This window comes from Schistocerca piceifrons, chromosome 1 (assembly GCF_021461385.2).
Source record: "Schistocerca piceifrons isolate TAMUIC-IGC-003096 chromosome 1, iqSchPice1.1, whole genome shotgun sequence".
Classification (NCBI taxonomy): Eukaryota; Metazoa; Arthropoda; class Insecta; order Orthoptera; family Acrididae; genus Schistocerca; species Schistocerca piceifrons.
The window spans coordinates 17143981-17720696 of record NC_060138.1 but is presented as its reverse complement, the minus strand read 5'-3'; the positions used below and the strand labels follow the sequence as shown (position 1 = coordinate 17720696).

The window sequence follows — 576716 nt, the reverse complement described above, 5'->3', positions numbered from 1 at the left end:
CCTTTTAGAAGGGTAGGTGAATATTCCCGCGTGGGTGGGAGACCTCAGTGAATGTGCCGATGAGTTGCTCAAGCCGTGGAGCCAGAACTTTATCATTACAGTAAATAATTACAATTATTTAATCTTATTATTTAGTGCTCTTTTAAATCTAGATCATTAACCTTATTTTTTTCTTATTTATGTTACAAGTACATGATACGGAGGTGGGAATTGGGAGCACAAATCCACAGAGGCACACTGCACACTGCCGCAGCTTTCCCCTTGTGCCACCTCAAGCCCTCTGGCACCCGTGGGAAACGCAACTGGCGGAAGAAGAACAACAACAGGTGCATCAGTTCCCCACCCCACCAGTCATCACACCCCGGGGGCCATCGCCGCAGCCCGGTTATTCCAGCCACTGCCTCATCAGACAGCTCACCCCTGCCACCAACGAAAGGTGCGTGTACCTGTCGATATACCCCTCCCTACAGATGACGCACCATCACCAGCCCCGTATTCGAATGGTTGTAGTAATAGTGATTATCCTGTGGCTAGTGGTAGTGTTCTCCCCTGTGCTGTTGATAGTGAAGTGCATCAGAATAATGGCAAAATGACCCCCTAGAATACCCAGCAGTTGCTAGGGCTTTTGAGGGGCACATCTCTTTCACGAGGATTCAGAATCCTAGAGGGAGGTACCGCGACCCTGTCGGGTGTTTAGAGGCGTGCCTCCCTGTCTTCGACACCGAGCTCCTCAAAGTCGTAGATGATCCAAGATTTAACGCCATTAAGTGCAGTGCAGTACTATGCTGCGAGTTGAATCACCCCCGCTAAATATCCAGGTGATGCAGAGACTACGACTCTGCACTATATATGGAGTGATAATGGCGTTATTTCTCAGAGCACATCCATTGCTGAGTGGTATCACGAATCCAGCTTGAGCGCTGTTATGGCCCGATTTTCCGAGATGGCAGTACATGGGTCCGCTAAAGCGCTCGCTGTATACCACACCTCGACATCCATATACATGTCTATGATCCAATAAATGGAGGGTCCAGTTATATTAAACTCCCTATAGATATAGCTTACAAGGAGGCATGCATTAATATCCAAAATACAAACGATCAAACTTGTTTTGCGTGGTCAGTCCTGGCTTGTGAAAGAATTACAAGACAAATCCACAGCGTCTGAGCAGTAACTAAGTCAATGATATTAAGACGTATTATAGCTTTGATGGTTTGGAGTTCCTCAAAATGATCCAGCACATACCTAAGTTTGAGGTGCAGAATACCGGAATATCGGTTCACGTTTATGGCCTGGAGAAGAAGAATAATGACAAGTGAGATAAGCAAGACAAGCACACCACAGTCGGCCCCCTCCATTTCCCAAATTTGCAGGAGAGCGAGAGCTGCATGTAAACACGCTCCTCTCCTCTGAAGGTGATAATTATCACTACCTCTGGATCAAAGATACAAATGGTTCAAATGGCTGTGAGCACTATGAGACTTAACATCTATGGTCATCAGTCGCCTAGAACTTAGAACTACTTAAACCTAAGTAACCTAAGGACATCACACAACACCCAGTCATCACGAGGCAGAGAAAATCCCTGACCCCGCCGGGAATCGAACCCGGGCGCGGGAAGCGAGAACGCTACCGCACGACCACGAGCTGCGAACAATGGATCAAAGACATGTCCCGCCTGGGGTTAAGTAACAAGCAGTATAAAAAGCATATTTGTTTAAGGTGTCTGAATTATTTTTCATCTGAAGAGTTATTAGTGATACATCTATTAGATTGTGCTTCCAAGGACCCAGTGGGTGTCATTATGCCCACAGAGGAAAATAACTTCATTACATTTCAACATGCTCACCACCATCAGTTGTGTCCTTTTGTAGTGTGTGCCGACTTTGAATGCCTGCTGGCTCCTATCACTCGTTGTGAAGGGAACCCCTTAGCCTCACATACAAACTTCACACAAAAACACGTACCTTATGCGGCAGCGTTCCAACTTGTATGTGTATATGATTCTAAACTTAACCGCTACCAGTCTTATGTAGGGAATGATCCCGCAGTTTGCTTCCTCACTGAGCTTGAAAAACTTTCAAGGGAAGTTGATAAGCTCTACAGCACCAACATTCCCATGACCAAATCAAAAGAAGATGATGAATGGCATGAAAAGGCGGTTAATTGTCATATTTGTGGGCTAGCCTTAGGTAGAAAAGCGGAAACTCCTCGTAGGGACCACTGTCATCTTACGGGTAAGTTCCGTGGTGCAGCTCACAACGCATGCAATTTGAAGTATAAGTTACGACGACACATACCCTCTTTTTTCATAATTTGAGTGGGTATGACGCTCATTTTCTCGTTGAGCACTTGCCTAATTTGGGTATGAAGAAAGATCAGGTTAGTGTCCTCTCCGAAAGTGTTGAGAAGTACATTTCTTTCTCAAATTAATGACGCCAAAAGTTACGCTCCACTTCCTTGACTCTTTACGCTTTATGCAGTCTTCACTCCAGAAACTAGTTCAAACTTTACCTCGGAATGATGTGCATATCACTCGATCTGCATTTCCCGATGAGGAAAAGTTTCAACTTGCGACTAGGAAAGAAGTTTTCCCATACGAGTATTTTGATACCATGGAAAAACTCAACGAAACCAAGCTTCCCGACATATCTGCATTTACCAGTACTCTCACAGGCGATGCCATAACCACCGCGGACTATGAGCATGCCGTGAATCTCTGGCGGGAATTCAACGTCCCCAATTTGGGAGAATATGCAAGGTACATGGGCACGGACGTGTGTTTGCTTGCAGATGTTTTCGTTAAGTTCTGGAGTGTATGTATGACCACGTACTCTCTGGACTCCGCCTTTTATTACACGGCACCTGGGTTGTCCTCGGACTCTACGCTCCAAAAAATCGGCCGCAGCGTTGAACTTTTGACTGATGCTGTAATGCTTCTATTTTTCGAGCGAGGGATCCGTGGGGGACTGTCAATGCGTTCACAGGCACGCCAAGGCAAATAACCCACGGATGTGTGTCGGGTTTAACAATCCCTTCATTCGAGTTACATTATGTACTTAGATGTGATCAACTTATACAGGCATGCCATGATACAGTGGTTGGTGGGTTTTGATGGGTGCCCGGAAACGAATAGAAGGGATTAGGTGGAAAAATAATGGGTCTTGCGGCCGATTCTGATGTAGGGTATATGCTTGAGGCAGACATCATATATATCCTAATAATTTGCATGGGGAGACAAGCGACTTTCCATTATGTCTAGGGCAACAAATTCCGTGAGGAAGCACCATCCTTAAGCTGTTGGCTACTGTTGGAGATACGCGGAGGTATATCATTCATTACCGTAACCTCCAGCAGTGCCTCAGATTAGGGATGAAGCTTGTTGGAGTCACCCGGGCAATCTCCTTCAAGCAATCCCCCTGGTTGAAAGAGTATATTGAACTAAATACCGAAAAGAGCGCGGTCGCGATTAATGATTTTGAAAAAGATTTTTATAAATTAATGAATAATTCCACTTTATGGAAAACTATGCACAATGTAAGAAATAAACGCGATATTTTGATTAGAACTGCATGGGAAGGGCATTATGGTGTGAGAAAGTGTATCGCCAGGCCAAATTTTAAGCGATGTCGAAGTCTGCAGTAGAGTTTATGAAGCCTATTTATTTGGGGATATGCATTTTGGATATCTCCAAATTCTACATGTACCGCTTCCACTGGGAGTTGGCGAAACCTCATATTGTAGAACCAAAGTTGCTTTATATGGATACAGACAGCTTTATCTACTGGATCAAGAAATGCGATCCATATGAAGTGATTAGGTGCAATGGAAAAGAATTTGGCATGTCTTCTTATGAGGCCGATAGTCCTTACAGTATTGTTCCTAAGAACAAGAAGGTTATCGGTCCCATGAAAGATGAGACGAATGGTTCACTGATTGTAGAGTTTGTGGGATTGAGTTCCAAAATGTATGCACATCGTACAATAGATGGGGGAACCCCGAGGTGGTTAGACGTGTGGCATCTCGATCTCCTACGGCTGAAGACTATTTGCAGTGCCTGTATGGTCGCAGCGTTAAAGGCGCTAAGGCGCTCCTGCACACATCGTTCGCCACACTAGCATTCGATCGCGACGTCACGAAGTGTACACTGTACCGCAGTCTAAAGTCAGATTGTCTCCTCATGGTGATAAAAGAGTCATTTGTGAGGATGCGGTGGAAACCCTCCCATACTCACACTATTTACCTGAAGCGTAAGTAGGGGTAGGGGACTCTGGGTGATAGATAGAGAGAGAGAATGAGCGTGTGAATGGGGTGATGGGGGTTTATGCATCGAATAGTATGGCTCTTTTATCATTGTATAAATAAGGGATGAGTGTGTTGTGTGGTGTGTATCACTCTGTGTTCTTCTGTGTACGTCTGAGTCTGCAAATGAGTTTGGGAGCCTGTGAGTAGGAAATAACTGTATGTCTCTGTAAATATATATTCATTAGTACAAATTAATATGCCAAAGAAAAAAAGATCATAAAACGAAAAAAATTAAAAACTGAAAAACTGCCAAGAAAAAAACTCTATGTGTAAATATATTTGATCGTTATTATTAAGCGAAGAAAGAGGAAAAACCGAGTTTTCGCACTTCATATGTGAGTGTGTGTGAGTGGTTATAGATTAGATTTTAGTTTGTAAGTTTCAGCTGCTGCTAGCCATCCAGTCAGAACTAGTTTTAAGTATGTGAGTTCCACCCAATTGAATTGTTTATGTATATTTTCAATTGCTCGTGGTAGTGGAAAATGTTTAGAGCCATCGGCTTCAGAAATATATGTTCACTTGCTTGTGGTAGTGGAAAATGTTTAGAGCTACTCACTTCAAAGAAATACGTTCACCTTTATTTAAAAAGTCTTTTCTGTTTGGGGTGAAACTTCACTATTGATAGCATGTAGCCTGTAAGATAGTGTAATTAGTTTGTGGTAGTACCTCTACATTAGTTGTAAGCTGATATAATGTAAATATGAATCATGTATCTGTAAACTCATATAATGGAAATCTGAATCACGTATCTGTAAACAGCAGAATGTTGATATTTCTCAAAAAAATATTCTAAATATGAATCACGTATCTGTAAACTCATAATGTAAATCTGAATGACATATTTGTAAACATATTTCGCAAACATTGTTAAATCTGAATCACGTATTCACAAGTAAATCTGAATTTAATAATAAATTCACTTATTTTTTTGTAAAAATGCAGAATGTTGTTATTTCAAACCTCAATCATCATTCTATTGATTAAAATGATAAATGTATTTCTGTGCAATGGGCGGTTACATCCGCATTGCACTCACGGCTACATGATGTACTGCCTTGGTCACACATTTTCAGAGACTTCCGAGCAGGCAACGGGCGAGGAATGTCAAAGCGCACCTCTTAATAGCACAGGTAGTACTATTTCCCGAGGTGAAAGCACGCACAGACAGTTGCAGTGGAATGCATCTGTAGGTGGAGTCAGGTATAGTATCACCGATAAACTTACTTGCGAATGATGTAGGTGTCAAAAAGAAAAAATGTATACAAGCACTGTAAGGGAACAAAAAAAATATTTATTTCTCATCCAACTTAAAAGTAATTTTACATTCTCATAAGCAGATACAACAGCACTTTTTTGATACATCTTCTTGAGTCGATGGATAGTGGACAGCCATAGAATTCCAGGTCTTGAATAGAAGCAAATTTAAATATTCAACCCATCCATGAGGTATTGTCCTTTCCCTTCACATAGACTATGGTGTTCATGCGATCGAATAATTTAAGCGCAGTCACCATATCTTTACAGGGTATGCCAGGCCCCAATGAATTCAGTGGTAGAAATATGTTAACCACTTTGCCCTCTTCCTCGTCTTAGCGCACCTCACTTGTTTGAAAGGTCTTGGTGATGCAATGTTTGCGGAGAAGGTCTCTACTATTCCAGAATCCTCTGTGTACTCTGCAAACGCGAAATCTTTAAATATGAACTGTCTACACTCACCACCATAGAAACCTTGAGCGTCCACAATGACGTTCACAGCGTGAAATGCTCTAGGTGCTGAGCAGTACCTATTCATTTATACAACTCACTGCACAACACCTGTGAGCGGACAGTAGTTGATCACACGGTTATGTAGAACTAAAGCATATGCGGCAGTGTGTTCCAGGAAATTTGTGGATGATTCAGATTCATTTCACATATCTATAGGTCCAGACTTAATTATCTCATTCTGTTTTGAGCAGTCTATTACGATGCTCGGTGAAAGGTCTTTGAACTTACGCAAACCGAGTAGACACCCTCCATCCTCTCCTTCAGCAATTTCACAGTAAGAAGGGCGAAACCTTGCATACATGTCATACACTAGACTGTATACATTTTGATTCCACTGCAGATGTAGATTGTCATATGGGTAGAATTCTGAATTGAGGTAGACTTTGGCACTAGTTAACATGCCGTTATCGAACACAGTGGAATCATTTGCTATATTACCTCTTCTATCAGTCTGAAACGCGAGTATGATGAATCTGGGTGTCTCTAGATGACTGGAGGTTTTAATAGCCCATGTTTGTCTGCTCGCTGTCGGTAACCCTGGGTACTCGAAAATCTCCCACAAGCGAAATCTCAGTGACAGAAATGTACCTCAATTCAGGACTTTTAAAAGCTTCAGACGCTCCTCGGCGGATACACTGATGTGAGGCATTTTCCATATTATCTTGCTGCTTGTGTTCACATTCTCCTCATGAGCTCCCTGCATGTATGAGTTATTGTCCGTCGCACTCCGCACCAGCATGAGTTCTTACTTACCGTTCGTAATAATCTGTCTCATGTCCTCAAAGTACCCCATAAGCATTTTTAGAGGTATGTATGCAGTAAATCGCTTGTACTGTTCAACTGCTCTATCCTCTGGATCGTCTATGAACCATCCTGTACTTTCTAAACTATGCAAATCTGCTGGTGATGCCAAGACGTATGTTTTAAGTGTGGATGTTATGCCGACATTGCGTGTACGGTCGATCTAAGACCTATTGAGTTCATAATGTGTCTCTTGGAACAGGAATACTATAGCGTTGCGTGTCAGCTTTGATCCCACTGTATCGTCGCCATCAGTTTTCTTGAATGATCTCTCTAGATATATGAAACTCTTGCATGGAAGCGTGAGTGCGTCTTGGTGTTGGATGACAATCCTGATTTCATCGGTCTTGTTAAATGTGGCTGAAGCGTAAGGTTTATGAGAGAAGTATTCCTGACGTATAATTCTCTCATCATACTCTACTGGACTGGTTATATTGAGTGATGACATCATTGCTCGGCTTCAGGCCAACCGATTTAAGAAACTCGTAGTTTGCAGGTGTTATCACTTTGTTGTTCGGTAACAAAGTGGCGTGCTGTGGATTGCGTGCACTTGTTTTATACCGTATGCCCATCCTGTCTTAGATGTAATCGCACAATGATTTCCTCACCACGAAAGTTAACCAGTTGATTATTCTGGGCAACAATGCGCAGCTCCATATTGTCCAATGTCTGAGCTGTCACTGGAAGGTATATTGCATTGGCAGGGATCTCAACAATCTTATACCCCGTTGCAACTGAGGGGAAGAATCCGTAAATAGTGTGAATCAGACTATCGTTGAGATAGGAGTTCGTTGCAATGTTACACTCGACACGGATTGTGCTGACTGGGAGTATGTCCACTATCTGAACTGCCTTGTAAAATTTACTTGGATCCTTCTTCAAAATCTGTCCTTTTGTGAAACTCAGCAGGCGCCCTATTGAACCTTTCTGGTTAAAGTCAATCGTTGCATTTACAGTCCTTATTTCAGATTTAAGTGTATTGATGTTTGCACGTAGTTCAATACCTTTTCCAGACTGTTTTAAGTCTTCATTTAAATCGTCGATATCGTATGCACCAGGTTCTATTTCCAGAATATCTTTGTCACCATTAATATCGAGATGCAAAGTGTACGAGTTTGCATCTGTACCTCAACTGATGAATGAATGTTTAAACCTACTCCTTATATAGCGTGCTTCTTCTTTGTGAAGGTCAAGAGAAACATGATGCATAGATGTCCACAGAGGTGTGTATTACATTCCTGATAGCGTCGATAATTGTAGAGTACATGTCTTCTGTGAGTGAAGTATTGTTGCAATTCTTCTGGTGGCTGCAGGTCACCAGTGAGTGGAGAGATTAGACGATAACCGCGTCTTTCATAACATATGACACCCAGTGGGTACCGGGGCCTCCAGAAACATCTAAATTCACAATACCGCATTCACCAGTTTTCCACATAGTCTTCGGTAATGTATCCCGCATAAACACACCACGGAATCTTGGTATCTCGAATTTATCTCTAACAAACTTTAGAAGATCTGTGAGTGGTCGATCTGGTAGGACCGCTAATGGGCTTTTTTTTTGTTTATGAATAGACCAAGCCCTTTCCTGTACGGTTTCAAGTATAGCCCTTTCCCGATGGCTGCAGCTTCCATCATACGGTTATGTCTTCTCGCTTCTTCTAACTGTGCTTGGGAGTTTTGTGTGTTCTTGACCATTCGAGCAATAGCTGCAGCACCACCGGTGAGTGAACCTACCGCCGAGAGCCTCTCGGCAGAGATGAGAAAAGGAATAAAACCGCCGGACGTCTTGGGTATTGGCAGAACTTTTGGTGCTTTCACCGATCCTCTTCTTCTTCTTCTTCTTCCCGCATCTTTCTGCTTCATTGCGTGAGGATACAGTTCTTCAAACAACCCTTCTTCTTCTTGTTTTTCTTGCTTAGTGCTCAACGTTCAGCATTCATAGCTCACTTGAAATTCATCACTCCTAAACCCAACTTGATTTTTCCACGCATGGTTTTGTCATCTGCAAATGCTGCGATGCGTTGACCTATACCAATATCCTTTCATCTCCGTATCGCCTTAGCCTTATCAGCTGAAATCCTGTCTGCAATGTGACGACTTGATAGATCTTTATTTGCAGCGTATGCAATGTCGTGATCCACACACGTTTCGTCGAGCAGATTAACTCCCTAATCACCTCGCGCCAAGCGTTTCTGAAGCTTTATCCCAGGTCCGCAGTAGTCATACCACCGGTAGTTTGTCTAGAATACCACCACCTCCTCTAATGAGTCTTCTAGCACGCATGTTACGCTACTGTGGTGGCTGTGGACAACACACACCCACTATATAGCAAATCGTTGGCATCAGTCCAGCTGTTTTGTGTAGCAGGAAAACCAGGCCATGTGACTAGTGCTTTTTTTGCCCGACGTCTTATGATTCTCTCCACGAAAAAAAATCCGGTTCTGAGCTTTTCTGCACCTCCTCAGTGTAGAAGCAGCCTACAATTTCTTCACCTTTACTATCCTTCAATATGTAAGTTCTAGGATTAGTTCGTTGCACCTTTGAAACTGTAGATATCTCAGTTGACCAGTTCGGTAGGTATGATTTCTCAAATGCCATGTTGCGATTTGAGATACGTACCAAATCACCTACATTAAATTTCTGTCTGTGTGAATCCAGCATTTTAATGCAGTAGTACACCGTATCCATGAGTCCATTACCACGAACATTGATTGGTCTCATTTTTATTGTGGTATGTTTGGTTCGATGAAACTCAGCAATTATTTCTGGGAGGATATCCGTCCATTTGTATGAGCCCCGAAGGTTAAAACGCATCCACAGTCAACCTTTTATTGTTCTGTTCAGATGCTCCACGATACTCGCCTTGAGGTGAGTGAATGTCGAGTAGTGATGTATTCCGTACCGCTGCATCACTGTCTTGAAATACCTATTGTAGAACTCCCCTCCGTGATCGGTTTGGAGGTTGTCTGGGCATCGATTCGTTCCTGTCTGTAGCAAACGCTCAAAAACATCAGCGACATTTCGACCCGTTTTTGTTTTGACAGGTAATGCCCAGGCAAATTTGGAGTATGTATCAATAACCATTAAAATGTATTTTAATCCATTATTCTCATGTAATATTGCAGCATATCTACAAGATCAGCTTGCCACAAGTCATCCAACCCTTTAATCATAACATGCCAGCGGGGGTATGTTTTGTGTGCTGGCTTGCGCAGTTCTCGAACTACCGTCTCCGTACTTACTCGATCTCTCTCTAAGCTCCGAGATTATCGAAACAGCCTCATTCGAATGAGCTGTATCACCTGCAGCAGCTGATGCCATGAGCAGCCATAGTCGATCTATTAGTTCGTTGGGGGTCGTAATAATAAAATATATACTGAGGGATTCGATTGTTCACTGCTTTATGCTCAATGTCAGTACCATCAACACTGCTGCCGCCGTTGTTGTTGTTTTCGCCTTCAAGTATTGGTTTTGTAACAGTTTTATATGTCTTGTTGCTCAGGCTTTTCGTGATGTTGTGTACACCAGTCACGTGCAGATTTCACGGTAAGTTTTCCTATCATTAAATGAATAATTTATAGGTTTTTTGGTAGGTTTTAGGAAAATAAGATTCATTAAGCCGGGTGTTCTCTCAAACCGTCTATCACCAATCTGTACTGTGTCTTCAGTTACAGTTATAGGATGCGTACCCAACACGTACGGTCTTCCCTGCTAACGCCGAATGTTCTATCTGTCTGACCTGGGGTGTGACGAATAATGAATTAATCAGTGGCAACACGCTCGTTAACGTGAGTTTTTGTTTTTGCTGAGAGCTGTCGGAGAGATTCAGTAACCGGCTTAAAGGTCTCTCTTAGTGTTTGCTGTCGATCCATAAGCCTTAACCTAAGCAGCCGTAATTTCTCACGAACTGCATTACGCGCCTGAATCACTTACTGCTTCGTCGTCGATATCTCGGTGTATACTAATCAAACATCTCCGCAGCGTGAGGCTTTATATATCCGGTCATTTTGTTCCTCCTCTTATTATGATCCTGGTCGCCCTTCTCAACAACAAGGAAGTCTACATCTATTCCCCTCAATAGCGTCGACCTTTTCAGTGACTTGATTAACTAGCTCATTTAACGCATTCACCATCCTCAGAAGAGTCTGGTAATACGTCTCTAGTTCCCTGGGCATACCTGCAACTTTATGCGCAATAGCCTGAATTATCGCATCCATGTACAGGCGAATGTTCTGTCTGTGTACACCCATCCTTTCGGGTTGAGAGCTAGACATACGCGCGAATTTGTCCATGGTATAGCGTAGACTGATGTACTACCCCCTCTTACCGTGCTATATATGCAAAAAGTCTTGAAAGTTTCGCCTGTACGTACCATCACACAGTTTTATTGTTTTATCAATAACGAGAAACTCATATTGTGAATCATACCAGCAATCTGCACGTATCTTTGCAGAAACATTGAACGACATGTCCGTTCCGACATGTGCTTGGTAAATGTGTTTTAAATTCAGGTTGTCATGTTTGAAGGTTATAATGAGGTTTGCGTTGTCCCTAACCAGCTGTTTGGGGATTCTGGAATATGTTTGACTTAGATAAAATACATCAGCACCCGTACGACGACCGAAACAGAAATATTTTCGAATTCGGTCTTAGTTTTCCACGTCAACATCGCCAAATATGAAAACTGTGTTTGGGGGGATATCACCACTTTCACTGAATGTCGTGTATGTAACACCATCTACATCGCGGAATATCTCTTGCAATAGCTGATACTTGCCTGGAAAGAGTGTTTTTGAGAATACACAGACTTGTTCAAATCAGACCCCATCTACATATGTTAGCAAAGTCATGAAGACATTGGTCTTCCCACAATTGGATGGACCTACAATAATTGCTCTTATATTATCAGGAAGGAGAATTTCGTTCTTGTTCTGCTTCAGGTCTTCATTTGCATCTTCGCAGGACCAGTCACCGACAACAAAGTCTTTTTGATGAGTGTGCTTCACCCAGCCTGCCATGATACTAAGTGCACCAGGTACAGACATGTAGTTGACCTATATATAGAAAAATACACTTGAAAGGGTAATAATGGTATGCGTAGCCACTATAGTTCCATCACTTAGCTGACTCAGCTATATTGACTACACATAGAAAACAGCTATATATTTTACCCATGAAGAGTAACATGCTCATCTCAGTAACTCGTATAGCAAAACTAATTGTAATACTTTGGTTATAATGAGGGCATGAAATAAAACAGAAACCCATTTTGAGATTATACATAAATTATTTGTTTAAAAATCATACATTGGGTGTAGTATTTCAGGACTATCATTAGAATCTGTATGTATCTTCTTCTTCTTCGCACCTGTGTAGTATTTAACAAAAAGTTTTTTGGCAAGCAATAAATTCAGCACGTATCTCACTCAAGCCAATAGATGACTCACAGTACTCAGGTTTTTGACACACACATTTGATCTGTCTGCCATTAGGTTCAGGGTTCATGTACAAACAAAGCTGTTGCTTAAGATCTTCAACATGTATACTATGCACATGTAGGGAGTTTACAACACCATTGTATGCAGAGTCTATGCTAGGCAACCAACGATTCAGTCTGTCCAGTGCAAGACGTATGGCAGAGTCCAGATCGTATAACTTCATAACTGAGGGATGTCTTAGATAAACACAGTTTTCACCCGATTTCACACATAATGCACAGTCATCATTCACTGTTGCAATAGAAAGTGTCACACCAGTAAGGTGAATGTCTGGGGGAGAATGAGTTGGATAGTATTCGGTAGTCATCTGCTGATTGATGTAGCACTCTGCACCACACATTTCATCCCAGTCAAACTCGGAAATTGGCACTTTAACACATTTGGATACATTTTCAATCTCCATTCTAGCATGCAACCCCCAGACATGATGTGCTTCTATAGCAGTGTTCACACGTTTCAAACCATTGGGAATTAAATTTATGTGGAGGTGAAAAGCGTAGGTGCACTTGACACCTCCTTCTTATCCACAGTATCTGTACTCTGTGGGTGTGCTATCACAGGGATGTTCTGTTGGGATGGGTCATATGTGGGCAACCAGTACTGATCTCCATCTTGTTGTTTAACACCGCCAGCGACAGCATTCAATGTGTAAGGGGCAGATCATGTGTCCTCATCACATAAATCGATCAGTGGGATGGACAGCAGCAACTCCTTATCCTGATCCAACAAGTGGGCTATGTGCACTACCGGATCCCACGTGGCTGGTACTGGTTCAGACGCACTGGAGGCTGTTGCTGTAGGTCTCAATGAGATGGCAGGTGAGGTTGCTACAGGTCCAGATGTGTCAGCAGAGGTAGGCATGTTGGCTCTCGACCCTGTTGAACAAAGACGAAGAAGCATTAGACATGGACCAAGAGGTGAAAACTTTGAATAATAACAGCAATAAGGCTAACAAAAGAGATTAATGTGATATGAGATACTTACTTTTCCGTTCAATGCTGTTCTGCATGACAGTGCTGGAGTGCAACTTCTGTTGGTGCTTCATTGTTCTTCTGCTGACTGACTGAACAAGACTGAGGCCCCAGAGCTGCTGAGCCACACCTATATCCCCGACAATGACGTCACCAGATACTTCCATCCTACTGGCTGAAGTCGAACACGTGACTGGAGTAAGGGCTCCTATTGGTTCCCGCCATTTCCCCCACCCCAGAATGTCATCAGCTGACGTCAAGACTGTGCCCTCTAGTGCCGGTGCTGGGTACTAGGTCCAGACCACGTGGTGAATACACTGTTTATCGCCATCTCGGATAACAGTACTTGTGTCATCACCTGACGTCATGGTAGGGGCGGTGATATGTACTAAGTCAGTTGGAGTCCGGATCTCGTGGTGAACAGGTTGGATGCCGCCATCTTGGATTATGTCAGAGATGAGAGCGCCCTCTGGTGGTGGCAATGTGCACTAAGTCAGTTGTGCTCTGGACCTCGTGGTGAACACACTGGATGGCTGTACTGCTTGAAATTATTTAAATAATAAAGACTTATTATCTCCAAGTCCTTTTCCCACGAATTCTTAGGAGGAGGTGGCGGTCGGGCGACTGAGGTTAGTACAAGTGTCCTTTCTTTCACGCCATTTTCTTAGAGTAGCAGCGAAACCCCAAGTGATCTTTGTTTACTGCCAAAATTCAAACTTGGTGCCAGTTCATAGGAGGAAGTGGCGGTCGGGTGACTTAGGTTAGTGGAAGTAGCCCAAGTGTCCTCTCTTCCCGCGATTTTCTTTGCTTAATAGAGATAACCGTGTCATGGTACATTATCCTGTTGGAATTTGAACTTCCTGCCATTTTTCTGAGGGAGGGGGGGGGCGTGGCACTTTCCCTAGAAAATCCGCCTTCTTGAATGACGTCATCGCCGCCATATTGGATACATCTTCAACAATGCAGAGTGTGCTCGTACCGCCCTCGTCCCAATACTTCAGTCATGTGAATGAGTGATCTTCGATAAGTCGTGTCGACATACCCTTTAGCTGCTCTCTACGCTGCAAGAAACTGGCCACGTTAAGTATAAGTGCTGTTGGATATGAACATAATTGGGCACAAAAAATAGACTTATCATTGTGACTTTTCATGCTTTCCCAACGTATTTGTTGCAAATACGCTTCTCGGGTTTTCCGCCGTATCATACAGTGTAACTCGCACAATATTTCATAGATGCAAGTGCCACCACCACCCGAAGATGTCGAGAAGTTGCACCGACGAAATATTGTGCAAGTTACACAGTACAATATGGCAGTAAACCTGAGAAGCGTATTTGCAGATATACCCTTCATTTTCGTTACAGGTGTGATGAAATCAGTACCTGTAGTGGTTTTTGAAAGCCTCAAATATAGCAACAGCAATAGCAATACTTTCCAGAGGCGAGTGGCACTGCCCGTGTGGCAGACCGCATCAGTGTTCTGTGCAAGTGCGCAGTCACGGTCAGCAGAGCTGCGCAACCAGACAGTTACGGCGAAGAATAAAAATCTGTAATAGCAGCAGGTGTACGTACATGTAGGAAGCAACCTTCACAAAATGAATGTATACTTGTTATGTGAGAGAGTAGGCACTAGACGACAGACTCGGCTGTCTACCGTCTTTACAAGAAATCATGAATTAGTTTCCTGGAGATAGTGCAGCCAACACCCTAGCCACCATCGGAGGAAACAGCTGCTCACCTGTACAGCACCTGCTGCTTACCAATGGATGGTACTGTACGTGATGCAGCTGTGCCAGTTATTAGCACATTCACATTTAAGTACATTTATATATCCAGCAATACGTAGGTGTTTAGATAAAAGAGCGAGTACGTCACATGTGTGTCTATTGAAACCACAGTACACTGACCCAAATGCATGCATGCTGCCACGGATAAGCGGACGAAGCACTGCCATCATAGGAAGCTTGCAGTAGCAGACTGGTCCTATGGTCATGCTGGAAATCTGAGGAATAAGAAGAATGCATTCTTAATTCCCAATGACCTCTTGGCTTTAATTCTACGAACTTTGACCTGCAGAAAAATTTTGTCACTCTTAACAAAAATGGAGTGCATTCAATTCGAGTATTCTTCAACTCCAGACATTTACTATATTGGCCTGACTCTATCTGTAACATCATTGTACTATGGTCTGACACTCATGGTGAGTTCTGAAGGTTGATCCATTTATCTGCAACACTCCACTGTTACAAACTTGTTCAGCCTATGGAAGATACTGTCCATTGTGTTGGAAAGGCTGAACAGTGGGCTACTGTGTGTTCAAACTGCGTCTTCACATGTATTGTGCATACAAATGATTTAGAACAGTGTGTCAATACAGTGTCAAAAGAAGAAGCTAAAGGAACACCCATCAGTTTGAGAGAAATACAAGACGAATTCTGTGCACACAAGGAACAGTTATTCAGGAAATACCGTAAAAAATTAATCAGCGCTTTTTGTTGTTGTGATCCAGGCTATGTATCATTGCAGAAATATGTGTGTGTGTGTGTGTGTGTGTGTGTGTGTGTGTGTGTGTATTTTCACAAATCTTTGTTGCTTTTCTTATTTAACCACCCCATCATTATGTAATGTAAGGTGTAAGGTGCACCCATTTCACAGTCGGTACGATGATTGTGCTATAGTGGCTAAATATATTATTATTACAAGTGTTCATATTTCTATTTATTTATTTACACGTCAAGTTCCGTAGGACGAAATTGATTAGCAAATCTATAATGCCATGGAACGTGTCAATACATGAAATTACAACATAGAAGTAATCACAGATAAAAATAAAATGTTTATGAACCATAAACGTCAACCCATAAGTTTCAGTACATGCAGTTAACAATGTAACATAAGAATCAGCTTAATTTTTCAAGGAACTCCTCAACAGAATAGAAGGAGTGACTCACCAGGAAACTCTTCAGTTTCGATTTGAAAGCGCTTCGATTACTGTTAAGGTTTTTGAATTCGAGCGGTAGCTTCTGAAAATGGATGCAGCAGTATATGGCACACCGTTCTGAACAAGAGTTAAGGAAGTCCGATCCAAATGCAAGTTGGATTTCTGCCGAGTATTAACTGAGTGAAAGCTGCTTGTTCTTGGGAATAAGCTAATATTGTTAACAAGAAACGACAGTAAGCAATAGATATATATTGAGAGGCCAATGTCAAAACACCCAGACAAGAGATTCGCGAATTTACACCACTTATTTCCCGAACCGCCTGTTTCTGAACCAAAAATATTCTTTTAGAATGGGAAGAGTTATCCCAGAATAGAATACCATAAGGCATAAGCGAACAAAGTAGACTAATTTTCGTGCCGATCGATCACTTACTTTAGATACCATCGAATAGTAAAAATGGCAGCATTAAGTTATTGAACAAGATCCTGATCGTGGGCTTTCCACAACGGTTTACTATCTGAACACCTAGAAATCTGAATTGTTCAGTTTCACTAATCAAATGCCCATTCAGTGAAATTAAAACGTCGTTTTTTTTTAAAAAAAAAAAAACGTGCTAGAAACTGTACAAACTGAGTCTTACTGTGATTTAGCGTCAGTTTATTTTCTACAAGCCATGAACTTATGTCGTGAACTGCACTGTTTGAAATCGAGCCAATGTCGCACGCAACAGCCTTCACTACTAAGCTAGTCTCATCAGTAAACAGAGATATTTTAGAGTTACCCGTAATACTAGAGGGCATATCATTTATATAAATAAATAAGGAACACGAGTGGCCCCAACACTGGTCCCTCGGACACCCGCCATTTCACCGTACCCCACTCAGACCTCACGTCACAGCCATTCTCAACACTGTGAATAATTACCTTTTGTTGTCTGTTGTTAAAGTAAAAAAAAAAGGGCCCAAATGGCTCTGAGCACTATGGGACTTAACATCTGAGGTCATCAGTCCCCTAGAACTTAGAACTACTTAAACCTAACTAACCTAAGGACATCACACACATCCATGCCCGAGGCAGGATTCGAACCTGCGACCGTAGCGGTCACGCGGTTCCAGAATGAAGCCCCTAGAATCGCACGGCCACACCGGCCGGCTGTTAAAGTAAGAGATGAACCAATTGTGAGCTACTCGCCGTATTCCGTAATGGTCCAACTTCTGGAACAATATTATGTGATCAACACAATCAAACGCCTTAGTTAAAGCAAAAAATACGCCTAGCGTTCGAAACCTTTCGTTTAACCCATCCAGTACCTCTCAGAGAAAAGAGAATACAGCATTTTCAGTTCTTTAACGGCTTCTAAAGCTGATTTGATAGCACATCGTCTGATATAAAATGATAGACCACTTCGGTCGCAGGTTCGAATCCTGCCTCGGGCATGGATGTGTGTGATGTCCTTAGGTCAGTTAGGTTTAAGTAGTTCTAAGTTCTAGGGGACTGATGACCTCAGAAGTTAAGTCCCATAGTTCTCAGAGCCATTTGAACCATTTTATATAAAATGATAAATCATCCTTACATACACAGCCTTTTCAATAACTTTAGCAAACACTGATAGCATAGAAATAGGTCTAAAATTGTCTACATTATCCCTTTGTCCATTTTTATTTAGCGGTTTTACTACTGAGTACCTAAATCGTTCAGGAAACTGACCATTCCTAAAGGAGAAATTACAATTATGGCTAAGTACAGGGCTAACATGTGCAGCACAGTATATTCTGCTAGACACTCCATCGTATTCATGAGAGTCCTTAGTCTTCAATGACTTAATTATTGACTCATTCTCCACCTTGTCTGTATCACACAGGAATATTTCATACATCAATCTCGGAAAACCATTTGCCAAGAAAGTCATGTGATTCCCTGTACAAACTGAATTTTTATTTAATTCACCAGCAATGCTCATAAAATGATTGTCATTTATTGTACATATATCTGATTTATTCGTAACGTAACAGAAACATTTTTATTACGAACTGACTTTATATCGTCGACCTTGTGCTGCTGACCAGACACTTCCTTCACAACTGACCATAAGGTTTTAATTTTGTCCTGTGAATTAGCTATTCTATTTGCGTACCACATACTCTTTACCTTCCTAATAACATTTTAAGCACCTTACAATATTGTTTGTAATGGGCAACTGTAGCTTACTTCTAACATAAAAAACCCATTGCATACGAAAACCCGATGTAGTCAGTCAGTATGTTGGCAGGGTGGGTGAAGTACTTTAGTCAGTATCTTGGCAGGATGGGTGAAGTACTTTGTTATAAGTGACTGGTCCTGTTGATGGTGCGGAAGAAGACTGGAAGACGAAGAAGAAGAATGGGATATTCCTAAACCGTAATATACGAGCGTTAATTGTAAGTCCATCCAACTGCAGCAAGACGAACGTTTTCATGTCACTACTGACACATCAGAATGGAATCCACTTTGAGTATGTACGTGTATTTTCAAAAACACTGTTTCAGCCCAAGTACCAGTTAATGCAAAAGATACTGCAGGGTGTAGATGGTGTAACATACAGGACATTCAGTCAAATTCTCCACCCACCCCCACCCAAAAAAGTAAAGCCAAATACAGTGTTTGTATTTGACGATTTTTCTGTGGAAAACCGAGATCAAATTCTACGATACTTCGGTTTTGGTCGTCATATGGGTGTTGACGCATTTTAGTGGAGTCAGACAAATTTCAGAACCACGAAACAGTTCGTGAGGGATAATGCAAGTCTCATTATAGCTCTCAAACAAGACAATTTAAATCTAAAATACATTTACCAGCTGCATGTGGGAACCGACATGTCATTAATAAATCAAATGGTTCAAATGGCTCTAAGCACTATGAGACTTAACATCTGAGGTCATCAGTCCCCTAGACTTAGAACTACTTAAACCTAAATACATCACACATCAGGATTCGAACCTGCGACCGTAGCAGCAGCGCGGTTCCGGAATAAAGTGCCTAGAACCGCTTGACCACAGAGGCCGGCTTATTGATAAATCAAGAAAACTGAATGACAGTAGCTGTAGATGGAACTTCCAGGAGATTCTCTATATATATAGCTATGAAAAAGTTATGAGTATGTCAGTACACACTGTAAGTAGGCTGTTTAGGTTTTTATGTTGGTAACGCCACGTAGCGCTCTGTATGAAAATCACTGGCTGTGCTGTGTGCAGTCTGTGACTGGTTGGCATTGTTGTAATATTCGCTATTGTAGTGTTGGGCAGTTGGATGTGAATAGCGCGTAGCGTTGCGCAGTTGGAGGTGAGCCGCCAGCAGTAGTGGATGTGGGGAGAGAGATGGCAGAATTTTAAGATCTGGACGTGTGTCCGCCAGAAAGAGTAAAATTTGTAATACTGGATATCATGAACTGATATATATATAATGACTTTTGAACACTATTAAGGTAAATACATTGTTTGTTCTCTATCAAAATCTTTGATTTGCTGACTATGCCTATCAGCAGTTAGTGCCTTCAGTAGTTAGAATCTTTTATTTAGCTGGCAGTATTGGCGCTCGCTGTATTGCAGTAGTTTGAGTAACGAAGATTTTTGTGAGGTAAGTGATTCATGAAAGGTATAGGTTATTGTTAGTCAGGGCCATTCTTTTGTAGGGATTATTAAAAGTCAGATTTCGTTGCGCTAAAAATATTCTGTGTCAGTTTAGTGTTGATCAGAATAAGTAAAGAGCAAAATGTCTGAGTACGTGCAGTTCTGCTCAGTTGTTTGAAAATAAAATAACATAAGTGGTTTACCAGCACAATCATTCATAAATTCTTCTAAGGGGACGTTTCAACACTACAGCGTGGACAAGTTCGCATGTGTGTCAGGCATTCAGCCTGAGATGATAAGTGTGCATAGACAGTGAATTCGTCTGTACATAGACGGATAACGTTAGTCTCACGAACGTAAAGTTAAGGAGCTAGATATGTATGTCCAGACCCTTTTGAGACTGATCAACGAATTAGATGCTAGGGTTAAGGAACTAGACATGTACACCTGCATCATTCTGAGGAAGAAGGTAGATAAATTACCTGTAAAGGTCGATGGAACTGAAAAGAAAGTACATGACTTAATCGTAAAGATTGAGCGAAATGTATGTAAGGTGCAGCATGTGAAGTAGCCCACTTAGTGTGTATCAAGATGTCTACTAACCATAAGGTCATCGCTGCACAGAAGGCTGTTCGAGAGAAGCTTGACTGCTAAGATTAGGACGTTTGGATTAATGGCAGACGCTAAGAGAACCCTTTAAACCAGTTACTAAATCTCTCGATGAACTTTCACTGAAATACACAGCTACGACGACGACGATACTACTGCTGGTTTCATTGACCAGCACAGTCACACTAGGGTAGACAAAACATTCAGTGACAGTGGCAAAAAACCATACACGTTAGGCAAACAGACAATAATTTTAAATGAAAAAACAATACACAAAGGGGTAGGGAATTTCAAAGAACACCAGGTCTCTTGAACTCAAAAACAGTAAAACTTTCATCCAAAGATGTGGAGATGCATCGTGAAATAATGCAACTGACCAGTGTACACAGGGAAGCAGGAAACCAACACAGTGTGAAATACAGAGACATTATAAAAGCATTACTAATACAGAGTTGGCATAGCAGTGGTTATGATATTGACGTTCACCATGAAAGAGTGAGCAGTCAACCCGCTCAATATATATACTATGGGGACCCCAATGAAATAATAGATTGATTACAGCTGCTCACAGGCATCAGCTGCTCCAGTCAATACCACTCATTCGAATAAGGTTGCGTCAATAATTTCAGAGCTTTGAGAGAGAGGTTTAATCGAAACAGTATGCACCAGCACGCAAAACATACCCTCATAGGCACATTGTGATTAACGGTTTGGACGACTTAGGTAGACTAATCTTGTAGATATGACGGAGTTTTCGCATGGGAATAATGGAGTCAAATACATTTTAATGGTTATTGATACACACTCCAAATCTGAGTGGACTTAACTGTCAAAATTAGGGAGAAATGTTGTGGAGGTGTCTGAGCATTTGTTGCAGACAGCGACGAATCGATGCCCTCACAACCTCCAAACCGATCACGGTTTTGCAATAAGTATTTCAAGACCTTGAAGCAGTGCTATGGAATACATCACTATTTAACATTCACACACCTCAAGGCGAGTATCGTGGTACGTCTGAACACAGCAATAAAAGGTCAGATGTGGATGCATTTTAATCTTCGTGGCTCGTGCAAAGGGACAGATATCCTCCCAGAAATAACTGCAAGGTATTATTGAACCAACCAGAGCACAATAAAAATGAGACCAATCGATGTTAGTGATAATAAACTCATGGATGTGATGTACTATGATATTAAAATGCTCGATCCACAAAAACGGAAATTTAATGTGGGGGATTTGGTAAATATCTAAAAATTCAGGACAGCATTTGAGAAATCATACCTATCAGTCTAGTCAAGTGAGAACTCATAGTTTCCATAGGGCATAAAATAAATACCACAACTTACATGTTAAACGATAGCACTGGCACTGAAATTTCAGGATGCTTTTACACTGAGGAAATGCTTGTCATAGGACGTTAAGGGAATAGAGCGCTAGTTAAATGGCTTGTTTTTCCTGCAACACAAAACAACTCCATTGACGCTCGCATTTTGCTATACGATGGAATGTACAGAGCACAACCACGACAGTAGACGCATTATAGGAGGTGGTGGTTTTCTCGACACACTTTCCATCAAATAGCGCATTCTGTGGTATAATTACTGTGGACCTGATACAACTTTTATTATTGAGTTCAGAAGTACCACGATACTCACCTTGAGGTGGATGAATGTTAATTAGTGATGTTTCCATACCACTGCTCATCGTGGTAAGGGAATTAACTAACTCGACGAGGGATGTTTGCCACAAGACATTGCATAGGTAAAAAAGTAAAGATTTCCCTGCAAGTCACTCCGCAGATCGAATTTTAGCTGATAAAGCCAAGGCAATACGTGCGAGAAAGGATATTGGTACAGGACAGCGCATTGCAGCATTTGTAGTTGATTCAACCGTTGTGGAGGTAAAATAGTCCCCCATTCGGATCTCCCGGCGGGGACTACTCAGGAGGACATCGCTATCAGGACAAACAAAACTGGCGTTCAACAGATAGGAGCGCGGAATGTCAGAACCCTTAATCGGGCAGATAGGTTAGAAAATATAAAAAGAGAAATGGATAGGTTGAAGTTAGGTATAGTGGGAATTAGTGAAGTTCGGTGGAAGGAGGAACAAGACTTCTGGTCAGGTGAATACAGGGTTATAATCACAAAATCAAATAGGGGTAATGCAGGATTAGGTTTAATAATGAATTAAAAAATAGGAGCGCGGGTAAGCTACTACAAACAGCATAGTGAATTCATTATTGTAGCCGAGATAGACACTAAGAGAAGATTGAAGATTGAAGATTGAAGAAATGTATGATGAGATAAAAGAAATTATTCAGGTAATGAAGAGAGACGAAAATTTAATGGCAATGGGGGACTGGAATTCGATAGTAGGAAAAGGAAGAGAAGGAAAAGTAGTAGGTGAATACGGATTGGGGGTAAGGAATGAAAGAGGAAGCCGCCTGGTAGAATTTTGCACAGAGCATAACTTATTCATACATAACACTTGATTTATGAATAATGAAGGAAGGTTGTATACGTGAAAGAGGCCTGGAGACGCTGGAAGGTTTCAGATATTATATAATGGTAAGACAGAGATTTAGGAACCAGGTTTTAAATTGTAAGGCATTTCCAGGGGCAGATGTGGTCTCTGACCACAATCTATTGGTTATGAACCTTAGATTAAAACTAAAGAAACTGCAAAAAGGTGGGGATTTAAGGAGGTGGGACCCAGATAAACTGAAAGAACCAGAGGTTGTAGATAGTTTCAGAGAGAGCATTAGGGAACGATTGGCAAGAACGGGGGAAGGAGATACAGTAGAAGAAGAATGGGTAGCTTTGAGAGATGAAGTAGTGAAGGCGGCACAGGATCAAGTAGGTAAAAAGACGAGGGCTAGTAGAAATCCTCGGGTAACAGAAGAGATACTGAATTTAATTGATGAAAGAAAATATAAAAATGCAGTAAATGAAGCAGGCAAAAAGGAATACAAACATCTCAAAAATGAGATCGACAGGAAGTGCAAAATTGCTAAGCAGGGATGGCTAGAGGAAAAATGTAAGGATGTAGAGGCATATATCACTAGGGGTAAGATAGATACTGCCTACAGGAACACTGAAGGGACGTTTGGAGAAAAAACAACCATCTGTATGCATATCAAGGGCTCGGGTGAAAAACCAGTCCTAAGCAAAGAAGGGAAGGCAGAAAGGTGGAACGATGATATAGAGGGTCTATACAAGGGCGATGTACTTGACGGCGATATTATGGAAATGGAAGAAGACGTAGATGAAGATCAAATGGGAGATACGATACTGCGTGAAGAATTTAAGAGAGCACTGAAAGACCTAAGTCGAAACAAGGCCCTAGGAGTAGTCAACATTCCATTAGAACTACTGATAGCATTGGGAGAACCAGCGTTGGCAAAACTCTACCATCTGGTGAGCTAGATGTATGAGACAGGCGAAATACCCTCAGACTTCAAGAAGAATATAGTAATTCCAGTCCCAAAGAAAGCAGGTGTTGACAGATGTGAAAATTACCGAACTATCAGTTTAATAAGTCAAGGATGCAAAATACTGACATGAATTGTTTACAGAATGGAGAAACTGGTAGAAGACGACCTCGGGGAAGATCAATTTGGATTCCGTAGAAATGTTGGAACACGTGAGGCAATACTAAGCCTACGACTTATCTTAGAAGATAGATTAAGAAGAGGCAAACCTACGTTTCTAGCATTTGTAGACTTAAAGCTTTTGACAGTGTTCACTGGAGTAATCTCTTTCAAATTCTGAAGTTGACAGTGGTAAAATACAGGGAGCGAAAGGCTATTTACAATTTGTACAGAAACCAGATGACAGTTGTAAGAGTCGAGGGTCATGAAGGGGAAGTAGTGGTTGCGAAGGGAGTGAGATAGGGTTATAGCCTATCCCCGATGTTATTCAATCTGTACATTGAGCAAGCTGTAAAGGGAACAAAAGAAAAATTTGGAGTTGGAATTAAATTCCGTGGGGGAAGATATAAAAACTTTGAGGTTTACTGATGACATTTTAATTCTGTCAGAGACAGGAAAGGGCCTGGAAGAGCAGTTGAACGGAATGGACAGTGTCTTGAAGGGAGGATATAAGATGAACATCAACAAAAAAAACGGGGATAATGGAAAGTAGTCAAATTAAATTAGTTGATGCTGAGGGAATTAGATTAGCAAATGAGACACTTAAAGTAGTAGTAAAGTAGTATTTGGGGAACAAAATAACTGATGATGGTCGAAGTACAGAGGATATAAAATAAGATTGGCACTGGCAAAGAAAGAGTTTCTGATGAAGAGAAATTTGTTAACACCGAGTTTAGATTTAGGCGTCAGGAAGTCGTTTCTGAAAGTATTTGTATGGAGTGTAGTCATGTATGGAAGTGAAACATGGATGATAAATAGTTTAGACAAGAGGAGAACAGAAGCTTTCGATATGTGGTGCTACAGAAGAATGCTGAAGATTAGATGGATAGATCGCGTAACTAATGGGAGGTACTGAATGGAATTCGGGAGAGTAGGTATATGTGGCACAACTTGACTAGGAGAAGGTATCGGTTGGTAGGTCATTTTCTGAGGCATGAAACCAGTTTCTGGACTGAAGACCACAACAACAAAACCATGCATATTAAAGATGAGTTGGGTTTGGCTGTCAGTTCCAATCAAGTTAGGAATGTTGCATGTCGTGGGCTGAAAAAGGAAAATAAGAAGAAGACAATGATATTAAAAAAAATGTATGCTGACAGCGATGTATGCAGCTAAAAGTGCCTTGAAGCTTGAAGGACCGGTTAAAGCTCCGAGGGTTCAGCTGGTGCTCAAGACATCGGGTGAAATTATGCCCCTTCCTCATTGCAGCTCTCGCAGGTCTCTCAGTGATGGGTTCGCAGGTTGGTGGTGCTGCAGCTATTACAAGGGCAGTGAAGAACGCAAAGAACTCACAGGAACAGCTACAGGAAGCAAGAAGACATAATCGCATGATGGAAGCAGATGCCATCGGAAAAGGACTATACCTGAAACCATACAGGAAAGGACTAGGTCTCTTCATCAATAAAAAAAGGGCGTACTAGGATCCTACCGGATAGATCCCTTACAAATACAGATATGCTTCATTTTGTTAGGAAAAGATTCAGCATGCCGAGATTCCGTTGTGTGTTTATGCAGGATACGTTACCGAAGACTATGCTGAAATCCAGAGAATGAGGAATTATGAATTTAGATGTTGCTGGGGACCCAGGAACCCACTTGATGGCGTATGTTAATAAAAATACAAATAACGTACACAATTCTGACTCATTTGGTGGCCTGCAACCACCAGAAGAGTTACAACAATATTTCACCGACAGAAGTCGTGTTCTCCAGAATTTTCATCGCTAATAAGACTTTAAAAATCACCTGTGTGGGTATCTGTGCATCATGTTCCTCCTAATGTTTATGAAGAAGCATATATAGCGAGGTGCATTAAGCACCCACTCGTCAGATGAGGTTCAGATGTAATGTCTGACTTTAAAAGAACGATCGTCACTATTACGCGCAAATTACTTCCCACTGACTGATTTAAACAACGGGAAGTAGAGTATAGCGCTGATTAGACTGGAGACTTACAACAGCATTCCGAATATCACAGAGGCTAACAATAAACTTCATCTGGAAATTAATGGTGGAAAAGAATTTGTGGAAATAGGACCTGATGCATACGATATTGACGATTTCAACGAAGTTTTAAAACAGTCTGGATAAGGGATTGCGCTACATGCAAACGTTAACACACTTAAATCTGACATAAAGACAGTGGGTGCAACCATCGACTTTCACCACAAAGGATCAATAGGACGGCTGCTGCGTTTCACAGGAGAACAGGTATTGAAGAAGGATCTAATAAATTGTACAGATCTGACCAGTCAGTGGATATACTTCCTGTCAGTACAATCCGTGTCGAGTGTACAACTGCAACAAATTCTTATCTCAAGAAAAGATTGATTCATACAATTTACGGATTCTTCCCATTAGTGGGGACTGGGTATAAGATTATTGAGACCCCTACCAACCCTATTTACTTCCCAGTAACAGTTGAGCCACTGGACTATCTGAAACTGCTTGTTGTGGACCAGGATACTCAACTTGTCGATTTTCGTGGCGAGGTAATCATTGTGCGGCTTCACCGAAACCGGGACGAGCAATGACCTTGAACGTGCACAGAGCCATGTAGGGATCGCAGCAGCCCTGTGTCGTCAACGAAGACAGGATTGTCGTAAGGTATGTAACACCAAAGTGCACCACGGTACTTCACAACAGACAGCAAGATGACAACATGAGCAAACTGTGAGTTTCTTAAATCAGTAGGTCTGAAGTCGCGCAACTAGCCCGGTGGAGTACGATGAGTGTATATACGCCGGGAATACTTCTCACTTAAACCTTACGCATCAGTGAAATCTGACAAGAACGGTGAAATTGGGATTTTCATCCAACACCGAGATGCTTTAACCCTCTCATGCAAGAGTTTCATATGTCTCGATGGATCATTTGCGAAAAGGGATGATACTGCTACAGTGGCATCTAACCTTAGACGTAATGCTTTAGCGTTCCTGTTTCATAAGACACGATATGAACTTAATGGGATCGAGATTGACCCTACACACAATGTAGGCATAAGGTTAACTCTTAAAACATATGCCTCATCTTCTCCCTCTGATTTGAACGGTTTAGAAAATGCTGGATGGTTCATAGACGAGTCAGTGGAAGAGTACAAGACATTTACTGCATGTATACCTTCAAAATTGCTTAGAGGATACTTTGAGAACATGGGGTGAATTATGCTGAATGCTTAATAGTAACTTATTCTGGTACAGAATGCAACAGATAACAACTCATACATTCAAGGAGCTCAAGGGGAGAATGACAATATCATCAGTAAAATTATATGGGAAATGCCACACATCACTGTATCGGATGAGCAGCGTCTGGAACTTTTAAAAGTTCTGAGCGCTGTTGTATTTCTACCGTTATCTTTCCGTTCATGTGAGCTTTTCGAGTACCCAGCGCGACCGACTGGAAGCAGACGAGTGTGGTTCTTTAAAACTTCCTCTCAACTGGAAATAGCCAGGTTCATCGTACTTGCGTTTCAGACCAACAGAAGAGGGAATATAGCAAATGATCCCACCAAATTTCACAATTGGAGGTTAACTAATGCTAGAGTCCACCTGAACTACGAATTCTACCCGTATGATAGTTTACAGCTGCAGTGGGATGAAAATGTATGCAATCTAGAGTATGATATGTATGCGAGGTTCTGTGCTTCGTACTATGAAGAGGAGGGATGTCTAAGGAACTCGCGCCAATCGTAGGAACAGATTGCTCAAAACACAATGAGATAGTTAACTCTGGATCTATAGATGTACGAACTGAATTTGAATCTTTGGCAAATTTCCCAGAACACACTGCCGCGTATGCTCTAGTTCTACACGACCGTGTGACCAAGTATTGCCCCCTCACTGGCATTGTGCAACGAGCTGTATAAATAAAAAGGTGCTGCGCCTTATCCAGAGCATTCCACAATGGCAGCTCAAGATGTCATACGTTTGTACGCGAGATTTCCACACTCCTTATCATCCCTAGGTCCACTGTTTCCGATGTGATAGTGATGTGGAAACGTGAAGGGACACGTACAGCACAAAAGCGTACAGGCCGACCTCGTCTGTTGACTGACAGAGACCACCTACAGTTGAAGAGAGTTGTAATCTGTAATAGGCAGACATCTATCCAGACCATCGCACAGCAATTCCAAACTGCACCAGGATCCACTGCAAGTACTTTGACAGTTAGGCGGGAGGTGAGAAAACTTTGATTTCATGATCGAATGGCTGCTCATAAGCCACAAATCATTATGATAAATGCCAAACGACGCCTCACTTGGTGTAAGGAGCGTAAACATTGGACGATTGGACAGTGGGAAAACGTGTATGGACTGGCGAATCACGGTACACAACGTGGCGGTCCGATGGCAGGGTGTGGGTATGGCGAATGCCCAGTGAACGTCATCTGCCAGCGTGTGTAGTGCCGACAGTAAAATTCGGAGGCGGTGGTGCCCTGATGTGAATCCTATAGAACACCTTTGGGATGTTTTGGAACACTGACTTCGTGCCAGGCCTCACCGACCGACATCGATACCTCTCCTTAGTGCAGCACTCCGTGAAGAATGGACTTCCATTCCCCAAGAAACCTTCCAGCACCTGACTGAACATAATGCCTGGGAGAGAGGAAGCTGTCATCAAGGCTAAGGGTGGGTCAACACCGTACTGAATTCCAGCATTACCGATAGAGGGCGTCACTAACTTGAAAGTCATATTCAATCAGGTGTCCAGATGTTTGTGATCACATAGTGTGGCATACACAGAAGATACCAGAATAATAGAGACATTCTCAGCAAACATTGCATCACTGCAGTCTTTCAAGGATGTGAAGTGTGCTAAGACACAGAGGTGTGGAAAGTGTTTAACACGTTTTTACCATGAAATTCACTGAGATGATCCTCGCATACCCTCAAAAAACATAGTGACGTCGCTTGGATTATTCGTCTACACGGATACCATCATCTACGTCATCGGCGAGGAGAAAATCACATGGATGCGTCGAACCTTCAAGTTTTCTACTATTCAAGACGTAGACTTCTACAAGTGCTCTGTTCTCCATTGACTCAAGACGAAGAAGAAGAAAAAGATGTATGAAAATAGTGTTGTGTCTGCTTCTGAAAATGTAAAATTACTTTTAAGTCGAATGAGAAATGAATTTTTACGTCATAATATGTGCGTACTTTTTTTTTTACTGATTTCACACAGTTCCCACTTCGGTAGTTATGTAGTATGCAACCTTGCCCAGATACTATGCCTGTGATTTTCTTCAAGCACAGAAGACATAATTTTACACATGTTTTCTATGTGTCTTTGGAAGCAGACGCGGTCGGTCACGTGCCTCCTGCTCCCATAACCAGATTCGTCATGATAGGCGTAATCCCATGCGAAAATATTATATATTTTGCTATCATCTATGTTAAACTTCACCTTCCTGTTCCAAACTAATGTCATTTGTGTACTGCACGTCGTTTATATATATGCAATTGGGATAGGATTTTTTTTTCGTAAATAACAACAAAAATGACGTATGGTAACGAATTTTTTCTTTTATTCAACTCTCACAGATGCAATTTCATGAATGAGATATAATTTGATTCTTGAGATTACAATTCAGTTCTTGATATAAGAATTTGAAACTTTTTCACAAAATATAGTTCTTTTAACAAATAAAAATTCTCTGGCTGAAATATTTAAAATTTTCAGATACATATATAAATCTATACTTAAAACTAATTAGGATATACTTTATTCTTACACTGCTACAGTCCCAATAGTCACAGTTACGTGAATCAACAACAATAATTCTAATGTGCGGACTATGTACATTTAAAAACTAATCTGACTTGTACGGCTAGCGGCAGGTGAAATCTAGATACTATTTACAAATGTACATGGCACACACACACACACACACACACACACACGCACACGCACACACACATGCATGACGTGCAAAATACAAGATTTACATATAGCGTGCATAAATAAATATTTACACCACATACACAGTTACTTACGCTATGATAAAAGGGCCATACTATTTTGTCATATTCACACCTAGTCTCGTTCTCCCCCTCTCAGTCAATCAGAGTCCCCCATCCCTTCTTTAACAACAACTGAATAGTGTGAATATGGGAGAGTTTCAATCCCATCGTCTCAAATGACCCTTTTATGGTCATGAGGCGACAGGCCGATTTTAGATTGCAGCAGAGTATACGCACATGTCCTCTCGATCGAGTAATATCTTGCCACAGCGTCCGCTGCGGGTGCGTCGGAGCAACATGAACACCGCTTTACAGGACTGCAAATAGTCTTTGACAGAGAGGGCTCTCGATGCCACACGAAGCACACCATTAGTCCGCCGCAGGGTTGCTCCATCCAGTGTGTGATACATGCACATTTTTGGTCACAGACCTATAAACTCCACAATGAGTAGTTCATTCGCCTTTTCTTTCATACGGCTGATAACCTTCTGTTCTGTGGAACAATACCATAAGGATGATCGACCATGTATGAGGACACGATGAATTCATTGCCGTGGTACCTCATTACTTCAACCAATACATGAAGCTATCTACATCCATGTATAGTATTTTAGAATCAGCGAAATGAGGTTTTGCAAACTTATAATGAAAGCGGTGCATGTGGAGTTTGGATAGGTCTAGTAAGCACATTCCTATATAAATATGTTTTGTGAACTCTACTGCAATTTCCGCCATCTCCACGGCAGCAAAATTCTCACTGAATACCGTGGCCCATTTAAAATTTGGTCTGGCAAAGCATTTTCTTACTCCCCAATGCCCATTCCATTCGGTTCTCATCAAAATTTCACTCTGTTCCCTCAAATTCTCCAGTCCTTAACAGAAAATTGAATTATTCATTAATTTAAAAAATCTTTCTCGAAATTATGTGTCACAGAAGCCCTCAGTGTAGTATGAAAATCAATACACTCCTTCAACCAGGGGGATCCCTTGGAGGATATAGCCCTGGTGATTCTATCCAGCTTCATCTCCAATTTGAGACACTGTTGGAGATTACGACAGTGAATAATGTATCTTCATTTACTCTCCAGATTTGTCATCAGTTGTGTAGTGGAGCCTTCTCGCTGAACTAGTTGCTCTGGACACAGCGGCAAATCGGCGTGTGCATCACGCAAACTAATTAGGTATGTGAGTTCTGCCGCCACCACATGCCCCACATCAGAATCTGCCACCCACATCCCCACGATTTTTCCGCATAATCCATTGCACTCCTTCTTGAGTAGCCGTGGAAACTCACCAATCGGCAGTGATTGTTCCATGGCGTGCTCGTATAAGTTATTGACATCCAAGTACATGATATAACTCGAATCAAGGGATGCATTGAACCTGTCACCTGTACGTGTGTTATTTACCTTGCCGTGCCTATGGACACATTGGCAAAGTCCCCTCAGATCCCCCGCTCATAGAAAAGAAGCATCAGTCAATAGTTCGTTTCTGCACTTCGTTTTTTTTAGCATAGCATCCCATGACAATCCAGGTGCTGTGTAAAAAAACGCTGGATTAAAGAATACATTGTCATGCATTGACTCCGGAATTTCTCGAAAACATCTGCAAGCAAATGTACGTCTATGTCCATGTGAAGCTGTGCAAACACCCCTAAAGTGCTGATGCTGAATTCGCCTCAGATATTCATGGCATGCTCAATACTCAGCATCCGTTATGGCATCGCCTGTAAGGTTGCTGCAGAATGCAGCTATGTGGGGTAGCCTGGTTTCGTTGAGTCTTGCCGTACTATCCACATAGTCGAATGGGAAAATCCCGTTCCCAGACACAAGTTGAAACTTTTCCTAGTCGGGAAATGCAGCTCGAGTGATATGCATACCAATGTCCAGTATAGCTGTCCAGGTGGATCATAAAACTATCCGGTGATTGATGTGCTCCACGTTATCACGCCATTGCTCCCGAAAGTTAATGAAGACCCCTCTCTTCAATACCAGAGGCACATTTCTGGGGTGTACAATTCGATGGACAGCACAGTACAGCATTTAATGACGGGATATCCTGGATGATTTACAACCTCGAGGAGCTCTGTTCCCAGAATAGGAAGGCACGAGGCACGCTTTCAGAAACACTACAGGGTCACAGTACCCTTTTGCCGGAGCCTCAATCCTAGTGAATGAGATTCTCTCATCAAAGGCGTTCTCAGTCACCGAGTATTCTAAATGCAGTGTGGAGTTACTGATCTGATGTCCTTCACTAAAAGGACTCGTCTACAATAGCAACTGAGAATATGTAACATATTTTATGTATACGACGAAATTTTTGTCTAACAGCAACGTAGTATGCTTACGCACAGTACTATGAAGAAGAAAATGTGTACTCCTTACACTCCTGCTGCTGCTGGCTTTCAGCAGCCGGGTCATTAACTGTCTGTTGGACATATGCTGAGACAATAAGACGACATGTAATCAATGCTACGAACTTCTTAGCGAAAAAGTTACCGTTTTCGATTTTCATCCTCGAAATCGTGTACAATAGCAAAGACTCATTGACCACTAAATACCAGCAGTGTATTACGTACGTGAAGAAGAATACACACGCTGGTTACGGTGCTGCTGCCGCTGCACGCTCTCTCTCCCCAACTTATCCACGATTTGGTGGATGTATGCTGAAGCAACAAGAAGAAAAATCTGAATATACAGGCTACCACACTTTTTTTAACTTCCGAAGACTGAACACACAAGAATTTGATACTATGAAAATTTTAGGAAACTGTACTTGGAAATCTGAACACACAGTGATTTAATACTACGAAACTTTTTTTTTTACCAAAATATACTTCGAAAACAGATCTCATGCTACAAAATTAAATTACGAAATTAACTTAATTAAATTAATTACGAAATTAACCGGGTAATTCCCGTTCCTGCGTCTGCTGCGCCTGGCAGTGCTGCTGCTGCTTCTGCTGCCCGGAGCCACTGAACACTTCGTGTTAGGCCAGGGACGAAGCAAACTAACAAACGACGCACACACGAGAGAGAACGGCACAGTCGAGCTGACCCAGCCACATACAATAGCAGAAAGAGGACAGGAGTGGTGGGGGCAGGATCTCACTGTTTCGGCATTAGCCGATAGGAACACAGTATTCTGAGGAGGAATGATAAGCTCTGTCTGTTCACACACAAATAGAAACTTGAAAAAAAGGCAGAGATGGTTTCCCGGATATGAAATATCAAAGGACGCCGACTTGTGGTTATGCGTGGTGCAGTCGCGGCAGAGCGGCCGGCGCTGGAGACAGGCAACTCGCTCCTCAGCCACACCCTTCTAAGCAATGGATGATGGGTCATTTGGAAAAAATAAATGGTAGCTCACTCGGTTTCAAACAGCATCTCAAGTGGCTGTAATGACTGGAGCTCTTCAACAGCGCCCCACGTCACAGCCTAGAGAAAACGTTTCTCGGTCTACAAGAAAATGTGCACATTTGGGTTTGCTCATCTTATTAGTATGTGAAACTTTTCTATCCACGAAAGGAACAGAATATAAAGGAAGCTCAGTTTGGGCATTTTTTGGTTGACAGGCGGTACCTATTCACCCATCTCAATAGTAATGGCAACTATAACGGTACGAAAGTAAGCAGAACACGGAACCCGGTCCCTGAGTGGGAAAGAAAAATCTTCGACCCTGGCAAGAATCGAATCACGTCCCACCGTGTAGCAAACCACCATGCTGTACGTGCAGCTGCCGAGGTTAACGAGAGTTGGGCGCTATAGGACGGTACGTTAATGTAGACAACATTTCCAGCATTATGTTTTGAGAAGAAAACCTTAGATTTCAAAAGCTCAATAAACGTTTACTTACTTTTGGGTGAGTCGTTACTTATTATCCTTCAACTTAGTATCGCAATCGGAGAGCAGTGGCAGCGACCGAGTAAGCTTCGGCCTCGAGCCACGGCGCGGCCCCACACAACGACCCAGCCGACACTCCACTGCCGACAATGCCGCGCTCCCTCCACCGTGTGCCATGCACGAGCTCACTGCTCCCCACCACTCTCAAAGATCGGGTCACCAGGTAGTTCACTAGCTCACTGCTCCCCACCACTCTCAGAGATAGGGTCACCAGGTAGTTCACTAGCTCACTGCTCCCCACCACTCTCAGACATCGGGTCACTAGGCAGTTCACTAGCTCACTGATCCCCACCACTCTCAGATATCGGGTCACCAGGTAGTTCACTAGCTCACTGCTCCCCACCACTCTCAGAGATCGGGTCACCAGGTAGTTCACTAGCTCACTGCTCCCCACCACTCTCAGAGATCGGGTCACCAGGTAGTTGACTAGCTCACTGCTCCCCACCACTCTCAAAGATCGGGTCACCAGGTAGTTCACTAGTTCACTGCTCCCCACCACTCTCAGAGATCGGGTCACCAGGTAGTTCACTATCTCACTGCTCCCCACCACTCTCAAAGATCGGGTCACCAGGTAGTTCAGTAGCTCACTGCTCCCCACCACTCTCAGAGATCGGGTCACCAGGTAGTTCACTAACTCACTGCTCCCCACCACTCTCAGACATCGGGTCACTAGGCAGTTCACTAGCTCACTGCTCCCCACCACTCTCAGAGATCGGGTCACCAGGTAGTTCACTAGCTCACTGCTCCCCACCACTCTCAGAGATTGGGTCACCAGGTAGTTCACTAGCTCACTGCTCCCCACCACTCTCAGAGATCACGTCACCAGGCAGTTCACTAGGTTACTGCAACCCACCACTCTCAGAGAACGGGTCACTAGGCAGTTCACTAGCTCACTGCTCCCCACCACTCTCAGAGATCGGGTCACCAGGTAGTTCACTAGCTCACTGCTCCCCACCACTCTCAGAGATCGGGTCACCAGGTAGTTCAATAGCTCACTGCTCCCCACCACTCTCAGAGATCGGGACACCAGGTAGTTGACTAGCTCACTGCTCCCCACCACTCTCAAAGATCGGGTCACCAGGTAGTTCAGTAGTTCACTGCTCCCCACCACTCTCAGAGATCGGGTCACCAGGTAGTTCACTATCTCACTGCTCCCCACCACTCTCAAAGATCGGGTCACCAGGTAGTTCAGAAGCTCACTACTCCCCACCAATCTCAGAGATCGGGTCACCAGGTAGTTCACTAGCTCACTGCTCCCCACCACTCTAAAAGACCGGGTCACCAGGTAGTTCACTAGCTCACTGCTCCACACCACTCTCAGAAATCGGGTCACCAGGTAGTTCACTAGCTCACTGCTCCCCACCACTCTCAGAGATCGGGTCACAAGGTAGTTCACTAGCTCACTGCTCCCCACCACTCTCAGAAATCGGGTCACCAGGTAGTTCACTAGCTCACTGCTCCCCACCACTCTCAGAGATCGTGTCACCAGGTAGTTCACAAGCTCACTGCTCCCCACCACTCTCAGAGATCGGGTCACTAGGTAGTTGACTAGCTCACTGCTCCCCACCACTCTCAGAGATCGGGTCACTAGGTAGTTCACCGGCTCACTGCTCCCCACCACTCTCAGAGATCTAGTCACCAGGAAGATAACTAGCTCACTGCTCCCCACCACTCTCAGAGATCGGGTCACCAGGTAGTTCACTAGCTCACTGCTCCCCACCACTCTCAGAGACCGGGTCACTAGGTAGTTCACTAGCTCACTGCTCCCCACCACTCTCAAAGATCGGGTCACCAGGTAGTTCACTAGCTCACTGCTACCCACCACTCTCAAAGATTGGGTCACCAGGTAGTTCACTAGCTCACTGCTCCCCACCACTCTCAGAGATCGGGTCACCAGGTAGTTCACTAGCTCACTGCTCCCCACCACTCTCAAAGATCGGGTCACCAGGTAGTTCACTAGCTCACTGCTCCCCACCACTCTCAAAGATCGGGTCACCAGGTAGTTCACTTTCTCACTGCTCCCCACCACTCTCAGAGATCGGGTCATTAGGAAGTTCACTAGCTCACTGCTCCCCACCACTCTCAAAGATCGGGTCACCAGGTAGTTCACTAGCTCACTGCTCCCCACCACTCTCAGAGATTGGGTCACCAGGTAGTTCACTAACTCACTGCTCCACACCACTCTCAAAGATCGGGTTACCAGGTAGTTCACTAGCTCACTGCTCCCCACCACTCTCAAAGATCGGGTCATTAGGTAGTACACTAGCTCACTGCTCCCCACCACTCCCAGAAATCGGGTCACCAGGTAGTTGACTAGCTCACTGCTCCCCACCACTCTCAAAGATCAGGTCACCAGGTAGTTCACTACCTCACTGCTCCCCACCACTCTCAGAGATCGGGTCACGAGATAGTTCACTAGCTCACTGCTCCCCACCACTCTCAGAGATCCGGTCACCAGGTAGTTCACTAGCTCACTGCTCACCACCACTCTCAAAGATCGGGTCACCAGGTAGTTCACTAGCTCACTGCTCCCCACCACTCTCACAGATCGGGTCACCAGGTAGTTCACTAGCTCACTGCTCCCCACCACTCTCAGAGATCGGATCACTAGGTAGTTCACTAGCTCACTGCTCCCCACCACTCTCAGAGACCAGGTCACCAGGTAGTTCACTAGCTCACTGCTCCCCACCACTCTCAGAGATCCGGTCACCAGGTAGTTCACTAGCTCACTGATCCCCACCACTCTCAGAGATCGGGTCACCAGGTAGTTCACTAGCTCACTGCTCCCCACCACTCTCAGAGATCGGGTCACCACGTACTTCACTAGCTCACTGCTCCCCACCACTCAAAGAGATCGGGTCACCAGGTAGTTCACTAGCTCACTGCTCCCCACCACTCTCTGAGATCGGGTCACCAGGTAGTTCACTAGCTCACTGCTCCCAACCACTCTCAGAGATCGGGTCACCAAGTAGTTCACTAGCTCACTGCTCCCCACCACTCTCAAACATCGGGTCACCAGGTAGTTCACAAGCTCACTGCTCCCCACCACTCCCAGACATCGGGTCACTAGGTAGTTCACTAGCTCACTGCTCCCCACCACTCTAGAGATCGGGTCACTAGGTAGTTGACTAGCTCACTGCTCCCCACCACTCTCAGAGATCGGGTCACCAGGAAGTTCACTAGCTCACTGCTCCCCACCACTCTCAGGGATCGGGTCACCAGGAAGTTCACTAGCTCACTGCTCCCCACCACTCACAGAGATCGGGTCACCAGGTAGTTCACTAGCTCACTGCTCCCCACCACTCTCAGAGATCGGGTCACCAGGTAGTTCACTAGCTCACTGCTCCACACCACTCTCAGAGATCGGGTCACCAGGTAGTTCACTAGCTCACTGCTCCACACCACTCTCAGAGATCGGGTCACCAGGTAGTTGGCTAGCTAACTGCTCCCCACCACTCTCAGAGATCGGGTCACTAGGTAGTTCACTAGCTCACTGCTCCCCACCACTCTCAGAGATCGGGTCACCAGGTAGTTCACTAGCTCACTGCTCCCCACCACTCACAAAGATCGTGTTACCAGGTAGTTCACTAGCTCACTGCCCCCCACCACGCTCATAGATCGGGTCACCAGGTAGTTCACTAGCTCACTGCTCCCCACCACTCTCAGAGATCGGGTCACCAGGTAGTTCACTAGCTCACTGCTCCCCACAACTCTCAGACAATGGGTCACTAGGTAGTTCACTAGCTCACTGCTCCCCACCACTCTCAAAGATCAGGCCACCAGGTAGTTCACTAGCTCACTGCTCCCCACCACTCTCAGAGATTGGGTCACCAGGTAGTTCATTAGCTCACTGCTCCCCACCACTCGCAGAGATTGGGTCACCAGGTAGTTCACTAGCTCACTGCTCCCCACCACTCTCAAAGATCGGGTCACCAGGTAGTTCACTAGCTCACTGCTCCCCACCACTCTCAAAGATCGGGTCACCAGGTAGTTCACAAGCTCACTGCTCCCCACCACTCTCAGAGATCGGATCACTAGGTAGTTCACTAGCTCACTGCTCCCCACCACCCTCAGAGGTCGGGTCACTAGGTCGTTCACTAGTTCACTGCCCCCCACCACCCCCAGAGATCAGGTCACCAGGTAGTTCACTAGCTAACTGCTCCCCACCACTCTCAGAGATCGGGTCACCAGGTAGTTCACTAGCTCACTGCTCCCCACCACTCTCAGACATCGGGTCACTAGGAAGTTCACTAGCTCACTGCTCCCCACCACTCTCAAAGATCGGGTCACTAGGTAGTTCACTAGTTCACTGCTCCCCACCACTCTCAGAGATCGGGTCACCAGGTAGTTCACTAGCTCACTGCTCCCCACCACTCTCAGATATCGGGTCACCAGGTAGTTCACTAGCTCACTGCTCCCCACCACTCTCAGAGATCGGGTCACCAGGAAGTTCACTAGCTCACTGCTCCCCGCCACTCTCAAAGATCGGGTCACCAGGTAGTGCACTAGCTCACTGCTCCCCACCACTCTCAGAGATCGGGTCACCAGGTAGTTCACTAGCTCACTGCTCCCCACCACTCTCAAAGATCGGGTCACCAGGTAGTTCACTAGTTCACTGCTCCCCAGCACTCTCAAAGATCGGGACACTAGGTAGTTCACTAGCTCACTGCTCCCCACCACTCTCAAAGATCGGGTCACCAGGTAGTTCACTAGCTCACTGCTCCCCACCACTCTCAGAGATCGGGTCACCAGGTAGTTCACTAGCTCACTGCTCCCCACCACTCTCAAAGATCGGGTTACCAGGTAGTTCACTAGCTCACTGCTCCCCACTACTCTCAGAGATCGGGTCACCAGGTAGTTCACTAGCTCACTGCTCCCCACCACTCTCAAAGATCGGGTCACGAGGTAGTTCACTATCTCACTGCTCCCCAGCACTCTCAAAGATCGGGTCACTAGGTAGTTTACTAGCTCACTGCTCCCCACCACTCTCAGAGTTCAGGTCACCAGGTAATTCACGAGCTCACTGCTCCCCACCACTCTCAAAGATCGGGTTACCAGGTAGTTCACTAGCTCACTGCTCCCCACCACTCTCAGAGATCGGGTCACCAGGTAGTTCACTAGCTCACTGCTCCCCACCACTCTCAAAGATCGGGTCTCCAGGTAGTTCACTAGCTCACTGCTCACCACCACTCTCAGAGATCCGGTCACCAGGTAGTTCACTAGCTCACTGCTCCCGACCACTCTCAAAGATTGGGTTACCAGGTAGTTCACTAGCTCACTGCTCCCCAGCACTCTCAAATATTGGGCCACTAGGTAGTTCACTAGCTCACTGCTCCCCACCACTCTCAGAGATCGGGTCACGAGGTAGTTCACTAGCTCACTGCTCCCCACCACTCTCAAAGATTGGGTCACCAAGTAGTTCACTAGCTCACTGCTCCCCACCACTCTCAGAGATCGGGTCACCAGGTAGTTCACTAGCTCACTGCTCCCCACAACTCTCAGACGTCGGGTCACTAGGTAGTTCACTAGCTCACTGCTCCCCACCACTCTCAAAGATCAGGCCACCAGGTAGTTCACTAGCTCACTGCTCCCCACCACTCTCAGAGATCGGGTCACCAGGTAGTTCATTAGCTCACTGCTCCCCACCACTCGCAGAGATCGGGTCACCAGGTAGTTCACTAGCTCACTGCTCCCCACCACTCTCAAAGATAGGGTCACCAGGTAGTTGACTAGCTCACTGTTCCCCACCACTCTCAGAGATCGGGTAACCAGGTAGTTCACTAGCTCACTGCTCCCCACCACACTCAGAGATCGGGTCACTAGGTAGTTCACCAGCTCACTGCTCCCCACCACTCTCAGAGATCGGGTCACCAGGTAGTTCACTAGCTCACTCCTCCCCACCACTCTCAGAGATCGGGTCACCAGGTAGTTCACTAGCTCACTGCTCCCCACCACTCTCAGAGATCATGTCACTAGGCACTTCACTACCTCACTCTTCCCCACCATTCTCAGAGATCGGGTCACCAGGTAGTTCACTAGCTCACTGCTCCCCACCTCTCTCAGAGATCGGGTCACTAGGTAGTTCACCAGCTCACTGGTCCCCACCACTCTCAGACATCGGGTCACCAGGTAGTTCACTAGCTCACTGCTCCCCACCAATCTCAGAGACCGGTACACCAGGTAGTTCACTAGCTCACTGCTCCCCACCACTCTCAGAGATCGGGTCACCAGGTAGTTCACTAGCCCACTGCTCCCCACTAAACTCAGAGATCGGTTCACCAGGTAGTTCACTAGCTCACTGCTCCCCACCAATCTCTGAGATCGGGTCACCAGATAGTTCACTAGCTCACTGCTCCCCACCTCTCCCAGAGATTTGGTCACTAGGTAGTTTACTACCTCAACTGCTCCCCACCACTCTCAGAGATTGGGTCACCAGGTAGTGCACTAGCTCACTGCTCCCCACCACTCTCAGAGATCGGGTCATCAGGTAGTTCACTAGCTCACTGCTCCCCACCACTTTCAGAGATCGGATCACTAGGTGGTTCACTACCTCAACTGCTCCCCACCACTCTCAGAGATCGGGTCACCAGGTAGTTCACTAGCTCATTGCTCCCCACCCCTCTCAGAGATCGGATCACTAGGTAGTTCACTAGCTCACTGCTCCCCACCACTCTCAGAGATCGGGTCACCAGGTAGTTCACTAGCTCACTGCTCCCCACCACTCACAAAGATCGTGTTACCAGGTAGTTCACTAGCTCACTGCCCCCCACCACGCTCATAGGTCGGGTCACCAGGTAGTTCACTAGCTCACTGCTCCGCACCACTCTCAGAGATCGGGTCACCAGGTAGTTCACTAGCTCACTGCTCCCCACAACTCTCAGACATCGGGTCACTAGGTAGTTCACTAGCTCACTGCTCCCCACCACTCTCAAAGATCAGGCCACCAGGTAGTTCACTAGCTCACTGCTCCCCACCACTTTCAGAGATCGGGTCACCAGGTAGTTCATTAGCTCACTGCTCGCCACCACTCGCAGAGATCGGGTCACCAGGTAGTTCACTAGCTCACTGCTCCCCACCACTCTCAAAGATCCGGTCACCAGGCAGTTCACTAGCTCACTGCTCCCCACCAGTTTCAGAGATCGGGTCACCAGGTAGTTCACAAGCTCACTGCCCCCACCACTCTCAGAGATCGGATCACTAGGTAGTTCACTAGCTCACTGCTCCCCACCACCCTCAGAGGTCGGGTCACTAGGTCGTTCACTAGCTCACTGCTCCCAACCAGTCTCAGAGATTGGGTCACCAGGTAGTTCACTAGCTCACTGCTCCCCACCACTCTCAGAGATCGGGTCACCAGGTAGTTGACTAGCTTACTGCTCCCCACACTCTCAAATATCGGGTCACCCGGTAGTTCACTAGCTCACTGCTCCCCACCACTCTCAATGAACGGGTCACCAGGTAGTTCACCAGTTCACTGCTCCCCACCACTCTCAAAGATCGGGTCACCAGGTAGTTCACTAGGTCACTGCTCCCCACCACTCTCAGAGATCGGGTCACCAGGTAGTTCACTAGCTCACTGCTCCCCACCACTCTCAGATATCGGGTCACCAGGTAGTTCACTAGCTCACTGCTCCCCACCACTCTCAGAGATCGGGTCACCAGGTAGTTCACTAGCTCACTGCTCCCCGCCACTCTCAAAGATCGGGTCACCAGGTAGTGCACTAGCTCACTGCTCCCCACCACTCTCAGAGATCGGGTCACCAGGTAGTTCACTAGCTCACTGCTCCCCACCACTCTCAAAGATCGGGTCACCAGGTAGTTCACTAGTTCACTGCTCCCCAGCACTCTCAGAGATCGGGTCACTAGGTAGTTCACTAGCTCACTGCTCCCCACCACTCTCAAAGATCGGGTCACCAGGTAGTTCACTAGCTCACTGCTCCCCACCACTCTCAGAGATCGGGTCACCAGGTAGTTCACTAGCTCACTGCTCCCCACCACTCTCAAAGATCGCGTTACCAGGTAGTTCACTAGCTCACTGCTCCCCACTACTCTCAGAGATCGGGTCACCAGGTAGTTCATTAGCTCACTGCTCCCCACCACTCTCAAAGATCGGGTCACCAGGTAGTTCACTAGCTCACTGCTCCCCACCACTCTCAGAGATCGGGTCACTAGGTAGTTCACTAGCTCACTGCTCCCCACCACTCTCAGTGATCGGGTCACCAGGTAGTTGAGTAGCTCACTGCTCCCCACCAATCTCAGAGATCGGGTCACCAGGTAGTTCACTAGCTCACTGCTCCCCACCACTCTCAGAGTTCGGGTCACCAGGTAGTTCACTAGCTCACTGCTCCCCGCCACTCTCAGAGATCGGGTCACCAGGTAGTTGAGTAGCTCACTGCTCCCCAAAACTCTCAGAGATCGGGTCACCAGGTTGCTCAATAGCTCACTGCTCCCCACCACTCTCAAAGATCGGGTCACCAGGTAGTTGACTAGCTCACTGCTCCCCACCACTCTCAGAGATCGGGTAACCAGGTAGTTCACTAGCTCACTGCTCCCCACCACACTCAGAGATCGGGTCACTAGGTAGTTCACCAGCTCACTGCTCCCCACCACTCTCAGAGATCGGGTCACCAGGTAGTTCACTAGCTCACTCCTCCCCACCACTCTAAGAGATCGGGTCACCAGGTAGTTCACTAGCTCACTGCTCCCCACGACTCTCAGAGATCATGTCACTAGGCAGTTCACTACCTCACTCCTCCCCACCATTCTCAGAGATCTGGTCACCAGGTAGTTCACTAGCTCACTGCTCCCCACCTCTCTCAGAGATCGGGTCACTAGGTAGTTCATCAGCTCACTGCAACCCCACCACTCTCAGAGATCGGGTCACCAGGTAGTTCACTAGCTCACTGCTCAGCACTAATCTCAGAGATCGGTTCACCAGGTAGTTCACTAGCTCACTGCTCCCCACCAATCTCAGAGATCGGGTCACCAGGTAGTTCACTACCTCACTGCTCCCCACCTCTCCCAGAGATCTGGTCACTAGGTAGTTTACTACCTCAACTGCTCCCCACCACTCTCAGAGATTGGGTCACAAGGTAGTGCACTAGCTCACTCCAACCCACCACTCTCAGAGATCGGGTCATCAGGTAGTTCACTAGCTCACTGCTCCCCACCACTTTCAGAGATCGGATCACTAGGTGGTTCACTACCTCAACTGCTCCCCACCACTCTAAGATATCGGGTCACCAGGTAGTTCACTGACTCACTGCTCCCCACTACTCTCAGAGATCGGGTCACCAAGTAGTTCACTAGCTCACTGCTCCCCACCCCTCTCAAAGATCGGATCACTAGATAGTTCACTAGCTCACTGCTCCCCACCACTCTCAGAGATCAGGTCACCAGGTAGTTCACTAGCTCACTGCTCCCCACCACTCTCAGAAACCGAGTCACTAGATAGTTCACTAGCTCACTGCTCCCCACCACTCTCAGAGATCGAGTCACTAGAGACTTCACTAGCTCACTGCTCCCCACCACTCTCAGAGATCGGGTCACTAGGTAGTTCACTAGCTCACTGGTCCCCACGACTCTCAGAGTTCAGGTCACCAGGTAGTTCACTAGCTCACTGCTCCCCACCACTCTCAAAGATCGGGTTACCAGGTAGTTCACTAGCGCACTGCTCCCCACAACTCTAAGATATCAGGTCACCAGGTAGTTCACTAGCTCACTGCTCCCCACCACTCTCAAAGATCGTGTCACCAGGTAGTTCACTAGCTCACTGCTCCCCACCACTCTCAGAGATCGGGTCACCAGGTAGTTCACTAGCTCACTGCTCCCCACCACTCTCAAAGATCGGGTCACCAGGTAGTTCACTAGCTCACTGCTCCCCAGCACTCTCAAATATTGGTTCACTATGTAGTTCACTAGCTCACTGCTCCCCACCACTCTCAGAGATCGGGTCACCAGGTAGTTCACTAGCTCACTGCTCCCCACCACTCTCAAAGATCGGGTCACCAAGTAATTCACTAGCTCACTGCTCCCCACCACTCTCAGAAATCGGGTCACCAGGTAGTTCATTAGCTCACTGCTCCCCACCACTCTCAAAGATCGGGTCACCAGGTAGTTCACTAGCTCACTGCTCCCCACCACTCTCAGAGATCGGGTCACTAGGTAGTTCACTAACTCACTGCTCCCCACCACTCTCAGAGATCGGGTCACCAGGTAGTTCACTAGCTCACTGCTCCCCACCAATCTCAGAGATCGGGTCACCAGGTAGTTCACTAGCTCACTGCTCCCCACCTCTCCCAGAGATCTGGTCACTAGGTAGTTTACTACCTCAACTGCTCCCCACCACTCTCAGAGATTGGGTCACCAGGTAGTGCACTAGCTCACTGCTCCCCACCACTCTCAGAGATCGGGTCATCAGGTAGTTCACTAGCTCACTGCTCCCCACCACTTTCAGAGATCGGATCACTAGGTGGTTCACTACCTCAACTGCTCCCCACCACTCTCAGAGATCGGGTCACCAGGTACTTCACTAGCTCACTGCTCCCCACCCCTCTCAGAGATCGGATCACTAGGTAGTTCACTAGCTCACTGCTCCCCACCACTCTCAGACATCGGGTCACTAGAAAGTTCACTAGCTCACTGCTCCCCACCACTCTCAGAGATCGGGTCACTAGGTAGTTCACTAGCTCACTGCTCCCCACCACTCTCAGAGATCGGGTCACCAGGTAGTTCACTAGCTCACTGCTCCCCGCCACTCTCAAAGATCGGGTCACCAGGTAGTGCACTAGCTCACTGCTCCCCACCACTCTCAGAGATCGGGTCACCAGGTAGTTCACTAGCTCACTGCTCCCCACCACTCTCAAAGATCGGGTCACCAGGTAGTTCACTAGTTCACTGCTCCCCAGCACTCTCAGAGATCGGGTCACTAGGTAGTTCACTAGCTCACTGCTCCCCACCACTCTCAAAGATCGGGTCACCAGGTAGTTCACTAGCTCACTGCTCCCCACCACTCTCAGAGATCGGGTCACCAGGTAGTTCACTAGCTCACTGCTCCCCACCACTCTCAAAGATCGCGTTACCAGGTAGTTCACTAGCTCACTGCTCCCCACTACTCTCAGAGATCGGGTCACCAGGTAGTTCATTAGCTCACTGCTCCCCACCACTCTCAAAGATCGGGTCACCAGGTAGTTCACTAGCTCACTGCTCCCCACCACTCTCAGAGATCGGGTCACTAGGTAGTTCACTAGCTCACTGCTCCCCACCACTCTCAGAGATCGGGTCACCAGGTAGTTGAGTAGCTCACTGCTCCCCACCAATCTCAGAGATCGGGTCACCAGGTAGTTCACTAGCTCACTGCTCCCCACCACTCTCAGAGTTCGGGTCACCAGGTAGTTCACTAGCTCACTGCTCCCCGCCACTCTCAGAGATCGGGTCACCAGGTAGTTGAGTAGCTCACTGCTCCCCAAAACTCTCAGAGATCGGGTCACCAGGTTGCTCAATAGCTCACTGCTCCCCACCACTCTCAAAGATCGGGTCACCAGGTAGTTGACTAGCTCACTGCTCCCCACCACTCTCAGAGATCGGGTAACCAGGTAGTTCACTAGCTCACTGCTCCCCACCACTCTCAGAGATCGAGTCACTAGAGACTTCACTAGCTCACTGCTCCCCACCACTCTCAGATATCGGGTCACCAGGTAGTTCACTAGCTCACTGCTCCCCACCACTCTCAGAGATCGGGTCACCAGGTAGTTCACTAGCTCACTGCTCCCCGCCACTCTCAAAGATCGGGTCACCAGGTAGTGCACTAGCTCACTGCTCCCCACCACTCTCAGAGATCGGGTCACCAGGTAGTTCACTAGCTCACTGCTCCCCACCACTCTCAAAGATCGGGTCACTAGGTAGTTCACTAGTTCACTGCTCCCCAGCACTCTCAAAGATCGGGTCACTAGGTAGTTCACTAGCTCACTGCTCCCCACCACTCTCAGAGATCGGGTCACCAGGTAGTTCACTAGCTCACTGCTCCCCACCACTCTCAAAGATCGGGTCACCAAGTAGTTCACTAGCTCACTGCTCCCCACCATCTCAGAGATCGGGTCACCAGGTAGTTCACTAGCTCACTGCTCCCCACCACTCTCAAAGATCAAGTCACCAGGTAGTTCACTAGCTCACTGCTCCCCACCACTCTCAGAGATCGGGTCACTAGGTAGTTCACTAGCTCACTGCTCCCCACCACTCTCAGAGATCGGGTCACCAGGTAGTTGAGTAGCTCACTGCTCCCCACCACTCTCAGAGTTCGGGTCACCAGGTAGTTCACTAGCTCACTGCTCCCCACCACTCTCAGAGTTCGGGTCACCAGGTAGTTCACTAGCTCACTGCTCCCCACCACTCTCAGAGATCGTGTCACCAGGTAGTTGAGTAGCTCACTGCTCCCCAAAACTCTCAGAGATCGGGTCACCAGGTAGTTCAATAGCTCACTGCTCCCCACCACTCTCAAAGATCGGGTCACCAGGTAGTTGACTAGCTCACTGCTCCCCACCACTCTCAGAGATCGGGTAACCAGGTAGTTCACTAGCTCACTGCTCCCCACCACACTCGGTGATCGGGTCACTAGGTAGTTCACCAGCTCACTGCTCCCCACCACTCTCAGAGATCGGGTCACCAGGTAGTTCACTAGCTCACTCCTCCCCACCACTCTCAGAGATCGGGTCACCAGGTAGTTCACTAGCTCACTGCTCCCCACGACTCTCAGAGATCATGTCACTAGGCAGTTCACTACCTCACTCTTCCCCACCATTCTCAGAGATCGGGTCACCAGGTAGTTAACTAGCTCACTGCTCCCCACCTCTCTCAGAGATCGGGTCACTAGGTAGTTCATCAGCTCACTGCTCCCCACCACTCTCAGAGATCGGGTCACCAGGTAGTTCACTAGCTCACTGCTCCCCACCAATCTCAGAGACCGGTTCACCAGGAAGTTCACTAGCTCACTGCTCCCCACCACTCTCAGAGATCGGGTCACCAGGTAGTTCACTAGCTCACTGCTCCCCACTAATCTCAGAGATCGGTTCACCAGGTAGTTCACTAGCTCACTGCTCCCCACCAATCTCAGAGATCGGGTCACCAGGTATTTCACTAGCTCACTGCTCCCCACCTCTCCCACAGATCTGGTCACTAGGTAGTTTACTACCTCAACTGCTCCCCACCACTCTCAGAGATTGGGTCACCAGGTAGTGCACTAGCTCACTGCTCCCCACCACTCTCAGAGATCGGGTCATCAGGTAGTTCACTAGCTCACTGCTCCCCACCACTTTCAGAGATCGGATCACTAGGTGGTTCACTACCTCAACTGCTCCCCACCACTCTCAGATATCGGGTCACCAGGTAGTTCACTAACTCACTGCTCCCCACCACTCACAGAGATTGGGTCACCAGGTAGTTCACTAGCTCACTGCTCCCCACCCCTCTCAGAGATCGGATCACTAGGTAGTTCACTAGCTCACTGCTCCCCACCACTCTCAGAGATCAGGTCACCAGGTAGTTCACTAGCTCACTGCTCCCCACCACTCTCAGAGACCGAGTCACTAGATAGTTCACTAGCTCACTGCTCCCCACCACTCTCAAAGATCGGGTCACCAGGTAGTTCACTAGCTTACTGCTCCCCACCACTCTCAGAGATCGGGTCACCAGGTAGTTCACTAGCTCACTGCTCCCCACCACTCTCAAAGATCGGGTCACCAGGTAGTTCACTATCTCACTGCTCCCCAGCACTCTCAAATATTGGGTCACTATGTAGTTCACTAGCTCACTGCTCCCCACCACTCTCAGAGATCGGGTCACCAGGTAGTTCACTAGCTCACTGCTCCCCACCACTCTCAAAGATCGGGTCCCCAAGTAGTTCACTAGCTCACTGCTCCCCACCACTCTCAGAGATCGGGTCACCAGGTAGTTCATTAGCTCACTGCTCCCCACCACTCTCAAAGATCGGGTCACCAGGTAGTTCACTAGCTCACTGCTCCCCACCACTCTCAGAGATCGGGTCACTAGGTAGTTCACTAACTCACTGCTCCCCACCACTCTCAGAGATCGGGTCACCAGGTAGTTGAGTAGCTCACTGCTCCCCACCACTCTCAGAGATCGGGTCATTAGGTAGTTCACAAGCTCACTGCTCCCCACCACTCTCAGAGGTCAGGTCACCTGGTAGTTCACTAGCTCACTGCTCCCCACCACTCTCAGAGATCGGGTTACCATGTAGTTCACTAGCTCACTGCTGCACACCACTCTCAGAGATCAGGTCACTAGGTAGTTCACTAGCTCACTGCTCCCCACCACTCTCAGTGATCGGGTCACCAGGTAGTTCACAAGCTCACTGCTCCCCACCACTCTCAGAGATCGGGTCAGCAGGTAGTTCACTAGCTCACTGCTCCCCACCAATCTCAGAGATCTGGTCACCAGGTAGTTCACTAGCTCACTGCTCCCCACCTCTCCCAGAGATCGGGTTACCATGTGGTTCACTAGCTCACTGCTCCACACCACTCTCAGAGATCAGGTCACTAGGTAGTTCACTAGCTCACTGCTCCCCACCACTCTCAGTGATCGGGTCACCAGGTAGTTCACAAGCTCACTGCTCCCCACCACTCTCAGAGATCGAGTTATCTGGTAGTTCACTAGCTCACTGCTCCCCACCACTTTCAGAGATCGGATCACTAGGTGGTTCACTACCTCAACTGCTCCCCACCACTCTCAGATATCGGGTCACTAGATAGTTCACTAGCTCACTGCTCCCCACCACTCTCAGAGATCACGTCACCAGGTAGTTCACTAGCTCACTGCTCCCCACCACTCTCAGAGACCGAGTCACTAGATAGTTCACTAGCTCACTGCTCCCCACCACTCTCAAAGATCGGGTTACCAGGTAGTTCACTAGCGCACTGCTCCCCACAACTCTAAGATATCGGGTCACCAGGTAGTTCACTAGCTCACTGCTCCCCACCACTCTCAAAGATCGTGTCACCAAGTAGTTCACTAGCTCACTGCTCCCCACCACTCTCAGAGATCGGGTCACCAGGTAGTTCATTAGCTCACTGCTCCCCACCACTCTCAAAGATCGGGTCACCAGGTAGTTCACTAGCTCACTGCTCCCCACCACTCTCAGAGATCGGGTAACTAGGTAATTCACTAACTCACTGCTCCCCACCACCCTCAGAGATCGGGTCACCAGGTAGTTCACTAGCTCACTGCTCCCCACCTCTCCCAGAGATCTGGTCACTAGGTAGTTTACTACCTCAACTGCTCCCCACCACTCTCAGAGATTGGGTCACCAGGTAGTGCACTAACTCACTGCTCCCCACCGCTCTCAGAGATCGGGTCATCAGGTAGTTCACTAGCTCACTGCTCCCCACCAATTTCAGAGATCGGATCACTAGGTGGTTCACTACCTCAACTGCCCCCCACCACTCTCAGAGATCGGGTCACCAGATACTTCACTAGCTCACTGCTCCCCACCCCTCTCAGAGATCGGATCACTAGGTAGTTCACTAGCTCACTGCTCCCCACCACTCTCAGACATCGGGTCTCTAGGTAGTTCACTAGCTCACTGCTCCCCACCACTCTCAAAGATCAGGCCACCAGGTAGTTCACAAGCTCACTGCTCCCCACCACTCTCAGAGATCGGAACACTAGGTAGTTCACTAGCTCACTGCTCCCCACCACCCTCAGAGGTCGGGTCACTAGGTCGTTCACTAGCTCACTGCCCCCCACCATTCCCAGAGATCAGGTCACCAGGTAGTTCACTAGCTAACTGCTCCCCACCACTCACAGAGATCGGGTCACCAGGTAGTTCACTAGCTCACTGCTCCCCACCACTCTCAGACATCGGGTCACTAGGAAGTTCACTAGCTCACTGCTCCCAACCAGTCTCAGAGATTGGGTCACCAGGTAGTTCACTAGCTCACTGCTCCCCACCACTCTCAGAGATCGGGTCACCAGGTAGTTGACTAGCTCACTGCTCCCCACACTCTCAAATATCGGGTCACCCGGTAGTTCACTAGCTCACTGCTCCCTACCACTCTTAATGATTGGGTCACCAGGTAGTTCACCAGTTCACTGCTCCCCACCACTCTCAAAGATCGGGTCACTAGGTAGTTCACTAGCTCACTGCTCCCCACCACTCTCAGAGATCGGGTCACCAGGTAGTTCATTAGCTCACTGCTCCCCACCACTCTCAGATATCGGGTCACCAGGTAGTTCACTAGCTCACTGCTCCCCACCACTCTCAGAGATCGGGTCACCAGGTAGTTCACTAGCTCACTGCTCCCCGCCACTCTCAAAGATCGGGTCACCAGGTAGTGCACTAGCTCACTGCTCCCCACCACTCTCAGAGATCGGGTCACCAGGTAGTTCACTAGCTCACTGCTCCCCACCACTCTCAAAGATCGGGTCACCAGGTAGTTCACTAGTTCACTGCTCCCCAGCACTCTCAAAGATCGGTTCACTAGGTAGTTCACTAGCTCACTGCTCCCCACCACTCTCATAGATCGGGTCACCAGGTAGTTCACTAGCTCATTGCTCCCCACCACTCTCAAAGATCGGGTCACCAGGTAGTTCACTAGCTCACTGCTCCCCACCATCTCAGAGATCGGGTCACCAGGTAGTTCACTAGCTCACTGCTCCCCACCACTCTCAAAGATCAAGTCACCAGGTAGTTCACTAGCTCACTGCTCCCCACCACTCTCAGAGATCGGGTCACTAGGTAGTTCACTAGCTCACTGCTCCCCACCACTCTCAGAGATCGGGTCACCAGGTAGTTGAGTAGCTCACTGCTCCCCACCACTCTCAGAGTTCGGGTCACCAGGTAGTTCACTAGCTCACTGCTCCCCACCACTCTCAGAGATCGGGTCACCAGGTAGTTCCCTAGCTCACTGCTCCCCACGACTCTCAGAGATCATGTCACTAGGCAGTTCACTACCTCACTCTTCCCCACCATTCTCAGAGATCGGGTCACCAGGTAGTTCACTAGCTCACTGCTCCCCACCTCTCTCAGAGATCGGGTCACTAGGTAGTTCATCAGCTCACTGCTCCCCACCACTCTCAGAGATCGGGTCACCAGGTAGTTCACTAGCTCACTGCTCCCCACCAATCTCAGAGACCGGTTCACCAGGTAGTTCACTAGCTCACTGCTCCCCACCACTCTCAGAGATCGGGTCACCAGGTAGTTCACTAGCTCACTGCTCCCCACTAATCTCAGAGGTCGGTTTACCAGGTAGTTCACTAGCTCACTGCTCCCCACCAATCTCAGAGATCGGGTCCCCAGGTATTTCACTAGCTCACTGCTCCCCACCGCACCCACAGGTCTGGTCACTAGGTAGTTTACTACCTCAACTGCTCCCCACCACTCTCAGAGATTGGGTCACCAGGTAGTGCACTAGCTCACTGCTCCCCACCACTCTCAGAGATCGGGTCATCAGGTAGTTCACTAGCTAACTGCTCCCCACCACTTTCAGAGATCGGATCACTAGGTGGTTCACTACCTCAACTGCTCCCCACCACTCTCAGATATCGGGTCACCAGGTAGTTCACTAACTCACTGCTCCCCACCACTCTCAGAAATCGGGTCACCAGGTAGTTCACTAGCTCACTGCTCCCCACCCCTCTCAGAGATCGGATCACTAGGTAGTTCACTAGCTCACTGCTCCCCACCACTCTCAGAGATCAGGTCACCAGGTAGTTCACTAGCTCACTGCTCCCCACCACTCTCAGAGACCGAGTCACTAGATAGTTCACTAGCTCACTGCTCCCCACCACTCTCAGAGATCGAGTCACTAGATAGTTCACTAGCTCACTGCTCCCCACCACTCTCAGAGATCGGGTCAGTAGGTAGTTCACTAGCTCACTGCTCCCCACGACTCTCAGAGTCAGGTTACCAGGTAGTTCACTAGCACACTGCTCCCCCCCACTCTCAAAGATCGGGTTACCAGGTAGCTCACTAGCGCACTGCTCCCCACAACTCTAAGATATCGGGTCACCAGGTAGTTCACTAGCTCACTGCTCCCCACCACTCTCAAAGATCGGGTCACCAGGTAGTTCACTACCTCACTGCTCCCCACCGCTCTCAGAGATCGGGTCACCAGGTAGTTCACTAGCTCACTGCTCCCCACCACTCCCAAAGATCGGGTCACCAGGTAGTTCACTAGCTCACTGCTCCCCAGCACTCTCAAATATTGGGTCACTATGTAGTTCACTAGATCACTGCTCCCCACCACTCTCAGAGATCGGGTCACCAGGTAGTTCACTAGCTCACTGCTCCCCACCACTCTCAAAGATCGGGTCACCAAGTAGTTCACTAGCTCACTGCTCCCCACCACTCACAGAGATCGGGTCACCAGGTAGTTCATTAGCTCACTGCTCCCCACCACTCTCAAAGATCGGGTCACCAGGTAGTTCACTAGCTCACTGCTCCCCACCACTCTCAGAGATCGGGTCACTAGGTAGTTCACTAGCTCACTGCTCCCCACCACTCTCAGTGATCGGGTCACCAGGTAGTTCACAAGCTCACTGCTCCCCACCACTCTCAGAGATCGAGTTATCTGGTAGTTCACTAGCTCACTGCTCCCCACCACTTTCAGGGATCGGATCACTAGGTGGTTCACTACCTCAACTGCTCCCCACCACTCTCAGAGATCGGGTCACTAGGTAGTTCACTAGCTCACTCCTCCCCACCACTCTCGGAGATCGGGTCACCAGGTAGTTCACTAGCTCACTGCTCCCCACCCCTCTCAGAGATCGGATCACTAGGTGGTTCACTATCTCACTGCTCCCCACCACTCTCAGAGATCGGGTCACCAGGTAGTTCACTAACTCACTGCTCCCCACCACTCTCAGAGATCAGATCACGAGGCAGTTCACTAGCTCACTGCTCCCCACCACTCTCAGAGATCGAATCACTAGATAGTTCACTAGCTCACTGCTGCCCACCACTCTCAGAGATCGGGTCACCAGGTAGTTCACTAGCTCATTTCTCCCCACCACTCTCAGAGATCGGGACACCACGTAGATCACTAGCTCACTGCTCCCCACCACTCTCAGAGATCGGGTCACTAGGTAGTTCACTACCTCAACTGCTCCCCACCACTCTCAGAGATCGGGTCACCAGGTAGTTCACTAGCTCACTGCTCCCCACCACTCTCAGAGTTCAGGTCACCAGGTAGTTCACTAGCTCACTACTCCCCACCACTCTCAAAGATCGGGTTACCAGGTAGATCACTAGCGCACTGCTCCCCACCACTCTCAGAGATCGGGTCACCAGGTAGTTCACTAGCTCACTGCTCCCCACCACTCTCAAAGATCGGGTCACCAGGTAGTTCACTAGCTCGCTGCTCCCCACCACTCTCAGAGATCGGGTCACCAGGTAGTTCACTAGGTCACTGCTCCCCACCACTCTCAAAGATCGGGTCACCAGGTAGTTCACTAGCTCACTGCTCCCCAGCACTCTCAAATATTGGGTCACTAGGTAGTTCACTAGCTCACTGCTCCCCACCACTCTCAGAGATCGGGTCACCAGGTAGTTCATTAGCTCACTGCTCCCCACCACTCTCAGAGATCAGATCACGAGGCAGTTCACTAGCTCACTGCTCCCCACCACTCTCAGAGATCGAATCACTAGATAGTTCACTAGCTCACTGCTGCCCACCACTCTCAGAGATCGGGTCACCAGGTAGTTCACTAGCTCATTTCTCCCCACCACTCTCAGAGATCGGGACACCACGTAGATCACTAGCTCACTGCTCCCCACCACTCTCAGAGATCGGGTCACTAGGTAGTTCACTACCTCAACTGCTCCCCACCACTCTCAGAGATCGGGTCACCAGGTAGTTCACTAGCTCACTGCTCCCCACCACTCTCAGAGTTCAGGTCACCAGGTAGTTCACTAGCTCACTGCTCCCCACCACTCTCAAAGATCGGGTTACCAGGTAGATCACTAGCGCACTGCTCCCCACCACTCTCAGAGATCGGGTCACCAGGTAGTTCACTAGCTCACTGCTCCCCACCACTCTCAAAGATCGGGTCACCAGGTAGTTCACTAGCTCGCTGCTCCCCACCACTCTCAGAGATCGGGTCACCAGGTAGTTCACTAGGTCACTGCTCCCCACCACTCTCAGAGATCGAGTCACCAGGTCACTAGCTCACTGCTACCCACCACTCTCAGAGATCGTGTCACTAGGTAGTTCACTAGTTCACTGCTCCCCACCACTCTCAGAGATCACGTCACCAGGTAGTTCACTAGGTTACTGCTCCCCACCACTCTCAGAGATCGGGTCACTAGGTAGTTCACTAGCTCACTGCTCCCCACCACTCTCAGAGATCGGGTCACCAGGTAGTTCACTAGCTCACTGCTCCCCACCACTCTCAGAGATTGGGTCACCAGGTAGTTGAGTAGCTCACTGCTCCCCACCACTCTCAGAGATCGGGTCGCCAGGTAGTTCACTAGCTTCTGCTCCCCACCACTCTCAGAGATCGGGTAACCAGGTAGTTCACTGGCTCACTGCTCCCCACCACTCGCAGAGATCGGGTCACTAGGTAGTTCACCAGCTCACTGCTCCCCACCACTCTCAGAGATCGGGTCACCAGGTAGTTCACTAGCTCACTCCTCCCCACCACTCTCAGAGATCGGGTCAGCAGGTAGTTCACTAGCTCACTGCTCCCCACCACTCTCAGAGATCTGGTCACCAGGTAGTTCACTAGCTCACTGCTCCCCACCAATCTCAGAGATCGGTTCACCAGGTAGTTCACTAGCTCACTGCTCCCCACCACTCCCAGAGATCGTGTCACCAGGTAGTTCACTAGCTCACTGCTCCCCACCAATCTCAGAGTTCAGTTCAGCAGGTAGTTCACTAGCTCACTGCTCCCCACCACTCTCAGAGATCGAGTCACTAGAAAGTTCACTAGCTCACTGCTCCCCATGACTCTCAGAGATCGGGTCACTAGGTAGTTCACTAGCTCACTGTTCCCTACGACTCTCAGAGATCGCGTCACAAGGTAGTTCACTAGCTCACTGCTCCCCACCACTCTCAGAGATCGGGTCACCAGATAGTTCACTAGCTCATTGCTCCCCACCACTCTCAGAGATCGGGTCACCAGGTAGATCACTAGCTCACTGCTCCCCACCACTCTCAGAGATCGGGTCACTAGGTAGTTCACTACCTCAACTGCTCCCCACCACTCTCAGAGATCGGGTCACCAGGTAGTTCACTAGCTCACTGCTCCCCACCACTCTCAAGGATCAGGTCACCAGGTAGTTCACTAGCTCACTGCTCCCCACCACTCTCAGAGATCGGGTCACCAGGTAGTTCACTAGCTCACTGCTCCCAACCACTCTGAAAGATCGGGTCAGCAGGTAGTTCACTAGCTCACTGCTCCCCAGCACTCTCAAATATTGGGTCACTAGGTGGTTCACTAGCTCACTGCTCCCCACCAGTCTCAGAGATCGGGTCACCAGGTAGTTCACTAGTTCACTGCTCCCCGCCACTCTCAAAGATCGGGTTACCAAGTAGTTCACTAGCTCACTGCTTCCCACCACACTCAGAGATCGGGTCACCAGGTAGTTCATTAGCACACTGCTCCCCACCACTCTCAAAGATCGGGTCACCAGGTAGTTCACTAGCTCGCTGCTCCCCACCACTCTCAGAGATCGGGTCACTAGGTAGTTCACTAGCTCACTGCTTCCCACCACTCTCAGAGATCACGTCACCAGGTAGTTCACGAGGTTACTGCTCCCCACCACTCTCAGAGATCAGGTCACTAGGTTGTTCACTAGCTCACTGCTCTCCAGCACTCTCAAATATTGGGCCACTAGGTAGTTTACTAGCTCACTGCTCCCCACCACTCTCAGAGTTCAGGTCACCAGGTAATTCACTAGCTCACTGCTCCCTACCACTCTCAAAGATCGGGTTACCAGGTAGTTCACTAGCTCACTGCTCCCCACCACTCTCAAAGATCGGGTCACCAGGTAGTTCACTAGCTCACTGCTCCCCACCACTCTCAGAGATCGGGTCACCAGGTAGTTCACTAGCTCACTGCTCCCGACCACTCTCAAAGATCGGGTCACCAGGTAGTTCACTAGCTCACTGCTCCCCAGCACTCTCAAATATTGGGCCACTAGGTACTTCACTAGCTCACTGCTCCCCACCACTCTCAGAGATCGGGTCACCAGGTAGTTCACTAGCACACTGCTCCCCACCACTCTCAAAGATCGGATCACCAAGTAGTTCACTAGCTCACTGCTCCCCACCACTCTCAGAGATCGGGTCACCAGGTAGTTCATTAGCTCACTGCTCCCCACCACTCTCAAAGATCGGGTCACCAGGTAGCTCACTAGCTCACTGCTCCCCACCACTCTCAGAGATCGGGTCACTAGGTAGTTCACTAGCTCACTGCTCCCCACCACTCTCAGAGATCGGGTCACCAGGTAGTTGAGTAGCTCACTGCTCCCCACCAGTCTCAGAGATCGGGTCACCAGGTTGTTCACTAGCTCACTGCTCCCCACCACTCTCAGAGATCGGGTCACCAGGTAGTTCACTAGCTCACTGCTCCCCACCACTCTCAGAGATCGGGTCATTAGGTAGTTGAGTAGCTCACTGCTCCCCAAAACTCTCAGAGATCGGGTCACCAGGTAGTTCACTAGCTCATTGCTCCCCACCACTCTCAAAGATCGGGTCACCAGGTAGTTGACTAGCTCACTGCTCCCCACCACTCTCAGAGATCATGTCACTATGCAGTTCACTACCTCACTCTTCCCCACCATTCTCAGAGATCGGGTCACCAGGTAGTTCACTAGCTCACTGCTCCCCACCTCTCTCAGAGATCGGGTTACTAGGTAGTTCACCAGCTCACTGCTCCCCACCACTCTCAGAGATCGGGTCACCAGGTAGTTCACTAGCTCACTGCTCCCCACCAATCTCAGAGACCGGTTCACCAGGTAGTTCACTAGCTCACTGCTCCCCACCACCCTCAGAGATTGGGTCACCAGGTAGTTCACTAGCTCACTGCTCCCCACTAATCTCAGAGATCGGTTCACCAGGTAGTTCACTAGCTCACTGCTCCCCACCAATCTCAGAGATCGGGTCACCAGGTAGTTCACTAGCTCACTGCTCCCCACCTCTCCCAGAGATCGGGTCACTAGGTAGTTTACTACCTCAACTGCTCCCCACCACTCTCAGAGATTGGGTCTCCAGGTAGTGCACTAGCTCACTGCTCCCCACCACTCTCAGAGATCGGGTCATCAGGTAGTTCACTAGCTCACTGCTCCCCACCACTTTCAGAGATCGGATCACTAGGTGGTTCACTACCTCCACTGCTCCCCACCACTTTCAGAGATCGGGTCACCAGGTAGTTCACTAACTCACTGCTCCCCACCACTCTCAGAGATCGGGTCACTAGGTAGTTCACTAGCTCACTGCTCCCCACCCCTCTCAGAGATCGGGTCACTAGGTAGTTCACTACCTCACTGCTCCCCACGACTGTCAGAGATCGCGTGACAAGGTAGTTCACTAGCTCACTGCTCCCCACCACTCTCAGAGGTAGGGTCACCAGGTAGTTCACTAGCTCATTGCTCCCTACCACTCTCACAGATCGGGTCACCAGGTAGATCACTAGCTCACTGCTCTCCACCACTCACAGAAATCGGGTCACTAGGTAGTTCACTACCTCAACTGCTCCCCACCACTCTCAAAGATCGGGTTACCAGGTTCTTCACTAGCGCTGTGCTCCCCACAACTCTCAGAGATCGGGTCACCAGGTAGTTCACTAGCTCACTGCTCCCCACCACTCTCAAAGATCGGGTCACCAGGTAGTTCACTAGCTCACTGCTCCCCACCACTCTCAGAGCTCGAGTCACCAGCTAGTTCACTAGCTCACTGCTCCCCACCACTCTCAAAGATCGGGTCACCAGGTAGTTCACTAGCTCACTGCTCCCCAGCACTCTCAAATATTGGGTCACTAGGTAGTTCACTAGCTCACTGCTCCACACCACTCTCAGAGATCAGGTCACTAGGTAGTTCACTAGCTCACTGCTCCCCACCACTCTCAGTGTTCGGGTCACCAGGTAGTTCACAAGCTCACTGCTCCCCACCACTCTCAGAGATCGGGTCAGCAGGTAGTTCACTAGCTCACTGCTCCCCACCACTCTCAGAGATCGGTTCACCAGGTAGTTCACTAGCTCACTGCTCTCCACCAATCTCAGAGATCGGGTCACCAGGTAGTTCACTAGCTCACTGCTCCCCACCTCTCCCAGAGATCGGGTCACTAGGTAGTTTACTACCTCAACTGCTCCCCACCACTCTCAGAGATTGGGTCACCAGGTAGTGCACTAGCTCACTGCTCCACACCACTCTCAGAGATCGGGTCATCTGGTAGTTCACCAGCTCACTGCTCCCCACCACTTTCAGAGATCGGATCACTAGGTGGTTCACTACCTCAACTGCTCCCCACCACTCTCAGAGATCAGGTCACCAGGTAGTTCACTAGCTCACTCCTCCCCACCACTCTCAGAGATCGGGTCACCAGGTAGTTCACTAGCTCACTGCTCCCCACCCCTCTCAGAGATCGGGTCACTAGGTAGTTCACTATCTCACTGCTCCCCACCACTCTCAGAGATCGGGTCACCAGGTAGTTCACTAACTCACTGTTCCCCACCACTCTCAGAGATTAGGTCACCAGGTAGTTCACTAGCTCACTGCTCCCCACCACTCTCAGAGATCGAGTCACTAGATAGTTCACTAGCTCACTGCTGCCCACCACTCTCAGAGATCAGGTCACTAGGTAGTTCACTAGCTCACTGCTCCCCACGACTCTCAGAGATCGCGTCACAAGGTAGTTCACTAGCTCACTGCTCCCCACCACTCTCAGAGATCGGGTCACCAGGTAGTTCACTAGCTCATTGCTCCACACCACTCTCAGAGATCGGGTCACCAGGTACATCACTAGCTCACTGCTCCCCACCACTCTCAGAGATCGGGTCACTAGGTAGTTCACTACCTCAACTGCTCCCCACCACTCTCAGAGATCGGGTCACCAGGTACTTCACTAGCTCACTGCTCCCCACCACTCTCAGAGTTCAGGTCACCAGGTAGTTCACTAGCTCACTGCTCCCCACCACTCTCAAAGATCGGGTTACCAGGTAGTTCACTAGCGCACTGCTCCCCACCACTCTCAGAGATCGGGTCACTAGGTAGTTCACTAGCTCACTGCTCCCCACCACTCTCAGAGATCGGGTCACCAGGTAGTTCATTAGCTCACTGCTCCCCACCACTCTCAGAAATCGGGTCACCAGGTAGTTCACTAGCTCACTGCTCCCCACCACTCTCAAAGATCGGGTCACCAGTTAGTTCACTAGCTCACTGCTCCCCAGCACTCTCTAATATTGGGTCACTAGGTAGTTCACTAGCTCACTGCTCCCCACCACTCTCAGAGATCGGGTCACCAGGAAGTTCACTAGCTCACTGCTCCCCACCACTCTCAAAGATCGGGTCACCAAGTAGTTCACTAGCTCACTGCTCCCCACCACTCTAAGAGATTGGGTCACCAGGTAGTTCATTAGCTCACTGCTCCCCACCACTCTCAAAGATCTGGTCACCAGGTAGTTCACTAGCTCACTGCTCCCCACCACTCTCAGAGATCGGGTCACTAAGTAGTTCACTAGCTCACTGCTCCCACCACTCTCAGAGATCGGGTCACCAGGTAGTTCACTAGCTCACTGCTCTCCACCATTCTCAGAGATCGGGTCACCAGGTAGTTCACTAGCTCACTGCGCCCCACCACTCTCAGATATCGGGTTACCATGTAGTTCACTAGCCCACTGCTCCACACCACTCTCAGAGATCAGGTCACTAGGTAGTTCACTAGCTCACTGCTCCCCACCACTCTCAGAGATCACTTCAGCAGGTAGTTCACTAGCTCACTGCTCCCCACCACCCTCAGAGATCGTGTCACTAGGTAGTTCACTAGCTCACTGCTCCCCACCACTCTCAGAGATCACGTCACCAGGTAGTTCACTAGGTTACTGCTCCCCACCACTCTCAGAGATCGGGTCACTAGATAGTTCACTAGCTCACTGCTCCCCACCACTCTCAGAGATCGGGTCACCAGGTAGTTCAGTAGCTCACTGCTCCCCACCTCTCTCAGAGATCGGGTCACCAGGTAGTTCACTAGCTCACTGCTCCCCACCAGTCTCAGAGATCGGTTCACCAGGTAGTTCACTAGCTCACTGCTCCCCACCACTCCCAGAGATCAGGTCACCAGGTAGTTCACTAGCTCACTGCTCCCCACCAATCTCAGAGATCGTTTCAGCAGGTAGTTCACTAGCTCACTGCTCCCCACCACTCTCAGAGATCAGGTCACCAGGTAGTTCACTAGCTCACTGCTCCCCACCACTCTCAGAGATCGAGTCACTAGATAGTTCCCTAGCTCACTGCTCCCCATGACTCTCAGAGATCGGGTCACTAGGTAGTTCACTAGCTCACTGCTCCCCACGACTCTCAGAGATCGCGTCACAAAGTAGTTCACTAGCTCACTGCTCCCCACCACTCTCAGAGATCGGGTCACCAGGTAGTTCACTAGCTCATTGCTCCCCACCACTCTCAGAGATCGGGTCACCAGGTAGATCACTAGCTCACTGCTCCCCACCACTCTCAGAGATCGGGTCACTAGGTAGTTCACTACCTCAACTGCTCCCCACCACTCTCAGAGATCGGGTCACCAGGTAGTTCACTAGCTCACTGCTCCCCACCACTCTCAATGATCGGGTCACTAGGTAGTTCACTAGCTCACTGCTCCCCACCACTCTCAGAGATCGGGTCACCAGGTAGTTCACTAGCTCACTGCTCCCCACCACTCTCAGAGATCGGGTCACGCGGTAGTTCACTAGCTCACTGCTCCCCGGCACTCTCAAATATTGGGTCACTAGGTGGTTCACTAGCTCACTGCTCCCCACCACTCTCAGAGATCGGGTCACCGGGTAGTTCACTAGTTCACTGCTCCCCGCCACTCTCAAAGATCGGGTCACCAAGTAGTTCACTAACTCACTGCTCCCCACCACTCTAAGAGATTGGGTCACCAGGTAGTTCATTAGCTCACTGCTCCCCACCACTCTCAAAGATCGGGTCACCAGGTAGTTCACTAGCTCACTGCTCCCCACCACTCTCAGAGATCGGGTTAGCATGTAGTTCACTAGCTCACTGCTCCACACCACTCTGAGAGATCAGGTCACTAGGTAGTTCACTAGCTCACTGCTCCCCACCACTCTCAGTGATCAGGTCACCAGGTAGTTCACAAGCTCACTGCTCCCCACCACTCTCAAAGATCAGGTCACCAGGTAGTTCACTAGCTCACTGCTCCCCACCACTCTCAGAGATCGGGTCACTTGGTAGTTCACTACGTCAACTGCTCCCCACCACTCTCAGAGATCGAATCACCAGGTCACTAGCTCACTGCTCCCCACCACTCTCAGAGATCACTTCAACAGGTAGTTCACTAGCTCACTGCTCCCCACCACTCTCAGAGATCACGTCACCAGGTAGTTCACTAGGTTACTGCTCCCCACCACTCTCAGAGATCGGGTCACTAGGTAGTTCACTAGCTCACTGCTCCCCACCACTCTCAGAGATCGGGTCACCAGGTAGTTCACTAGCTCACTGCTCCCCACCACTCTCAGAGATCGGGTCACCAGGTAGTTCACTAGCTCACTGCTCCCCACCACTCTCAGAGATCGGGTCACCACGTACTTCACTATCTCACTGCTCCCCACCACTCTCAGAGATCGGGTCACCAGGTAGTTCACTAGCTCACTGCTCCCCACCACTCTCAGAGATCGGGTCACCAGGTAGTTCACTAGCTCACTGCTCCCCACCACACTCAGAGATCGGGTCACTAGGTACTTCACCAGCTCACTGCTCCCCGCCACTCTCAGAGATCGGGTCACCAGGTAGTTCACTAGCTCACTCCTCCCCACCACTCTCAGAGACCGGGTCACCAGGTAGTTCACTAGCTCACTGCTCCCCACCACTCTCAGAGATCATGTCACTAGGCAGTTCACTACCTCACTCTTCCCCACCATTCTCAGAGATCGGGTCACCAGGTAGTTCACTAGCTCACTGCTCCCCACCTCTCTCAGAGATCGTGTCACCAGGTAGTTCACTAGCTCACTGCTCCCCACCACTCTCAGAGATCGGGTCACCAGGTAGTTCACTAGCTCACTGCTCCCCACCACTCTCAAAGATCGGGTCACCAGGTAGTTCACTAGCTCACTGCTCCCCACCACTCTCAGAGATTGGGTCACCAGGTAGTTCACTAGCCACTGCTCCCCACCACTCCCAGAGATCGGGTCACTAGGTAGTTCACTACCTCAACTGCTCCCCACCACTCTCAGAGATTTGGTCACCAGGTAGTGCACTAGCTCACTGGTCCCCACCACTCTCAGAGATCGGGTCATCAGGTAGTTCTCTAGCTCACTGCTCCCCACCACTTTCAGAGATCGGATCACTAGGCGGTTCACTACCTCAACTGCTCCCCACCACTCTCAGAGATCGAGTCACCAGGTAGTTCACTAGCTCACTGCTCCCCACCACTCTCAGAGATCGGGTCACCAGGTAGTTCACTAGCTCACTGCTCCCCACCACTCTCAGAGATCAGGTCACCAGGTAGTTCACTAGCTCACTGCTCCCCACCACTCTCAGAGATCGAGTCACTAGATAGTTCACTAGCTCACTGCTCCCCACCACTCTCACGGATGAGATGGCACGGAGCATGCATCATGCTTAATTGAGGTGTCACTTTGTTCTGTGCGCTCTTGGCTCAGTGATACAGCTTGCAACTCGCTTTTGCGACCGAGCATCTCCCTATCCTAGTTCACTTTCTTATAAAAATAATGGTATGTGTAACAATTACTTTATGGTATTTTATAGTCCGTGTATACAGGGTGTCGCAGGAGGAATGACTAATATTGTCGCAGAAAAAACTGAGTAGCACAGTCGCCCTAGTATAGGAGTTATGATACTAGACTGTTGTATGGAGGACCTGAGTTCAGAACTCCTCTGAACCGTAAAATTTTAATTTCTATTTTTGGTTCGAGTACATTCTAGAAGTATCCACAAATGGCAAGAACCAATGTACTGGAATGTTCTGTAGCTGTAGATATACTGTATGTGCTCTTGTATGTGCAAGTGCTGAATAAACCTTGGTTAAGTGAAGTTAGTGTTCGTCGTTCATCTACTTACACCTTCCTCCACGTGACATTATTCTGGTGGAGGCGGCGGGATTTGGAACTTGTGATAGCGGACATTATCGACGACGCAGTGCCTCCCATCGGGCCACGACAAAGCCGCCGTTTACGTGGCGAGAAACCCGAGTTCGAGCCATATTGAACAGATAGCAATCCATCGGAGACAGAAGAAGAAGAAGAGGACGTTACGATAACAGCAACTGTGTGCCACCACATGAGACATTCTTCCGGGTTCTGTGGTGACGATGGTCAAGACCCAAACAAGTGGCTGAAGGTATATGAGCGTATAGCCAAATTTAACACATGGGATGACAATGTGTGTTTGGTTCAAATGGTTCAAATGGCTCTGAGCACTATGGGACTTAGCATCTATGTTCATCAGTCCCCTAGAACTTAGAACTACTTAAACCTCACCAACCTAAGGACATCACACAACACCCAGTCATCACGAGGCAGAGAAAATCCCTAACCCCGCCGGGAATCGAATCCTGGACGTGTGTTTGACTAACGTATTTTTCTACTTGGAGGGCACTGCCAAGCAATGGTATGAAAACGACGAGGAGAAGTTCACAAGCCGGGGAGTATTCCAGGCGGAAGTGCGCAAGTATTTCGGCGACACACAACGACAGAAGTGCAAGGCTGAAGATAAATTAAAGTGCAGGGCACAGCGTCCAGGAGAAACGACAGCATCCTACATTCAAGATGTCTTGGAGGTGTGTAAAAAAGTGGATCCTAGGATGGATGAGGAAGATAAGGTTGTACACCTCATGTATCAAGCCCAATTCCTGAAGGAGGTTTCGACAGCAGACGACTTCATAAAATTGTGCCAGTATATCGAGACAATGCATCAAAAAAAGAATTACACGCAAGAAGGTTGAACAGCTTCCAAACCTCGTATCGATGTTTGTGATGGAGGAAGAAACAGATTTCACAAGTGTTCTTCATCAGGTAGTCATAGAGGAAGTTCAGAAGGCACTTGGATTGCAAGGCGAGCAAAATACCGAGACGTTTCAAGAGGTCATAAGGGAGGAACTGGAACAGACATTGAACTCAATCCCTCGTTCTTCATTTCCCTTTATTTTTTTGAGGGGGAGTGGGGGGTGGGGGTTAGGGCGCAAAACATTGAAGATCATAAGCGCCCAGTATAGAACCATAGAATGCTGGGACCGTGAAGGTAAAAAACCGTTGCGAGGTCCAACACCAAAATGAAGAAAAAATCTAAAAGGTCAAGACGTTAAGGAAGAGTATCTAAAAGATACCATTTCCCTTTAAAACGGTAAAAAAAATCTAGAGCCAGGCGAAGTTACATTCCCACAGTGCCTCATGGGGAACCTGTTTGGGCACCAAGGAAGACTGACGTCCGGAAGACCCAGGATAACCAACCAGTATGTTTCCACTGCGGACGACCGGGACATGTGGTAGTGCACTATTGTTGAGAAACGGGGCGGATATTTGATGACGCCGGGGCCAGAAGACAGCAGATCGATCTTAGCCGACGGCAACTCCGGGACGATGAAGATGAACAAGAAGATGTGGGTGCAGGACGACGTAGGTGTCCATCGCCGCAAGCTAGCCGCTGGAGAGGACGCTCCCCAACACGCCAATCAAGGTCTCTATCGCCGTTTAGAAGCTCCAGCCGATCACCTAGCCGCCGAAACCTTCCTCGGAGGTGAGGCCGCCGAAGAGAAAAATTCTCCGCTGTCGATCACTACAAAAATGATAGGAAACTACGTCAATATCCTCATGGATGGCCCACCAGGCCAAGCTCTTGTGGACTCTGGAGCACCATATTCAGTCATTTCGGTGAAGTACCGTCGCCAGTTGCAGAAAACCGTAGTCGTCGACAGCAAAACATCTCTGCTGAAGGTGGCTAATGGGAAATATGTAAACCCTACAGGAAGATGTGCCATTCGTGTGGGTATAAGTGGCCATACACAGCCCTTAAAATTCATCGTCTTACAAGACTGTGATCATGACGTCTATCTGGGATGGGACTTTTTAAATGCTTCTCAGGGAATTATAGACTGTGGTCGCTTGAAGATTATGCTAGACGAGATGAGACACCGTGGACAGGAAAATGCGTATCCAAGTGTGTGGAGACTATGTGTGCTGGATGAAGTGACTATTCCTGCAGTCAGCCCTAAAAAGGTAACTGTCATGTGTCATACTATGCATCAACCCATGGATCTTGTAATGGAATGGAAGAGAAGCAAACCGCTGAAGAATAACTTGGTCATCCCAGCCTCTGTCGTCTCGTTTAAGAACGGATTCGGTGAACTTTGGATAGTTAACTGTCGTCGAGAACCACAGATCCTTCCAAGACGCATGTGCATAGCAAATACCGAGCCGTTAATTGCTGAACAGCTGAGCGTCATAGAAATCTCTCATGCCGAGTCTGTGGGCGAAACTGGAGCTACCACTACGAGACAAGATATTCTAGCTCGACAGTCACCAGATCTCACTAAGGAACAACAGAAAAAAAATACTTGCCGTTCTTCAAGAGTTCTCTGAATGCTTCAGTGCTTCGATACACAGGTGAAGAGCAAATTAGACAAACCAACGGTGAAGCACTGGATTAGCACTGGAGACCATCAACCAATAAGCCAGAGAGCATACCGTGTGTCAGCAACGGAACGTCGAATAATTCGCGACGAGATAGAGAAAATGATCAAGAACGACATCATTCAGCCTTTGCAGAGCCCATGGTAGTCACCAGAGGTTCTCGTCAGGAATAAGGATGGCAGTTGGCTCTTTTGTGTTGATTACAAGAAGATTAAAAAGATAACAAAAAAGGACGTTTACCCTCTTCCACGAATTGACGATACACTAGATTGTCTGAAGGGGCCTGAGTTTTTTCTCAGCCGTGGACATGTACTCGGGATACTGGCAAGTCGAAGTAGATGAGGCTGATCGCGAGAAAACTGCATTCATCACCGTTGAGGGCCTGTATGAGTTTAAGGTAATGCCGTTTGGTTTGCGTAATGCACCAGCAACTTTTGAACGGATGATGGATAATCTTCTATAGTGTTCTCAGAGACATTTGATGATCACATAAAAAGACTGAGGGCCGTTCTTGTCTCCAACAAGGTGGACTGAAACTTAATCCAACAAAGTGTCTCTTTGGAGCAAAAGAAATCTAAATTACTTGGACACCTTGTGTCAAACGAAGGTGTGCGGCCAGACCCGGAAAAGGTGAGAGCTATAACGGAATTCCCGATTCCTAAAAGTATTAGAGATGTGAGAAGCTTCCTCGGATTATGTTCTTGTTACCATCGTTTTATCAAAGACTTTTGTATCAAAGCTAATGTTAAATTTATCTGGGGTGGTGCTGAACAAGATTCTCTCGTTGTGCTGTGAAAAGCTCTGATGATTGACCCTGTCCTTGGTCTGCACGATGAGAGAGCACCTACAGAACTACACACAGATGCCAGTGGGTATGGTATCAGTGTTGTTCTGGTGCAGATTTCGGATGGAAAAGAGAAGGTTATAGCCTATCATTCTTGGACATTTACAAAAACCGAGAGAAAGTACTCAACTACAGAAAGAGAATGTCTTGCTGTGATCTGGGCCATGTGCAAATTTCGACTGTATCTCTATGGAAGGCCATTCACAATTGTTAGAGACCATCATTCACTTTGTTGGTTGACAGATCTTAAGGATCCTACAGGACGACTCGCCAGGTGGGCACTGCGTCTTCAAGAGTATGACATTACCATAGTCAACAAAAGTGGAAGAAAACACCAAGATGCCGACTGTCTCTCAAGAAACCCAGTCCAAGATTTTGATGAAGATAGTGACTGTCTCGCTGCACTCCAAGATCTCTCTGCTGAGCAGAAGAAGGACGCCAAGATATCTCAAATTATGCTTGCCTTAAATCGGTCAGAGGATGTGAAAGGACAATTTAAGATAGTTAATGGATTGCTTTGCAAGAAAAACTTTGATCCGCGTGGAAAGAGGTGGCTAACAGTGATTTCTTAAACACATGCGTTTGGATGTTCTACAGAAATTCCATGACACACCCGAGGCCAGACATTCAGGGTTTATTAAGACATACGATAGAATCCGCAAGAGATTTTTCTGGCCAGGTTTATTAAGGAGTGTCCGTCACTACGTGTCGCACTGTCGAGAGTGCCAGAGGAGAAAGGCAGTTCCTCAGAAACCACCCAGCCGACTCACACCAATTCCACCAGCCGAAACGCCTTTCCAGCGTGTTGGGATTCACCTCCTCGGACGATTTCCAACGTCTGCTAGTGGCAATAGATAGATTATTGTTTGCATTGCTTAACTGACGAGCTATGCCATTACAAAAGCTGTGAAAAGAGCCGAAGCATTCGAGGCAGCCATATTTATCGTATAATACAATTAAAACACGGTGCCCCAAGGTCGTTAATTACTGATCGAGGGAAAGATTTTCAGTCGAATCGTGTGACAGAGATAAACCGTCGGTGCAACATTACTCGTCACATGACGACTGCCAACCATCCGCAAACTAACCGACTTATTGAAGGCCTGAGTAAGACCTTGGCCGGCATGCTATCATTCTTCGTCAAGGTTGAGCAAAGCAACTGGGATGAGGTGCTACCTTTCGTGATATTTGCCTACAACACCGCCAAACAAGACACCACAGGATTTACTCCATTCTTCCTGGTGCATGGGCGTGAGGCGACTACGACGATGGACACTGTGTTTCCGTTACATCCTGATGACGTGGACGACGACTACATCGGCCAGGTGTTAACCAGAGCTGAGGAAGCTCGGCAGTTAGCTCGACTCCGCATGCTGCAGGCTCAAGAAAACGATCGCCGAAGGTATGCCACGAGCCACCGCCCTGTTGTCTACCAGCCTGGTGACCTCGTCTGGATCTTCACTCCTGTTCGGAAGGTTGCTCTCTCTGAGAAGCTCCTCAAGCGCTGCTTTGGACCTTATAAGGTTGTAAGACAGTTGTCTGATGTTGCTTATGAAGTTGAAGATTTCGACCCCGACACAGACGACGAAAGATCAGAGATACGGGCCACGCCCTTCGAATGAAGCCCTATAAGGATCCTGCAACACAGGGCAAATTCGGAGCTCCAGCGACAAGCAACAAGCGGAAAGGTGACGCAGAACGTAGCGGCAAGGGGAGATCTAAGAAGATCACCGCCAGGGCGAACATCAGTCATCGGGAGTCGGAGTATGCAGGACCGATGACTCGGTCGCGGACTAGGAGGAGGTAACACCGAGACGTTGTTCTCTCAAGGAGGCAGCAATGTCGCAGAAGAAACTGACAAGGGAACCTCCCCATCGCAACCCCCCCCCCCCCCCCCATCAGATTTAGTTATAAGTTGGCACAGTGGATAGGCCTTGAAAAACTGAACACAGATCAATCGAGGAAACAGGAAGAAGTTGTGTGGAACTATGAAAAAAATAAGCAAAATATACAAACTGAGTAGTCCATGCGAAACATAAGCAACATCAAGGAGTATGTGAGGTTAGGAGCGCTGTGGTCCCGTGGTTAGCGTGACCAGCTGCGGAACCAGAGGTACTTGGTTCAATTCTTCTCTCAACTGAAAAGTTTACTTTTTTTTATTTTCGCAAAGGTATGATCTGTCCGTTCGCTCATTGACCTCTCTGTTCACTGTAATAAGTTTAGTGTCTGTGTTTTGCGATCGCACCGCAAAACCGTGCGATTAGTGGACGAAAGGACGTGCCTCTCCAGTGGGAACCGAAAACATTTGATCGCAAGGTCATAGGTCAACCGATTCCTCCACAGGAAACCACGTCTGATGTATTCAATACGACACTGGTGACGGCATGTGAGTCACATGACAGGAATATGTTGTTGACCCACCTAACTTGTGCACTTGGTGAATGGGTAAAAAGATTCTTCTACCTTGCCCGATTTAGGTTTTCTTGTAGATGTGATAATCACTCCCAAAAAAGTGATGAAAACATATAAGTTTGTGACATAAACTGCAACAAATGAATGCAACAATTTCACAGTCGCACAGTTTTCTCTGTGCTCTGTCAAAACATGTTTTTAACGTTTTCAAATTTTTCCGTGTGTAGACCGTCAAATCCTGTGTATATCCAAGCAAATCTGAACATGTCCTGGAATTTTGGAGAGCGAAGTTGATTACGTGTGAGTGCCTGAACTTTGATGATTGTCTGAAAAAAAAAAAATTAAAATTTTCGCTCGAGGGAAGACTTGAACCAAGGACTTCTCTCCCCGGAGCTGCTCACGCTAACCACGGGACCACAGCGCTCCTAAGCGCCAGTCGTCCTTGATGTTGCCTATGTTGCGCGTGGACTACGCAGTTTGTATATTTTGCTTATTGTTTTCATAGTTCCACACAACTTCTTCCTGTTTTCTCGATTGATCTGTGTTCAGTTTTTCAAGGCCTATCCACTGTGCCAACTTATAACTAAATCTGATGGGGGGGGGGGGGGGGGCTGATGGGGAGGTTCCCTTGTGAGTAGCACAGTCGCCGTAGTATATGCCGGCACGGTAGCTCAGCGGGTTCGGTCAGAGGGTTAGCTACCCTCTGCAATAAAAAAAACTGAGTTAATCGATAAAGAACGAACTTAAACGGATGTCTTACGGCGTCCGCCCCGAGCAGATGCAACGAACAAAAACGAACAAAATGAAAAAAAAAGAAAAAATTAGTATAGCGGTTATAATCCTAGAATGTTGTGTGGAGGGTCTGTGTTCAAAACTCACCAGAACTGTAAAATTTTAATTTCTATATTTGGATCGAGTACATTCTAGAAGTATCCACTATGGCAAGAACCATTGTACTGGAATGTTCTGTAACTGTATATATATACCGTATGTGTTCTGGCCGGAGGCAGTTCGCTCCATGCTCTTGTATGTGCAAGTGCTGAATAAACCTTCGTTAAGTGAAGTTAGTGTTCCTCATTCATCTAATTACACCTTCCTCTACGTGACAATATATTCGGGGACGTCATAGGAACGATCATTTCATGCCAAAAACTTAATATGGACATATGCCCTATTCCAAATCGTTTCTGAGATAGAACAAATTTAAAGTAACTTTTGTATGTTTTTCCTGACTAACTCGAAATCCGCGGCCTCTAGCGAAAGCCTGTCGTAGTACAAAATCAAACAGTGTTAAATTTCCTATTCAAAGACCCTATTCTTTTTCTCTTGGGCTTATAGCTTCCATGAAGTGAGCGAGAGAATAATGCGCTGTAATGAAGATAAGTTTTTTAAGGGTAATTTCCGACTTGACAGAGTATGTGTCCTATATCAAACTATTCCTCTCGACTTCGTCCACACTCTTAACAATGGCAAGTACTGAATAATAAAGAAAATGAATAATAATATACTTTAAATATGTTCTATCTAAGAAACGATACAGAATAGCGCATATGTCCACATGAAGCTTTTTTCTTCAAATAATCGTTCCTATCTTTCTTGATTATTCACCATACATCCTGGGACAACCTGCAAGTTATGTTTAATTTTCTAATTATTCATTTAACCTGGATAGATTGATGCCTTAAGGATCCGTCTTTCATGAGACAAGAGTTTTATATGTAACCACAAAACTTACTAAAATCACAGATACTTAAAAAAATCATACTATTTTAATATGATATTTCATCTTCTACTCTATTTATGTATTAGGCATGTGACTGTTACGGCCTCTAGGTTGAAATTGCTGATTTTCCTCGGTCTTGCTAAATATCTCCTGCCCGCTGGATAATAATGTCATCAAGAATGTACCCAGCTACTCTTCTTAGCAATCGAATCGCTAGTGCTTGTATTCTGATGGGAACGAGTGTTTCTGCTGTATTGTTCAGACAAGAGCTTCAGAGTTTATGAAGGAGTAGTTATTGTGAGCAGTAGTGGGTCAAATGATCATTTGGACTGTGAAGCCGTCCTGTACAGTAAATAGTGACCTGAAGGATTCTTCGACGGCATTTTCAGCTCAAGAAATAATTTTCGCAATTGCCATCTTTTATCTCCGCGAAATAATCAGTAAATCTATATTTTGTTTACGGATCAATGAAGGTTATCGTTAAAGTCAAGTACTTATTTAGTTCCTTGGTTGGGAAAATGGGATCAGCTTTTAAGGAACCATTTGCACTCGAGCACAAACGATATTACTTTACTGAACTTAGATTATATGTATCGGTTTTTTAAGACAAGAGAAAGCAAAACAAAGGAATTAACATCGCTCTCTTGTCGCAGCTAGTAGGCATCAGCACTTTGATGTTACTCGTTGTCCTAGAAGGACGTAATATTTTGTGTGGCTCCACAGTTAGCCATATTGATACTTATTTGCAGAAAAGAGGCGCAGAATTAATAAGTCGCTCTCATTTGTGAATTATCTGCAATTATTTACCTAGAATTTTACATAAGTGTCATTCATATCGTAATGTATATGTTGAAATGAATACATGTTTCATTTAATCGTATGCTTTTCTCTGTTTTAGTAGTTTTAGTCACTCCATTGTCATGATTGAAGTTGAGGTCAGATATCAGACTTTGTCTACAAAAAATTTATAATGAGCCCTGGCTACGTTCCGTACATCTTCGGACGTGCGAAGCTCGATAAATTCACGGCGTAAATTGCATTTACTTTATTGCGTGACCTCAATGAACAATGCTACGTAAGATTTCCAATCTTAAAGGCGAAACAAACTTTACTCTCTCAATTACTTCTCCAAACAAACAACAATTATTATTATTATTATTATTATTATTTTATTTTATTTTTATTTGTTAAACTGGCGACTGTGCCAGGACTCATTATTGTATCTGTACTACAACTAATTGTTCTTTTTCATGTACATCCTGACGGGCAACAACCTATGTGACGAGAATATTGAAGAAAACGAATAAAATCTGGAGACAATTTGGACTGAAAATGCAATCTTCGCATAAAGACATGTACGGTAAGACGCAGCACTCGCGCATCCACAATTGATTCCAAGCACATTTTTCATTCAAAATTATTTTTCTCAGCATTAAATTCAATATTCAGTTTCCGTTCAGTAATTTTTCCAAATTCCGCGAAATCTCATTGTTCAGACGATTACATTCCGATCAAACAATACGCAAGTTACATTGCACATTATGGCCGACGTTGTACAAGATTCAAGCAACATGGCTAGTCACCCTTAACACGTATGCTACTTTCGATCTTTAAAGTCATCTCTCAGTCATTCTTAGTCATTTAAACACACACATAGGCAGTACACTACGCGTCTAAACAATTTTTTTTTCTTGCACACAATTTATTCACGATATGGTAAAAACTCGACACCAGTACACAATGGAGCAACAATCAAGTAACGCAAACATGGATACACAGACACATTCAGACACAGAAATTAATACAGACACGCAAACACATCAAAATAACCCGCTACAGACACACACAAACGCCGAAAGGAGCAATTCAGAACCAAATCTGAGAGACCATTTTGTCACATCTAATGACGCGGCGGGGGCAAGCTCATTTTGCAATCAAAATTTTGCCGCTATACTGAATTCAATTTTGGAAGGCATATCCAATATTAAGCAAGATGTAGCAACCAATCAAAGACAAAATGACGAAAAATTCACACAATTAATGACAGACAATGCAGCTTTTAGAAATGAGATAAAATCAGACTTTGCCACACTGAAAGCATCAAATGAACAGAATGAGATTCTCACTCTGCAGCGGAGTGTGCGCTGATATGAAACTTCCTGGCAGATTAAAACTGTGTGCCCGACCGAGACTCTGCAAGATTCGCAGGAGAGCTTCTGTAAAGTTTGGAAGGTAGGAGACGAGATACTGGCAGAAGTAAAGCTGTGAGTACCGGGCGTGAGTCGTGCTTCGGTGGCTCAGATGGTAGAGCACTTGCCCGCGAAGGGCAAAGGTCCCGTGTTCGAGTCTCGGTCGGGCACACGGTTTTAATCTGCCGGGAAGTTTCATCAAATGAACAACTGACTCAAAAGGTGGATGAAATAAATACACGTCTTTCCTAACTCATCCTCGCATCCGAGATAGTCTTCTGTAAATATTCTAACTAAAGAAACACCCACATTGTGAATATAAAGTATGAATTACCCAAAAATTTAATTCCATTTCAATTTTAATGTACCACTTCGATAAAAAATGAACAAATGACAATTTTCTCATTTACGTAAAAATTTGAAAATTTAGAGTTACGACAAAGCGCCAATGCCAGTCACATCCATGAATTGACAAAAACCTGTGAAACTAATCATTGCAAATTAGAATCAAACACGCACTCATGTGATGAAATTAATTTAAAGGTGAATACAATAGATACAAACGTAGCTGACATTCACGAACAGATTCACACAACAGTACCGAGAGAGGCTGAACCCCATTTGTCTCGCATTCATTCACAATTTAAAGAATGGACAGCACACAAAGACCAAATTTATGAAGATATTGTGCACGATTCTGTAGTGGAATACATGAACAACAATAGACAAGTATTCGATGACGATATGCAAACAAAGTCAACTCAATGCCAAGCACAACAGAATAGTACACCCACTACACATTTTAACACACAGAAGAAAATCTCTATTCGGGAATGAACACATGTACACACATGAATTTCAACACTCAAGTACACAATACACTGACACGCATAGCAACAGATACCCATCACCTGAAATACAATACAATTATTTTGATGAAGAACCATGTACACATGGGGAAGAATTCAATGATTACACGGAAAGAAACAGATGAACACGTAACAAAGAAGAAGAAAGTGTATTCAAGCACCGTAAATTCCAACCTTTTATACCAGGCAAAAACACTGTACACCCTGTCGTCTTCTTAAAAGCTTTTAGGAACGCATTCCCACGTTCGTGGAGCGACCACAAACGCATTGCACACGTTGTGGATTACATTCAAGGAGACGCTGCTGTCTGGGCTTACCATGAAAGCGACAGATGTGTGACATACGAGCAGTTTCAACGCGCCTTCTTGAGTTATTTTTGATCAGAAACTGTGCAGGAACGTATCCGCAAACAAGTCACTGAACCCGAACACTTCGATCCTAAAAACGGCAATCTGCGCCGATATTTCGAGAAGTACCTAAACATGATACACTTCCTTAATGAACCTGTGAAACCAAAAGATGTGATCCGATCACTGAAAGCAAGACTTCCTTTTAATATTAAAGAGAAATTACTGTACTTACCGGACGACGATCCTGAATATTTTTTGGAAAAGTTAGATGCTGTTGATTTACTGTACGAAGAACAAGAATCAACACACAACTCACGCAGTAGGAATCGACATGTCTACATTGCCACATTACCAAACACGCAAATAATCAGTAAATCTATATTTTGTTTACGGATCAATGAAGGTTATCGTTAAAGTCAAGCACTTATTTAGTTCCTTGGTTGGGAAAATGGGATCAGCTGCAGCTTCTACTTTGCCTACTCTTCCCTAGACCACACAAGCTTTTTCATAGAACATCTAGCGTTTTAGATTAATGTATTACATGCCTTAGTTATCGTTTCTCTCAAATTGATTGACTCTGTTTGCTTTCTGCATGTAATGAGTTTTATTTTCAATGGTAGAAGGTAGAAGTCCGATGTGCAGTGTGTCCGAGGTTCGTGAACTGTTTTAACCAGTGATCTCTGGTTTTAACTCTTCCGTTACTCAAGGAGCAGACTTTCGCATAAGGGTTCCGGTCTTTGAGGGAACATATTTGTTGTGTAATCAAGTTAGTTTGGTAGTAAATACATCGAGTTTGTCTTTTAAATCCAGGAATGGAATGGAAGTCGTCTCCCAAATTATCTCTTGCGCCCTCTCTGGACGTTCTGGAACACCAATACAATATTTTAGAGAGTAAGTAATGAATATGATCCTCTGATTCCAAGTGCGAATTTCTTTGCTTGTGGATTTCGTGGCAAATATATGTATGAGAGTGTGGCTATAGGCTGCATTATGGATAGGTGGAAGCTGAAGTACTGTTACATTTGAAGACGAAGCTGCACACTTGCATTTCAAAATGAAGGGCCAGAATATTTATGTGTTACTAGCATTATTTGTATACTCGTAAGTCGAATCGAATTTTGAAAGATCAGTTTTGAAACAGTCTATCCTGCCTACTTTCGGAGCTCTGTAGAGGACGCAGATTACGCAAATTTTGTTAAAGGATTCTATATTTACGAAAGTATATTCCACTTCTTTGCCTTCATTAATACTGGATGTGGGTAGCACAATCGGTAATGAGTCAAAGCGTTTGCATGCTGCTACCCCACCTCCTCGTCTGTTACTCCTATGCTGTCTTAGGATAATGGAGTCTATGTTTACGGAACTGGACAGTTAGTTAGAAGAAAGACATAGATATTGACATTCTGAAACACATGGCGGAGTTCGTCGAAATGAATTGAACGTAATGACTAGAGTATTGGGACAACCTGTGTATCATTCAAAAGTACCGTTATCCAAGATGGTGGCGATGACGTCATCCAATATGGCGGCATGATGTCAATCAAAATGGTGGATTTTGGTTCCAAGATTGAAGTTTGGCGGGAAGAAGGTCAATTGGGCTACCTCCACTGACCTAACCCTACAGATAAGGTGAGAAGTTCAAATTCCAGCAGGATAATGCACCACACCCCGGTTATCTCTATTAGGCAAAGAAAATGTCGGGAAAAAGGACTTGTTTTTATTAATTATCCAATTTCAAGCAGGTGTGATCGCCACTGGGTCTGGACTCCAACTGGCTTAGTTCATATCGGTGCCACCAGTGGGCGCTCGCCTGACATCACATCGTGACGCAAGCACCGTTATTCAAGATGGCGGTACCCAGTGTGTTCCCCGCGAGCTCCAGAGCCCAACTGACTTAGTTCATATCGTGGCCACCAGAGGGCACATCCGTGATGTCGGTTGATGATGCAAGATCGTCTCCTTTCTCTCTCACGCCGCGTCATCGGCCTGCGAGCGCGCGACCACTTACGTCACAGCCTACAGCCTGTAACTTCATACTCGCATCCGAGATAGTCTTCTGTAAATATTCTAACTAAAGTAACACCCACATTGTGAATATAAAGTATGAATTACCCAAAAATTTAATTCCATTTCAATTTTAATGTACCACTTCGATAAAAAATGAACAAATGACAATTTTCTCATTTTCCCACTAGGGGCGCAGTGTTCCTTCACGATGTACCCCCGCCCCCCAAGTATGTTCCTCTCCTATTGGCTACTGCATTAGTCACGTGAATATGTCATACAATCTACACTCCTGGAAATGGAAAAAAGAACACATTGACACCGGTGTGTCAGACCCACCATACTTGCTCCGGACACTGCGAGAGGGCTGTACAAGCAATGATCACACGCACGGCACAGCGGACACACCAGGAACCGCGGTGTTGGCCGTCGAATGGCGCTAGCTGCGCAGCATTTGTGCACCGCCGCCGTCAGTGTCAGCCAGTTTGCCGTGGCATACGGAGCTCCATCGCAGTCTTTAACACTGGTAGCATGCCGCGACAGCGTGGACGTGAACCGTATGTGCAGTTGACGGACTTTGAGCGAGGGCGTATAGTGGGCATGCGGGAGGCCGGGTGGACGTACCGCCGAATTGCTCAACACGTGGGGCGTGAGGTCTCCACAGTACATCGATGTTGTCGCCAGTGGTCGGCGGAAGGTGCACGTGCCCGTCGACCTGGGACCGGACCGCAGCGACGCACGGATGCACGCCAAGACCGTAGGATCCTACGCAGTGCCGTAGGGGACCGCACCGCCACTTCCCAGCAAATTAAGGACACTGTTGCTCCTGGGGTATCGGCGAGGACCATTCGCAACCGTCTCCATGAAGCTGGGCTACGGTCCCGCACACCGTTAGGCCGTCTTCCGCTCACGCCCCAACATCGTGCAGCCCGCCGCCAGTGGCGTCGCGACAGGCGTGAATGGAGGGACGAATGGAGACGTGTCGTCTTCAGCGATGAGAGTCGCTTCTGCCTTGGTGCCAATGATGGTCGTATGCGTGTTTGGCGCCGTGCAGGTGAGCGCCACTATCAGGACTGCATACGACCGAGGCACACAGGGCCAACACCCGGCATCATGGTGTGGGGAGCGATCTCCTACACTGGCCGTACACCACTGGTGATAGTCGAGGGGACACTGAATAGTGCACGGTACATCCAAACCGTCATCGAACCCATCGTTCTACCATTCCTAGACCGGCAAGGGAACTTGCTGTTCCAACAGGACAATGCACATCCGCATGTATCCCGTGCCACCCAACGTGCTCTAGAAGGTGTACGTCAAGTACCCTGGCCAGCAAGATCTCCGGATCTGTCCCCCATTGAGCATGTTTGGGACTGGATGAAGCGTCGTCTCACGCGGTCTGCACGTCCAGCACGAACGCTGGTCCAACTGAGGCGCCAGGTGGAAATGGCATGGCAAGCCGTTCCACAGGACTACATCCAGCATCTCTACGATCGTCTCCATGGGAGAACAGCAGCCTGCATTGCTGCGAAAGGTGGATATACACTGTACTAGTGCCGACATTGTGCATGCTCTGTTGCCTGTGTCTATGTGCCTGTGGTTCTGTCAGTGTGATCATGTGATGTATCTGACCCCAGAAGTGTGTCAATAAAGTTTCCTCTTCCTGGGACAATGAATTCACGGTGTTCTTATTTCAATTTCCGGGAGTGTATATAAACCAAACCCCAACCTAACTCACCCTCACTCTGCTCCTATACTTGCTCGTCAGTATACATTCGCTCAATATGAAGTGTACAGTTAGCACCTGCGACAATGCCGGTGGCAGCAGCAGCAGCAAACGATCCCGTGTAGACGAAGTTCCATTACCTGGTAAGTACATTTTCATTGATCCGATATCTGCATCCCTTAACTCAGTGTATGTGTGTCACATATGTTTCGGATCGCGCTCTATACAGAATGCTTTATCGAATGGTTCAAATGGTCCTGAGCACTATGGGACTCAACATCTGTGGTCATCAGTCCCCTAGAACTTAGAACTACTTAAACCTAACGAACCTATGGACATCACACACATCCACGCCCGAGGCAGGATTCGAACCTGCGACCGTAGTAGTCGCGCGGTTCCGGACTGAGCGCCTGAAGCGCTAGACCACCGCGGCTGGCAATGTTTTATCCTATAACAGATTGTGTGTGTGTGTGTGTGTGTGTGTGTGTGTGTGTGTGTGTGATATGTGTTTTGGACCGCTCTCCATACACATTTCCAGGTATTTTAACAGATTGTACGTCTTCGTGTGTATGTGTTCTGTGTTATATATATTTTGACTGCTCTCTATACAGATTACCAGGTCTTTTAACGGATTGTATGTGTTTGTCGTTCTATGTATTTTGTATCTCTATGTTATGTCTGTTTTGGAGCGCTCTCTATACAGAATGACAGATCATTTTACGGATTTATATGTTTGTGTGTCTATATGTTCTGTGTGTCTCTAGGTTTTATCTGTTTTGGCCCACTGATTGCTGTTCCATTTAAGTCATTGCACTTGTTCTACAGAGATTTTCTTCCATACTCAGTATTATACTCAATCTTTTCCATCTTTCTAGATTACATCCCCCAAAGGCCGGAAGAGCCTGATCGGCAGCTAGAGGTGGAGAGGGCGCACGCACAGCTCGAATGTAAGTATATCTGCAATTAAATCGTAGTTATTAGGTGAAATAATTTCGTCTGATATATACTCGTTTTCCAAATGTCTAGATTGAGCTTTCTTATACATATTCTTTTCTTTTCTTTCTAGATGATCACGATTCCACGCATAGGGAGTGGAGCACAGAGGGTGGTTTGCAAGGCGGGGGCCAAATGGCGGCCGCCACAGAGCAATGGCACCGAGGGGTAGAGGGCCGCCAAATTATCAGTCTTTCAGAGGAGGGGGAGGATGTCAGAGTGGGAGGGAGACCTCGTGGAATGAGGCAATGAGTTGCTCAAACGATGGAGGCAGAGCAGAGAAGCTGAATAATTTTGAACATTATCATTACATCAAATAATTACCATTATTTATTGCTCTTTTAAATCTATATGATTAAACTTATATTTTTTCTTACTTATGTTACAGGTATACCACAATGCGTGGGCTGTATATCTAGAGCAGTGGTTGCGGGGCCGGAAATCGTGGGCACACAACCGCAGAGACGTGCGGTGCCCTGTGTAGCCCCCATCAGAGGCGGCAGCAGCAGAAGCCACACCAGCACCGCCCCCCCCCCCCCCCCCCGCACCGCCCCAGGCCCTCTGGCGCCCATGGGCAACGCAACCGGCACGGGACGAAGAACAACAGCAGGTGCAACAGTCTCCCACCCCACCGGGCCATCGCCACAGCAGCCCGGTTGTTCCACTAGGCCTCCCCAACCGGCTCACCCCCGCCTCCAGTGCGAGGTTCGTCTGCCTTCCCGCATACCCCTCCCTGTAGATGAAGCACCATCACAGGCCACATCTTCGACCGGCTGGACCCCTAGTTCTAGTATTACCCATAGTAATAGTAATTATCCTGTGGCTGGCGGTAGTGCTCTCCCCCATCCTGTCCATAGTGATTTGGATCACTACGACCCCCTAGAATATTCAGTGGTTGCTAGGGCTTCTGAGGGGCGCATCTCGTTCACTAGGATTGAGAATCTAGGAGGGAGGTACTGCGACCCTGTCAGGTGTTTAGAGGTGTGCCTCCCTGTCTTGGAGATCGAGCTCCTCAAAGTCCGAGATTTAATGCCATTAAATGCAGTGCAGTATTATGCTGCAAACTAGGTCATCCCCCTAAACATCAAGGTGATGCACACGCAACGACTCTGCACTATATATGGGATGATAATGGCGTTATTTCTTGGAGCACATCCATTGCTGAGTGGTATCGAGAATCCACCTCGAGCACTATTATGGCCCGATTTCCCAAGATGGGTCCACTAAAGCGTTCAGCTGTATACCACACCTCGACATCCATATACATATTAATGATCCAATAAATGGAGGGTCCATTTACATTAAACTCAATACAGATATACCTAAAAAGCAGGCATGCATTAATGTCCAAAATACAAACGATCAAACTTGATTTGCACGGTCAGCCCTGGCTTGTCAGAGAAATTGTAATTACAAAGATCATCCCGAGCATCCCAGCAGTTACAGAGTCAAAGATATTAAGAGACTGTATAACTTCCATGGTATTGAGTACCCTGTTAAGACCCAGGACATACAAAAGTTTGAGGCTCAAAATTCCAGGATATCGGTTCACGTTTATGGCCTAGAGAACAAGAAGAAGAAGAAGAAGAAGAAGGACAAGTCACATGAGCAAGACAAGCACACAGTACTCGGCCCCTCCATTTCTCAAAATTTGCAGTTGACCGACAGCTGCATGTAAGCATGTTGCTTTTCTCTGAAGGCGATAATTATCACTACCTCTGGATCAAAGACATGTCCCTACTCCTTTTCTCCAAAATATCAAGAGATTGGTATAAAAAGCATATTTGTTTAAGGTGTTTGAATTATTTTTCATGTTGTTGTTGTTGTTGTTGTTGTGGTCTTCAGCCCTCAGACTGGTTTGATGCAACTCTCCATGCTACTCTATACTGTGCAAGCTTCTTCATCTCCCAGTACTTACTGCAACCTACATCCTTCTGATTCTGCTTAGTGTATTCATCTCTAGGTCTCCCTCTACGATTTCTACCCTCCACACTGCCCTCCAGTGCTAAATTTGTGATCCCTTGATGCTTCAGAACATGTCCTACCAACCGGTCCCTTCTTCTAGTCAAGTTGTGCCACAAACTCCTCTTCTCCCCAATTCTATTCCATACCTCCTCATCAGTTATGTGATCTACCTTTCTAATTTTCAGCATTCTTCTGTAGCACCACATTTCGAAAGCTTCTATTCTCTTCTTGTCCAAACTATTTATCGTCCATGTTTCACTTCCATACATGGCTACACTCCATACAAATACTTCCTGACACTTACATCTATACTCGATGTTAAGAAATTTCTCTTCTTCAGAAACGCTTTCTTTGCCACTGCCAGTGTACATTATATATCCTCTCTACTTTGACCATCATCAGTTATTTTGCTCCCCAAATGCCAAAACTCCTTTACTACTTTAAGTGTCTCATTTCCTAATCACCCAACTTAATTCGACTACATTCTATTATCCTCGTTTTGCTTTTCTTGATGTTCATCTTATATCCTCCTTTCAAGACACTGTCTATTCCTTTCAACTGATCTTCCAAGTTCTTTGCTGTCTCTGACAGAATTACAATGTCATCGCTGAACCCCAAAGTTTCTATTTCTTCTCCATGGATTTTAATACCTACTCCGAATTTTTCTTTTCTTTCCTTTACTGCTTGCTCAATATACAGATTGAATAACATCTGGGAGAGGCTACAACCCTGTCTCACTCCCTTCCCAATTACTGCTTCCCTTTCATACCCCTCGACTCTTATAACTGCCATCTGGTTTCTGTACAAATTGTAAATAGCTTTTCGATCTCTGTATTTTACCCCTGCCACCTTCAGAATTTAAAAGAGAGTATTCCAGTCAACATTGTCAAAAGCTTTCTCCAAGTCTACAAATGCTAGAAACGTAGGTTTGCCTTTCCTTGATCTTTCTTCTAAGATAAGTCATCAGGTCAGTATTACCTCACGTGTTCCAACATTTCTATGGAATCCACACTGATCTTCCCCGAGGTCGGCTTCTACCAGTTTTTCCATTTGTCTGTAAGGAATTCGCGTTAGTATTTTGCAGCTGTGACCTATTAAACTGATAGTTCGGTAATTTTCACATCTGTCAACACCTGCTTTCTTTGGGATTGGAATTATTATATTCTTCTTGAAGTCTGAGGGTATTTCGCCTGTCTCATACATCTTGCTCACCAGATGGTAGAGTTTTGTCAGGACTGGCTCTCCCAAGGCCATCAGTAGTTCTAATGGAATGTTGTCTAATTCTGGGGTCTTGTTTCGACTTAGGTCTTTCAGTGCTCTGTCAAATTCTTCACGCGGTATCATATGTCCCATTTCATCTTCATCTACATCCTCTTCCATTTCCATAATATTGTGCTCAAGTACATCGCCCTTGTTTAGACTCTCTATATACTCCTTCCACATTTCTGCTTTCCCTACTTTGCTCAGAACTGGGTTTCTATCTGAGCTCTTGATATTCATACAAGTCGTTCTCTTTTCTTCAAATATCTCTTTAATTTTCCTGTAGGTAGTATCTATCTTACCCATAGTGAGATAAGCCTCTACATTCTGACATCTGTCCTCCAGCCATCCCTGCTTAGCCATTTTGCACTTCCTGTCGATCTCATTTTTGAGACGTTTGTATTCCTTTTTGCCTGCTTCATTTACTGCATTTTTATATTTTCTCCTTTCATCAATTAAATTCAATATTTCTTCTGTTACCCAAGGATTTCTACTAGCCCTCGTCTTTTTACCTACTTGATCGTCTGCTGCCTTCACTACTTCATCCCTCAGAGCTACCCATTCTTCTTCTACTGTATTTCTTTCCCCCATTCCTGTCAATTGTTCCCTTATGCTCTCCCTGAAACTCTGTACAACATCTAGTTTAGTGAGTTTATCCAGGTCCTACCTCCTTAAGATCCCACCTTTTTGTAGTTTCTTCAGTTTTAATCTACAGTTCATAACCAATAGATTGTGTTCAGAGTCCACATCTGTCTCTGGAAATGTCTTACAATTTAAAACCTGGTTCCTAAATCTCTGTCTTACCATTATATAATATATCTGATACCTTCTAGTATCTCCAGGATACTTCCATGTATACAACCTTCTTTTATGATTCTACCGGACAGCTTCCTCTTTCACTTCCTACCCCCATTCCATATTCACCTACTATGTTTCCTTCTCTCCCTTTTCCTACTCTCGAATTCCAGTCACCCATGACTTAAAGTTTCGTCTCCCTTCACTACCTGAATAATTTCTTTTATCTCGTCATACATTTCATCAATTTCTTTATCATCTGCTGAGCTAGTTGGCATATAAACTTGTACTACTTTAGTAGGTATGGGCTTTGTGCCTATCTTGGCCACAATAATGCGTTCACTATGCTGTTTGTAGTAGCTTACCCGCACTCCTGTTGTTTTATTCATTATTAAACCTAATCCTGCATTACCCCTATCTGATTTTGTATTTTTAACCCTGTATTCATCTGACCAACAGTCTTGTTTCTCCTGCCACCGATCTTCACTAATTCCCACTATATCTAACTTTAAACTACCCATTTCCAATTTCTAACCTACCTGCCCGATTAAGGGATCTGATATTCCACACTCCGATCCATAGAATGCCAGTTTCCTTTCTCCTGATAACGACGTCCTCTTGAGTAGTCCCCGCCCGGAGATCCGACTGGGGGACTATTTTACCTCCGGAATATTTTACCCAAGAGGACACCATAATCAGTTAACCATACAGTGAAGCTGCATGCCCTCGGGAAAAATTACGGCTGTAGTTTCCCCTTGCTTTCAGCCTTTCGCAGTACCACCACAGCAAGGCCGTTTTGGTTAGTGTTGGAAGGCCAGATCAGTCAATCATCCAGACTGTTGCCTCTGCAGCTACTGAAGAGGCTGCTTCCCCTCTTCAGGAATCACACGTTTGTCTGGCCTCTCAACAGATACCCCTCCATTGTGGTTGCAGCTACGGAATGACCATCTGTATCACTGAAGCACGCAAGCCTCCCCACCAACGGCAAGGTCCATGGTTCATGGAGGGGGGCTATTTTTCATCTGAACAGTTATTATCGATACATCTATTAGATCGTTCTTCCAATGATGCAGTACGTATGATTGTGCCCACTGAGGAAAATAACTTCATTAAATTTCAAAATTATCTCATCTAAAATTATAAAACAAAGAACTAATGGTTGCTGGTGATTTTAATATAGATGTCCTGAAAAACTCTGACAGTGAACAGTTGCTGAAATTAGCTACATTGTCATTCAATTTAATTTCTGCTGTAAATTTCCCAACTAAGATATGCAAATGTTCTAAGACTGCCATTGATAATATATTTATAGACAATTCTAGCCAACTAAGTCACATTACAAAACCAGTGGTGAATGGGCTATCTGACCATGACATGCAACACCTAACATTAAAGTTTGAAAGATGTCAGGGTAAAACATCTGTCAGAACGGAGTACAGAAGGCCAATAAAACAGTCAAAAATTGCAAAAATTCAGAAATTTATTAGACTGCTCAGACAAATTAATTGGATTGATGTTTACAGCATCCAAGACACAAATAAAAAATACAAAACATTCATTAACAAACTTAGCACATTATTTGAAAATTTTTTCTCCTGAATGTAACGCAAATTAAGCAGAAGTCTATTAGACTTAAGAAACCATGGATCTCACAAGGGATAAAGGTATCATGTGAGACAAAAAGGAAACTCTATCTGATACCTAGGGACATCTTTGATACTAGCATTATAGCTCATCATAAAAATTACTGCAAAATATTGATGGAGGTTACCCAGAAATCTAAATACCTGCATTGTGAGAAGAAGATAAATACATCCAGCAATAAAATATAAACAATATGGGATATAGTTAAGTCAGAGACAGGTAGGACCAGAAATAAGGAGGAACAAATAGCTCTAAAAATGCATGTAACCCAGGTAACAAATGCATGTTGTGTTGCAAACCATTTAAACAAGTATTTTCTCTCTGTTACTGATAACATGACATTGTCAGGTTCAGTAAATAATGCAATGGAATATCTTAGACCAATGTGCACAAGCTATCTCAGTAAAATGGAATTGACACTTACGTCACCCAAAGAAATAGAATCCATCATAAAGTCCTTGAAATCAAAGCATTCTAGTGGTAATGATAACATAGCAACAAAGTTAATAAAAGAGTGCTCATGTGAGCGTAGTCATATCCTCAAGTTATTTGTGTAATCAGTCACTTGGCACAGGAACATTCCTGGACTGGCTTAAATATGCTGAAGTTATACCTCCACATGTGGTGTTGTTGACGTTGTGGTCTTCAGTCCTGAGACTGGTCTGATGCAGCTCTCCATGCTACTCTATCCTGTGCAAGATGCTTCATCTCCCAGTACGTACTGCAGCCTGCATCCATCTCAACCTGCTTGAGTATTCAACTCTTGGTCTCCCTCTACGATTTTTACCCTCCACGCTGCCCTCCACTACTAAATTGATGATCCCTTGATGCCTCAGAACATGTCCTACCAACTGATCCCCTCTTCTAGTCAAGTTGTGCCGCAAACTCCTCTTCTCCCCAATTCTATTCAAAACCTCCTCATTAGTTATCTGATTTACCCTTCTAATCTTCAGCATTCTTCTGTAGCACCACATTTCGAAAGCTTCTGTTCTCTTCGTGTCTATACTGTTTATCGTCCATGTTTCACTTCCATACATAGCTATACTCAATACAAATACTTTCAGAAACGACTTCCTGACACTTAAATCAATACTCAATGTTAAGAAATTTCTCTTCCTCATAAACGCTTTTCTTGCCATTGCCAGTCCACATTTTATATCCTCTATACATTGACCATCATCAGTTATTTCAATTGCACTGAAGCAATGCCGCACGAAGGGGCGTCACAAGATGCCAACGCCGCTCCGAGGGACGTCGCACGGCACCAACGCCCCACCGAGGGGCTATGCACCATGCCAACGATACACCATGGGGCGTCCCACCGCACTTAACCCTCACCTAGGGGCTTCGCACCGCGCCAAAGCCTCGCCGAGGGGCTCCAAACCACCCCAACACATCACCGATGTGCGTCGCAACGCGCAAACGCCTCTCCGATGGGCTTGCACCGCGCAAACGCCTCACCGAGGGGCTTCGCAACGCGCAAACGCCTCACCGAGGGGCCTTGCACAGCGCAAACGCCTGACAGAGGGTATTCGCACCATGCAAACACAGGATGAGGGACGTCGCACCTCGCCATCGCACCACCAAGGGGCGTCGCATCGAAGCAATGACGATGCAAACTGCCAACGCCGCACCGAGGGGCGTCGCACTACGCCAACGCCTGACCGAGGGGCTTCGCACCGCGACAACGCCTGACCGAGGGGCTTCGCACCGCGATAAACGCAACACCGAGGCGCTTTGCACAGCGCAAACGCCTGACCGAGGGGCCTCGCACCGCACAAACGCCTGACCGAGGGGCTTCGTACCGCGCAAACGCCTCACTGAGAGTATTCGCACCGCGAGAACGCCTCACCGAGGGGCTTCGCACCCCGCAAACGCCTCACCGAGGGGCTTCGCACCGCGCAAACGCCTCTCCGAGGGGCTTCGCACCGCGCAAACGCCTCACCGAGGGGCTTCGCACCGCACAAACGCCTCTCCGAGGGGCTTCGCACCGCGCAAACGCCTCTCCGAGGGGCTTCGCACCGCGCAAACGCCTCTACGAGGGGCTTCGCACCGCGCAAACGCCTCTCCGAGGGGCTTCGCACCGCGCAAACGCCTCTCCGAGGGGCTTCGCACCGCGCAAACGCCTCTCCGAGGGGCTTCGCACCGCGCGAACGCCTCACCGAGAGTATTCGCACCGCGAGAACGCCTCACCGAGGGGCTTCGCACCCCGCAAACGCCTCACCGAGGGGCTTCGCACCGCGCAAACGCCTCACCGAGAGTATTCGCACCGCGAGAACGCCTCACCGAGGGGCTTCGCACCCCGCAAACGCCTCACCGAGGGGCTTCGCACCGCGCAAACGCCTCTCCGAGGGGCTTCGCACCGCGCAAAGGCCTCTCCGAGGGGCTTCGCACCGCGCAAAGGCCTCTCCGAGGGGCTTCGTACCGCGCAAACGCCTCTCCGAGGGGCTTCGTACCGCGCCAACGCCTCACCGAGAGTATTCGCACCGCGAGAACGCCTCACCGAGGGGCTTCGCACCCCGCGAACGCCTCTCCGAGGGGCTTCGCACCGTGCAAACGCCTCTCCGAGGGGCTTCGCACCGTGCAAACGCCTCTCCGAGGGGCTTCGCACCGCGCAAACGCCTCTCCGAGGGGCTTCGCACCGCGCAAACGCCTCTCCGAGGGGCTTCGCACCGCGCAAACGCCTCTCCGAGGGGCTTCGCACCGCGCAAACGCCTCTCCGAGGGGCTTCGCACCGCGCAAACGCCTCTCCGAGGGGCTTCGCACCGCACAAACGCCTCTCCGAGGGGCTTCGCACCGCGCAAACGCCTCTCCGAGGGGCTTCGCACCGCGCGAACGCCTCACCGAGAGTATTCGCACCGCGAGAACGCCTCTCCGATGGGCTTCGCACCGCGCAAACGCCTCTCCGAGGGGCTTCGCACCGCGCAAACGCCTCTCCGAGGGGCTTCGCACCGCGCAAACGCCTCACCGAGGGGCTTCGCACCGCGCGAACGCCTCACCGAGAGTATTCGCACCGCGCGAACGCCTCACCGAGGGGCTTCGCACCCCGCGAACGCCTCACCGAGGGGCTTCGCACCGTGCAAACGCCTCTCCGAGGGGCTTCGCACTGCGCAAACGCCTCTCCGAGGGGCTTCGCACCGCGCAAACGCCTCACCGAGGGGCTTCGCACCGCGCAAACGCCTCACCGAGGGGCTTCGCACCGCGCAAACGCCTCTCCGAGGGGCTTCGCACCGCGCAAACGCCTCTCCGAGGGGCTTCGTACCGCGCAAACGCCTCTCCGAGAGTATTCGCACCGCGAGAACGCCTCACCGAGGGGCTTCGCACCCCGCGAACGCCTCTCCGAGGGGCTTCGCACCCCGCGAACGCCTCACCGAGGGGCTTCGCACCGCGCAAACGCCTCTCCGAGGGGCTTCGCACCGCGCAAACGCCTCTCCGAGGGGCTTCGCACCGCGCAAACGCCTCTCCGAGGGGCTTCGCACCGCGCAAACGCCTCACCGAGGGGCTTCGCACCGCGCAAACGCCTCACCGAGAGTATTCGCACCGCGAGAACGCCTCACCGAGGGGCTTCGCACCGCGCAAACGCCTCACCGAGGGGCTTCGCACCGCGCAAACTCCTCTCCGAGGGGCTTCGCACCGCGCAAACGCCTGACCGAGGGGCTTCGCACCGCGCAAACGCCTCTCCGAGGGGCTTCGCACCGCGCAAACGCCTCTCCGAGGGGCTTCGCACCGCGCAAACGCCTCACCGAGGGGCTTCGCACCGCGCGAACGCCTCACCGAGAGTATTCGCACCGCGAGAACGCCTCACCGAGGGGCTTCGCACCCCGGGAACGCCTCACCGAGGGGCTTCGCACCGTGCAAACGCCTCTCCGAGGGGCTTCGCACCGCGCAAACGCTTGACCGAGGGGCTTCGCACCGCGCAAACGCCTGACCGAGGGGCTTCGCACCGCGCAAACGCCTGACCGAGGGGCTTCGCACCGCGCAAACGCCTGACCGAGGGGCTTCGCACCGCGCAAACGCCTGACCGAGGGGCTTCGCACCGCGCAAACGCCTGACCGAGGTGCTTCGCACCGCGCAAACGCCTGACCGAGGGGCTTCGCACCGCGCAAACGCCTGACCGAGGGGCTTCGCACCGCGCAAACGCCTGACCGAGGGGCTTCGCACTGCGCAAACGCCTGACCGAGGGGCTTCGCACCGCGCAAACGCCTGACCGAGGGGCTTCGCACCGCGCAAACGCCTGACCGAGGGGCCTCGCACCGCGCAAACGCCTGACCGTGGGGCTTCGATCCACGCAATCGCCTGACCGAGGGGATTCGCACCGCGAAAACGCCTGACCGAAGGGCTTCGCACCGCGCAAACGCCTGACAGAGGGGCTTCGCACCGCGCAAACGCCTGACCGAGGGGCTTCGCACCGCGCAAACGCCTGACCGAGGGGCTTCGCACCGCGCAAACGCCTGACCGAGGGGCTTCGCACCGCGCAAACGCCTGACCGAGGGGCTTCGCACCGCGCAAACGCCTGACCGAGGGGCTTCGCACCGCGCAAACGCCTCACCGAGGGGCTTCGCACCGCGCAAACGCCTGACCGAGGGGCTTCGCACCGCGCAAACGCCTGACCGAGGGGCTTCGCACCGCGCAAACGCCTGACCGAGGGGCTTCGCACCGCGCAAACGCCTGACCGAGGGGCTTCGCACCGCGCAAACGCCTGACCGAGGGGCTTCGCACCGCGCAAACGCCTCACCGAGGGGCTTCGCACCGCGCAAACGCCTGACCAAGGGGCTTCGCACCGCGCAAACGCCTGACCAAGGGGCTTCGCACCGCGCAAACGCCTGACCAAGGGGCTTCGCACCGCGCAAACGCCTCACCGAGGGGCTTCGCACCGCGCAAACGCCTGACCGAGGGGCTTCGCACCGCGCAAACGCCTGACCGAGGGGCTTCGCACCGCGCAAACGCCTCACCGAGGGGCTTCGCACCGCGCAAACGCCTGACCGAGGGGCTTCGCACCGCGCAAACGCCTGACCGAGGGGCTTCGCACCGCGCAAACGCCTGACCAAGGGGCTTCGCACCGCGCAAACGCCTGACCAAGGGGCTTCGCACCGCGCAAACGCCTGACCGAGGGGCTTCGCACCGCGCAAACGCCTGACTGAGGGGCTTCGCACCGCGTAAACGAGTCACCGAGTGGCTTCGCACCGCACAAACGCCTGGCAGAGGGGTGACGCACGGCGCCAACGCATCGCCGAGATACGTCGCACAGCGCAAACGCCTCACCAACGGGCGTCGCACCATTGTTTAAAACAGTGTGTTACACAAACGTATCACAAAAGCAGTGCTGAAAAGACATGATAACTGCATAGTCAAAATTGAAGCGCAAACGAAGCGACAATTTCAGAAATTGCGAACAGAGTTGTTGCAAACCATTGAAGAGCATAGTGAACAGGATCTATTAAGCACAGAGTCTGCAACCACAGCCGTATCTGTAACAGCAGCGGAAAAACAAGCAATTAACGAAGATATGACGCATTTGCGATTCCAATCAGAGGCGGAAAGTAACATACGTAAAATCAGACAGCCTCCACAGCAGCAAACACGTTTCGAAGTTCTTGATGAACAAACGTCATCACAAACACATGCGGAACCACAAATGTATGCTTCAAGACAGTTTGGATCGTGCAATGAAGCAACAAGGTTAGCCAGACAAGATACCGAACCAATACCAGGCAATGGAAAGCCAGGTCGCGAAGAGTACAGTGCAATGCATTCAGCTACACGTTCACAACCAATGAAAGAAAATTATTGCGTACCACTCCAACGATACTACGCAAGGGTAGGCGAAAGTTACAGTGGACAATATCCAATGGATCTACCACAACCTGAAAGAACGACGGGAGAAATGATCAGAAACAAAAGTGGCGAAGAATCGCGAATTTCATATGGAACTAAGACGAAGTACGACAACGATCATTTCCTCACAGTCGGGAAACTTCAACACTTTCGAGAAGGAAACTCATTACATCCACGAACTTTTATTGATCAGTTCCGAGTAGTATTACCAGAACACTGGGCGCTAGGACACAAATTAGACTTTATATGTGCACACATGTCAGGAACAGTCGCAGAAACCATGCAAAATGTTGCAGCGACATGCTAATCGTCCGAAGATTTCAGAGAGCAGTTTCTCTCACGATATTGCTCCAGCGAAGCACAGAACAGAGTGAAGTACGAATTATTACAGAACCCATATTTTGAAAATTCAGGAGAGAAGAGTCCCGTGAAATTTTTCGAATTAATGGCAAAGAAAAATCAATGCTCAGATGTACCATACAGTGACGGAGAGTTGATTAAATTATGCTCGATGAAGCTACCATTGAAATACCAGCAATCATTGGTAGGTCGCGGAGGCAATGACGTCGAAGCATTTAAAGGTATTCTAAGGGAACTAGAGTTCATATTTTCGGAAGATGACGCAAGAAAAAGACGAAGCGTACGTGAAAACCAAAGCAAAAAGCAGTGGAATCCACAAGACACAGTACGAAGAAACAATAATTATGAACCATGTGATAACCTCGCACCAAGAAACGACAATAGATTTCAACAAAGAACCGGTTATGGATTTAGAAGAGAATATGATAATAACTATAATTCACCCAGGAACGGCAACAACTATTACAGAGGGAATAACGACAACCGGAACGGGTACTGGAGAACCAATAACCGACAAATTATCAACAAAGAAACCACTATTAACAAGCTGAACAAGAAAAGAGAATACAGATGGAAGAGGTGGAGGTAAGACCACCAAACCCCGATAAACGTTCAAATTGACAGCTAAGCGCCCATGCTAAAGAGAATGACGCACCGACCAAGGACGATTGCAGCACCTTGAACAGAGAAGTAAAAATCTTATCACGAGAAGAGAAGAAGGAAGAATCAAATCCGCAGGGACCAGATGAAAAAGAAGACAGGAAAATAACAATATCGTGTTGGGACGAAAGTAATTGGGAGAATACTGACGAAGAAGATGAATTACCAGAGGCATGCACAACGAATGTGGGAGGAAAGGACGAAGTAATGAGTATTGCAGAGCTATTTGAGATGGAAACCAGGGAAAGCGAATTCAATGGGGATAATACGCAGTCGACAGAAGTTGAAAATAAGTTACAAGTGGGCACACAACCCAACGTATATAATGAAGGAAGTTATGAAGCGATAATTAGAGCATTTAGATGCGATTATGTGGAAGTAGCGACGAAGAAGGAGAAGATAGACGAGGATGAGGAAAAAGTAGAGGATGTTGAAGAAAGCGTAAATGAAGGAAGAAATACAGAAGAGGAAATAAAAGAGAGCTTATCCTACAGAAAGTTCGAATTCACAAAGGAAATTCCTAAAAACACTCATGTATGATTCAGTGGAGGATTCGTTGATGCAAGAAGAAGAAGAAGAAGAAGAAGAAGAACAGAACCAACCCTTTCAGATTCAACCAATTGTGAAGGCCATGGTAAAGCATATCCCAGTCAATATTGTAATTGAAAGCGGAAGTGAACTGACTAGGATCTCAGAAAATTTATTCATGCAGTGTAATGCCAATGAGGAATTGCCAGTTCTGAAAACAAGTAAGATTAAAGTACGAGGTCCTATTAGAAACAATGCTGCAGAAGTTACAAGACAAACAAGGTTAACTCTTTCGTATCAAGGTCAAAAGATCGAAGCCAACTTCGTGATTATACCTAAACTAACTGTAGATTTGATTATAGGTGCAGATTTTTTAAATGAGAGATGAGCGATAATAGATATGGGGAAAGGTAGCGTAACATTCGGGAATGTCACACTTTTCTTTGAGCAAAAGCTAAAATTATAAGAAATACCAGTTATAAACAAACAATTAAGAATGATGCGAGATAAAGAGGACGAAGAATTAGAATGGTATGCACAAAAGGGGGAATCGCCTCAACTCATGTTAGAACTCCATAAACAAATCGACAAAAAATTGCAAGAAGTTCAAGGTATTTCAGATTACAGTAAAAGAGAATTAGAGGGTATTTTACTAGATAAAGCAGAGGTATTTTTACCTAAGACTGGCAGTATTAAACACTTTCAGTACGAGTTTGAAGATTAATTTTATTACTGGTAAATAATCAGCACAATATTTCAAGATTATGTTGCAGGTAAGATCGTCAGGAGAAAGAAGAATGAAGAGAGAGGAAGGTGGGAAAAAGAAAGTAGTTTCAATAAAAACAAAAACAAAAATAACACCAATAGTACCATAGATTAAGGTGAAGGGTTAAAGCGTAGCTAGTTTAACAGCATGAAATACTAAAATGCTATACGCCACAACAAAAAATGGTTCAAATGGCTCTGAGCACTATGGGACTTAATATCTATGGTCATCAGTCCCCTAGAACTTAGAACTACTTAAACCTAACTAACCTAAGGACAGCACACAACACCCAGCCATCACAAGGCAGGGAAAATCTCTGACCCCGCCGGGAAACGAACCCGGGCGTGGGAAGCGAGAACGCTACCGCACGACCACGAGATGTGGGCACACCACGACACTACACAAAAAATAAAAAAACGAATTTGAGGATTTTTGTAGAAGTTAAGACTCAAAATATCTTAGAATTGTAACATGGAAAGGGCGCCGAAATCTGTAAGGCTTTTAAGAAGGCGTAAAACAATGTAGATACTAGACATAACGATTCCTACAAGGCAGAAGCATCGAGAGAAAGGATAGGACAGCGAGACCAACAGAAGGCCCTTGTATCGGAAGTGGGCCATAAATCTGCCCGATAAGTGGAACCCTGCTGGGACAGAACACAGTGGCGGAGCCCTGCAGAGACACGACAGGACACCGAACGCCAGAAGGGACCGGTGCAGGGACTGACAAGCAAACACCGGACTTTCACCGCTCGTAAACCCCGGAACGCCCCGACTTAGCGGAGCGAGCAAAAAACGGCCTGACGAGAAGATGGCTTGGGCAAGCCACCACTGGCAAAAAAAAAAAAAAAAGTGTAAAAGTCACTACTGCTATTAAAACAGCACGCTGATGCATGAAACTGAAGAAAACTTCCACAAAGTAAAAATGACACGCCCTAACAATTTATCAAACTGTTACTAAGAGGAGAACTTCAAAGCGACTAGTTATCAATAAATATGTCCATATCCTGCCCAGAGAAGAACCAAGAAGCAAGTAAGAAGCAGAGAAAAAGCAGGAAGAACAGAAGTTGAAGATTCGCAAAATTGAGACCAAGAAAGAAGATGGGTGAAGAATAGACGACATACCTTCCCTATCCTATTGTAAACTAGTCGTCTGCGAAGTATTACAATAAAAAACGACCGTTTTCAGCGACACATAACGATGACTTTCATGCTTACAAAGCCAGTAAATCACGAGATCCTGCACTCACAGCTCCATTCCATTATGGGACCTCCACAACAGCAACACACACTTGCAAAGCCAACAAGGAACGATGAACGAAGCTGTACATCAAATACTTGCCCACATCCGTCTCACTCAAGTCCATCACCTATGTGCAAAAAACATTCGCCAACCTCATGCTTAAACATTTATAGGATTGTGTGAATGTGTGAAATCAAATTATGTGATGTAGGAATTGTGCAAAAGAAACGTGTGAGAAACTAAACAAGTTAAGCACACCAAACAGCTAATAAACAACAAAATAACAATCATTGACTATGGACTTAAGTAAAAAATAGACTATCGATAACAATAAGTCATTAGTTCAGAAATGGACAGTATATAAAGAACAAAAGTAAGGCATAATAAACACTAAAACTATATGCCACTTGCTTTCTCCTCATAAAAATAAAAGAATAACTATATTTTACTTATTTTCTCCTTATAAAAACAAAGAATAAAAAATTATCTTGTTTGATGTTTTCCCTTTTTTTAACATTTGTACCATTTGTTAGGATAATATCTCAATACTTGTGTATGTATATTTCTTTGTCAAAGCAATTCTTGGAAATAATTCTTATTTGTTAGTGTAACAATGTTGAAATGAGTGTCTAGAAACAAAAACATTTTACTTGTACATCATATTTAGAAAATGTGTTAGGAATAGATTTTACTTAATTACAACATTTATAAAAACAATATTTCTAAGAAAATCGATGTGAAGGACTCCTCACTTTCGATAACAAACTTCTTAAAAAACAAACTTCACAATTAAATAAAGAAAGAAAATAATTAAAGAATAATAAATATAATAGAATAAAAATATTCTTCCCTTGTCAATATAAACATTTTTGATAATAATGTGGAAGAATATAAAAATATAAATTAATAATACAAACTAGCATAGAACAGAATAACGTGGCTGAACAGTATGCAACAAAATTTAGATAACGGAATAATTTTTGACTGGCTTAGACAACGATTCACTCATTGCCTAACTTCAGTACAAAAATTAAGTTCGAAGGGTGGTGATATGTAAGGTGTCAGGCATATCCAACACCTTCCATGAAAACCTGACATGATAAGCAAATCCAGTAGTATGTCACATTGCTCTGAATAAATCGTGACATTAAATTAACCAAAGTAATACGAGAAACCAGTGAGCAAATGGAATACCACAGACTAACACAAGAATGCCTAAATGCATGTCATACCTTCCCACCGTGAGACAGACGCAGTTCCGAGGGGAGAAACGAGAACAGAAGCCGAGAGCAGAACCGTGTTAAGCTGGAAGGCCCTACGATAAGGGACGGACACCCACGTTTCCAGCTAACCGCTAGGACCACCTCCAGCCCATGTTAAAAGCTAGAACCCTCCAGAAGAACAGTGTAGATCTTACGATAACACAAAAAGGGCCACACCACCCGCAAGTTTTAGCGTGAGACTTTTTCGCATCTCTGTTACGTCAGGACCACCCCCAGCCCATGTTAAAAGATAGAGCCCTCCACAAGAACAGTATAGATCTTACGATAACACTAAAAGGACCACACCAGCTGCAAGTTCTAGTGTGAGACTTGTTCGCGTCTCTGTTACGTTGCAAACTTTAAAAACATTGCCCCACCACGAAAAGTATAACGTTTCCATTGGATAGACAGAATTTTTGCAAGCGGATCTTAAGGTTAATAATGAGACCCTGATTGGTCAGATGAAAACACAGCCAGATAGTTTTTTTAAACCAACTTCGGTAAATTGTAGTAAGGAGAAGTTAGGGGAGAGTTGCTTCCGAGATGGCGAGGTGAGGGGAGCTGTGCTGCCCGCCGCCCCCTGACGAACACCGACAAGGTAATGAACGCACGCGATGCCGCATAACAGCGCATAAAGCTTCAGTCAGAACTGCAGAAGTCTCATCTCTTACACCCCCTTTTTGCGTAATACTAATGTCGATCGTCAATTAAAGCTCATGGTGTTCACATTTGCCACTTGAAGTAAAAACCTGAAACGCGATGATTTTTCTGTTATATAGTTATTGAGAAGCTACATCAGCTACTGTACTTTACGACAGGTTAGATAAGTAATTAAAGATAATTGAGGGTCACTGTAGACCATTTTGATAGTTTTCTCTTTTGTGAAACTTAATTTAAACCTAGATTATAGATGTGATATGGCATAGGTCATCCTTCGATCCATTGCAGAACTTGGAAACCCATTCAGGGAATATTCGTTCACATTTTTGTTGAACGCAGTTCGTTTTTACCATCCTGTATTAAAACATTTCCTTTTATCAATAGTGCAATTTATAAACAATGGTTTGTGAGTAGAATAAAATTTCCAATGGTAAACTTAACTGCTTTTTCGACGTTATTTTACCAGCTAACTAAAAATAGGAAAGCCTTGAACCCCTTCCACTAAATTTAGTTACTATTAAGATTCTTCTACAGGGAGTGCAGTGAAGCTGACGCTGAAATCATTAAGTATTTGGTTATATCATCGCTAGTCTCACTGAACTCTTCTGAACTCTATATGTCATGTGTGGTCTGATGTATCCTTACCAGCAACAGGACCCAGGTTTAAACTAGTCAATTCCCTAAAAGACACTCTGAGAGCGTCGTTGCGTGAAAGTGGTAGGGAGACACGATATAGAACAACAGACACAACGCAGAATGTTGGAAACGAGGGGTGTCGCACCAAAGCAACGACTCACCGAGGGGCGCCACACAGCCCGAACGCCTCACCAAGGGACTTCGCACCGTGCAAACGATTCACTGAGGTGCGTCCCACAGCGGCTAACCCTCACCGAGGTGCGTCGCACCGCGCCAACGCCGCACCGAGGGGCGTCGCACCGCGCCAACGCCAGACACGGCCCTACAGCTGCTCCTAGGACATTGGTGGCCACTAAATACGGAACACTTCAGAATGCCATTCTCCTAAGTATGTGGGAACTATGTGAGGCACCAACTTGGACATAGAATGTACTATGTGACAGGACGTTTTGGATAAAAATCGGTAGCAGGCCACCCATACAATGTGGCAAGGATATGATGTGTCCAGGTCGTGTCGTATGGTTTACATAAGTCAAAAAAGACGGCAACCAGATGTTGGCGTCTGGAAAAGGTTGTTCAGATGGCAGACTCGAGGGACACGAGATCATCAGTGGTAGAGCAACCCTGGCAGAAGCCGCCCTGACATGGAGCCAGTAGGCCACGTGACTGCAGGACCCAACCCAACCGTCCACACATACATTCCAGCAGCTTACAGAGAACGTTGGTGTGGCTGATGGGCCTATGGCTATCAACCTCAAGCGGATTTTTAACGGGTTTAAGCACCAAAATGATGATGTTCTCGCGCAGTTGCTATGGAAAGATGTTGTCGCACCAGATCTGGTTGAGGATGACGAGGAGATGTCGCTTGTAGTCAGATGAGAGATGTTTAATCACCTGCTCATGGATCCGGTCTGGCCCAGGAACTGTGTTGGGGCTATGTGCAAGGGCGCTAAGGATCTCCCATTCTGTAAATGGGGCGTTATAGGATTCACTGTGGCGTCTAGTTAACGAGAGGACTTCCCTTTCCATCCGCCGTTTGTTGGTGCGTAACGGGGGGGGGGGGGGGGGGGAGTTGTTCTCTGACACAGAGGCTCAAACATAGTGCTCAGCAACGAGCTCGGCAATCGTGTTTGCATCGATAGATGTCATTTATGGTAACGCCTGGGACATCTGGTGGGGTCTGGTACCCAACAAGATGTCTGATCTTCGTCCAGACTTATCTGTCGTTTTATAAGCAGCCGAATGTGGGCACAGAAACACTTAGAGGCTATTAGGTGCTCTAGGGAAGGGTCGCTGTAGAGCTCGCCGACGCTCTTTAATTGCCTCAGCGACTTTGGGTGACCACCAAGGGACCATCTTTCTCTGGGGGCACTCTAGAGAATGAGGGATCACGTTATCCGCTGCAGAAATTATCGTTGTACTGACCTGCTCAATAACAACATTGATGGCACCACGTGGGAGGGATTCAGTGGTGACATCAGAGGTGAGGGCTTCCCACTCTGCCTTGTTTAAAGCCCATCTGGGTACGTTTCTGTGAGCAGGACACCGGGGAAGTGACACTCACAGATCACCATGTACTCTCCAGTGGATAGATGGGAGGAGTCCTGGGATGCAAATTAATAAATCAATGACCGAGTAACTAACATGAGCCACACTAAAATGTGTCGTCGCCCTAGCATTTAAGAAGCAGAGGTCGAGTTGGGACAGTAAATTTTCGACATCTCTGCCATGGCCAGTAAGCACGGTGCTACCCTACAAGGGGTTATGGGCGTTAAAATCTCCCAAAAGTAGGAAAGGTTTAGGGAGTTGATCAATCAGTGCAGCCAATATGGTCAGGGGTACCGCATCATCTGGAGGTAGATATACATTGCAGACAGTTATTTCCTGCATCATCTGCATCCTGACAGGCACAGCTTCAACAGGGGATTGAAGGGGTACAGGTTCAGTACATACGGAATTCAGGGAATGCATACAAACTCCACCTGACTCTTTTATTGTCGCTATGGTTCCTGTCTTCCCCCCATGAACCATGGACCTTGCCGTTGGTGGGGAGCTTGCGTGCCTCAACAATACAGATAGCCGTACTGTAGGTGCAACCACAACTGAGGGGTATCTGTTGAGAGGCCAGACAAACGTGTGATTCCTGAAGAGGGGAAGCAGCCTTTTCAGTAGCTGCAGGGGCAACAGTCTGGATGATTGACTGATCTGGCCTCGTAACACTAACCAAAATGGCCTTGCTGTTCTGGTACAGCGAACGGCAGAAAGCAAGGGGAAACTACAGCTGTAATTTTTCCCTAGGGCATGCAGCTACACTGTATGGTTTGATGATGATGGCGTCCTCTTCGGTAAAATATCCCAGAGGTAAAATAGTCCCCGAGTCGGATCTCCGGGCGGGGACTACTCAAGAGGACGTCGTTATCAGGAGAAAGAAAACTGGCGTTCTACGGATCGGAGTGTGGAATGTCAGATCCCTTAATTGGGCAGATAGGTTAGAAATTGGAAATGGATAGGTTAAAGTTAGATATAGTGGGAATTAGTGAAGATCGGTGGCAGGAGGAACAAGACTTCTGGTCAGGTGAATACAGGGTTATAAATACAAAATCAAATAGGGGTAATGCAGGAGTAGGTTTAATAATGAATAAAAAAATAGGTGTACGGGTAAGCTACTACAAACAGCATAGTGAATGCATTATTGTGGCCAAGATAGACACGAAGCCCACATCTACTACAGTAGTACAAGTTTATATGCTAACTAGCTCAGCAGATGACGAAGAAATTGATGAAATGCATGATGAGATAAAAGAAATTATTCAGGTAGTGAAGGGAGACGAAAATTTAATAGTCATGGGTGACTGGAATTCGTCAGTAGGAAAAGGAAGAGTAGGAAACGTAGTAGGTGAATATGGATTGGGGCTAAGAAATGAAAGAGGAAGCCGCCTGATAGACTTTGGGCAGAGCATAACTTAATCATAGCTAATACTTGGTTTAAGAATCATGAAAGAAGGTTGTATACATGGAAGAACCCTGGAGATACTAAAAGGTATCAAATAGATTATATAATGGTAAAACAGAGATTTAGGAACCAGTTTTTAAATTGTAAGACATTTCCAGGGTCAGATGTGGACTCTGACCACAATCTATTAGTTATGAACCGTAGATTAAAACTGAAGAAACTGCAAAAAGGTGGGAATTTATGGAGATGGGACCTGGATAAACTGAAAGAACCAGAGATTGTACAGTGTTACAGGGAGAGCATAAGGGAACAATTGACAGGAATGGAGGAAAGAAACACAGTAGAAGAAGAATGGGTAGCTTTGAGGGATGAAACAGTGAAGGCAGCAGAGGATCAAATAGGTAAAAAGACGAGGGCTAGTAGAAACCTTCGGGTAACAGAAGAAATATTGAATTTAATTGATGAAAGGAGAAAATATAAAAATGCAGTAAATGAAGCAGGCAAAAAGGAATACAAACGTCTCAAAAATGATATCGACAGGATGTGCAAAATGGCTAAGCAGGGACGGCTAGAGGACAAATGTAAGAATGTAGAGGCTTATCTCACTAGGGGTAAGATTGATACTGCCTGCAGGAAAATTAAAGAGACCTTTGGAGAGAAGAGAACCACTTGTATGAATATCAAGAGCTCAGATGGAAACCCAGTTCTAAGCAAAGAAGGGAAAGCAGAAAGGTGGAAGGAGTATATAGAGGGCCTATACAAGGACGATGTACTTGAGGACGATATTATGGAAATGGAAGAGGATGTAGATGAAGATGAAGTGGGAGATATGATATTGCGTGAAGAGTTTGACAGAGCACTGAAAGACCTGAGTCGAAACAAGGCCACCGGAGTAGAAAACATTCCATTAGAACTACAGACAACCTTGGGAGAGCCAATCCTGACAAAACTCTTTCATCTGGTCAGCAAGATGTTGACAGTCGAAATACCCTCAGACTTCAAGAAGAATATAATAAAATATAATAATCCCAATCCCAAAGAAAGCAGGTGTTGACAGATGTGAAAATTACCGAACTATCAGTTTAATAAGTCACAGCTGCAAAATACTAACGCGAATTCTTTACAGACGAATGGAGAAACTGGTAGAAGCCGACCTCGGGGAAGACCAGTTTGGATTCCGTAGAAATGTTGGAACACGTGAGGCAATATTGACCCTATGACTTATCTTAGAAGAAAGATTAAGGAAAGGCAAAACTACGTTTCTAGCATTTGTAGACCTGGAGAAAGCTTTTGACAATGTTGACTGGAATACTCTCAAATTCTGAAGGTGGCAGGCGTAAAATACAGAGATCGAAAAGCTATTTACAATTTGTACAGAAAAAAGATGGCAGTTATAAGAGTGGAGGGGTATGAAAGGGAAGCAGTGGTTGGGAAGGGAGTAAGACAGGGGTATAGCCTATCCCCGACGTTATTCAATCTGTATATGGAGCAAGCAATAAAGGAAACAAAAGAAAAGTTCGGAGTAGGTATTAAAATCCATGGAGAAGAAATAAAAACGTTGAGGTTCGCCGATGACATTGTAATTTTGTCAGAGACAGAAAAGGACTTGGAAGAGCAGTTGAATGGAATGGACAGTGTCTTGAAAGGAGTGTATAAGATGAACATCAAGAAAAGCAAAACGAGGATAATGGAATGTAGTCGAATTAAGTCGGGTGATGCTGAGAGAATTAGATTAGGAAATGAGGCACTTAAAGTAGTAAAGGAGTTTTGCTATTTGGGGAGCAAAATAACTGATGATGGTCGAAGTAGAGAGGATATAAAATGTAGACTGGCAATGGCAAGGAAAGCGTTTCTGAAGAAGAGAAAGTTGTTAACATCGAGTATAGATTTAAGTGTCAGGAAGTCGTTTCTGAAAGTATTTGTATGGAGTGTAGCCATGTATGGAAGTGAAGCGTGGACGATAAATAGCTTAGACAAGAAGAGAATAGAAGTTTTCGAAATGTGGTGCTACAGAAGAATGCTGAAGATTAGATGGGTAGATCACATAACTATTGAGGAGGTACTGAATAGAATTGGGGAGAAGTTTGTGGCACAACTTGACTAGAAGAAGGGATCGGTTGGTAGGACATGTTCTGAGACATCGAGGGATTACCAGTATAGTATTGGAGGGCAGCGTGGAGGGTAAAAATCGGAGAAGGAGACCAAGAGATGAATACACTAAGCAGATTCAGAAGGATGTGGGTTGCAGTAGGTACTGGGAGATGAAGAAGCTTGCACAGGATAGAGTAGCATGGATAGCTGCATCAAACCAGTCTCAGGACTGAAGACCACAACAACAACAACAACAAAAACATGGTTCCTGTAATATCGCTTACAGTCATGGAGGGTGGGGGTCCACATTGCCGGGAACCAGGTTTCTTGGAGGGCAATGCAGAAAGCAAGTGTAAAGATTAACAGTTGCCATAGCTCAGCCAGGTGGTGGAAGAAACCACAGCAATTCCACTGGAGTATGATGTGATTGTGAGACTGGGAAGGCATGAAACACTTAATGAGAAAGTCTACGCCTTAGGGTTACCTGCTGCCACAGACGTATTTCCTGAACAGTCTGTATCCATTGTGTCTGAGGGTCTGGTGGTTTCTAGGTCCTCAGCAGACGCCAGAATCTTCACCTCATCATTGCATGTAGGCAGCGGTGGTGTGGGTGCAATCACAATTTCCTCTGTCTTGAGGGTCTTCTTTTTGGATTTCTCTCGCAGATTCTTGGGTTTCTCTGGCTGGGAGGGCTTCACTGATTCATTCTCCAGGAGAGAGGATGATCGTGACGCCCTATGAACAGCTGCTTTTTGGGGAACTTTAGCTACTGTGGATCTCATCTTTCCCACTAGCAGAGACGTGGGAAGGGAGTGATCCCAGGGACCCCTTCCTAGCGAGAGGACAGTTAAGCTTCTCTGCCTGAGAGGTGGGAACTGGTGTTCCCGATTGTTGGGGGGGGGGGGAGGGGGACAGTGCTCCCGAGGTAGGTGGTGCAGGTGCAACAGGGAGGGAAGTGCCCCCTACCATCAAGGGGGCAGGTGCAGTCTTCCAGCTCTGAAAGCCAACTGGAACTCATGCAACAGATGGGGCTACAACTGTTCTCATAACAGCAGAATAAGAGGAGGTCATAACCACAGGATGTAGGCACTCAGATTTCCTCCTCCCCTCAGTGTAGGTCACTCGGTCGAGGTTCTTGTATTCCATGATTCTCGTTTTAAAATCCTGTAGGCTGGTGAGCAAGGGGCAATTATGCTCTCTGCACTTGACACAGATGGGAAGCGGGGCACATGGAGTACTGGGATGGGGTGGACATACACAATCTCAACATGTGATACTGGAAGTACAGTGGTAAGATGTATGGCCTAAGTTCCAGCACTTAAAGCACCACACTGGGGAATGGATATATGGCTTGACATCACAGCTGTAGACCATCACCTTGACTTTCTCAGGTTGTGTGTCACCCTCGAAGCCAAGATGAAGGCAACGGTGGCAACCTGATTATCCCTCGGACCCCAATGGACGTGCCGGACGAAATTAGCCCCTCTTCACTCGAAGTTGGCATGCAGCGCGTCGTCACACTGCAAGAGAAGGTTCCTGCGGAATATTATACCCTGGACCTTATTTAAGCTCTTATGTGGCGTGATGGTAATGGAAACATCCCCCAGCTTGTCACAAGCGAGCAATGGCTGTGACTGGACAGAGGATGCCATTTTTATCAAGACTGACCCTGACCACATTTTGGACAAGCCCTCCACCTCCCCAAACTTGTAATGCTCCACAAACAACTGAGGCTTCATTGAGACACAGGAGTCCCCATCAACTCTTGTACATACGAGGTACCAGGGCGAATAAGGTTTGCTGCCATACTTAGCCTAGCATTCCTCCCATGGTGTGGCCAGGAAGGAGAACGATTTAGGATCATGCTTCCCTGCTAGTACTGAGACTTGGAATACTTTGTGACTGCTGGCGTTTGATCACCAACAAGTGATGACGTGATTCACTTCGTGCGTCATCTGCCCTGATGCCACCCACACTGACCAGGGGCCCTCCCAACGGGCGCCACCCAGCTGCAGGAAAGGCCACCTGGCAGGATCGCCATTGCCTGGGGTCCCAATGCCCCAGGGTGATGTGCATCTACTCCTTGGTATACGTTGGGGAGTTAACGGCGCAGAGCGATCCCTGTGTAGTCAGGGGGCTACGACCAACAGCGTACATAGCGGCCCCACCAAAACAGACTGGGTATCGTGCTGGATATCTGCAAAGAATTTTATGCTCCTTGTCAGCGCAGAAACGACACTGCATAGAGGGTGGAAGAAAACACACCCAGGAAGTTGTCCTCGGTTGGTTGGTTGGTTGGTTTGTTTAAAGGCGGGAGAAGGGACCAAACTACGAGGTCATCAGTCCCTTGTTCCCAATAGAACAATGGCACAAGTGTGAGAATAAAATGGACGAAACATATCACAAAACGGAAAGAAACGAAAAGCCCCAAGAATGAAGGGAAGGCAATGAACACTAAAAGGAACAAAAGAGGACAAGAGAACAACAGAGAGACGCTGGAAACAGAAGAGAGTAAAACATGAAAGCAGATTACAGAGGCTGGCCAACCACGAGAATGGAAAGGGAAAGTCAGTCACTCTGCAACACATTAAAACCTCCACCCTAGAAGCACTAGGGTGGAGGACACAGAGGGACAAAGGACATGCACTAAAACCTACATAGAAGTATAAAGCCCACTTTCATGGATAAAACGTAAAACTACACCTGCTGTGGAGGCATTGTCGCAGAACACCGAAGGCACGATGCTGGAAGAGTTAAGAGTCTGCCACAGAGTGGCTAAAAGTGGACAGTCCAGCAAGAGGTTGACGACTGTCATTTGGGAACCACAGCGACACTGAGGTGGGTCCTTGCAACGGAGTAGGTAACCATGTGTTAGCCACATATGGCCAATGCAGATGCAGCAGAGGACAACTGATTCCCTCTGAGAGGTCTGCATGGAAGACTTCCACACATTCATAGTCTCCTTAATGACACGCAGTTTGTTGTGCATGCTGTTATGCCATTCCGTCTGCCAAAGCCAGAAAACCCTGCAGCATAAGATAGAACACAGGTCAGCCTCAGATATGCCTATCTCCAGAAGAGATTTCCGCATCGCCTGTTTGGCCAGCGTGTCGGCAAGTTCGTTGCCGGGGATTCCGACGTGTCCTGGGGTCAACACAAACACCACGGAATGGCGGGACTGTTCCAGCGCATAGATGTACTCCTGAATGGACGCTAAAATAGGGTGGCGAGGGTAGCACTGGTCGATAGCTTGTAGGCTGCCCAATGAGTCAGTACACAGGAGGAATGACTCGCCTGGTCATGAGCGGATGTACTCAAGAGCACGAGGTACGACCGCCAGCTCTGCTGTGAAAACACGGCAGCCAACTGGCAAGAAGTGCTCCTCAATATGTCCTCCATGAACATATGCGAAGCCTACGTGACCATCAGCCATTGAGTCGTCAGTGTAAACCACAACAGAGCCCCGGAATATGTCAAGACTCGAGAGGAAGTGACAGTGGAGAGCGGTAGGGTTAACGGAGTCCATAGGTCCATGCAATAGGTCCAGATGAAGCTGCGTCAAGGCGTACACTGAAACGTCCCCTTAGAAAAATTTATGAATTACTGTGCTGATAAACCTTTTACATTATTTGATTTTCAAACAGCTGAGCAAAACTGAACGTCCTCAGACATTACTCTCTTTACTTATTCTGATCAACACTAAACTGACACACAATATTTTTAGCGCAACGCAGTCTGACTTTCAATAGTCCCTACAAAATAATGGCCCTGACTAACATTAACCTATACGTTTCACAAATCAGTTACCTCACAAAAAATCTTCGTTACTCGAACTACTGCAATACAGCGAGCGCCACTACTGCCAGCTAAATAAAAGATTCAAACTACTGAAGGCACTAACTACTGAGAGGCATAGTTAGCAAATGAAAGATTTTGATAGAGAACAAACAATGTATTTGCCTTGAAACTTCCTGGCAGATTAAAACTATGTGCCCGACCGAGACTCGAACTCGGGACCTTTGCCTTTCGTGGGCAAGTGCTCTACAATCTGAGCTACCGAAGCACGACTCACGCCTGGTACTCACAGCTATACTTCTGCTAGTATCTCGTCTCCTACCTTCCAAACCTTTTACCTTAATAGTGTTCAAAGGTCATAATATATATAGCAGTTCATGACATCCAATAATACAAATTTACTCTTTCTGGTGGACACACGTCCAGATCGTCCGCTTTTAAAAATCCGCCATCTCACTTCCCCACATCCGCCACTGCTGGCGGCTCACCTCCAACTCCACAATGCTATGCAATGTTAACAGCCAACTGCCCAACACTACAATGGCAGACGACAATGCATACTAGCCACAGACTGCACACAGCACAGCCAGTGATTTTCATACAGAGCGCTACGTAGCGTTACCAATAATAAAACCTAAACAGCCTACCCACAAAAAAATTTGCAAATTGTTTTGGGCACTGGCCAATACATATTTGTTAAAATTTTTTCACAATTACAATAACAAAGAAATCAAATGCACACACTTATTGATACAATGTTGGTCAAAAGCTAAAATTTTCTCACAGTCCATAAAGACAGTCCTGATCATCCATCATAGTAAAATTGCAGTTTTTTTCTCAAAGTCTGAGCAGTAAAAGAAAATGCACATGGAAGTAGTGGATTTCCAATCAGTCTTGAAGAAGTAGTGTTGTCCTTCCAACGGAAAGGCAGTGCTGACTCTTGACATGCAGACAGGTAATGGGCCACAACAGAGCAAACCCACAGCAGAGTCAGTCGAAGTTTTGAAGAAAATTGGTAAGTAGGTCATCACAGAGCAGACCCACTGTAGTCCTGGTAGAGATTATGGTATTGGTGGGCCATCGAAGGTGTAGACCCACTATACTCCTAGTCGTTGTAGAGATGGCTAGCAGCCATCCGTTGCGAATGTGCAGGTGCACAATCACCCTCGAAGAGTCTTGTGGAGAATATAGCAAGTCCATAAACCACCACTTGTGCACGCACAAGGTTTTTGGAATTGTCCTTAGAACCAGCAATGCTGTTAACCAGTCCCTTGCTGAATTATTAACACACGTGCAAACACTAACAGTCCCAACTTCTCACATATTGTGCATTACTATGACCAACAGAAACGTGTGCAGTGAAATGTAACTTAATTTGAAGAACTGGTGTCTATACAATTATAAATTTACAGCATAAGAATTCAATCACAAAGGTACAAAATACATCATTAAAGAACATAATAGTACAGATAACATTTGTAGTAATACAGGCTTTACAAAAGAATAGAAATAAACTTAGACATCAGTGTTACAGGAATTATGATATAAGTAAATATATAAAATAATGAGAATAGGTTTCGAAACATTAATTTCACACATGAGCATTGAAACAGAACAGAACTAATAATGTCTATACATCTTTAGAAAGTAAATAACATATTATTAATGCAAATTATATTTGAGGATAACAGTATTCCTCATCATAGTGAATGTAGCTTAGTACTAGAAAAATTCTACACCATAAATCGTATTAGCTAAACACATAAACACAGGAAAAACACAAATACACAAACACAGAGCAGAATAACACAGGAGGAAAGGTCAGGGTTTGTTTTCAGTGTAACATTTGGTACTGCAGTCCAACTCAAAACTTCATTCCATAGATCTTTCGTCTTATTTCAACATTTGTTTCCACCAAAAAAATCCTATCCAAGGATGCTTTCTGTATTTACATGTTCACATATTTCTTACCTCATTATTTTCCATTATCTTACCTCATCATTTATTTCCAAGAAAATCCTACCTAAACCTGTTGTCCCTAAACCCTACTTTTTTGTTCATATCCTCTTTCAAAATACTTTTTTGGCCAAACCATTTTCTTATAGCTTCTCAATGCATTTCTACCAATTCTCTTATATAGCCTACTCCATCTTAAGCTAACTTAAATCTACTGAGGTCAGATGCTAGACTAAGGGACGAGGCAATGCAGCAGCATAAAACAATTAACACAAACAGCAATGACAAAAAATGGAAATTGTCAAAGCAAGCAGCAGTAAATCTAAATTAACAGAGCAAATGCAAAATTACAACTAATATGAGCCAATGTGCAGCAACAAGAAAAATAAATCAGTAGTAAAACTGGCTTAACAGAGTAATACAAAGTGAAATTCAGTAGCACTATGCCTGGCAAACAGCAGCAGCAAATGCTATAACTTGTACCTAAACATGACAAAGCTCAAGCAGAAAAAATACTACAGTAAAAATGGCCATGTTTAATACCTATGTCACATCTTAACACTAGAGTGATGCATCACGATAACTTACTCTAGCAGACGAGTTACCAAATCGTAAAAAAATCATTTATGCAATTCCTGTGAAGAGCAATGTCTATTTGTGTTCCCTTTTTTTAAAGAAAGTAGATCATAAAATTATTGTTTAATGGATCTGTAGACAGAAAATATTTACATTAGTACAGCTATTAAATTTTATATTAACCAATGCTGCAGTGCAGCTGGAAACTAGATATTAAACAAAATGAGCAATCTCTCAACTAGAAAGACAATAGATGTAAAATGTTTCTCATCATTTCATCAGGCATTTTAGTAAATATCATAAATTAATAGCTCCAAAGTGTAATAATATGTTTTCAAGTTTGAGTGTGTCGTATTTGCGATGCTTTCTACAAAGGAATGTCAATAGCGAGGATAATGGCCTCTTTTTTTTCCACCTGTGCCTCTGAAAGGCACACACTAACGGATTTTTTCCAGGCGACTGTTGCGCAGCTGGGTGCCCACGACGCGTTACATGAAGGTGGTCACTTAACTTTCTTAACGAAATATTTACGACACCAGTTTGCACTACAGTGACAGTCTCATATAAAAATTTAACTGGTTGAGAATTTGCGTTGCAAATCTGTAGAAATAAAATCCTATAAATATAACAGTGTCCAAAAAATATTCGTTGCAATTGTGATACATTCATGCATTTACACACATTTCATAACTCTTAAAGTACGATTCTAGGTTTCCAACATCCTTTTTCACAAGTCCGAGTCCCTAACCACTACTCATTATTCCTTACCTTATTACACATATACACTCCTGGAAATGGAAAAAAGAACACATTGACACCGGTGTGTCAGACCCACCATACTTGCTCCGGACACTGCGAGAGGGCTGTACAAGCAATGATCACACGCACGGCACAGCGGACACACCAGGAACCGCGGTGTTGGCCATCGAATGGCGCTAGCTGCGCAGCATTTGTGCACCGCCGCCGTCAGTGTCAGCCAGTTTGCCGTGGCATACGGAGCTCCATCGCAGTCTTTAACACTGGTAGCATGCCGCGACAGCGTGGACGTGAACCGTATGTGCAGTTGACGGACTTTGAGCGAGGGCGTATAGTGGGCATGCGGGAGGCCGGGTGGACGTACCGCCGAATTGCTCAACACGTGGGGCGTGAGGTCTCCACAGTACATCGATGTTGTCGCCAGTGGTCGGCGGAAGGTGCACGTGCCCGTCGACCTGGGACCGGACCGCAGCGCAGCGACGCACGGATGCACGCCAAGACCGTAGGATCCTACGCAGTGCCGTAGGGGACCGCACCGCCACTTCCCAGCAAATTAGGGACACTGTTGCTCCTGGGTTATCGGCGAGGACCATTCGCAACCGTCTCCATGAAGCTGGGCTACGGTCCCGCACACCGTTAGGCCGTCTTCCGTTCACGCCCCAACATCGTGCAGCCCGCCTACAGTGGTGTCGCGACAGGCGTGAATGGAGGGACGAATGGAGACGTGTCGTCTTCAGCGATGAGAGTCGCTTCTGCCTTGGTGCCAATGATGGTCGCATGCGTGTTTGGCGCCGTGCAGGTGAGCGCCACAATCAGGACTGCATACGACCGAGGCACACAGGGCCAACACCCGGCATCATGGTGTGGGGAGCGATCTCCTACACTGGCCGTACACCACTGGTGATAGTCGAGGGGACACTGAATAGTGCACGGTACATCCAAACCGTCATCGAACCCATCGTTCTACCATTCCTAGACCGGCAAGGGAACTTGCTGTTCCAACAGGACAATGCACGTCCGCATGTATCCCGTGCCACCCAACGTGCTCTAGAAGGTGTAAGTCAACTACCCTGGCCAGCAAGATCTCCGGATCTGTCCCCCATTGAGCATGTTTGGGACTGGATGAAGCGTCGTCTCACGCGGTCTGCACGTCCAGCACGAACGCTGGTCCAACTGAGGCGCCAGGTGGAAATGGCATGGCAAGCCATTCCACAGGACTACATCCAGCATCTCTACGATCGTCTCCATGGGAGAATAGCAGCCTGCATTGCTGCGAAAGGTGGATATACACTGTACTAGTGCCGACATTGTGCATGCTCTGTTGCCTGTGTCTATGTGCCTGTGGTTCTGTCAGTGTGATCATGTGATGTATCTGACCCCAGAAGTGTGTCAATAAAGTTTCCTCTTCCTGGGACAATGAATTCACGGTGTTCTTATTTCAATTTCCAGGAGTGTACATATTCGTCGACACTTCTTCAACATTTCATCATAATAACTACGTAGCATAATCAAATTCCTCATATAGCATCAGCTTATTGATAATAAACATACATCAACAGCATAATACACATTGCCATCATAATAATATCATCATAAAAACTCAGCCAAATCTCAAAAATGTCATAGCTTTCTGCAATAATTTCAAAACCTAAAGAAAATTCTCTGCTCATTTCAGTAGTGTCATCTACCTCAAACGTACTTTAAAAATCATTATCCCATACCAAACACATCATTCAAAGCTCTCATGATATCACAATGGTTCTGAAAAAATATGAACAGTTCACAAAGTACAGAAAAAATACAATTTCATAAGTGTAAAGTTATCCAACTGTATAATTGCATAAACATGTGTCACTGACATAGTAAAAAAATGTTTGTTTCTCTGTTAAATAATCAGGTAGCTGTGTAATTCTGTGTTGGAGAAATATGGTACTGATGTGTAAAGTTGTATAAGCAAATACCATATTAGCTAGGGCTCCTTGTGCTTGCCAAACACATGGTACACAAAGTCAGCGTGTACCCCCCTGAGGATTAATGTAATTACACCCTCAGTTGTTACAGATTACAGCAATGGAATGAAATGTATCACGGAAAACTTTCTTTGTAATTCAAAAATCTTTAAAAATAAATGTTTTAAGCACAAAATTAATCACTCAAATGCGTGTCCTGTAGCGCTAAATGTGCGTCTTGCTGTAAGATAATTCTGTGGAAGTGTTATAGTTATCGTCCTCTGTAAGCAAAGTTCTGCTGAAGTCAATGTACTCACCTCATCATAAACGAAAGTGAAATGCTTTGCGTATAGATATCGTAGTTATTACATACCTTACCGTGATCAAGAAAGTACTATAATGTAACGTATTGTTGTGCTGCAGAAAAGGCTGTCTCATTGTAGCTATACCACAAAAGTTACTACTAAAACATGTTTTACTTTCCAGAATAATACAGAAAACTGTGCAGATATAAAACAGAAACTCCGCAAAAGCAGCATTGTAAATTGTCACTCATTAGTAGCGTCGTGATAAAATCGTGTAGCTGTCACATAAACTAACCACTGTGTCATCTGGTAACTCACAGAAAGTACTTTAAATCCAGAATGTATTTTCAAGTAAACCAAAATGTTGCATTAAAATCTCATTAGCACTACCAGTATATGTTCCAAATATGTAAGCCTTACAGTCGTTACGTAATCGTGCATCTAACAAGTAAGAATGTACACACACAATAACACTGTGACGTCTGTTCACTATAACAATGCATTCATAACTTCTGTTTAAATAAGTTCTCTTGGTTCTTGACTGGATATTTAACTTCGAACATTGTTGCATGTTAACAGATTCTAAGTCTGACAAAGCATACTAGTAATGTAAAGTGAAAAATTTTATAGCAAAGACTAAATTAAAAAGCAGATTATCTCTCAATAAACGGTTTTATATGTGAAATGTGGTGCAATCCTTTACTCTTCATAGTACTCAGAGTTTCAACTTGAACGCAATTGTCATGCGGTATACGTCGCTAAAGAATACTGGATTTTTTTCAAGGTTAGCGTCTATGTTATTTTTCTCTGAGCCAGCCGGCGGTGCGAGTCATTGTCCGTCTCTTTGTTGGCGCGCGTCGTTATTAGGATTAGGAGACCTAGCTTCTACAAATTCACTTTGTCGAGAGGGCCCAGCCCTGTTTGAATCCCGCCAGTTCTGATGAAATTCAGGTCTGTTGTTATGATTATATCTTCTGTCGTCATGTCGGTAGTTCCTGTAGTTTCTTTCTTGTCGGTTAAGTGGTGGAGAATTTCTCCCTGAATTATCACTGTATGGTGGACCGTTGCGTCTGAAGTTATTCTGTCGTCGGTGATAATAATTATTTTGGTTCCCATATTGTCTGTTTCTCTGATTGTCTCTGTGATAGTCATTACCGCGGAGAGGTGATCTTTCCTTGTAATTCTTACTACTGTGCCAACGGTTGTCATACGGGTGGTGTCTGTTTTGGTCAAGATTTACATTGTAAGAATAGCCTTGTCGTGTCCAGTTATCATTTCTTTCCTCGCGGAATTGTGACGGATGTGACCTGCAATTGTTGTGTTCCTGTTTTCGCGTCCCGTGATTGTCAGTGTCGATTTCCAATTCTTGTAAGAGTCCCTGAAAAGCTTCAGTGTTGTCTTTGCAACGTCCTGCCAAAATAATATGTCGTAAATGGTCAGGTAATTTGATTAAGCAATTGCGGCTGAGTTCTGAGGGGCTGTATGGGTTTGACAGGTACTGATTCTTATGCAACATGTCTTCAAAATATTTCACAAGACTGGAAAATTCAGATTGTTCGAAATGTTTCCTCATTATGATGCTATATTTTACTCGGTCTTGTGTAGCTTGAGACCAATATGCTGAGAGGAAGGCATGATAAAAATCTCCTTCACTGTGGCAATCGTGAATGACTAATCTCATTCTTACAGCTGGTTCATTCTCTAAATAGCCACACATAAATTCTAATCTGTGCTCTAATGACCAGTTGGGAGGAAAACAATGAGAGAATTGATGGAGCCACGCTTGTGGATGAATGTCGTTGCCGGAATTCTTAAATGTTTTGAATTTACGTGTAGTTATAAACAGCTTATAGTCAAAATCATCATGTCGGCGAGTCACATATCGGTCATTGTTACTTCGTTTCGGCGGTTCGATCTCAAAATTCGGTATACCTTGCCAATTTCTTTCATAATTTCCGAAGTACCCCGTGTTGTTATTTTGTGGCTGTTCCGTATTTCTATGTCCCTCTTCCCGCATTGGAGCGCGAGTCTCCTCTGAAATACGTAATTCTTGTATTACCTGTGTCAGCTGATCTTGTACTTCCCGGATATCTCTTTGGTGTTGCGTATTAATTTGATTCTGATTTTGTTTGAATTTCCTAATTTGTTCGCACCCTTCTGTGTCATTAAAGACTACCGGTTTTGTGTCATTCAGATTATCATCAACCTTCATAGATAAATTATTTAGCTGATCCGAAAGTTCAACTACTTTCTCTGATAATGAACTAATTTCCTCCATGTGTCTTTCTGAACCTTTTTTCAGAGTATCTACTGTGTCCTTTAAGTTTTCCTGAGTTTTTGCAAGTTGCGTAACTGAATCGGTAGATGCAACTGAGTCAATTTTAGCTTGCAAGATCTCATGATTTTCATGAACAATAGTTTGCAGTTCTGTTATGGCTGCTTCGCGATTCTGTAACGCATTTTCATGCCGCGAAAAAATAGGTTGAAAATGCTCACAAATTTGTGTTTTTACGTCATTACAGACTTTTTGACATTTCGATTCAATGTCATGTAACTCAGTAGTTAAATCTTCACGTGTTTGTTCAGGCATGGTGTCTAACTTCCGAAGATTTTGTTCCATTGTATCTAACTTTTGAAGCTTTTGCTGTGTTTGTCACTGATTTTGTTCCATTTGTTGCATTAATTGCAATAATAATGTATTCATGTCTGGAATCTGTTTCTCTATGCTTTTTGGCAGTGCATTTTCACCGGCAACATTCACATTTTGACAAGCAGAAAATGCGTCTTGACTCATTTGAGAAAACGGTGAGGACCCAAAATCTGAATCTACAGTATTTGCGAGATTGTGTCCTGTCATTTCGGATTCCTGAGGTGAGCTGTTGCCGACCGATCGATCGATAATGCTTCCCTCTTCACTAATTGTTTCACTGTCTACGCCATTATTTGCCGCCAGCTCCATTTCCCTATGCACTATTACCAAATTACTACTTTGAATGTCTGTTAATTCATTACACTGTGGTGCTGATAAGCTACGCTCGTCATCGCTATTATTTCTCAGTTTACTTTGGAGCCTAGTGTTACGTTTTTCACACGCCATTATTGTCACAATATTTCACACGATAACAGAGAAAAGCACAATTTGAAGAGCAAAAATAAGAGAACACATTAACATAGCACTGAAAATAATATCTAGTTAATTGCAAGCGCAGCTACGAAATACTTGGTGCAAATCTACATGCATACCACAACTGTTTTACTGTACAACAATGAAAGACTGCAACTACAAAGGAGATTCTCTCTACAATTACGCGCTAGCAATAAACAAAGGCTACACTAATTACACAAACTACAAGAAAAAATCAGAAGATTCCAGTGAGGTATCCTCGGCTAAGTGTCGACATATGAAACGTCCCCTTAGAAAAATTTATAAATTACTGTGCTGATAAACCTTTTACATTATTTGATTTTCAAACAGCTGAGCACAACTGAACGTCCTCAGACATTACTCTCTTTACTTATTCTGATCAACACTAAACTGACACACAATATTTTTAGCGCAACGCAATCTGACTTTCAATAGTCCCTACAAAATAATGGCCCTGACTAACATTAACCTATACGTTTCACAAATCAGTTACCTCACAAAAAATCTTCGTTACTCGAACTACTGCAATACAGCGAGCGCCACTACTGCCAGCTAAATAAAAGATTCAAACTACTGAAGGCACTAACTACTGAGAGGCATAGTTAGCAAATGAAAGATTTTGATAGAGAACAAACAATGTATTTGCCTTGAAACTTCCTGGCAGATTAAAACTATGTGCCCGACCGAGACTCGAACTCGGGACCTTTGCCTTTCGTTGGCAAGTGCTCTACAATCTGAGCTACCGAAGCACGACTCACGCCTGGTACTCACAGCTATACTTCTGCTAGTATCTCGTCTCCTACCTTCCAAACCTTTTACCTTAATAGTGTTCAAAGGTCATAATATATATAGCAGTTCATGACATCCAATAATACAAATTTACTCTGTCTGGTGGAAACACGTCCAGATCGTCCGCTCTCAAAAATCCGCCATCTCACTTCCCCACATCCGCCACTGCTGGCGGCTCACCTCCAACTGCTCAACGGTATGCGCTGTTAACAGCCAACTGCCCAACACTACAATGGCAGACAACAATGCAAACTAGCCACAGACTGCACACAGCACAGCCAGTGATTTTCATACAGAGCGCTACGTGACGTTACCAATAATAAAACCTAAACAGCCTACTTACAACACCAGGGAGGCGTATGTGAATGGACCGCAGGTAGAGGTGGTAAACGGAAGGACTCCAGTTCGGAGAGAAGGGACCGCATGCGAACCGCAGTTGTTAGCCCCAATCTGGGCCGCCGATGCGGGAGATGGACTGCCGCGGGCGGGGAAAGGAGACTGTAATTCGGATGCTCAGGGGAACTACGAATGTGTGCTGCGAAACTGTCGAGCAGTTGCGCACATCTGATCTGCAGTGGAGGGACACCAGCCTCTACCAGTACACTGGTCAATGGACTCGTTCTAAAAGCCGAACCATAAACCGCACTCCCATAGTCAATTGAGGATTGCACAAGGGCTCTGTAGAGCTGCAGCAGCGTACAGCGATCTGCACCCCAATTGGTGTTGCTCGGGCAATGGAGGGCATTGAGGTGCTGCCAGCACTTCTGCTTAAGCTGACGAAGATGAGGGAGCCACGTCAGGTGAGTGTCAAAAACCAGTCCTAGAAATTGGTGTGTCTCCATTACAGTGATTGGATCGTCATTGAGATAAAGTGTCGGTCCAGATGACTGGTAGGAGGCCGACTGAACTGCATGACACACGACTTTGCGACTGAAAACTGGAAGCCTTGGGCTAGAGCCCGTGACTACGCCTTGTGGGTGGCTCCCTGGAGGCGCTGCTCAGCAGCTCAGCAACAACAATTCTGAAGCAGCAGTACGAAGCGCAGAAGTCATCTGCATACAGAGAAAGTGAGACGGACGGCCCGACAGCCGCTGCTAGACCATTAATGGCCACTGAAACTACAGAGAGACTCAATATAGACCCCTGTGGGACTTCATTCTCCTGGATATGGATGGAACTATGGGAGTCACCAACTCGGACACGGAAAGTATGGAGCGACAGGAAGTTTGGGATAAAAATCGGGAGTGGTCCCCGGAGATCCCACTCGTACAATGTGTCGAGGATATGACTTCGCCAAGTCGTGTCGTATGATTTACTTAAGTCAAAAAAGACAGCTATCAGGTGTTGTCGTCTGGAAAAGGCTGTTTAGGTGGCAGACTCAATGGACACAAGATTATCAGTGGTAGAGCGACCCTGGCGGAAGCTGCCCTGACATGAGCCAGCAAGCCACGCGACTCCAGGACCTAACCCAACCTCCGACATGCCATACGTTCCAGCAGCTTACAAAGAACGTTGGTGAGTCTAATGGGCCGGTAGCTGTCCACACCAAGCGGGTTTTTACAGTATTTGAGGACCGGAAGGATGGTGCTCTCCCGCCATTGCGATGGAAAGACGCCATCGCACCAGAGCCGGTTGAAGATGACGCGAAGATGTCACTTGTAGTCAGATGAGAGATGTTTAATCATCTTGCTGTGCATTCGATCAGGCCCAGGAGCTGTGTCGGGGAAATGTGCAAGGGCACTGAGGAGCTCCCACGCTGTAAATGGGGAAGTTATAGTATTCACTGTGGCGCGAAGTGAATAAGAAGACGCTCCCTTCCAGCCGCCGTTTGAGTGTGCGAAAGGCTGCGAGTAATTCTTCTACGCAGAGGCTCGAGCAAAGTGCTCAACAAAGTGTTTGGCAATCGCGTTTGCGTCGGTACATGACCGCCATTTATGGTAATACCGGGGACAGCTGTTGGTGCTTGGTACCCGAAAAGATGTTTGATCTTTGCCCAGCCTTGGGAAGGTAACGTGTGGCACCCAATGGTGGAGAAGTATCTCTCCCAACACTCCTTCTTCCGTTGTTTGATAAGGTAGCGACCACGTGCACGAAGCCGTTTAAAGGCTGGGACGTGCTCCAGGGAAGGGTGCCTCTTATGACGCTGTAGAGCTCGTCGACGCCCCGTAATTGGTTCAGCCACTTCCGACGACCACCAAGGGACTGCCTTACGTCTCAGGCACCCTAAAGAGCGAGGGATCACGTTTTCTGCCGCAGAAACAATGGTGCTAGTCACCTGCTCAACCATCACATCGATTTTACCATGTGGGGGAGATTCAGCGGTGAGAGCAGATGTGAAGGTTCCCCAGTCCATATTGTTTAAAGCCCATATGGGCAGGTGGCTGCGTGCCTGATGCTGGGGCAGTGACAAAATGGTTCAAATGGCTCTGAGCACTATGGGACTTAACATCTATGGTCATCAATCCCCTAGAACTTAGAACTACCTACACCTAACTAACCTAAGGACATCACACAACACCCAGTCATCACGAGGCAGAGAAAATCCCTGACCACGCCGGGAATCGAACCCGGGAACCCGGGCGTGGGAGGGGCAGTGACAAGAAGATGGGGAAGTGGTCACTACCACACTTGTCATCATGTGCTCTCCAATGGATAGATGGGAGGAGTCCTGGCCTGCAAATTGATAAATCAATGGCCGAGTAACTACCATGAGCCACGTGTGGCGGCTCCAGTATTTGAGAGGCAGAGGTCGAATTGCGACTGTAAAGTTTCGACATCACTGCCTCGGCCAGTAAGCACGGTACCACCCCACACGGGGTTATGGGCATAAAATCTCTCAGAAGTAGGAAAGGTTTAGGGAGTTTATCAGTCAGTGCAGCTAATACATTCAGGGGTACTACACCATCTGGAGGAAGAAATACAATGCAGACAGTTATTTCCTGAGTCGTCCTTATTCTGACAGCCACAGCTTCAAGAAGGGTTTGAAGGGGCACATGTTCACTACATACCGAGTTTAGGACATAAACGCAAACTCCACCTGCCACTCGCTTATAGTCGCTACAATTCCTGTAATATCCTTTATAGCAGTGGTGGGCAGGGGTCCGCATTGCTGGGAACCTGGTTTCCTGGAGGGCAATGCAGATAGCAGGTGTAAAGCTTAACAGTTGCTGTAGCTCAGCCAGGCAGTGGAAAAAACTGCCGCAGTTCCACTGGAGGATGACATCGTGAGAGTGGGAAGGCAGCCGGGCGGTGGAAGAAACAGCTGCAGTTCCACTGGAGGATGCCATCGTGAGACTGGGAAGGCATGGAACATTCAGTGAGGCCGTTTACGCCTCAGAGTCATCTGCTGCCACCGATTTGTTGCCTGAGCAGTCTATATCCATGGTGTCTGAGGGTCTGGCGAGAAGGTCCTCAGCGGACGCTAAAATACGCATCCCAACCTCAGCTGCAGAGCTTGTAGGTAGCGGTGGTGAGGGTGCCACCGCAATTTCCTTGGTCTTAGGAATTTTCTTTTTGGATTTCTCTCGCTGCTCCTTTGGTTTCCCTGGCTGGGAGGACTTCACTCTGTCTGTCTCCGGGACTGAAGATGAGCATGAAGCCCTACGAATAGCTGCTTTTGGGCTCTTCAGCCACTGGCAGATGTTGTCTTACCTACTAGACGAAACCTGGGAAGGGAGGGACCCAAGGCACCCCTTCCTAGCGAGAGAACCTGAAGAAGACTTACGCTTCTCCGGATTAGAAGTGGAGATGGATGTCCCTGATGGTTGCGGGGGTCTTGCTCCCAAGGTAGGTGGTGCAGGAGAAACAGGGAGGGATATGCCCCCCCCCCCACATCAAGGGGGTAGGTGTAGTCTTCCGGCTCTGAGAGGTGACTTGGGTTGGCAGAGCTGATGGTGCCAGAACTGTAAAACAGCGGTGTAAGACGATGTCATATGCACAGGATGCAGGAGTTCAAATTTTCTCTTAGCCTCAGTGTAGTTCTGTCGGTCCAGGGCCTTGTACTCCATGATTTTCCTTTCTGTCTGGAAAATCCTGCAGTCAGGCGAGCAAGGCAAATGGTGCTATCCGCAGTTGACACAGATGGGAGGCGGGGCACACGGAGTATTGGGATGTGATGGGCGTCTGCAGTCTCAGCATGTGATGCTGGAAGTACAGTGGGAAGGCATATGGCGAAACTTCCAGCACTTAAAGCACCGCATTGGAGGAGGGATATTGGGCTTTACATCACACCGGTAGACCATCACCTTGACCTTCTCGGGCAATGTATCACCCTCAAAGGCCAAAATGAAGGCACCAGTAGCAACCTTATTATCCTTCGGACCCCCGTGGACACGCTGGACGAAATGTACACCTCGCAGCTTTAAATTGACGCGCAGCTCATCGTCGGACTGCAAAAGAAGGTTTCTGTGAAATATGATACCCAGGACCATATTTAAGCTCATACGGGGCGTGATGGCTACAGAAACTTCCCCAGCTTGTCACAAGCGAGTAACTCCTGAACTGGGCAGAGGATGCTGTTTTTATCAAGACTGACAAAGATCTCATTTTGGACAAGCCCTCCACCTCCCTTTACTTATCCTCTAAATGCTCAACAAAAAACTGAGGCTTCATCGTCATGAAAGATTCCCAATCAGCTCTCGAACATACAAGGTACCGGGTTGAATAAGATCTGCTGCCATCGTTAGCCTGATGTTCCTCCCATGGTGTGGCCAGGGAGGGGAACGAGTTTGGGCCGTACTTCTGTGTGTTGAATTGACTTTGTGATCGCTTAGAGACTGCTGGTGTTTCACCACTAGCAAGAGATGATGGACTATACTTCATCACGTGTCATCTGCCCGGATGCCACCCAATCCGAACCAGGGGCTCTCCCCACAGACGCCACGCAGCTGCAGCAAAGGCCACCTGGCAGGATGGACATTGCCGGGAGTCCCGATGCCCCAGGAGGATGGATATCTTCCCATTGGCATATTTGGGGAGTTAATGGCGCAGGCATGAATAGAGCGATCCCTGTGTGGTCAGGGAGCTACAACCTACAGGGTACATGGCGGCCCTACAACAATGGACTGGCTACCGTGCTGCACATCAGGTGCAAAGAAGTCCATGGTCATTGTCGACCCAGAAATCGGCACTGCGTAGTGCATGGTGGAAAACGCACCCAGGAAGGTGTCCTCACTCAAGAGGTGGAGAATGAGTGGTACTGCAATGCGACGATAAGGAAGTGGGCTAAAGATCTCGATGCACGACGGACACGATGCACCTTGTAAGGCGCCCTTCCCCAGTTGGCTCGCTCTTCGGGAAAATTTTGAAGAATGGAGGTCAAACCCTACAGGGGACCTTTACATAAAGGCCGAAACGTGTGAAACTCCTTTTAGTCGCCTCGTACGGCATGCAGGGATACCTCGGGCCTATTCCAAGTCCCGGACCTGCAGGGGGTGGGGCTATGCATGACATCTGTACAATGCTTACTTCTTGTGCAATGAATACTTGAAAGTGTTCCCGAACTTTATGTACAACCTGTATAATTGTGTCAGACCGTATAGCAATGGAAGCAATAGCTGTCATCATTGGCATAAGGAGCACAAATCCTAAACTTTATTTAAATGCAACATCCAACTGTTGTATTGCAATGTGCATGTGAAAAGTAGGCATTATGATAGTTGTTCACATGCAACATACAGTCATTGCACTGCAAATTTTCTTTTTTCGTAAGTTTTAACAAAACAGCTACATGTCAATCGTACTACATTACAAAATTAAATGCTGTAATATCTGAGATAAAATGGGAATGCACAGTATATTTCCGTGGTGTAATCAGGTTCAGGGATTTTAAACAACCACTTCTCCAGTCTGTTGTCTTATTGTATTAAGAGTATCATAGATGGTTGTATTGATATGGCTTACAAGCGCAGTCAGGGGGAGGAGTCGTTGAGTCACTAAAATTGCCACTCTTTAATTAATATAACAGACCTAGTCTGTTTCGACAGGTATCGTGACACAAGGACTAAATTGTATAGGCTGGAAAACTACATAGGACTTTCGGCATGTTTTGAAGGCGACAGGCGACAGAAAACACTTTAACTGTTAAGACTTCCACTTGACTACCTCACCCATGTGTCTTCTAAAATTGATTTTGCGCTTTGTGTTTCTTATTGACGTTCTGTATTACAGATTATCACATTTATCAGAATCTACACGAACTTGAATGTTGTAATAATATTAATGAAGTGGTGGCCCTGTCATTATTTTAGTCAATTGTTGATGGTGATTAACAAATTAACACGGACTAATCTTTTTTAAAATTTATGGCATAAATTTATTGATTAAAAATAGGACAACAAATACCTGTTAAGCTTGACGACAAACAAACGTGAACTGATGGCAATACAAATATGCCACAAACAGTTAACCCTCACCTGGATGGCGACTGATTTGCACAGAGCAAGGTTGAACTTTTTCCTTCGATCAAGACATGGATAATGCGGACTGAAATTATCTAACACTGAATAGGCTTTGATGGATTTATTCTGCACGGAAGTTATACTACATTTGTGCAGCTGAAAACAAGTGGCGAGACTGTAGTATCCTCGCCGCCACTGTAGAGTGTTGTACCTTAGGAAGCCAGGGACAGGGCGTTGTTTTGCGTGGCCAGTATCCTCTTTCTACAACACACATGCACACGTGGATTAATATGGCTCTTTATTTGCACTAAGCTGCTATTTAACTTTAATACAGTCCATGTTCGTGGTACAAGCTCATCAGTAATTGTCCCCTTGCAGCCAATACCGGTAATCTGGCTACAGTCACAATTCTGATGTAGCCAGTGAGGTGAACTGAGCACGCACTGACAGACGCCAACTGGAGTGTGAGCCAGTGAGCCCTCCGGCCAGCGCCGGCGGCCTACATACTTGTTGTCGAGAGGCCGTCGGTGGCGTGTTGCTCGTGGGGGTGCCTCTGGCCTCTCACGTCATAACCGCTCTCGATCCCGCTCCTACTGTCGATCTTCGCGCTGCACATTTGCCGCAGACAGCTTATGCCAACTCCGAGACTGTGACCCTGTTTGCCCTAACAAACTGGAGCAACAGTACAGTACTCCTCTTCTCGATGTGTCACACTGTCTCAGGTGACGGTTGTGGTTCGAGCGTCTGCAGCGTGGTGACGTGCAGCACCTGTCGTTCGCGACTGCAGCCACGAAATGCGCAAAGTAGCGGATGGCGATCAGTTAGGTGAATCGCAATTGCTCTCTAATGAAGTGCTGAAATCTCAGCAGATTCCAGCATATGACACTCCCATTCACCGGCCATACCGTGAACCAATTTGACTCACTTCTATGGCAGTGTGCACAGTGAGATCAAATGTGAAGGCGGCAGACTTGTCACGAATAAAATTGCCCTCGGCCTAGCGAGTTGTTCGAGATGACTGAGGTCAAAACTGTCGGTACAGCGGAGTCACCACCACAAGCTCCTCCGTCGAGACAAGTGCTACTGTAAAGTCACGCTCAGGACGTGTGTCCCGAGTGCAACCTACTCCTGACAAAAGTCAAGACCAGAATCCTCTCGAGACTAGAGTCTAAATCAAAGGACGAAGTTATTCCTCTCCTCACTTTCCATCAAACCTCGGTAAACTCCACAAAAGTATACGCACAACTGCCCCCACAAGAGTTTTGTACCAATCGAAAGACTCTGAGAACTCCATTTCTCACCTCTAACACATCTACATCTACATTTATACTCGGCAAGCCACCCAACGGTGTGTGGCGGAGGGCACTTTACGTGCCACTGTCATTACCTCCCTTTCCTGTTCCAGTCGCGTATGGTTCGCGGTAAGAACGACTGCCGGAAAGCCTTCGTGCGCGCTCGAATCTCTCTAATTTTACATTCGTGATCTCCTCGGGAGGTATAAGTACGGGGAAGCAATATATTCGATACCTCATCCAGAAACGCACCCTCTCGAAACCTGGACAGCAAGCTACGCCGCGATGCAGAGCGCCTCTCTTGCAGAGTCTGCCACTTGAGTTTGCTAAACATCTCCGCAACGCTATCACGCTTACCAAATAACCCGGTGACGAAACGCGCCGCTCTTCTTTGGATGTTCTCTATCTCCTCTGTCAACCCGACCTGCTATGGATCCCACACTGATGAGCAATACTCAAGTATAGGTCGAACGAGTGTTCCGTAAGCCACCTCCTTTGTTGATGGACTACATTTTCGAAGGACTCTCCCAATGAGTCTCAACCTGGTACCCGCCTTACCAGCAATTAATTTTATATGATCATTCCACTTCAAATCGTTCCGTACGCATACTCCCAGATATTTTACAGAAGTAACTGCTACCAGTGTTTGTTCCGCTATCATATAATCATACAAAAAAGGATCCTTCTTTCTATGTATTCGCAATACATTACATTTGTCTATGTTAAGGGTCAGTTGCCACTCCCTGCACCAAGTGCCTATCCGCTGCAGATCTTCCTGCATTTCGCTACAATTTTCTAATGCAGCAACTTCTCTGTATACTACAGCATCATCCGCGAAAAGCCGCATGGAACTTCCGACACTATCTACTAAGTCATTTACATATATTGTGAAAAGCAATGGTCCCATAACACTCCCCTGTGGCACGCCAGAGGTTACTTTAACGTCTGTAGACGTCTCTCCATTGATAACAACATGCTGTGTTCTGTTTGCTAAAAACTCTTCAATCCAGCCACACAGCTGGTCTGATATTCCGTAGGCTCTTACTTTGTTTATCAGGCGACAGTGCGGAACTGTATCGAACGCCTTCCGGAAGTCAAGGAAAATGGCATCTACCTGGGAGCCTGCATCTAATATTTTCTGAGTCTCATGAAAAAATAAAGCGAGTTGGGTCTCACACGATCCATGTTGATTCCTACAGAGTAGATTCTGGGTTTCCAGAAATGACATGATACGCGAACAAAAAACATGTTCTAAAATTCTACAACAGATCGATGTCAGAGATATAGGCCTATAGTTTTGAGCATCTGCTCGACGACCCCTCTTGAAAACTGGAACTACGTGTGCTCTTTTCCAACATTTGGAACCTTCCGTTCCTCTAGAGACTTGCGGTACAGCCGGCCGAAGTGGCCGTGCGGTTAAAGGCGCTGCAGTCTGGAACCGCAAGACCGCTACGGTCGCAGGTTCGAATCCTGCCTCGGGCATGGATGTTTGTGATGTCCTTAGGTTAGTTAGGTTTAACTAGTTCTAAGTTCTAGGGGACTAATGACCTCAGCAGTTGAGTCCCATAGTGCTCAGAGCCATTTGAACTTGCGGTACACGGTTGTTAGAAGAGGGGCAAGTTCATTCACGTACTCTGTGTAGAATCGAATTGGTATCCCGTCAGGTCCAGTGGACTTGGCTCTGCACTACACCTTGGCCAATCGTAATCAAAGTTTACATGTTGTTCTCTTTTCAGGAGAAGCAGCCAAACCGTTACTCGCATATTGCAACGGTCACTTTAAGCAGTCTGTTTTGAGTTTCCGTATAGCTCTAAAGTAAACAACGCATTTGTCATGGAGATCAATATATGGACAGCCCGAATATTACCCCGTGTCCGACCAGGGGCCCCAGCTAACGTAAGAGAAGTGTCCCAATACAGATCGTTTCAGAGTCGCCATAAATGTTACATTCCTTCTAAAATTGTTTTGAAGGACTGAGGCTTCCCAAAAAACTCCGCGGACAGAGGGACGACGCCACCTTATGGCTCCCTCATTAGCGTCCGGTCCACGATGAATATGCAAACACGGGAAATTTTATGGCCGCCATCCCTCTTCAGAAAGGAAGTTTGCGACAATGTCATAATACGTTGGCCGGGCGACCTAGGATTACTCTCGCGCTCCTGCTGCTGTGGCAAGGGGCGCCTAACGTGGAGGTCTAGGTAGGCAGTTTATCCGCCTCTTTGACCAAACTCATTGTCAGCACACCAGTGCGAGAAATCCTTGGGCCCAGCATTCTGTCCCCTGAAAGTGCTTCGAGAGGATCCTTTCCCTAATAGCTGCACGTGGCTTTCAATCCCCAAACGCCAAATGCAAGATTTACTGTTAAATGACCAAACTGCCTGCTTGTTCTCAGCTCTAGAAAATACTATTCGAAGGAGAGCCACCATAAAGATCCCGCATGCATTAACAATGAACATGCTCCCATCACTGCTTGTTCATGCTGGTAACTTCCAGTTGTCTTACAAAAATGATGTCTTGGGTGTAAAATCAACATTAAATGGTACCCTTGAATATGGACCATAGTGAGAGAGTGACTAGTCCTCTCTCAAGGTGACACAAAAAAGTATTACATCCCAGAAAACGCATAGTTATCCACCCACTTCTAGAGGTGTACTGGAATTCTGAGGGCGGGTGAGAGGGACAAGGTGTCCAATTCGGGCCTCCCCCCCCCCCCCCCCCCCGCTTCCTACCCCACCGCTACCACATTTGCCTCCGTAGACGCCTATGCTTGCAGGATCTCTTTAGAAATCAGAATAGCTGTAAGGAATAGCAGTAAATCGGCTACGACAGCTTTCATCAGACATATTTTATTTTGCTAATATTTGCATATCAGATTGAACTTTATTTTTCCTGAATTCAGCATAGTGAGAAATATTCAGAGGCAATGTGTTATAGCAAAAGCGTGTTAGGGTCACTAATTCTGAAAAGGATTGCTCCTGAGTAAACTGCATAGTGCCCAGCAGTTTGTCGTCCTTGTGGAAGAGCGCAATTGTACATCTTTAAAACGAGTTAGAGCGACACTAAGTGAAGAGCTACAGTTAAAGCTTTAAGATAATTTTCAGATTAACTTCCGGTAACATGGATCCAAAAAAAGAATGATATCGTTATCGTTGTCTTTGACACAACTGGAACATTGTAATAATACTACAGCAATTTATGCATAGTTCAGTGACGTGCTTTGAACTGCGGACCAGATTAATATTTAGTGATTGCAGTATATCAGGTATTTCCTGAAGAAAGAAAACTGCACATTACGCGTAAGTACGCTTTCCTCTGTGGATTTCAATTTGGCGCCGAAGCCGCTAGGAGCGCTAGTGCGCATGCGGAATCACGTGACTAGCTTTGTGCAGCTGTTTGTTCGCTTTGGCTTCGCTGCAGTCGTTGGATTCCCTTTGTCTGGAGGGACGCAGTGCTTGGGGAGGTTGCGTGTTGCTGCGAGTGTTGTGATGGTGCATTACTGACAAGTGTGTGATGGGTAGAAAGTTCTCAAAAACGATAACTTTTGCGACGTTACGCATATTAATGTGTGTATTTTTCGTTCTGGAGAGTTCTAACAACACGAGAGAAGATTCGCATGAATGAAGGACTCAGACATGAAAGCAAGGGCAAGACTTCGACGAATACCGTGTTAAAATTAATAGAGTAGTGAGTAGCAATATTTTGTGTCACGTATTGGTGAAATTAATGTTCGTGATTTAACGACAGATGGAGTGAAGTGATATATATGTAAATGAATTGAAAAAGCAAGACAGGAAAAGGAATGAGACAACGTGCAAAGAGGCTGCTGCAACACATGTTTCGTACCGTTTACGTGGAATCGTACGTCTTTGTACTTAAGGAGACGACGTTGAGGACTCAGCGTATTATTCAGATGTGGCTGTGATATTGAAAATCTTTTCTCTCTTTCTCCGCCAGTTGACAACACCAAGAACAGAAAAATTCGTTCAAGAATTTAATTCTGAAGTTATTCGAGCGATTAAAGGATTTCATCGACGTACGAAGACAACCGACAAAAGACCATTCTCGGGACGGATATTTCTGACCCGTGTTAGATAGCAACTTCATGGCTGTAGTTGGTCCTAGCAGACACTCCAGAGTGTCCATGTCCGTGTCGATGCCGCTCATGCCTGGCGGGGGAGGAGGGGGAGGACACCAACAAGCCATATTAGCAGCTGCCCAGCCTTATTACCACCCACAACATTCTCACCAAACGCCAGCAACGCCTGCACATTCTCACACACAGGATGTGCAACCGGATAGACCAATCGGTTATGGAGCTTTCGGAGTCGTTTGGTAAGTTCATTATACATAATGAGATTATTGACAATTGCTGCGCTCAGTTTCATTGCTTTCTCTTAAGACTGTATTAATTATTCATGAGGAATCCATCCCTCTAAACATCTTTGGTGTGGTTGTTAAAGACATGGCTGTAAAAGCGGGCTGTGAGACGATGCAAAACATTACATCATTTGCATATGGGTCTCAAAATTTTGATTTTAATAAGTTAATATTTGTGATACATTTACGTTGTCTCTTCGCCAAAACCAATTTGCGGAATTTGTTTTTGCTTTTAATATTGATAGTAAACATGTCTCCCAGTTCATGTATTGTTTAGATTAAAAACAAGACATTGAAACTGCTTGAATTAAGTTATTCGTTGAAAATAGAAATTTTAATTTTGTGCGTAGAGATTTGCTTGCAATTAAAGTGTAGAGTAAAAAATTGGGGTGTTATTTGTAAAGTTCGCTTTCTGTTTTTCTCTTACGTATAATGTTCAAACTATAGATGAATGGTCGTGGCTGTGCGACAATTTGCAAAATTGCAATTACCTGCAAATAACAAAGAGTTGGGCGTTGAAGATATGCTGTGTACATTTCTTTTGTCTAGTTGTGTAATTTCCTTAAGTAATGGAATTCTCTATAGCGAAATCAGATTATTCGCTTACGATATGTATAAAAACTTAACAAGGCTCCCATGACTTGTTAAGAAAGAAAGCCTTAGCGTTGCATGTCGTGCTGATAGTAGAAGCTGCAGTTAGGATACTATTACTCCCAACAAAGAGTTAGGATTTATTTGGAAGTATGTTTGTATCTCTAACCGAATTATCAGTAAACTTAACTACGATAAGTGTTAAGTGCCTTCGTTGACGTATTTGGTTGGATCTCATGAATGAGGTGCTTACGTTACTACATTATGATATGTTTTACGATGGCAGTTTTGTTACTAACAAACATTTGCCAATTGCTCGGCATCATTCTTGTCAGAGAATTTTCACTTTGACTGTGACGTGTTTCAATTTGGGTGAACCATAATTAGTGCGTTGTTGGTAATTACTGAGATCTACTTTTGTTTGTTTACGTGGACCTATCATGGGTGGCAAAGGTTGACTGTTTGCAGTTCGTCAGTAGATGTTGGCTACGAAGCTGGTACTAGAATGTTGTGTATTTGTGTTCAGATATCGTAATTTCCTCGAGCGTTTACAGTTGTGTTTCTGGTCATTCTACTTCTGTGTAAGTCCTAATCATTCTTTGATGTTTATTAGGTCCTCATTGGATGTGTTAGCAATGCGGCGACTTGTCATATTGCAGACTGAAGACCCTTCTTATTTTCTTTTAGTGGCAGTTTTCCGCAACAACTATATAATTGTATCATTTAAAACGCATTTTATGTGCTGTATACAATTCACATATAACTTTTCATGTAAAATGCAAGTGCGTTAACAGTTGGGTATGTCTCAGTGATGACCGAAATCCAGGTAACAGATTGAAAGTTGTACTTTTTCCATTGTTTTTCTTGATTTTAACATGTTTAAATTGGAAGTTGTGTGTTGTGGTTGATACTATAGGTTCATGTACTTGTCACTGTCGTTGCCATCACATCTTTGTTTCATTTCTTCATTTGTTTCGTTAAGGGTGCCAGTGTTCGCAAATTTATGTTCACTTTTACGGCTCCATGTGTGCGTGTTTTTATTATTATTACTATTAAGAACACGGATGGGATTTGTGAGACTGTTCGAAATTTTATTTACTCTGCTGTTCTATGAGTCACAACTGGTGAGCTGTTTGACAAGTTCACTTTAACATTTAAGAGTAATTTCTTCTCCTCCATTGTTTTGGAAATATGATAGTTTTCTTGTAAAATTAGCATGTTGATTTTATTATTCATTCCAATCATTTGAATGCCATTTTTATTGTTGGTCTGAGATTCATATCTCTTGAATGCCCTACAAATGTCAATTCGTTCATTCCGTATTTCCAAGCTGTGATATATTGGCTGTAGTTAAATTTGACTTTACTGCTGCTTTGTCCCATGTACACCCTACGCCATCTATTGCATTGTTATAGATATGTTCCTCCTTTCTGGTAGATGCCTTTGTTGTTGTTCTTAGTAGGCTCTGTATTTCTGCGCAGTACTACCTGTGTGAAAGCCATGTTTTCTTGTCTTTTGAAAATGTCTGTTTTCTTTTATGCATGAGTTTGTTTCTGTATGTCATTGTGTACCACTGCAAGTCTTCATTTTTGTTAGGAGTGTATTGTGCTGTTCTTTCCTTGTGTTAGCTTGTATGTGTTGTCATGTTGTGTTGTTATTTGTAAATGAATGTGTTGTGTCATTAGTTCTAGTAAATTGAGTATTTCATTAATGTGGTTATTTGTCCAAAAAACAGTGGTCATCATCTTACCAGCAGGCAAAATTGTCCTTGTCTTCTTCAGTCCACTTTCACCAGCCTTTCCTTGTTGCTTTGACTGTCATTTTGACTTCGGTGTGTAATGATGGATCCAGGTTTCATCAGCAGTCTCTACCTGCACAAAGAGTTGTGCGAATGTGATTAAACATTGCCAGGCATTGAGTTGAAATGTGCGAATGCACATTTCACCGACTGTGACCAAGTGTGGCACCCACCTCACACACAGCTCAATGCAGGGTATTGTGCATTTGCTCAGTTGAGATGCCTACAATCTCACTATTGTGCATTTTCATATCATGGATTTCGTCGGTGGTCTCCTTTGTGGTCATGTCAGTTCGACGGTTGGAGCATGCTTCGTCTTCAGCGCTTATCCAGTAAATGTTATTCAATAATGGTGCAGACTCTGCATGACCTTCATTCAATTCCGTTTTGATTTGTAAAGCAATCGAATAAATCAAATGAAAATGTTTAGTAACACACAACATTTGGTTTTCTCCATTTTCAACACTGAACAATTCAGATGGCTCACAGCAGTGAACTATATCCTGTACATTGTTGCAATTCTTTATACGATGCCACAGCAAAAATGTTCCAATCTCTCATGGAAATTCACCAGATGTATTTCTATGTAGAATGACAAAAGGGTAGCTGCATCTGGAATTTTTATATCTTTTACGAGTATTATTAACTGTATGGTTTCCTTTATAGTTCTGTCATACTCTGCTTTATAGTTTTTCAAACAGTGATTTTAAAGTGGGTTCTGTAAAAGTTTGTTAGTGGGACTTTGGGAGAAGTTTACAATGGGTCCTGACTGAAATGTTATGATTACGGAGTTTCAGTTGGCATCAGAGGATGGCTGCAGCGGGATTTTTTTTTTCCGCTGTCCTCTAGTGTGATTTAGTGGTCTGATTGTTGGGTCTGATTCTGTTTTGATAATATTGATAATATTTTGTGAAATTACTTTCTTGTGTTTTGTCAATGTGTTCATAAAACTACTGTAATTCCTTTCCCTGCTTTTGACAATGTTTTCGGTTTAGTCTCTTCTGCTGAGTTCTGTTATGGTCTTCAATCCAGAGACTGGTTTGATGCAGCTCTCCATGCTACCCTATCCTCTGCATGCTTCTTTATCTCCGAGTAACTACTGCAACCTACATACCTCTGAATCTTAGTATATTCATCTCTTGTTCTGCCTCTATGATTTGTACCTTCTAAGTGTCCCTCGAGTACTAAATTAGTGATCTGTTCATGTCTCAGAGTGTGTACTACCAATCAATCCCTTCTTTTAGTCAGGTTGTACCACAAATTCCTCTTCTCCACAATGCTATTCAGTACCTCCTCATTAGTCATGTGATCCACCCATCTATTCTTCACCGTTCTTCTGTAGCACCACATTTCGAAAGCTTCTATTCTCCTCCTGTCTAAACTATTTATCATCCATGTTTTGCTTCCATTCATAGCTACACTCCATACAAATACTTTCAGAAAAGTCTTCCTGACACTTCAATCTGCACATTATGTTAGCAAATTTCTCTTTTTCAGAAAGTCTTTCCTTGCCGTAGCCAGTCTACATTTTATATTCTCACTACTTGAACAGTTGCCAGCCGTGGTGGCCGAGCGGTTCTAGGCACATCAGTCCAGAACCACATGGCTGCTACGGTCGCAGGTTCGAATCCTGCCTCGGGCATGGGTGTGTGTGCCATCCTTAGGGTAGTTAAGTCCCATAGTGCTCAATGCCATTTGAACAATTTTTACTTCGACAATCTCAGTTATTTTGCTCCCCAAATAGCAAAACTCATCTACTTTAAGTATCTCATTTCCAAATCTAACACCTTCAGCATCACCTGATTTAATTCGAATATATCCCATTATCTTTGTTTTGCCTTTGTTGATGTTCTTCATCTTATATCCTCCTTTCAATACGAATGTCCATTCTGTGCAACTGCTCTTCCAGGTCCTTTGCTGTCTGTGACAGAATTACAATGTCATCGGTGATCCGCAAAGTTTTTATTTCTTCTCCATGCATTTTAATTCCTGCTCTGAATTTTTCTTTTGTTTCCTTTACTGCTTGCTCGATATATAGATTGAATAACATTGGGGAGAGGCTACAGCCCTGTCTCACTCCCTTCCCAATCACTGCTTCCCTTTCATGTCCCTTGACTCATAACTGCCATCTGGTTTCTGTACAAATTGTAAATAGGCTTTTGCCCCCAATATTTTACCCTCTGCCACCTTCAGAATTTGAAAGAGAGTATTCCAGTCAACATCGTCAAAAGCTTTCTCTAAGTCTACAAATGCTAGAAATGTAAGTTTGCCTTTCTTTAACCTATATTCTAAGATATGTCGTAAAGTCAGTTTTGCGTCACCTGTTCCAATATTTCTACAGAATCCAAACTGATCTTCCCTGAGGTCGGCTTCTACCAGTTTTTCCATTCACCTCTAAAGAATTCACATAGTGTTTTGCAACTGTGACTTACTAAACTGCTGGTTCAGTAATTTTTACACTTGTCAACGCCTACTTTCTGTAGCATTGGAATAATTATATTCTTCTTGAAGTCTGAGGGTATTTCGCCTGTATCATACATCTTGCTCAGCAGATGGTAGACTTTCATCAGGGCTGGCTCCCCCAAGGCTGTCAGTAGTTCTAATAGAATGTTATCTACTCCCAGGACTTTTTTTTTACTTAGGTCTTTCAGTGCTCTGTCAAACTCTTCACGCAGTTTCGTATCTCCTATTTCATCTTCATCTACGTCCTCTTCCATTTCCATAATTTTGCCCTCAAATGTATCGCCCTTGTATAGCCTCTATATATACTCCTTCCATCTTTCTGCTTTCCCCTTTTTCTTATAACTGGTTTTCCATCTGAGCTCTTGATATTCAAACAGGAGGTTCTCTTTTCTCCAAAGGTCTTTAACTTACCTATAGGCAATGTCTGTCCAACCCCTAGTGATATATGCCTCTCCATCCTTATATCCTCCTTGCTTAGCCACTTTGCACTTCCGGTTGATCTCATTTTTGAGACATTTGTATTCCTTTTTGCCTGCATCATTTACTGCATTTTTATATTTTCTCCTTTCATAAATTAAATTCAGTATGTCTTCTGTTACCCAAGGATTTCTGCTAGCTCTTATCTTTTTACCTGCTTGATCCTCTGCTGCCTTCACCATTCGAAATCTCTCAAAGTTACCCATTCTTTTTCCACTGTATTTCTTTTCCCCATTCTTGCCAATTGTTCCCTAATGCTCTTTCTGAAACTCTCTAAAACCTCTTGTTCATTCAGTTTATCCAGGTCCCATCTCCTTAAATTCCTATGTGTTTGCAGTTTTTTCAGTTTTAATGTATAATTCACCAATAAATTGTGGTTAGAGTTCACATCTGCCCCTGGAAATGCCTTATAATTTAAAACCTGGTGCCTAAATCTCTGTATGACCATGATATATATTTTTAAAAAATCTCCTAGTGTCTCCAGGCATCTTCCACGATTCTTAACTCAAGTCCTAGCTATGATTAAATTATGCTCTGTGCAGAATTCTACCAGGCAGCTTCCTCTTTCGTTCCTTACTCCCAGTCCATATTCACCTACTACTTTTCCTTCTCTTCCATTTGCTACTATTGAATTCTAGTCCCCCATGACTACTATCTGAATAATTTCTTTTATCGTATCATACATTTCTTCAGTCTCTTCTTCATCTGTGGAGTTAATTGGCATATGAACTTTTACTACTGTCGTAGCTGTGGGTTTCGTGTCCATCTCAGCTACAATAATGCTTTCACTATGCTGTTCGTAGTAGCTTATCTGCACTCCTATTTTTTATTCAGTATCAAACCTACCCCTGCATTACTCCTATGTCGATATCTGTATCACTGAGGCACGCAAGCCATCCTACTAACGTCATTGTCCACGATTCATGTGTGTACTGCTGAGTATTGTGTGTTATGGGTTCTGTCTTTGTTGTTGTCATTTAGCATTTTCGTGTCTATTGTAATTTTGTTGTGTAATGTGTCACCAATTTAGTATTGGAGGCTATTGAAATTTGGGATCTCTGATGTCATCACGGTGGTGGACGGCCCTATGTCACGCATATTCAGTAGTGTGACCATGTCGCTTATCACATCCCCAAAGATTAACAGTGTGTAGTATTTAACTCATGCAGTAAAATGAAAGTAATAGCAAAACTGCTGGAGGTAGGGGATTTTGGGTGGGAACAAACTAAATATTACAGTAACAACCACAACAGGGTTCCATACCAGTATTCACTCAATAATGGTGTACACTAAATCATCAATGATCACCTGAATCTAAAAATGTGGACAATCACCCCATTCGTACCATAGATATCTCATGACCTATATAACTCAAACAAGGACAGTGATACTGGCAACCCACAAACTAGATAGCACAAATTCACTTTACCTATTTAGCTCAAACTAAGCTCCACCATGACAACTCAAAACCATCAGAACTAAGTATTACTAAAACCTAACAAGACCAAAATAACAACAATACACTATATGATGCCCACCACTATAAATGACTAAATGGGTAGTTCCATGTCAGTTTAACACAGAAAAGTAATATTTTCAACCTGACCATCTGATTTCTTTTAAATTTGGTGCATCCAATGATACAGATAGAGAGATGGACAGTTACAAATTTGCAGAGTATATGGCAATTGTGAAGTAAGTTACACGTCTGCAAAGTTTGGAAATTGTGTAGAATTTATATTTGTCTGTCTCAACATCAATAACTGTAACTCTGGTTCTAATCTAGATACAGAAGTGAAACTTACGTCATTGAAAAGCAAATGAGTAGAGTTTTACATTCATATGCAACATGATGGTTTTTTTAAGATTTTTCATATTCAAGGTCATTGATCCGAAACTTTGATCTTGAATACCTCAAAACGTCTCACCTTCAATTTCTTTTAAAAACAATGTATTTTATTTTTCCATTATGCTACTATATAGATGATAAGTATCAAGATGGCACAGCAAGGGCATCATGCCCAAAAATTTGTCAAAAGTGCAAGAGGTAGCGCGTAATATGAAACATAGGTTATTAAAAAATACTGTTCATAAGTGATGTGCAAAAATATTGTTTATATGGTTATGTTGGTATTATGGTCCACTTACAGTGTAGCTTCAATTAAAAGGCTGTAAAATGGGGTTACATATTGTTTCACATATCTCCAATTTGTTAGTGTTTAGTAGATCTTGTGGAGAGAGAGAGACTGTCCTTTGGCAAGTGTCACTGGACCCAGTATTTTAAGGACGTCACAGTCAGTTACGGCAGGAATAAGAAGTGATGGAGATGGTTCATATGGTTTTAAGAAGTCGAGTACTTCATTTGTTTCTTCATTATTTTGTAAGTTTTGTGCAACTCACCAGTGTTATACATACAAGCAATAAATATATTTACATCTATTAAGAGCATTTCTACCACATAGCAATCACCGACTCCTCTTTGCTCACGAAAGAAGCAGAATATGTCTTGTTTTTGGTATACTTTTGTTAATAGGTATTACACTATGAGTACTATAGATACCTACCATTGTATTTGCATTCTTGAAATGTTTCTTGAGCTCGGCAGTGTCTTAATCATCATGGGAAACTGACTTACAACTGAAAACACATGAAGGAATTATTATTATTATTAGGGGAAGTGGGGTAAGTGTAACCACATTTTGGCATAGTTCAACTTTGACACAAAATTGCCAACTTGTTATTGAAGATTGATTTTGAAATTTCTCATCCTTAAAATTTGACTTATTGACTTTTAAACAATATAAATTTTGTTTTTGAAAAAAAATTATATGGTCAAATAATTGTTTTCAAAATTTTGTGTTGTGAGGTTACACTTGCCCCATGGTTCGGGGCAAGTGTAACCCCGCATTGTTGTACCCATACAGAGCATTGTAAAAGAGACTTGGGGTAACTGACCTGATTACCCTATTTTTACTGAATCTGAGGATTTTTAAATTATTAAAATATCTTAAATTTTACTCAAGATATGAACTTTTTTGCACACGCCTCTTTGTATATTATGAAATACACAGAAAATCTGAGCTAAGCTAAAAAATAAGTGTTAGCCTAAACCATAACACACTGAAGCAGAATGCTTCATAGATGATTTATTTTTGTTTTAGGCCAGTAATTTATTAGTTTAAATCCTACAAAAGTAATATTTTTTCTTTAGTAGGCAATTTAACAAAAATAATAAAATATCTATTATCAAGAGAAAAGAAAAATTCACTTTATAAGTTCACTTTCTATTATCTTTCGTGGTAATTGAACTAAAGTTGTTGGCAATTTGTGTTTAATGCTAAAGTGCCCTAATTCAACTTATTATATTCACACTTAGGCCCTAACTATTATTTAGTCACTGAATGTTTTATGAATCAAATGTAACACCAAATGTCAGGTCTCCCCTGCGACCCAAAGTAGGCTCAGGCAGCACTGAAATGACATCAGAGGATGGAACTTCCGTCTCATCTCTTCTATCAGGCCAGTAGAATGTATAGCCATGCTTTGTCTTATTTTTGCATCTGAGGAAAATCACTTCTGGATCTCCTAAATCACTAATTTTGGTAACTTGGCCAATAAAGTGAACTTTCTTGCATTTTGTTGCAAAAGCTACCAGAACATAGTTTCCAACTGTGATTTTATCTTTGGCTTTAAAAAAGTTTGCCTCTTTTTCTTCTTCTTCACAGTTTATCATTTCTTTTCTGACATCGTCCAGTGTTATTATGGTCCCATTTTCTTCATCACTACTTATTAAAGATAGGCCGCCTTCAGTTTCACTTTCTTCACTTGTTGACTCAACTTCCAGTCTTTTTTTCTTGTTACCCACATGAGCACTCAGGGATTTTTTTTTTTCCACAACATTCCGAGATGCCATTTCGGATAAAGTAACAGCACTTTGTTTGGAAGATTTACTTTTCATTACCAAGCCCTTTTTTATGTCAATAATGCTTTTTTGTTTTGCTTTCTCCTTATTATTCTTGTTTCCCTTAAAATCATTTTCTTTATAGATGGCATCTTGAAAAGTGATAACTTCAGCTCCTGGTACAATCCTTTTCTTCTTTGTTTTAACAGTGGGACTACACTGTCCGACTGTTTCCAATAATAAGCTTTCAAATGACAAATCAGAAGTTCCAGAACATAATGAAACATTGGTTAGCTTGGGAATGTTTGAGAAAGAACTCTGTCTGATACTGAGAGAACTGCATGGCTCAGTAGATCTAGGCCTATAAAATTCTGGAGGTTGTTCAGCTGGAAGCTTCCCAAAAATCTGAGTACTTTTCTGTTAGAGACGTAGCTTCCACACAGTCTATGGCTGCATTATCGTGAGCTGCCAATGGATTTGTTTCTGCCAAAGATTTGGTATGAGCTACATATCTTTTATATGCCTCTGGATCATATTTAGTTTTATCAATTACTTCTCTACTGTAAGGGAATATTCCTGCGTTTTGAAAACCACTTTTCAACAATTCAGGTGGTGTTTCATTCCATACAGCAGTGAGGAGATAGGAAAAGTCACATTTGCTAATTTTTACCCCTTGATGATGTCTCTGGTGACGAGTTAACTTTCGGTCCCAAGTAGATTTCACACTCTTAAACACAGCTACATCCATTGGCTGCAGGATGTGACTTGAATGAGGGGGCAGCTTTATTATTGTAATATCATTTTCAATTGCACTTTTAATCACATGGTCATCAATGTGTGTAGTCTGGCCATCATTGATTAGAAGGATAGGTCTACGTGGACCACAAAATTTCAAAAAAGATTTTTCAAAATAATTTTAAAAAATGTCTGACTCCATCCATCCATTTACTGAAGCAGCATAGCAGGTTTCAGGAAAAGGAGGTTGTGGTGGTGGTGCCATCCAAGTGTCCCAGGCATTCTTACCCTTGAACGCTATTAAGGCAGGCAGCTTGTCCCCATCTGCATTACCACCAAGCAACACAGTGGTAGTTTCCCTAGCAGGTCCCACTGTGATTCTTGAAGAGGGAGAATTAGTTTTACCAACAACTTTGGTTTTTGTTGGGTCTAGAGAAAAACTAGTCCCATCAATATTAAACATCTGCTTTGGTTTGTTTTCAATGTCTAAGTCTCTTAGTGTTTGTTTCAGAATATCAAAATACCCCTCGATGATGAAAGGATCAGAGCCAGCTTTTTTTCATGCATATTCAAGGGTCTGTGGCTTTTTTATAGACAGTTTATGCCTGTTCTTGAACCCCAGGAACCAGTCTTCTCCAGGTATACAATTCTTGAACGGGTTCGGTATTTTATTTCTTCTTATGTACTTCCCAACCAATTCCAAAACTTCCTTCCTGCTTAGGCCCCACCCCCACTTTTCTAAAGTTGTCAGTCCATTTGCTACTTGCTGCTCTTTTTCATATGGGATTACTGTAGATCGTCCTTGAGAAACACTTTTAACACCACGAGAACCTTTTATGTGTTTCAGAAGTGTTGAGTACGGTATTTGATATTTAGCACTAGCCTGATGTATTGTACACATTCCTCTTTGTATATCATCAATTGCACTGGCAAACTGTTCTTTTGTGTAGGAAGTAGCACCGTTAGTCTTCCTCTGGTAGTTCCTAACCATTTTGGCACTCTATGTTTCACAGATAAAACTTGACCTGCCACACTAAGTCACAAATCTGAAATAAAACAATTTAACAATGGGATAGATAAGTTATGAAAGATTAGGTTTACTCATGTGTGACTAATTTTTCTAAGAGAAATACATTCTAACCTTGCTGATGAGCCCTCAGTAGTCCAACCTCTCAATACACCGACACACATATGAAAAGACAACACAGAAATGAATTATCATGCTCAACATTGTTGTCAGTCAAACAATGCTTCACATACTGTACTATAGTCGAAATTGTTGCATTCTTTACAGTTCTGAGTCATATTTTATAAAAGTAAACGTGGTTTAAAAATATAGTAGACTTAAATAAAAAATAAAATACACTCCTGGAAATTGAAATAAGAACACCGTGAATTCATTGTCCCAGGAAGGGGAAACTTTATTGACACATTCCTGGGGTCAGATACATCACATGATCACACTGACAGAACCACAGGCACATAGACACAGGCAACAGAGCATACACAATGTCGGCACTAGTACAGTGTATATCCACCTTCCACAGCAATGCAGGCTGCTATTCTCCCATGGAGACGATCGTAGAGATGCTGGATGTAGTCCTGTGGAATGGCTTGCCATGCCATTTCCACCTGGCGCCTCAGTTGGACCAGCGTTCGTGCTGGACGTGCAGACCGCGTGAGACGACGCTTCATCCAGTCCCAAACATGCTCAATGGCGGACAGATCCGGAGATCTTGCTGGCCAGGGTAGTTGACTTACACCTTCTAGAGCACGTTGGGTGGCACGGGATACATGCGGACGTGCATTGTCCTGTTGGAACAGCAAGTTCCCTTGCCGGTCTAGGAATGGTAGAACGATGGGTTCGATGATGGTTTGGATGTACCGTGCACTATTCAGTGTCCCCTCGACGATCACCAGTGGTGTACGGCCAGTGTAGGAGATCGCTCCCCACACCATGATGCCGGGTGTTGGCCCTGTGTGCCTCGGTCGTATGGAGTCCTGATTGTGGCGCTCACCTGCACGGCGCCAAACACGCATACGACCATCATTGGCACCAAGGCAGAAGTGACTCTCATCGCTGAAGACGACACATCTCCATTCGTCCCTCCATTCACGCCTGTCGCGACACCACTGGAGGCGGGCTGCACGATGTTGGGCCGTGAGCGGAAGACGGCGTAACGGTGTGCGGGACCGTAGCCCAGCTTCATGGAGACGGTTACGAATGGTCCTCGCCGATACCCCAGGAGCAACAGTGTCCCTAATTTGCTGGGAAGTGGCGGTGCGGTCCCCTATGGCACTGCGTAGGATCCTACGGTCTTGGCGTGCATCCGTGCGTCGCTGCGGTCCGGTCCCAGGTCGACGGGCACGTGCACCTTCCGCCGACCACTAGCAACAACATCGATGTACTGTGGAGACCTCATGCCCCACGTGTTGAGCAATTCGGCGGTACGTCCACCCGGCCTCCCGCATGCCCACTATACGCCCTCGCTCAAACTCCGTGAACTGCGTCCACGCTGTCGCGGCATGCTACCAGTGTTAAAGACTGCGATGGAGCTCCGTATGCCACGGCAAACTGGCTGACACTGACGGCGGCGGTGCACAAATGCTGCGCAGCTAGCGCCATTCGACGGCCAACACCGCGGTTCCTGGTGTGTCCGCTGTGCTGTGCGTGTGATCATTGCTTGTACAGCCCTCTCGCAGTGTCCGGAGCAGTGTATGGTGGGTCTGACACACCGGTGTCAATGTGTTCTTTTTTCCATTTCCAGGAGTGTATATCTCACACACACTCAGTAGGCCTACAAATCCAGCACATCAGGTATTCTGGTGTCCATATGTACAGGAAGGCCAGTTTAGTTGATCTAGTGTGATGGCGAAAACAAGGTTACAGCTTAAATAAATAAATCTGTTCCGGTAAGTTTGTTTGGGGCAAGTGTAAACCCCCCCCCCCCCCCCCTGGTTACACTTGCCCCAGCCGATTGGTTACACTTGCCCCACATGGGAAAAAGTTGGGGTAAGTGTAACCATGCCTGGCATATCAAGAGCTTTATCAGTAGAGTAAAATGAGTCTCATATTTGAAATTATCTTACAAAAGTTAGTTTGTAACCAAAAAATTGTGCCGTTATCTTTAAAACTGCAAAAGTGACAGACCACCAAAGTCTGAGCAGTCACTCGCTCACAGAGTGAAAACGTAGACGTCAATTCAAGTCCAAAAATTAATTACCAATTTATGTCAGATTTGACAACTTATGGTTAAATATAACAAAGAAAGGAGTAAATTAACATGTGTGATAGGTCAGAGGTAATAATAGAGCTTCTTTAAGGCACTATAAGCCGTGGTTACACTAACCCCATGGTTACACTTACCCCACTTCACCCTATTATTATTTTATTGAGCAGCACATCCACCTGAAGAGTAGTAAAAAAGCTTTGGAATTGGAAAGCAAGTATTAATGTCATCTGTGTGAAGAAACAGCTGAAATCATTAAAATTGATCAAAGCTCCTGACCCCGATGGAATACCTGTCAGATTCTATACTGAATTGGCGACCGAGTTAGCCCCTCTTCTAACCACAATCTCTTGTAGAGCCCTGAACAAAGAACTGTACCCATTTCTTGGAAATATGCACAGGTCGCACCTGTCTACAAGAAGTGGATGACATCAATTTGTAATAGAAGCTTCGAACATACTCCAAGCTCAAACATAATGAAGTATTTCAAACAGAATGACTTCCTTCATGCCAGCCAGCATCGATCACGTGAAACCCAACTTGCGCTTTTCCCGCATGGCGTACTGAAAGCTTTGGATCAAGGCAGTCGGGCAGCTGCAGTATTTCTCGATTTCCGAAAAGCATTTGATTCAGTACCATACCTACGCGTATTGTCAAAAGTATGATCTTATGGGGTATCAAGTGATATTTGTGACTGGATTGGTGGCTTTTCGGTGGGGAGGACACAGCACGTTATCTTAAACAGAGTGTCACTGTAAGTGTAGAAGTTACTTCGGCTGTGCCCCAGGGAAGAGTATTGGGACCCTTGGTGCTCAAGTTGTATATTCATGACCTTGCAGGCAATATTAATTTTTTTTTTTTTTTTTTTTTTTTCAGACAATGCAGTGATCTGTAATGAATTACAATATGAAAGCAGCTGCATAAATATTCAGTCAGATCTTGATAAGATTTCAACATGGTGTGGACGTGGCTACGTGCTCTAAATGTTCAGAAATGTAAAATTGTGCAGTTCACAGAACAAAAAAACTTATTATCCTGTGGCTGTAGTACCAGTGAGCCACTGTTAGAATCGACCATCTCATACAAATACCCGGGTGTAACACTTTGCAGAGAGATGAAACGGAATGATCACATAGGCCCAGTTGTGGGTAAAGCAGGTGGTAGACTTCCATTTATTGGTAGAATGCTGGGGAAGTACAATCCATCTACAAAGGAGACTGTTCACAAATCACTCGTGCAAAAGGTTCTAGAATATTGCTCAAGTGTGTGGGACACATATCAGATAGGACTAACAGAGGATATTGAAATTACACAGAGAAGGGCAGCACAAATGGTCACAGGTTTTCTTATCCATGGAAGAGTGTCACAGGGATACGGAAGGAACTGGACTGGAAGACTCCTGAAGGTAAATGTAAACTATTCTGAGAAAGTCTATTAATAAAGTTTCAAGAACTGGCTTTAAATGGGATCGTGAGGATAAGATTAGAATAATTACTGCACGCACAGAGGCGTTCAAATAATCATTCTTCCACACTGCGTATGTGAATAGAACAGTAAGAAACCGTAACGGCTGGCACAGTGAGATGTACCGTCAACTGTCCGTGTGACTTTGGTTTTCAGAGTGTAGATGTAGAAAGTGACATTTTAAGAATTTGACAAAATCATGCTGGAAAAAACATACACACACTGTATCGTGCTGAAAGCAGGTATTTCCACGTATGACACGTGGTGCGTTTCATTAGTATGTGTGTGTCTGTAGTAAGTTACGGATGGTGAATTGTAACCTGTGAATTATTCCAGTGAAATCTCTAATTCATTCTGAATGATGAAGGAATAATTTTCTACAAAATCAAAAACAAGATGTTAAGTGTCTAGAACTATCTTGCATGTAGTTAAAAATCACTTGTGTGTAATTCCATTGGTGCAGTTCGTAACAACCAGTTAAAACAGATAGTCAGTCTGCCTTGTCAGTGGACCTAAGAAACATGCTGAAGTGCAGATTGCGTGTATCAAATGCTGCACAGTGTGTTACGGTGGTAACGTTTGTTCTTTACACTTCATTAGTTCTTTCAGTTTGCACCCTTCAACCGTTAACTTAAAACTGTGGTTTGAGATTCACGAACAGCACGGGTCACACTGGCATAGCCAAGAACACCGTGCTTTGGCCACATCGCACAAAATTTTGAGAGTCCTCTATTTACATCTGGTTATGTGTCTTTGAAATACGCATTGTACGATTGTGCAGCCGTAGCTGCTTCTGCTTATGTACTGCAATTCCTTTTTCTTTCAGAGACACAGAGTCATCGCTTCCTGGAATGACATGGCTCACGTAACGATCGCAGTAGAATTCTTGTATACTTTGAACAGTTTTTGCATAACGTGTCTTACTTGGATTCGGTGTCACCGGTGTACGATGTTCTACTGCTAACGGTTTTGATCTTAGTGTCATGTAATCTGAAGTGAAAAATTCTTTCAACGTTTTCCTCATACTCCAGCTCTTTGGAACTACTGCCAAAGTTCGTGTTTTGTCGCGTATATATTTTGTATTGTGAAACTTATCTTTCAGCCGGCATTAAGATTTCTTTTTCCATTTATGCTACTTAAGTTGCTCCGACACTGAGGCAGCCTTTTTCAATATATGCTTTGGGTAATATTCCTCGTACTGTAGCCTCATTTTCCTTCACGCGAGATTAACCTAAAACCTGAAGGCTAGTATTTAAACAATCCAATATCAGGTCTGATGCTGTTCGATTGTCACTTATCTCTACGAATACCTTACCGCAGCTGAGGCAACACCTGCAGGGGTTGATAGGTTTTGCGATATTTGCTGCAAATTTTCCCACCTAGCAATACATGAGGACACTTGTTTACCTTCCACGTCCTGAACATTCCTCGAATTCTTCTGTACTCACGTGTGACCTCCTGCTTACAGTGGAACACAACAGTACAATTTTGACTTTAAATCCAATTTTTTTTTTCTTCAAACTACTACCAAACAGTACTTACAGCACATGTACATTGCTGCTTGTATAAACAGGCTAATGATGGTTGGTTGAAATAAAAGTGTATCTGATTTTTCATTCCCATCAAGAAATTTTCACCAGATTACCAAACTGATAACACCTGTTATTGTCTGCTGTTCCAGATTTTTAAAAAAACTTGATACTTAGGTGCTTACTGCATTTTGTTAGTATAGTGATGCAGACTAAATAAATGTTTGGTCATGATGCCTTTGGTGTGCCATCTTGATATTTATCGTGTATATAGCAGCACACTGTAGCAGTACATTTTCAAAAAAGTTGAGTGCCCCACAAACATAATATCGTCATTGTCATCGGTGACCTTGAATGTGAAAATTCTATGAAACCCACCACATTGCATATCATTGTAAAGCTCTACTTATTAACTTTTCAGTGATATACATTTCATTGCTGTGTCTGGATTAGTACTAGAATTATAGTTACTTATGTTGAGACAGATACATGTAAAAATTCACACTGTCTCCATAACTTTAGAGACCTGTAACTTTTTCCACAATTCTCGTATGCCTCTGCAAATTTCATGTTTTCTGCTCAATAGATCATAATGATTTGGAAACGGTCATCACACATTCACTTCACAAATTAATTTGTACATATAGTTACATTCTGAACATCTCTCTCTCTCTCTCTCTCTCTCTCTCTCTCTCTCTCTCTCTCTCTCTCTTTCTTTCTTTTCCCAAAAAGAAAAACACAGTTTACAAATGTGAGTTACTAATTCCTACCAATCACCTTTTACACATTACAATAATAGAAATTCTTCTACAGATTTGAAGGAGTTGTCAAGGAGAAACTTTCTCAGTTTGTTATGAAATTTTACTTTGCTGTCTGTCAGACATTTTATATCACTGGGTAAATAATCAAAAATTATTGCTGCGACATGGTGCACACCTTTTTGTGCTGGAGACAACCATGTGGATTAATTAATGTCAAGGAGAAACTTTCTCAGCTGGTTATCAAATTTCACTTTGCTGATAATCATCTTGTTGTGTTGCATTTCTTCTTGTTATGTCCATACTTGCTTCAAAAATGGACAAGGAATTCCGCCTTAAGCAAGACATCTTTTTTTCTGTTTTGTTTCAACCAGACATGTTTCAGCACTTTTTGTACTATCTTCTGTGGGTTATTTTTTATTTTCTAGCGTAGATGATGCTATTGGACATTTATTTTGGTAGCTGTTCTGCTACACAATCTACATCTTCCCACGGTTTTGATATTGTGGTGCTTTCTCATATGTTGTTGGTGAAGTGAATGTGGTGATTTCGTAACACATCCACAACATATAATGACAGCAAAAATTCTGCCTACGTTTTGAAAAATTGGAGAAGGTGCAGTGTCAAGCGACCGTAGGTCACAAAATCGGCCTTTTCACTTTGCCAGCAACATATGAGAAAGCACCATAATAAGAAAACAGTGAGAAGTTGTAGAGTGTGTAGCAGAATAGCCACAAAATAAATGTCCAATAGCATCATATAAGTTAGAAAATAAAAAAATAACCCACTGAAGATAGCACAAAAGTGCCGAAACACGACTGGGTGAAACAAAAAAAAAAAAAGGTGTCTTGCGGAAGGCGGAATTCCTCGTCCACCGGCCGCGGTGGTTCGCGGTTCTAGGCGCTCAGTCCGGAACCGCGCAACTGCTACGGTCGCAGGTTCGAATCCTGCCTCGGGCATGGATGTGTGTGATGTCCTTAGGTTAGTTAGGTTTAATTAGTTCTAAGTTCTAGGGGACTGATTACCTCAGCAGTTAAGTCCCATAGTGCTCAGAGCCATTTGAACCATTTTTGAATTCCTCGTCCTATTTTTATTTTGCTGTTTGTCAGACATTTTATCTCACTGAGTAAATAATCAAAAATTATTGCAACATTCTGCACAACTTTTTGTGCTAGAGACAACCTTAGTGTGGAGTAATGAATGTCATTTTTTCCTTCTGTGTTGTAATTTTGTACCTCATCATTCCTCTTTAACTGTAGTGGATTATTTACAACAAACTTCATGAGGGAATAAATATACTGTGAAGCAGTAGTCGGAATGCCCAACTCCTTAAACAGATGTCCACAAAACACTATTCTCACAGCACATTTTTGCACAGTGGAAACTTTCTCGAAGACGAGTTACTGCAGAATGTTATTCTATATGGCGTTATTGAAGGAAGATATGTCAACTCATTGATTTGTCTCTCCCCGAGATTTTCAATAACTCTAAATTCAAATGTAGCTGAACTAAGTTGTTTTAGGAGCTCCAAAATGTGTTTTCTCCAATTCAGATTCTCTTCTGTATGGACCCAGAGAATTTTGAAGTTTCCACTCTATTTACTCTTTCCTCATCATGTGTTCCACTTCACTGGCGTAGTACCTCTAGATGTGCCGAACTGAATATGTCGTGTCATTTAAAATTTGAGAATGAGACCATTCGCAAAAAATCAGTTGGTCGCACTTTTAAGAACTTTATCATTTCTTTTGTGTGTGTGTGTGTGTGTGTGTGTGTGTGTGTGTGTGTGTGTGCTCTGCAAAAAGAACTAATTCTGAAAGTTTCTGGCAGATTAAAACTGTGTGCCGGACCAAGACACGAACTCGGGACCTTTGCCTTTTGCGGGCAAGTGCTCTACCATCTGAGCTACCCAAGCACGACTCACGCCCTGTCCTCACAGCTTTATTTCTGCCAGTATCTCGTCTCCTACCTTCCAGACTTCACAGGTGCTCTCCTGCAAACCTTGCAGAACTAGCACTCCCGGAAGAAAGTATATTGTGGAGCACTTCGGGAGTGGTAGTTCCGCAAGGTTTCCAGGAGAGCTTCTGTATAGTTTGGAAGGTAGGAGACGAGATACTGGCAGAAATAAAGCTGTGAGGACGGGGCGTGAGCCGTGCTCGGGTAGCTCAGATGGTAGAGCACTTGCCCGCAAAAGGCAAAGGTCCCGAGTTCGAGTCTCAGTCCGGCACACAATTTTAATCTGCCAGGAAGTTTCATATCAATGCACACTCCGCTGCAGAGTGAAGATCTCATTCTAGAACTAATTCTGTTTGTTGTATACTGCATGGAAGAATAGTTTACATATATGAGGAACAGTAGTGGACCTAAGATTGAACCATGGGGGAGCCCCCATACTTGATTTCTCCCCAGTCAGTCAGAATTATGACTCTGGACTATTTTTGCTTGAATTTCTAAGTACAACTTTCTGCAGTCTTTTGCTTAGGTATGACATTATCCGTTGTTCGGCTATAAAATCAGTCCCGTAAAATGTTAATTTATCTAGGAGAATGCTGTGATTCCCACAGTCAAGTGCCTTTGAGAGGTCGCAGAAAACACCAACCGGTGCTAATTTATTATTTAATGTTCGTTTGAGAAGCAGAGACATCTAACACACTGCGTCACGAGGCCATATAACAAGAGAAATTTAATTGTACCAGCCATGTCATCTTCCATAGCAGCAACCATCGAACGACTAATAAATTTCATCGGAAGACCCATACCCAGAACCAAAGGAAAAACCAAAAAATTAACTTTCAAACGGTTAACAGCACTATTAACAAAAAATTTCAAAACCGAAAGCAAACCAGCAGCCAATAACTCCAGTCCGTTTAAAATTGCTTGATAATTGACGTCTGTCACTTTACTCTGCAGTGTGGTCACATCGATAACCGCTGTTAAAGGCGACGGACCATAAGTGCTTTCAGCTGTTGATGTAACGCGGAGCTGCTGCCATCATGTATGCTCTGTCCTCGGCTGATTTTAGCAGACTCAGTTGCGGCAGACAATGCGTTTTGTAGCCCCGAATACACTCCTGTACGAACCTAACTACCTCTTGATGTGCAATGTATCCGAGAAAGCGGCGGTCAGTAACCTGCGGCAGAACTATTAATGACGCTCGCTTTGCTCACGGCGATCGAAGCTGACCTGTACGAGTAAAGTCGAGGCAGAAAACGAACTGCTACATATCGCTTTTGCAACAAGGACTGATGCGGTACCGAGGGCTGAGCAGTCCTGGTTGGAACTCCTTTACAGTTTATAGGCGACACAGGCAGATTCCAAACGTTAAAAGGAACAAAAATAAGAGAAAAATAAAAAAAGTCAGTATGATGAAAATGGTGCGACAAAAGATTAAAAATAAAAAAAATTGCATTGAAACCAGTTAATTGGAGATAATAGTAATGAGACTTTTTGGCAAAGATTGAAAATCAAAATAGAGAACCACTTGCAGCGATCATTTGTTCCCTTCAGAAGTTCGGTTTCACGCCATGTCGTACGAAGTTTACCTATTGTAAGCCGATCTCTGTGATGGTGATAATTGAATATGTGATGCCAAAAGGCGTTTGCTCGAAATAATCCAATAGTCTGTGTGTCATTTTGTTCCCATCGTTTGGTGCGTTTTGTTTTGGTTGAGTTTATCGTGTGTGGTGAAATACGAAGTTAAAGGGGCCGGACTCGGGATTCGGTATCCAAACACAGCAAGAAAGAAAGCCAGACAAGGAATTGGAAGTGAACTGACCTTTTGTTCAAGGCGGCAGTTTAGTTTCGGGCGCGACGCTGAGCCTCCAGACTGGAGACCTCCAAAACGTGAAGTGGCAGCTATCAAGTAATTTTAATCAGACAAACTTTCAAAACACCGAGTAACACACAGGACTAAGTCGAATGCTGCACTAACATCATTCACAAACAACGGAGACACACAAACATCCCATACTAGAGTGCGCCACCCGTTACTCCAACACGCCCTCTGAAAACACAATGTATTTCAAATATGCCGCGCCTGTGTTACGTCACACAACACAGTAATGTCACGACTCAAAGTCGTCGATTGGTATTACAGATTCCGATTGAGCTAAAAATTGTAAAGAGAGCCGAATATACGTGCAGTAAGAAGACCAGAAGGGCGTAGGCTGCAGTACTTTTTGGAGATAAAGGGGCTCGCACAGCAGAGACCAACATGAATAGCTGCAGTAAACCGTTTACTGGACTGAAGACGATATATGCCCATAGAATTGAAATCATGCATTTTAGAATGCACAACGACTGGGCATTTTGCTTCTTGTTTTGTTCTCTCCTCACCCCACTGTCCATGTCAGTTTTCTTCTTCTGTCTTCTCGCAGTAGAAAAGCTTGCGATTGTAATACAGCGTTTGTGTGCACTCTTAAACTACTTTTGTATTCACATTGTACGTACGTACCTCAATACTTTTCTAGTAGCTCCCATTTTTTGTTGTTTAGTTGTGTGCTTGAGATGTATTGCTGTGGTTTAAAATTTCTCTGTGTGTGTGTGTGTGTGTGTGTGTGTGTGTGTGTGTGTGTGTGTGCGTGTGTGTGTGTGTAGATTCGTTGTTTATGTTTTGTGTGCATGTATATGTTTGTTGTATTCGACGCATTTTTCTTCTGTTTCCCTCATGGCGGTGTATGTATAGCTCTCGACCTTGTGAAACAGATAAGAAAGAAAAAAAACAGTGTTATTGGCAAATTTTAGATTTCTTTTTACGTTGCTCAGCAAGTGAAGGGGTTCGGCATTAGACTTGACCACATTCTGTGCTGTACGAACTGCTTTTTGACCACTGGTTTAGCTGTTTTTGTTCCTTACATCGATGTAGTTTGGTACGAGATCATCAGATTGACAAATATTGTCAGTTTAACAGACGTTAACATTTAGTCGTTAGAGGCCAGCAGGGAATGTCCGAAGTGGTGTTTAAAATAGGCATAGAATAACTCTACACTATTTTAATAGCAGTCTGGTGGAAAAAATACAAATGACAAAATGTAGAGAAAATATCTTCGCGTCTTCCAGTGAGGAGCTAAGTAATTAAAAGGAAGAGTTACAATTAAAAGGAAGCTACTGATTTTGGTTTAATAGTGCCGAATTATGTCTGAGTCTTGGCTACAGAACAATAGAAATTGTTTGGCCAAGGCACTATCTCCAAATTATGTTAAGTAGACACGGAGGTAATGAGTCTAAAAAAAACTCCACGGATTTGTAAGTGTACACGGTAGAGAAGAAGGGAACGCACTCGATTTGGATATATGATTTTCTACCACCTATCCCCCGTCCACCGCAAACACAATCTACTAAAATTTCCGACCCGTCGTCGAGTGGACTCTTGCTCAGTGTTTTGCTGCGCTGTGCCACGACACGACCGACCGAGCGTCCCACCTCCGTGTTTTCACGCGCCGCTTTACTTTATTGGCGCGATTACAGTGAATTATTACTTTTTGTTTTTATTTAATCCAATTGTTGTGTTTTTCACAAACTGCATCACGTCCTAAGCTTTTCACGCTAATGAAGGTCGTATACGTAGAGTTTTTTCCGAATGTACTTCGAACCAAAAAGCGATTATGGTAGTTGGAGTTCAAAATTTTTGTTAATCGTGCCTTTTGCGACTCTGCGGAGATATTTCCATAGCAATTGTGATCCCCTGACAAATATTTCTTTGTACCTAACCGAGAAGTGAAGTACCGATTTCCAAAAAATTGGCTTTAAAAATTTTAATTCCGTACCGCTTTCATTAGGGGTTGAATTTCCAGAAACACTGAAACATATATGTTTTCGTTTCTAACCGAGAAGTCAAAAGCACTTATCTTAGACGTAGCCTTTAAAAATTCTTTAGTAGTTCTTTATTAATTATTTATTTTTGGAAAACTTTCACCCCCTTTAGTGATTGAATTTCCAAAACTGCTGAAACACGACGTTTTTTTTTATTTTCCGACTGAGAAACGAAAGACCAATTTTCATAGGTGTAACTTCAAAATTGCTTTAATAGCTATATATATATATCTCATCCCCTATGTCAGTCCCTTCGGGTTGGGATTTCGTAAAGTTCCTTCAGTCGCCTACAGTATAAGATACACACCTTCTCCGGGTTTCGAGTTTGTATCCTTAGCGGTTTGGGCTAGGCGATGACGGGTCAGTCGGTCAGGGGCCTTTTATACATAGATACATATTACTACGTTTATATCGACTATCTTCCGCTGCAGCATTCGACATACGCATGACTGTTTTATGCTGGGACCGAGGAAACACACCGAAATTTTGTTTGCGTGAATGAAGTATAAAATAAAAAAACTGGGTGGTACATTTTTTTTTCAAGTAATTTATTTCCTAAATCAAGGAACTCACCCACCGTCACAGTATATGACCTGATTTCAGATAAAAGTTCCTGGCACGGGCCGCTTTCGCAGGGCGGTGCGTGCTCGGGGGCGACGAACATAAAATACAATCCAGTTATAACGTGACTGAGTGTGCCGTCTCCTAGTCAATAAAAGTTTGAGTTTCACCATTTAACATGAATTACGAGAAAGAGTTCAATTGCACTCGAGATAAGTACTAAAACATCAAATTGCCTCTTGCTTGCAAAGTGGACGATCTCGGAATTAAATTTTTGCAACGTGCTGATTTAATTACGGGAGATAATTCTATTTACAGTAGAATATTTGTTTTGACATTTGTCTGGCTTTGAATTGCGTAGATAGCTTTATTGAAGTGCTTTGGATTTTCACGCCAGAGGAAGGTGAGATGTAAGTGCCGCGTTTATTCCGTGGACAGAGGGGAGAGCGCTTTACTTTATTCTGTTTTGTTGGACGAAGACGTGTGCGTGAATCAATAATTCGTCTTGGTGATTTGTCCGTATTATTTCTAGGGAAAAGTGCTACATTGTGTACTTGGTACATTAATCCAGTTCTGTCGCGTGACAACGTCGACGAGAGTAGTTCAAAGCCACAGAGGGAACACAAATAACACTTCGGTATAGGACGCCCTCAGACGCATTGTGTGCGTTTGACTTTGCCGAATAAATTGAAAACACGCAGATTCGAATAGCCGCGCGATTGACAAAAGTGTGGTCTGTAAATAATTAGCGGCGATTTAAAGACTCACCCGTGCTAGGTATTAAAATATTGATTGCAGTTTTATTTCACAAGGACCAATACACACCAGTTCGACATATTCAATGTTGTTCGATTTTCTCAACGTAAAACCTCGAATGCCTGTACATTACATACCTGTCAGAATTTTGTCACGCTTACGGAAACTCTACGTGCCGTTGCTCCCTCGCTCCTTCCCTGAGACGACCTAGCCGGAAGACAAGACACGGCGCCAAGCGGTTAATTGTTCACAGTGTTGACAGCAATCATTAGACAATGTCAACAACACATCACCATCATTGAAAGTAATGTATGCACTATTTTGGAACAACCTATGGTACGGAGGAAGAAAAGTGTCAGGCTGCATTTCATTGGTAGAATTCTTAGGTAGAGTCAGCTTCCCAAAGAAACAAGTAGGTTTAAAAAAGAGCTCAGGTAGTGCTTTTCCGGGAAGTATCACATGTAGACGATAGACATTTCTTCAGAGTAAAACAAAACAGTTAAAAAATCTTAGTAAAAGTTACATTTCATGTTAATGTCCAAGATACGTTTTGTAAGTTAATACGTTCACTTTCCGACAGGTGCAATTGGTCTTTGTGTTTCAGCTGTCACCTTTAGGATACTCTCTGCTTAAAAAAAAATCTGATTCCATAAGCAGCACATGCGCCATACTGTTCACTGAATTGCTTGCAATTGGGACAGTTCAACCAGGGGCTCCAGCTGATAGTCTCAGATTTGACTGAAATTCAGTACACTAATTCTACCATGAGTGGAACACTCGTGACTTGTGAAAGGAGGTCGCGTGACCCGGAAATTGCAACCCGCATCTGGCAATCTATCTTTAGACTCAACTTCAGGTCTTAATAACTTTGGAACTATTCCACCCAGTCCAGTGAAATTTTTACAACCCAGTGACATCCATTTAGAGAACACACTCCATGAATCAAAACACCAACATATTTCTGAGGGAAAATAAAAAATTCCAAATGTGATTTGAAAAAATGTAATACGTTAAAAGGTACATATTGTAGGTGCCCTCTATGCCAAATATAATTCACTCGAAAAGGGTATAAATTTTTTTGTGGTAAGCTTAATTTGGCCGAAACACACACAGAACTCATCATGCCCATATCAGTCACACAAGCAGTTACATGCACACGAAAATACAAAAATTTGAAAAATTGCCTGAAAAACATGGATTTTTGAAGTGTGGTAGCACAAAGGGGGCAAGTGGTACCCAAGCCAAATTTCACACACTGCATAAGTAGATCATAATGATACATATCTCAAAATTTCAGCATGTTATTGCAAGACATTTGTGTACAATGCAAGTTGACAGATGTATTTGGTGATGTGGCCATTGTTCCGCAACACAATTTTGTAAAAACATATCGTAAACTGTTCGGCCTCTACTTCTCCTCTCCCACAACTGTTTAATCACTAAGCAACAACATATAGACAGATTAACACAGCCTATCATTAATGTTTACTGCACCTTAACTGCTAAAAACCAGTCGATCGTGCTTCGAACAGAAGTTCTCCCACACTTAAGCTACTGTACTCTGTACATTGAGTGGCAAATTGTACTGTCTTCCTGACACTGTGGTAGGAACTGGAACTGTCATAAGAATGTGTTCAAAAGGAATCCAACACCTGTCTGCCAAATGTGGTGAATGAAATGATCTTGCTGGTCCTGCTGGTGCCATGAAGTTCACAAATACATCACCTTCTGCTTCACAGCACTCTGCAACACAGCCTAAGTACCTTTTGTCATCATAAACAGCAATAACATAGCAACCTGGTTGTATGTTGCTGCTTTTGCTTCTGAATCCTGAGTCAGACACACTGTGAACACACATGTTGTGCACGAACCTTTAGTTATAACCGGACAGTCTGCTCATCTGCACATTGTCAGAGTCTGCTGGAGAGAAGTGATGATGGCTCCTCATGCCTGCAACAGTTTTAACGTGTTCTAGTCTGCTTTTTAGCAACTCTTCGACTGATTTCACCTCATCTTTCGAAGCGTACAATGATTGTATGCCAGAGATATTCTTCTGTACCCAGGTAAATAACTGAAGAGGTGTTAGAATGTGACCTTCTGCAGAGTGCTGCAGACTAGCTTGTGACGCTGTGCACTTAATGGTAGCACCGATACCATCACATACATTTTTACCGTGGCTTGTTGCGAAAAAATTCCATTCTGCGTGGATCTGAAAATCGTGGTAATGCGTGCATAAATTTTTGAGATTTTTACAGTTTTTGTACTGACTAGCTGCCCCATCACTGAAGTATTTCGCAAAATGTATGTGAGGCAGCTTGTTTTTCACATATGCCGTGACAGTGCGAATGTGGGCATGAACTGCAATGGTATCACGAATTAAAGTCACTAAAAATGCACAGGTTCATGACAGACACATCACCTGATTCACCTCGATAGTAAATTGCAAGTGGGTGGAGAGTTGCTTGACTGTTGTCCCAATGATATCCTTGAATGGCATCTTGAACTATAAATGCATAATTTTCAGAAAAGTCTAGTATTAGGCGTACTATAATTTCATCTTGTTTCAAATTATCCTTACAAAACTGGAGATAAGCTGATTGTGCTGTTGCTGTGAAGCTGTGTGTGGTCCATTTGTCCATTTTTTGACAACACATTTCAATAAAATCTTCCACTGTACTTTGCTTTGTTTCAAGACTTTTGTGCGATCCATGTGTGTCCATCGTTTATAAGAAACAAGTTCATCATCATCCATAAGGAGTTCACCATACAGTTTGTTGCTCATGTGTTTTGCAAGATTTGCCTTACCAGGACACTTTTCACACCTGTGTATCATGCACTGGTAGGAACTGATGTCACACACTAGCAGCTTCATTTCATTGCACCGTTGTAATCCAGACCAGAATCCTTTATAGCAGCAAACATCAGCTTAGCATTTTGATGGGTCTTACATACACAAACATTGTGTGTGCCCCTTGCACTTACAGGCACAACCCATTTTGGCCAAAGACTGAAAAAAGGTGATAAACCTACTTTGGTATTGGGATACTTTTCCTTGAATTCTACATATAGTTCCGTTATGTTGCATAGCAACAGTCTTTTTTGCATCTGTACACTTACATTTCCCATTTTCGCCGTTACATAGTCTTTTTTTCCAGGCATTATTCGGCTGTTGTCATTATTTTCATAAAACTCCAACTCTAGCACCTTTATTTCTGAACTCAAGTGCTTGCCCTGAGCCTTCTGAAGTTGTGGAAGCACTCCTTGGGTTGCTTTTATTTTCCTAGCTTGCTTCACCATATATATAGAAACAGTGAATTCCTTTGCAGTGTTGTCAATAGACCAGCTGGAAGGTGCAAGGGTAAGAATAGCTACTTTTTTCTGGCGTGTGGATATGGCACATTTTTCTTTCAAATCATGCCTCAATTTTGTCCAAATCAGAGCATTTCTGGCATGATTTCTGTTCCTCTGGAGCAGATAGTTTTTCCTCTTCCTCCATTATTGTGTCACCTAATTTGTGTTTAAATTCCATTTGAGCTTCTTGTAGTTTTCATTTACCATAGCTAGGCCTGTCTCTCTTTCCCAGCCTTGTGTGTCTTCATGGGAGACAAACTGACAGCAGTCACTGAAGTATTTAATTGGTCATCCGCTGTGGTTGTAGGTGGCCGATACTCTTCGTCACTGTCATGTAAATTATCTGAATATTCTTCATTTTTTAGCAGTGTAACATACCTGGAACATAACTTTTGTCCTGGTTTCACGTTAAGTCCCATGCACTGATTTCTCTGAGGCTACACTTCACTGTCTTCCTATGAGTCCAAAATGGATCAAAACAACTTCTTTGTAGGAAAGAAGACTTATCTAGAAACACTTTCATGTGATGATAACAAACACTAAAGTTTCCTGAACTTCTTGCACCCACAGGGTGTATCCCAGATCTCCATAGCAACAAATCTTGGTCCGATTCATCCAGATCGTACAGTACAAAGCGAATGCCACATTTTGTTCCATATGTTGTTTTATGGCTTTCGGATGTTTGTGCTCTACCAATACTGCAACTTGTTTGAACAAAAGCACCACTAGTACACTCTTCTGCCTCCATACTGACTTTCCACAACAGTCCTGACCAGTCTGAACTAGAACCTTAAAAACATGAGTAACCTGTAATTGTTGCTTGTTTCCTTTGTTGTTCCTTCTTAACAATGACTCATTCTGTCCCTGAAAACTACCATTGTTTAACTTTCTGTTGCCTAATGGTCCCCAACAATTGCTGCAGCGTTATCAGAAACAACCTGTCTGCATCATCACTATTACTTGCTAAATCGTGTTAAAAAAAGAAACGTAGCCAAATACATCTGTCAACTTTTATTGTACACAAATGCCTTGCAATAACAAATCGAAATTTTGCCACATATTATATTATGGTCTACTTATGCAGCAGTGTTTGAAATTTGGCTTGGATACCACTTGTCCCTTTTGTGCTACCACACTTACAAAATCCATGTTTTTCAGGTAATTTTTCAAATTTTTGTACTTTCGTGTGCATGTAACTCAGTTACTGATATGGGCAAGATGAGTTCTGTGTGTGTTCAGGCCACATTAAACTTACCACAAAAAAATTATCTTTTTTGAGTGTATTATATTTGGCATAGAGGGCACCTACAATATGTACCTTTTAACATATTACAACTTTTTAATCACATTTTGGAATTTTTTATTTTCCCTCAGAAATGTGTTGTTGGTGTTTTGATTCATGGAGTGTGTTCTCTAAATGGATGTTACTGAGTTGTAAAAATTTCACTGGACTGTGTGGAAAAGTTCCAAAATTATTAAGACTCGAAGTTGGGTCTGAAGATAGATTGCTGATGCATTTAGGTTTTCCGTGATTTCCCTAAATCGTTTCAGGCAAATGCCGGGATGGTTCCTCTGAAAGGGCACGGCCGAATTCCTTCCCTAACCCGAGCTTGCACTCCGTCTCTAATGACCTCATTGTCGACAGGACGTTAAACACTTGCAACCACCACCACAGAGTTGCAATTTCCGGGTCACGCGACCTTCTTTCACAAGTCATAATTATGGAACTAATTGGCAGGGAAACTTAAAATTTTGTACATGAGTGTTGCACACTTGGTAGCTTTGGTGTGCTAAATTTCAGCCAAATGTTAGACTATCACCTGGAACATCAAATTTTCTCAAATTGGTTGAATTGACATGGAAAGACCCAATTACGAGAACAGCTCTAAGATCATGTAAGTATAAATGGGCAATAGTTTAAGTGAAAGAACGTTTGTAACCAGAATTAAAGTCAAACCACTAGTCTTTTTAGGTAGGTGAATAATCAAAATACAACTATTGCCACTATTATATACTGTTTTACGAATCTTTAGAGTTCTTCTGTAAACATTGTACTTAAACTTTTATTTTTTGTTGTTGTTGTTGTTGTTGTTTTCAGTCCTGAGACTGCTTTGATGCAGTTCTCCATGCTACCCTATCCTGTGCAAGCTTCTTCATCTCCCAGTACCTACTGCAACCTACATCCTTCTGAATCTGATTAGTGTATTCATCCCTTGGTCTCCCTCTACGATTTCTTCCCTCCACGCTGCCCTCCAATACTACATTTGTGATCCCTTGATGCCTCAGAACATGCCCTACCAACCGATCTCTTCTTCTAGTCAAGTTGTGCCACAAACTTCTCCCCAATTCTATTCAGTACCTCCTCATTAGTTACGTGATCTACCCATCTAATCTTCAGCATTCTTCTGTAGCACCACATTTCGAAAGCTTCTATTCTCTTCTTGTCCAAACTACTTATCGTCCATGTTTCACTTCCATAGATGGCTACACTCCATACAAATACTTTCAGAAACGACTTCCTGACACTTCAATCTATACTCGATGTTAACAAATTTCTCTTCTTCAGAAACGCTTTCCTTGCCATTGCCAGTCTACATTTTGTATCCTCTCTACTTTGACCATCATCAGTTCTTTCGCTCCCAAAATAGCAAAACTCATTTACTACTTTAAGCCTCTCATTTCCTAATCTAATTGCCTCAGCATCACCCGACTTAATTCGACTACATTCCATTATCCTCGTTTTGCTTTTGTTGATGTTCATCCTATATCCTCCTTTCAAGACACTGTCCATTCCGTTCAGCTGCTTTTCCAGGTGTTTTGCTGTTTCTGACAGAATTACAATGTCATCGGCGAACCTCAACGTTTTTATTTCTTCTCCATGGATTTTAATACCTACTCCGAACTTTTCTTTTGTTTCCTTCACTGCTTGTTCAATATACAGATTGAATAACATTGGGGATAGGCTACAACCCTGTCTCATTCCCTTCCCAACCATTGCTTCCATTTCATGCCCCTCGACTCTTATAACTGCCGTCTGCTTTCTGTACAGATTGTAAATAGTCTTTCGCTCCCTGTATTTTACCCCTGTCACCTTCAGAATTTGAAAGAGAGTATTCCAGTCAAACATTGTCAAAAGTTTTCTCTAAGTCTACAAATGCTAGAAACGTAAGTTTGCCTTTCCTTAACCTATATTCTAAGATAAGTTGTAGGGTCAGTATTGCCTCACGTGTTACAGTATTTGTACGGAATCCAAACTGATCTTCTCCAAGGTCGGCTTCTACCAGTTTTTCCATTCGTTTGTAAAAGAATTCGCGTTAGTATTTTGCAGCTGTGACCTATTAAACTGATAGTTCGGTAATTTTCACATCTGTCAACACCTGCTTTCTTTGGGATTGGAATTATTATATTCTTCTTGAAGTCTGAGGGTATTTCGCCTGTTTCATACATCTTGCTCACCAGATGGTAGAGTTTTGTCAGCACTGGCTCTCCCACGGCCGTCAGTAGTTCCAATGGAATATTGTCTACTCCGGGGGTCTTGTTTCGACTTAGGTCTTTCAGTGTTCTGTCAAATTCTTCACGCAGTATCGTATCTCCCATTTCATCTTCATCTACATCCTCTTCCATTTCCATAATATTGTGCTCAAGTGCATCGCCCTTGTTTAGACACTCTACATTTCTGCTTTCCCTTCTCTGCTCAGAACTGGGTTTCCATCTGAGCTCTTGATATTCATGCAAGTGGTTCTCTTTTCTTCATAGAATTTTCCTGTAGGCAGTATCTACGAGGGCTATCCACAAAGTACATTACGTTTTGGAATTAAAAATAAATAAAGTATTGGAATTTTTTTTATTATATACAGATGAAAGCCAAACTTAAATACTACTTTTGTACATAGTTGCCATTTAAATTAAGGCACTTATCGTAGCGATGGACGGGCTTGGAAATTCCTTCGTCGTAAAATTCGGCCGCCTGCGCCTTCAACCACGTGGTTACCTCTTCTTGAAGCTGTGCGTCGTCATCAAAACCCTGCATAGCCAACCACTTCTTCATTGCTGGGAATAAGTGGAAGTCGCTCGGCGCCAGGTCGGGACTGTACGGCGGATGAGGAAACAACTCCCACTTAAAAGATTAGAGAACTTCACGAGTGGCATTTGCCGTGTGGGCCCGGGCGTTCTCGTGAATCGGCAAGATCTTTTGAGCCCAACTTTCCCCTGCGCTTGTGTTGTATTGCTCTTCTGAGGTTGTGCAGAGTTTGGCAGTGCCTTTGAGAGTTTATTGTAGTGCCTCTTTCCAGGAAATCCACAAAAATCACACCTTTTCTGCCCCAAAAGACAGTCGCCATCACCTTCCTTGCCGATATTGTCTGCATGCATTTCTTGGGTTTTTGGGGGGAATTTGTGTGCCCCCACTGCATTGACTGCAATCTTGTCTCGCAGTTCACATGCTTAACCCATGTTTCGTCACCAGTAACGATGCGAACGAGTAATGAGTCGCAATCTTTCTCGTAAGCGTCCAAAAACGTTAACGCTGCAGCCATTCGCTGATTTTTGTGAATCTCTGTCAAGATTTTTGAAATCCATCTTGCAAAAAACTTGTGGTAACCAAGCTTTTCGGTAATGATTTCGTGCAACAAACTTCGTGAAATTTGTGGAAAACTCTTAGAGAGTTCCGTTATTGTGAAATTACGGTTTTCACGGACCGCGGCATCGACTTTTTTGAAAAGTTCGGCAGTCACTATGCTGGGTCTTCCACTTCGGTCTTCGTCGTGAACGTTAGTTCGGCCATTTTTAAATTTTATGACCCATTGACGCACTCCACCTTCGGTGATTATGTTGTCCCCATACACTTCACAAAACTGCCGATAGATTTCTATCGGTGTACAGTTTTTTGCAGTCATAAACCTTATTACAGCACGCACTTCACACTTCGCGTCATTTTCAATTAACGCTGACATTTCAAACTGTCACAGTAACTCAACGGAGTACAGCACGAACCTCTCACTAGCACGGCAGGATGCCGACTGAGCGGCAGAATGCCATGACACCAAGATGGCCGCGCTAGCCCCGCCCCTAACGGACACAAACGAAAACGTAATGTACTTTGTGGATAGCCCTCGTATCTTACCCTAGTGACATATGCCTCTCCATCCTTACATTTGTGCTCTAGCCATCCGTGCTTAGCCATTTTGCACTTCCTGTCGATCTCATTTTTGAGACGTTTGTATTCCTTTTTGCCTGCTTCATTTACTGCATTTTCATATTTTCTCCTTTCGTCAATTAAATTCAATATTTCTTCTGTTGCCCAAGGATTTCTACTAGCCCTCGTCTTTTTACCTACTTGATCCTCTGTTGCCTTCACTACTTGATCCCTCAGAGCTACCCATTCTTCTTCTACTGTATTTCTTTCCCCCATTCCTTTCAATTGTTCCCTTATGCTCTCACTGAAACTCTGTATAACCTCTGGTTTAGTCAGTTTATCCAGGTCCCATCTTCTTAAATTCCCACCTTTTTGCAGTTTCTTCAGCTTTAATCTACAGTTCATAACTAATAGATTGTGGTCAGAGTCCACATCTGCCCCTGGAAATGTCTTACAATTTAAAACCTGGTTCCTAAATCTCTGTCTTACCATTACACAATCTATCTGAAACCTGTCAGCATCTCCAGGCTTCTTCGATGTATACAGCCTTCTTTTATGATTCTTGAACCAAGTGTTAGCTATGATTAAGTTGTGCTCTGTGCAAAATTCCACCAGGCGGCTTCCTCTTTCATTTCTTAACCCCAATCCATATTCACCTACTACGTTTCCTTCTCTTCCTTTTCCTACTATCGAATTCCAGTCACCCATTGCTATTAAATTTTCGTCTCCCTTCACTACCTGAGTAATTTCTTTTATCTCATCATGCACTTCATCAATTCCTTCGTCATCTGCAGAGCTAGTTGGCATATAAACTTTTACTACTGTTGTAGGAATGGGCTTTGTGTCTATCTTGGCCACAATAATGCGTTCACTATGCTGTTTGTAGTAGCTTACCCGCGCTCCTATTTTTTTTTATTCATTATTAAACCTATTCCTGCATTACCCCTATTTGATTTTGTGTTTATAACCCTGTATTCACCTGACCAAAAGTCTTGTTCCTCCTGCCACCGAACTTCACTAATTCCCACTATGTCTAACTTTAACCTATCCATTTCCCTTTTTAAATTTTCTAACCTGCCTGCCCTATTAAGGGATCTGACATTCCACGCTCCGATCCGTAGAACGCCAGTTTTCTTTCTCCTGATAACGACGTCCTCTTGAGTAGTCCCCGCCCGGAGATCCGAATGGGGGACTATTTTACCTCTGGGATATTTTACCCAAGAGGACGCCATCATCATTAAACCATACAGTAAAGCTGCATGCCCTCGGGAAAAATTACGGCCGTAGTTTTCACTTGCTTTCAGCCGTTCGCAGTACCATAACAGCAAGGCCATTTTGGTTAGTGTAACAAGGCCAGATCAGTCAATCATCCAGACTGTTGCCCCTGCAACTACTGAAAAGGCTGCTGCCCCTCTTCAGGAACCACACGTTTGTCTGGCCTCTCAACAGATACCCCTCCGTTGTGGTTGCACCTACGGTACGGCTATCTGTATTGCTAAGTCACGAAAGCCTCCCCACCAACGGCAAGGTCCATGGTTCATGGGGGGGGGGGACTTTTATTTAATAAGTTAATTTTGTAAGCAATCCATTTCGTAAGGTGTAAGGATAGCCCTTTTTTACTTTTCTTTATTTGCAGCCAGAGATCAGTGCGTGAGTGGAGCAGTTAAAGACCATTTGCGCTTTCTCTGTTATCGTTCACGAAGTTTAGTCCACGTGTCATGTGCATTCTTCACTTGAATTCATTTGCAGCCCTTGTTTAATTCATTAGTATTAACGGATTATTAAATCCGTTTTAAGTATCATGTTCTCAGAGGTTTGCGGAGACTGCTATTACAGACTTCTTGGGTGAATATCGTAACGTGTTTATTCGTTCCTTGGGTATAGGCTGAAGCGTCACTATTTTGTGTGTATTAGGGTTGCATGAATATTTGGCTTTATTACATATCGTTGATGCTACATAGAATGCAACGGAGTGGAAAAAAATAGTGAAAAGAATAGTTTTGTTGTTGCAAATGAACGTAGGTCTTCTCGCATACATTAGGCATCCCAAGGAATCAGTACCAAAAACTAGAATCAAGATAAAATCACAGTAGTGTGCATATTGTCGTATATTGGTGCCATCTCCAAAAATATTGCAAATGTACACTGAAAAGCCAAAGAAACTGGTACACCCGCTTAATATCGTGTAGGGCCCCCGCGAGCACGCATGAATGCCGCAACACGACGTGGCATGGACTCGACTAATGTCTGAAGTAGTGCTGGAGGGAACTGACACCATGAATCCCCGCAAGAGTACGAAGGGGGTGGAGATCTCTTCTGAACAGCACGTTGCAAGGCATCACAGATATGCTCAGTAATGTTCATGTCTGGGAAGTTTATTGGCCAGCGGAAGTGTTTAAACTCGTGTTTGGGATTCTGCGTTGTCCTGCTATAATTGCCCAAGTCCGTCAGAATGCACAATGGACTTGAATGGTTGCAGTGATCAGGCAGGATGCTTACGTACGTGTCAACTGTCAGAGTCATCTAGACGTATCAGGGGTCCCATATCACCACAACTGCACACGCCTCACACTATTACAGAGTCTCCTGCTGACATGCGGGGTCCATAGATTCATGAGGTTGTCTCCATACCCGTACACGTCCATCCGCTCGATACAATTTGAAACGAGACTCGTCCGACCAGGCAACATGTTTCCAGTCATCAACAGTCAAATGTCGGTGTTGACGGGCCCAGGCGAGGCGTAAAGCTTCCTATAATGCAGTCATGAAGGGTACACGAGTGGGCCTTCGGCTCCGAAAACCTTTTCTTTGAAAAGTTCGCACGCTGAAACTTGTTGATGGCCCAGCATTGAAATCGCAATAATTTGCGGAAGGTTCGCACTTCTGTCGCGTCGAAAGATTCTCTGCAGTCGCCGTTGGTTCTGTTCTTGCATGATCTTTTTTGAGCGGCAGCGATGGCGGAGATTTGATGTTTTGCTGGAGTCCTGATATTGACGGTATACTCGTCAAATGATTGTACGGGAAAATCCCCATTTCATCGCTGCTTCGGAGATGCTGTGTTCCATTGCTCGTGCGCCGACTAGAACACCACGTTTAAACTCACTTAAATCTTGATAATCTGCCATTGCAGAGGCAGTCATCGATCTAACAACTGCGTCACACAATTGCCTTCCCGCGCGGAGTAGCCGCGTGGTCTCGGGCGCCTTGCCACGGTTCGCGCGGCACTTTCCGTCGGAGGTTCGAGTCCTTCCACAGTTATGGGTGTGTGTGTGTGTGTGTGTGTGTGTGTGTGTGTGTGTGTGTGTGTGTGTGTGTGTGTGTTTTGTCAACGTAAATTAGCTCAGATTAAGTAGTTTGTAAGCTAGGTACTGATGACCTCAGCAATTTGGGTTGTTCGGACGGCTCGTAACTTCAGGTCCACTTGTTGTCTTATACAGTGTAGGCGATGCCGACCGCTGCGCAGTTTTCTGCGTGTGTAGGTATCTCTCTATTTGAATATGCATGCGTATACTAGTTTCTTTGGGCTTCAGTGTATGTAGGGGATGTAACAGAAACTTTAACTCCAGCAATGATACTCCCGCAGAAGTAGCTTATAATGGGTCGTTCGGACGGCTCGTAACTTCAGAACCAGATTTAAGCAGCAGATAATACGTCCTGAGAGAAGAAACATGGTCCAAAACATTCTGATCGATTTAGTAAACACAGTGTTAATAAGTTTCATTGACAAGCTTCAAAAGCACACGGTCCATAGTAGCGAGGTAATTGGCTCCAACTCACAAAAATATGCGTGGATTATAAAACGATTTGAAAATTACATGAACTATTACATGGTTTATGTAAGAACAACATAAATATGTAAAAATCTAGATTGATAATACCAGTACCTCAATTAGCTATACAATGTGAGTAATGATCGGTATTTAACTGTCACTAAAGCATCTTTAAACTTTAAAGCGGTGCGTGAAAAATATATGCGGTTTACAGGAAGCCCTTTCACGCAACTTTATCACAGTCTACAATATTTCCAGTAAGCCAACTAGTCCTTAAGAAGTGGGAAACCTCCACCACACACGCGCCAATACAATGGGTTACGGAGCTTGATATGTAGATGAAGACGTAAACACAATAACAGTTTTAGTGGAAAGCAGTAGCTGCATCTGTCTGAAATCCAAAGCTTGATAAATCGTATCCGCCTCATGAAACAACGCAAGCTGCCGAATCCTGTCGAGTATGTGCTTGAAAAGTGTGAATGTCAAAGATAATGAACGAAACAAATTAACTTGAAGAGGGAATCCAATGTGGATTACGCAAGTCTAATTGGCTACCACAGTAGCACTGAATAGAGTCGTTGTTCAGAGGGACGGTTTCATATAGTATACCGAGAACACGACCTTTTTAAGAATACAATTCTTTGATCGTGTATATCGCTCAATCCCCACAGTGACACCATTAAACGGCATAGAACACAACAGCGTCGAAGGACAGGGAGGAGGACAGTGGAGTATTCGTCAATATGATACGGGGAGGAGGCGGCAAACCTCGCCTTCCGTCAACTGCTTCAGCTTTGGCCTTCCATCTCGCTCGTGTCGTTGTGAGGCTGAGAAAGATATTCAATCTGAAGAATGTACGCCAGTTGCGGACCTACAGGGCTGTGCGCGCCGTGCACGGTGACGGTCAGCCACCAGCCACCTCTGTCCGGATTTCACGGACCACGTGGGGTTGCCCACACCCGTGTAAGTGCCAGAGAAAACCCTTTTTCCCCATTTTGTGTTGCACGTTGTCTTCGGCTGTGTTTCTTGACGAGCACTTGCTGTTAGGAGGGGGAGGGAAAACATAAAAAAACACGCACACGCACACACGAGAGAGAGAGATAGTATTTTCATGTTTGATTCGATCAGAGGGAAAACCAGGTTCAGCTTTTTTTGCCCGCTTGAAAGACATATTGATACACAGCCAATTAATCTGAAGTATAAATCGGTTATTAATGATTACATGCAGTATTTGCACAACTACTCTGTTACTTTTTGTATGTTAGGTTATCGGTTTCGGTATTCTTGCAGCGTTATTTTAAAATAACTCAGATTTCGAAGAAATCCATCGTTGGAACCGTTCACCATTAGATCGTCATGGCGTCGCACGAAAGTAAAGAAATTTAGAAGTACTGCGAGACCCGACGAGCAGAATTAAATACAGCCCGTCAGTATAGAGCCCGCTGGCGGCGTCCCGGGTGACAGGTGGAGGCGTGTTGGTCGGCCCCTATATGGCGCCACCACCATCTGATTAGGCGCATTGTTTGGAGACTAAAGGCGATCCTCATTAAGGCATTAGCTGGTTTCCCTAAGTGAGTTGAGGTGGATTGCTTTGCAAAAGACGTAGCCGATTTTCTTTCCCACCCTTATACATCCGAGCTTGCGGCAAGTTTATGCTGTCCACTTAAATACAATGTACCTCCTCAGCATTGGTTACGGATAGTCAACTAACGAGGATGGAAGGAATTGGCGAAAGCTTGAGGCTTTGATAACTGTGGGAAAGCAAATGGTGCTGTGGCTGCTTGAGATAATGTGGGCACAGCTAAAGCAAATGGTTTATGTAAATAGACGGTCGGTTTTCTTAGTTTATTAAAATGTGAAACTAGAACACTAGCAACGTAGAACAAGCATTAGTATTTTGTATATTGTTCAGTTTACCATACCCCGATATCTAAGGGGTCTTTTATAATGTTAAGATGTTTTTGATTTTAAGGAATCCGACACGTAAATCGAGAGCTGTAAGTAGGCCTAACATTTAAATAAAGTATCCTAGAACGAACTAATAATTACGTAGTACAGACAGTATATAACGAAACGTACTACATTGGGAGCATTCAGTAATACAGAGATATAGTGAAATAATACACTGACGGGCAAAAAAATTCTAACAACAGGAAGGCTTTGTGCAGTCTGAAAGTTTGTGTCTATTCAAATGTAGCGGCTGTAGCGGAAGAGTAGCGCTGATAGCGCCACTGTGAGGACGCAAATCAGGTTTGCTTTAAATACAGACTGTAACGATCGTGAGCGTTAGTTAGCTTTGAGATTCGATGTGAGCTGATGTTAGTCGAGAATGCTTTTAAGGCGACAAGGCGCCCGAGTTTGAACGAGGTCGTACGAGAAGCCGGATGTTCCTGGTGCCAGTGCTGGCAGGAGTGTACGGTCACACGAAGACCGCGCCCCGGACGGCCACGTCGCACCACCGGAGGCCCTAGCGAATCGTGCTGTATCTTTAAGCAGCAACAGTGACATAACGAACTGTTACAAATCGGTCACTGTAGCGTGTATTGCACTTAGCCCAAACCACCGCGATTTGCGACTTGATCGGTGTCAAGCGAGAGCTCATCGGAGGGCACGGTGGTCTGTCGTGTTCTCTGATGAAAGCTGGCTCTGCCTCGGCGCCAGTGGGGCCTCGTGTTGTTTAGGAAGAGGGAAGTTGCGGGCCTGCAACCGACCTGTGTGGGGTGCGATTTCGTATGACTGCACGAGTTCGTTGTTAACGCACGCACGCCGACTGCAAATTTGTATGTCTGGCGATTCTACCTGTTGTGCTACGACTCGTGATCAGATTTCCACGGTATGTTTTCCAAGAGGATAACGCTCGCCCACAGAGGCCTGCTCAGCCACCAGATATGTCATCGAGCGAGCACATAATAGGACATCGTCGGACGACAACTCACAGCGTTAACCGCTCCTGTACTGACCGGTCGAGTGTAACAGGTGATGTGACCGACCTCTTCTCAGTGGTGCGAGGATTAAATTTTGGCAATTCCCCTGGGTTTTTCTCTTTAAAGGAACATTTCAAAACCGAGTTAAGTATTTCAGTTTTCGCTTTGTTACCCTCGGTTTCACTTCCTGTCTCATTCTCTAGGGACTTACATGAAAGCGGGCAGTAACGCCGACTCTACTTGCAGGTCTGTCAATGCTGTATTTACGTGGGTATCAGCGGGCGGTGTGTTGTCGAGTGGCGCATGCACAGTAACAAACAAAACCTCCAGGGTCAGGTGGATCCTGGTATACACTTCTAGGGTTAAAGCTTGTGTATTAGGTGAGAGGCCAAAGTGTGAGTTTTGTTTTGGCGTGGCTTGTCTTGATCTTTCCCGTATTAGTGTAACCTCCCCCCTCACTTCAACATCTTAAAGACAATGAAAAATTAAACCGCGTGTACCTAATGGAAATTTGGGAAAAGCAATCGCCACCGAAGTTAATCTATCGGTAAAGAGGGAGGAAAGGGTTACATCTAAATGAAAGGAAAAATGCAAATGAAACTGGTGGAAATTAATTTTGAAAAGGGGTAAAGATAATAAAGAAAGTAAATGTGCGGCCGTTACGTTAACAATTAACTAGCGGTAATTAGATATTTGAGATTTGGGGGAAATCACGGTCGCCAGTCCTAAGGACAGTTACTATAGTAACTGAAAAAGAAAGGTTATTACACATATAATTAACACTAGAAGCGTGGCAACTGAAGGTTGACACGTGTAGTGTGAAAACTGAAAGTTTGTCAGAAGTAATAAATTTCGCTACACTCTGACTTAATTTAGCAAAAGAATTAATAAAACCGGAAAATCGAAAGTTAATTTAGTGACTGAAGTTAATAGTGAGCTTTCTTTCTGAAGCACATCGAAATCCAGTAAAATACGGTTAGTCTTGGACTACCTCAACAATCATTTCAAAAGCAACTTGACTCTACGCAATTTAGAAACAAGAGATTTAACTTTGAACTTGAATTAAATGATTCTGAACTATTAACAATAGTAAAATTTAGTACGTACCAAGCTGAGCTGCAGTCACAGGTAAGCTAAAATATGCTAACAAAACTCGCACTCTAAATTTGTGCTCGTGTAACCTAAATATTGTAGCCAGCTACAGAACTTTGAAATTAAAGCAGTGAAATCTAATTATATTATTTTAATGCTGGCGTTTGAATTTCAACGACGCTCGGGTTCATTTCGGAAAAGGAAGGGACCCTGCTTGGCAATGCAATTGGGACAATGAGCAACAAAGGTTCATGCTAAGTTGCTGTAATTTTGCGAGGCAAATGGAACAATTTGAAAAGCTGAGGTCTGCCATACAGTTCTGAAACTTTACGTGCTTTTAGTCTTCCTTGTTGGTTGATTGAAGGTTTGAAGCCGTCGATCGAGGAGGTGGCGACAGTCACTCATTGTTGGCCGTCGCTGTTGCAGAAGCTGGATGTTGGCGCGCCTTCTTCTCGACACGGTCACCAGGCGAAACGGGCTCTTGATGTGCGCCAGCTAATGCTTCCCGTCCGCGACACCATGTCAGAAACTATCATCGCGAGTCGAGCGCAATTACATGCTGCCAAACCCCGAAAGCGCGGCAACTCGCGGGAGCGTCACACGACACCTGCTCCACTCGCTACTCCCGCCAGACTCCCACTGTTCTGCCCGCGCTCCACGCGGCAGAGTTAACACTACCAAAGATCCTACACACTTTGATTCGTCACACGACCTATCGACGTAATCGTTCGATAGCAGTTTTCCCTAGGCAAGACCCAGCGTAAAAATACAAATAATATTTACGAAACAAACCAATTATACATCGACATGAGTGCATAAATATATATATACAAACAGTAAAACAATTACAATATATAAAGAGACAGAAATGTCATATCTTGAGGTAACAAAACAAGGAAAAAAAATAATAGTACAATAGATGGAAATAGGAGTATATGCATTTCCGGCGTTACATTAGGTTATTGTTATGATATCGGACAGATTTGTCTCGACAATTCGAAATTTTCTGCCTGGACTGTAATAGCAATGAAACTTCCTATGTCCTCAGCAGGAGTTGGTAATTGATGTATGTGTTAGTGTCTGAGCTAGGACATTTGGTTGATCCAGTCCATTTCTTCGCGTCCTCGACTATCAAAAAATCTGCAGTCTAATGGGGCAAAATTTAAAATTTGGCAAGCTTTTTTAAATCAGCATTCTGTGGGTGATCCAGTCTCAGCCTGCAGTCAGGCATATAAACACCGTTCCTGTAGTGTTCCATTCTTAATCGTAGATTACTAAGTCCTCGTAAAATTTTCGGTTCCAGTAGGCTACGAAGTAAGACATTTTGTACTTTATTTGGTATATAACATATTTATGGATATCTGATAATTGTAACTGATTAATGCATTATGTATAAATTATGACTTCTTTTGAATAAATTTGGAATAGTACAATTTAGGATAGTTTAATAGCAATATAAAATCCCACCCGTCTCTTTTGTGTTCTAGGGTTAAAGACGATTCTCAGTATGCTCTGCGCAAAATGAATTAAGACGTCATGACTTGTAGCTGTTACGCGCTTTAAATTCGGTTTAGTGTAGGGCTGAATCGCTCTTGATAGCTTTCGTTAGTTGATATAGGTTCAGTCTTTCGAACAGCAATGATATGTATGGTCTATAATTCTTAGAATCATGTTGATTATTATCCTATTTCGAAAAGGGCGTTACTGAGACCAAATTTATGGTAATTTAACTGACTTAACCAAATCTTCTGATATTCTCAACTTGGATATCCTGTGGCCAACAGCTTTAACATTTTTGCACTCCTCTATTGCTTTGTTAAGAGCCTGTATGTGAGAAGGTCTCGACAGGTCTTTTGTCTTTCATTTGCGCTGCCACTTTCGTTTCTCCCAATTTGGTAATCGGCATTGCATGTCGTTTTTGGGAGTACCCGTACGATTTCATTACAGCTGACGTTTATTTGCATTGCTGCTCGTTCGCGAGGCATTTCGTGAGTGCCCAATTGTTTTGGCAGTAACTTACCTGTCCGTCAGTTTTTCCACAGTTCCTTCCCTAACTATGAACTACTACAGATAACATTCTGAGTTTTTATGACGGCTTCTTGTGGACGAAGGCATTTTATTCGTAGTCATCATAGTATTTCTGTATGTGGGTCGCTAGCTGGTTGGGTAGTAAGAACTTGTATACTCCGTTGTGCGACTGGACGCCTGGTCCAGCATTTTAATAAATTTCAGCTGGTGCGCTTTTTTGAAATCGCATCTCTGCCTGTACTTATCATTTTGGATAAGTGGGTGTAAAATTTGGCACCTAATTGGGCGGAGCTGTATAGTTGGGATCGATGTGCATACTCATTTACTTGCACTGTTGTGCTAAGGTGGGTGTTGACTGTCAAAAAGGGTGTCCGGGTTACATCCCCAGTGGTTAGCACAGACTAACAACTTTTCCATTCGTGTCATCCCTATACGACTGTGGGTGTCAAAGTCGCCGATGAGCCCAAAATGTGTGTACGGAGGATTATATAAAAACGTTACCATCCACGTGCGGTACTGCTTGACTGAGCACGCTCAAACGTCCAGGTTTACGAAAGTTACACTTCCGTATACGATATACGGTCTCAGCTACGAATTTCTTCGGCGGTATTGTGGGCACCGTTGCTGAGTCATGCTGTGCGTTGTTTGTATGCAGAACATTTGCTTCACCGACATAGATGACGCAGTTGTTCGTGACACGATGAAAAACTTGATGTAATGACAGAAATAATGGTCAGGACTGGTTAACTTTTGGCATACTGATGCAAATGCCTTAATGATGATACCGGACATCTCGTTCGACTTGTGAAGTAGTGATGTGTAACGCCAAATGTGCGCTAACAGACATAGAACAAACACTATCGATGTTTATTTTACTTCTACATTATTTTTAGGGTTGTAAGTCGTGGTGATGTGCAGCTTAGTCAGAGATCTAGATTAGTCGAGGAGGTGACAGCTGTCAGTTAACAAAGCCAGAATGTAACGTGAATAACTATTACCAGTTGTTTGGCGCTCATTTGATACATATTGGATTTAGATGTGTGGACGTGAGGGGCCACAGCTGACGGGTGGGAGCGGCAGTCACAGGCAGGCGTGTGTGCCAGCAGAGTTGCAACGGCGGGTGTGCGCTGCGGTATTTGGGACCGGAAGCGATGTTGTCGGCCGTAGCGGCAACACGGCGCGCCAGGCCTCGCGGCTGCGGGCGTCGGCGGAAATCGCTTCCCAGCGTCGGACGTGCCGGGAAACGCCGACACGAGCGGTGGCCGAGCTTTCTGCCTTTTCCCCCCAACTCGCTAGGCGGTACGCGCGGGATTGTAGTAAATGTGTGTGCTTGCTCCCTCAATTCGGAAAAAGAATCACAAAGTTGCACCGACATTTCTGCTTAATAGACTCCAAATATTGCTCCGATAGGATGGAACTGTACAGTTAATGCCTTTATTGGAGGGCGGACTCGACCGGTAATGAAATTACACGTCTTGCGTGAACAGTAAGATAATGCAAGTTGGGCAAACAAATCGGCATGTAATACGTGACTTCCGATGTAGGTTTCATGTGTTTCTATGTTGGCTGTAGCTATGTGTTGTCAGCCAAGTCTGCATTAAGTGAGGTGCCGATTAGGTTTACTACTGCTGTAGAATGCTGTACCGTACGTCTCCATTTCCTGCGTCACATATCGTAATCTTAACCTTCCTGCCACGAGGTGGAATATAAGGGCTCATGTTACGAAGCCTTGTCGTACACGACACTTGGCTAAATAACGGTTTTTCCTCTTATAAATCGGGTTCGTCTGGTTTACGTACATATCACACACTAGCGCTGTTTTCCGCGCAAACCAAAAGGCGTGTCGGATCCGATACCACAGTGTGGTTGGGAAGTTAATTATAAATCGGTCGCTGATGGAGGTCAGTAAGCTGCCAGGTAACGATCGCAACATGTTGCCAGCAACATCTCAAATGTTGAAATGTGTGTCAATTCCTAAGGGACCAAACTGCTGAGATCATCGGTCCCTAGACTTATACACTACTTAAACTAAATCTAACTTTGTGCTGAGAAACACACACACACACACACACACACACACACACACACACACCGATGCCCGAGGAAGGACTCGAAACTCCGGCGGGAGGGGCCTCGCAATCCGTGACATGGCGCCTCTAACCGCACGGCCAGCCACATCTCTTATTACCAATAAAAGTAGCTTGCTTAGTACAATCTTGCTGTCAAGAGTCTCAAAAGCCTTAGACACATCTAAACATATAGCCTTGTCAAGAAAATGAAGTACCGCTTTTGTAAATTTTTAGTATGATTGTGCAGCTATACCACTTCTGAAATGCGACTGTGACACACTTATAAAGGTTGCCGTGACAATAGTTCATATCTTCTCCACCGAATTCGCAGTACCTTTTACGTCTACTAACTTTACCAATAGAAATTTAAGACCTGATGATTACGTCCTGTAAATGCATACAGCTAGCGCGCTCTATTGTGTGTGTTTGATTTGAAAATGCAGGCAAAATCAGAGTCATGATAATCATCTTGCTTCGCAGTTATGCAAAGAAGTAATTGCGCATCCGATTTCAGCAGTGCGACACATGTCGCTTGTTGCACAGTGGATAGAGTGCATCCTGCTTGGGGAAAGACTTTGCGCCCAGCTGCCATGCTGGAGACAGTTTTGAAAAGTTAATAATCAGTTAATGTCACCACACTTGACTTCTACCCATGATACGTAGTTCATCATCGTATATGTGAAGACTTTGACAGAGCACTGAAAGACCTAAGTCGAAACAAGGCCCCAGGAGTAGACAACATTCCGTCAGAACTATTGATAGCCTTGGGAGAGCCAGCCCTGATAAAAGTCTACCATCTGGTGGGAAAGATGTATGAGACAGGTGAAATATCCTCAGACTTAAAGAAGAATATAATAATTCCAATCCCAAAGAAAGCAGGTGTCGACAGATGCGAAAATTACCGAACTATCAGTTTATTAAGTCACAGCTGCAAAATACTAACGCGAATTCTTTACAGACGTCGGCTCTGTCTGTGCATCATGTAATATGTCATCGAATTTTTTGGACTGCCGGCGAAAACCGTATTTCTCTTCCCCGCCTCCGACTTTGAAGTAAGAGTGGGAAGGGACATACACACCTCCCCCCCCCCCCCCACTCCACCACCTCCTCTTTTCTCGGGTTTGTTCGCCGTCGGTTCTTGGTCAACTGCTAGGCCCCGCACCATTCATTTGTTCCTCCGCAGGCATTGTTGGCTTGTAATGGATAACTGCATCATGTGCAAACAAAACTGCATCATGTGCAAACAACCCAACGGAAATAGCAAATGTTGAAGGAAATTACACAAGAGTCTTGTATTTTTCGTTCCAAATGTAAAAAATGTTTCACCAAGGACAGAATTAACGTAAATTAGGTCTAGTCAGTCTAGTCAAAAACATTGTGTAAGCCGGGGACAAAACTTCATTCTGTTTCGTGTCTAAGCGAGAGAAGTTTCAAAGCATCAGTGAAACAAGAGTAAAGAAAGTAATATTTGTAGTAGAGCAGATTATGCAATTAAGTCTGGTGAACATTTCCTCGAGTCGTTGAGTGATCTTGAAAGGCATGGCCGTCTTTCACGTGTACCCATACTTTTTAGTCAACCATAGGGGCAGAGAAGTGTCGCGGTATTGCGTACGGGCTACTGAGGCCGGACCACATGTCTACGTACCGTTCAAAGTAAATTACTCGAATGATCATTTACACTTTTCCCTGATAATCTTGAAGTCGTTAGTAACGGTCGTTTAGAATAGTTCCTCCAAGACATCAAATACATCGTTACGATCGGCGTTTCCTTGACGCAGAAGTTAAACTTGTTAACTTGGGTATTCTCTCAACACTCGTGCAAGCCCGCAGACTCAGACAGAAGCAAACGGCAGCGGTTAGACCAGTTGCTTGGCTGGTGTGCATACGAGCCACTGACACCAGCTACGAATATTACGACCGCTATTTGCTATTTTTTGTAAATTTATGCGGGAAGAAAACTCTAAATCAAATTCATTTAAAGGTGTATGCACCCAATATCGTTTTGGTGTTACACAGTTTTCCCTATTGATGCTGCATAAACCTTTCTGTCTGTCTGTAGCGTATTGCATTTTGTTCGTTTATTGTGTGTCAACCTCTCTAGCTCTTGTTAGTAGCAAAGGAAACAGAAAATACAAATATTTGTAGCGAAATTTGATCTATAATGAGATTTCCTGTCAGTTATCTGTTAATGTTTACACGCTAGTATTGAGACCTAGGACTGACTTGGAAAGGTGGTTTCATTATTTTCCGCCGCGCGGGGTAGCCGCGCGGTCTGGGGCGTCTTGTCGAGATTCGCATGGCTCCCCCTCGTCGGAGGTTCGAGTCCTCCTTCGGGCATGGGTGTGTGTGTTGTCCGTAGCCTAAGTTAGTTTAAGTTAGATTACTTAGTGTGTAAGCTTTAGCGACCGATGACCTCAGCAGTTTGGTTCCATAGAACTTACCACAAATTTCATTATTTTCCAACAGAAAAATTGAAAGAAAAGAAAGTAATTGCGCTACATAACCCACTTTTCATGTAATGTTGACTTTCACATCCCCCCCCCCCCCCCCCCCCAAAGAAAAACATTACTGATGCATGTATGCAACTGATTTGTACGCCCTTTTCCAACTTATTCTAACTGGCTATCGCATGACGGCTAGTGTGCCACGCGGTGTCTTGTTGAGCGATAAAATATCAGACCGAGATACTCTTTCTTCCCCAGTCATCTCCCGGGCCTTTCCGATATCAAACTTTTTGCAAAATTTGAGCAACCCTGTCGGATTTTTTTGCGGTTGATGCTGCCGGCGAGTGTGACCGAGCGGTTCTAGGCGCTACAGCCTGGAATCGCATAACCGCTACGGTCGCAGGTTCGAATCCTGCCTCGGGCATGGATGTGTGTGATGTCCTTAGGTTAGTTAGGTTTAAATAGTTCTAAGTTCTGGGGGCACGATTGATGATCTCAGATGTTAAGTCCCATAGTGCTCGGAGCCATTTGATATTTTTCTTTTTTTGCAGTCGATGTTATCGTTTGCTGTGTAATAAGGTTATCAGACATGAGAACAGACTGCAAAGTAATTTACACAAAATGTCTACGTGGCTCGAGAAATGTCGGTTCGCCGTAAACAATAAAAAGTGAAATCTTTCTCACGAATACTGTGCAAGGTTTTTTTTCGGTTGTTTGGCGAATCGTGCAAATTTATGGATTGTAAATAGTTACGGAATACAATTATAAACAACTTAAATTGCAGCGATCACATAGAAAATATGGTGGGTAAGGCGAAACAAAGCGTTTTATTGGGCAAACAGTAGAAGATGGAACAAATCTAATAAAGGAACTGCCTACACTACTCTCTCTTCCGTCCTCTTCAGGAGTTATGCTGCGTGGTATGGGTATCTTTAGCAGATAGGCCTGATGGAGGGCGTCAGAGAAATTCAAAGAAGGGTACGAAATGGTGGATGGTGGGGGGGGAGAGCGTCACACATACGACACGCGAGGCAACCATTAATACAAAGGCGTTCTTATTGCGATCACCGGCTTTCGCCTCCGAATGCGGAAATATTTTGCTGGTTCGCACGTGCATAGGGAGAAATGACGTTCGTAATAAACTAAGAGAAATCGGAGCTGGCGGCGGGAAGTACTGCGAAGTGCAGCGGGAAGAACTGAAACGCGCCGGAGGCTCGGAGCCGCCCGGTCCAGCGCGGCGGCTGGCCGGTCGATGCCGCCGCTCCCCTCCCCTCGCCGCCCCACCGCTCTGTGCCCCGCTGCCAACCCCAACACCCCCCCCCCCTCGCCCCCACACCCTAGGCAGTCGATACACGCCCTACGCGCTCTCAGAGCACACCATTCATGCCAGCCGCTCTACTCTCACACTCGTAATTATAGTGTGGCGTTTTGTTTCGCGAGTATGTCATTAGCTAGTGCTAAACTGAGGTGCGAAACTACGAAACTTGAAACTGGTTACTTCACGTAGCGAGCTCAGTGAGGCAAATGTCGTAGGAAAAAAAGGAATGTAGGTGTCCGAATCTGTACAAACGCCAGTGCGTGAGCGTAGTGCGGTTATCACTGTATTGCGGTTTCAGCTTTCTTAGCATTAGTCCGAAACTTCACACTTACTTCGATTGCTGCTTTTCGATGGCTTCTCCACGACTGAGCACCAAATTTAAAAAGCAGAACACTAATTACAAAACTCTTGTTATTAGCAACCGGAGACGCTTAACGTTAGAGATTGTTTCGCATCTCAGTACCTGCTATATCTCAGAGTTTCTGATGTCTGCCGCTAATGTAAGGAGCACTTCAAGCAATTAATTTGAGCACGTATAAGCAAGATGATAAAACTGGATTTATGAAACGTACAAACCACTTGTCGCATAGGCTACTCGATAAAATCTGCTATATAGTCTATTAGGGCAGTCACTGTTAGCCCGTGTAAACCATTTTTATCATAAAAAGGCTTTAACGTAACAGTGATAAATTTATCGTCTTTCTCACTGGCTGCAAGGAAAGGAAAGAAAACCAATGTGCAAGTGCATCAGCAATTTTCTATCAACCAATCGCTTTTACTTCTACATGTGTGATGTGCGTCTCTCAGATTCCAGAATAACGTACGATATCTAGATTCTTCTATCGGCAACATTACATTCTCTTCGGACCATTCCATGGTTCACACAGCTCGTGTCGACAACAATAGTAGACGAGATAAGAGACGCGAGCCGTGTGCAGTGTGCAGTGCCAGGGCTCGAGCAGAGACGACGCCCACTGCCTCTGACGGTTTGCTAAACGACCGACAACCAGCGGCACACTGAAGCACACGAGCGAATGCCCTCTGCTCACGCGCGCCCAGCTTTTACGCCAGAGACGTCCCTTGTTCGCTGTTGCAGGTTCACTTGTCTTCACTTCGGCGTAAAGGGTCCATTAGAATTCGCCATTAAAAGTGCCTGTATTTTTGTAGTAATGTCTTTGCAGGAAATAATGCTATCGGTAGAGTGCGGTTTTCTTGTAGTGGCACGCTTTAACAGTAATAAAGATCGTGCAGGGTTAGTGTCTGACTTTCGTCGGTTTTGCGAAGCAGCCTCAGTGTCAGTCACACGCGAACATGTCGACTTAAGTCTTGTACTGATGCAGGAGAGTTGTAAAGGTGGTGGCGTTAACCAGACCTATACTGTCCGATCAAAAAAGTATCTCGACAACCCGAAGTAATGCGAAGTCGATCGCAAGAAGTCGCGAGAGGCGGACCGCCAATATGATAGGGTTGAGTTGTAAGCAGATAAGCAGTGACGGCTGAGGAGAGCTCAGTGACTCGGGCTGGCCGTTGGATGTCACCTGAGCATCAGAGGCGATCCAGTCCTCCTAAAACTGCCCGTGCTGCTGTCGCTGATGTAAACGCGAAGGAACAACCACAGCTGAAGGAAGACCTCGTGGGCTGACGGACAGGGGCCGGCTAATGTTGCGAAGGACTTGACCTCTTAACAACAAATAATCCTGAATAACGAGCATCAAAACCGATTCGGAGATTAGTGAACACAGGGTTGTCGTAGCGAGATTGAATATTGTAATCCCCAAATCCTCGAAAAATAAGCGAAACTGTACCTATTCAAAAAAAAAAACAGATAAAAAGTTACTTGACGCCGTCCTGAGAGACGATCTCCACTCATTCCAAATTAATAATATAAGTGTAGACCAGATGTCGCTTGAATTCAAAGAAATAGTATCGGCAGCAATTGAGAGATTTATACCAAATAAATCAACAAAAGACGGAGCTGATCCTCCTCAGGACACAAAACTGGTTAGAAAAAATGGTTCAAATTGCTCTGAGCACTATGGGATTTAACTTCTGAGGCCATCAGTCCCCTAGAACTTAGAACTACTTAAAGCTAACTAACCTAAGGACATCACACATGTCCATTCCCGAGGCAGGATTCGAACCTGCGACCGTAGCGGTCGCGCAGTTCGACTGTAGCGCCTAGAAGCGCTCGGCACCCAGGCCGGCACGGATTAGAACACTGTTGCAGAAACAACGAAACAATCATGCCAAATTTAATCTGACGCAAAATCAAGTTTGGCGATATTATACAGAAGTTCGAAATTTTGCGCAGACTTCAGTGCGAGATATTTGTAATAGTTTCCACAACGAAACTTTGTCTCGAAACCTGGCAGAAAATCCAATGAGATTCTGGTCGTATGTGAATTATATTTAGCGCCAAGAAACAGTCAATGCCTTCTCTGCGCGATAGCAATGGAGATACTATCGAAGACAGTTCTGCCAAATCAGAGTTTACTAAACACAGCCTTCGGAAATGCCTTCACAAAAAAAGACGATATAAATATTCCAGAATTTGAATCGAGAACAGCTGCCAACATGAGTAAATATCCTCGGAGTAGTGAGGCAACTTAAATCACTTAATAAAAGCAAGTCTTCTGGTCCAGACTGAATACCAATTAGATTCCTTTCGGAGGATGCGGATGCATTAACTCGATGCTTAACAATCATATACAACCGTTCGCTCGACGAAAGATCCGTACCCAAAGACTGAAGTTGCACAGGTCACACCAATATTCAAGAAAGAAAGGAAGTAAGTAGGAGTAATCCACTAAATTACAGGCCCATATCGTTAACGTCGATATGCAGCAGGATTTTAGGACATATATTGTGTACGAACATTATGAATTACCTCGAAGAAAACGGTCTGTTGACACACGGTCAACATGGGTTTAGAAAACATCGTTCCTGTGAAACACAACTAGCTCTTTATTCACATGAAGTGTTGAGTGCTATTAACAAGGATTTCAGATCTATTCCGTATTACTGGATTTCAGGAAGGCTTTTGACACTGTACCACACAAGCGGCTCGTAGTGAAATTAAGTGCTTATGGAATATCGTCTCAGTTATGTGACTGGATTTGTGATTTCCTGTCAGAGAGGTCACAGTTCGTAGTAATTGACGGAAAGTCATCGAGTAAAACAGAAGTGATTTCTGGCGTTCGCCAAGGTAGTGTTATAGGCCCTTTGCTGTTCATTATCTATACAAACGACTTGGGAGACAATCTGAACAGCCGTCTTCGGTTTTTTGCAGATTACGATGTCGTTTACCGACTAATAAACTCATCATAAGATCAAAACAAACTGCAAAACGATTTAGAAGAAATGTCGGAATAACGAAAAGTGTGAGGTCATCCACATGAGTGCTAAAAGGAACTCGTTAAAGTTAGGTTACACGATCAGTCTAATCTAAAAGCTGTAAATTCAACTAAATACCTAGGTATTACAATTACGAACAATTTAAATTGGAAGGAAGACATAGAAAATGTTGTTGGGAAGGCTAACCAAAGACTGCGTTTAATTGGCAGGACACTTGGAAAATGTAACAGACCTAGTAAGCAGACTGCCTACACTACGCTTGTCCGTCATCTTTTAGAATACTGCTGCGCGGTGTGGGATCATTATCAGGTGGGACTGACGGAGTGCATCGAAAAGCTTCAAAGAAGAGCAGCACGTTTTGTATCATCGCGAAATACGGGAGAGAGTGTCACAGACATGATACAGGATTTGGGCTGGACATCATAAAAGAAAGGCGCTTTTCGTTGCGACGGAATCTTCTCACGAAATTCGAATCACCAACTTTCTCCTCCGAATGCGAAAATATTTTGTTGACACCGACCTACATAAGGGGAGGAACGATCACCAGGATAAAATAGGGGAAATCAGAGCTCGTACGGAAAGATGTAGGTGTTTGTTCTATCCGCGCGCTATACGAGATTTGAATAATAGAGAATTGTGAAGGTAGTTCGAAGAACCCTCTGCCAGGCACTTAAACGTGATTTGCCGAGTATCGATGTAGATGTAGATGGTGTGAAGGGCGATGCCAGTGGACAGAGGGTGACTAAGTGGAAACGAATGATTTGGCGTGATGTATCGTCCTATACCCTGTGGCAGTCCGACGGAACAGTTTGGTTGTGTCGAATGCCTGTAGAACGATTCTTGCCATCATGTGTCGTGTACGGAGGAATTGGTGGTAGGGGTGGGGGGGGTGCCTTCCGTTGTTTGCACTTCATTTGATAATGTTGGTCTCAAGCAACATGTTTTTTCTTATTGTCTTGTTGACGGCCTTCATGAATACGCGCTACTTCTTGTCAGTGTTGCTGTTTGTTAACACTCCCTGAACATGATTCAGCACGTTGTTGTTCTAATTGCTCGCTGAGAGGCGCGCAGAAATCGTTTGTTTGAGTGCATGTAACGGTTAGCTGTGACTAACCTGTATGGTTCTCGTGATTCTTATATGGTTTACGCTGTAGAACTTTGAAAAGATAAGTCTATCTGCAATTTATCTGTAGAAAAATGTTATTGTAATGTGAGGTGTCATTTCTGGTTTATAAGCAAAACTGTAGGAAGGGAAAGGACAAAATATACCCATTGCTTCAGAGCAACATCGCCAGTAAAAGTACTTGAAAAATAACATCACGACTAATAGGTACGTTTGTTTGCAGCTAAGAAGAATATGAGTCCAGTGAGTTCTTATGGAAAAAGGAAGTCCTCTGGACTTTTTGCTCTCTGACTGCGATAATTCGAGTTCGGAATTAGATACTCTAGCGGACAATTCTGATGAAGATGCGGATTTCTAGCCTGAAATTTAACAAAGTAAACCCCTGATAGTCGTAGCAGAAACTGATTCTGAAGATGATGAAGTAACAACAGACGAAGTAGTACTACATCACCACGTGACTTAAGTGGCACACCAGGACCCTCCACCTTCTCCAAGAGTAAAGCTCCCCCAGAAAGGCAGTTCAATTGGGTGAAGCAAGATTTTATATGTATGTGTGTGTGTGTGTGTGTGTGTGTGTGTGTGTGTGTGTGTGTTAAGATCTGTCTCATGAATTACGTGAATCGTTCAGTGAAACTCCTTTACAATACTTCAGTAAACTATTTGACTCTGAGATAATAATAGTTATTGTTGATGAGACAAACCTATATTCTGTGCAACAGACATCGTCCTCACAGAATACAAATGTAAATGAAATGGAGCAATTAATTGGCCAGCTAATTTGCCTACATATACCGATTACGTGGCTCAGTCTACTAATATAGAAAAAATCTCCAGTGGTAAGAGTTTGAAAAGACTTCAGAAACTCCCCAGATACCTTCACTTCTCGAATAATGAGAATTCCGCCAGTTCTAGCGACAGGTTTGTGAAAAGTTAGACCTGCTCTGGATGCTGTAGTAATCAAGTGTCGAAACCTTGCTGCATAAAATGAATATTCAGTATGAAATTACGGTTCCGTATGAAGGTACCAGGACTGGCAATCTACGGCAGTATATTCAGAAAAAAACCCCACAAATGGGTCTTCAAGATTTTTGTACGAGCAGGAGTGTCTGGAATTGTATACGATTATATTCCATATACCGATAAAGGTACGATTACGAACTTCAGAAAATGAAAAGAAATTTGGAATTGGTGGCCGAGTTGTAATGAATGAAAGATAATAGCTCAGCCGCTCAACTCTAGAGTGTACTTTGACGACATCTTTTCCACACTGGATCTGTTCATTTTCCTGAAGAATAAATGAACATAGATTCTCTGGGAACAGTGCGTGGGAATCGTTGGGAATCGTATAAAAGATTGCGCACTAGAACCAGAGAAGTCACTACCGAAGCGAGGTCGGGGAAGCTACGATTATAGATCGGAAGAAAATTCAGGAATCATCATAGTTAGGTGGACAGATAACAAGATAGAGTGTTTAGCAGTTCATTTAGTGGAATAGGACCAGTGGAGGCTGTAAAACGTTGGAATACTATTCAAAAACGAAAGAAAGATGTGCCACGACCGAACGTATTCAGTTTCTACAATAAGCGTATGGGCGGTGTAACATGGCGGGAATGCTTATCGAGTAGTGCCTCACAAGTTAAAGCGCTGGTAGCTAACAATTTTTGTCTGCCAGTGCACGGTGACAATTGTGATATGAAAATTTCAAGGAAGTCATTTCGATTATACATTGCTAATGCTTTGATGGGTGCAAACAAAAAGAAAGCAGGAAGGTCTAGTAAGGAACACCACCTCCCGAGAAGAGAGCAAAGGTTCCAGTGCCTGTACAAGACGTTAGGTTCGGTGGGCATTTTTTTGTGTAATGAATAAATATTACAATTAAAACTTTTATTGTCGTAATTATAAGTCTATATCATCAGGATAAACATGGAAAAAAATTATCTCTACAACTTTTATATTTGCCTAGTAAAGGGTTAAGATAATATCCATTTATTGCGCTAAGAAAAGGTGCGTATGAACACATTTTCCCAGCACTGTAGTGCTGCTTACCGTAGAGGAACAGTTGGACACGGTGTTGTACCAGCACGACAACGTACCCTGTTATATCACACAATTTACGAGGCAGCGGTTTGTAGACAGTAACGTTCCTACTCTGAAACGGGCTGGCATGCCCGCAGTTCCGACTTGAAATCAGTGGAACATGTTCAGGAAGAGTTACAACGTCCAACCTGACAAATTCCTCCACAGACTCTTGAGTCGCCAAGCAGAGTTGAAGCCGTGAGAAAGGCGCAGAGTGGACACACACACGCCCATAATATTTTTTTTTAGCCTGTGTGCCAGTGCTCTGAGAAACTAGTGGGCACGTTCCGTGTTTTGCCACACTTTTCACACTTCGCAGTTTTGTTACCAGTGAAGATGGCATACTGGATGATCGCCGGTATTCCTTTGTGTGTGGCTTATCGGGAGTCGAATATTCAATGGTGTTACACTGTCTGTGTAACCTTGCGCTTTCTCCATCCTGGACGCGCAAGGAAAATTATGACCGTTCTAGGTGCGATCAACGGCAATAGAGGCCAAAAACAGTTACCCCAGTTATGTGCAATGGTAATTTTAATTAATGGCTCTAGCTAAAATATTCGTCTGACTGCGTTAAAATTAACTGCACACGATCTCAAGTTTTTGCACTATTCGTGATTACTTCTTAAAAAAAATCAGCTGCTTCGGATACTATTAAATACGGTCGAAACCGGTTATGACGACATCGAGTTTATCGACGTTGGGGCATAGCTTGAAAGGTAAGCCCCAGCCCGCGTGTTATAAAGCGAATGGCGGCAGTTGCTCTGTCCCGCTGCCTGCCGCGCTGTCTGTTCGCACGGCCCGTCCCCCCAACCCCTCTTTTTTCTCTTCTCGTAGGTACACGTACTTGTAATTGCAAACTGACCAGTTACCAGCGGGCGGCGAACTCCGTCGCTGTGTTGCATCACCACCGTTCGGATTGACTGAAACCAAGGCGTCCAATTCCTGCTTACAGTCATCAGCTTGCGTCTCTCTCTCTCTCTCTCTCTCTCTCTCTCTCTCTCTCTCTGCGCGAGTGCGCGCGTTTGTGTGTGTGTGTGTGTGTGTGTGTGTGTGTGTGTGTAATTTACTCGGATCCTGTGTGGCACTCAGTTCAACACTCAGCTGACGGGTTGCTGTATATCAATTTTTTTTTCACGTCTTAGGATATACATCTTTTGTGGCTGAAAGACTGTGTATATCCCTGTCTTACGAGAGGTCAAATCTTATCAGAGGTAATAATTACAATAATTATTCTTTTCTGTTGCACACCTTATATGACCACGCTCTCGCCTCGCAGACACTTAATCCCGCATATACTTCTAGAGCCCGTAACATACAATCAGTGTATTGCGGCGGTTCACGGGGAAGTCCAGACTCGAAATGTAGAAGTATTTTTTTACCACACAGCTTTTCATTTTTCTCACCCTTGGCAGTATTAATGTGGAAAATGCTAGTGTCCACTGAATTGGAGTCCACGTCAAACAGGCGAGATAAATTGTGGAAAGGCATACGCATGGTGTCTGTAATCTGTTAAAAATACGGGGGTACGGAACATACACTCATGCTCATAACTTAAGGATAATTGCAGAATGTGGTGCCACACAACGTGGCACTGCTCAAAACTGGCGCTAATAGCTTAGGCACATAGGGAACACACACGACACAGACCTGTACGTCCACGGTATTGGTGATAAGTTGAGTAAGCCGTCCCGAAACACATGTGCTACAAAACGCCACTTTTTCCTGCGCATGTACCCCGACATCAGTATGGGATATGATCACCATGCACACGTACACAGGCCGCACAACGGGTTGGCATACTCTGGATCAGGTGGTCGAGCAGCTGCTGGGGTATAGCCTCCCATTCTTGCACCAGTGCCTGTCGGAGCTCCAGAAGTGTCCTAGGCGTTAGAAGACGTGCAGCGATACGTCGACCGAAAGCATCCCAGACGTGCTCGATGGGGTTTAGGTCTGGAGAACAGGCAGGTCACTCCATTCGCCTGATATCTTCTGTTTCAAGGTACTCCTCCACGATGGCAGCTCGGTGGGGCCTTGCGTTATCATCCATCAGGAGGAAGGTGGGACCCACTGCACCTCTGAAAAGGCGGACATACTGGTGCAAAATGACGTCCCGATACACCTTACCCTGACCTGTCACAGTTCCTCTGTGAAAGACATGTAGGAGTGTACGTGCACGAATCATAGTCCCACTCCACACCATCAAACCCTGACCTCCATACAGGTCCCTTTCAAGGACATTAAGGGGTAGGAATCTGATTTCTGGCTCACGCCAGATGAAAACCCGGCGAGGATCACTGTTCAGACTATACCTGGACTCGTTCGTGAACATAATCTGGGACCACTGTTCCAATGACCATGTACTGTGTTCTTGACACCGACCTTTACGGGCTCTCCTGTGACCAGGGATCAGTGGAATGCACTTTGCAGGTCTCTGAGCGAATAAACCATGTCTGTTTAGTCGTCTGTAGACTGTGTGTCTGGATACAACTGTTCCAGTGGCTGCGGTAAGGTCCCGAGCAAAGCTACCTGCAGTACTTTGTGGCTGTCTGCGGGCACTGATGGTGAGATATCGGTCTTCTTATGGTGTTGTACACTGTGGACGTCTCGTACTGTAGCGCCTGGACAGGTTTCCTGTCTGCTGGAATCGTTGGCATAATCTTGAGATCACACTCCGTGGCGCACACAGACGGCCCGTGCTACGACCTGCTGTGCTCGAGCAGCCTCCAGTCGCCCTCATAGCGTCATCAATATTTGTTTTTTGAGCCATTTTCAACACACAGTCACCATTAGCACATCTGAAAACGATTGCACACTCACTCGCTGCAACGTACTCTGACATGCACCAACACGCCTCTGGGTATGTGGACTGCTGCCAGCACCACCGTGCGACGACCACAGGTCAAATGTACCGCATGGTCATACCCCGAGGTGATTTAAACCCGGAAACCGCCCACCAGATCACTGTTTCACCATGTATCAGCATTATCCTTAATTTATGAGCATGAGTGTAGTTGCCACGTCTCGCACAGAACACGTTCCATTCAATGCGCCCAAACTTGCAAACTACTCTGTGTACGGATATCAATTTCTTCTGGGAGAGCTATCCTGTGTTTTAATTTTACTCTTGTTTGCGGCTATAATAATTTAGAACGATATAAGGACAGTTCATGAAAATGCATTTCCTGACAACGTTACTGAATTTTCCACATGCTGCAAACTTTTTTGTTATTGAATTTAGCTCAACACACTATGCAAACGGAATCTTAAGAATAGATTTGAAATTCATCTGCTACAAACTGAAACTCCAAGATGAGATAATCTGAGTGCGAGAGAGCTGCCTGTGCCGTACCGTAGGTGCAACCACAACGGAGGGATATCTGTTGAGAGGCCAGACAAACCTGTCGTACCTGCAGAGGGGCAGCAGCCTTTTCAGTAGTTGCAGGGGCAACAGTCTGGATGATTGACTGATCTGGCCTCGTAACACTAACCAAAACGACCTTGCTGTTGTGGTACTGCGAACGGCTGAAAGCAAGGGGAAACTACAGCCGTAATTCCTCCCGAGGGCATGCAGCTTTACTGTATGATTCAATGATGATGGCGTCCTCTTGGGTAAAATATTCCGGAGGTAAAATAGTCCCCCAGTCGGATCTCCGGGCGGGGACTACTCAAGAGGACGTCGTTATCAGGAGAAAGAAAACTGGTGTTCTACGGATCGGAGCGTGGAATGTCAGATCCCGTAATCGGGCAGGTAGGTTAGAAAATTTAAAAAAGGAAATGGATAGGTTAAAGTTAGATGTAGTGGGAATTAGTGAAGTTCGGTGGCAGGAGGAACAAGACTTCTGGTCAGGTGAATACAGGGTTATAATCACAAAATCAAATAGGGGTAATGCAGGAGTAGGTTTAACAATGAATAAAAAAAATAAGAGTGCGGGTAAGCTACTACAAACAGTATAGTGAACGCATTATTGTGGCCAAGATAGACACAAAGCCCATGCCTACTACAGTAGTAAAAGTTTATATGCCAACTAGCGCTGCAGAGGACGAAGAAATTGATGAAGTGTATGATGAAATAAAAGAAATTATTCAGGTAGTGAAGGGAGACGAAAATTTAATAGTCATGGGTGACTGGAATTCGATAGTAGGAAAAGGGAGAGAAGGAAACAAGGTGAATATGGATTGGGGGGAAGAAATGAAAGAGGAAGCCGTCTGGTAGAATTTTGCACAGAGCATAACTTAATCATAGCTAACACTTGGTTCAAGAATCATAAAAGAAGGTTGTATACATGGAAGAATCCTGGAGATACTAAAAGGTATCAGAATATATAATGGTAAGACAGAGATTTAGGAACCAGGTTTTAAATTGTAAGACATTTCCAGGGGCAGATGTGGACTCTGGCCACAATCTATTGGTTATGAGCTGTAGTTTAAAACTGAAGAAACTACAAAAAGATGCTAACTTAAGATGGGACCTGGATAAACTGACTTAACCAGAGGTTGTACAGAGTTTCAGGGAGAGCATAAGGGAACAATTGACAGGAATGGGGGAAAGAAATACAGTAGAAGAAGAATGGGTAGCTCTGAGGGATGAAGTAGTGAAAGCAGCAGACGATCAAGTAGGTAAAAAGATGAGGGCTAGTAGAAATCCTTGGGTAACAGAAGAAATATTGAATTTAATTGATGAAAGGAGGAAATATAAAAACGTAGCAAATGAAGCAGGCAAAAAGGAATACAAACGTCTCAAAAATGAGATCGACAGGAAGTGCAAAATGGCTAAGCAGGGATTGCTAGAGGACAAATGTGAGAATGTAGAGGCTTATTTCACTAGGGGTAAGATAGATACTGTCTACAGGAAAATTAGAGAGACCTTTGGAGAGAAGAGAACCACTTGTTCGAATATCAAGAGCTCAGATGGAAACCCAATTCTAAGCAAAGAAGGGAAATCAGAAAGGTGGAAGGAGTATATAGAGGGTCTATACAGGGGCGATGTTCTTGAGGACAATATTATGGAAATGGAAGAGGATGTAGATGAAGATGAAACGAGAGATATGATACTGCGTGAAGAGTTTGACAGAGCACTGAAAGACCTGAGTCGAAACAAGGCCCCGGGAGTAGACAACATTCCATTGGAACTACTGACGGCCTTGGGAGAGCCAGTCTTGACAAAACTCTACCATCTGGTGAGTAAAATGTATGAGACAGGCGAAATATCCTCAGACTTCAAGAAGAATGTAATTATTCCAATCCCAGAGAAAGCATGCGTTGACAGATGTGAAAATTACCGAACTATCAGTTTAATAAGTCACAGCTGCAAAATACTAACGCGAATTCTTTACAGACGAATGGAAAAACTGGTAGAAGCCGACCTCGGGGAAGACCAGTTTGGATTCCGTAGAAATGTTGGAACACGTGAGGCAATACCAACCTTACGACTTATCTTAGAAGAAAGATTAAGAAAAGGCAAACCTACGTTTCTAGCATTTGTAGACTTAGAGAAAGCTTTTGACAATGTTAACTGGAATACTCTCTTTCAAATGCTGAAGGTTGCGGGGGTAAAATGCGGGGAGCGAAAGTCTATTTACAATTTGTACAGAAACCAGATGGCAGTTATGAGTCGAAGGGTATGAAAGGGAAGCAGTGGTTGGGAAGAGAGTGAGACAGGGTTGTAGCCTCTCCCCGATGTTATTCAATCTGTATATTGAGCAAGCAGTAAAGGAAACAAAAGAAAAATTCGGAGTAGGTATTAAAATTCATGGAGAAGAAATAAAAACTTTGAGGTTCGCCGATGACATTGTAATTCTGTCAGAGACAGCAAAGGACTTGGAAGAGCAACTGAACGGAATGGACGGTGTCATAAGATGAACATCAAAAAATACAAAACGAGGATAATGGAATGTAGTCAAATTAAATCGGATGATTCCGAGGCAATTAGATTATGAAATGAGACACTTAAAGTAGTAGGAGTTTTGCTATTTGGGGTGCAAAATAACTGATGATGGTCAAAGTAGAGAGGATATAAAATGTAGACTGACAATGGCAAGGAAAGCGTTTCTGAAGAAGAAAAATTTGTTGACATCGAGTATAGATTTAAGTGTCAGGAAGTCGTTTCTGAAAGTATTTGTAAGGAGTGTAGTTATGTATGGAAGTGAAACATGGATAATAAATAGTTTGGACAAGAAGAGAATAGAAGCTTTTGAAATGTGGTGCTACAGAAGAATGCTGAAGATTACATGGGTAGATCACATAACTAATGAGGAGGTATTGAATAGAATTGGGGAGAAGAGGAGTTCGTGGCACAACTTGACAAAAAGAAGGGACCGGTTAGTAGGACATGTTTTGAGGCATCAAGGGATCACAAATTTAGCATTGGAGGGCAGCGTGGAGGGTAAAAATCGTAGAGGGAGATAAAGAGATGAATACACTAAACAAATTCAGAAGGATGTAGGTTGCAGTAGGTACTGGGAGATGAAGAATCTTGCACAGGGTAAAGTAGCATGGGGAGCTGCATCAAACCAGTCTCAGGACTGAAGACAACAACAACAACAACATGCCGTGGTAGGGCGAATTCCTAGTTGAAGCGCAACGCTTCGTCCCCGCCTGCGGAGGACGTCGCCAAGAGGTGACTTGGCTTTTTCCGAGCCCCTATGCACACACTCGCTGTCAGTCAGTGACGAGAGAGGGGGTTGCATCGGACGTTCCTAAAAACTACACCTCTCGAAGACGTCCTCCACAGGCTGGACGAAACGTTGCGCCTCAACTAGGAATTCGCCCTACCACGGCATAATAGTCCGGAATATTTTTTAACGAATGTGACATTTTATTTATTATCGTGCGGGTGGTGTATAATCAACAAAAGGAAATTGACCGTTGACATCAGTTTATACATTGGTTACCAGAAATTGGCCACGTCCAGTGCATTCGGTGCCGCTCTCATGAGGTCTCGAGATGCATGTGGCTGGAGATGTACTCTGTAGTAGATGGTCGTGACTCTGCCAGCACCACGCATGTAAAAAAAAAAAAACTGACTGGACAGGAAGGGCCCATTTCTGCAGGCCGATCTTGGCATCTCGTGGTACAAGAGCGTAGTCTGACGAGAGCCTTGCACGTGGTACACTTTTCTGAATCACCGAGAGGGAGTTCTTCCTTCGGAACAGCCCATTTCTGCAAATGTTGAACAAGCAGTACAGGAAACAAAAGAAAAGTTCGGAGTAGGTATTAAAATCCATGGAGAAGAAATAAAAACGTTGAGGTTCGCCGATGACATTGTAATTCTGTCAGAGACAGCAAAGGACCTGGAAAAGCAGCTGAACGGAATGGACAGTGTCTTGAAAGGACGATATAAGATGAACATCAACAAAAGCAAAACGAGGATAATGGAACCTAGTCGAATTAAGTCGGGTGATGCTGAGGGAATTAGATTAGGAAATGAGACACTTAAAGTAGTAAAGGAGTGTTGCTATTTGGGGAACGAAAGAACTGATGGTGGTCGAAGTAGAGAGGATGTAAAATGTATGCTGGCAATGCCAAGGAAAGCGTTTATGAAGAAGAGAATTTTGTTAACATAGAGTATAGATTTAAGTGTCAGGAAGTCGTTTCTGGAAGTATTTGTATGGAGTGTAGCCATGTATGGAAGTGAAACATGGACGATAAATAGTTTGGACAAGAAGAGAATAGAAGCTGTCGAAATGTGGCGCTACAGAAGAATGCTGAAGATTAGCTAGGCAGATCACATAACCAATGAGGAGGTATTGAATAGGATTGGGGAGGAGTTTGTGGCACAACTTGACTAGAAGACGGGATCGGTTGGTAGGACATGTTCTGAGGCATCAAGGGATGACCAATTTAGTATTGGAGGGTAAAAATCGTAGAGGGAGATCAAGAGATGAATACACTAAGCAGATTCAGAAGGATGTAGGTTGCAGTAGGTACTGGGAATGATGAAGCTTGTACAGGATAGGGTAGCATGGAGAAGCAGTCTCAGGACTGAAGACCACAACAACAATACAAAACTAAATAAAGTAACTTTATTTTTTCAAAAAAATAGGTTGTATGTGAAGATAAGTTTTGAGAAAAAAAATGTTAAAACAACGAATCAAAACATACACGCGAGTCCCTGCGGTGACACGAAGAATGTTAAGTCTGTTTTCATTTTCCATCCAGGTCCGCTGCAACATGTTCGAAGGAATGGTGTCAGTGACTTGCACAGTCCGAGTATGGAGGTCTTGAATGTCCCGCACTGCAGTAGGGAACACCCTATCCTTGACGTAGCACCACAGAAAAAAATCCAACGGTGTGATGTCAGGAGAATGTGGAGGCCAATTAACGCTGCCCCTCGTCCAATCCAGCGTCCTGGAAATGTTGCATTAAGAGCTTTCCTAACATCCAGCGCCCAGTGAGGTGGAGCATCATCTTGCTGAAACCAAACCTGGCGAAATAAATAGTCTAGATACGTCGTTCCTGTGACAGTTGTCAGCAAAGAAGAACGAGCCAGTTATCTTGTCACAGATGAGACCACACCAAACGTTCACGTTTTTCCCTGACACTTTGTGGATTCTGCGACCCCCAAATTAGAACGTTATGCTTGTTCACAGCTCCAGAGACATGGAATGTGGCGTCGTCAGAAAACATTGCACTTGACAGGAACGCAGGATTCGGGTCGATTCGGTTAAGCATTCCACATGCAAATTTTATCGTCGCTGCTTGCCGTCAGACTTTACGGCCTACAGTATCTGCACCTTGTATGAATACAGACGCAACCGCTTTCTGAGGACTTTACGAACAGTTGCTCGAGGCATCTGAAGTTCTCGTGAAGCTTGAACTTATTTTCGTGGACTTATTTGGAATGTTTTGCGGATATTCTGAACTTGTTCCTCAGAGGCGCGCCGACCTGCTCCGTACCCCAGTTTCTATAAACCGAATGTGCCATGTTTTTGTCCTCTAGCGTCTGGTGCTGCTTTCCTGTAAACACCCCGAACTGCCTTTGCACCATAACAATGGATTTATACTCTGCCTACCAAAGCACAGTTTTTGACTTCTCCTGAATTGACACCATTTCCGCTTCTACGACAGTAATTTAACAACGAAAGTGCGCCATGTGTAGGAAAAAAATTATCCAGCAACTTTAAGTTCTTCTGCCCCCAACGGACAAGTCAGACATTAAACAAAGAAAGATTTACTATTTTTAAATTGTCTCACAAAATAGGTGTAACACCCAGCCATTTTTAATTTGCCGAAAAGAATATAGTTCAGCTTATAACAGTGTTTTTTACTGATAATGGCAGGCTGTAGGAGACTGCCAGTGATAGAAATTCTGAAGAAATACGAAACAAAGCAGATGGATGACTCTCGCTGTATATTTTTTTAAAAACTGAATTTAGATCTTAATTCTCCGTCGGGCGCAATCGACCCGACAGGCACAGACGAAGTGTTTTTGTTCGCTTCTCCCCAGTTATTCAGCGTGGGATTTCCCCGCCATTAGTACATTCCCATCTTCAGGCGCTGTTTACAACCCCCCCCCCCCACCCCCACCACACGCACACACACACACACACACACACACACACACACACACACACCACTAGCACTAGTTTTCGCGCGACCTTTGTGGAGAGCAATTGTCACGTTAGTGGCCTCTCAAGCTCATTGCGCCTGAATGTCTCCCTTACGGAAGTGTGCATTTTCGGTTCTTTTTCATCAGAGTTGTTATTTTGCTTAGTTGGTGAATGAGCAATGTGAATTTTGTGAATATTTTGTAAAAAATATATAGTACAGTGATCTCGACTTTTCAGGCACATTGCGCCTGAATACGTCATTATCCGGCTGTTCTTTCTTTTACACTCCAGATTCTCCGCAGATATGACTCGGAATTTTTACGAGTTGTCTACCCACGTCGTCTCGAAGAAATACGGGTTTGGCTGATGTGAAATGGCGAGGAGGACCCCATGCTCTCTCAGGATCTTGGTGATGAGAGTGACACTAATTCACAGGACGACGTGGAAGACCGCGAAGGCCATTCTGCAACCGCGCAAGATGGTGAGGATACTGTTGAAGATGAAGAAGGAAGAGACAACAAAACAAGGAACTTTTATTTCGGAAGAGATAAGACGACCGTGTAGGCCAAAAAGCCATCTGGAAAAGACATCGTATGGGATGTCACAACATCGTCACTCGCCTACCCTGGAGTCATAGGAAATGCTAAGAACGCTAAAAGTGCAGTTGAATGTTGGGATAACTGATTCACTGACGACATCCTTGACACCGTCGTCAAATACATAAATCAACACGGTAACACTGTCAAGCATCGTTCCTCCAGAGAGACATCAGGTGCATATAGAGGGAATCGTCATAATCTGGAGGAACCAAAGGCGACGGCATTGAAAAATTCAATCTCGTGATGACTCTCAAACGGTTTAAGAGTCAGATACGTTGCCTTCATTTTGACGACCGAACTACCAGAGCCCAATGGAAAAAATTTGACCAGTAGGGTCCTGGTTTTCGTTCAAATGGTTGAAATGGTTCTGAGCACTATGGGACCTAACATCTGAGGTCATCAGTCCCCTAGAACTTAGAACTACTTAAACCTAACTAACCTAAGGACATCACACACATCCATGCCCGAGGCAGGATTTGCACCTGCGAACGCATCAGTCGCGCGGTTCCGGACTGAAGCGCCTAGAACCGCTCGCCCTCTGCGGCCGGCTCCTGATTTTCGTGATAGATGTGTTTTTCAGCAGTACATACCCTCAAAACTGTATAACTATGGAATTAAATATTTTCCTCTTGTCGATGCTATGCACAGAGAACATAGAGATCTATGTTGGACTACAGCAAGCGGGTCCTTTCTGTGTCAGCGACAAGCCAACCGAAGTTGTAAGAGAATGTATTTGGATCTGGTCGAAATATCACTGCTGAATACTGGTTTTCTGATTTAGACGTCATCGAGTATTTAAAGACAAAAAAGCTGTCAGAAAAAATAAGACAGTTGCAATCAGATTTTGTTGATCTAGAAGGGAAGACACAATACAGCAGTATGTTTGGCTTTAATGATGAGAAGGTTTTGGTTTCATACATACCACGCCAGAACAAAAATGTAATTCTTGTATCTTCGCTTCACAATGGCAATGCCATTGATTCTGATTTTGCAATTCAACAAAAGGTGGCGTAGATACCGCAGATCAAATGTGTGCTGCTTACACTGTGAGCTACACTGTGAGCAGAAACACAAAGCACTGACCAATGATCATTTCCTTGAGAATACTGAATGTGTGTGATGTCAAGTCCCAGGTTATTTACGTTGGAAATCAACTGTAGAAAAAATCTCTAGCACGTCAACTTGTTCTTGGAGAGCTACGCAGAAAAAGTACGAAGAAGATTGGAATCCTCTCCAGCTTGCAAAGTCCACTCAAAAAATTTAACCGCCCAGAAGACAGAGAGAAATCAGTACCTCTTCCACATCCCAAAAGGTGCACGGATCACCCGCTGTACAGAAATGGGTCGGAGAAAGATGTCAAACCAAGAACGTAAAAACGGCCACAACGCGATGTGCTTATCCCATGCAAGTATGGGCTACCAACTTTGCTTCTGTGTCCGCCAATGTATTTCTGCTGGCAATTCTGAATGAGCGTCAAAGATACCAGCGCCAAAAAGTAGTGACTTAAAAGGGGAGTTTTTTGCATAAATATATTGTTTGATATCGTTTATGTACTGAAAACTGTAACTGTTTAGTGGTGGATTTAAAATTTCTGTCATTCATTCTTATATTATTTCGTTTGTGTTACATAATTTTTTATATTTTTTAATTTTTTTAGCATCCGCTTTCATATAATCTGTTTCTGCACGTTCCCATGAAATCCACTGATTACGTTTAGGTTACTAAAGTTTGAAAGTATGAGATAATACCCGACTTCAAAATCTGTGCCTGACCGGCTGATTGCGCCCGAACGAGGGAGTCCCAGACGTACGCCGGACGGAGGATTAAGAGTACTAATTTTCATCTGCTCCAACCTGGAGCTCTGTCGGGGATGTGCCTGTGGAGGGAATTTATCTTATCGGTTTGGAAGAAAGAAGTATAGTGATACACACTACACGACTTGCGTATTGCATCACTTATAATGCGAACAGAGGGAGGTTTTTATGTTATTAAGAGAGAGTTCCCGAAGTGAAGTGAGCTTCACTCATAGTTACTGACAAGAACGTTTTTTATTTGCCGTATTGTTGTGAAAATACGTTGCTGCTTTGTTGGAGCGGACACATCAAACATCCATCTGAATCTGCCTGCAACGAACGATTCCAGAAGACAGCAAGGCGGCTGAAACTGCGGCATAGTGCAAGCGGCCAGCGTGGTGACGCGGCTGCTACGGGTCTGAACGTCAGCATCACTGCGCCGCGTGCTTCGGAGCTGTCAGTCTCTAAGTACATTAGAGAAAGGGCGGTGATGAGAAGAGCGTTCAGAATTAAGCGAGGGACAGGGACGAAGCGGGACGACAGAGGAGTCGGCGGTGTACATAGTGGAACGAAACGCGTCTCTGGCGGGTCATTTAGCGAACGTGTGTGCCGGTGAACGCTCCCACTAGTACCTGCCTGTACATTTCGTGGACTAAAGCTGCATCGGCAGTACCAGAGGGTTTGCAGCCAGCTGGAAACTACCTGGTCACTGCGTCACGGCCTACCTGCGCCTGTCCGCCCGCGGCGGGGCAGTGGGGTGGTTCGCGCCCCTGCCCCTGCCCCTGCCCCTGCCCCTGCCCTTGCCCCAGCCGCACCTACACCGCCGTGCAGGTGACACGCGTCCTACTGTCGGAAGGACAGCGACAGCGCCACAAATTGACGGCACAACGCCCTACTATATTCCCTCTTACATGCGCGTATCACGTTGGTATATTCATAGGAAGTCCAAATGTTCTAATGTGTGTGAATTCCTAAGGGGCCAAACTGCTAAGGTCATCCCTCCCTAGACTTACACACTACTTAAACTAACTTATACTAAGAACAACACACACACACACACCCATGCCTCGGCGGGAGGGGTAGCGCAGTCCGTGACATGACGCCCCAAACCGCGCGGCACAGCAAGTTCAAAAGTGGTTCAAATGGCTCTGAGCACTATGGGACTTAACATCTGAGGTCATCAGTCCCCTAGAACTTAGAACTACTTAAACCTGACTAACCTACGGACATCACACACATCCATGCCCGAGGCAGGATTCGAACCTGCGACCGTTGCGGTCGCGCGCTTCCAGACTGAAGCGCCTTTTATTTATTTATTTTATTTATTTACATGTCAAGAACCGTAGGACCAAATTGAGGAGCAAATCTCCAAGGGCATGGGACGTGTCAGTACATGAACTTACAACAAAAGTAATAACACACAAAAATAAACATGAAAAAAAGTCAATCCATAAGTTTAAGTAAACGCTATCAGCAATGCAATAAGAATCTGCTTAATTTTTTCAAGGAACTCCTCGACAGAGTAGAAGGAGTGACCCATGAGGAAACTCTTCAGTTTCGATTTGAAAGCGCGTGGATTACTGCTAAGATTTTTTAATTCGAATGGCAGCTTATTGAAAATGGATGCAGCAGTATACTGCACACCTTTTTGCACAAGAGTTAAGGGAGTCCGATGCAAATGGAGGTTTGATTTCTGCCGAGTATTAACCGAGTGGCCACAGCGGCCGGTGCAGGAAGTTCATCGAACCACCTTCACATTATTTATCTACTGTTCCACTCCCGAACAGTGCGGGTAACACGAACACCAATGTCAAATTCTTGTCGGGTTTCCAGCCGGATCAAATTGTCATCTGAGCACAATATTTCAGCGGTCCATCTGGCCGCCTTCGTCAGGTGAGAAAACCTACGCTGTTATCGGCCAGGTGGACCGTAGAAATATTGTGCTCAGATGACAATTTGATCTGGCTGGAAACCCGACAAGAATTTGATATAGCTAATACGCCGGGAAAGTCTACATAGTCACGAACACCAATGTTTTTCGGGACAATCTATGATTTCTGTTATTGTATTACGATGATTATTTCTCCCTAGGTACGTCTGCCCTCCGTCAGTCCCATCTGGTAAGGGCCCCGTGCAGCACATGGGACGGAGAGTCTCTGTAGCAGATCTGTTGTGGCAGTAAAACAGTCTTTGGTTTGCTTTCCCCACAACACTATCTGTTTGATCGTAGCTATTAAAGTAGTTCTTTAGTTGAAAGGACAGCCTTTGGATTTTCGCGATTTATCGTGTATCCCAAAATTTAACGAATTCCTTTTAGTACTCACGGGGATGACCTAACACTTTTCCTTATTTAGAGTCCGTTGCCACTTGTGGCGCCATGGCGATACTTCGTCCACATCATTTTTCAGTTTGTTTTGCTATTATGATGACTGTACTACTCGATAAACGACAGCATCATCAGCAAATAATCTAAGAGAGCTGCAGAGATTGTCACGTAAATCGATTATAAAGATAAGGGACAGCAGAAGGCCTATAACATTTCTTTGGGGAACGCCAGATATTACTTCGGTTCCACTCGATGACTGCGTCAGTTACTGCGAACTGTGGGTGACCTTTCTGACAGGAAGTCACGAATTCAGTCGCACAACTGAGACGACACGCCGAAGGTACGCAGTTTAGTTAGAAGTCGCTCGTCAGGGACAGTGTCAAATCCTTCCAGAATCGATTTGATCTCCACTGTCGTTAGTAATCAGTATTTCATGCGAACATAGAGCTAGTTGTGTTTCACATAAAAAATATATTATCTGAATCCGTGCTGTATGTCAATGGATCGTTTTCTTGGAGGTAATCCATTATGCTCGAACACAGGATAATTATTTTCGAAAATCGTACTGTAAATAGACGTCCGTGACATAGAATTCCTCCTGTTTCCTTCCTTGAGTATTGGTGTTATCTGCATGTAGCTTTCCCATACGGATCTTTCGTCGAGCGACCTGTTGTATATGATAGCTAAATTTGGAGCTATTAGATTAGCGCACGTAATTCGTATGCAGTGTCACGTTGGCAGCAGTTACTAAGTTAAAAGTACCAGTAGCGTTAGATGATGAATCTTGGAATATACTACAACGCCCTACGTAGACTGTCGGTCCGTAATGATAGAGAGGACAGTATAGACTAGTTACAGCGTCCACTGAGGCGTTTAACCAGTTATTCTTTCCGCGTTCCATACGTGGATGGTGCGTTAAGAAACCTAAATAACTGGTACATTGGCAGTACCGTCTACTATGCACTTCCCAGTGGTTTGCACAGTATAGGTGTAGATGTAGAATAATTGTTGTAAAGAAAACTGTCTTTATGTTTTCAATTCACATACAGAGGACGCCCTTACACTGCGCTAGGAGTGGGGGAAGAAGCTACGTACAACGTGACACCCATGCAGGATGAACCAGAACTCCTGCGACAAAATTTGAGAGATTGTCGAGGGAGTGTAAGGCCGCGTGGTCTCTGGAGGCTAGTTACAAAGCAGTAATGTCATTATGAGTAACAGGTTTTATTACAATAATTGTCTTTGTCTGTGTGAAAATACTGTCACAACAGTGAAAAATGCTGTAGGCTAATATGCTGTCACCAAAACTTACTGACATGAACGGATCCAGTTATTCGTAGGCACCTGTCTACAGATGCGGTAAGTGCTGTTCTGGGGGAAAACAGCAGAGCGTACTGTCTGTCGGTTGTCGTTGTCGTCGTCGTGTCGCTTTCCCATTGCGTTCAAGCGAACTCACGAGACGCATATCTGCCGAAACCCATCACTTGTTAATGTACACCTAACACTTCCGCAAAAGCAACACGACACGGGGCACAACAGTACTGAGGACCGAGAGTTAGTAGGTCAGCAGAGTGTACAGTCAGCGAATGGAACAAGACACACAGCGCACACCGACGACGCTAGTGCCGTACAGGGGCGGACAAATCGAACCGAGTGTAATTACTCTGCAATGAGAAAACTAGAGAGCACCGGTCTCTCCTACCCAAATACTCGGTAAAATATCTCTCGACAACCTCCGAAATTTTGTCGTTGTAGTTCTAGTTGACTGTGTATACGTGCAAAATATCCATTTCGTTAGAATGTCACCGGATCTTAGGCGCATTAAATACACAACATGCTGATTTACGGGTGTAGCCTGTAATTTATTTTACTGTATGCTTTGTCGAGTAGAGGAAATACGATATTTGAAATCCGTGTCTGTAATTAGTTGTTAATGTATTTTCTTGAAAATCTGGTCATACGTTGAAAAATTTTATTGGGTCCGACAGAAAATAAAAAGTTATAACGACTTGAGATTGTAAAAATTTAGACGTTACAGTTCTTGCTCGAGCATCTCCAGTTCTCGCCATCAGCGCGTCACGTAAGGGCGCAGCAGGGTGGGCGCTCGCTCCTTGTATCTGGCGGGCAGGTCGGGGATTAGTGGTCCCTTCCTGGGCCTTTTCTCGGTGCAAATTTCACTGGGCGCATTGTAGAGGACGGCAGGGCTTTGTGCTGCCGCTGGCGGCGGAGAGGGGGCTCGGCTACCTGAGGCGGCGATGTATGGTGCGATGGTGCGGGGGCGGGGGGGGGGGGGGGGTGCAGGCTGCGGCCACCGCGTTTACTCTTCTCGACGATGACAGAGCCGAGGCGCGCGCCTTGCGCTCTTTTTAGAACCATTTTACGGGCACTATTCCATTAAAAAAATCATTTTTGCGTTACTTGTAGCTTTATGCGTCAGCTTCGATGTGCCCATCATTTCCTTAATGGTCACAGTCAATATGATGTTTGCACGTAAATAAGACACTGCGTCAAGTCCGAAAAACTTCGCAATAAAAAATAGTTGCCGCTATCATTTTGCGCTTGGTGCATATTACGTATTCCATTAATGCGTACGACATTTAGCTAAAGTTTTGAATTTTTCTTCAGACTTGGGTGGAGGACACTATGTCCAGTCTCGAGAAAACTGACCTGACGGAGCACACATTTGCGATCGCGCTGCGCCAGCGATAATGGCACAGTGAAGTATACGCAGCATTCCTTATAACTCACAAACGGTTTGAGATATTTTGGCAAACGATAGCACACAATAAGAATATTTGCCATGTGGTTGGTATGCAAAACTTCATTCGCTACCGTGTTATTCCGTTAACTGCAGCCTTTTGCGATGAAGAGTGTAATAAGTGCCATCGATAGCTCGTGAAACGAGAAATATTTTTTTGGAACAACATAAGTCGTTACACGTTTATTTTTGTACCGAGGATGTGCTTCTACCGTAAGCTACTGACCATCGTCAAATACATACGTTAACACTGTCAAGGATCGTTTCTTCAGAGAGAGACATCACGTGCATATAGAGGGAATAGTCATCATCTGGAGGAGCTAAAGGCGACGGCGTTGAAAATTCAATCTCGTGATGACTCTCAAACGGGGTAAGAGTCCGATACGTTGCCTTCGTTTTGACGACCGAACTACCAGAGCACAGTGGAAAGAATTTGACCAGTTGGGAATAACATCACAATAGTCGAAATATATACTGGTTTTCTTTCAAATCGCTCTGAGCACTATGGGACTTAACATCTGAGGTCATCAGTCACCTAGAACTTAGAACTACTTAAACCTAACTAACCTAAGGACATCACACACATCCATGCCCGAGGCAGGATTCGAACCTGCGACCGTTGCAGCAGCGCGGTTCCGGACTGAAGCGCCTAGATCCGCTCGGCCACAACGGCCGGTGTAAAAGAAGCCAATTTTAACATGGCAATGAGATAAATGTATAGGTTTTACTAAAAATTCCCCACTCGTGACGCTTCTTTGAAAGCTACAAATTGGTTAACTACATATTTTGCCCCTTTTGTTGCATTTTCAGTTGAATTCTTCTTAGATACTAACCAAAGCACCGGTGACAGTAGATCTTTCTGAATGGTCACCGTACAAGTGTCGGCGTGGAGGGGCTGCACTTATTACTTGTAGAAAACGTAAGCGTAGGCTTCAGTTTAGAGCGGCCTTTCCCCTGCAGCGCCTGCCCGCGGCCCCCGCCACCGGCCACGTTCTAGGCAGCTCATACGAAAACATTCCTGGCCGCCGGTTTGAGACATAGAGATATGCTGTTACCTTCCCGAGTGAATGTGTGCGTAACGGCAAGCCACGGACATCTGTTTTCACACAGTTTGGTGCCTACAGTCCGTGTCTGCAGTGTCCATACCTGTGCTCCTCTGAATCGGCAGAAAGCGCCGTCCACCTGCTGCGGATCTGTGCTGGGTCACCGTTGCTCGCTGCTAGGTACAGTTGACTAGGGGACGTTACGGTCCTGACCCCTCTTACTTCACACTTAAAGCACTTGGAGGTTGTGAAGTACATGGTGCTATAATTAAACATTCGCTGTTTCAGCCAGTGGGACGGAAAGCTATTTTCCGTATGGGTCCCCAACATTACAGGAATGACTAGGCCGTGGACGCAAAGGACCAGGGAGCGGCTTGCTCGTCAGTCTGATCTGCTCCCTCCTGTACGGGAGGCAGGTGCTTCCAGCTCAACTGTATTGATGCTCGATATACAGTATTTGCATGCACACGGATACACTGCAAATCACAGCTAAGGGCCTGGCAGAGGGTTCATCGAACCACCTTCACAGTTACCTGTTATTCCGATCTCGAACAGCCCGCGAGAAAAAAAAAAAAAACGTATGTAGGTCGGTGTCAACAAAATATTTTCGCATTCGGAAGAGAAAGTTAAAGTTGGTGATTAAAGTTTCGTCGACCGCAGTATATGTTCCATAATCCTACTGCATATGGACTTTAATGATGTGAGCCTTCAATTTTGTGGATTACTCCTGTTGGCTTTCTTGAATATTGGTGTGCCTTTGCATCTTTCAAGTCTTTGGGTATGGATCTTTCGTCTAGCGAACGGCTATATGTGATTGTTAAGTATGGAGCATAGCCTGAAAGGAACCTAATTGGTATTACAGCCTGGGCCGGAAGACTTGCTTTACTGATGTGAGTTGCTTCACTACTCCGAGAGTATTTACTTCTAAGTTACTCGCGGTGGCAGCTGCTCTCGATTCGATTTCTGGAATATTTACGTCGTCTCCTTTGGCAAAGGAATTTCAGAAGGCTGTATTTAGTAACTCGGTGTTAGCAGCACTGTCGTTGATAGTATTTCCAGTGCTATCGCACGAAGAAGGCTTTGATTGTCTTGCCGTTATTATACTTGGACATTTTGCGCTCGACTGAATTTGGCATGCTTTTTTCGTTGTTTCTGCAATAGTCTCCTGACCTGTTTGTGTACCATGGCGGATCAGCTCCGTTGTTTGTTAATTTATTTGCTATAAATCTCTCAGTTGCTGTCGATAGTATTTCTGTGAATTCGTGCCTCATCTGATCTACACTTACAGCGTTAATTTCGAAGAATTGGAGATTATGTTTCAGTGAATTTGTATCTGCGTTTTTGAATAGGTATGTATGTGTGTATTCTTTTTTAGGATTTTTGAGTTACGGTACTCAGTCTCGCTACAACCGTGTGTTCACTACTCCCTGTACCCGTTTTGATGCTCCTTATTAGCTCTTGATTATTTGTCGCTAAGTCAAACGTGTTTTCACAACCGTTTACTATTCCAATGGCCTGATAAAGTAATTTCTCAAAATAATTTTCAGAGAATGCGTTGATCACAATTGGGATGATATTTTATGCGTACTTACGAATTGAAACATATATTTCGGCAACATATCGAGGGTAAATTGAAGTCACCACCAACTGCAATTGTATGAGTCGAATGTATGTTTGAACTGTCCGCAGCTCGTGGTCGTGCGGTAGCGTTCTCGCTTCCCACGCCCGGGTTTCCGGGTTCGATTCCCGGCGGGGTCAGGGATTTTCTCTGCCTCGTGATGACTGGGTGTTGTGAGATGTCCTTAGGTTAGTTAGGTTTAAGTAGTTCTAAGTTCTATGGGACTGATGACCATAGCTGTTTAGTCCCATAGTGCTCAGAGCCATTTATGTTTGAACTAAGACCTTTGAAGCTTTCGGCAATTGTATGATCTGAGTTGCGATTTCGGTAAAAGGATGGAGAACTCCCTCACATTGATCTTTAGGTCACTTATTTACTCCGTAACACTTTTGGAGAAAACCGAATTAGTGGCCCGTCGTTCCAGATTACTTGGTCACCAAGATAACTAGATTTGAACCCGTATCATTTCTGGCTGTGACGTCATATGAAGAACAATGCTTAGCAACGGGACACTGACATACAATGGAGGCTGAAGATGAGCATAGGGAGGGAAGTAGTCAACATCCCACCTGAGATGCTTCAGGCAGCAGCAGAGCAATCTCTTGTGCGGTCCCTGGCTGTCGTGGGTGCAGATTGTTGTCATATTGAGCAACGTTTGTAACCTGGCTCGTAAATATGATACGCTGTCTAACGTGGTCGTCGCTACAAACCTGCCAGCGTTTACGGTTTATTCGTAAAATTGCAGCATTTTACGGCTGGGCGGTGTCATTTTATAACGTCGCAGAAAAAATTTGAAACATTAACATTTGATAATAACCCCACTCCTGTACAATCGATTGTTTGCGTGGGTCGAAGGGAAGTCCACGATAGTCGATATGTCGTTCTCTGATGTGAACTGACTTTTAACAGTTTTATGTTTGTGTCGTCATTGAAATTGAACTTAAAGCTGGGCTAACAGTTCTTGCATGTGAATCTTACGTGTCGGAAGGCTCTGCTCCGCAAATCCTTTGTTCCGCTCCGTTCGGCTTGTGATTTAAGCCATATTCTTTGACCTCGTCGGGACTAATTGCATTCGTTGCACGCCTGTGTGTTTTCTGCCATGTTCATATGCTTTGTTCACGTTGTTAGGGTCGTGTTCATTTAGTGGGTTAAGGCTTCGTGTGCTTTTAACATATTTCAATGATGTGTTTGACAGCCTTCAGTGTTTATGTTATAATTTTATGTGACGTTCAGTGATCTGGGTTGATTTCGATGTTTCAGTACAAGTCGAGACATTCGTGTGGGACATTTTCATACGCTATATTCCTAATGTAGGATTCATGAATAAATCCAACAAGAAACAGTACTTACAGACATTTAAAGAATCAGACTCTGTTGATTTTCCGTACGTACTAAAATCAAGAAAGGAAGAAAATTTTGCGTAATGCACGGTATGATGGAAGAAGCAATTTAAGTAATCATGCTAAGTGCGATAAACAGGTAAATTATGTTAAATCGAAGCAGATCTACACCTTTCTTAGGCAAGTCCGGAAACGTTGGCAGTTACGTAATTAGGGCCGAGTGCCTGTTTACTTCCGTTTTGCTGGAACACTACGTGCGCTCAAGTGCGGCTGATCATGCTGGTGCTTTATTTAAGATACTTTCCACACCAGAAGTTGTAAAGAAATACAGCTGTGGTCGCACGAAAACGACATACATTGTAAATAAAGTGGCAAGAAATGCGTCATATGAAGTTGTTAAGTGCCTCCGAAACGAACCATTTTCTTTGCCAACGGATGGAAGCAATGATACGAAAGCCAAAAGTTGTATCCCGTTGTTGTTATATTCTGTGATATTCCGCGGGAAAAAGTGGTGAGCATTAGACCAGACGTGCCAGCGTTAGACGGGGACTCAGCAGGGCGAAACACAGGTAACCTGATGTTTTGTCACAGCTGAGTTCTCATAACATAGCAGCTGAAAACCGCGTAGCTTTCTACTGCGGCAATGCTCCTGGTATGATAAGACACAAAAATGGGGTATGCGTAGTACTGAAGAAAGTTCAACCAGGTGTTGCCATCATAGGTTGCATTTGCCACCAGGTTAATGTAGCAGCTGAAAAAGGTTGCCACTTAAAGTGGATGAGATCCTTGTTGATGTATTTTATTTCTCATAGAAGAGTGTCAAGAGAAAAGAACGGTGTCAGAATTTTCAGAACTTCCGTAATAAAGAGGCAAAGAAAATTCTGAAGCATATATGTACTTGTTTACTAGGCAGATGTTTGGATAGACTACTAGACCAGTGGGATCCGCTTTTTTCTTTCTTCGAGGAGGAAGTAATATTATGTACCCAAAACATTTCCACCAGCTTGACGTCTTTCAGACTAGCTAGAGTTGAACAAAGTGGACCCAAAGAGTATCGGAAGCAGAGATTCCTTGATTCTGTTACTACACATGCCCTTAAAAGAGTAGCATATTCTTCCAAATGTGACAAACCCATCCTCAAAAGTAAGACTTCTTGTTTATGTTCCTGTCCTCAAACTTGAACAAGACCTTTTGTACTTCCCTTAATGTGTGCTCGACTTTGCTGTTCTTGTAGTTGACAATTTGAATGTTGCTTCCCTACATTTTATTAGAACTTCTAATGGATTTGCTGAAGCAGTTGTTCACCAAGTTTGTTAAGTCCAAAATTGTCAAAATCTCCTTTTTGCCTGAAGTTGAGTAAAACTTGATTGAAAATCGAAGAAGTGATGATAAGTTAGTTATTAGCATTCAGACTTCGAACATAGTAAATGATCTCCAGGATACAGAGAAATCCCTTTTCTTTTCATCAGTGAGAAACCACTTTTGTACTGCATAGTTTTCTTACATTCGTTTTTTCTTGGAAAAGTTTCTTGTAATGTTATGGAAGGAAGAGAACGGATATACAGATTGGGTGGTGAATGAGCTTTAGAGGCAGTTCACAGCTCTTCTGGTAGGGGACACTGTGGCTGCAAATCACGATGTTGCAAGTGATTCCAGTTGGACACAAATACGTGGAGCCGGTGGACTTCTTAAACAGAACCTAATTTCTAGAGTAATGCTCTCTGTTCTCGTCATACCCCATAGCAGTGTAGAATGTGAACGTGTTCTCATCTTTGGAGTCTTTCTATTTTGACGATCAGAAGTTGTGGCCCATGCTATCGCAAAACATTTTTTCAAGACTTTTTGCAGGAAGCTATAAACACAGTTGTGGCGTGAGTCGAACTAGAATGTGATTTGCAGTGTGTATTGTATTATTTCTTGCCTCTGTTACGTTAAACAAGTTTTATCTGCTTAATTTATGAAGGAAGTCCTGTTATGTATGCTCCAAACTAATATTCACCGCGCCTGCTGCTGTTTAACATGGATTTCTTCGTGTCACGGTCGTCTACGGATCGTTGGCCTATGATGTAAGTAGATGTGAATGCGTTGAAGCATTTGAAGTATATTATATTCGTCAAGCCGGGGTATGTCGAAAATCATTAGATTTTCTTGTCGCGCGTGAGATTTTCGGATAGCTCTTTTCAAAAGCTGGCAGATATGGTCTCTAGCTAAGTGCACATGGTAATAGCCTTGTAATAAAGTCACTGGCTCGAACATCGCTGGTCAAAACTATAATTTAAATTCCATAGTTATTAACATACGGGAATCTTAACGTTGTCGTTGTTGCGTTGGGGTATTCAGTCGAGAGACTGGTTTGATGCAGCTCTGCATGCTACTCTATCATGTGCAAGCTTTTTCATCTCCGAGTATCTACTGCAACCTACATCTTATGAATCTGTTTAGTGTATACATCTCTTGGTCTCCCTCTACGATTTTTTCTAACGTGTCCTACCAACCGGTCCCTTCTTTTAGTCAGGTTGTGCCACAAATTCCTCTTCTCCCCCAATTCTTTTCAGTACCTCCTCATTATGGAGTAATAATTTAAAGAAAAACATCTTTTTAACTACTGGTCGTATGAAAACAAACTAAAAATTTGATACAAGCGTGCGAAATGCCACTTTGTTTAGTGTGAAAACTACGTACATCAATAATACTGTTCAGTTTCTGGAAAGAAGAAGTGTTATTCTTTATTCGATGCTTCGCATTTTCGTAGCAAATTAGAATTCATTGTGGATACTGAAATTTTCATTCGAATAGTAATCTAGTATATATTCAATAGTAGCCCGGATATTTATTTATAGCCCTTGCCACGCAGCGTCTGGCCTTGCGTCTATGCATTGTCCTCAAAATGTGTTGCGGATGGAGTTAGCAGCAACCGAGCCGTGCGCGATGCGGCAGTTTCTCACGCGTCTCTTTGTTTATGGCACCATATTACCCGAACTCAGCGTCGCATAATGATACAATTTTGCAACTACTTTCAGTAGCATAAGTGCATGCTCTCTAAAATGTGTCGCGAATACATTTAGTAGTAGTAAAGATGTAGCGATTTATAACGTGCGGTACTTTTACTGCGCTAATAGCGGAAAAGTGCTGGTCGATAAACACTTACCCTTTCATTATTTTTTAAGTGTTGTTAGCGAGAAAAAATTTAATAGAGATTTCAAGTTGCTAAGAGGTCTCGTTCTCAAATACTGGATACAGTCTGGAAATTCACGCGGCGTAGACTGTGCTTCTTTTTCACGCCCATCCCGACACCTTTGATACGTAGTTGGTTCTAAACGTCACAGTGAGTGTCGCCCGACAGTAAGGCATATGTGTACAAAGTGTGGTTAAAATCGGTCGTGTGGTTTCAGACACAGCCAGGTAGTTGCAGCTCGAGCTCAAGTCTAGAAACGTAACAGTGTAATAATATAGAACGTAGTCAGTGCTGCAGGCATTGGGAAACATCCACCACCGCCAACACAAAAGCAAAAGTCAGTGCCCAGGTTCAGCAGACACCGACAAAGCATGACACAAATAGCACTGCCCCGGTTGGACAGAGCTTAAATGGTGAACAGTACCAAAAATAGTGCAGCTTTTGGTTACCTGAGCAATCAGTTGCCGATATTATGTTACGGAAACTGTCATTTAAGTTGACGTAAATGCCTCATATAAAGCGAATGGTCCTGCGAACTGGATAATAAATGCATTCCTTCGCTATCGTATCCCTATAGAAGCTCATGCAGCACACAATCTTCTGAAATACTTAAATAATGGTTTGTCTTTCAGAGTCATGAGGAATGTCGAGAAACAACGAAGGATATTTTAGCATATTCTCGACGCAAAGCTAGTTATTTTGTGTCGCTTGTTTATTGTTGAGTAGAATCTCACAATTTGCAAAATCGAACGAGGGATTTAATGACTGCAAAAACGATTAGTCCGATTAAATGCTAACGAAAATTCGGCTGAATATAGGAAATGTGTGTTAACTTAAAAGCTAGAGGACAAATCGCGGGGAGATTAGACAAGAAACTAACATCTCAAGACAGGTGTAAATTGTTGGAGGTATGTGTTAAAACGAGTTGGTTCTTTGGTCAGTACATTTCCATACTAGGCCTATCTTTCACCAGACCATTGGGTTTGCGTCAACACGTGGCGGAAACTTCGAGACGGCACTACAATTTTTATAGCTTAAAAAAATTTTATAGCTAAAGAGGAAAAGGAACTGATGATATCTTCTTTTTCAATTATGTGAACGGTATATCAGTTCTGGCAAAGTATGTTGTAGATGAAGAGAAGAAAACTGAATGTAATCCATCATACGAGACACCTCCGGCGTGCAGCTCACTCCCTTGACATAGCAGGGTCGTGTGCAGCAGTGTGTTGCGCTTGAGCGGCTTGATTTTTTTTTCCCTTTGTTGCAATGCATTTTCACTTTCGTCTCTGCTTCGACGAGCCGCTGGGATATTTTACAGTCAGAGTAGTCTATTCTCCTGAAAAAGGCCTTCAGAAACACGCTGGTCAGGGCGTCAACATGCCTGGTATAATCGCAGTGCCAACTGGATAGAAATGGCGCTAATATCACATCGGAAGTTATTCGGGATGGTGAAACTCAAAAGGCTTCTACGATGCGAGGCGATTGGAATGCTGAGCAGTCTTCAGAGTCAGGAAACTTCCGATATTAAAGAGATTTAATGCTCGAAATAAATTGTTGCGAAGTGTTGATACAAATATTGACTGCAGTAAAGTTGTTTGCTTGAATACGTTCGAGAGAATCGCTCTACGTACGACACAAGTGAGCACGCTCGCAACGAAAAGAGTAGGGTTGAGGTAAATCGTACAAGAGCGCCACACAAAGGAAATTGTCGATAAAACTGAAAGTAGACGATACAACCGAGATTTCTCTGGAAAAAAATTCTCCGCCTATTATAGACAGAATGATATTTGAATTGAAGAAAATAAAAAAAACCACTGGAAGAGTTTTACAACAGTTTTGTGCTCCCAAGCAATTTTCCTCGGCGAGACAACTGTGAACTGTTGAAACTTGCTATAAAACTGCAACAGCCTTACAAAGACGAAACGCAAGAATTTTTGAGTGATAATGTTATGAGTTTTAAATCGTTAGTGAAGAGAAACGAAATAAAATAGCATTTCTCTGAGTACTTCGTATAAAGTGTTGCGTGAAAACCAGTTCGAGAACTGTTTGCTAATTCGGAGATTGCACTACGAATATTTTTGTCAGCTGCTGCAACGTGTTGTGTGGAGCGCACTTTGTCACGCTTCAAAAGACACGAGAATTATTTGCGGTTGTCCTTGTCGCAGGATCAAGTCAAGTCTTGCCGTCCTCTCCGCGAATTCGAACATAACACAGCAAGTACACTGTGAGGATATGTACGACGAATTTGCTACAAAGAAAGCGCGCCGTAAACAGCCTGATTCGAGTGTGTCGAGTTCAACACGCATGTATTTATGATACTAACAAGCAAGCAGAGGTCTTAGTTTAAGGTACGTACAGACATATGTAAGTTACATTTATGTCGAAACGAGGGGACGAAGTATAATTATCTGCCTAGTGGCGTCCCTGCCTGTAAGTAGATATTGGCAGGTGTTGTCCAGTGCATCGACCACTTCGTGAGAATCAGCACTGGAGCGAGTGTGCCTCCGGCCCAGTGCTAAAGTCGCACGGTGTGGGAGAGTTGCCAATGGCAGTCCTTCATCTCGGAAGGACAGTGTTACTGGCAGAGTTGCGTAGAATTCAGATGACACTCGAGGGCGTAATTCGCTGAAGACATAGATGAAATATGTCAAATGTATGTGAGAAAGATGTGCGACATACGCGTATCCGAGCGAAGCCGCGGTGAAAATGGCAGTTAAGAGAAAAACGTTATTTTTCTTAACAATTACAATTCAGTATGTGTTGGTAATATTTCCTTTGTTTGTTAAATGTAGAATTTACGTAAAAGGTAAAGAAATATTGTGCTAGCAAGATTCGAAACACGGACTTTACATTTACAATCACGTTAGGGTGCACATTCAGCTACCAGCTAATACGATGATAAGCCAGTGATCGGAAACTGCACCGTATAGCTAAGTGGTAGAAGTTTGTAGCAGTCCCAGGGAGGTTGCCATCGGTCTACACTGGCTGTGCTGGGGACACGTGACCGTCCGTGTGGACCACGGTGCCGGCACCGTTTCTGTGAGAAAAGTGTCTTCTCGCTTGCAAAGTGCCATATTAGCAGCTGATCTCTGATTTTGCTCAGTGGCTGCTGTCTTGCCTATTTGACGAGGACTCCAAACACACGGGCAGTGATGTTGTGGCCAGTAGAACACGGGCATTAAACCGTTATTCAGTGAGCGCGGAGAACGGATGCCTGCGATGTTAGCGTGCAGGCTTGGCCCACTAAACGGAATGTAATGTCGGTGAGCTATGCCGTGTTAGTGAAGCAGACTGCTGCGGCCAGCTGCGCCTGCGCCTGCGCTCTGCGACTCTGGCCGCACCTGCGCCATCGGGCACGCCCGCCAGCCGCTATTCTGCCGCCACCTCGGCCCGTGTGAGCGCCGTGGCGTGAACGCGACGCGGTCCGACCACTCTGCTCGTCCCGGGTGCGCGATTGCGGTACACGAGAAAAATCAGTTTTCCGATTTCCCTGCTGCGGGAAGTGCCGTATGTTAACGAAGAAACGCTACATCAACTCCCCGAGTAGAGTCTCCTTTTCGTTTAAAAAATTAAACACCACTAATGTCGGTTTTGCCCGTTTTATTCACTATATAGCACTTCTCCTTCGATTCTGATAACTTCACATCACAGCTTGACGATGAAGTCTCTATTATCTCGGTATTATTCGTAGTTATTGTGATAATTTCTAGGTTAACTGTAGCATAAAATTTGAAGGGTTTATAGTGAAAAATGTGGTCACTGGCTACTTAACGTTTTGGTTTATTTTACGTGATGCACTGCTGCGTACGAAACGTAACTAACATATCGAAATAGTTTTTAAACGTGAAACGAAAGCCATATCTAACTACAGTATAGAGAAAACACAAGTTGAAGCACGAGCGCACAAGTAGCCTGCATCTCAGTCATCAAGTTTCCGCTGTGGGCAGCACAGTACATTCATTGTGGACACAACGAAAAAAGTTTTCAACGGGAATCTTTTTACTTAACAACAAAGAAGTGAAACTAATGCTATATATTTAGAAAAGCATATTCTGGAGATTTTCGCAGTTGAAGAATTGAAATGTCAACTTTGCCATTCAAGGAGTACGCCTGAATGCTACCTAAAACGTTTGATTTTATCGTGGACCGTATAAAACCTGTTGTGCCGCGACCTATCTCTGTTGAAGAACGGTTGATTGTGACTTTGAGGTAAGAGAACAAATAAGTAGGAAATCATGTATTTATTCCCGTAACGATGTCCATGTATGTACTTACTCTTTTAGAGTTCTTAAAGTTTACAAAGGTCTGAATGATCGCGCTGCGGCTCTTGTGGTGTATTTCTTTCTGCTTTCTTAAGTGTTAATTTATGTAACGATGGTAATCTTTTCGTGAATGGCAATATCGACTTGAACAAGGGTCGTCTTCGCCACTGGTATCTTTTTGATCTTGGCGCATGACTTTGCCCCTAATCCCAGAACTGCACGTAGCCCATCTTTGCGTTTGCGCCTCGCTGCAAGTGTTTCTCTTACTCGGGAGATGTGGTTGTTCAGCTCCGTGACCCACAAGTTGAGGCTAATCGCCGACATCAGCAGTAGTGTCGTTGACAGTCTCAAAACTTGCCCAGCTGAGAGGCATTCTGTGTGTCCGGAGCAGCAGCTCATGTCGAGTCCAGAACATCGCAACACTCATCTCGTTGAATCTTCTCTCTCTCTCTCTCCCTTCTTTTTGCACTCTTAAAATAATTTTAAAAAATAGTTTGGAATCAAAATGTGGCCAAGTGACTGTATATAACCGTTCACTGTCAGCGTCAGATCCAGAACGAAGTTTTTGTGTGTGTTTTTTTGAACGTGTCCATTAAATTTTTCCCAATTCTTTTTCTTGCCGTGTGTTCCACAATAAAAATTAAGATATTTTTAAAAATGATTTGGAAACATAACAACAATAAAAGTAGTTGCGTGTGTCTTTAACAATTCCCCATTCAGTGGCGAACCCTGCAAGTTGTTGGTTGATTGTTTCGAATTAATGACGAACGGTATATTGCGGATCAGTGAAAATGGAACGCTGTTCATATGCCGCACCGTACGAGCTGAGCATGCAGGAGATAAAATGAGTATAAAACTATACGTGCTGCTGATACATCCTTGTACGTAGTGTGGGAAAATAAACGGTTGTTTAACGGTACAATTACTGATGAGGTGCTGCATAGCTTCATTCTGTCGTTGGCCGCGTTCTCTTCGTACATATTTGATCTATCTTATTTATTGTCGCTTTTCCAGCGAATCACAGTCAGTCGCTCCGAGTGACTGCTCGTTGACGCTCTATTTCAACATATGACGGCAGGATGTCGCTCTGAATACTAACGTGACTATAATCCCGAGCTCGTTCGCTTATTGTCACCAAATGTGAAAGATACAGGCTATAGAAATAATGATTTCTTTCTTAACGTTGGATATATCGCATGAAGTACATAAAAAAACTTGTTCGGTTTAGAAGCTATTGGTTTTTCGAAGCGTATTGAAAGTAATAAGAAGAAATTAATACCCTTTTTAATTCATTCCAGGTGTTTAGCCACGGATGTACAGTTCCACCGACTCGCTTTTTCTGTCAAAATTCCAAAGTTTCAAAAACGGCTATTTCCACAATCGTAAAAAGTGAACTGTCATTGCCCCTTGCGATATGCAAAGGAAATTAGAAGACTAAAGATACGTAAAGAAGAATTTTTGCCAGTATGCACTATCAGATGTCCACGTTTCTTCGTAGGGGATGCAAAAATTCCTCTAAATGAATGTTTAATGAGGCCTTTTCCAGAAAGGTTATGGGCTAGGTGACGCTAAATACAGATACAGCTATCGCGTGTCTCTGGCAAGAATGGTTGCAGAATATTCATTTGGTTCTATAACAGCGAAATTTAGAATTCTGTAAAAACCTAGAGCTAGCAGTGTAGAAAATACCGTGTATTTTGTGAAGGCTATAACTTTATTGAAGTTAAAATCTTCTGGGTTGTCAGGCCGCGTCATGTTTCTTTTAAAATGATCGACATTTCGAGCCCTCTGTTGGGATCTTCCTCCAGATATTCTAGTGTCCTCTACTGCTAGAACACCAGTAGTGGACACCAGAAGATCCTGAGGAAGATCCCAGCAGAGGGGTCGAAACGTCGATCATTTTAGAAGAAACATGACGCGGCCTAATAACCCAGAAGATTTTAACTTCAGTGACAACGGTCACGAAAGCCTGCGGACTTACATATAACTTTATTGTACGACGTCATCCACTATCTCAAGCGAATAAATGAGGCTGAAGTATTTTTCCAGGATGTGTACCGAAATGTACCAAAAGCAGCACAGGACAACTGACAGAAGAAATATAATGCTTCATCGCGAGCAGCTGTGCTAAAGTTGTGTTTCGAACATAATCATATACAAAGAATGTAAACCGTGATGCTTAATAAATGTGTTAACTGTTCTTATTTGTAGTACCCGTTATTTTGGCAAGTGGGGGCAAATTTTAAATTTGCGTCCGGAATAAAACCCTGTATAAAGAACGCAGACAACACTGCTTAACAGCGGTGTGGTGTACGGGAACTCCCTCCAGTTTACGATACGATACGGTACGGTACTAAACGGTTATCGTAATTGGTAAGATTTCAGACAGTACTCCGTAACAGGTGATTGCATCGTGCGCCAATACCCGGAGATTATATTATTTGCAAGGTCTTTAATGTACGACACGAACACCAAAATTCCAAGCACACTACCCTGGGTCACACCTACAATTGTCGAGGATCTCCACCCAACAGGACCATCTGTGTTCTCCCTTGCAAAAAAATCCTCAGTCCACTCACAAATTTCGCTCGATGATATTAGTCTACAGCTGTTGGCATTTGTGTCACGTTATGCTATAGAGCTGTGTGGAAACGTCGATATGTAGTAGTTTAGTAATGTTTGTATCTGTATCGTGTGATGCGAGAACTCGTGCTGTGCCAGTGCGTGTGCTCTCAGCGACGTACTGCTCCGTAGACAGGTCTGCAAGCGGGCGTGGGTGACTGCTAGGCTCGGCTCCGCCTACGTCCCTTTCTGTGTACCACTATTCAGTGGCCCAAAGCCATCTGGCTACCTTCGAAAACTGTAAGTCCGACCACTGGGTCGGCAACGACCACTGCAACCAGTCATGCAGTCACCGACCGGATTAGACAACACAGGAACGCGGTGTCAAAGTCAGAGAGGGCGAAGGCATACACGAGAGCTACATTTCAGATTTATGTGGAGCAAAACGCAGTTCATTCTTCTTCTAATAATCATCGCCAAGTCCGCTTCGTTCGCTACACAACATCTTTTGCTAGCCAGTTGCTCCACACTCTGTTAGGTGACTCGTTAGTTAACTTTCACCAATCTTTAAAACCATCAGTAGATTGAGACATTTCCTACCCAAACTTTGAACTTCCCTGACCACTGTTTCCACCACCATCTCCACGACAGAGGGCTCAACTCACCTCCTGCTCCCTCCCAGTGCCGCCGAAAGACTCCTCGATTTCCAGCCGCTCACAGATCCGAGACAGTCCTTTTCACTTGCAGACTTTTCGCCGACTCATCCTCCAGGGCAGAAAGTAGGCACTGCGGTTTGCCCTTGCCTCCTCACAGTCGTACTGTAAAGTGAGACGTGCCTGCCGACACTCTCAGGAGGTTCTGCCCAAAGGAAACCAGGAAACGCCATTCTGTGGGGAACACACTCGCATTGGTAAACCACCCAATTGGGCCAGGCCAGCACCCGCTAGCCGGCGTACGAGAAGCCGGAGAATTGCCACAGTCCCGCCGACACTGGCGCTGGTACTCAATAATAGCGACAGGCATTCGCCGACCGTCGCGGCCCGCCTTTCATCCGATACAGTTGTAGTACACCGAGCAGACAAAAGCCATGGAATGGCGATAGGGTCTCGTACTCGTGTTATAAAAGGGCAATGCATTGGCGGAGCTGTCATTTGTAACCAAATACACGACGGCCGATGACACGACCAACGGACGGTCGTCCCGCACCAATCTCCCTCCGTCGGACAGTTCGTGTGTGTCGCCAGCGGCCGGCGAGCACTGGCTGTCGCCGCCTCACCGGCGCTCCGTCCCCGACTTCACTGCTGCTCCTGCGCCCCGACTGCACTGCTGGTCCGTCTCCAACTGATTGCCAGACACACGACGGCCCGGAAATACTGTCGGTCGCTCCAGATATGGTACGACAGTGCGCTTGTCGCTGCTGTTGCCGCTCACGGGCAAGTAAGGCAGGAAGTTAGTGACGCCAGTAAATGGAATAAGAGGAGGCGGCCATACTAGAAGTGTCGCTCGGCAGTAACAGTGCGCCATGAGGTGCAGTAGTAATCGACGCTACACAACACGAAATACCACGACGCGTAAGTAAAACTGCGGGCCGGTCCGCACGCGACCACGGCCGAAAGCCGACTGATAAAAATCGAACTTAGCGGTATGCGAACCTGCAACTTTTGGCATTGCAGCTCGTTGCCATACCCGCTTTGCTGCTACAACTTCCGTGCAACGAGTGCTTGGTCTTGGTACTTCTAATCGAGATAGACGCAGGCTGACTCTGTTGCCTTGTGGTGCGGGTGTAAGCCGTAAATGCATGAAATTTTGGAAGATTTCTATTGTCGGGCTCCACAAAATTCCTTTTCATTGTTAAACACGTTTCGATAAGTAATAAGTAACCCTTTTGTGGGAATAAGTAGGTGAAGTCACTAGTAATTTCATGTAATATACGTAAGCAAAACCGACGTTCTGAAATTTGATAATTTTTAAACACTTAATTACGTAAAAATTACAGGCATTTAATGAGAATATTGACCGAAAATGTTTTTTTTATATTATAATCATTCACAGTAACAACAGTACACACTATATTTCTAACTTGTCCGCAGCTCGTGGTGGTGCGGTAGCGTTCTCGCTTCCCACGCCCGGGTTTCCGGGTTCGATTCCCGACGGGGTCAGGGATTTTCTCTGCCTCGTGATGACTGGGTGTTGTGTGCTGTCCTTAGGTTAGTTAGGTTTAAGTAGTTCTAAGTTCTAGGGGACTGATGACCATAGATGTTAAGTCCCATAGTGCTCAGAGCCATTTGAACCATTTTTATATTTCTAACAAAGGAAAACTGTTATGAACTAACTTTCAACTCGGATGCGTCCTGGTGATTCTTAAGTAAAACATAATCAGTAAATCCGAACTAAAAAATCTTAATAATTCTAAAATAACTTGTGGCTGTAATCAGATCGCACCGAATCGAACCAGTGGCCATAACCAAACGTAACCACCTCTCGTTACTGTTGTCGGAAATCGGCGGCAGGACCGATCGGTAACAGGTCTCAGAAGCTTACAGAATAGCAACTTCGGATAAAGAACCGAAAACGTCGTCACTACCGAGGATAACAGACTACACCGATCGATGTGAACGATACTCAATAGGGATCCTGGACTGGGATAAGAGGGGGAGTCTCGAGACGTACGGTTCTAACGTTTCGGTGTGTTTGGCTAGCGTAGGCTGAGCTACACCGGGTGCAGGTTAGAGTGCTAGTTTTCCCGCTTACGAGTAGCGTTGTAAAATTACTAGCCTGCGTGTGGTTACCTGGGAATGCTGCAGATAGAAGTTTTTATTGTATCTCTGCATCGTCACAGAGGACACGTAGACATGCTTGTATTATCTTCTCTGTTATCGTTCATTCATTGCCTTAAATTATTTTCGAGTTAAAACCTGAGCATGTAAGAACACGAGACAAGGCAGGAAACCAGAGGAGAACGTGGCCCGTTACAGAATTCGCCACGTGTGTCGGCGTCGCCTGGTCGGAGAACTGCAGGTAACGGCGTGCGGGTGGTGCCTGCCTGGAAATCTTGCAGAATCCATCGGACATATCCGTGGCCGGGAGCTGGCAGGCAGGGAAGGACAGGAACAGCAACAGCAACAGTGGGCACGGCGGGCGGGTGGGGGGCAGGATGTGCCAGGGCGGGGGCCGCAGCGGCGCAGCCTTCCTGCCGTGCCCATCGTGTCTTCTGCAAGAGCACGGCAAAACCTAAACTTGATGCAGAGTGTCACAGCAGAAGCTACCGGGTGCACCGACCCGGCAAAAGTGAAAGGCGAAATATCGTAGGAACTAAGTCTGCACGACCACACACGCATAGCGCAAAACACACTCGAGGCATTTCCTAATAAGCGCGGCTGACAAGGGGAAGGCCTCAGACACGGCCAACCGATTCGGCTCAGATTTGGCAGGTCGCTTGTGTACAACCTAAAACGAAGGGATCTAAGATATTTTGGGTCAACACCCCCCCCCCCCACGTTTTTGAGAAAATCACCCCTAAAGGTTATGACGGGCGATCGACTCAAAATTGGCGGGATCGATAGATAATTCTAAATAGAGCATTTTTCATCATCAGATATGGGGTCCGAAAACGCATACTTTTCCAGAAATCCAGGTAAGAAACTTTCACAACTGCCGCTTCTGTACCCCCATGGTCAACACCTGTCGCCGACAGCGCCGATAACGTCGGCACGGTAGCTCAGCGTGTTCGGTCAGAGGGTTAGCACCCCTCTGTAATAAAACAAACTGAGTTAATCGATCAACAACGAACTTAAACGGATGCCTTACGACTCCGCCCCGTGCAGATGCAACGAAAGAAAGCCAACAAAATGAGATTTCAAAAAAAAAAGAAGAAAAAAAAAAAAGAAAATAGCGCAACGGTCAAGGTTACTGGCTGGTAATCGGTAAACCCGGGTTCGAATCTCGAAGAAAACTAGCGGATGTTATTCTTTTCGTTTGTATTTTTCCATGTCTCAATGCATACAATAAGGAAAGATAATAACTTCCTCACGAGGGATCACAGATAGCCAACCGTGCGACGCTTGTTACAGCGAGGAGAGCTATTTTGTCCTGGTTGCCTCTTCGTCACATCATAGGGAAGGAACAGTGTAACTGTCGAAAGATTGCATTCATTAGATGCTCTTGGTGCCGTGAGTATATTTGTCTCGAATGTTTATATGACAAGTACCATCCATCTAGTTGTTTGAAGAAAAGTGAGGACACGTAATAGTGACTGGAAGAGCCATTGTAAAGTGACCTGGAGTAACATTTTAGTTGTTTACTATCCCAAGAGGTTTGAGAAATTTATTTACGTACCTTATTATCATTCCTTACTGATTTACTTACCTTATTAACCCTATCAACTGAGATACGGAAAAAAACAAACCAAAAGAATAACATCCACGACGTTTCTTCGAGATTCGCAGCCAGTTACCTTCGCCGTTGCGCTATCGGTGCTGTCGGCGAAAAGCGTTGACCATGTGGGTACAGAAGCGGCATTTTGTAAAAGTTTCTTACCTCGATTTCTGGAAAAGTATGCGTTTTCGGACCCCATACCTGATGATGAAAAATGCTCTGTTTACAATTACCTATCGATCCCGCCAATTTTGAGTCGATCGCTCGTCATAACCTTTAGGGGTGATTTTCTCAAAAACGCGGGGGTGTTGACCCAAAATATCTTAGATTCCTTCGTTTTAGGTTGTTCACAAGCGACCTGCCAAATCTGAGCCGAATCGGTTGGCCGTGTCTGAGGCCTTCCCCTTGTGAGATCAGTCCACGGAGCTGTGTAAAACGATGGCAACAAATTACCATTTATCATCACGTACAGCCCCCTGCAGTGACATAACTAAAACAACGGTTAACCTGAATTGAGGTTGACGACGCGTACGTTAGTGCCATTTTTTATATTGTACTATTTATTTGTTTTTACCACAGGTATGTCTGATGGCGACGTGTCGAAACGCGTCACTAGATTAATTTGCTACCCAGACCGTTCACAAAACATTGCGTGCCAATGCTGAACGGAACGGTCGTGTGCCTCGCAGTTGGAAGCACTTCTCCACGAAGTGAAGAAAGTGTGCAAGTACCGACAAACGGCATGTAAAAGGAATCTGCCATCGCTCTCAGAGCACTAGGACGGAGACTTCTTAAAACACTGCTGGAGGCGAATGGATTTCACGTTGCAGGCAGACGCGTTACGGAAACGATGAAATTAATTTCCGTCACACACTACACATCAGTATTCTGTACGAAAGCGGTTTATTTGCAAGAGATTTGTTGCGCCGCCGACGAAACTTGTTACGAAGAGGAGAGAGAGAATCCCGTAACTTCCAAAAATATTTGCAATTTCTATCTTTGTACCCATCGCTCTGCATGCTGTAAAGTGCAGCTAATTACAGTACGGGAGAACAAAACAGAAAAGTTTAGGGTGGACGTAATTCTAGTACACGAAACGTCACCTAACACCCGCAAGGCGTGATCGAACTGTAGCTACCCAGCACGACTTGGGCTCAGCTATGAAGAGGAACAGAGCGAGAGGGGCGGACGTACTGTCAGTGTACGCTCGATAGCGCCAGCCACACTCCTCTCTCTGCACGCTGCCGTCCCGGTTTGCGCGCCACCGACGCTTGCTTGGCTCAGTAAGGGCCCTCGTCCACGACAATATCCTCCGGGTTTGTAGTGACACATTGTTTCTGATGAGGGCTTGTCCACGGCAAAACGACCGACCCGGCTGCCGGGTGCACCTCCGGTTGCCCACTACAAAGCCGGCAGCCGGATGCTGCGCCGGGTTCTCTGTTGGACATGTTGGAACATGTCTGCGTGTCCACGAGCCCGCAGCTCGCCGGGTGCCGGGAGAGTTTAGTCGCGCCTGGAGCCGTCATACGTGCTACCTGTTGAGTTTCAAGATGAATGCTGGACTGGATATTGACTGTGAAGTTTTGATTGCGTCGGTGGAGGAACGACCAGTTCTGTGGCGTAAGACAACCGAAGAATGTAAGGATAGACGACTGATTTTGGAAGCGTGGAAGGATGCGTGTACACAAAGAAGATTTTAAAACGCTTGGAGATCAGGAAAGAAATGATATAGGTGTGTAGTTTAACTTCATCTCGAATTTATTTTGTTTCGTTTTCATTACACACCATATTCCTTGTCTATATTATTTTTTGTTCTACATAAAATATGAATACATTAGGCGAACTTACCATGCCACGGAATTTTCCCATTTTTTAGAAACAAAGTAATTAGCGAACTGATTTATGATACGCCACCTCGTACTGCTTGTGTACGTGGCAGTTCTCACAGGTCAGGGTCCAGATCTATAGTCGTATCCGCACACAGAGTATTAAGACCCTCTTCTTTATGGATAAAATTTTGTAGGACAGTACAAGCCTTTACTATGTCATGTCAGTCGCAAAATTAGTGGAGGCATTTAAAGGTTGGTGAAAAACCCTCCATTTATTGGCCATTATGCCAAAAGCACACTCTACAAATTGTCTTGCTTTGCTTAGCCGATAGTTAAAAATACGCTTAATGATATAAAGATCTCGCCCACTATAGGGACAAAGTAAATTATTATGCAATGCGAACGCATCATCTGCAACGAAAACATCAGGCAATTCCCCTGAAATATTTTGGAATACCCTAGGAGGAGGTTCAGTGTTTTTGTCTGCAACTTTTTCCATAAAGACGTTTCTTTCAAACCGTTTGAGTCACAATCTGTACCATAATCACCGACATCCACATAAATAAAATTATAATTTGTATCCACTACCGCCATCAGGACTAACGAATAATAGCCTTTATAATTGAAAAACATTGATCCACTTTCTTGTGATTTGATTACTCTGATATGCTTACCATCAATGGCCGCTACGCAGTTTGGAAATTTTGCAGTATTTTCAAACTGACGCGCTATATTCAGCCAGTCATTTTCCTCCAGAATGGGCGTGTATGTGTTATGCAATAACAACCACATCTTCATACAAACCTCACGTACAATTCTAGTAATTGTTTTTATTCCCAGTCTGAAACTGTAATGGAGATCGGTGAAAGTATTTCTTGTTGCAAGGTACCTGAAATGAGAAAAACATATGGGTTTGATTCTACTCCGGCTGTGTGTGTGTGTGTGTGTGTGTGTGTGTGTGTGTGTGTGTGTGTGTTTTCAGGAAAGATGGTAATAAAAAAATAGGCAAACATCAGAGATAATTGGATGAAATGAAATGCCACAGGAAACTAACCGAAGGAAATAAGAGATGGTCTGGAGCAAGCAAGAAGCGGAAATACATATTTTACGAGCAGTTACATTTTCTTAAAAAAAAAGCAGACGAGCGAGAAACTTCATCAAGTATGCCGGATAATAGTGACGACGTAAACCCCGCTGACAATCAGTCTCAAAAACATTGTCACCAAGTTAAAGAAAACCGCAGAAAAACTAAACAGCTACAAATGAGTTGAACAGAAAAATAAGGACTATCATTTACGCCTCTATTGAGCAGGCCCACTGTAGAAGTATGTCTTATTGTAGGGGGATTGCCCCAACTGTAGATAAATTTAACGATGGTGGTATCGTAGACTTCCAGTACGAAGTCATGAAACTTATAAAAAGAATTAGGTCGAAACCACAATACAGAAACATGCATCAGCAATCTGGGCAAGGTTCCTGGAACTATGCCTCGCAGGAATACCAAACTTTTGGTGGTACATCATCGTAGCATACACCAAGGTCGAATCAAGATGGCAACTATTCGGCGTACACCTCTGCAAAACGCTAACTTGTACAAGGCCACCTAATGAAGACATGTCTTTGGAAACGTATGCAAGCCCTGCATCCACCGTATCCAACATTTCCGAGACGTTTGATTTTTGAAACTAATTCTAAATCGAACATTGTTTCTTTCATCTTAATGGAAATAAGAAAACCCTATTCACTCTCTTTCTACTTTGTTTATCAAGAGCGTTTTTGAATTGTGATGTTAATTTTTGATACAGCCCGTTAATAGTTTCTAATAACTAAATTTCAATTGCAACTTACCTCAGTGTCACTGCAAGCATTTCAGTAGCAGATATGCAGTTTCGCATTTTGGTGTCTTTATGTTGCCAAATGAGTTTGTAAAATTGACAGTAATTTGTCAAACGTTGTATTTTACATCCTGTAAAAATTAAAGTGCTTTGAGTCGTCCTGTCGTAGTTTTTCATGTAGTGTACTGAAGGCACCCGATACTTCCTACGACGACGCTGTTCCTTTTTGTAAAAATAATATAGTGCAACGACAGTGCAAAGATCGCTGTTATCCATCCTACTGGTCCGTTGCAGACGACTCGACTGCAGTGTTTCCGGTGCCGTCTCCGTGGGCGAGGGCGTCCGGCAAGGGGCCTAAGGGCGCGTGCGCCAGACGGGCAGTGTATTTGGCCGACGAGATTGTTGGTCGGCAGCGCAAGGGGCTGAGATCGCAGTTGGCTCTGATAACTTGTCGATGTCCCTCCCGTTTTGTTACTGTTCTAAAGTAGATTCCCCAGCCGATGCTGTGAGGGAAGAAGAGGATTTAGCGGTCGTCGCATGTACAGCATTTATTTTACTGCAAGCGCCTGATCAGCAAAAAGAGGAGTAGAAGAAGAAACGACGCCGGTGGAGGACGGCATCTCTCTCAAAAGTAGGGAGCAGTGTGGTGGGACAAAATTGTGTGACCTTCAAGCGTAATTCGAATATGGATTATTTCATCATTTCTCAAGTTTTTATTTTATATTTATTTATTGCGAATGACACTACAGATTTCAAATTATTATTGAATTGTGCAAGCCCTAAAATTGTCAAAGATAACATATCTTTTAGGAGAGCTGTACCAGCAGTGAAAAGATATTCATTATGGGTGTTTTTTTGCGCATCGTACACATTATTTTCTAACAACTTATTTCCCTCGAAGCGCTAAATCTTTTCTATTTTTTTTCCCCAATCGCAGATCGTAGGATCCCATAAACATTCCCGTTCACAATAAAATCTCAGCTTTTATGCTCTCTCTGTGTTCGTCTTAATACTCCCAATTTTTTAGACGATAAATACGTACCCGTTCAAGAGACACAGCAAATCGCTACTGAACCAATGCACTTTCTACCTGTCGTCCACACTAAGAGGTGGATCCCATGCCCCAATCACCGCCAAAGCTTCGATGTTACCGCCGGCAGTCCGAACCGACCGACGCCAACGCCTTCGTTGGTTCCGGCTTCCGCCCGTACAAATTTCGGCCAGCGAAGCGATTGGTTGATCTTCGTTGGCGTAGTACATCGCGTCCTCCTCCTGAAACAAATTATTTCTCCCCCTCCACAACCTACTTTCCTTTTCTTCCTCAGCACGTCTCAGATGCGAAAACGGACCACGATATCTATTTAATCTCTCAAATTTTGGCGATTATGAGTTTCAATAATATAATTATTATTATTATTGTGATTATTAGTGCTCTTCAAGCACATCACAGTTAAACTTTTTTTAATTATCATATCTTTGCTAGTATCCAAAGGCAGTGAAATTCAACAATTGCAAATAGTTTACGTATAACCACGGTTGTGTGTGTCTGCAGTTATTGAACTGGGAAAATATGTGTATTTCTCTACATTTGTTTGTTTGTTTTTACAAATTAGTTCACCAGTTAGTTACTTAAAGCTTAACTTTTTCCATCTACATTGCTTCTAAGTCATTAAGACACTTTTGATACGTGGAATTTCACCAGGTACAAATGATGAGAGGACAATATTCAACATTTAAATACGAATTTAAAAACTTATTTTCAAACTGATAATCCAAAAAGAAATAAACAAGAGTAAAAATGCACGTGGTTCAAAATTCGGAAATTTTATGACATTTACTCATTTGGCCTGACGTGTGTGCTTGTACTTGTGACGAAAACAGATCCAGCCTTGGTTGGATCTTTGAAACAGACACTCGCAGATGATGTTCCACCTGCAATCGAAACCTCTCGGTTAACTTCACTGCCGAAAATGATATGCGAAGGGCAATAACACATGCGCGGCTGTATATCTCGCAGAACGTACTTTATTCAGTAGGTTTCGGTGTGTTGTAGTACTGAAAACAAGGAGTATAGAACATCTAAGGAGAAGTTACCAATAGAGCCACGCGTCTTACGTTATTGCAAGTGAAGTAATGTAGTTCGCTAGTTTTGCTACCCTCTGTTAAGAGACCTATGAAACGTGTATCGACAATTGTATCGTTTCCCAAAGGGCATGGAACTTACCGACGATACTGTTCAGTTGTATCGAAATAAAAAAAAAATAATAATCTGTTGCTGAAGGAATGGCGCACGATGTCCAAGTCGAATGCGGGGTAAACCTGGGACTACTTCGAAATGGTATAGAGTGGCTGCGAATTCTAGTAAACTCTAAACCAAACGGAGCCAAAGAGAACCGAGGAGTTGCTAAATATCGAAATTCAGAATGCTAGAAAACGGCCAGTACTGCAGTATAAAATCGTAGGACGTAGTATTACGAAGAACATTATCGATTGAAAACCGACAGATGCGTAATTGCAGCTTCCTAGTCGTAATTTTGTACGCTTTTCTGTTGAGAAATGAAAATAAAGCTCATTGTAGGCGTCTTAATCGTCCTGTTTCGAATGACACGCTGTGAAAATGTGGAACTTTTATCGGAACTTGTAAAGCGACGTGCAATTAAAAAGCACTGGTCGCTGACTGCTGCTCCAGTAGTCAACTCGGTTTGCTCTCAGACAAAACACAGCGGGTTGCTCGTTAGAATCAGAGAAGTAGTGAGAGTGGTGTGTGCCGCTGTGTGGAGGCGTGTGCGACGAGGCGGGCGGCCGGGAGGCTTCCCTGTCTGATAGAGGAGCCGACCCGGCGACCCAGTGCAGAAGCGCGGCCGAGCACCGACACTGGAGGGGCGCCAGTGGCTGCACTGGTATCGCGGAACTCGGCGATTAAGAAATACTTTCCCAAAAATACGTGAGCTGCACGAAGCGGATGAAAGGGTCAGTGCTTCCACAGCCTCTCCAGCACGGTAGCAGAGCGCAGTATGTTGCATCGACAGGGAACGCCGTTCTGCGTAAATCGACATCGAGGTTATTAGTGACGGCGCGGCACCTCAGGAATAGGAGGAGGATTGTGAAGCAGATTGGCAAGAGAAACCTTTCTGACATCCGAACAAAAGTGAAGAGTCAGTCTCCCTTGTGAGAGCCGAGCGGTTGTCCTCCGGCCGCCTCGTCGCGCGCCGTCGCTAGGCCTCGCTTTCCCCGGGCACACTTGTTTCGTCTTTCGCGCGTGCTGACGAGAGCCCTTGTTGTTCCCGTACCTTGCGCACGAAGGGGATTTCGCTTTTGTTCCGCGATGCGGACGCCGTTCGAAAGTAAGTTTCTGTGACGAACGTACATCTCATTACTGACAGCACAACCACTCGGGACCAAACAGACGCCGCACATTCCCGCCGCAGTGCAATGAAACGTGGGCGGTTTGCCTCTCTGCGAACGGATATGCGTGTCCGCGCGGGTGGCGCAGCTAGCTCGAGCTGCGTCAGTCGCCAGTCGCCAAAGTTTCTGTCGTAGAAACACCCGCAGTCAAAATCCGACAAACATACGCACGCTATTTACTAACGCGTGTTAATGAAGAAGGAAACGTTCTGTTGCGTGATTAGGCAGAATACGGCGCTGCGGTCGGCAACGCCTATATAAAACAAGTGTCTGGCGCAGTTGTTAGATCGGTTACTGCTGCTGCAGTGGCAGGTTATCAAGATTTAGGTGAGTTTGAACGTAATGTTATAGTCGGCGCACGAGCGAAAGGACAGCATCTCCGAGGTAGCGATGAAGTGGGGATTTTCCCGTACGACCATTTCACGAGTGTACTGCGAATATCAGGAATCGGGTAAAACATCAATCTCCGACATCGCTGCGACCGCAAAAAGTTCCTACAAGAACGGGACCAGCGACCACTGAAGAGAAGTCCAACCCTTCCGCAAATTGCTGCAGATTTTAATGCCGTGCGAACCATTCAATGAAACATCATCGATATCGGCTCGGAGCTGAAGGCCCTCTCGTGTACCCTTGACGATAGCACAGCACAAAGCTTCACTCCTCGCCTGGGACCATCAACACCCACACTGGGCTGTTGATGAGTGGAAACACGTTGCCTGGTTGGGCGAGTCTTGTTTCAAATTGTATCGAGTGGATGGACGTGTACAAGTATGGAGACAACCACACAAATCTGTGGACCCGCATGTCAGCAGGGGACTGTTCAAACTGGCGGAGGCTCTGTAATAGTGTGGGGCGCGTGCAGTTGGAGTGATATGGGGCCCCTCCCTGATACGTTTAAATACGACTCTGTCAGGTGACACGTACGTAAGCATCCTGTGTGATCGCCTGCATCCATTCACGTCCATTGTGTATTCCGACGGACTTGGACAATTCCAGTGCGACAGTGTGACACCCCATACATCCAGAATTGCTACAGAGTGGCTCCAGGAACACTCTTCTGAGTTTAAACACTTCCACTGGCCTATAAACTCCCCAGACATGAACACTGTTGAGCACATCTGGGATGCCTTCAATGTGCTGTTAATAGGAGAGCTCCACCTCCTCGTACTCTTACGGTTTTATGGACAGCCCTGCAGGATTCGTGGTGTCAATTTCTTCCAGCACTACGTCAGACATCAATCAAGTCCCTGCCACGTTCTGTTGCAGCACTTCTGCGTGCTCACTGGTGCCTACACAATATTAGGTGTACCAGTTTCTGTGACCCTTTAGTGTGTGTGTGTGTGTGTGTGTGTGTGTGTGTGTGTGTGTGTGAGATAGGCAAAACCACGTTTTTTCAGCTCCTGACATGGGCTGCTCTGCATCACAGGCATGTTTTGGTGTAGTATGTCAGGAGCAAAAAATTGTTTTCAAGTTCGTAACAGTAGGCTGCCCTGCCCAACTGGACATGTTGGTGTGGTATCAGCCTGCTTCACAGGAGCTACATGTGTGGATAGGTATATCAGGGGAAGGTTCAGACGGATAGAGGAAGTGATGGAAGATGAGAGGAGGATGGAAGGGAGTGGACAGAGATTGAGTGGAAGGAGTGAGGAGCAGAGAGGGGGGTGGGGGGAGATGGAGGAGGACAGGGAGCAGGATGAATAGGGAATGAATAAGTTGAGATGGGGAGCAAGAGTTAGGGAGAGGGAGGCCGGAGCAGATGGGCACAGACAGAGGGGAGGAAGTTATTGACAAAGGGAGAGGAAGAAGGAAATGGCCAGTGAGGTGGGAAGGAGATGGGTAGAGTGGGAGGCGAGAGGAAGGGGTGAGGTTGCGGTGGGCAGAGGCGGGAGAAGGAGATGATGGACAGAGGGCCAGAGGAGACGATGGGTCCAGAGAGGGAGGAGGTGGTGTCGAACACACATCTGGCCGAAGCTGGCGAGGAAAGCGGTAATTTGTCAATACAAATCAGTGCCGCGTTGCCCTGATTCGACAGCATGTTAAATCTTAGTGCACATGCTTGACTAATGGCGAGGTTTCTCTGTGACAGTAAGTAGTTTGGAAGTTAATGGATTGTTTTCACATTTAAAGTAAACAGACTTTACAAAAATAATCTGTTTCTTTTTTTGTGTGGCGAAAGGAACGTTACGGCAAGTGAGAGAAGTAGAAATTCCCCTTTTTCGTATGAAAATGTCAGTTTATAAGAGAATCTAAATAGAGGAATAGGTACATCTTACTCATATTTGGTACAAAATATTTTCAAGTAATTCAATTGCTGCTGCTGCTCCTGCTGCAAGAGGATGTCGCCCGAATCGGACAAAGAAAACAGATTTGAATTTCATCGGTCGCCGTCCAATGTCGGAAATGTGAAGCGATAAAACCAATGTGCCTGGACACTTGCCAACGGGTTTGGTAAAATCGGCCGTGTTTGATAGGAGCCAATCATCGGCCGGAATCGGCGCCATTTTAACAGCAGACGTTTAGCGTCCTGCTGACGACGGGATCATTAGAGACTGGGTAACAGTGTGGTAGGAAATCGCCCATTTCTTTTCAAAGCAACCATCCCGACGTTCGTCTGGGCAACCGCAGAAACACTGATCGACGAAATACGAAGCACCGCGAAAGTTGCCCAGGTGTCTCGTTCTGTGCCTGCGGCGTGTCTTCTTCGAGCTGCGCAGTACGTAGCCAGCCAGCAAACACAGGCTCAGTCGGCCCACCCAGATTTAGATTTCACGTGGTTTTCCAGATACATGCCAGTGTGGCTACTTTCGAAAGCCGCGTTGCCACGATCCGACAGCAAGTTAAATCTTAAAGGTGGAAAAACGAGCTGGGAATGGTTGTCGGTAGTTGTTTGTTCCCGCCGGTAAGCAATTTGAACGAGATAAATAAAGTACTGATAGCTGTGAAAGTGAGCCTCTAAGTAGTGGTGGAAGAATTGATTGACCTGACCTCGGAGCTAAGTGCGTGCAGCTAGAGGAAGTTTTCCACAGACGTGAGGACTGCCGTGGGTTCACGTTTTTATATTCCGGCTGCCAGCAAATATAAGGCACAAGATTATTTAAGTTTTTGGGCATTGACAAAGTAAAAAATTAACAGCAATACTCATATTAAACAGGTTTGTAAACTTTCTAGTTGTTTGACAGCTATTAGCTGCTAAGTGACATCGATGCTTCACTCGGAATATAACAGCAGCCGAGACCAATACGAAAAAGGATAGTGGATTTATTTTAGTGTAGTGCTGCGTGTACACAGAGTAATCTGGAAGTGATTACCGTAATTAACAGTGTGAGCAGAGTAGCATTTTACGGAAGTGGTGCCTGCTTTTTCTGCCTCGGGCTGCGTTCTTCCACATTCCTTCACGATAGGATTTACGGAATACGATGTATTAGTAAGTGACTGTGGATGCGGTAGTGCAGTTATAGTGCGATGCACTAAGGATGAGTGATTCTGGGATGTGGGCTGTGTGCATGTGTGCTGGCGCCCGGGGACGCGGCAGTGTGTCCTCCCGTGGCCGGCCGAGGCTCGGTACGCGCCCGCGCCCGCGCCCCTCCCCTCCCCGTCTTACCCCGCCCCGCTCCAGTTGCCGGCCGCCTACTTTTGTCGCGCCACGATTTCTACACTTGGCAGCACAAAAAATGGCCGTGGCTGAAATTTGAGCTACCCGCCGTTTTACACAGGAACCGGAGATCTGCTCATAAAAGTAAAGAAACGCTTGTAATTGTGAGCGTAGTAGAAGGATTAACACCTTTCTCACGTCACTACATCTTTTGTATGTTTTTCTGCAGCTACAAATTTTGTTATCCATTGTAATCGTAGTGCACGAGAGCTGTTTTTTTATATTTTTCTTTTTTGCATTTATTTATTTTTCTATTTATTGCTCGATTGCAAAGGGTACGCCGTAAGATCGTAAATGCTGTTTTTCAAATAACGATCTTTTTGCGTACCGCAAGTGAGACGTGCTAGAAACCGATAGCAATAAATAACAAAAATTAAAAAATGCAGCTCTGATGCACTATCGCTACAACGCATTTCTACCTTTTCGACACTAACAAGGGGAGACCTGTTAATCACAGATTTTGATGAGTCTCAGGTATGTTGTGAAAGCCCTGTCTAGAGTACGTGTCATTATGTCAGAAGTAGTAAATTTAATTCCTCATTGCAGAGAGGTCATTCTCTACCATCTTTAACAACTTCTGTGAGAGAGTAGCTGCATATCGTTGGAAGGTTTCATATAATTTAGTGGAAGGCCTCATAAACAACAAATTGTTGAATGAAAAGAATTATCTGTTGTAGCGGGAAATAAATTCACGTGCATCTATTCAGTTAACATGCGCTATATCTATAGATAATACCAGCTTATTACATTAGCGGAAAATAATTTTGCGCCTTCGTGGAACAGATCTGGATGTGAAGGAAGATTCCACAGAGACTCGTGTGGGCTGTCAAACAAGCAGCAGACATTCACCACCACCAAAACCGACACCATCAGAAAGGCCTCCCGTAGACTTCTAAATGCGTTCCGGTCTTCAGTCCTATTGCTCCGTGTTCTCCTCGCATATTTTCTAAAGCCGTCAACTCGCATACTATTGCACGGTTGTCTCCGTCTTGTAACTTCCCCAGACGCTTCCGTGCATTGCTCTGCAAGCAACCCTCACACCATTCTCTCACGCGTATATCTGGTATTTTTGCAGACATCCCTGCGGTGTCTTCAGATTGTGTGCAACCATTACTTTCCAGGAAAATAAATTGTCCCTCGGCGAGTTGTAATTGTAAAATTACAAAAACTGTAAAAATAAGGGCGTTCTGGGATGGCATAGTTGGTAGCGCAGTGATTCCGACAGTCAGGCGAATATGACGATCTCAGGTAGTCACGTAATTTTAACTCGCCGGCAGATAATCTGCTCGCAGTGAAATAAGTAATCGTAAATTAGACGCTGTCGGCGCTCGTCTTTTCAAAGTGAGACACTCATTCGCTATCGTTGACAAGTGACAGCTAGGAAAAAGCGGTGTGTGTACGATTATTCGAGACGGAGGTTGTAAGACTCTATTTACTATTTGCGTAGAAGCGATAATCATTTATCGCCGGATTGCCCCGCACAGATGAGGCAGCGTAGACAGGCGGCGGAGGAAAGCACAGCACAGCGTGGAGAGCGGCCGGCGGCGGCTTCTTCCGCCGCACTCACCGCTGGTCCGCAGTCGTGTCGTTCGTGTACCGGCGGTCTGCGTCACATCGTTTAGTCTAATCATACTCCCGTGTGCCTGCAAGTAGAAGTGCACAGCTACCATTTGTTTACATAGCTGTTTTTAGTAGTGCTATTTATTTTGTTGTAAGAATTTGTGTATTTTTCCGTCGTTGGTGTTGAGCGAGTTGCACTTGTCGTGTTAAAGTATTACGTTACCTAATTGTGAGATGTGCTAGCAGCGCTCGACAGCCTGGAGGTAGCTGCCCCCGGCCACTGTGACGCCACGGCACCTGAGGCGAGTGCCCAGCAGTCCACAGCGCCCTCCGACTCACGTCCTGGCCGATCGCCGCTTACCTGTCGCTCGCTGGCAGAGGAAGGCCGAAGCGGTCGTCCACTGATGTCGTGAAAACGGGCTTAGAGTTATTGCCTGCTCTCGAAAGTACGTATCAGCCAGCTGGAACTGTGCCCAGTCCTCCTCAAGGGCCCGTACGATTGCAGAGGGTGCGATTCTCTGTCGGCGGGAGCTCCACTGTTAAGCGAATGGTGGAGCACCTGTTACGAATAAGGGCGAGTCGGGATAGAAGGCCAGTGTCCGTTCTGTTCGCCTGTCGGGGGCGTCTCGTCCGGAATGTGGAGGAAGCTCTCGATTGAGCGCTCTGGGTGCACCCGGCTGCAAATCGTGGTCCGCCGGGGTGGAACCGGAGCTGATTTGGAGCCAAGTGGAAGATACAGACCGGAGGCTCGGACGGTTCTGCGACGGTATCGGATTCAAATTTCTCTACTTCCGTCCGCTGTCGGGTGGAAAAATGTGTCGTCGTCGTCGTTGTTCCCGCTGCACTACACGCAGGAAGCGACAACTGGGGCACTATAGTAGCCAAAGTCTGGCCTGCACGTATCGTTGTTTTAGATAGAGCAATACCTCCATAGGCCCTATAAGATGTGTTCGCATGCCATACAGCGTAGCATCCGTCACACAACCCGGAGAAAGAAAATGTTAATATATTATTATTTAACTGCAGGAGCGTCTGTGGACAAGTCCAGTCATACAGTAGGAGACTCAAGTGATTAGAAGGGGCAATAGTGACAGGGAATAGTGTGAAATTGTTTTAAATGTCTCATCAGAAAATTAGCTTGAGCAGAGAATCAATTCGTGAAGGTAACGTCTTAATTCTGCTCGTAACGATCATAAGGCCGCTACACCATCACTGAACACGAATATAAATAGGAAACAGAGGCAGAAAGGCCTATCTGCTTAGCAAAAAACGACGAGAGACAGATTTCTGATTGCCTAAGCGCTCAGCATGAAAATTTCATCTCCACCACCAACAACGTTCACTATCAATGGACAAAGTTCAAAAGTAGTGTGCAACACGCTGTACACAGGTATGGCCGAACAGAACTTTGTGAGGGATGGAAAATACCCGCTGTACACACAGCCGTGTTATAAAGCTGCTACGAAAACAGAGATTTATTGCAAACACAGCTCAACGAAGCCGAACTTAGCGTAAGGACAGTCATGCATGCAGCGCATAATTCTGTCTAGCGACGGGTCCTCGCTATCTGAACCCATGCTTATAAAAAATGGCGTGCTATTTTGACTTTTATTAAATATACACACTTCAAGAAAGGTTTTGCACCACCTCGGTTCCGAGAGTTCCGGAACCTGCACAGAAAATTGGAGTAGAGATCAAAATAAAAGCCGGCCGTTGTGGCCGAGCGGCTCTAGGCGCTTCAGTCTGGAACTGCACGATCGCTACGGTCGCAGGTTCGAATCCTGCCTCGAGCATGGATATGTGTGATGTCCTTACGTTAGTTAGGTTTAAGTAGTTCTAAGTTCTAGGGGACTTATGACCTCAGATGTTAAGTCCCATAGTGCTCAGAGCCATTTGAACCATCAACATAAACATCATTTCCGCCCTTTTTATTGCTCATGAAAACCACACACTGCTTGTTGTACTACCATACAGCGAGACCTTCAGAGGTGGTGGTCCACATTGCTGTACACACCGGTTCCTCTGATACCCAGTAGCACATCCTCTTGTATTGGTGCATGCCTGTATTCGTTGTGGCATACTATCCACTGTTGGTCCAGATTGTCCCACTCCTCAACGGCGACTCGATGTAGAATCTTCAGAATGGTTGGTGGGTGACGTCGTCCATTAACAGCCCTTTTCAATATGTCCCAGGCATGTTCAACAGTATTCATGCCCGTAGAACATGCTGGCCACTATAGTCGAGCGATGTCGTTATCCTGAAGGAAGTAATTCACGAGATGTGCACGATGGGAGCGCGAAATGTCGTCCGTGGAGACGAATGCCTCGCCAATGTGCTGCTGATATGGTTGGACTATGGGTCGGAAGATAGCATTCACGTATCGTACAGCCGTTACGGCGCCTTCGATGACCACCAGCGGCGTACGTCGGTCCCACATAATGCCACCCCAAAACAGCACGGAACGTCCACCTTGCTGCTCTCGCTGGAAAGTGTGTCTAAGGCGTTTAGCCTGACCGGGTAGCCCGATGATAGTGTGGTTGAAGCCATATGCGACATTCATCGGACAACATGATGCCAATCCTGAGCGGTCCATTTGGCATGTTGTGAGCCCATCTGTATCGTGCTGCATGGTGTCGTGGTTGGAAAGATGGACCTCGCCATGGACGTCGGGAGAGCAGTTGCGCATCATGCAGCCTATTGCGCACAATTTGAGTCGTAACATGACGTTCTGTGGCTGCTCGAAAAGCATTATTAAACATGGTGGCGTTGCTGTCTGGGTTCCTCCGAGCCATAATCCGTAGGTAGCGGTCATCCACTGCAGTAGTAGCCCTTGTGTGGCCTGAGCGAGGCATGTCATCGACAGTTCCTGTCTCTCTGTATCTCCTCCATGTCCGAACAACATCGCTTTGGTTCACTTCGAGACGCCTGGAAACTTCCCTTGTTCAGAGCCTTTCCTGGCACAATGCAGACGCGATGGAGCCGCGGTATTGACCGTCTAGGCACGGTTGAACTACAGACAACACGAGCCGTGTACCTCCTTCCGTGCTACTGTGAACACGGGGTGTTTGCCATGTAACGCCGACAGTTCGTGTAGTTGTTAGATATGTGGCAACAGCGGCGTATCGAGTACAGGGACGTCGGTAGTGGACATCTACACTGGTACTCCGTAAGCCGAGGCTGCCCAGGTACCCTTCTGTATCCGCCGAATTCGTTTAATTTGAACTCGGTGGTGGTTACACGGTGCACGAAAGAGCTGGTGCCGCGTGCGTTCGGATTTGATTGTACTCGTAGAGTTGTCGACGTGGCTCTTTCTCCACTGTGTACGTCCGCTTGTAACGCCACCCCCTGAGCACCGCATAAATGTACCTGTGACGGATTGTGCAGCCCGTCTCCGAAAGAATTTTCCGTTTCTTCTATTGCTCTAAACCTGGTAAGGGTCAGAGATCGACAAAGGAAACTGAAAAATGTGTCGGAGGGAAGCCTCGTAACGAACCACATCTGCGCGTGAATTGCAGTCTGTTAGGGTCCTGCTAGTAACTTTATGGGGCGACATTTGCGTTCCCCGCAGTCAAGCGTATACTGTCCGTTCCATGTCGACACTCGCTTCTGGGTCCCCGTAGAGTAGTGTAACGATACCGGTGTTTTGCGTCTACTTCGGCTCGCCTGCGGTTGCCCTCCTCGACTTTATCCAAAAAGTCGTTCCCGTGTAACGTGGTGAAGAGCAGGGCAGGTATTTTGAGGAGAGGGTGGGTAAGGTAAGAGCAGCGCCGCCCCTGTCGACCGTCGGCCATTGTCACGTGTGCCGTGCAGCGGACAGCGTCACGTCCACAGGCCACTGGAAGCGCGCGATCGTCGCAGGTCGCTATCACGGCGGCTACCGACAGTCGGAAGTATTCGACAACCCCTATTGGTTAAAATCGTTACAAGATGCCGGACCTGTCAACTGTGTCCCGGCGGAGGTTCGAATCCTCCATCGGGCAAGGGTGTGTGTGTGTTTCTCCTTAGGATAGTTTAGGTTAAAGTAGTGTGTAAGCTTACGGACTGGTGGGTGACCTTAGCAGTTAACTCCCATAGGATTTCACACACACCTGTCAGCTGTGGACTACAAGAGGGTCAGTCTGAGCTCCTCAACTTCACATCGGCCATCGGTGTCCGATCGTGTGCATTGGTCGCGTGAATAACCGTAAACATTGTTGCGAGATTGATTTGGGCATATCGCAAGACGTCCGTAATTCGTGGTGTGTGTGTGTGTGTGTGTGTGTGTGTGTGTGTGTGTGTGTGTGTTGGGTGGGGGGGGAGATTGTATAGAAATCCAAATTACTTTTAAAATTCGTTCTTGTTGTAACTGTTTCGTTAGACCCTAGTAAATAAGTTAAAACTAAGCATTGATTTGTCATAATATAAGTCGAACAGCCTCGTACGAAACTTGTTGTCAGGCATGCACGTGTGTACGTGAGCATCCGCCAGTGGTGGCAGCATGTTTGCTGAGACGACGGTCTGGAGACAGCTGGAAGCGGGTTGCCACTCACATGTCAGCCGAGGCGGCGTACCGTGGCTACCAGTGGTCAGAAGAACGCGGATTCTTGCCTGCTAGACCGAATGTTGCAGATAGATAATGAAGATCCGAGTGGAAGCGAGCTCTAAATAACAGTCGCGGGCAGTGTCAAATTAGTGACAGAGCATCGAGCAGTAGAGCACTGGAGTGTCGGAAGAGACGGCAGTGTTGAGAGCAGCCGCTACTGACGGAGAGCAGTAGGAAAATAGGGCGATGAAAATTGATGGATGAACTGGATAGTCTTGCAACAGAGATAGCCTTTTTTCGTGTCTAATAGCGCTGTATCGGATTTCATTTGCTATTAGAAGCAAGTACCTGCATAGTCCTTTCTCCTCTGAATTGGGCCGAGGGGCCATTGATTGGTACTGGGGCCGAGTAGAAAGCACACAAAGTGGCAACGCTTGCACGTGTCCCTGAGCTAGGCACCCTAGGTAGTGCATTTAATAGTGCTAGGTGGCTCTCGTCTCTTGATAGCGGGAAGCCGGTGTGTAACAGGTGAAAGGAGTTTCAACAGTAAAAGTGAGGCTTATGGATGTATGTTTAGGGATTTGTTGGTCAGGCACCTTGCGTATAAATATGTTCAGCGGTAAATAAACGTGTCGAAACAGTACACATCATTTTGCTAATCCTCTTCCGTTCCCCCGACACCAACCCTAAAAAAACGTCCCTCTCCATTAGGGGAAACACAACGGAACAATATCGTCGGTAACGTGCTGACAGCACCTCACAGGTCGCACCAACTCTGTACTAGTAGCAGCGCCGGGACGCAACAAATTTGGGATGATCTTCAAAAGCGGCTGTTAGCGGTGGTAGCCACAGCTAGTGCGAAGGAGGCTGTTTGGAATTGTTTCCGGAGCACGTTAGGTGTCCTTGGCGCATTACTTTAGCTATGTCGATATCTAGACGGGAGAATGGTTCTGTTGTCGGTCCGCAGCACCTGGACGATTGTACCTTTATTGCGAGCGTGGGTCTCGTTTTGAACGGTTTGCAAGAAAAGGAGGATCATCTGTGGTCTCTTCAGAGGAATAGTGTACCTGAAATGACACGTGGCGGAAGTAAACTGTCGGCAGTCTGCGACAAGCTTCAGGCAGCATTAGACACGGGAGGACCAGGTTTCAGATTTCTGGCGAGCCATCCAAATTTAGGGTCGCAGTAGACAAATGTGAGGCCGCTCCGGCCGGTTGTCTAATACGTGTCTGGTGGCACGCGGGCAGCGGCGCCTCTGCTGCCACCACGTCTCCGTCAACACTGCTGCAGTACGCGGCAATGTTGCCGGTGTTGTCCGAGGACAATACCTGTCTCTTGACACTGTCTGTAAATGCTTTCTTGTATCTGTCACTTTTGTTTCCCTCTTTCTCACCAACAGCGCTGCAATCACATGTCAGAACGAAAACAATATCGTTTCGCTGTTGTCGCGTGCTTATATCTAGACACGTGTTCTATCGACGTTTGCCGACCGCGGTGGTCTAGCGGTTCTAGGCGCTCAGTCCGGAACCGCGGGCTGCTACGGTCGCAGGTTCGAATCCTGCCTCGGGCATGGAAGTGTGTGATGTCCTTAGGTTAGTTAGGTTTAAGTAGTTCTAAGTTCTAGGGGACTGATGACCACAGATGTTAAGTCCCATAGTGGTCAGAGCCATTTGAACCATATCGTCGTTTGTTGCCGTGAATTTGTTGTCTGCAGCAGTGGAAAAATGTGCGAACGAGAGAACTAGGGCCAGAGCTGTGGAACGTGGAAAGTAACGGCTGGCGAGCTGTTTCCGATGAGCTCGCAAGCGCGCTCGTCAAATTCCCAGGTCTTCCAACCTAAGCCGAGTGAGAGGCGGAAAAAAAGTGCGTAGGAAGAGTGGCACGCGCCTGTTCATCCACAAGGTGTGTGTTTTATGCAGTGAATTTCATACTGTTTCGAAACGTACCCGAAGCAGGAATTAAGTGTGTAGGTGAAGGAAATAAATAAAAATAAAAATTGTATTCTTATTTCAAACTTCCCGTAATGAAATCTTTCAGCCCTTCTACCAAAGCATTGCATACTTCTCGCAACGTGAGGTTTATTGGTGATTAGTGAACTTTAAAGCGGTACATCAAACTTGTGTCCGAATCAGCAGTAGCTAAAAGCGGAAGTTTTACTAATTCACGGACCTGTTGCGTGTAAGAGTTACTCGAAATCTTGTTTCGACATTCTAGTGAAATAATATTACAGTGCCTGTGCCATTCTGAATTACGATGCTTTCACGTCCAAAGGAACAGGTACTGCGACGACTACATCCGTTATGAAATATATGAAATGTATTCGCAGATGCGAATACGGACAACCGTCCGCCGTGGAATGGAATGACGACAGTGGAAACTGGTGCCGTACCCGGCTTTCCCTCTTATCGCGACCGCTCGCCTCGCCTCGCCTCGCCTCGCCCTACCGTCACGCTGTCCGTGCGCGACTCACTGCCAGACGCGAGCTTCCACAACCTGCACTTGTACGTCGTTTCATTGGCGTCGTTCCATTCCACATCGCATGCTCGTCCGTATTCGCAGGTCGCAGTTTCGAATCTTGCCTCGGGCATGGATGTGTGTGATGTCGTTAGGTTAGTTAGGTTTAAGTAGGTCTAAGTTCTGGGGGACTGATGACCTCATCAGTTGAGTCCCATAGTGCTCAGAGCCATTTGAACCATTTGATGTAGTCTTTCGCCCTTAGTGTTCAATCTGTATATAGAAAAAGCGGTGGCAGAAATAAAAGAAAGGTCAGGGATGGGATTAAAGTTCACGGTGAAAGAATATCACTGAAAAGATTCGCTGATGACATTGACATCCTAAGTGAAAGTGAAGAGGAATTAGAGGACCTGTTGAACGGAATGAACAGTCTAACGGGATTGAGGGTAAACCGAAGAAATATGATAGTAATAGAAATGAGGTTAGTGATAAACGTAACATAGATATTGGCGCCAGCAGAAACGTCAATTCTGCTACCTCGGAAGCAAAATTTGCCGTAACGGACGAAACAAGGACGACATTAAAAGCATACCAGCACAGGAAAAGAATCCTATTAGCATCAGACATCGACCTTAATTTGAGAAAGAAATTTCTGACATTGTACGTTTGGAGCCCTGAATCGTATGTAGGTGGACTGTGGGAAAACCAGAAGAGAAAAGAATCGGAATGTGTGAGATGTGCTGTAGAAGAATGTTGAAAGTTAGTTAGGTGGACCGATGATGAAATAATGAATGAGAACGGCGAAGGTATTGTGGAGAATACTGACGAGAAGAAGGGACTGAGTGAAAGGGAATAACTTGCGTCGTACTCGAGGGCGCTGTACAGTGTAGAGGGAAAAATTCTAGGGGAAGACCTAAGCAGAGGACTGAGGACTAAAAAAAGACAGAAATTTATAGGGTGTAACTGGTAGAAGCGGACCTCGGGGAAGATCAGTTTGGATTCCGTAGAAATGTTGGAACACGTGAGGTAATACTAACCTTACGACTTATCTTAGAAGAAAGATTAAGAAAAGGCAAACCTACGTTTCTAGCATTTGTAGACTTAGAGAAAGCTTTTGACAACGTTAACTGGAATACTCTCTTTCAAATTCTGAAGGTGGCTGGGGTAAAATACAGGGAGCGAAAGGCTATTTACAATTTGTACAGAAACCAGATGGCAGTTATGAGTCGAGGGGCATGAAAGGGAAGCGTTGGTTGGGAAGGGAGTGAGACAGCGTTGTAGCCTCTCCCCGATGTTATTCAATCTGGAAATTGAGCAAGCAGTAAAGGAAACAAAAGAAAAATTCGGAGTAGGTATTAAAATTCATGGAGAAGAAGTAAAAACTTTGAGGTTCGCCGATGACATTGTAATTCTGACAGAGACAGCAAAGGACTTGGAAGAGCAGTGGAATGGAATGGACAGTGTCTTGAAAGGGGGATATAAGATGAACATCAACAAAAGCAAAACAAGGATAATGGAATGTAGTCAAATTAAATCAGGTGATGGTGAGGAAATTAGATTAGCAAATGAGACACTTAAAGTAGTAGGAGTTTTGCTATTTGGGGAGCAAAATAACTGATGATGGTCGAAGTAGAGAGGATATAAAATGTAGAGTGGCAATGGCAAGGAAAGCGTTTCTGAAGAAGAGAAATTTAACATCGAGTATTGATTTAAGTGTCAGGAAGTCGTTTCTGAAAGTATTTGTATGGAGCGTAGCCATCTATAGAAGTGAAACATGGACGATAAATAGTTTGGACAAGAAGAGAATAGAAGCTTTCGAAAGGTGGTGCTACAGAAGAATGCTGAAGATTAGATGGGTAGATCACATAACTAATGAGGAGGTATTGAATAGAATTGGGGAGAAGAGGTGTTTGTGGCACAACTTGACTAGAAGAAGGGATCGGTTGGTAGGACATGTTCTGAGGCATCAAGGGATCACCAATTTGGTACTGGAGGGCAGCGTGGAGGTTAAAAATCGTAGAGGGAGAGCAAGAGATGAATACACTAAGCAGATTCAGAAGGATGTAGGTTGCAGTAGGTACAGGGAGATGAAGAAGCTTGCGCAGGATAGAGTAGCATGGAGAGCTGCATCAAACCAGTCTCAGGACTGAAGACCACAACAACAACAACAACAGAATGACGTTTCAAAAATTTGAGACGTTGTAGAGAATGAAATCCTGAACTTTTAGATATCGGGAACCTATTGCCGGAAATGTGAAATAAAGTTTGTACAGCCACCACTGGATTGTTGAAGATCCAGGCACTACCTGTACGAGAAGTTATCTTGTGAGATTCTATGCGAACGTTTGCACCGTAGTTCTTGGAGGTCACCTTCCATTGGATCACATCTCACCAGATCATTTGAATGGTGCATGTTACTTGAACTTGCTGGAGAATGCCTTACATGAAATTGTCGTTCACTCGCAAATGCACAGAGGTTTGTCGTTTGAGGACGAGAGAGGGGACGGCCGGGCGTTCGGCCCACGAGCTGCCCTCCCCGCACCTCTCTCGCCTTCTCCTCTGTGGTTCTGTGAAGCCCCTTGTGTACTCAGGCCTCGACACCTGAGCTTACTGAGCGCATCTTAACAGCCTTTGATACCAGAATGAGATTTTCACTCTGCAGCGGAGTGTGCGCTAACTTCCTGACAGATTAAAACTGTGTGCCGGATCGAGACTCGAACACGGGACCTTTGCCTTTTGCGGGCAAGTGCTCCACCAACTGAGGTACCCAAGCACGACTCACGCCCCGTCCTCAGAGCTTTACTTCCGCCAGTACCTCGTCTCCTACCTTCCAAACTTTTAATCTGCCAGGAAGTTTCATATCAGCGCACACTCCGCTGCAGAGTGAAAATCTCATTCTGGAAACATCCCGCAGGCTGTGGCTAAGCCATGTCTCCGCAATATCCTTTCTTTCAGGAGTGCTAGTTCTGCATGGTTCGCAGGAGAGCTTCTGTGAAGTTTGGAAGGTAGGAGACGAGGTACTGGCAGAAGTAAAGCTGTGATTACCGGGCGTGAGTCGTGCTTCGGTAGCTCAGATGGTAGAGCACTTGCCCGCGAAAGGCAAAGGTCCCGAGTTCGAGTCTCGGTCCAGCACACAGTTTTAATCTGCCAGGAAGTATCAGCGTTCGATACCATTAGAAGGGAGCGCTGAATATTGCCGAGAATCAGACAAAAGAAACGTGGTTAGTCGTTGCAGATTATGTACCGAAGTTGATGGTCGTCGAATTTACTCTGATGCAATGAAACCAGAGATTCGGTTTACAGTAATTGAAAGTATTCTGCTGTCAATAAAAGTGTCCGAAAATACAGTAGCCTGGTATATTATTTAACCTGTCCAGTGTGTAACAGGTCCGTAGTGCTGTAGACCCGCTATATGTTCCTTTTATCATAAGCTTAAGAATTTCATCTTCTACAATGTCTCAAATTCTTAGAACGCCCCTCTGTCAGCGGGCTGTGCACAGCATCGCACTCCACACGAGCAGCTCTGCTTGCAATGGCTCACATTCCGTGACACTTCTCCAACGATGCGCTCTATGGTGTTCAGTCAGTCCTCTTGGTGACGCGCGCAGTCATTGTCTCGCCCTCCCCTCTTTGAAAGAGCTCATCGAGTACGGGTGTCGCACGTGGCCAGGTTTTGAAATCCGTGACAAATCACGTAGCTTTTCTTTTCAGTGATCCTTTCCAATTAATCCTGTTTGGCAAGAGTCACAAGAGAGCAACAGTACTCGAGATTTGACCGAATTAAGGGTTTCAAGCATTCCTCTGTACATAAACTTCACAGGCACTCTTCCGATGAATCTGAATATGATAGATTTGTGGTCGTTTCACCATAAGTCGCGATGAATCGACGGGTTCTGTGGGCAAAGCGAGTCGGTGAGGATACGTGTGTGTCGCTACGTTTGGTTAGAGTGAGTCAGCTGTGACAGTATTTATACCGTGTGCACACGTTTCTGCATTTCGCAATTTTTTTCCGGTGTCGTCGTATAGCGTCGTTATTGAGGTTACAAGCTGGCGGTTTTGCAGTGCCGTGTGAGTCACGGTAACAAACACGCGCCGAGAAAGGAATCCGCTTTGCAAGCGAGCCGCAGTGGCGCGGCTGTAATACTGTTAGCGGGACGAAACCCGGGGCTTAGACAGGACGCCGACTAATTGTGTTCCGCGACAGAGAGGGGGAGGGACAGGAGCGTTACTGTCGCTCATACTGAACGTGCGCGCAGTCCACGAATGACCTCCATCCCTTCAAGCAACAGCTGTGACGTAAGACGTGCAGTACGGTGCGTTACTTGTATTGATGACTATCCGCGAGCAGCGATATCAGTAACGCAGCGAGATGAGCCCGTTACGGTACTCACTTTAGATGCTATACAGAAAATGACTGGTTTCCATGTGAATTCCCACGTCTCTCAAAGATTGACGTCGTCCTGTGGCAAGCGTTCTTAAATTCTGCGAAAAGCCTTGATTTGTTTGACTCTAGAGACGGAGAAATCTTAAATCATTGACGAGTAACGAACCAATTCTATCCGGTCTTACACACCCTCGAATGTTCCGACACTCAGACATTCGTAAGAGTTTTTACTGGGTGTACGGTCACGTTGTCATATATAATACTTAAGAGTGTTAGAATACTAAAGTAAAAGGCCTCTCATCCGTGCTTCAGCGAAGAACAGTGTCGTGTTTAGTATTTTATTTGATGGCGCGGCGGAATGCTTCGTACTGGGCCTGAATTGGCACCTAGCGCTTAAACAGTTTGTTGAGAGTTTCTGGAAACAAGAACTAAAATGCAGGTCCAGCAGTTAACATCGAAGGTACAAGAGATCTCACCGCTTTTATAGACAATTTCCATTAACTTCGCTATGACGGAACAACGAATCATCGAAGAAAATTCTACGCAGCGATTTAGTTTAGGTTTTGAGATGCGATGTCACGTAACAGGTAATGCAATAATGGTTCCTACTTGAGAATAGCAGTTACGTGGAATTAACTTGGACGCGATACAGGCTTGTGAGATAAGGAACACTTTTTGACCTCGAAGTAGTGAGCGGGTAGCATCCCGATTGACAGAACCCAACAGTTCACTAGAAGACTGACGGGGTGCTTCCCAGGAAAGTTTGGATGAAGTGCAACAGGCAGATTCCATATGAATAGAGTTGCGGAAAGTGTTTGACACCGTGCCCCATTGCGGGCTGTTACAGAAGGTACGAGCATATGGGATAGGTTGACATGTATGTGAGTGGTTCGAAGACTTCTTAAGTAATTGAACCCTGTATGTTGTCCTAGACGGCGAGCGTTCATCAGAGACGAGGATGTCATCAGGCGTGCCGCAGGGAAGTGTCATACAACTGCTGCTGTTCTCTGTATACGTACATGATTTGGCGGACAGGGTGGGCAGCAATTTGCCGCTGTTTGCTGACGATGCCGTGGTGCACGGTAAGGAGTCGAAGTTGAGTGACTGAAGGAAGATACGAGAGTAATTAGATAAAATTTCCAGTTGGTGTGATGAATGGCAGGTGCCTCTTTCTGTAAAAAATGTGAGTTAATGCGGATGAGTAGGAGAAACAAACCCGTAATGTCCGTAAAAACCATTAGTAATGTGCTGGTTGTCACGGTCACGTCGTTTAAATAAATAACTGGGCGTAACAGGGGGATATGAAATAGATATGAGGGACATGAAGTAGAACGAGCATGTGAGAATTGTGTTAGTAAAGGCGAATGGTCGACCTCGGTTTATTGGGAGATTTTAGGAAACTGCGGTTCATTCGTAGAGGAGACTGCATACAGCACGCTAGTGCGACCTATTTGTTCAAATGGCTCTGAGCACTATGGGACTTAACATCTATGGTCATCAGCCCCCTAGAACTTAGAACTACTTAAACCTAACTAACCTAAGGACAGCACACAACACCCAGCCATCACGAGGCAGAGAAAATCCCTGACCCCGCCGGGAATCGAACCCGGGAACCCGGGCGTGGGAAGCGAGAACGCTACCGCACGACCACGAGATGCGGGCTGCGACCTATTGTCGAGTACTGCTGGAGTGTTTGGAATCCGCACCAGGTCGAATTAAAGGAAGACATCGAAGCAGTTCAGAGGTGGGCAGCTAGGTTTGTCACTGGTAAGTTCGAACAACACGTAAATGCTAGGGAGATGCTTCGGGAGCCCTAATGGGAATCGGTAAAGGCGACGTTCTTTTCGAGGAACACTTTTCAGGAAATTTAGGGAAGCGGCATTTGGAGGTGACTGCAGGACGGTTCTGTTGTCTCCGACTTACATTACGCGTAAGGACGACGAAGGTAAGATACGAGAAATTAGGCGTCATATGGAGGGAGTCGTTTTTCCCTCGTTCCTTTTGCGATTGGAACAGTAGAGGAATGACTAGTTGTGGTGCGGGATATCCTCCGCCGTGCGCCGAATTGTGGGGTATAGATGTACATGTGGATCTAAATGTAGACATTCGAACGATCTGCTAGCTCCATACACCACACCACAGTCCAGTAGTATTTTAAGGAGAATTGGCTTATCGCGGCAATGACCAGGGCGACTAAGAATGTTTTGTACCATGTTAACCCTAAGATCGCATTTGGAACAGAGCGTATCGTGTAAATGTTTAGGGGCAACAAAGGGATACAAGATGAAATGGAACGAGCGCATAAAGTTATCAGGAATGGAATACTGGAGATTTTTGAAAAAAAAATGTGGGAAATTGCTGTGCCACTGTAAAGGAAATAATGCACGAAACACGTCAACCGAAAAATTCCAGAATTGCAGTATTTATCAACTAGGTATGACAGTAGCCGTCCAACGAAGTTAAGCGCGCCATAGGGACGGTAATAGTTGCGTGTAGACCGTACGGATAACAGAACGCCTCTGGAATCGATAGTTGGGCGTGTGACACTGTTGTCGCGGGTAAACGCGCAGCAGCTGTGCGGTCGCAGCATAACGGGAAGGAGGGAGACCGGAGGGCGCAGGGTGACGGGACGGTAAGCGTGGACGGGTTGAAATTATGGATGGCTGCGTTTCCGGCCTTGCAGCAGACGTCGATGCGCCGGCCACGTGCGCATTGCCACCTAAATTTAGCGCCGCCTCTAAGCTGGGCGCCAGGGGTTAGTGCTCGCTCGCCGGGCTGCCCCTGTGTGCGTCGCCTCAAGTTCAAGGCGCGTGACCGCTGCGTGGCGCCATTTCAAACGGTTGCGACGAAATGTAAACTTGACCTCAAAGTTTTCGTTTGAATATTGTTGTTATTACGAGGACGAATCAAAAAGTAAGCTATACTTCCAAGTTAGGTCATTTATTAAACCACATACACGTAGGCAACTTGGCTATGACAACATACAATGTGTTCACTTTTCCACACAGTGCCCAATAGACTAAACTTTTCTTGGAATAGGTAACGAACTTCTCGATTCCTGATATGTATAAATCAACTCCAGCGGTATGTAACAACCCGGCTTTCACTCGTCTGCACCGAGATCCTCTTTCATCTTGCCGAAAACGTGATAATCGCATGGCGCTAGGTCTGGGCAGTATGGAGGATGTTGTCATACGTCCTACTTCAGCAGTTTTGACTTTGGGCGGGCTGAGCGTGGTGTTGCAGTATCGTGCAGTAAAGTTATACGGGCGCTCAGTTTTCCCGCCACTTTTCTTTAATTGTCATACGCAACCGGTGCAACGTTTCTCAGTGCGAAGCACAGATGATTGTCGTGCCTTTCGACATAAATTCCACGTGGACCACATCCTCTGTCAAAGAACACTGTAGCCACCTTTCGTGCTAAAGGTTGGACCTCGGCCTTCTTTCGTTGTCGTGATGTGGTGTGGTGTGCGTACCCATTCCTCGTTTCGAGGTTGAAGTGCTGGATACACGGTTCAGAGCCCGTGGTGGTTCACCGCAGAATCTCGTTGCCAGTGACGACTGGAAACGTTGTCGCTTGTGAACGCCGGCGAGCAGCCGTGGGACTCGTCTGGCACAGAGTTTACGATGCTGGTGAACAAGAGAGAACACACTGCCAACACGAAATATTCAGCGTGTTCGAAATTTCCTGCAGTTTTATGTGGAGATCCTGTCTAATGATCGCATCTACGCGGTCAACGTCTGCAACGATGCTGGACATGTTCGTCGGCGAGATCCGTGCGTCCGGCGTAAAATTGCTTACATCACTTTACATTACCTAGGCGAGAGATTGCACGCTGACCAAATACGGTAGTGATTTGACGACGAATGTCCGTGCAACTGATACGTTTAGCCCACAGAAATGTGATCGATGAACTCACCTCCGGTGGAGCGAACATCCCCTTGTGCGTAGCCCGCTCTGCAACAAGAACACGAGGGGTTGCCACACCAGCCGTCCTGTCGGGTGCAACACATTTGCCGCACTCGCTATACACAGCTCTCGCAGTGACTGTGGTTCTGAAGGTGGGTTTTCCTTTTGAGGCTGTCTCAAAATTAGTCGTTGTGTTAGTTCCTCGAAGCTTACAAGATTTTTGAAGTATTTTGCTAGTAACTCACAGTCGTCTTTGTCGTTGGTAATCTGTTTATCTGTTGAATCTTTGTAGTGTAGACTCATCGGCTTGTAACTTGTTATTTCTTCTTTGAAAACTTTTCACAAGTCCCAAGTGGTGTTCTGTCTGAAATTTGCATCTATTTTCTGTAATCGTTTTTTGTGATATTTCCGTTTCTCTATTCGAATAATTTTTTATGTCTATATCTGAACACATTAAATGTGTTCCAGTTCCTTTCCTTTTTGCAGAAGTTCAATTTTTCAAAGCAGACGCTCTGTCGCTTCGTCACATATTTTATTCCACCACCTATATTTCCTTCTTCTTCGTGGTTGTTCTAGTTCTTTCACCGTTTCTGTCATTTCTTCTCTGATTTCATCCCAGTTTCTCATCGTCTTTGTGTGAAGCTTTTCAACGAATTCGTTCCTGTTGTCCAACAGAAATTTTTTGTCAACCTTTTTTAATTTTGGGGTTTGGTTTTTAGGTTGAAATTTGGCTTTGATTTCTGTTAATAAGTGGTCCGAATCTATATCTAGTCCTCTTGTGACCCGTACGTTCGTGACTTCTCTATTTTGTTTGGTTATTGCCACATTTGCAGTCGATTTGAGCCTAAATGTGTATTAGAAGAAGACCAGGGCTTTTCCTCGGTAATTTCATGAAAAAGGTTGACATTAGTTTTAAGTCAAATTGTCTACAGAAGTTGATGAGCCTTTCTCCATTGTTATTGTGCGTTTGTGTCCGGGAAAATCTCCTACTATTGATTTGTATTTCTCTACATTACATTAATAAAACAAACTGGAGGGACGGACGAAAAAAAGGCCGTACGAACATGTGCCCGAAAATGAAGGGGGTGCGTGCAACAGCAACAAATCGTCTCTGAACACAGTATAGAGCTGCGTGGCATCCACGTCACAACAGGTGTTCAAAGTGGCCACGGGATGCAGTGCTCGCAGAATACACACGCGGGCCGCTTGTCTGGAGCTTGTACTAGGGTTCGTCTCAATATCCTGTAGAACCCGGTCCTCCACATCTGGCGTACGCACGTTCCGCTTCTCCCTGCACGTTGGTCTGTCTAAAAGGAACCACGATCACACAAACGCAAACGTTCTGTGATGTGGTCAGTGTCCCGAGGCTACTTGTTCTGCTGTAGCCGTGCTGCCTCTCGACCGTTTCCATCTGCTCGGCCGCGAATGCCGGGCCATTGTGCTGGTGTCAGTGACACAGCCTGCAACACACAACGAACACACGGCACGCGGTCAGAGAAACTGTAAGTCGTGAGCGCCATCTGCCGTGGTAAATGGAAGTGAGCGTTTGGCGTCATTGGCCGGGAGGCAACCTGCGCGCCGGATGGGGACGAAATGATGATGAAGACAACACGACACCCAGTCCCTGAGCGGAGAAAATCCCCGACCCAGCCGGGAAATCGAACCCGGGCCCCTTAGGACGGCAGTCCGTCACGCTGACCATTCAGCTGTCGGGGCGGGCATCTACCGCGGTAACGTTGCGATTCCGGACGGATCTTCGTAGGATCCTTTTTCCTCCATTTCTATGAGAAATCCGCGTGTGCAGTATGAACCCTTTGAGTGCTGCGGCTGGCCGGACTGCTGTGTCTGCCTGAGCTCTCCACTCGCCCTCGGCCTCGGCCTCGCCTCAGTGCTCCTGGAACCACGGCGGTGGCCACAGTCTCGCAGTTAGTGTGATCGCCGACGCTACAAATAAACGCAGCGTATCTCGATACTTATTCAAATGGTTCAAATGGCTCTGAGCACGATGGGACTCAACTGCTGAGGTCATTAGTCCCCTAGAACTTAGAACTAGTTAAACCTAACTAACCTAAGGACATCACACACATCCATGCCCGAGGCAGGATTCGAACCTGCGACCGTAGCGGTCTCGCGGTTCCAGACTGCAGCGCCAGAACCGCGCGGCCACTTCGGCCGGCTCGATATTTATTCCATAGCATTGAATCTGGAGATGAATTGCTCGACAGACCTAATGTACACTGAAACAGCTTACGCTGCTAACATGTAACTCCTCACCAGAGGCTTTCTTTCATTTGCAATTAGTTCTTGAGAATCGACATAAGGTCTCAGTATACATCTGTGTTTTATTTGGCATAGTGATATTTAATCATCAGATTTTTCCACGCAGCCGGCTGTTATGGCCGAGCGGTTCTAGGCGCTTCAGTCCGGAACCGCGCGACCGCTACGGTCGCAGGTACGAATCCTTACTCGGGCACGGATGTGTGTGATGTCCTTAGGTTAGTTAGGTTTAAGTAGCTCTAAGTTCTAGGGGACCGATGACCTCAGAAGTTAAGACACATAGTGCCTAGAGTTTTTTCTTTTCTTTGTGTGTGTGTGTGTGTGTGTGTGTGTGTGTGTGTGTGTGTGTGTGTGTGTATGCACCTTACGATGTAAACGCTGTAGAAACCGTAACGACCAAACGTTGACATTATTCTATACTAGCGCAATAATTCGCCCGCAAACAACCTTCGAGGGAAGTGTCTGGATGCCGAGACACACTTTTGGAGCTGATCACTAACCCAATAAATTATCCTCAAGGAAACTTCAAAATCAAACGATCAATTCGGAATTCTTTTTATGTGGGACGCAGTTGTTATTGTACAGTAGAAATAAACATTGATTTATAACTTCTGTTTAAGAATTAGATAAGGAAATACTCAAGTTTGTGAATTACCTAATTAAATGTGAAATTTAATTCCTAATGACCTTTTGTGCTTCAGAAACAGGCGAGTGTGTACAACTGACCAACGTGTGCCGAGACGCCCTTTCCAAGTGTAGGCCTATAATTTTTTCACAAATCCAGCGTCCTGGAAAAATAGTACAGTAATTCGTTACTGAATACTACTAGAAAATTGTAGCCTGGGTTGCGATAAAAGATATTTATTTAAGCGGCGACTAATTTCGGGCGAAGCCCATTTTCAAATAACCATATCATAAAGGAATGTGATAAACACATTATAGCTGTTAATAAAAGCATAGAATATCGATAGCTATCCATCCTCTATGGTTTTATTAACAGCTATAATGTGGTTGTCACAGTCTTTATTTTACATGGTAGTTTGAAAATAGGATTCGCTCGGAACTAGTCGCCGCTTAAATAAATACCTTTTACCACAACCCAGGCTACAATTTTGCAGTAATAATAATGCTAGAATTTTTTCTTTAATTAATGATATTTACACTAAGTTTAAGGTTTAACTTCTACCAAGAAGTTATGGAAGAATCCATAAATTTGTACTAAGTTTTTATTTTTGCACCTTCTGTTTGAACATTTGAAGCATCCAGTCTGTGTTTGTCAGCACCGACTGGATGTTTCACATATTCGTACATAAGGTGTTTGTTAGCAAATTATGTCATCTGGAGAGGCTCTTCAAGCTCAGATAATTCGCTGATATATATATATAATTATGGACAGTTGTATTTCCCATCCTTCTTTCTCATCCGGGCTTTGGACCGGGAATGGCGAAGTTAAAAATATTTTTCTTTAATTTTTGTAATTATTTTATTTTTTTTTAATTTTTAAGTAATTTTTTCAGAAGTAAGGGCTTCATTTCATCTTCCAGCTGTAGCAGCTTGGCTAAAAGTTCTTCTTTGTGTGGCATGTTTCAAAACATGGGTCAACGCACAAATGTACATTACATGTTTTGCATTCATTCATATTTTGTTTCTCGACGCACATTCTGTTTCGAGCAGACTGCACATCTACGGCACAGCCCGCGTCACGTGGAAAGTGTCCCCCAGTAAAGCGAACAAGATTCTCGTCATCACAGCGTCTTCCTTTCCTATCTCTTCTCCGTTCTGTAGCAAATATTTCCACAAGTTCTCGTACCAGACATAAATGAAAATCTGATAATGATATTTTGCTCCCTGTCACCGATCTGTGAAGAGTGTGAGCATTCAAAACACAAAGGTCCACAACATGAAGAAGAAGAAGAAAAAACTTTGTGTACCATTTAAACGCAAAGATGCAAGAGAGCTTAATAGCATACCGGAGTGGTCTACTGCTCCCATGTTTGCATTATAATCAACATCACATTGCGGCTTTATTACTTTTTCGCCAATCGTCCGGTTTGTCTTTCCCGTGTCACGCCTTTCTGCAGTGTTGCAGGTATTCAGCATGAACACTTCTCTCTTGTCGCACCACTTGATGGCAAGCATTGCGTCAATTGACATAAACTCAACTTTTCCTCGCTTCAGTTTCTTTTGTAGCTTCGGAAAGTTGCGCCTGTTCCTACGTACAGTACCGCATGCTGCTGTTCTCTGGTTGTGAAGCCAGAGGAGCAAGGCTGGACTTGTATAACATTTGTCGACATACAGAGTATGTCCCCGTTCAAGGTATGGGTTCATTAGTGTTGCCACAATATCACCAGATTTCCCCAAATTATGGACTCCCAATTTATGTTGTGCCTGTGTATACAATGAAATCCAAGACATATCCAGTTTTACAGTCGCACAACACGAATGTTTCGATTCCAGATCTACTTCGTCTCGGAGGAATGTATTGTTTAAAAGATAAGCGACCTTTGAACAATAATAGGCTTTCATCGACACAGAGTTTTCTGTATGGATTAAATGCACTGCGGAACGCCACACGAGCTATATCAGTTATTTTCCTAATTTTAAACAAACTGTCATATCCACGATTAGTCGAGTTGTCACTAAAATGCAACATCCTCAAAAGTAACATAAAACGGTCACGGGACATAGCTTCGCCAAAAATAGGAGTACTCAAAAGTACATCTCTGGACCAACATTCCTTTATTCTCAACTTTTTAACACGAGCCATGAGAAGCCAAATACCAATTTGCTCAAAACCTGTAACTTTCCAGGTGAATAGTAGAGAACGAACTGATTCCGACGTATTTGCCATGGTAAAAGTGAAAAATCGGTTCATTTCAGGTGCTGTAAATTTCAACCGATCTGATAGAAATAGCATGAAAAACGACAGAACGCTTGAATCAGGCGCTAGTCATCCTGAAGATCAGTCATCAAATGCATGAACTTCTGGACTGAACCCACGTTTTTGCCAATCAAATTTCTCATTCTCACTATGGCGTGTCCTTTTACGGATCGATTCGTCTTTACTTTCAGAATCTGAAGAACTGTCCTGGCGAGGTCTACTAGGTGAAGTACGTGGAGGTGTATTGCTACGAGATTCTTCTGATGAAACTTCATCGTCACTACATTCATTGGAGATGCCACACTCACTGTCACTCCTTGTCAGTATCTCTTCGTCAGAGCAACGACGCCGATGTGCCATTTGTCTGTGGAACTGAAAAGTGACAGCACTCTAAAAATCCTGATGAAACAGCAGATAGCTAAACGACACCACACAAGCAGAATGCTGAAGGTCACACGAACCAGCTAGCACGAATGTCGAGCTGAGTGTTTCCCAGATAGCAGGGACAGCGGCACAGAACAGTAAATAGGGTACATCCGTCCCAGGGAGTGCACGGGACAAAAGAACTTGCGACGGGCCGGCATGCAGCCCTGAGCGGCTATTGACGTCTGCCGTCGTCAGGACTCGAGTGCCGGCCAGGCCGCGCGGCGAATGCCGTCTGCAGGGCCCACTGGAAAGCCCGCTTCAGCGGCAAACGACGTCCGCAGGTCCCCGCGCCGAGGTGGAGCGCCGCGGCATATCGCGTCTGCAGTACTTAATGTTCACACTTGGACAGTTGTCGCTCACGTGATCGAATTAAGAGAGAGGACGTGCAGCGTCATTGTCTTCACACAGGTGCACGATGAAACGGAAACCAGTGCCCAGTGGGGGAGCACGCATCCAGCGCTGGTACCGTTGTCTGTTCCGGGACGGAATAGCCGCTGTCGAGCGCTTACGGTTCCTTCTGATAACCACCCGGGAAACGCGAGCAATGGAAAACCAGAAGCGGCCACAAAGTACTTTCTACAGCTGAGAAAGCTGAAATCGAAACAGTTTTACCACAAATTCTGTCGCGTGAAAGGAATGCGATATTGCCGCAACGTAAGTCGAGAACGCTTTCTTCTAGCCTTAACCCTAGCATTACCAACGTATTTTTTGTTACATGTAATACCAACGGGGGGGCCTCCAAGGCCCATAAAGAATACCACAATTTATTTTATCATAAATCAAGTTTATTTACTTCTGATACCTCTAATAACAATTCAAAATGCTTAGACATTGTTTTTGTATACTGGATAATAAAAGATGTTATTATAATAGGAATAAAATGAACAAATCACGAGATTCAGTTTATATATTTTTTGGAATAATGTTTCAAAATAGTGTTTTCTTATAAAAACGACTTTTTTAATTCGATACACTACATGAAGCAAACAAAATTTACTGTCTCATTCTGCAACGCATTTTTCACACAACACTGTCTTCCTGCAGTGTTTCCCACAGACGTGTTTGTGGCACTGAGAGCAGGTAACAGTTGACTTTCCCAGCTTGTTGTACTTGATCTTTTTAGATGCAGCTTCTTGGCAGCATAGGTGGCACCGTCCACGTGTTCCTGGTTCTGCTGTTGAGGATGATGGTTCTACAGAGCAGCTGAGCTTCCGTTGTGTGATGCTTTCCATTGCCATTATTACTGGCTTCTGAAGGCCATACAAATTTTGTGCCCGTTTATCTACTTGAGATCTTATTAGTTCGAGACCTAAGTTAGTGATAAAAACTCTTCTGCGGTTTAGCAAATTCTTTTTCCAATTCGGAAAGTTGAGGAGGAAGAGTGAATATGCATTTATTGCTGCTATGTCAATAGTGTGTAGAAGAGGGACAAAGGCAATCTTCTTGTTCCTCTCTTTGTGCTGTAGTGTCTTGCCATCTGGTCTATGGTGTCCACGCCTCCCTTTGTAGAATTATAAAAAAGATTTATGTTAGTCTTTTTTGAGTCTTCATTCAACACCCCTTCTGAGTGATAAGTTGAAAGCATCAACAGCAGTCGTTTTGGCTTCTAGCGGACTAGCGTTGATGCAAGAGTAACTGGTGGCCTCTGTGTCTGAGGGTCAGTACAAGCAAAGATGGAAGAGTGTAAACTGCGGCCAGTTGTAGTCTTCAGCTCTTCAGGTATGTGTCGTCTGTTAGACTGTAGGGTGCCAACAAGTGTGAGGTGAAAATCATTCCATAGAGTCTCAGCAAGCTCCACTGAAGTATAGTACCGATCTGTGGTAACATTACGGCTTGATTTTTCAATAGGTTTTATTAGTCTCTTTACAATTTCCATCGGTCCCTTTGAATGCTGTGTATTTCCTGACTTTCCTGTATAGATGTCCATGCTCATCACATATCTAGTCTCAGAATCAGACAGCATTCGAATTAGAATGCCGTATTTTCCAGGTTTTTCTTTTAGAAACACCTTGAATGGACAGCGACCACGGAACAAAGACAACATCTCATCCACTGTTGTATGTAGACCAGGAATGAAATACAATGGAAGTGAAGAATTGAAGCTTTCAAAAATTTCCCTCATTGGAGCAAACTTGTCAGTCTGGCGACGAATTTCTCTTGTGTTCTTATCATCAAACCTCAATATTTTAGTCAATTCGAAAAATCGGGTCCGACTCATTGATCCATAGTACACTTGTCGGCCCTGAAGCAAAGACCATAAATCTTGGACAGGTATCTTATTGTCATGATTTGAACCCATGATTAGCAAGAGTCCTATATAACAAAATAACTCATCTTCATCTGTGTGCTGAATACCTAGTCGAGAAGCCTCTTCATTTGAGTGTAGTTTTATTAGATTCATAATTCGAGGTGTAAAAAAGAGCTCTATAGCCTCTTTCGGAGACGCAATTCTTCCTTGTTGTCCTAGCCCCATTCTTTCTCGCACTATATTTTGTACAGAACGCCGATATTGTCGAGATGGCTTCGTAATATACTCTCGTCCACTTTTTGCAATGAATTTATCACATTCCGTATCATTATCATCTGGTGGATTGGCTTCAACCTCATCTTCATTCTCAGACGATGAATCAGTTCTAATTTCTTCCACATCATCATCCACTTCACTTTCCTCTAAATCTGATTCGTTCAAAACTTCTTCTAGCACTCTTTCAATGGAACTATCACGTAAACGATGTCTACTCATGTTGCTGGTTCAACAGCAGCAGAAACACTGAAAATAACAATGGTCCGCTTCATAATAATATGTCTGAAGGCAACAATGCCAAAATTCGTTTCATGGTAAGAATTTGAAACGAGAGACTCAACCTCGTAAATCTTTCCTTGCTATTACCAACGGGTGGGCTTCTAAGGCCCACAGAGAATTAAATCAAGTAAATGAATTTTAATTACATTTTTATTCCGAAATTCTGTAATGACTCAATAGTACATTCAATAACGAACAATTACCTTTGCTTTCAAGTTCATATATCAAAGGGTGTGGATACAACATAGAAAAACTGAGTCAGTGGGCCTACGAGGCCCCCCCCCCCGTTGGTAATGCTAGGGTTAATCCTGTAATACCTGAATAAATTTCTAGATAAAAGGTAAAAATCAAAATCGTTGTGCTTCAGAGGTACCGAAACACACAGGAGGATGCAGCAATTGTGAGAAGCGGCAGTAGCTTCACGCAGAATCGGCACTGGCGCTCAAAAACAGTTAAAATTCTAACTATTAGGACAGCGTCGGTACGATGCGATTTCGCGACCCTCGGCATTAAGAGATTATGTAAAGATTTTGCGCAGAAACACAAAAATAGAGCGGCTCAGGTTGGTGGAAATCACAGGTGGTGCCGCAGCAAATTCCAGTAACAAAGGTCGCTCTTTCCGGCTGCCAGACAGTTCCAGAACTAATGCTCGTACTTTTTGTAGCCTGCGTGTAGAGGCGTGGTGGAAGGCGACGATCCAGGATGAAAATCGCTCGGCTGCTGCGCCGCGCGCTTGCGGTAGGCCCTCGCCCTCCAGCTACCGCACCTGGCCACTCACGAGAGCTCAGTGCAGCTCGCCATCTTCATACCAAACTCACTGCTAAGCCGGCACTAACCCAACCAATAAACGTTGCCACGTAAATGGGCGAGCTTTCTGCCGTGCTCGCATGGTCGGTTTAAAAAGCTCAGGTGCCGATACCCGCTGGAATACAGCACCAAACGCCGTATTGTCATATTACGATATATTTATAATTTTTACTTATGGACCGTCTGACAGCAACTGAACGAAACACAATTTTAGTGCCATACGCGTTTCGCCACACACACACACACACACACACACACACACACACACACACACACACAAATGCATACATGAACAGATCAGATACTTCAATAATTACACTCCAAAGTTTGGCAATAGCATTTGATCTTTGGCAGAAACATCCGACAGTCGTCAACAGAAACCAAAACATCGCATCCAAACAAGTGTTCAGTTCATAGTGCTGTGAAATGTGGGGAAAAAAGCCGCAAATTGGCATTTATAAGAAGAAGAAGAAGAAGACCAAAAATTCAACAGAACGTAATATGTAGGAAATCGTCGACGCAACCTGTAAATACAGTTCAAAACATTACTACTTTGTAGGAAATACCAACCACCAGAACTGTTTATAACCTATAGGCGCAGTGACAAAAATGTAAATTAAATAGCAAATATATCCACATATTCCAGGCCACTGATGATGCCTTGCAGAAAATAAAGGCGAAAAGCGTATGGCACTAAAATTGTATTTTATTCAGTTGCTGTCAGACGGCCATAAGTAAAAATTACCAATATACCGATTTACACGCAACTGAGGAAGACTGGACTACAAAAGTTGAAGCCGTATTGACATAGTTCCTTTTCCGTCCAGCTATATAGAAACTGAACAGAGAACAAGGGTAGCGTCGTAACTTGCGTGTACCACTCTGAATGCGCAAGCCATCAACGGATTTCCCATCTAGCAATCACTGTACACTTTTTTAAGTGTTACGGCGCTCTTAACCATTCTTGTAATGTCACACACAGCAGGAAAAGCGTCAACCATTATTATTATTATTATTATTATTATTATTATTATTATTATAGAGTCGACAGCGAGATGCCTGACTTATTTCAGTATGCCATATTGCTTACATCTGATTCAGGTTCGATGGTATGGCAACGGTCACAGGGGAAACTATTATTCCATTTCCTTCCAAAACTTTGTCTATGTAATGAAAAGCAGGACGATGCTCCCTTCCTTCATGACAAAATTTAACCTTTACTTAGGTCTGCCTCATGGTGCACCACTGTTTAGTTTCTAGTGAACTACGGGAGGGCAGTTTCTTGTCCCGGGCGTTGTGACATGGAGCAGACGTTAATTCTTGGAGGTACTCGTGGAATAAGCTGGGACTCTACTTATTTTTAAAAAATTTATGGAAATTTCAGAAACATGAATTACAAAATCAGATAAATATTCTGTTGCTTTGTCACTTATTGAACTTGTTATTCTTGAAAGATATTTTTTTTTGTCGAGTTGTAACCGCCACCTTTGCCTTAGTTTACGAAATTTTCCTGCCGCGTTTTGTGAGAAGTTTATAATCTATGTAAATAAATTAATTAATAAACTTGTTTAAGTAGTACGATTAAATAGAAGATTTCGATTTTGTAATAATATCTACAACAAAATGAAGTGAAATTGTGGCCTCGTATATTTGAGTGTAAAATTCACGTACCCTGTGAAGCTGGAATTGACATTGATTTTGTTATTTGTTTCAGGTAAGTGTCGACACCAGCAGGCCACTGTCTTGCGCAGTAAGTAGGCAATGCGTGCTGGCGGCGAGTATCGCTTGTGTGTGTGTGTGTGTGTGTGTGTGTGTGTGTGTGTGTGTGTGTGTGTCCCTGCATCAAACACGTGTCGCACGGGAAGCTGCAGCGTCGTTTACCGGAGAGCAAACGGCAGATGTGACCGGCCGCCGCTACAGCGCGTCGCGGGATGCCGGCGCTCCACGCACAGCTTGTACGTGCCGTCACCGATTCGTGGGGCACAACCCTTATCCGAAGTCGTCGCGACTTTCTCGCAACTGGCCTTGCCTATAAAGACGCTTTTCATTCCGTTTCCGTTCGTGACGTGTTTTGACCGAGGTGTCACATGAACGCAGTCCAACTATCAGCTTAGTAAAATAAAGTTGCCCTCAACCCGATGGTTATCATTTACGATGCTCGGTACTGTTGCAGTAGGCAATTTTACTGTGTTCAAAATACGGTTCGGATTGTTGTTATTCTAATTAATTATAATACTCGGATAACATATACGGTCAATATTCTCGAACAATATCTGTTATTTTTATGTAATTAAAGCTTAAAAATAATTAAATATCGAGATTTGCTCACGTGATGGAATACGCGCTCCTATTGGTTGAAGCCCCGGTGACGTCACATACTCAGAGTAAGGTGAAGTTTGCGTGTGTTGTAGGAGTTTTTAAGTACTTTTTTCGCAAACAGTTTAGCTGTTTAGTGATGGAAAACGCTAGTACAACTTTTAGGTAACAATACAGAGGAATTTTTGTGAACACTGACAGTGGAGACCTTGCGAAAGTTGATGCATCTATGCTGCACTCATTTAGAGCGGCGATATGTGCAACGATAGACTTCCTTTTCCTTCCTTCCTTCCTTCCTGCAACATCATTCAGCCCTCTCAAAACTGATGAATGAGTCCGGATATTCTAACTAGATTGTCGGCCATCAGTCATGAGCTACTACCCAAAGTATAACCAAGTTATTCTAGGCAGATCTTTGTGCCGATTCCGGCTCTACAAAACACTCGGCTTAGGTACTAACCCCCAGTATGCGCTTGGTGGCGCAACGGATAGCGCTACTGCCGCACATATAGAGGTCACTTGTTCGAATCCTGGAACGGTTATATATTTTTAAAAGTTTTACACGAAATATGGAAATAGTGTTGGCAAGACCTGATTGTAGCAGTTGTTTGTGTGGTGGGATGTATTACATATAGCTCCACATTAATCTTAGTGTGAGAAATGGACAAGAGGATAAATGCACTTACTCTGCGAACAAACAATTCACTTTTTTGGAAAGTATTGCTCATAGTGAAGATACCACCATACGCACACAGTAAAACGAGGTGTAGGACGAGGTGGTGTTATGTTCGGAGAGATACAAATCATGTACAACAAGCAAGTAACACAAACGTAAGGGCTGTGATGTTTGTGAGCGTAAACTCGCGTCAGTTTCTGAAGCAGAGTTACTTAATCTTTATGTAAGAAGATGAAACTTCAAGAAGTCTAGCTGGACAGTGCGAAGTTAAAAAAAAATGTTTCTAATAAAGTAAAAAGTGCGAGGTTCGATTTACTAGAAAATATATTTTATACGTGACGTGTGGAAACAGCGATTGAACACGTAGGCGCGTGTAAACGGCAAGGAAAACACAATAATACCCTGTTTCGGTATGGTGAAATCTTGTAGTTATGACTTGATTTTCATTTGAGAGGAGTGTAGAGTCGTTTTTCAAACACGTTGAAATATTCTTTTTGACTTGTTTGAATCAGCGGTACCGCTCTAACACCTCAGCTACCGAGTAATGTGCGTGTGGTTCGGTAAAACGACAATTTTCACTGAATGACGCTATCCTGGTTTGTAACGGGGTGAAGGCACATCTCGCAGGTAAATTAATGTTAACTTCAGAGTGCGGGATATTTTTAATTGAGTTAGTGAACTTGCACGAGGATGAGGTTGCATTTTTCCGGTACAGTGCAACCACTGTTGGCGAATCTTCTCAACCTCTGTAACACTCAAAAACAATTTTTCAGGAGTTTTTACAGATGTGTTTGCACATTGTGGTACTACACACCATCTGTAACCCATTTTCCGTAACGTACATTCCAAAACAAGGCACCAGTGTAAATTAGCTTTGTGGTAGTAGGGGCAACGAGCTAGCCAGTGAAGTCACAAACATCATATCACTCGAATGGAGCGTTTTAGCAGGATTTAAAATTACTCGAATTTCATTTACGTTTTTATAAAAGATTACTGAAATTCAAGAGGGAAACAAGCGTGGTAGGAGCATAAAATGACACAATTAATCATTTAAGACAATTTACAGAAAACAGTCAATACCCTATTACTACGGCCTTGGCTTCCTTTGACGCTTGACCGGATCTCCACGGCCGACTATAGAGGGACAAAACACGGTTCAACTTAGTGCTTTTAGCCTTAACAAGCGATATATGGCAGAGAAAACTCACAGCATGTGCCTAGAGCTTGTACTTATTCCTGATTGTTAAAACAAACCGTACTGCAACTACCAGTAGGGAACAATCTGACACGAAGAGACTAAAATGCATCTTACCGGTAGTATTGCCGAATTGGTGGCCAGAACATAATTCTTGTTTCAGCGTGGAGGAGAAAAACAGCAACAGCCCTTACACTTGTTCAGATTTCGTCAAACAAGGATACAAAGTACAAGACACATTGGTTGAAAAGTAATTGAACTTTCGTATGTATAATGAAAGGAAAAATTTTGTATCACGTTAATGGTATGCCACTGCGTTCGTGGATAGTTAGCCGTGTCCCACGAGTACTGCCACTGCCACGGCCACGTTCCGTGCAGGACTCTTTACTAGTAACCATTGATATAGCAGAAAAAATGGTTCAAATGGCTCTGAGCACTATGGGACTCAACTGCTGAGGTCATTAGTCCCCTAGAACTTAGAACTAGTTAAACCTAACTAACCTAAGGACATCACACACATCCATGCCCGAGGCAGGATTCGAACCTGCGACCGTAGCGGTCTCGCGGTTCCAGACTGCAGCGCCAGAACCGCGCGGCCACTTCGGCCGGCGATATAGCAGATCCAAAGGATCTCTCAAGATATCGGACATAAGCTTTCTCAGTAACGAAGAAAAAAACGCACATGCAGCAGAAACGTAATCATTAACCGACATTAACAAGGAACTAGGCAATGGGCCACGAAATTACTCACTTCTCATATCAGCATTAAACTCATAAGCATGACAAATAGATTTAAAGAAAACTTTGAAACATAGCAATTCTCAGAGTGAAAAGCTAATAATTCTAGTCAGTGCATTAGAAAGACTCCGTAAAGAGAATCGTGGCGTCGAGCACTCAGCAAGTTAGTCTTAGCCAAATAAGTGTACATTACGGGCGACAGTTTTAAATGCACGACTTTCAAAATCCGTGACAGGTAAGTAAAACGGGTGCCCCGAGTATTTCACGAATTAGACCTAACAGAATGAGTATACACTAAAACAGTACTCTAAGGTTTAAAAGACTCATCATATCGTCCCTTATTCTCTGTGCGGTGACAAGAGTCAGATACTCGCACCAGTCGTGTCTGACGAAAGTTCACAGCTGCCGATACGTCTTAACTTTTCCAGTATGACGTGCGTCCACCACTTGCAAGTCTGAAGGTCGACACAGTGCCTCCGACTACAACCGCCACACACAGCTCTCGTAGGTGACGGACGGGTTGTGGCGTGTGATTCCGGAGGCCGGCAGTAGGACACTGTCCGCTCGAGTTGGCTGCCAGCCGCCTCCGCGCCGGCGCACACCGCAGGAGGAAGACGCGGCACTGTGGCCGCCTAACGTCTTCTCTAATTTGCCTTGCCCAATTGTTACACGCAAGGGTAGTGTAACTTCTTTTTCGTACTTAAGTTGTCGCATTCGTGTATTCTAATGTCATTTCGGATGTGCGTGTGCAATTACGAGGCCGAAAAAGGAAACAAAACCCGCGTCGCCACTTCTCGGTGATATCACCCACCCAGAACGTGACGAGAGGCTGGGGGCGTGCACGTACTAGCCGGAGGTGGAGTTGGAGTTCTGGTAATCGGCAGACAGCGGGAGCCTGTGTAAGGCTGCGTTCACAGTGGCATCCACAACGGTCGGCAGACATCGTCCGATAACAATGGCCGACAGCGTGGTGGTCGTAGCGCGCCGTATCTCCAAGTTTTTGGCAGGGCCAAGGAGGTTGCTTCAGGTTAGCTCAGAATCTATTCTATCTATTCTACGTACGAAGGTAGGTTAACAGCGTGGGGTGCATACCACAACGCCTCTGTGTTTGGAGACGAGTGCTGCATAGCGGCTTCTGCTTTTAGAGAGACGCCGAATGCATGCGAATGAGCTTTCTTGTCTCGCAAAAAGCGTGGCGAGTACTTACACTCTGTCCTTAGTTATCGGAAACGGTCTGTTACATACTCGATATAATTCGTGGTGACCTTCAAAAGCAAGTTACAAACACTCTGTTCCGCTATATTTTAGCACTCGAGTGGAAGATAAGCACGATGTGTAGCATAAGACACTTTGAAAGCCTAGAGCACTTAAGTGGAAATACGTACCGTACACCACATTTCCAAACCAGTTGATATTAACAGAATCACTACACTACTGGCATAAAACGCCAGTAATCAGTCACAATAATTTGTAGACGACTAATGACAACCTACCATAAAAAAGATCCAGTGCAGTAGCTATAATCATATAAGATACGCCACCCTTTTGACTCGAACAAATTAATTTTTGAGGTTATAATCTATACCTAAAATTGCCAATACAGATTTTGCCTATTTGTGGTTTCGAATAAACCTGCGGTTTCAGTGCACCATATCCTGATTATGATATTTTCATCTTAAGGATGTCGCAAACACACTCTTCCTCTGACTAAACTTATTTCGCGTGCGAGAACGTCCTTCGATTTGACCGCAGAAAGCAAACTGATTGTCGTCCGCAGTCCATACGTTCGGGCTATAGTGTGACGGCGCACGCACGCCAGTGTGTGCGGCGTCTTCGGCCGTTGTCAGTCGGCGGTAGAATCCACCGCGACGCCGGCCGACTCCGATGCTGCAACAACGGCGGGGGTTTGGCCCGCGGCCGTCGCCCGCCTGCCGCTTCTATCGATTGCCGCCGCCGCCGGCTCGTGACGTAGCCCTGCCTCTAATGACGCGCCCCAGCACGTCGTGGAGCTGCCGTGTCCACTGTGCCCTTCTTCTGGTCGTTCCTCTTTTATTTCTCTATAACGGTTTTCTGCTGTAGTGTGTGTGTGTGTGTGTGTGTGTGTGTGTGTTTTGCTGTGCATCGCCCAGTGGATAATGGTGCCCTGACGTAACTCGCATGCAGCCAGCCCCACTGTTGTTATTTGATGAACGGTTTGTAGTATCAGAAAGAGAATTTCGCCACACGACAGTTTGCAGAGGTGCGCAACCCTGCTACTTATAATTCACGTCGACGGAGATACTGATTTTTAAAATGGAATAGTTAGTATACCTTTTTAATGAACGAACGTTCTCAAAAAGACGTTTGCATTGGTATGAAATTATTAGTGTTGGCGTTCGCACACGCGAAATGAGACTAAATTGAGAGGTGAAGCGGCCGGAGCGAACTGCACGTTTCTTCTCGCCTGTAGTCTGTACGGGGGCCTCTGGAAGCAGTTATGGAGGTCCGCTGCAGTATGGAGGTCGCAACCAACAAGGCTGGGTTTGCTTCTCACGCATTCAGTAGAGCTTCTACGTGCCGGTATCAGTTACATCCGAGTTACTGGCTTCAATTTAGCAGAGGTGTTAGGCATTACACTCTGTCAAGTTTGCTTGTCCTACTGTGGTAGCCGTAAAGCTATATGCGTGAGGTGTACCTATCAGAGGACATAGTGCAGACAGGCTATTTTCTTTTTTTAAAAAAAAGGAAAAGACGGTATGTATTTTTTTCACCTACTGACAACTGAAACTTCCTTATGGTTACTTACAAGTCGTCATTAGTCTTCCAAAATATTAAAATAACATCGTACCCGCAATTCTAGACCCCCCCCCCCCCCCCCCTTGCCCTACGAACTATCGTATGGGCGCCTTTATCGACGTCCGTTGCCTGGCAGTGGTCACAGCTGAGTCGTTGTCTCGTACGGCGTCAACACGCGATAATAGAAGGGCAGGGCGGTTTGTGGCACATTTTTTTACTGCGGATTGCCTACATCAGGGGCAAGTATGCACTCAGGGGCAGTCTTACTGTTCTCCTTTGATTGACAGGCGCTTAACCTATTGTTCTGTTACGTGGTTCTTCCATGTCACCCCCATTTGCTTTTGATTGACAGGCGCTTATCCTATTGCCCTCCTGCACCCTCCCCCAATCCCCCCCCCCCCCCCCACCTCACTGATACAGGTACACTTTCAGGTCTGAGTTATTGGAATAGCTCCTTATCACTCTTATCAGTTAGATTGACTACTTAATTAAATTGATTAATTAATTAACCTCTCACCCACTGGTAAACCCTCATCCCCCTCCCCCTTCAGAAAATGGCGCTAAGTTTAAATTCCATCAGGACAATGCAACACACCAAGGCTACCTCCACTAACCTAAGAAAATTGACGGGAAGAAAGGGCAGTTGGGCGACCTCCACTAATGTAAGACATCCGACCTCCATCTCCTCCTAGGAAATGGTGGGAAGAGGACTTGACCTGCACTGGACATAAGTCTTTATTTTCAGTCTTTATTTAAACAGTTAGATGCAGTACCGCCATCAAGTGCGTACAGCCCAAGTCCAGAGTCCCACTGACCTGTTACACACTACTGCCACCAGAGGCCGCTGTCGTCCTGTGACGTAATCCGAGATGGCGGTCTGGTGGTGGTGGTGGAGAGGAAGGATCTCAAACAGGAAATTCAAGGGTATATTGTTTATTCATAAGAAATTCAGTTTGTGGGGTTGGATTTCTCTTGCTCATCATTCTCTGTTTGGAAACATGTAGGTCTTGTAAGAAGCAATTACATGGGGCAAACAGTTTGCATAACCTAATGTTCAGCACTGTGCTCTGGGTGCCCTAGCCTATGTTTGGCCCTACGTAGCACTTAACCTATTGTTCTGTTAAGTGGTTTTCCATGTCACCCCCATTTCCTTTTGATTGACAGGCATCTAACCTTCTGCTCCCCCTGCCCCCTTCCCCTACCCAATCCCCCATCGCTGCTACAGGCACACTTTCAGGTCTAAGTTATTGGAATAGGCCCCCTTCTCACTCTTATCAGTTTGATTAACTACTTAATTAAATTGATCAATTAAATAACCTCTCTGGCGGGAAAGTACCACACACACATGCCACGCCCCCCCTGGCAGGAAGTTCAAATTCCATCAGGACAATGCAACCTGTACTAACCTAAGAAAATGGCGGGGAAAAAAGAGTACATCCACTAACCTAAGTCATCCGATCGCCACCTCTTGCTAGGAATTAGCAGGAAAAAGTCTCAGTTGATGGATCATTTGGAGGGTATTCGATTTTAGTGTATGGAATATTGTTTAAACAATTCAGACATTGTGCGGAATATATGGAAAGGGTATATTGTTTATTTGTAAAAAATTCAGTTTGTGGGGGTTGGATATCTGTTGCTCATCATTCTCTGCTGTTTGGGAACATCTAGGTCTTGCAAGAAGCAGTTAAATGGGGCAAACATGTTGCATAACCTAATGTTTGGCCCTTTGTCAGCACTTAACCTATTGTTCTGTTAAGTGGTTTTCCATGTCACTGCACTAAAACTATTGTTCCGCCACTGATACGAAATTAAGTAATTAGCAATATCCCCTCACCATTTTCTGGTACACCCTTCGAATTTTACATGCTTTTCAATGTCATTCTTCTTTGTCACTCACAACCTTAAATTATTGCACTGCATTTTACATAAAAATTATTCAAATTAACCTAGTGTTCTGCACTTAACCTGCTGTTCTGCTCCATCTCACCCACTCACTCACACCCTCCCCTAAACTACTGTACTGCTTACACCACGTTGATATAAAAAATTTATGCAAATTAATTAAATCGATATTCCTCACGTGGATGGGGTAGCTTTTTTTTAATTTGCAGCATTCTATCGGTTGGTGAAATCGATGGAATATAGTTTAAACAAAAGATTGCTAATAAAAATCACATCCCTCCACTCGACACCGCCGCCACGAGCCACCGCCGGAGGCAGGCCATCGCTCTCACACACCGCTGCAGGTGAAAGTTGGCTCTGTTTTTGTGTGTACAGTTAGAATTGTTCGAGTGTTATACTGACGTCACAGAACTCCAAGGCTGGTCCCATGTGCGATGACGTACAGCTGTGGTATGGTCCAGCACCGAGAGAGGTGGTCCAATGCTTCCCAGAATGGCACAGGATGCATTGTTCCAAGCGATAGTTTCGCCATTGTTTTCTGCAGACGAGACTTTCAGAGGTAAAATTATTTTGCACAGATCGCTAAATTGCACTGACACTTAAACACTGCTAAAGTTATCTACAGATCATCTCTCGTGCTGTGTCGGTATATATTTCTGCCAAAGTTCCCCTAGTAATTTTGGCCAATTCGTACAGCACGAATGCAAAAGGTCCATCATTTAGTGCAATTAAATCGTAATTACGCAGTGTATATAGTCGTCGTATCTTTGCTCGCTTTTTTACAGTCTGTTGCATTCCGCCCCGGCTGTCGGTCTCTCAGGGTGCGTGCCTGGCCGGCAACCTGTGGTGAGGTGTTTCCCGCCTACGGTGAAAGCTCCAGCGACCTTGTAGGCTCGTTTGCCCTCCGGACGGCTCGCAGAACGCGTCCCGCGCTAATTCTTTCCCACGCAGGCCGCTCCCGCATTTCCAAAGCGCTCTGCGCCTAATCGCCCTTGTCTAGGTTTTTCGCCTAATTTTCTTTGGGCCAAGAAAATCGCATCAGCAAAGCGGTAGAGCGGTGACACTGTGCAATGCTAGGTGAGCGAACTGTGAACAGCCACCAGCTCTGCACGTGAGTCCGTCTTGGGCGAGGCTATCTTTACCTCCACACTTCCCTCCATTGCCATATTGACGATGTCTCAGGATCTGTCCTGTGCAACCAATCTCCTCTTACAATGAACTTCTGCCACAAAGCTTGTTTTCTCTCAAAATCCATTCAGCACCACCTCATTAATTACGCGATCATCCCATCTAATCTTCAGCATTCTCGTCCACATTTCACTTCCATACAGGGCTACACTGCAGACAAATCTCTTCAGAAAAAACTACTTAACATTTAAATCTATAATGAGAAAGGCTTTCCTTGCCATTGCATCCGGCCGGAGTGGCCGAGCGGTTCTAGGCGCTACAGTCTAGAACCGCGCGACCTCTACGGTCGCAGGTTGGAATCCTGCCTCGGGCATGGATGTGTGTGGTGTCCTTAGGTTAGTTAGGTTTAAGTCTAGGGGACTGCTGACCTCAGTAGTTAAGTCCCACAGTGCTCAGAGCCTTGCCATTGCACGTCTGCGTCTTGTGTCCTCCCTGTATCGCCCGTCAACGTTTATTTTCCTGCCCAAATAAAAGGACTCCTCTACTACTTCCTAGTCTAATTCCCTCAGTATAATTCGACTACAGGACCTTGCCTAGTAAGGCGGCGCGGATCTCCCGCGTCGCTCCCCTACGCTCTGTAAAGGAGTATGGGACTCATCATCATCATCACATTATCCTTGTTTTACGTTTATTGATGTTCACCTTATAACCTCTTTTGAAAACTCTATATACTCCTTTTTCAGCTCTTCTTCAAAGTCCTATGCCGTCTCTCACAGAACTACAATGCCATCGACGAGCCTAAAATTTTATTTCTTCTTCTTCCTTGACTTTAATTGCCTTTCTAAATTTGTCCGTGGTTTGCTTCGACTATTTATAACTGCAGTATCGTTTCTGTATAGGTTATATTTTGACCCGGCTACCTTCCGAATTTCAAAGAGTGTATTCCAGTCAACACAGTCAAAAACTTTGCCTACGTCAGCAGGTTTTATGCGTAGCTTGTAAGATTAGTCGTAAGCTCGGAATTGCCTCGTGTTTCCACATTTTTCAAGAATCCCAACTGATCTTCCCCTACATCGGTTTCGACCAGTTTCCATTACTCTGTTTAATAACTCTAGTTAGTATTCTGCAACTTTATTACATTCTTCTTAAAGTCTTGAAGGTATTTCGCCTAGCCGGCCGGTGTGGCCGAGCGGTTCTAGGCGCTTCAGTCTGGAACCGCGCGACCGCTACGTTCGCAGGTTCGAATCCTGCCTCGGGCATGGGTGTGTGTGATGTCCTTAGGTTAGTTAGGTTTAAGTAGTTGTAGGGGACTTATGACCTAAGATGTTGAGTCCCATAGTGCTCAGAGCCATTTGAACCATTTTTTGTATTTCGCCTATCTTGGTTTATCTTGCATACAAGATGGTTGACTCTCGCAAGTATCTCATTAATTCCTGTGGGACGTCATGTGTTCTAAGGGATTTTTTCCATTTGAGTCTCTCAATGCTCTGTCAAGCTCTTCTCGCAATATTATATCTCTCCTCTCATCTTCATTTACTTCCTTTTGTGTTTTTATAATATTCTAGCTCTTTTCTTCCCTTGTGCAGCGCTTCTATATATTCCTTCTACCTTTCAGCTTTCCCTTCATCGTTCAGTACTGGCTTGCCACCTGACCTCTAGATATTCATCCTGCAGCTTCTCTTTGTTTTTACAACACGCTGCCTTTCGTGTAATGCTGCATTCTTCTACAACTTTGTATATTGTCTACTGATTTCCGCTTTGCCGTTTCATATTTTCCGCCAATCTAATTTTGCAGAGGTCAGCATTTCTATGTTTCCTCCTACTCAGTTTATAACCCAGTCAAAACGATGTCACTCCTCATATAACACTGTCTGTTAATTATAACCACTCTGGTATATTGATTAGTAGCTAACTTACAGACAAATTAAAATTAATACATTGAAAACAAGTTTGTGAAGTCTTGACAAAGTCTTATTCATATTGAAATTGCAAATCAGTTGTGAAATATCAGAAAAATCGAGTTGCATCTTAACGGTACTTGCCAGTGGAAACATTTTGCAGCTGCGAGTGTTCTCTAGACGTTGACTGCTCGTTATTACACGTTACTACCGATATCCAAATAAATGCGCTGCATTCCTTTGTTGACAAATGCATTAAAACTGTAGTAACATTTGGTTGCATCACAGCCACTATGGTCTGGCGATGCATGTCCCTAGACCGAATCTGTGATTAGATATCATCATGTTAGCATTGCTGACTCCCGTTCCGCGGGCCTGGAAGATGGTGCGGTTCTTAAAAAGCAGTTTTGTGCAACATGTTTTTGGTCTCTCGGGTCCGATACGCCCGACAGTATTGCTGTAAGGCAGTGAATGGAATGAGATCTCTCTTTCAACCATATTTAACTGATTTCAGTGTGTGAATCCAAGAATAGTAAAGATTCACGTGAGAGCGCGGCGATGTTTTGACGCTGGACGGAACGCTAGCATAACGCTGAGGCCCTGAACAGTGAAAACGGTCTTACAAAAATTCGGAGTGTGGTATCGGCGCACAGGGACTAGTAGTGGCAGAACAGGTATTAACAGCGAAAGCAAAATTCGTGACGCACGTTCTTGACAAAAGACGGACGGTAAGTTGTGTGTCGTACAAACATTTTGAAACATTAGTCTCTCGGGCATGAGAACTGCGGAAGGAAAAATGCCGAGTCGCCATGCAACCTTCGCAAACCAATGAAATAAAGGGGAGACGAGCGGCGCTCTATAGCAAAGGATGCGAGAACAGAATAGTCGGGTATTCATTGGACAAATATTATACTAGAATTGACATGTGATTTGGGCGCACAGATCCTGAGAAATCAGTACCCAGAACAACCATCTCTGGCCGTAATAACGGCCTTGATACGCCTGGGCATTGAGTCAAACAGAGCTTGGATGGCGTGTACAGGTACAGTTGCTCGTGCAACTTCAACACGATACCACGGTTCATCACCAGCAGTGACTGGCGTATTGTCACGAGCCAGTTGCTCGGCCACCATTGACCAGACGTTTTCAATTGTTGAGAGATCTGGAGAATGTGTTTAACAGGGCAGCACTCGAACATTTTCTGTATCCATAAAGGCCTGTACAGGACCTGCAACATGCGGTCGTGCATTATCCTGCTGAAACGTAGGGTTTCGCAAGGATGGAATGAAGGGTAGAGCCACGGGTCGTAGCACATCTGAAATGTGACGTCCACTGTTCAAAGTGCCGTCAATGCGAACAAGAGGTGACCGAGACGTGTAACCAATGGCACCCCATACCATCACGCCGGGTGATACGCCAGTATGGCGATGACGAATACACGCTTCCAATGTGCGTTCACCGCGATGTCGCCAAACACGGATGAGACGATTATGATGCTGTAAACAGAACCTGGATTCATCCGAAAAAATGACGTTTCGCCATTCGTGCACCCAGATTCGTCGTTGAGCACACCATCGCAGGTGCTCCTGTTTGTGATGCAGCGTCAAGGGTAACCGCAGCCACGGATAGTCCATGCTGCTGCAAACGTCGTCGAACTAAATGGTTGTTGTCTTGCAAACGTCCTCATCTGTTGACTCAGGGATCGAGACATGGGTGCACGATCCGTTACAGCCATGCGGATAAGATGCCTGTCATCTCCCCTGCTAGTGTGGTACGAAGCCGTTGGGATCCAGCACGGCGTTCCGTATTACCCTCCTGAACCCACCCATTTCATATTCTGCTAACAGTCATTGGATCTCGACCAACACGAGCAGCAATGTCGCGATACGGTAAACCGCAATGGCGATAGGCTACAATCCGACCTTTATCAAGGTCTGAACCGTGATGGTACGCATTTCTCCTTTTTACACGAGGCATCACAACAACGTTTTACCAGGCAACGCCAGTCAACTGCTGTTTGTGTATGAGAAATCGGTTGGAAACTTTCCTCATGTCCGCACGTTTTAGGTGTCGCCACCGGCGCCAACCTTCTGTGAATGAATGCTCTGAAAACCGAATGATTTGCATATCATAGCATCTTCTTCCTGTCGGTTAAATTTCGCGTCTATAGCACGTCATCTTCGTGATGTAGCAATTTTAGTGGCCAGTAGTGTATTTTGTTTTGGAGAGGGCACGTGCTATACAGGATAAGTCAAAAAGGACTTTGCAACTTTGGAACGATACAAACATTTATTGAGATAGCTTACAGAATCGGTAGTGGTGTTATTTTATGGCGAAGAACCGCAAGTTTGATTGACGTAGTGCATCAGTACCCCATTCTGCCACCAGGAGCGCCAGCGTAGTGCTCGGTTAAAATAGTTACTTTCACTGGTGCGGAGCGTGCTCACGGTGTGTTTTGGTTTCATGAAATGAACTGTGCAACAACTGTTTAGCGTAAATTTTGCCCCGAATACGATAAGGAACCTCGGAGCAGGCCTAGAATTTTCTGTTGACAAGTAATTTATTGAGACAGGTTGTGCCCTTAGCAAGTTCAAAGTGTACGGACCTTGGAGAAAACTGTCACTGATAATGTGTATCTGGATGTACTTGAAAATATTTCAATTGCACAGAGCGATGAAGGTGACAGAGATGCGACGGTTTAGTACCAGCAAGACGGTGCACCACCCCGTTTCCTCGCGAAGTTCGAGATTTCCTCCATAATCGCTTTCCAGGTCAGCGAATTGGCCGCGAAGGGCCAATCGCATGGTGACCACGCTCCCCAGACAGACTTGACGCCGCTGGATTTCTTCCTGTGGGGTTTCATTGAAGACCGTGTGTATGTTCCTCCCGTACCAAGCAACTTTTTTTTTACTTCCTTTTTGTCATCAGTCTACTGACTGGTTTGATGCGGCCCACCACGAATTCCTTTCCTGTTCTAATCTCTTCATCTCAGAGTAGCACTTGCAACCTACGTCCTCAATTATTTGCTTGACGTATTCCAATCTCTGTCTTCCTCTACAATTTTTGCCCTCTACAGCTCCCTCTAGTACCATGGAAGTCATTCCCTCATGTCTTAGCAGATGTCCTATCATCCTGTCCCTTCTCCTTATCAGTGTTTTCCACATATTCCTTTCCCCTCCGATTCTCCGTAGAACCTCATCATTCCTTACCTTATCAGTCCACCTAATTTACAACATTCGTCTATAGCACCACATCTCAAATGCTTCGATTCTCTTCTGTTCCGGTTTTCCTACATTCCATGTTTCACTACCATACAATGCTGTACTCCAGACGTACATCCTCAGAAATTTCTTCCTCAAATTAAGGCCGGTATTTGATATTAGTAGACTTCTCTTGGCCAGAAATGCCTTTTTTGCCATAGCGAGTCTGGTTTTGATGTCCTCCTTGCTCCGCCCGTCATTGGTTATTTTACTGCCTAGGTAGCAGAATTCCTTAACTTCATTGACTTCGTGACCATCAATCGTGATGTTAAGTTTCTCGCTGTTCTCATTTCTACTACTTCCCATTACCTTCGTCTTTCTCCGATTTACTCTCAAACCATACTGTGTACTCATTAGACTGTTCATTCCGTTCAGCAGATCATTTAATTCTTCTTCACTTTCATTCAGGATAGCAATGTCATCAGCGAATCGTATCATTGATATCCTTTCACCTTGTATTTTAATTCCACTCCTGAACCTTTCTTTTATTTCCATCATTGCTTCCTCGATGTACAGATTGAAGAGTAGGGGCGAAAGGCTACAGCCTTGTCTTACACCCTTCTTAATAATACGAGCACTTCGTTCTTGATCGTCCACTCTTTTTATTCCCTCTTGGTTGTTGTACATATTGTATATGACCCGTCTCTCCCTATAGCTTACCCCTACATTTTTCTGAATCTCGAACAGCTTACACCATTTTATATTGTCGAACGCTTTTTCCAGGTCGACAAATCCTATGAAAGTGTCTTGATTTTTCTTTAGCCTTGCTTCCATTATTAGCCGTAACGTCAGAATTGCCTCTCTCGTCCCTTTACTTTTCCTAAAGCCAAACTGATCGTCACCTAGCGCATTCTCAATTTTCTTTTCCATTCTTCTGTATATTATTCTTGTAAGCAGCTTTGATGCGTGAGCTGTTAAGCTGATTGTGCGATTATTCTCGCACTTGTCAGCTTTTGCCGTCTTCGGAATTGTGTGGATGATGGTTTTCCGAAAATCAGATGGTATGTCGCCAGACTCATATATTACACACACCAACGTGAATAGTCGTTTTGTTGCCACTTCCCCCAATGATTTTAGAAATTCTGATGGAATGTTATCTATACCTTCTGCCTTATTTGACCATAAGTCCTCCAAAGCTCTTTTAAATTCCGATTCTAATACTGGATCCCCTATCTCTTCTAAATCGACTCCTGTTTCTTTTTCTATCACATCAGACAAATCTTCACCCTCATAGAGGCTTTCAATGTATTCTTTCCACCTGTCTGCTCTCTCCTCTGCATTTAACAGTGGAATTCCCGTTGCACTCTTAATGTTACCACCGTTGCTTTTAATGTCACCAAAGGTTGTTTTTTTTACTTTCCTGTATGCTGAGTCTGTCCTTCCGACAATCATATCTTTTTCGATGTCTTCACATTTTTCCTGCAGCCATTTCGTCTTAGCTTCCCTGCACTTGCTGTTTATTTCATTCCTCAGCGACTTGTATTTCTGTATTCCTGATTTTCCCGGAACATGTTTGTACTTCCTCCTTTCATCTATCAACTGAAGTATTTCTTCTGTTACCCATATTTTCTTCGCAGCTACCTTCTTTGTACCTATGTTTTCCTTCCCAACTTCTGTGATGGCCCTTTTTAGAGATGTCCATTCCTCTTCAACTGTACTGCCTACTGCGCTATTCCTTATTGCTGTATCTATAGCGTTAGAGAACTTCAAACGTATCTCGTCATTCCTTAGTACTTCCGTATCCCACTTCTTTGCGTATTGATTCTTCCTGACTAATGTCTTGAACTTCAGCCTACTCTTCATCACTACTATATTGTGATCTGAGTCTATATCTGCTCCTGGGTACGCCGTACAATCCAGTATCTGATTTCGGAATCTCTGTCTGACCATGATGTAATCTAATTGAAATCTTCCCGTATCTCCCGGCCTTTTCCAAGTATACCACCTCCTCTCGTGATTCTTGAACAGGGTATTCGCTATTACTAGCTGAAACTTGTTACAGAACTCAATTAGTCTTTCTCCTCTTTCATTCCTTGTCCCAAGCCCATATTCTCCTGTAACCTTTTCTTCTACTCCTTCCCCTACAACTGCATTCCAGTCGCCCATGACTATTAGATTTTCGTCCCCCTTTTACATACTGCATTACCCTTTCAATATCCTCATACACTTTCTCTGTCTGTTCATCTTTAGCTTGCGACGTCGGCATGTATACCTGAACTATTGTTGTCGATGTTGGTCTGCTGTCGATTCTGATTAGAAAAACCCTGTCACTGAACTGTTCACAGTAACACACCCTCTGCCCTACCTTCCTATTCATAACGAATCCTACACCTGTTATACCATTTTCTGCTGCTGTTGATATTACTCGATACTCATATGACCAGAAATCCTTGTCTTCCTTCCACTTCACTTCACTGACCCCTACTATATCTAGATTGAGCCTTTGCAGGTCCCTTTTCAGATTTTCTAGTTTCCCTACCACGTTCAAGCTTCTGACATTTCACGCCCCGACTCGTAGAACGTTATCCTTTCGTTGATTATTCAATCTTTTTCTCATGGTAACCTCGCCCTTGGCAGTCCCCTCCCGGAGATCCGAATGGGGGACTATTCCGGAATCTTTTGCCAATGGAGAGATCATCATGACACTTCTTCAATTACAGGCCACATGTCCTGTGGATACACGTTACGTGTCTTTAATGCAGTGGTTTCTATTGCCTTCTGCATCTTCATGTCGTTGATAATTGCTGATTCTTCCGCCTTTAGTGACAATTTGCCACCCCTAGGACAAGAGTGTGCCCTGAACCTCTATCCTCTCCTCCGCCCTCTTTGACAAGGCCGTTGGCAGAATGAGGCTGACTTCTTATGCCAGAAGTCTTCGGCCGCCGATGCTGATTATTTATCAAAATTTAGGCAGTGGCGGGGATCGATACCGGGACCGAAGACGTTTTGATTATAAATCAAAGACGCTACCTCTAGACCACGGCCTACCAAACAACTTAGTCGACCTCAAAAATCGAATCTACGCTGCAGTTGCACAAGACGCGCTCGATTCCCCGCTACGAATGTGGGAAGGAACTGATTACCGGTGTCACGTTTTGCCACATCACAAATTGTAGTCAGATCGAACCAAAATGACACTGTATCATTGCCGGCCGGTGTGGCCGAACGGCTCTAGGCGCTTCAGCCCGGAACCGCGTTGCAGCTACGGTCGCAGGTTCGAATCCTGCCTCGGGCTTGGGTGTGTGTTTATGTTAGTTAGGTTTAAGTAGTTCTAAGTGTAGTGGACTGATGGCCTCAGATGTTGAACTATGTCATTTAACAGTTGTACAGTCCTTTTTGACTCACAGTGTATAATGTGTTTAAACTAAAGAGCGAGCCTGCTTAGAAAGTAGCAGTCGCTCATAGAATTAGCATTAAGTTGAGTGTTAACTGCAGCGCCTACGGCAGAGTGAGGGCAGCGAGGCATCCGCCGAGCCGCTGAGCTTGTGTTGACGCAGCGCCCGCCCGCCGGCTGATAAGTGGGGGCCAAGGCCTCCCTCGGAATCGAAGCTCATGCCGCACTGCTGCGACACACACACACACACACACACACACACACACACACACACACCACTCACTGTCTTTTCTCTGTGCGTCTGCGTTTGCGGAATGAAAATAACGGGATTAGAAAAGCCAATTTATCTTTGCGCTCGCAGGAAAATAAATTCACTTCTCTAAGGACATCCGTCATAAACATTTCCAGACCGTTTGTAAAGATGCCCGTACAATATGTGCCTTAGACGGCTGTTCAAAACGCCGTTGCGTGAAACTAAAACGAAAAATTGCGCTGTTGGTAAAACGCTGGGGCCGCAGGTTGGCGTGCTCGCCGCTGCCGCCGCCGCAGAGCGACGTGGCCGCCAGGTGCGCAGCCGGGAGGCGCCGTGGGGCGAGTGCTCCAGAGGGAGGGCCGCGCTCACGTTTCCTACAAGCCCCTCCGCGCCCACACTGGCACGTGACCATTAGAAAAGATCTGCTGTAACCGCTGCTTTGGTTACTATCTAAAAAGAATTCAACAAAAGGGGCAAAATATGTCCGTTTTCAGAGAAGCGTCAGGAGTGGCGAATTTTGAGTAAAACCTATACATTTATCTCGTTGCCAGGTTAAAATTTGCTTCTTTTGCTAAAACACAGCGGAGTTTACACGATGTCATCTCACTAACATGTTGTGCAGGCAGCAGTTGTGAGAGAATTGTGAAGCAGTGGTTTAGTAATTGACGAACCGAGGAACAGGAAGGTCAGTAGCTTACAGTAGCACATCCTCGGTACAAAAATAAACGTGTAACGACTTCACTTATGTTGTTCCAAAAAAATATTTCTCGTTTCAACAGCTGTCGATGGCACTTATTACACTCTTCACCGAAAAAGGCTGCAGTTAGCGGAATAACATGGTAGCTAATGAAGTTTTGCACACCAACCACATGGCAAATACTCTACTCATTGTGTGCTATCGTTTGCCAAAATATCTCAAACCGTTTGTGAATTATAACGAATGCTGCGTATACTTCACTCTGCCGTTATCGCTGGCCATTATTGCAAGTGTGTGCTACGTCAGGTCAGTTTTCTCGAGACTGGTGACAGCCTCCTCCAGCCAAGCCTAAAGAAAAATTCAAAACCTTAGCTAAATGTCATACGCATTAATGGATTACGTAATATGCACCAAGCGCAAAATGATAGCGGCTATTATTTTTTATTGCGAACTTCTTCGGACTTGACGCAGTGTCTTATTTACGTGCAAACATCGTAATCACTGTGACCATTAACGAAATGATGGGCACATCGACTTGAAGCTGACGTATAAAGCTATAAGTAACGCAAAAATGATTTTTGTAATCGAATAGTGTCCGTAAAATGGTTCTAGACAGAGCGCAGGGCGCGCCTCGATTCTGCCATCGCCGACCGGCGGAAAGGGGGCGGAACACTGCCGGCCTCTGGCAGCGTCTGCTGTGCGGCTGCCGTAGCCTACTTACTTTGTCTGTTGTGTCGCTTGCACGCTGGCATTCAGTCTACGGCCAGTGCTACCCAGATCTGGAGCAAAAGTGTCCTCGCTGTGATAGCAACCGTTTCTGGAGTCTAAATGACACACATGTCGAGACTCTAATCTGCCCCCTCCTTCCTTCCTCCGTCTATTGTCCACAACAATCTATGTCCAGTCCAAGTTATTAATAACCAAAGTCTTTTTTTAAAGGATTTGAGAGGAGCGAAGATTACCATAAACTTTCGAGTTTACTTAGCTTCTCGTGTTGAGATGGCTCCAGTTCTTCTTGTCTAGGGGTCTAATTCTTGAAGCTTAAAACATAAGGTCCTCACGATTGGTTTGAACTAAATAAATTGGAAGAATGTTGTTGCAGAATTTTTTAGCTAAATATATTTTCCATTGATTTCCTCACATTTTAGTATAACATAAAGTATTTTGATTTTTCACTCTCACAAAGCCGAAATTGTATTGTTCGCACCTATTATACAAAAATACGTCCGATCACATCAGAGGCAAGCGTACGACTCTCACACTCCGCGGAAATAACTATTTCTAAGAGTTTGCAATTTTTCTTAACTAATGAATTTCTACTAGTTTTCGTTCCATTATTAATTTTGATTATTATTTCATAAATGAATCCAGAAATAAATATCGTAGACAGTACAGTATTGCGTAATTGATAATAGAGATTGTAAGCGTGCAAATTATTCATAATTTCAAATGTTTCTAAAAAAGTAATTTTAATTTTACATTCAGAACCAGTACTCATCGATTATACAATCGGAACTAAAATATTTCATAAAGTAATTCCTTCTCATTAATTTTAGCTTGAAATGTAACATATTGTGTGTAAAATTACATGAAAGTTTTCAGAAAAACAACTGAAATAATATTGACCTGTCCAAAATACGAAAAATAATACTGGTATCGACAACTACTGAGGAAGATGTCCCGTCACAAGAAGACTATTAGTTTGTTTGAGTTCGGTACTAGTGGCTTCTAGAGGCGTAAACAGAACGGCAGAGTTGCACATGTCTGCACTACCCACTCAGTCTGCTCCCTGCCCGTCTAGCAGTTTTCACGCAGGGTGTCCACCTACTGGTAGAAATCCAGTGGAGTGTGAGTACCGCCGGCGCCGCCGCCGTTCCTGGTGCCTGCCCAGTGACCCGGAATCCTCGAAGCAACTGAAATCTTCTGAGGGCACAATGGGGAAGTACAGCTACTTGCATAGCGACGGGCAAATGGAGGTCTGACAAGTAACAGATTCACGTCGCTTCTGGCGCGTCCTGCGACGCACATAACGTAGCGGGTCATTTGGGAAATGTTGTAAGACCGATGACTTGGATGATTTTTCTCCTTCCGGCGTGCATTCCGCCATCTCGTGAACAGGCGGAAAGATCAAAAGGACTGTTTTCTGGGCCGTCTATTTTCCGATGCATACAGCAATATTTTATGACATTTGTGGATGTAGAAAAAGCTTTCGACAATTTTGACACTAGTAAACTGCTGGAAAGTGTTAAGGTTCTCAGCCACACAACTGACAATGACCTACCTGGCAGAGGAGATTTCTCTACCGTTGCACGCTCGAACAGCGCGCGGATTAAAAATGGTTCAAATGGCTCTGAGCACTATGGGACCTAAGTGTATTTTATCAACATTGCCGCCCCTTTTTGCTTTCTGTTTTAACTTTCCGCATCTTTACGCCATTTTCCACTTTAAATCACCAGTTTATCGCCTGTTTCTTCTTGTTTCTTTCTTCTTCCTTTTTTTAAAAGTGTCTGTAGGCTGTAGAACAGCGTAGTAAGCTGCTGCCAGCCCGCCCCCTTCGGGGGGAATTGAAAATCAATAAAGAAAAAAAAAATATGGGACCTAACGTCCGAGGTCATCAGTCCCCTAGAACGTAGAACTACTAAACCCTAACTAACCTAAGGACATCACAGACATCCATGCCCGAGGCAGGATTCGAACCTGCGATCGTAGCGGTCGCGTGCTTCCAGACTGAAGCGCCTAGAATCGCTCGTCCACAGCGGCCGACTGCGCGGGTTACACGAACACTTAAATCTTTCTGTGCGACCCTTGGTTTCTCATTTTATTACGATGATTATTCCTCCCTATGTAGGTTGGCGACAATAAAATGCTTTAGTCTTCGGATGAGAATGTTGGTCAGTGAAATTTCGTGAAAAATATCTTGGCGCAAAGAAAAACGCGTATGTTTCAACAGCTCCCACACTAATTCGGGTATCATATCCGTGACACTTTCTTTCCTGTTTCGCGATAATACAGAACTAACTGCCCTTCTTTGCACTTTTTCGGTATCTTCCGTCAGTCCTATCTGTAGGGACCGGAAAATTGGCGTCGATTTGTGGCAAAATTCGCATCTGCTTTTTGGCAAAATTCTTATGTGTTTCGAATTTTTTTAATGGTTAGTCCCACTAACTTAAATGGTTGTCACGTTACATGAATGAAGATGAACAAAACCTTCGTTCTTTGAAAGTGACTGTTAGAAGAGTGCTCATTGGGAGCTCTGTGACTGGACTGTTTGCTTTTGCAAAAACTTGAACACTATTTCTGTTCCGAAATGGGCTTTGTTTTCTTCTTTTCGCAGTAGTTAAGCTTTCAAGAATGATTGTTCTGTTGAAAAGCAGCAGCATTTTCGCGCCGGTGAACGGAATTCATCGCCGAACTAAGGTGTTTCTGGACATTCTTTCGCGCCCAATTCGATGATTACAAAATCTGCAGACTATTAATTTCGACCTTTCGTGGGCAATCATAGCTATGCAACCAGTGCTTCACAACGCTACAGACTGGACTGACAGTGTGCTGTACTTAGCATAGAAGTAGAACCGAACGTACGGAAACTCTTTTTTTACGTTAGGGGAAGGATTTCGCTGGAGTCGAAAAACACACAGAATTCGTTTTCCTGTCGTTATAGCGCTGAGTGCGGGCAGGTGGCCGGAAGCGTAAACAAACCAGGGTTTTGGCCGCCAGACGGGCGAGGAGCGGTGCAGGCAAACCAGCGCATCCCTCCGGGCCGCGGCCACAGTTGCACCGATATCGGTGCGTTCCGCCGACGACCGACATCGCCACTAGGAGCGCGGTCACTCTGTAGCCGGACGTATAGACTTCGGACGACAGTCCGTGAAATACAGATAAGTTTTTCTTCGGTCAAATCGACCTATGTTCTCACATACGAGCTCTGAGAAACTGATGTTTAATCCACGAATGAATGAGTTTGTGGCATCCAGAGGATAAAAACATAATAACCGGGATGTATTTCGGAATCCACGGACTGAAATTGCAGGCTTATTGGGAACCGCAAGTTGGCAAAATCTTTCTCGGAAATTTTGTCTGTAAATTATAACGTCAAAAAATAATTTGTTCAAATGACAAGGATGGCGTACCTTTTCCGTAAAGTTACTTTAGAGGATCTTTTTTTGGTTTGTGAGGTGGACATCAGCCGTGTAAAAGTTATTATTACTGCTTACTGGCGTTTTTATGCCGATAGAGTGGCGATTCTGTTACAGGAAGTGGGTTACAAACGTGGATGTTACGTGTGTCCACTTTTCAGTGCTTTACATGTTCAGAGTATCTTATTGTAATTTTTGTTTATATTTCACACATATGCTAAATGGCAGTCATTGAGTGTTAGTTAATGTATGCCTGAACAACTTCAAATAAATTCAGCAGAACATAGTGTTTGTAATGTTACCTTTGAGGGTCATCACTTATCGTATTGAATATGTAAAACCGAAGGCTCACGCGTGAAACACCTTCGGATAACGAAAGCTGATTTGTAGAACTGTGATTTGAACTAAGTTAAAAAAATCCGATACTCACGTTAAAGAAGCAGTTCTGTCTCAAGTAAAAGTAGACGTGTCACTTCGATATTTGACATCTGGCGATTACATCTTTCAAATATACAAGCCTATATCACATTTTTGTTTAATATGTTGGATGCTATTTACGATGCCCTAAAGACTAATTAAAAGCTAATGTCTTCACTTTTGTACCTCAAGTACTACGAAATGTTAAATTTATTCTGTGCTGAATTTAGAAGCTATGCTTTGTGCAAGTGCACTAAAAAGACACTGTGATAAGTTATAGATGATTTTCTTTATTAAAAGCTTCACTTAATCGGAAATAACAAATCTCGTTAGTTCCTTTCTCAAACCCACTGAGCATATGTTTAAGAACACGGAAGTTTCCAGAAGTAGAATATGATTATCATAATATCCTGCCACTGTTGCATTAATTTTCACCATTTTTGGAATAAGGTGAGCTGCTATGAAACTACAGATCGATCTTTCAATAATTAAATAATACTCCCTTGCTCTCGCACAAATTCTGTACGTGTATCATTTAATAGAAAAACCATGTACTTTAACCACATTACTACCTATTTTCGTACTACCTAATTTGTCACATAGTTACAGCTTTTTTTTACGTTTTGTAGTACAGTGCTTAACCCGTCATCTCATATTCATAAAACTTGTCGCGTAATTCCAGTAACTGATTACAGAGTTACTGATTACTCGCCACGTTCTTTTGAAGACAGATGTAGCTTATTTATATGCACTCGACATCTTTTTAATAAACGTCGCGCTGCAGCACTCGTTTCCGAGCACAAAGGCCTCGTGGTATCCATCCCACCTTTGGAGGTTAAAATCTAATCTAGAATAGGCCCGACCACCTCGACCCTGCTACAAACTGACGGAGGATATCGGACACACTGTGACCGAGCTGTCGGGCTGCCTCTGGCGACGGCGTCTGACGATCGTTTTCTGTGCCACAGCCTTAGCAGGGCAGCGGCCTACAGCAGAACTGACACCTCGTTACAGGGGCCGCCGATCTCTTCTGCTGGTGTAAGGGTGGTAATCGAAATCTATGGTGGACCAGGATTGGTCGCTTCACATTTTTTTTTTTTTTTTTTTTTTTTTTTTTTTTTTTTTCAAAATAGGAAGAGGAAAGAACGAGAAACGCGCAGCACGAGGCATTAGGTGACGATTGCCCCGCAGTCGCTTGTCGGCGTTAGCAGGGTGTTGGTAGGGCGTAGTTACACCCGCCACCTAATTTGCCATTTAAAAAAGTGTCCACGTTATACCATCTCTCGAGCTTTAGCTGACAAACAAACGGACACGTTTCTTTGTTGTAAAATGCTAGGTGCCACGGCGGAGCACTACTACGTGTATTTCTTAAAGAGACCATTCAACCGTGCACAGTGTGCATGGCCCCAGATCAATGAGCGCATTGTTACATTGTTGCCTTGGTGTACTTCTTATTTTACTAACAGGTTCTTACGCAATTTATCTTTCCAAATTGGGCTTCGCCATATGACGCTTAATACCAGTAACTGAAACTTGGTTACATTCTCGGTATTTATATGCAGAGAATAAAGCTGTCTGTCCGCAGCTCGTGGTCGTGCGGTAGCGTTCTCGCTTCCCACGCCCGGGTTCCCGGGTTCGATTCCCGGCGGGGTCGGGGATTTTCTCTGCCTCGTGATGACTGGGTGTTGTGTGCTGTCCTTAGGTTGGTTAGGTTTAAGTAGTTCTAAGTTCTAGGGGACTGATGACCATGGATGTTAAGTCCCATAGTGCTCAGAGCCATTTTTTTTAATAAAACTGTCTCAACTCCCTCTGAGAAAATAGTTCATCTGGATACAATTCACTGTAAAATAGTCTGTCAAGAAGCCTCGCATTTTCTCATTTCATGCAGATTTCGCATTATCGCAAAACGCGAATTTTTGCGCATCCTACCTATCTGGTAACGGCGTCACAGCACGGTGCAGCAGTGCTGTAGCTGAGGACGGCCAAGCGGAGCGCAGTCTCTCTAGTAGACCTGTTGTGTCTTGTCAACAAAACGCCTTATCTGTGTGGTCGTTCCGCTTTATGTTTTTCATAATTGTAGTAACTAACTGTTTAGTTGAACTGTCAGCCTTTAGATATGTGTGCGACTTATCGTGTAACTTAAATTTAAAGGATTCGTTTTGGTACTCACGTGGATGGCGTAACAAAATTCCTTTCAGAGTCTACTGCCTCTTTTCCCACTATACACATATCTTGTCTAAATCGTTTTGCAGTTGGTTGCGATCATCTGATGACGTTAACAGAACGATAAATGTAAGCATCATCTGCAAACAGTCAAAGTGGGCTCTTCAGAACGTCTCCTAAATCGTACATGTAAAGCAAGAACAACAGAGGATCTAGAACATTTCCTTTTGGAACGCCAGGTACTACCACTGTTTTACTCGATGACTTTCCAACAGTTGGTATGAACTGACGTTTCTGACAGGAAATTACGAATCCAGGGGCGCAATTGAGACTATACTCCATAGGCACGCATTTTGATTAGACGGCGCCTGTGGAGGACATCTGGAAGTACAATAATATGGAGCAAACACCCCCGGTCGATAATACTCATTACTTTGTGAGAATAAAGAGCTGACTGTGTTTCAACGATATTTTCTGAATCCCTACGGACTATGTGTTGGTAAAGCTTTTCCTTAGAGATAATGTATGATGTCCCAATACTGTATATTTTCCAAAACCGTACAGCAAATAAACGTTGGCGGTATAGGTCCGTAATTCAGCAATTACTCCTATTTTCTTTCTTTGGTATTGGTGTGACTTGTGTAACATATCAGTCTTTAGATACGGATCTTTCGATGACCGAGCGGTTGTATGCTATTGCTAAGTACGGAGCTATTGTACCAGCGTACACTCTATTGCGCAGTGAAGGCGTCTTGCCGTGGTATCAGGTGTTCTTTACATAAGACAATGGGTCATATGTCATGTCTTTGGGTTTCTGTCAGATTTGTAAACAGAGTTTCGTTATGGAACTGTTAAAAACATTTCGCATTGAAATCGGAGCTCAATTTCGAGCGTAGGTAAAACATCACCAGTACTGGAGATTTTGCGCTCTTGTAAATTTGGATTTTTTTTTCAGTTTTTCTGCAATAGTATTGACCTCTTTCGTGTCCAGTGAGACATCAGGACCATCTCTTATTAATTAACCAGCTACCAATCCCAGTATTCCCCGCATATTCATTTTCTGTTAGAAACGAAAACAAAAAATTAACTGTGTGTAGCGTGATATCGAAGAAATTTCATTCCCATACATTCGTGGAAGCATCTTTCAAAGTATGAAAGAGTCGTACAAATAAATATGCACGATATACAAGTGTGTGAGCTCTGTAGACGACCATTGTTTGCGCTTACAACCCTTTGCCCTTCACAGTTGAAAGCTGTCTGTCGTAAGCGCTGCCAGATATCAGGGATTTCCTGAACTTGACTGTAGGAGTGTGTTAGTAGCAACGAATAAATGTGTCAAAACTTAATGCATTTTTTCACGCGTCTCAGTGTTAATATCTCGCGAACTATGTATGGTACCATGTAGGCGGATTTAGCGGCATATGTCAATACTGTCTGCGAAATTTATTGCCAGTAAACTTAGTGCCACAGAAAAGATAAATTTAAGCGTCTTGCTAGCGGCAGTTTTTCACACATCTCATTGTCTCCTGAAGTATGATATGTAAGTGGTTTGTAACTTCCCCTCCCAGCGATTGTTGCCTGACAGTAAGGTATATGTGTACCAGGTTTGGCTGAAATCGGCCCAACAATTTAGGAGTAGATGTCGAAAACACAGAAATGTGATGTTTGTATACAGGGTGAATCAGCTAAAACTACCACCGCAAATATCTCGGATATAGAAAGTACTACTGAGTGAGACTTTCACAGAATGGATTGATAGTCAGGGGCTCGTATTGTTGGCCAATCAACTGATTGTAATAATGCTTAGAAAGTCTTGTGAAAACATACACTTTCTTAAATGGAACAGTAAACAGTCACAAACTCAAAATAGGGTAAATCAGAATGGCAGTGGTGTTTGTTTACGAAATATCGTATTTTGAAAAGTTTCCACACACACCGCTTTATGCCGTTGAACCTGTGCAGTTGCTTGGTACGATGTTGTTATGTTTGCTTGCAGTGTGCTTGTGTGTTGCTTGAGGGCAGTGCGACTTCCTAGTCAGTTGTGTATGGCAGTCCAGGCAACAGGTCGTGAGTTGACGATGGCATTTACCATTGCAGAAGAAGCCGAAGTGCTGATGATGGTGTATTGAGAGTGTAGGAAGAACACAGATCGTTCATGTATGATGTATGTGATAATATATTCCAATAGACAGGAACCGTCTTCGCACTTATTTATGGCTCTAAGCACTATGGGATTTAACATCTGAGCCCATCAGTCCCCTAGACTTAGAACTACTTAAACGTAACTAACCTAAGGACATCGCACACATCCATGCCCGAGGCAGGATTCGAACCTGCGACCGTAGCAGCAGCGCGGTTCCAGACTGAAGCACCTAGAACCACTCGGCCACAACGGCCGGCACTTATTTATCAACCGCTTCTTCAGTTACATGAAAATGGCAGTGTAACACCTACACAATGAAACAGAAGACATCAACTGACAACGTAAGACAGGGAAATTAATGTTCTTGCTCCAGTTGCAGTTGATTTGCACGTTAGCCCCCGGATAATCGCAGGAGAAAAGGACATGAATTAGGCAACTGCCCTACTCATTCTCCATCGGTATAGATTCCATACCTATCTCATTTCTCTCCATCAAGAGCTGCATGGAAACAATTACGAGATCGTGTTAACTTCAGTACGTGGGTATTAAGACACAATACTTCAGATGTATCATGGACATTGTTTAGTGGTGATGCCACATTTACGAATCATAGCCATGTGAACAGCCGAAATATACTTTGTGATCAAAAGTATCCGGACACTCCAAAAAACATAATTTTTTTTATAATAGGTGCATCGTGCTACCACCTACTGCCAGGTACTCCATATTAGCGACCTCCGAAGTCATCAGACATCGTGAGAGAGCAGAGTGGGGCGCTTCGCGGAACTCACGGACTTCGAGCGTGGTCAGGTGACGGTGTCACTTGTGCCATACTTCTGTACGCGAGATTTTCACAGTCCTAAACATCCCTAGCTCCACCGTTTCCCATGTGACAGTGAAGTGGAAACGTGAAGGGACTCGTACAGCACAAAAGCGTGCAGGCCGACCTCGTCTGTTGACTGACAGAGATCACCAACGGTTGAAGAGGGTCGTAATGTGTAATAGGCAGACATCTATCCAGACCATCACACAGGAATACCAAACTGCATCAGGATCCGCTGCAAGTACTATGACAGGTAGGCGGGAGCTGAGAAAACTTGGATTTCATGGTCGAGCGGCTACTCATAAGCTACACATCACGCCGGTAAATGCCAAACGACGCCTCGCTTGGTGCAAGGAGCGTAAACATTGGACGATTGGACAGTGGGAAAACGTTGTATGGACTGGCGAATCACGGTACACAATGTGGCGATCCGATGGCAGGGTGTGGGTATGACGAGTGCCCAGTGAACGTCATCTGCCAGCTTGTGTAGTGCCAACAGTAAAATTCGGAGGCGGTGGTGTTATGGTATGGTTGTGTTTTTCATAGAGGGGGCTTGGCTTACACCCCTTGTTGTTTTGCGTGGCACTATCACAGCACAGGCCTACATTGATGTTATAAGCACCTTATTTGTGAAAGATGTGTCTGCAAGGACATACCAGCTGCACCCGATAATTTGCCATGACGTATTACTGTAGCTTGTTCGGACATCCCCGCTGATATGCTAAACGTGTAAGCAGTCGCTCCATACCAGGCTGGAAGCGTGTATTGCCCCTGCCGGTGGTCATTTTGAACACAACCTGTGACGGGTAGCTGTCTGGACACACGAGGTAATCCACATAACTAGTGTACGCACATGTGTTGTTCTTCAGCGTGTGCGAACACTGTACAAGTGTCAGTGTGGGAACTTTTCAAAGTGCAATATCTCGTAAACGACTCTCACTAGAATTCTGCAGTGAACACCGCTGAGATTCTAACTTACACTGAGCTTAGGTTTTTAGTGGCAATAGGCATTGTTGCATTTAAAAAACTGTATGTTACACAAGAAATACACTTTGTAAGTATTATTAGAATCTGTTGATTGGCTAACATTACGAGCCTCTGGTGTTAGGGGATGGGTCGCGCGCGCGCACACACACACACACAGGCCCGCGCGCGAACCGATTGGTATCTGTTGGGGCGTCCACGTCCAGCGGCTAGTGGGCAGCGTGTGTTTACCAAGTTGGTGCGGCTGCTACAAATTTGTTTTGATCTCAACAGTCACGTCTTTAACATTTGTGATCTCCAAAAGAGGTCACCACAGCCATCTTCAACTGAAAAAGGTCATGAGGTAACAACAGGGAAAACCAACCCAGTAAGTATACTGAACTTTCCTGGTTCGGATTCTGAGGGACTCTGAACATCATGAGAAGGAGAACCATCGGACCTTCTCGAAACGTCTTCGCAAACACTACACTGGCACGCTCAACACAAATAGGCAAGGAAACAGCTTACGTCTGTTCTGGAAAAATTCTCATCAAAATCTTTGCGGTACAAGAGACGCGTTTCAGAGACGAAAATCACTTCAACACAGAAAACTACAGGATATGCAAAGAAGAACACCGACAAAGTTTGGCACAGTATTTGCAGTTCACAAATAGTCATAGACAATATCGAGACTTCAATTCAGTATCAGAAAGAATCTCTACAACAACCTTCAAATCAGGAAACAAAAGATACACAATCATCAATGAACATGCACCGACAAACGATCACAACAGAAAGAAATCACAAGTCGAAAACTTTCGTGATGACATGGAAGAAATAAGAAATAAAATGCCAGAAAGACATGTTAAAATTGTAGTATGAGACTTCAGTGCACAACTAGGCAAGAAGAAGGCTTAAAAGCAAATCACAGGCCCCTACGCAGCACACAAACGCACCAACAACAATGGAGAACATCTCATACTTTACTGTCATAATTTTAGCTTAAAAATGATGTCAAAACAATTTCTAAAGCAAAAACAAAAACTCACAAGATGGAAGACGCCCAGAAACGTACGGGTAGAATTTCAAATCACGTAGCCCTCACAAGCAAAAATAAAAGCGAAATTCTGAATGTGGGCACACGCAAAGGATTCTTGAGTCTGACCATCACTTGCTACAAGTAAAACTTAGGCCAGTCCCAAGAAACAGAAAGACAACACAGAAAAAATTACAAGACCGAACCCAGAATACTTCAAGATAAACAAAGACAAAATTATTGGCGAGGTTAGTCAAACGTCAGCAGACCTCGCGAAGACAATTCAGGATGCTATGGGTTGGGGTGGAACGCAACTTGTGATTGGGGCACTGAACGTAGAATCTAGGCCTGCAAAACAGAACAGATGAGGCAGGGTAAGATTTTCACGAAGTCCAGAAACAAGCCTGGAAAGATATTAGAATAGTGAAAAGGACATACGACAAAAGTAGACTACATTAGATCTAGGAGCACTTCAGGAAAATAACACGATAAATTTCAACAGAATTTTCAGGGAAAAAATTATAGAATAAACTCTTCAGTTGCGAGAAGCCTAAAGAAAAATTACTGTCCACGGAAACAGTACCAAAGCCAGTTTCAAAGCCGCCTTCAATAACAGAGACAGAATAAATTATAAATCAACTGAAAACAACAGAGCTCCAGGAGAAGACTGTATTATTTCCGAGTTATGGAAACTCAAAAGACCAATCCACAGCAAAGAAAATCCGTGATATTCTTACAGAAATATGGAATGCAGAGAACATTCTACAGTAATGGAAATGTGCGCCACAGAGTGACAAGACAGACCGAGGTATCTCATTATTAACGGTCACTAGAAAATTCTCTCAAAGGCGTTACTCAACAGAGTAGAAGCACAAGCTGATACAAAGATTAGTGAATACCTAGGAGTCTGAACGCTCCCAAAGGCGGGACAGACGAACAGCACAGGAGTACACTCGTGGACTTTAAGAAGGCCTACGACTCCACAGACAGACAGTGGAATAGACTGGAAAATTTGTACAGTACTTAAATGAAGTTTCTGCAAAAACACGTCTACAGATATCGTATGAGAAGGCGCAATAAGTAGAAAGAAAGACCAACAACAAAGCCATGTTCATAAAATACGGAAAGGTTGAGAGTGGAAAAATTCGAATATCTTGGGAATAGGCCTATATAAAAATAGGAGGATCAGACAAGGCATCCAACATGCAAAGAACAGAAAAACTTCAAAATGCGTGCAAACTGACATGCACGCACTAAAATTAAAGAAATATTTCAAGAAAGGTAAACTCAAGCACTACAGTATAGTTGTATTATCAGAAGCACTCTACGCATCAGAAACGACCACAATCAGAGCATCAGGCATTTTAGAGACACAACAAATAGAACATAAAATCCTTAGAAAATGAGCAGTACATAGAGATGGTATATGGACGAAGAGACCCAACAAAGAATTATGTGAACATACAGAAAATGCCGACTAACATTCTGTGTTCAGATGCCTAGAATGAACAACGGGAGACTCACAAAGAGGATTGTTTTGATATAGTAAATAGGTCAATGAAAAAAACCAATTGCTTTCAGGAAATAGATCTAAAACAAGCAGGGATGACTATAGAAATGATAAATGAAAGAGAGATTCAGAAACAAAGAACACGAAATCAGGCAAAATGTGGACAAAGCTAAGGGAACAGGAACACAGCCAAAGAATGAAGAGGTTTTGGGAAGAGAGAAAAAAGAAGGAATCGAGATAAAAAGAATAATCATGCAACATTCTGGTTAACCACTGTCCTAGAGCAAAAATGTGTAATAATAATACTCAAGTGACAAGTCACAGGGTATCTCCTAATATCGCATTTCGAAGCTCCTCTAACCTAGTCTAGGGCAGCAACTCGACCTATCGTGGACTGAGCAAATCGTTGGATGTCCGCTGCCCAAATATTGAGCCAGGCTGCTTCTGTAGCCCTCCATAATTGCGAAAGTGTTGCCGGGCTGGGTTTTGTGCACTAACTGGCGTCTCGATTGTGTCCCATAAATGTTGGGCGATCTGGGTGGCCATATCATTCGCTCACAAGTCGCGAACAATTCTGGCGCGGTGACATGAGGCATTTCATCCATAACAGTTCTATCGTTGTTTGGTCTCCAGGTAACCGAACGTAACCATATCCATTGAATTATCTGTTCAGTTTTAGCAGAGGACCCAGCACATTCCATGTAAACATAGCCCACACTATTATGGAGCCACCACCAGCTTTGATAGTGCCTTCTTGGAAATTTGGGTCACGGCTTTGTGCCACTATACCATCGGCTCTTACCAACTGAAATCGGTACTCAACTGGCCAGGCCACGTCGAGGGTCCAACCAGGAGAGGCGCTGCAGGCGATGTCGCGCTGTTAGCAGAGGCACTCGCGTCGATCGCCTGTTGCGGTAGCGCATTAAAGCCAAATTTCGCCGCACCTCCCAACAGATACGGTTATCATACGTCCCACATTGATCTCTGCGGTTATTTGACGCAGTATTGCTTGTCTTTTAGCACAGACAACTCTATCCAAGCGCTGCCGCTCTCCGTCGTTAAGTGAAGGCCGTCGGCCACAGCTTTGCCCGTGGTGAGAGAGAGAACCCCTGAAATGTGATATTGTCGGCACACTCTTGACACTGTGGATCCCGGAACATTGAATTCGCTAACGATTTCCGAAAGGGAATGTCCCATGCGTGTAGCTGCAACTACCATTCCTGTTAACTGCTGTGGTGGGGCCATAGTCGTGCTGGAGACTTCTTCACGTGTATCACCTGAGCCTAAGTTACAGCTCCGTCAACGCTCTGACCTTTTGTTTACACGACACTTACGTGCGTATGGCTATCCCATAACTTTATAGTCGCCTCACTTATACACACTCCCATTTTTATAGTATGTATGTATTGTCGTCTATAGTATTACTCTGAATTTGTTATTTGATCTACGCTTACATAATTCGTTTGGAAGGAATGGAGACTGCCTCTTAGGACGGCGTCAGCGAATTTTTGAGAGTATTTTTAAATAGATATACGTTGCATTTATTTTTGATGGATTTGAATTTTACGGTATTCGATCTGATTACAACCATCTCGCCGGCCGGTGTGGCCGAACGGTTATAGGCGCTACAGTCTGGAATCGCGCGACCGCTACGGTCGCAGGTTCGAATCGTGCCTCGGACACGGATGTGTGTGGTGTCCTTATGTTAGTTAGGTTTAAGTAGTTCTAAGTTCTAGGGGACTGATGACCTCAGATGTTAAGTCCCACAGTGCTCAGGGCCATTTCAACCATACAACCATCTTGTGGTCACTACCCCTTGTACCCGTCGTGTTGCTCTCTTTTTGCTTAGTATTATTTGTTGCTAAGAGATCAAGTGTTTCTTCGAGTGGATTCCTAAACTGCGTGTTCTGATTTAATTCGGAGAAAGTAATCAGTACGTTTTAGGATGACGTTCTGTGCCTACCAACGATTTTAAACACGTATCTTCGTCAGCCTATCGAGGGTAGATTGAAGTCACCACCAACTGTACTTGAATGATTTCAAATCAGGCTCAAGTTTTGTTTGAACTATTCAGGAACTCAATCTGAGCCGGAACCAGTTACTAGTGCATCCTGGTTGTCAAGTAAAACCTCTGCTCATACTAACTCCCACAACTATCTGCTTCTATTTCACTACAAGGCAAAGTACTTGCAACAGTAATAAACACTCCAACACCAGCTGTGTTCAATCTGTCCTTCGTGAACACCGTTCGATACTTTGTAAAAATTTCAGCTTTCACCAGGTTTCAGTATCTGTAACAATCTGAACTTGAGTGCTTTCATTAGTGCTCGATTCTGTCCGCAGTGCCGCAAGTCGAGGAATCTGCAGCTCCGTGCCGAAAGTCCGCAACCGGTGCTGTCGACGATGCTACAGATGGAGAGCTCTGCGTTCATCTCGCAAGCGAGACTGGAAGTCTTCGCGACTTCAGCCTGCCGAGAGAGAATCTGTCGCCATCCAAAGCGACACACATCCTTAGTACCGACAGGAGCCTCCACCCGCATTTGACTGCAGCCTGTGCTCCTCATTTCGTTCCACATCTCGAATGACTCCCTCCCCCAAATATGCTCAGTGGATCTCTTCACCTCCTTAGCAACCGTATCCGGAAGGCGCTCAAACAGCGCCTGGTACCGGAACTTGCAACTACCAGTAATGACTGCAGGTCCAGAGGCTTGCTCTGAAGCATAGCGAGCAAAAGTTTATGTACAGAAACGAAATTGCAGTTAGAAGCATCGAATGCCATCAGAGGGAAACAGTATCTAAGAATGGAGTAATAACCCGATGTTAATTATATTTTTAGAAAATCTTTTCTGAATATATTTGGCTGGAGTGAGACCTGATAGAGGAGTACAAATGGGACGATAAACAGTTCAAACAAAGGGGAATGTAAGCTTTTGAAGGTTGGAGTTACAAGAGAACGCCGAAGATAACTTAATAACTTACAAAGGTTCTGAATCTAATGGACGAGAAAAATGTATGGCACCACTGAAGGAAGGGATGCTGAGACATTAAGCTGTTGACAATTCGGTAATGAAGGGAAGTGTGTGGTGGGGGGGTTAAGATTTGTACGAGAAGGCATGTTTTCAGTAAGCAGTGCACACGTGATGGGAGAGGATGCACAGGGTAGCACAGCGCGGAGAACAGGACGAGACGAGTGTCTGTACTGACAGCGACAGCACAAGTCCGTAGCAGTGATGTCGTCAGGAGTGGTTCACCGCGTAACGGAAACATTGCTCGCGCACCGGTCTTGTCGATCGAGCAGGGTATAGTTCTCAGAGTAACGGTTATGGGAGCTCTGCTGAACAGTTTGATCTGGGTAGACTCACCTCGAGAGCGGCACACCACTGAAGATAACCGCATTAGTGTACGACTCGCCAAGAGAAGTCGTCTTCTAAAAGTTACAAATGGTGACTAGATCTCGATTTCTGTTGTTAGACGTGAGCGTCATATCCGTGCTACGAGGCCGGGTGGAGCAGATAGCTGCGGCTCAGGTAACGAGGACGGGAAGGCGACGCTTCCGTCGGATTTCCCATTTGTGCCACTGGAGAAACTTTGGCGACAGACATTTGCCACAGAGCAGCGAAACGCGTTTTCGAGTCCTTCGGACGATTTGAGCCTGTTACTGTGAGAGGCCGCAACGCTGCGAAGTAATGGAGCGCCCATTGGGGACCGAGGGCTGCCGTGAGCTGAGCTGTCAGCTGCGGCGACGGCCAGGCCCACCCTCCCCGTGCGAGGGGCAGCACTGAGGCTAGAGCGATGCAGGCCCGCCACGGAGGCGCGGCCCGATTCCGAGGTACAGCTTGTCACGGCTCTCGTAGGCGCGCCAGGGGCAAATGACAAAAAAAAAAAAAAAGTGAGGCGTCTCGAGACCTGCATGTAGCGTAGTACTCGTAGCTTCTTACACACTGCCAAAGCGCACAATCTCGTTTCGTAACCTCGGAGTGGCAACTGCAAAAGCTGGAAGCGCAGACTGTACGGACGCCTATGCGAGAGGTGTGCAGCAGCTCCACCGTCGCCACATCGCGTGTCGAGACTGTTCTTCGCCTTTATATTAAGCTGGACTAAATAAAACTGGTAAGAGCTGTCAGCACTGTGCACAAGTGCCCGGGTAGATCCCGTGTACGGCAATTTTGAGTTTGGTTTGCTCGCTCTCCTAAATAAGTTTAGGCGACATCACATCGAGGGAGATACGCAGTTATAAGACACAGGACTCGCATTTGGGAAGACGGAGGTACAAATCCTTGTTAGGTCACCCGAGTTTAGCATTTCCGCCGTTTCCCCAAAAGCAGTACGGCAGGAGGCGAGATAGTTCCTTTCATAAGGACGTGGCGGAATTCCTTTTCCTGTCCTTCAGCTTGGGCCTAGTCGTGGACGGGACGTTTAGTTCAATCTCGATATAAACTTCTTAGGGCACGATAAGAGCGCATGTGTCACCAGAACCTGCAAGTAAATCGCACGGCATTACCTTCCTTCTGCGCGGAAAGTTGTCACGAAATACGGACGCGTTATTGCAGCGTCTCCGACTGTGCAAAACTCCACTCTATTTCGTCGAGCGCATTCCTGTGTCACGGTAACAGTGGTGCTCTGTATTAGTTGCAAATATGTTCGCTAATTTTCGTAATAGTGAATTAGGACTTGTAGTAATTGCTTTAGAGAGAAATAAGAAAAAAAGGCGAGCCAAGAAACGAAGAAAAATCTTGATCCACTGTGCCTGGAAAACAAGCCTAGTACATTGAGAATTTCGAACATCGTATCCTCATCTCGTGCATCACGAAGCAGAGTTTTATGTGTATTTTAAGACGATGAAGCACACCTTTTATCAAATCACTTTATGGACACTATCCGTTTCACCCAAAGAACACGTGGCTGCTTTTTTAAGGTATGTTGAGAAAAGAGTAAATACAACGTAAACAGAAGGCATTCGTGGGAGATCAGCTGATGCTGTATTTGGTGTACGAAGCGAACACAAATTTGCTAAATTCTCCACAAGGGACTATGGAATGGCAAGAAGACGTCGCGTTCGCGATATAGCGATGAGGCAAAGCGAAAACTTGCATTTATTTGGAAATTAGAAAATTTGCATAATTTTTATCTTACCTTTGGCTTGCAGATCTGTCGCAGTCTTTTTTTTCCCCTGACCGTGTCTTTGGACTCGACATTCCGGTATGTTTCATTTGTCTGGTCATAAATCACAAAAAACTTAGGAAATTCTTCTTTAGTCTTTCCACACTGGTTTTTTGCACGCTGAACAGTCTTGCACAGTTGCAAAACTTCAGAACAATTGTACAGTCGCGTCGTCCGTCCGTCACGTGCAAAATTAAATGGGACAAGTTCCAGCGGGCACGCGCTCTCCTGACCGGCCCAATCGTGCCGGGACCGCTCCACTTGTGTTATACTCGGACGTGTCTGGGCGCGGACACGGCACGGACGTGTGTGACAGGACCCTTACTACCGTGATGTGGACGGTGTAAAACGCTAACGCTCCTAGTGCGGCGTCCTACGCCAGCGGAGAGTCGCGAACGCAGCGTGACAGCGGTCCGCGATCGTGTCGTCCGGCACGAGCGCAAATTTTGATCACGGCTCCTCCAGGACGTTGTCTGTTGTGGGATGAGAGAAGTAAAATTGGCACGTAATGACTTGTGGATTGTTCGCAATTTAATTTATTGATGCGTTTCTACACACACGTTCAAAACATAGCTGTGCTGAAAAGGAAAGGAGGAATTAAGTGTGAAACGCGACAGGACAATCTGCACACTGGTCGCCGTCGAATCGACACGTAACGACGGCCTGCTTCTGTCTGCCAGTCACTATCCGGGACGAACTGGATACGGCCTCGAAGAGCGGGGCGTCGACCGAGTCACCTCGGCCCGGTGGGCACCGTATTGGGTTCTATCGCTCCTTCACCGGTCTCGAGAGCGCAACACGGATACGAGTGTGTAAAGAACTCACGATGTCAGTCTTCCGAGTCGCCACAGTATTTACTGAAGGTATCGCGACCCCTGTGCCTAAACCCGCGGTCGGCGGCGCCGCAGCACTATCGACCGCCGACTATAGGCTTTTTACACGCATATTGCTCGCCTCTCTGCAGTCTACAGTCGAGGATGCAACATGTGCCTCGGTGGAAGGAGCTTTGTTCACGTGGCGACGTGATCGCTCCGATGTGGACGTGCAATCCTCGTTGCAGTGGATTTGGACCACGCGTTCGACCTCGGCGATCACGGTTTTCTGTCACGGAACGCACATTCCTCCCCCGCGTCTTTGTAGATGTAGTCCTGCGCTCGATTCGAACGATTATCTATCAGAACCCTTCCGTATCCGGCGTTCCGTAAGGGCAAGGATGCCCATTGTCCGCCGTTTTTTTTTTTTTTGCAGTAGCTCTGGGGCCAGTTGAATGGGCGACTCCACACGGTACCCACCACGGACGTGTTCGAACGGACACAGGACCTTAATGTCTACTTGGTTCCGAAATTAAACCAATTCGCTCCTGTGCTACCGTAGGTCTTACGATTCCTGCGAAGCTACTAACTGCATTTGGACATTTCGTGAGTGCTGACCTTGTTTCTAAAATTCGTTACGACGCCTTAACATTGCCCTGACCAGTGTCAGGAACAGAGCGCGAGCACTGTTTCTCGGAGCGATGCGCCGACTGTCATTCTCAGGGAGTCAACCGAACAGGCACCGTGGTCGACCGAGTGGCGCGACAATAATTGAAGAACTCTCTAATCCCTGTCGGTCGTACTTCGCCCACGCTCGGTCACATTAGTCACATTACGACGTTCCTCGTGGACAACAGTAATCTGCCGGACGACCGACGTCTACACGACCGGCCACGACGAAAGGCTATTATCGCCAGTTACAGAGACACCAACGCGCCGGCGTGGCTGAACGACACCACCCCGCCGTGCCGTGGAAGAGTGTACGGCGTGCGATCCGTCTCCCCACGCAAGTGCGGGCTTCACGGTACGTCATGGTGAGTGACGAATTCCCTAATGGCCAACGGCTGCCCTTCGTTCACGTGTACCTTTGTGTCCACGTTGCGTCGTAGTTGATACTGGCGCTCTCGGCTGCACGTCGGCTTTGGCTACTCACACGGCGAACGTCGGTGAGCCGCGTCGATCGTTTCTGACGTTCTGTTCCACACGATGCTGTGCACTTCCCAGCCGCCAGGGAAAATGAAGTCGGTCGGATTGAAGTGAATGGCGCTGTACTATTTCTTCCACGGCGGTGTCAAAGAAGTGTTAAGTTGTAGTCGTTCCTTTTGGACAAACACACGGGCTTACAATACTGGGCGAAATATCGGTCCTTCTTTCCCAACTATCTGGGTTGGTTGTTTATGGACCTTCCGGATAGCTGGTGTGTTCCAGGTGCGAGGAAAGATAGACGGCGATGGTCCACGAAAGTCAGCTGCTGTAGGATTTTCTTTACCTAGTTGGCAGGATCTTTAGTTCGTAATTAAAAAAAAGAAAATGCATCTCCACCTGCCATCACTGTTGCCAGACCCGGGTGCAGAGCGACACAGCGGCCCGGCCCGGCCTCTGGTGGCGACCCGTACTCTCTCTGCCGCCGTGCTTCACACCCCACAGAGATTGTAAAAAAATAAAGTAAAATGTGCTCAAACGCTATGACTGACAATTGATCGGCTCGGGTTCGAATCCCACTACCACCATCATTTTTTTCTTATTTTATTCCTTGTAGTTAGTTGATTAATTATAAAATATAAATATATTGAAACAGCTCAGTATATACACACAAATTCAATATATTCAACTTAGTTAGGACTACTAACCTAGTAAGTCAAAACGCTATAAGTCACTACGTCGTAGCACAAGCCGCCAGTGTCCACAAGTAATTGTGACAAGTGTGTGGCTGGTGTGGCGAATGGAGCCTCGGACGGCACAAGGTGTGGTGTGAGGATTCCCCGCTGATGGCGAATGGCAAGCATCACATTGCTGTCGAGAGTGCGATGCGCCCGCTATCCAGTATGTTAGACTGCATTCTTCCTGTTCCTTCTTCACTGCTCGCGTCTTGGCCTTACAATTAGTTTGTCGGCGACGCCATCTTCGTTTGATTACTGGGTGTTCGATGAATAATTGCAAGTTTTGTGTACGTTGTGTTTGTCAGTGCGAAATTTTGCTGCAACCGTATAGATGTTGCCCTCAGCGAAATCAGTGCAATTTTGGTATTAACTTAGGTTTTGCTGACATTTGTGTACGATATTGCGAAGCAGGGGCGAGGAACAAGGGCACCGTTGCATCGCCACTGCAGTGGTTTGCATTTCCTTTGTACATCGATATCCTCTCCGCGTGCGCCGAGTCGGATTGGAAGAGCGCTCGCTGTCGACAAGTTTCGTAAGCCTTCTCGTGCAACGTCCTTGCCGTGCCTTCCCTTCCCTGGTTTGTTTATTCGGGTCTCATAATACCATTATTAAATAAACTACACGGTTTGTTGCTCAGAGATGAGGAATGATTTTGAGATGGCTTGCAAATATCTCGGCAATCTGCACTGTTCCGCCAGTCTAATTGTAAAGAAAGCAACAGCTACTGGGAACTCGAAAATGGTGAAAAACGTTACATTCTAATTACCGCAGAGCTACCATTCATTCAGATAATTAAGAATGACATGTCGGGCATTTGAAACCAGCGACCGCTCTGTCCTGTGGCGTGTGGCGTCAACTCGTTCCTTTATTTGTCACTTGGCCGTTGTATCCACACTGGTGGCTGTCTTTCACTGGACCGTTAAATCATCGAGTGCGTTCGCATTTAAGTTGGCGTCTTTTGCTGAAACCAAAGCTTTCAGCGGAACTGAGAAAAAGCTATCTTAAAATATATTGGTGCAAGTCCCATTTGCAAAACACAACTATTTCTTCATTTTCTTTAATTTTCGAAAGATGATTCGACCAACTTGTGTTATACCCAGTACACGGGTGGTTTTTTTCCTAAAACATGAAGTAAAGTGAAAGTGCGGTCAACCCGATGGTTGATTTGAACCAAACAGTGCTGGAATAGACACGGGTATATTGGAATTGTTAGGCTTTTGCCCTGGTACGGCCATTCGAGGGACTTCCGTGACCAGTTGTAAGACAGACAAAGTTTAACGAGAACTAGTCATTTTTCATATTTTAAACGACTACCAGAGGTGGAAGAAGCACGAAATGGGGAGTGAACCCGAAACTTGCGGAGTTTTGATCCGTCACTTGTCGACTCTGGCACCAAGCTTAGTATGGTAAAGGGGGCCCGCGCGGTCCAGCGCGCCGCTTCCCGAGCGGGAGGCCGCGCCCGTCCCCGGCACGGATCCGCCCGGTGGATTACTGTGCCGGCCAGCCAGTGGATGGTTTTCCATCTGCCTCGGCGAATGCGGGCTGGTTCCCCTTATTCCGCCTCAGTTACACTGTCGGCGATTGCTGCGCAAACAACGTTTCCACATACCCGTACACCATAATTACTCTACCACGCAAACATTTGGGGTAAACTCGTGTGGTATGAGACGTTCCCGGGACGGTCAACTGAGGGCCGAACCGCACAATAACCGTGGGTTCGGTGTGGGGCGGCGGTGGTAGGGTGGTTGGACTGCTGTGGCCTGTTGAGTACCACTGAGGGCTACGTTGGGACGAAGCCTCTCCGTCGTTTCTAGGTTCCCGATTTAATACAATACAGGGTGTACATAAAGTCCGGGAACACTTTCAATTATTTATTTCACAAGAACTAAACATTGTACAGATTTCGTACACACTGCAATTTGAAGGGAAACTCGGAAAGTTTTTTACAAATATTCTATATGCGGACCATGAGTGGCCCGGCAGACGTCAATACGGCAATCGGATTCTTGCCATACCCGTCCCAGCACGGCATCGTCGACTGTGGCAGTCGCTTCCCGTATTCTCTCCCGGACCTGTGCTACATCACGTGGGAGAGGCGGTACATACACCAGATCTTTAATGTGTCCCCACAGAAAAAAGTCACACGGAGCGAGATCTGGTGATCTGGGAGCCCATTTCACGAAACAGCTGTCCCCTTCTGTAGCACGGTCGATCCATCGATGCGGCAGCTCCGTGTTCAGGTGCACACGAACTCCGCGATGAATATGGGGTGGAGCCCCATCCTGCTGAAAAATGAACAGAGAGTCCGATTGCATTGAGGCATCAGCCATTGCTGCAACATGTCCAAGTACGAATATCCAGTGACAGTGTTCTTGGCGAAGAAGAGTGGCCGGTACAGTTTTCGACGTGACATGACACAAAAAACGTGTACCTTAGGGGAATCACGCTCAAATTCAGTGCATTCGTGTGGATGCTTTGTCCCTCAGATTCGACAATTATGCCTGTTCACTTTCCCATTAGTGTGAAAAGTGGCGTCGTCGCTAAAAATTAAGCGATCAACAATGCCATTCCCATCCTCATTCAGTTGTTACAGATGTGAACAAAACTCAAAACGCTTGTCTTTGTCGTCGTCATTGAGCTTCTGCAGTAGCTCCAATTTGAATGGTTTCACAGACAGCTTCTGTCGCAGGACTTTTCACACTGTAGCCATATTACTTCTGTAAACGACGTCTTTTGTTCATATTCACGCGTAGGACGAAAAAATAAGGTTAACTTGGGTGCCTGTACGCTTCGGCTGCTGACGCGAACGCAGATGACCATTCCTCTTGCGCCTTAGGATGCTGTCACGAGAACGCTTCGGCGTCGACAAGCAGGTAGTCGAATGAAAGGAGAGGACGAGTTGTCAGTTTTGTTGCATTTAGCGCTCGGGGCTCCTTCCACGCCGGCGTGTCTCGTACGAAACGGTCGAACAGTGTGAGTGCCTCGGCGTACTCTTACAGTTCATTAGTGACTTTTCCTAGGCTGCAGGAGGTGATTCAAAGGGATGGCGACCTCGCAAGAACTGCGTAATCCTGGGAACTGCGGCCCGCTGAGGCCGTTTTCTCTGGTCGTGTTGCACAACACGGGCCGCACAGCCACGTGTCCGGTCGTCTGATTTGTGTTTTTGCACATTTTGGGTTACCGTGAGTAGAGTGGGATGGAACACTATCCGATTTTCAGAATTCAACAGCCGTCATACTGATGATAATAAATGTAAGCTGGCGACTAACTCACTGAACACACTTCTCGCCACCGAACTCTGTCATTTGTGTGGTGTTGAAATTTCCTCTTAAACCACCTCACCTGATACGTACGTCACTAGATTAATTCCATTCTTTGAATCTGTCGATGTAATCGTTCTCGCAGTAAGCTGCGCGAAAACTTGGGTTCTGGTTTTTGATAATCAGTGCTGTAAGCCACTATCGGAAGAAACAAAGTGTGGACCCAGGCCGGTTCCTGTTAAACGTGACTGGGCGGCATTCCGAGAACGCCGAGAGATAGCGGCCACTGGTGTGTTTATCGCCAGTTCCGACATCTGCTGGCCAGTATGTCTGCGCGTCGCACGCGCCTCACGTGCTGCCCTCAACGTTATGCCGCCCGTCTATAAAACGAGAGACTTAGTCGACGAAAAAGTACTAAACTGTAATATTTTAGTAAAGTCAAAATTTCTGATTTACACGGTACCCATCCCTTACGCAATGGCAGTATATGTAGAGGTTCCCTTACATATGCCTCTCACCATCAGAAGTATGAAAGCACACGAGTATGCATCCGAGAGAGTGCTAAAAGTAGGCATCTACAAGTCTGTTGTATAGTGCAGCAGTGCGAAACGCGAAGGAAATACATATACAGGGTGTTACAAAAAGGTACGGCCAAACTTTCAGGAAACATTCCTCACACACAAATAAAGAAAATATGTTACGTGGACACGTGTCCGGAAACGCTTACTTTCCATGTTAGAGCTCATTTTATTACTTCTCTTCAAATCACATTAATCATGGAATGGAAACACACAGCAACAGAACGTACCAGCGTGACTTCAAACACTTTGTTACAGGAAATGTTCAAAATGTCCTCCGTTAGCGAGGATACATGCATCCACCCTCCGTCGCATGGAATCCCTGATTCGCTGATGCAGCCCTGGAGAAAGGCATATTGTATCACAGCCGTCCACAATACGAGCACGAAGAGTCTCTACATTTGGTACCGGGGTTGCGTAGACAAGAGCTTTAAAATGCCCCCATAAATGAAAGTCAAGAGGGTTGAGGTCAGCTGAGCGTGGAGGCCATGGAATTGGTCCGCCTCTACCAATCCATCGGTCACCGAATCTGTTGTTGAGAAGCGTACGAACACTTCGACTGAAATGGGCAGGAGCTCCATCGTGCACGAACCACATGTTGTGTCGTACTTGTAAAGGCACATGTTCTAGCAGCACAGGTAGAGTATCCCGTATGAAATCATGATAACGTGATCCATTTAGCGTAGGTGAAGAACATGGGGCCCAATCAAGACATCACCAACAATGCCTGCCCAAACGTTCACAGAAAATCTGTGTTGATGACGTGATTGCACAATTGCGTGCGGATTCTCGTCAGCCCCCACATGTTGATTGTGAAAATTTACAATTTGATCACGTTAGAATGAAGCCTGATGTGTAACGAGAACATTTGCACTGAAATGAGGATTGACACATTGTTGATGAACCATTCGCAGAAGTGTACCCGTGGAGGTCAATCAGCTGCTGATAGTGCCTGCACACGCTGTACACGGTACGGAAACAACTGGTTCTCCCGTAGCACTCTCCATACAGTGACGTGGTCAACGTTACCTTGTACAGCAGCAACTTCTCTGAAGCTGACATTAGGGTTATCGTCAACTGCACGAAGAATTGCCTCGTCCATTGCAGGTGTCCCCGTCGTTCTAGGTCTTCCCCAGTCGCGAGCCATAGGCTGGAATGTTCCGTGCTCCCTAAGACGCCGATCAATTGCTTCGAACGTCTTCCTGTCGGGACACCTTCGCTCTGGAAATCTGTCTCGATACAAGCGTACCGCGCCACGGCTATTGCCCCGTGCTAATCCATACATCAAATGGGCATCTGCCAATTCCGCATTTGTAAACATTGCACTGATTGCAAAACCACGTTCGTGATGAACACTAACCTGTTGATGCTACGTACTGATGTGTTTGATGCTAGTACTGTAGAGCAATGAGTCGCATGTCAACGCAAGCACCGAAGTCAACATTACCTTCCTTCAATTGGGCCAACTGGCGGTGAATCGAGGTACAGTACATACTGACGAAACTAAAATGATCTCTGACACGGAAATTACGCGTTTCCGGACACATGTCCACATAACATCTTTTCTTTATTTGTGTGTGAGGAATGTTTCCTGAAAGTTTGGCCGTACCTTTTTGTAACACCCTGTATACGGCACAGTGTGACCTCTCTCATTCGGCGCTGGTGTTACACAGTTCTGGCAGCAGACCCAACATGCGACAGCAACTCCACCGACGTTTCCCAGATTTGCCGTTCTCATTTGTGGCTGACCATTAACGAGATAAGGTGTAGAAGTAAATGTCGGAAAAGTAAGGGTTCGACCCCGTGTTAATAGTGTCAACTCCCAAAACAGCTGTCTGCGGTGAAACGACGCCCGCCGAAGGCGTGTGCTGCGCTTTCGTGTCACTTGCAGATCAGATATTACGCTGTATACTTGTTTGTTTGACAGATGTGAGTGCTCGACATCTTTGACGCACCAGCATATAAAGGTGTCTCAGCTGAAACGTCCAGCGAAACTGACGTACCTCAGCAAGAATGTCCACGGAGATTCGAAGAACTTCCCGTGTATCTCGTTGATTTAAAGGTTGAAAAAAGTGAATGTTGCACGTTTATAGGACTGCATACGGCACGAGAAAATTGTGGTCACAAATACACGGCAGTTTATGGAATGCGATACGCTACGAGCCATACGCATACAGCAGCATTCGGCACGAAGCTCGGTGTGAAAATGGCAGTCCTCTGGTTCCCGGGTGGCCCGGCCTTACAGACTCAGCTAGTGAGGCCCGTGAGTTTAACACTCTGCCCGAAGAATGAAGAAAGCGTTCCCCTTTCGCGTGGCAGGACCGTAAACCTGGGGTATGGGCCACAAGCTTTGTGAATTTGTAGCCCGTCAAGGAATTCACCGGCCTGACTTTGTAACGGCGCGACTTGTCGTTTCGTTGTATTATTAGGACTAGCTGTAGTAGTCTGTAGAAATGATGTAAAATTGTACTGCACGTCGAGAAAACGTGCTACTAGAGCGCACGGCTGAGAAGACTGACATTTTTCTCCGTAGCCGCTTGACGTCATTCTCACGGCGCAAAGTGCCTTATGCATAATTCACTGCGGGTGCGGAAGGGGACGGCTCAGCTGCCGTAGGTGAGCCGCGCTAGACGCCGTCTCCACAGTGCAGGCTGGCGCGCTGGGCTGTGTCTGCTGCTGACGGCACGGAAGGTGGGCCGGGTGCGAGCGCACGTACTTAACTGACGGACGATGAACTCCCTTTCCGAAACACGTAGAGAGACGTTGTGAAAAGTTGCAGCCAGCGGCTGTGTTATCAATACGGGATTGTGATACGATACGCCGCAGCTGATAAGCAGTAGGTTATCACTGGGCTTTCTAGCCCAAATAAGTCTTATCACGTCCGGTGTCGGGTTACAGGCTACAGCTCCTTGCAGACCGCCACTTTGCCTCCTTTCCCTCCCGCCTCCTCGGGAAACCCCCACACGTTAGGCAGTTCTACGATTTATATTCGTATAGGTAAAGACTGGGGGTCGCTACGCTTTCAACTACCTAGTGTCAACTACCCACTTCTACTATACAAAAGGCAACATAAAGATCATCGTACGTCGGAGACTTTTTAGATTTTTGGCAGGGTAACGAATAACAACAAACATTCTTGTACAAAAACTTTTATTGATTTTGCATATACAGTACATTTTCACATAAATCAACATTCTTTATTCTTGTTTAGTATAGTTTTAATAACATCTGACATAAACCCGCATCCGAATCAGATCTTCCATTCTCTAGACAGTAGCTTGAGACGTACAAAGAAGGTATATTCTCGAATTCTACTACGTACCTACGAGGCGCATCTAGAAAGTAAGTTTCACGATATTGTTTCCTTTAAAGTAGACGTATTTTGCCGGGAAAATAGCACACGCGCAATAGATGTATGACGTGAGAATCAAATACTGGCCGAACAGGTGCGCCCGGTGCAGCTGCGCCCTAAATAGCGCCTCTTATTCGATCTCTCACCGGCTGCGAGATGCGGTCCGTGATAAGGTTCCGTAATGCACAAAACAGCGCCCATCGAAGTTCATTGTCAGGTCTACAGGCAGAACATCGTGAGCAAACAGATGGTGCGTAGGTGGTGTAGGCATTTTTTCGAAGGTCGTCAAAGCGTCCACGATGAAGAGCGCAGTGGGCGAACGTCCCTCAGCGACGGTCACTCGGTCGAGCTGGTGCGGCAGCGCAACCCGGAGAACAGTCGCTTCACGATTACGGAGCTCAGCAGCCGTTTTTCGCAGATACCGCGGTCCCTGTTGCACGACATTGTTTCTAAGCACCTGCTGTTCGGGAAATTGTGTGCCAGGTGGATGCCGAAAAACCAAAACCAAACGCTTCGGAGCAGCAATTACATTTCTGCAGCGTTATCGTGGCGACTGGATCGTCACGTACGATGAGACGCGGATTTCTCACTTGACCCCGGAAACCGAGCAGCAGTCGATGCATTGGCGTCACAGTGGATCTCCGGTCGAGACGAAATTCAGACTGTGTCGGTGCAGCAAGCTATGTGCACGGTGTTCTGCTCATTGACTTCCTGTCGAGAGGTGAAACAGCGAACACTGGCCGTCACTGTGAAACCGCGACGTGCTGCCATTCGGGGCGAGGGGCGTGGGACGCCTTGCCGCAGGTGCCGCGTTGCTCCGTGGCAGTCCTCGTGCTCGTACCGCTGTGTTAGGCTGCGAGCTGTCTTCATCCAACGTATAGTCCTCACCTTGCTCCCAGCTCTTCTCATCTTTTCGTGCACCTCGAGAAATTCCTGTCCTCTGGCCAACATTTTGACAACGACTGTCACACGCTGGTCCCATTCACAAGCGGCAGACTTGTACGACTCTGGGAAACAGAACCTGATCCCTCGTTATTACAGTTGTCTCAAATCTTTTGGTGACTGCGTCGAGAAATAGCTCAGTGCTGTACTCGTTGCCAACAAAATCTTTCATGTAACTATGTTATCTTTGTTTTTGTAAAAAAAAAAAATAGGAAAATTTAGTTTCTGGATGCGCCTCTGAAATATTTGCCTTACGGGGTTAACAGTTATCGCTGTTCCTTCTTACCGTTGCGCTACACTAGAGTGTTCGGGGGTGTCTCTTACTTCCTCCGTGACGCTGTTGTAAAAGCCCTCCACGTCATCTGTCTGTACGCTCGGAGCTCTTCTGCTACGTATTCTTGTGGAATTTCTGTATGGAATTAAAAGTTCACAAGTTTTGCAAACTAGTGTACACTAAGTGTATATATTCCGTCCGCAGAGAGCTGTTCTGATGTTAGGAGCACAGAGTCAAGTTCACCACATTAATACACAATGTAACCATTTTTTAAAGCATCCAGATGGGAATGGAGATTTATAAAAAATTGTCGTGTATCTTTTAGTGTAGTAAAAGTTCTGGAGTTCATTGTTTTTGGCCAGCACTCCAGCATTTCACCAGTTTATATTGCTGATTACTGTAAATGCAGATATTTTACATTCCCAAGTCGTAGCGAGATTTCTCCATACACTATGTTTAAAGCAGTATGTAAAAAAAAGATTGTTTGCACAGCTGCAATAGCTACTTTTTGTCCAGCAGTAGTTTATATTATTCCTTGTCTTCCCAATATACTCCAGGCTTCGTTTCTTGATTTCGGTGCTCTCCCTTTCCAGTTTTCTTTTTCCTGCACAGACCACTGTACTTAGGGGAGTAGTTGTCTTAATAGGGAATGGTTTAAGTCTGTTCGACAATTGTTTTTTTCTTTTCCCTTAAGACTTGTGGAATAACACTGTTTGTGGGAACCAGACCTAATTCGACAGTGTCTGTATTTGATGGAACTGTGGAGAGCAATGTGCTACACTTAGAAAAAACGGTTTCTCTTGTTTCATATTGTTTCTCCTGCTTTCATATAACATTTCTATCGGCTTTTCTGGAGTCAGTATTAACAATCTTCACGTAGTTGACAGGTAGATAATTAAAACTATATGCGGACACGACATAACCTAGAAGGTTATGAGATCAATAAGAAACTGCAACAACGAAAATAGTCGTTGCAAACGATGGTACGGATTCCACAGAAAAGTTTGTACCCATTTCTGTTGCTAACTTGCTCCACGCCAAGTTATCACATCTGCCTCCGTATATGACATCATAGTGTAATTGAATAGATACAAGCATTTTCCGACAAGTTGGACGAGAAAAAGATCCTCTTCGAACAGTCCTCTTGTGTGAACGACGTCTTTCCAACTCGGAAGCGCACACGCGTGTGGATGCTTCGGCTTGTATTGTATTAGCAGCGTACGAAGAAGAGAAATACGAGCCAGCTCCGTATAGCGCGGTGCGCGGTCCTAGCCTCAAGTGGTGTGTGTATGTGGGGGGGGGTTCGTCGCCCGTCGCGGCCACACGCAGAGTTACGGTTCTCCTCCCTGCGTTAAAAACAATTTCGATTTGTTAGCTGCATTTATGAGGCAGCAGTATATGCTCTGAAGTGGACCGAACGTAACCTGGCTGGTGACTACAATTTTCATTGCAAACATTTCCAAATATGCACAGTGTTTTACTGACAGCAATAGTTAAAAGATAACTAGTTCATTACCAGGCTATTATATTACAGTTTACGCTGGGAAAAAAACTTTTTGAAGCAAAGTAATTTCCTCGAATGAGAAACTGCATTTCGGACAAAGCACATGAAACCCAAAACTGTCGTTTTTAACGTTTTACGCTACGAACAGAAGTTTTATTCAGAAAATAACTACAGATACGGGTATAGCTTTACTTAGTCCACATAAAACAATTTTTTGGCGGACTTGGGATGACTCGAAATACCCCTTCCAGTGTATTGGACAGTAAGAGTTGCACGGATGTCCCGTCGTATCGCCGTGGTCCCAGTGTGAACCAGCGGAGTCGCTTCCTGCTGCTGTGCGGCATCGCGTCATTGTGGACCGCAACCCCACACCCGGGGGCCGGGTATGCCGCGAACCTTCGCAGGGCGCGTGGGCGACGGCCGCCAGCGGAACCTTTCAGACTATTCTGATATAATAGCTCCGCACTTAGTAATCATATACAACCACTCGCTCATCGAAAGATCGTTACCTAAAGACTGGAAAGTTTCACTAGTCACACCAGTACCCAACGCTGAATTACACACCCATATCGCTAACGTCCATTTGCAGTAGGGTTTTGGAACATACACTGTATGCGAACGTTATAAATCACCTCTAAGGAAACGCTCTACAAAATTATAGTTAGTACGGATTCAGAAAACATCGTTCGTTTCAAACACAATGAGCTATTTATTCTGATAAAGTAATGAGTGTTATCGACGGGGGATGTTAAGTCGATTCCATATTTCTGGATTTCCAGAAGTTCTCACGATCGAGGTCTAATCAAATTCCGTGCATATAGCGTATCCTCTCAGTTGTCCGACTGGCTTCGTGATTTCTTGTTAGAAAGGTCACACAGTTCTTACTAACTGATGGGAAGTCAGCGAGTAAAACAGGAGTAGTATCTGGCGTTCCAAAAGGAAGTGTAATAGGTCCTCTGCTGCTCTTGATCTACATGCACGATTTAGGAGACAGTCCGAGCACCCCACGTAGATAGTTGACATTTACCGTTGTGTAAACTCATCCGATAGTGACAGTGAGTTGCAAAGTGATTTAGGCACGATATCGGTATGGTTCGAAAAGCGGCAATTGACTCAAAAAAAAAAAAAAAAAAAAATGAAGTGTGAAGTCAACCACGTAAGTACTAATTAAAATGAAAAGGTACGTCGATGACACTTCCGTTGTGTGGAGCCATGGTGAAGAACAGCTCGGTGACTTCCTAAGACACTTGAACAGCCTCCATGCCAACATAAAATTTACCGTGGAAGTAGAAAAGGACAAAAAAGAACTGCCACTTCTAGATGTGCTGGTCACAAGGGACACAGCGTGTATCGAAAACCGACACACACGGACCTATAACTGTCAAACCACCACCCGAGCCACAAAAGAGGCACGCTTAGTAGGCTCGTACCGCGAGCAGGACGAATGTGTGAGCCGCACCACCTCAGACGCCAAGTGCAACATCTGGAAAAGTGTTCTGAGGAGCAACGGGTACTCCACAAGTCATATTAGAAGTGTAACAGAGCCAAACACTCGCACAAGTATGGCATACATTCCCAGAGTGACGGACAGAATAGGCCGTATATTGCGCAAACACGGCGTAAAGACGATTTTCAAACCGACAAGGAAGATCAAATAGTGTCTTAGATCGGCAAAGGAGAAGAGAGACCCACTTGCAGTGTCGCGAATACACCGTATACCGTGCACACGCGGAAAAGTTTATGACGATCAATCAACACCGAGATCAAAGAACATAAGCGACATTGCAGGTTGGGGCAGGTGGAGAAATCGGCCGTGGCAGAGTGAGACCGATCACGTAATAAAATTCGCCGACGCGGAAGTTCTGGCTGTAGAGAAGCACTATCACACGCGCTTGTTCAGATAAGCTGTAGAAATACAAAAACACGCGAACAGTTTCAAGAAGAAAGAGGAAAGCCTTCAGGTAAGCGGATCCTGGCTTCCCGTACTGCAGCGAACGACCGTCGCAGGTAGCAAGAGGAGAACCGCACCGGAAATGACCGCGGAGAAGCTCTCGGACGTTGGCGCGCCAGGTACATATAGTCTGCGGCCGCGAGCTCGGCTCCAGTTCACCACCGGCAACGGAGGGTGAAGCTTTGACGATCCCAGCCACTCGTGCTGGCGAAACGTCAGTAAAATAATTAGATGAACGTCGGCCGAAAAACCCGAGACAGGAGCCAATAGGCAGTTTGTCAACAAGTGGCCACGAAAGCCTTAACAATTTTGTAAAATGAAAAGTGTGAAGTCAACCGCATGAGTACTAAATGGATCCTTTAAATTTCGGTTACACGATAAATCACACAAGTCTAAAGACTGCCAATTCAACCCAATACTCTGACGAAAAAAATCGTAACACCAAGGAGGAGTTGTGCGACATAAACAAAAGTCGGTAGCCGTGTTTCTACACTTGAAAGATGATATCTGTTCTCATTTAGGCCATTCGTATAAGAGTGGCGGTAGTAGTGCCACTGTGAGGATGCTTTAAATTTACGTTGTACGGTCGTGAGTGGTAGTTACTGTATATTTGAGATTGGACGTGCTGATGTGATGTAAGGCAAGAATGGCTTTAAGGCGACAAAGAGACACCGAGTTTGAACGAGATCATGGCTATTAGAAGCTCGATGTTCCTTCTGCGATACTGCAGAAAGACTCGGCAAGAATGAAGCCACAGTACGACAGACGACGGTAGACACCCGCGAATAAATGCGTGAGGTGGTAACGGACGATTCGCGGACGCTACTCTTTACGTTACGTTCTCAAACATTTCTTGATGTTTTTTAGACGACCCTACAGAAAACAGTCGCTGCAAGATTAGGTTGTCTCGCTGGCCACGAGGTGTCACCGTATCGTGGGAGTAATCAGTATGAGAAGTGGCATCTCAGTGTAGTTACTGAATCGCGGACGATATAGCCCCATCTCGTCGAAAGTTCATCGTGTTTAGACGTCAGTGCCCCCGCAGCGAAGGAATGAGGAAATTGTAACCATTGCGACATACAGCTCGGCGTCGACACTGACTGGCCGGTCGTTTCTGCCCAAAGAGTACAGTCAGCGGACCAGTAGCACACCTGGACTGCTACACGAATGAGGTGGGTGTTTGCGTCCGAGCAATATCGGAAATGAAAGTTAGTCGTCAGAATTGTCAGAAACGCGTCATCCCAGTCGATGCCGTTCAGTGATGTTGCGCCTATGTACTTTCTCTCTCTCTAGCCACTTGCAGCTCGTCAAGATGAAACTGTAAATCCTGTTTCACAGCCAGCTGCCAAGACGGGAGAGGGTTTTGTAGTAGTTCCCTGCATTGGCGACGGATTGGTCGCCGTGGGCTTCGTTGCAGAGCTGCACGATCTCGTCGGACATTTTCCGGCTTTCGGTATGGCGCTTCAGGTCCTTTACCTTCCACGACAATGTTTTAGCCACGCTGGGATACTCAGTTGCCTTGTCGAAGGCAAGTTCTTCCCCGACTTGCAGCGATAACTTTCCTACGAATTGATGAACGGCATCCGCCTTAGGCTCGGTAACATTCTATCAGCGAGTGACTAAGCTTCCTGGCAAAGCCTCCAGTTCGACACTCACCAGTTTCTGCCCCATCATCTCAATATGCGCCATAGAAAAAGCAGCTTGGACTTTGCTCCTGCATACCAAACTGTTGCTCGTCCACGTTTTCAATGTAATTTCTCCAGTCATCGACGACGACATGGCCGTTTGGGATCCGCGTGCAGCGTGTGCTGTAATCACTCGGTGTCGGGCGTGCACAACCCCAAATCCACGGTTACTGCAGGGCCCTAGTGTAATTTTAGATTTGTTGCAGTACAATACAGATTGCATTCCTGCATATGTTTTTAATGCGATATTTTTGTATTTCAAATGAGCACCACAACATGTAGCTGTCTTCACGGATGGTTCTAAACAGGGGGACTTGGTTGGTTGCTGTGTTGTTTTCGTGTATCGTGTCCTCGAGACTTTGCTGTCTTCGACGCGGAATTGTAACCGATCTTGTGGGCACTGAGGCGGATGAGACGTTCTTCGAGTGCTGAAGCCTTCTCTGAGTGTCTAGAACGCTTGTACCCAGCACGTACAATAGTCCAGAAAACCCAGCACCGCCTCCTCAGCCTCTAACGGCTGGAGAAGAAAGTGCCTTTCTGCTGGGTACCAGGGCACACGGGTCTTGCGACGAACGAAAGTGTGGATGTAGCAACCGAGGAGGCGTGTCGTGATGGTCAGTTATTTATGAGCGCCATCTCCTCGCGTTGAGGTACAGTGTCTTGCGTAGATGACAGTGTGAGCGTCCGGAAGTGACAGATAATACGCTGTGTCTCTCCAGCGAATGCCGGACATTTGCCACACTCGCCCCTTCCCCAGGTAGTGATCCCTCAGGTAAGGGACGCCCTTCCTCGTACTTCTTCTGTTCGCTTTCAAACCGCCGTCTCCACATCTTACTCGATACAACCAGTACGTAGGGGACTTCCTTCTTCGACATCTTGACCAAATACAGAGCTTCTTTTCCAAAATCGAAATATTTATAACTTTCGGGAAACGAAAGCAATACCGACGATTATGTCAGTATGTAATTAATTCTGCCAAGTACAAATATAGATTCCTCTGTCTGTACGGTAGCTTCCTTTCACGCTTACTGATTGCGATAGAAACAGTCCATCGGCATGGGAACAACAAGAAAGGAACGATGAAACGAGAATGCGAATGTACGCTAATCATTTCTTTTTTATCACTGCGTTTGTGCCTACTTTAATTACAACTGCATACCCAAAAGACAATAGGGAAAGAATAAATGGGTTTGTGAATGTTTGAAAAGAAGAACGACATACTGCATATTAATTTACTCTCTAAAAACATTAGTTAATAAAGTGTAGCGGGACAATGTTCAAAACATAACTGAAAACATGTTCACTAAATAGAGATAAGAACATCTATGATTGACATGTCATCTAAAGTCGACTTACAATTTTAAAATGTTATAAATAAGGAAATGAAGTAATACAGAATGCTACGCTTGTAACGTAACGCTTGTTCTACATTGTTTAGCTCTGGTATTTACAGGGTCACAGAGAAAGCATCTTAGGGAGGGAAAAGCCGTAATTGTAATTATCTGCACTACAACAGAAACAAGGAGGACAACTTAAGGAAAAAAAAATGTAAGCGCACAATCGACTTTGAAGCAGATAGTTCCTGTGACTTAGAATGGGCAGAGGTTATATTCTACAAACGGAATAAATTAATAACTGGCTCCTTTTACCGACCCCCTGTCTCAGATGAAACAGTTGCTGAACAGTTCAAAGAAAAGAAAACTTGAGTCTCATCACAAATAAGTACCGTACTAATACAATTATAGTTGGCAGTTGCTTTAAGTCCGCAGCTCGTGGTCGTGCGGTAGCGTCCTCGCTTCCCGCGCCCGGGTTCCCGGGTTCGATCCCCGGCGGGGTCAGGGATTTTCTCTGCCTCGTGATGAGTGGGTGTTGTGTGATGTCCTTAGGTTAGTTAGGTTTAAGTAGTTCTAAGTTCTAGGGGACTGATGACCGTAGCTGTTAAGTCCCATGGTGCTCAGAGCCATTTCAACCATTTTTTGAAGTTACTTCAATCTACCTTCCACATGTTGACAAAAATACATTTTCATACCCTTTTGTAAATAGAAAACAACATCCGTAATTGTTATAAATGCTTTTTTAAAATTATTTTTAACCATTAGTTGACGAGGCCATTCAGATTGTAAATGGTTACGAAAACACACTTGACCTCTTAGCGACAAATAAACCTGAGCATCAGGACGGATACAGGGTTTAGTGAACACGCAGTCGTAGCGAGGCTCACTTCCGTAACAAAGAAATTCACCAAAACTAAACGCGAAATATATCTATTTATAAAAGCAGTTAAAAATTCGGGTGACTTCTTTCTAAGAGATAGTCTCAAATCCTTCCAAATTATGTAAATGAAGACCATATGTGGCTTAAGTTCAAAGAAATAGTATCAACAGCACTCGAGATATTAATACCAAATAAATTAATAAGAGACGGAACTGATCCCCCATGGTACACAAAACACGAGAGAAAGCAGTTGCAGGAGCACCGCAAAAGGCACGTATAATTTAGACGAACGCAAAATCTCCAAGATTGGTGAAGTTTTACTGAGGCTCGAAATTTGGTGCGGATTTCAATGCGAGATGCATTTAATATAGTTTCCACAACGAAACTGGCTCTAGAAATGTGGTGGAAAATCCAAAGAGATACTGGTCCCATGTTAAGTAAACCAGCGGAAAGGCTCAGTAAGTACCTTTACTGCGCGACAGCGACGGTAATGTTACTGATGACAGTGCCACTAAAATGGAGTTAGTAAGTGCATTTTCCGGAATTCCTTCACCAAAGAAGACGAAGTAAATATTCAAGAACTCGAAATGAGAACAGCTGCAAACATAATTTAGAAGTAGATATCCCTGGTGTTGCAAAGCAACTGAAATTACACTGTCAGTGACAGAGAAAATAAAATAAAATGTTGTGTGACTAGGACCTCCCGTCGGGTAGCGCGTTCGCCTGGTGCAAGTCTTTCGATTTGACGCCACTTCGGCGACTTGCTGATGTTCTTTAGTAACAATTAATTTTCAGTAGTAAGCTCCTTGCTTTTACTGACCTGTTTAAGGATAATCAACAATTTAGTAAGAAATGTTAATGTTTAGAGCACTATATCGTAATGTACTTAAGTAGATTTACATCTACTATAAATTTTTGCAGCTAAACGTAAATAAAAAATATTTGAGGTGCCAAAATTGTCAACCTTAGGATCAGATCAGTTTTGGGATGTCAATTTTAGGTGCAATTCAAAGGTTCAGTTCCCATTTTCTTTTACAAAAGCGTATACTATCAGTTTAACAAACCATGATATTTTAGGTGATAGTTGCGATTCTGAAGCTTCAGAAAATTATTTTAGAACTAACAATTATTTAATAGTATGGCCATAATATTGGAAGGTAGAAAAGTTATCTTAACGTGACAACAATAGGGATATTTTTGTGAGGCTTGAAACACTTTATTTTTTACATTAAAGGCTGATACGCATCACACTTTGCACAGGCTTTGGACCGTGAAAATGATAAATGACCATCTACCATTCTGGCGTGTGTTAAATCAGCCTAAACACGCTGAACTAATGTACACTCTAGTTACAATTACAACTTAATAATAGCTCCGATAATGGTGCTTGAATGTTTTAATAATTTTATCTCAGTAACCTGCGAGGACTAAGTGGTCTTCATAGTTTTTAATAAATTATTTTTAACGTATTTTAGTCCAGTTTCTGAATATGGGCAGTGGCTTTCAAGCAAGGCCTAATGTTGCCAGTCTCTTCATAATTCTTTACAATTCTCTCTATCCTGTCGTCCAGCTTCAAGTACTTCTTCTTCCTCTTCTTACCTTCAAGATTCATTTCCAATTTCATGTACATGCAGTTTGTGAGCTCTGCTTCCTTTTTCAAGCACTCCACCAAATAGTTGATTCTAGGGTGAGGGTTTCCAATAATACTATTTATTTTGTTGTGCCGCCCTTCAACAGCATTCGTCGTTCGGTGCCTTTTCCCGTAACAGTCCCACATTTCTATTGCGATATCCTCATTGTCTAGCCAGTTATCCACAAAGTAGTAAAAAAATTGAGAGAACCTTCCGTTATCAGGAGCTTCTGCATGAATCTCCATCCATCCATTGCTTACGACCCCCAGTATTACAACTGCTAGCGCTGCACACATGCTGACATGAAGTCTTAAATCCTCGTTCTAGCGATACTCCTCAGTTAGACCGAGAACTCGAATTCTTCTCCATAAACTCTTCTTGATATGGAAATAGAACCCATTTATTTCAGTTGTGGGAAAAACTTGACAAATGACCGATATCGCAGCTGCCTCAAAGTCCACCTTTACTTGTTTAGGACACCACTCAGAGACTGCCTGTTTTATCAGACGAACATGTGTCTGTCTTCTTATTAGGGAGCAGTGCAAATACAGTAGGAAGAATGTTTGTTTCTTTAATCGGGCCTACTAAGTCTACGTGTATGATAAGGATCTGTGAAAACTGCTTGCTGCATCTCTTAAATGTTACATCCATAAAAAAATTGGAACATGTTTGTAAACTTTTTTTTCCTTTGCTTCCACTAAAAATCATTATTCTCACCTCTAATCTATCGTCTTCCAGAAGAAAACTACTGCCATCTCCCATTTTTAACAGCTCTTCATGAAGATCAATTTCATAAGAGTTCGTAGGCTCTTGTTGGTTCCCCCGCGCTTGACTCCGTCGACGACGCATGGTTCTCTTCATAGATTTTGAATCGGGCATCACTGTAACAAAGTCATAAACTTTATTATGTAGATTTCCCATTTCATCCGCGTATATCTCCGATAACTGTGTAGTTCCTTCTCGAGACCTTCTCTTCGCTCTTTCCACTTGCTTTCTCACTTTCAGAGCTGCATCGTCAGATGGTCCACAGAGATGTTCTAATACGCTCACCACTTCTCCGTTCCTCGAAAGCAGCTTTCCCTTGAAATGCTCCGCTTTTCGGCGTAAGCACATCCATGTAACAACGCCTTCTTTAGATTCCCTGTGTTTAAGATACGCGTAACCTTCGTAATGAGCAGAAGGCCTGCTCTTGTTCGTTGTAATAACTTCCATACTGATGGTCACGTTAGGAACTTCGAAAGCAAACAGGGTGGGTGGGCGGGTGAGGAGGGGGGCGGAGACAATTGACCAGACCCTTCGGAGCAGGTAAAGCCGTGGCAACTGTCCGGACGCCCCTCCAGCCACGCAGGCGGGACGAGGTCCTATGACGCACGGCTTCCTGTTCTGACGCAACAACCCACCAGTATGGGTGTTTGTGGCGGAGAGACCACTGTGCGCCCCTTTCCACTAGACTGTGTTTTATTTTCGGGATACAGAGCAGCGGAAGATGTGCCCTCTATCTTAAATAACATTGAAACGAATGTGGTTAGAGTTTTAAGGTTCTCTGATCTGTCCAACTTGTTTGCGCAAATTTTAGGGAGATGGTCTTAATGTGTTCACAGGATGACTGGCACCCCCACTGGCGTGGCCTACACCTCAATAGGAAAGGGAAGGGTAAACCGGCAGGGTTGTTAACCAAATCCATAGGGGGGGGGGGGGGGCGGCACTAGTACTCATGGATGTACCTCTTTTTTAGACTAATATCAGTGTCCAATGACAGGAAGTTGATATAGAGCTCCAAAACTCACAAGATTCTCACAACAGTAAAGTAAATAATAATGTTACCATATTTAACCAGAATATTGGGGGATTAAAGAAAACAGTAGATTCTCACAAAAGTAAAGTAAAAAATGTTACCATTTTTCACCAAAATTTTCCGGGATTGAAGAATAAAGTAGATGAGCTCCTGGTTTGTTTACATGACATTGTCTGATATGGAAAAGGTAAATATCAGTGGTTGTAAACTAGCTGCACATATGAGTAGAGAGAATAAGGTGAGAGGAGGAGTTGCCATATATGTCAAAAGTTATCACTCTGTAAAAAGTTTTGTCTAGAACAACATATAGAAGCATGTGCCTGTCAACTTAAACTGAAGGAGGGCTCTTCTGTAATTGTAACAGTATATAGGTCCCTTTCAGGAAACTTTCATTTATTCCTGGAAAACTTGGATGCCTTGTTGTGCTATCTGTCAGATAGGGCAAAGCAAATTATTATTTGTGGGGACTTCAATGTTGATTCACTGAAAGAGTGTAATAGGAAGAATGACCTGGAAGTCTTGCTCGGTTCTTTCAATTTGACATCTAACATTAATTTTCCTACTCGGGTAGTAAAGGACAGCAGCTCATTGATAGATAACACTTTTATAGACCAAGATAGGTTTTAAAACATAAATTCTTGTCCTATTGAGAATGGCCTTTCTGATCATAGTGCTCAGCTAGTTACAGTATATGACATAGCTCCATTCGTAATTCAAAACTACCCTCCAAAGTTATGCGTTCCATTAATGACTCAACAATTATAAATTTCAGGGAAAATCTTCAGCAGGTAGACTAGGATGAGGTGTACAAGGAACCCGATGCTAATTTAAAATATAACTAATTTCATGATACACTTGTAAGAGAATTTGAAAACTTTCCCCAAGGAAGTAGGTAAATCTAATTATAAGAAGCCATGTAAAAAACCTTGGCTTACTAAAGGAATAAAAATATCTTGTAACCACAAAAGGGAACTGTATCTAACAACAAGAAAGAGTAATGACCCAGAAACAGCCAAATATTATAAAAACTACTGTGCTACATTAAGAAAGGTTATAAAAAGTCCAGAAGCATGTGCATTATGTCTGAGATTAATACCTCTAATAACAAAATCAAATTCTGGAACCGCGCGACCGCTACGGTCGCAGGTTTGAATCCTGCCTCGGGCATGGATGTGTGTGATGTCCCTAGGTTAGTTAGGTTTAAGTAGTTCTAAGTTCTGGGGGACTGATGACCTCAGAAGTTAAGTCCCATAGTGCTCAGAGCCAACAAAATCAAAACAATTTGGAATATTATTAGAAGGGAGAAAGGGCAACCAAGAGTACAGGATGACTGCATTACCATCAAAGCGAATGGAAACTTGACAAACAAAAAGCCGGAAGTCGAAAACATTTTGAATAATCATTTTTTAAATGTTGTAGAAAAAATAGGATTTTAATGTTCATTAGAAGAAGCAAGGCAGTTTATGGAAGAGGCCTTACCCACACAATGTGATGCAATTGAAACTCCACCCACCTCTCCTTCTGAAATTAGGAAGCTAAAAGATCACATGGAATTGATGGCATTTCCAGCATGATAATAAAAGCATGTTCCCAAGAGGTAAGTGGGATTCGTAGCCACATAGGTAATAGCTCTCTGAAGCAGGGTATTTTCCCAGATAGACTGAAGTATGCCATTGTTAAACCACTGCAAGAAAAAGGGGATACGTCTGATGTTAACAACTACCGCCCAATCTCTCTTCTGACTGCCTTATCCAAAATTCTTGAAAAAGTAATGTATTGTACAGTAGCTTCACACCTTTATAAAAATAAAGTTTTAACAAAATGTCAGTTTGGTTTGCAGAAAGGTTTTTCAACGGAAAATGCTATATATACCTTCACTAATGAGATATTAAATGCTCTGAGTAACCGAAAGTTACCCGTTGGGATTTTTTGTGATCTCTCAAAGGCTTTTGAATGTGTAAATCGTCGAACACTTCTAGATAAGCTCAAGTATTATGGTATGAATGGGGCAGCGCTCAAATGGTTTAAATCATACCTAACTGGAAGAGTGCAGAAAGTTGAAATAAGCAGTTCACATAATATGCAAAAAAAACTGGTGATTTCTCAAACTGTGGAACAATCAAGGATGGGGTGCCGCAAGGTTCGGTCTTGGGGTCCTCTGCTGTTCTTAATATACCGGGCTATTACAAATGATTGAAGCGATTTCATAAATTCACTGTAGCTCTATTCATTGACATATGGTCACGACACACTACAGATACGTAGAAAAACTCATAAAGTTTTGTTCGGCTGAAGCCGCACTTCAGCTTTCTGCCGCCAGAGCGCTCGAGAACGCAGTGAGACAAAATGGCGACAGGAGCCGAGAAAGCGTATGTTGTGCTTGAAATGCACTCACATCAGTCAGTCATAACAGTGCAACGACACTTCAGGACGAAGTTCAACAAAGATCCACCAACTGCTAACTCCATTCGGCGATGGTATGCGCAGTTTAAAGCTTCTGGATGCCTCTGTAAGGGGAAATCAACGGGTCGGTCTGCAGTGAGCGAAGAAACGGTTGAACGCGTGCGGGCAAGTTTCACACGTAGCCTGCGGAAGTCGACGAATAAAGGAAGCAGGGAGCTAAACGTACCACAGCCGACGGTTTGGAAAATCTTACGGAAAAGGCTAAAGCAGAAGCCTTACCGTTTACAATTGCTACAAGCCCTGACACCCGATGACAAAGTCAAACGCTTTGAATTTTCGGCGCGGTTGCAACAGCTCATGGAAGAGGATGCGTTCAGTGCAAAACTTTTTTTCAGTGATGACGCAACATTTTTTCTTAATGGTGAAGTGAACAGACACAATGTGCGAATCTGGGCGGTAGAGAATCCTCACGCATTCGTGCAGCAAATTCGCAATTCACCAAAAGTTAACGAGTTTTGTGCAATCTCACGGTTTAAAGTTTACGGCCCCTTTTTCTTCTGCGAAAAAAAAAAACGTTACAGGACTCGTGTATCTGGACATGCTGGAAAATTGGTTCATGCCACAACTGGAGACCGACAGCGCCGACTACATCTTTCAACAGGATGGTGCTCCACCGCATTTCCTTCATGATGTTCGGCAATTCTTAAACAAGAGATTGGAAAACCGATGGATCGGTCGTGGTGGAGATCATGATCTGCAATTCATGTCATGGCCTCCACGCTCTCTCGACTTAACCCCATGTGATTTCTTTCTGTGGGGTTTTGTGAAAGATTCAGTGTTTAAATCTCCTCTACCAAGAAACGTGCCAGAACTGCGAGCTCGCATCAACGATGCTTTCGAACTCATTGATGGGGACATGCTGCGCCGAGTGTGGGAGGAACTTGATGATCGGCTTGATGTCTGCCGAATCACTAAAGGAGCACATATAGAACATTTGTGAATGCTTAAAAAAACTTTTTGAGTTTTTGTATGTGTGTGCGAAGCATTATGAAAATATCTCAAATAATAAAGTTATTGTAGAGCTGTGAAATCGCTTCAATCATTTGTAATAACCTTGTATATCAATTACTTGCCATTCTGTATTCAGGAAGATGCAAAGCTGGTACTTTTTGCCCATGATACAAGTATAGCTATCACACCCAACAGACAAGAATTAATTGGTGAAATTGTAAACGATGTTTCCAGAAAATCATTAAGTGGTTCTCTGCAAATGGGCTCTCATTAAACTTTGACAAAACACAGTATGTACAGTTGCACACAGTAAATGGAATTACACCATTAATAAATATAGACCTCGATCAGAAGTTGGTAGTTAAGGTTGAATATTCAAAATTTCTAGGTGTATGCATTGATGAGGGGTTGAACTGGAAAAAACACACTGAGGATCTGCTGAAATGTTTGAGTTCAGCTACTTATGCCATTAGGGTCATTGCAAATTTTAGCGATATACATCTCAGTAAATTAGCTTACCGCGCCTATTTTCATTCTCTGCTTTCGTATGGCATCGTATTCTGGGGTAACTCATCACTGAGTAAAAGAGTGTTCATTGCACAAAAGCATGTAATCAGAATTATTGCTGGAGCTGATCCAAGATGATCCTGCAGACACTTATTTAAAGAGCTAGGGATCTTCACTGTAGCCTCACAATATATATATTCACTTATGAAATTTGTTATTAACAATCCGAACGAATTCAAAAGTAATAGCAGTGTACATGGCTACAACACTAGGAGAAAGGATGATCTTCACTACTCATGGTTAAATCTAACTTTGGCTCAGAAGGGGGTAAATTATGCTGCCACAAAAGTCTTTGGTCACTTACCTAATAACATCGAAAGTCTGACAGCATTTAAAAGGAATTTAAAAGAATTTCTGAATGGCGCCTCCTTCTACTCATTAGATGAATTTTTTGATATAGTAAGTGGGTAATTTCCCCACCCCCACACCAAGAAAAATATAAAGTGTCATGTAATATTTTGTGTAATGAATACCTTGTATAGACACCTTTTATTAACCTGACACGTTTCACATCATTACCAAGTGTCGTGACGTATTGACGGTCTATGGAACAGGTACTAATGTAACTAATCTTTCACATTTCCTGTGCCTTTCGTGTAGCCCTTCTGTGGTTATACTTCTGTTTGACTCCCACTTGTAGCACGTTTCGCCCTTGTCCCTCTTATTAAAGCCTTAGAGATAATGATTGTCTGGGTTAACGCGAGTGAATGAGTGTCATTTCATACGTTTCCCCCTCGCTATGTCACACCAATTATAATCCTTTTACTTGCAATCGTTTCTTTTAGTGTGTGTAAGGGCGGTGATATCTTCGGGGTTGAACTCCCGTAAGCTCCAAGAAAACACACACACACACACACACACACACACACACACGAAATATCATTGTTGAATTGGATTTTTGACAGCGTCTTAGGATGTGGTGAGTTGGCCCAGCTGGAAGGTCGCTCGGCGTGGTGCGTGAGCTGCAGGATGGAGGCGAGCGGCAGGTGTGTGGCGGCGAGCAGCTGGCAGCTGCAGCCGGCAGCTGGTGGCCGCAGGCGCAGCCGGCAGCTGCGCGGCGTGGGCCGGAGTCGCGGCCAGTCGATGAGCGTGCGACCAGCAACAAGTCGCACTGAAACCAGTTAGTTGTGATTGAAAGGCGACATTCTTCGTATGCAGGAATAATTTCGATCGGAATATTCCTTTTTAGAAGAAAGTTGGTAATTAAGACCCGTATTGACCGGCTGAACACACTGCCTCGTTCGTAGCCGTTTAGTCACGGTCAGAAATAAATTGCGACGAAGTCGAACTTGGCCGGAGAGTAAAGCCGTCGGCACACGGACCGTGCTGTCGAACGTTAACGTTGGGCGTGCCAAGTTCAACGTGCTGCTAAACGCTCAGGAACGATGCGACTTGTGCATACGGTACGTGGGCGCCAACGTGGTATACGCGATCGCAACGCACTCCAGTTCCATTACAAACAGCGCGGTACGAATCTGGAATAGTTCTCTGCATAAGATAAACATTATTTCATCATTCCCACATTTTAGTAAAACTCCAAGGTCAGTCTTACTTGATCAGTGTTCCTACCCAGTAGCAGAATAGTTGCAACAGTGAATTATGAAGCGTAAAAGAAAAAGGAGCAAAATATCTTTATACAAGGAGCGCAAGCTGTCCTGTAGATTAAGCCAATCGAACAGTCACCCCTCAAAAAAAAGGTGACTTACATTTACATAACATCAAATATTATAGTATATACTTACATTAAACTAATTATAAAGTATCAGTACCTAATAAAAACGCAAATGTTAGGGAAAAAAGTTTTGGAATTGGCACGACGCGAACCACAGACCCTACAAACAACTCAACAGCGAGCAGTGACGCTACTCATTACGCTACACGAATAAAGTACGACTACTATTTAATCATAGTATCTTACGTCCTGCTGAAAACCTTAATCGTAGATGTTACTAACTGAAATTTAATTATAACAAATTGTACCAAGAACAATGCGTTTTTGGTGGATCTTCAGTGTGTCACTGCCTTCAAATAGCCTACTCCCATAATACGCAAGTTACAATAATTCTTTTGCCACGAATATGATGTTTCTCATTATTTTATTGGAATGAATCACACAACTAACAATGGGTTTTCCAGTGATTGTCAATTTGCTGGTGCTCAGAAACGGCATATACACGTGTAGGCTTGAAATGAACGCCAATATGGCGCTTCACAACTCTGTACTGAAGGGAGACGGCGTGCGTGTGACGTAGGTGGCGTTGTGCCATCTCATTGGTCGACGCTCAGATGCACGCTCAGAATATCTGACATGCCAGATATTGCTCTGCACGTTCGGAAAGACTCCCGAACGTGCTATTCCACGCTTTGACGTCAGAAATTGGGCACGCTCAACGTTCGGATGGACGGTCCCGGCTTAAGACACAGAAACGTGGCGCCCACGCTAGAAAATGACACTAACCGCGGAGCAAATTATTTTCTGTGTAATGAAGAAAGTAGTAACAGTATCGGACTAACCAGGAAATTACTCATTCGCTTATCGAAGATTAGCATGTTGTTCATCTGTATTGAATGGAGATAACTACACGCTGATGTCTCGTAAAAAAGTCTGTTTGGTGGCTGGAGGTTAGTAAATTGAATTGAGACGCTAATTTTTTAAAACAAAAAAAAGAGGGAAAGCCTTTTCCATACAAACAGTGGCAAGTAACGAACCACTCGCCAATTCTGTGCACAGGAACAGGGCTGTACTCAGTGTGATGTGTTAGAGAAGTTTCGAAAATGATACGGTATGCGGTACGGTAATGTTCTGCGAGGGAGCAGTTGCCACGTGTTCCCACAATACAATGACCTAGTTGATCAGTTTCGGACGCACTAATTAGCGCGAACGAGACTGTTTGACATATTTTCTTCAAACTTCCACCTTCTACTTTAGATGCACTGAAATCTACATGTTATTACGAATTACAAAATTAAAGATCCCCCTACTTTTACCGCGATGGCAAAATCGAAACAGCTGATTCCACGCAGATTGCACGCACGTAAATGAACGGACGCGGGTAAGCCGATATTTGTTCTAGGTAACAAGATACGTGTACCTATGCTGTAAAAACCGACGGCAGAAATGTGTTTGGGAAACTGTTTTCCCGGTGCCGGGAGCCCGCACGCAAGCAGGTAGGTAGGTAGGTAGGTAGGTAGGCAGGGCAGGTGTGCGAGGAGGAACAAAGAGCGCCGGCCTTGGCGGCACCTGTGGAGTGCCTGCCAGCTAGGCAACCGGCGGCGCGCGCCGCCCGGACGGATTTTTTGCCGCCGCTTCGGCCCGGGCCGCGGGCAACGCACTGCTCCGGCCTCTGCTTCTGCTTCTCACTTCGTCCGTGAGGTCGCTTCCCAGCAGTTCGAGAGCGGTGCAGCTGGTTTCCTCCACGATTTGATTGATGTATTTTAGTCTCGGCCCGCCTCTCGTATTTTCCCCTCTACTGCCCATTCGATGATATTTTTATTGATACCGTGGTCGTCCCAAGTGTCCCTTTTGCGTCGAATTACCTTTAGGGCACAACGCTTCTCTTCCTTCACTCTGAGGAGCACCTCTTCGTTTAATATCTCGTCTGCCCAGAAAATCTTGAGCATTGTGCGGTAGCACCACAACTGGAAGGCCGTTATGTTACGTTTTTCTGCTTCTCCGAGTGTCCGTGTTTCACATCCTTTTGTGTTCCGTTAGGCGGGTATTAACATTGGAACAACTAAAAGGAGTGTTAATTAATACCCGCCTAACGGAACACAAAAGGAACTTTAGATTGGGACAGATAGAGAAATCAGCTGTAGCGGAACACGTTTTCAAAGACGGTGATCACGAAATAAAATTTAGTGAGACAAACGTGATAGCTAGGACCTCACATTATTATACTCGCATGTATAGAGAAGCTATAGAGATCTACAACCACGGAAATAATTTTAATGAAAAAGGAGAAGGATTAAAACTAGACAAGATATGGCGTTCGATTTTGTACCAACGAAGTGACAATCGATTACCTGTAATCGAGAGAGATGGCACTAGCCAGAGATAGTTTTGAAGTCGAAAGCACGTGACGAGTGGTGGCGCCATCTAAGCGCTCTATATAAGCGGGACCACCAGCGCCTGGCAGCCAGTCGCCGACTCACCTCAGAGGATGTTGCCCGCAGCCGGCAACGAAACGTCAGGAAGGAGAAGTAGTTCTATATATGGACCAAGGCAATTCAGCACGGAAGTTTTAATTAATGACTTTTCTTTTCTCTCGCGAACACTGCGATGCAGTCTAAGCTGAGAAATTAATTCTCTCGTGTTGGTAACAGAATTCGTGCAAGTCGTCTGGTTAAAATAATTCGCGGCGAAACGTAACTGCAACTACTTATATCGCTACTAACGACGATGTTTTCGACATCGGTAGTAGTACGACGAGTACGAATGTACACACAGCTCTGTTTATGAACGTCTTTGGCCGCATACAGTTTTACGTCACGAAGCTGACAGCCTCGAATCGCCCGTACGAGTGCAACAAGCTGCGGCTGCGCCGGCCGGTGCGGGTGTGATACATGCGGCCGCTGTACGCTTAGCCCCGCGCACCGGCCGCCTGGGCCTCCTCTCCTCTCCTCTCCTCTCCTCTCCTCTCCTTTCCGCTTCCAAACAAATGTGTAGGCCGCAGTTGGAACGTACTCCCTTGCGACCCGTGTGAAAAAGACAACGTGGCTATAGCAAAAATTCAATCGAGAGACGGTGGGGGCGGAGGCTTACGAAGCCGTGCACACAGTTGCAAAGTAGGTACACGTCGTCAGGAGCAGCTGCCGGCTGGAGACCGGTGTAAGTGGGGTGACGCCGCCGCCCTGTCAGACGCGCCAGTTGACCCCGCTTTGTTACACGGATAACTGGCGTCGGCACCTCGCCTCTGCTCTACGCCTTCACTCGGCTAACAGGGGGACCGTAGCGACTGCCCCTCGCTGGCAGGGTGTGTCAGGGACGACTAGGGCTTTCAACATATGTAAACAAGAAGACGCAACTCTAGATCGCTTTGGAACTAAATCGAGTTTGAAAGTCTTAGGCGTGCTTCGTATTCAGGCAGTCGACAGCCGCGCGAGTAGGCGCCCAGTATGGTAAACGCGAGGCCGCTGTAACTGGATCGAGCCCGGTTGCGGGTGTTAGTTTTAGTTTTCTCGTGAGCCTCTGCACCAGCTTTCGGTGGTCTGCTTCGATATGCGCCGCACTCCGAAATTTTGTAACGGCCGAGAACCGTTTACGAGTGTGAATATTGTTTGTTTTCCATTGCACGTCGAAAAAACGATGCACACGGACAACTTGACTGCTTATTACACGTGTCGTATATTGTCTTACCTGTGTCTGCGATCACTATCTTCTCGATTCGTGCAGTCCTTCATACGGTATAGATAGTATTTTTCCAAATGTAGATACAATAAAATACATAAATTGACTGCATCTATTTGAAAGTTCCCGTGTGTCCTTTTCGTATTTCCAGTCTCCGTCACAATGTTTTTTCTTAATGTTTTAGGATAAAGAAAGGAAAAATAATACACGACTCTTCAAATTTTGATAATTTGCGCAGTCGTAATAAATATGTTGTTATAATTACGTGGGAATAAAAAACGAACTACCGGCAGCAAGTTTCGGTCCACAGACCTCGCGCTTATAAAACTCGTCTGCGGACTCGTGGAATACTGGCGATCCAACAAAGTGAATAAGCACGCGTAACGTTTTCAAACTCGATTCTCTCTCGAAAACGGTGGAGACCTGCGTCTTCCTGATTGCATATGTCAAAGTCGTATTCGCGCCCTACACACCCTGTCAATACGAATCAAATCGGTGAGGGGAGGCTCGTGCGGTCTTGTCTTTTCTCAAAGTGTATGCACTGTAAACAACAGATTCAGCGCTTATCGGTCACGTGTGTGCTCCTCGGCGGTTGCCTTTCGCAGTCGGTCTCAAGGGACTAGGTGAGCGGGCGGTCGAGTCACTCACGCGGATCCGACGAGCGTGGACGATCGTGAGTTCACATTACCGGCAAAGCGCCACTTTGCTGTAGGACCTCCCCCTGTGACTGTCGAGGGACCTACGAACAATAACGTCCGAGAAGAATGTGCAGATGATTAGTCGCGAGCGCCTGTCTAGACGTGAGTTGAGAGGAGAATTCCACCTTAATGGCGTCTTGAGTTCTGTGGAACGTCCTACAGCACCACCAAATACGGGACTGCTATAAATGAATTTCAATTATCTTAACACTGAATTTATGCAAAAAAGAAGTAACGTAACCCGTCGTTAAGCTCACCTTCCTTTCCATTTTTGGGCAGGTGAGAGGTGCTGACGCAGCATGTGCAACACGCTGTCTAACAGTTGTGTTCAGTTACTGTCTAAAGCAGCACTGTGTCGTACAGTTCTAATATTTTCTGTTTTCCGTCCTTAATAGATGGGCGCACCGAAAGGGTGATAATTGACGGACTCGTGCAGACTCGAATTTCTTTAGCTTCAGGATTTTAGGTGGCGCAGTATATAAATTGTGAACCCGCCAGACCCATCTGCTTGTTAGACATACTGGGCAAACTTTTTGAGAGGCTACTGGCAAACAGACTGACAGCACACCGCATGCTGTGCGGGATGAGTGACAGACAATTCGGTTTCCGGTCTGGGCGTTCTGCTTCTGACGCAGTCGCCCTGGCCGCCGAGGTCTGTGGCTCCACCCCGCACAAGTATGTCGTCGGCATCATGGTGGACATCAGTGGCGCCTTCGACAACCTGTGGTGGCCCTCACTCTTTTCCTGCTTGCGGGAGAAGAACTGCCCAGGGCTACTATATGGCTGTCTGAGGAGCTATTGTGCAGACAGGGAGGTCTGGCTATCGGCCCCTAGCGGCATAGTCAGGAAGACTGTGACCAAAGGATGTCCTCAAGGCTCTGTCCTAGGACCTCTCTTTTGGGATGTCAACATGGAGCCATTACTGGAAGACCTGAAGAACAGTGACTATGTGCTAGAGGTCATAGCATACGCAGACGACCTCCTCCTGCTGGTCGGCGGCCGTAGCCGCGAGGACTCAGAGCCCAAAGTGGAGAGAGCCATAACCGTACTTACATCACGGTGTCATAAAACCAAAATGACGATTGCGCCCAGTAAATCTACATACCTGCTTCTCAAGGGCCAACTGGTCAGGAACCCTACTGTAAGAATTAATGGCTCGCCAGTTCTTCGGCGCCGCGAGGCCCGATATCTAGGCGTATTTTGATACCGTATCTCAAAAATCCTTGGTTTTACTAAACAATCTCATTGGAATTGGTCACAAACGATTTCACCTTCCACCCAACTTAATCAAATTATATCATAATAGTATCTTGACTTCAATAGTAGGATACGGATCAGGGGTCTGGGCACACAGACTCACGAGGGTCATGCCTGCCATGGCCGTAAGAAGAGTGCAGTGGAACATGCTCCTACGTTCAGCAGGGGCCTACAGGACAACACCTGGGGGAGCGCTTTTGGGGATAATGGGGATCTGTCCACTGGACATAAAAATTCGTGAGCAGGCCGTGTGGTACTGGGCGAAGAAGAACAGGGATAAAATTAGGGAGATACTTGGGGTTTATGCTGGGGATAAGAACGCCATTAAAAAGAGAGGGATCGAACTGTGGCAGGAACAGTGGAGCAACGAGGATACGGGACGCAGAACCTATGAGCTGCTACCGGACATAGAGGAACGGATAAAACATTTTTCACGCCTACGAGAGGAATGCTGCACTTTTTCTTACTGGACATGGACCATACCCAACATATCTATGTCGGTTTGGGAAGCAGGCTACACCCGCGTGTGACTGTGGTGCTGTGCAAGGCACCCCAGAACATGTGGTGTATGAGTGCCACCTCTTCGATGACGTAGCCAATGACCTAAGACAACAGCTACCAAACAATGACATGTACCACTTACTAAGGCACGACAACACTTTCAACATCTTAGACAAAGTCACAGACGAAATATCGAAAAAAGTCCTTAAGAACTTTTTAAGGGACAATCATTAAAAGCAAAAATTTCTTCACCGACTCAGACTCCGTGCACCCTTCCTGTACCGCCGGGTAGGGACTTGGCCAGCCGATTCACGGCTGGAATCCGCCTTGCCCTGGACTAGGAGCGAGGGGGGTACAAAAAACACCGGACTGGAAGACGCACCAACTATGACTTGAGTAATTTAGATTAGATGCAGAAGATAGGATAAGAGTGTAGGATAGACTGCAGCGATACCAAGTTGAGGGCCCGCCCAGTGTCAGGGGCACGCCCACTGGGATTAGCTCAGTGGGCCTGGCCAACACCCATCAGGTTTATAGTAGCACTGGCACACCTGTAGCGCTGCAGGTAGCATTAAGTTTCCTTGTAGATTAAGTAGCTGTAAGATTAGAGTAATAATAATAAAATCACCTGTAGTGTAGAATAGAGAGCTGCATTTCTTTGTATCATTATTAGGACCCACTAATGTAGTTAGGTAGTGAGTTAAATATGTATAATGCAATGAATTGGATAAAGAACCCGCCAGATGAGCCGAGAGCGCTAACGCGCTGCTCCCTGGACTCTGGTAGGCGTGCCGGCCCGGCCTGGGCTGGCCCCCACGTGCTGCACGGCTCGCAGACAGCTGCGGTGCACTTGTTCCGTCTCCTGGGGTGTGGGGTGGCGGCAGGAAGGGCATCCGGCCACCCCTTACAGTCAACCGTACCACATCCTTACTCGACCCCGCGCATGATGTGGGACAGAGGCAGTAGCAAAAGAAGAAGATAACACAGTTGTCACGTTATTGTAATTTTGCTCGTATTTTATACTAGACCCACTACGTACGTTTGAGGTAGTGCGTAACCGCGAGTGTAACTCTCCATTGGTAATGTATTTAAACTAGAAACGGCTGAGGCACAAAGTGTCGGCTATGGTGGAAGTCTGATAGACCGTGCTGCCGCCACCTGTACGTGCTTGCTTGGAGTCTTCCATACTAGCCGTCGCGGCGTCACGTTATGGTGCGTATTTTGAATTGAATTTCCCTGTAGCCTTACATGCTATCGACAGTAATCCCGTTGGTTTATGCAGAAAGTAATCTGTTAATCTTTTCAAGTATTATTAGCAACACGAAATATGGAGACAAGTGCAGGAGCAAGTTACGCTCCCGATTTTGAAGATGTGGAAAGTAATGGGAACAGGGAACAACATACGCTTCACGTCCGTATCACTCTTGTGAACTTGGCTCATGAATTGAGGGACCCAGTGAATGTGATAAGATAGTGTGCGGCGGTCTTTTCGTTGAGGGACGTGATTTGAGAAATCGAGGCTTGCTATGAAATGTGCTTTATTGATCTTTTTTAAGATATTCTGTTAGGCTTGCTACTCAGATGGATGAGCTAGTCGTAAGGGATTAGACGAATTGAATTTAGGGACAAAAAAACAGGCCGTATCCGTGTGGCGCTCTGCCGTCGCACTCTGCGAATGTAAAACACAGGCGACAAATTGTGACGGAATTGTCACTTTCTCTCTCCCCGGCGAAAAAAAGTAAAGTTCGTGTTAACTGGCATTTTCTCTTCGCGGTAGACGCACTTGGACCACAGAGACAGATTCTCATCTGTAATACAGTTCGGTTAGGAGTCAGTGTTATTTTTATGCGTTTTAAATTAAGATTTATTTTATGTTGTGAAATAGTCGTTAGCTACACGTGTGTTTTTCGGCCAAACACAAGTATGAAAACACTAAGAAGTAGACCGTGGGCTGTGTAGTGTTGCGTGCTGTTACTCCGTGTACTACAATCCGTCAAGCTGAATCGCACCTCAGAAGCTTAACCCGTATTTACTTTTCGGTCGCCGTTCTCGAACTTAATTTCTTTCGCGGTCCTGTTGTGCAGTGACGGGCCTGCCTCGTTGCGATGTGCCGGTGCTGGAAGAGAGCTCCGTGCTGCCCGAGCCAATAAATAACGCGAACAGTGTCAACTCTTCTGTACTTTACTCAGCTTCAGTCACAGTAATGGGTGAACAGATGTATGAGAAGGTCTTATGCCGCCTATTCTGTAGAGCGTTTCTCGGGCCAGTGATGAAGCGTTCGCCCTGCTAGCGTCCTGTACAGAGTTCAGAAATCAGTTGGTGATATAACTTACGACTGAATCATCGCACGCCGTACTACAGTGCTGGACCGAAGACGTTTTGCCGGTATCCGTGCACTCTTGTGGAAGAAACTACGAGCGCTGCTCGCTCTTGAGTTTGCAGACTGAGTGTAGTCGAGCCACAGGCGTGGTTCACGAGGAGGAGGAGGAGGAGGAGGAGGAGGAGGAGATGCAGGCGACGGCCACCTCCTCTACTGGGCACGGCGCCCGCGTCGTGCTCAGCCGGCCGCGTACGTCTGCAAGGTTTCATTCTGTTACCGTTTTAGTTGCTCGTTTGGCCTACAAAATATCTCTGCCTTTCACCATCCCCAGACGAGGGTGTAACGTGTAATCATCGCTAAACTTGGCACTCGCCCCGGCTTCGCTGTTACAGTCGGACGACTTGTCCGAAGCCCGATATCGAGACCCGTACAGTATTTCCCGAGAGTAACCTTTACATATAGGCAGATAAACGCGGCGGCGGACTTGACTTATAGACAGCTTTATAACGTATCACGAGGCAAAAAGACAAGACATTACCGCGCCTATTACGGTGTAGCGAACCTGTAGGCTTTCACAACAGCTTCCAGTCGTGTCGAAACGGATGAGTTTAGTTACACGTCCTGTTTAGTTATAAGTGGATAGCGATCACGTAAGTAGACCACAAGGGCTCAGTAATATTGGGATCTGGAGACTATCGTGGCCGGGGGAGATAATGACAATTAATCCTGGTGCTGACAGAACGAGTCGTGGAGGATGCGAGCTCGGTGTCGTCTCGGAGTACGGCACCACGGTCGTACCGTGGGATGGAGCCGGTCACCCAGTGCGCGGCACTAGGGCGACCTCGCAGAGTAACCGTCGAGCCCACGGAGTACCGCGATGTGGCTGCTCGAATCGCCATCGAAGCCCCGCCGTGTTCCACTCGTCCACAAGCCCCAAACAGTGTGAAACGAGACCCGTTTTCCGGTAACGGCCGTTTACATCTTTGATTTGCAGTTCGCTCTGCAGTCCACTGCTGACGGTCTGCCGCCACGTTGTTTTAGTGCTGGCAGGGTTCGGGAGTGCGATCGTCAGTATTGCAGTGACTTTTACAGTCTCGCGTCGTCTTATTGTTCGTCACAATCCTCTTACATCGCCGTCTGTGACGATCACTTGACACACACACACACACACACACACTTCCGCCCGCGTTGTCGCTTTTCTTCTCACGCTGCGTGGTTCTTCAGTGGAGCGAGTAACATGCCGTTCACGAACAGAGAATTCGGGTACCGATTTTTTGTGCATTTACATCAAATAGTAAAAATAATACGGAACTTTGTTACTGTAGTTGCAGCGTGAGTGGCCAACAGTAGATTTCAGTATAGAAATATATCTGTAGATAGAAAATGTTTATAAATCTGTCGCTCTTCAGTACAGTGTTTCTTCAGGAGGTGTCGAGCTCGGGTCACAATAAAAGTCTGTAAATGTTATTCAACTGGCAGAGAGAGAGAGAGAGAGAGAGAGAGAGAGAGAGAGAGAGAGGGGGAGACACACACTCGTCCGAGTGGCGGCGCGCGATCCGTGAGTGCGGCCGCCCGGGTAGAAGCGGCCGCCACACGAGCCGACGTTCGGACGTAATGCAGCGCCCGCGACCACACACAACGCTATTCGACTGGCGCTTTGAGTGCACTGACGACACTGCAAAGCGCAGGAGGGGTTCCCGGTCGAATAAAGCGGCGCGACGTGTGCGGGCTCGGCTGGCATCTCCATTTTTGCGCAGGTACGCACTTCTCTCGGTGTTTGCGTATTTTTGTCCGTGCGCATTCAATTTAGTCGAACCAGCAATTGTCAGTGTGCCGTTCTGCTCCGTCCTTTGCCAGTGTGACATTTCCGAGCGCAAAACATTGTCGGACAAAGCACGTAACGGGCGGATTAGACGCGAAATTGAGACGTGCTTATTAACGGCGCGGGTTTATAGAGTGAACGAATTATGAAGTAAGCCTGGCCGGAGCGGGGGGCGTATACGTGAGCCGGCAGCCGAGCAGCGGCGTCACCATCTGTCCAAATGATTCCCAGGGCGATACACGACTTAAAGGATTAAACATTTTCACGCTTAATTTCGAGGAAATGAAAACAAAATGTGAATAATTTGTTAGACGTGCGCGGGAGAGGCGCGTCGCGTCGTGTGTTGGATGAAAGAGCCAGCACGTACTTCTGCATCTCTACTCCATCCTCATTGGAGAGGAAAAAGAAAGAAAAAAAGCCAGCACACACACACACACACACACACACACACACACACACACACACACACACAAACCAGAGCCCGTTTCGACGAACCTCTGCCCCAAACATTGATCGAGCGTTTTCCAACACGCAGCTTGGCTTAATCGATACGGCGGTGGCGGTGGTGAATCATATGCCACAGGATATCCCGCTGACCGAAGAATGGGCTGAATATCACAGTGACCATTGTGAGCAGTGGGTTGCATCTTGTGTCGTCTCGCTACGAGTCTAGAAGGACGTAATGCATCTAAGATAAAATATATTGTTCCATTATGACGTTAACGGTCAGTATAAGTATTACAGCACTTTGGTGAATCGCGGGCTTCATTCGCGTACAGGATGTTTCAAAATGAATATCGGAGTTTTAAGGCATGGATTCAACTTACAGTTATACTTGACTCTGATAATTGGTAATTTAACTTACTTTTAAGTACGGTAGAAAAGCAAAAGCGCTCCTTCAGGCCGCAAGTGGCCCATCTGGACCATCCGACCGCCGTGCCATCCTCACTGAGGATGCGGGTAGGAGGGGCCTGTGGTCAGCTCACCGTTCTCCCGGTCGTTATGATCGTTTTCTTTGATCGGAGCCGACACTGTTCGGTCGAGTAGCACCTCAGTTGGCACTGCGAGGCTGAGTGCACCCCGAAAAATAGCAACAGCTCGTGGCGGCCCCGATGGTCACCTATCCAAGTGCCGGTCACGCCCGACAGCGCTTAACTTCGGGTGATCCAACCTGTGTATCCACTGCGGTAAGGCCGTTGTAAGTACACTAGAGAAAAAAACATATTTTAGGCAGCGCAGCGGATGCTACTTACATTGCACCATCCAGAGAGTGGTTCTGCCTGTTTTCCAGTAACTGAGGAGACAGACAGAATCATTCTAACGACAGAGAACATTTCTACATCAGCAGAGCCGCTGTTCTGTCTCCTGCTCCAGGTCTGCCTGCGCAGGTCAGAACGTTCGACTTGCACAAAAAATATGCACATCATGTAGGAGAACATGGACGAACATATTTCGATCACTCATAGACAAGCAGTAAATGCTGTGTGCACGTTAAACACCCAGAGACACCACACACAAAATGGGTATTTTACAACATAATACAACCGACGCTGGCAGATATCACAGAAATTAGCTACTATTTTGTGTCTACCAACACATGTTGCCATAATTACAGAAATGACTATGGCTGCTACTGGAAATTTTAAATTGGACTTGGAGGGTGGAGCAGATAAAAATGGCCTGGAAAGCAGAGGCTACGAAGAAACACAGCAGATAAAAGCAAATACAGCACTAACCTCACTGTAGGAGATGTTGAATGTGACCACCATTCGCCTCCTGGCACTTCTCGGCCTTGGTCAGCAAGTTGCTGAAGACTGATCGAAGCTGGGCTACAGGTATTGCTGCAGTCTAATTCCGACAGTAGTTGAAGACTGTGATACGTCTTACACTCGAGGGCTCCCCACACAAAGTGATCGCACACTGACAGATCGGGTGGCCGGCGTGGCCAGCTACGGCGGCGAACAGACTGACCTCTGCTACTATATCTGTCAGGCGTCAAGATTGTGCACTTGTGCTCCAAGGTTCGGCCGGCTGTATGGGCAGTACCTCTATACTGTTGAAAGCTACTGGAGGTCTTTTTCTCCTCCGTTAATGGTGCCACAGATGGATTCAAAATGTTGGCAATGTAACGCCCCGAAGACAGCGTATGAAAAAAGGAGAGGGGCCCAGTAATGCGGCATGCGCCACTGCACACCAAACGTCAACCTTCAGATCGTGCAACGGTGTTACGTGGAAGTTGTGCGGATTCTCCGCTGCCCTGTGATTCTATGATTTGACGTAACTACTCAGGTGAATCCAGGCTCCATCAGATATAAAGAACAGATCCACGGTCAAGCCATCCATTGTTATTTCAGTAAACAGCCACTCACAAAACTGGAGGCGCTAAGGAGCACCTGCTGAGTTTAATGGACGGACAAAAGACATTCGGTAGGGATACAGATCGCGGTTTTATGCCTGTCTCGTGTGACGCGTCGGGTTGATATGGCAGGACTCTGGAGCATTTTATGGTGATCTGTAGCCACATTTTCTGGTGTGCGGCCACGTTTTGGAATATTTTTTGACTCCGTCAAACCAGATCCTATCTGACGCTATTTTCGGACTAAGCGTTGCATGGCTCTCTGTGACAACATTAGATTTCTCAGCAGACAACTGACCACTCCGATTCCACGACTCTTCTTAGCGAACACCCGCTGCTCCACTGCGGGCGTCACGGCGGCCTTCGCTCCGCTCATACTGGCACAGCCCGCACTTCGCTGTGAACCGGTGTGGATCACGAGGTCTGCTTGTATACATACATTCACTTTCAATCGTATCAACTCGTCCAGCCATTAAGAAAACACAATTCTGCAATCACCATTTAGTGGGAACGCTACGTGGGCGATTGCATCCATGTACGCCCAGCACAGCCGTCAAGTAAAACCTCACCGCAGATATGTCAGAGGCCTAGCAGTGTATGCCAGTGGCAAAAAATTAGTGATAAGTGCTGGCATTACTTCGAGATCCACCCTCTGGAGATAATATAGCATGCGTAACCATCGACCTAATACATGAAACACAATTACATGTAACGAACGCAGAGGGAGATGTACTAGCGTACGCAGGATTTGATGGTACGAGCAGTATTATCGACTTAGCGCTAGGAAATAATGCAGCAGTGGCATATGTAACAAACTGCAACCTACATGACAATATAACCAGTATTGACCACACTGTCATTACATAGGCACTAACACACACTCAAAACGTAACTACTAAAGCACACATCAGACACTTATTGCTCCACAAAGCAGACTGGAACAAATTAACGGAAATAATTCAACGACACGACCTAGAAAACATCAATGGAGGTAACGGTTACAGAGCACCCAAACTAACACAGGTAATACAGCATGCTCATAACACATCAATGCCGACTTCAAAGAAGACAAAACGCTCACCAGTATCGTGGACCAACGAACTAAAGAGATTCAAACAAGATGGCAGACGTACACGAAAATTGTATCAAAGGGCGACACTAGATAGAGACAAACCCATAAGACGTGAGCCTTATAGGCATGCACAAGACATACTGTATAAGGCAGCCCCTATGCAACACGCGTAAGCAACAATGGGAACAATTTGAAACAACACGAACAGAGCAAAATACATGGGGCTAACCGTATAAAATACCGACAGAGAAGATAAAAACCCCACTAGTTCTAGGAACGATAAGGCAAGATGACAAGGGGATGCAGGAATACAGCTGTTTCTGACGACGTCATCGGTGCAGGCAGTGTGTATCATACAACGCTGAGAGAAGACCTACACATTCCATACGACACTGCAACTGTCACCCGTCCTTTCGCGCAAGGTGAGATTGCGCTAGCAATTCGATCTCAAACACAAAGAAGCATCTGGACCTGATGGTATTCACTCGGAAACATTGAGAAAAACTAGCACAGCAGATCAGCCTGTTCCTAACAACGTTACACGTGGGTAAGTTACCCGTAATATGGAAAACCTCCAGAGCAGTCATTACTAAGAAATCATCAGACAATTATCCTTCAGATCCAAAGCCCTACAGACGAATGTGCCTAATAAACTCTCTAGCAAAGGTTCAGGAAAAGCAATTGTGTTAGCGCTTGCAAACGCATGAGCCAACGTCAGTTCGGGCTTCAGAACCGGCAAATCCATGGGTGATGCAACAAACCGTGCACTACACATAGTTAGTACCGCAACACAGAAACACGCCAAGACAGTAATAATTGACATTACCGGGTATGGCCCGCAGTGTTTCAAAAGTTAAAACATCGGTAGGTACAGCAATCACTGTACAAGAGTTTCCTAGACTACTGTTACCAATGGGTGCCCTCAAGGGTCGATTTATGGCCAGACCTGGGACATAACAAACGAACCCCTTGTACTGCTTCTAGTTGGGGGTGATAGGTCAGTCGGAATTCTTGCCTACGCAGATGACCTATAAGTTGTAACTGCAAACAACAAAAACCAGTGAAATATTCAAACAGTTACGCAGTGGTGTCACAACAACAAACACAGGATAGTTCAAAACAAAACAACATACATATTACTGAAACGATCACTCCAAAGGAATGCTTCAGTTAGAGTAGGAGAGACAAGTACATCTTGTGGTACACATAGCTGAGAAACTGAATTTCACGAACACACAAGGCAACAACAGTCAAAGTAGGAAAAGTAAAGTGTTGAGCTTCGCAGCTAGCACGCTGCTCACCAACAAACGATCACTAAGACGAGGGCAGAGAAGTGTTCTATTTATGCTAGCAGGAGCCTTCGGCAGCACCTCAGCGGATGCACTGTGTGTGGTACTGGGGGTATGCCCCATAGATACCAAGATCAGGAGACTAGATAAGGTACACACTATAACCGACACGGACTTGTCGCTTTAAAAGTTGGCGTTTGGGCACATGGCAGGGAGAGTGGGATGTAACAGGTAAGGGACATAAACTACATGACTTCCTCTTTGACACAAAGGAGCGGCTGATAATGAAACATATCGCCCAGCCGCGGTTAACAGGACAAGAACCTTACCACACGTACTTAAACTGCGTGATTCCGAGACAAACGCCTTCGTGCACGTGCGGGGAAGAAGGTTCTCCAGAACACACTGTCTTCTTCTGCGGGCAGTACGCTAACTATAGGCATACACTACACTTTGACTGCACAGAAAGAGTCATACATATATACATAGCAATAAGATACGAAGAACAAGGGCCACTAATAAACGCAGTAACAAACAGTGTGTCAAAAACAGATGAAGAGCACCTGCGGACAGAACATGGAGACATTTCTGTATGCAACGTAACAATCTCCGCCGGAGGGTGGACAGTGACTGCGAAAACTTGACACCGAGGAGGAACAGGAGGAGGAAGACGTGGTGTAACAGTAAATGAGACACCTAGATCCATGAAGCAGGCATAACGTGGAAAATGCCCGTATCATTGAAAAAAAAATAGTTAAACATAGCAAATACCAGAGAAAATATAGCGTAAGAAACCACCTAGTATTGTACACGGATGAGTAGCGGATGGTAATAAATGGGATAGGAAATACCAATTATCTGTTGCGAACATAACACCAATGAAAGTAATTCTACGAGCGATATTCAGTCAGAACATTTTGAAGAAATCAGAGCCAAAAAAAATAAACAATTTTCAAAGTTTGGCTCCTTATATCTCGGCGGACTTTAAGGACGAACGTGAAACTTGACACGTAGTACCCTAACACAAGATTTTGAAACATGAAGTTTCATTTATGTACCATTTTCCAATACTTAATAAATTAAGCGTAAAATTAAAAATTTTGCAAAAATGTCAAAATGCTGTATTTTCGACCTGTTTTTGCAAAACAACTTCTGTGAAACTCTCCAAACTGGGCTCATTAGAAAGACCATGGTTTAAAGCGCAAAACGAAGTGTATATGATTATGCAAGCTGGCTAACAATGCTAGATAATTTGACTCTTATGCTTGGCACGAGAATCGCGGCACGGGAATGGTATAAACTCCCGGTTTTTATATCTTGTGGAGTAAACGCATGCCGAACATGAAACTTGATGCAATAACTTTGTAGCACAAGGATGTGGAATACAAAATTTCATTCATATGCTGTTTTCCAATAATCTAAAAATTCGTCGAAATGATGATGATTTTTGTGAAAAGGTGGAAATGGGTACGTTCGACATTTTTTTTTTTTTTTTTTTTTTTTTTTTTTAACCAATACCGTTCTACATTAAAGCTTTAAAACCAGTCTCATTCAAAACAGTCTTTTAAACACCCACAGAAAACAGGCTAACAGTGCTGAATAAATTGAATCAAATTAGTAGGAAAAATTGCGCTGCGAATAAAGCTTTAATTTTGGCTTCTTGTATCTCGTTGATTAAAGGCATGATTAACATGAACCTTTGGACACAGCATCTTAGTAAGATAAGGTTTTCCAACACAAAACATCGTTCATGTGCTGCTTTCCGGATTTCTACAAACTCAGTTCAAACTTGATTTTCGTAAAAATTGTGAAAATAGATCACATTCAGTTTGAAACTGGAGACATTCAGTTTGGTTTTAGAAGATTTGTTTTTCATATAATTGATTTCAGACTAATCACCGTTGGAAAGAGCATGTTCTCAAGCATCCAGAAAATCATGTTCGATTTTCCAGTGTGCGCTAACAATACCTGAAAATGACGGACAAATTTGAGGGCATGTATCACAGCAACAGGCCGTGTCCGTGTTTCGTTGCGTGTCGTTTTTATTTGTATATTAACAAGTAATACCTCAGTATATTGCGTGGTCCATGATGACGTTCTCACTACCTGTTCAAGAACATGACCCAGCAACCCCATCACCATAGGATCACGCAGTACGAGCAATGGGTGGGTTTTTTTCATCCAGATTCCCAGCCCCCCAGGGGGTCCACAACTCTTTTGTGGATACGTGCGTGGCGAGCACGGGGCCCCGAGCCATTGCAGCCTTCTTTCTCTCCCGGGCTGCATTTCCTTTCCCTTCCCATCCTTTCCCCTCCATACCCCTTTCCTCTCGCCCTCTCCTCTCCCTTTATTGGTGTCCTTGCTTATGTTGGCCCCCGCTATCCTCCTGGTTCTGTTGGTTTTACACTCCGGCTTTGTTGCGTAATCATCTCCTCCTTTTGGCATTCCTTGGTCCCCTCTGGGGTTTGACCTCCATTCCAAAATTTCTCTTCCGTAGTGTGAGCCATTTGGGGAAGAGCGCCTTACCTAGTGTCTCCGACGTGTGCCCTCCTAGTACATTCCACCTTTTCTTTTACGTCGTTGTCTGATGCTAGGGTGCATAGCCAGCACGGTAGCCAGCCCGTGTGGTGGGGTCGCTATGTACCCTTTTGGTTGAGCCCCCTGAACACACAGGGATCACACTTCTGATACCTGAGCTGTGACCTCCTCATGCATGCCTTGGAGTGGTTGCTCGTCATCCTGGAGCATCGGAACTCCCGGCAATGGCCGCCGTGCCAGACGGCCCTTGCTGTGGCTGGGTGGCGCCCGTGAGGAGTGCCCCTGATCGGAATGGGTGGTATCAGGGCGGACGCTATGCAGATGAAACGCATACGGGTCCAAAACTCTGGCCGCTCTTCTGCGGCCGTCTCTCTGCGTGGTACTGATTCCTCAAGTGCTGCTTCTCTTGCCCCTTCGGCCTTCCCTTCCGTGGCTACCCCCTGGGAGGAGGGTCAGGCCCGTCGTCTAGGGGCAAAACCTTTCCCCCGTTATCTAGTTTGCACCAGGACTGATGGAGATACTTGCACCAGTGTCAAACCTTTATTCTTTGTGGAACACATTGAAGACAAGTTCGGCGAAGTGGACTCCCTGAGCAAGATGCGGTCAGGTTCGTTGCTGATAAAAACTGCTTCGGCTGCCCAATCTGCGGCCCTTCGTGCCTGTACCCATCTTGGCACAATACCCGTGTCCATTACCCCTCACCAGTCTCTAAATATGGTACAAGGTGTGATTTTTCACAGAGACCTCATCCTTCAAACTGATGAGGAACTTCCGGACAATCTCGGACGGCGGGGTGTTCACTTTGTTCGTCGTGTTCATAAGGGTCCTAAAGATAATCGTATTGATACTGGTGCCTTTATCCTGGCCTTTGAAGGGGATACCCTTCCTGAGAAAGTTAAGATTATGGTCTATCGCTGTGATGTGAAGCCGTACATCCCACCTCCTATGCGGTGTTTTAAGTGCTTGCGGTTTGGCCACATGTCTTCTCGCTGTTCCCAGGACCCTCTCTGTGGTGACTGTGGACGTCCACTCCATGAGGGGAGTCCCTGTGTTCCCCCTCCTGTATGTGTAAATTGTCATGGTAGTCATTCTCCACGTTCACCAGATTGCCCAGTCTATAAGAAAGAAAAAAAGATTCAGGAGTATAAGTCCCTTGATCGTTTAAGCTACACAGAGGCCCGTAAGAAATATGCACGATTGCACCCTGTGTCCATGACATCTAGTTACGCCTTGGTTACATCTTCATCCCTTCCTCCCCCTTCCTTACCCCCGTCCCGGACCCCTCTCCTTCCCCCCTCCCCTGCGGCTCCCACACCTTCTCCTCTGGGCGCTGCTCCCCCTCCCCAGCCGGAGAAGTGTCCCACTCCTTCGGCGTCTGCCGGTCAAGGGCGCCTCTCCCGGGATGCCCCTTCCCGGCACCTTCCAGGTCAAAGGTCTGCTGCAGCGCGGCGACCGCGAGAGCCGCGGTCTATCGGCCCCCAGGTCGCCCGGTCTCTTTCTGTTCCTGATCTTGCTGCAGCTGGCTCCATTATGCCACACAGCCCTCCTCGATCTCAGCCTGAAAAGAAGAAGAAACATAAGTCCCGGGACAAAGAGCCACTGGTGTCACCGGAGGTCCCTTCCCCGACTTCACAACCGGATTCTGACCTGTCGTTTATGGATGTCGCCCCCTCCTTGTCGGTGACGGGTGGGGACCCGGCGGTATGACTGGATTTAGCGTGTTCAGCCCTCATTTAAACCATCGTTCTGTGGTTCTCCAATGGAATTGTAATGGCTACTATCGTCACCTTCCGGAATTGAAATCCCTTCTTTCGTCCTACTCAGCAGCTTGTGTGGTTCTCCAGGAATCTCATTTTACTGATGCTCACTCACCGACCCTCCGTGGGTTCCGTGTTTTCTGTCGAAATCGGGTCGGACCCTTGCGGGCTTCTGGTGGCGTTTGTACGTTGGTCCGTACAGACATTGCTAGCACGTGGATTCCTCTCCAAACTACATTGGAAGCGGTTGCTGTTAGGGTCCACTTAGACTCTGCAGTCACAGTATGCAATCTTTATCTCCCTCCTGACAGGACTCTTACACCTGCTGCCTTAACCACCCTTCTTCAGCAACTTCCTCCTCCCTTCCTCCTCCTTGGGGATTTTAATGCTCATCATCCTTTGTGGGGCAGTGCCTTTCCATCTAGACGAGGTCTTCTTATAGACCAATTTATTGCAGACCACGACCTGTGCCTTCTTAATGATGGCTCCCCTACTCATTTCAGTGCTGGTCATGGTACCTTTTCTGCCATTGATCTTTCTCTTTCTTCTCCCTCTCTCCTCCCTTCATTACACTGGTCGCCACATGACGACCTTTGTGATAGTGACCATTTCCCGTTGATTATCACGCTCCCTTCCCGCTCCCCGATGGAGAGGTTACCTCGTTGGTCTTTCCACCGCGCCGATTGGCCTCTATATACTGCACAGGTCGAGTTTTCTCCCTCTTTGTCGGGTTGTATTGATGACGTCCTACGTGACGTGTCTGACGCGATTGTTCGCGCTGCTAACCTTGCTGTCCCGCGCTCATCTGGACAATTTCGTCGTCGGCAAGTCCCGTGGTGGAGTACGGCCATTGCCATTGCCATCCGTGATCGCCGTCGAGCTTTGCAACACTTTAAGAGGCACCCATCTGTAGCCAGCCTTTCTACCTTTAAGCGCCTTCGCGCTAAAGCCCGTTATTTAATCAAACAGAGCAAGCGGATATGTTGGGAACGATTCGTTTCTTCCCTTGGTTCCACTGTCCCTCTGTCACGGGTATGGGCTACACTTCGCTCTCTCCAAGGTTGCCATCGGCAGTCCACCCTCCCAGGCCTTCACCTCCCAGATGGCATTTGTACGGACCCATTAGTTCTCGCAGAACATCTTGCGACCCATTTTGCAGTGGCATCAGCGTCGGCCTCCTATCCAGCTGCTTTCCTTCATAAAAAACAGCAGGCTGAAGCTGTCACCTTATGTTTCACCACTTGTGAGTCAGAATCTTACAACGAACCTTTCACTGAATGGGTATTTCTTTCTGCTCTATCTTCTTCTCACGATACGGCCCCTGGCCCAGATTCCATTCATAACCAGCTGCTTCAACATCTCAGTGCTCCACAACGGCACCATCTTCTTCGGGTGTTTAACCGTATCTGGCTCCAGGGTGACTTCCCTTCTCAGTGGAGGGATAGCATTGTGGTTCCTGTCTTTAAGCCTGGTCAGAACCCCCTATCTGTTGACAGCTATCGGCCAATTAGTTTGACCAATGTTGGTTGTAAGTTACTTGAACGGCTGGTAGCCCGTCGGCTCACTTGGGTCCTCGAATCTCGGGATCTATTGTCCCCTTACCAGTGTGGCTTTCGAGAGGGACGATCTCCAATCGATCATTTACTTCGCTTGGAATCCGCAGTTCGGCAGGCTTTTTCCCAGCGCCGCCATTTGGTTGCAGTGTTTTTTGACCTTCGCAAGGCCTATGACACGGCCTGGCGCCATCACATCTTACTAACCCTTTATCAGTGGGGTCTTCGGGGCCCACTCCCGATTTTTATCCGCCAGTTCCTGATCCATCGGTCATTCAGAGTTCGAGTTGGTACTGCTTTCAGTTCTCCACGGACCCAGGAGACGGGCATCCCACAGGGTTCTGTCTTGAGTGTCCTTCTTTTCCTCATTGCTATCGATGGACTTGTGGCCTCTGTCGGTCCCTTGGTCGCCCCTGCCCTGTATGTGGATGATTTCTGCATTTGGGTTAGTTCCTCCTCGATGCCATCTGCAGAACGGCGGCTCCAGGTGGCTATACGGCGTGCCTCTGCATGGACCCTCTCACACGGGTTTCAATTCTCTCCTTTAAAATCGCGGGTGGTCCACTTCTGTCGCCGTACTACGGTCCACCCTGATCCAGAGCTCTATCTCGATGCCCACCGATTGCCTGTGGTCCCACAGTTTCGTTTCCTGGGTCTTCTTTTTGACAACAAGCTCACTTGGCTGCCCCATATCAGACATCTGAAGGTAGGATGTTTCCGTAAACTCAATGTCCTTCGCTTCCTTGCCCACTCCTCTTGGGGTGCGGACCGTTCCCTCCTCCTCCGTCTTTATCGTGCTCTAGTTCTGTCACGTTTGGACTATGGTTGTCAAGTTTATGGTTCAGCTGCTCCTTCCACGCTGCACGTGCTGGATCCGGTCCACCATCGTGGTATCCGTTTGGCCACCGGTGCCTTCCCTACTAGCCCTGTTGATAGTCTCCTGGTTGAAGCTGGGATCCCCCCCCCCCCCTTTCTGTTCGGCGGTCCCAGCTTCTGGTGTCTTATGCCCTTACTATCCGTTCTTATCCCGCTCATCCTTCCTATTCTATCCTATTCCCAGACCATAGACGTCGCCCGCCTGACTCCCGCCCTCGGGCGGGTTTACCGGTTGGACTGCGCCTTGCGTCTCTTACCCGTGATTTTCGGCTTCCTTCTTTGTCCTGTCTTCCTCGTTCCCTCCCCTCCACCCCTCCTTGGTTAGTTCCTCGGCCTCGAATTCGGATGGATCTCCGCCGCGGTCAGAAAGATTCCATCCCCCCGGTGGTGTTCCGTTCCTTTTTCCGCCAAATTTTATGGGAGTTTCGGGATGCTGTTGTTTTTTACACTGATGGCTCTAAATCTGCTGATCATGGTGGGTATGCCTTCACGTCCTTTGTTGGAACGGAAAATCATCTACTGCCACCCTCATGTGGGGTGTTTACTGCGGAATTGATGGCAATTTCCCGGGCCCTTACCTTTATTAAACAATCCCAACAAAACCGCGTTTTGTTATGTACGGACTCGATGAGTGGCCTTCTTGCTATTGACCGGTGTTTTTCGCGCCATCCCTTGGTCTCTGCCATCCATGACCATCTCGCTGATCTTCACCGTGCTGCTTGTTCCATTGACTTCCTATGGGTCCCGGGCCATGTGGGTATCCCGGGTAATGAGCTCGCTGATCGTTTGGCTGGGGGAGCAGTTACTTACCCCCCGTTTTCTGTAACCCCTCCTGCAGCGGATTTACGGCTTCACATCAAATCCCACTTTGCACAGTCATGGGCCAATTCTTGGGAGGCTACTCCACTGTCTAATAAACTTCGTGCCATTAAGGTGAATCCAGGCCCATGGCGTTCTTCCTTTCGCCTCTCCCGCAAGGACTCGACCACACTGTGTCGTCTCCGCATTGGCCATACCAGGCTGACCCATGGTTTCCTTTTGCGTGATGAGCCACCCCCGCTATGTGGTTGTGGAGCCTTCCAGTCAGTGGCCCACATTTTGGTTGAATGCCCCCTTCTTTTGGCTCTGCGTGCTAAGTACAGACTCCCCCACACTTTACCTTTGATGTTGGCTGACGATTCCCGGATGGTCTCTCTGGTTCTAGGTTTCCTCCGGGAGAGTGGTTTTTATTCTCAGTTTTAAAGTTTTTAATCTCCTTCTGGTGTTGGGGCAGGGCGGTGAGTGTTTGGGTGTCTCCCACTGTAGGCAGTGTTCAGAGATTCCCGATTCCCCTCCCTGACCGAAATCCTCTTTTCTTTCCCTTTTACTCTGTTTTTACCTCTTCTTTTTAAGGCTTGGTTAGTTTTTCTATTCCCATACGTACTTTCTGCATTATAGCAGTTCTACCTTTTAAGTCACAGGTGGTCTTGCCTATACTGCTTCAGCATAGTGTTGGGTTCGTTCTCTTGCCAACTTCCCTCATTTGTTTTTACTATTGACAACGTGACTGCCCTTTTACGTTTCCCCTTTTTCCGTTTTATTGTTCTGACTTTTCTGAGATGTCCCGTTAGCAGAATGGAGTCTATTTGAAACAAGGGACTGATGACCTTGCTGTTTGGTCCCTTTAACCTCAAACAACCAACCAACCAACCAGATTCCCAGACCTGTAATTTGTGTTCTAAATTTCAGTTTCAACTACTTTGCTGAAAATTTGTATTTTGTTGTTCAAGATGCTGCTGAGGGGTATCATTGGGAAAATTCGCAAGCTAAATTACAATCTTTTGTAGCTTCTTTTGGCAACAGGGCATGTGCAAACTATTAGTTATCAGATCAGTTGTGATATGATGAGAAACCGGTGCAGATGTCTATTCGAAAATTTTTGTCGACTCAAACAAAGATCATCGAAATACAAGTGACGCCACAGCTGCACAATGACAAAATTCTAACAATTGTTATAATTTGTGTAGCCACAAAAACGATTTAATCATCTATACGGAATAACATGTTTTTGGCACAACCAAGCAATTCCCTACTGTCGCAAGCTTACAAAGGCCATCAACAAATCAGTTACTGTCGCCAAAATATGTATTCAAGTTTTGCAACCAAAATATGCGCGACATCAAATTATATATTATATAATGAACGAAAATAAGAAACGATATGGGGGAACGTCATCAATTTACACCATTTGACTCGAGCGTAATTCGTATCAGCAAAGTTTCCGATGACACAATAAACTTGGTTGCCGAGGTATCTAGCGAGGCCATGGTAAGTGTGAAATTGCCGGAGTTATTACCTGACCGCTGCAGTGCCTTTATGTAAGGTAACGAGTGCTCTGGCAACGTTACTGACATATCAACGGAACAAAATGAGGAGGACTGGCTAGAGATATCGTCTGCTGTAAGATTCCGTCTGCATGTCTTGAAGCACATGCGAAAAGCGACACTAAATCTTTCCGTGCGAGTTGATTCCTGTTTTTGTATTTGCTGAGTTTTATATATATATGATCATTTCTCCCTTTGTAGGTTGGCGTCAACGAAGTATTTTCGCACTCGGAGAGAAAGTTGGCGATTGAAATTTTGTGAATAGATCGTGCCGCAACGAAATACGCCTTTGTTTTAATGACTGCCACGACAACTCGCGTCCCGCTCCGCCCCCTATTTCGCGATTATACAAAGCCTATACGCAGAGGGTCCCGTCCGGCGTAATAATACTCCAGAAGAGGATGGACGGGCGTAGTTAAACTGTACGAAGTGTGATCATAAAGTAACGGGCTTTTTTTTTTATTTCGTGGGCATTATTAAATCCTATATTCAATTTTTTTTATCCTGTTGCTACACATTTTCCTGATGTATGTTTCCATGTTCAGCTGTTTTGAATCTTCAGTTTATTGTTGACTATCAAAAAGGCTGTAAGTGTTTTCGGTTGCCCGGCGAATTTTTGCTTGTGAAAAACATGAGTCGAAGGATTTGCATTAAATTTTGGTCGAAAAAATGTAATAAAATGCAGACCACATTGGAAATGTGGAGACTCTGCTATGAGTAAGACAAGAGTGTAAGAGTGGTGTCGACGTTTGAGACGACGGGCCTAGCCGCCCCAGCATACACGTCGCTCAGGGACGAAGTTGTGCGCCGTTTGCGTGAAGCAGCTCTAAGGAAAGGATCAGAATTGTGGCAAAACTACTGGCGGAAACTGCATCACGACAATGCTTCCGGTCGCACGCCAACGCTTGTTAGTGATTTTATGGCAGAAAAACAAAACCGTTACGTTGCCTTAGCCACCGTACTCTCCGGAATTGTTTGTGTTCCCCAGGTGGAAGACAACATCGAAAGGACGTCGTTTTGGCACCCTTGACCTGACAAAAACAGAAGCGCTGAAGGAGCTGACACCATAACGAACAGAGTGTTCCCGAAGTGCTGCCGAGAGTGGAAAAAGCGCTGGTACAACTGTGCAATATCTGCGGTGGATTACTTCGAAGGGATCAAAGTCGAAGTTGACGAATAAATAACGACTCTTTAAGGGAAATAAAAAGAAAATATTCCCGCTATTTTTCGGTCACAGCTGGTGCGCGGGTGTTTGCGTATTGGGAGCGCCGAGGTGACGGGGTCGCGGCTAGCGCCAGCGCAGACTGCGCGCCGAGTTCAGCTCGCGGAAGTAGCGGCCGCGACGCTCCAGCAGTCCAGCGCTGGTGGGCTCAGTTGCGATAAAGAAATGGTCCTACCTATGAAGAAGGATGGTATCTGTTGCTGTGACTTTACAACACGACATGCCCAGAGTACGTGGACGTGGACGTTTCGTACTTTGAACAAAGCTCGAAGCACTGGAGCGTCGTGCCGAAGTAGTAGAGCAATATCTGCTGTACGCCACTTTTGATGTCAAATTGATACGCTAAATAATTAAAGTGATCATCAAAACTACCCCTCCCCTTAAACTATTGTTCTACTAAGCCAGCATTATAACGTATCCGTTTTCTCTGGGAAAAGGGGCACTCGATCGGTGCTGAGCCATTTCCCCCCCCCTCCAGGAAGGGATCCCCCAGACCTTCCCGACTTACCGTTCCCCTCCCTCATCTGCAAATTGACGGAAAAAGACTCAGTCTGTCACGACGCGAAAATCAAATTGGTGTCAATAATATATTGCGGCATATTCTTTACTTAATCAGTCTGCGGGGGGCGGGGCTCCTCTCCGATGCGATTAGGTCAAAACCCGTCGGTTCCCCGGAAATATTGAAGCACTCTCGATTGATCGCTCGCATATTTGGTAGGAACTATCTGATCAAATTGATCTACTGCAGGAGATAATGCAATTTGCGGGAAAGACACTCCTCGTATCCACTGATGCACGGTTACACGAGCAGCCTGCTCTGCGACCTGAGCAGGAAACCTGCCCATCGCGTCTCCAGACACGGCGTGTGCCGGGCTGCGCACCTCAAGGGACCGCCGGGCGTGCGCATCCCGGTGTTGGCGCGTTCACCGTACACACACTGTCATTTTTGTCACCAGTGTTCCGATCGGTTTGATGCGGCCCGCCACGAATTCCTCTCCTGTGCCAACCTCTTCATCTCAGAATAGCACTTGCAACCTACGTCCTCAATTATCTGCACGGATATCTCTCTCTTCTTCCACTGTTCTTGCCCTCTACAGCTCCCTGTAGTACCGACCAAGTTATTCCCGCTCCTTTCCACATATTCCTTTCCTCTCCGATTCTGTGCAGAACCTCCTCATTCCCTACTTTATCGGTCCGTATGCATACTGAGCTCCCAGAGAGCGACAGGAGAGCTCCGCCTGCTCCTCAAACCAGCAGACCGAGTTACTACTTAGCTCACAATTTGCAGGAGCAATTTTCGTATATTTAAACACTTGGTATCTCTTTCTGTAATTGATCGTGCAAATGGAATTAAATCCTGATCACGCACTCGACATACTCGAAAAAACACTTGAGCTACACAGGGGTAGTTAGAATCTCCCCACCATTACCTGTCTGTTTTGAGTAACTAAAACGGTAGCGTGTAGCAGATGACTAATTAAATAGATCACGCATAATACAACACTGAGTTCACGGCACTAAATATACCGAAAGTCTTCAATCACAGAACGTTGCTGCACCAACAAGTTGTAAAAAATATATCGTGCACGGAAAACATTCGCGTATCGGAGCTACCCGTAAGCGTCACATCTGGACAGTGCAGCGATCGCAGAGTACAAGTCGCCTTCCTTCGACATTTGGTACCTAGGAAAACACCTCTGTTCTCTCACAAGTGGCTACTTCCTGCGTGTGCGTGAACCGACGTCTCCAAACACGCATATGGACGTTTTCGTCCCTCCTCAGATTGCTGTGTTCTTATTGGGTAATGCGAGGAACAGAGGGAGAGCTTGCGAAAATCCGATGTAAACATTGGCGATCAGTAGTCCATTTGCACTACCCTATCAACTTCATTTTTCAAAAATTTACAGGAATCGAATGGATCGCTTAAAATACCACCATCTTACGATTATGCTTCTTCGTAATGAAACGTATTTGCAACGATTGAGAATCACATGCAAATATTATACAAATCGAGGAATTAAATTTCCACCCCAATCTATCGTAGTGCTAAATATATCTCACATCTTGTATGCACTAACGTTTCAGAGCACAGGAAGCCACTTCCACCACAATGTTTTCACTACACGTATCTTGCGAGAGAAACCCTCGGATCGCGAAGCGCGCACCGGCCGCCGACTGCCGCAGAGCCGCGGCCAGCACGTGGCTGCAGCCGCGCCACGCACTCGGAGGCCTCGGCCGCCTCCCACTCGACCTGTGCAAACACTCGTCGTGTTGAATCTTCTCAGATTTCCACATAAAACTCGGAGAATAGACGCAACACACGCGATTGCGAACCGTGTGCGACACATACTGAATATTATTTCGCTATTCAGGCGCCTAGACTGCGACGCCGCGTGTAGGTCAACTGCACGCTCGTGGCCAGCCTGTCCGGTTCGGAAGGCTGTGGCAGCTCGTGCCTTAAGCTGCAAAACTCCACTCGTTCCGGCCACCACCTACCTCTGCCAAGCGCCGTTCTGCGAAACCGACCACATACTTAGCAGTCTAAGTACAATTCAGTATTATCTTTGCACCATCAGTCTCGTGACATTCGACATTGGGACAAGTGTCGGGCATACATACCTCCTACTGACGACTGTGGCTCTGAAAATATCAATTTCCCATGTAAATCTGTATCCTTCTTATGACTGGACATAATTTTCGACGTAAAATCTTTCGTGCCACTTAACGGCTATCGGTGTGCGGAAATCACAGTTTTCCTGCAGTAACTTTACACTCCAACAAATACACATCACACGAACAATGCAGTTATCTTTTATGTGTACAGCGTCCAAAAAAACTAAGGTATGTCCACACTCACATCCGCTAGGTGTCTTAATTCTCCTCAGGTCTAGGAAATTATTCCATATTTAAGTCTTCGAGCCAGTCAGTTTCGAGAATAGACTGCACGTATTTTCAATCAGCAAACAAGAGTTCTAAAGCACAGGCGTCTGGCACTTTTAATTAACAGCACTCCCAGGGACGAAAGGATTGGAAAGGCATCATTTATACAGGTTTGTGTACTGTAATAAACACTGCAGTCGATAGTTTGACAAAGAACGTGTGGGGATCTGCTTGGGGGAGCCGATGAGACGACTTTCTGTGTGGCCATCTAGCTGTATTGCTTCCCTTGTTGGTACGCTATTGCATATCCAGTAGGACCTTTGCTTTGCTATATTGTGCAGCTGTTTATAAAATGAGTCTACACTGAAGCACCAGAGTAACTGGTATACGCATGCATATTCAAACACAAAGATGCGGTGGCCGAGCGGTTCTAGGCGCTTCAGTCCGGAACCACGCGGCTGCTACGGTCGCAGGTTCGAATCCTGCCTCGGGCATGGATGTGTGTGATGTCCTTAGGTTAGTTAGGTTTAACTAGTTCTAACTTCTAGCGGACTGATGACCTCAGATGTTAATTCCCATAGTGCTTAGAGCCATTCGAACCATTTTTACAATGATACGTAAACAGACAGGATATGCGACTGCAGTCAGCATCACCTATATAAAACAAGAAGTGTCTGGTGCAGTTGTTAGTTCAGCTACTGCTGCTACAATCGCAGGTTATCAAGATTTATCACAAATCCGGTAAAACATCAAATCTCGGACATTACTGCGGCCAGAAAAAGATCCTGGAAGAACGGGACTAACGACGACTGAAGACAATCGTTCAGCGTGACAGAAGTGCAGCCCTTCCGCAAATTGCTGCAGATTTCAAGCCTGGGCCATCGACAAGTCTCAGCGTCCGATCCGTTCAACGAAACATCATTGATATCTGCTTTCGCAGCCGAAGGCCTACTCGTGTACCCTTGATAACTACACGACACAAAGTTTTACGCCTCGCCAGGGCCCGTCAACGCCAACATTGGACTGTTAATAACTGCAAACATGTTGCCTGGTCGGACAAATCTCATTTCAGATTATATTTAGCAGATGAACGTGTATGGGTATGGGGCACCTCATGAACCCGTGGACCCTGCATACCAGCAGGCAACTGTTCAGTGTTGTGGAGGTTCTGTAATAGTGCGGGGTGTTTGCAGCTGGAGTGATATGAGACCCCTGATACGTCTAGATACGACTCTGACAGGTGACACATATGTAAGCATCCTGTCTGATCCCCTGCATCCACTCATGTCCACTGTGCGTTCCGACAGGCTTGGGCAATTACAGCAGGACAATGTGACACCCCAGACATCCAGAATTGGTACAGAGTGGCCCTGGGAACACTCTTCTGAATTTAAACACTTCGCTAGCTACCTACTCCCCAGACATGAACGTTATTGAGAATATCTGGGATGCCTTGCAACGTGCTGTTCAGAAGAGATCTCCGCCCACTCGTACTCTTACGGATTTATGAACAGCCCTGCAGGATTCACGGAGTCAGCACTACTGCAGACATTATACTTATATGGATATGGTGTCTGTTCTTATTGATGACCTGCAGCCGTCTAGAACGAAATTAGAATTAGTTTAATACCTTCAGCTGCTGACGGGCGTTGATATACATCAAAGGGGACAGGTGAAAATGTGGGCCCCGACCGGTACTCGAACCCGGGATTTCCTGCTTACATGGCAGACACACTATCCATCTGAGCAAACCGTGGACACGGAGGATAGTGCTACTGCAGCGACTATCTCGCACACGCCTCCTGCGAGACCCACATTCATACCCTGTATGTCCACAAACTACATTCGTAGTGTCCCTACCCAACACACTCATTACTCGTGGAAGACATTCTTACCAAGTCACGTGAGAGGTCGGGGAATGTGTGTGCATCCGCACAGAAGGAGGTCATGGCCGGTTTTGCCAGAACTATATACTTATATGGATATGGTGTCTCTTCTTTCGGACATTTTATCTATTTTGTGTCATTTCTGCTCATGGTGACAGTTTGTTCCACACGTCCGATGTCTGCATGATTTCTGCAGTAGCTTTCCCACTGACAAAGTAGTTATTGGCACTCGATGTTTTTGTACTGTGGCAGTCGGCCTACTTCGCTGGCCGTAGTGGGGGCCTTCGACAGTTCCTTCTGGCTCGCGTTGTACGCCGTCTAATATGTGTCAGCTCAGGTGTCCGCAGCATCTTTTTTTAATGGTTTGATGGGAGCTTTGTAGATAGTCGAGTTGCGTGTCTTGTTTTATTTCTTGTAGAACTCGAGTCCCTAGGCCTGCACTGCCGGACATTCTGTTGACACAGGACAAGTTTTCATGTAGCTTGGTTGCTCCATTTGATTTCTTAACTTTAAATTTTTGGTCGATATTGTTTTTGTCGTGGATTGTGACTGCAATTATGTTGTGATGGCTGCTGGCCAATCCGGAGTAGTGTACATTCGAATACGTTGTTTAAAGCCGTTCTGTTTATTAGAGCGCAGCTGCACGGGCTTTGTTGCGCTATGCCTCGGATTGCCCCGCGCGATTCGCCACTAACACATAAACCTCTTGATAAGATCTTCTGAATCGTATCACCTGTGCGCCTGCTAACCCTGGGTACATGTGTCGCATTTGTGTCTGCTGTTATCAACACGTTTTCGCTGCTGTCGTAGCTGTCTGCTTCTCTATTTTTTTTTTTTCGCTGCGTGTCTATACATCGAAACCGAATAGACGCCGAATGTTCGACACACATTCCCGAGATTTTGTTAATCGTTGTACCTTTGTCTATAAAACAACTCGTTTCGCTTTCGATGACGCAAGGACATAACTGAAGCCTGGGCGGAGATGCGTGAGTTTCCCATTTTACAGTAAAACAGGCTGTTCCCATGTCTTCTACCCTTCTTTATAATTCAGCCACTACAGAGGAACTTCTCATCGCACTGATCTTGGGATTTTGAAAGTCATTATCGGAAGTATTTTCGGATGTAGGTCTGGGGAACAGGAGTTCGGGCACGAATTCAGTTTATCCGTGGACTCGTACGGTGTGCCAATGAATGTCGTGTTGTTACAATGTTTTCCTATATTTCTCTGTTGAACTTAAGTCACACAGTTGTTTTGTATCTGTAGGCAGATTATCTGGCGTCGGTGTTGGTCTTATCTGCGTCCTCGGATGTGGGGGAGGCGACTGATTTGCCCCTATTCTGGCTTGTATTGGAGGCAGATATGTGTGTCCTTTCGAACTCATGTCTGTGGCCGGCCGGGGTGGCCGAGCGGTTCTAGGCGCTACAGTCTGGAACCGCGCGACCGCTACGGTCGCAGGTTCGAATCCTGCCTTGGGCATGGATGTGTGTGATGTCCTTAGGTTAGTTAGGTTTAAGTAGTTGTAAGTTCTAGGGGACTAATGACCTCTGAAGTTTAAGTCCCATAGTTCTCAGAGCCATTTGAACCATTTTTTCGTGTCTGTGTTTCCATGTGTTTATAAATGTGGGTACGACCTATTGTTGCTAAATGTTGTGTACTGTCTATATTTGTTGATGTACTCACATTGTTTCATACATTTTACGATTTTGCTTCATAGTTCTACATTTCGTTATAATGTACTCGCATTGTGTCTGTGGATTGATTGTCTGTTAGTAGAGTCTGCTCCGTAGATACAGTGCGTGTATGTTGGCGCTGCTATCATAACCTGTTCCTCTGACGGAAACTTCGCCGGTTTAATGTATAGACAGCTTTTGTGAGTGTCGTTCATTTTTATTAGTATTCGTGTATTTCCCATGTTTAGTGTGATATTTTTTGTCTTTGTTATTATGATGTGTGTGCAAAACACACTTTCGGATTCGTATTAATTTTCTCCGCGGTGTAGTGTGTGGCTAGACTCCTGTTGGAGTATGTCTGATGGTCACTATTCAGTACTTCATTTTCCAGTTCAACTGTGGCGGCGAGCTGGATTTTCAGCACCGCACTTTGAAATATCTATTTCCTGATTTCTGAGACTTGACGCATTGGCATATGACCTTCCGTAACTATGTTGAGATCTCGATGTTTTCTGACAGGCGGAAGAAGTTGTTCTTGATTTTCAAGAACGGATTCTTCGGAAGGCGAGGATATTTCACAGTCTCCATTTCGTTTGTCGATAACGTTCCTAGATATTGTCGACATACCGCTGTTCATCGTCAGTGGCTGAGTAATGCAGATGAAGGTTTTCTCTTTATTTTGGTTGTGCGTGATGTGAAGTCTGCTTCGGTTTTAGTTGAAAGGGTTGCACTGTGAAACATATTGACGCATATAATTGTATTTTGTTCCCATAGTTTGGCCGAATAAATTGTAATTGCGGAAACATTGTTTTACACTTTCTATACGGTCTCCGCTACACATATTTTTATGATAATGACATGGTATACGTACAATTGCCGCAATTTTTTTTCGTTACGCTATAATAGACTGTTAAGGCAAAAAAATAGACACAGTGCAAAGGAATTATCCAAATGGGACGGAAATCGTTAGAAGTGATGCGGCGAGACTGTTTAAAATATATGCCTCGAACATTCGTCGTACTGTTCATATTAAAATGTCCACCTACCTCAGCACGGCTTCCGCTCTGCTGACGCAGACAAAGATGTTACTCTGTGGCGGTGGTTAGCTGAGGCGCCTTCCTGCAGCTTCCTCTCAGTCGCCGTATCTTACAGGCTAGGCGCAAATTGAGACGCGTATAGCGCGCGCGGCGCGACGCAGCGCAGCCCAGCGCGCATTTTTGTAACTTCACAGGGTCAAGGGGGGGGGGGGGGTTACCATGAGGAAAAGATTGAATAATCAACGAAAGGATAACGTTCTACGAGTCGGGGCGTGAAATGTCAGAAGCTTGAACGTGGTAGGGAAACTAGAAAATCTGAAAAGGGAAATGCAAAGGCTCAATCTAGATATAGTAGGGGTCAGTGAAGTGAAGTGGAAGGAAGACAAGGATTTCTTGTCAGATTAGTATAGGGTAATATCAACAGCAGCAGAAAATGGTATAACAGGTGTAGGATTCGTTATGAATAGGAAGGTAGGGCAGAGGGTGTGTTACTGTGAACAGTTCAGTGGCCGGTTGTTCTAATCAGAATCGAAACCAGACCAACACCGACAACAATAGTTCAGGTATACATGCCGACGTCGCAAGCTGAAGATGAACAGATAGACAAAGTGTATGAGGATATTGAAAGGGTAATGCAGTATGTAAAGGGGGACGAAAATCTAATAGTCATGGGCGACTGGAATGCAGTTGTAGGGGAAGGAGTAGAAGAAAAGGTTACAGGAGAATATGGGCTTGGGACAAGGAATGAAAGAGGAGAAAGACTAATTGAGTTCTGTAACAAGTTTCAGCTAGTAATAGCGAATACCCTGTTCAAGAATCACGAGAGGAGGTGGTATACTTGGAAAAGGCCGGGAGATACGGGAAGATTTCAATTAGATTACATCATGGTCAGACAGAGATTCCGAAATCAGATACTGGATTGTAAGGCGTACCCAGGAGCAGATATAGACTCAGATCACAATATAGTAGTAATGAAGAGTAGGCTGAAGTTCAAGACATTAGTCAGGAAGAATCAATACGCAAAGAAGTGGGATACGGAAGTACTAAGGAATGACGAGATACGTTTGAAGTTCCCTAACGCTATAGATACAGCAATAAGGAATAGCGCAGTAGGCAGTACAGTTGAAGAGGAATGGACATCTCTAAAAAGGGCCATCACAGAAGTTGGGAAGGAAAACATAGGTACAAAGAAGGTAGCTGCGAAGAAAATATGGGTAACAGAAGAAATACTTCAGTTGATTGATGAAAGGAGGAAGTACAAACATGTTCCGGGAAAATCAGGAATACAGAAGTGCAGGGAAGCTAAGACGAAATGGCTGCAGGAAAAATGTGAAGACATCGAAAAAGATATGATTGTCGGAAGGACAGACTCAGCATACAGGAAAGTCAAAACAACCTTTGGTGACATTAAAAGCAACGGTGGTAACATTAAGAGTGCAACGGGAATTCCACTGTTAAATGCAGAGGAGAGAGCAGATAGGTGGAAAGAATACATTGAAAGCCTCTATGAGGGTGAAGATTTGTCTGATGTGATAGAAGAAGAAACAGGAGTCGATTTAGAAGAGATAGGGGATCCAGTATTAGAATCGGAATTTAAAAGAGCTTTGGAGGACTTACGGTCAAATAAGGCAGAAGGGATAGATAACATTCCATCATAATTTCTAAAATCATTGGGGGAAGTGGTAACAAAACGACTATTCACGCTGGTGTGTAGAATATATGAGTCTGGCGACATACCATCTTACTTTCGGAAAAGCATCATCCACACAATTCCGAAGACGGCAAGAGCTGAGAAGTGCGAGAATCATCACACAATCAGCTTACCAGCTCACGCATCGAAGCTGCTTACAAGAATAATATACAGAAGAATGGAAAAGAAAATTGAGAATGGGCTAGGTGACGATCAGTTTGGCTTTAGGAAAAGTAAAGGGACGAGAGAGGCAATTCTGACGTTATGGCTAATAATGGAAGCAAGGCTAAAGAAAAATCAAGACACCGTCATAGGATATGTCGACCAGGAAAAAGCGTTCGACAATATAAAATGGTGCAAGCTGTTCGAGATTCTGAAAAAACTAGGGGTAAGCTATAGGGAGAGACGGGTCATATACAATATGTACAACAACCAAGAGGGAATAATAAGAGTGGACGATCAAGAACGAAGTGCTCGTATTAAGAAGGGTGTAAGACAAGGCTGTAGCCTTTCGCCCCTACTCTTCAATCTGTACATCGAGGAAGCAACGATGGGAATAAAAGAAAGGTTCAGGAGTGGAATAAAAATACAAGGTGAAAGGATATCAATGATACGATTCGCTGATGACATTGCTATCCTGAGTGAAAGTGAAGAAAAATTAAATGATCTGCTGAACGGAATGAACAGTCTAATGAGTACACAATATGGTTTGAGAGTAAGTAGGAGAAAGACGAAGGTATTGAGAAGTAGTATAAATGAGAACAGCGAGAAACTTAACATCAGGATTGATGGTCACGAAGTCAATGAAGTTAAGGAATTCTGCTACCTAGGCAGTAAAATAACCAATGACGGACGGAGCAAGGAGGACATCAAAAGCAGACTCGCTATGACAAAAAAGGCATTTCTGGCCAAGAGAAGTCTACTAATATCAAATACCGGCCTTAATTTGAGGAAGAAATTTCTGAGGATGTACGTCGGGAGCACAGCATTGTATGGTAGTGAAACATGGACTGTGGGAAAACCGGAACGGAAGAGAATCGAAGCATTTGAGATGTGGTGCTATAGACGAATGTTGAAAATTAGGTGGGCTGATAAGGTAAGGAATGAGGAGGTTCTACGCAGAATCGGAGAGGAAAGGAATATGTGGAAAACACTGATAAGGAGAAGGGACAGGATGATAGGACATCTGCTAAGACATGATGGAATGGCTTCCATGGTACTAGAGGGAGCTGTAGAGGGCAAAAATTGTAGAGGAAGACAGAGATTGGAATACGTGAAGCAAATAATTGAGGACGTAGGTTGCAAGTGCTACTCTGAGATGAAGAGGTTAGCACAGGAAAGGAATTCGTGGCGGGCCGCATCAAACCAGTCAGTAGAGTGATGACAAAAAAAGGGTCAAATGGGGCCGCGCAAGCTGCGACGCGACGCGCCTGCGCCAGTTGACGCGGCGTTGTGGTCGGGGCACAGTCTCTCGCCCCCGCGCGCCGCTCGTGTACTGTGGAGGGAGGGGCGAGGCGGGGAGGGGGAAGGCAGTCCTGCCGTATGTTCACTTCGGCAGGGCGCTTATGGGCAGTGGAAGTACTGCCCATCCGAAAAGTACGGCCGCACTGTATACTGAATTTTATTATCATTGAGTAATGTTTCGTTTTTCGCCGTTTAAGCGCTCCATCTCTTTTCGTTTGTTCATAGTAGTTTTCAGTTACATATCCGTACAGCTCTTTCGTTTTGTTTATTCTTTTGTCAAGAACAATGCACAGCTGGTGAGCCATTAGTCACTGGGATTATATCTTCTGCCTCCACAATGTTTTCAGATCGTTAGAAGTGACAGACGATTCATCGTGAAGCTAGAGAATGAGGAAGTAAGAAATATTATAAAATCACGTGATATAGAAGCAAAGCAGGAAAGTAAGACAGAGTTATCTACTTGTTGCCCGTTATGCTGACGTTGTTGCAAAAAGTCGAAAAGGCGTAATTTCCATACAACTACTGACAGCCTTGGGAGAGCCAGTCCTGACAAAACTCTACCATCTGGTGAGCAATATGTATGAAACAGGTGAAATACCGTCAGACTTCAAGAAGAATATAATAATTCCAATCCCAAAGAAAGCAGGTGTTGAAAAATGTGAAAATTACCGAACTATCAGTTTAATAAGTCACGGCTGCAAAATACTAACGCAGATTCTTTACAGACGAATGGAAAAACTAGTAGAAGCCGACCTCGGGGAAGATCAGTTTGGATTCTGCAGAAATATGGGAACGCGTGAGGCAATACTGACCCTACGACTTATCTTAGAAGAAAGATTAAGGAAAGGCGAACCTACGTTTCTAGTATTTGTAGACTTTGAGAAAGCTTTTGACAATGTTGAATGGAACACTCTCTTTCAAATTCTGAAGGTGGCAGGGATAAAATACAGGGAGCGAAAGACTATTTACAATTTGTACAGAAACCAGATGGCAGTTATAATAGTCGAGGGGCACGAAAGGGAAGCAGTGGTTGGGAAGGGAGTGAGACAGGGTTGTAGCCTCTCCCCGATATTACTAAATCTGTATATTGAGCAAGCAGTAAAGGAAACAAAAGAAAAATTCGGAGTACATATTAAAATCCATGGAGGAGAAATAAAAACTTTGAGGTTCGCCGATGACATTGTAATTGTGTCAGAGACGGCAAACGACTTGTAAGAGCAGTTCATCGGAATGGATAGTGTCTTGAAAGGACGATATAAGATGAACATCAACAAAAGCAAAATGAGGATAATGGAATGTAGTCAACTTACCTCGGGTGATGCTGACGGAATTAGATTGGGAAATGAGACACTTAAAGTGGTAAAGGAGTTTTGCTATTTGGGGAGCAAAATAACTGATGATGGTCAAAGTAGAGAGGATATAAAATGTAGACTGGCAATGCCAGGGAAAGTGTTTCTGAAGAAGAGAAATTTCTTAACATCGAGTATAGATTTAAGTGTCAGGAAGTCGTATCTGAAAGTATTTGCATGGAGTGTAGCCATGTATGGAAGTGAAACATGGACGATAAATAGTTTAGAGGAGAAGAGAATAGAAGCTATCGAAATGTGGTGCTATAGAAGAATGCTGAAGATTAGATGGGTACATCACATAACCAATGAAGAGGTACTGAATAGAATTTGGAGAGGAGTTTGTGGCACAACTTTACTAGAAGAAGAGATGGGTTGGTAGGACATGTTCTGAGGCATCGAGGGATCACCAATTTAGTATTAGAGGGCAACGTGGAGGGTAACGTGGAGGGTAAAAATCGTAGAGAGAAGCCAAGAGATGAATACACTAAGCAGTTTCAGAAGGATGAAGGCTGCAGTAGGTACTGGGAGATGAAGAATCTTGCACAGGACACAGTAGCATGGAGAGCTGCACCAAACCAGTCTCAGGACTGAAGACCACAACAACAACATGACCCCTTTGCGCATCTGGAAAAAAATCGTCCAAGGAATGAAGTACATAAGTTTGAGTATTGTTACTTGGGGATGGGTGTAATAAGAGACATTACATGTGGACATCACATTTCCACTGCAAGGCACAAGCTAGAAACAGTCGAAAAGCACAAATAACAATGTTTTAATTGGCTCGACGTGTTGAGAAAAGCATTTCAATTGTTGCATACACATTATCAGCATTAATAAACTCATTACACAACAGGCTACACAAATGAAAATAAAATGTTCGAAATTATTACGAAAGTAGGCGTATCCTGAAAGATTGTGGTGATTAGATATATTTAATTTACTGAAATGTATTGCTGACAAAGGCAGCTCTACTTTCATGACAACGTTTTCCGAACTCCCGCTCACAAGGCACACATGGGTAGTTACCGCATTCCTTTCGCGGGCATTATGCTCAGCTACTGACAATCCACTGAGCACTGTGTTGTGGGACAGATCAATTGTTTAATTTTCTCAGTAACAACTATTTAATTCGCGAATCACACATTTTCAGTTTGGCAAGCCGTAGGTGAGAAACCAGCGTCTTGCATATCATTCCACCTGAAGGGAATGGTTGTCATTATTTTAATACTGCTCAGATCAGGAGAAGGAATAAAATGCTTTGGTAAGTTTACATTCCAGTCGTTCAGTGTTGAAAATACGATAGGTTACGGAGATTCCACCAAAATTACAACAGAATTGGCAATTTATTTTTGTGTGAATTGCTAACCTTTTCTCAAGAAGCATCACCATTTATGAGTAACGGCCACATTTCTCTTGTTGACAGGTTTAATTCTCTTCGTTTGCCAAAACACAGTGTAATTTGTACAAACTCATCTCACAGCAGCTATTGCGACAGAATTCTGAAACAAAGTGCCGCATTAAACAAGTAATTGACAATCAAAGAGCTTACGAAAAACCTCATACTGTCGGTTTTCAGTAACATAAGAGAAGAAATTTCGTGTATATTTTCATACTAGGAAAGTCTTGTTTCACTAGCTGTCGATAACTCTTACAAAGTTACAGTGACTGGAGTGAAAAAAATAAAATAAAAAGGAAAGTATAACTACTGGATAAGAAAGTTCCGTGTGTTTACGAATTGGCAAAATATTCTCCTCCTTGTGTACTATCATACGCCAAACTCTCGTTTCGATGTCTCTAGCGGTTTAGGAGATGTGATAGAAGTTGTGGATATTTCGTTCTCGCTGGCGTCAGACCGGGAGTGAGCGCGCTACGTAGGATCCATTTTTTCGAGGTCTGAGGCAGACAGAGACATCCTCCCAAGTCTAAAGACAAATTCAGTATGTTGGCTAAATTTCATACGCAGCAACATATGGTATAATACGCATCAAACGGAAACTCATAGCGACCCCTATTTTTCATTGGAAACTTTTCAAATTTTGCGTAGCGTCTTACTAAAATGTGTATACCACAATAAGTATAACCATTAGCGTGATTGCCGGCCGGAGTGGCCGAGCGGTTCTAGGCGCTACAGTCTGGAACCGCGAGACCGCTACCGTCGCAGGTTCGAATCCTGCCTCGGGCATGGATGTGTCTGATGTCCTTAGATTAGTTAGGTTTAAGTAATTCTAAGAGACTGATGACCTCAGAAGTTAAGTCCCATAGTGCTCAGAGCCATTTTAATCATTAGCGAGATTATGGGCACTTCGCCACGAAGCTGAAATATAACGCTACAAGCAAGGTAAAAATGAAATATTTTTACTGACTAGTTTCTGTAAAATCGTTTGAGAAAGATTACAGTATGTGCGCGCTTCGCTGCTGTCAGCCCCGAGCGTCGCCAACGGCGCGTGCGAAGTTCGTGTACGCGTCTCAATATACGTTGGACCCGCGCGACTCGTGCGTGTCGCGCTGCAGTGTCGTGTGACGTCACATGTGCTTTACGCGTCTCAATTTGCGCTAAGCCTTACTGCAGTAATAGTCATTCCGTAATAACTTGCGACGTCACAGTGATGTACATATACAGACAAACAGATGATTACAATTTCAGAAAAAATGGATGGTTCGTAGAAGCAGTTACTCAGCTTGAGATTGAGTGATGAAGGTGGTGGATGTTCTCGTGAGGGATATCGTGCCAGATTCCGTTAGAGTGGCTCGTTGGATCGTCAACATGCGGAGCTGATGGGAGGGTCCTCCCCGTAATGCTCTACTGGGGAGAGATCGGACGACCTCACTGGCCAAAGTAGGATTTGGCGACGACGAAGACAAGCAGCAGAATCTCTCGCTGTGTGCGGGCGGGCATTACGTTGCCGAATTGTAAGCACAGGATGGCTTTGCTGTGAACGGTAACAAAGCAGACTTACCGCTGTGCTGCGAGGATACACCCAGGGGGTCTCCTGTTTGTCAGGCCGTATGACGGGCGACAGGTTGGTATCCTAGAGCTGCCTTCGGTCTGTAGTCTCATTGTGTGGAACAGAGTTGTCTTCAGTGATGAGTCCCGCTTCGGAATGAGCGCCGATGGCCAGAGACGGAAGCTTGCAAGCCGGTAACCTTTACCCTGCGGCTGCCCATATTGCTCGTTACCGAGACACTTTGAGTGGGTGAAGTAAAAGCTACGCTCTGTGCATCGTCTGACGACAATAACGGTGGTTCGTTCGCACAAAAATTATGGTCTGACAACGAGAAAGCAGACGACGTATGGATTCAGCCCTTGAATATTGTAATAGAAAAAGAAACATAGACTTTAGGTGAAGCAGTGGAATTAATTTCCTGTTACACCTAATATGATCGCTCGTGAAGCAGTTATGATGATCTGTATGCTCTAGGTCCCAGATAGCTGTGCGTCCAAAAACGGCTGAAATGAGTGCCTGCTTAAAATCGCCACTTACAGTTCTCGCAACTGTACAGTCCGAGTAGGGTGGTTTCATATATAGGATGCTGGAAAAATTTAGTCGTCTACAAAGGAGGTACGTACTATGTAACTCAGGTGTGAGGGCTCCATACTATATAAGACTTATCAGTAGACATTGAAAGTACAGTAAGGAGGGCGACAACAGTGGTCGCACATTTACTTGTGGAAAAGAGTCGCGGAGATACAGAAAAACCTAAGGTGGAAGATTTCTTCGAAGTTTCAAGTACCCGGTAGTTCAAATGTTCAAATGTGTGTTAAATCTTATGGAACTTAACTGCTAAGGCCATCAGCCCCTAAGCTTACACACTACTCAACCCAAATTACCCTAAGGACAAACACACACCCATACCCGAGGGAGGACTCGAACCTCCGCCGGCACCAGCCGCACAGCCACACACTGCAGCGCAACCCTGTAGTAAGTGTGGAATATGGGAGTATACTAAAGCTGCCTGCCTGCCGATCTGGCAGTGATGCCGAAGAAAAGATTAATGTTAAGTACCGCTTGCACAGTGATATTCCTTAATCATTGTTCCCGCGCTCCATAGATTCATATGTGGTACAATGGGAACAATGGCATGTGTTAGTGTGCCACAGCAAACTGGAAATATCGCACCAAAATAGTGCCATTTTGCTTTGAATGCGAGCCGGAAATCGCACTAAAATTTCGTCATTTCTCTTCCAATGTGTGCGCTGGTATGGAAATAAGGTGTACAAAACGTGTTTTGTAGCGGTCTCCGCGATAATTAGACAGCAGTGTGGAGTGCTGAAATGATGTCCAGCTGCGCTACGAACAAGTCAGAGAAGGGACGCAGTTCGTTCTCGACAGCGCATGGGCTGATGTGACATCGTCTCTTCTGACACCCATATCGGTGTTTGTGTTTAGCTTGTTGTGACAGCTCTGAGGTGGAGTGGTTTTGTGCGTAGACGTAATTTGTCGGCCCGACTTCCATTCCTGCTGTTAAAAACAGATTTTTTTGTTTTAATTTATCCCTAGCATTGTTATATCCTCGTAAGTCAAAACACTATAGGCAAAGGTCGTAAAAAAAAGCTAGAATATGAGGAAATTTAGCATGAAAACGTTTTCTGTAGATGATCTGCAGTAGAGAGCAGAGGCCCTTTTCCAGTGGATCTTTGACGAGGAAATCGAAATTCAAAGGGTTTGGCAGCTATGCTCTTTTATTTTTATTTACTTCAAACGTAAATCATACAACAAAGGGGCGTGGGACAAGGATCGCCACTTTGGTTTATGTAACAATTAAAAACTGAAGTATTTTGATCGGCATCTTAACTGTCCACAACCAATCCATCAGCTCAAATACTCAAACACTTACGAAAATCTAGAAGATTTACGTGCAAATATCAAAGAAATTGAAGAAATTATTTAAACCTTACGAAATTAATGGAGAATGCCGTATTACTGCAGAACTTTTGAAATGGTCTCTGCGAAAATGAAAAATGAGCTTAAGTTAACCAGGAAAACAGAAAATCCCTTAGGAGAGTAGAAGGTTGCTTGATATATCCATTACGTACGAAAGGCAGCAGAATGTTAATAACTGCAGAGGAATTTATTTGTAACCAGTTGCATATAACATTTTTTCTAAAGTAAACATAGTAGTGGAGCGTAATTTAGGTAAATACCTAGGTGGTTTTAGGAGTGGCTGGCGTTGTTCCGAACAATTATTTGATCTGTGGTCAATGATTTGCCACTGGTTACTGAATTGAAAAGATGTTTGTCGATTTCCAAGAGGCCAGGTGAGATAAACCTATAAGCAGGTTGATGCATCTCTCAAGTTTCCTTCAATATTTCGTCTGAGATGGCCGCAGTAAAAGGTAAAAACATGCTTCCTAAAGACTTGACGTAAATTTAATAATTCAATTTAGTTACGATTACTGCACTTGTAACTCAAAGGGGTACGGCCCAGCGCACTGTAGCGCATACCTAAATTTTTGTTAGAGTCTCCGCCTTCTGCCGTGGACTTCATAGTAGTGTGGAGATGTAGATGTACGCTGTGCGAGAAACGGCGCAGGTTGAATAGTAGACGTGACGCTGTCGGGCTGCCACGTCTCAGGTTTCAGGACGCGCGGCGTAGGCCGCGCCGGGAAATGGAGTCACTGCCTGGCGAGGATCGTAGCGTAGCGAGCGGCGATCAAGCCGAAAGTGTGAACGCACGCGGCAGCCGAGTGCGTGCGCTGCCGGCTCACCTGTCACGTATTGCAGCGACACGTGTCACGTGGTTTTTTCTCTTAGTTCGCTAACAGACCGCCACCATCCTAACCACGAATATCACTGCAAACTGATCAGCCAGAGCATTATGACCACCGACATGCTAAACCTGTCCTGGCGATAGCGGCGCCACCTGGCCACGAATGACTGCTAGTCAGACAGTATCAGTGGGCGTGCCGTCCGTGTGGAGAATGGGGAAGACGCGCGGCCTGTAGGAATCTGACAGAGCGCAGATGTCGGACGTCGTAGGCTGGGCGGGACAGGACAGGCGGCGACCTGCGGCGGAACTAAAGCAGGGTTTAATGGCGGCCACCGTACCAGTGTGTCCGAGCGCACACTGCACCCAACACTCGTAACGCAGCCGACGACACGTGCACGTGCCAGTGTTAACACCACGTAGCCCTCGGCACTGGACGTTGGTGCAGTGACAGAGCGTTACGTGGTCTGATGAATCCCGATACCCTTTTCATCATGCCGGCCGTTGTAGCCGAAGGTTCTAGGCACATCAGTCTGGAATCGCGCGACCGCTACGGTCGCAGGTTCGAATCCTGCCTCGGGCATGGCTGTGTGTCATGTCCTTAGGTTAGTTAGGTATAAGTAGTTCTAAGTTCTAGGGGAATGATGACCTCAGATGTTGAGTCCTATAGTGCTCGGAGCCATTTGAAACTCTTGCTCGAGAATACTGACGTGATACAGCCGTTTACCTATATGACTGACAACACTGCGCTGGAAAATGGGAAACAGGTAAAGTTATTAAAAGTGCACATAAACGGCCGCGTCGTCTCACATCATTTTCGTGCAAATTGCAGCTAATTTCGTTCTGACAGTTCTTTTTTTTTTTTCTTTTTTTTTTCAAAAAGGAACATTTATACGCGTGAAAAATTTCAACTATTTATAATTAAAAACGTATAACTTCAGTAAGCATTAAAACGTATGTGTATATCCATATAACATTCCTTAACAACAGTGCCGAATTCGTTTGGGTTGAAAACTTTGAACTGTAGAAGGTCTTCTTTGAAATTATTACAACTGCACACACGCTCGAGCATTCTCTATTTATTTTTTTAACGAATTAGTACGTGCTATGCTACTGCCTGAAACATGTTAGGGCGAACATTGGCTGACAGGTCAGACGTTACTGCTTCGTGGTTGTCCCTTGTAAATCTCCTCCTTAGCCCACTCCCAGAAAAAAGAAAATTGCGAGGCGTTAAATCGGCGCTGCGGGCAGGGCATTCGTTGTGCACCACGTTCGGCAGTCCGGCGATCTGGGAAACTGTCGTGCAGGCGTGACGCGATACCACACCGTACTGCTACTTTCGGACGCCCCTGTGCTTTTTTAAACGTATTCGTGTGGGTTTTCGGGTGCCCAGTAATAGCAGTTATGCCATCCTCCAATGTGCAGAACTGCTGCATCAGTCCACAGAATGTTCCGAAATAGTTCAGTCTAGTCATCATTGCAGCCCAATAAAATTTTCTTCTTTTCACAAAAGATTGCCTGTGATAATGTTATTTATTCTGCCACGGTTTCGGTTCTAAACTATCATCAACGGCAGCTGCACAACATACAAAACTGGACAATAAATGTGACAACCAAATAAGAAAAAACAGGAATAACCGATAAATAGATCGAAATACTCTCAGTAATTATCACAGGTGTATCACGTGTCATACATGCTACGACATAAGTTACCACTGAAAACCGTACTTGCCAATAAAAATAAAAAATTGTGTCAAGGTGATGGCACATTCACAAAAGTATAACATGTGTGGTACAACAATAAAAGTCAAAGATCAAAGTCTTTGCCAAGCCCAAAGAAGCTGCCATTAAATAATTCTTTGGTAATCGGATTACAACATTGAAGTGTTAACAGCCGACATTAAATAAAAAAAATAATAAAATAAAATGTAAAGTAATAGAATAACAGGATTGATAAATGTAAGAATATGCTGTATTTTCCAAACGAGTCAAAAGCGTAAGCATGTAAAATACAAACAACAGAGCAATCCCTGAAATTAAAATCACTCAAGCCATATTTGAGAAAAATACACATTAAAATAAATTAAAACGATGGAAATTCAATTTTTATGAGTGAAGGAAAATACAAAAGGAATGTTGTTGTTGTTGTTGTGGTCTTCAGTCCTGAGACTGGTTTGATGCAGCTCTCCATGCTACTCTATCCTGTGCAAGCTGCTTCATCTCCCAGTACCTACTGCAACCTACATCCTTCTGAATCTGCTTAGTGTATTCATCTCTTGGTCTCCCTCTAAGATTTTTACCCTCCACGCTGCCCTCCAATACAAAATTGGTGATCCCTTGATGCCTCAGAACATGTCCTACCAACCGATCCCTTCTTCTGGTCAAGTTGTGCCACAAACTTCTATTCTCCCCAATCCTATTCAATACTTCCTCATTAGTTATGTGATCTACCCATCTAATCTTCAGCATTCTTCTGTAGCACCACATTTCGAAAGCTTCTATTCTCTTCTTGTCCAAACTATTTATCGTCCACGTTTCACTTCCGTACATGGCTACACTCCATACGAATACTTTCAGAAATGACTTCCTGACACTTAAATCAATACTCGATGTTAACAAATTTCTCTTCTTCAGAAACGCTTTCCTTGCCATTGCCAGCCTACATTTTATATCCTCTCTACTTCGACCATCATCAGTTATTTTGCTCCCCAAATAGCAAAACTCCTTTACTACTTTAAGCGCCTCATTTCCTAATCTAATTCCCTCAGCATCACCCGACTTAATTAGACTACATTCCATTATCCTTGTTTTGCTTTTGTTGATGTTCATCTTATATCCTCCTTTCAAGACACTGTCCATTCCATTCAACTGCTCTTCCAAGTCCTTTGCTGTCTCTGACAGAATTACAATGTCATCGGCGAACCTCAAAGTTTTTATTTCTTCTCCATGAATTTTAATACCTACTCCGAATTTTTCTTTTGTTTCCTTTACTGCTTGCTCAATATACAGATTGAACAACATCGGGGAGAGGCTACAACCCTGTCTTACTCCCTTCCCAACCACTGCTTCCCTTTCATGTCCCTCGACTCTTATAACTGCCATCTGGTTTCTGTACAAATTGTAAATAGCCTTTCGCTCCCTGTATTTTACCCCTGCCACCTTTAGAATTTGAAAGAGAGTATTCCAGTCAACATCGTCAAAAGCTTTCTCTAAGTCTACAAATGCTAGAAACGTAGGTTTGCCTTTCCTTAATCTTTCTTCTAAGATAAGTCGTAAGGTCTGTATTGCCTCACGTGTTCCAGTGTTTCTACGGAATCCAAACTGATCTTCCCCGAGGTCGGCTTGTACTAGTTTTTCCATTCGTCTGTAAAGAATTCGTGTTAGTATTTTGCAGCTGTGACTTATTAAGCTGATAGTTCGCTAATTTTCACATCTGTCAACACCTGCTTTCTTTGGGATTGGAATTATTATATTCTTCTTGAAGTCTGAGGGTATTTCTCCTGTCTCATGTATCTTGCTCACCAGATGGTAGAGTTTTGTCAGGACCTTCTCTCCCAAGGCCGTCAGTAGTTCCAATGGAATATTGTCTACTCCGGGGGCCTTGTTTCGACTCTGGTCTTTCAGTGCTCTGTCAAACTCTTCACGCAGTATCATATCTCCCATCTCATCTTCATCTACATCCTCTTCCATTTCCATAATATTGTCCTCAAGTACATCGTCCTTGTATAGACCCTCTATATACTCCTTCCACCTTTCTGCTTTCCCTTCTTTGCTTAGAACTGGGTTGCCATCTGAGCTCTTGATATTCATACAAGTCGTTCTCTTATCTCCAAAGGTCTCTTTAATTTTCCTGTAGGCGGTATCTATCTTACCCCTAGTGAGATAGGCCTCTACATCCTTAGATTTGTGCTCTAGCCATCCCTGCTTAGCCATTTTGCACTTCCTGTCGATCTCATTTTTGAGACGTTTGTATTCTTTTTTGCCTGTTTCACTTACTGCATTTTTATATTTTCTCCTTTCATCAATTAAATTCAATATTTCTTCTGTTACCCAAGGATTTCTACTAGCCCTCGTCTTTTTACCTACTTGATCCTCTGCTGCCTTCACTATTTCATGTCTCAAAGCTACCCATTCTTCTTCTACTGTATTTCTTTCCCCCATTCCTGTCAATTGCTCCCTTATGCTCTCCCTGAATCTCTGTACAACCACTGGTTCTTTTAGTTTATCCAGGTCCCATCTCCTTAAATTCCCACCTTTTTGCAGTTTCTTCAGTTTTAATCTACAGGCCATAACCAACAGATTGTGGTCGGAGGCCACATCTGCCCCTGGAAATGTCTTACAATTTAAAACCTGGTTCCTAAATCTCTGTCTTACCATTATATAATCTATCTGATACCTTTTAGTATCTCCAGGGTTCTTCCATGTATACAACCTTCTTTCATGATTCTTAAACCAAGTGTTAGCTATGATTAAGTTGTGCTCTGTGCAAAATTCGACCAGGCGGCTTCCTCTTTCATTTCTGTCCCCCAATCCATATTCACCTACTATGTTTCCTTCTCTCCCCTTTCCTACACTCGAATTCCAGTCACCCATGACTATTAAATTTTCGTCTCCCTTCACAATCTGAATAATTTCTTTTATTTCATCATACATTTCTTCAATTTCTTCGTCATATGCAGAGCTAGTTGGCATATAAACTTGTACTACTGTAGTAGGTGTGGGCTTCGTATCTATCTTGGCCACAATAATGCGTTCACTATGCTGTTTGTAGTAGCTTACCCGCATTCCTATTTTCCTATTCATTATTAAACCTACTCCTGCATTACCCCTATTTGATTTTGTGTTTATAACCGTGTAGTCACCTGACCAGAAGTCTTGTTCCTTCTGCCACCGAACTTCACTAATTCCCACTATATCTAACTTCAACCTATCCATCTCCCTTTTTAAATTTTCTAACCTACCTGCCCGATTAAGGGATCTGACATTCCACGCTCCGATCCGTAAAACGCCAGTTTTCTTTCTCCTGATAACGACATCCTCTTGAGTAGTCCCCGCCCGGAGATCCGAATGGGGGACTATTTTATCTCTGGAATATTTTACCCAACAGGACGCCATCATCATGTAATCATACAGTAAAGCTGCATGTCCTCGGGAAAAATTACGGCTGTAGTTTCCCCTTGCTTTCAGCCGTTCGCAGTACCAGCACAGCAAGGCCGTTTTGGTTATTGTTACAAGGCCAGATCAGTCAATCATCCAGACTGTTGCCCTTGCAACTACTGAAAAGGCTGCTGCCCCTCTTCAGCAACCACACGTTTGTCTGGCCTCTCAACAGATACCCCTCCGTTGTGGTTGCACCTACGGTACGGCTATTTGTATCGCTGAGGCACGCAAGCCTCCCCACCAACGGCAAGGTCCATGGTTCATGGGGGAGGGGGGGGGGAAGGAATGTAGAATATGTAAATGTAAGAGATCTAAAATTTCATGCTTACGCCATAACGTAACCTTTCTTTGTGAAGATAGATGGTATAGTCTAAACTGTTACGCATTGTTTACAAGAATATGCTATCGAGTGTGTACGGAATCACAAAATATAATCGAAATTTCATTTATCATACTGATAAAAATTAATAGAGAGATAGGGTTCGAACCCACACATTGGTTCATCAACGTTACTACACTGTCATAAGACAAAATGAAAAACACCCGTTAGCTTAGAGGCCAAAATCAATAAAGGAAGAAGAATACTGAATTATGAAATCAAATACGGGGAAATAATCATATCACAATAAATTTTTTTAATTGACAGAACCAAGGATACGTGGCAAAAAATAAGAGGGTGCTTTTAACCCTGACTGTAAACACATGGCAAAAGTAATATAACTGTGAAAATAGTAAAAATATTGTGTGGCCGTGTGTTTCGAACGATTTAACGGTTTTTTCTGTTTTTTTATTTCGTTTGCCATTGTCACATTGTCCAATTTTATATGTTGTCCAGCAGGCGTTGATGACGGTTTAGAACCGAAACCAGTAGGAGAGTAAACAGCATTACGACAGTGTTATGCATTTTGTAAAATTTGTACGTGCCGTTGACTATCGCCTATGTTCGTTTCTTCTGCCACAGTCATGAGGAGCAGTTGCTACACAGAATGCGGCCTCCACGGCGTAAGAGAGAGGTCGCAACTGTGTAACGCGTCAGGCAACTTTCACGAAATCCTTTACGCAGTGGTTTCTCAGGGATCCTGATCTTGTTGCATCGTCGTGTTTTTAGTAATTTGGGATGGCGGTTTTTAACTTTCTTTTGCATCCGGTGTTGCACGGAAACCTCGTTAAGCCCTGTATCACCTTTGTACTGCTGTTTGGGCCCTCCACACTTAACACAGCGGCATTTTCGTTCTGGAGCAAAAGAAGAAATGATGTTAAACTCAGTATCAAGGAGTGCTGTTTCTAAAAAAAATTAGTTCTAAAAAAATTGGTTTATAAGTAAAGAAATGACAGCCGTTTATAAATAAGGAGTGAGTAATGGGACGCCCCGTATAATGGTCGGCAACCTCTGCCTTTAAAGGAAAGCAGTGGGACGTAAATGTAGCTGCTCTGACCAACAGTGGTCGCGTGACGACGACGCGAGACGTCACTCGTACAGTATAAAGTCAACGCGAAGCAGGCGGCGGGATGGGAACACCTGCTCTTCTGTCCTCTTGGAGCAGGCCTCCACAAATTTCACCTGCCGCGTTTCTTACATTCATTTCGATTTACGGAATGTTTGCTTCAGTGTTAGTACAAACCGAACCCCGACGCGTTCTTATTACAAATAGGAATGGTGAGAAGTATTACTAAAGTGCGTCGATAAAATAAAGTACGGTATTAAACACATTACCTGCAGCTAGAATTGTCTATCCCGAGGACCCATCACGTAAAAGTAAATATATTATGCAGCGAGAGTCGATGTGCCAATTGTCACGGGAATTATGACCAGGTATTCACGTTGTCTTGCAGGAAACTCACTAAGAGTTCCACGGGCTGCAGCTTCAGTGAACGGGGCGGCATTAATGCAGATAAAACGAGAGACCACTTCGGAAGGTCTCGTACTAACCTGCTTCGGGCACGATTAGCCGTGCGGAAGACCTTACAGTTGGTGAAAATCACAGACAAAAAGAGAAGAGGATGGGATGGAGTGATGGCATCACAGAAGTAATGGAATCTCACCTGAAAAATGTTAGGCCCGTAGTGCAGGGCGTAAGAAATAAGCGTACTTCGGTTGACGGCTCCGCGGGGAAAAGCCGTAGTTTTTGGTCGTAGCTTTCGTACTTCTGGGACTAATTTTCCTAATACGTGCTCCGAAACTCTGTTTTTCGCCGACAATGTCGCACAAATGTCTGCATTATACGAAGAGACACCGTGTAAGTGGGTTTTTTCACTGCCTTAGGTGATGTAATTCGTATCTAATGCACCTAATTTTGAATTCAAGTTTCGAAATGCATATGTCACGTAGGCGATTAAGGGCTGTCACCTGATTGTAACGGCATCAACACGTGTGACAGACAATTACGTAAGTATGACGACGCGTTTGGCGCCCAATTTTGTGTCGTCCTGTGCCGGCGTGATGACCAGGGTATCCGAGATGAACAAAACTGCAAAGGGTGCCTCTTATGACGGCCGGATCGGCAAACCGATCCACCGTTACAGAGAAATTGGAAAGATGTGCCCGTACAGAGAGAACGCTTGACGAAGGCCTAGGCACTAGCTACCATTTCAGCGGAGATGTCCGAGCAGGCTGCAGTAATATGTCGTCGCGTGTAGTTGGTATGTACTTGTAGACGGCAATATTCAGCTTATCCCCCAGAAAAAAAAGTGTACAGGCTTCAAATCCGAGGAACGGGCCGGCAAGGTACAGATCCCCTGTGTCCAGTCCGACGACTTGGAAAGAATTCGTAAAGACATGCTGCAGTACTTCGTGCACCACGGGCTGGACTGTCATGTTGATACCATAGGTTGCTCCTAATCTGCAGAGGAACGTCTTCTAGCTTCCGTCGAAGATGGTCTGTAAGGAGGATGCGATACTTCTGAGCGTTCATTATTTCGTCTATGAAAAACGGGCGTATGAGATGATGGTTTACTGTCGTACGTCACACGTTTACACTCCATGGACGATGACCTTCCATCTGACGAAGCCAACGAGGATTGTCAATAGACCAATAGTCCAATAGTGCATATTTCGGCTGTTCGCCTGACCTTGGTAAGTAAATCACCACCAAACAGTGTACGTCATACATACATCTGGAGTATCCCATGTACACAATTCTAGTAATCACTTCCATGCAGCCCTCGTTAGAGAGAGAGAGACGTGATGGGGATAGATTGTGTGTCGATGGAGAATGCGTAGGACAGTTGCCTGACTCATGTCACTTCATCGTGCTGTTACGCTGGAGCTAACGTGCAGATCAACTGCAACAAGTACATTAATTTCCCTGTCTTCTGTGGTCAGCTGTTTCCTACTGTTACTGTTCCAAGGTGTTAAACTAACACTGTCACATAACTAGTTGCAGACGCTGATAATTAACCGCCGTCATGATTGGCGTCTATTATGACACACCGTACATCAACGATCTGTGTTCTTCCTACACTCTCAGTACGCCATCAGCGTGTCAGCTTTTTCGGCATTGGTCATTTTCGTCGTCCACTGACGACCTACCGCGTGGACTGTCACAATGCACTCAAGAAAACATAAGCACAGTATAAGCAAATATAACACCATGTCCCTCGCAGGTTAAATGACAGAAACAAGGTGTGGGTGTGGGAACGTTTAAAAATATGATATCTGGTAAACGACTCGCACTGAAATCCTGCAACAAACCCTCTCACATTGTAATTCATCCTGGTTTAGTTTGTTGTCAGTAGGCATAGTTCCATTTAAAAAGTGTATGTCTCCATAGAGAATATACTTTCTAAATATTATTACAGTCTGTTTATTGGCCAACAGTACGAGCCTCTGACTACCAATCGATTCTCTGGAAATCGTATATCAGTAGCAATTTCCATTTCTGCAATGTTTGCGGTGCAAAGTTTAGAAGATTCACGCTGTGTAATTTCCTTAATGGTTTCGATGGTTTCATAGTATACCAAAGAAGTCAATAACTAGTGGAAAAGAGTAAAGCCAAAGAAGCGTTGCTAATCCTTGGCTGTGTACAATAATAGTTTTTGACAGGTGGACAAAAAGCTGGTTTTGTGGCGGAAAATGTAGACATAATGAGGAAGATAAGCCGAGCCATCCTGTCCCGAGCAGCCAGTCCGACACGAAGGACGAGTCGGCGGAGTACGTGCGCGACGTGACGCGAGCGCCGACAGCTGTGCCCCGCGGCTCTGCGTGCGGCCGGCCGCCCGCCCAGCTGCGGAACAGGTTCTCCACATGGAGGGATCGGCCGTCACGGGAGACGCAAAATGGCGTGCGGTATCGGCAGAGGCGAAAGGACCGCAAGGCAACGCCGACAAGTAAGTGGCAGGCAGAGTCGCTGTGTGAGGCGCGAGCCAGCCAGCCTGCGGTATTGCCCGCGTGTGTCAGCCAGTACTCGGCGGCAGGATGTCGGGAGTCTGACATATCGATATTTAAAAACTATCGATACATACGTATAAATTATCGACGTACCGGCCAAAAAGATATCGGCTGCACATTGCGAATATACAGCGTGTTTATAAATGAATATCGGGGTTTTAAAGCTTTATAATATTAATTACATTAAACTTACAGTTACAAATGATATGTCAAATGAAAGTGCAACTGAGATAGTTGTGTTTGGCACCAGTGCGCACAGCGAAGTACGCGATTGGTTGTACTTCACTGTACCCACGCGCTGGATAGGCCACAAGGGACCCAATGACAGGGAGTGCTTTGCATAGCCTCCACGTTCACCGACCGTGCGATTTTTTTTTTTTTTCTTTTTTTTCTTTGGGGCTTCATCGAGGATCGTATGTACGTGGCTCCGCTACCAGCAGACCTCCCTGAATTAAGAAACCGGATTGAAGCAGCTGTTGCTACAATCACTGAAGACACACTTATCAACGTTTGGGAAGAACTCGGCTATAGACTTGATGTCTGCCGTGTGACAAATGGTGCCCACATTCAACATTTATAAGGTTCTTGGTAAAACTGTTTGAGTTGCTCTTTCATTTAACATATATTAAACTTAGTTATAAATGATAATAAATATTATAAAGCGTTAAAACCCCGATATTCATTTATAAACATCCTGTACTGCCAGTTTCGCAGCTATATATTTAAGTATTTGTTTATTATTAGATATTCTGTACAACAACAAGCTAGGAGCCTGTTACTGCGCGAGAAGGGCACGTTCGTCATTATTTTCATACTGCTTAGACGAGGGAGAGGAAGAAAAAGCTTCGGTTAGTTTCCAGCTGTTCACTATTGAAAATTCGAAGGGTTATTCGAATTCTGCCAAAATTGCAACACAATTGGCAGTTTACTTTTGTACGAATTGTTTACTTTCCCTCAATCGAAGAAAAATCGTTATTTATTAGTATTGCCCACATTTTTTTTCACAAGTCTAATTGTGCTCCTTGTGTCGAAACTAAGTATAACTTGCACAAAGTCTAATTGTGCTCCTTGTGTCGAAACTAAGTATAACTTGCACAAACTCACCTTGTAGTAGCTATTGCGACAGAATCCGGAAACAGGGTGTCTCATTAAAGAAGCATTTCGGCACCAGAGAGAGCGATAGCTTACGGAAAAGTCTTTGTTTGGGTTTGCAGTAAGGTAAGAGAAGAAATTTCATGTTTACTTTCGTAGTAGGAAATTATCTTTTCTCTAACTGTCGATGACTTTTAAAAAATTACAGTTGCGGTTGAAAAAAGCTACAGCTTCTTCTATATCGCCGTAGATAAGAAAGTGCCGCGTTTTAACGATTTGGCTAAATACTCTCCTCCTCGCGTGCTATCATTCGCCAAAATGTCTTTTCGATATCTCGACCGGTTTAGGAGATACGAGGGATGTTAGGAATATTTCATTCTGGCGCACGTACGGTCGGGAGTGAGGGGCTACGTACGATTCATTTTCTCGAGATTGGAGACTGGTAGAGACCGCCTCCCGAGTCTAAAGAGAAATTCGAAATATTAGCTAAATTTCGTACACAGCAACGTACGGTGTAATATGTACCAAACTTAAAATCGTGGCGACCCCAATTTGTCATTGGAAACTTTTCGAATTTGGCACAGTCTCGTACGTAAATGTGAGTAGCACAGTAAGTACGGCCAGTGACGCCTCCGGGATACGGCCAGTGACGTGGGGCAGGTGTGCGTGGCAGCCTGCGGGTGCGCAGTCGTGCCCCGACTGCGGCCTCGGCCTCAGCAGCGCAGCGCCGCCTCTCCTCTCTGCAAGGCCTGCCAGAGTCCCACGGCACGAGGCTGCCCTCGCAGGTTTCAGTACCGGCCGCGACTGGCGCTGTTCTTTTAGAAATTGTCACTCGCTCTTCGTAAAACAGCAGCAGCCTAGAAATTTGCCGCATACTCGTTTACAGTCTCTTTACAAAACTGCGTGGTTCTCGCTGGGTGACTTTTTTTATTTTTTTTATTTTTATTTTTATTTTTATTTTTTTTTACGCTCTTCGTGAATTTTCGTTCTTCTGGGTCTGCAGTACCCAGCTCTCTACAACACTGCGTCGAATCGCAGTCTCCAGCTTCTGGTAATCGGTCGCCTTCACAAAGAAGTGTTTGCAGTTGTTTCTCAGAGGTCGACCAAAAATGGTTGTACGGAGGAAACGTCCGCGGCTGGGCCCGCTTGAGTTGCCCTCTCGGTCCGGACTTGCCACCGACGTGCCGCGCCCCCTCCTCCTGCACCGCTGCAGTACAGCTCCAGCAGGAGGATGACTCAGTTGCGAGAATGTCGAGTAATAGAGCAAGCCGTCGGTGGAGCCGGCTCCACGTGGTCTTGCGCTCTCCACGCTCTACACCGGCGGTTGTAGACTTTATTTGCCTCGCCAACCTTACAAAATGGTTCAAATGGCTCTGAGCACTATGGGACTTAACATCTATGATCATCAGTCCCCTAGAACTTAGAACTAGTTAAACCTAACTAACCTAAGGACAGCCCACAACACCCAGTCATCACGAGGTAGAGAAAATCCCAGACCGCGCCGGGAATCGAACCCGGGAACCCGGGCGCGGGAAGCGAGAATGCTACCGCACGACCACGAGCTGCGGACGCGAACCGTACAGTTTGTTCACAAAAGTGGACGCGCATAGAATTCCTACGTTAGCTCTACAGATACCAACATTTCCTTTGCTGACCATATGCTATTTATGTCGCTGTGTCTGTGATGTAAATAAAATAAAAGGACTAATATCCGTGAACGTGTTGTAAGACAAAAACGAAAGATACGTGTCGACCCAGGAAAGACAGCAGGTTATAAAACTTGGAAAACTCAAACAAACTTACTCCTGACAGAGCGCGCACTCGTACGTATATAACGTCAGATATTACAGAAATAATTTCTATTCACTTCATACGAAACTTCCACAGCGTTCTAGAAAATCCGAAGGTGAAAAAATGCAGACACAACGGGTGGCGAATCCTCGCCCGGCCTAACCTCTGCGGTCCCGCGACGCCGCACAGATACGCTGTGCTCAGACTCGGCTTTTATCAGCGTTTCCTGTATCTTAATCACCGAGGCGGTCTTCACATTTGTTGTAATTAAATCTTAACAACAACGACACGTTTCCGTCAATCTTAAATGGGTCGTTGCCTTAAAACGACTTACTCTCGAAGCACACGAGTTACAACGCGATAATAACCCCATACGAAAATTGTTTTACCACCAATAGGAAATTTCCCGTCATCTTATTCCTACAGATAATACCGATAACTAGTGTAGCCGGCCGCGGTGGCCGAGCGGTTCTAGGCGCTGCAGTCTGGAACCGCGTGACCGCTACGGTCGCAGGATCGAATCCTGCCTGTGGCATGGATGTGTGTGATGTCCCCAGGTTAGTTAGGTTTAAGTAGTTCTATGTTTTACGGGACCGATGACCTCAGATGTCGAGTCCCTTAGTGCTCAGAGCCACTTGAACCAATTGACGAGGAGTGTCGTGACATTCGACGTCCTCGTGCTTATGAACAGCGTACATTCACAGGGTGTAACGTATAACATAAAACCTATCCAATATAGGCTTTTGCCAAACGTGAAGAATACCGTCTTGGTTTCTGCTTGTGACGTAGGCAGCGTTCTTGCTTCCTATTGGTTCTACTACACGTGGCACTTTGCCGAAATATCGCTCAACCTATTTTGTGTTTCACGTGACGAAACAGCTACTCGACCAAAAACAGCAGAAACTGACGTCACAGAGCACGCAGAGCCGCACGTCAGCGTTAACCACCTCGTCCCGTGCAGTGGAGGCCCCTTTCGGACGGCTACTTTCGACGAGCGTTTTCGGCGCGAGGCAGCGGTTGTGTTTGCGGGCGCGGTACATCGCGCACCGAACCGCCGTCCCTGCAGCGCCAGCGGTCACATCAGACGCGGCCAGTACTCGATCGACGCCGGCGCAGAGGTGTAGTCGGCGAGAGAGAAGGTGGGGGGCAGTCTGGACGGCGGCGGTCAGAGCCAGCAGCCAGTTGACGTGCTGTGGGCGGCTGTAGGGGCGGAACCCTTACAGCAGTGTCACACTAAACTGAAGAGTGTCATCGAATGTTTGAAACAGCTCCCTGAATGCGCTTCGGTGCAGAATAAACGAACAGATTGCAATTACCTTCCTAACAACATACTCGAGTCACTTGCAGTTCTCTGCTTTGTGTGATACACACACATTACCCCAGGTTGACCATAGAGAAGGAATTAATAGTAGTAATTTAGAGTAGCTCATGATTCTTGTTAAAGTCTTCTGAAAACGAAATCCATCAGTCTCATTTATGTGTGAATAAGAGTTCAAAAGACACCTACGTCTTTATAAATTGTTCACCATAATTTTATTCTGGAGTATGCTCCGGTTGCCTCATAGAAACGAAGCTTGTACACTTTTTATCTGTTCCTTGAATCACAGACACTTGTTACGTAATTTAGTTTAAAAGTTACGAAGAAACTGTACGGCAGGAGTGTTAAACTCTGAGGCTTATTTTCCTTCAAATTGACCAGGGGTAATTAAGGGTTCGGCACCTCATTTTTGGAGTAGCTGTTTCAAATTTGTGGAATGGGATGGTAATATTGTACTGTCATCACTTTTATACTAGCATCGGATGCTGAAAGACAACATCCGACGCCAATGCCTGACCATAACTCCGGACATGCTTTACAGCGCTGTTCACAGCATTATTCCTCGACTACAGCTGTTGTTGAGGAATGATGGTGGACATATTGAGCATTTGCTCTAAAGAACATCATCTTCGCTTTGTCTTACTTTGTTATGCTAATTATTGCTATTCTGATCAGATGAAGCGCCATCTGTTGGACATTTTTTGAACTTTACTTTTTTTTTTTTTTTGTTCTAATAAAACCCCATGTCATTCCAAGCATGTGTGTCAATTTGTACCCCTCTATCTACATTATTCCGTAATTTATTCAGTTTACAAACTTATACTGACTTTTTGATCACCCGGTATTTACGTTTCACAGAGAACAATCCCTCACTATACAAGAACAAAAACCTAGACAGGTAAACATGTTTTAACGAAAATTACTTCAGCAGTGAAAAAGCCAGTATTATTTCACGAGAAAAATGATTTCCATATTATTGGGCACTTGACAAAAAAAAGGCAAGAAGTAGAGAATAAAGTAAAAAGGAGCTATTTACTGCGTTCTAGACATTGTTTTTGATGTCTTTTGCAAGTATAAATTTTCTCGGTCAAATAAATGTATATGTATGGACGATATTTTTCCAATTTTTTCAATTCTCAGGGGTCACTCGACTTTTGACACGAACATCGATTATGAATTTTGTTGCGGTCATTAATAAACTCTGTTACCACCGCTTGTCCTACGTTTTGGCACAGTATTCCGATTTTTTTCGTAGTATAGTCCCTCATAACCTCATTCGTACAAACGCGCAGCAGACAGCATCTCTCCCGACACACGCAGTTTTGGCGCCGATGTGTGAACAAAAGCTACCGCTCGAGAGAGATGAAGCTCTGCAGGGATTGGCTTTAGGGGTAGTTCCATTGACGACGACGACTCACCAAATAACGTGGTGGGTGGTTCGCTGGCGGCGCGTGCTAACCTGCCGACTGTGTTTGTTTGCAGGGCGGTGACGGACCCGAGGGACGGGCGACGCGTCGCGCTCAAGAAGCTGCCCAACGTCTTCCAGTCGCTCGTCTCGTCCAAGCGCGTCTTCCGCGAGCTCAAGATGCTCTGCTTCTTCAAGCACGAGAACGTGAGTACCTGCTGCACAGCCCGCAATAGCCGCATAAGCTGCACGCTCTGCAGATGAATGGCCGCATCTTCAGTTGTTGCAGGAACGTCACTCAGACTGATTACTAACAGGTAGCACGCACGAATGCACAACTGCAAGTGGCGCCTAAATGGCCATCTGCTGATGGCAAGGAACTACCCACAAAAGTTGTCGAAAACGAACATAACAGATTACGGTGCAACTTCAGCAGATAGCATGCCGCAACACACCAACTGTGTAGAAAAAGGAAGTGTGGTTAGTTGAGATTGTCATCCCAAGTGATGGCGGAATCGACGAGAAACAACTGAATAAACTTGCCAGACACCGTGATTTAAAAACCGAACTACAGTGACCATATCGTAGACCAGTGAAACTCGTGCCGTTGGTTCTTGGCACACTACAAGCAGCACAAAAAGATTTTGTGGCGCACTTGAGAACCAGACGTACTAGAAATAATAGTAATAATAATAATAATAATAATAAGACGCAAGGATTCATGATTGCAGTACAGGATCAAACAGTAAACACCAGATATTACAGCAAGCATATTATTAAAGATCCCAATACCACAGCAGATAAATGCAGACTTTGCAAACAACAGATAGTAGATCACATCACAAGCGGATGTACAATACTACACATCAGAAGCGGATGTACAATACTAGCAAATACAGAATACCGCAAAAGACATGACAATGTAGCAAAAATAATACATCAACAACTTGCCATACAACATAAAACTAATAAAACAACACATTCCCACCTACAAGTATGCACCACAAAATGTACTGGAGAATGATGAATACAAATTATACTGGAACAGAACCATTATAACAGATAAAACACCACCACATATCAAACCTCACATCATACTCACCAATAAAAAGAAGAAATTAACACAACTAATCCCAGTATCCATACCCAGTGCAACAAATATACAGAAGAAAACAACAGAAAAAATTGAAAAATACATCCAACTGGCTGAGGAAGTCAAGGACATGTGGTATCAGGATAAAGTTGGCATCATACCAATTATACTATCAACTACAGGAGTCATACCACACAATATCCACCAGTACATCAGCGCAATACAGCTACATCCAAACGTATATATACAACTACAGAAATCTGTAATTATTGATACATGTTCAATTACCCGAAAGTTCCTAAATGCAATATAACACATATCATACAGTTAAAAGGAAGTGACGCTTGATCAAGGTCCGCGTCACTTTCCATTTTTAATCAGACATAACGTCTGAGACAGGAAAGAGAAATAATAATAATAATAATAATAATAAAGAAAAAACATGCCTATAAATGTCTAGGATACTGACAAAAAATAGGAATAGATAATACAAATATTAAAGAAGAACTAAAAGAATAATATAGACAAAGATTAACAAAAATACTGAAAACAGAATTCACAACAAGAAACAAGACAAAAGCTATAAATACTTATGCTATACCAATATTCGAGTAATGAAATGGAGTAACACAGACCTAGAAGCACTCAATACACTTACACGATCACAATGCCACAAATATAGAATACATCACATACATCCAGCAACAGAAATATTCACATTAATCAGAAAGGAAGGAGGAAGGGGATTTATCGACATAAAAAACCTACGTTATGGACATGTAGACAATTTAAGAAAAATTCTTTCTAGAACGAGCAGAAACTAACAAAATACACAAAGCAATCACTCATATAAATACATCACCTTCGCCACTGCAATTTCATAACCACTTCTACAACCCTTTAGATCACATAACATCAAGAGATACGAAGAAAGTAAATTGGAAAAAGAAAACACTACATGGCAAGCACCCGTATCATCTAACACAGCCACACACCGATCAAGACGCAACCAACACATGGCTAAGAAAAGGCAATATATACAATGAGATGGAAGGATTCATGATTGCAATACAGGATCAAACAATAAACACCTGATATTACGGCAAGCATATTATTAAAGATCCAATACCACAACAGATAAATGCATACTTTGCAAACAGCAAATAGAAACAGTAGATCACATCACAAGCGGATGTACAATACTAGCAAATACAGAATACACTAGAAGACATGACAATGTAGCAAAAATAATACATCAACAGCTTGCCTTACAACATAAACTAATAAAACAACACGTTCCCACATACAAGTATGCACCACAAAATGTACTGGAGAATGATGAATACAAATTATACTGGAACAGAACCATTATAACAGATAAAACAACACCATATAACAAACCTGACATCATACCCACCAATAAAAAGAAGAAATTAACACAACTAATCGAAATATCGATACCTAATACAACAAATATACAGAAGAAAACAGGAGAAAAATTGAAAAAGACACCCAACTGGTTGAGGAAGTCAAGGACATGTGACATCAGGATAAAGTTGACATTATACCAATTATACTATCAACTACAGGAGTCATACCACACAATATCCACCAGTACAGCAACGCAATACAGCTACATCCAAACGTATATATACAACTACAGAAATCTGTAATTATTCATACATGTTCAGTTACCCGAAAGTTCCTAAACGCAATGTAACATATACCGTACAGTTAAAACGAAATCACGCTTGATCAAGGTCCGCGTCACTTCCCATTTTTAACCAGACATAACATCTGAGAAAGGGAAGAAATAATGAGTAATGTTGACGGGGTAAACTGATCTGTTCTGGCTTAACAATCCACCATTCCTGGAAGTGAATGGCGTAGTGGTGATTGCTTGAACCAGTCGTTTGTACATTCGTTAATTTTGACCATCGCGGAGTAAACTTATCATTGCGAGCGCACTTCTTGCGAAAACCTTAAGCGTATTCCGAATGCCCGTCATAACGTGTACGTAGCTTAGCAGTGACCGATGTTTGAAATATGTGACCTGTTGTAAAAATGGTTCAAATGGCTCTGAGCACTATGGGACTTAACATCTATGGTCATCAGTCCCCTAGAACTTAGAACTACTTAAACCTAACTAACCTAAGGACATCACACAACACCCAGTCATCACGAGGCAGAGAAAATCCCTGACCCCGCCGGGAATCGAACCCGGGAACCCGGGCGTGGGAATGACCTGTTGTAAAGACAGGTAAAATGAAGCACTCGCTCACGCAATCTGCAGTGCGCTCCCCCTGCGGGTTCGGGGGTTAGAATAGTCCCGCGGTATTCCTGCCTGTCGTAAGAGGCGACTAAAAGGAGTCTCAAACTTTTCGGCCTTACGTGATGGTCCCCTGTTGGGTTTGACCTCCATCTCTCAAAATTTTTCCGAAGAGCGAGCCGATTGGGGAAGGGCGCCTTACTTGGTGCATTGTGTCCATCTAGCGATCAGACCTTTCGCCAGCTTCTTCGTCGTTGCATTGCAGTCCTGCCCACTCTCCATCTCTTGGGCATGGATACATTCCTGAGTGCACTTTCCACCTTGCGCTGTGCAGTGTCGCTTTCTGCACTGACGGCGACCGTGGACCACATGTCACCTAACATCCAGCACGGTAGCCAGTCCGTTGTGGTGGGGCCGCCATGTACCCTCTTGGTTGTAGCCCCCTGACAACACAGGAATCGCTCTACTGATGCCTGCGCCGTTAACTCCCCACGTATGCCAAGGAGTAGATGCCTGTCTCCCTGGGGCATTAGGGACTCCTGGCAATGGCCATCCTGCCAGGTGGCTATTGCTGAGGCTGGGTGGCGCCCGTGGGGAGGGCCCTTGGTCGGAGTAGGTGGCATCAGGGCGGATGACCCGCAACGAAGCGCGGTACATCATCTCTCGCTGGCGGCCAGCCGCCAGCAGTCTCTAAGCGTTCTCGGGCTCAATTTAATGCTCAGAAGTACTATCCGAAAACGTTCCCGTCTCTGGCCACGCCGTGGGAGGAGCGTAAGTCTCAGGATGGAGGTAACAGTTATTCGCCCCGATTCTTAGTTTGCACGAGAGCTGATGGGGAGTCTTTTCTATCCACAAAGCCACAATTCTTCGTCGAGCATTTAGAGGACAAGTTTGGGGAGGTGGAGGTCTTGTCCAAAATGCGCTCTGGGTCCAGTACTGATACAAACGGCATCCTCCGCCCAGTCACGACGGTTACTTGCTTGTGACAAATTGGGGGATGTTAACGTTACCATTACACCACATAAGAGTTTAAATATGGTCCAGGGTGTTATTTTACATTTTCCATTATTTTCCACTTTTGCAGTCTGATGACGAGCTGCGCGCCAACTTAGAGCGTAGAGGTGTTCATTTCGTCCAGCGCGTTCATCGGGGTCCGAGGGACAATCAGGTTGCTACCGGTGCCTTCATCTTGGCCTTCGAGGGTGATACATTACCGGAGAAGGTCAAGGTGATGGTCTACCATTGTAACGTCAAGCCCTATATCCCTCCATCGATATGATGCTTTAAGTGCTGGAAGTTCGGCCATATGTCTTCCCGCTGCACTTCCAGCCTCACATGTCGAGATTGCGGACGCCCATCACATCCCAATACTCCATTTGCCCCGCCTCCCATCTGTGTCAACTGCGGAGACCATCATTCAACTTGCTCGCCAGACTGCAAAGTCTGTCAGAAAGAGCGCGAAATCATGGAATATAAGACCCTGGACCGGCTGACCTATACTGAGGCCAAAAGGAAATATGACAGACTACATGCTGTGCGAATGACGTCTTCATACGCAGCTGCTACAACTACTGTGGTAGCCCCATCAGTTTCGAGACTTCCAGCCAGATCGATGAGCAGTGCAACTACTCCTGCCCCCTTGCCTGTGGGGGGGCTCTACCCAACCGGTTGCTCCTGCACCACCTACCTCAGGAGCAACATCCTCCCACCCATCGGGGACGTCCGTCCCCGCTTCTCAGCCGGAGAAGCGTCTCACTTCTTCGGCTGCTCTACCCCGTAAGGGTTCCCTTGGGACCCTCCCTTCCCAGGCTTCCACCAGCGGGAAGGATGACGCCCGACAGTGGCATAAGTCCCCACCAGTGGCTGGTCGTAGGGCTTCGCGATCCTCCTCCGCCATGGAGACTGATTCGGTGAGGCCTTCCCAGCCGGTGAAACCCAAGGATCAGCGAGAGAAGTCCAAGCGCAAGACCTCTAAGGCCAAAGAACTTGCGGTGGCACCGACCCCACCGCACCCTTCGAGCTGTACGTCTGAGGATGAGGTCGAGATTCTGGCGTCCGCTGCGGACCTTGATCTCGCCGGTCCCTCAGACACCATGGATGTCACTCGCACGGGTACTGAATCGGTGGCAGTGAGTGAACAAGCGGCGTAAATTGCCTTCCCAGTCCCTTCACGCCTTTCTCAGCCATGGATAATATCATCCTCCAGTGGAACTGCAGCAGTTTCTTCCACCATCTATCTGAGCTCCGCCAACTTATCAGCCTTCACCCTTTCTTCTGCATTGCTCTTCAGGAAACTTGGTTTCCAGCAATGCGAACCCCCGCCCTCCGTGGCTATCGGGGTTAGTATAAGAACCGGGCAGCTTATGAAAGGGTGTCTGGTGGCGTCTGCATATATGTCCTTAACTCTCTTCACAGCGAGTCTATCCCTCTACAAACAGCTTTAGAAGCTGTCGCTGTTCGGGTGTGGACGCCACAGGCTGTTACCATCTGCAGTCTTTACCTTCCACCGGATGGTGACGTCTCGCAGCATGTCCTGGCTGCGCTGATAGCCCAATTGCCGCCACCTTTCTTGTTACTGGGCGACTTCAACGCCCATAACCCTCTGTGGGGTGGGTCAGTGGCAACAGGTCGAGGCCCCACCATTGAGCATTTATTGGCGCAGCTCGATCTTTCCATGTTAAATGACGGTGCCTTCACACGCTTCAGTATGGCGCATGGCACGTACTCCGCCATTGACCTTTCGATCTGCAGCCCTAGCCTCTTACCGTCTGTCCAATGGAGAGTGCATGACGACCTATGTGGTAGTGACCACTTTCCGATCTTTCTGTCACTGCCACAACGTCACTCTTCTGGGCGGGCGCCCTAGCAGATGGGCTATGAATAAGGCTGACTGGGACTTGTTTTCCTCCACTGCCGCTATTGAGCCTCTCTAGTGATGACATTGATGCGGTGGTTCAATCGGTCACCACCGTCATCGTTACTGCCGTAGATTCTTCAGTTCCCCGTTCTTCTGGGTCCCCTCGGAGGAGGACTGTGCCTTGGTGGTCGCCTGAGATCGCTGAGGCGATTAAAGATCGCCGGCGGGCGCTCCAGCGTCACAAGCGTCATCCCTGCATTGAACACCTCATCACCTTCAAACGGCTGCGTGCGCGGGCCCGCCGCCTTATCCGCCAACGCAAGCAGGAGTGCTGGGAGCGGCATGTGTCCACCATTGGCCTCCATGTCTCCCCATCGCAGGTGTGGGCCAAAATCCGACGCCTCTATGGCTATCGGACCCCTGTCAGCGTCCCTGCGCTCTCACTGAATGGAGCAGTTTGTCCAGACTCCGACAAATTGCCAACAGCTTGGCAGAGCATTTTTCTCTGAGTTCCGCTTCTTCCAATTACCCACTGGCCTTCCGCTCCATTAAAGAGCGGATGGAACGTCGGAGCCTTCCTTTTCGAACCCACCATCCGGAATCCTACAATGTTCCATTCAGTGTGTGAGAATTTCACCGTGCCCTCGCCGCTTGTCCTGATACCGCTCCTGGGCCAGATGGCATCCACTGTCAGATGCTGAAACACCTTTCAGTGGGCTGCCAGCGCCGGCTCCTCGACCTTTACAACCGTATTTGGGTCGAGGGTGAGTTTCCGTCGCAATGGCGGGAAAGTATTGTTATCCCCATTCTGAAACCAGGCAAGAAATCTTTGGAGGTGGACAGCTACCGTCCCATTAGCCTCACCAACGTTCTTTGCAAGTTGCTTGAACGGATGGTGAGCCGGCGGTTGAACTGAGTACTGGAGTCTCGGGGCCTTCTGGCTCCGTCTCAGGGTGGGTTCCGTAAAGGCCGCTCCGCCGCCGACAATCCGGTGAGCCTGGAGTCGGCCATCCGTACTGCCTTTGCCCGCCGTCAGCACCTGGTTGCTGTCTTTCTCGACATGCGGAAGGCGTACGATACAACATGGCGTCATCACATCCTTTCTACACTTCATGGATGGGGTCTTCGGGGCCCTCTGCCGATCTTTATCCGCAATTTTCTGTCGTATCGTACCTTCCGCGTGCAAGTCGCGGCCTCCCATAGTTCCTCCCGAGTCCAGGGGAACGGTGTGCCACAGGGATCTGTCCTCAGTGTCTGCCTGTTTTTAGTCGCAATAAACGGGCTCGCTGCAGCGGTGGGAAATTGTCTCCGCTTCCCTGTATACTGACGACTGCTGCCTTTACTACAGCTCTATTGGCATTGCAGCTGCTGAAAATCAGCTACAGGGCGCTATCCGTAAGGCGCAGTTTTGAGCTGTCGCTCGTGGGTTTCAGTTTTCGGCAGCCAAGACCTGCGTTATGCATTTCTGCCGGCGACGCACTGTTCACCCGGAGCCGCGGCTTTATCTTGATGGCGACCTTCTTGCTGTGGTTGAGACGCATAGGTTTTTGGGTGTAGTTTTTGATGCCCGGTTGACTTGGCTGCCTCATATCCGGCAGCTTAAACAGACGTGTTGGCGGCATCTAAATGCTCTGTGATGCCTGAGCCACACCAGGTGGGGCGCCGACCCATCTACTCTCCTAGGGCTCTACCAGGCGTTAGTTAATCCAGTCTCGTCTGGATTATGGGGGCCTGGCTTATGGCTCAGCATGCCCATCTGCGCTGCGGGTGCTGGACCCAATCCTACACAGCGGAATACGACTTGCCACTGGTGCTTTCCGTACCAGCCCAGTGGACAGCATCCTTGCGGAGGCAGGTGTCCCTCCATTGCGGTTAAGGCGCCAAAATTTACTGGCCGCTTATGCTGCCCATGTTTTTAGCTTGCCCGGGCATCCAAAGTATCGTCTCCTGTTCCCGCAAACAGTCGTCCACATGCCAGACCGTCGCCCCCGGTCTGGTTGTACGATCGCGGTCCGCATCAAACAGCTTCTCTCTGGGCTTAGGGTTTTCACTGTTCCACCTCCTTTCAGGGCCACTTTGCGTACACCCCCATGGTGTGTTCCTCGCCCTTGCCTTCGGCTCGACTTGGCACAGGGTCCGAAGGACTCAGTCCCTCCAGAGGCCTTCCGCCGCCGCTTTTATTCCATCCTGGCCACGTATCAGGGCTCTGGCGTTGTTTACACTGTCGGTTCGATGGTTGCTGGTCGTGTCGGTTATGCGCTAACTCTAGGGGACCATTTCGAACAACGTTCATTGCCGGCTGGCTGCAGCGTTTACACTGCTGAGCTGGTCGCCATCTTTCGTACCCTAGAGTATATCCGCTCCTGCTCAGGTGAGTCCTTCGTGATCCGTAGCGATTCCCTAAGCGGTTTAAGAGCTCTCGACCAGTGTTTCCCTCGTCCTCGTCTGGTGATGGCTATCCAGGAGTCCCTGCATACTCTTGCCCGTTGCGACCGCTCTGTGGTCTTTGTGTGGACCCGGGGCCATCTTGGGATACCTGGCAATGAAAATGTTGACCGCCTGGCGAAAGAGGCCACCAGTAAACCATCTCTGGAGATTGGCCTCCCGGCAACTGATTTGCGGGCGGTCTTACGCCGCGAAGTTCTATCGGTTTGGGACACTGAATGGCGCAATCTGCCCACGCCAAACAACTCCGTCCAATCAAGGTGACGACGACTGTGTGGCGGTCGTCCCGTCGGGTCTCCCGCCAGGAGTCCGTTGTCCTCTGCCGGCTGCGCATTGGGCACACTCGGCTGACACACGGCCGCTTATTGCGCCGTGAGGACCCACCTCTGTGTCGCTGCGGCTCCATTTTATCTGTGGTCCATATTTTATTGGAGTGCCCGCTTTTAGTTGTGCTCAGGCAGTCGTTCGCACTGCCTGACACGCTCCCTGCTCTTTTAACAAATAACACTGCCGTGGCTGGCTTAGTTTTGCGTTTTATTCGGGCAGGTTTTTTTTTATCATTTAATCTGAGTGTTTGTGTTTTATTTTATTGTTTTGTGTTGATTCTGGCCTTTGGTCTACGGTTTTAAACTCAGTTTTTAATGTGTTCTCGGTGGTTGGCTTTTCCTCTTTTTTTTTTTTGGTCGGCCAACCACCGTCACACACTGTGTGATTTTATTTCGTTTTGTCTGGTCCTTGTCTACGTTTCTTTTGTTCTGTGTCGTCTGTCTCCTATTCTGTTGAACGTTTTTTAGTCTCTGTGGGTATTTTTCGTATTTGGAAAAAGGGACGGATGACCGTCGCAGTCTGGTCCCTTGCATCCCCCAAACCAACCTGCAGTGCGCTTGTGTGACTTGAGAGCGTGGCACGTGGTTGCAGGTGGTACAAGGAACGCCTCTGAGCACCACTGTGTTGGCAGTAGCTGTGACTCGAGCATTTGTGTCGGGATCGTACATTTGTCCTCACACGTGTTAATCAATTCCAGTACCTGCTGCTTTGACCTCCATAAATGTTGTTGATTGATTTAGTCTTTCCAGATGATTATAACACCTCGCTTCTACTTAAAGACAAATCATGATTCAGCTGTGGTCAACCTAGCGAGTCTTATAATTGCTGTCGTTCTCAACACGTTCTGTTACCAACTCTTCCCACTCAGTCATAGGTTCACAAATATCTGGGTAGATACGCATCCTCAGGCTGTGTTGATCTTCCTCTCTGGTTTCCAGAGGGCACCAGTCTTCTTTCTTGGTAGTCTGTCCTGGCACTTCTGTCTAAGCTTCTTCCTGAATATTGTCTGGTCCTTCAAGTTTCATTCTGTTGTTCCCAGTTCCTGAAGATCTTTCTCCACTTCCATCAACCGTGGTGGCTTGGTGGCTTTTGCCAGTAACAGAGAAGCTGGTTAGTCAATCTGTCACGATGCATATTGTAAACGTGTCCATAAAATGCTAGACGTCTTTTCCTAGCCACATCTGTAATTCTTTCACGGTACTCGTAGAGCTCTCGGTTGGGTCGCCTTTTATAACTGTCGCCTTCCTTGACTGACCCCAGTTATCTTCCTCATCTTAGAGCTAGTCCCTTCCTATTGAGTATTACACATTTTGAAGCAAATAAGGCTGGTAGTGCTTCAGTTTAGTGTTACGGGAGAGAGATATTTTATTATAAGTATTCTTGCTCAGCTGGTATGCGAGCTCTAGCTTGTTGACTCTAGTTGGTAGATAGATTAGGTTGCAGCCATTCTCCCAAGTACTTAAACCTGTTGGTTTTCGTGATCTCTTCCTGGTGTAGATGCGGTGTACTAGGAGATTCACCTGTGTACGTGATGTACTGCGTTTTTTCAAGTGATACATGAAGCCCAACCTTTGCCGCTTGCTATCGGAGAACGCTGAGTTGTTTCACTGAAGTTTCTATTGAATCTGATAGAAGTGCTAGGTCATCAGCAAATGTCAGGCAATCAACATGGAGCCGATTGCACTTATGTCCCAGAGAGACACCCCTCTGGAGCTGACTCCTTCCGCCACCCTCTTATTACCTCTTCCAGGACACGGTTGAACAGGAGTGGGGACAGACCATCTCCCTATTTAACTCCCGATTTGATTTAATAACTTTCTGAGAGGGTTCCTCTGAGCTTAACTCTGTGTTGTTTTAAGTCTGTTGGATAAGGCTGTGAGTCTTCTCATCTAGCCCTATTTCATGCAGGATCTTCATGAGAGTAGATCTATAAGCAGAGTGATATGCCTTCTTGAAGTCAACTAACATGACGACGTACTTCTTACCATCCATTTTTACTTTTCATAGCACAGACTTCAGGTTCAGTATCTGTTCAGTACAAGAGCGACCTTTACTAAATCCTGCCTGGTATTCCCCTAGCTGAGGGCCCAGTTGAGGTTCGACTCTGTTCAGTAAGGCCTTGGAGAAAATCTTGTATGTGACAGGTACCAATGAGATTCCTCGATAATTATTGATTTCAGTCAAATCTTGTGTATTGGATGAGTCAAGGCAGAGGTCCAGTCACTAGGTAATGTTGGGTTTAAAACTTCTGTAGACATTCCTGGTGTTGTTTTTCTTGAAGTTGTCATTCAGTTGTGTCAATTGGTCTCCTGTGAACTGCCGTTTTACTTGTCTGATGGTTCTGGCAGTTAACTTTCGTTGTTTTATGAGCTACCAGCCCAAGAAAATTACGGCAGGGATGAAACTGCTCGAGGGAACACTTAATGGATTATAGACATTAACTGTCGAGAAGAATACGAGGAAAACTATACCGAAAACCACGAAGCTAAACGGGAAGAGTTGTCTGGCAGTCAGCGGAGGTGTGATGCATAACGTTTTGCTGACGCTCGTCCCGTAATCACCCAATCCATTCAATGGCTCGTCCAAATCGTTTGCCGTGTGTGGCAAAATTACGATGTCATCGGTATTCCTCCGAGTTTTTATTTCTTTTCCTCGAACTGCTCGCTCGGAGTACAGATTATCATCGGGGAGAGGCTACAGGCCTGTCTCACTGCCTTCTCAGCTGCTACTGCCGCCATCTCCGTCTGCTTTCTGTACGGGGTAGGTAAACTTCCGTTCCCCGTTTTTTATTCCTGCTACCTTCAGAATCACGCAAAGTATATTCCAGTCAATATTGTCAAAAGCTTTCCGCTATGAATCTAGGTTTGCCAGTCTTCAATCTTTCTTCTAGGAAAAAGTGGTAGGGCCAGTATATGGCTCTGCGCGTCCCTACATATTTCGCTGGAATCCCCGAGATCGCCTCCTACCAGTCTGCGTTCTTATTTTATCTGCGTAACAAGGGATTCGATTAATAACAAAAGGAGGATCGGCATTGGTCGTTGAAGTAGATGTCTTTATTTCTGTCGCAAATTTCAATCAAAGCGTGGCCGTCACCAATTCTAGTATTACAGCCGTGTAGGTTCAATCTTGTTGTTGTTGTTGTTGTTGTTGTGGTCTTCAGTCCTGAGACTGGTTTGATGCAGCTCTCCGTGGTACTCTATCCTGTGCAAGCTTCATCATCTCCCAGTACGTACTGCAACCTACATCCTTTTGTATCTGTTTAGTGTATTCATGTATTGGTCTCCCTCTACGATTCGCAGGAGTGCTTCTGTGAAGGTCGCAAGGTAGGAGATGAGCTACTGGCGGATGTAGAGCTGTGAGGAGGACGGGGCGTGAGTCGTCCTTGAGTAGCTCAGTCGGTAGAGCACCTGCCGGCGGAAGGCAACGTCTCGAGTTCGAGTCTCGAGATAGGCGGTTTTAATCTGCCACTAAGTTCTATCTGCGCACATACTACTGCAGAGTGACAAATTCATTCTGGTTTCTGTCCGCTTCTGAAGTATCTCAAACACTCGTAAAAAACGTGAAGTTAGTTTTTTATATCTCCGGAATCAATTGTGGCGTACACCTGAAACCTTGCACCTAATAACTTACCAATAGAAAGTCTTAGAATATAAAATTTCACTGTCCTACTGCTTTCCAGTACTTTCTAAAAATGCCAAAATGGCCATTTTTGGCCCACTTTTACGAAAAGTGTTTTGTGCAACTATTTCATTACAAAGACCATTTTCTAAATCGCCATTATATTTAGGTTTGCAGTTCGATCGCAGAAGGCGGAAATAAAAGACGACAGGGTGGTTTATCCCGTAGTTCCAGCGCATTGCTGAGGAAATCTTTTTTTATTATGTCGCGTAGGAGAGCGCCAAAAGTTGTACAAGATGGCATAGTTTTGGTTGTTTCAAGAAAAAATTGCCGAGATATTATGTCTCAAAGCTGCCGAAAACTCGTGGATGCGCTGTCGACATCGGCGCTTTGGAGTCAAAGAAAGAACTATATCTCTCCAAGCATTAAATTGGCGAAGGTAAAACTTTACCAGTGTTCACAGGGACCACGTGCGGATGTTGAGACAGAAATTTGATGGTCATGCGGGAACTTTTTCCGAAATTATATCACTTGGCATGGGATGGCCCTTTTCTAAGTACAGACTCAAAAGAGTAGGAGACAGACAGCAGCCTCGTCTTCCTCTTTTTCCTAGTTCTACCCATTTGGCATTTTATCCTCTTATAATGGTAGACACTTTTTGATTTACATATAAATGAGTCGTCTGAGTTTCCAGCCCACTCCATTTCATTCGCTGTAGCTGCATTATCAAACGCCTTTTCCAGGTCTGTGATACCTTTTCAGTAGACGTCTCTTCCAAAATTCGAAAGTGTCCTATTCCACCTGTTGTGCCTATATTCCGTCTAGAGCCAAATTGCTCCTCAGCCAAAATATCCTTCATTACCTTTTCGAATCTTTCATTAATGTTTCTTAAGGTAACTTCGGCTGCATGTGAAATAAGGTTAATTTTCCTGTGCACACTGCATTTGTTGTTTCCAGCATCCAGTCACCTCTGTCGTATATTTTGTTACATAACCTCAGTATCTCTCACTTAGTCCTTCTCGGTTCAAACATTTCCTATTTCTCAGGGTATCGTATCTGTGCCTGCTGCTTTCACATTCGTTCTTTAACTTGGTGCATTATGATTGTTGGCCGATTCATTTAGACCGTTTAATAACTCAAGTTGCAGAGTTGTTGGTTCCTGATCCGTGTCGTACAGCTCTCGCTCTCACGACCTTTGTGCACCGTATTCTCACAGCATCACGCTGCAACCTCGGCTGTGCTGTGCTGTACAACACATCCTGCCTCCGCTTCCTCTCCTGTTGTGCAGTCAGCGGGGGCGCAGCTGCCGCCAGGTCGTGGGTCGTGGGGTCCCGCGTTCGATTCCGTACCGGGTCGCAGATCCTCGTCGCTCGGGTTTCTGTTGGGCTAAAGGTTTCATCTCGTAGGCGCAAATTGCCGAGGTGACGTCAGCAGGAAGACAGGCACGGGCCGGTGGAACAGCCCCAGGCCTGTAGGGCCACGCCATCCTCTTCTCATTTCTCCTCCTCCAGTTCCATCGCACTCCTCTTTCAGCCCTTTCTCTAGATTGCTCTGTTCCTATACGCACTTCGTTACTCAGTCTTCCATACAGATTTTTTTTTCATTTTCATTGTTCTTATTTTTTAAATTTTGTTTTCTCCTCTATCTTCGAAATCATTTTCTCTGCAACACGTAGCTTCTTTACTCTTATATCGTTTATATATATAGTACTTGTGCTTTTATGATTCCTTTATATAACATATTCCAATACTAGTTGACATTATGACGTAGTTATTTGTCTTTAATGTTTAGTAATCTCATATGATAGCATTTCCATGATTGTTTCTTTCAAGGATCTTATCTTTTCTAGGTTCCAGTTCTTCACACGGCCACCTTCTTCAGTTTTTTCATTTTTATTTCTATTGCTGCTATGAGAAAATTGTGATTGTTAACTATTATCTGCACCTGTTAATGTGTACACCTTCTTGATTCCATTTTTGTACGTCTCTCCACCACTATAAAACAAATGTGGTTTCTATGTGTATCGTCTGATGTTTTACAGGTGTCTCTTTCCCTGCCAGAGTAAATAAGCTGTTCCTGTCCGTCACTCCTGCTTCCAAGACCGTGCCCGCCTTTCTCCCACAATCGCCCATTACTCTTTTGCAGTATCTTTGATTATCATCCATTACTTTCTATGTGATGTTGTACGTTTCTCCTGCAAGCTGGTCATCATGTTCTGAATTTGGCAAATGTACCCGGATAATCAATATATCGTTTCGTTCTGCTTTCAGCCTTACATCAATAAACCTGCCAGTAGCACAGTCTACATTCACCCGACAGCAGTTATTCACGTCCATTCCATTGTACCTGAGCGACCCCTTTTTCATATTAGTCTTTTCCATCTCTCTTTTAAGGTCTTCTAGTATTCTTACTTGTGCCAGTGTTCTGACAGTCCAAGTACCCACCAGTCTTCGTTTTCATATTTCGCCTCCTTTCACTATTCGCTGTGATGCCCCCCCCCCCCCCCCCCTCTCTTCCATCACACGAGCGTCAAAGTATTTCAGTATTTTGCCACCGGATACTGATTTAACTTGAGAGGGAACGATATTTTGCCTATAAAATGGAGACTGCGCTATGCAGGAAAAATGTTATTGGACATTATATCCTTGAGGGCGTTAAACCTGAACATATGTAAGTTGGATTAAAAGATTTTGCAGCGTGCTACGTGATTAAAAAAGCTTTTGAAATGTGTGGTGTAACGTTTGTACCGTCTGAAAGAGTCACGAATATACTGAAAACACTGAACTGGCAGAAGACTGAAAATATATGCAAATCATCGACTACTTAAAAGTTTCAAGGACCAACTCTAAGTGAGGAATCAAAAAAATATTGAACGGATCGCTCCTGTGGTCAACACAGAGACAACATTAGATTGATTTATTACAGCGCGCAAGCAGTCATTCTTTCCGCTCTCCGTCCGTAAATGGAACGGGAACAAGTCCTCAAGGGAAGTACCCTGTGCAGTGAACTCGGCTGGTTAACGCTGGTTTAATAGTGTGTCGGTCCAGCTTCGGAAACCGCTACAACTGATTCCGCGTGCCACGGATTGGACAAGGTCAGTTACGGCCCGGTGGCTTGTGGATGCAGAGTAGCCGTCCGATCGCGTCCCAGGTTGTGCGCCGTCGCGTTCGGATCAGGCGAATTCGGGGGCCACGGAGTTCAGGGTTGTGCTCCTTAAACCAGTGCACTACGAGTGTGGCAGTTATCCTGCTGGGAGTTGCATTGGCTTAGGCGAAGGTGGGATGCTGGTGATCGGCAGTGATGTTCACACAGTCCACGAGTGCTGTGGCGTCTTGGATTACTGCCGCGAGTCCCGTGGAACACTGCCCACGCCGACCTCTGCCTGTATGGCGGCGCGTGCGATGATCCCGTGGTGCCCGCTGCGATCGCGACTGACGATGCCGGCGTGCCAGCTCGGGAACACACCGTTTTTCTTTAGGCACCTGGAGAATCTTGTTCTTCTGTGACTCGACTTAACGCACGCAGCTGTTGCTATTGTGTGTCTTAAGCCAGGTGAAACCTCCGCTCATCTCAATTTTCAGATTAGGTTTTCGTGTGTGGTTTGTTTTCCATCTACCTTGTATCTTCTGAAACTGACGGCAGCAACTACAACTACTGTACGCCTCAGATTGCCCAACTATTCGACCCAAACTTTTTATAAAAAAGACGTCAATAATATCAGACAATAGTAGCAGTTTAATTGGCAGTTTCCGGTGAGGCTGTTTAGGATCTTGGTCTTGTACGGTAGAGTCTGAAAGTTTTCAGAGGTCACCTGCTGTGCCTCCCGTGAGAGTGTTCGCCCCTGGACGTGGAGAGGCCAACTGTTGAGAGCTCCCCCCCGTTGGTCCGCGCGCTGCTGCGTCCGTACTGGCCGCTCGCTGGAGAGTGGATGGAGCAGTCTGGGCGGGCCCCGTCCAGTGGATGCCGGAGGCGAGGTATCCACCCTTTTTTCCACGCTTTGCTTTCTCTCTTCACTTTCGCTGACCCGTTGTCAGTCTTTGAAGGAGAGGCCAGACCCCGTATTGGGCGATACTGGATAGTGGCGCCTGTATACAGGATTAGGTAGCTGCGCCTCCCTCTTAGGGTACAGTCTATGTCGTACGTAGAATGGTGTAAGCTTACCTCTACACGTCACGCCCGCGGAGAACACGAAGTCGCAACTGCAGATGTACGTGAGGTGGACAGACACTGTTTCTTGCAATATTTGTTCCCCCCTTTGTCAACAGAATCGAAAGCGGTCGCGAAACATGTATTGTTACGTTACGAGATGTGATCCGCTTGCGTGCCTATGAATGTGTTTCACTCTTTTCGCCTTCTGTTTATTTATCACAAAAAGCGTTGCTTGTATTACGTAGTATGAAGATTCAGATTATACATAGAGACCCTTTGCTCATGTAGTAAGGCTTACACATACCGTCCAAATTCATAGGCACATACGCTAATCATTCTTGTTCACTGTTCACAGTGGGATTTATTTAAATAAGAATATACTAACGTTGCGGCAGCTTCAATTCTCGAGCCAAATGGAAACCTTTGAGACGTCGATTATTTGGCAGACGGAAGCGTGCTGACCTAAAGCCTTCCGGGGGAGTTAGGTGAGTTGCCTGTTGCTCGCGGAAAGATTGCAGGGTGCGGTTCGAGAGGCGGACGCACAGTAGTCCAGCGAGGGCGTCGAGTGTCGCTGTCGGGCGTTTGCCACGGGACGAAATCCAGTCGAGGAATGCCAGTGTTAGCTGTCCAGAACTCGTACGTTCACAGTGTAACTGCGCGGCTTACGCAGAACGCCACCTCGTGCTGAAGGAAACTTGCCAAGTCGAAATCCGCTAGAATAGCATTATACTGAATGACCGGTTCCGACAGAGCTGTGCTTTCATCGTCGGATCTTACGTATTAAAATTTTTGCAACGTATTGTCCGTCAGTGTTGCGGTGGACAGTATGCTGTTAAAATTAAAGCGTAAAATCCGACGACGAAAGCGTAGCTCTGTCGAAACCGGTCATCCAGTATAATGCTACTCTAGCGAACCTCGACTTGGGAAGCTCGGTTCAGTTACCACACACAGCAGACCGCCCGCAAAGTGACATCGAGCGAGGCGGCGCACTGGTCAGCGCACGCAACTCGCATTCCGGACGACGGCGGTTCAGCTATCCTAATTTAGGTTTTCCGGGATTTAACTAAATCGCTTCAGGCAAATGCTGGGATGGTTAACTTGAAAGGGCACGGCCGACTTCCTCCTTTCCTCTTACTTCTCCAGTCCTGTGGAACCGATGGCGTCGCTGTCTGGTCCACTTCCTCAAATCGACCGACCGACAAACTGACAGTGTCAAGAATGTGTATTGTGGTTCCGCTGGTGCAACAGCTGGAAAGCAGCAAGTGTTTGCCCGTATTGCGGTGTCATCCGGTGCGATGTTTCCGAGGCACGGACTCGTTTCCAGAAGACTACCGTCCGCTATCGTGGCCCACGGCCAATGTTTACTGACGACAGCCTGGCTGCCCCCTTTTCGCCTTGCAACTTATTTAATAATTTCGCTAAGGCATCACTGTCTTTCATGTTTTTAACATCGACTCGGATGTTGTTGTATTTTTAAGTAATTCACGGCTGTTGCCCTGACGTTCTTCGCCTTTCTGGTGATTTTATAAATACTCCACAATATTAATTACTGTGTTGTTATTAGAAACGTTGGAAAGAAAAGGGAGACGTCCTGCTGAAAGAACGAAGCAGCCGTGCCAGTTCTCACAATGCATGTGCTGTCCTGTCGGTGGCCTCTGTGGCCGCGGATAACACTGAAGCACGGCAGAGGCGCCGTCGGCAGGAGCAGCAGGCCGGCTTCGCACCGTCTGGCTGCCGCCACTGTTATGTCGATTCTGCGGGCGTGGTCTGTTCAAAAATGCCGGAATTTGTCCGCAAAATGTTTCTACGCTTACCTCTTACTTACTGTGCACGGTCTCCTTCCAAGTATTCTCCTCCACAACTGATAGACCGCTCCCGACGCTGTTTCCAGAGGAGCGATGTATCCGAATTTTCTTTTATCTTACCCGTCGTTGCAAATCTCTGTCCTATCGACGGGATTGTAACTTTGGAGATAAAGGCAGTCCACAGGGACCAGGTCTGGAGAGTACGGGGGCTGCGGCTGTTTAGTGACTTCGTTTCTTGTGCAGTAGCCACGCACCGACAGGGAGGTGCGTTATCGTGATGCGAGAGCAACGAATTGTCTCGCCACATTCCAGCCCGTTTTTGTCTCACATTTTCTCGCAGGCGACGCAACAATTCCCGATAGTACCCTCGGTTAACAGTTTGTCCCTGTGGCACGAATTTGTGATGAACTAAGCCGGCCGGGATGGACGAGCGGTTCTAGGCGCTACAGTCCGGAACCGCGCTACCTCTACAGTCGCAGGTTCGAATCCTGCCTCGGGCATGGATGTGTGTGATGTCCCTAGGTTAGTTAGGTTTAAGTAGTTCTAACTTCTAGGAGACTGATGACCGCAGAAGTTAAGTCCCGTAGTGCTCAGAGCCTTTTTTTTTTTTTGTGATGAACTAATCCTTCAAAGTCAAAGACAACTATCAGCACGGTTTTGACATTTGACCTGACCTGACCTCACCTGACTAGCTTTCTTTGATCTTGGAGAACCTTTCCCGACCCATTGTCATAATGGAACCTTTCTCAATTTCATAACCGTACATCCACGCCTCATCACAAGTTGCGATTTTCTTAAGAACATCTCGTTCTCATCTCTTCAGAGATTGCGAGGCGAACGCCTTTCTGATCTTTATTCGTGAGCCATGCGACGAACATGGCTGCAATACGACGCATTCCGAGATGCTGCGTCAGGATTTCGTGACACGATTCAGTTGAAATGTTACATTCTTTTCAATGTCTCTTGACAGTCAGTCTTTGATTGGCAGTCAGTTTCATTGACATTCCTGACGTTAGCATCGTCGATAGACGCCCAAGGAACTCCTGAATGAGGGTCACCTTTAACTTCCTTCCGGGCATTTCTAAACCGTGTGAACCATTCGTAACGCCCAGTACGGCTTCAGCACTAACCACCGTAGGTTTGGCCTCCTGCGTCATCCGGTGTGACGTGCCTCTATAAAGGTTTTCTCGAGTTTCACGCAAAATTTAATGGAGACGCATTGCCGCTCTAACTCTGCCATCTCAAAATTTGCAAACTTCCTTTGTGATAAATGATACTGTCACTACCAAAAAACTTTTGAACTGACCGATTTTGAAAGTCGGTGAAATGGGGCACGGACATGGCACCGCAGGCGGGTTAGCTGGTATAGGTACCGGGGAAAACATCAGACAACGCCCGAAGCTCCATGCTTTGAGTACGTGGAATTTGTGGGGAGTACGGGCAGGCATCGTTTCTCCAATAAAAGCCTTTTTTTACGTTTAAAGTTTTACAACTTCACTAACTTGATTTTAAAGAAGCAAGTGAACATTCGTTATCATGAACAGCAAGATCCTCAGTATAGTTCGTTAATGAAAGTTCCCGAAGTATTATTTTTAACAGATCGAAGAACAGCTCTCAGAATCAATTTACAACGCTTAAAACTCAAAATCCCTTTTTAAGCAAAGGAAAGAAATACAAATTGCATAATGCAAAGTTAAATAAAAGATTGTGACGCCACATGGCAATACCAAAATTTTCGTAGATATCACCTGTGATGTCTAAAGGCAATAAAATATTGATAGCAAAATTTTAATTAAAACAACTTAAATGCAATAAAATGTGATTACTATCAACGTACACTCAAACCCCGTAGCCTCTACGACGCGCACCGTATCACAAATTATTTTCCTTCCTTTTAAACAATGTGCACCATAAACCTCCCTACATGTGACGCGTACTACACGGAACGAACTACGACAATTAAGCATAGATGTTATAATTAACCAGGTATGTAATCTTTTCCTTTCAGAATAAATAAAAAACGCACAAATCAACTCTGAATCTCGGTGATTAAAAATATACAATACATATCATTCGATTTCGTCGTGGTCATGCGTTGTTGTGCACATTGCTATCCTTGACCATCACACGCGGCACGGAGAAGATTTTCGACAATGTACAAAACGTTGACACGGCGTAACCAACTTACATAAATTGCATACCGGTACTGGGATTACGCGTCGGATATGGATGCGGCTCGCAAATCTTAAAACGGGCGAGGGAGTAGATGCGGTACTACTGTACACTTCGACTACACCGCACCGCACCAAACAGCAGTACGGTGGGGCAGACAAGAGAATAATCAACAACTGTTGCAAGGCAACCTCAGCAAGGCAGTAAGAAAATATTTGGGGCTTTAAACTCGTGGGAGGGCCACTCCAAACCACAGAATGACGTCCCAAGCTAAATTACGAAAATACTATCGGCGATTTCGCCACGACAAGTAGAACAGTAAAATACCATAAGAAATGAACTGCAATTAAGACGATTCATAAGCGTCCGACTGAAAAGCTGCACAATCAATCTTTCCCTTACTACAAAAAGTTCATTCTTGGACACTACCAGAGCGTCAATCACTCGTTCTAACTGTGGATAACAGAGTTTAACACTCTGGGGGCCGACTTAGGTTTCTTAATAAGACAAGCAATGACTCGGTCCCTCGCTTGGGTCCACCTTCGATCCAAAACAGACATTTACTCTAAAGCAGCTAAATAGTGCCGATATCAACGCCCCCAACGTGCACGTTTTTAGAATTCTTATGTTCACCTCATACACCAAACGTGCCGTAACTCTTCGTCGGAATCCAAGGGCAGCACCAAGAAATCGCTACTCAGCCCGTGAATGAGGCGTGAATGAGCGCCACCGGCACAACACGGGCCCTCCACACTGGGATCCTGGAGCCCACGGCGGGGCCCTCCGACTCCGCTCCTCACGCAGCTCACCTACAGCAACCCCCTTCTGTCCTCCTTCCTCGCGGCGGGCGGGAAGCCAACTCGCCAGAGATACTTGTGCGCCGACCAGAGACTCCAATCCGGTATCGAGTACTGAGAAGGCGGGTTGTGTCAAAAAACAAAAAAAAAATTAAATAGCGAGCCGTACCAGATCACCAACCTAACTAGATTCATGTCTTCGTGTGAACCTAGAATTTTCAGAGTTAAATTTTTCATTTTAAAATGGTTTTATCAGAATATAAATTATAGAAAAAGTATAAACAGTCAGTACCAAAACTTATTTATCGGGAGAGACAGTGAAAAACATGAAATATCGCACACAAGTTTTGAACGGAACATTTGAAGATGGCCGTGACATACTACACAGCAACGTCTTCTACATACTATGAAGTTTTCCCAGGCATATGCGTCCCACTACATTCAAATTATGTACAAACCAGCAGAATCACTAAGTTGTGTTGTAGTGTTTCGAAACTATTAGTTAGTTCAGACGTTTTTCGAATGGAGAAGGTGGTGATTTGACCTGCTCTTCGTGAAACGGGCGCACTGCGCAGCCCCACTCGGTCGCACATATATCCGCCCCATAGTCTGTAGCATCTCGCAGTAGGAAGACGTGAGATACACGTGTCCTGATGTTCAAAACTCCTTATTACCTAGTGCGCCACACGTACCCCATCAACCACGAGAAGGTTAAATGCAAAGGTTTTGACGGGGCAGCAGTTAGGAAGACTCAGACGTGAAGGCGATTGTTGAGTACGAGTATGATGGGAAGCAGGGACGCCAGTACAAGGCGGACGCCGCGCCCCGTTCCCCTAGCTCTCATTGAGGGGAAACAAATTAGTGTACTCAGGTCTTTTGTTTCGAGAAAACGATTGATAAGTCAGTATTACAAGGTTTTTAACATGGCCTACTTAAGTCGCCATTCGTCTTCCAAAATATAAAAAATACTCCTTGCCCCCAGGTCTAGCCGCACCCCCCTCCCATACAAATTACCGTACGGGCACCATTGATCGGAAGTAGTAGTCAAGAGAGCTTTATGGGCACCATTGATCGGAAGTAGTCGCCATGAGAGCTTAAGAATAAACCTTTCTTACACGGGAACTGTCCAATCCGACATGTCGAAACCTACCCTGAAATTTTTCTGTAGTAGACGGCATGCACCAAGTTTGTGCTTTTAGAAGGACGATTTTATAAACTGCGGCTTTGTATCGCGATGTCATTGCACTAACCCAGGCAAGTAACATAAAATGTTGACTGCTTTTCATAACTTCCGTAAGGCATTTGATTAACTTAATCACAAATACCTGATAGGGACACTGCGCCGAATGGACTTCTGCCAAAAACCATCGATATCATGAAGAACATGGAAATGGGTGTTACTGCAAAAATCTCCTTTAACTGTCAACTCCCAAACAAATTGAAATAAAAAGGGTGTTCCGCAAGGAAGCCCCTTACCCATGCTGCTGTTTGTTATATCGCTGGAACTTTTTCCTGAGACAGCTAAAGCGCAGGCTGACAGGCATTACCATCCAAGGATCAAAGCCCGTGGTAGGTGCTTACGCGGACGATGTAGGCGTAATCATCAGAGACCAAGCAGATGCCACACGACTGGAAATGGTACTTGCAAAATATTGTTCCGCATCAGGTGCGAAGGTAAATGAAAACAAAAGTAAATTTCTAAATATAAAGCGAGCTTTTGCAGACGATCTGGCAATAATTACAGAAAACGAAGAAATAGCTCAGAACTACCTGGAGAAACTACAAGAAGTTTCGGCCAGAGCTGGACTGCAGATTTCATTTGAAAAAACCGTGTATATGTCTAATCATAGAAATAACAAGAAAAATCTTATTACTAAATACGGCAATATTAAGAGAGTAGAAAAATTTAAGTATTTAGGTGAAATAATTCAAGTGAATGGTTTAGACAAGAGTGCAAACCAGGCGAGAGCAAGGAAAATGGAATTTGCTTTTCAAAAAACCAAAGACATATATAACAAAAAAAACATTTCGATTCAAGCTAAATTAAGACATTATAAAACTGTCATTAGACCAGAATGCCTGTATGCATCGGAGTGCCTAACTCTTAACAAAAAGGGGGAAATAGAAAACATGGAAAAGAAAGAAAGGAAAATTTTGAGAAAAATATTAGGACCGAGAAAGATTGGAGAAGAGTACAAGCTAAAGAGTAATAAGGAAATATACAAAACTATTGAGAAAGTGAGTGAGGCAATGCGTAAACGCAGACTAACGTTTTATGGTCACCTGTCGAGGATGGATGGAAACAGACTAACAAGAAAAGTGTTTGAACATAGTAACAGGAACGAAAAAACCAACAATAAATGGATACAGATGGTGAAAAAGGATTTGGCCTATTTTAATGTCACCCGTGAGTCAATCAGGGACAGGGAAAAGTTTAGACAAATAGTGAACGAAATTAAGTGTTTTCCAGAAGAAACGAAACTAAAGAATAATAACAGGAAATGGTCGGAAGAGCGGAGGAGGAACCACTCGAAAATGATGAGGAAATATTGGGAAGAGAGAAAAAAAGATCAAAAAGCCGGGCAAGTGAATTGTTGAACGTGGTCCAAAGATGGCCGAAATCGAAAGAAGAAGAAAGCGGCTTGCTAACTTGCGCATTAAGTGGGCGAACGATGTTAAGGTACACAATCCTCTCGGAATAGCATTGGCAACTTCCCTTTTAAAAATGATAGCAATAAATTGGCGAGAGGTGGCAAGAAAAATCAAGAGAGCTTTGATTGAAAACTGTCAACGTAGCATAGACCAGTTCCAGAGAATACTGTTTATCAACACGTATATTTTATCCAAGGCCTACTACAGAGCACAGGTTCTCCCCATTCCATCAATGGTGGTGAAGACTATCATATCCATCTTAGCAAAGTTTTCGTGGAAAGGGGAATTGTTCCGAGTGCCGGTGAAGACAGCAGATTTGGATCCAAGGAATGGAGGAATGGGACTAACCGACATCAAGTCTAAAGCGATGGCACTGTACGTCAAACGAACATGGAGCATAATGTGTAACGATCCAGGATGCAACAGAGCAAACCTATACGATATTGTTAGGCTAGGAAGTGTAGAGCCGCCGATAAATATATATTAGAGAGTATTATTTTAAACTGAGCTATCTCAGCAAAAAGCTTTTAAACTTCAAAAACGTTACAGCAAAGGCGATTTTAGCTGGAAGACGGAAACATAAAAGGAAAAATAACATAGAAACTAAATATGCTGGAATAGGATGGAATGTGGTGTAGAAAAACATCAGTAGTGATGTTATTTCGTGTGACGTGAGAACAGCATGGTGCAAGGTAGTCAGTAACACCATGTGCACAAATGAGCGCCTCTCTGCCATCGGTTTAACCCCTGCAGCAAATGCAACCTCGTTGATAGTGTGCCTCATCGTTACACATGTGGACATCGGATTATTAACTGGAGGTGAACCAGGGAGAAAATTGCCCAAATAACTTCAGCAAACAAAGTACCGATTAACATTTTCTTCAGACCAGAAGGAAGTTACTACCTGAGATCCCCTGCTATACCCGTAGGACAGGGCAGGACAGGACGGGACAGATAGTTTAATTTGTGGAAAGGGGCCAAAATGAGTGGCTGTCAGTTGCACTCTAACGTACTACTACTTTATTGATTTGACAAACATTACAAGAGTAAAGAAAACATTAAAGACAGAGGAAGTCAAACATTAATTTTAGAATTTAATTCCCGGCTAAATGCGCCACTCAATCTCACGCCTTAAGGGCAAGGGCAAAACATCTTTAATTTAAAACCAGCTGAAGGCCAATAACTTACGACTCAAAATCAAGAATTTTAAAACGCAGAAGGCCTCATCTTAAAACATTTCATCTACACCTATACATCTGCATCCATACTCCACAAGCCACCTGACGGTGGCTCTGTTCTCCCTACTATTCTAGTCTCGTATTGTTCGTGGAAAGAAAGATTGTCGGTATGCCTCTTTGGCTCTAATCTCTCTGATTTTATCCTCATGGCCTCTTCGCGAGATATACATAGGAGGGGGCAATGTACTGCTCGACTCCTCGGTGAAGGTATGTTCGCGAAACTTCAACAAAAGCCCGTACTGAGCTACTGAGCGTCTCTCCTGCAGAGTCTTCCACAGGAGTTTATCTATCATCTCCGTAACGCTTTCGCGATTACTAAATGATCCTGTAACGAGGCGCGCTGCTCTCCGTTGGATCTTCTCTTATCTCCTCTATCAACCCCACCTGGTACGGATCCCACACTGGTGAGCAATATTAAAGCAGTGGGCGAACAAGCGTACTGTAACCTACTTCCTTTGTTTTCGGATTGCATTTCCTTAGGATTCTTACAATGAATCTCAGTCTGGTATCTGCTTTACCGACGATCATTCCATTTTAAATCACTCCTAATGCCTACTCCCAGATAATTTATGGAATTAACTGCTTCCTGTTGCTGACTTGCTATATTGTAGCTAAATGATAAAAGATCTTTTTTTTCGTGTATTCGCAGCACGTTACACTTGTCTACTTTGAGATTCAATTGCCATTCCCTGCACCATGCCTCAATTCGTTGCAGATCCTCCTGCATTTCAGTACAATTTTCCATTGTTACAACCCCTCTATATACTACAGCATCATCCGCAAAAAGCCTCAGTGAACTTCCGATGTTATCCACAAGGTCATTAATGTATATTGTAAATAGCAACGGTCCTAAGGCACTCCCCTGCGGCACACCTGAAATCACTCTTACTTCAGAAGACTTCTCTCCATTGAGAATGACATGCTGCGTTATGTTATCTAGGAACTCATCATTCGCACAATTGGTCTGATAGTCCATAAGCTCTTACTTTGTTCCTTAAACGACTGTGGGGAACTGTATCAATCGCCTTGCGGAAGTCAAGAAATACGGCATGTACCTGGGAACCCGTTTCCATGGGCCTCTGTTCCCCGTTTCCATGGGCCTCTGAGTCTCGTGGAGGAATAACGCGAGCTGGGTTTCACACGACCGTCTTTTTCGAAACCCACGCTGATTCCTACAGAATAGATTTCAAGTCTCCAGAAAAGTCATTATACTCGAACATAATACATGTTCTAAAATTCTACAACTGATCGACGTTAGAGATATAGGTCTGCACATCTGTTCGACGTCCCTTCTTGAAAACGGGGATGACCTGTGCCCTTTCCCAGTACTTTGGAACGCTACGCTCTTGTAGAGACCAACGGTACGCCGCTGCAAGAAGGGGTGCAAGTTCCTTCGCGTACTGTGTGTAAAATCGAACTGGTATCCATCAGGTCCAGCGGCCTTTCCTCTTTTGAGCGATTTTAATTGTTTCTATCCCTCTGTCATCTATTTCGATATCTACCATTTTGTCATCTGTGCGACAATCTAGAGAAAGAACTACAGTGCAGTCTTCCTCTGTGAAACAGCTTTGGAAAAAGAAATTTAGTATTTCGGCCTTTAGTCTGTCATCCTCTTTTTCACTACCATTTTGGTCACAGAGTGTCTGGACATTTTGTTTTGATCCACCTACCGCTTTGACATAAGCCCAAAATTTCTTAGGATTTTCTGTCAATTCAGTACATAGAACTTTACTTTCGGATTCATTGAACGCCTCTCGCATAGCCCTCCTCACACTAAATTTCGCTTCGCGTAATTTTTGTTTGTCTGCAAGGCTTTGGCTATGTTTATGTTTGCTGTGAAGTTCCGTTTGCTTCCGCAGCAGTCCTAACTCGGTTGTTGTACCACGGTGGCTCTTTTCCATCTCTTAGGATCTTGCTTGGCACATACTCATCTAATGCATATTGTACGTTGGTTTTGAATGTTGTCCACTGATCCTCAACATTATCTGTACCTGAGACAAAACTTTTGTGTTGAGCCGGCCGGTACTCTGAAATCTGCTTTTTGTCACTTTTGCTAAACAGAAAAGTCTTCCTACCGTTTTTAATATTTCTATTTACGGCTGAAATCATCGATGCAGTAACCGCTTTATGATCGCTGATTCCCTGTTCTGCGTTAACTGTTTCAAATAGTTCGGGTCTGTTTGTCACCAGAAGGTCTAATATGTTATCGCCACGAGTCGGTTCTCTGTTTAACTGCTCAAGGTAGTTTTCAGATAAATCACTTTAAAAAAATTTCACGAGATCCATCTGCTCAAGGTAGTTTTCAGATAAAGCACTTAAAAATTTTCACTGGATTCCTTGTCCCTGCCACCCGTTATAAACGTTTGAGTCTTCCAGTCTATATCCGGCAAATTAAAATCTCCACCCAGAACTATCACATGGTCGGGAAATGTACTCGAAATATTTTCCAAATTTCCCTTCAGGTGCTCAGCCACAACAGGTGCTGAGCCAGGGGCCCTATAGAGACAGCCAATTACCATGTTTGAGCCTGCTTTAACCGTGACCTTCACCCAAATTATTTCAAATTTCGGATCTCTGTCAATTTCCTTTGATACTATTGCACTTTCTATAGCTATAAACACGCCTCCCCTTCACTGTCCAGCCTGTCTCTGCGGTATACATTCCAATCTGAGTTTAGAATTTCATTACTGTTTACATCTAGTTTCAGCCAACTTTCCGTCTCTAGTACTATGTGGGCATTGTGACCGTTTATTAATGAGAGGAGTTTTGGGACCATTCTATGGACGCTCCTGCAGTTTACTATTACCACATTAATATTGTTATTCCCTGTTGCGTTTTGCCTACTACTACCTTGTCGTGTCTCTGGAGGCGTCTTGTCGGGCCTAGGGAGGGAATTCTCTAACAAAAAAAACCCACGTGTGCACTCCACACGTACTCGGCTACCCTTGTAGCCTCTTCCTCCGTGGATTGCGCACCTGACCTGTTCAGGGGGACCCTACATTTCTCCACCCGATAGCGGAGATCGAGACATTTGGACCCCAGATCTCCGCAGAATCGTCTGAGCCTCTGGTTTAAGCCTTCTACTCGTGTCCAAACCAGAGGACCGCGATCGGTTCTGGGAACGATACTACAAGTAGTTAGCTCAGATTCAACCCGCGAGCGAGGCCTTCCGCCTTCACCAACTCCGCTAACCGCCTGTATGAACTGAGGATGACCTCTCAACCCAGACGGCAGGAGTCATTGGTGCCGACATGAGCAACAGTTTGCAGTCGGGTGCACCCAGTGCTCTCTATCGCCGCCGGCAGGGCCTCCTCCACATCTCGGATGAGGCCCCCCGGCAAGCAGACAGAGTGAACACTGGCCTTCTTCCCGGACCTTTCCGCTATTTCCCTAAGGGGCTCCATCCCCCGGCTAACGTTGGAGCGCCCAATCACTAATAAACCCCTCTCCCCGTGTGCCTGCTCGGACCTTGCTGAAGGAGCGGCCACATGTCCACTCACAGGCAGAGCGGGCGATGCCACACGGCCAGCCTCCACATTGACCCTCCGCCTCGTGCGCCGCGGACGCCGCTGTACCCGCCACTCCCTTTGGGGAGAGGGTGGCCCAACCGCACCCGGTACCCGCTAAGATGTCTCGACAGCAGGGACAGTGGGTGACGCATGTAACACCTGGGGTGTACCATGCGACGCACCAGACTCCCCATTGCCGCTACACTCCGAGGCAGCAGCCTGAAGACGGCTGACCGCGGCCATCAACACGTTCAGCTGTTCGCGAATAGTGGCCAGCTCCTCCTGCGTCCGTACACAGCAGTCACACATCCCATCCATCCTGGGAAATCAACAATTTACTGTAGAGAGTTAATAAACTTTTAACTAGACTGCTAATTCACTAAAGGCGGCTGAAAGCTGACTAACTTAGGCTGACGGCTTAAACAATCTCATGCCCTAACGGCAAAATAACTTTAACCTAAAATCAGCTCAAGGTCAATAACTTAAGGCTCAAAACAGGAATTTGAATTTTAAAAGGCAGAAGGCATTATCCTAAAATTTCTTTAAATCTGGCTGATGGTAAATCAATCTTACTCTTTAAGGGCAAAACAACTTTAATTGAAAATCGGCTAGAAGCCATACATAAACAACAAGGACAAATAAGAAATGGCAGGATATCAAACGGCGCTCAACAAGTTCCCAAGGGTCGGCCTGGAACACTAACGCTCGTTTATGTGAGACAGGCAGTCGGCCCAACAATTCTCAATCCGACGGCAACCCAACCGACAGACGTCAACGGACCAAGCGGCACGATAACTTCTGCTACACCCGACCAGCACACAACAGGGAGTTCAGTGGAACAACGCAGAAGGTATCGGCGCCCACAACGAATTACACATTCAGCTGTCAAGCTACACGCCCTTGTGGACAGTCACAACACGACTAGGAAAATACACTGCCTGAATTTACGTCAACGCCCAGGGCTGGTAACGGGAACGTTAACGGCAACGAGGCAGAAAATTCCGCTGGTGCACTTCAATTAAAAAATAATCATGTTAAACTCTACAGCAGGGCGGCTAGAATTTCGTCAACTTGAAAACACACGTTGTTGCTAGCGGTAACGTCCCAACAGCCCACAACGAAATTCAAACGACACAATGTGAACAGTTGGGGCTGGCTGGTAGAGTAAGTAAAGACTCAACTTTCGTGTCCGGGACCTCGTAGCAATGGGAACAGCCGCTCACACTCGACCGCCAGCGGCCCCGGCCAGACACGCACCACGGAAGACTTCCTCGCTGCTCCACGCCAACCGACCAACTGCCCGCACTCGGCACAGCCGGAAACTACAGGGTGTTACAAAAAGGTACGGCCAAACTTTCAGGAAACATTCCTCACACAGAAAGAAAGAAAATATGTTACGTGGACACGTGTCCGGAAACGCTTACTTTCCATGTTAGAGCTCATTTTATTACTTCTCTTCAAATCACATTAATCATGGAATGGAAACACACAGCAACAGAACGTACCAGCGTGACTTCAAACACTTTGTTACAGGAAATGTTCAAAATGTCCTCCGTTAGCGAGGATACATGCATCCACCCCCCGTCGCATGGAATCCCTGATGCGCTGATGCAGCCCTGGAGAATGGCGTATTGTATCACAGCCGTCCACAATACGAGCACGAAGAGTCTCTACATTTGGTACCGGGGTTGCGTAGACAAGAGCTTTGAAATGCCCCCATGAATGAAAGTCAAGAGGGTTGAGGTCAGAAGAGCGTGGAGGCCACGGAATTGGTCTGCCTCTACCAATACATCGGTCACCGAATCTGTTGTTGAGAAGCGTACGAACACTTCGACTGAAATGTGCAGGAGCTCCATCCGTGCATGAACCACATGTTGTGTCGTACTTGTAAAGGCACATGTTCTAGCAGCACAGGTAGAGTATCCCGTATGAAATCATGATAACGTGCTCATTTGAGCGTAGGTGGAAGAACATGGGGCCCAATCGAGACATCACCAACAATGCGTGCCCAAACGTTCTCAGAAAATCAGTGTTGATGACGTGATTGCACAATTACGTGCGGATTCTCCTCAGCCCACACATGTTGATTGTGAAAATTTACAATTTGATCACGTTGGAATGAAGCCTCATCCGTAAAGAGAACATTTGCACTGAAATGAGGATTGACACATTGTTGATGAACCATTCGCAGAAGTGTACCCGTGGAGGTCAATCAGCTGCTGATAGTGCCTGCGCACGCTGTGCATGGTACGGAAACAACTGGTTCTCCCGTAGCACTCTCCATACAGTGACGTGGTCAACGTTACCTTGTACAGCAGCAACTTCTCTGAAGCTGACATTAGGGTTATCGTCAACTGTACTAAGAATTGCCTCGTCCATTGCAGGTGTCCTCGTCGTTCTAGGTCTTCCCCAGTCGCGAGTCATAGGCTGGAATGTTCCGTGCTCCCTAAGACGCCGATCAATTGCTTCGAACGTCTTCCTGTCGGGACACCTTCGCTCTGGAAATCTGTCTCGATACAAACGTACCGCGCCACGGCTATTGCCCCGTGCTAATCCATACATCAAATGGGCATCTGCCAATTCCGCATTTGTAAACATTGCACTGACTGCAAAACCATGTTCGTGATGAACACTATCCTGTTGATGCTACGTACTGATGTGTTTGATGCTAGTACTGTAGAGCAATGAGTCGCATGTCAACACAAGCACCGAAGTCCACATTACCTTCCTTTAATTGGGCCAACTGGCGGTGAATCGAGGAAGTACAGTACATACTGACGAAACTAAAATGAGCTCTAACATGGATATTACGCGTTTCCGGACACATGTCCACATAACATCTTTTCTTTATTTGTGTGTGAGGAATGTTTCCTGAAAGTCTGGCCGTACCTTTTTGTAACACCCTGTATAAGCGCGAGGCCAAAGATAGTAATCATTATTTCGTCCCCATCGATGTGCAAGTCGCCGAAGTGGCGTCAAATCGAAATACTTGCACCCGGCGAACGGTCTACCCGACGGGAGGTCCTAGTCACACGACATTTATTTATTTATTTTTTTAGCATAATCGCGATAACCGCGGGAGACTAATCACAGAATAGCAACCAAGGTTTAATGCAAAGCATAACACTAGTCAGCCACGGCTCACTACCCTCAGGCAAAAAATAACGCAGTGATTTGGTTAATGGGCAAATATACAAGCTACATTTTTAACAATATTGGGAGGGATGGACATACTGAATACAAGATGTATATGGAAAATGAATTCGAGAAAACACTTAAGTATCAGAATCACAATAAGAAATACGGTAACATGCTCCGAATTGTATTCAACAGAATGGGTATAGGTTAGGAACTGGATTCCTCGTGGAGAGCCGGCCGCTGGTGGCCGAGCGGTTCTGGCGCTACAGTCTGGAACCGCGCGACCGCTACGATCGCAGGTTCGAATCCTGCCTCGGGCATGGACGTGTGTGTTGTCCTTAGGTTAGTTAGGTTTAAGTAGTTCTAAGTTCTAGGGGACTTACGACCTCAGAAGTTGAGTCCCATAGTGCTCAGAGCCATTTGAACCTCGTGGAGAGGGGATGGGTTGTGTCACATTCCCGACCCTAACCTCACCTGCAACTCACACATGACAAATAAATCAGTAGTACAGTATATGCAAGAATATGACGGCAAACATCTGGTGTCTGTTATAAAGGAAGATCTTGAATTCCCAAAGGATGCGTTTAGGAGGCTGGAAGTGGCAAAAAATAACGAGACGGTGAAGGACTTTGTAATGTCGCTGTTCGGGACTGCTCTTCTGTCCATGTAATCTACCCTGGAACGAACACACATCAAGGATTTACTGAATCATTAATTTGGGTCTGGGAAATGATGATGAGGAACCTCAGGGTGCAGAAGAAGGAAATGTGCGTGCTGAACTGCCACCAGTTGAAGGTGCTATATGTGTGCTGCTGCTAAAGACTTAATATCATTCCTTATTCTTTGAATGCTGTAATTTATGACTGCAATTATGTGTCACCTTAATTATGTCATTTCATTGTAAGCTAGCCATTTTTGTTATTGTTTTTGTGGAATAAAAGAAAGTGAGGGGGCAATTAGGACTATGTATTTTTGTTAGACTAAAATTTTTGCTGAACTTATCTATGCTGGGCTATCGTACAAGCACGACCGTCAATTTGATTAATACCCACACGTAGCGTTTGACACGTTTGTCAGCGACAGATAATCATAATTTTTCTAGAGATTAAATACCACTGATAATGGGCCTACAGGAATGGGACTTGGCAGTTCTCATAGAAACGGCGTTGGCAGACAGTAGTGTCGACCGTTGTGTTTGCGCCCGCCTGGCGTTCTACACGCGGCGTGTTGACAGGTTTAAGTGCTGCGCATCAGTTAATACTGGCGGTGACGGCAGTGCGCGAGACGTTTTCGTGAAAATTAGCCACCATTGCTCCTGCAGGTACGCTGTATTGTTTTATTTGAGGTAGGTTACAAAATTTTAAAAAAATAATTTAGTACCACTACTTTCAGTGTTATTTGAAGCTTTTCTTATTCCTGTAGACGTGTTTTAGTAGGTACTTTAATTATCTTTTTCCAGGATAATGTTGGGTTTTCCACGTAAACGCGATGAAAAGTTTGTGAAAGAGCTAGAGAAAGTTGAAAACACTAATAGGTAGCTATATTGTGCCAAAAGATAAACCATCGTCATTTGTAACACTTCAACGTACGCAGAAACGGAAACTTGCTCTGAGCAAATACCTAAACTAACAGCATCTGATGCCTCCTGATCAAAGGGAGGTAAACAGAATCCAACTGTTCCTGGGCAACGGCCGTATCCGTTTAATAACAGTGGTAGGGACATTGACCTTCGAATATTTCAACAGTTGTAGACGAACAAGGTACAAAATTTACCAAGCATCACTTGGATTCCAAGCAAATTTGAAGTAAAAAGGCATTGGTTAGTGTGGAGTGAACAGCAGGAAAAGCCCTCCTGTTGGCCACGCTTTCAGAATTATCCCAAAAAGCCTGTCGCATCTAGGTTAGCTAAATTGCATGAAAGATTTGACGACAGGAAAACGACTTGGAAATAACTATATTCTTCTTGAACATGAAAATAATGATTTAGCATGGAGGTGTTACGAGCAAACCCTAATAGAACCCTGTGTGTTCCTCAGCAGGTGGAATTTGTCTTAAGACATCATTTATTTTTTCTCTTGAATGGGGTGAAATGCATCTTCCTGTCACGAAAAGGTCTGATGTTAGGGTGTGGATTTCATAAGTCAAAAGCGGAACCACTGTTCATCTTTTCCACTATTTCGCACATATTTTCCGCTTTTGTCTTACGAAATTCATAACCTAACATCAGACCCTTTCGTGACAGGAATATGCATTCCACCTCATTCAAGAGAAAAATGAAGCATGTCTTAAGACAAATTACACCTCATGATGGAGCCACAGGGTCCGAAATGCATCGTGTACGTAATAAAACACTACAAGTTGTGACTGAAGGCGTATTTTTAATTCATACCTCCAGCACAAATTTGGATGATCGTGATACGACTAAGAAATTATTTAGAACTTATCCTGACGACATTAGTAATAATCTTGTCAAAGAAATACTAATGTTCAGTCAGTCAGCGCCGCTGCGTTTCCAGATTTGACAAAACAGAAAACAAGGGGCTCCTTCTAAATGAAATTTATAAGTTGAAGTTACAATCCGTATTTCTCGAACTCGGGATTTTTTATTACCCTACCAGTTACTTGCTTGTGGTGAGAGAGGATTAAATTATCTAGCACCGTTATCAATAAAATGAGCTTCAGCGATGTAGTGGATAACTTCATCCATTGCAAGAGTAGATGATTGACGGTTCCATCTACAGCTGATATTGAAAGTCTGAACGAGACTTTTTAAATCAAGATAACGAAGTATGCTGCAAAGGTTTCCAAGCTGTAAAGATTTCTTACTAAAAGTTGGGCTTGTTTATTTGAGTAATTATTATTAATTTATTATTATTATTATTATTATTATTTATTATTATTATTATTATTATTATTATTATTATTATCTTTCCTTTCTCAGACGTTATGTCTGGTTTATTATTATAGCTGGTGTATTATTATTATTATTAATTTGTTATTAGTGGTATGAGCTGATGTTTGTATCTATTCAAATACAGTACATTCAGTCAGTAAATTGACAGTTCAGGCAGCATTTATTTAAAGCTGACGTTTAAAACAAGGTTCTGAAGAATCAATATTTGTCGTAATTGACTGCTGTGGGCTGAGAAGGCTCTGGTGCCGTTACAAAAGTTTGTCCAGCGGTGGCCCTGCAGGCACGTACCTTCGATTGACGGCGCTTTGGTTAACAGATAACGCGGAACAGCGTGACCGTAATTTGAAAGACAATTTCACGTGATGGTTTGTCTGACACAGTTGTTAGTTGTTAACAGTTGCTATTCGCTCGAATTTGCAGCTCATTTAATATCCATAATAATTAAATTAAAGCTCCGATTGACGGAAAACATCTGTGGAATGACATCAGACACTGCCTCGATTTTGTTTTCTCTGTAAGTCACTTATGTTTCAGTTAAAACTTGAGCAGTTCAGCTGACTATATAAACTGCGCAAGACATTCAAAAAGTTAATGATTTGATACAATTTTGGTACGGTGTAAGTTTTTAAAACTCGCCGATTCGCGGCTAGGAAGGAAGGGTAGTACGAAGCGCTGGTATAAGCGGTTCTTCGTGCGACAAAAATGGATACCTGTAACATTTTTTAAATTATTTACAGTGTGCTTTGGCAGCTAAAATTTTGACAGTGCATTTCTTTCAGTCTATTCTTCCTGTGTGAAAAAGGCACCATTCGTTTCCCAGAAAGGACGTAGTTGTGGCAGTGGGGCCTGGCCGCCTTGTATTGTACTGATGCCGCCTTTTGTTGGCTTGTTGCAGGTGCTGTCCGCGTTGGACATCCTCCAGCCGCCGCACCTGGACTTCTTCCAGGAAATGTATCCTTTGCAATGGCTGCGCCTGCCGCCGCGGTGAGTAGCCGCGGGCTGTGTTCCTGCACCGCGACGGCTTCCCGGTTGCTTCCCCGACGCGGATTGCGTAGTCCACTGCTCGTCCTCTGACTGGCGCTGACACTTTGATCGATACACTGTCCACCGGCTGCAGTTGGCCAGTAGAGAAGTTTGGAGTGTCGCTAGACGTTCGGTGCTTCCGGTAGCGGCTGGCCGTGGGTCACTCAGCAGCCGGCGGCAGTACTCTGGTAAAAGCGGTCCCAGCTGCCTGTTCTTTGCTCGCTAGCTTTCCGCTAAACACGTGTGTCGCTGCAGCCAGTCGTGTCTCATCGCAAAGGGACGGCCGTGCCGGTAAACGTAGGTACGACAGGTCTTACATCTACAAGTCTATGGGCGTGAGAGCTGTTTGATGAAAAAGTTGTACTGCGGATGCACAGTCGACGTCCCAACTCCTACGGTAATCGGGGAGTTAATGCGTAGGTGCGGAGAGCGACAGGTTGGGAGTTTGGGTCTGGCGGAAAACGTGTCAGGGAGGCGGTTAAGGCAACCGCTGTAGAAAAGCGGAGCATCTGGGTTCGAGTCCCGTTCGTGCACAGATTTTCAGCTCTGACCGTCGCACAGCTTCAGTGCCTCGTGCGCCTGCAAATTTCCCTCCGGCCTCTTTTCCAACCTGTTTCCTCTCCTTTCACCCCAATTATTCGCCTAATGAGAAACATAGTGGTGCATTCGCCACGTGCTATAATCTGCCTGCTACTACAACTAATCGTGACACCTCTGCCCCTACATTGCGATTTATACTTCCATAGTCAGCTTAAAAATTTCCTGAAGCGATTGCAGAATGATTGTTCATGGTTGCATGTCAGGAACATTACGCTACTGTCCGGTGTCAGGTACTGCATCTGTTGACAGTTCCAGTGGTCGTACCTGTGTTAGAAGCACGGGTTGCGTAAATAAGTGTGTATGAACAGCCATTGTTTTTGAGTGCTAATGTGGTGTGTGCGTGGTTTTTTTTTCCGCCATGCTGATAAAGTCAAACGCGTCCGTCTGAAAATGGCCTGACTCAAGTTCGTGGTATGGTTTTCGTGCTTTTTGTCATAGACCACAACCGTAATGCAATCGGCTAGCCGATGAGAAACAACAATCCTAAGTTTAATGACGCCATTGCGATAACCTTTGAATACGCCCGTGAATGCATCCACAAATGTTCATTTAATCACGATTTCTTATTATAACGCGATTCATCTGCCAACAAATACATAAGGATGATTATCATTATATTATTGATATGGTAGACTTTCGGCTTTTGGACCCGGCAGTACACCCGAGAACGATGGAAGCATCATTATTGTTCCTTTCTGAAGAAAAACCTTCCGTTGTAGCTGTACAAGTAGTTGCCGGAATACTGGCCAGAGGAGGCTATAGCTTATAGTTGCTTCTCGCCAGCTGCCGCACCAACGTCGTGTTCTTCACACTCGATAAAATTTTGAACAACGGGTAGAGCGTCGTTACAGAGCAGCGTATGTTATGCGAAAGTACGCTCTATAATCATGGAAAGCTCAACAAAACCGCTGGCCCGGTGAATGCCTGCTACAATCGTGAGTCCAAGTGGAAGGACATCAATTTCTCAGTTTATTTACTCGCTGTGAAAGCCGGCATTGTCCGCGTATTTGTTTATTCCAGTCTTCTGTTAGCCCTCTCTCTGTCCACGTCCTGCTTCCGCTTCTCATTTCGTCTCCTCCTTTCTGTGTCCGTCTCCAACTCTCGGCTCTCTCTGTCGATATTCTGCTGTTTTTTCTGCCCATTTGGTCCTGCCTCTCCGTCTGTTCATCTCTTCCTCCCCATCTCTCTCCCATCTCCCTTCTTTCCTTTCTCTCTCTCCGGTTCCTCCTCCTCGTCCTACCTGTGCCTGTCTCCTTCTTCCCATCTCTTCGTCCTCCCTTCTCTTTCCACGTCACCAAAATCGTCCCAGTAAGAGATACGATATTTCTTTCTAGATGTGTACCAAATCTGATTGAAATAGTTGCAGAGGTTTAGTATGAGGTTTTTACCAGTGGATTTTCTCACATATAGACATGTAAAACATATTTAACACATTTCACGCGTTTTTGTACACACATTTCGCCTGTATGTCTAGGAAATTTTGACCTGCAATTTCATTTCCACGCAGCTTAATATTTATGACATTGCATCTCCTGAACTGTATACTGTATAATGATCTAATTTTGCAGATAAATCAGTCGTATATGTGCCCACTGTCTGCGAAATGTGCTGTGAATTAGTTGTAAAAAATAATACATTAGAACGTCACGGACGCTGCGGCAGCTTCTCACGCGGAGCGGGGAATGTTGATACTGTCTGCGAAATGCGTTGCGAATACCCCGTTACTAAATAAGTAATAAATTAAAACTTCAAGCTGCATGTGGTGGTTTTACTGCACGAAAAGCGAAAATCCAGTAAGCGACGAGGTCTTTTTTTCCCTTTCATTGTTTTGAGACGTCGTCAGCGAGAAAAATTTTCATTAAGATTTGAAATTATGTGTAAAGTCTGTTGCAAGTCTTTAAGTGCTCTCAATGTCAAATACTGGATAACTGAAGAGTAGGTATTTTCGTCGTGGGCAACACTGCTTTTTCGTTGTTCTTACCTGAAAAGTAGTTGTTTCGACAGTTTATGCTACGTTTACCAATCTCGGGTGAAATAGGCCCAGCGGTTTAGGAGAAGATGTGGAACATACTTATAGAGTACGTCCGTTTTCATAATTTGTACGGATCTATCTTTGTAGGGTTTAACCCTGCGCTTGAAACGTTTGTCGGAGGTAAAGTGCGCGTGTTAGCAGAAAGGAAACGAGTTTTTGAAATCCGGCTTCATCGATCTTCGGCTGCAGTGGCGACTGGGCCGGGGCGCTCGGAGAGGAGCGGCGGCGGCCTGCGCTCGCCACCACCACCACCACCACCACCACCACCACCAGGCGGTGGGTACTGGCGTCACACGCACGAACGGTGGGCCCGCTGGCCCCGTGTAGCACGGGGAAGGCTCGGGTGCTCGAGGAGTGCTGTGGTGGGTGTCCACGACACGTGGCGAAACAGAGGTGAAACCACGGCCGACCGTACCTTGTTGCAGATGTCGGACGTCGCAGGCTGGGCAGGCGGGTAAAACAGGAGAGGCGGCGAACTGTGGCCGATCTAACATCAGACTTCAATGCCGGCCACAGTACAAGTGTGAACACACGGTGCACCCAACATTCGTAACGATGGGCCCCCGCAGCCGTCGGCCCATACATCTGGCAATGTTAACAGCACGACTACGACTGACATGGTCACGTGACCATCGGCACTGGACGTTGGCTCAGTGGCAGAGCGTTGCACGGTCTGATGGATCCCATATAGTTGTCGTGCCGATGGGAGAGCGCGATTCCGTCGCCTTGCAGGGGAACAGCTCCTCGACACGTGTCTGCACTGTGCGCTGGGGGAGCAGTCACGTGGGCACCCGTGGCTCCAGCACAGCTCGCGCAAGATACCGTCACTGGTTGTAGTCCACGTACAACGCTTCGTGACAGCCGTGTTTCCCGCCGGCAGTGATGTTTTTCCACGAGGCAGTGCGCCATGTCAAAAGGCCAGCAGTGTGATGGAGTGGTTTGAGGAACTCGGTGACAAGTTCCAGCTGATGTGCTGGCCCACCAGCTCGCCAGGTCCGAACTCGATCGAGCACGCCAGAGTTCGTCACCCTCCTCCCGGGAATTGAGGAGAATTAGGTGACTCCTGTTTGCAGATGTGGTGCCAACTCCCTTCAACAACCCAGGAAGGTCGCGTAGATTCCGTGGCACGGCGCGTAGTCGCTGTTATTCGTGCCAAAGTTGGACACGCCGGGTATGAGGTAGGAGGTGATAATATTCTGATTCATTCGTGTATACACGTACACGCGTTTATTTTCCAGACCTCATTTCAAGTTGTTTCTGCAGGAATGTCACATGGAATGGGTAGTATTAGCTCACAGGTAATAATGTTCACGGTACCAATTTGTGATCAACGCACTCATAATTTCAAAACCTACACTGACTCGAGTAACTGCAGTGCTGACGTCAGTAGGATGTTGTGCAAATCTGGAGAGCCAAATGGTCACGACTGCTCAGAGAGCTGTACCCCGGTGGTGGCTGCGGCAGTACTCGAGCGAGCTTCACTGCCGAGCCAACTGAAGTGGTGGTGCAGTGTACGGGACGGCGGCAGGGTGGGGCTTGCTTCTCTTAAGACTGCTGATTGCCGTCCGTAGCGGTCCCATAGCACAGCCGTTTTATTTTCGATCGCAGGACCAGTTCAGAAGACCGTTCGACTTGTTCACGTACAGGGGTGTATACGTACTTGTCATCACATTCGCTGGAACGTGTAGGAGCCGGCGTGCGTATTACATGTACCGTCTGCACCAGACAAATCATCATACGTGAAACGACCTCGCAGTTGCGATAAGGGAATAAGGGGATATACTTGCACTCACCGCCGTCTTCTTCATTCTGCGAGTCGTTCGTACAACGTGCCACAGGGAAAAAAAAAAAAAAAAAAAAAATGGTTCAAATGGCTCTGAGGCCTATGGGACTTAACATCTGTGGTCATCAGTCCCCTAGAACTTAGAACTAGTTAAACCTAACTAACCTAAGGACATCACACACATCCATGCCCGAGGCAGGATTCGAACCTGCGACCCTAGCGGTCGCGCGGTTCCAGGCTGTAGCAGCTAGAACCGCTCCGTCACTCCGGCCGGCGTGCCAGAGGACCCCTAACGTCTGTTTCGTGTTCGTGTCGTCGCTACGATACAACAATGTTTCAGCTTGTACGTGAAGCTTCGAATAACAGTCTTTGAACAAAGTAGTAAGCTATTAGCTAACACGCTCTCCATACCGATTTGGAATTTTCGTATGTAACCTTGTCACGTCTCTTCGCTTGGGAACAAATGCTTGTGGTGGCCAGTACTGGTGCCGTAATTAAAAAGTTTGAGAAGCGTTTGAAGCTGACAGTGGTGCGGACGCAGACGTGTCTGAGAAAGCTTCACGTTTGTGTCGTGCGGCCCTCACAGCTGGGTAAATTTGGTGCCGCGGAAGCGGGTTGTCCGTGCCACTTCCGGAAATTCCCCCCCGGAAATTGGTTGAACCGGTTTGGCGAAACATCGGAAGATGTGAGTATATTTGGTGAAACCTCGGAAGACCTGAGTGTGTGCGGCCGGACGGAGATGGACGGGCCCCGTGCAGCGTGCGAACCGCAGCACTGCGGAGCTCGGTGACGGGGAAGAAGAAGGCACGCGACATTTTCTCGGTCCGTCGACACGGGGACACGAGCGAGGGCTGCTGCAGCCCTCGGAGGAAACGTACAGCCGTGATCCGGATTCGTGGTTCGTCGGTGACTCTTTCCCAAGGAGGATTTATGTTGTCGGCCAGGCGTCAGATTGTCGAGAACGACAAAGGGAGTTACGTTTTGGACGCATACTCGGAGGAGATGTGTGAGGCACCCGGCAGTGTTCGGATACGTGTTATTCCCGTCATTTGTTTGCAGTGGAAACACTGACGCCAGAGGTGTTCGGAGATACGGCGTCGTGTTTGTCTGTCGTGATACTGGCCGCGAAGAACGAGCACCAGAACGTTGTATATTTTGAGGGTACGTCGGGAACGATGGAACGGGGTTTGCGAGTTTCCGGGAAGAGATTGGTGTGCTAAACAGAATTTGGCATTTGGAAAACTGGTTTCGGGTGGGGAGTGGGGGAGGGAGGGGGGCAGCAGGACGGAGTATTGGCAATCGAGCGCAGCAGCCGGCGGAAATGAAGCGCAGAAGGGGGCACCCGGCTGGGAGCCGCCGCCGCCGTAGCTGCTTCACAGCCGCCTCTTCTGCACTCGGAACGGCCTGTGTCGTGGAACAGGGCACTCCCGTGAGTCGTTTCCTCTGCTACTTGTGGAGCATTGCTCCAGGCTGGGGTTTCGGGCGTATCGAGAGCGTGGCTCGATGCTGCAGCACGATTTAGTTTACGTAATAGCGAAACGTCGTGTCGTGTCGCGCCTACATAGACAGGTTGGTGTTTTCGACGATATACGGTATTTTCTATCGTAACACGTCGAGAAACGTGTTGCCGAGTAGCTGGAGCACGTACGGACTTGCGTGCTGCAGGCACGTACTGTCAGCTTTGCAGGTACGAGAGGGGGCGGCTGGAACAGCGGAAAAGTGAACCGCTGTGCAGAGGGTAGAAGCCGGGCAGCGGCGCGTGAGGTGTTTGGGCCGCGCCGCGCCGGGCGGCCTCACGCTGCCCCCTGCAGCAGCAACGGGCAACCAGCTCCGTGACTACCCCCGGCTGTCATTCAATTGACGCGACGATTTCACGTGGGTCGACCGACATACAGTCACTGTATTATATGGCCTCATGTAATCGCTCCGTTTCGCGATCGTATTCTCCCACACGCGAGGAAGGCGCCGTACACAGCGAGTGCGGCCGTGTCTCTCGATGTCTCGCGAGGACCGCCGTATGCCACGGACGGTGTCATCTGTCTTGTTCTGGCACGTGTCACGACCGAGGTCCTTCATTTTGGCGAACAGGTAGTATTCGCGTGAATACTGTTCCACTACTTCCGGTCGCCACGTACGCGGGAGATTCTGCACGGGAACACTCTACGCAATCTTGCCTTGTCACGAAGGAGGCGTGACGCATTGCAGAAGGTGCCCTCGTTTTCTTCTCTTTGCGAGACGGAGGTGACGTCACTACCGTGCAGTGACGACGTGCCTCTGCGGTACAAAGTGTTGCAGGGTCGAGCCGCGGATACGCTGACACTGCGGTTCACACGGCGACCGTTACTTTGGTACCAGCCGGTTCACTAAGCACGTTCTCTGGCCGAGGAGAACAGGGCGTTCAATTTCGTTTCCCGACCCCGAATGACAGCCGTGCCATCTTGAAGCACTGCGGCCACGCTGCCTCACGCAGTCCCTGACAACACTGTGTCGTGCACTCGGGCGACGTGCCACGCCAGCCTCGACCGACGATTCCCAAACGCGGTGTCAGGGCGCTCGAACTGGCCCCGCCCACTGCACCGCACCGCACCGCCGGCACCTGCATCCACCGGGCACACCTCCTCCACTGTTGCCGCTACTTTTTACCCACCTCTAGTGTTTGCGTAGAGTGGGCAAGTAGCCTGCTCAATAGGTTGCATCTAATCGGCGTAAAGCGTGCTGCGGGGCAGTAATTGTGGGAATGCGCGGAAGTAGGCAGCAGTCTCCAGAGGAGAGCAGGGCCAGCAGGCAGGGGGGACAGAGCAGAGGCCGCGGTACAGAGGCCAACGGTACAGTCGCACTGGCACTACAGCGACGGGCGTGCAGTTCTCACTAGTCGTTTACCGGCTTACGGCCCTTATTACACGGTGTAGCCGGGATATGGCGGTCATTTCCAGAGGTGGAGAGTCACTCGGTAGGATGTAATTGGAGCTGATAATCTGAGCGAGGTGCCGCAGTGGTTAGCACACCGGGCTCGCATTCGGGAGGACGACGATTCAAACCCACATCCGGCCCTCCTGATTTAGGTTTTCCGCGATTTTCCTAAATCGCTTCGTGCAAATTCGAGGACGGCTCCTTTCGAGCGGCACGGCCGACTACTTTATCCGTCCTCCCATAAACCGTCTCTGATCACATCGTTGTCGACGGGACGGTAGACACTGATCTCCTCCTCCTCGTGCTCCAATAATCTGCACTTCTTCCGTGCACATTGGCAGCTTTGGCCTTTGGTCGACATCTCCAGCTCGTGTCGTCCGTATCTGATGATCTCGTCGTCGGTGGCACTTGGGGCGGACGCGGCTCTCGCCTTACTCCCTTCCCTGCTTCCAGGCACGAACCCTAATAAACCAGAATTGGGGCACGCAGTATCGAGTCCGTTGCCATCGACGTGTCGTTAGATGGCAGTGAGCACCCACTGCCGAATTTTCGTCATTTTGTTGCAGTCGGAGTCACTCTCCGTCGAGAGTGCGCTCGCTCGCAAGTGGTGTACGGAGTATGGGCGCGGGCACGTGGCCGCAGAGGAGGCCGTGCTCAGCGTCGGTACGGAGGACACAACACTCGCTCTTTCTTCTTTTCTTTGTGGGGGGGGGAGGGGGGGGGGGGAGCTAGACACGCCACGCCACGCCACGCCACGCCGGCTGTCCCGTCCCACGCCCCAGCTGTGCAGGGGGGGGGGGGGGGGGGCGGCGGCAGCGCGGCGCGGCAGAGTATTGATCAAGTAGGGCTCCGGCGACGCCGCCCTCGCCCTCTGTCCGAGTCCGGCCGGAGGCTGAGAGGCTGGGCTGCCCCCCTCCCTGCACAAAGGATCACAGGAGGCGTTACTAGTGGTGCCACACTACCCAAATCCTCGGATTGCTAGAAGCTGTACTAGTCACATAGTATGTAGTGCAACATTTGGACGGCAACCTTCGCGACTGATATTCAGTGGAACCGCAACGAAAAACGCATTTCTTTTGATGATTGCCACCACAACGACCGTATCCTCCCCCTGACACTTTCTTCGCTATTTCGTGACAATACAAAAGAAGCTACCACCTGTCTTTAACGCACGCTCCGTCAATGCGATCCGGGAAGGCTCCCATACCGCGCGGCGTTGCTCCAGGAGTCGATGCACAAGCAGCCTGTTCACTACATTTGTCCCATCTTCAGCATGTTTTACCACTAAAACGCACTCTTTTGGTTCGCCGTCCCCACGCTATTTTCCGCGTCATCGTTCCAATATTAGTTGCTCGTAGTTCAACTCTCCAGATATTTGCTTCAATCGACAATCCTTAAATTAAGCCTTTAAATTTGCCGTCTGATGGAAATAAACTGATTTTGTTTGTTACTATTCGTGTGTATAGAGTGAGGTGACAGCAAGCGGCGGGCTGCGCCCCAATATCGTGGCGGACCTCCTCCAGTGCAGCACCTCGGCGCGGCGTCGGAATTCCCCTGCACAAATACTGGACCGTTCTTCCTCCACAGCCGTTCGCAATTGCGGAACCGCTGCCGCTGCCGGTGCCCGAATTGACGTCTCCATTATCTCGCATAAATGTTAGATGGCACTCACGTCGGGCGACCTGGGTTTCGAAATCATTCGCTCGACTTGTCCAAAATGTTCTTCAAACCAGTCGCAATCATTTCTGGCTCCGTGACATTGGACATCGTCATCCACAAAAATCCCACCATTTTTTCGTCTACAAAAAGCTTAACGTATCTATTTCCAGCCAATGATAGGTTCAGTTGGACCAGAGCACCCACCCCATTTCATGTGAACACAGCAGCTTGCACAGTGCCTCGTTCACTATTTACATCCACGGCTTCTGCGCCATACTCGAACCCTACCGTCAACTGAAATTGGGTGTCGTGTGACCGGGCGACGGTTTTCTCGTCGCCTGGGGGCCGACCGACACGGTTTCGAGCTACGGACAGCCGCTGCAGGCGATGTGCTGTTAGCAGAGGCACTCAGTCCATTAACGCCCAATTTCGCCGCACTGTCTTAACGGATACGTCCCACATTGCTCTGCGTGGTTATTTCGAGCACTGTTGCTTGTCTGTTAGCACTGACATAAGCAAACGCCACTGCTCCCGGTCGTTGGCTGAAGGCTGCCTGCCACTGTGTTGTCTCTGGTGAGGGGTGAGCCAGAAATTGGTAGTCCCGTCACACTCTCGACCGTGTGGATCGCGGAATATTCATTTCCGAAATGGAAAGGCCCATTCCGCTTCCCAAGTCTGTTAATGCGTGCCGTGCGGCCATAGTCACGTGGAAACCTGAGCGCTGACGGCAGCTTCGCCAGTGCGCGGCTCTTCTGTAGCCTGCGTGCACCCGCTACTACCGCCACCTGAATCTGTGCCCACCACTACCCCACGACTTTTGTCACTTCATTGTATCTAATAGTGATAACAGCAGTCCCAGGTCTGTTATCACTATTGCGTACACTGGTCCGGTCTATTCTGTCGATAATGGCACTGGCAGTAGCGGTGTTGTGTTTCCTGTAGGCAAACGTCCAAGAAGATTGGTCATTTAAGATCAGACAGTTATCAGTCGTCAATCATCGAAATTTGAATTTGGAAAGAAAAAAATAACAGTACTCTGGCAGTATACGCAGACTACTGGCATAATAGCGCCAATTTCAGAGCGATTAGGTGGAACTACGAGAGAGTTAAACTTCTTTTATGCGACGTTCGACAGTGTGTTTTGGGATAACAATGTTACAAAAATGAATCCGTACACAAAACAAACAATGATCTGTGAAAACACAAGAAAGAAAACTGATGAGACATGAATCACTGTCAGTTGTAATGAAATTGAAATATGCTTTGCATTAACCATAATATGCCGGCCGCGGTGGTCTAGCAGTTCTAGGCGCTCAGTCCGGCACCGCGCGACTGCTACGGTCGCAGGTTTGCTACGGTCGCAGGTTCGAATCCTGCCTCGGGCATGGATGTGTGTGATGTCCTTAGGTTAGTTAGGTTTAAGTAGTTCTAAGTTCTAGGGGACTGATGACCACAGATGTTAAGTCCCATAGTGCTCAGAGCCATTTGAACCATTAACCATAATAATGGCTCAAGTAAAATTTAAAAAATCAGGTGAACTGGTCTAAAACAGCCATCATAGAAACACCTATATTTAGGAAAACTGTGCCTCCGGAAATACTTTTGCAAATCACTAGGTGTTTACATTTTGCAAATAAGAATCTAGCTGACGAGATGGATAATTAAGTAAAGTCACGTCTTTGGTAAACTATTTTAATAAAAAATTCAAAGAAGAAACTGTAATAGAAGAGAACATCGCGATCAGTGAATAGTTAATGAAATTAAAGGGACACGTGTCGTGTGAACAATTTAAAATATAAAATTTTATAAACTGAGCGAATCAGCATCGTGCTATTGCTCTAATTTTAAAATATATTCACAAAACGATAAAACATCTTCATTACAATGCACCTGATACTGTTGTAATCGAGTTATCGAAGTCAGTGTTAAATAAATCACACTGCTTGTATATGCATAATTGCTTTTATTCACCGAAACTCTTCGTAACTTAAGTTGGAAAGGGAACGAATGCCGTTGGGACAGTACGTTTTAAAAGAGAAAAATATGCTATGTTAAAGCAAAATTTAAAAAAGGGAATGCATGTTAAGCTACAGTGGCATGTCAGCATTGAAGTGGAAAGATGAATTGGCATCGATGTTATTTCTACAAAACGATGAAGTGTACACATGATTGAAGGAAACGGAAGTCAGCAAAAGCCTACTTTCAAAGCGAAATGCATTGATGATGACCACAGGGAAGCGATCGGTATTGACTGACGAGTTCAGATACCAGCGGGTTTCCCTGTTATGTGGAAGTATTTGAAAGGATGCCGGAAAATCTTTGTTTAGGTATTTGATAAGGCACTTTATAATTCATATTTTCTTTGGAACAAAAATAATATGAAAAAGAAACACAATTATACTGAGCATTGAGTTCAAATAGCGGAAGCATCATTGCAAATCGTGCCGCCGTGAGATTAAAAAAGACAACGACCACTGTCGACCGGAGATATGCCAATGGCACTGAAACAGAAGGACCCTACGTCATCTAACAAGAGTGCGCAAAGTGTGTACAAAAAAGACGGAAAAAAAATCACACAGTTGAAGATTAGTAACTGTGTACCGTTGTTCTCAGAGCGTAGTTAATATTAACCAAGTATTCATTCGAAAATTGTTACTGATACATTGTCCGGATGTAAATAATGAATCATTTTTGTTCACTGCTGGATTGATTATATTTCCTTCATTTATTCATTATTGGCCGCCGTTTGTGAAAAGTGCAACACCCAGAAGGAATCATCCGAATGGCGGCACACTTGGCGGAAGTGGCGACGGGTGTGCAGGCAATACGTGTGATCCGTATTGCAGCGAGATGGGCTACACGTATTCTGAGCAGAGCCCTATCGTGTCGGTGTTGCGCCCAGTGTAGCCGGTGCAGAGCTGTCACACGAGCTGAAGACAGTACGGTGTGTGCCAGTACGCCTCGTCGACGTCAAAGGGAGCCGTATCGGCGTGTCAGCGAGTTCGAAAGGGGCAGAATGGTCGGTCTCCGGGAAACGGGGTTGTCATACCGTGACAGGCCGTGCTGCTACGACAGTGATGCGTGTGTGGAAGCAGTGGATAGAGGAAGGTCGTACGCAGCGACTGGACCACGGTACGTGACCACAGCACGGGATGACCGCCATCTTGTGCGCATGGCCGTTACGGACCGTACAGCGCCATCCACAGTGTTGGCTCGTCACAGGCGCGAACTTGTCTGCATCGACGGTTCGTCGCCGTCTGCTGCAGGTTGGACTGATTGCACGCATGCCATCACGTCGGCTTCCATTGTCCAGGAACCACAAGCTCCTCCGACTGCAATGGGCACGTGAACACCGTCCCTGGGCAACATGTAATCTTTTCGGATGAGTCCCGTTTCGACGTCTCCTACAGCATGTGTGTCCGGCGGTACCGTGGTGAGCGCAACCTGGAGGACTGCATTGTGGAGCGGCATAACGGACAAACAGCAGGGGCGCCATTGGTTACAACAACGGATCTCGCCTGCTTCAGGCACCTTCACAGGCCACAAAATGGTTCCAATGGCTCTGACCACTATCGGACTTACCATCGGAGGTCATCAGTGCACTAGAACTTCGAACTACTGAAACCTAACTAACCCAAGTGCATTACACACATGCGTGCCCGAGGCAGGATTCGAACCTGCGGCCGTAGCGGTCGCTCGGTTCCGGACTGAAGCGCCTAGAACCGCTCGGCCACCGCCGCCGGCTTCACAGGCCACATTTCAGAAGGACAATGCCCCGCCACATACTGCGAGGAAAGTACAGGTCTTCTTCGAAGAGCGACGCGTACCGTTGCTTCCTGGCCTGCACGCTCGCCAAACATGTCGCCCATCGAACGTACTGAATAGTAGGGCCTGTTACTTGTCACGTACCTAGCCTGTGGTATTAAATTAATTGAATTCGTGCGTTTCCTTCTCGGTGTTGCAATTTCCACAAACGTTAGTCTATTTCACAACACCTTTCGTTGCGCCGAGGTATACGTGTTACGCGACGCACACGTTTACACCGGTGGCTCGAGAACACTGCGAAACAGCTGAGTGGCTGAGCCATCGTACGACAGCGGGTAGGCGGAGAGGTTAATCGCTGACACCGTATGGTGCTCGTATCGATGTAAGTGCTGCACACGTGTCTGTGCGTACAGCTGCCACGCCACACGGCACACGTCGGCCTTCTGCTTGCCGCTGTCCTGCCACTCGATCTTCGGAATCGGGGTCCATTACTGCAAAAGGACGTACAGGTACATTGAAACAATTATGCTCTTGTAAGGTTTGAATGTACTGGCATTATTAGCTAAACATAATGAATGGAACAAAATAATAAAAGGAAAAACTGTTTGTGTAGGCTGCCTAGAACCACAACGTAAGAGAGTGATGTTTTTCTCGCCACAAGTGCAGCAACTACCCGCATTCGCGGCCGAGGTAGCTCCCGACCTTCGAGCCGTCTATGCGTGGTTTTTATTTGTTTTTCTCCCTTTTACACAGTCTTTGTTGTTTTTTGAAAAATATACGGATGACATCTGTTCCACATAATTTCAAAACAGTAGTAAAAATTACTACAAAAAACGAAAATAAATAAGCAGCAACAGACCCGTGCAGTTGTGTGTACTCCCGTGTGTGCCACTTTCGTGTGCCTGCCACTAGGCGGTGGCGACAAGTTCCGCATCACTACATCCTGCGGCTGTGTCCGGCACTAAATCCTGGGCCTCTCCGCAGCGTGTGGTGTGGTGAAGTGAGGGCGTGGCACACCGGCGATGGCGAGGAGCGGGCCGCGGGCCGCCACCGTGCGGCTTCCACACACACACACACACACAAAATACGTAAATGTAGATATTATAACTGAGCGGCTCCACCATAACCAATACTTTTGTCTTTCGGATAAGTTTTGTGTTGACTGACACTAAGATTCAGTTGTCGATTCGGACAGCAATACTTGCGCGAAATGTGGTCATAAGTAGCTATCACATTATCCCACGTATTTTTTAGGCTTCTCGCATTGCACTAGAGGGCAGTACATGGTAAACTCGTACCTCTTGGAGTAGATTCGGAAAGTTCTCGGACGGGTGTGTTTGCGGGTATTTTGTACTGAATGTACACTCTTTCCGCACGAAGTCTCGATGGTTTTTGTATCCGACTGAGAAGTGTAACCCGCTGGTTATTTTATGACAGTGCAACGGTATCATTTACGGCTCAAGTAGAGTTTGCTGATAACAGTGGTAATTGGAGACGGGTAGGTGATTTTGCCAAGACGAACCGCCAGATCCGTTATGCAGATGGGGCTTGTTGGGCATATTTTGGAGTGTGCAGTTTTTCCGTGTAAGTTTTGTCGAGCAGACAGGCCACGAGCGAGTGGGTGGTTGTGGGACCGAACTGCCGGTCTGCGCACGCTGGCTGGCGTCGTCCTCGCCCGCTCACGCCTGGCACTGCGTTCATTTGTAGATCAGGACAGTAGGACTGAATCTCGCCGAAGCACACAGACACCTCCCTCCTGAGATACTCTAGCTCTCGATTTACGTAATGCAAACGAAAACTGGACAAATTGGTGTCAGAATACTGCAAAGCTACACGTGTTTCAGCATCTTACCTGCTGATCTCTGTGATTTTATTAATTATTTTTTATCGTCACTTTTTCGTGAAATAATTTAGCTAAAGGAACTGATATACGGCAGGAAGCTAATTTTTTACACATTATCGCAAAAATTAAGTCTACAAAACTATTTTTGGGAACAGAATAGCCAACCTTCAGGCACAGTTTACATCTGGGTGTTCGAAAACAGTGACAGGGACATTAAAATCCTGCTAAGCGAATATACACTGCCGGAAAAGAAAATTAGTGCAGCTGGAAAGACGACTTGGACAGCATTGTGCCACGTGGGGGATAGTAGACTTAGTGATAACGGCGTCGCGTCTGCCCTGCAGCAGGGAATGCTCACAGCCAGATGCCTCAGTGTGCCGCGTAGCCGCGCCCGTGCCTCCTGCGGCTAGCGCAGCGACGTGCAAAGGCGGCAGACTGCGGCCTCCCGAGTGGAGGGACGCTCCCTTCCGAGTTGGACGAACTGCGTCCGTTGTGCAGCGTGAACTTGCTCACACCCGTACGCGAGGTTCTGCACGTCCGCGCATCACAGACGCCAGCCAGGGCAGCAGTGGCACATGGCACGGATAAGAGAAGAGGGCTTCTGAGCCCGGACGTGTCACCACCGACTGTTGCGAACCGGCTATTAGCACTGGGATTATCGGCACTCACACCTCCTGCCCGTCTTCCACCCACTGGTGCCGTCAGAGGACCACTCGGAATGGTATTCCGCGGTCCTCAGCGACGAAAGCAGATTGTGCCTGCACGCGAGTGACAGTCGTTTGCGCGTACGGCGCACAGCTGATAAGCGCTATCTCGTAGAGTCCGTTCGTCCGACACGCGCCGGCCCCACCCCAGAGCTTAGGTAGGCTGTGCTACAAACTCCGGTACACATTTGGTGTTTGTGGAGGGGACGCACCGGCGCTCGGTAGCTGCAGATCATAGTTGTCGGAAAGTGACGCGTTGTCCCAGCAGGACGTGCTCTGCGAGACGTGCTGCGACATCCCCGGCCAGCACCATGTCCCGACCCGACTCCAGTCGAACGTGTGTGGGAGAACTGACTGGTGCTACTCGTCAACCGGCAACTCTTACAGGTCGAGCAAGTGTGTTCGCCGTCCATACTACCGACTCCGAGCCAGAGTCAGCGCCTGCCCTCGCCCATGGAGGCTACGAACTGATGTGCGTGTTCCAGCATGTGTCGATACCCGGTACCTCAGAACCGACTGTGCTATCCATCTGTAAATGTAATCGTTTCGTGTACTCCACATCCATTTTTGAAACACAAAGTCTTAAGTGAATTGGAAATCTTTAAACGGGTGTACTAATTTTTAATTAACCTGTACGAATGTAAATGTTCGTTGGTTCAAAATCGTGTATCTCACCGATTGCATTCAAAGTTGACACAACGTCGCATTCGAACGCGAGCACGTTCTTACGCACCTACTGGGGCGCCAAATGGTGTAAATGCACTAATGGAAAAAAAAGCAACGCCAAAATAAATAATGAGTGTAGAATAATGAAGTTTCGGGAATATATTTGTCTAGGAAACACATTTAAGTGGTTAATATTGCAAGATGAAAGGGTTAATGGAAGCGCGAGATAAGCCATTCCAAATGCAAGATGCTGATCATTAATAACGGGTGTAAGTGCCAGAATGTTGAATAGAACAGGTGGCGGATATCAGTTTGTGGAGTGGAATCGCACGTCTGTCAATACAGCGACGGTTAGTGCTGACACCGCAGTTACCATCCGACGATGTCCCGTATGTGCTCGACCGGAGACAGATGTGGCGATCGAGCACGCCGAGGCAGCACGGCGACACTCAGTGCAGCCTGCGGTGCGTGCGCGGGCGTGTCCCGTTGCAAAACACTTGCTGGAATGCCGTTCACGAATGGCAAATCACCAGGTTGACGTACAAATTTGCGGCCAGGGCGAATGGGGTAAAAAGGAGGCTGGTCCTGCTGTCCACCCCAGACTGTAAGCTCAGGTGTAGGTCCATTGTGTGCAGCACGCAGAAGCATCGTCACAGGCCCTCGACCGGCCTCTTAACCAATAAAGGATCGTCAGTGGCAGCCAGGCAGAGCCGCCTTTCATCGGAAAACACAATAGAGGTCCACCCTGACGTCCAGTGACCCCTCTGAAGTCGCAGATCGCGTTGGTTTGGGGTGAGCGAAATGCACGGTACGCCTGTCTCGGAGCTGTCCTTGGAGTAACCGATCTGCAACAGTTGGTCGTGCCATTGTGGTGCCAAGCGCTGCTCGGATTGCTGCTCCAGATGCAGCACGGTGCGACACAGCCATACGACGAATACGGTGGTGGCCGTCCGTAGCCCGGTCTTCGTGTCACCGTACGTTCCTGGGACCACCGACATACAGTCACTACATTACTGAGATCGCATATGGATATCCAACGTCTCGTAGCCGTAATACACGACATTGTACAATATTAATAATGCCGTGTCTTTGTCGCCTTGAAGGCTTCGCCAACTCCATCTCAACACGTCCATTCTGAGAGGTAAGAGTCGCGTGTCTTCAAAGCACTGCCTCACCCCATCTGTCTGCATCCTCATTGTGCCGCTACTAGCGACACTCTTAAGCGGCTGGCGCGAAATTTTAACAGGCGTCACGTTTCAGACGTACAAACACGCCTCCCAACTTTTGTTTATATTGCACAAATCCTTATTGCTGTTGAGATTTGTTTCCCGTCGGTGTATTAAGGGTGGATGTTGTTAGCAAAAATCTCTCGTTCATTTGTACAAAATCGTAAATCTCCGAATGTTCTTCACGTATTCCTTTCAAATTTTGACACAACATGGGGTCCGAATGCGCGTGTGTTTTTATACACCACTGCACTACCATATGGTATATCAATATATGTCTTATATACATAATAAATAAATATACACACCATACGGTAGTCCAGTAGGTCTATAAAAGCACGTACGTATTCGAATGCCAAGTTATGTAAAAATTTCAAAGCAATCGGTGAAGAACTTGAGATACACGATTTTGTACAAACGAACATTTACAGCCACATAAATAAAAATGAAAAATGTTTGTTTGTTTGAAATCGCAATTCTTCGAAACTTTGACGCAACGTCGCACTCTATTACGGACGTGGTTTTATAGGCCTACTGGAGCGCGCCACATACAGTATACAAATATACGTATGTATGTAATAACTACGGGTGCAAATGTATGTAAAATTGTAAATGTTCCTTTGTTAAAAGTCTTAAGCCTACAATAGTTCTTCACCGATTGCTTTGAAGTTTTGATACAACGTTGCATTCGAATACACGCATGTTTTCGTGAACCTATTTTAATGTGTATATTTTTACACAGTACTCCATTTAACACAGGGACAAACATGGGCTGTATATTTTCAGTATACATAATATATAAGTATATGTGTAATATGTGAAGGGGAAATACTGTAACCAAAAATCTCAAATATGTATGTATAATAGGAAGACGTTGTTAGCGAACGGAAAAGTTGTATTTATGGCTTATCAGTGTACGATTAGAATGCCATTGCATAATCTGAATTTGAAATAACAATAAACAACAACTGACAGGCAGATCGACTCTCCCCATTACTGTTTAACTGTGTTTTGGAAAAGGCGATGACAGAAAGCAAAAGTCGAGTGAAAATATAGATCAATGAAGTTAGGCAGAAGTAATATTAGATTGTCTCGCCTTTTCAGATGATCTAGCAATTTTCGCTAGAGATATTACCACAGCTCCAGAACAAATTCAAATTCTCAAAGAAGTTGTGGAAAAAGTACGACTACAAATATCATTCGAATAAACGGAGTATGTGACGTGCAGCAAACAAGCACCAAAGTTTTCGAACACAAAATACGGAAAAATAAAAAGGGTATCTCATTTAAATACTCGTGGGAAACCGTGCAAGAAAACGGTCTGGAAAAAGCTGCAAACGAAGATCGCTGTGAAAAAATGGCAGCTGCATTCAGATTAACACGAAATATGTACAATAAAAAAATCCCTTTGTAAGTTCAGTAAACTTGTGCATTACAGCACTGTAATCAAACCTGAATGTCTTTATGGAGCAGAAACTTTAATTTTAGATACACGAGTATAGCAGAAATTCAAAAGAAAGATACAAACATTGTTAGGAAAATATTAAGCCCCAAATTTACTGATGGAGAAGTAATAGGGAAAGAGAAGAATACACAGATATGAGAAAACGAAGACTAAAATTTTACGGGCACATTAAAGGAATGGCACCCACTAGGGTGACAAAATAAATAGTAGAATTCTACGAAAACAGAAGTAAAGGCCAAAACTGAACCAATTAAATGGATCCTACACTTAAGGAGGACCTCAAAGTAGCCAGTATAACTCGGGCAGATGTTATAGATAGAAAAACATTCGAACAAAAGATGTGTGCTTGTAAAGTTGACCTGAGGGAAATTAGAAAACGGGACTGGAACACAGTGATCTGACGAAAGAGACTTATTCTGAAAGGATGAAACAAATTTTAACACAAAGGAAGGCCATCAAAAGTGACATTGATGGATTGTACCTCGCGTGGTCCTATTGGGCCCATACGTGTATAATAATAATAAACGAGGCAAGAGGAAATGAGGAGGGGGGGGGGGGGGAGAGAAGGAGATGAGGACGTATATCCAGTTCCTGTAGAAATCAGAACCGTGTGCCTCCGCTTTTATTTCTCTCCCAGTTCGCCGAACTGAAGCACAGCGACCCGTGGCCGGCAGCAGCTAGTAAGGTAATAGAAATGGAGCTGGTACAGAATAATTTGAACAGGTCTCCTTTTGCCACTGTAGAGTGCGGGGGCAGGTTGGGAAAGCCAGCGGCCGAACGCTGCAGGTGCAGCAGGTGAGGCCGCGGCGTTAGCACGTGGTACGTGTTCGTATATCGTGGCGTCGTCGGTTTCATGTTTAATGACGCAGGCGTGTTGCGCTTCAGCTGATTCGTGCCGCTACGAGCTCGGCCCGTTGTGCCCTCACCTAGTGGCTATCGCTGATGAGTTTGCGTGCTCTTTTTGTGTTTCCTGAACGTGTCTGATATAGATGTAAGTATCGAAGTCGGTCATCGAATAAAGAAAAGTTTGTGATCAATGACGATTTCGCACTCCAGAAGTTCTTAAACATATAGTCGTCGTATACTCGAGTGCGATTATGTGAGACTCGACGATAACGACGAAATCCGTAACCGTCGAGAATTTGGATGAGGCGTTTGGTGGTACACGTTAGGTTGTGACCTTGCTGTCCTGGCAGCTGTTTCAGTGGTTGGTGGAGGTCGGTTGAGTGGGGTGGGGCGGGGCGGGGCGGGGCGGGGCGCAGTCTTCTGCCCCCTCCCCTCCCCACCACACGTTCACTTGTCGCACGTCGCAGGCGGTGACGGTGAGTCACTGCAGGTCGCCATTCACGGTTCAAATTCCGCCAAGATTTGTGGGTGATGCTCTTCCTCCGCAAAATTTATCGGACATTCCACCAGCTGAGAAGGAGAGAGGGGGAGAGAGAGAGAGAGAGAGAGAGAGAGAGAGAGAGAGAGAGAGAGAGAGATGCGAAGTTACAATACTCTGGGAGGAAAAACGTTTAAAGTCGAAAGTTTTCAGGGCAATGTAACTAAATTTGGCATAGTTGTTAAGGAATCTTATATGGATACACAGATGCGTTATAATGATTATTGAAGTTGTACGTTTTTGTCTATTAACGGTTGCCGGCCGCGGTAGTCGATCGGTTCTAGGCGCTTTAGTCCGGAACCGTGCGACTGCTACAGTCGCAGGTTCGGATCCTGCCTCAGGCATGGATGTGTGTGATGTCCTTAGGTTAGTTAGGTTTAAGTAGTTCTAAGTTCTAGGGGACTGATGACCTCAGATGTTATGTCCTATACTGCTCAGATCCGTTTCAACCATTCTATAAACAGTTGAAATTTGTTGAACCAAGTGAATACAAATGTCCCTTTTTTGCAAAATCTGTCAGAATGAATGTAATGTACACAGTTTGATGTACCATTATTACAAGTATCTGTGGAACAGAATATTAATATCTTCCTTTGCTACATTTTTACAGCTCTCTAAATTTCTGCGGAAGAAAAGTGTACCAAATCTTAGCGCTTTTCTCTTACATAAATGGTAGTAGATGAACATTCGTCCCCCAGAATGTTTCAGTCCCCCAGAATGTTTCACTACAGTATTGAGTGATTTCACGCAATTTAGAGCGTTCAAAAAGTTTTGCACAGTCGTCTCTATTTTTTTTTAATTTTTTGCAGAAGAAGAACGAAATTTTTTGTGGACATACTTGGAACATTTAGCAATACATTGAGCCTACCCAATGTAGCCTCCATCAGCTCTGACGCATCTGGCAGAACGTTCTTCCCATGATGTAAATGCACTTTAGTAAAACTGACTTTTACACCGTCGCTTAACACGGGAAATAAGGTCTTTCTCACTATCAAATGTGTTACTGCGCAGGTGGGCCTTCAGACGAACAAAGAGGTAAAAAATCAGACGGAGCCAAGTCCGGACTGTAGGGAGGGTGAGGAACAATTTTCCAACCCATTTTCCTGATTTTCTCAGTCTGATGAGCTGACCCTGTGGGTCTTGATGGCACGCCGCTGCTTCTCAATGACACAGTAACGGTCCCAGTTGATGTGGAGCTAGGCTCCAAAAAGTCAATGAAAATGAGACCACACTGATCCGAGGAGGAGGCCATCACGTTTCGGCCTGCTGTTCGTGAAAGTCTTGGTTTCTTCTTCTGAGGGGAACCCGGATGACGCCACTCCATGGATTGGGTGATTGGGTTCTGCTCTCAGGTTCGCACAAAGACGACCATGTTTCATCCTGGGTAATGACGCAATCAAAACTCTGTTTCCACTCTTCAGTAAAGGTCTTCATGAGACCCTCGCACACATTCTTCCTCATCGTTTTCATTTCTCTTGTCAATAATCTAGACATCCAACGTGCACAGATTTTTCTATGCCGTAGTGACTGTACCAGTGATACGACACTACCCAATGACAAACGAGTCATTTCACCAATCCGTCGTGTCATCACACATGTGTCATTTTGGATGATTTGATCAATGGTCTCCTTATTCACACCGCTCACTGCCGTCGACGGTCGACCGCCTAGTGGGTTGTCCAGTAGAGAGAAATGACCTTCTTTAACTTCCTGCAACCGCCGCTGCATACTGCTGCGACCCACTGTGTCCTCCCCATAAACAGGGAGCAACTTCCTGTGAACCGATGTGGCAGAGTCAGTGCCGGTCTTGAAGAGGAACTCCATCACCGACCGTTGTCGCAACCTGACATCTACTTCACGGTACATTATGGCTCACTTGTAAATAAAAGAAAATACTTTTATATTCCAACTTATAGCTAAGCATTCCAAGTGTGTTCATAAAAAATTTCATTCTGCTCTTGCAAAAAATAAAACAATTAGAGACGACTGTGCAAAACTTTTTGAACGCCCTTTGTACTACAATGTCATTGATTTGTGAGGAAGAGGTAGATAAAGTTGCAAAAACGTAAGTTGTGGGAAACCTGAATCAAAGATTTGACATTACTTGTATTAGGCCTTACCGTAAGTGGCTGAAATAGTACATACGTACGCATTACCCTCTCCATCCTCTAGCAGACCTTTTTTCTTTCCTTGCCCTCTTAGGTTAACCTGAATATTGTGAGCTACATCAATTCTCCTACTATCGATTTCGTTGAATATAGACAGAACGAAAGCTCCTGGACCAAAGCCTAGCGTGTGGAGAGTCCGCAGTTTGCCAGGATTCGCACAGTAAAAACCAAACAAGCATCATACTCTACAACTTCCCCTCAGCAGTTGTACAATCAAGTGTCGGCTCCGAGGCACGGTGTAGCTTTCATTAAGAATGTGAATTTTTCCCTGCACACATTTTCGCACAAGTTCTAGATCTGCTACACACACCGAAATATTCTCCATATAGTGACGGCATAAAACTGGAATAGATAATATGAGGAAACGCAGAATAACGAAGGGACGCGGCCCCGTGCAAGCTGTTGTTAATTACTGTTTTTATCACAAATGGCTCTGAGCACTACGGGACTTGACATCTGAGGTCATCAGTCCCCTAGAACTAGTTAAACCTAACTAAGCTAAGGACTTGACACACATCCATGCTGGAGGCAGGATTCGAACCTGCTACCGTAGCGGTCGCGCGGTTCCGGACTGAAGCGCCTAGAACTACTCGGCCACGACGGCCGGCTTTTATCACACTTTGGAGTGAAATTGGAACTTAATATTTTGGAATTGAAATTTCGATACCGTGTAGTAAATAGAGATCCAGTGAAAAGTTTTTCACAATTTTCGTCGCTTTCACGACCGTCCCCCCTTAAATGAAGGAAGGAGATTTTCAGGAGGTGAGAAACGAAGCACTAGGCGAGAGAAAATTAGGAAAAGGGAGAAGGTGCATGGCAGGGTGGAAGATGCATCTCACGAGAGGCCGACGTGGCTGTAAAATTGGTCTGGGTGGTCGGCGTCTGCTGGCAGGGGTGGGGATAGGTGGGGGCCGAGCAGCCGGAGCCCTCCGTCAGGCAGCCGGCGCGCACGACCTGTGCTTGCTAGTGAGCCGGCGTTGCTGTAGATGTGCTCTGCTCTGCTCTGCTCTGCTCGGTGCTCGCGAGTGACGCAACTGGTGACGGAAGCTCTGCTGTGTGTGTGTGTGTGTGTGTGTGTGTGTGTGTGTGTGTCACCCTGCGCTGCGACTGCGGCGGCGGCACCAGTGAGTCAGTGGGGTGCTGCGCTGACGTGGCCTCCTGGTCCTCCTTCCCCCCCCCCCCCCCCCCGCCCCCCTCCCGGCTGACTCGTGGAACGATTTATGTTCCCTTCTGTACTCCTAAGGGGCACACGTGCCTAAGCGGTGTGCTAGTTAACAAAAACGGGAGTAAATGACGGGGCGTGGTGGAAGGCCGCGCGTGCCGGTTCTGGCGTATAAACGCAAAAGCTGACGACTACAGCAACATTCGACGAGCTAATAGATCTGAATCGAGGAGGCTCCGGACCGGGCGGACCGCGAACGGCAACGGCAACGGCTACGTCGTGTGGCGCGCTGGCCAGTGGAGGGCGCCACAACGGCCGGGGATAGGACGGCAGCAAAACCTGCCCCTAGTCCTGGCGCTCACTGCAATTGCTGATATCGGGAGGTCGAAGCGGACGTCCGGATCGGGCTCTCTACGCCCGTATTCGATACGAGCACCTCGAGGAGACGCGGCTGGGGAAGGTTGCGCGGAAAGCGCCGTAGCGCTCCTCCGACAGGACGACGAAGACGAGCGCGGGGTAAGGATTCTGCGTTTCGCGCGTCCTCCAGCGGAATGCGGCGCGCGACGACGCGGGCCTCGTGGCGCCGGCGGCCGAGCGTCCGGAGAGCGTGCCGTGGCCGGCGAGGGCGCCGGCGGCCCGTTTCCCGCCCACGCAGCCCCACCTGGTGGCCGTTCCCACTCTGTTCCCCGTACATCCAGTAATGTCTGTTGTCCGACTACGTTACTCGCCTTATCTAATGGCAGTTAACGAGGACGCAAAACGTAAGTGCGTACGCTTCTGCGGCGGCGCTGAGGTGCTTAAAATTCTGTCGCTTGTGCACGAGGTCACGGTATAAGGTACTGTTACAGTGGCCATCCTCAGAGCGAGACAGGATTTGGAGGAGGAAAGGTGCCCCTATGTAACGCAAACACCCGGCGCCAGTACCTCGCGTTGTCGCACCTTGTCGGTCCCAGAATATAACAAACTGCTTGTGGCCTGAGGGACGGCATAGGAAGGGGGGCTGTTGGTGGACTGTCCGCCTTCTCGATGGGCACGTATTTTTTCTACCTCATTTCCTGCCATCTCGCCAGTGGAACGTCAGTCACGGCCGTACGAACAGTCCCCGAGCGCAGGCCATCACACCCGGGCAGGTGCGGAGCCGGCGGCCGCGTTTTCTTGACGCTCTGCGCGAAAAATGATGCCGACTCGCCGCCCTGCGGTTGCCCTTCAGTCCGTGCTGCGCTTCGGGGCTTGGCTTCCGCCGCGGTCGGACAGTCCACCGATGGCCCACTTCGTGCCACCCCAGGACCGACAAAGGGTCAAAGTGTGACGCACTGCTGCAGAATGTTTGCGGCAAATTGCGTCACCTTTCCTCCTGTAAAACCAGTCTCGCTCTCAGAAAGGCGGATGTAATACGATCTACACGTCACTTTAATAGTTACTATTTTTAAGTATTTTATACGGTGGCGTGCTGCAGCATCACAAGAATTGTCGACTGAAAAGCTTAAGAAATACAGGCTGTGCAGATCGTGTGCAAGGGCTCCATCGAATGGAATTCTTACGTCCGTAACCCAGTGACACCGCTCGGGAACTACCTTCTCGTCACCGTCGGCGTAATCGTCCTCATCCTCTGCTCTGTGTCTTTCGTACATAGCTTTGATATATACGGTGAGTAATCTGAGAATTCACTTTATGCGTTAAGGTAAGACTGTTGGTCACGTGGGCTTGTGAACTCGGCCCAGAAGTACGATCTTTGGGCCCGGTAATACGCAGACAGAGTACGTTACCATTATTCCGCTTGCGCATTACCGTTGCACATATCTTCAGCGCAACTGTGAGGTAGAGTACGCAACATAGCAACACACTCTCTCGAAAAAACGGGAATCGAGAAATGAATAGAACAGCTACGCACGTGGAGCAGGTAGCCCGTGCGACAGGCTTCCGTGCAGGAACAAGTAAACTACCGCTAAGACAGGTCAGAAACATTCCGATAGTGCGAATCACCTCCTCGTAGTACGGACAAAATCCTATGCCGGCATCAACTTAGATAGTCAGCATTCTTTCACACACAGGGCCGAGACCTCGGTTTATATTACCGTCACGATTGTGAAACAGAACTCGAATTAGGTAAATTAATAGAAAACAGTTTACGGAATCGAGAATATTCGGGCACACGACGAATTCATTTCATCTTGTGACGCTAAAGCCATTTGTTACCCGAAATGGAGCTAAAAAAAGAATATTCCTCAAAACAAAAACCGGATATTTCGTTCGAATTTGCCTTACATCTCTGTTTACTGGAAACTGACATCTTGTCAAGATAAACAAAGATAGTTTGACGAGCAGATCCTGCTGCTACAAACTACGTAGCCTGCCGGCTCGGCCGCGCTGAAGCAGGTAATGCGTGAGAAAGCCAGGTGACCCGTTGCCGACTCGCCACGAAATGTTCGTCAGGAAATAGTACCGACGCGTTTCACTGCTTCAGTCGGCACAACAGTGTGACGTCCGTGAAATGCCACACTATACTTGCAACACCATGTGCGGCGCCGAGCTCGACGTTACGTCGGCAGTCTGCCCGAATACCTGCTCTGCCTACACAGAGCTGTCGTAATGATTTCATTACACTGACGTAAGGAAAAACATATTTTGCCAAGTAAAGCTCTGAAATGTGTCCTGCCAAAATAGGTAATGAAACTTGAGCAGCTGAATAGCTGCCGTTTTATGTATCCATTCTTCTGTTTTGAAGACCGAGCAGAAGTGATCGCATCCGTCAGCAGGATCGATCGCCGGTTTTGCAAATTTCGTGTTACAGTTCTGCCTCAGACTGCGTGCAGTAGTTGTGCTGGTGTTTCACCGTCCTCTTCTTCTTTTATTGCACTCTCAAGATTCTTCCCTTTTTATGCCACCACCTTCTTCTCCATAATCCGTTTCCTTCTTATCCTCCAGGATATAATCTACGTTTCCAGTATGCGGTTTTTCGATGTTTTGTTTCCATTACATCTAAATTTAATTAGTTCAAAAAAGTTGTTAACTGTAGGCGGTGTACCTCGTAAAAGTTTGCGGATGTTCTCCGTTTCATCTTTACATTTCCTTTGAAGGGGGAAAAAAAAGAAATGTGTGTGAAATTTTATGGGACTTAACTGCTAAGGTCATCAGTTCCTAAGCTTACACACTACGTAACCTAAATTATCCTAAGGACAAACACACACAACCGTGCCCGAGGGAGGACTCGAACCTCCGCCGGGACCAGCCGCACAGTCCGTGACTGCAGCGCCTAAGACCGCTCGGCTAGTCCCATTTCCTTGGCTTATCTGACGTGTGAGCTTATTTAATTTCTGAGCGTTTTTTTTAAAAGAAAAACTTCGTCGGTTCTTTTTAAATTCATCGGAGAGGTTACCAATAGCCTTAAACTCGTCTGCGTCTGTTTCTCAACAAACGACTTTTTTTTCCCTCTGTTGGAAGTTTTTCCTTCATAAGTTACATTTGGCTGTAGTATCTTTCGGTATCGTTTTAACTATTAGATGCTACTCTGAAATTGTAGTGTCCAAGGCGTGCGTTGTGAGCGATCGTAGTTCTACCGATCGCTCTGTGTCCGCAGTCGTCTCCCCGCGACCGAGTGGTCCTGCTGTCAGTCAGTCAGTGCAGTTACTGTCTAACACCGACATTGCAGTCGCCAGAGCCAGTGGGACTAAAAGTCTGTTTTGTAGAGTCGTATATGTATCAGTATATTTTTTTGTGCTTATTGCTTTTTGTGATTGTCGTAAGCGCTTGAAGTTCCACGAGTTATCACATTGCAAATGTCCTGTAATTTGTGGGGCTTATTCATTGCTAACACTACTCTGCATTCTCGAGCCCCCAAGTCTTCCTACTGTAGTGGCTCTTGTGTATGAATCGTTTTCTCGGTGTTCATCGAAAACAAGACTCGGACGACGTTTAAGTTGATCGAACTTTGTTACTGATGGCTAACGGCCGCTATAAATAGCATACTATTTCGCTTTTATTTCTCCAGATGTTTGCCATGTGAAAGCTAAAAATGCCTGCACTACGAGTATAGAGTGCACTTTACCTTTTCGGCGGAAATCACGCAGTACTCAAAGGATTGCCGACGCTTGTGTCGCCTTGTATGGCTCTGATCCCGCAGCCGCAGACTTGAGGACTGTCGAGGCCAGTTCACACTGGCCGTCTTCTCAAGGAGCAGCCACAGCGGCCGTCACGCCGCGGAAGGGCACGGCACGGCATCACCACTCGCAAGGCTGTCCTCAACTTATATGTAATTTTTTTTTTTTTTTTAACTGCACGTACACAATGCGGTAGCTTATATACATGGATGCCGGAGTGCAAATCTGTACGGAAATGACATTTCTTGGACTCTGGCGGTTTGCAGCGTGTAGGGATAGCTAGTATATTAGAGAAGGAAGCAGAAGTAGAAAACGACACAAAAAAGGAGTGTGAGTCGGAAAATTTTCATTTCGTGATACTAAAGGGAAATTTCACACACTATACAAGGAGCTCGAGAAAGAGGAGTGTGCATTTTATATTTTAGAGACTCGAAGCATCCATTTTTTTTTTCATTTGTTAAGTCAGATTGCACCCAAAATTACTAAAAGCAACACAGTCTTACGAGCTGATATCACATCCAGTACAAAATTGGTCTATTTGAAGTTTAGTGTAGTTGCGCAGTAGTAGTGTCTCCGTCAGTAGCTTTCCCTTCAAGTTTTATAGGTTTTCTGTACATCCCGTATTTGGCTTTCAGTAGTCAAAGTGCCTTATTTGTACTAGGGCTTGCTAGTGAAACAACGTAAATATTGACCACTGATGCTTACAAAAGTGTTTCACAAGCAATCGGGAGAGCTACTTAACAATAAAATAAGCCTGCCACAAACCCATATTTAAACAAATAACTTGCAGTGCATTTCTTTACGAAACACTACAAGTGCCTGACGATGGTAAAATAAATTGAACCTACTAATCAGTCTGATTCTATCCACAGTATCTTTTTCACTTCACAATTTGTACCCGTATTGCAATCCATTTCATAGCAAAATATTACATACCGATACGTATGAAAGTCCACTTCATGAATGTGGCGGACGGCACGTGATGTAGCTCGCCCGTGTCGTACAATTCAGACTGCTACTTCACCACTTCAGTTAATCTTCTGCATTTATTGTAAGTTTAACAAAGGAAATGACGAAACGAAACAATTCGTAACAAATAACGAACAACAAACAACTTGTATCGTCTACGAAAACCACGACGTAACAAAATATGGGGATGTGCGCGTGGCCGTGTATCGGGAGCAAATGAGCTTAGGGGTCACGTGATCGACAACGGACGGACAACGTCGACCGCCGAAAGTTCCTCGCCGAGGAACCTCGACGGTGTGGCTGATGCCGCCTTTTGAGATGCACCGCAGTATGTTTTGACGAGACGCGGTTTGGCGTCGCGTTACGACCATTGCGAATTGGCCGTCGCTGGCCAAAGTAGCGCGCGACTGTGTGCAGTTTTCGTTTTGTGTGCGCGCGCCGCCTTGTCCTTGCCGTGGCGGAAGCACCCAGCTAGCCGCCCGCCCGCCTGCCACCGTGTGGCAGGATATACGACGTTCATTCAAACGCAGACCTGGTCAGCGCGCCTACCTGTGCCTTACACGTAAGGTGGCAGCAAGTAACTGCGGCTATGGTGGCGCCGTCAAATGTTGGACAGACTGACGGCTGCGCACCGTTCCATGTTGCATAGCGCCAGTGTGATTTCACGCCGAAGAGAAGGTGGTCACTCAAGTTATCGTCCATTACCGAACGTGCAGGCGAGTAAGCGAGAGCGAGGAGGAGTGATTCGATTTTTGGCGGCGGAGGGAGTTGGAGGCCGTGAAATGTATCGACGGATGAACGCTGTGTACACGTGTACTGTCTGAGTCGTTCACGTGCTGTGGAATGGCGCAAACGATTCCTCGAGGGGCGCGAATCACTGGAAAACGATGTTCGTCCTTTACAGGCTCATCGTGTCGTCACACCGGAAATGGTTGCGGACAACCGCAGAATCAACGTGGACGATATCCGTCGGTTAATGGGTAATAGCGTGGGCACCGCCTACACCGTAATGCATCGACAATCAAACTTTCGAAAAATCTGTGCGCAGTGGGTTCCCCACCAACTGACAGCCGAACAGCGCAATACTCGAATAGCGCTGTCTTTGAGCCATCTGTAACGTTATCGTGAGCAGCAATACGGCTTTCTGTCGCCTATTGTAACAGGTGACGCAAACGTGGTGTCACTATTTTTAGTTGGAAAGTAACCGTCAGAGCAAGCAGTGGAAACGTGCGACTTGGCCACCTCCAAAGAAATCAAAGGCCGCACACACGAGTTCTGGTGAGGTCGTGATGTCCTTTTTTGGCCACAAGGGCCCACTGGTTGTCGAGTTCCTGGAACGGGGAACCACAATCGATGCACAGCGTTATCGAGCCTCTTTACAGAAGACGACCCGTCGAGTCGATACGCCGAGGCATCTTGTCTAATGACGTTATCCTCCTGCACGATAATGCCGGCGAAGACGACATTGTAGAAGTTTCGGTGAGAAACGCCGCAACATCCACCGTACAGTCCCGACCTTTCACCGTGTGACGTTCATATACTAGGAGCTCTAAAAGCTATTCGCGGACATGGATTGGCAACGGACGACGAGGTGTGTGAGGGGGTCCAGGCCCTGATCCGACAGCAGCCTACTAGCTTCTTCGAGATGGAATCGACCGGTTAGTGCCGCAATGGGATAAATGTGCCAACAGTTTTGGCGACTATTTTTGAGTATGTATGCTGTGCATAACTACATTTTGAGTTAATAAAATCGTTACCGTTACTTTACACTAGTGACCAGGTTTCATTTGAATGCTCCCTATACAGCGTGTCCGAAAAGTCTTTCCCTGATTACAAAAATTGATAACTCAGGCTAGAAGTAAGATACAAATATGAAACTTGTGTCTAATTGTTTACAAACTATCACAGTTTTTTTCACACATCAGTAAACACAACGTAGAACAGCTAGGCGATATTCAATTTCCGTCCACACATTAGCCAACATCACTGGAGGGATCGATTCAACGACTGTGGTTATCCGTTGCCGCAGGGTTTCAAGATCTGGTACACGAGTTCGGTAGACCTCGTCCTTGACATAAGTCTAATGGGGTTACGTCAGGAGAGCGTGGAGGCCAAACCGTTGGCCCATCACGTTCAATCCGTCGCTCAGGAAAGGTCATATCGAGATAGGCACGGACGTCCAAACCCGAATGAGGCGGTGCACCGTCTTGCTGAAACAAGACAGCGGGGCGATACTGAAGTAGCTGAGGAACAGCATAGAGTTGCAACACGTCCAGATACACTGCAGATGTGACGGTAGCCTCAGCGAAGAAGAATGGCCAGACAATTGGATCGTGCAGTAGCGCGCACCAAACATCCACCTCTGGACTGCCTCTGGTGCACTCCGTGGCCCAAATGCGCACATTATGGCGATTCACTACTCCACTGACGAGAAAAGGTCGCTCCGTCGGAAAAGGCAATTCGTCTCAGATAACCGTCATCGTCATCAATACGTGATAGCATTTCGACCGCAAAGTCATATCGACGTGTACCGTCATTGGGCAACAAGGCCTGAACGATTTGCACTTTGTATGCACGAAACAATAAACGTTTGTGTGAAATGTCACGGAGAGAGCTTTTTGGCATCTGTAATTCACGTGAGGCCCTGCGCAACAATTTCTTCGGACTTGGCAGAAAAGACTGCCTTACAGCTTCCACCCTGTCTGCCGAGGTTCTCGGTCGACCACACCTCGGGAGGTCAGCAACCGATCCTGTGTTCTCGAACTTCTCATACGAGGCTTTAATGCTCTCGACATCAGGTTAATTCCTTCCAAATGTCTGGAAATGTCTCTGCACTGTGGTTGGTGATCGTGTCTCATGGTACCACAGGACACACTGTGCCTTCTCCTGATTGGTCAACATGGCTTCTTGGGCACTGTACCTCATCCACTACTTACGTACTGCGAACCTAAAACAGAATAAAAAACTTTGATAGTTGTAAAGAGTTCGAGACAAGTTTCATATTTGCATCTTACTTCTAGTCTGAGTTATCAATTTATGTAATGAGGGAAAGACCTTTGGGACGCCCTGTATATTGGCCCTGCTGTGGGTGCGCGTCTCCCCGCCCGGAGGCCGCGATGCGCTGACACGGGCGGCTGCTGGGCTGCTGTGCGAGAGCGGCCGGGGGGCGAGCAGGAAGCGCGCCCGCGGGATGTGTGTCGAGGGCCGGGGGCGACGCCGTTGCCAGCTCGCCGCAGCCGCGCCAGCTGCAGACACACACACAGTACAACAGCTGTTATAAAAGAAACTCTTTGTCACTGCCAAATAATTAAATGCGTCTAGGTTCTCCATAATGCTCAAAGAATTAAGGTGGTAAACAACTTCAAACCCCTTGCTGAGACTATTACGTGGAATACCAGTGAAAGATCGTCGACACCTAGAACAGTAGAGCACTACGGCGCCAATTAACAAAAAACTACTCTTTCGATAAAGGCTGAACTTCGGCGTTATTCCTCCGTCGTTAAACCGGAGCCAACACAGATGCAAGTGAAGCATTATTTAAACTAAACAGTCAAGCAACAACCGATAAATTGCACAAAAAGTTGATTAGAGAATACTTCCAACGATTATTTTTTTAAGAAAAAAATAATAGAAACCACGAAGTTAATGGCCAGTGGACACACCCAGTAAGACAAAAAACAACTGATTTGGAGAAGTACAAATGGATCCAAATGAAATGAACATAAACAAACATCAAATTGACTTAGAGAACAGAAGCTGCTCATGAAAAACAAATACATACGACTGACGCTCAGTACATCACAACGGAACAAGTACGTCATATCTGCAGAATTCATCCCACATACAAATTCATCCTCGAGCACATAACAGCCAAACTCTCCACAATTACTCTCACTAGACCAGATTCGAGTCCAGGATTTTGATCGGGGGAGGGAGCTGAGCTGTTAGCTTCTTATAGATTAAGAAGAGACAGCTGTAATTCCGGGGCGCACTAGACAGTATCAGATGTAGGGAATGACCAAATCATCCTAGTTTGACACACAACGAGGTAACACTTCCTGTGTATTTTTTTTTTAAAAAAACGTCCATTTCCTAACCACAAATTTCAGACAAGAAGGAATGAGCCGTCAACAGTCAGACACTTCGGTAAGCGCCACGCCCACAAAATACTGACTTATCCTACGAACCACGTTGCCGTCTTCACTCGTGCTAGAGCGAGAGGTAAGAGCCATCCTCAGTAGTCCTAGAGGATACTTAAACAATAAACGCGTCTAGACAAACTCCAACCACTAATCGGATAATTCGATGGACTAAGTTCGAAAGTAGGCCTGAAAACCAAGTACAGTATAACTAAAATACCCTATTACCGACATACTGAAAAGAAAATATACTAATTAACCCTGAAGTAATGGAAATAACTCTCTCTCTCTCTCTCTCTCTCTCTCTCTCTCTCTCCCCCTCCCTCTCTCTCTCTCTCTCCCCTCCCTCTCTCTCTCCCCCTCCCTCCCACACACACACCTGTAGCACTCCATGAGAGTTCCTTTTCCAGCTACGACGCGGCATTGGGACGCCGAATAGACACAGAAGTGCCTTCAGTTGTTATCTGTAAACAAGGGGTCGTTGGCGTGGAGAGGCAGCATCGCAGCGACACCCCCTCCCCCCCCCCTCCCAGCCTTGTTCTGTGATGTCCGTGCTGCAGCTTAGCGACGGATAATGCGTGACCTAACTACCCACGCTGTTACTGCTTCCATTTGCAACTAGGACGGGAACTGTCCCTGATTGTAGCGCACTAACTCTTCCAACGGTGTAGTGAAATATACGTATCAGTACTGCAGTCCTAGACAATCACTTCCGTCGTATTCACAATGGGAAGGCGCCGTGTGGAGAATTCTTTAAAGGAATAGTCTTCGTGTCGTTTCATGCAGCCTTTTGTGGACAAAAGACATCGCCAATGTACAAAAATTCCGAAATGTCTAAGAGATATTTGTAATCCTCGACTTTCAGACGACAGAGGGGAGAGAGAGAGAGAGAGAGAGAGAGAGAGAGAGAGAGAGAGAGAGAGAGTAACTTTTATGTGTTTGTAATGTGCGGTTAACTTCCATCGGAGTTTGAAATAAATTGAGGTTCGTGCTGCACGGGTCAGATACGGATACTGCGCGTCACAACGTAACCTGCTCAGACAGTCGAACATGCAACATAGTCACTGGTCGATCTTAATATCGTGAAATTAGTAGTTCAGGCACTGCTTAGCTAAACCACCTTCTTTCTTTTGAATCGATTTGCAGTTTGCTGATGTATATAGATCCAGATCTCACAAACAGAGTACCCTCGTACAGATGGATACCAAGTGCAGTGTCCTCTCAGGACGCACGATAATGTCCTTGGGCGTCGAAACTGGCCAACGATTCAAATAAAAAGAAAAGTTCATTAGTATGGGTTAACAGCTTCTATGAATATTTTAAATGAAGTTACTTGCTTTCAGCTGTTAGTGTTTTATGTTACCGTTGCAATTTCGAAATTGTCTTTTTCGAGCACAAGATTTTGGCATTTATTTTTACCATAGGCGGAGATAACATCCTTCTGATTGGACAGGACACCATTACAAGACCCTTTTGACCAGAACACAAGTGATACCGAGGTAAGCACCCTTTACCCGAATTCGAGAGAAGTCAGGTTTGCATCCGAATCTGGCTATACATATTTAGGTTTCCCTTGGCTCCCTGAAACAAGTCAATTCCTTTTGAAAAGGAGGCACCCTTTTTTCATTGTCCAATGCGAGTATGTACAGTGAAATTACAATGAAATTAACACCCTTAGCTGCTTACAGGCGTTGACAAACGTCAACGGGGACAGATGAATGTGTGTGTGTGCCCCGACCGGGACTCGTCCCGGGATCTCCTGCTTACATGGCAGACGCTCTATCCATCTGAGCCACCGCCCATTATACTCAGTTATATATAGTTAAGGCTCACAGGCCACTTTACCATCTTCTTCTTCTGTGCGAATGTACAAACAGTGCCCGAACTCTTACGGGAATCGGCAACGCGCCGCGAGTAATGAGTATAATGGGCGGGGGCGCTACGAATGTAGTGCGGGACAATACGTTGAGAATGTGGGTTTCGCTGGAGGCGTGCCAGAGATAAATCCCTGCAGTCGCGATATCCTCTGTGTCCTCGGTGGCTCAGATGGATAGAGCGTCTGCCATGTAATCAGGAGATCCCGGGTTCGAGTCCCGGTCGGGGCACACATTTTCATATGTCCCCGTTGACGTATGTCAATGCCTGTAAGCAGCTAACGGTGTTAATTTCATTGTAATTTCATTCTAACGAGCTGCATGGTCACCGATGGTATCGGTCACGTGTCCGAAAGAACAGATACCATAATGTACAGTGACATAGCAAGTGTCAAAGGCTAGTCGGCACAGATGGCGCAGGTGTGTTTTATGTGCAGCACACGTCCCCTGTGCCGGCTGCAGTTGTGTAGGACACCGTCTGAGAAGTGATTTGTGTAACATGGAACGTCGGATGGGAATTTCGATTTCGGCAGTGGTGCGGGAATTCGGCTTCACAGGTTCAGCTACATCCGAGTGTATCCATAACAGACGATGTGCCGACCGTCCAACCACCCTCGATGACCGTGACTGTTGACATTTGAGACGGGCCGTCAGTAGTGACAGAAGGTGAACATTGCAACAAATTACGGCCCAATTCGACACAGGGGCACGTCTTCCAGTGAACACGGGTTCCATGCGCAGGTGCCACTGTTAACCCAGCGTTATCGGGTACAGCGGCTTGCATTTGTCGCCAGTCACCAGGGGTGAACACTGGAAAGAATGTGTAACATATTGCAACTGCACAGTGTGTGCCGCAGACCACACGATTCGATGGATGCTGCCTGCCAAGAAGGTACGGTCCGAGGCGATGGTGTTTCTATTACGGTCTGGGATGCATTTTCGTGATACGTAATGGCCCCCAGTTGTTCTGGAATGGATTCTGAATGATCCGCTGTGTGTTGAGGTGCCCTGGGACCATCTCCACCCATTTTTGGCTTTCCGGCACCCTGTCGGTTCTGCAGTGTTCCAAGATAACGTGCTGCCACATCGCTGCCGCGTCGCCCGGCATTGGTTCAGGGGAGGTCCAAAGACTTAGGTGGCCGCCGCAGAGTCCAGAGCCTAGTAGGGTGTCACGGAATACGAGGCCCGTACTCGTGCACCCACCAACAGGATTGGCTGCCACTCTGCAAACGATTTGGTGTCGGCTGCTTCCAGAGGGGTACCAGGGACTTCCGAGACACCCCACTGCAGTGCGCAGGGCCAGAGCCGTCCCGTCACTTTTCGTTTTATAGGGTTCTGATCCGAGAGTCGTCATAACATTTCGTATTCTAGCAGTTCAAAAGGGATAGGTCATTACTAACTATAAATACTGGAATATATACAGATAGCCTTATGCATAGTTGTTGGTCAACATATATTGTGAAATAAAAGAGAAAAACATAATTGAAAATGTAAAATATCCCAATTACAACACTACAATTTACAACATTATAAAACGTTACTTCCAGTGCTTTGTAATGGACAGATACATAAATATGTGAGAACATTGGTTAGGACATTGCGTGCAGGATGTCAGCCTCCGTTTTGATTACCGACGCGGCAACAGCATCTGTTTAGGACGTTTATGTCTGTGCTGGGCGTTTATATCGTATGTGGATAACTGTCAAATTAGCGTGTCTGTGGAGGAAGGAAGTTCGGCATAAAAGCTTTCAGATACGGAACGGGTCTCCTGTGGAACATTTCCTATTTGTAAGTGTTTGTGAGTCGTGCTATTCGAACCACGGAGCATTCAGTATTATGGACAATGCTCTGTTCTGAACGTCCGGAAGTTGTGACGTGGCATGTTCCCAAATGGGGCAGGCATGCAACTGACACAGGTCGTAGTACCGATTTATAAAGTTGGAGATCGTTTTTCCAGTTTTAGAGAAGACTTTCTGTTTCTGAAGGGATGCAAGGCAGCTAAAACAGTGTGTACTTTGTTGGCGACGTCGGTTATGAGCGTCTTAAAGGTAAGACGTTTATCGACGTGAACTCGGAGATATTTGGCGGAGTCAGTCTGCCACGCCGTAAACCATTTTTCAGGCTGTGGTAGAGCCCGCAGGAGTTTGTCACGAATGTTCGGTACCTTGTGGTCGGTGTACATGATCTGGGAAGGAAGTTATGTCACATAAATGTATATTAAACTGTGTCCGTCCCAAAAGGGGACCTTGTGGGTAGACGTTATTTTGTTAACTCGTGCAGCAAACCTACCGAAGGCTGGAGCAATGTCCACGTATACAGGGTGTTACAAAAAGGTACGGCCAAACTTTCAGGAAACATTCCTCACACACAAATAAAGAAAAGATGTTATGTGGACATGTGTCCGGAAACGCTTAATTTCCGTGTTAGAGCTCATTTTAGTTTCGTCAGTATGTACTGTACTTCCTCGATTCACCGCCTTGATTTCATACGGGATAGTCTACCTGTGCTGCTAGAACATGTGCCTTTACAAGTACGACACAACATGTGGTTCATGCACGGATGGAGTTCCTGCACATTTCAGTCGAAGTGTTCGTACGCTTCTCAACAACAGATTCGGTGACCGATGGATTGGTAGAGGCAGACCAATTCCGTGGCCTCCACGCTCTTCTGACCTCAACCCTCTTGACTTTCATTTATGGGGGCATTTGAAAGCTCTTGTCTACGCATCCCCGGTACGAAATGTAGAGACTCTTCGTGCTCGTATTGTGGACGGCTGTGATAGCCATTCTCCAGGGCTGCATCAGCACATCAGGGATTCCATGAGACGGAGGGTGGATGCATTTCGTGTAACAAAGTGAAGTCACGCTGGTACGTTCTGTTCCTGTGTGTTTCCATTCCATGATTAATGTGATTTGAAGAGAAGTAATAAAATGAGCTCTAACATGGAAAGTAAGCGTTTTCGGGCACATGTCCACATAGCATATTTTCTTTCTTTGTGTGTGAGGAATGTTTCCTGAAAGTTTGGCCTTACCTTTTTGTAACACCCCGTATATATGCCGTATTTCTGACAGGTACAAATAACCGGTTACGGTTAATATTTTGGATAGAAAGAGTATCACATGTTACAAAAGTCGGTACATTTTTATAGAGAGCGGCGCCCTGAACGTGTGGCAAGATCGCAGTATTCGTTGAGTAATAAGTTGGTTCATTTGGTGTTAGACTGGAGGTAAATAATATATTCTCGTTGTTGTTGAAGGTCTTAGAATACCACGTCGGGTGTTTAAAATTGACATCAGCCGCTATTATTTGGGGTTGAGTAGGGCCGCCAGAGACACTATTGATATCAGGCGGTGGCTGGTACACGTTACGTCTTGGTGAGATGATTGTGTCTTCACAGCTGCGGCTTGTCTGCCTGCGGCGAAACGGTTTCGCAGTGCCGTATGTCTTGCCGGACGAGTACGCTGGTGCCATTGCTGTTGTGACGTGGTCCTGAGGGCACTTGTGGACCTCGGTGCTGGTGGCAGTGGGAATCGGAGTCGTGGACGACCACTTCCGGAAAGTCAGCTGGCTTATTTCTTCGATTCCTACCGTAGTTTTTTTACTGTTTGTTAACGGTCGTCGCGTGATTGTGTGAACGTCGTGGGACCGTGTTACAAAACGCAGCTACAGTTCGTAGCACTAATATGGCACAGATATCGTGGATATGACAAATAATTTAGTGAACACATTTCGGTGAAGGGACTAGCGACCGGTAAACGGCTCTGCAGTCGACGGCGTGGCACTGGACGGCTGCTAGCCTCGGAACGTAATTCGACACACGGACTGGATTCAGTAACGGTTCATTAGTTTATCGCATCTACCCGTGCAGTGTTAAGTTCCGTGGAGGACTAGACTCCAGGAAAAGAAAGACTTTTTAATTTTTGAATTTATAAAAATATAGCTCACTGGCTTACGCGAGGGCAAACGTCATATAAATCGCACTCTATGTCGTCGAAGAAGCTGTTCGTCATCTTCAGGTGAGTATGGTAGTTGCTGCGTCTTGCGCAGTAACTCGGAACCACGTAAAGCTGTTGAACAGAAATATTGTGGGACTTAACATGACGTTGTCCGAGATATTCATCTTACATGTTGACAAATTTCTGGGCCGGCCGGAGTGGCCGAGCGGCTCTAGGCGCTACAGTCTGGAACCGCGCGACCGCTACGGTCACAGGTTCGAATCCTGCCTCAGGTTAGTTACGTTTAAGTAGTAAGTTCTAGGGGACTGATGACCTCAGAAGTTAAGTCTCATTGTGCTCAGAGCCATTTTAACAAATTTCTCTTTTTCCGAACACTTTTCTTCCTACGGCCAGTCTGATTTTAACATCCATCCTACTTGTCACCATCGTCGTTTATTTTTCTACCCAAATTACGCTTAGCAAAACTCACGTGAGTTTCATTCCGTAATCTAGTTTCCTCAACATTAGCTGATTTAGTTCCACTACATTCCATTATCCTGTACGTGTTCGGGTCCTCTACCGTGTAGCACCGCAGATGTTAATCTTTTTCTTATAGGCAGACTTAAATTCCTCGTCGACATTTCGTGCCGACTAGCTGCGCTGCTGGACGCGAGATGCTGGAGGGTGCCCCCCTGGTGTGGGGGCGCCGTGGAGAGGCCGGCGCCGGCGCCAGCAGGCCAGCGCGCTTCGCCCAAGTCGCCGCCACCCATCGATCTCGCACCAGTACCGACGCCCTGCGCGCCGCGTCCACGTGTTTGGCGTCGCACGGCGCAACTCGTTCGTTGTCGGCCGGAAAACGAGTGTGAAAGAGAAGACAGGCTCTGACGTCACTCTCCCTCCTCGCGGCTGCCGGTGCTGCACACGTGCAAACGACGCCGTGGTCGGCGTGGTGCTACACGGCGATCACAGAACGAATGCCACGGCTATAAGTTGGTACCTGCTGTCCCGGCGGTGTTCCACTTCGGCATAGTCGAATCGTTTGTTTCCCCCAAATTCCCTCTGTGTACGAGCCGAGTAGGCTCTTTCAAATTGTCGCCTCGTATCCACGTCCTGAGGTTACCACTCTGAGGACGGGGTATGGAAAAAATATTCGCTCCGAAACATCAGGTCTACGATAGTCTTTAACAAGTGGCGCTAAACGTCGACACCTCACCACCAAAACAGCCACTGTTAGTCGAAAGTTGCGCCCCGAATTACTTTTGCGGCCCCGATCGATTACTGTCGAAATCTGAACGTTTCTTCCTCGGCAGATACGAGAAACCTTGGCTTTCCCTCTGCTCGAGTGATTTGCGCGCTGAACCGAATTATTAAGGTATGTACTCACGACTTGCAATTAAAATCTGCGCAGTGAAGATTCCCAATCGCGTGGGATTTGACGCCCACTATCCCTCGCACTCCTTGCGAGTCGCTGCTAGTGTGGTACTTGACGTGCGTATCATCCCTCATTTTCTATTTCATTTGATATTTGTGTTCCCGTGCTGCTGTTTCATCGTATTTAGACAGCGTCCGGGTCACGGATACGTGGCTCATTTGTTCTGCAGATGCGGGTTTATCCAGACTACGTGTACGAGCAAGTGTATAGTACCGTAACTAGCCGGTTTTCGCCAGTTATTGAGCATATCTTGCTAGGACAGAGTTCGTTTCTCACGAACACTTGTTGTAAAGAAGTGAGGACCGCATAAAAGCACTCACGCGAGCGCAGAGAGAGAGAGAGAGAGAGAGAGAGAGAGAGAGAGAGAGAGACGCAGCCGTGCAACGGCGTGGCTGTGCGGCTGTACTGTTGGTCCTTTTAGCAGGCGAGAGGTGGCGACGTCGCCGGCTGCTGCCGCCGCCTCTGCCTCTGCGAGCGTGCGGGGCCCGCTATCGCAGCCGCCCCAGATACTGCTATTTACCCAGGTGTCCCTCCCCCATACCCGCCGCTGTGCCTTCTGACAGCACTCGCCGAAACAAACTTTCCCTTTCTTCAGGGGGCGCCTACGGTTGCAAAACACAAATTAGAACTGAAAGAGGAGAACTGAGCGATTAGTACCGGTCAGCGTGGTGGAAGACGAATTTCGGGTCCACAGAAGTGAAGCATTACGTCAGCTAATACCGCCACGGCGACCTATGTCAGTCGTAACATGTGTACATTAAGAGAACGCCTTCGATGCTTTTAACTGGGGGACGCTACGAGTTTTGAAGGTAGCAGGAATAAAATTCAGGGAGTGAAACGTTGTCTAGAACTTACACAGAAACCAAACTGCAGTTGGGCGCGTCGGAGGACACCGAGAGAAGGCAGTGGCTGAGAAGGGAGTGAGACGGGCCCCTGTGTTGTTCGGCGTGTACATTTGGCAAGTTGTGAGCGAGATCGACGAGAAATTTGTGAAGGGAAATAAAGTTCAGGGAGAGTCGATATAAACTTCGACGTTAGCGGATGGATTGTGATTCTCACGCGTGCGGCAAAGGATCTGCAAGAGCGGTCGAACGGAATGGATAGCGTCTTCGAAAGTAAAACGAGGGTAAAGGAATGTAGTCGAATTAAGTCAGGCGATGTTGAGAAAATGAAACGCTCAAGCTAGGACAGCTAAAGCTTGGGCAGCAAAATAACTGATGGCCGAAGTAGACGGCAGACTGGCATTTTGAAAAAAAAAGTTAATGTTGAATATAAATTTAAGAGTTACGAAGTCTTTTCTGGAGGTATTTCCCTGGATTGCAGCCGTCTAGGGACGAGACAGCTCCACCAAACCAGTTTCACGACTCCAGACGTCAGCTTCCGCACCTCTTGAGCATGTCAGCAGGTTAAGGCACGCGTGTCGTGCAGCCCTGACGCTGTGCTCCGCAGTAAAACGAAGCTTCGGACCGGTGGCGAAGCTTCTATCGTCGTGATCTTATCCCCAGGCGTCTCGCTCTTCCGTGAAGCGCGTCATATCCGGCCACCGATCCACCGTGCCTGTAAACCAGAATTGTATGAATTGTCATCACAAGCTAGTCGTGACCTAGACGCGTGTCTGTCCTGAAATCTGTACGTACCACTTTCTGCCTCTGTGAGCACGTATCGCTTCCAGAGCTGAGCCAGCAATGAGGGCAGAACACTGTAGTACCGCAAAGGGATCATAAAAAATAAATACAGTTTGGGGCTGATCCGTACAAATAAAATATTTCTCTGAAGCAACGCTGATTTCCAGTGACCGTTATACGCGCAGTAGTCAACATACGAAAAAAATGTAAATTACAAACTACGGCGTGCACACCCTTTATTCGACATGTAAACGTCGCTACAGTTATTCAGATTTAGGTTATGGCATGTTCAATACGCCTACCGTCATTGGCGATGATGTGGCGCAGACGAATAGCGTAATTCTGCATGATCCGTTGACGTGCCGGAACATCGATGCTGTCTGTGAGCTCCTGAATGGCTGTTTTCAGCTCAGCAATGGTTTTGGGGTTATTGCTGTGCACCTTGTCTTTCATATAGCCCCACAAAAAGGAGTTGCGCGTATTCAGATCCGGAGAATAGGGCGGCCAATCGAGGCCCATGCCAGCGGCCTCTGTGTATGCCAGAGCCAGAATGCGGTCCCCAAAGTGCTCCTCCAGGACGTCAGACATTCTCCTGCTTCGATGAGATCGATTCCATAGTGCATTAACCACATCTTGTCGAAATCGAGGTCACTTTCGATAAACGGAATGAAATCATCCTCCAAAACCTTCACGTACCTTTCGGTAGTCACCGTGCCGTCAAGGAATATCGCACCGATTGTTCCGTGGCTGGACATTGCACACCACACAGTTGAGGGTGAAGAGACTTTTCGATCGCGAAATGCGAATTCTGAGTCTCCAAAATGCTCCAATTTTGCTTATTGACGGAACGATCCAGGTGAAAGTGGGCTTCGTCTCTAAACCAAACCGAACAATTCCTATTAGGCCCCGCAGTTTGAACCTCCTAACGCAAACCGTGCAGAAGTGATGAGGAATATCTGTCACCCTGTACATATTACTGGTATATGCTGTTGTGCTCTCCCTGTCTCCCGCTGGCTGTGCACGGTTCGCATTCTGTCACCGGATGACTTGCACACGCCCAACTGTACGAGAACTTGGAGCTTGCATGCGGCCCCTGCTTTTGGTAGTGGGGAGTGAAGTGTCAAAGTCGGTCACGTTACTCTCATATAATATATATTAGTATTCTGAACGTAGCTGTTCAGCAAAGGTGAAAGTAAATGAATGAATTGAGAAAATCAGCCAACCATTTGCAGGTATAAAGTAAAACAAATTCTCGGAGTGTGCAGTTCCATGTTCTCAAGAAGACAGTTTCACAGTTGTTGAAACCAAGTCAAGGGTTTTTAATAAACCTTTATACCTGCAACTGGTTGACGGACTTTCTCATATCATTCATATACGGATATGTGTAGATTAATGTACATAAAGAGAAAGTAATAAAAAACAACAGCTAGAAACTCGATAGAAGTAAAATCCACCAATTAAATATACCGAGGCAAGAGTAATCACACTAACAGAGAAGAAAGAAAATGGAGACGTGAGGTAGTACTGTAGTAGTAAGAGCAGGGTTCTGGAAAAGAAGAGAGGAAAACAGAGGAACCGAAGTCGTGCGCCGGTGACTGTTGGGCAGCACGAAGAAGTAAAAATAAGTTTGAAGCACTGTAAAGGCTTAGTTCTGTAAAAATGCATGGAAATAAATTTTACCAGCACTGTATTACATCCAGAGAGCCCAATTCACACGAAAAGCATTAAAAAAATTATGAAATTTAAATTCACTTCCACTGCCTGCCTCGCACAGTCCCCTGTCTCCGCGACTCCACGGCCAGGTTTATCAAGTTCAAACCAGGCTCGCAGTCGTACTCTCCCCTGTCCCCTCCGGGGTTCGAAACCACTACCCGCAGCTTGAGTTGTGGATACAACTGGTGCAGAGCTTTCCTGGAGCTGTAAATGGGCGAGGGAACCTCCGAGCTTCACGGGCTTACAGCAGAATGAACAGACAGCCGAGACGTCCGTCTGTTTTTGTTGACAATTTGGGAACTTGCATTTCCATACCCTATCAGTCTTCTACACTATTTGATCAAAAGTATCCGGACTCCCCGCCCCCCCCTCCCCCCAAAATACGTTTTTCATATTAGGTGCATTGTATTGCCACCTACTGCCAGGTGCTCAATATGAGCGACCTCAGTAGTCATTAGACATCGTTACAGAGCAGAATGGGGCGCTCCGCGGAACTTACGAACTTCGAACGTGGTCAGGTGATTGGGTGTCATTTGTGTCATTCGTCTGTACGCGAGATTTTCACAGTCCTAAACATCCATAGCTCCACTGTTTCCGATGTGATAGTGAAGTGGAAACGTGAAGGGACACGTACAGCACAAAAGCGTACAGGCCGACCTCGTCTGTTGACTGACAGACTACCAACAGTTGAAGTGGGTTGTAATGTGTAATACGCAGACATCTATTCAGACCATCACACAGGAATTCCAAACTGCATCAGGATCCACTGCAAGTACTATGATGGTTAGGCGGGAGGAGAGAAAACTTGGATTTCATGGTCGAGCGGCTGCTCATAAGCCATACATCACACCGGTAAAGCCGGCCGAAGTGGCCGTGCGGTTAAAGGCGCTGCAGTCTGGAACCGCAAGACCGCTACGGTCGCAGGTTCGAATCCTGCCTCGGGCATGGATGTTTGTGATGTTCTTAGGTTAGTTAGGTTTAACTAGTTCTAAGTTCTAGGGGACTAATGACCTCAGCAGTTGAGTCCCATAGTGCTCAGAGCCATTTGAACCACACCGGTAAATGCCAAACGACTCCTCGCTTGCCGGCCGGAGTGGCCGGGCGGTTCTAGGCGCTACAGTCTGGAGCCGAGCGACCGCTACGGTCGCAGGTTCGAATACTGCTTCGGGCATGGACGTGTGTGATGTCCTTAGGTTAGTTAGGTTTCATTAGCTCTAAGTTCTAGGCGACTAATGACCTCAAAATTTAAGTCGCATAGTGCTCAGAGCCATTTGAACCATTTTTGAACCCCTCGCTTGGTGTAAGGAGCGCAAACATTGGACGATTGCACAGTGGAAAAACGTTCTGTGGAGTGACGAATCACGGTCCACAATGTGGCGATCCGACGGCAGGGTGTGGGTATGGCGAAAACCCGGTGAACGTCGTCTGCCAGCGTGTGTAGTGCCAACAGTAAAATTCGAAGGCGGTGGTGTTATGGTGCGGTCGTGTATTTCATGGAGGGGGCTTGCACTCCTTGTTGTTTTGCGTGGCACTATCACAGCAAAGGCCAACATTGATGTTTTAAGCACCAATTCGGGGATGACGATTGCATCTTTCAGCACGATCGTGCACCTGTTTGTAATGCACGGCCTGTGGCGGAGTGGTTACACGGCAATAACATCCCTGTAACGGACTGGCCTGAACAGAGTCCTGACGTGAATCCTAGAGAACACCACTGGGGTGTTTTGGAACGCCGACTTCGTACCAGGCCTCACCGACCGACATCGATACCTCTCCCCAGTGCAACACTCCGTGAAGAATGGGCTGCAATTCCCCAAGGCTAAGGTTGGGCCTACAGCATATTGAATTCCAGCATTACCGATGGAGGGCGCCAAGAACTTGCATTTTCAGCCAGGTGTCCGGATACTTTTGATCACATAGTGTATATCCCATGTAATGTTACATGGCCATACATGGCTATTTTAATCTTAATACTGACTTTTCCATCGCTTCTAGGCATAACAACTTTTAATTGCAAAATTTCGTGCGTTGGTGCTACAGTATTACTGTACAACACATTTCGCGCTTTTCATTTACGATTGACCGCGATGTTTAATCTGCTTAAGCCACGTAGTTGGTCTTTTCGAAAGCATATGTCGGTATATGACGCATGGAAGAGAGTACGCGGCTGCAGTGAGATTTTCATGTAATGTAATGTAAGGTAATCGTTTGCGACTCCCATCACTACATATTCCTTACGTCCATTCTTTAGCGTAAGGCGAAGCAATTTGTTTACATTTATTTCTGGGTGCTAGCCCGCAGCTTTGCTCGTACTGGTAGTTCCTTCGCCTTCTGATAAAGTAGTGCTCTCTTTTTTTTTTTTTTTTTTTTTTTTTTTTTTTTTTTTTTTTTTTTTTTTTTTTTTTACGAGGAGCAATAACAGCCTCTTCGCCAGTGATTTTTGCTTCTGCAACATCAATTAAGCACTGTAATGTCGTGTCACAAGCAGACGACGAGTTTCTAGAAACTGCGTAAGTGCGAGAATGGTGGGTTGGGCCACGCAAGCAGTAGCCTCCTTCTCCGCCCCCCACCCTCCATTCCCGCCCGTTCTGCTGCAGGAAACACTCACGTGTCGCACCTTTCGCGACACGTAGAAACGGATCACTGGACAACCGTACATAGGCCGGCAGCTTCCTAGAGACCCGCGGCCTGGTACTGTAAGCATCGAGCGAAACTGCTCAGTGGATGGCTGTTTCCCTCCCGCCAGAGCGCTCAGTCTCGACCGGACTGTTCGCCGTTGCCAAGCTGCCACGGCAATTTTTCAGTTCACTTGCAGTGCCTCATCTGGCTTCTGTTCTTGATGCGTTTGGAATTTTGGACAGATTCCCGGGCTTCCTGATTACAACATGACTTTTAGCAGCGTATCAAAAAATTAAAATCAGTTCCAGAATACTGGTGATTTTTTTTTTGTATTCAACCTCTTACCACTTTCCGAGAATAGCAGCGAATGGCGGACGGACCAAGTTTTCTTGTATATGTCTATTTAATATTTTGATTCTATGTATCTCGAAACTAAGAGAGTCGAAATTTTTCAGTCTTTGTTCCATTTGTACACTTATTACAGAAAATGATAGGAACAAAAAACCGAAAATCAGTTATTTCAGAAACCGGCTATTTTCAGCGGTTTCAACGATCGGGCTAAACAGGCGCGGAAAGAAACCAATATAACACAAAAATTGTTGTCTCAGCGATAACCGCCGTTCCTAACGCAAATAGCTCACTCGCGGATATTTTCCGATGTTATGTCACGTTGACCTACAGTTTCGCCCACGTACACGTTTTGATGTTTCGTGTTGCTCGAAGATTGTCTCCCATTGCCTTCATAATCCAGAGTGCTTCGCGTCAGCTGGACGCTTCCGCGCCCCTTGTTGTAGCAAAAAGTACAGTGAAACGTTCTTCAGAGACTTGTGAACCGTGATTTATTTTCAAAGAATATTCTTAAGAATCTATTTTATTTACTAGCGATTCATCAAGAACATTAACATATTTAATCACACTATGTAAGCATGGAAGTAGTTGCCAGGGAGTAACTGATGAAATCATAACCAAATTCCTTTTAACAAATGGGAATTTTATTCACTTTAATAGTGCTTAAAAGTTTTTTTTAAGGAAACAGATTTAAAATTATAATCAGAAAGCACCCTCTAAATATCGAAGTTACAATTTATTCAGAGGCAGAAAGAAACAAGTTTTGACTGTATGAGCTTTCGGGCAGAGAACCTTGCCGCTCCCTTTTGACACGTAGTTACGACCGCTCACAACAACTTCTGAAAGATTACACTGGTAGCAAATCTGCAACACACCAGATAACTTTAAGCTAAGAGTTTTAACAATTTATACAAGCACACAAACTATGCACCCCCCGTAGGAGGGATGGAAATGGTTCAAAAACACTAACAATTAAAATATTAACCTTGCCACCGCATGTACAACTTGATTTTAACTTCTAAGAAAAGTCTTACGGTGAAAGGGTGGCAACTTTATATACTAAAATGATCATTTAAATAAAAGCCCATGAGATGCAATCTTATATAAAATTCTGTAAGGTTGGCCAAACAGTAGTTAAGATGGTTCCATTAAGTTTCGGGTGTGCAGCCGCAAGAAATCTCCTTCTAATATTTCGGCTGTATACCGTCCAGCCATCTTCAGAGTGAGTCGCAAGACTGCCGCTCCAGTGCTCGCTTCGTCCCATTATACTGCGCATGTGGCCACAGATGCAAATGTGCCAGAGACGTTGGTCGGCGGCAGAGACGTGCATTATGCGCGAGTTGAATCTATGACTCCGCAGTCCATCTATGTTGGCATATCGATATATCATTGTGAGCTGCACTGTGACGACGTCTTTGTGAGTTTATTACAGCAAGTGCCGGATTCCATGATTTATCAAGATTGAAACCACTATCTCTATTAATTAAATTCGTCGTCAAGCGAATTTCAATTGCCTCCTTCACTATCGCGTCCCAAAAGGATGATGTACACTCCTGGAAATGGAAAAAAGAACACATTGACACCGGTGTGTCAGACCCACCATACTTGCTCCGGACACTGCGAGAGGGCTGTACAAGCAATGATCACACCCACGGCACTGCGGACACACCAGGAACCGCGGTGTTGGCCGTCGAATGGCGCTAGCTGCGCAGCATTTGTGCACCGCCGCCGTCAGTGTCAGCCAGTTTGCCGTGGCATACGGAGCTCCATCGCAGTCTTTAACACTGGTAGCATGCCGCGACAGCGTGGACGTGAACCGTATGTGCAGCTGACGGACTTTGAGCGAGGGCGTATAGTGGGCATGCGGGAGGCCGGGTGGACGTACCGCCGAATTGCTCAACACGTGGGGGCGTGAGGTCTCCACAGTACATCGATGTTGTCGCCAGTGGTCGGCGGAAGGTGCACGTGCCCGTCGACCTGGGACCGGAGCGCAGCGACGCACGGATGCACGCCAAGACCGTAGGATCCTACGCAGTGCCGCAGGGGACCGCACCGCCACTTCCCAGCAAATTAGGGACACTGTTGCTCCTGGGGTATCGGCGAGGACCATTCGCAACCGTCTCCATGAAGCTGGGCTACGGTCCCGCACACCGTTAGGCCGTCTTCCGCTCACGCCCCAACATCGTGCAGCCCGCCTCCAGTGGTGTCGCGACAGGCGTGAATGGAGGGACGAATGGAGACGTGTCGTCTTCAGCGATGAGAGTCGCTTCTGCCTTGGTGCCAATGGTGGTCGTATGCATGTTTGGCGCCGTGCAGGTGAGCGCCACAATCAGGACTGCATACGACCGAGGCACACAGGGCCAACACCCAGCATCATGGTGTGGGGAGCGATCTCCTACACTGGCCGTACACCACTGGTGATCGTCGAGGGGACACTGAATAGTGCACGGTACATCCAAACCGTCATCGAACCCATCGTTCTACCATTCCTAGACCGGCAAGGGAACTTGCTGTTCCAACAGGACAATGCACGTCCGCATGTATCCCGTGCCACCCAACGTGCTCTAGAAGGTGTAAGTCAACTACCCTGGCCAGCAAGATCTCCGGATCTGTCCCCCATTGAGCATGTTTGGGACTGGATGAAGCGTCGTCTCACGCGGTCTGCACGTCCAGCACGAACGCTGGTCCAACTGAGGCGCCAGGTGGAAATGGCATGGCAAGCCGTTCCACAGGACTACATCCAGCATCTCTACGATCGTCTCCATAGGAGAATAGCAGCCTGCATTGCTGCGAAAGGTGGATATACACTGTACTAGTGCCGACATTGTGCATGCTCTGTTGCCTGTGTCTATGTGCCTGTGGTTCTGTCAGTGTGATCATGTGATGTATCTGACCCCAGGAATGTGTCAATAAAGTTTCCCCTTCGTGGGACAATGAATTCACGGTGTTCTTATTTCAATTTCCAGGAGTGTAGTTGCCAAAATTTCGACGTTGTCATACAACATATTGTGACCATTATCAATACAGTGCTCTGCTGCTGCCGACTTGTTATGTTGTAAAAGTCGTGTGTACCCCCGGTGTTCTGTACATCTTTCTTGGACAGTACGAGTTATTTGTCCGAAGTAAGAAAGGCCACATTCACATGGAATTTTGTAAAATCCAGATTTTCGGAGCAGCAAATCATCTTTGACGTAGCCCACGTATGCAGCTGTTTTGGGTGGAGAAGGAAAAATCACTTTTACTTTGTGTCTGCCGAGAATCCGTCCTATTTTTGATGAGAGGCTACCCACATATGGCAGGAAGGCCATCGATTTAAAGGTTTCTTCTTCTGCTTTCTTTGTGGCCTCTTTCGGTTTCATTTTCAGTACCCTCTGTATTTGTTGTGGAGAGTACCCATTGTCTTCAAACACTCTTTGTACGTGGGAAAGTTCATCTTGCAGACTGCTTTCGTCAGAAATAATATGCGCTGTGTGGGTCAAAGTTCGGAGAACACTCATTGTCTGGGTAGCAGAATACGAGAAAGTCACCAGTTGTTATCCACTGTCACAAATAATTTCTGTTCTTCAGTCTTTCAGATAATAAGGAAATAATGAACTGCAAATTTTTGCCTGGTTGCTATCAGAGTAGTTGTGAATTACGTGTCAACAATTCGAGAGAGCGCGGCGGACGGCGTGTGTGTCCTCAGAGCTACGGTGTAATAGGCGAAGCAGCTCGCCATTCACCCGAGTCGTGCGCCATCCGCGTCATCCGGAGATTTCCGAAGTGCGTCTAGCAGTTGTCTGTTATCCTGCTGGAAATGAAGACATTTAAAATTATGGAGTCATGACCTGCTATTGGGGGATGCTTTTATACGAAATGCACGTAAATTCACTGTTTACTTTTTCCGATATTAATAACATAAGCGTGTAGTTTTGGCGCGCTGCGTCCGAACACAGCGGCCAATCGTGGAGAAGGACCACGATTTAGGCGGTATTCCTCTCGATGTACGTACCGAACAAACCACCTGTCACCGGTGCCTCACACCACATTAAATTTTCCCACCGCTGCTTTAAGAAAAGCCCCTTGTCACTAAATGTGCTAGCTGTAAAGCCAGGAATATTACAACCGCAGTTTATTTGCCTCTGACTCGGACCTTGGAGTTGCTCAAGCGTATTTCAGAGACGGAGGAGATGGGGTGTGAAGAGAGAAATGAGTGCCAGTCGTCACAAGCCGGTTTGCTGATGGGATAATTTCAAAAACCTCCACTGTCAGGCGGGACGAAGACTAGGACTGTTGTTCGGCCCCGTAGGGATGGCTCAGTAGCGTAAAGGTGCAATACGAAGGTATCTAGCACGGCGCACAAGTGAGCGGTGTGCAAAGCACAGGTGCAGTGGGCAGCTGCTGCACGTGGACCGCTTTAACACTTTCCGGCTGCACGTCAGAGAGAGAGAGAGAGAGAGAGAGAGAGAGAGAGAGACTGGTACTGTGGACGGCAGCGCAGCGCAGCCGCGCAGTCTGCGGCCCGGCGGCCTTGCTGTCGGTGGGGCACCGGACGCCCAGAATAGCGAGGAGCGAGGACAGGGAAGAGCCGCGTGCGTTGCCCCCGGCCGCTGCCTGCGCTGCGCTGCGCTGCGCTGCACTGCCCCGTCCCCTCCCCTCCCTTGCCCCCCCCCCCCCCGCCCTCACCGCTCCCGCTCACGTCACCTACCCTGCCCTCCCCTCCCCCCCTCATACCCTCACCTATTCCGCCGACGCCAGCAAATCGCGCTCCTGGAGCGGGTGTCACGCGAGCTCAGTACTTGGCGCAGCACGGTGGTGGCGCGCGGACTGCACGGGGCAGGCGCTCCGCTCCACACGTTTGCGGCTCTGGAATTGCGCCACTTGCCGCCCGCATCGGCCGCGACGACCAGCATTCGGAGCGGTGTGGCCAGCTGGTCGTATTCTCTGTGGCGTGTGTGTGTGTGTGTGTGTGTGTGTGTGTGTGGGGGGCAGCAAAGTGTCTTCCACAATGTGTCCTGCACGTACTGAGAAAGTCGACACTCAAATCATGATAATGGAGGACTGGAAGAGGCCTCGTATTTTGAACTATACGGGGTGTAACAAAAATGTACGGCACAAATTGCAGGACACGTTCCTCACACGCAGACGAAGAAACTGGTGTTACGCGAACGGGGGTGTCGAAACGCTTCAAGTTTCCGTGTTACAGCTCATTTTCACCGAGTCGTTTATCGCGGGCACAGACCGCCGCAGCATACCGTGTGTAATTCTTTCTCACGGGAGACGTTCAGAACGCCCTCCGCGGGCCTCGTAGTGTATCTCGGATGCGCTGACTGACGTATCCCTGCAGTACTGCGTACGGTTTCGCAGCCTTCCGTAATATGTGCACGGAGGCCGTGAACATCTTGTACTTGGATTCCGTATACGAGACCTTTCAAGTGCCCCCACAAATAAGACCCGAGTGGATTTAGGTCTCGAGACCGTGGAGGCCGTGCAGCTGTGTCCATCTGTACCTAGCCATGTGTCACCGAATCTGTTATTCAGAAACCTACGGACATTGACACTAACATGAAGAGGAGCTCCACTGCCCGTGAAATACATGTTTTGTCGCTCAGCTAAGGGCGCACGTGTTAACGGAACGGGTAGAACATTCTCTACGAAATTACACGACAGCTTTCTCCGTTCCGGGTGGAAGAAAGTGAGGCACTACCAGTCACCAAAAAATGGCAGAAAATCCTTGTTGATGACCTGCTTCAGCAGTTGTGAGAGTTTAAGTGTGCCCACACATGCCGGTTGTGAAAATACACAATCTGATCTCGTCGAAACGACGCCTCATCTGTGAACAGCACTGTTATACCAAAATTAAGGTCGAATACATCATTCGTAGAAGAGTAGCCGTGGAGGAAAATCAGCTGCTCGTAGTGCCTGCACTCGCCGTAAATGATAACGGACACACCCAGTCCTCGGCAGACAGCCGTGCGTCGCAGGTGCGTGTCTTGTGGTGACACCAGGGTCGCCGCCAACTGCCGCCCCCCGTTGCGGTGCCCACATCCCCCCTCCCCTGGCTTCGAGTGTCAGGCCCAAATGCCCCGTGTGACGGCGATCTGTGGTTTCAAAAGTTTTCCTGCCGGGGGCACGTTCGCCCCGGAAATGGCTGCCGGTACAAACGCTGAACGCGAGTGCCATTGCCGTCAAATGGGCATCTCCCACCTCTGTATTTGTGTCCACTGCCACCACACGAGCCAAGCCTCTGGTTAACTCTACGTCGTGACCCGTGCGCTGATGGCCGGAGCAGTGACGTACGTAGGGACATGTAAAACAAAACAGTGACGGTGCGCAACGTAACGAGACGTCGCCACGGTTCTAACCTTGTGCTCTTGTTTGTTTCCCGTGGTAAATAGTTGGGGGAAACAATTTTCCAGAGCCATGTAACGTAATATCTTCGTCTACATGTGACGAATGCGTCGTGCAGTTTCTGCCGTACATTTTTACTACACCGTGTGTGAACCGGAACTAAATCAGAGGGGGGTGCGATGGGGAGGTTCCCTTGTAAGTAACAGCACGTAGAGAAATACCTAAAACAAAGGAGATACATATATAATTATTAGTCATTATTTAATGACGAATGATTTCGAAGTTGATGTTAATATTGATGTAGACCAGAAGGCTCAACAAAAGTAGCGAAACATTAGGGACTGTCGTCGCAAATAGACAAAGAAGGTGAAGATACGTGGTTCAGAAGCAGTGAAAAATTGAAGTACGTGTTTGTTGAGTAACTGGGGTACTTGAGATTGAGTCTCAAGTTAACAGAGACACGGAATAAAATCGTGGTACGGCTTTTAGAATTCCCTCTGGCAGAAGCCGACACCGACAGTGAAGCTTCAACGCCTGAGCGGACTCTAGTACGGTCATCGGTTCTACAAAGGTACATAACAGCCAGAAGTAGGAAACCTGACCTCGAAGCTAAGCGACACAAATTTCTGCATAGATTTTCAAGCCCTTCTCCTTCTCCAGCAGACGAAGATAAATAGCTTTCCAGTTCCTCGGTGCCCACTTTGCGCAAGTTTGATACGCAACGCGGCTCTGCAAATGTTTATTTCTAGTTGTAAAATAAAAGTAGCCCTTACTACAATATTGAGTGGAAGAGTGAGTGTAAGCTGACCACATTCCGAACAGAGACGAGCTATACTGCTGCACTGCACACGGCCAGCGGTCGGCAGTTGGCTGGGGCGTAGTCTGTGGTTTATTCGGTACTGGAAGAGCGTTAAAGACAGCTGCATTTGCTACGCTGGACTGTGTGTTCCAAAATGCTCTGAAAGTAAAATGGCCAGCGACGATATTTTGTACTGCAAACATTTCAAAATAAGCGCTGTGTTTTACTTTCCGTGGACGTACCGCAATAATGATGGGCAGTAACGAAAAGAGAGCCAGTTCATTATCGAGATTGTCAGGTGGGAAAAAATAAATTTATTGTATGTAATAGTTTCCTTACAGTCTAATGACAATCATTGCGTAGAGCAGAACACACGCAAATTCGTAAACAGTTTTTTTTCATTGTTTACGCCAAAAGTAAAAGTTTTATTTAACGGGTATACCTTCGTTCTTTCTACGCAAAACAATTATTTGAGAGATGCAGGCAGCAGACGACTCGACGTGTGGCGCCTGGCCGCCGGTCGTGCATCCGTGTGGGAACTTGGTGAGTGGGGGGGGGGGGGGGGGGGGGTGGAATCTGCCGCGTATTCTTTGTACGCCAGCAGCGTGCCATTACCCCACCTCGTAGAATGCGTTGCGTCAGAAGACTGCAGCAGAGGGCCGCAGCGCGCACTGGAGGACGTGCAGCAGCGTGTTTCGTCGGCTCATGTCAAGCGGCGCACCAGTCCAGTCCAGTACGTGGACGCTGCAGTCGCGTCCGATTCGTCACGTGTTGTTGTTTTTCGCGCGTGCTGTGCCGCATGGTACTGTTTAGTGCGAGTACGTGGTTCCGGTACTAGCAAGTTCCCCTGTGTTCGTCGTGGTCGGGAAGTGCGAGTGCAAAGTAATCAGTAAAATAGTGGCCACTTTTTTTTAGGTTACAGACAGAGTATTGAATGAAATTAGAGCAGTACAAGACCATAATACATGTAACAGTTTCCAGAAAAATAAAATTAATTTGTTTCATCAGAACAGTAGAGGGTTGAAAAATGATATCTACATCTATACCTACATGGATACTCTGCAAACCACATTTAAGTGCCTGGAACAGGGTTGATCGAACCACCTTCACAATTCTCGATTATTCCAATCTCGTATAGCGCCCGGAAAGCACGAACACCTATTTCTTCCCGTACGAGCTCTGATTTCCATTATTTCATCGTGGCCATCGTTTCTCCCTATGTAGGTCGGTGTCAACAAAATATTTTCGCATTCGGAGGAGAAAGTTGGTGATTCGAATTTCGTGAGAAGATTCCGTTGCAACGAAAAACGCCTTTCTTTTAATGATGTCTCTGGTAAGAATCCCACACCGCGCAGCAGTATTCTAAAAGATGACGAACAAGCGTAGTGTAGGCAGTCTGCTTAGTAGGTCTGTTACATTTTCCAAGTGTCCTGCCAATAAAACGCAGTCTTTGGTTAGCCTTCCCCACAACATTCTCTGTGTGCTCCTTCCAATTTAAATTGTTCGTAATTGTAATACCTAAGTATTAAGTTGAATTTACAGCTTTTACATTAGACTGATTTATCGTGTAACCCAAGTTTAACGAGTTCCTTTTAGCACTCATTTGGATCACCTCACACTTTTCGTTACTTAGGGTCAAACTGCCACTTTTCGCACCATTCAGATATCTTTTCTAAATAGGTTTGCAGTTTGTTTTTGATCTTCTGATGACTTTATTAGTCAATAAACGGCAGCGTCACCAGCAAACAACCTAAGACGGCTGCTCAGATTGTCTCCCAAATCGTTTACATAGATAAGGAACAGCAAAGGGCCTATAACATTACCTTGGGGAACGCCAGAAATCATTTCTGTTTTACTCGACGACTTTCCGTCAATTACTACGAACTGTGACCCCTCTGACAGGAAATCACAAATCCAGTCACATAACTGAGACGATATTCCATAAGCACTTAATTTCACTACGAGCCGCTTGTGTGGTACAGTGTCTAAAGCCTTCCGGAAATCCAGTAATACGGAATAGATCTGAAATCTCTTGTCAGTAGCACTCAACACTTCATGTGAATAAAGAGCTAGTTGTGTTTCACAGGAACGATGTTTTCTAAACCCATGTTGACTGTGTGTCAACAGACCGTTTTCTTCGAGGTAATTCATAATGTTCGAACACAATATATGTTCGAAAATCCTGCTGCATATCGACGTTAACGATATGGGCCTGTAATTTAGTGGATTACTCCTACTTACTTCCTTTCTTGAATATTGGTGTGACCTGTGCAACTTTCCAGTCTTTTGTTACGGATCTTTCGTCGAGCGAACGGTTGTATATGATTGTTAAGCATCGAGTTAATGCATCAGCATACTCCGAAAGGAACCTAATTGGTATTCAGTCTGGACCAGAAGACTTACTTTTATTAAGTGATTTAAGTTGCCTCACTACTCCGAGGATATTTACTCATGTTGGCAGCTGTTCTCGATTCGAATTCTGGAATATTTATATCGTCCTTTTTTGTGAAGGCATTTCAGAAGACTGTGTTTAATAACTCTGATTTGGCAGCACTGTCTTCGATACTATCTCCATTGCTATCGCGCAGAGAAGGCATTGATTGTTTCTTGCCGCTAACATACTTCACATACGTCCAGAATCTCTTTGGATTTTCTGCCAGGTTTGGAGACAAAAGTTTCGTTGTGGAAACTGTTGTAGCAATCTCGCACTGGTCCGCGCTAAATTTCGAGCTTCTGTAAAAGATCGCCAACCTCGGGGATTTTGCGTCTATTTAAATTTGGCATGTTCGTTTCGTTGTTTCTGCAACAGTGTTCTAACCCGTTTTGTGTACCAAGGAGGATCAGCTCCGTCTTTTGTTGATTTATTTGGTATAAATCTCTCAATTTCTGCATTTTTGAATAGCTAAATTTTTCGCTTGCTTTTCGAGGCTTTGGGGATTACAATATTCAATCTCGCTACGACAACCCTGTGTTCACTAATCCTTGAATCGGTTTTGATGCTTTTCCCCACACTCAACTGCGTTTTGTTTTCTTAGCTGTATTCGTATTTTGCCAGGTTAACCCGTGACCTGTCCACTCCTGACCTCAACCTATTCAGTGACGTCCAGATTGGCCCATTGTCATCATGACCAGGGGTAAAGATTCCGTAAATCTTTTCCAACCTGGAGGGTCGGATGTTTCACCCCTCCGTCGTTCCAGGCTGTCTATGTAATCAGTGGTTGTTGGGTTCTCCAATGTTCTGAGGAAACCTTTCCTTAACCTTAGTCAATGTGTGTAGGGTTGTTGCCCATCAAGGGATGCATTTTTTCCTACTCCATTTTCGTACTTTCCCTGTTTACTGCTATTTCTCTTCGAAGAGGAGGTGGAGCAATTCCTGCAAGGTGGTAGAGCCAATCGACTGTAGTTGACTTCAAGCAGCCTATTACTCTGCATGCGTCGTTTAGGGCAATATCCACCTGTTTCGTATGTGTTGACTTGTGTCCAATAGGATAGGCATTTTGCAGTGGAGTAGCATAATGCCATTGCAGAATTTCGGGTGGTTTCAGCTTGGCTGCCCCACTGTGATCGGGCCAGTTTTCTCCGTAGGTTGTTCCTTGCGGAGAATTTAGATTTGAAATACAGGCGGTGTTTTTTGAACGTTACAGATATGTCTAGTGTAATTCCTAGGCATTTTGGAGTGTCACAGTGTTCAAATTTAACCCATGACCATTCTGTATTTTACCTGCGGGGAGCTTCCCTATTTCTCAGATGGAAAGCACACACTTGTATCTTCGATGGGTTTGGTTTAAGCTGGTTTAGTCTGTAGCGTTTTCACAGATCTTAAAGAGCGCACTTTAGGGTGATTTCCATTGAATGGAAGTGTGTGTTTTGGTTTACCAGAGCTAGATCATCAGCGTACAAGAAGCTCCTGGGTTGGTCATAAGTATATATGTATTGAACAGAACTGTAGCCAACACTCATCCGTGGCCTCCATCGGCCGCCCTGTCCTTGGAGATCAACGCGCAATCTTCGGTACTGCAGAAGACTGGCGATGAGCACGGTGAGGTGTTAATAGCAGTTGGTGACCGTCGGCGATGTACGCTGCCGTCAAGTGCACGAATACCACTCCTGTCACCGAACGGGCTTCAAAGCCATCTTCTATGAACTGCGTAAGACACAGAGCAGTTGCCCTGTGTAGCTTTTACCGAGGCGGAATCCAGCTCACTGAGGTGCAAGCAAGGGATCAATAACCTTTGAGAGACGGTTTAAAATCACTCTCTCTAGCAGTTTGTAGAGGTTACACAGTAGTGCGATTGGTCAAAAATTCTTTGGACCGTTTCCTTTTTTACCAGGTTTCAGTCTACCAGTTACTCGGCTCGTCCGCCATAGCTTTGGAATTTGACTTCTCTAATCACGTTTATTGAAGATTTGGAGATTCCATTTCTTAGTTGCTAATCCAAAGTGCTTCATTTGCTCAGCCCGTACATCCGAGCCATCTGATTTACCAGTTTTATTCTGTTTGATAGCCTTCTGTAACTCATCCATCGTGAATGAGAGTGAAAAGTTTTTATTCTCCTCTTGCCCATTTCTTTGTAGTTTTGGGTTTTGGATTTATGGCCGGGCTTCCCATTTAGCAGTAGTTCGTGTGCTGTTTGGTCGGCGGTGATATGTTGGTGTGTCACGGTCTCAGTTGCACAGTTTCGCAGAAGTCTCCAGGCGTTATGGCTCCCTCTTTTCAGATCCAGATTTTCTATTTCAATCCTCTTTTCGCTCTTTGACTCTCTTATGGAAGAAATGAGTTTGTTTCCTGTTTCTATAGGTGTTTCACTGAGAGGTATTTCATAAATAAGGTGCTATCTGTAAATAAGGCTGGCCAGGGATGTAGATGTTGGACAGCCACGAGGTGTCGTACTGTTCTGGCGTCGGGTCTGTAGAAGACACTTCGGCATCAAGTAAATCTGCAAACCTTGACCAGCCAGCCTTTCTAAAGTTAAACCTCCACCGAAATGGGTTTTTTGAGGTCTATGTTGTATATTTAATATTGGGGAACAGACAGACTTTATACACTCTTGACTAATGCTGTTAGTGATAAATATACAAGCCATTTTTAGGGCCACAGCTGAGCTCAATCGACGTAGAAGAATGCTATTTATACATTCACTCATCAAATAGTACAAGCCTAAAGTAACAATATACCTCCAGTTGATATTTTTTGTGATCTCTCCGAGGCTTTCGATTGTGTCGTGATACTGTCGCAGAAAAACTCAAATTTTGTGGAATTGATGGCTTTACACATAGATAGTTTGAATCATACTTGACAAATTGCGCGTAAACGGTTGTTTTGCATAATTCAGACAATGTCGAAAAACGTAGAAAATTTTAGTGGCTGAGATAAAAATCAGGAAATGTGTCCTACAGGGTTCCAATTTTGGGTCCACTCCTATTCCTTATGTATGCGAATGACCTTCCACTTCACATTCAACATGGAAAACTTGTACTTGTTGCAAACGATACGGGTATTATAATAAATCCCATTAAAGAGAAAACAACAGGAGAGTTACGAGGGTAATCTCAAAAGTAACGTCTCGTATTTCTTATTTAGGCCTGTTTATCTCTACAATGGTTTTCATCAGTTAGCTATTTTTTGACATAATCACCATTTCAGTCGATGCATTTTTGTAGACGCTGTGGCAATTTGTGTATGCCCATGTCATACCAGCTCGCCGCCACTAGCGCGATTGTTGCTTGGTCTCACGTGTAAAGTGGTATGCCCAGGTTTCGTAACCCGTGACAATTGAATCCAGAAAGCAGTCCTGTTCGGCTGCAAGTCTGTGAAGAAATGCGCGGGAAGCATCAACTCGTTGCCTCATGTGGTCCTCAAGTCAGCATGCGTGGCACCCATCTTGCGCACACTTTCCGGTAGTCCAATGTTTCCGTTAAAATTCTGTGAGCGGTGCTTCGGGAAACCTCGGGAACCAACGTGCAGAGATCACCCAGGGTGATCCGCCGATGTTCACGCATGCTTTGCTCAACCTTCAACACTGTCTCCTCAGAAATTCGCGGTCTCCCGCTCCTTTGTTCGTCGTGAATTTCGTTCCGACCAACTGCAAACACTACACCACTTACGAAAATTTTTGACATCCATACACGACACACCATTCACTTCCGTCAATTGGCCATGGATTTCAATCGGCGCATTGCCCTTTGCGTTCAAAAATCGAATAACTGCACGCAATTCGGACTTGGCGGTAACATCCAACGGGAGCTCCATTCTCAACGGCTGCCAAGCCAAGACTCAGCGCCTCAGCGTGGCTTGCGCATGTTTACATATAGCGCGTGAAGCACTCTTCGTAACAGTGTGACCAACTGCCACACAAACAGAGTTCTGTACTTATAAAAAAAAAATAGGAGACCTTACCTTTGGGATTACCTTCGTAGTAATAAGTAGTTCTCAGAGAGTGGAGATTCCCTAAATTAAAAAAAAAATACATTCAGTTCTGCACGACAACTAGTCATGCCAACAATTTACATAGCACGTGAGCAGAGTCAGTGAGTAGGGTAGAACGCTCCAAATATTTGGGTGTACATATTGATGAAAAGTTAAACTGAAAGAAGCGTATTCCGAGCTTCTGAAACAGTTAAGAGTAGCTACTTTTGGTCTTCGTATTACTGCAAATCTTGGAAACAGACGTAACATTCTCCTGAGAATTTGCATATTTCCACTCACTAACGTCGTACGGCATAATTTTCTGGCGTAACTCGCTGCTTAGAAAGTATTGGTTGCAGTGAGGCGTCAGCATTTCAACTGCGTCGTCGCAGTACGTATTTTCGCTGTTGAAATTCGTTGTAATTAATTCCTCCCTTCAACACTAGGGGGGAAATGACCTTTACTACCCATTGTTAAAGCTGTCAGTGGGTCAGAGAGGAGTTCGATAAGCAGTAATATTTGATCCTTTGCCCAATATCATAAAATATATTGACAGGTAGCGAAGCAAGTTTTGAATCTAAGTTAAAATCCTTTCTCCTGGACAAGTCATTCTACTCCACTGATAGCAAGTAAAAAATAAAAATAAAAACTTGTTTTTAAATGTAGTTCCACGAGTACGAATCAAGTGATAACGTGTTCATTACTGTTAACGCTAATCATGTATACGTATCCTGTAAACTGACTCGTTACACACCATTTCGATAAAAGGATCGTTCAAATTGTCAGTGGTACGTGTAATTAACCAACCGACCGTTTGCGAATGACACGGTGAGAATATTAATTGTAATATTTGTGAAATTGAGCCGACGTTAGAAATCGTGTAGTAACTAAGACAGGAAAAAAAGTCTGTGTCCTGAGTAAATCGCCGTGACTCGAAATTGGTGAGTGCGTATAGAAAAATACCGTAATGGATATTGAGGATCATGAAACAGCTACATTCGCATACGACACTGTGACGTAGAGCAAGTGGCTCGGCTAGCTGGACTGTATTACCGATACGTTTCGAGACGAAAAGTTCTGAAATTCAGACATAGTAATTCGTGACGAATTTTACTGCGCCATTTGCTGGTTACTCAGTTATATTGAAGAAACGTAATTTATTTAAGTAGTCGTCCATTGTTCCAGTGACACTCGTATCTAGCCGATTCTTTTATTCGTTTATCCGGATAACCATGTTGTACTTGTTTTTTGCAAAGCTACTCCGCCAGTTATGTTCGAAACTCGTAATATTGCGTTAATATCGGAGTTCTTTGCGCAGTAATATTAATATTTGCCCACTTTCTCGGAATAAATTATTACCACTCGGTTTTTTTTTTTTTTTTTAAAATTATCCGCATCGTGATTTGTGCTCACTTGTCCCGGATTTTCAGCACAGCATTTCAGAAACGTCCCGAAATAAATGGTAACCCCACGTACACCGTGCCGACGTACGAAGCGAGCGTGGAGAGCACCTGAGAGGGCGCTGCTGGGCTCCGGGGGAAGGAAGGGGCTGAGTGGGACTCAAGCGAAACGAAACGGTGTGCAAGTGGTCGCGGCGGCGCTGTGCTGCATAGCTGGCTGGCTGCTCGCTCTCTGGAGGCGGGCACACAACAGCTTCGTCGCTAGGCCTGAGCAGAACATCCGAGTACCTCAGGTATTGCTCTACAGCTGTACAGCTGGCGACACACTGCCCTGCGAGGCACGCTCGTGTCGTGTCGTGTAGCGTAGCCGTAGCCGTCGACGGCGACCCAATTCTGTCGCGGCTCCTTCGCACTACACGTTTTTACTTCCCCTCAGTATCTGTCTGACCGGTCTAAGGCGGTTGGAGTGATTTGTTCCCTCCTTTTCGTGACTCACTCTGTAAGAGCGCAGTGGAAATCCAGAAGTACAGTGCTGGAACCTCACTGTGTGCTGCGATTCCTTATGCCGCCGAGTGCATCTGTCGCATCTCGCTGATGTGGAAAACGGCAGGCGGTACGGTGGCGCCGTGCCCTAGCTGCGTCTGCGACCGCACTCAGCTGCTGCAGCACTACCGTCTCCACACACCTCCGCGAACAAGCGAGAGAAGCCCAGCCGACTCCCGTTGTCACTCCCAGAACCTGTTGTGCCCAACAACCGTCGATCTCTACACGCATTCTGTATAATCACGCCGTTGCAGTAATGATTTTCAGGTTGGTACAGTCTGTGTGCAGCGGAATGAGAGCAACGTCTGTTTACCTGGCGTTTTTCGCCTTAATTTGTTAAAGCTTTTGGACTTACAGTTTCCGCTGTTGTGCATGTAAGTCACAAGCAGTTGTGTGACGTATGTACCGCCGAATCTGTTTTATGGCTAGACCTCGGACTTTTAGGTACTAAAAATTTTAAATTAGGTACCCAAAATAGGTTCTATTACTTACAAAAATAGATTATAAGAATTAGAAAATAGGTGACCAAAATCTGACATTTTACTGTCTGAAAAGAAGAAAAATAGATCGACAAAAATCCACTTTATATTATTGTCCATGTCCGTAGTTAAAGTCACCGTAAATAACTAACACTTTCTCCAGACTTTCCTTTGAGCAACTGCATCTCTCGTGTGTTAATAGCATCTTATATGCTGAGAATGACCGTTCCACGTCAACAGCTGTAACCGCAGCATATTTAAATGACGGCATTAGGCCAATGGGACCGCACACTCATGTTCTGTTGATTTACCCGATAAGGTGTCAGCCACTGTGCAGTCGTGTTTTTTCTTTTAATTAATTTATTTATTTTTTATTATAGCACGGCCTTCAGTTTCTCATTAACTTTCATTCCAATAGAACCTCGGACCAAGTTGAGTTTTTTGTCACCCCTTCCATCAATCGCAGTTGCGTGTAGACTGGTTTCCCTGTACACTCTAGAGCTTTAATAATAGGGACCAAAAATGCATAACGAGATTTCATGTATGCACTGTCGTTGGATATTGTTGGGTTCTTTAGAAGATCTTTAGCCGAAGTAATGCTCAGTAGCTCCTCCCGTAGTTTAAGAGCAATGTTCTTAATGTCTTCCAAATGCTCGCTGTAACATTCCACGGCCTCTAGCCACGTTCCCCTGCGAGTAACTGAGGGTTCTGGTGGAAGTGGTACGTTCTGGAAGTTCGTCTCGGAATAACTGGATTATTGTGGGTGCATCAATAAAAACCTTTCTGATGGTTGAAACTAGCTTCATTACATTTGGAAATTCGAGACATATCGTCCAAGCTACACGATTAATGGCGTGGGCAAGACATATGATATGGAGCGAGGCTGGATAAAATTCTTCCAACAATTTAACAGCACCAATCACGTATGCGGCTGCATCAGTGTAGAATACAAGTACTTTATTTGCATGTAGACTGTTGGGGAAAAGTAATTTGAGGCCTTCATTAACAAAGTGAGCAGTTGTTTCCTGGTTAGTCTTTTTGATCTTCTTGCTGCATATCAAATGAGGTACAGAGCGAGTGTCAGGATCTGACTTCCCAACAATCAAACTAGCGTCATACCGACCTCGTCTGTCAGTTGTCTCATGGACGGAGATCCACATGTATGAATCGCCTATATCTTCACTTATCCTGCTCAATGTATTTTCATATAAAGTATCTAAATAGTCCTTTCTCAGTGTGGATTCTGATGGGATGCTGCGGTGACAGTATTTCTCTAGAAAACTTGACTGAAATGCGACATCTGTTCAGAACGTACTTAAAACCAAAAAGAAATGACGTTGTGGAAGAATTTACTTACAAGATTTACTAGGCAAAATTAACCTACATTGTGGGTTTAGAAACAATATTTTTGCTTTCGCATGTGTCTGGCCCAAGTTAACTCGGGTAAAGCAATGGCATCACTGTTCTCTGAGTGCGCGCAGCAGATAAAAGGTAAACATTTTACTTAAGTCGTTGTTTCACACATTGCAGTGAATAATTCTTCTGTTTTGTAGAGATATCAGTAAATTCTTGTAAGCACTGACGAATAAGAGATTACACTTTCGGCATGCTTGACTTTCCACAGATACATTGTCGCTGTGAAATATTTCACCACGTCCAAGCAGCACGCTGACCGACTTAATCAAGACATTGCAGGTGTTTTAAACAGGGCTTGTTGGCCACGAGGCTCCTACAGCACGTGCGCTGCCGGCCCATTTGACGCTTCACAGCGACAACGCTCTGCTGGAACAGCCTGCTGGCCTATGTTGCCGTCGTTCACGCATGCAGACAAACCAGATATCATTTACTGTTTTCTAAGTAGACGGGATGACCAGAAGAGTAGTTTTAGCCATACAAAATTTTTTAAAAATTTGATATAGTCAGATTCTAACATGAAATTAGCTATTTTTAGGATTTTTAAAAATGAGGTAGTCAGGTTCTAACATGAAATTAGGTATTTTACGTACTAGAAAATTACAGTTTTCGATAAAATAGCCGGCCGAAGTGGCCGTGCGGTTAAAGGCGCTGCAGTCTGGAACCGCAAGACCGCTACGGTCGCAGGTTCGAATCCTGCCTCGAGCATGGATGTTTGTGATGTCCTTAGGTTAGTTAGGTTCAACTAGTTCTAAGTTCTAGGGGACTAATGACCTCAGCAGTTGAGTACCATAGTGCTCAGAGCCATTTGAACCATTTTTTGATAAAATATTTGCGCAATTCTTAGCTGGGAAAAGCACGAGAGAATGTTAGTCATAAAAATTTTTATTTAATTGTACTTTTAAAATTTTGGTACATCAGGTCCTGACCTGAAATTAGGTATTTTTAGGTGCTACAAAACTAACGTTTTTGATCGTAAATTGGCGTAATTCGTGTATGTACAACTTTTCTTGCCTTGTTTATTGAGGAACAAAATGGGTTTTTACCTGAAATCCGAGGTCTATTTATGACTTTTCGCACACGCGCGCTGAACAGAGAAAGTGCCTGGTTGAGACAGCTGTAACCTAAAGGCCCGGCCGGACAGATAGCGGTGTGGCGGTGCGGTTCACGACGCAGCGGTTTTTAACGGCACACAGGAAGCGGTTGCCACACAGCCGCTGGTAGCGGTACACCAGCAAAATGAGTTCTCCGAATTTCTTGCTGTAAAAAGTACTGTACGTACGTGAAGCAAAGCTACGTCATCTCCTGGAGATAGCTTTTCCATAGAGATTCTCTTCTTTTAAAAAATTAAAAACAACTTCTGTTGATTTTGTGCGTTTTCTGCACTGTAAAATACTTCTCACTGGATTCTGAGGATACTAAAGTGGTACAAAAAGTTGATTTTTGCGTTTTTTATAGATTCACATTACCGTATGATGGTGAAGTGTCTGTTTTGTCTATATTGGTCATAATTACTGTGGTACCTATTTTCCAAGTACTGTGCAAGGTTTGCAGTAAAAAATGTGGCCGCTGGCTGTTTCCTTTGTTTTGGGCGATACGTTGCTGTGAACTAAGGGCAGCCAATATGTCGGTATTGTTTTTAAAGTTGAAGCGAAAACCGTATTTCATCACATCGTGGAGAAACCAGATGAAAAAAAAAGGCTCAGATGGCTCTGAGCACTATAGGACTTAACATCGATGGTCATCAGTCCCGTAGAACTTAGAACTACTTAAACCTAACTAACCTAAGGACATCACACAACACCCAGTCATCACGAGGCAGAGAAAATCCCTGACCCCGCCGGGAATCGAACCTGGGTGCGGGAAGCGAGAACGCTACCACACGACCAAGAGCTGCGGACAAACCAGATGAAGGTGGAGTGCTTTATTTGTGCGCGCTGGCCTGCATTTCGCGGAAGTAGACGCACCATTTTCAAACGTGGCCCGAATTATCGTTGTACCTACTGCTGGAAAAAAATTATGAAGCAGACATTCTACTCCAACTGTTGGATAATGGATCCTCCGTGCGTACAGTAATAAGTCCAACCTCGTCCACACGATCCACATGGGAGCGATATGTAGAGGGCTGTAGTGTATTCCTAGAGCCACCATTTAAAGCCGGTTCTTCAGACATTGTTGGTAGACTTGTAAACTATTCCGAGAAAGAGTCTGCCAGTTTAGTTTCTCTAGCATCACTCTCCCACGGATCAAATAAACCTGTGACTATTCGTGCTTGCCTTCTCTGTATACGTTCAATATCTCCTGTTAGTCCTATTTAGTGCGAGTCCCACAGTATTCTAGAGTGGATTGCACGTAAGATTTCTAAATGATCTCGTTTGTAGACTGACTGCCCCTCCCCAGTATTCTACCGATAAACCAGTCTACCACCTGCTTTACCCTGGGCCAATGCTATCATTCCATTTCGAACGCCTGCATCTGTTACACCGAGGTGTTTGTAAGAATTGGCCGATTCCAACTGTGGCTCATTGGTATTGCAGTCATAAGATACATTTTTCGTTTTGTGAAGTCATAGTTAGACATTTCTGAACAGTTGTAGCAAGTTACCAATGTGTGGACCACAGTGAATTCGTAGTGGGCCGGCCGCGGTGGCCCAGCGGTTCTACACGCTTCTGTCTGGAACCGCGCGACCGCTACGGTTGCAGGTTCGAATCCTGCCTCGGGCAGGATGTGTGTGATGTCCTTAGGTTAGTTAGGTTTAAGTTCTAGAGGACTGATGACGTCAGATGTTAAGTCCCGTAGTGCCCTGAGCCATCTGAACTCGTAGTGGATGGCTATTAATATTGTCTGTAATGTCGTAAATACACAATATGAATAGCAAGGGTGTCAACACGGTTCCTGGGGCACACCCGAGGTTCCGTCAACATCTGTTGGTGGCTCTCAATCAATAACTGCGGTCACAAATTTCACGATCGTACTTTTGATCATAAGGATAGGCATGGTACTGGACATAAGGCTTTTGGAAATCGAGGAACAGTACTCTACCTGTCTGCCTTCAATACTTGGTGTGAGAAAAGTGTTTCCACACGATCGATGTTTTCGAAATCCGTGTGTTTCCACACGATCGATGTTTTCGAAATCGGTGCTGGTTAACATAGAGGAGGTCATTCTCTTCGAAATACCTCTTTCTGTCTGAACAGAGAATGTATTCGAAAAGACTACAACAAATATACGTGAAGGATATTGGACGGTAGTTTTGTGGATCACTTCTGATACCCTTCTTGTAGATTGATGTGACCTGTTTTCTTCCAACTTCTGGGCATAGTTTTTGTTCGAGGGATGTACGACACTTTCTAGTTAACTGAGGGTCTGACTCAGGCGCAGTATAGAATTTGGTGGGGATGACGTCAGTTTTAACGAGTAAACTCTTTACTGACTTCATGTGTTAAGCATACAATTTCTCAAAAGATAGGAGGTATTGATCTAAATTGTATTATAAAAGAAGTATGTTGTTAGCGTTAGAAACAAGCACGGAAATAATTCGTCGACATCAGACACACCAGGTGAGTCGAGACAATTTTCGTTTGATTGAGACACAAAGAGGCGTGAATGAAGTTCGATTTTCTACTCGTTGTTTTCTGTTTGATAACACGGTTGCTTACATAGTTGGTGTAATAGCTTCCAGATACATTAAGATGTGGTATACGTAATTAACAGTAACTAATTTCCAGTTCTTAATACTATACTGTAATTCATTTGGTACAACATATTGCCCGTATGAAAATTAAAATTTTTTCAGAATTAGTTACCATTTTGAACCAGTTAAGCACCGACGTCAGTGCACGCTTCGGCCTTCTTCGAAATGCTCTCGTAATCGGCATCGCCTGTATCGCACCTGTTCAATATGTTTTTCTGTTTGCGCGGTTTCCGCAGAGTCCACTTCACGCCCGCCCGCCCGCCGATATGACAGATCTGCCTCCTGCTGCCGCTGGCTAGTTAAAGGCCTCGGTGTGAGAACGAGGCAAATAAAGAAAAAATAAATAAACTGCGGCTGCAGGCGCTCACAGCGGTGGCGAGTCTGTGTTTCGAGGCAGAGCGGCCGACGCGACGCGATGCGGCAGCGGCAGCACGTAGCAGAATATGTAAGCTGGAAATGTACATGTATTTCAGGCTGCTGCTGATGCCCTCATGAATCGAGGCGAAAGCAAGCCCGACACAACGAATGCTGTCGTTACTCAATTGCGTGGCTAAGGATGTGGCAGGTGACGATGTAGGCACGGCGTGGTGGGGCGCCGCCAAGGACGGCCCCCTGCCGCCTTTGTCTCGCCAGTCCAGTGTCACGGTCCTTCACCCCACTCCGTCCATCGTCCACTGCCGCACTTGTTCCACACGACGCAGGCCTTATACTACTGCAGGATACACACACAACCTTCGGTACGGGTGCCACATGTGCGCAGTCTACAATTGGCGAAAGCGGAGGGCACGGGCGGTGGCGCTAGGCTGGAGTGGGGCAGGTAGCGTGACGTGACGAGATACTCCCAGCATTTGCGACAGACACTGTGTCCGGCAGGCGCAGTCGTTAACGCAACTGCCTCGTGAGCAGGAGAGCCTGGGTTCGAGTCCCATTCAGGCACTCATTTTCACTCGCCGCCGCCGATTCCGCATAAAGTTCCAGTGCAGCTGATATCATTAGTTTCTTTTCTTTCCTTTCTCCCCGCGCCACCCTCAATTTACATAATATGTATCATAGCTGCGGATTTTGTGTAGTGTCTGTTCTTTTGGACATCTCCGAAACGACAGAGATATACGTATAATTAAATGTAGTGTTTCACTCCTATAAAATTACTGTTTATAGTTAAGCATTCCGGCTCAATATTACGTAAAAGTCAACAGTATTTCTTTCAGGCACTGTTTATAATGTGTATGTGTTACAGATTTTTTTGTAATCAGGTAATGCAGCACACTTTCAAAACAAATTAGAAGTATTTTGAATATTTTTGAACCTGCTTAGGGTTATTAAAAATTACAAAGAAATGGATGCATTTTTTTATTTCCAAAATGCTTCCTCAAATTGAGGTATCATTTAATTCAATGTTATACATTTGATGGAGACCAAATTTTTACCAGAAATGCGTGACATGATGGCTCAGGTACTACACCCATTTAATTACACCTATTACGTATATCACAAGGATAAAAAATATCACATCTTACATTTTAATTTTTAAAATTTTTTCCTAGTAAAAATGTTATTTTTTTCTTTAATTTAGTTGATCCTACAATAAAGTTTAGGTCTACTACGTAAGTATGGACTATTGCAAGTTTCAGAAAAAAAATTAGAGCAATGCTTTATAAACTTTAGGAAATATTTGTACCTGAATTCTGAAAAATACAACTTGGGGGAAATTGCGAATCAAGATATTAGTCCAATTAAACTGTGCCTCAGAACATTCCTGAAGCATAGCCTTCATGCTGCAGCATTTCTTTATTTTCGAGCGTCCTCTTGGCATTCCTTTTAGTACTTCTTGATTCTTTGGTAACTTCATGCACCCGTTGTCTGTCACACGCAAGCAAGTGATCTTCCATATTAGAGCCACATTTTATGCCTAAATTTCTCAAGATTTCCAACTTTCCTATCACTCCATCATTTAAACATATCCCTGCATCTAGTACACCAACTTTTAATGTATTTAGTCCTACAAAAACGTTCTTGGGTAATCTTTCCCATATGCATTGGCTGAAACTTTCATTTGTATTCTGAGTGCCCCCATGAAGACATTTACTAAGCACAACAGGGTCACTCAGGTCGCTAGAAATTGGTTTTATTTCAGGGCAGGAAGAGAATGCTTATGGTGGTATATTTGTCCACATTCTTTTGCTTTTTGGTAACCACACCAAGAATATGCTCCTTTAGGGCAAAGTCCGTGAGCAGGGTGGTCATCTGTGGACAACTTAACGAAAGTAGGTGGCCCATACAGCTTTTATCATTGCTGTAACATCATTCAGAGGTGCAGTTCGGCTAATGGCCAGTCCATAATAGCTCTGAAGTAGGTCTATTTCAGTTTCTGTCAGTCTGCCTCGGGCAGACAGAAATTTTCCATCAGATAGCAACTTCCCTTTCATTTCTCTTCGTAGCTTCCTCTTTTGCACATGTCCACAACACTTCAGCTTTGTTACCAAGGTATCACTATAAACGCTGAACTCATTAATTTTATTGTAAGCTTTAAGAGTCCCCATCACTTAGGTACTTCGTATATCTAACGTTATAAACGCGCACCGACCTCTGAAATATTTTTAGAGCTCCATTATACTCCATATTTCCACTGTAACCATCATAATTCTTAGAACACTGATGTTCAGTGTTACCATGGCAGGTGTGGCAGTACTTACATAAGCACTCATAAACATCGACAACTTTTCCATTCTCCAGAGAAGTTGCACTTACACCACCATGCAAGGAGCGATGTCCTCGATGTTGCCATGACCAATCAAGTGGATCAGCAATGTCGTAATATTTACAGTTGCTTCTATTGCACGTTTCATAGATGCTTTATACACAACCGTCAAGGCACCTAAAGTATTTTTATGCACTTGCTGAACATACAGGGGGAGGATGAAGGTCCATCAAACCACAAAACTTTTGAGCAGCCGTTTTTCCTTTTCCTATTGCATGCATTGCATACACTAACTTCAAATTCACATCATATGAATTATGCACAATGTTCGAAGTCATTTTCGTGATAGTTTTATTGCAGGATTTACACGGAACAACTAATTTTGACGCTAAACCCTTCCTGATGCTTTGGTGTTCAGTTACTTCCAGACAGCCTACGCCACAACATTGTTTACATTTTAGCGCTTCCTTTATCAAAGAAGGTAAGATGCGCACATCAACAACAAAAAATCCATTCCAAACAGCGTCATTGTTAACACAAAAATTTGAATCAGTGGGAATCGTGCCATGTGGGAGTTTCTTCCGTGAAGAACTTATACATGGGTTACTTTCAATAGTGTGTTTCAACAGTTTGTTTCTGAACTTGTTACCGCGGAATTTCCTTTTATTGAATTTCTTGATGCGTGGCATAGTTAGTATTTGCTCCACACTAACGGTTACATACTTCGACAAATATATGTAGTACTTGGGCAACAAACATTAAGTAATACGTGAACAAACCGCTTCATCTAAACAAAAGTAAATACTAGATAATCATTTACAGACACTAGAAACCTGCTCTGTTACCAATATATACAATGTATCATACGTATAATAGCTGGAAACAGAAAGTTCACAGTTCTTTTCGAAATAATACTGGTTTCTGTAACAGGAATAAAGGGGGCGTGGCGGCATGCATGACCATAACTTTAAAATTTGGTATATATAGGTCATTTTTCATTTGAAACCCTATGATGTATACATCAATGTAATCAGGGAAAACTATAGAGTTTAACAAAGTCATAAAAAATTGTGATTTCTCCACTATTTATAAGTACCATGCATCCTTAAATGAAGTAGGTGAAGAACATATATGAAATGATTATACCACGTCGATCAGCAGTAGACTCTATTAGGAAGTAAATTGTGGTGTAAGCAGTGTGCGATTTGCAGGGGGGGATGGGGGGGGGATTTCCCGCCCTCTGCATCAGACCATCCCCTCCTCTGGCTTTAGTTTATGCATCCCAACCTGGGATGTTTATTTCCCATGCACTGGAGTAAAACTTTACATATAATTTAAATTTGTGGAGCCGAACACTGAAAGTTTTTAATACAGTCTTACTTTTAATACTATTAATTTTGAAAAAGTGTTATTTAGTAGTTAAGAATTTCAAAACATTTAGAACTAGATCGTCATTCTCATGTTGCCATTGTTGCTTTCGTCAAGGTGCGTCATCCGTTTACTTGCGAGCTTGCGAGGGAAGTAGTGTGGCAGTCATACCGCAGCAGTCTTACCCCAACATCTGACAGGGCATTTCATAACAAGTCACACAGGTCTAGACTGAATGTGGCACATCACTATTTCAAAGTTTGCTGAAAAAAATATATGTTGAAGTTGCACGTGATACCTCTCCAAAACTACAATATTTTGTTTTTCTGGTGATTTATTTTAATGCTACACACCTCTCTTAATGAGAGTATATGCGAAAACGTCGTAATGAAAGCGAAAATTGAAAATATTGTAATAAAGAAACCAAAACTGATAGAGATTTAAATTTATTTTCAATGAATACTTTGTTCCCAATACTATGAGACTCGATAAATACACTTCTGAGACTTTTTTCTCATTTTTTGGGAAAATAAATTATGAAAATTTGTAACTTTTTACGAATTTCAAAATTATTGCTGTTGTGGTCATCGCATTGAACAACATCGGGTATAGGCAACAACCCTGTCTCACTTCTTTCTCAACCACTGCTTCTCTTTCGTGTCCCTTCACTCTTATAACTCCATCTGTATTCTGTACAAATTGTAAATAGTCTTAAGCTCGCTGTATTTTGCACCTGCCACCTCCAGAATTTGGAGAGTATTCCAGTCGACATTGTCAAAAGCTTTCTCTAAGTCTACAAATGCTACAAACGTAGGTTTGTCGTTCCTAAACCTGTCTTCCAAGACAATTCGAAGGATCAGTATTGCCTTGTGTATTACTAAATTTCTACGGAATCCAACCGGATCTTCTACCAGTTTTTCCATTCGTCTGTAAAGAATTCGTGTTAGAATTTTGCAGCCATGACTTATTAAACTGATAGGTTGGTAATTTTCACACCTGTCAACACCTGCGTTCTTTGAGACTGGAATTACTATATTCTTCTCGAAGTCTGATGCAATTTCGCCTGTCTCATACATCTTGCTCATCAGATGGTAGACTTTTGTCAAGGCTGGCTCTCCCAAGGCTATCAGTAGTTCTAATGGAATGTTGTCTACTCCTGGGACCTTGTTTCGACTTAGGTGTTCAGTACTCTGTTAAATTCTTCACGCAGAATCATATTTCCCATTTGATCTTCATCTACGTCCTCCATAATATTGTCCTCAAGAACATCGCCCTTGTATAGACCCTCTATATACTCTTTCCACCTTTCTGCTTTCCCTTCTTTGCTTAGGACTGGTTTTCCACCCGAGCCCTTGATATTCATACAGGTGGTTGTCTTTTCTCCAAATGTCCCTTTAGTTTTCCTGTATACAGTATCTATCTTACCCCTAGTGATATATGCCTCTACATCCTTACATTTTTCCTCTAGCCATCCCTGCTTAGCAATTTTGCACTTCCTGTCGATATGATTTTTGAGATGTTTGTATTCCTTTTTGCCTGCTTCATTTACTGCATTTTTATATTTTCTCTTTTCATCAATTAAATGTAATATCCCATCTGTTATCCAAGGATTTCTACTAGCCCTCGTCTTTTTACCTACTTGATCCTCTGCTGCCTTCACTATTTCATGTCTCAAAGCTACACATTCTTCTTCTACTGTATTTATTTCCCCTGTTCTTGTCAGTCGTTCCCTAATGCTCTCTCTGAAACACTCTACTATCTCTGGTTATTTCAGTTTATGCAGGTCCCATCTCGTTAAATTCCCACCTTTTGCAGTTTCTTCATTTTTAATCTGCATAGTCCACATTTGCCCCTGGAAATGTCTCACAATTTAAAATCGGGTTCCTAATCTATGTCCTATCATTATATAATCTATCTGAAACCTTCCACTGTCTCCAGGCCTTTTCCACGTATACAGCTTTCTTTTATGCTTCTTAAACCAAGTTTTAGCTATGATTAAGTTACGCTCTGTGCAAAATTCTACCAGGCGGCTTCCTCTTTCATTCCTTACCCCCCCCCCCCCCCCCCCGTCCATATTCACTTACTACTTTTCCTTCCCTTCCTTTTCCTGCTATCGAATTCCAGTCCCCCATTGCTGTTAAATTTTCGTCTCCATTAACTATATGAATAATTTCTTTCATCTCATCATACATTTCTTCAGTTTCTTCGTCAGCTACTTGAATATAAACTTGTACTACTGTAGTAGGCGTGCGCTTCGTGTCTATCTTGGCTACAATAATGCGTTCACTATGCTGGTCGTAGTAGCTCATACGCCCTCCTATTCTTTTATTCATTATTAAACCTACTTCTGCGTTACCCTTATTTGATTTTGTATTTATAACCGTGTATTCACCTAACAGAAGTCCTGTTCCACCTGCCACCGAACTTCACTAATTCCCACTATATCTAACTTCAACCTATCCATTTCCTTTTTTAAATTTTCTCACCTACCTGCCCGATTAAGCGATCTGACATTCCACTCCGATCTGCAGAACGCCAGTTTTGTTTATCTTGATAACGACGTCCTCCTTAGTAGTCCCTGTCTAGAGATCCGAATGGGGGACTATTTTACCTCCAGAATATTTTACCCAAGAGGACGCCATCATCGTTTAACTGTACAGTAAAGCTGCATGCCCTCTGGAAAAATTACGGCTGTAGTTTCCCCTTGCTTTCAAATTTTCGCAGTACCAGCACAGCAAGGCCGTTTTAGGCTAATGTTACAAGGCCAGGTCAGTGAGTCATCCAGACTGTTGCCCATGCAACTACTGAAAAGGCTGCTGCCCCTCTTCAGCCTTATTTCAGCGCATTCCTGGCCCTAACACTCATCTTTCTCTGTGAATTCCCTCGTTCTAATCTAATGAACAAAACAAGTTACAACAGTGAGTCAGGCAGAATGCAGTGTACTCAGGTTACGTTCATTTCAGTGTTTGATTCCAAGTGTGTCCGTGTGCAAAATTGTGCATTTCGGTTGTGTTTCGCGATGGGACCTATTGCTCGAACAACGTTACAGAAAAGTCCTCAGTGTAAAGGGTGTAATTGCTGAAAGTGCGAAATTAATGCATAGTTAACAGACATTAAAAAGCTAATAAAACACAGAAACACAGCGAATTTTCGGATCCTTCGGAAAGTTTTCGGCAACAGAAGCTTTCTTTTAAGAGAGACTAAAACAAATGCGAATACATTATCGGAAGCAGGAATCTACATGTTCGTTGCTGAAAACAGTTAAATTCTTTCGTGTGACCACATGTCAGAATTGTGTAAAAAAAAAGAAAAAGTAATTTTCGGGGGGAAATGTGTGAGAGAAATCCAGTTCCACAGAACTGAGTGCAGAGAAATGTGTTAGTTGCACACTTTTCGGAAATATTGCGTCACGATATTGGTGAAAATGTATTGAGCTTAATTTTAGATGAATCAACATATATCCGTTACAAAACTACTCGTCGTTTGTATACGCTGTTTCAGCGTCTCAGTGCAAAAATTAGTGTGTACGTTCGTGGGTTTGCTGGAATTCGAATCTGGCACAGCTGAAGCCTGTGATAAGTTATATGTGTGTTACTTAGAACCAATCGTTCAGGAAACGCAAAAGATAACCGAGGTTTTTGAAAGTGAGAAGATTGACCCTACAAAATTACTCCAGGATTTGAAAAACGTCATCCAGTCAGTGATTCGGAGAATTACAGTACCTGCAGCGAAAATAATATCCAGACTGGTTATATTGATTCTTATGAAGATGCTAAATCGTACAATACGGTATGAATTTGAGAAAAATTAAACTCAGTCGTGAAACTGGAAACCTCCTTCGTAATCGGTGCATAGATTTCACAATAGCACTCAACCGAAGAACTAAGAAATGGGCTTCCTAATGGCATTCACACCCCGAAGAAAATTAGCATATTTTCAGCAAACGAGGTTCTCGAGTCTCTTATAAAGAACCGATTACTGAATTGAATGAAATATTTGGTTGTACTAAGCCCGACGTAATTGAATGAGTCATTAGTTAGTGACGGAATATCAGTTTCATAAAATGGCGAACAGTAGTTTTACAGTGGATTTTTCGGCTAAAGTAGGTGCTTGGAAAGATTCCACAGGCATGAATTTCTTTCAAGAGTTACGGTGTGTCGGAATTAACAGTGTTAAGGGTCCCCCATTCAAATAGAGATACGAAGAGGGTTTTCAGTCAAATGAGCATTGTGAAATCAAAATTGCGTAATAGGATGAATATCGATACTGTGAACTCTGCTCCCGCCCGTACAGCTGCGCTAGTCCTAGTCTTTGTCACACAGCTTCCGCGGCGTGGATGAAGTCGCACTCTCCGCTGCGGACGCTGCTCTGTACAGTTACTTGCTGCAGTAGCTGTACAGTCGTGGACGTAAGAGGCGCCATAGTAAACAAGGATTTAACTACACCTATTTCGATGGTTAAATGCACCGTTGCAGTCTAGCAACTTCCAGAGATGGGACCACTAGAGCCGCCCAGCTGGCTCCTGCGGATTTGTGCCGGTAGTCTAAATGCTGACCCTTTCAACTGTCGCAAGTAAAATCCGGGTCCTCTTCTTTCGGTGAACACTCCTTCCAGCCAGCCAGCCAGCCAGCCCTGATACGAGATGCCGCTCGCCGTAGAGCACTGGCATACACCCAGTCGCTTAGAAAACCGGACGAGGTCAAATGAGAATTGTGCGTCCGCGCACGGGAACGCACTTCGGAGTCTTTCAGTGTCCTCGTATTTGGAAAGCGCGTCCATGGCGGAGGGTGACGACGTCCCGCTCTGTAATCGACACTTCAGGTGGCGCGCGACTCGCCAGCTGGGGGCGTCAGCCCACGTGCCCGCTCCGCGCCGGCCACGTGTCACAGGAGGCGGCGTCACGGGAACAGCGTGTAAACACCTCTCCCTAGTCCTGAATCGGTACAAGTCGGTGAACGTCGGGAGGCTTCGGTAGGCACGCAGTTTAGACTGCTGCCAACATTAACGTAGCTGACTGTGTTGCACAAGGTAGCCCTTGTCGTCTGCTTCCTTATTGTTTCGCGCTCTATTGTTCTGCGTGTTTATGTTGTGCAGTTGTGCTAAAAAGAAATCTCGGAAAGTTGTTGATCGATTGATTTAAAATTTTGGCACAGCGTTTTTTAGGAATACCCCCGTGGTTTTATATACTTTAACACCTTTGCGAAACGTGTTGCGAATAGTGTTAGTAGTGAAGAAATAATAGAACAGAACATCATGCCTGACGCGACACTTTTTCAAGCATCTCGATGTTTACCACGTCATATCTCCTGAATTACATGTCGTAAAGAGACATAAATTTGCCGGCGCGTTTACTGATATATGTGGATACTGTATGTTGCGATTAGAGTTAATAGTAACGAAGTAATACATTAAAACGTCATGCCTACTGCGGCAGATTCACGGTATGTACTGAGAAAATGTAGTAAGCGACAACCTTTTTTTGTTTCATTATTTTGTGGGGGGTGTCAGCGAGGGTTTGTTGCTAGTCGCTAAGTGCTCTCATTCTCAAATAGTGGATGCATAAATCTGGCCATTTTCCCGCGGTGACATCTCATTGTTTATGACGTCATATCTACTCAAGAATGTGTCCTTTTTTTCGGCTAGGAACCTTCGTGGGCGTACGGAGAACAAATCACCAAAATTTCATCGCAATCGGATGAATGGTTTGTGAGCGCATAGTATATATATATATATGTATATATATATATATATATATATATATATATATATATATATATGTACATGACAATTTCAGTTTTGTTTACGAACAACATTTAAAGCGAGTTTTACTTCCGAGCCTTTCGTCTGCTTTCGTGTAAGCATGACACGCAATTTGTAGTGCCAGCACTCCTGTAGGGTCTTCAATTAAACACACTGTACGCCGCACCTTCCGTGCAGCCTCAGAAACAAGTTGTTACAACATTTTTGTGGTACTGTCGCACGAACGGAACTGAACTGTGAACAACGGCGATGGCATTCTTTGTGCGCTTCTGGTACTTACGAGCTTTTATATTGTCGAGTAATTGCCGTACTCGAAATGTGCTTGCCGGTATGATCCATCCAATCATTGAACTGAAACGTACCATCCCATCTACTCAGTAAGTGAAAAAGAATGTCAGTTTCGACTGGTCATCTTTTGATTACGGTCTCTGAAATATTTTTTTTACTCCTATTCCATCGAAATTCCAGACTGTGTGTGTCGCATGTTCCAGTGCTCGCAATTTTCACGTTGTTTCCACTGAAACTGACGCTATAGCTAAATACGTAATGTTACTAAAAGAAACTGACGTAATCATTATAAAGCGTTATCGAGTCGATATTTTCCTACGCAACGTCATTTCAATGATAGAACAACGTTATGTGTTGCTGTCCAAAATTCCGGTATAATTTACAAATGACGGCATATTTTTAGAACAAGGCGAGGCGTAATCACCAACCATCTCTAGTTTTGGAGACTTAATGAGCCACAAAATGGTCGGTTTGCTCTCTGTTAGAGTTCGTCCTACCTAACTGTGACACAGTCCTCGGGTCTTCGGCGGCAGCTGGTGGAGAAAGTGAAGCTCCGAACGTCAATACAGCTACTCTGACCGTGGCACGTTGCATTAGGATGTCGGCTTCTGCGGTGCACCCTACTACTACCTTCCTGCATCCCCAGTCTGCCTGTCACATGCACGGGATACCTGTCAGCTCAGCTGACGTGTGTTGTAACTTACATTTTTGTTGACAGCCGCAACGGACGTGGCGGATGTATGGGTTTGTTTATCTGTTTGCACTCACGTCGATGTCGTACGAATCCTTGACCACCATTTCACAGCTATGTCATCACGGAGCTCCTGCAGAGTGATCTACACAAAATAATAGTATCTCCCCAGCACCTGTCCGCCGACCACATCAAAGTCTTCCTCTACCAGATCCTCAGAGGTAAGAAATAATCGACGTATTTTTCCTCACATTAGCTGTAAGTTCTTTTGTTGTGAATTAAATTGGAAAAAAAATTGTAGGTCGTAAAATTAATTCAATGTCTGAGTGGTGACGCAGTAAATACAGCAAGAAGTCACTTTCTGACAGTGATTTTTGCCATGTGCACCCCGTCTACACCGTTTTTGCACGTTCGCTGCAACTTTAGAAATTGTGCAGCTGTTGGGGATGGTACGAGTATGTTTGCAGGGTGAAATGAAAAACTTTCAGACACGCGCTTAAAGAAATTTAACTACACTGCACGCTAAACGTTAGGCGTCCACTCGAAGCAATGCAGCACAAACCAGCTCAGAAACATACAGTCGTCACTAACTGACAGTTGCTGTCCTTGCTGCGTCACATGTTTCATAAACACTCACGGAGTTCTTCCGAGTAGTAGGATAAGGGGATTCCGAGGACAATTCTGATATAAAATTGCTGTACAAAATAATTGAACTGATCAATCAGTTCCCCCCACCTCCACCCCCACCCCCAGATGACGCCAGGTGTTTTCCCCAGCCTCGTCTCGTCACCATCCCCACCTCTCCCCCTCGCCTACCGCCGTATTGCCAGGAATTTCCAGTTTTGCCGGGAACTTCCAAAATGGCAGCAATTCCTTTGTCCACGGATGTGCTGACGTCCCACCCCACACTCCACCCGGCAATTGGTGGGAAATTCAAAATGGCGGTTGGCCTTTCTGGGAGTAGAATGCCGGGCCTTCTGAACGGGAAACCCAAGTCCACCTTCCAGTACACGGAAACAGTCCACATGCAGGAGGGAACGGTTAGGTTAGTGTGCCGCACTATGACCCACTCCACCCGTATGCCTCCAGCAGCTCCGCCCAGAAGCACGTGCCGTTCTGCGATGGAGAACGTTTGTATTTAATGTCAACGCACCTCTTATAAGCGAATGTCTATTTAAAAAAAAAATACACAATAGCGACAATAATCAATGTCTCGTTTCCATGAAAATAGGCGCAGTTCATTTCCTTTAGTTCTGTAAGCAAAATCGGTATAGGTTTCACGTTTGACTCTAGGATATAATTACCATATCTCTCTCTCTCTCTCTTTCTCCTCCCCCCCCCCCCCTTCCACTTCCTTTATTTTACGACATCCAACGAAGTGCAGAAAAAAAAACCTGTAGCACAGTCATCGATTACAGATGACAAAACTGCTGATGTCGGTGCTATATTGCTGATATGAAGTATTATTAATCTCATCGACATGTCCCCCTGCGTAAAATCGAAACTAAAACTTCCACTATTTTGCTGCGAAAACTGCCAATCACGGCAGAATGTCCTCATTATTTCGAAACTTTGATCAGAATAAAGATAAAGAGAGAATTTAAACTCTGAAGGAAAAAAAATCTATGTTAAGTGATTGATTTCTTTCGGTTTGATGGACAAAAGCCGGCCGGAGTGACCGAGCGGTTCTAGACTCTACAGTCTGGAACCGCGCGACCGCTACAGTCGCAGGTTCGAATCTTGCCTCGGACATGGATGTGATGTCCTTAGGTTAGTTAGGTTTAAGTAGTTCTAAGTTGTGGGGCACTGATGACCTCAGATGTTAATCCCATAGTGCTCACAGCCATTTGAACCATTTATTTGATGGACAAAATTACATGGTTTCAGACCCTCCCTCGCATTCAAATCAGTGTCCATAAATAACTTGTCATGGACATGTATACTACAAACATTTCAGCCATGTGTAATATCATTTGCTCACATGTCACAAAAAACAATAAAGCTATTATTCAAAAGAATTTTGTTGTTTTGTACACTATGGACAGTCCCATTTTACCAATGTACTGCTTAACACACTGACGTTTGTGAAATGTATGAGATCGTCTCTTGTAACAGAACCACATAACGTCACCTGATAGAGAACCCTATAAAATTACTCAGATACATTGAAAATAAATACCATCTGCATGCTGACATTTTACATTCTTGCCCCATTGCTCCCCTCTGCCTACCTGCGTGTGAGCTTTCTGCCATTCGTACTTGAAGAAGTAGTCTAAATCCAGCAGAATATCATTTGCAATAGCAGCAGCTTCTTGCATACTAGGTTTGTAAGCACTTTGATCGTCACACGACAGCCTGCTTAGTGCCATCTACACACACGTTGGGTACAACTCTACCCTCTCTAGGTTCCACAAAGCTTAGCAGTTATGTAGTATGAAATAACACAGGACTTGCAGTACCTCAGTATTGCGGTATTTTTAATCACACAGTCGTGGCGATAATAATAAATAAAAAATAATAATAAAAAGTCATGATTCCGCAGTTGTTTTCTGCTCGTTTTATGAGCAAAATCAGTTCTGTTTCAGAGCATCTCGTGTGTTCAAATTAGAACTGGTTGTGCACGAGGGCATTACATTCATTGCAGGTGTATGAAATACTGATACAGATGAGCATCTATACAGTCATTTACTATGTTTGAGAACACTCCTCATCATTATTTTGTAACATCGAGAGTAGGTAAAAAAACTATGAACTAATACATCCAGAGTTTAACCAGTCATACCACTCTCTGTAATAGAATCTCCTGTAAAATTTTATCGTGCCTTTTCTACCGCTATATCGAAAAGCAAATCCCACCTGCGTGTTGACATTGAGCATATTACATATACATGTATTGCTCCATTGGAGCAGAAGTCCAGTGATCCAAGTCTGCTTCACAGATCTATGTAAAGTTTTGTCACCTGCACTGGAGAAAGACCAGATCCCACAAACTATTAATCGCAAGACTGGTTTCCTGTTTTGTTTTTTCGTAAGCAGATTAATACATTATTTTACAGCTGTAAGACATTCGAGCAGTGTATGACTACAGCTTTTTACACCACCATACAGTTTGTTTTTCTACCATGACTTACAAGGTGTGTGTCAAGGGCTAAACTGACATTAACATGCTTTGATCCATTGGCTCTCACAGAAAGCAGAACATCACATGGCGTAAACTATGCTGCTCTCACAACACAAGGGATGGTAGAAATAAAACACACAGGCGATGTTTCTCAATAACAAAAAAGTGGAAGACATCGCTACATGCAGAAACTGGAAGAGTCTGCGGCATTGTGAAGCGTTTCCAAACAGCTGTCTGAAGGTGATGGTCTATACAAGTAATCTCATCTTCCACAGTAACACATGCTTCATTGTTCCATTTTGAAGGCCATTCTTTTCTCATTGTGCAGTTCCGGTGCTGACTCTCGCCAGGAAGAGCTGTTCACAACATGCCCAGGATAGTAGCAATAAAGAGAGGTACTGTTCTCTCATTGTGCTCCACAGTGACAAGTGGCAGGTTCCACCAATGCTTTCTACATCTCAAACAAGTGGTGTCAGTCAATCATTATGTGATAATCAATAGCTTATCACTGCATGAATGGGACGGAAAAGACAACTTCGATACGGGACGATGTACTGTAGTAAGCACCGCAATTGACAGTGCGATCAATTTTAGCAATTTCACCAGCTGTTCCATACTTTCAGCACCAGCCAGTGACACAGTAGAACGCTTCCCAATTTCTCTATCATCGCTAAACCACCCCTTCACTACTTAGCAAGTACCATATACTAGATTGCGAATGCAGATAGATGGTTGTGCAGTACGTCCATTCGGTCATATGCACCAAAGTATACCAGTCAGCATCCTATATAGATGCAGTTCGTTTAGCTTCCTATTTCTAGCACATTGATCGTAGTGCAGAATTTACGATTCCAACTGGCCATCTTTCCCTGTGTGAATGGGAGTGGCACAGTATTCTCACATTGACAGATCCCCCCCCCCCCCCCCACATTGTCCTTGGTCAACCGTCCCTGAAACACAGTGACCAGAAGTAGGTGGGTACTGTACCCACTACATTTCACGTTTCATTAACGAACAAAGTGAGCTGTGTGTGTAACTCCTGTTCAGCGAAGACAGTTTCGCGCCAATCTGTCCCTTGGCACTCATCCGAGTCAGTGCCGAGAAGGTACCAGCTCTAGAGAAATGATCGTAGAGCATGAACACCACTCCTATGGCTACACGGCTCTGCATCTAAAAATGCTATATTGTTATGCCATATGGTTTCCAAAGTACACACATAAAAAAAGTTTTGCATTACCCCGGTTCCCAGAACTGAAGACAGACACATTGACTGTGGATATTGCACCACAGACACAGTCCCACTCCCGGCGTACACGGCGAGGTCCACCTTTGCAACCACGACACCGTGCAGTGCGCTACAGATGGGCCCGACAACATGCCGAATGGACCGCTCAGGATTGGCATCACGTTCTCTTCACCGACGAATGTCGCAACTTCAAGCAGACAGTTGTCGGAGACGTGTTTGGAGGAAACCCGGTCAGGCTGAACTCCTTAGACACACTGTCCAGCGAGTGCAGCAGGTTGGAGGTTCCCTGTTATTTTGGGGTGGCATTATGTGGAGCCGACGTACGCCGCTGGTGGTCGTGGAAGGCGCCGTAATGGCCGTACAATACATGAAAGCCACCCTCCGACCGATAGTGCAACCGTATCGGCAGCATATTGTGGAGAAACTGGTCTTCGTGGACGACAATTCGCTTCCCCATCGTGTACGCCTTGTGAAAGACTTCCTTCAGGTCATCTCTCGACTAGAGTGGTCAGCGTGTTCTCCAGATGTGAACCGTATCGAACATGCCTGGGATGGATTGAAAAGGGCTGTTTATGGACAACGTGACCCACAACCACTCTGAGGGATCTATGCCGAATCGCTGTTGAGGAGTGGGACAGTCTGGACCAACAGTGCCTTGATGAACTTGTGGATAGTATGCCACGACCTATACAGGCATGCATCAATGAAAGAAGACGTGCTACTGTGTATTGGAGGTACCGGTGTGTACAGCAATCTGGACCGCCACCTCTGAAGGTCTCGCTCTATGGTGATGCATCATGCAATGTGTGGTTTTCATGAGCAATAAAGAGGGCGGAAATGATGATTGTGTGTATCTCTATTCCAATTTTCTGTACAGGTTCCGGAACTCTCGGAACCGAGGTGACGCAAAACCTTTTTTGATGTGTGTATTAGTCTTGCAGAATTCAACGCTCTTAATTCTCTAATGCAGGATATATATGTCCATCATCTGACATACAACCACCCTGCAAGCTATCTATCTCAATCACTACGGTGACAAACTTTAAAATGATTGTACTCCTTCCTTCTATACTATTCTGGTGTCGGAGTTGTTCCTCACTACAAAAATATTTTCCGCATATATCTGCTACACGAGCTGCGTAGAAGCCGACTAGAAAGGAGTCAGGAGACTGCTGTTCTGTCTCATAGGAAATGGATGGATTTTATACACCTTTTTGATTCAGAAACGTACCTACCCTCAGTCACGCTTATTATTAGTAGTAGTAGCGGTTTTGACGGATGACACTGTGCCTCACTAGGCAATGCAGTGTGGTAAAAGCGACATGTATATTTTCGATAATTGATACATTGAGTTGTCACTCATGCCCTGCTGCACAAAAATGCACATGAAGAAGCAGAAACTTATTACGAGGGAGTAAGCACCACGATCAGTAGCCAAAGTAGCAACAGTCTTGTTGCTGTTTACAGTAGCATCACCACGGCCCTGGTGGCATTCCTGTTGTCTACAGAAGCCATATCCTGACGTTAGGTAGTTTCGCTCGTGTGCAGGATAATATAGCAATTTTGTCCCAATACCATATCTGTAGATCACACCCTCCTCATATAAGTAAAAAAGCAGCTACTATACTTCCAACTGCACAGTTCCAACTACTTTTCAAGGTCACCCAACTACAGACTTTCCCAGTCCGAAATACATGTGCATGTGTGTTACATCTCCTTTGACTACTGATCGTGGTGCCTACTCCCTCGTAAGAAGTTGCTGCTGCTGTGTGTGTGCATTTTGATACAGCAGAGTGTGGGTGGTAATTCAGTGTATCAACTATCGAAAATATTCGTGTTGTTTCTTCCTCACTCTACTTCCTAGTGAGGCATAGCTGCATCCATCAAAACCGCTACTAATATAGTAAGCATGATTGATACGGGAAGTGTGATTGAGGGTATGTATGTTTCCGACTTAAAAAGGCACATAAAAAACCACCAATTTCCTAAGAGACAGAAAATCAGTCTCGTAACTTCGTTCTTCTCGGTTTATAAGTAGTTTAAGTGGCGGCTATACATAGGCAATGACTTCATAGTGACAAACAGCTCAGTCAGTTCCTAGGACACCAGAATAGTGTAGAAGGAAGTAGTATAATTATTTTAAAGTTTTTCGCCATAGTGATTAACGTAAGAACTTGCAGGGTGGTTGTATGTTACATGTTGGACATATATATCCTGCATCAGAGTATTAAGAGCGTTGCATTCTACACGACTAATACTCTGGAAACCGTATGCCTATAACAATATAGAATTTTTAAATGCAGAACAGTGTAGCCATAGGAATGTGTGTTTATGCCATGCGATCATTTCTCTCGAGTTGGTACCTTCTTGGTACTGACTCCAGACACTGGAATAATACTACAGAATTATAGCACAGTTGATTTACATAAAATGTTTCAAACTCAATCCATCTGAAGCTCAATCACATATAAACCATGCATTTCTTCTTAACTGTGTGTTACATCACCAAAACAGTCTCGTGTCTACTAAACATTTGAGAAAGGGTGCTAGCCTCGTCAACATGCACGTGTCTGGAGAGATCTTGTGCACTTGGATGGGTGCGTGGGAAAGGTTGGTGCGGAACAATATTCACTGAAAAGCAGTTACTTTGTTTGTTGGGGATCTGTCAATTTCCAACTTTATCCTATGAATGTGTGAATACTCTGCGACTCCCATTCACACAGGGAAAGATGGCCAGTTGTAATCGTAAGTTCTGCACCACGATCGATGCGCTAGAAATATGTAGCTAATCAAATTGCATCGGTACAGGATGCTGACTGGTATACTTTGGTGCATATGACCGAATGGACGTACTGCACAACCATCTATCTGCATTCGCAGTCTACTATGTGGTGCTTGCTAAGTAGTGGAGGAGTGGTTTAACGATGATACATGAATTGGGACGCATTCTGCTGTGTCATTAACTGGTGCTGAAAGTATGGAACAACTGGTAAAATTGCTAAAATTGACCGCACTGTCAACTGCAGTGCAAAATTGTCCCGTATCGAAGGTATCTTTTCGATCCCATCCATCCATTGGTATGCTATTGATTACCACATAATGATTGACGGATGGAGACAGCATTGGTGGAACACTGGGGATCTGCTTCTTGTCACTGTGGAGCAGGTGAATGAACGTAGAGGTCATCAACTTCAGGCGGTTGTTTGGATGCAGACTCGCCCTACTTCCGTATGCTGTGACGCCCTCTCGCCAATGAGAGAACAGTCCCTCTTTTTATTCCTACTATCCTGGCCATGTTGTGAACAGCTGCTTCTGGCGATTGTCCGCGCTCGAACGGTGACCATGTACATGGCTGCAAAATGACAAAAGAATGGTCTTTCAAATGGAACACCGAGCCATCTGTGGAAGCTGAGATTACCTGTAAGTGCTCCACAATGCCCCAAACACTTCCCCTTTCCATGTGTTGAGATGTCTTCCACATTTTTGTCAATGAGGGACATTGCCTGTGTGTCTCATTTCTATCATCCTTTGTGTAGAAGGAGCAGCATAGTTTACACCATGCGATGTTAAGTTTTCTGTGAGGGCCAATGGATTGAAACGTGTTAATGTCAGTTTAGCACTGGACACAGACCTCAGAGTCATGGTAGGAAAGCGTAACGTATGGCGGTGTACAAAGCTGTAGTCATACAGTGCTTGGATGTGTTACAGCTGGGAAACATTGTATTAATCTGCTTACAAAAGAGCAAAACAGGAACACACTCTCGCGATTACTAGTGTGCGGGCTATGGTCTTCCTCCAGTACAGGCGACAAAATTTTACACCGTTCTGTGCAAGTGACTTCGATCACTGGTTACCCGCTCCAATGGAGCTATACATGTATACTGAAGCACCAGAGAAACTAGTATAGGCATGCGTGTTCAAATGCAATGTAAAGAGACAGAATATTGCACCGCCTGTATGAGACTGGCACAGTTCCTTGATTCGTTACTGCTGCTACAAGGCAAATTATCAAGATTTAAGTGAGTCTGAATGTAGTGTGTTATACTCAGCATAAGAGTGATGGGACACAGCATCTCCGAGGTAGTGATGAAGTGGTGATTTTCCCATTCGAATTGCATCGCTATTCAATACATCGTCCTCCAGCCGACTTGTCTCAACGGGTCTACTGCTGCCTCGGGCACCCGATGGTCGTTCTCTTGTGAGTCTAGTTTTTCGAATCCGACGCAAAACTGACAGTTAATTCTAACGTTCCCACCCTCTTAATGATGGTGGAACACACAAATTGAGTCGCGATTCAATACTTCGTCCTCCAGCCGACTTGTCTCCAAAGGTCTATTGCTGCCAGAGTCACCACATGGTGGTTCTCCTGTGAGTCCAGTTTCTTGAATCCGACGCAAAACTGACAGTTAATTGTAACGTTCCGACGCTCTTAATGACGATGGAACACTCAAATTGCATCGCGATTCAATACATCGTCCACCAGCCGACTTGTCTCCACGGGGCTACTGCTGCCTCGGTCACCCGATGGTCGTTCTCTTGTGAGTCTAGTTTTTCGAATCCGACTCAAAACTGACAGTTAATTGTGACGTTACGACCCTCTTAATGACGATGGAACACACAAATTGCGTCGCGATTGAATACATCGTCCTCCAACCGACTTGGCTCCAATGGTCTAATCTAATGCTGCCACGGTCACCTTATGGTCGTTCTCCTGTGAGTCTAGTTTTTCGAAGCCGACGCAAAACTGACAGTTAATTCTAACGTTCCCACCCTCTTAATGATGGTGGAACACACAAATTGAGTCGCGATTCAGTACTTCGTCCTCCAGCCGACTTGTCTCCAAGGGTCTATTACTGCCTCGGTCACCTTGTGGTCGTTTTTTTGTGAGTCTAGCGTTTTGAATCCGACGCAAAACTGACAATTGTAACGATACGACCCTCTTAATGACGATGGAACACACAAGTTGCGTCTCGATTCAATACATCGTCCTCCAGCCGACTTGTCTCGCCATTTTTGAATTTCCCGCAATTTTTTTAATTTCCCGCCATACGGTAGGATTGGGTGGGGAGAGGGGCAGGGGGTGGAGACCCGCGTGCCAGCTGGGTAAGAATACGTGACGTCATCTGGGGGAATTAATTTGTATATCAGTTTGAGATCAAGTGTACGCGGAACACCCTTGCCATACTCTGCCAACCCCTTATGCATAAAATAATAACGGGCGGGATATTAGTGCATCAGTCGTACTTTTATTTATTTGTTGTTTGTCATAGCTGTTGCATGAAAGTCAGTTGCCGTTTTATATGCTTATTGTACAACCTTTCAATATCACAATATTTTGTTGACTAGAACACTATCGTAGTGTTTTGCAATGGGTGTTTTTGCTTCCTCGATCGAGAAGGATTTTCTGTGAACATTTTTATTTTTGCAATGTCGCCACACCAATGATACTTAGTGTTTGTAGTTTTTTTTTATTAAAACAGGAGCCAATGAGTCAATGAAACGCCTAGTACTGGTTACGCCTAACAACCTCTTTCATAGAATGGCGAAGCAGTTCTCAGTGCATCGCGATTGCTACCTAAAACTTGTTCTCAGAAAAGAAAGTGCAGTAGCCTCATTGAGGGTAAGCACTTGCGTCCTTTGTACCACTCCTCCCCCTAGCGGCACGTCCTGCACCCCCGTTCAGAACCAGAAAACACAATCCCACCTTTCTGTTATCCGTCAGAAAATTTGATTCTACCTTTCAGGGGGTAATCACCCGCGGTAGTGCAAGGCCCACATAGCGATAAGGAAACGGAAATCAAGCGTAGCTCTCCGAATCGCGTGGCCGTGAACTTTTCCAGTCGAGAAAATATGACACAATAGTTCATATTCTTGCTTTACGAAATTAAAATACTAGATGATAATATTTTTCATTTATACTTTACGGCGGGTTTGGTATCTGGGTAAAGTATATTTGTTTGTAAAACCCAATATTTCAATTTCGACCGTATGGCTGTTATCGAGTGGAAATTATGTTCCTGATTACGATCTTCTCGTGTGTATTGCACTCTTTGAATTGCATTGTAAATAAGTTGCTCTTATTCAGCTCAGTTTTTGCTCTCATGCGTAATATTGGGTGGAATAAATGTTGCCATTTCTGTTTTTGTTTTGTATGAAACAGAATGTGGTTTCGTCGGGTGGTACTATGTGGACTCTTCTGTTGCTGCTTGTCAGTCCGTGTGAACTGCTCCACTTAAATGCATTGTAACTATTTTGCTCGCATTTTACGTTTGTTTCTATCCGCTTTCTTACTCTCGCATTTAATGCAGTCCACCGAAATTTTCATTGACTTGTACTAAAATGTGCTGTTTGTAGTACCTGTTAACTTCCTATGAAAACTTTTAAGTGGCTACTGTCGCATTTGTACATTCGCAAGGCAGAATGATCTAGTCGACACGATTACAAACCGTACTCATCCACACCCATAGTCTGCGAGTCGATGTCAGTGGCAAGATGCAGTACCGTCCAGGGTAGAATTACATATTCATTTCGTTCCGAGGTGTAATAAACTTGAATATCAATACTGTTAGAACCTGCGAACACAGAGTTCACCATTAAATGCGAGAAACTACGGAGAACAGATGCAAACAAAAATAAAATAGAACGAAAGCAATATACGTAACATGCATTTGAATCGAGCAGTTCACAGAGAGATTAGTAAGTAGTAACAAATACACGAAAGTCCACGTAGCACCACATGACAAAGCCAGCTCTGTTTTGTATGAGATAAAATAAAATATGGAATAGTTTACCCCACCCAATATGGGAGCAAAAATTAAGCAGAAAACGAGCGAGTTGAATACAATGCAGTTGAAGGTCTACGATACACACACGAGAAGTCGGTATCAGCAGCACAGTGTTTTGAAACGAGCTTCTGATAACCACGAAATGGAAACACAGGGCCGGGCAAACTATAATCGCGTTCGAACGGGCCAGAGAGGGGCCTATATGGCGCAGCGTTCGTTACTCGACTCCCCCAATCCCCTCCGATAAGTGCGTGGAATGCCCTCATCTCCATTATATGCTCAAATCGAAGACGACGCTGAGTTCGCCGAGGTTAATCGTCCCTTACCGAGTTACACGTTCCACATTCTCGTATACTTTCTCTGTTCGACCTCTGCTTGTGACGTTGCCACGTACACCTGGCGTTGCTCTGTCGTCGAATCGGATGAAGATAAACCTACGACTGAAGATCACAGCAGCTCGCTCTCTGACCTACCTTCCGATTCGCGGTGAATTCTACCCCATCACACCATTTTCTGTCGCTGTCGGTTTTATCTATATTAAATGGCCAGAATTCTTTCCCTTTCACATCACTGCCCGCCCGCCACATAAAAGACGACTGTTTGCATTTCCCTTTTCAGATTTTCTGGCTTTCCCACCATATTTAGAATTCATACATTCCACGCTCCAATTCTTAGAATGTTACGCTTTTGTCAGTTGACAAATCGTTTTCTCACGATCACCTCCTCTTTGGCTGTGCCCTCCCGAGACACGAGTGGGAAACGAATGTGGAATTTTTGCCAATGGAGAGATAACCTACGGTTATACAGTATCTCTCTTTCGTGCAGTTGTTTCCTTTTGCCTTGTGTATCCTAGTGTCATCAATCGTTGGCTATTCTTCCTCTGTGAGTCAGTTTCCCACCTCGAGGGCAAGACGGTGCCGTGACGGCATCCCCTGCTCTGCTTTGTTTGAAAAGCTATCGGCAGAACGACGGTGACTCCTCGTACTGATATTCTTTCGGCGCAGTTGCTGATAAATATTACTCGTAATCCAAGCAGTGTATTGAATGTATACTGGAACCCAGGGGCCTTTGTTTGACAGTCAAATACGCTACTCCTAGAGCACGGTGAACGAATTCGGCACTCGGACTCTGCTTTGCCGTTGAGGAGTGTGGTGCGCCCGTTCCCCCGTGTGGCCAGTTGTGGGTGCATCTGCCCATCACTCGGAACGTCTTCCATAACTTTACCCGCACCGGTGTGTCTGTCTTATGGATCGCGCCTGTAGAGCTCTGCTACCGTTAACTGTAAAATCTTTTGTCAAGATGAGAGGGAAAATAGCCCAACAGCTGACTGCTCCACATCGATTGGCTCGAAAAGTCTCATCACTGAGTGCTCCTAGCAATGCATTTTGCGATTTCTCTTTCCTTCTCTCCACTGCCCGATTTCTTCAGACAAAGATTTTGTTTTATTTCTCGCAATATTTAAGGCGACTCGTGACACTCGTACTGTAAAATCTTCGAACGGCGATACCATCTCTACTCGTCGAGATCAGTAAGTGTCGTACGTTGCCGTAGTCGGTGACCGACATTGTGAGGAGAGTTTCGTTCGTGTAATTAATTCCTCCGTTCGAACCACGTTGTGTCGAGAGAGGTAACACCTCCTTAAGAGACTGGTCACGTCATTGATGACTTAACGCTTTACACGTGCCAGAACTCGTCACCAGGTTCAGAAACTAACAACTACGTGACAGAATTAACTTGATTCTCATACTAAAACTGAAGGCGTAATGTATACAAAATGATTTTTAAAATTCTCTCTCCCGTGTAAGTTACAAACTGTGGAATAATTTGTGTATCTTTACTCATTTCCGTTGTCACAATGGAAGCACACTCTCTCTCGGAGAAGTTTCGTAAGGTCGTAGGTAACAGGTAGAACTAGTGTGTAGAATGACAGGTCCACCGACACAGTATTTGCCCTAATTTAAATTGCGCTATTTTCTCTAAACTTGACATATCGCAAAAATTTGTTCTTTTGTTATCTTGATATTTATAGAACCACACATTCTGCTGTTAGACGTAGCCAAATTAACTCTCTGTACTCTTTGAGTAACTGAAAAGTGTGTAATGCTAAACTCCTCATTCTTTTTTTAAAAAAAAGTGTAGACAATACATAAGCATGCAGTACACACATTGTACTCGAGCTGCAAAACTAAGATAAACACATCGTGATGGGAAGATAATGTTAAATAAAGGAAAGGCAACCAATCACCTATAGTGGACCAATACGTGGTGCACAGAAACACGTAACAGGAAACATTAGCGAGTGCAGGCTTTCTCGGCGAATTTCATATATGAAGTCTTCACGGGTTGTCACCAGAGTAACACCGTCGTCTCGTAGCAACGTTTCGATGGAATGCGTCTCTGTCATCTTCGGGCAACGATGCTACTCGGCTGACAACCCGTGAAGACTTCGTATAGAAAACATTAAGCTTTGAACTCTCGGGCTTTTTCTGAAAGGTGCACGCATTCACATGCAACTATACAAACACCCAAACGTGCCCACCCACCAAAGTGGAGGAGCACATTAAGGTGTATGTGCGGTGTGCTTTTACTGGAAAACGACCGAGCTGAGATCTCAAAAGCCTAATGTGAATATTGTTTTTTGCTATGTTTTTCTGTGTACCTCCGGTTGGTCTGCTATAGGCGGATGGCTGCCTTTCACTTGGTTTGTGTACCATTAAATTCCACCAAATATAACAGTGATGCACCTACCATTTCCACTGATGACATCATCAGTGACCGTAAGGCAGATCTACCAACCATGAAAACAACTGTGACAACATAATGGCCATCTAGATTTAACTTTTCTTAAGGTTTCCTTAGATAAGCATCCAAATACCAACATGGTTCCACCACGGTATTTGTAGCCAGTTTCCCTACCTCATCAATATCCATTTAAGCTGGTGCCTCATAGAGCTCATTAAAGACATTGTACAAACTCGGATTCACACACACACACACGCACACACACACACACACACACACACACACACACACACACGACTGCAGTCTGAGGCAACTGAAACCACAACACACAAGTTGTGTGTACGAGAGAGAGAAAGTGTGTGTGTGTGTGTGTGTGTGTGTGTGTGTGTGTGTGTCTTGTTAACAAAGGCCATAATGGCCAAAATCTATAATTGTGAGAATCTTTCTGTTGTGCCTATCTGTGACTCAGCATATCCGCTATATGGTGAGTTGCAACTTTCCTTCTCTAATATTGGAGAATGTACTTGATAAATATGCACTTAGAACCATTCATGATGTGTGGAATCCTCCATAGTGTAATGTCGCTGCAAAGAAACTTCTGGAGAGGGGGGGGGGGGGGGGACATGGGACTGCAGATAGGGACGTGCTGAATGAAACAAAATTGGGTACCAAGACGACAATGTGTGGAGCCTGCAAGGACTAGTATAGCAGAAATTCTGGTCATATGTAAAAGCTGTTGGTGGCACCAGAGTTAGTGCCCAGACACCCGAGGATGATGCTGAAGTTGAAACTGAGGGCAGTAAAGCAAAAGAAGAAATACTGAACAAAGAAAGAAGCAGATGTACTGCCATAGCATAATTCTTTCACCACTGCAAAGATGAATGATATCGATGTTACTGTCAGTAGTGTGAACAAATACCTACAGTTTCTGAAACTTAACAAGCTCCATGACCTCACAGAATACCTGTTAGATTCTGTACAGAATTTGTAGCTGAGTTAGCTTCCATTGTAATTATAATACACAATAGGTCCCTTGAACAAAGAACAGAGCACAGTGATTGGAAAAAAAGCAAAGGCCATATTGATCAGTGAGAAGGTTAACAGAAGTTATCCACGAACCTACTGTCTAATCTCATTGACATTCCTCTGTTGTGGAGTCCTAGAATGTAGTCTGAACTAGAACATAATGAAGTATATCAAACAGAGCGACCTTCTCCATACTGACCACCACAGATTCCGAGGACGCAAATCGTGTGAAACTCAGTTTGTGCTTTCCCACTGAACACCTGGAAGCTATGGCTCAAAGCAATTAGGAAGATGGTTTCTCAAAAGCATTTGATTCAGTACACTGCCCATTTTTATTATCAAAACTACAATTACATGTGGTATCAAATAAAATTTGGAGCTGGGTTGAAGATTTTTCAGCATGTTATCTTGGACAGAGAACCAGTGAGAGATGGAAAACTAACTTCAAGGAAGTTTGGTGGGGGCTTTGTTGATCATGTTGTATGTTGGTGAGTGGGCAGAGACTATCAATAGCAACCTCAGACTTTTTGCAGATGATGAAGCTATCTATAATGAAGCATTGTGATAAAAATTGCAGGAATATCAAGCCAATTCTTGATAAGATTTCAAAGTTACCAAAAGACTGACAACTTGCATTAAATGTGCAGAAATGTAAAATTATGCATTTCTCAAAAGGCAGGAATGTAGTATATTGGCTACATTATAATCATTCACAGTTAAAGTCAGTCACTTCATGCAAATACCTGAGTGTAACATTTTGCAGGGATACAAAATGGAATGATCCATAAGTACAGCAGGTGGCAGACTTAAAGTTCATTGGCAGAATACTCAGAAAATGTAGTCAGTACACAAATGCTGTTGGTTACAAATCACTTGTGCATCCTGTTTTAGCATATTGCTGAACTGTGTACAACTAACAGGGACATGGAATGTGTACAAAGAAGGGCAGCATGCACAGTCACAATTTGTGTGATTCACAGGATACTGTCACTGAAATGCTAGAAAATCTTAACTGGCACATATTCGAAGACAGACGGAAAAGCATATTTGCAGAATTTCAAGAATTTAGAGAGATTCTTCTGCCATTTAAATACCATGGCATAGGGATTCTGGAGAAAAGATTATAGTAATTACAGCATGCATTTAAATATCAGCCTTCCTGCACTCCATTTGTGGTTGGAACAAGAAGACACCATGATGCACGGTACTGTACTAAGTACCCTTTGTTGTGTACTCCATCAGTTCTACACTGAACATCCATATTATACATTTAAAATGGCGCACACAGAGGTTTAGCATACTAATTGAGATCTGCTTTAGTTAGGTTCTAGCTGTGATTGCCCTAGTGCATTTGCCAATTGTTACAGCCAACTAGTACTTGTGTAAACTGAGTGTGCCAAGTATGTAGCTTTATCTTTTCTTTCACACTAGTTTTCAGCAGGGGAACAATAACTTAAGTCGAAATAGGTCTGATGAAATGTCTTGTTTACAAGTAACTGAATGAACAGTTAATTATACTTTAATACAAAATTAAAGTACAATCTTGTTTTAAAACTGTGCACTCATACTTTCTTCGGTTTTGTTCGAAGGTCTGAAATACCTGCATTCTGCACGCATCTTGCACCGTGATATAAAACCGGGGAACCTACTTGTCAACAGCAATTGTGTCCTCAAGGTACGATCCTACTACTTTCCAATTTATGTTCAGTTCCACTTTTCTGGTGTCGCAGTTTATTGACGTGTCACCGTTTGACAGATCTGCGACTTCGGGTTGGCACGCGTAGAGGAGCCAGACCAGTCGAAGCACATGACTCAGGAGGTGGTGACACAGTACTACCGGGCGCCTGAAATACTGATGGGCGCGCGACACTACTCCGCTGCCGTAGACGTCTGGAGCGTCGGCTGCATCTTCGGGGAACTTCTTGGGCGACGCATCCTCTTTCAAGCGCAGAGCCCAGTCCAACAGGTAAACCACTAGTGGTCTGCAATGTGCACTTCTCACTCGATGACACAGACGAGTTGTGTCGAGCAGCTAACTCCAAATTGAATGGCTCTAGATTACATTCCCCCCAGGGGGCCCACAGTCCTTTCGTGGGTATGTGTGTGGTGCCCACAGGGCCCCGAGCTACTGCAATCTCCTTTCCTTTCCTTTCCTTTCCTTTGAAGGCTGCATTACCATCCCTGTTCCTCTTCCTCCCTCTCCTTACTCCTTTGTCCCTGCCCCCTCTTTTCCCTCTTAGTGGACTTCATGTCGACTTGGCTATCCTCCTGGCTTTGTTTTGGCCTGTGCTATTGTTTAGTTTGTTGTTTCCATCTCCTGTTCGGCGTTTTTAGTCCCCTTGGGGTATGACCTCCATTTACAAAAATTTTCCATTCAGTGTGAGCCATTTGGGGATGAACTCCCTACCTAGCTTCCATGGTGCAGGTTCCTCTCCCCCTCCCCTCCCCTTTCCCTTTGCACCCTGGCCCCCCTCCTGTTAGGTCACCAGCACAGTAGCCAGTCTGTGTGGTAGGGCTGTTAAGTACCCACTTGGCTGAACTCCCTGAAACCACAAGGATCACACTGCTAGTACCTGAGCTGTTAATGCCTCATGTATGCCCAGGAGTCATTGCTCATCGTTTTGGGGCACTAGAACTCCCGGCAATGGCCGCCGTGCCAGATGGCCCTTGCTGTGGCTGGGTGGCGCCCACAGGACGAGCCCCTGATCGGAGTGGGTGGTACTAGGGCGGACGCCTTGCGCATGAAGCGACAAAAGCTTCATCGTCCTGGCCATTCTGTGGCTGTCTCTAAGAGTGGTAGCAGACGTGACACTCCTTCTTCTGATCCTTCAGCCTTCCCCTCCTTGGCCACCCCCTGGGAGGAGGGACAAACTCGCCGGCTTAGGTTGAAACCTTTCCCTCGGTACCTGGTTTGTACCAGGACGGATGGCAGTAGTTTTGCTGCAACCGAGCCTTTGTTTTTCGTGGAGACGATTGAAGATAACTATGGCGAATTGAATTGATGAGTAAAATGTGGTCCGTTGCTTTGCTCATCAAGACATCTTCTGCTGCCCAATCTGACGCCCTGCGTGCTTGTGACCATCTCGGTGACGTCCCAGTCTCCGTCACGCCCCACCAATCTTTGAACTCAGTATAGGGCATTATTTTCCACCGAGATCTTCTTCTGCAAACTGACGAGGAGCTCCGTGCTAACCTCGAATGGCAGGGGGTTCGTTTTATCCACCGTGTGCAGCGAGGCCCTCCAAACAATCGCATCACTACGGGCACCTTTATCCTGGCCTTCGAGGGGGATGTCCTCCCTGAGAAGGTCGAGGTAATGGTGTATCGGTGTGATGCAAAACTTTGCATTCCACCACAGGTGAGATGTTTTAAATGCTTAAGGTTTGGACACACGGTCTTCCCACTGCACCACTGATCCCCTCTGTGGTGACTGTTGGCACCCCCTCCATGAGGGGCGTGCCTGTGCTGCCCCGCCAATGTGTGTAAATTGTAATGGGCAGCATTCTCCACACTCACCTACATGCCTGGTGTTTGTGAAAGAAAGAAAGAAGGAATTAAGAGTACAAAACCTTCGATCGGTTCACCTACACTGAGGCTCGTCAAAAATATGACCAGCTCCGTCCTGTGTCTATGACCTCTACTTTTGCTTCAATTACGTCCATTCCCCCTCCTACCCCCTCCTCTTCCCAGCCCCAACCCGTTCGCCCCATGCCTTCAGCCTTCTCCTCCCCCTCAGTACCCATACCTTCGGGTGCTCCCCCTCCCCCTCCTTCGGCAGCAGCCGGTACTGGAGCTCCCTCCTAGGACTCCTCTTCCTGGCACCCCCCTGAAAGGCGATCTACTGCTCCACATCGGCAGCGTGAATCGCGGCCAGTGAGCGCCAAGATTGCCCGTTGTAATTCCGTGCCTGCCCTCGCTGAAGTCTGCCTTTCTCTTCCTTCCCAAGAGAAGAAGCAGAAACGCAGGAACGAGGGCAAAGCCCCTCTGGTACTCGCTGAGGTGCGGCCTTCCTCTCCTGCAGTCAATGAACCGACAGTCTGAACTCACCTATATGCGTATTACCCCATCCTTATCGGTGACGGATAGCGACTCGGTGGCGTGACCGACTCTGGTCCAATCACTTCCACTTTGGACTCCGGCTTGAGAATCTGCCAGTGGAATTGTAACGGATATTTGTGTCACCTTCCAGCATTGCAGCCCCTTCTTTCCTTCTACTCTGCCACTTATATTGTGCTCCAGGACACCCATTTTGTCAGTTCTTACTCACTGACCCTTCGTGGGTTCCACTCTTTTTGTCGGAACCGAACTGGCCCCTTGCGGGCTTCTGGTGGTGTTTGCACCTTGGTCCGCAAGGACATTGTTAGTAAATGGGTTCCCCTCCTTACCACTCTGGAAGCCGTTGCTGTCAGGGTCCATCTGGCCACTCCCTTCACAATCTGTAATCTTTACCTCCCACCTGACAGGCTGCCCACATCCCATGCCCTCACCACCCTTCTTCAACAACTCCCTTCTCCCTTCCTGTTATTAGGGGACTTTAATGCCCACAACCCTCTTTGGGGTAGTCATACGACTACTGCCCTGGCCAGGACAGTTGAAGCTGTTCTGGCAGAGCTTGACTTCTGTTTACTAAACACAGGCGCTCCCACGCACTTTAGTGTGGCACACGGAACTTTCTCAACCATTGACCTCTCCATCTGCAGTCCCAGCCTTCTTCCCTCCATTGAGTGGGGTGTCCATGATGACTTATGTGACAGCGGCCATTACCCAATTGTTTTGACCTTCCTTCAGTGTCTCTCACTCCATCACCCGTCCCCCCCCCCCCTTCAGGTGGGCCCTATCTAATGCTGATTGGGGTGCCTTCTCCTCTGCTCCCATCCCCCCTGTATTGCCACACGTCAGTGTTGATGAATCTACTCAGACCTTGACTGGCTCCATCCTTTCAGCAGCTGTTTCTGCAATCCCTTCTTCTTCAGATTCCGCCCGCCGGAAGATGGTCCCTTGGTGGACTCCAGAATTTGCTTCATAGAGTGGGTGTTAAACAGGGTTTCAAATCCCTTTCAAATAATGGTCAACAGAAGTTCAACCACATTTGAATTCAGCTACCCATTTGATTATCTGTTGAAAGGAAAGTATCAGATTCCTAAAGAAAATCACCAATTCCGTATGGCTTTCTGTCGATGACAAACGTCGAAACTAATTATTTTGAGTGTGTAGTGTTCTAGTTTATTCATTGAATTAAACACACAGAGCAAGACTACTTTAAAAAGCTGTACAAACAAAACAATTCCACAGATTAAGTTGACAACTGACTTGTATAATTGTACAACATGCACTACTACAACATAAGTAAAATTTCATTCATACCAATGGCATCTCTGTGTTTTGATAGTTTGTCTTTGTAAATAGAATTGTGTGCTGTGAGCGAAAAAGTACCAGTACACTACACAGCAGCTGTATTTACTCGGCTCTGTCCTGTGTCACAGCAATGATTACTTTGACGTCTTGTAGTTTCTCTAGCACTAATGCACCTTCTGCATGCATAGAATGATGCAAAACAATGTTACGGTTTGTTGGGAATCCCCAACTTTTTTCAGAAATAGTACATACTTCTTTGAACACCAGTGCAGTTGTGGAAGTACAATAAACTTACATTCAAGAGAATAGATTCTAAACATCTGACAAAAAAGAAAATGAAAAAGCTATTTGGATAATCAAGAATAAACCATTTTGGCTGGTACCATTTTGAATGATTATCTCAAGGCCTGTGGAGGCTAAAAGCTGTCGTGAAATGGAGGCTTTGTACTTAGATGTAGCTTTTTAACTACAGCAAACATTACAGTGATTTTAAAGACAATGAAACACAATTTTTGAGTCAGGTGTGCATTTTGAAATTCTATGAAAGTGTATTTACAAATTTTTAAGAAACAACTGATAAAAATGTAGACTTTGCCCCCAGTCTAGCACGTGAGAAACTGAATATGATTTTTACTTGTTCCTGCACTTTTTTTTTCTGAAGGACATTGCATGTCGAACATAGTCATTTAACTGGAATTTCCTATGTGACATGAGAGAGTAGAAAAATTTGAAGTTGGTTTTTGTGAAATGCAGTATGAAATGGATCCCTAAGCAAGAACTTTCTTTGTTAATCACCTATTTCTGATTGTGTGCTCGGATTTTGTTACAGTGCAGATTAGATCAGATCAGATAATTAAAACATGATTATTTCTGTCTTTCAGCTGGAGTTAATAACGGAACTACTTGGCACACCGTCACTGGAAGACATGCGGTACGCTTGTGACGGGGCACGAACCCACATGCTGCGCCGTGCGCCCAAGCCGCCGTCCATGGCTGCCCTGTACACCCTCTCCTCACAGGCCACGCATGAGGCAGTGCACCTGCTGTGCCAGATGCTGGTTTTTGACCCCGTAAGTAACCACACATTATGAAAAAGTCTATTAATGGAAATTAGAAAAGGGACATTTCATTGTAGCAATTATTATCTCTTTATGATTCTAAATTGCCACACATACTCTGCATTATAAACTATTTCTGTCAAAGTAATATGACAAACCAAGCTGAAATCCAACCAAAGTACGGTTCCGTTGACTTACCTAGTAGTAGTAAGATTTGGTGGAAAACTTTTTGCTGAACCATACATTATATAATTCTCAGCAGTTATGGTAATTGTTCCATCAGCTGCTATCCAAGAAATGGTGGTTGAAAGAACTTGTCATTATATTATTATTGTTGTTGTTATAGTAAGAGCAGTAATAATTCACCATTAAACCAGAATGTGTCTGCTTCGGAAACTAATTTGAACAGGAAAGCAGATATTGAAAACAGTGAGGCCAAAGAAACATCCTCGGAACAAATTTCGTAGGTTAATCAGTTGTGACAAAACACAAACGTTAGGAAACTTGGATTAAAATTTACAGATACACTGAGAAAATGAAACCATGTGATTTGTCAAAATTATAAAACATAACAAACAAAACAATTCATTTTAATACAATTTTACAATATTTTGCTTATGTATATAGACTGAAGCAGTGAATGAAAATTTGTACTCAGGCTGGGAATCGAACCTGGTTCGCCTACTTAATAGGCAACTGCGTTAGCCACTAAGCCACCTCGGCGTAGCAATTCACACAACTGCACTGAGTACCCGGCAAACATCCTTGCTTGATCCATATTCTCACTGCCACTCCAGTCTTCTTTAAATTCCCCATTACTTACAAACAGAATTGCTGAGGCCCTCAATATTCTGGAATAGCACCTCAGCATCGAATGTAAATGAGGCATCTGGCCTGAAATGCAGGTGCAGGTACAGATACAAATGAAATGAAACAATTTCAGAGACTTCACTAGTCTGTGTGAGACCAGTAAAGTCTCTGAAATTGTGTCATTTCATATTTAGCTTACTTTTTAAATTACAGTCAATTAAATTGTGCTTACATCTGTTAACCTTTGCCCATAATACTCACTTCATGGTGTTTTACAGTGAATGGATATAGATGTACCCATTATATGTTAACAGATTTTATGAGGTAAAATCGAGCAGATTTCTTAAGAAATTGTTTACACAACGAGCTCACAAGTGCAGTAACATTGAGAATCGAGTGTCTGAAGGCAAGTTTTACCTTTTCTTAGACAAAGAGGCACGTTACATGTTGAACACACCCACAGTGGTCTAACAGGAACAGAATGTGTGCTGCATACTGCCTACCTTTTAGATATGGTCTGATTTGGCATTAACTTCCAATCTAATTTATTTGTTCACATGTGGTTTACGTTTTTTGAGAGTTACGCTCTTCCATTTTTGACTTGCATCACTGCTGTGCACAGTAGCTTTGCCAAACAGTCCTTCATACAGTTTCCTTCAGACGTCTTTATTGTGAACTGCCCCATCTCAGTTTCTTTGTGGATGATAAATGGATTCATTAGACACACATTATTCAAGTAAAAAAAAAGAGAAGAAAAAAAGAACCTGTACCACCATTTCTTACTTTTGCAATCACAACGATAGTCTCCTTTTAGATGATCAAAATTCATACTCCCGTTACAGTTGGTCAGTTGAAGGGGGATGCCACCACAGTACCTGACCCATCTTTTTGCTTCCTATTTACTCTTGTGGTATCACTTGGCTCATGCATAGTGTAGATCAGGTTCACAGCTAGTTTATCCGTCCACTTGTAAATTGATACCCCATGATTGCTGACTATTGTGTGATAATGCTCATTTCATCCTTTTATCTTCTTTTAGTTTTGGGAGGAATTTACTTGTAGTGCTCACAGCTCCAACTGCAAACAATTTCTGGGATTTTAGTAGGATCAAGAGATTATAAAAAGTGAATAATTTAATCCATGAAAACAATATGATTTTTACCATAAAGTTCTACACATAAACTTGTAACTACTGATGCACCCAGTCCCATTTCAGACTTCCCTCTACTTATTTTTCCAGTATAAATTACGAACTTCAAGTTATGTGCAGATTCATCACACATCATCTACGTTTTATAGCCTCTTTTCACAGGCTTGTCCCTCACATACTGATTCATCGAGCTACAAGTGATGATTACATTTCATTACGTTATCATTTGATTCTTTGCCATTTTCTTTGAAGCATGATAATATTATGTTATCACTGTTTACGAGTAGTTCATATGTAGGGTCACTAGCAAAGTGTTCAAAGAAACTTATATCACTATCTGAGCCTGATGGAAAGTCGTCAAAAAGAAGTTTTCAAATTTGATCGTAACTAAGACACCTCCTAGCCATACTAGTTGAAAGTTGCATGTCAGTTGCATGGTAGTCAGCAGTGCTAACCTACATTAAAGTAACATAAATATGAAATGAATAAACTTGTTTCACGTACCTGTCACTTAAGTTCGTTAGTGTGAACTAAAATTATGTATGGAAATTCTTACTTGAAAATAAAAGTTGTGTATATGTGGCAAATGTGATCTTCAAAATCTACACCAGCTAAACCAAGCAAAACTTCTGCAAACCAATAAACAGATTGTAAGGCAGTGACAATAGGATAGCAAAGTGTATAGTGCCCAGTTCATTGCCATCTAGGGAGAACACGCTCGACTAACTTGCCCAGTTCAGCCAAAATGTGTTGTCAAATAAGCGGTTGACATTGATAACCACCACTCTTGAAAGAGTTAAAAGAGAAAATCTTGAATTTTATGAAACCAGGAGTAAAGCAAAAACAGAACAATGTAACTGATTTTGAAAATTTTTCACTGGCACTTGGTCTGAACAAGCAAAAAAGCTCATAACAAAAGAATGATAGAAATAGGGAAACAGAAGAAGGCCAACCAACATTTCTACACACTTGACCTATATGTTACATTGCATTTAGGAACTTTCGGGTAATTGAACAAGTGTCAATAATTACAGATTTCTGTAGTTGTATATATGAGTTTGGATGTAGCTGTATTGCATTGATGTACTGGTGGATATTGTGTGGTATGACTCCTGTAGTTGATAGTATAATTGGTATAATGTCAACTTTATCCTGATGCCACATGTCCTTGACTTCCTCAGCCAGTTGGGTGTATTTTTCAATTTTTCTCCTGTTTTCTTCTGTATATTTGTTGTACTGGGTATGGATATTTCGATTAGTTGTGTTAATTTCTTCTTTTTATTGGTGAGTATGATGTCAGGTTTGTTATGTGGTGTTGTTTTATCTGTTATAATGGTTCTGTTCCAGTATAATTTGTATTCCTCCGGTACATTTTGTGGTACATACTTGTATGTGGGAACGTGTTGTTTTATAAGTTTATGTTGTAAGGCAAGCTGTTGATGTATTATTTTTGCTACATTGTCATGTGTTCTGGTGTATTCTGTATTTGCTAGTATTGTACATCCACTTGTGATGTGATCTACTGTTTCTATTTGTTGTTTGCAAAGTATGCATTTATCTGTTGTGGTATTGGGATCTTTAATAATATGCTTGCTGTAATATCTGGTGTTTACTGTTTGATCCTGTACTGCAATCATGAATCCTTCCGTCTCACTGTATATATTGCCTTTTCTTAGCCATGTGTTGGTTGCGTCTTGTTCGATATGTGGCTGTGTTAGATGATACGGGTGCTTGCCATGTAGTGTTTTCTTTTTCCAATTTACTTTCTTCGTATCAGTTGATGTTATGTGATCTAAAGGATTGTAGAAGTGGTTATGAAATTGCAGTGGTGTAGCCGATGTATTTATATGAGTGATTGCTTTGTGTATTTTGCTAGTTTCTGCTCGTTCTATAAAGAATTTTCTTAAATTGTCTACCTGTCCATAATGTAGGTTTTTTATATCGATAAATCGCCTTCCTCCTTCCTTTCTGCTTAATGTGGATCTTTCTGTTGCTGAATGTATGTGATGTATTCTATATTTGTGGCATTGTGATCGTGTAAGTGTATTGAGTGCTTCTAGGTCTGTGTTACTCCATTTCACTACTCCAAATGAGTAGGTCAATATTGGTATAGCATAAGTATTTATAGCTTTTGTCTTGTTTCTTGCTGTCAATTCTGTTTTCAGTATTTTTGTTAGTCTTTGTCTATATTTTTCTTTTAGTTCTTCTTTAATATTTGTATTATCTATTCCTATTTTTTGTCTGTATCCTAGATATTTATAGGCACCTGTTTTTTCCATCGCTTCTATGCAGTCGCTGTGGTTATCCAATATGTAATCTTCCTGTTTAGTGTGTTTTCCCTTGACAATGCTATTTTTCTTACATTTTTCTGTTCTAAAAGCCATATTTATATCATTGCTGAATACTTCTGTTATCTTTAGTAATTGGTTGAGTTGTTGATTTGTTGCTGCCAGTAGTTTTAGATCATCCATGTATAGGAAATGTGTGATTTTGTGTGGGTATGTTCCTCTAATATTGTATCCATAATTTGTATTATTTAGCAGGTTGGATAGTGGGTTCAGAGCAAGTCAGAACCAGAAAGGGATTAATGAGTCTCCTTGGTATATTCCACACTTAATCTGTATTGGCTGTGATGTGATATTTTTTGAATTTGTTTGGATATTAAGTATGGTTTTCCAATTTTTCATTACTATGTTTACGAACTGTATCAATTTAGGATCTACTTTGTATATTTCCAATATTAGTAGTAACCATGGGTGGGGTACACTATCAAAAGCTTTTTGGTAATCAATGTATGCGTAGTGTAGCGACCTTTGTTTAGTTTTAGCTTGATATGTCACCTCTGCATCTATTATCAGTTGCTCTTTACATCCTCGTGCTCCTTTGCAACAGCCTTTTTGTTCTTCATTTATAATTTTGTTCTGTGTTGTATGTGTCATTAATTTCTGTGTAGTGACTGAAGTTAATATTTTGTATATTGTTGGTAGGCATGTTATGGGGCGATATTTAGCTGGGTTTGCTGGGTCTGCTTGATCTTTAGGTTTCAGATAAGTTATTCCATGTGTAAGTGTATCAGGGAATGTGTATGGGTCTGCAATGTAACTGTTAAATAATTTAGTTAGATGTGAATGTGTTGAGGTGAATTTCTTTAGCCAGAAATTTGCTATTTTATCTTTTCCAGGGGCTTTCCAATTGTGAGTAGAATTAATTGCTTGGGTGACTTCATGTTGCAAAATTATCACTTCAGGCATTTGTGGTATCATCTTGTATGTATCTGTTTCTGCTTGTATCCACCGTGCATGTCTGTTATGTTGTACCGGGTTTGACCATATGTTGCTCCAGAAGTGTTCCATGTCTGTTATGTTTGGTGGATTGTCTATTTTAACGTGTGTGTTATCTATTGTGTGGTAAAATTTCTTTTGGTTTGTGTTGAATGTTTGGTTTTGTTTCCTTCTATTTTCACTTTTTTTGTATCTTCTAAGTCGTTTGGCCAATGATTGTAATTTCTGCTTCTTTTCGTCTAATTGCTCTATCACTTCTTGTTGTGAGATTTTACCTAACCTTTTTCGTTTTTTTCTGACATTTCATTTCTTATAAATTGTGTTAGTTGTCCGATGTCTCTTCTCAGTTTTTCTATTCTGATCTGTAGCCTGTGTTGCCATGCTGGTTTTGTGGGTTTCTTCTGTGTGTTGGTTGGTTCTGATCTCTGCCTAGTGTGTATATTTAGTGTAGTGAGTGCTCCTATATAAACCAGTAGTTGTAACTCTTCCATAGTTGTGTTGTCATTTATTTTGTTGTGTATGATTGTGTTGATAGTTTTTATTGTTGTTTCGACTTGTGGGTTATTTGGCGGTCTATGCAAGAATGATCTAATGTCTGTATTTGTGTCTTTGTATTCTATATATGTCAGCTGAAATTTTTCTTCTATATCTAACATGTGTGTCACTTCGTGTTCTATTTGTGCTTGTTCTGGTGGCTGTCTTAAGATTTCGTTTTCCTCTGACTGCTTAATTGATGCGTGTTGTTCTTTGTTTGTTTGCTCTGGGATGTTTGAGTCCATTACTGTATTTTCTTCTTCTTCTGATTGCACATTATTTTGTTCTAGTATTTGTTGTACTTGTTGTTTGATGTTTTCTAATTCTGACTGGGGTATCCTGTTATTTTTGATTATTACACAGATCTGATCAGCTAGTCGTTGTTCTGTATCTGGTAATAAATGTTGTGTATGCTTGTGATCTGTATCCAGTTGTGTTGGTTCCTAGGTTTGTTGCCTGGTAATAACAGAACATGAGGTGTCAATTAACTTCATCTGACCATCTCATCCTCTGTCTGTTTTCCTTCTAGGGTGGTTGCATGAAGCATATCCTGCAAAACACCTCTATTTGGATTTAAATCATTTTCCAGTTGGCTAGCAGTGTCGTTACCATTGTGGGCGCGCATATGGTTCAAGCGTCATCCCCGACCGTGACGGCGCTTGTCCGAGGCTTCTTTAGTTCTGTCCTGAACCAAGTAATCACACTAAAATGGGGGTTAGCCCTATTTGTGGTTTGTTCTTTTCGTCGCCTTTTACGACTGGCAGAACATACCGGGGGCCTATTCTTTTCGCGGGCCTCCACGGGAATTATTATTATTATTATTATTATTATTATTAATAATAATAGTAATAATAGTAATAATAATAGTAATAGTAATAGTAATAATAATAATAATAATAATAGTAATAATAATAATAATAATAGTAATAATAATAATAGTAATAATAGTGGTGATGGTGGTGGTAGCATTTGTAAAATGTTGGTGGGGATTAATTTTAGATGAGACAACTGGAGTGTGGCTTCACTGAGAGTTGTATGTAAATCTGTATTACTCATATTATCTGGCAGTCATCTTGTATAAAACACATGCAAAACTGTACAGAAATGGAATCTAATATGAGACCTGAGAAATTTATTCATCTGCAATTGTTGAAAATGGAAGAGCAGATTCTTTGCCAATTTTTTATGAATGCCTGTTCATAATAAAATTTTTACTAAGTGCAATATTCCTGTTTATCCACATGAAAAATATGTACCAAGCTACCACGTGAAAAATCTATAAAAAAATTATTTTGATACCCACTGCTTGCAGAGAAGCATCATAGTTTCACTTATGGAGAGCTTGGAATCTGTGTAAATAACGTCAAACTACTACGTCTAGCGACATGAAATTGTTTTTAATTTCTACCAGCGTTGAAAAGTAGAGATTTCTTCTGAACAAATTGGTATGCATTGCCTTATTAGAGCTTAAATAATATGGATAATATGGAGCTGTTCCACCTATCATTCCTAATTAATTTTGCATGTACCTATGTTGTACTTCTGGTACAGATCCAGACTGATAATTTACGTAAATACAAAGCAAAAGTTTAAATCTTCTCTACTAATACATTTTGAGTAATTTTTACCGTAATAACTGAACCATATTGAGCTGTTGCTTGTGAAAAGGAGTATTGAGGTATCACCAGGAGGACTCAGTTTTTCACAAAACATAATAAAATCCAATACACTAGTCTCCTTGCCCCATCTCTAAACATTTTTTTAAAGAAAGGTTCAGAAACTGACCGAATGTGGCTGATGACTAAATGGAGCTCATGTAGTGGATTATAACAGCCTCTAACAATATGAAAGTGAAAGACAAGCAAAAATAGACAGAGCTAATGGATCTGCCATAGTAGCAAGTCCACAATAAAACTGTATTGTGAGATCAGATATGACCTCAGAAGGCAGTTGCCTAGTACAAAATTGAAGAAGTTAAGGAGAAGAAGGAAACATTTAAATTACGTAAAGTCATTGCTTAAATTACTGAATAAAGTATAGTTTTCAACTTGGGTTGTAAGTCCTTTGAGAAAGCTAATATACTGTTCCATCATCTGTGAAAAAATATTGGAAGAACTGATTAAAACATTTATTTAAAGTTTTTAAGAGAATAACTAATTACATGATTTTATTATATTTTCTTCTAGGTTTCTCAAAAAAAGTATTTTATTGTTTGAGATATTGTGGACTATTCTTGGGGGGGGGGGGGGGGGGTGGAGAGGAATGTTTTGTTGCGACAGCATGGGGTAAATCTGTTATGTTCATACAGGAAGAAGATATTTCTGGGCTATATATATATATATATATATATATATATATATATATGCTGGCAGGTCGATAGACACACAAACAAACACAAACATACACACAAAATTCAAGCTTTCGCAACAAATTGTTGCCTCATCAGGAAAGAGGGAAGGAGAGGGGAAGACGAAAGGAAGTGGGTTTTAAAGGAGAGGGTAAGGAGTCATTCCAATCCCGGGAGCGGAAAGACTTACCTTAGGGGGAAAAAAGGACAGGTATACACTCGCACACACGCACATATCCATCCACACATACAGACAGTGGTCTGTATGTGTGGATGGATATGTGCGTGTGTGCGAGTGTATACCTGTCCTTTTTTCCCCCTAAGGTAAGTCTTTCCGCTCCCGGGATTGGAATGACTCCTTACCCTCTCCTTTAAAACCCACTTCCTTTCGTCTTCCCCTCTCCTTCCCTCTTTCCTGATGAGGCAACAATTTGTTGCGAAAGCTTGAATTTTGTGTGTATGTTTGTGTTTGTTTGTGTGTCTATCGACCTGCCAGCGTTTTTGTTCGGTAAGTCACCTCATCTTTGTATTTATATATAATTTTTCCCACGTGGAATGTTTCCTTCCATTATATATATATATATGTGCAGAATTAAATACACAACTGATAAATGAAACATTGCCCAAGTTTTTGAATTTCAGGAGTTGCTGATGTTTCACACTAGTGTCCCCATTGCGACAAAATCTCAACAAATGGAATCTGTGGCTTGATAGGATTCATATTGGTCAGTGGCATTGTGAGGCATCATATTTCAGTGGAGTGAAATTTCATGACTGTGGGCCTCCCTTCAAACAAAAGGCAATCTAAGCAATCTCATTCACCTAACCACATGCAGCCGTCAGCTCTCACCCCCGGCACACCAGAAAAGTGGCAGAGTACACAGCTGAACGGTGGAAAATTCTACACAGTGAGTGACCTCTGAGTTCTTTAGGCAATACCTTGAACGATATTATTGACATTGTTCAGGGAAACATATTAGATGGGAAAACACTATATGAAGCTGAATTTTCTCCTTTGAGCCATTTCAGGTTAATACAGCTCTGTCAATCAATGTGTTTGTATTTGAAGACTGTTAAGTAATAACTTGTTTATGCATGAAACATTTCATTTGAGCAGAAATTGACTCGGGCATGTATCGATTTCCACATCGTCGAAAATGTTTCGTTGGTAGTTCAAAGCTATAGAAGCAAACTCAACTGAGACAGTGTATTTCTTTTTTTTAGAATAACGAGATTGGGTCCATGAAGTTCTGTTGGTTTTTGGCATACTACCTGACAAACCTGGCATTCACGGGTATACGTTTTGCCAATTTTCTGTTAAGAACGAAAATAAAAAGTGAACTGTGTTTGTAGTGAACTATTAGTATTGAAAAAGCTTCATTTCCACGTATTAGTGAGAACACCTTTGAAATTGTGAAACAGCTCCGTCAACACACATTGTTTTCGCCTAATGTTGTTTGTGCTTCCCAGTTGTAAGGTGTCAATAGTGCTGCCAGGTGTTAGGGATTTCCTTAAATTGACTCGATTGTGGGAAGGTCCAGTAGTAAAGAAGAAACATAATAAAACTTCATACATAATGCAACATTTTTTCATATATCTCAATGCTTTATGACATTGTACCTCCTGATGTGTGTTTCATACAGTGATATTCCACAAACCAAACAAACATCATACAGTGATATTATTTTGTAGGTACATTCAGTGGCGTATGTGGATACTGCCTGCAAAATTTATTGTGAATACAGTTAGTAGCACGGCAAAACTCGGTAGATTAGCTAATTTGTTAACGCAAAAACTAATTTACGCTGGAAAAAAATTCAAATTTTGGCCACCAGCTGCAAATCTAGTGCTGTGAATGCAAGAAAGACGTAAAGAAATGTTTCCGTTTGTAATGGACTACGAATGGAATGTGGACAGAAAAGGTCAAACGAGTGAGAAAGGAATAATATCGATTTTTATTACGAACTGTCAGTGAGTTGCCGTATCTGTAAAACTGTACGATCGACAGTCGGTTGAGGTAGTTGTGGTGGAATTGCGCAATGTGTTCCTGCGTATTGGCCTTCGCATCAGTTAGAGATCAAATGTGTCCCGTATAAACCTGTTCTTTCACATATTCCCAGAGCCAAAACTGTCACGGACTCAAATCGGGTGATCTCGTAGGCCGCGCACCCGGAAAACCTCCGGAGATAACACATTCGTGGAAGGTCGCATTACGGAGGTGTTTCACTGGGTGAGTGACGTAAGATGTTGCCCCGACTTGCAAGAAAAGAGTCATTTTCACAGAGTCACACTCTTCCGAGGCAGAAATCACACCTCGTACGAGGAGATGTCGATAACACGCAGACGTACACGGTGCACACGATAGGCCTTCTGGGTGCTTTCTCTTCAAAGGAGAATTGACCGAGAAGAGAGGCGCTCGTAAATACACACCACACATTCACGTATGAGGTGTGCAGTGGCTCTTCGTGCACAACACGTGGTTTAACAGTACCCCAAATTTCCCAGTTCCGTACTCACTATACAGTGTAGGATAAAATATGCCTCATCACTCCATAGAATATTGCACAGCCACATACTACTAATTTCAATCTGTGCAAGAAACCTAAGAGCAGTTTCAGAACGTAGCAGTGAATCGTGAAGTGTTGTGTGCTGCAACATCTGTGTTTTGTACAGGTATCGGTGTAAAAGAGACTGCAAAACTTTCTGTACCTTGACCGCAGGATTATCAATTCTCGTGACGCTGCACGAGCACTGGCCCTACTCAGGGTGTGTGTTGCAGACTCATCTACAGCAGCAGCAGCAGCAGCAACAGCAACAGCAACAGCAACTCGTCACTAACTTCCAGTTGGGTACGACGACTTCCTCTTCCAGGTGCCACAACGAGATCACATGCTTTCAAATTTCATTATCACCTTTAAACCATTTAATGACATTGGGCTTCTCATCAGATCTTTCAAGTCGGTGATATTTTATCAATACAGCACTGTGATTGCTGCTGTTCACTAGCAGCACTCGGACACTCTTCTCGATAGTGGTACTGTTAGCTCACGTTACGGTTTGTCGAATGACAGTGTGAACCGCATATCGTCGTACGGACGGCGTGTAGTGCCAGATTTGTACATGGGGGCGAAAAGTGGAACTAATTTGTTTTGCAGTGTAAATAGGTTCTGCATCAACACAATAGCATATCTACCAAGTTTCACTGTCACCGATAATTATGGTCCGCATTGGACTCCGTGAGTAGGTGTCCTTTAATTAAACCACTCAGAGTCAGGGGATGATACAATGCGAGTTCACTTGGTTTGCAGCTATTTCACAGGTACAAAAATAGTTTTTTTCTGTTATCGGGCGTAAATATATGAATTAAAAAAAAAAAAAAACAGTTAAATCACTATATTCTTGTGTATTTTGCTTTACCTGAAAGTATTCTCTTCTATGTGTGTAATTGCAGAGTGAATTCAAATCCTGGTTGTATATCATCTCATCCCACCACCTTACCATCTTCATCACTGTTTTTACCAATATCTTACATATTTGAAGTGAGTTCCGTAGCTCACTCGATAGTAGAAGTCTCGAGTCAGCTACAGGCACAAAAAAAAGAATGAAAACTTTGCCGGTCGTGTCACGGGTGGTGGACAGAGAGAGGAAGGAGGTTGGAGGGAGGATTGTAGAGGGCTGGCTGACAGCTCAGAGGGAAGCAGGAGGTGTGTGCCAGGCAAAGGTAGCAAGCTCAGAGCACAGAAATGAGGCACACGTATAACTGACAGATCGCTACAGTTCCCGATGACGACGGCACAGAAAAAGCGGGTGCTGGCGAGACGGACCCGGATGACGTGTGCCGTGAAGCGGTCACCGAACTTTAGCACGTCGTGTGTTCTGCCACTGCCGGTCAGCTCCGCTCGCTGCCCCAGTTCGGTGACATCCGTTCGTTCTCGTGGACAGCAGATGCTCAAATAAAGTGGTATCTAGAGTTTGCAACAGTGCTGGTATGTGACGTGACTTCTTTCCCGGGTGGCTCTCCTCTGACCGGATTCGGTACTCGGGCAAATAGTGCACTCGTATCTTCCACGAGGGGGTGACCCCTGCGACGAGGAGTTAGGAGTGGGAATACGAGTGGCCTAAGGATAGACCAGGATTTTGTGTAGGTTGTGTGGGCAGCTCAACAGTACTTCTCTTCCCTCAGTATGCTGAAGGTCTTACAGGCCGGTTAAGCTCCAAACCCAGCTCGTAAGCAGATCTCCTGTGCCGTATCCTCGCACGACCCCGACCCTCCTTCCACCTCCGAGAACCGACTGCAGAGCAGCATTCCTCTCACCATACGGTATCGTCTTCTCCCTGCTGGAGCAACCGAACCGTATCTTTCACGAGGGTTTCGACTGTCTATCGGTGTGCCCGGAAATGGGGGACATCTTACTCACAATCCTTCACACGCTTCCTAAAGTCGTGTTCTGCCATCAGTCTGATCTACACGACATCCCGGTCCGTCCCTACTCCACTCTCGACCCCTCATCGTAGGGGTCGTATACCAGCGGGAGACTCGGGTGCGAAATGTGCTTTATTCGCCCACCGGGCTCGTCCTACTCTAGTTGTGTCACAGACTTATCCTGTGCCACCAGAGGCAGAACCCCCTATGAGAGCAGCCACGTCATGTACTGGCCCTACTGCAATTTATGCACAGCATTTTATTTGGGCACAACTACAACTGAATTTCCCCTTATGGCAAACGGTCACGTAGTGGCAAAATGTGCTGCTGAGCACGGTGTGCTCGAGTTAAGTGGCTGCTACGTGACAAGCACCATCTGGATCCTAATCTGGCACCAGCTTTGCTGAACTACGTAGATGGGAGATATCTTCACAACATATCATTTGCTCCCATAAGTCTCGTGGACGCAATCCCAACTAACCCGTTGCACCCGTACCGTCTACCGAACAGTCTCCCCTTCTCCTGCGTAGGCTCTCAATCGAATTCTCTGTGTCGTGTCATTGTGAACTGCACAAATTCGTCAGTTGCACGTGTGTCGCATCCTTTCGTACGTACAAGTGCTGTCTCTTCCTCCTGAATTCCTACACCTACGTGCCTATTGCCGTCGTCCTCCGCTCCGCCCCCCCCCCCCCCCCCCCCCCCCCCCCCCTCCCGTATCTTTTTTCACACCCCGTCCGACACACAACCGCTCGACACAATCTCACTACCCCATTTTTTGTGTGTGTCTTTCTGGGCTCACGCTTGGGTCTTCCTCGTTTTGCCCCAACTTTTTTCCCTTCAAAAATTGTTACACTAACACTATAAATGTTTTATATTTGGTTAGATGTACTCTAGAAAAAAGTTTTGTCTCAATAAATGACATTAAGCCGTGCCAGCTAGAGTGACAAATTTTTGTAGTGATGCTTTAAGGTTTTATAGTTTTTAGCCAGTGGAATGTACAGAAAACTGTTATCAGTCAATATTGTGGATTAATTATTAATTCCATAAACCGGTTTTCAAACGTTTTTGGGCTTATCTTCACGTGGTGCACAGGGGGTTTCATTCTGTGACTGGAAGATTGAACGTGCACTGAAGCATCACCGTGAGTAATATATATGGCAATTTGGATACAGAAATGAATGTTGTACTTATTGCAACAGTATGGATGGCTTTGTTGTTAATATCCATCTATCAGCTTCCATTGTGATGGACATTTTGTAACCGTCACTCACTTTTCACATCATTTGCATGTATACACACAATAGTTACTAAGCTTTGCCAGCAACCAGCATGTGCTGTACAAGTTACTTGTTACAAAGATCTTCATATGAAGATATAATGCAGAAGCCTACTTTGCTCATTATTTGTTTTTGTTTGCATATAATAAAGACGATATACAAAATCCTTAATCAAAACTGGCATTAACACAAATGCCCAGAAATACTATAATATAAAGTTATAGTATTTGCAGAGAATTGCAACTGTTGGTATGAGCACGAACTTTTATGTTTGAAGGCAAGGAGAACAAAACTTTAGATGAACTGATGACTTATTTCTGTTCTTACATTAATGTGATGTGGAGCATTTGTAAAGGCAGCTGTTCATTGCAGGTAAAGGTAATATGTATATAAGTATTGATTTATTTTTAACAATAGAAGCATTGGACATAAAGGACAGTTAGTGGTAGTTAGAATATAAAGTGAGGGATAGAGGGGGGCTTGGGGGGGGGGGGGGGGAGTTTGGCTGACTGATTAGCTGTTTTGAACTAGTTAGTCTTTGAAACTCTGAAGGAAAAATTTGTTCCCCAGTTCAGTCTGGTCATGGATTAGGTAGTCAGATGCTGTATTTGTGTCGATACAGATTCTGATTTCTTCAGGATGGTAAAGTATCGTGCCTTTGTTGTCAAGATGACGTACTTGGAGGTTCTGTTCTGTGCTGTTTGCAGAATTATTGTGTCGGGCTAGATGCGCGGCAAAGCTGGATTTGTTCAGGTTATTATCACATCCGTGTGCTCTTTAAATCTCGTTGTGAAGTTTCTACCAGGTTGTCCAGTTTGGAAGCTTGTTCTGTGTTGTATGTCTCGAAGAGTACGGTGTTCTGGCTACAATAACAGATCGATAATAACAAACACGACATTTTATTATTTCAAGAATACTGGTACGGGAAAACACTTGCCACGGAGTTCTGGGACACACAGGCTGAATGTCAGCGAGGCTGACCGGGCCCGACTCCACGAGATGTCGGTCGGCCGGTAGAGTACACTAAGGTGAAGTGGCGCACGCATCCGACAGTGGAGGCCTCTGCTGGTGCTATCGTCTTGCACTTTCTGTGGCACGCTGTACAGCTGCACGTGCAGATGTCCAGTGTGGAATGTTACGCAGGTCACTACATTTAGCAGTACGGTGAAAAATCCTCCCTAGAAGAGGCAGACTTACAAATGTGGTCTCCTTGTTTGTGGGTGGTTGTACAGTAATTGGTGCGTTTAATTTCATTGTAAGGATTGGTTTCTCTATTATAGCAGGATTCTACCATTGCCGAAAGCAATTGATTCACTAATTTCTTTTTCTTTACGTCTTTCACTTGTGTCCGTTGCGATTTTGAGCATGCGATTAACCGTTGCCCTGACAGATGTTTTTTGTTGTTGACGTGGATGGCAAAAAAAGTTGTATATGGTAGTATTGGTGGTAGTTAGCTTCCTGAAAATTTGTAAGTTATGCTTTTAAATTTTATTTGAGATAATGCCTTTTGGTTTAATGTTCTACAGAGAACTGAATCTTATGGTGTAATTTATTAAGTTATTTGGGTAGATTTTCTATTTCTTTTGTTGTTCCATAGATCAGAATGAGAGTGTCATCAACATAGCATTTGTAGTAAAGTTCTAAAATAGTTGTTTTCAACATAATTAATATATATGTTTGCTAGCAAGTCTGTAAGACAACTACTCATTGCCAATCCATCTTCCTGAATGTGAAACTTGTTGAACTGGTAGTAGTTGTGTGATAATACAAGTTCCGAGATCTCTGAGTTCGTGGATTTCAGCTCTGCTCATTGTTCCGTGTTTGAGTATGTTATTTCATATTGTACTGATTGTTTGCTTGACAGGTATGTCTGTATATTAGTAGACTGTGTCAAGAATGCAAATCTAGCTGTGGCTGCGGTAGGGTATCTTATGTGCTACTGATGATCTCATAACTGTTTTGGACAGAGAAATGATATTCAAATACATATGCCTCACAGGTAGATCCATTAAGTTTCCTGCTGATTTTATAGCTTGGACTATTGATAGAATTCATAATGGGGTGTATTATACAATCTAGTTCATAGATCTTAGGTCATGATCTTGATTTTGGTGCTGATAGGTTCATCACTGCACAATGCTTTGCTTATATTGGTGTCAATAGAAGTTGCAGTTTTTGAGTTAGTCTTTAATTGTTTCTTGGAATTTGAGGTTATGGTCATATGTTATTTTTTTATGTTATTATTTCTGAAAAATTCATGAATTTTGTTAATACAATCAGATTCGTATATGACAACAACTGTGTTGCTCTTGTCTGCTCTGACAACAAGGACATTTTCAGTTGAAAATTTGTTGCTGTATCATGCACTTTTTGTTCTGATCTGTTTTTCTCATAATAATGTCATTTGCCTTGTGGACTACAGCATTTTGTTGATTGTACTTTAGTTTAGCAGTTGTTAATGCAATTTTTGTGCTCACTATTACAGTTTTAATACCGTTTTACTTAGTAGTGTGGGGACAATATTGTGCTTAAGGCCTTTGTTTAACAGTTTTAATTCATTACTGCTGAAGCATATTTCTGTATTCTTGACCTTCTTGAAAAATTCAAAATCTTTATCAACACAAAGACAGCCACTGGTTTCAAAACCTTAGTAATTCAAAACAGTTAATCAGTCGACGAATCCCCCCAGTGCCTCCCCCCCCCCCTTCCCCTCTATCCCTCTCTTTACATCCTTATTATATTGATGTCAATGTAAATATCCTACCACAGAACAAATCCTGTACTAAATCATAGGATGAAGGCTTTCACGACCAGATGACATAGGTGCTGGTAAACCTTTCGGGATGTGAGGTCGTGGTCCAAGAAACTCTTCTGTTCCTGGCGTTTTGTCCAGGACTGCACTGGACATCCTCCGATGAGGCTACCCTACTGACCAGTCGGACGCCCGAGAGCTACATATATACTGTAGGAAAGGGGGCACGGTCAGAGTAACACGTGATGAGCAGATTTCGCATACGTGCTTCTATATTCGTGAAAATAAGTCAAGTACTCCAGTCTGTGAAGGATAAACGCCCTCCTCTGTCGACATGTGGTTTATACAAAATTCCGTTTACGTGTGGTGAAGTTTATAATGAAACTACCAAGGAGAGCGTAGGTACACAGCTAAAAGAGCACAAAATTCTTTGCAGACTAGGAAAAATAGAGAAATCATCTGTAGCAGAGCATGCTCTTCAGTCAGGAAATGACAAAGTAAAGCTTTCTGAAACAGAAATTTTATCTACAATGTCAAATTATTATCCACAACTATGTAGAGAAGTCATTAAAATTTATAAGCATCAGGATAATTTTAATGGAAAAGAGGAGGCAATGAAACTTAGTGGCATATGGACAGTAGCTCTGCAGAATTGCTAGACAATTTTGTCTTTGACAAGACAACAATCAATAGTTAAGTTTTATCTCTGACAAGGATTGTCTCTGCTCGTCACACGTTACGTCGACCACAACTCCTTTCCTACAGTATATATGTAGCTCTCAGACGTCCGACCGGTCAGTCGGCTAGACTCATCGGAGGAGCGCCTGTGAGGATGTGCAGCGCAGTTCTGGACGAAATGTCAGAAACAGAAGAGTTTCTTGGACTAGGACCTCACATCCCGAAAGGTTTACCAGCAGCCTGTACTAAATGTCTGAGCCTTCTACTCTAAAAATAAATGATTACTTACACACGTAGTACCTTTAGCTGCAATAAAAAGAAACTGTTATAACCCTATAGTGTGAACACGTGTCGTCAAATGACACGTGCCTCCGCAGCCAGTGTAAAGATGTTGCCTCTCGACAGCACAGACAGTGCAGTGAGTGCTGTGCTGTGTGCAAAGCAGCGTCAGATAAGCTGGCATGCCAAGCCCTCGCCTAGACTAACGTTTATATGACAATTGTATGCTCATATGTTAGACTGTGTTTTAATGTGCCGTACAGTTGAGAAATGTTGTATTGTTTTGTACTTCATTTGGTGTATCCCTTCACGTGAAAGCAGGATGAAACTTCGTGGGACTTACGATATTGTTTTTGTATGGCATTACAATGTAGCTGCGACAACTGTGGTATTCTACTCTGTGTATTTAATTTCTCTGTTTGTTGTAGCCAGTGTGTCACAGATAAAATTCTTCAATCTTTCGTGGAACAGAAGTGAACTCTCACCAACCGGCAGCAGACAGTCTGAGCCACTAAATTGTTGGCATTAAACTCCATGTCGATGTGCCACGGTTCTCTGCCATTGACACATTTCTGCCATACCACACTTTTGGCAACATTTTCAAGCTTTTGGAGTCGCCGACCTCGACGTGTGTAATGCTTTCTTTGTGCCGTGGATTTTTCCTTGTGTCTATCACCTTTTATGTTAGCTAGCTCCACTTCAGGAACCTGCTGGTCTCTCTTTTGATGCGGGTGTTGCACGGTCACTCTGGGAGTTGGCACAGACACAAACGAGGAAGGGGAGAAGTTGTGATACCCGGCGGCAGAAGTCCAGAGTGATCTGTTTGTGCACTTACAGATTAATAGAACTGTTAATTTGTAAAAAGGAAAAAATACCATAAATTAACTTCTCGTTACAAGGTGGCTCTGTGCTTCCTGTGCCTCCTATGTGCAATTACTTTTATACGCGCTTTCAAAGTCTGCGACTGACTGGGGCCGACCTGTGAGGGGAAGCCGGTCTAGGTGGAATCGGCCGGCAGCTTTTTTTGTGAGGGGAGGAGGAGGGGTATGTTGAGGAGCTTGGTATAGTGGTGTCAGTGCCAGTAGGTTTTCTGTGAACATTGAAAGCTACCTTTTGGTTCTGTTTTGATATTTTTATGTCAAGAAAAGGTAGGGTGTCTTCTTCCTGTTCAAAGGTGAATTGAATATTTTTATGTAGACTATTGAATTTGTTAAAGAGGTTTGTCACTTCATCTTCTGTGCCATCAAATAGAATGAGGGTGTCATCTACATATTTCTTATAGAATTTAACTTTGCTTGTGATGTTATCATTTAGTGTTAGAATTTTATTTTCTATATGGTTGATAAATATTTCAGCTAATAGGCCACTGAGGGGGGGTTCCCATTGCTAGTCCTTGGTCCTGCTTGTAAATTTTATTGTTAAAAGAGAAGTAATTATGTGAGAGCACTAGATTAAGTACATCTACAAGTTCTATGATATCTGGTTTGCTCATTGTCTTGTTTCTCAATAGGTTCATTCTTATTATCTCACCTGTTTCATCTACGCGTATACTGCTGTAAAGGTTAACAATATTTAGGGATAGAAGCTTGGCTTGAGGTGGTACTGTCAAATCTTTCAAACTGTTAAAAAGTTCATAGCTGTTCTTTAAGGAATATGATTTTTCAAATGTGTATTTTCTAAAAGTATGTCATTTAGTTCTCTCATTAATTTGTAGGCTGGGCTATTAATTGAGTTCACAATAGGCCTGATAGGTGTGTTGGTTTTATGGACTTTTGGTTGTGCTCTGAGTTTGGGGGCTGTTGGGTTCATCACAATAAGGTCTTGTACTTCATTACTGTTGTTGAGGCATTTTCTTATTTTAGCTTGAAACTTTGTTGTGGGGTCAACTTGGACTTCCAGTATGTGGTTGTTTGCAAAGAATTAGAGTGTTTTGTGTATATAATCATCCTTAAACATAATAACTGTTGTGGAACCTGTATCAAATTTTACTGCCAGAGGATTATGGTTTTGTAGTTTCTTATTGATAGATTGGAGTACATTTATTTCAAAGTTGTTTGTTTTTGTTGCTTTTGTGGTTATGTGTTTCTGTATAATTTTATTAGCCTTGTGGCCTATTTCAATTTGTTCAATGTCATTAAGTTTTGCAAAGTCACTGGCTATCTTTAGTGAGCATATGGTGTCTTTTATGTTTTTGTGATTGATGCTTGGATTTATATTATGCTTCAAACCCTTATTTAGTAGTGACATTTCTGTCTGACTGAATTCAATATTGGTTGAATTTACAACTCTTGGGAAAAATTTGTGGGGATTACTATTCTTATTTACGTATTTATCGATAGGCAGCTTGTTTGTGGACTGTGTGGGATAATTATTTATTTCAAGTTTCTGCTACCAGTCACTTTTTATTTTATTTTATGCGTAATCTAACATAATGCAACACGTTTCGAACATGTTCTGTTCATTTTCAAGCGTTAATACATACATAGAGAAATGTTACTTAAAAATAAACAGTCTTAAACCAGATTAGTCCAGAACACTTTGTCCATTGTTTTTTAATTTTTAATGCAGCTGCTGGTGTGCCATTTGGGGGGAAGGAGGGGGCAGTGTATATGTAGAAATCGAAATCAGTTATGTCTTCTGCTGGTGTTACGAAAATAGTGTGAAAGGTTTTTATATGACAGTTGATCAACTCACATTAAAGACACAGGCCACCCTTTGAAAATCAAAGACAACCTCAAAATCTTACACAAAATAGGAAAAAGTAAAAGAATGCATATCATGGAAGAAATGGAAATTTTCATACATAACACAAAGCATGGAGATAACATTCTTAATGAAATAACCGTATTCAAAAACTCAAAATTCTTCAACAGTCTTAAGCCAGTTCCAACTCAATAGATTCAACAAATGTCAATGTAAATAATTGACTAGAACCAAGAATATCGATACAAAACCTCGATAAAAGGTACAGACTCGCATGCTATAGTCCACCATCTTGTGATGTGTGTATAACATCGAAGCAATTTGTGCAGTGGCAATCAGTGACAAAATACACTCCTGGAAATTGAAATAAGAACACCGTGAATTCATTGTCCCAGGAAGGGGAAACTTTATTGACACATTCCTGGGGTCAGATACATCACATGATCACACTGACAGAACCACAGGCACATAGACACAGGCAACAGAGCATGCACAATGTCGGCACTAGTACAGTGTATATCCACCTTTCGCAGCAATGCAGGCTGCTATTCTCCCATGGAGACGATCGTAGAGATGCTGGATGTAGTCCTGTGGAACGGCTTGCCATGCCATTTCCACCTGGCGCCTCAGTTGGACCAGCGTTCGTGCTGGACGTGCAGACCGCGTGAGACGATGCTTCATCCAGTCCCAAACATGCTCAATGGGGGACAGATCCGGAGATCTTGCTGGCCAGGGTAGTTGACTTACACCTTCTAGAGCACGTTGGGTGGCACGGGATACATGCGGACGTGCATTGTCCTGTTGGAACAGCAAGTTCCCTTGCCGGTCTAGGAATGGTAGAACGATGGGTTCGATGACGGTTTGGATGTACCGTGCACTATTCAGTGTCCCCTCAATGATCACCAGTGGTGTACGGCCAGTGTAGGAGATCGCTCCCCACACCATGATGCTGGGTGTTGGCCCTGTGTGCCTCGGTCGTATGCAGTCCTGATTGTGGCGCTCACCTGCACGGCGCCAAACACGCATACGACCATCATTGGCACCAAGGCAGAAGCGACTCTCATCGCTGAAGACGACACGTCTCCATTCGTCCCTCCATTCATGCCTGTCGCGACGCCACTGGAGGCGGGCTGCACGATGTTGGGGCGTGAGCGGAAGACGGCCTAACGGTGTGCGGGACCGTAGCCCAGCTTCATGGAGACGGTTGCGAATGGTCCTCGCCGATACCCCAGGAGCAACAGTGTCCCTAATTTGCTGGGAAGTGGCGGTGCGGTCCCCTACGGCACTGCGTAGGATCCTACGGTCTTGGCGTGCATCCGTGCGTCGCTGCGGTCCGGTCCCAGGTCGACAGGCACGTGCATCTTCCGCCGACCACTGGCGACAACATCGATGTACTGTGGAGACCTCACGCCCCACGTGTTGAGCAATTCGGCGGTACGTCCACCCGGCCTCCCGCATGCCCACTATACGCCCTCGCTCAAAGTCCGTCAACTGCACATACGGTTCACGTCCACGCTGTCGCGGCATGCTACCAGTGTTAAAGACTGCGATGGAGCTCCGTATGCCACGGCAAACTGGCTGACACTGATGGCGGCGGTGCACAAATGCTGCGCAGCTAGCGCCATTCGACGGCCAACACCGCGGTTCCTGGTGTGTCCGCTGTGCCGTGCGTGTGATCATTGCTTGTACAGCCCTCTCGCAGTGTCCGGAGCAAGTATGGTGGGTCTGACACACTGGTGTCAATGTGTTCTTTTTTCAATTTCCAGGAGTGTATAATGTGCAATAGTGTAATGTCAATCAACAGCTCTGCCATTACACCAGTGATGCTAGTGAAGCAGCAAGATGATGAAATTGTAAGTGATCAACTGTCATATAAAAACATTTCAAACTATTTTCATAACACATAACTGAAGCAAATCTATCTACATCCGATATAGGCTGTAATATACATAGTCAACAACAACAAAGAAGAAAACCGGCAGAAGACATCACTGATTTAGATTTCTAGATATACACTGCCTCCCTCCTTCTCCCCAAATGCCACACCAGCAGCTATATTAAAAAAACAATGGACAAAGTGTTCTAGACTAATCTAGTTTAAGACTGTTTATTTCTCTATGTATGTGTGTATGTATATATGTATTAACGCTTGAAAATGAACAGAACATGTTCGAAACGCGTTGCATTATGTTAGATTAAGCATAAAATAAAATAAAAAGTGACTGGTAGCAGAAACTTGAAATAAATAATTATCCCACACAGTTACAGTCCACAAACATAGCCTTTATGGCTGAAAATAATTGAGATTACATGTGTTGTGAAAGCCGGTCCTAGTGCGGCGCATGTCAAGTGGCACCACAGGCCTCTCTTTCCCTGTGGCCTGCCCTCCATTGCCCCTCGAAGAGTATTCGTATCAATTTTGAAGGTCCATTCCTTAACTGTTTTTTTGCTCGTAGTAGTTGACGCTTTCTCGAAATTCCCTTATGTGCTCGTCCACATCCACAGCGGCTACAGTCACGGCTTACTCAAAGATTTTTTTCCACAGAAGTATTGCCATACGCATTCGTGACGCACAATGACTCACTGTTTATATTGAGAAAACTTTTGTAAAATGAGTGACATCCGGCATGTTAAGGCTATTCCCTTTCATCCACAGCCCGACGGAGAGGTGGAGTGCCCAGTCTGTACATTCAGTCCTTTCCCTAGGTCACAATCGATAGGTTCTCGAGTTCTTATAGGCTCATTCCAGTCGGTAATCGTACCCTGGTGGAGTTGCCACCAGCCCCATGTACTGCTCCATCTGCTCTGACCGATGCCTAGCCACCACAGGCATCACGGGCTTCTTTCCCCGTGACCTGCTCTCTGTCGCGACTCGCACCAACTGCGTCCGTTCTCTGCCGGCTGGGCCTGAGGGCTCGGCTGGCACCCTAAGTGGACACCAGCAGTTCTCCGTTGCTGCCGAGTCGGCTGCCGTCGCATCATGTGCACCTCCGACGGCTCAGTATCGTGCGACTACGACCAGCTCTGCCCACACGTGCCTGACCGTGCACGGGATAGGCCTGTGCCCCGTCTGCTGCTTCCACCGTCCGCTTTGACACTCGTGTAGCAGTCTGTGCCCCTTCCGGCTCCTGCAGTGTATTCGTTCCGTTCCGGGTGCCGCTGCCGCCAGGTGGAATAGTCGTCATCCCGGAAGAAAGGATATTGCGGAGACGTGACTTGGCCACAGCTCGGGGAGGTTTCCAAAATGAAATTTTCAATCTGAAGCGAGGTCAATCCGTGTGAAGTTGCCCAGTGATGGTTGCTTGACCATTTTTGTTTCGTATCAGTGCACACTCTGCTGCAGAGTGAAAATCTCATTCTGGAAACATCCCCCAGGCTGTGGCCCTGCCGTGTCTCCGCAGTATCCCTTTCTTTCGGGAGTGCTAGTTCTGCAAAGTTCGCAGGAGAGCTTCTGTAAAGTTTGGAAGGTAGGAGACGAGGTACTGGCAGAAGTAAAGCTGTGAGTTGTGCTTGGGTAGCTCAGTTGGTAGAGCACTTGCCCGCGAAATGCAAAGGCCCCGAGTTCGAGTCTCGGTCCGGCACACAGTTTTAATCCGCCAGGAAGTTTCGTGATCTTATGGCTGTTGCCTATTTAAATGGTTTATTGTTTCATTCTAATAAAATTTAATTATGACATGTATTTAGTTAACACTATCACCCAATATTCATTTAGTTTATTTATTTTTAACAATGCAGTATTAAACAATAGGAGCTTTCCCTTTTGTTCTGTGGTAATAAAAATGCCCATTTATGTTTAGGTTTATTGTCAATAAAGAAGTACATTATTGCTGGGTGTGGCATTGTTGCAGTCAGTCTGTTCTGAAACCTCTGTTAGATTGGATGTACATACTTCATCGAGAGTATAGAATTTGTTATGTCTTTTGTTCTGTGTGTAATTCGTAATTGATTTTGTGAGATTAACTGGAATGCAATAACGTGGATGAACAGTGCTCTGTTGGACAGATAGAAAGTGGAGTGTGTCGCAAAACATTTTACGGTTCTGTTTCAAAAAAGTTGGAAAATGTCAATGACTTTGATGAAGTTAGACAACCTTTGTTTAAATTTCGAGTAAGTTCTTCTGTAACATCGGTGCATGAGTATCATGAGAAGAAATATATTGTGAAGTACAATCACATTTTTGGAAGAAAGTGCTGTGACCCACTTCATAAGAAGCCTATTACTAAAGGTTTGAGGGAAATAAAACTTGAACATTTGTCCTTGTTATGTGAGAGTGAAACAGCTCCCCAAGTGAAACGTAATGTGATTCCTGGAAATTCCCTGTGCCCAAATTGTAACTCAAAAATATTTGTTGTGAATCCAGAACCAGAATCGTGTAACTTTGATAATGACATTTATATTCCTAATGAGGAAAGTTGTTAGGATACTGGATTTTGCTTGTTGTAAGCTAGACGTATCTCCTGCTTCGAAAATAATAAAATTAAGTAGCAGAAAAAGAAAAGCAGCTATTGAAAATAAAGTACAACAAATTTCAGACAAAATTAGAAGACGTGGAATCATGCTTTAATAATACAGATCATCGTCGTCATCATCATCATCATACCAACATTATTTCTAAAGAAGAAGAAAACCTACCACCAGCATCATCAGACACTAAATATTTGAGCTTAATAGAGAAATTAAAAATGAAATTTTTAGTGACTTCTATAGAGGAAAAAGTTAAAATTTTAATTTTGGGCCCGAACTCACGGTCAAGAGAAAAAATTGTTAATGAATTCAACTTTTCTCATCATTTGGTTCAACTAACCTGAAAATTAGTTAAAGAGCAAGGCATTCTTCCAGTTTTAGGAAAGAAGAAAGGAGTAGGCATAAGTGAAGAAACAACTAAAAAGATCCAGAAGTTTTTTGGAGGTGATGAAAACAGCAGAATGTGCCCAGGTTGCAAAGATAGCAAAGGAGTTGTTATGAATTGAGTTAAAAAAGTAACAAAGCAGAAACGACTAGTGCTGTCAGATTTAAGTGAACTTTATGCAGCTTTCAAAAATGCTCGTACTGAATGCAAAATTGGAAGGTCAAAATTTTGTGAGCTGTGCCCTAAGTGGTGTGTTTCGGATGGGTCCTCAGGGACACAGGCTGATTATTGCGGGTGCAAAACTCAGTGATCTTAACTACAAAGAGTTACTAGATTTAATGGTCTGTGACACTAACAGTTATGATTGCATGATGAGTTCGTGTAATAAATGCCCTGGTAAGGAAACTGTTATTGAATTGTTTCATGAATGTGATGAGGGAATGCCAGATAGTATTACCTTCAAACAGTGGGTCACAACTGACAGTGCAGAAATGAAAACAGTGGTGAAATATCAGGAAGAGTACTTGGAATCTGTAATTGATAACTTACAAAAACTCAAAAGTCACCACTATATTTCTAAAATCCAAAGTAAGTTTTTGAAGGACAAAAAAGCACAACTTAATGAAACTGAATGCATAATGCTTGCTGATTTTGCAGAAAATTTTACATTTGTGATTCAGGTTGCAATTCTCTACTTTAAAAATAAGAAAGATGAAGTTTGCAGTTCTTCAAGTTGCATTCTAAGTGGCTACGTGGGGCACAACACTTTGGCTGTACATGTGTTTCAAAAGTATGTAATAAATTACATAAACGAAAATTTTCCCAAGGTTGAGAAGCTGATATACTTTTCAGATGGAAGTGGTAGTCGGTATAAGAACAGAAAGAATTTTTCAAATCTGTGCAACCACAAAGTAGACTTTGGGTTGGAGGCTGAATGGCCCTTTTTTTGCATATTGCCATGGTAAAAACGCATGTGATGGAGTAGGAGGTACAACAAAACATGAAGTAAGTAAAGCCAGCCTACAAAGACCAACCACAGGCCAAATTATCACAGTACTGGATATGTGCATGTCTTTTGCAAGGATAGTATTAAAGGCATTACCGATTTTCTGATCAAGAAAGAAGAAGTGGTTCTGCATATGAAAACAACACTTCAAACGAGATTTGAAAACTGTATAGGCTAGCAATAAAAGGAACAAGGAATTTCCACAAATTCCTTGGCATTCCAGAAAACATAGTTCGATGCTATGTAACATCAGAAACCGAAATGTATGGGAATTATTGTCAGTAAAATTACATCTCTGTTTTTGACGTTGAATGACATAGTGGCACGTGTGTATGATGGACAGTGGTGGCTTGCAGAGGTTGAAAGAATAAGTTTGGTAAACAATGATTTTAATAGAAAAGAGGAAGTTTTGAAGTTAGACAAAATATGGATGTTGACGTTGTGCCAGCAGAATGACAGTTGATTACTCTTCATCGAGAATGATGACACCTTCCAAAGATAGGCATACCGTCGGCATCACGTGGCGAATGGTGGTGCCCTCTATGCGCTCTATAAATGTGAGCGTACCTGGAGCCTCAGTGGCAGTAGCCAGACGACCTCAGACGATGTCTCCCGCAGATGGAGATGAAACGTTAGGGGGAAATTTTATACATCGACCACGGCCTCTCAGCCTGGAAGTTTCAACTGAAGAAATGATGTTTTTGTGCATTTTTACCACCCTGCTGGCCCAAGAACATCGTTCAAGAAATTGACTAGTGACAAAGTGTGGATACCAATGAAAAATGTTTTAAGGAAACTTTCAGTTCTTGAACTTACCACAACAACTGGAAGGTCTTATTCTATACCACAGAAGCTGACTCAAGAAATAAGTGTTCTTAACATTCACCACCAGGTTTAGGAACAGTTGCATCTTGAAGGATGTTAATTGAAAATATTTATTTTAAGTATGTCAAAATAATATAAATGTTAATTTCAGTGATGTTTCCACCTTTTGTATATAATTCAGTACCTTACTTCAGTAATAATTGATTATATCCTGCCAATATCACACATGAGCAGGCAAGAGCCATAAGATCTGTTGTAGGTTAATGTGAATTATCTCCTCATTTTCAAAAATTCATATCAGTGTTGGAATTTTTACATTACGTAGCTATCATATAGGTGTACAAACTGTGCAAAAATCATATTTCTATATTCAGACCCAGCTGAGAAAACTAACCCCAAACTTTACAAAAAATGAAAATTTTCAAATTTCAAAAATTCATAAAAAATTAAGGAAACATTTGTAAGTGTTCTTGCTCTATATGAGGCTAGTAGTGTATGATATCTAACAATAGGAAAAAATAGACTCTCATGAATCATTCCCTATTTATTTTTAGGCCTAAAAAGTGGATTTTTGAAAATTTAGATACCAAACTTTGGAGGTAATTTTGACTGGTTATTTTTGAATTTAGGGTATTTTGTGTAATAGACAATGTTGTAGAGGACACTTTTCTAAAAACACAATTGCAATGTTGTAACTTAATCCACTGCATAGATATTCATACTTTTGGTAACATTTCTAACCTGAAACATTATCGTGCGCTTTCAAACAAAAATGGCCGCCATCCAGTAAAGGTGAAAGGTAATTTTTTTTTAAAACCTGTTTTGAACTTCTCAGTTATAGGGTAATCACATATAATAAAATTAAAATATCTAAAAATGGTCAAGCAACCAACTTAATTTTTATTGGACCACTTCATTTGGATTGACCCAGTTGGGGTGTGTGCCGATACGAAACTTCCCGGAGTGCTAGTTCCACGAGGTTCGCAGAAGAGCTCCTGTGTAGGAGATGAGGTACCTGCAGTAGAGAAGCTGTGAAGAGGACGGGGTGTGAGTCATGCTCGAGTAGCTCAGTCGGTAGAGCAAGTGCCTGCAAAAGGTAAAGGTTCCGAGTTCGAGTCTTGGTCAGGCACACAGTTTTAATCTGACAGTAAGTTTCGTATCTGTGCACACTCTGCTGCAGAGTGGAAATCTCATTCCTGCTTATTATATCTTCATTTGGTGTATTCACTGCAATTTTGGAAGCTCTTGTTTTCTTTATTTTCCTTGTAAATGTGAACCTGCAAACTTTTGGACAAAATGAGCCCACAATACGATGTGTAAATGTTAAAACTAGCAATTGATGTAGCAATGCCTCTGTGGCTCAGTCAAGTCAGCTGCTGTTATACGGTGACGGATACTGTGTTCAAAGTTACTGACAGTCTAATATTTTTTTAATGTGAAAATCTCCACTATGTAGGAGCATGGTTTAGAGCCGGTGTTTAAGCTTGACGCAAGTAGGTAATTACCTTCAGAAATGATTCAGTTGTTAAAATTAAAGACTGAAATATGTAACACCAAAGCATATTCTGACAAATATGCTCCTCATTATCAACCGGTTACACACATCTTAGAAAAGCTGCATCAGTGTGTCTGAATTTGTTTTAGTAGGTTATTAGTAATGTGGTATCGATAGCTACAATGCCACAACGTAGGTGCGTTCTGCTAGGTTGGCACTACGACAGACACCGACGACAGCGCACTCTAGCTGGAGCGGGAGAGCGCTGCGAGCTCCGCTCCATATTTTGACCATTTGATCAAGCAGATGGCCTGGAAACATCATTTTAACTTCCAAGGGTGTTGGCTTGCTGTTCAGACTATGTACTATTTACACGACGGGTGCACCTCAGTGCAAAGTTATGTATTCAGTTAATATTGTGATATAGTAAAACCATTTCTAAGAGCAGTACTGAGAGATTTTCACCTTTTCCTGCTCCTACTCAGTTCCTACATTCGGCCTACCCTTCAGTTTGCAGGAGAAGACCCACGCGCCACCTTCCAGGCGGGATACAAAAAGTAAGGATTATTGAGTCTGACCTTCAGATACACTATCGAGATTTTCTATCTCATCACGGAGAGGGACAGATGCCAGTCAGCCTTATTTGCATTGAGACATCAGGGAAGTCATTGGTGACATTTAATGCTAAATTTAACTTTCAAATGACTGTATTGTTTGCTCATCACTATCCCAAAAACTTAGGGCACAACTAAAGGCAATGTACATAATAGAAAATTCTTCAATCCAGTGTTCATCACTATTTAGCCACTGCAGTGAATGTACTGTGCAACATTTAAAATTTGTTGAAAATGTCAGATGAGTAATGTTCACAATACTTTGTATTTTACAGATGTAAAGAACCATTTGCAATATTGTCAGCTCAGTACACCTGAAACTGGTATTCGAGAAAAAACAAAAAATGGTGTAACCATCACATACACAGAAACAAAAAAAGCTAACTTTAGTATTTTCAGGTAATTAATGACTTCCCTGATATCTCATAGCAAATAAATCAGACTGCTACAATTTTTTTCTCCCTGGTGAGCTTGATAATCTCAAAAGTGTGTTTGAAGATCAGATTCGATAATCCTGACTAATAAACTACTGGTACTAGAACAATTTCAGACACACTGATACAGTTCTTCAATGATACGTGTAATTGGTTAACAGTACAGACAATATGTGTCAAAATATGCTTTGGTGTTAATCATTTCAGTCTTTAATTTTGACAGCTTTTCATTTCTGAAGGTAATTCTCTACTAGCATCCAGTTTAACATTGGCATTGTATCATTCTGCTAGGCGGCAGCAGTGTTTACATAAAGAAATATTAGGAAGTCAGAAGTTTCAGACAAAGGACCGCTGTCATCATTTTACAGTGTTTGACTGACATTTGTTTTTCCACAAAAATGATAATAAAAATGCCTTACTGGGCCACTGTGGTGTTGCTGCCCAAATCACCAGTTTTATCATTTACACATTGTATCCTGAAGTCATTATGTCCAAAAGCTCACACCTCCAAAGAAAATAGACGTCAGTAGCTTCCAAAACTGCAGTGAATATACCAACTGAAGAAATAATGAGTTGCTCCTTTTAGTTGTTTGCAAAATGGCTACTGCAGTTTAGCAGCTCAGATAATTACAAAAGGTGATGTGTGGCTTCTGTCGGCTTTGATACAACGTGCATGCTTGTTAATGATGTCAAACTAGATGTTGATGGAATAAACTTAATGTCCTCCTTCTTGTGTACATTTTTTCCAAATTGGGCTTTGCCAAATGATGTGCAATATCAGTAAATGAAAATTGGTTAAATTTTCGTTATTTATATCCAGAAAATAAAGTTATTTCAAACTGTCTCTGATAAAATAGTGCATCTGAGTACAATTCCCTATGAAATATTGGCAGTGTTTATTAGGTAATATCGCGTTTTTACATTTTGAGGCAGAATTCATATCTGTTTCGCATTTATCGCAAAGTGCAATTTTTTTCCAGACCTTGTGTGTGCGTGTGTGTGTGTGTGTGTGTGTGTGTGTGTGTGTGTGTGTGTTTCACATTCTCTCTCTCTCTCTCTCTCTCTCTCTCTCTCTCTCTCTCTCGTTAGCCCTCTAAGTGTGTGGTGTCATGGACAGCTCGGAGTAAGTCAGAATATGGTAATGTTGGGTTAAAACTATTTTGAATTACAATCATTGAGATCTGTCATTGTGAGACTTGAAGGGAGAAGTGCAAATGAGAGTTTGGAGTTTATTTAGTAGCTTGAAGTAGTCTTTGTGATCTAACATTTCGGTATCACCCAGCAAGGATTGAAGTACAGAAGAAAAAGAAGTTGTACATGGTGTGGAACTGAGTAGCTGGACCACCAGAACAATTTCTAAAGGTGACTGTTCATCAGCAAGATTTATTAACAGTTAATTGACAGATCCAACACAGTGAAAATGTATCACGGATCGACAGCGGCTGAAGCATGCGACTGAAAACTCATCTTTTTCACCATATGTGTTACATATTGTCAATCGCAATGGAAGCTGGTAGATGGATACAATATTAACAACAAAGCCATCCATTCTGTCACCGTAAATACAAAACTAATTTTTGCATCCAAATCACCATATAAGCAGTACTCACAGTGGTGCGTTAAAGCGTGTTCCATCTTATCACAAAGCCAAACCCAACAGTATGCTTTGTAATAGTCGTGGAACCTCCTGTGCGCAATCTGAAGATGAGCTTGAAAAGATTCGAAAATTAGTTAATGAAGAAAATGTTATTTCAGAAAAATGACTGGTTGCAGTTTTCTTTATTTATATTGCATAAACGGTCACAGGTTCATAAACATCTGAAGTGGATAAGCTTAAATACTTTTTGTTTTTCGGCATGCATTTAGTATTCTTGAGAACATTGTTTCTTGCAATCTGGTTGCAGTCTAAGATGTTCTCGAACACAACTCGGAACAATTATAAGTACAGCAATGGTCAACAAGCCACGAAAATCGTGCTTTGATTTAACACACCTTACTGCAGAGTCATCAACAGATTTTAACCCCTTAACTGCCCATTTAGCAACTAAATTCGAAGTGCCATGCGCCGATGTCACAGGGCTTTCTCGAACAAAACTCATCTCCACAATCTTCAGGCAAGAGAATAGACCCGTGCTCTTGCCCGATTTCAAGCTGACTAATGTTTTCTTTGATATGAAGATGAGATTAAATGAGACTTACTTTGAGTTGCAGACAAGCACAGTGAAAAGGCTTTTATAGATGAGCTATCGAACGAAGCCTTCTTCGGAAAATAAAATGCGCTCACATTCGCACGAGTGGGCGCACTCCGTGCACCCGTGACTGCCACCTCTGGCCTCTGAGTGCAGCTCTCTCTCACGTTGGACGAAAGCGACAGCTGGGGGTGGGGCTGGGGAAGGAGGAGTGGGGAAAGGCAAGGCTGCTGTCTGGCAGAGCGTGCATGAATTAGATGGTGTCCAGGCAGGGCTGTCAGGAGAGGAGGGGGGGGGGGGGGGAATGGGGAGCAGAAAAGGAGAGGAGCAGAGAAGGGGAAGGGATCAGTGGGTGTGTTGGCAGTGCACAAATGAGGGTGAGTGGACCCAAATAGGGATGAGGCGATAGGACAGAGGAAATGGAAACGGTTGGATGGAAGTTGTGGGGATAGTAGAGGATACCGTAGATTGAGGCCAGAGTAAGTTCAGGATCAAAGAATGTGTTGTAAGGATAACTGCTATCTGGGCTCAGGGCCCTGACACCCTATTCTCATTCCTTCACAACCTCAACACCTCCTCTCCCATCAGCACCCCTTATCCTCTTCAACCCCAGCACGCCACTGTCTGTCGGATGTTGACCTCTTCTCTGATAGCTCCATCTACACCTATGTCCCCATTAAACCCACCCATCATCAACAGTACCCGTGTTTCGACAGCAGCCGTCCCTTCCGTTCCAAAAAATCCCTCTCGTACAGCCTAGCCACAGGGGATGACGTATCTGTAGTGACGGGAGCTCCCTTGCTCAGTATGCTGAAGGTATCACAAAGCTGTTCACAGACTGACACTATCCCCCAGAGCCTGCAAACAAATTTCCCACGCATATCCCACACACCTCCGACCACCCACCATCCCCGAGGATCAGCTACACAGGAGTGAGCATCCCCTTCTTCACCCAGTATCGGCCTGAACTGGAACAACCGAACCGCATCCTTCGCCCGGGCTTCGGTTATCTATTATTGTGCCCTGATATAGAGGACATCCTAACCGAGATACTTCCCACACTTCATAAAATTGTGTTCCGTCACCCACCTGACCTCCGTAACATCATTATTATGCCACTCACAATCCCAACCCATTGACACAGAAATCGTATCCCTGTGGAAGACCCGGGTGAAAGACCTGCCCAGTCCACCCACTCAGCACTACGTATTACGCCACCCCATCAGAGGCCAGATTATCTGTAAAAAAGCCGTATCATATATCATCTCTGCTGCAGTCAGTGCACAACTTTTTATACTGGTACGAATACCGACCAGGATGAATGCCCAGTGTCAAACTGTGGCCTAGAGCGAAGTGGACCACCCTATGGCACAACACGCAGCTGATGTTTGTTTTCACTGTGTGCTTTACAACCCAGTTCATCTGGATCCTTCCCTCCACCACCAGCTTTTCTGAACTGCGGAGATGAAAGTTATTCTTACAACACATTCTCCACTCTCGAACTTATCCCAGCCTCAATCTACACACCCTCCAACTGACAGTTTTTCTTCCCTCACCCCCCGTTCCATCACCGTCTTTCCTGTTCACGTTCCCCCACACTCGTGGTGCACTGCTGTCTGTCAGTGCACTCGCCGATCTTTTCCCCCTTCTCTGCTTCTCTCCTTTTCTGCTCCCCGTGCCTTACCTCTCCTGACATTGCACCTGGCAGCCTTGTTCTGCTGCCATCTTGGCCCTGCACTCTTCCCCACCCCATACCCTGCTATCCCTCCCCATTTCCTGCTCCATTCCCTATCACTGCTGTCATTTGTGCAACACGTATGTTCTATCTGCAGTGGATAGCAGTCACATATCGAAGAGATTTGATTGCTCGTGTGAATGTGTGTGTGTGTGTGTTCTCCTTCCTGAAGAAGCCTTTGGCTGAAGGCTCAATGTGTAACAGACTTCTGTTGTGCCTGTCTGCGACACAGGATGTAATCTTTACGTGAGTACCAATCTATCCTTTCCGTAATATTGTTGATATCCAGTGTGTATATGCCCCTGGACAGCTGGGAAATCCAGGTAAAATGTGAGAATTTTTTGTCTAGGTAAAACGTGGGGATTTTGTAGACTTCTGGAAGTTTTTCATTGTTTTAGTTTTCAGTTATTATTTTTGCAGTTTTGACTGGTAAGAACTGATACACTAACAAATAATTTTTATTTAGCCCGCTACTGCAGAATAATACTATAGCAATAAACATAAACAGTAGATTAATACCAAAATAAAACTTTTTTAATTGGATAGATAAAAAATATACTCACCAAGCGGCAGCAGAACACACACTTAAAAGACTGTTGTAATAAGCTTTCAGAGCCAGTGGCTCCTTCTTCAGGCAGAAGGATTGAAGAGGAAGGAAGAAGGATGAAGGAAAAGGACTGGAGAGGTCTAGGAAAAGGGATAGATTTCGGGAAAGTCACCCAGAACCATGGATCAGGGGAGACTTTACCGTACGGGATGAGAAGGAAAGACTGATTCGACCCGATTCTGTGCAGTGAAGGCTGAGGCGAGATTGGTGGCGTATTGCTGTAAAGAGTCTGCATCCAAACAAATGCCAAGGCTGTATGGGAGGAACATTTGACATGGAAAGGATGGCTTCACTGCACGTAATTACCCCACCAGCCTAGTTAAAATGCAGATTTCCTGGGCTATTGTGTCCAATTCTGGTACTGCTGACCCTTCCACAAAAAAGGGTTCAGAGCACACCATTCGGGTTCAGAGCACACCATTTGTGACTCAGTATTATCCTGGTCTGGAATGTGTTAATCAGTTACTTTGACAGGGCCCTGACTTCCTAAAATTGTGCCCTGAAGTGGGATCCATTCTGTCTGAAATTTTGCCCACCACACCTAGAAGAACTTTCTGTCACCCTCCCAATCTCCGCAACATTCTTGTCAGACCCTACGCTCCTTCTGCACCCATCTCCCTACCCTACGGTTCCTATCCCTGTGACCGTCCCCGCTGCAAGACTATGCACCCTCCTACCACCACCTATAATAGCCCTGTAACTGGCAAAACATATACTGTCAAAGGAAGAGTCACCTGTGAAACAAAATGACACGTCATATGCCAGCTATTATGTAGACACTGTTCGGACTTCTACGATGGCATGACTACCACCAAATTATCAATTACGATGAATGAGCACAGGCAGAGGATGTATATCGGCAACTCGCAGTGTCCTCTACAACACGTCATTCGTGACCTCGGTGCCCGTGTCACCACGTGTGCCACCTGGATCCTTTTCCCAGACACCTGTTCCTCAGAACTCTGCAGGTGGGAACTAGCACTACAACATATCCTTGGTTCTCGCCATCCACTTGGCCTTAAGTTATGTTAATGTCTTCTATCTCATCATTTCTTCACCGTTAACTACTCTTTGCTTCACTCCATTTTAGTTTTCTACATCCTTCATTTTGTTTCCCGTCTATTTTTCATCGCCCACCTCTGTTACGTACAATGCACGTAGCTTTTCACTCCTATTAACTCGTGCACAATGTTTTAGTAGTAATTTCTGTCTTGCATATTACCCCGTCTTCCACCTTTAAGCTCTCACGTTTTCAAATCTTGTCCGATGCAGTCACCAACACTCAGTCTTTCCTTCTCATCCCGTACAGTAAGTTTCCCCTGCCCCGTGGTTCTGGGTGACTTTCCCGAAATCTACCCCTTTTTCTAGAACTCTCAAGTCTTTCTCCTACACCCTTCTTCCTTCCCCTTCAACCCTTCTACCTGAAGAAGGGACCACTGGCTCTGGAAGCTTATTACAACAGTTTTTTTAAGTGTGTTCTGCTGCTGCTTGGTGAGTAGATTTTTTTTTATGTATCCAATTAAATAATTTTGTCAATAACTCAGGCCAACTATGGAAAAACTTTTTTGCTGAAAATATGTAATCTTTTTTTTTTTTTTTTTTTTTTTTTTTTTTTTTTTTTTTTTTTTTTTTGTGGGAAATCCCAATATGGTACTTAAAATAATTTAAAAAGAAGGTGTAATGAATGTAGATGACGCTGGCAGCACTGCTGAAAAACATTTGCTGGCAAAAAAGGTCGATTCTAGTTTTGCATTAACAGATGGTGTTTTGTTTACTGTCAACCTAACCTCACTTTCCCGTTTCCTGTACATGTGCTCACTACAATGTCTAATCGTGGTTGTAAAAACTCTGCTGACAGTTTTTGTTATATAAGTAGTGAATTTGTGATTAAAAAACACCGAAGAAACATTAGAGACTTTGTGAAAAAGGTTTGTCACCACATAAGATATATTATGTGTGTGTTGAAGATCTGAGAAAATGGTCGAAAAAGGAGAAAAAAAAAGCCCTTAGATTTGCTGTTCCTATGATATGGAGGGAGCCAAGAAATCATTCGAAAAGCAAGAAGATAGTAAGCTACCCTAACCTACCGTCTACCATCCAACCAGTAGGGCATGGAGTAGATTTGCTGGTTCCTGAACCACCAGATGATTTAAATTCTATTCCAACAGGTATATTTTCTGATGTACAATCGGATTTACATGAACCAGATGATGATTAATTCCACTGTAATACAGAAAGTCTAGAGCCCAAATTGTTTACTCAGACTGAGCTTAACGATTTGGTCAGGGATCTGGGCTTAACAAAAGGAAATGCTGAATTGCTTGGCTCTAGAGTAAAAGAAAAGAACTTATTGGCAGTTGGAACCAGCATATACATGTATAAAAAGAGAGAGCAGCAATTTTCCAAGTTTTTTCGACAAGGGGATTTAGTGTACTGCTCAGACATTCCCAGTCTGATGAAAAAGGAAGACTGGAGGCTGTTTATTGATTCATCCAAAATTAGTTTAAAGGCTGTTTTATTACACGATGATAACATGTATGCATCTATACCTGTTGGACATTCTGTACATATGAAATAAAGCTATGAAAATCTAGAAATAGTGCTAAATAAAATAGGCTATTCTGCTCATGGTTGGATGATATGTGGCGATCTAAAAGTAACACGCACGCTCCATGGTCAGCAAGGTGGCTTTACCAAATTTCCATGTTTCTATTGTGACTGGGACATAAGGGCTAGGGATCAACACTGGTGCAGAAGGAACTGGCCTGTGAGGGAGTCCTTAAAACCTGGTGAGGAGAACATTCTATGCAAAAACCTTGTAGATCCAAAAACACATACTCCTACCACCTCTATGTATAAAGTTAGGCCTGATGAAACAGTTTGTAAAGGCTTTGCCTAAAGATGGACCATGTTTTAAGTATCTCTGCAAAAAGTTTCCACACCTTTCAGAAGCTATACTAAAGAAGGTGTCTTAGTCGGACCTGACATTAGATAATTGATGTTTGATGTTAACTTTGAATCTACAATGACCTTAAATGAGAAAGAAGCATGGGTATCATTCAAGCAAGTCGTTACAAAGTTCTTAGGACATGAAAAAGACCCAGAATATGTTTCTATTATAGCTACAATGTTAAAGAAGTTTAAACCTTTAGGATGTTTAATGAGCCTGAAAGTTCATTTTTTGAACAGTCACCTTGATTAATTCCCAGACAATATGGGAGATGTTAGTGAGGAGCAAGGAGAGTGTTTGTGCCAGGACATTAAAGTGATGGAAAAAAGCTACCAAGGCTGCTGGAACACCAACATGATGGGGGGCTACTGTTGGTCACTTCACTGAGAAGTTCAGCAAGCAACTCATTGTAGAAAAAGCTATACAAGAAGCTTCAAAGAAAAAAGAGAAAGAATACAAAACAATTCCGGCTGACAAGTGAATCATCTATTAACACATATCATTGTTTTAAGTAGTTTACTCTTAATACAAACATGCTTATGTTGTAACAAAGCGTTTCATTAATTTCCCTGTTTACTGTATAGCATAGGATTTTTATACTATATGATAAAAAGCTTATTGCTCGGGAAACCATTGGTGATAACAAAAAAACTAAGGCTAGATTTGGATTCAGTTCATAAAATCTATAAAGATCAGCCCTCAAATCAATAAATAAATAAAATTCGTTGGCCTTTGCAATTGTTTTCAGTGGTAAAAAAAACTTTTCTTTCAAATAAAATGTGCTATTAATACCAACAAAACATGGTGTGTACACAAGCATCTTCCAACAGCAAAACGTGTCAGATGTTTTAGGTCGAAGACAATGCAATACTTGATAACAACAAACTGCTTTTGATGTGTGTGATGTCCCAATTGTTTACATTTCTGCCAGGTCATAGAAAATATTGTAATTGGTGGTTTGAGGCGTATTACTTTCAAAATAAATTTCCTTTTATGCAAATTTCCTTGTATTGTATTATGTGTGAGGATGTGTGATGAATTTCTTAAATCATTGAGTGTTAGACTCCCATTCAAAATTTAGCACTTCAAGGATGTATCACTTAGAAAAAATTCAGTCCCAGAAGACCAGCCATTTATGCCATTATTCAAAATTTTGCTGGCACATTTGTGTTTGATGTCTCTGAAAGCATAACACACACTAAAAAAATCCAAACTTCAATGTTAATTCTTCAGATTTATTTTAATGTTCTTTTATAGATTATTAATTATGCAGTAATAATGGCAAAAAGTATAATTGTATTTTTAAAAAAAGTACGAAGTGAGTTCTTGAGCAATTTCACACATAATTGGCTTTTCTCTGGGAAAGTCAAAGTACTGGATGGAACATGTATCCAGCTAGATAACACACGAAATATTTGGGGGGGGGGGGGGGGGAGGGAGGAGCATTGACAGCCAATATTATATGTAAAAGCTTGCCTTTTCTTGTATTTTGAAGATGGGTGCAATTCAGCAACCATTTGCAACAGAAGGTGGTTTTATTCAACCTTTGACCATAGTTCCAACAGATGTACCCATCTTCTTTAGAAATATATGTAATCTGTTTTGACTATTTTCTTTTTGATGCCCACATCTTTGGAAGCAGCCCTGGATACCTTCACAATAAAAAACTTCACTATTTTAACATGGTTGGAATTGAGCAATGATCAGAGATCAGTAAACGAGTCCAAAGTAGCCAACCTGGTGCACCAAAAGGTGGTTTTATTCATCCTTTGACCATGATATTGCTGAATTTGAACCCATCTTCTTTACAACTACATGTAACTCTTTTTGACTACTTTCTATTTGATGTCTATATCTTCAGAAGCAGCCATAGATACCGTGGCAGGCAAAAACTTCAACATTTTGAACATGGCTGCACTTCAGCGATGGTTAGAGATCTGTAAATTAATCCAGAGAAGCCAACCGATTGCAACAAGAGGTTGCTTGTAAATTCATGGACATAGAATTGAAAATAGTCAAAACAGGTTCCATGTATTTCTGAAGAAGATGGGTTTACACTGTCAACCATGGCCAAAACTTGAATAAAACCACCTTTTGCTGCAACTGGTTGGCTACTTTGGATTCCTTTACCATTAAGTTTACCTGTTTGTGTGTTTGCACAAGCAATGATGTTGCTACTGGCTGAATAGATCGTGTACTGTGCTCTGAATATCTGCCATTATAGATAGGCCAGTGAGGTCGCGTGACATTAGCTTTGACTGGCTGACAAACCAAATCATGCTGTGCACTCTCAATTTCAGTGCTTCGGAAGGTGCTATGCTGGATTTGGTGGAACTCGTGTCCATACTTAGGGAGTATGAAAATATGCAGATCAAAGATCTTTTCAAAACCTATTGTTTTCTGCTCGGTTTAGTTTCCTAAAGTTCTGGGAAGTTTTATGCTAGTGTATAAAAACCATCACCTTTCAAAAGATTGATAAGTTATACAACTCTGAGGGAAAGAGTATTGTCACTTAATATGGAAAAACTGTACTTTCACCTGGGATACAGAGTATTTTCACCCTGGAAAAATAGTATTTTCAGCTGAAAAAAAGTGAATTTTAGACGAGAAATTCAGAAAAATTGCAGGATTTTTTTCCTTGCCTACACACGCCTCATGGTATTCAAAACTGGACTTTACATTGCTTGAGCTTGAATTAGAATATGTAAATTAACGAATTAAAACTAGTAATAAATGGTAATCAGAATAATATTAAATGTACTGTGGAATGACCCATCCACTTACACGTGAAAAGGAATATAACTCTTTTTCCATTTGTAGATCCTCTCTGTCCAAATTTCCAACCATTTTTGATTTGGGTTTTTACATGTACATCAAAGAGTGATAAGACAGAGAACTGTTACAATAAGTACCGCAAATGATGACTAAATTTCCTTACAGCCATTCTTAAAATTTTGGAATCTATTCTTTCATATGATTTTATATCTTTTAAGAAGCAGGGATCCAGATGAGGAGTGTTTTCAGCTCCACTGCACTGAAACCGCAGTTTGATAAACATGGAAAATGGCAGAAAGACACCTCCCAATCCATTTTTGTTTTCATTGGATAGTTAAAGGAGTCATCTTAGCTGAAACATTTTTAAAGTGTCCCCCACCCTCACCCCCACTCCAAGTCTCCTCCCAAAGGTTCACACCAATCATCTCTCACTGATGATTTATCTGATTCACGTTCATACAAGTCTTTAACATTTGCAGTCGTGTGTGTGTGTGTGTGTGTGTGTGTGTGTGTGTGTCGTCTATTTTTGACGAAGGTCTCACGGGCAGAAAGCTTTATTTGTGAGAGTCTTTTGTACCTGTCTGGGACACAGCACCTCTGTTATATAGTGTGGCAACTTTCCTTTTCATAATATTGTTACATTCCATCTAGGATTTTCCATTGTTACATTTTTTAATTTATATTTTTGTATCTAGTCTGGCATGCTTCGCCTTGTGCATCAACTGTCTTTACAGCATTCGTGCCCCTTTCAGTGAGCCTTACAAACAATGACTGGAAAACATACCAGATGTCAACATATACTATATGACCATTGTCCAAATACGATTGCGTGAGGTCCATAACAACAACTTCACTAATCGGGATTTTCTTTATTGCTTGGCTCAGGATTTTTCTCTGTATAAATATCAAATCCTGAACAGTGGCATTACTTGACTTACATATTTTGAAGAACTTTATCTAATATTTGCCCTTTTTTGGGTATTGAATTGAATGTAGCAGAGTGTACCTCTGAATTTCATGAGGCTTTGATTAGTTGCAATATCTTCTTCAGGATAATAAACACATTGGAAATTTTGTTTGGGATGGTCAAAATAGATTGCAACTTGTTCAGAGATTTTTGTTATTAACAAAATGAAGGAACCTAGAAATATATAAGAATATTCTATATTGTGTGACGTCAGAAAAGAAAGAAGTGTGAAATGATTTTTTATTGACCAATATGATTGAAGTGTTGGCTTCTTCACCTGGGCCATACAAATACATGAAGCAAAATACGCTGAATTTCATGATATGTGAACATGTTTACATCTGTACCGCTTTTGTGATCCAGTTACCATGCCTACTAAATGAAATTTAGACTTCAGTGTTTACATCATTATTTCACCAGCTGTATCTATGACATGTATGATATACGGAACACCCCATGCATCTGCTGTTACACAGCATAGCACAGATTTATATTAGTGATTGGTTCACAACATCCCACAGTGCTTGAAGATGACAATATGTCAAAATTGCAGTCGCAATAAATAATATTCTAACAGCCAAAAGCGATAATGATTTCATTTAAAGATGTTGCCCATCTGTTTGTTTCTACAGTTACATCCCCACAAAAAGACACATGAACCATTTTTCTGCACGTATCTAAGGGCATTAGTTGTTGAGAGAGATGTCTTTTAACCCCAGGACTGATGCCACTAGAACCAGAAAATGAAATTTTGGAAGATTTATCGTGATTTATTCCCAGTTTCCATGATTTTACCTTCTGTTTTTTAGAAAACACTTGTACCAGTTGCTGCAAAATCTGTCACTCTCTGTTTCATTTGTGTCACTGTCAACACTAGTGTCATTTACATTACTTGTCTTCATTATCAGAAATATCACTTTCAGAAACATCTGTCACTTTTACTCGATAATAATATTAGAAAAGGAAAGTTGTTACTCACCATATAGCAGAGATGCTGAGTGATAGGCACAACTGAAAGATTCACACAGTTATAGATTTCAGCCATTGAGGCCTTTGTCAGCAACACACACACACACACACACACACACACACACACACACACACACAACTTGCACACACGTCTGCAGTCTCAGACAACTGAAACCACACTGCGAGCAGCAGCACCAGTGCATGATTGGAATGTCAACTGTGTGGGAGTATGGAGGAGGTTGGGTTGGGGAGGGGGAGTGATAGTATGGTGGGGGTAGCAGACAGTGAAGTGCTGAAGTTTAGACAGAGGGCAGGAGAGTAGGTGGCGAGGGGAGAGGCGGGGGGTAAGTAACGAAAGGAGAGAAATAAAAAGGAATTAAAAGATTGGGTGTGGTGGTGAAATGACGGCTATGTAGTGCTGGAATGGGAACAGGGAGGGGGCTGTATGGGTGAGAACAGTGACTAACGAAGGTTGAGGCCACATAGGATGTATTGCAGGGAAAGTCCCCACCTGCGCAATTCAGAAAAGCTGGTGTTGGTGGAAAGGATTAAGATGAGGAGTATCATGTTTGGCAGCGTGTTCAGCAGCAGGGTGGTCCACTTGTTTTTTGGCCACAGTTTGTCGGTGGCCATTCATGCGGACAGACAGCTTGTTGGTTGTCATGCTTACATAGAATGAAGCACAGTGGTTGCAGCTTAGCTTGTAAATCACATGACTGGTTTCACAGATAGCCCTGCCTTTGATGGGATAGGTGATGTTAGTGACCAGACTGGATTTAGGTGGTGGTGGGAGCATGTATGGAACAGGTCTTGCATCTGGGTCTATTACAGGAGTATGAGCCATGAGTTAACGGATTGGGAGCAGGGGTTGTGTAAGGATGGACGAGTATATTGTGTAGGTTCGGTGGATGGCGGAATACCACTGTAGGAGAGGTGGGAAGTATAGTGGGCAGGACCTTTCTCATTTCAGGGCACGACGAGAGGTAATCGAAACTCTGGCAGAGAATGTAATTCAGTTGGTCCAGTCCTGGATCATACTGGGTTACGAGGGGACTGCTCCTCTGTGGCTGTGCACTTTGCAAATCTGAACACTAAGTTTTTTGCTGAGCAAACCTAAATTAAACCTGTCTTGAAGGGAACGTGTTACCTGGATGTCGAAAAAATTTTGTGGGGTTGCTTCCAGTTGTGGTAATAAAGTGTGGAAGATAAACAAATTTGTATCAGCTGGACTGGTTTTAGGCACTCTGCTGATTGTACCTTTCTTGTTACTGAAATGTGGAAAGTAGCTGACAAATCAGATATTGATTCTGTCATGGCAGTAATCCATTATTTTGTTGTTTTTTGTTGCCAGGACAAACGAATAACAGTTGGTGATGCTCTGGCTCACCCATACTTGGACGAGGGCCGCTTAAGATACCACTCCTGCATGTGCAAGTGTTGCTACACGACTCCGGGAGGCCTCAGGCAGTACACACCGGACTTCGAGCCTGTTGCACCCCACAGCTTTGATGATCTGTGGGAGAAGAAGCTGACTTCTGTTCAGCAGGTCAAAGGTTAGTAAATTAAAATATAAATATATTGTCATTGATTGAATTTTGCAATACTTATGTTCATGACATAAGTAACTACTAACAAATTTATTATAATTTCTGTAAAAGTACACAAAATTGTGAAGAATAGTTCACCTTATCTGCGGGCATTAACATCACCAGTTACAATAACCGAGTAACTGCTCTGATGCACTTGTTAAGTATTTTTGTGACCAGTGTGGTATTTTATCTTGTTGGAGAGATGGACAGGTCATGAAGGAATGGCATTTCCAATGTTAGAAGTTAAAAACTGGCTTTTATTTGTACTGTAGAAGTTATTGAACATAATTTCTTCAAGAATATATTTCAGATTTTTTACCGAACACAAGTAGAACATGTCGCATACTTCACATTATGCAACTGTGTTTGTTTGCTGTTTCTCAGCTTGATCACTCAGTCAGTCACATGCAGTTGAGTGTACCGCGTTTTTTAGAGATAGGAGTAAACAAACATTTTTACCAAGGTAATAATCCACATCAAAGCATCATTTACAGTTTTCTTTTGAAAACTGTCATTATGTGGTGTACTTTCTGCTGTAGACTGTAAGATACACTGCTCTCACTAAGGACATTAGCACTAGCCCACTTACCAAATGGTGGTTTGCTCTGCAACTGCTACAATCTGAATGTATTCAATTCTTGCATAGACCTGGTTATCAGTGTGATATGAATGGCATTGTATTGTGGTACAATACAACTAATTTAAGAGAGAAATACTCTTAATAAAGAGTATTGAATCTGTTCGGCCATCTAGATTTAACTTTTCTTAAGGTTTCCTTAGATAAGCATCCAAATGCCAAAATGGTTCCACCACGATATTTATAGCCAGTTTCGTGCCTCATAGAAAGGAAAGCTCATTAAAGACATAGTACAAACTTGGACTGACACACACACACACACACACACACACACACACACACACACGTGCCTATGCCCTTAGATGGTGCCCGCTGGACTCAAAATGCCAGTGCTCCAGTTCGGTATGTGGACAAGGTTGGGGTGGGGTTTGTGTCTAGTGGGGGTAGAGCGAGAGCTAGTTGGGAGGCAGAAAGAGGGGTAGAGATGGGTGGCTAGCAGCTCAGAGAGAGGCAGCTCGTTTGCCAGCTAGGAAAGTGGGAAGGAGGGATGGTAAGTGATTTACTGGTGTTGGAACCGAAGCAGTGGGGGCACACTGTGGGCTAATGTGGGGAAGTGAATAGGTAGGAGTGATGAGATGGAGGAAGGGGAAATTGTTGGGTCGAGGTTGTGGGAACATTGGGTTACCAGAGAAGCTGCTGGTGAAGGGAAGGATCCAAATGGCCTGTGTTGTTAAGCAGCCACTGAAATTAAAGCACATTATGCTCAGTTGCATGTTGTGCCTCTGGGTGGTCAACTTTGTTCTTGACAACAGTTGGCAGTGGTCATTTGTGCTGTCGGACAACTGGTTAGTAGTCACACCGATGTAGAAAGCTCTACAGTGTTTATATGCGAATAAAGAGAGAAGTGTCTCCGTGAATTATTAATGGAAACTACTCCAGTGTTCACTTGGAATGATTAGTGAAAACCAAAATCTGGATGGGTGGGTCTTGAATCTGCTTTACATGAACAGAATTTCCTATTTCTCAATTAATTTGCATTTGTAATAACAGTCAGTGAAGCCTAAACTGCTCCTACAAGAACAATATTGTCTGCTATTCCATTCATTTGTTAATTGCATCAGTATCAAACTATTAAGAGAACCCAAATTTATTCCTTCAGTGAATAGTAATAATTTGCCTTTCATTTGTTGTTAACAACCTTCAACAGTTACATAACCGTAACAAAAATATACTGACGAGCTGAAATATTATGATCACTGCACACCGCGATATCGAATGCTGGTCGGTAGAGTCGCAGCCACGTCGCGTGCTAAGGAATGTACATAAACAGAGAGTCCAAGTGATGATACCTGGGCTGCAAATGGGGAAATCGACTGATATAACAGACTCTAACAGAGAATGCCGAATATTTGTATTTAGGGTTTGGGATTTCCCATTTCTCGAAGCAGTCTCATAATTTATACTGCAGCATGCTGTCTTATGCCTTCTCCAAATATAGGAACACCAGTCTTGAGTCTTCCAATATTTTTACATTATTTGCCCAAGTGCAAAATAAGATCAGTTGTTTCTCCTTTTTGTTTTTCTTTTTTTCCTGTGATTCTGCAATAACTCCAAACCTCTTTTTCCAGAAATATTTCAAAGATATTTAGGTAGAGTGTAATAAAGTGAACTGCTTATTATCGTGGTAATAAAGTTAACCCCCATATAATCGGTACACTTGATCCTTTTACCTATTTCCTTCTTTAAATAGTAGTATTTAATTCTCATTCCTAGTTTTCTCTTCACATCACTCCTAGGATTCTAAGCTGTATTTAGTGTGCTCCATAGGTCCCTGCTGCTGCTTTTATTGCTTTTGCAGTTACCTGATCATCTCCAGGAGACTTCCTTCCTTTCATTTATTTCAGGGCATTTTCTGCTTCTGTCCAGGTAATTGATAGCACTTGTTGCATGGCGTTTCTCATTCTCCACATTCAGTAACTTTTTCAAATAAATCTTCTTCTCTTCTGTTATTCCTTCTACGGTGTGCATTCAAGTTATAACAGCTGCAGTACCCCCCCCCCCCCCCCTCCCCCCATGAACTAAACACACATAAACTGTGGAACTTGTCACTTCCAGTGTAATCTCCCTGCAGTATACACATTTTTCACAGTGCCAAAGCAACAACCACATAGTGTCCTTCATCATTGGAAAGAACTGAAAGTCTATGTTGTATCACACAAATTGAGAAACAAATGTTTATATATCCTGTTCTCGCAATGAAAATGTCGCCATTCTAAGTATCAAAACCAGTCCTCCCTCTTGCCACTGACACTAGAATTTTGTGTGTCTTACAGTGTAGCTGTCTCTGTCACACATTCGCAGTGAATGCAAGTGTATTTTAAAACAAACTGCATTTTTCTGTCTGTTTACCATTCTGAGAAACAAAATTGGAGGTGTTGTAACTTGAATGCTCATCGTTTGCCTGTGATGACAATGATTCCTTTCTCTGTTTAGATTGCCTTTATCTCCTCACTTTCTGATTTCATACTTTTCAGTGTGTTGTAACTATTTTCTGATTTCTTCTAGTGCATATTTCAAATTCCTGGCTGATGGTACCACAACTTTTCTGTTTTTCTCCCACAACTCCTTTTACTTGGAATTTCTTATCTCTTTGTTTCTTTATATCTGTGTGGCTAAATGCTTTGATGACATAATTGACTATCGATGTTTTGAATAAATTCCATTCTTCAACATTTCCAGGACCATTCTTGGAACATTTTGTCTTACCAAATTTTAAATGGCTCTCCTTATTCTCATCTTCTTTCAGCTTCTTTTTCTTTATCCTAGGCATTCTTCATCATTTTTAGTTCATAGTCAAAAAGTGTTTTAAGTTTTGGATCACAGTTACATCTAGTGATCTTGTGAGTACAAATTGGGAATGAGATGGCAGCAAAAAGCGCAGTTGGAAGGGGAGTCGGGCAAGGCTGTTGCCTCTCTACAGTACTGTTAAACATATATTTGGAGCATATCATTCAGAAATGTTTGAGGAATGTAGGCTGTTGGTAGGAGGACAGAATGTATTCGATTTGTGGATGATGTGGTGGTATTGGCAGAGAACGAAAAAACTGTGACTGGAATGTTAAAAAATTTAAATAAGGCCTTTGAGGAATTCAGAATGAGAATTTATAAGAAAAGGACAAAATGTATTGCAATAAGTGCAAGAAAAGTAAGAACAACTATAAAGTTGGGACAGGAAGATAAAGAACAAGTTAGTGCTTTCAAATGTCTGGTAAGCATTATTAGGGATGACGCGAGACGTAATAAGGTGGGAACCCGTATAGCAGTTGCCAAGAAGGCATTTATTAGGGAGAGGGTACATAGACAGGGACATGAGAACAAGACATGAGAGGTGCTTCATGTAACGTGTCACTATATGGTGCAGGGGCATGGACACTGAGAAAAGAAGAAGAAAGAAGAATAGAAACGTTTGAGATGTGGATATGGAGGAGGATGGGAGGGATAAAATGAGTGGAGAAATGAGGAGGTATTGGGAAGAAAGGGAGAAGAGAGAGAAATTTTAAAGATAATCAGAAGAAGATAATGCAGTTGGCTTGGACATTGGATGAGAAGAGATTGTTTACCGATGGATGCTGTAGAAAGAATTGTGAGTGGAAGAAAAAGAATAGGACGCAGAAAATACCAGATGGTAAATAGTATAAGAGTAGGAAACTACTATGAGAAAACAAAGAATGACAGGACTGCAAGGAGAGCTACAAGTGGATCACAAAAATATTTCTGACACAAAAATGTAGGAAACTTGCTGCTTCAGTATTCCTAGTTCCATAGGCTCCCCATCACTATCTCACCACCAGACCTGTTTGTTCCATCTTCTGCATTCAAATTGGTACATCATCATGACATCCTCCTGTTGTAGCTTTGTCTCATCGTTCCAGCCTTGTTGAGATGCATATATTTGAATTACTGTGAAGTTGGTGTTCCCAATTGTTATTGTAGACTTGATTATTTTGGCACTTATAGAAGTAACATCAGTGACAGTAGCGATATTCGTGTGGAGTACCACGCCTACTCCATTTTGAGCCTCCTTTCTTTGGCCGTACTAGTAGAACTTAAAGTAGCCCTCAACAAATTTGTACTAGAATATTTTCACTTTGTTTCAGTGGACCTAAATGTACGAATCTTCCTCCTCCTTGTCAAATCCAATCTCTTCTGTCTATCTGCAAAGATTGTCACATTATTTTTATGTTCATACCGAGTGGTGTTTCTTGTAGTTCTCGCAATTCCCGGATATCTATCAGACTCGAGAGGTTTATTATTCTTTCCCGGCACAAGAAGTTGGGTTCTTTTTATATCTGAGGCTCACTCTGTGGTTGAAAGCAATACAAATAGTTATTCTTTAGCTGTTCTTGTAAGGCTAATGCGTCAGAGTATTTTCTGTCTGGGTTGATTCCCTTGGCCTACAAACATACCACTATGCCACAAAGCCTTGATTCTTTTCTTCATTAGTTCACAGTAAGATAGGGTCTGTGTGCATGTCATATTGGGTATTTCACTGACACTGCTGAATTGTAGGACACCGTTAGGGACCTCACAAGGGGTGGTCGAATCCAACACGTTGAAAATTACCCTGGGAGATTACACCAAAAGAAATGTATGGTCGAAAAATGTCGACGTTGCTTGTTTTTGCTGCTTATAACTGCAGTTTTCACAGCCTTTCCAGCCTAGCTGCATATCAGCATCTGTGGCATGAGAGTGTAGCACCGCATGCCACAAAAATCCCAGGTTACACATATGTGAATTTTGATAGCTATATCATAGCAAAAACATCACGTCTAATTAATTTTTGAACAACGTGCTGTTCATGTCGACAGCTAAACTGTTGCGGATGTAATTCTTACGAAGATGACCAGCAGAGAGAAAAAAATGAAGACGGTATTTGATGTTAACATTACAAATAAAACCTGTCGGTTGGTACCTTAATTTGTTGAAATGAAATATTTCTTGCACGTAGATAATTTTATAAGAATTGCTGTAGCATAGTCCTCATGATAATTTTCGAATAATATGTTTCAGTAACGTGTGTAACAATTCCTTGTTTGTTCCCTGTAGTCATCCGAAAAATGTCAAATGTCTGTTGAAGGATGGAAACAAACATTTTACATCGGGCATACCTGATAGAACAACAATTGGTGCTTTCAAGCACTTCACAGTACTTGTTTGATTTAGACAGAACTGGGACGGAATAAGGAACTGTCCCAGCTGTCGTGCTGTGTACGAGGTATACTCGACACAGTTTGCGAAATGTAGTGATGCAACTGATAATTCATAAACGATTGAGGTTTAAGGATAATATCCCACTGATAAAACCTGGAATGGTAGAGGCTTATAGGAAATTATATTGTCTGGTAGTTTTCTGAAAAATGCTTTCTACTGACAAAAAAATCAAGAGATTGAATCACATTAGTAGTTCCAGGTGAAACCCGAAGTATATCGACAGTGTTTTCATCGTCCTCAAAGACCGAGGTGTCATCATGTCCAGACCGAGAATCCCCCAAAGGCAATGAATTATATTCTGCAACTTGTAGGAAGACATTTTGAATATAATGTTAGAAATCATTCTTTCCAATTTTTCCAGATTTTGATAGTGGTTGCAAGATTCTCACAGCTAAACAGTCCTTTTTTCTTTAATTTTTGGACCTAATTTGCCTTGAGGTTCCTAAAGCTGCAAAAGTTCCTAAGGCTGCAAAAACAATAATCCCGTGATACTTACCATTGACATTATTGTATAAAAATGTGTCATAAAGCTGTAGTAGGGGTGTACATTTCTCGAGCCACGTGGCCATTGTCAGTTTTAAACATAAAAAATCGTACAGTGTGTCCTAACAGCTAAAGTTTTTACATTGTATTTCTTTACTCTCGTGTAAACTTATTTGCAGTTAGCCATATCTTTCACGTTATTTAAATAACTTTTGAGGTACGATTGTACGAAAAATAAGTTGGGCAGTCAAAAATTCCTATTTTCTGGAGGTGATGGGGAAATTTTGTGGTGTGGAACCACATCCTTATCGTTGGTGACGGATATTAATTTTCAGTCTTTTAGGGGAGCTGGTTGCATTTTGTTGTACCGGTGGGTGTTAGGAGGCCAGTGCAGACGAGGGTTTCGTAGGTGGTGGGTGGTGGGTCGGGTCTCTGGAATGAAGTGAGTGTAGGGCTGAGGTTAGTGAAAATTGTGGCTGCAGGTATTTCCAGATCTGCACTCACCTACTTCCATCCCATTTCGAGTCCTCTGTCGTCGTCTTCGTCATGACAATTTCATTCTGTTTGTATTTCACGCTGTGATGTTTCCTCCCCCGTATCACAATTTGCTGCTGCCTACATCGTGACAATCTGTCTTTGGCACCGTGTTCCTCTCCCCCTCCCTCTTAGAGCCCTCGCAACACCCTCCCTTCTGGTCCCCACATCCTCGTTCACCTCAGATTGCTCCATCCTAATATAGCTCTCGACCCAGTTCTCAGCATCTTATTCCGTTATTTTTTTATAGTCGTATTATATTGTTCTGTAACCTTGCTGTAACAGATGCTGTTTATCGGAAGGAAATGTAGGCTTGCTGTGAGCTTTTTCTTTTATGTGGTATTAGTGTATGCATTATTTCTGTAGCTAAGTGTTGAAAATATATATGATTTACTTGTCTTTCAGGTTATATTTAATTATTGTCAATTAATACCTTTTTTTCCTTTTTTATTTACAGAGGAAATGCACAAGTTTATTGCAGAACAACTGAATACCAGTAGAGTCCCGTTGTGCATTAATCCTCAATCTGCAGCTTTCAAGAGTTTTGCCAGGTAAGGCTGCAACCACAGCCACAAGAGGCAAACATCTGGAGGGCCTTCTCTTCTCCTACTTCATCCCTTCCCCGATAATGATCGATAAAGCTCTATGTCGTACTCCGGACATGCTGAGAGGGTACAGTCCACACCTTCCTGTACTTACTATACGTTATTCACGTGCAGGCAATGCTCGATCAGCTCCCGATGACACTCGCTCACGAGTATTTGTCCTCGGTTTGGCAGAATCCTTCTTGTCTTCTTCTTTGTTTGAAAGTTTACTGCTAGGGCAAAGAGAAAAAAGTTTATTCTGTGTTCCTTTCTGAAAGTTGAATCGAGGGTTGGCTGAGCTGTAAGTTTGTGTTAAGAGATATGTTGTAAACTGCAGATAATGCAGCATGTGCTTATAAAATGAACTATAGATTAATATGTTAGAAAGACTAGAACATTTTGTGAGCTTAGTCATGAAATGGAATGTTCATTAACCTAAATGGTGTGTGGTTGTAAAAATTTAACATTTTGGTTTCTCTCTCTCTTTTTTAGCTCTACAGTTGCCCACCCGTCTGAACTACCTCCCTCGCCCCATCAATGGGAGTGACGCTATCCTCATCCTAGCATCCAATTGTGAAAATGTCTAGAATATTCTCGTTCTCGCCCGGTTGTTGGGTTGCTTCTCTTCCACATGTGGCAGCCGAGTGGGGTATGGTTTGCACCTAATGCAAATTAATAACTTAACATACCTGAATTTTGATTCCAGACTAATCTTCACAAACTAACGTTTCTAAACGTGGTGGTGAAGTGTGTAGGAGTGTGGCTGTCGGGAGAGTAAGGACACGTCATGATGGCAACCGTCAAAAATAAAAGATTTCGTATTGTTGGTAAATACTAATAAACAAATTGGGAAGTGTAAATAGTGAACTGTGCCTCTGTATATACCGAGATGTGATTGTATTAATGATGCCATTACATGCAATCAGTGCAGTGTTAATGAACAAGTGAAAATGTGTGTGACAGTCATTTGATATTTGATTTGCTTGAAAATGTGGTATTAACTCTGACAGGCCTGTTCAGAGAGTAACCGTGTCAAGTGGCAAAAGAAGTGTGTGTTCATTAGTACTGATTGAACACTGTATTCAAACTGTGTGTGTGTGTGTGTGTGTGTGTGTGTGTGTGGGCGCGCGTGCGTGCGCACATGTGCGCCAGTGGATTTGTACACAAAATAATGGTATCTGCCTAGTATCTGGAAGGCAGTTTCATGGTAAATCAGTGCATTTGATACAAAATTTGACTGTTAATTTATCTACTTAATAAGGCATCTATCTTTATTTATGTATTGTAAAAATATTTAGTGGTGAGTTATCATATATATCTGAGACTGCAGTGCATTCAAATTTTCTGGTGTTTAAATAGTGAGATCTGAAATTGGTTTCTTTCAGTTACTGCATTGCTTCTTCCTTATCTGTGTCCTAACTCATAAAACACTTTCTTGATATGTCTGTAGTTCCAGTTGGCTAACACGTTTCCTTGTCTTATTTCACCTTCATTATAGTTGTAGCATAAATTTAAGTGCTGCTTAAGTTGTGGGCATAGCAAGATGCATAGTAACTGTTAGTGTAGGAGACTAAGTTAACTGATGGGGAAATATCTGATACTGATGTTCATAAAGTAGTGACACATCATTATTTTTTAATATAGGAAAGAGGTTTGCTAATTGTAATTTTTGTGTGTTTCATCTGTTGTGTGAGGACATTGCGATGTGAAGATGTATAGTAGCTATTAACAGTATGTTATGTTTTTAATTATTATTTTTAGCTATGAAGCAGAATAAAAAAATCTCATGGCTCTGTTAACTTGTGTTTTGTGTTGGGCTTACATTTATGTTTGCATTTAATATTTTCAACAGCATTAGAAATAATGTGTTACGTAGTAAGATTTCTCTCTCTCTCTCTCTCTCTCTCTCTCTCTCTCTCTCTCTCTCTCTCTGTGTGTGTGTGTGTGTGTGTGTGTGTGTGTGTGTGTGTGTGTTTTGTTGTAGACTTGTGTCTCAAACGGTATAAAATTTGCAGGCCTCTGTAGATCACCGCTTGCCTTCAGGTTGTGTGTTGTCATTATTACTCTTGCGTTCTTGCTTGTACATAAGATAAGGAGAGCCAGTCATTGTGACTGACTTGTTTTGTTATTATTAATGTTTAGCTGTAATACATCCTGCTATGCCCTATTTTAAAGCTCTTAATGCAATACACTGCGGAACATTTTGTTTGCAATTGTATCCACCGATCTCATAACACCAATTAGTCAGATTTTTATCAGTTTATTTCTTAGAGCATTGTTGCTTAGTTGATGTATTTGAACTCTCTTAATGAATGTTTCCTATTATTTTAGTTATTAGGGTACGAGAGGATTGATTTTGTGTTCCTCTGGTCAATATTTTAAAGTGTGAGCATTGTGAGGCTTGAGTGTGAGAGCTTTGTATTACTTTCAGATTTATTGAAAATGACTTCTTAAACTAGGCGATAAAATGTTTCCCTAGTGAACTGACTTGTGTGCATTTAATGTATTACCTACATTTTATGGTAGCAGCTGACCACCAAATTTGAAAAAAAAAAATAACATTTGTAACTGATGTACTGCATTACAATATGTCTATAAGGATTACTTCAGAATAGCAGACTTTTGATGAGGAAAATCACTATATACACACATAAATTGTAATTTGAAAAGGTAAAGAAGAATTTTAAAAATAGGAAATGTATGTATTTGTGTGTTGTATTAAGATACAAAGCTTTGTGAACATTTTTTAATTATTTTACATCCTGTCTTCCACAAATTACTGAATTAGCTTGTATAGAAAAAGTTGCTTACATAATGAGTCATTTCCTTTTCTTTGCTCATGCAGAAAAATATAGTTTTAGGAAACATGTTACAGTGAAGGCATTGTAATTGCATTAGGTTAAAAAATGTTCACTATTGCTACATTGGTACAGAAAATGTATGTGTGTAGCTCTGAGTTGTTTTAGAGCTCATATTAATATTCTCAGTAAAATCTTACAGTGCATCAAATGTTGAGATTTATGTTAATCCCACAAACTGAGGCCTTACCAAATACTGTCAGTATAGTATATACAGTAGGTAACAAATGAACTTGTGTGCTTTCCTGTGTGTATATGTCACAATTACTCAATGTCTGGAGTGAAGAAGAAAGACTTTTCATCTGGGTGTTTATTATTATCGCCAAAGTGTGAGTAAGAAAATATTCAGCTTATCTTCTTTATGTATTTTAGAAGGTGTATGGAACTTTGCCCTTTTTTCCCCCCTTCATGGATGTAGGTATGTGCAAATGTTGTATTTACTTTAATTTTCCACCAGTCACTGCCATTTGTATCTGGTCTATGGGTCATATTTCCAATTGCTGGAACAGAGTTGTTCCTGTATGGAGGGAATGAATCATTCCTTATATACAATATAATTAGCATATAAGCGAAACTTTAATGGAGGTTTTCCAGCAATTTCTGTTGCTGTGTGGCTTGGGATCAATCTTTAATAGCTCACAGCATTTCTCTGCTTCTCATTTAACAACTGTGCATCATATGCACATTGCATTATATCATTACAGTTAAAGTACACTGGAGAAGTTTTACTTATTATGAGTGCAGTGTTAATGACAATTATTGTACGGTGCACTATTTCATTAATGAGGAGAATTTTATAAGTAAAGTTGAGTAGATAAACTGCAAAAGAATGTAGATTCACTGTTCCATAATTGTAGCTTGAAATAACACCCCGAAAAGTTTAAAAAAGGAGCCTTATATAAAACACTTGCTTTCCTGTATGTCCATTTTTACATCAGTATGTGTCGGTTTGACATAGTGACAAATATCGTGAAATAAAATGTACATAATACTATAGATTTAAAAAAAATAAAAATTTTAAATCATTATAGTAGGGATGAAAATCAGGAAAGAATAAGTAAGGTAGATGAGTTTATTTTAACTAACAATTCTCAGTGTTTAAGTAGCCATATTATAAGACAGTTATGTCAGGGAAGTTGCTCATGTCATTACTGAAATGTTGACGATTGTAGTTTTTGTGGTGTAATACTTTTGCTCATCTCTGTAATTGTCACATTTCACCAATTGTATATCAGGAGTGGTTATGTAGTGGACAGCACCAGTCTCTTCCTTAATGTAAATATTGTAAAATACATTGTCATTATATGTTATGTGTGTAGGGTGAAGGTTTTTGCAACTTTGCTCTATAAGAATCATCTCACTTAAGTAATGTTGTACTCTATTTATTCTGTGTTCATGGGATGGTTCTTACAGACATATTTTTTTAATACTTTAGATTGACTCTAATATATGGCTACCATTGCTGTAGTAAAAGAAGTTGCTGAGTTTTGGTAGTGACTTGAATTTGAAAGGCCAGTTATTTCATTAGCTTTGCCTGCAAACTGATAAATGTAATTTATTGACAGCTGACAAAGTACTAGGAGAACACAGCCCTCCAGTCGTATGCAACAAGTGACAATCTGGAAGCTTTGCTGAATCCTGTAAAAATATCTGTATGTTTACAATTAACAAACCTGTGCCAGGATGCACATATGGAAAATTTTTGTAACATGAAAATTCCGTTTAATGGAAATACATATTTGATAAACCTATTTACAGTGTTGTGATATTCATTGGAGAAACATTTATTGGTCACTAATTTAATTATGACAGAGAATGACTAGATGTGTAATACCTTAAGCATTATTTACGGGATGGAACTTGAATATCTTTTGGAACCTTCTCCTACCATATGAACCTGTAATCATAGTCTGTTAAAATAAGATGTGTTAGATTTGTGCTGCATCAAGTATATTTTGTGAGGACTACAAAGTGATAGGAAGTAGATTATGTGGGTTATCATGCCATTATCTACAGTGAGAGTTCTCAATTATGCTCAAGAGTTTAGTAGACAGAAGGTTTGAAAGTAAACTTGAAAGGTAATTGTGAATATCTGTCAAATAACTGTCCTCGTAGGATAATGTGTCCTCACTGTAGGCATTGGGGGTCTGTGGGCATGTAATAAAATATATGCTGTGTGAATGGGAAATATTGTGGAAACTGAAGACATATTTATGTAAACTGAAAATAAAATAATTGTTGTTTTCAGGAGTTCAAGAAATTCTTCTGAAACGATATAAATAACTTAGAAAAGGGATAAAGATGATACTTTGACACGTACTTAGTGTGTGGAATGCAGTTTACAGTAACCTGTATTTACTTATTATTGAAAGGAGATTTGACTAGGAATTACGTTAAAAATTTATTTAAGAAAAATTTGCGCAATATTTTCATAATTTCCCTGTATTATACTGTAAGGGATTTAGATTCTTTAAAGTAGATATAGTCTTAATGTGAATAGTTATGGTTCACAGTGAACAAAAACAGGAGAAGTGATTCAGCATATTAGACTTACTGACACATACATAAATAAAGACACCATCTTCAGTCATTCCTGTTTATTTACAATGTTAGAACTAAGATAAATAGAGTATTCTTTGTTCGAGAGGTGCAGTAAAGTGAATGTAGTATTGTATCAAAGCTCCCAGTTCATCACTTGTAAGGAGGGAACACAATTTTGAGACACTAGTTTGACTGAAGAGCAACATAGTTTTCTATAATGGCTAGTATTAACTGTTTTGCTGACAATATTTGTGTAAAATTAAAGAAAATCATATATGCAGGTTTACTTGCACTCTGTATGCATTTCAAGCTGCAGCATGTACAATTGTAGTTGTACGAATTGTTTGTTTTTGCACTCATGGTGTAAATCGGCAGAGACACTGACAGTCATTAACTTTGTTATTCCAGAATTAATTTTAAACTACATGCTCATCCGCACACACGCACAGGCTCTCTCTCTCTCTCTCTCTGACACACACACACACACACACACACACACACAAAGCAGTAAACCAGTTACATGTTAAGTAGGAGAAACAGTAGTGGATATTGCTGTACAGCTGGCCACTGGTCTGGAGGGATAAGGTACATTATTTTAGTAAGGATTGTGTGTGTGTGTAGTTTTCACAAAACAAACCAGAACACATGGTAACTGTGTACTGCCTGGCAAATCAAAAATGTACTGCAAGCTGATGTTCTCACCAATGTAATTTCAGTTTCGTTGTTCAGTTTTAGCTGTGATCATTGTTTGTTTAGCTGTTTTACATAGTGTAATTCCACCATTTTAATTAAATTTGTCATTTGTACATGGTACTAGATGCTGGTCATCACTTTTTCGTTTGTCTTGTAGCTAAATGAATATTGCACGTGCCTTGAAAGTAAAAATTTGAAAATAATCATCACAAAGAGCAAGTAATTTGCCATGTTCTTCTTCAAGATTTGGTAAAAAAAAATTTAATGTCATATTTTTTAAAGGTATTTTTTGTAAAGATGTGATGTGCTTGTTCTCTGTGGCTGGTTTTTAGATGCTGATCAGTTTGAAATGGCTGCTTGATTGGTAGTCATAAAAGAGCTGTTTTTTCTGCTGCTAGTTATACTAATTAAAAAGAAATACCGTCCAACATTATTGTCAAATCCAGAAGTGTTTTATGAATGCTGTCGTGCTGTTCATATGTCTCTGTCTGATTTATCAACTGACCAACTGATATGTTTTACCCTCCATAAGGATCTGACTGTGTAAAATATAAACCAATAATAAAACACCAGAAGCTCTGATTGCGTTGTGCTGACACATGTAGTCTGTGTTTCATAATGAGTTGTGACGTGTGTGGGCTTAAATATTTAAATAAGACTTAGTAGATTAAAAGACTGGTGTCTTTGTTATACCTCATTAATTCTGTGTAATCTTTCAGAAAAAGCACAAGAAAATTTCAGTGTTTACTGCCAAGTAGGGAGAAAATATAAAAAGAAAATAAACACTTTTGTCTTTGTGTATACATTTGTTTTTCTGATCATTATTAAATCTCCTGCATCTGATTAGACTCAGTGTGGAACATGGCGCGTTTACTTGAAACTGAATGCAGACATCCAGTTCGTCTAGAGTGAAAATTCCAGTTTAAAGTTCCGTTATAGACTGTCAGTTAATTTTTGTTCATTTCCTCCATGCTTTTATCGTTCACAGGCATTAGGAACAAAATAGATTTTTTCACTGGGTCTCAATTTGTTAAACTTTTCTACTTATGTAAATATTCAGTCTATTACACCCTGGGACAACTCAGAAATCTGGGGAAAAACCTGAGAATTTTTTCATCCGGGAGACAAATGGGAAAGATTGAGGACTTTTTTAGAATTCAGGAATTTTTTTAGTTAAATTTTTGTAATTTTTGACTGGTAAGATCTGATACTCTTACTAAGAATTTTACTTTAGCCTGCTACTGCAGAATAATACTGCAGCAATAAAACATAAATGAGACATTTACAACAACAAAACACAGTGCGCATGCAAGCATCTGCAGACAGTAAAGTGTGTCGCAGGTTTGTTTGAGCAGTTGCCAGGAGGCTCGTGCACAAGCGCAGAGATGAAGTCGTGTTTGAGCAGTGCCTTCTCCCACTACTGGCCAGTTGAAGCGTTGCTGTTAGTCATATAAGCAGCAGCAGCAAGCAACTGGATGCTACTCAGAAAAATTTTTCTGGCACACCTAAGCTGCCAGGTTTGTGCATGCACAGAACAATCTGAGTTGTAATGGGTGTTGGTAGTCTCCCTGTGAACCATTATTACATTTCATGATTCTGCTATTTTTGTTTACAGCTCTCATGTCAATTGAAAATGAAGTGGATTTATGTGGCTGGGAGCTATCGAGTGAATTCACATAAGGACTGAAGACTAAAATATGTTGTTAGTATCAGTTTTCTGATTTTTCCTCCACGTTATTGGCGATTGAGCATTGCAGAACAATGGAGTTATGTTTGTCGGCCTGCTAAAGAAATTTGGCTTTATTAATCTTTTCCACAGAGACATTTAATTTAAGTGAAATGAAGTGTTTCATTCCACATGTTGACTAGTTTCAACTGTTTACTGAATTTTAATTGCACATTTTCACCTTCTGGCACATGTAGCATTATGCTGTAATAAAGAACCAAGCCTGAGATAATACAATACTGGTACTCCAAGAAAATTGGCATTGTGAAAACCACATTGTAATGCTTTAATACCAGGTAGAGCCTGTCTTCAGTGTGAATCTGGACATATGAAAGTGCACTTTAAGGAGAATTATGTATTTTGGTATGGCTTACAGAATTCTGATGCTCTTGAAGTACTCTGTGATGTCCTACTTATTTTATGACGTAATGTACAATCTCTTAATGCTATATATATACAAACATATGTAAACCTTCACCTGAAGATGAATAAGCAGGCAAATTTGGTTAGTAGTATTGAATATAGTGTTTTGTTTCAAATATATTGACAGTTCTAGCAGAATTTTACATATCTGCCTTTTGTGAAACACAATATTTGTTTGATAACAAGACATGTTTCAAGATTTGTCTGATACCTCCTCTCGGCATGACATTATTTTTTAATTTGTGTTTTTATGTCTTACATTTACGGAACGCCATTATCTGGCATATTGTCGACTGGCAGCATGCTGTGTTTTTATCATTGTTACTCCTCATATGGCTTTATATTTACTTTGAAGTAGAACATAAATTGCCAGTTATACAGTTCTTGGCTTCACAAATAACCTTGTTAATTTCTCATACAGTGTGAAAAAGTAATGACTGACGGGTTGTTTTGAGTTCTTGTGTATCTAAAAAAAAAAGTTTTTATTTTATTTTTGCAAGATATTTGTTTTCCTTCTTACAAGCTTTGTGCAGTGCTCTGTGGATGTAAATGTGACTGGAAAGGCTGCTAAAAAGTATTGCTGAGTACAAATAATAAAAAAAAATGTTTTGTTAAAATCACCACATAGCAAAAGATTAGGGTGCTTTGATCTGTAGAGTCTAGTTTTGAAGTAAATGTTGTGGCAAGGACTGCTTTCTTATTTTGCATTTCTTATCTGTATAGGATATGGTAAAACAATTGCCCTAAGAACAATAATTCCACATGTCCTCTCAGAACAACACACGGTCCAAACAGAAATGTGACGAAAGGCGCATGAGCAGAGCAAACACAAAGCATGGACCTCCCACTTCGTCATAGCTGCACATGCGCAGTAACGCTTGTTTCCTTGTGCTCTCTGGCAAATGCTCAAGTGAACCTAACAGTTCATGAGAAAATACTGTGAATGGTGGTGTGAGAAGCTTTACTTTCAAAGTAAATTTCCTTTCACACAAGATTAATTATGTTACAGGTGAGAATGTGCGATGAATTTTTTAAATCGCAGAGCATTTGATTCTCACTTAAGACTTAACACTTTGAGGATGAGCCACTTCAAAAAATTTTGGGCCAAAAAGACTAGACATTTATGTCATTATTTAAAATTTTACTGGCGTATTTGTGTTTGATATATCTTAAAGGGCAACATAAGCAAAAAAGACTGATATTGTATATGAAAGCTTATCTTCTGTTGTAGCTATAGTCAATGTATATTAATGTAAACCATTAAAGTTTCCTACTTGTGTGATTGCACTCCTTGACAGTGATGTTGCTATTGGCTGACCACATCACATGTCTTATGCTCTGAATATCTGCTGTCTTTGGCTGGTGAGATCATGTACACGAGCCGTGATTGGCTGACAAATATAAATCATAATCTCCATTTAAATGCTTTGGAAGCTGAAGTGTGTTTGGTGTAATTTGTATTTATACTTTTGTAATACGAAAATATGCAATGTACATGTTGCTGAGCACCAAAGATGTTTTCAAAGCGCATTGTTTCATTGACGGGTTTTGCTTCCTAAAGTGTCAGGAAGTTCTACTCTGGTGTATAAAACCTTTACCGTGGAAAGGATTGATAACTTTTACTGTTCCAAGGGAGAATATACTGTCACTTAACATGGGAAACGTGTATTTTCACCAGGGAAAAAGTATATTTTTAACCGGGAAATTTGGGTAAAATCTGAGAATTATTTTCTTTCTCCCTTGTACATATATTCAATTAAACTACCAGACAGAGTAATTATGAATAACTTAAATGAACATTTGCTTTTAAAGTATCATTCCCATATATACCATCATTCATTACAAATTCAAAAGTTAACAGAGTTAACAATCTGATGATTCATTTCCACTTCTGGTTTAAATATTTGATGATAACTTGGACAACTGTTTCATTGTACCAATGAACTGGATTGTAGTAATACAGCATAACTTCAAAGCTCTTTATATTCATCTGAAACAGATAGTATCGTACTTTGTTTCGGTGACTTTCTCCTCAATGAGGTTGATTCATGCTGGCATTCTCATTCAGTGCTAGTGAATCCACTATGTTTTAAAAAAGTATTTTGTTTCTTTTAGTATGTATATCTGTTGAGGCAATACATTATTGGAATACAGGGACAAAGGAATTTGTGGAAGCAAAAGTTATTCCTCACCTCACAATGATCTGTGAAGTTGGTGTAACTCAGGCCTGTAAGCCTATGTGGAATGAAGTGAAAACTGCACAGTAGAACAAAATGGATACATGAAGTGTTGGATTTAATCAAATGCTGATTGCAGAATATAAATGAATGTTTCCATGAGAGTTGTCACAACTTGTGTCTTAAAAAATTTGTATCGATACCCGTAATCCTCTCCAGTATTTAGTTTATTAATGACAAATACTATTACTGACAAATTACTTTTCTTACAACTTAATTTTTGAGGTATTCATCTCATCTTTAATTGTAAATATATAAGAAAAATAGTCCATAGCCCTCTACCAAGATGATTCTTGGCAAACGAGATACCAAAACGTGCTGCTTCCTAAGGTGCAGTTCACACTGAGGTGATAAGGTATCTGATGTGATACACGATGCAGCCTGATTTGTGACAAATGACAAGACAGCACAAATCACATTTCTGGCTTAGCTGCAATTGTGTTCTCTTCTGAAGAGGACATTATTGTGGCTAATAAATATTTTGAAGCTCAAGCAACTGAAAAACAAGAGGAAGCGCTGGATGCACTTGTGCAGTGCTATTGAGATCAAATACAGTTAAGCTGTAGTTTCTCCTGAGCGCTCTCAGCACAATCACAAATTCTACAGATTGAGTCCAGATGCTTTTCACTTTGTGGTGCATTTTCGATTTGTTATTTCTTGTGATGAGAAGCTACCCATTATAATAAGATCAGTTGGTGAAAGTGTGTCAATTACATAACGAATGGCCACAATGAAAAGACCACGTAATGTGATACTTTATTCTTACTCTGTCATAGCATCCAATGATTAAACTAGAACTGTAGCCCCATCTGTTCATCGAAGTAACTGTAGAAAATTTTCATTCAAAGCTGTATGTTGAGATGTTCTGGAACAGGGGCTTGCTCAATTTGTATACCTGCAGTTGATATTTCCAGCACCTTAAACAGGGGCTCCATTTTCAGTTTGGTATGAAGTAATTTTTAGAATATGACACATTTTACAACCATCGACCAAAGGTGCAGTTTGTAAGCTTGAAGGTAATGAGTAGAAAACAATGGTACGGTTTCCACAATTGTTACCTTTTTCTTTCATTTCCATTGCTGTCTTCCTGCGTGTCGAGCTGGTGACATCTTCCCTCGAATATCATGTCATGGTATAATCCCGCAGACAAGGGCCTTTCTCAACAAGCTGAATGAAAGATAGTCCTCTTGTATGAACGACTTGTTGACTATATGTAGCACAAAAAGAAATGCACAGGTCAAGACACGTTTTTGGGCTCATGTGTGGGTGATTGCTTTGGCTTGTACATGCAGCAACATGAGACAGCTCTGCATAATTTGACGTGCGGTCATTTCATTGAGTGTGGTGTGTTGTAGCTAGTCACAGCCAAATGTCAAAAATGCATCACATTTTTACTTGTGAATGGAAGGAGATACAGCTTTTCTTTCAATTTTAAAAACAATTTAGATACATTAGGTGCATTTCTTACACAGCAATAAATGCTGTAAACTGGCCAGCGACCACATTTTTCACTGCAAACGTTTCAAAATATCCACATACTGTATTTTACTTTGGGGTATCACAATAACAATGGAAAATAATGAAAAGAAAACCAGCCCATTGTCAACACATGAAAAAATATTGTTTTATCAAAATGTTTCCTTGAAATCAAATGAGAAAGACTGCATAGTGGAGAACATGCGCAGATCCCAATAACAGCAGTTTTTATTTTTTATGTGAATAGTAAAAGCATTACTAATAAACAAACTACAGAGGTGGATGTAGCTTTGCTTCATCTACGTAAAATATTTTTTAGGCAGACCGGGTAACATGAAATTTCACTTCCAGTGTTCTGTATGACACAGGTTGTGTGGAGCGACTAGTACTCCATGTTGCACCGAGCAATACATTAGAGGTATGTATGCTGTCATCCACTGTGAACCAGTTAAATTACTTCTGTTATGTTTCTGTGTGCTCCGTCAAAGAGGATTGCTTCTGCATCGTATTGCATATTCTATCACCACAGTGTGAACTGCACCTGCAATCCACCAACTGGTTATGTGCTGTTACTCATATTACACTCCACATTTATTTTTTACACTACTGGCTTATCTGTACTGTTTACAGTTTATTGTTTTATTCTGTAGTGTCACTGTAACAAAGAATCATCATTATGCAATTAGTCACTAAAGTGAACTAAGTAAATACATTGAATGT

General features: G+C 44.7%; 1 protein-coding gene across 2 annotated transcripts; it reads left to right on the top strand.

Moving 5' to 3' along the window:
• Nucleotides 1-125999: 125999 nt before the first annotated feature.
• Nucleotides 126000-572972, top strand: LOC124805354 (serine/threonine-protein kinase NLK). Of its 2 annotated transcripts, none has more exons than XR_007017447.1 (10): nt 126000-126897; nt 378107-378236; nt 413908-413963; nt 492137-492243; nt 508532-508617; nt 508699-508908; nt 513179-513367; nt 556356-556557; nt 563916-564130; nt 564535-572972. XR_007017447.1 is itself a non-coding variant. In XM_047265896.1 (10 exons), the coding sequence occupies exons 1-10, from the start codon at nt 126668-126670 to the stop codon at nt 564587-564589; spliced, it is 1359 nt and encodes a 452-aa protein (XP_047121852.1). In that variant the 5' UTR covers nt 126000-126667; the 3' UTR covers nt 564590-572972. The 2 variants fall into 2 exon arrangements, 1 of the variants encoding a protein (XP_047121852.1); XM_047265896.1 differs by having other exon boundaries at nt 563916-564009.
• The last annotated feature ends 3744 nt before the right edge of the window (nt 572973-576716 follow it).

Bases quoted from the DNA above. Each gene is read 5' to 3' on its own strand.
- LOC124805354 (XM_047265896.1), top strand. From the start codon at position 126,668: ATGGCTGTAGTTGGTCCTAGCAGACACTCCAGAGTGTCCATGTCCGTG. The intron at 413,964-492,136 runs GTATCCTTTGCA...ACCATTTCACAG, and splicing joins CTGGACTTCTTCCAGGAAAT to CTATGTCATCACGGAGCTCC. The intron at 564,010-564,534 runs GTAAGGCTGCAA...TCTCTTTTTTAG, and splicing joins GCTTTCAAGAGTTTTGCCAG to CTCTACAGTTGCCCACCCGT.